The sequence below is a fragment of the Dermacentor albipictus genome, chromosome 9, assembly GCF_038994185.2.
Source record: "Dermacentor albipictus isolate Rhodes 1998 colony chromosome 9, USDA_Dalb.pri_finalv2, whole genome shotgun sequence".
In the NCBI taxonomy this organism is placed as follows: domain Eukaryota; kingdom Metazoa; phylum Arthropoda; class Arachnida; order Ixodida; family Ixodidae; genus Dermacentor; species Dermacentor albipictus.
Window position 1 is genome coordinate 65,470,151 of NC_091829.1, and position 576,716 is coordinate 66,046,866.

At 44.9% G+C, this 576,716-nt stretch overlaps 9 protein-coding genes, 1 long non-coding RNA gene and 1 pseudogene across 23 annotated transcripts in view; 5 read left to right on the plus strand and 6 right to left on the minus strand.

Annotated features, from left to right (window-relative positions):
- LOC135921832 (phospholipid-transporting ATPase ABCA3-like) overlaps window positions 1-29,580 on the minus strand; it is a 94,835-nt gene extending 65,255 nt beyond the window's left edge. For 4 of the 6 annotated variants that reach the window (XR_010570641.1, XM_065456182.1, XM_065456180.1 and 1 more), the window contains exons 1-7: window positions 29,443-29,579; window positions 28,776-28,839; window positions 11,629-12,036; window positions 8,354-8,590; window positions 7,432-7,517; window positions 6,343-6,495; window positions 1,460-1,700 (exon numbers count right to left, since the gene is read on the minus strand). Coding sequence is in view for 5 of the 6 variants with exons in the window: in XM_065456182.1 (XP_065312254.1) it covers window positions 1,460-1,700; window positions 6,343-6,495; window positions 7,432-7,517; window positions 8,354-8,590; window positions 11,629-11,980 (1,069 nt within the window). In the remaining variant the exon portion in view is untranslated. Of the gene's footprint in view, window positions 1-1,459; window positions 1,701-6,342; window positions 6,496-7,431; window positions 7,518-8,353; window positions 8,591-11,628; window positions 12,037-28,775; window positions 28,840-29,442 lie in introns of all 6 variants that reach the window. The other 2 variants (XM_070526268.1, XM_065456183.1) reach the window with 2 other exon arrangements.
- LOC135921833 (uncharacterized) lies at window positions 20,175-25,441 on the plus strand. Its single transcript, XR_010570642.2, has 3 exons — window positions 20,175-20,550; window positions 21,312-21,425; window positions 23,763-25,441. It is a non-coding gene; the product is annotated as an uncharacterized lncRNA (long non-coding RNA).
- Window positions 29,581-33,328: 3,748 nt separating the features above from the next.
- LOC135921846 (putative deoxyribonuclease TATDN2 pseudogene) lies at window positions 33,329-34,944 on the minus strand (annotated as a pseudogene).
- A 10,833-nt stretch (window positions 34,945-45,777) lies between these two features.
- On the minus strand, window positions 45,778-68,330 carry LOC135921865 (transmembrane protein 59-like). Of its 2 annotated transcripts, none has more exons than XM_065456261.1 (6): window positions 67,920-68,330; window positions 67,117-67,222; window positions 59,131-59,216; window positions 56,872-57,070; window positions 53,870-54,147; window positions 45,778-49,243 (listed from the first exon to the last, which is right to left on the minus strand). In XM_065456261.1, exons 1-6 carry the CDS (start codon window positions 68,064-68,066, stop codon window positions 49,115-49,117), a joined length of 945 nt encoding a protein of 314 aa, XP_065312333.1. In that variant the 5' UTR covers window positions 68,067-68,330; the 3' UTR covers window positions 45,778-49,114. The 2 variants fall into 2 exon arrangements, with proteins under 2 accessions (XP_065312333.1, XP_065312332.1); XM_065456260.1 differs by having other exon boundaries at window positions 56,872-57,073.
- Window positions 68,331-71,438: 3,108 nt separating this feature from the next.
- LOC135921842 (KICSTOR complex protein SZT2-like) lies at window positions 71,439-331,104 on the minus strand. 3 transcript variants are annotated; one of them, XM_065456218.1, is made up of 69 exons: window positions 330,947-331,104; window positions 330,319-330,453; window positions 326,618-326,800; window positions 325,341-325,418; window positions 322,669-322,761; window positions 318,721-318,858; window positions 316,202-316,361; window positions 313,832-314,058; window positions 313,403-313,542; window positions 310,863-311,011; window positions 308,485-308,572; window positions 305,764-305,943; window positions 302,392-302,538; window positions 300,112-300,186; window positions 299,199-299,399; window positions 297,550-297,664; window positions 296,247-296,416; window positions 290,656-290,940; window positions 289,733-289,811; window positions 282,503-282,600; window positions 281,737-281,899; window positions 229,473-229,676; window positions 227,514-227,640; window positions 223,536-223,785; window positions 219,480-220,237; window positions 216,648-216,783; window positions 213,404-213,703; window positions 211,507-211,684; window positions 209,271-209,409; window positions 203,994-204,296; window positions 202,491-202,695; window positions 198,220-198,301; window positions 196,812-197,033; window positions 193,075-193,206; window positions 189,891-190,001; window positions 186,888-187,220; window positions 181,391-181,598; window positions 177,002-177,140; window positions 171,038-171,134; window positions 165,129-165,255; window positions 161,895-162,053; window positions 157,114-157,213; window positions 156,628-156,689; window positions 150,773-150,840; window positions 147,675-147,816; window positions 146,196-146,320; window positions 142,801-142,965; window positions 137,734-137,827; window positions 135,796-135,972; window positions 132,819-133,022; window positions 131,897-132,048; window positions 128,560-128,743; window positions 126,533-126,729; window positions 124,733-124,874; window positions 115,076-115,305; window positions 112,156-112,380; window positions 110,750-111,053; window positions 108,964-109,025; window positions 107,153-107,341; window positions 104,007-104,299; window positions 99,600-99,822; window positions 95,057-95,270; window positions 92,341-92,471; window positions 86,655-87,184; window positions 84,456-84,543; window positions 83,528-83,680; window positions 82,804-83,007; window positions 76,098-76,166; window positions 71,439-75,332 (listed from the first exon to the last, which is right to left on the minus strand). In XM_065456218.1, exons 1-69 carry the CDS (start codon window positions 330,968-330,970, stop codon window positions 75,186-75,188), a joined length of 12,012 nt encoding a protein of 4,003 aa, XP_065312290.1. In that variant the 5' UTR covers window positions 330,971-331,104; the 3' UTR covers window positions 71,439-75,185. The 3 variants fall into 3 exon arrangements, with proteins under 3 accessions (XP_065312290.1, XP_065312288.1, XP_065312291.1); XM_065456216.1 differs by having other exon boundaries at window positions 308,485-308,575; XM_065456219.1 differs by lacking the exon at window positions 189,891-190,001 and having other exon boundaries at window positions 308,485-308,575.
- Window positions 117,755-119,905, minus strand: LOC135921844 (piggyBac transposable element-derived protein 4-like). The gene has a single exon (XM_065456221.2). The coding sequence runs from the start codon at window positions 119,668-119,670 to the stop codon at window positions 117,901-117,903; it is 1,770 nt and encodes a 589-aa protein (XP_065312293.1). The 5' UTR covers window positions 119,671-119,905; the 3' UTR covers window positions 117,755-117,900.
- A 140-nt stretch (window positions 331,105-331,244) lies between the features above and the next one.
- Atac2 (Ada2a-containing complex component 2) lies at window positions 331,245-371,276 on the plus strand. Its single transcript, XM_065456220.1, has 18 exons — window positions 331,245-331,569; window positions 331,661-331,775; window positions 336,371-336,505; window positions 337,477-337,622; window positions 342,508-342,671; window positions 344,069-344,202; window positions 345,983-346,089; window positions 346,976-347,128; window positions 348,333-348,546; window positions 349,437-349,557; window positions 350,581-350,667; window positions 357,324-357,374; window positions 358,806-358,921; window positions 362,051-362,143; window positions 362,934-363,058; window positions 364,846-364,894; window positions 368,155-368,287; window positions 371,030-371,276. The coding sequence occupies exons 1-18, from the start codon at window positions 331,479-331,481 to the stop codon at window positions 371,201-371,203; spliced, it is 2,208 nt and encodes a 735-aa protein (XP_065312292.1). The 5' UTR covers window positions 331,245-331,478; the 3' UTR covers window positions 371,204-371,276.
- Window positions 371,277-377,755: 6,479 nt separating this feature from the next.
- Window positions 377,756-388,187, plus strand: LOC135921841 (uncharacterized). 4 transcript variants are annotated; one of them, XR_010570647.2, is made up of 10 exons: window positions 377,756-377,886; window positions 380,130-380,318; window positions 380,678-380,845; window positions 381,185-381,268; window positions 382,058-382,204; window positions 382,388-382,468; window positions 384,269-384,474; window positions 385,695-385,854; window positions 386,601-386,723; window positions 387,884-388,187. XR_010570647.2 is itself a non-coding variant. In XM_065456214.2 (9 exons), exons 1-9 carry the CDS (start codon window positions 377,862-377,864, stop codon window positions 387,895-387,897), a joined length of 1,074 nt encoding a protein of 357 aa, XP_065312286.2. In that variant the 5' UTR covers window positions 377,756-377,861; the 3' UTR covers window positions 387,898-388,187. The 4 variants fall into 4 exon arrangements, 2 of the variants coding, with proteins under 2 accessions (XP_065312286.2, XP_065312287.2); XR_011508779.1 differs by lacking the exon at window positions 381,185-381,268; XM_065456214.2 differs by lacking the exon at window positions 386,601-386,723.
- Window positions 388,188-392,288: 4,101 nt separating this feature from the next.
- LOC135921827 (zinc finger protein 850-like) lies at window positions 392,289-418,235 on the plus strand. The gene is made up of 2 exons (XM_065456171.1): window positions 392,289-392,398; window positions 414,652-418,235. The coding sequence occupies exon 2, from the start codon at window positions 414,949-414,951 to the stop codon at window positions 416,974-416,976; it is 2,028 nt and encodes a 675-aa protein (XP_065312243.1). The 5' UTR covers window positions 392,289-392,398; window positions 414,652-414,948; the 3' UTR covers window positions 416,977-418,235.
- Window positions 418,236-473,758: 55,523 nt separating this feature from the next.
- Window positions 473,759-477,265, plus strand: LOC139050079 (zinc finger protein 850-like). The gene has a single exon (XM_070526273.1). It carries the CDS (start codon window positions 474,063-474,065, stop codon window positions 476,004-476,006), a length of 1,944 nt encoding a protein of 647 aa, XP_070382374.1. The 5' UTR covers window positions 473,759-474,062; the 3' UTR covers window positions 476,007-477,265.
- Window positions 477,266-528,036: 50,771 nt separating this feature from the next.
- Window positions 528,037-576,716, minus strand: part of gpp (DOT1 like histone lysine methyltransferase grappa) — a 65,837-nt gene continuing 17,157 nt past the window's right edge. The window contains exons 3-19 of one of the 3 annotated variants that reach the window (XM_070526275.1): window positions 570,885-570,959; window positions 570,195-570,258; window positions 563,806-563,937; window positions 562,468-562,569; window positions 560,118-560,320; window positions 559,375-559,423; window positions 559,174-559,273; window positions 558,933-559,039; window positions 555,020-555,061; window positions 552,608-552,878; window positions 551,942-552,169; window positions 551,497-551,840; window positions 548,350-548,493; window positions 543,955-544,227; window positions 541,681-543,070; window positions 536,721-538,274; window positions 528,037-535,799 (exon numbers count right to left, since the gene is read on the minus strand). In XM_070526275.1, the coding sequence (XP_070382376.1) occupies window positions 535,774-535,799; window positions 536,721-538,274; window positions 541,681-543,070; window positions 543,955-544,227; window positions 548,350-548,493; window positions 551,497-551,840; window positions 551,942-552,169; window positions 552,608-552,878; window positions 555,020-555,061; window positions 558,933-559,039; window positions 559,174-559,273; window positions 559,375-559,423; window positions 560,118-560,320; window positions 562,468-562,569; window positions 563,806-563,937; window positions 570,195-570,258; window positions 570,885-570,959 (5,104 nt within the window). In that variant the 3' untranslated portion in view covers window positions 528,037-535,773. Of the gene's footprint in view, window positions 535,800-536,720; window positions 538,275-541,680; window positions 543,071-543,954; window positions 544,228-548,349; window positions 548,494-551,496; window positions 551,841-551,941; window positions 552,170-552,607; window positions 552,879-555,019; window positions 555,062-558,932; window positions 559,040-559,173; window positions 559,274-559,374; window positions 559,424-560,117; window positions 560,321-562,467; window positions 562,570-563,805; window positions 563,944-570,194; window positions 570,259-570,884; window positions 570,960-576,716 lie in introns of all 3 variants that reach the window. The other 2 variants (XM_070526274.1, XM_070526276.1) reach the window with 2 other exon arrangements.

The following is a 576,716-nucleotide window of genomic DNA, read 5'->3' on the forward strand; positions in this document are numbered from 1 at the left end:
ACATGAACGTCTGTCATCATTGTCACAAGGAACGAGCGTCGGCCGAAAAGTATTACCTGTATGTTGAGTGTCTGCAGTACATTCCGTGGCTATTCTCATGTAAGCACACTCGGCTACAAAAGTTTACGGTACACAGGTTAAGGCATGACGCTTCAAATTCAACTGACTGCTGCATAGGTGTCGAAGCGTACTACAAGTTGAATCTTGGATTTCGAGGAGACGCGCTGACTAGCAAATGAAATACTTGTTGAGGCGAACAAGGAATACACATCATATTCGGCTAGCTGGTAGGACAAGCAAACACAGCGCTGACATACACAGACCGTCTCGTTGTCACCTCTGCCTTCATTCGCTTGCACTGCATATACTAACAAATTAAATGCAAAAAAAAAGCCGGCCTACGCTCGTCTGCACGAAAACAAAAGCAATTGCAAGCAAGTCTATCTCACTTTAAAAAAACATAGGAGAAACTGTCTGTCACGCAACCATTAAAAGTTACATGTGTTTGTGCGTGTGTATGTGCGTGTGTGTTGCAAACGAAATGAGTACTTAACGATTCAATGTAGGTGGCCAGCTCTACTTGAGTACCACAATGTCGCATATTGTTAGAACTCTTACAATGGAGACATTGTAAGGAATCACCGCCAGTTTGTTTTTTTGTTCTACGCGAATGAATACTTTTCTTCTGGAACAAAATTAAACTATCACCCTGATACATATGCCTGGGCGAATATTCTTTATAAAGCGTTCCAAGACAGCTAATTTTCCGCATTAAAGTTTACATTCTGTGAACTTCTCCATTGTGCGAGGACCGTAAAAAAAATATTCGGGATTATATTTCACGAGTTTATAAAGTAAGACAACGATGCCAAATTTTTGCTTATCAATTTTAGGGCTACAATAATAATGGCTGCGAATACAACCTCTTTCGCAGAAGCATCTGTTGTATTTACAATATACATATTGCTTCTCCTTAAGTTATTTGCATTTATTTGGGCAACGAAACGAAACAGTCAACCTTGTTTTTTCACCTTTGCAACAGACAGTCGGTTGCCCATGCAGCTTGCTATGTTGCCGTTAAGCGAATACGTCTCGAAAGTGTATCTTGTGGTGACCCGTTTGCCACCGAATCGAAGCAAGCAAGCAATCAGGCAGGGCATGGCATGGTATGGAAGAGCAGGCCATGGAAGTGCAGGGCACGGAATGGCAGGGCATGGAATGGTAGGGCATGGAATGGCAGGGCATGTAATGGCAGGGCATGGAATGGCAGACGTGCCTTGGTCACGCACTGCCTATATGCCACGTCCTGCACAAGTCTCTGCCTAATAAACACCTAGTTTGCCTATACAGTGGGATTTTTCGCGCCGGTCTCTGCGCCGCCATCACAGTGCCTGCCTGCCTGCCTGCCCGCGTGGAACCATACCGAGCAGCCAATTAAAGAAATGCCGCGCACACTTACGCTCCCAGATAAACTGGGCGAGCACCATGGCGTGCAGTATAGTCTGCGCTCCGCACGTGCATAGTACGTGCATGAAGAGCAACGGGTCGACGTGCTCGAGGAAGGCCGTGCCGCTGGCGTTGCGGTACACGAACAGCGGCACGTACATCAGCAGGATGGCGCCGAAAATGATGAAGCCAGAGTCGAACATATGACCCATATAGTAGGCCAGGTCACCCAGCCCCGCGCGGCGTACCATCTCCTATACAGAGGCAAGCACGCGTCGAAGCAAGATCTCGCTTGAAAAAGGGTGTAAAAATGTGTTTATAATAGTTCAAATTACTCCAGGTTGTTCGGGTGTAAAAAGGGTGTTTAGGATAACTTAAACAAGTACACTCTGAAACAAAATTACACCATTTGGGTTGTTTGAAGTAGGTAAAGGCAAAGCGCAGAAGACCAGGACTTAGGAAGAAGAACACAAACGACAAGACGGGCGTTTGTGTTCTTCTTCCTAAGTCCTGGTCTTCTGCGCCTTGCCTTTACCTACTTCAAGCATGAACCAACTAGCCCAATCAAGAGTTTTACTTGGGTTGTTTCTTTGCCACACAACAATAAACGTCATCTGTCTTGTACGCGTTTCCTTTCTTTAACGCTGCGAGCCCGGTACTTCCCAGTAACGAACGGCATACGCGTTATCAGCATGACATAGCATTTCCGACAGGAAAGTAGCGCGCGCGGCGTTTTCAAGAAAGGAAACGCAACCAATGGAGATGACGATTATTGTTGCGTGGCGATATACACCCCAAAGGGTGTACCTTTTGGCTAAGGGTGTACCTGATTCGTGGGTGTAAAAAGGTGTTTTGACGGGAAAGGGTGTAAAAAGAGCTGATTAAAGTTTTAAGAAGGGCGCATTCACGAGTTTTGCCTTATCGTCAGCAGCAAATTTGTGTTCATATCAGCACAAAGTTTCATGCAAATTTGCTGGAAAGAAGAAAGCTGGTGTTAGTTCCTACGGAAGCTCGAATTATGGAGGTTTAGCCAGCAGGTAATAATTAGCTGTACATGGATTTGCCTTGATGTCACACTCCTGCGACTTCGAACGGATTGACGACTTTGCCAATTCATCGCATTCGAGAGAATTGTGCGTTATAAATGCAACAGTTAGCAATTATTTAGTATCTATAGTAGTGCACCGTTCATCTGGTGTACACATTACGACCTCGCTTACTCTAGCACCTTCAATTATTCTGAACTGAAAAATCGACTATTCGTCACTGCTATCTTATTTATAGCGTTATGTTCCGGTTTCCTAAAGTTAATTACACTTGCCAATTCCTATTTCATTACTTCCTAAACGATCTTTAGGTCAATTGCGAATTTCTTCGTGAGCTTCGGCCCCTACGGTGACAGAACGCTTTAATAGCGATCTTTTTTGTGTGTGTGAGCTGATACAGATTCTTCACAAACGAGAAGGCGTAACCCCTTTATATACAATTTTATTTTTGATGTAAGAAATGTATATTATGTGCAACTGAACAGGTAAAGACAGAATAATAAATATAAAATACGAAGTTTCTTTTCACAATAAGCGATCACCATCCGTCACAAATTTCATATGCCCCTGGGAACTTATGAAGCCTCATATCACGAGAAGTGTTTTGAGAACAGGAAGCAATTGCTCCAACTTGCTTAATGCCGTACCTGACAAATTTCGCACGCCTCACGTGGATATCTCCGACGTTGTCGATAAGATGTCTAATCTCAAATGCTTTCACTGAACGTGTGGACTTATTTTGGAGGGAACCAATAATCTCTGCGCACTAGGTGAACAAAAATTCGGCGATGTACATCTAATTGCATAACTTGAGCTGCTGGCAATTTGATTTCTAAAGTTGGTTACGACTTTTATTTTCCGTGTTGGGTAATTGCAAGACCATTATAGGATTCCTACAGAAATATTTAGACATGAAAGCGTCAAGCGCTACTGCGATTATGGCTTCATGACTCATGCATTCAGTTCAGTGAACAATAAGTTAGCGAGTAGCCGACGCAGCCTGTTCAATAACTGAATTTGGTTATGTACCTATTTATTTACTGGTTTTATTGCCCAAGTTGCAAGGACAGTACTATATTCGCAACGCAACAACGCAATGCAACGTGGCACAACGCAAAAACGAAACTATTTGCGCGATATTAATATCACCGTCATTTGTTGAGCTATTCGTAGGCGAAACTTCCCCAAATTCCGCTTCGATTGTGAGATATGGCAAACGAAGAGAGGTCAAGCGCTGCCTACGTGGGCCGTGAAATGCATTGTTGTTCCAGTCAACGGTTTCTTCTATTGAATTGTCCACGGTCCGAAACTATACTAAATAGCACAGCAATGCATATCGCTGCAAATTTTGAGTTGGTATTGTTCGAAAATGGATCAAAAAAGATTGTGCCTATAGGAGAAGAATGGCTTTGAATACTGGATTCCATAAAGAAAACTGCAATTGCAAAGTTTTGTTAATAAACAAACGTAGTGGCGATTATTGCGCAAGTTTAGATGTCCGACACTGCTTTAGAGATTCGCCAGTAATATCATCGTTTTGTTTCGAACAACATATGGTTATCATTAGATAAGCATCGCAGCAAGGCGCTCTAAAGTACCAAAGTCTACAAGAAAGTAATGTGGCCTACAATAAATCCAGGAATAATTTGTAGGGTTTGCTAAGGAGATACTGGTGAGTTATACTTCGCTAACCATTTCTAATAAACGTAGTTCACAACTTATGGAAAAGCCAATTGCCGTTTGTTTCTGTGCTAGCTTTATTCGTGCATATTAGCGCTGCTTTAAAGCAACAAGATGTCTAGATTTGTCTTGTTTTGTTTTTTTTAATGAGGGCATGTGTGCCTCCTATTCTTAACAGGAAGCTTTAGCTTGGGCCCAAATCCGATACGGCCTATTTAAATACAAGTAAAACGCAGAAACGCTTTTCTTAGAGTACCCCTGGACCGATTTCAATGAAATTTGTTGCATTTGAGAGAGAAAGTTAAATTCTAGTGACTGTGTGAAGCGGTATTTCGATTTAGGGCGTGAATTTTCTTTAAAAATTTTCAAAATTGGACGTTCGAAAAATATAGAAGTACGAAGTTTGCAACTTAATAGCTCTGCATCAAGTGCACATATTACCGTTTTGTAAACGGAATCTATAAGAACATTCAAAGAGGACAAATTCGATATGTCAATTTATATCTTATGTACATTCGTTACGTTTTGTGCTGGGGTTCTGCAAAAGCTGTATTTCCATATTACTAAATCTTTCGAAATTCACGTCTAACATATTAATTTTGTCCGCTTTAGATGTACTATTAGATGCAATTCACAGAATTCTGTTATCATTTTGCATTGCTGAATTACAGAGTTGTAAACTTGATAGTCTCGCTTTCTGAAAATGTGCGATTGTTGCCAATTTTTTTATGAAACGTTGACGATCTAAATGAAAAATTCAAAACCAACAGTCACTAGAATTTTCTGTTTTTCTTTTAAATGCAACAAACCTCGTCATATTTGGTTCAGTGGTTGCCGAGAAAAACTAATTCTCCTTTTACGTGTACTTAGATGGGAGCACCCGAGCTAAAGCTTCCTCTTAAGCAGGGAAGAAGTTTGGGCGTGTTGGTGGGATACATTCAGACTGGGATACATAGCGCAAAAATTATGACACAGGGACAAGCAGAACACAGGACGAGCGCTAACCTTCAACAATTGATTTATTGCAGCTGGTGAGTATATATACTCACTGGGCCGCCACTGCAATAGAACACACTGAAGGGAAGGAGGAAAAAACAGTCAAGTGACTATTATGCCCAAAAATTCAAGCTCGAATGAAGCGAATGAAGCTTGAATTTTTGGGCATAATAGTCACGTTACTGTCTTTTCCTCCTTCCCTTCAGTGTGTTCTATTGCAGTGGCGGCCCAGTGAGTATATATACTCACCAGCTGCAATAAATCAATTGTTGAAAGTTAGCGCTCGTCCTGTGTTCTGCTTGTCCCTGTGTCATAATTTTTGCGCTATGTATCCCAGTCTGAATGCTTCCTCTTAAGAGGAAGCTTTAGCTCGGGCCCAACTCTGACGCGGCCTATTCAAATACATGTAAAAACGCAAAAACGTTTTTCTGAGATAACCCCTGGACCGATTTTGATGAAATTAGTTGCACTTGAGAGATAAAGTTAAATTCTAGTGACTGTTGGAAGCAGAATTTTGATTTAGAGCTTGAACTTTGTTAAAAAGATTTTCAAGAATTCAGAAGTTTGAAAAAAATAGAAGCACGAAGTTTACAAACTAATAGCTCTGCATCAAGAACAGATAACGCGATTCTGTAAACGGCATCCATTAGATCATTCAAAGCGGACAAACTTGATATGTCATTTTACATCTTACATGAATTTGTTACGTTGTTTACCAGGGTTCTGCAAAAGTTGTAAATACATATTAATACATATTTTTAGGTTCATGCGTAACATATCAATTTTGTCCGCTTTAGATGTGCTATGAGATACAATTCACAGAAATGCGATATCATTTTTTCTTGTTGAGTTACAGAGTTGTAAACTTGATAGTTTCGTTTTCTGAAAATTTTCAATTTTTTGCAATTTTTTATAAAATATTGACGACCTAACCAGAAAATTCGAAACCAACAGTCACTAGATTCTAAGTTTTTCTTTTAAATGCAGCAAACAAAGTCAAATTTGGTGCAGTGGTTGCCGAGAAAAACGAATTCTCCTTTTACATGTATTTAGATAGGAGCACCCGAGCTAAAGCTTCCTCTTAAGCCCCGTAATGTCACGGTACCACGTCGCCTAAACACGTTCGCCAAAACTGACGTCACGCGTACGGCGTGGAACGCCGCGGCGCGCGCACCCTGGTGCCGGCTCGCTTCTCCCGGACCAGCTTCATGACGAGCACGCTGAAGGGCACGAAGAAGGCGATGCCGAAGCGCAGCACCACGCGGCTCAGGGTGTGGTCCTCGGAGCCGTAGAAGAGCCGCGGGTACGGGAAGCGCATCAGTTCCAACTGCGCAGTTCGTTGACGCCGTCATCGCCATCAACAACAGCGGCAGCCTAACTTACTTCCGCTGCAGGACGAAGGCGGCCTCACCCCCGGATCACCCCCGGATCACCCACGTCTCGCGTCTCCCGACTCCATACTACTATATGCATCTGCGTATTTTCTGGCGTCATTTAAATACAGTCTGCCATCCTCGACTGCGTTTCCCGCGTATGGTACAAGACCTGCCCAACTAGGCCTCTTACCGTTAACCTTCATCTGTAATATCGGATAACCCCGGTTCGCTTCCTAATCCTCCCTCCTTGGTCCCCGCCTCTCAAAGTTAGGCCTAGAATGCTTTTTTTCCCCTTCCGTAGCTCAATCAGCGGTCTCTAGCTTCTAGCCATAACCATCACTAGACGTTTGCAACGTTTGCGAGCCCAGCGACAGAGCATTCACAAGCAACGTCTGCCGTACGTCTGCTTCGTGTTTTCCTTCGCCAATGCGTTCTCTCGCATCGTCAGTCACATACAAATACGGATCGCTAGCTAACTGCGAAGAATTAGGCTGTTTACAAAACCTCCTGAAGCAGTGAAGCGAAACAGTTCTTTCCGTAAGGGCGAGGTTTGGTTAGGTTTTACTAACGTGGTATTTTTTTTTACGTCGTTTGCTTCCCACTAAGTCCGCATTTACTCTGGCGCGATCGAAGGCCTATACCACGAGGCAGAAATACAATTCACTGCACGCAGCGCCTGAACACTTCTGTGCGTATTTTGAAAACATCTTCAGGATCGATTTCCCCTTCGGCAACTTGAGGAGCCGAAACAACAGTCGCTAATAACAAAAGTCAGGCTCCCGCAATAAACGTGATCAGCAAAAAAACCCACGCAGTATCGTAGCAAAATAAGAGAAGCACTTTGAAAATCTTTTAGGCTTAGGTTCACTTAAGTAAAGCATGCTCACCGTTATGTTCATCTGTTTCTTCAGCAATTCGGCTGTCATATTTATATAAGTCGATTCGATCAGATACTGCAGTGGAAGCAGAAGCCCTGAAAAAAAAAGCAATGTGCGAAAACGACGAATTTTGTTTAGCTAGACATAGAAATTATTTTAAGCATTGATGCTTGGTATGACGCAGAAGCGACAGCTCATAACCCGACATGCCACAGACTGACTGCCACTCTTCAATTACTGCGAACAGCAGCCATTTAAAAACCCACCAGGTTATCTTGAAACAACCCGAAACCGGCGAAAAACTGTGATGGTACTCCAGTGTCCCCAGGAGAACTTCTGCAAACGCCTAGAAATCTCAAACGTGTGCCCAGGATTCTCAAGAAAGATCTTTATACACGATTTGTTTTTCATTTATGCCGAGCAGCCTTTCAAACCTATATTTTACCCGTTGTAATCCACAACTGTTCAGTCAGAAATCTGACTTTTTCAATGTAATGTCAACGTACGTTTGCTGGATGCCTTATATGAACTTTATTAGTCGTTAAGGGAGCGAATTTAAACGTACTGATTAGCAAACGATGCTCCCAACTTGAAGAAACCGATAACCTATACGGAGTCCATTAAAATGTGCTATCCTGAACAACCCATAGCCAGCCTGTCAGCCAATCAAAGCAGGAAGATGGCAAATTTCGCAATTTGGCGTAATTCTGACAGTTGCCGGAGCTCATGTTGCAGCTCACATTGAACGTGACTGCACATTCCGCGCGCCGGTTTTATGAAGCACTTTCGGCTTTCGAGAGTTTTAGCAACTGCCAGAATCAAAACCAGGATTGCACATCCCTATCGCGAGCGAGCCGATCACGTGACGAGTCCTTTCAGGTTCAGCCAAGAGATCCAGCTCTGCATCGTGCGGATCGAGAGCGTTCTCAACTGATCTCGTCGAAGTCGTCCACGTCGGCGGGTCCCGGCACCAGCAGGCTGAGCCGGTGCTCCTGGCGCATGTTGAAGTCGGCGTCCGGGAAGCGCACGTGGTAGGTGAGCCGGTGGGGCGCCGGCTGCTCGAACCACACGGCCACGCGTCGTTGCGCGTCGTCCGCCGGCCAAGCCTCGGCCCTGCCTTCGTCGGCGAACTGGGCTGCATCGGCCGCCTCCTGGAAAGGCATCGGACCTACGCCGCGCGCATTGCATCGCTCGGCGACGGAGCACGGCACTTCAGGGGCGCTCGCGTAATCAGCTAAGTAATCTTTTAGCAAAGCAATGAAGGGGGCTAGTTGGTGAACGTTCATGGTTATATTGCGCTCAGTTTTACAAACACGATATTAAGGAAGGACAGGACGTGGACGGACGTAGCGCAAACTACCAATATAACCATGAGCTAAGTAATCGTACTTCGAAAAATCATCATAATCATCATCGGCAGCCTATTTTATGTCCACTGCAGGACGAAGGCCTCTACCTGCGATCTCTTACTACCCCTGTCCTGCGCCTAGCCGATTCCAATTAGCACCCGCAAATTTCCTCATTTCGTCGCACCACCTAGTCTTCTGCCGTCCTCTACTGCGCTTCCCTTCTCCTGGGTACCCATTCTGTAACCCTAATGGTCCAACGGTTATATAATCCGCACATTACACGACCTGCCCAGCGCCATTTTTTTCTCCTAATGTCTCTTAGAATATCGTCTGCTTTCTGATCCAAACCGTTCTCTTTCTGTCTCTTAAAGTTATGCCTAGCATTTCTTCGTTCCATCGCTCTTTGCGCGGTGCTTAACTTGTGCTGAAGCTTCTTTGTCAGTCTCCAAGTCTCTGCCCCATATGTCAGCACCGGTAAAATGCACTGACAATATACTTTCCTTTTGAATGATAACTTCGAAAAACTGCAATAGGTAACTTCTTCAGACAACCACGAACAATATAACGCTGGTCGTATTCACGGAAGGCGTACCGCGCTATAGTTGGTGTCTCTTTCGAAGTTTCGGGAAACACCCCGTATAATGCATGCTAACTCTGACGCAGCGTGACAAGCAAATGAGAAGTCACAGATCCTGTCACACCCGAATGGACTGCCGAGCTATAGCATTATCTGAATAGGTTCACCAGCACCTTTAATTGCACTGCTTCCGGGATCGGCCCGCTTCATTTTGCCCCGAAATAAACGACAAAAGCCTGTGAGCGCTCTCTATGCTATCGCTAGGAGTGTGTGAACAGCAGTTTTTTTGAGACTGAGACCAACACGAATGGAATAGTGCCGAAAACGAATTGACTAGAGTATCGAATTCGTTTCGAAGACTTACAGAATGATGAACTGTTGTTCTTGCAATTAATGCGGAACTATTTTCACATGGTAGTATTCATAACGTTAGAAATCTTTTTTGTCTTAACGCTGCACATAATGAAGCGCTGTTTACGAAAAGCCCAAACGGAGCACGAATAAATAGGCAGTCCGTTCGCCCACACAGGATTCTTCTAAGTGTGCGAATGATCGCTGAATACCCGGTAATGTATCGCTTCTTTAAGGACGTAGCATGCCCCTCTACGTAAGTTCTCTTGGTTTACGCCTACACTATGTCTGCGGTTATAAGATTTGTTGCGCCAATGCTCCAATTTTACGTTTGATTGTACACAGTTGACATTTAGAAATATTCGAAAAAATATTCGTATTTGCGGATGCTTACTACCTGCTTCAAAGACTGAATCGAGTAGGACACCATCCAATTCGTTATTTGGAAGTTTCACATATTCGCACAACCCTAGCTATCGCGTTCGACACGGTCGCCTGAGAGAGTGATTGTCCCACGTAGATGCTAAAATGTTGTACGTGTTGTTACTTCGAGTTCTAATTGCGAAGCAGTGACCAGTATTTCAGGCATGCAAGCTTTCCATTATCTTGCTACGTAACCTCCTCGTTATAACAAATTCATCGGGAAAACGACTTGGTTGTAAGCGGTATTTCGTTGCAAGTGGAGGAGCCTTGAAAGTCATAGTAATGCGGGATGCGCACTACACAACAACGCGGGACCTCGTAGTACGCACGCCGAGACAGAGCCGAACTCGATATAGCGGTGACAAGACAGTTGAGAAACTCTACTGACAGCTGTGGGCAAGTGCCTCGTGTGTCGGTTGCGATCCCGAGTCAACCGCAAGTCTCAAGGAGTTGCCGCCAAGTGGTGGAGTGACGTTCGCAGCATCAGTTGTCTGCTCAGAACGAAGGATTAAAACGAAGGAATCCAACAATCACACCGCGGACTCTGCAGCGAGTGCTGCCATGTGTACCTCACGCTTCGTGCCTTGTACTAATCGAAGTCTGGTGCCACTGCATTTCGAATACTTCGATGTCAAATGCATGCATTTCGGCCGGGACTACAAAAAAATTGTATAATGCGATATATCGGATAAAACGATTTCGTTATACTAAAGAGTCAGTGTATGTATGTATGTATGTATGTATGTATGTATGTATGTATGTATGTATGTATGTATGTATGTATGTATAATCAAATTCGCTTCTGCTTTGCACTTGTGCGTGCTCGACTATTAGCGCCATTAGTCAAGGTTTCCAACGAAGACGATACGTTAGCAGCCTTGTCTCTTGCGCATGGTTTCATCACGAGAGCCACGTCTACATTTTCTGCAAACTGCGCTCGTACGCGGTGTTCGCGAGAACGACTACGCCTCCACTCCTTTGCCAAACTGCATCGCGGAAAAGCTATAGCTTCAAAGTTATAAAAAAAACGGCCGTGGCTTAGCTTGGTTAAGCCTGGTGATTGCGAAGCAATAGCGTGTTATTCTCGGATCAGCTGGTCCGACTCTCTGACAGCTCTGACCATAGCGTCCCTGGTGAGAGGAGCGGGAGTTAGGCCGCCGTTGGTGGCTACCGCCTCGCCTAGCGACGGCGTGAGATGGGGCCCCGTTTTTACACAGCTGGTGTGACGTCACTAGGTCACGTGGTGTGACGTCACGCAGCGAGGTCACGCTAAAGGTCAATGGTGCCTACCACCGCCTCGCCACGGAACGGGCTGAAGTGCGACCTAAAGTAGCATTGCTTCGCAATAAAAGTTATTTTTTATTCATGAAGGGCCTGCTGGGATTTATCGCTCACGGCCAACGCCGCCGACACCGACGCCGACGCCGACGACAACGGCTTTTCTGCGACACGAGCTCCTTAACGCTATCGCGTTAAAAATGGCGTTGGTTCCGACCGCGCACTCACTCCAGTCCGGTCCCAACGCCTTGCAGACCCTGACGACCAGGTCGGCGAAGAACGGCTGGTCCGGCGCGAAGGCGAGCGAGCCGCGGGTCCAGGACTCGTTGCGGCGGCCCCAGAAGTCGGTCGGCTTGGCGGTGTCGAAGAACCGGTCCCTGTGGGGCCTCGCCCGGTACGGCGCCACGGAGTCGTCCCACACCGAGCTCATCAGCAGCAGCATGCCGGCCAGCTCCAGCAGGGTGACCACGTAGTGGCGGCGGACGCGCGACAGCCACACGTGGCGCCACAGCACCAGCCACACCTGGCTGCAGCAACTCGCCCAGCCGCACCCGCAGTCCAGGAACGACAGGTAGCCCATCGCCTCTTTCTCGCAAGTTCAGCCGCTGGAGGTCTGGAGTACGCCGACGAGTCTTCCTGGACGCGCGCGGTGGCAGGTGGACTTCTTTAAACGTCCGCTTCGAACTAAACGATGACGAACACAAACTTCGATCTGAGAACAGAGAGAAACGCTCGCCACTCTTTTTTTTTTTGCGGGAGCCTAAACTGTTCGTCCCAGGTCCGATTCCATTTTCGCGAAAGCTGGTACTTCCGCGATGGAGGTTGCATTTGAGCAGCTCGGGCACAAGCAGGGTAGTCACGCTAAGCACCGTGGGAAGGCATTCGTGTGACTGATCATCGCTGTCGGCCGCCCTGGGCCACGTAGTTTCATTTAAGTTTTTGGTCACCCCATCCATGAGGTAATGGCGGCGCGGCGGTGTCCGAGGCGACAAGTGGCAAGAAGAATCGAAAACGGAATGCATAGTTACAAAATACGACGCTGCGTTGGCTCTCTCTCATATAAAAGCGCGACACCGAGCCCACACTCGTCGCAGTGGTGAACGCTCGCGAAGTACCACCTGGACACGAGCTGAAGTCGTTTAGCATTTATTCTAATTAGGGAAGAGGTCAACGCTTAGCGCGATCTTTTTTTTTTTGAGGCACGGATTATAGCACGAATGCCGATCTTACCAGATGACGTCGTCGGAGTGAAGGCACGCGAGGCTTCCATGACAGTTTTCGCGTGACGTCATGGATGCAGCTCCTCAAAGAGCTAGCACCTGAACATGGCGGCTAAGATTACTGTGGTATCCGTAACTTCTGGTTTCGGTTTTGGGTTTTTTACATCAGGGCGCCACTCAGCGCCAAACGCTACCGAGGGCTGACGAACTGTTGCATCGACTCGCTGGTGCTACTGTCTTAAGTAAGTTGGACTTGCAGTCCGCGTATCACCAGGTTTTATTATCCGAGAAAAGCCGTGAGCTTACTACTTTTATAACTCATGATGGTCTTTTCCGCTTCAAGCGTGTGTGTTTCGGTTTGGCATCTGCGCCATCCGCTTTCCAACAGATCATGTCATCTGTTTTGAAAGACTGCCCAGGCACCTTGTGCTACCTTGACGATGTGCTTGTATGGGGTCACACTCAGCGTGACCACGACAGAAATTTGCGAACAGTCCTGTCTAGGATAAGTAATGCAGGCATGCAGCTTAACCACAAGTGCGTATTCAGTGTCCCAGAATTAACTTTCCTAGGACATAAAATTTCTGCAAACGGCATTTCGCCGATGGATAGTAAAATTCAGGCAATCGTGGAGGCACCACAGCCTAAGGACAAAAAGGCTCTACATTCATTTCCGGGCCTCACGGGATATTATGCTAAATTTATCCCGCAGTATGCCGACGTAGTGGAACCGCTAAGGAAACTCCTAAGGCAAGGACAAGCCTTTGTCTGGGATCGGGATACTGAATGCAGCTTTCAGGCTATTAAAGACGTACTTGCATCACGCCCGGTGGTACGCATGTTCCAACCGCATCTGCCTATTGTTGTGACGGTTGATGCTTCTGACGTTGGCATAGGAGCTGTCCTACAGCAAAAATGTGGAAATGAGCTCTTTACAGTAGCTTTTGCTTCTCGTACGTTATCTTCCGCAGAGCGACGGTACTCTGTAGGCGAACGGGAAGCATTGGCATGTCTGTTTGCGTGTGAACATTGGCATGTTTACTTGTGGGGTCGACAGTTCACTCTACGAACTGATCACCAAGCTCTAGTCGCATTGCTATCTTCCAAGGGTCCTGGACAGCAACCGTTAAGAATTTCAAGGTGGAATGCAAGATTGCTGTATTACAATTTCACCATTCAGTACTGTAAAGGTGACCAAAATGTCATTGCGGACGCATTGTCACGCTTACCTGTCCCTCCCGAATGTGAACCAGCACTAGATGAGGAAATAGTGTCTTTAGTTTCATCTTGTATTACAAAGGAGGAATTCCAAGCAGCCACACAGGCAGATCCAGTGTGCCAAGCATTAAATGACAAAATAGTAAAAGGATGGAGATATGCGACGGACCTTCCGCAAGAGTTACAGGCGTATGCTGCTGTACAGTCCGAATTGTCCTACATGGATAATCTGCTTCTCCGAAGTGAACGTATCGTTCCTCCTGCTTCCTTGCGTCAGACACTCCTGTCTATTGCTCATGAAGGTCACTTGGGCATTACTAAAACCAAGCTCAGATTGAGAGGCATCTACTGGTGGCCTCACATGGATAGGCAAGTTGAGGAACTTGTGGGAAACTGCTTTGTGTGCCAACAAGCAGATAAATCTGCCAAACCATCTTTTGCGCCATTACAACCTGTCGAATGGCCATTAAGACCAAGGGAAAAGTTAGCCATAGATATAATAGGCCCTCTTGATCGTGCTCCACAGTATGCTCGTTTTGCTTTGGTCATGGTTGACTATCATTCCAAATGCCCGAAGTTGCTTTTATGCCTTCCGTCACATAGAAAGCCATCATGCACAGTCTCATGTCCATCTTCAGCAGGGAAGGATTTCCTGATGCTATAGTGTCCGATAATGGGCCACAGTTTGTTTCTGCACAGTTCGAAAACTTCCTGAAGGAAAGAGGCATTAAGCATTTCTTGTCCTCTCTTTACTACCCACAGGCCAATGGCCAGGTAGAAAGACTTAACCGTGTCCTTAAAGAATTCATACATATTGCTATGTTGGAACAGCGAGACCTCAGACTTGCGGTCTTAGAATACTTGGCAATTTACAGGTTTACTCCACATATGACTACCGGTGTGTCTCCAGCTATGCTGCTCCATAGTCGACAACCGCGAACTCGTCTGGACGTCGCAAACATGCCTACAATTCATCCTGAATTTGCTTCTCCAAAGTTGCGCCAGGAAGTGCTGAGTAGAGTACGTCAAAAACAGGAAAATACTAAAAAGGATGTGGATCGTCGTCGCGCAACTAAATGTCCTCAGTTTCAGCCAGGCGATCTGGTTAAGGTACGTACTTCACGGAAATCTGGTCCTAAATACTCCGGCCCGTTCAAGAATTACCGCCAAGTAGGCCGAAGTACTTTCCAGCTCGAAAATGGCAAGCGTTGGAACGCGTCTAAACTGGTGAAGTACTCGGTACGTCAGGGGGAAACAAATGAAAGGAGTCATTTCAATGATGGAACATCCTTTGACGATGGTTTTCCACCTTTTCTTCCAGTTCCTACTGGTACCCATCTTCCTGCTGCAACCCCTTCTTTGCAACCACCTGTCTCACCACCACCACCTCCGGGTTCACCCCGTGCAGAACAGTCTCCTGAACGTCCATGCGACACTCCTTCCCAAGACACTGCCCCTGAAGGCACTCGGGTCTCTGACACACCTTCTAGCCACAGTACGAGTAACACTTCTGCTGTTCCTCCTCTACAACTTGAACCAGTCCTCCGTAGGTCTACACGCCAAAGACAACCTCCGGAACGATTTAAGGATTATGTTTCCAAGTAGCTTGTTGCCTTAGGTTACTGTGTACAGAGGTTTCAACCCTCCCATGCGAATTCGGCTCTTAATGTCAAAAGTATTTCCTTTCTTGTTTGATAGCTGAATAAGACATAAGCAGTATCCTTCAAATGGGGGGGGATTTCTGGCAGCATAAACGGTGCTATACGCACGCTGTACTTACTGCTATACTGCAGATTTATCAGTGGATCCTAGTTGTAGGAACACTCTTCTTCATTTCTTAGCACACATCCTCTGGGGCTGCCCGGAAGATCCCCCGCCCGCCGACCTCGTCTCGCCACCCCCCACCGACGAACAATGGGAGGCTCTTCTCTCCAGCACCGACCGAGACATCCAAACACGGGTCCTGGCACGAGCTGAAGACTCCATCGTGAAGCACAACCTGGAAGCCTACGTAGCTTAGCCTCCCTTATCCCTTACCCCTTCTAATAATAAAGTTGACACTCACTCACTCCCCACAGAAGGGATACCATACATTTCTTGTATGTTACGTTTCTTGCAGCATACATGTATGCATTTTCACTACGGTAGTAGCCGCCATACTAATTTGTCCTTTATGCCAAAAAGAAAAAAAAAACGTTTTTCGTTAGCATTCTTAAGGGGGGGGGGGGGGGACTATGGAGTGTTAAGTGCTTTTGCGCACAATGCCAATCCACGACAGCCAAAACGACTGTCTCGACTCGGGCTCAGGGCGAATGAGCCACCCATCAGTGCTGTCCCAGGGGGCACACAGATGGTTGTTAATGTACACTTATGTACTTTGTGAATTTTCTGTGTTATCTGTGTGTGCAAGTATTCATGTACGTTTTTTTTTTTAATGGGGAAGCCAGAGATCATTTTCTATTGTGTAAAGATGTATCACTAATCATGTGTGTACTTATTTTTGCTGCGAGGAGAGCGAGTGGATCAGTCAGTCAGTCAAGAACTTTATTGAAGTCCTGAGGAGTTTCAATTCGTTGGAGATCCCACGCGGGGAACTCCTCCGGCAGAAACCGTAGGCGACACCCAAGTCGGGACGGGAACGTGGTGACGCTCCGCCAGTTCTTGCCCTTATGAAAATGGATTTAGAGTTCCTTTAGAACTCCTAATGAGTTCCTATGGAGTCAAAAGGGACTCTATAGGAACTCGCGATCTATAGAGTCGTCTGCATAGAATCTCTATAAGAAGTCTATAGAAACCTTTCTATAGAAACAACTCATTTCACACACAATAGATGTTCTATAGAGGGTGTATTGACGTCCTATGTACTGAATTCTATAAAGTAATTTTTATAGAATGTCTTTAAAACTTCTAACGCGACCTGTCTATAGAACGGCTCTCCATTCGTTCTCTATAAATGTTCTATAGAGATTGTATTGATATCATATGTACTAAATTCTATAAAATAATGTCTATAGAAAGTTTTTAACACTTCTAATGCGGCTTGTCTATAGACTGACTCTCCATTCACGCTCTATAAGCAGTCTATAGAGGGTTTATTGTCATCATATGTACAATATTCTATAAAATAATGTCTATAGAAAGTTTTTAACACTTCTAATGCGACTTGTCTATAGACTGACTCTCCATTCACCCTCCATAAATGTTCTATAGAGGTCGTATTGACATTTTATGTACCAAATTCTATAGAAAAAAATTTATAGAACGTTTTCGGAAACGTTCTATAGAGGTCGTATTAACATCTTATGTGCCAAATCCTACAGAAAAATGTTAATAGAACCTTTTCAGAACTTCTAATGCGGCCTGTCTATAGAATGGCTCTACATCCTCCATAAAAGTTCTATAGAGGTCGTGTTGACATCTTATGTACCAAATTCTATAGAAAAATTTATAGAACGTTTTCAGAACTTCTAATGCGGCCTGTCTCTAGACTGGCTCTCCATTCCCGTTCTAAAAGTGTGCCATCATATGGCATACGTACTGAGTTCTGTAAAGGAACGTTTATAGGAAATTAAACAAGCTAAAGTGCGTCCTGTCTAAGAACGGCTCTATATTTTCACTCTATAAACAGTACCCAGTATCCAGTGCATCGCCGGATTATGGGTCCAGTGCCGCGCGCTGGATGCATGGGGCGCTGGGCAAGCGCGGCGTACTGGGAGGCGCTGGTTACTGGTGCGAAAAACAGCTCTAGCGCGTTAAATACGTGGTGCCTGGACACCGTATGTATTTTTTTTTAATACAGAAAGCAACAGATAGCGTTTTAGTACAATATAAATCGAAAAAATGAACATGTAAAAACAGAAGTGCTCTGACCAGGATTCGATCGTCGTACCTGCAGGTCCCCAGCCCGGCTCATTACCGCTACGCCGCGTCAGCATAGGGACATGGGCGGATAATTTAGCTTATCAAAATCGAGAAGCAGTTTTAGTTTCACAGAGAGAAGTCTTGCACAGACGTGGTAGATGCGCTATCGGCCAGCAACTAAAACTCACGCCTGTACCTCAAAGAAAAATTTGCTCTCCATATTCAATAGTGTGCTCGGAAGTGCCATAACATCGACTGCGATTGGTATTTTAGCTTCGAAAAAAAGTCCTAAATGAACCACCGACCCGGGACGCTGCATGAATGGGCTGTTACTGCCGATTTCGATAGCCGTTTATTGTTCTTCACGCGAGGGGTATGCAATGTTTTCTTAGTTCAGTGATGCCTTTCAGTCTACACGTCTGTCTAGCCATATATATTCGTCAGAGAAACGCAGGCTAGTGCTGGGAGCCTTCGGCGACAGCACATATACCTGCGTTTATGATGCGTCACATCGGCGCTCCTCACTTCTTGTGCTGGCACTGTAGACATGAAAAAATTGTTTATTTAAAAGCACCGATGCGAAATCTGAAATATAAAGTAATTTACCCTTTTTAGACTTCTTGATTCTTGAGGTTAGACGCGCCGATAGCGTGCAGACGGACTCGGCGGATACGCTATGCCTAAGCTTCGATGGGGACTGATCTCGGCGCGGGTAGCTGGCGAAAGCTAAAATGTGTGTATTTGAGCCTCAGAACTCTTTTTAGTACAATAGGGAAAGTGGAAGCGCACGAATCGCCTCAGCCTTGTTATCGGTGCGATAATATCAAGCAGCGGTAGGCATGGAACTCGGGGTCCGTTCGAGCGCGTCTGAACGACTTCTGGATTTCATGTCCACTCCACAACACTGCGACAATGGCGATAACTCCCAGTCATACGTTACGTGCGAACTACTAAAAAAGCGGCGTCCTCCGTCTATGCGTGGTTTCGTTAAAGAATTTAGCTGTCCGCCCTGTCACAAGGCAAAATGCAAAAAACGAAAGTGATTTTCAGTGTCACATGTGCAGGAATAAACAAGGCAGCTCACGCACCTTTATTCCATGCTGCGACACGAAATAGTTCTATGACCCTAAGATATAGCGTAATTTAGGACAAGAGACTAGTATCAAGCCATGAAATTGTATAAAGCATTTAATATTCAGCAGCGCTCGTCCTTGCGTGCTGGAGCCTCGCGGCACAAACACAACCAGCGCCGTTTCCAATGCGAGCGTCTCTTCCAGTGTGACCCAGCTCTTATCCAGCGTTCTCACTGGTCTCGAGTGAGTCCCAGCGAGCGCCAGCGTACCCAGTGCGATCCAGTGCTTTAAAAAAAGAAAGAAAAAGAAAAAAGAAAAACGCGCTGCTGGTTTCACACTGGAAGGCACTGGAAGACGCTGGTTCTTGCAATCGGCATTTCAGAGGTTTTTTACTATCAAGTAAGAGCATCGTTAAAAAGACACTCATTGACCAAGGCAAACATCACACTAATCGAAATTAGGAAAACCAAAGAAATATAACGGTAGCGCGCATTGTGGTTTATATCGCATATGCAGGTAAATCACAAAGATGTATACCAAGAAACACTAAGCAAAACTGCGCCTTAGCAATCGCGTCATATCTATTTGCTGGCATGCAGTGACTGCAGCACTTGGGGCGGAAACAGATCGAACGCCGCCGCAAATTTCTGGCACATACCACTCAAATGCACGCTGCAGAAACGATTTTTTTTTTTCAAGGAATCTTGAACAGTCACAGACCACATGAGCGCGATCCGCGCATGATAAGCGTATCGCCACGAAAGCAAGATAGGGAACACATAAGCGTAACCTGTACCTCACGGGTAAAATTAAACATCATCGTATATACGTTGCTGTGCGACAGACACAAGCGCACGGAAACATCACACACTGCACACGTGTACCTCCGAGGTTGTGTCGACAATTTCTGGGCTACATTTAAACGACAGCAGGAAGCTACTTCAATGAGAAACGAAGTGAGGGCACAGACACTGCAGGTAACGGCTGCGCATAAAGTCAGTTAGGGTTTTAAGGCCAGTGACCGAGGTTGAAATCGTTAAAATCACACCGCAGCGATAGCTTACACAGGGTAAATTGTCGAGATCTTGAAGGCCATGCTTTTTGCTGACTACATGTGGCATAAGCGATTCAAAAGCAAGAATACTGCATGTAATTTATTTCTGCCCTAAACTATAGCACACAATATGAGCATGTCAATGTTTCTTCTTGTCTAGCAACATATGTATGTAGTTCGGCTCAAAGGCCGGCTCAAAACGGCACAAAACCTGCTGTAGTGGGTATTATTGTAGGAATCACGGAGGCCACAGCAGCCGCACTATTATACAGACGGCGCTGGCGGCGCCGGTATTTTCGTATTCAACGCGACAGGTAGAATACGAAGCTACGGCGTGTTGTCATTGCTCCGTCTTCAACGGTTGTCGTGCGAGCTGCGTCGATGTGTTTGTTTGACCGTGTGTTATTAGGTTTGCTGTAATGAAATGAGACGTAGTTCGCGAGCACGAAAGTGCCAGAAGATGGCTTGAGTCTTGCTGTAAGCACGCCGTATGCGTGGCGCGCCAGCTAAATGTGGACCAACGATTTTCATGCCATGGAGTGCGTCCCCTTTGTCTCCGCTTGTGTTCGTGGAAAGTTCGGTGGACGGCGCAGAGAAGTAACGCGTATTATTAGCGCGCCTCAGCTCGTCCACTACCCAGTGGCTTGTTTGCTGCAAGTAACATCGCAGACGCATCACTGGAAACTTGGAGAGTGCCTTTCGACCTCGTCGTACTGTTGAAACGGTAAGCAATCGTGCTCGCCAACTACACGTGCGTTCATCCGTGTTGTGTGTGCTTCCCGTGTGTGTATAGAGTGCCTTGCGAACGTAGTAAGTGGAACACCCACGACAACAGTGAACCCTGTGCTGATACTTGCTACGCGCTGGTTGGAAGAATTGTGTACGCAACTCTATTGCCACAGTGCGGAATTGATAATCCTGATAAGCGTTTGCTTCCCCTGAGAAAAGTTTCGGAAATCGTGTTCACCTTGTGCAGTTGTGCGTGAGCTCCCGCCCGTCTGCTAAAGTTGCATAGTAACGACCCGTCTACCTCTTCATCGATTCATTCTTCAATGACGTTTCCTCACTTATAAATGCTTCGACGTTGTGCACAATCTCTGCTTACGAGGTTTTTGGCTAACGAACAGTTCTAAGAAAAAAATGTAAGCCAATCACAGCTTGCTACTAGTACAGCTTTATTTCCAAGGCAAGATGTGTTGACATAACTGACTTAACTAAGCATGACAGGGGAACGTTGCCTATACTAAGTAATGGAAAAAAAAACATTAAGTTTAGATTGTAATCTGCTGCTGCGGTGCGTCCAAAACTTTATTTGATGTAGAGGTCCGCATTGTCATGACATTCGATGATTTCGAGCATTTGCTCTCTTTCCACATTAGTGCAGACATTGTTTTCGTGACTCTTTTAGGTGCTGATTGCATGTTTTCACGATATCACAGCTTTATTGTGCCACTGTTTTAAGCTAACATAGAATTGATTTTGTAGTGGCGAGGCCGTGACCCACAACATTAACTACAAGATCGAGGAGCCCCAAGAAATGCCGACCCTGTGGATATATGGCTGCAGCAGCATGGCGTGTGATCTGGATCGTCATGACAGGTGTGTATGAAATGTACGTGTTCCAAAAAGGGGGCTTGGTGTCATTCATGGTGAAGTTTGTCGACACATTACTTAATGCAGCATACTAAAGAGACTAAATATTTATGCAACCTTATTGAACTTGCTACCTATTAGTGTGCATAGCCATTATGCCCACATGATTGTGTTCTGTATAAAACTATACCCAACCATTCCTGATGTTTAGTATTTCTTTTGCGTAAGTTGCTTACCTGCAAGTTACATATATTTTTTTCTTTGTACATAGTGTATTTATGACTTTTTATTGGGGTTTTATTCTTTGAAAACTATTTCCTATGCTGTACCCCTATTTGCATATTTTTTTTCTGTTTGTGCTAGAATCTCGTGCAGTTTTCTGTGCATGTAGGAATTCGAAGGGTAGTGGACTAAATATGTCACAGGTCTAAGCACGTAGTGTGCACATCTTTGTTTATCATTGATATCTTTACAGTTACTTCTCTGTTCCCATAGTAACAGCCACTGCAAAATACACATTTGGTGAGCTTTAATTTCTTGAAAATTAATATGAAGGTCAGTATTTACTAAGCTGCATTTACTTCTGTAGTACATAGGCACAGACTGATATGGATACCTTGTTGACCTACACAGGATGCCTTTTTTGTTTGTTGCATTAAATATGGGGGCTCACCCACATCTCTTACTATATATGTGGTATGCCTCATCGATTTCACTTGTCAGTTTTTACGGTGGATGAAAACAGATGAACGATTGTAATCCAACATGAAGCCCCGTTGTGGAAATGTACGGCCAAGTTGGATGACCATACTGGATCTCTTATACACATGAGAAGATACCGGCCAGTTTGCCGTATGTACGCTTGACCACATGTGAAAGGGATACAGTGCACTCACTGCCTGTGACACACGACAAATTTGGTGGTATCGTTCACCGAGCAAGCCTCCCTTGCCTGCTTGCCTTTCTCAATTCTCTTGCACACTGCTGTGCATATGGCACCCTGACAAGAAAGGCTTGCTTAGATACCACTAAATTTGTCTTGTCTGTCAGGGGTAGTGTAGTCTATTCTTGTGATCATGTGTATATTTGGTCAAATGTACATGCAACAGATTGGCCGGTGCCTCAACACGTACCTAAGACGGCACCATAATTCACTCCCCGGATCAGTATGTTCGTCCCACTTGACCATGCACCGATGGGACTGGGGCTGCGCACCTGATTTAGACTGTTCATCTGTTTTGTTCAGCTGCGGCAACCAATTGGCCAACAACATCGCTGAGGAATGCCACATAAAAAGACTGGGTCACAATCTGTTTACTGAATTGTCCGCAACCTTCGTAGTAACAAATTTGTTTGTTGCAACTAGTTTTAGGCACGTTATTTCTTGTTAAATTTTCTGCTTGACCTATAGAGCAGTTATGCAATCAGTTTTCAAAGTTACTTGATTAGTATAATTTTTGTTTTCTGTTTTTCACATGCCAGTTGCAAGAAGGACCCTTTTTAATTAAAACTGAATTAACATTTCAATTGCAATTGGGCAGTCTTATCATTGCATTTAGGATACATATCAGTGTACATACCCGTACTAGATTAGAAACTAATTGTTTGAATAACTCAAAAAGCACGAATATACTGTGTCCATTGTATCTGACAGTGACACCGCGACTGTGTTCCAAATACCACAAATTGGCAGTTATCCATCATAGTTTGCGAAAACAACTTAAAACATTATTGTTCCCCATACAATGCATACTTAGATGCCCAAGCTCCATGTGAGAAATTTATTATTCGCATATTAAGCATAGTACATACCAACTATGGCTAATAGCGGATGGAATATTAATTTTGTCTACCGCTCAGCAATAGAAGCCAGTAGGTCATTCCCTTTTCAAAAAAAAATTTTTCTATGCATAGTGTGACATCTGTATAGGACTCTTAGCTCATGGGTGTTCCTGCTTGCTTATGTTATAAATGGGAATGCGTTGTCATTGCAAGATGAGATTAATGTGTGACTAGGCTGTTGTCGTTCGGAGATGCTTTTTGTCATCAGCAATGATATTCTACTGCCAGGCACATTGGCCCAGTGCTGATGTCACCGAATCTTGGGAAAGTAAAAATATTCTCAAAAGTGATTCTCAAAAGAACTGCCACTGTTTGGCAGAGTGGTGGGGAGGTGGGGCGTTCTGCCACCTTTCTGTTATAATTTTTTTCTGAAATACTGAAATGAAACTTAGCATAGTGCTACAACTATATAGATATTTGTGGCATGTTTGTGCCTGCTAATACATTATGACTGAATGTTCATTACACCTTTTGAAAATTAATTTCAATTTTATTTTCCAGGCTCCACCGTCGCCGTTACTAGACGGACCAAATGAGGCCAAAAACTAGCCTTTCCTCGCTCCATTCCTGGGAAGTGAAATAGCAGGTGGTCATGTAAGAATGAACTTGCAACCATGTGGGCAGTAGCCAAAGCTCCCTACAGTTCATGCTGGTGGTGGAATGCTAAGACAAACCGCAATATTTGTTTGTTTACTTATTCACTTAATATTTATTTATTCATATCTCATGAATACTGTGCAGTTTTTTTAGCAAGGAGTCGGGTAAAATAAAGAAATATTGTTGCATCAAAGTAAACGTTATTTGAAAAAGCATAATTCACGTAGCACGAATTCATGGAAACTGTAAATTTTGAAGAAACAGAGCAGTAAGGTTAACAAATCTTATATAACAAAAAATGAGATCACATTTCTGTTGGACCTAATACCATAATTTAATCTGTCAAATTAGAGATACCATATGCTGCTCTAATATACAATCACTAATTTATGAGTAGATGCGCGAAACTCTCAAACGTTGCAACAATTTCATGCTAGCTGTAAATTCATATATACAGTTTGTTGACTTTAGACATAGCAGATGGAGTCTGCAGAACTATGATATCTCTTTCTGGCACAGAGACGGGCATTAGTAAGCTTTGTGGTGTTATTTTTCTTAAACCTGCCAAATAGTCCTTCCTGCAACAGGTAGAATTCTCAAATGCCACAAACTTAATTCAAATTAGTGCTGTGGTTGTCCCAAAAGTATTTCTGTATTTTGGATGTATTTGAGTAGGAAAATTTACAGAATTAACGAACTTGTGCTAGCTCTTTTTTTTATTTACAGTTGCAAACTTAAGTCCTTTTCCTTCAAGTTTTGCTATTTTCAGCAAATTTTAATAAAAATTGATGGTGTTAATGTAGAAACTATAATTTAAACATTTTTAAATGTATCAAACCTCATCAAATTTGGTTGCATAGTTGCCGAGAAAAACGATTTTACTGTTCATGTGCATTACATAGGAGCTCCTGAGCTAGATCTCTTTTTTAGTCATTGCGTGTGTCGGTCTGGTTTGTATTTCTCACCCTAATTAGAATATTGGCTCTGATCTCAAAATTGTTTCCCTTACAACGAAATACAAGCTTTTAAACTTTTTACGATATATGCTGTACTGCTCTATGATAACCCCTGTTTGCCACATTTTTGCAGGGCCTACCAGTGCTAATTTTACACATAAACATAGACTAAAATGCTGTGTGGTTTCGGTATATGGTGTACTTATCTGTGAAAGCCATTATTTGCCACATTTTTGCAGCGACTGCCAGTGTTATTTTTGCTCAGACTAAAATGCTGTGTCGTTTCGTCAGGCTGACACAACATTGCAGTGCACATTCATATCAGTCTATTTTCAGGCTTTAGTATCCAAACATTTAATGTGCACTGCTGGAACAGGCACTCCTTTTGCAGTTTTAATGGTATGGTTTCTTGTCCTAGTCATGCCTGTTATTGCGAGGTGTCAACTGTAATCAAGTCTGCCACTGATTCTTTTACCTCATGTTTCGTGTGTTTGCACCACCAGCTTGACCTGAGAAGCATGTTGGCAGCTACAGTTTGTGTGTTGCAAGTTCTAGTCTGAAGTGTGTATGTCACATATATGAAGCATGTATCTAGTCTGAAGTGCAATAAACATTTCAAACTGAATACTTTGTGGTTGTAGCACCAATTATTTTGCCACTGCATTTACTGTAGTCCTTATTGCCTACAGTAGAACTTTGGTAAATTGCAAGTACTTTACACACATCGGCCTAGCTTTTATAGGCATTTGCTTGTAGGGACTCGAAAGCAACTCGATAGAAATATTCTATAGGAATTTGCCTTTAGCATCTCTAAAGAAACTCGATAGAAATATTCTATAGAAATTTGTCTTTAGCACATCTAAAGGAACTCGATAGAAATATTCTATAGAAATTTGCCTTTAGCATCTCTAAAGAAACTCGATAGAAATATTCTATAGAAATTTGTCTTTAGCACATCTAAAGGAACTCGATAGAAATATTCTATAGAAATTTGTCTTTAGCATCTCTAAAGCAACTCGATAGAAATATTCTATAGAAATTTGTCTTTAGCATCTCTAAAGCAACTCGATAGAAATGTTCTATAGAAATTTGTCTTTAGCATCTCTAAAGGAACTCGATAGAAATATTCTATAGAAATTTGTCTTTAGCATCTCTAAAGCAACTCGATAGAAATGTTCTATAGAAATGTGTCTTTAGAGTTCCTATAAGAATGCGGTGGCCAAATAACTTTTGAAACTCTATAGGAAAATTCTATAGGCAATCAAAATAAACACAATAAAGTTCTATAGAGAAAGTTCAAAAGACTTTCTAAAAAAACACATTAAAAATTTTTGTAAGGGTGGGCCCTCTGGACGGCCTTGAGTTGGAGTTTGAGGTCCGGGCTTTTGAGGGCTTGTTCCCGTTCGGGCTCACTTGAGAGAGGGCCCTTTGGTAACGCGGTACATTGCCATAGCATGTGCGAGAGTGAGCAATAAAGTTCTGGGCAGTCTGGGCAATTTGCCGGGATTTCTGAGTTATAGTGACTTAGTAGGCCTCGTGACGGATACGAGTCCGTTTGTAGCATTCGAAACGCGGCCGCCTGCGCGCGTTCGAGTTTGGCGTGTGGGAGCGGGAATTTGGTTCTGCCTTTCCGATAGTGGGAGGTGATCTCTTGGTAAGTGAGCAGCGGGTCATTAAACTGAATGTCCAGCCCCTCGTAGGCCGTGGCACCGTCGCGGCGGGCAAGTTCTCGCGCACGGTCGTGGGCCGTTTCATTGAGGTTAGCTTTTCGCGGGTGAATGTCTTTCCCCATGTGAGCGGGGAACCAGGAGAGGCACCGTTTGCTCTCTTTTGAGCTCGCTAGTAGTATACGCGCTGCTTCTTTAGATACGTTGCCGCATTCGTAGGCCCGAATTGCGGCACGCGAGTCCGTGAAGACATAAGTAAATGTGGGGTCTGCCATGGCGATGGCTACGGCTATTTGTTCCGCTTTAGCGCTGGTGCTCGTTTTAACCGATGCGGATGATCGTAGCGTTCCGTTGCCGTCCACGACCGCTATTGCGAAAGTGGATGTGCTGCCGTACTGGGCCGCGTCCACAAATGCGGTGGCTTCACGATACTCGTCGATGCGGTCGAGCATCGCGCGGGCGCGGGCCCGGCGCCTACCCACGTTGTGTTGTGGGTGGACGTTTCTGGGAAACGGTGAGACTTTGTATTTGTCTCTAATTTCGCTCGGTAGGGTAACCGCGTGCTCGAGATAGGGAGACGGGGAGACATTGGCGTCATTTAAGATTAGCCTACCGGCTTTGGACGAGGATAGGCGGAGTATTTGCGCCATAGTCTGAGCCTCGATCACTTCGTCGATGTTGTTGTGCATACCTAGCTGGTCAACCTTTGCTGTACTTGCTCTTTGTGGAATTCCCAAGACCTGTTTGATGCTCTTGCGCATGAGTGTGTTTAGCTTCGTCTTTTCTAGTTTCGTCCAGTTGTGGGCAGAGGCGACGTAATTAATGTGACTCATAAGGAACGCGTGGTATACGCGCAGAAGGTTATCTTTGCGGAGACCCTTCCTGCGCCCCGAGACTCTGTGGATGAGTCTGATCATGTTTTCGGTTTTGGCGGTTAAGTGCTTGATCGTGTGTCCGTGGCATCCGGTGGATTCGATTAGGAGCCCAAGAATGCGTATATGGTTGACTCGCGGAATCTGTTGTCCGTCTTTTGTGTGTAGTGCGAGCGGAAGTTCATCTAGAGGTGTTAGGTGGCGGACTCCTTGGCAAGACTTGCGATATAGTAATAGTTCCGATTTCTTTGAGGATAGTTTCATGCCTGTGTTTAGAAGGTACTCTTCCGTGGCATCAAGGGCAGACTGTAATGCCTGCTCCATGTCTTCCAGGGAGCCTCCCGGGCTCCAGATGGTAATGTCATCTGCGTATAGTACGCAGTTTACGTTTGGGATGTGTCGTAGTTTGTCTGCAAGTCCCTTCATCACTATATTAAATAGTAATGGAGAGATGACTGAGCCTTGTGGTGTTCCGACGGAGCCCAGCGTGTAGGGGTCCGACTTAAGGTGCGAGACTCGCAGTCGGGCTTCTCTGTCTTTTAGGAAGGAGCGTACGTACTCCTGAAATCTCTGGCCGAGGCCGAGGCCTGCCACAGACTCCAGTACGAAGCGGTGCGAGACGGTATCGAATGCTTTCGTGAGATCGAGGGCGAGGATGCCTCGAACGTCTCTTGTTTTAACGTCGAAGATTTGTCTCTTTAGGAGTAACATCACGTCTTGGGTGGATAGGTCATTTTTTTTTCTTTCAAGGGAGAGGTGATGTGGTAATCGTAACTTCTGATTTCGGTTTTGGGTTTTTTACATCAGGGCGCCACTCTGCGCCAAACGCTGTAAGTGCTTCCTGTAAGTTGCCTCCTCAGAAATAAAGATTCCATTCTTTGTCTGGTCCCCAACTGGAGCAGTCCGGCTCTTTTCTTGCGGCGCTGCGCGCCCCGGCCGTTTAGGCCTCATGCCGTAACCCTTCCGTCCGGCCGCCCCGCCGAAGCATACAATTACGTCACTACACCACGCTGTCACGCGTGCAACGTTGTTTCGCTTTTGGACGCAGTGACCGTTTTTTTTTTCACCGCGCCATAAATGTTATCGATTTGTCACTGGCCAAAACACACGCGTCTGTCGTGTTGCTCTTGCGTTTCTGTTTCGCGCTTCTCGTCCTGCCAGTACCTAAAGATGGCGGCCATGATGACGTCGACGCATGAAAGCCATCCATGAAAGAGGCGCCGTAGATTCTGCCAACAATACTCACAAGCTGGGCTGCGCGTTTTCCTCGCTGCATTCAAGAATTTACTCTGCAAGACGATGGATCTATAGTAACTGATATTTTTGGTCGTATCGACGTACCTCATACATAAAAAACAGAAATTGTCTTACGTCGCTATGGCCCACTCTATAGGACAACGCAAGAGAAAAACACCCACTCACCACTTCGCAGATCGGTCAACCCCGCTGCCAGCGCTGGTCAACTTGGCGGGCAGGACAGTTAGGGCTAGAAGAGACAAGACAAGGTACTCGTCGAAGACGGGGCGAAAGCAAATCGTATAAACGTTACACGTTCGATAGCTTTACAAACGCGATCTAGATCGTCGCATCGGAGCGCTACGGAATAATTTTGACCACGTGAAACCTTACGTAGCACACGCTCAAATTTCAATACACACACACACCTTATATCGTTACCTGCCTCCTCCTCTCTGCCGATTGGTCAAATAACAAAACACACCACTTGCGTGGCAGTGCGCCACATCGGCTGGGCGCGAAAACACGGAACGTAAATGAGAAAACAAACACAGCACGATGCACGGCTTTCCCGACTCGATATCCCAGCGGCTACGTCGCTGTGCGGCTGAGCTCGAGGTCGCGGTTTGGATCCCCGCCGCTGCAGCCTCATTTCGAATAGGGGGGGGGGGGGTATGCTCGGCAGCGTAACGCTACGGCCACCGACCCACCACAGGGGCGGGGGGGTCGTACGGCGAGACTGAATACCTTCCCAAATACTGCACGTAAGACGCATTCGCTGATGTCGCTACTGTAGGGTGCTGACAGGTGTCGACTAGATTAGCGATGCATCGGAAAGATGGCTCCCACTGACCTGCAAGGAGTCTCAGAGCGGTAGGAAGCCAAAAGGTGCAGAGAGACGGGTACGCCCCGTGATCTCAAACCCGTGCCTTCCAGGAAAGTGTCACGCGCCGCCGCATGATGATGATCCTCAAACACTGCACGTACACACTTGGGTAGGCAGGCCAGGAGTACGATTCGTTTTTGGTAATGACGGCATTTTGAGCCTGTCAGAGAGGCCCCCGACAGCCTCTGATTGGGGCAATTTTTAATCAAAATGCCGCCAATGCCAAATTCGATAAAGTGGCGTTATTTGACGATGTTCCGTTTAGACAACACCCCGGATTTGGTTTGGTGCCTATTGCAATGGTATGGCTCAGCCCACTACGGCGAATCGGCCATGATATAAGCCAGGAATCGGGTGGTAGCAGGGGACAATAGTGAAAAAAGAGAGAAAGACGTTTACTAATCGAATAAATTATATATGTACATATATTAAAAGGCAATTAACCTCAGTGGTTTATCAGGTGAGGTGCCTAGATTAGGTTCATTGTTGTTTTCGCCTTTCGTCCTCATCGAAATGTGGCCCCCGTGGCCGGGATTCGATCCCGCGACTCCGTGCCCGACAACATAGCCACTAAGCAACTACGGCAGGTCACAGCCACACAGTCACTGCTCGTGCTCCGCCATTTTAGTACGATTTCAAAAATTTCGTGCCACTCCTGTCAAACTCTAAAGAACGATTAACCGAACATGTCTAATCGATCAAGTCGATTAAATGAATGATCGACATCGATGAAGAATAATCGTTTTGCGAGATACTTTTAATGAACTAATCGTTCATCTATATTACTAACCTTAGTATGGCGAAAGCGTGGGAACAAAAGCGTCCGGGCACTGAAACATCCGGGCACTCAACCAAGAACATCCCGGCAAGTTGCGAGAACAAAACGAGATCATCCGGGCAACCAGTAAAGAGCGCATTACATACGCTAGCTACTTCCCGAAGAAGGGACTCTCCGAACTGGACCTCGGAAGCCAACTGGCGACCCTCGACCAGGCCCGGCGAGCCGCGATCGCCAGTGGAGCCCTGTCAGAGGGAACCACCCGGGAATAAACCGCGCAACGTTTTCTGCAATAATAAAGTTCCATCCTCCTCCTCCTCCCAAACAATTTACAAGAATATTGCTTCCGAGCTCTTCCAAATGTTGGTTCCCAATATCACTCAAGCTGTAACTTCTAGTAAGCTGAAGTTATATTTGTCATTTTCAACAGCGACGGTGAAAAGGCAGACACAGGGCACTATACACTTTATTGTCAGCTTTTGGCGCTGAGACAGAGTTGTCCGTACTCTTTTCAACGCCAGCAGTCCGTGAGTTCCGCGGCGCGACCGGCGCGTCCAAGCCGGTGGCGTCCGGCGCACCACGGACGGCTCTTTCACCGAGACGCGACTCGCAATGAGGTTCTGTATGCGACAGGAAACTATTGCGTCCACATGGACCAGTGCATAGTATGGCGTGGTACGGTGTGGTAGGGTGTGCCATTGCGAACACGCGCTGGATCCTTTTTAAGACTGCGACTAATGTCAACTCCAACCAATCTGCTTTGCCGCTAGCCATTTTATGCTTACATCTGCTCTCGATTACGGCAGAGCCAGCATTTCTTAAGCGACCCTCCTCCGCTTTTCTTGACCGTGGGTGCTGCGTGACTGTTCTCTAGCCGAATAGACCAACCAATCACAGCGGAGAACGCGCGCCGCGGAGTTCCTAGCACCACCACAACATGGCGCACGAGTGTTTATATATATATATATATATATATATATATATATATATATATATATATATATATATGTGTGTATAGTATATATATAAGCACTCGTGCGTTCGAAACTCGAGTACGCTTCATCGATATGGGACCCGTACACTAGCTCGTTAACATAGTCCTTAGAATCGGTTCAGAACCGCTCAGTTAGGTTTATCCTCTCTAACTACTATAGCTTAGCCAGCGTTTCTCGCATGAAGCAAAAGCTTGACCTACCTCTCCTTTCTACCGCGCCATTTGTCATTCCGCATTGATCATCGAATGAAGGTTGGGGTGCCTCAGTGTAAAAGCAATGCATACTTTGAAGCCTTCATCCCGAAAACAAGCCAAGACTGGAATCGCCTTCCCGCATCCATCGTCACTATCACAGATCATGATGTTTTCAAGTTGGCTATCTGTGACCATGTGCTGTCTCATTAGCCATTTTTCCTTCTTTTTCTATTTCCACTACTCTCTGCAATGGCTGTACGGCCTTGAGAGTAAATAAATGAAATGAAATGGCTCTCGCCTCCGCAGCACCAGCCGTGCGGGGGAAAGAAAAAAAAGAACCAGAAAGCTCGCCTTCGCGCACCCGCGGTGGCATCGCATTAGCATCTATAATGCCTGAATAAGGCCTTTCATATCACTTTGTGCGGACATTCAATAAACACAAACACGTGTTCCGACCCTTTATGCACTCGCGCAAAGCTTCGTTAAATATAGGTTTCAACTCGTTGGATCTGCTGCAATTATTCTATGCGGTTCTCGTGTCTGATACGTTCGATGGAACCCTTTAACGCGACAGCGTTAAGCACCCCGCGTCGCAGAAAATCCTGTGTCGGCGTCCGACGTTGACCGCCGTTTCGGCAAAAATCATTTCGTACCACGCATACCCAAGCACTCTTCTATCACCAAAGTTGCTCATACCTTGCCTTTCATTCTTTACAAAGTTATTCCTCCTAATTTTGAGAATTACAACCCACAAATTAATGTCACGCAAGAAAAATACTGAGAGCACATACCCTTTATGTTACACCTTTTCAGACTGAAATATTAAAAGTGCAAAACAGTAACAGGAGATCGGCCCACGCAAGAGGCCGCGTTTCTACCAGAAAGCTCGGCTTCGTGCTTAGCGTTCGTTGGCAAGAATTACGGTTACATAAGCTGCAGCTGCCGGGAAGCGTGAAAAGCAGTCAGGGATCTCTTAATGCTATCGCGTTCCACACTTGAAGGCGCAGCTTAACGGTCCTCCAAGTGCGTTCTTATTTCAGTGCAAAGACAGCAACAACAACAACAAAAAAGCACCGGCTTCAATGCAAACCTAATGTGACCTTTCATACCGCGCCGTGCACGATGCGGGGCTATAGTTCACGCATGCAAGCCTCCTCCTCAATCGCGCTACTGTTGGGCGGTATGAGAAACGCGCTTTAACAATGCACAACTTCGCGCATTCAGCTATCGCAGTGAAAATAAAGAGCGAGTGTTCTTTTTGTGATAGCACAATACGGCATTGGCCCTTCCTGGTCTTCCATCAGGAACGTGCCACCAAACGGCAACGGGTACGTCATCAAACGTCATCAACGGGTAGCTTGTCATCATAGACGCACAGCTCATGGAGCACTTTCGGCGCACATGTGCAAACTGTCTCGCATAGACCGATTAGCTGCGTCGCAGGCGGTGTATTCCTGACGAGCGCAGCCGTTGGCACTCTGGCGATTGCCGAGTGGGGAAAATAAAGCATTGTGGCCAAGGACGAAGATTATACGTGCAACCGTGACTTAATGGCATCGCTCTTAAAATTAAGACACTTAGGAGTCACGAAATCATCCAATGAAGGAGAGCCCTATACCTACGAAAAAGTGATAGCGGTAACGACGATTCTGAACTATCAATGAATAAATCAAGGTAGAAAGGTGCCGTTCATGCAACAACGGTGTCACAGGTTACTAGGTTATAGCCAGTGCACAAGTCGAACATGTTTACACCGAACGCACATGTCAGCTACATGGTTCCCAGCAACTTGTGATTGCTGACAGCCATGTCATCTGCCAAACGGCCGACACGGTTTCGACCGTTTCGACCTAGTGCGGTCAACTGACTTGACAACAAAGCACCACTAAAACAGAACTCGTTTCGGTTTAATGACCACGTCCTGAGAATAAACTCTTGTCAAGTGTGATAGAAACTGTGTTACATAATCCGGTCGAGACCGCGAGTGTCTTTTCGGACAACGACCGGAGTAAACAGTGGTCAACGCTGCTGAGCACTTAAAAGAACCACACGCCGTGTTTTTTGATTAATTACTTGAATTCTTGACGCCACTCGGTCACCGTCCCTAAGCTATGCAGCACCTTCCCCACTGCACGTCTGCTGCCGTCTCGGCTCTACCAGGCGCCAAACGCGTCACGGAACTGCCACAACACACACAGACACAGAACAACACCTGGTAAGGTCTGTAGCGGTGGTCTTGTACTACGTCAGATGCGGTAAATGCTTCGCGTGTTCTCCCGTACGGCGGTGATCACTTCGTCGACAGAGATGTCGCGGATGGCCGACAGCTTAGTCGCGACGTGAATAACCATTCCCGGATGCGAGCAGGTGAGCCTCTGCGATTCCCGCTTGGGCAGGAAGAACGGCGCGTCCGTCTCGAGTAGCAGACGGTCCAGCGGGATTCGCTGCGCGGCCTCGACCAGCGGCTCGACTCCCGAGAAACCGAGCAGTGGCGTGATGCCCAGGCACAGCCGCGGAAAGGTGTCCAGCCAGCACTTTGCCTCCTCCCAGTCGCGCGTAAAGCAGTGCCGGTGCATCGGGTAGTCGGCTGGGACCATCTCCTTGAGAATACGGATCGTGTCCGCGGTCGCATCCCGGGAGTGAATCACCAGGGGAAGGCGTCGACGCCTGGCCACCGCGAGCTGCCTGCGAAACACCGTCTGCTGCGTCTTCTTCAGGTTGTCCCGGTCGTCTCCGGACAAGATGGAGTAGTCGAGCCCAATCTCGCCAAGGGCTACCACGCTGCTGTGGTCGAGGGCGCGTACAAGGTGCGTCTCCACCTCGTCGGTGTAATCGCGCGCCCTGCGAGGATGGCACCCGAAGGCGCCCCACACACTTTCGTCCGAGAGCACACGCTTCCAGTTGTCGCGCTGCTCGAACGTTTCTGGCTCGCTAAAGTTTGCCACGCACCCTTCGTAACAATAGGGGAACGTGTCGCGGCGAGCGAGACGGAAGTGTGTGAACGACTTCGTGTGGCCCGTTTTGGTAAAGACGAAGTCCAGGTGGCAATGCGTATCGATCAGACCAGCTTCCGAAGCCGTCGTGTACGGCCATTCCCTCATGCCTAAGGGTCGGACCGTGCGCTGCGAATCTCACCGAGCCACCCCAGACCTGGGACAAGAGAGAACGCGTCGGGTTTTAGCGAGCAAGCAGGCAACTTGTTTGTAGGGAACGCAGACAAGATGGCGAGAAGCGAAGGCGTCGTCGAATCGCTTACCTCACCAGTCGTCTTCGCCGCTAATAAGCACGTGAACGTCTGCTCGACAGCAAGAAAAATAAATGCAACTGCACTCGATACATCAGAAAGTAAAGGAAGTATACGAAAACGCGATAACAAGCGAAATCAGCGACCGCTTGTTCCGCGTTCGGTTCGAGCTGCCTTGGCCATTAAAACCAAGTACGGCAGCTAAAGCGTTTTTCGCTCCAGGCATACTCGGGCAGGTGCAGGACCATAGGAAACTCTATGTGCATGACATCTGAGTTTTCTACAATAATTACTAGACGTAACTCTGGCGCTGCAATCGTTCAACCCCAGACCAGCCTAGAGTGCACTAGACAATTGTCAAGTAGTTCTATCGGCACTTGCCCGCTGAGGCGCCGAGTGTGGAAAAATTGTGCGAGGGCGCTGCGAGCGAACTGAAGCGGGGTGGAGACGCGCTTTGCTGCGGGCACCATTAGATTAACTTATAATAACTCTATTTTATATTAGGCTATAGTAACTCTATGGCGGGCACTGAGACCGACTTTTTCTCGCAGAAGGTCTGTGCAGTAATTTTTTTTTCATGGTTTTATTGCCTTGGTGCGCCCACAACTCCAATTGTACCAATTGTAGTTCTAGCCAGGTGAACTGCTATTTTTAACATTGTTTTCTAAATGTAACACGTAATTTTTGCCACAGAAGCCCCCTATCTGCAACATGAAGCTCCGTAATTATTGATATCATGTCATTTTACGCGCGCTTCTTGTTGGTGGTACATTGCTCAGTGACAATGATCAAATAAGACAATATTACAGTGAAATAAACATGGTTTATTAACTGCTTGGCGCGAAGAGATGCACTTCTAGGTAAATATGAGGGTGCACAGACACATATCTCCACGACATATATGTAAGGTAAATTGTGTGTAAGAGAATTAATATATTATCAAATATTCTAAATGCACTGATTGAAAAAGTGAAAGCTCCCGACTAGAATAAGCATGTTTCTTTCAAAAGCTGCGCCGGCCCCAGGTGAACCAATCAACTTTACGAGAGAAGGAATCAAGACAATTATTGGGCGTTAATATGAACAGCAGTGTTAGGGAAAAGGCATTGCACTCAGACTGAATCGGGGTGATCGGGAAGTCTTTACCAACGTAATCTCCGTGGCCTGTCTGGCGATCTCCTTCAACGTGCCAGCAGGTGAAATGAAGTAGAAACATATAGTTTAATATTTGCTACTCAGATCGTATTCGGCTTCAGAATTAACTATTAAAAAGTATCGAATAGCCGTTTCCATTCGAACGTAACGCATAACAGCACTTCTGAAGTCTCGAAGGTGAGGGGCCAATGCAAGCGAAGACTCTTATTCCAAATGATTGCGCTGCTGGAAAGTCGTGGCTGCTAACTAGAGGCGCACCATTTCCTGAGAGAATTAACGCACGGGAACTAATCGGTTCTGCTGATGAAGTTCCTAGCTGTCATTCAATATGAACACCGTCCTGGGCAGCCTGTAAATCTGCTAACTTGATTCAGACAACGAAAACATTTTACAGCGAAAGCTGTATATTCCATAGCTTTTTCGGCGTCCGTCAACAGAAAAAAATCAACATGTGGGCCGATCCTGGTGATAGTGCAGAACGGGCCCAAGCTCAATGGCACATGCCCTTGTGGACTCGGGAACCTGTAAAGCGCCCTTCAACTATTCTTGCAACACATGGGACCCTAAGAGGACCCAGACACAAGGGTAACAACAGACGTTTTTGACAAAATGTTTCGTACAAATTTTTCAAAAAGGACTTAACAATTATCAGGCTCCGACTACGCAAACGCGCTAGTGCCACTGCTCGCGCGTTCGTCGTCGTCGTCTTCTTTCACAGCTGGCTCCATCGTGCAAAAAAAATTTCATCGTCAGCAATGGCGCGAGCGTCCTCGTCTTCCACACCCGACTCCGTTGCCGCTCATCATTCCAGCGTAGAATTCTCTTCTGTCATCGTAATTGGGAGGCCGCGTCTACGGGGGTATGAGCCATTGATTAAGGGGTGTGAGTCATTCAACAGCTGCGTTATCAATGGGGCGGATACGTATAGTTCGTACACCCGAAGAACAACATGCGTACGAGGAGCGCCAAACCGAAACGACCACCGACGAAGAACGTTCCCGCGATGCTGAACGAAAACGACAATCGCGAGCCCGGGCACCTCCGAATGAGCAATGACGCCAGACACACAAATCAATACGGCGGCAGAAGTATATCACAGCTGTGATCATAAAGCAATCACGGCTACCCTGACAAAGTAAACGGTCTCAATCGAACATCAACCACTGCCTTTACTATATCATCCATTCAGACACACCAACTCCCATCATCAAACACTTCAAACAAATGACAACCATTCCACTCTGTGAAGATGGAATGGCAGCGAAAGCTGACGACATTCAAAACACTCAAACGAAAAGCCAAGTGCTGTCGCTGCCATTCCATCTTCACAGAGTGGAATGGTTGTCATTTTTTTCAGTCTCATCATGTCTGCAACCCAATGAAACTGGATGCCCCATGTGGTACCACCATAAATAAAGAACCAACTTACCACACTTACCTTCTTCAAATCACAAAGTAACGAATAAAGTTCGAGGCAAAGTAATAGAACGCGTTTCGAACCGTCTGGAAGACGCTTCTGCAACTTGATGCCACCTCGCGGAGACAAAAAAAAAGTTGAGAAAAGCAGACATGATTTCTGTATTTTAAGTATGTGAGCCTGCAAACCTATGACAAACACGATATAGCTTGCATTAAGGGCGTATGACAGCGCGTCTACTCTTCTTGTGCGCAGACAACCTTCCTGTCCGATTTCCAAGCATGGAGGAAGGAAAACGATAGGAGAGAGCATACCGCAACGCGGTTGAAGCCAATCTGGTGGCCCAACACGTGATCGCCCGTCAAAGTTCGTAGTTGGTTTTAGTGTTCCCGCTCTGCAGGCAGAGCCACGGCAGGGCATCCGAACAAGCGCGCACCGAATAAAAACCACTGGCATAGTTTAAGTGAATCAAACGTCTCCGCAAATTTCGATTCTTCCTCCGTGATCTCGACGCAAGAGGTTACGTGTAAGGCACTGTGTCTTCACGGAGCGTTCGCTTGCCAAGGCTGGCTGCGTGACGCAATGCTCGCTCCTGTATTTTTCCTTCCTCCGTGTTTCCAAGCGTCCTGCTCAGCCGCCATCTTGTTTGGACAGGAAAGTAGCCTGCATCGCTTTTGACTTCGATGTTATCTTCGCGAAGTTGTCCACTTTGACACCTTGGCGACTATTGGAAGATGGCCGATGCAAACGGCTATTATCACGGAGGAAGGAAACTCGGGAGAGGCCCTGACGTCACTCTTTGGGAAGATAAAGTGAAGCCGGAAGTTGACTTCGTTCATAGCGTTGCTCCGCCTATCGGGCCAGCTCTCCCCTCTTGTTTACATTTCTCGCGAAACCACGCCGCGCAGCGCGCAACCGTGCTGCTCGGACCCGCGCGCTCCGCAGCAATACTAAACAATCGTTAGCACGTAAGCATGATTCCGCCAAAGAAGGCAAAATTTCCCTTGGATATTCCTTCGTCCGTTGCCATTGCCATGGCGCGGTACATTGCGTACAGCGTTGCATGCGCGTTCATTTCACGAACTTTCGTTCCTCCTGTCCCACCTGGCCGCAGCAACGTCCGGGAGAGCACGGTCCAGATAACGCAGCGCAACAAAACACGGAGACCAACGCAAACCTGCCCGCAAGGCGCCTTTGCCACGGTACGAAACCTACGGAGCAACACGTGCGAGCACACAGAACCAAAACAGAGCCGCCATTGTGGCCCGAAAGGCGTGGTCCCTGCGACAAAGAAATAAAAAATCTGCAAAAAACAGGGGAACCTACTACGTCACTTCCTTCACACTTTTTCTCCTAGCGCGCGGAGGGGGTAGGGCCTCTCCTCAGTTTCCTTCCCACATGGCTATTATTGACGTACTATAGACGGATACAACCCCACCGACACTCTCATAACCGCCAGCTACTGTTCCTCCGCGAGACTGCAAATAGTTCGTACTTCAAGCTTTCCCTGTTACCTAAATAAGGCGGTAACCACAAAAATTAAATTATTAGCGCGTAATTTATGCGTTTTCACTCGGATATTATAATGGAACTGCGAAAGCTTAATTCATTACTGAAATGAAATAAAACGCGTGCTTTGCTGCAACTATTGTCAAGTTTCAGTTCGGTTGGCCGTGAAGTTTCATGAGTAAAACGGGGTCAGCAGTGAAATGAACTGCACCGCGAACTTTTGAAGAGTGAAATGCTCAGACTCCACACAGTTTATCCATGTCTGTTGCATACCTTATCGCTTCTACCGATGAAAAAAAAATGGCTGCGGCTTAGCTTAGGCAACCCATATGCAAAGCGAAAGCATGGTTTAGCCTGGTTAAGCCTTGATTTCACTTGGTTAACCTTTGATGTACGTAGTTGTAATTATTATACTTATGCATATAATCATCGTTAAGCCAGGGATGAAGGCTGTGCCTAGGCCGGCGGCTAGACATGACTGTGATTAGGCTTGGGTAGACACGCATCGTTCGACAGTGCGACGCCTGTTGTGCCACAGGGAAAGCGCAAGTGCTAGACATGCAAAGAGACTGCGTTAACAAGATTTTTGATGGTCATATTATTGTTGATACACTGATTTACTTCCAGAGCCCTTCAGCCAGTTGTGTGTAAAGTGACGTTAGAGAGAACGGAAGAGATAAGTGCAGTGCCGTAACTGTCTCACAGGAGGGCACCTCAACAGCACTGCACGTGGAAAGGGGTGTGGGGAGAAAAAGATGAGAGAGGAAAGGAGGAGGCGGCAAAAAAATAAAATTAAAACATAAGCGAATGTGGGGGTCAGAGCCGCGCTCTTAGTTGCGTCGCACTGCAAAAGTCAAGTAGTGCCGCAAGCGCACTCTCGACGATAGACGAGGGGGCTACAGGAAAAAGCAGCGAGTTGGTCGTGTCGCAAGGCAGACCCAAACGCCGATACGATGAACACAAGTCCGTGCGCTCCACACTGAAAGCAGGACAGTGAAGTAGGAGGTGCCCGAGCGTATCCACATCGGCACAGCTGCTGCACACGGGGCTGCCTTTTCCCTGCAGCCTGTGTAGTCTGGCGGCCGTCATGTACAGCCGACACGCAGGCGAAGGAGAGAAGGAGATTCTTGAAGATGGGAAGGAAAGGTTGGGGTAAAGTGCAGCGCAGTAACTGTCTCTCAGCAGAGGACACCTCAACCGCGCTGCACAGGGGGTAGGGAATGAAAGTAGGGGGAGAAGGAACGATAGTGATAGTGATCTAAGGAAAGGAAGGACGCTTGAGAACGAGCGGCCCTCGCGGGAGAGTCCGGCGCGGGGGAGGAGGCGAAGGGGCGTACCTGCCGCAACGCGTGGGTCCGGATGCTGCGCGCGGAGGTTGCGCAGGATCGCCGTCTTGGCCACGTCGAAAGGGATGACCGAAGTGGCGATGGGGAGGCGATCGGAGTGAGCGTCCTTAGGTAGGGCGTCGGCCGCCTCGTTGCCCGGTAAGCCGATGTGCGCCGTTTATGCCTTTTTAAACTGCCTCAATTTTTTTTTACCGTTTACAGTAGAACTTTGGAATATCTTATATGGCTTATTGCAGCAATTGTCTTATGTAGAATTTGTTGTCGAAGTTTCTAACCACTTTCATTGTTAACTTTATTCTTGTGAATTTTCTGACTCTGTAATGAAGTCATCGCGTTGAGCGCGAAGGAAATGCCTGACGATGTTGATTATTATTATGTTGTTCTATGTCCCAGTCATTGGGATAGCAGGACATTAAAGAAAAATGAATGCGCGGCTTCTTTGTGAGCGCCCGTTGTGTTTGGGTTCAAAAGCACTTTACACAGACGGGAAGGCCGAGGGCAATGTCATTCTGAATTTTTTGCAGCAAAAATTAGTGAAAAGTTCACAGGCACGCGTCTTGTCAACCATACTCTTACTCTCGATTTTTTTTTCTCACTTCCCTGCCTTAATTATCTTCAGCGGCAAGCAGTTGCGTCATGGTTCAAACACAATGCACTTCCTAGCATGATTTACCAGTGCGCTAAGAGCTATTACTACCGGGGCCCGTTTTGCGGCAATGGGAAACGTGTGGGGATGCTCGACTCTCACGCAGCCCCCGAAGTTGTTTTCCTCGCACGGCTCTCGCGTCTCCTGTAATCCGGCTTCTCCGCGTAGCTAAGCGCCGGCTGCAGTCGGTGTGGTTGCAGCATATTACGATATTGCGCGAGTGTTGCGCTGATAACGCCACTCAATGGAGGGTTTACAGAGGCGCGAAATAGATTAGGCTCTTCCTTTTAGGCTTAGGGTCGGCGATGAGCTTATAAGCAGGACACCGGAATGAACGAACACTATCGTTCGAACGCGCCACCGTTCGCGTGACCGTACACGAGAACGATTAGGCGTTGGTGTCCAACATGGGAGCGAACATATTCGCTCGCTATCCGGTCGCGGCGAGTTGGAGTTCCTCGATTTGTTGCGCACCCATCAGCATGTTCTATGGGTAGTAATTCGTCTAGCAGGCATTCGTGTATGAAAGGTGCAATAAATGCGCCTTTGATTCTTTGGACTGTGTTGCCGCTCCTGTGCCCCGTGAGCACGTTTGAAGCCCCACAAACGCAAGGGTGCTCACTCTCCCCTTTTGTCCGATTGCGGGCAGAGTCCTAGATATTTTGCTGCGTATGTTCGAAAAAAGGTTTTGCGCTCACCGCTGCACTGGTCTAGTTCAAATTTTGCAGCAAGGTCGCATTTTGAAGTCTACGACGTTTAGTATAACACTTGGCACTGCTAATTTCCTGTATTTTTTAAACGTGGAAATTTCCCTGCATTTATGAGGATGTGAACTGCTGCCGCGACGGCGCAAGCATAAACTTGTGTCGCCGCCTGTCGGCAGCTGCAGAAAGCAGCGTTTCAGGGAGGGCAGTCACGTGTTCCAAGAGCGGGCAACAATTTTCGACGATGTTGGAGGTACTTAAGGACGTGCAATTAGCTTTACCTACTTAGCGACTAATTCTCGCTTCTTTTGGGCATCAGCAAAGCCGCCTTCCAGACAACATTGCCTCGCACGCGCCATGCTTATTCCAAGCAAACTCATTCCATTATCCAAAAGTCCGCCGTATGATGGCTTTGCCTTAACACGTCTGTATTTACGGCGGTGCACCCTTTACAGGAGCATAGCGCAGGTTAATTTCCTACTATATGGACGCTAATTAGGCCAATACCGTTACTTTATTATTTATCTGATAACTGCCAGAAAAATACATTACTGCCAGAAAAAGGGAAAATACATAACAGAAAAAAGAACTAGCCAAGCAAGGAAATCAGACACGATCAGCTCGCTTGAGGAGTTGGCCTGTGGCCAACAGAGTGGGTCGAATGACCTGCACATCGGCACGCTGTTAGCACAGTGAATGTGACGAAGTGGGAAGAAAGGAGAATAAGAGCAAATATATATGTAACCAAAAGCGCGAAAATACTGAGCACCAAACGTTAACAGGTTAAAAACGGCGGTTCAATTTGATACAAACACTAGAAAGTCGGCCATACCACGTATATTTAAAAACAAAAACAAAACGAAGAATAAAAGCAGACATTCTTGCCTGCTCTGCGACGAATTCTCGCTTCTTGCCTCGTCGAGACCTACATTTTGATACCTCGTGCAACTCACTACGACCCTATGGAGGCTTAAATGGGCATCTTTTTTTAAGTGGTTACAAGATATCCAGATACGCCGAATCCGGATTAAGCCAGTTAAGATATTGTTTTCAAAACGCTTTTCTAGGACGTTGCGGTTTGACAAAGCATCCCAAGAAGTCACTGCCAGCATTATTACTGTCATCCATTTGGCATTTCGTAAAGGGTTAATATGTACATAGACAAGCTAAAACTAATTAGTATCTTAGCAAGCAGGGCGGCACTGTCAGTGAATAGGTGTAAAAGCTATAAAAGAGCACGCCTCAAAGTGAGACGGACTCTCTTTGCGAGCCGGTTGTCTTAGGTCACCAGGGTTTACCTGCCCTGCAAACAAGCTCATTGCTAAACTACATGCAAAAAAAGGCGAGTGGGTCCTTCTACTTGCCACTTATGGAGTGGAGGACCCTCCGTCTAGTGCTTAGTTCATACTGGTCATAGAAATAAATATACCCCTACATTTCACCTTATTCGCCCGATCCCAGCATAATTACGATTTGCTTGCGCTGTGGGTTGGGGACACGTTAGTGTGGCTGAGCATGGCTAGAACCGCAACTTGCCTTCAGCAATGAGCAAAACGAGAACAAGATGAAAGCAGGAGCCAACGTTTCGACAAGTGGACTTGTCTTCAAGACGACATGTGCTTTCCTCGCCACAGTATATATAGGTGGCGTTCTTCTAAAGGCGAAAGGAGTGTGGGTGCGGCAACGAACAAAGGTATGTTAGCAGCGAGGTTGTCGAATCGAGAATGAAGGAGCGCTGTGCACAAGGCCAAGGACACGGCCGTCTGTCAATCACGTGTCAACGCCGTGTGTCAGCCCTCGTGTCAATGACGTGCACAGCAGTCCTCTATTACCTGTTTCACTGGTGGTTGTGGGCTATCCTGTCTCTGACAGAGATAATAGAAGGAGCAGTAGAAACAGGTGCTCGTGAAAAAAAAAGAAAAAAGGGAAAGAAAATACTGAAATGGAATAAATAAATAAACGGGGAGAAAACATAAACAAGGAGAGGAAAAAAAAAAGAACGGTAAGAAACCACACAAGGTGTTGTTGCTTATACCTTGCCATTTAGCATAGCAAATAGATTCTAAAGCTCCCTTCGAAACATTTAAGCCTATTGGTTGCAATGCCTTGAACTTACGGATAAGGTATGATTCTCTGCATTTTCTTTCTCGCTCAGAACGGAAATTCGACGTTTAAGATGTAGAGTTTAAGTTCATTAAAGTTATGACCTGGTTGGTTGAAATGCTCGGCGACGACTTTGGGAAGCTTTTTAGCTTCCCAAAGCCGTTTAATCTGACGATCATTGATTGTCCTGTTTCACTGATATATTGTTTCTTACAGAAGGAACATTCAATGATAATCACATCCGAACTTGTACATGTGAAGCTTGATTTGACTTCGTGTGCATAACTATTTGCGGTGCTTTTAATTTTAATGTCATTTTGAATGTGCTTGCAGGTTTTCCACCTAAGGCGACATGTTCTTGTTACAGGTGAATGATGTTGGCTGACTTTTGCGTGCACTAACATGTATTTAGTTCCTGTTGCGGCGATAGGTAACCCTTGGTACATTCGGGAACGCTTTTCCCAGACACTCATTACTTGATAATATTGGGTAGTATTTTTGTAGGATGTTGTTTGTTTGGGAGTGCATTAGAACATTTTGTTATAAAGGCTGGCGGTCTGTCAGATTCCAGTGTAAGCTGTTTCTTCACCAGTTCCGGCTCTCTCTCCAATCTTGACGCAACATCGTAAGCTCTATCGAGAGCAACTTGTGGATAGTTTCTTTCTGCTAGCGTTGTTTTAAAGTCATTTAGGTGGTGGATATAATCATGATCTTCGCTGCAGATTCTTGTTCGTTTTGCTTGTTCGACAAAAATTCCTTGCTTGCAGTGTTGCGGGTGAGGACTGTTGTAGTCTAAATATCGCTGGCTATCCGTAGGCTACCGGTAAAGTGTCGTCAGTTTTCCGTTTTCTATGTAGACCGCCGTGTCGAGGAAGTTGATCTGACTAGGAGTGGTGAGCAGTAAATTTAATACTCGGGTGAAAGCTATTGAAATGGCCAATTAAGTCGCTTAACACGCTTGTACTGTGTTACCATGTTATAAATAAGTCGTCAATGTAACGAAGAAAGGTGTGGCGTTTTAGTGGGTGGGATTTCAACAGGTCTGCTTCAAGTTGTCCCATGAAAATGTTTGCATACGTAGGAGTGAATGGTATTCTCATGCTGGTGCCAAGAGTTTGCAGGTAGTGAATAGAATCGAATTCGAAATAGTTGAGCGCGAGAACTAACCTAAGGAGCGACAGGTAATTTCAGGAGTGCACTTGGGGATTCACTGCAAGGGATCTAGAAACGGCTTCAATTCTTTCACTCATGGGTATGTCATTGTAAAGGGCAGAAACATCCAAAGTGACTAGAATAGAGCAGTTGGAAAGGATTTGGTTGGCGATATGCCGTCGATAATTCGAAGGAAGTGCGGCAAGTCTTGAACAAATGATGGGAGCGTGGTGGGGATGTTTGACAGGTGGCGATTTAAGAATTTAGGTAGGCTCAGTAGGTGTGTTATTAGAAACAATAGGCCAACCTGGGATTTCTGCTGAATATACTTCTTCGACCTGAACTTCATGAATTTTTGGAAGATAAAAGCAGCCCGTTTTTTCGTTCTTGGGCAACATGAAGCGATATTCAGATTGCGTGAAAAGTTCCCTGGACAGGAGCTCTGCTATTGTGTTTTTGACAGTATTGCTGCAGTCTGAAGTTGGGCTAGAGTCGAGTTTTCTGTAATGGGTGTGGTTGCTCAGTTGTTTGGAGGCCTCATTCTTGTACTTTTCAATAGGCCAGATTACAATACGGCCGCCTTTGTTGTGTGGGCTATCGTGTCTCTGTCGGAGACACGATAGCCCACAACCAGCAGCGAAACAGATAAAAGGGCTGCTGTGCACGTCGTTGTCACGCTGGCTGACACACGGCATTGACGTGATTGACAGACGGCTGTGTCCCTGGCCTTGTGCACAGTGCTCCTTTATTCTCAATCCAGCACCCTCGCCGCTAACATACCTTTGTCCATTGCCGCACCCACCCTCCTTACGCCCTCTCCCCTTTAGAAGAACCTCACCTGTATGTACTCAGGCGAGGAAAGCATATGTCGCCTTGAAGAAGACAAGTCCACTTGTCGAAACGTTGGCTGCTGCTTTCATCTTGTTCTCGTTTTTACTCTCATCGTCTTGAATTGCCATCTTCCACCTTCCCCTTGTTTTCCCTTGCCTTCAGCAAGTGGCATCTAAAGGCAAGTGTAATAACACATCAGAAAATATTTGTCACTTCATAAACAGCACATCAATACCCAAATCCAATTTTATTTACCAATCGATAAGCTTACATGTACTGCTCACAAAAGCAGCAGCAAAACAAGTACTCCCTTTCAGGATTGCAAGTGAACAAGAAAACACTCGACTATACAGAATCAATGGCTAAATGTTCATTTGACGCATGTGAGCTCTTGCGCGGAAAGACAACTGGTTTTAAAGCAAAAGGACTGGGCGGCCACTACTGACGTAACACAGCAAGTTCTAGAAAATTGTGAGCCAATTGAAAGCAACACAAAGACGGCAGTTGCAACGGCCAGCAACGTGACAGTAGAAGAGTGACACAGCAAACGAGACTGCACACAACTGCAGTGTTCTGCTTTTAAAATTGGTGTTCATGCCAACACTGCTGTGCAACCATCACTAAAGAAACAGCATGAGTGCTTGTGTGTGCTCGTGGTGCTCCAGCATCCTAAGGTGGATTCACATTATGGAAAAAGTCATGTCAAGACCATGTATCATGTGACGGTGCATCAGATCGGGGCTTCAACATCTTGCACACAGCCACCATGGCTCACAGTGCTTGGAAGCCTCGACAGATTTTGACAGTAAGCTATGGAAATTTTGGCATAGAAAAGGCTAGTCAATCTAGCAGCTAGGCTTTCTTCATTTTGCTTTCCAAAGAGACACTTATTTTCGTAATCCCTTTTTGATGTGGAGCAAAGCACAGCCATCAGCCATAGGGCAGCATAGTTATCTTGCAGCTTTGCTACACAATTATACTAATTTAGATGTGCCATCCAGCATAGAATAGACACATTTTGTATACTCCATGTGTACTCTCAAGCCAAGGCATTGTTAGGCTTTGATTGGGTGCAAAGCAGAAGCTAACACTGTGCATTTGAGGCTGTCTGGCATTTTTCTTCTGTGATTGACAGTAGACTTGTCATGATGGCATCACAGATATTTTCACAGATTTATCCATCCTGTGAATCTATCTTAGAGAGAACGCTTTCCCCACAGTACGCTGGATGGACTAGGTGAAAAATCCTGGAAATCAATAGTGGTCTCATTTCGGGTGCAGACAACTTCAAACACACTTCACTTCCTGTGATGTGCACTAAAACCTTTCCCATTCATTTTAGGTGTACCCAGGTCCCACAAATGTGCAGTAAAAAAAAAAAAAAGCTAAACAATAACATGAACACAAGAGAAGCAGCAGCAGCATCAAACTTCTCCGAAAACGTGAGCAGAACAACACACAGTATGTGTAACCTGGCATGGACACTACTATCTGTATGTATGTATATATATATATCACAACATGGTAACCTACAATTGCTCAAAATATTCCAGTGGGGAAACGCCTTCTGAAGGGAACAGAACGCTGAAACACATGCACATTGTATCACGAGGCCACCGCTTTCCTTTTGTTTTGCTTCCCGAACCAAGAAAAATTTCAAACGACTAGATGACTGAAGTCAGCACGCATACGGGAAAGAGAGCTCAGACAAGTGCAACAGCTCTAACGGGGCAAAGGGAGTTCCTTAGGTTGACTAATGCGTTGCAGAAAAAAACTAATTCTGTCAATGGGGCAAATGGTGAAGGCAATGTTTGAACACAGATCAGACTGTCCATACATTTCAACAAAGCTACTTATTGCAGACATCCTGTTCTATGTATCAAAGCAAGCAATTGATTCTTTTGCCTCAGATGGGTTGTGCCATCACAGTCCTTGAGACCATTCATCACTTGACAACCCTGAACTTCGGTCAAGCCGTTCTCACAGCGCATACATTCAGCACACAAAACAGATCACTCGTGAAATCACAACTGCAGTATGCGTCGGTGTGCTGAGTCAGCCCTTTGTGGACACTACCCACGCACCTGACAATTCAGAGATGGTGTTTTGCAGAAAGTGCAAACCGCTTCAAGAGAGAAACTGTCATGCACTCAAAGAGTTCTGTCCCATGACAAAGCACCATCTTAAACAGTTTATGAAAGCAGCACTACATGTTCTGATTAGAGTGTACGGCTGCTAGCTCACGGCTAACTGCAGGGTCTTGGCCAAAACGCCAAGAAGCAACAGACTAAGCCAAAGTTTGTAAGCTTTCTCAATGTTAGCGACTATAGATCCTGCCTTGAACGTGCTGCCTCTCTTTTTTTCTCTCCTGTGCTTTCCAATAAAGCTATCCCTTTTGTACGTTCAAAAGTGTAAAGCAGCAACAGCATGCATTTTGGGAGGCAGGGGAGGGGGTTAAAATAAAAACAAGCTGCTAAATCTGATATGGCAGCTTCGGCTAGTGTGTGGGGAGAGCGAAGGTGAACCTATGGGTCACACCCAATCTCATCAGTAAACAAAACCCTTACAAACTTTAGTTAAAAGTTCTAACAAATGTAAAATGCTACAAGGTTCTAACCAGAGCAAATAAAACACAACCAAAATAACAAGTTTCCCCCTTTTGTTTTACATAAGAGGCCACTACTGGCTGAAGAAAACATTTATGGCAGCCCAGAAAATTTGATAAAATCTGAATTGCGGCAACATTTGAAAAGCAATTGAGCAGCAATTGGCGATGAAGGATGTAATAAAGCGAGTGCCAAGCTTTAGAAAGTTTGGAACTGTGTAAAGTAAGCTGATGCTGCAAACATGCACTTCAGCTACCTTTCAAACCAAGTTAACGCAAGTTTCGGTTCTATTTCCATTTTGTGATCTCGGAGGGAAACAATGTTTTAGCAGACAGTGAAAAGGATCTTGGATTTACTGTAACATGGAAGAGTGAATTCTATATATGCCTGTGAAAAACTAACAATGCTGAAAAACTAGAGCAGAACTATGATAAATGGCTAGAGAAAGTCCCTAAGGAGAAAATCCCTAACACAGATGACAGCAAAATTTTAAGAACTGTTTCTGTTGCACTATGGGATTTCACTTACAAGTCTAAAGTTATCAAACGTAGCATTTGAAGTTAAAGAAAATAAAGGACTGATGTGTATATGCATGTTCTGTTATATATAGAGAAAAAACAAAGAAGGCATTGCCTCTGTGCTAACAATCTCACTTATCAGTAGAAAAGCACGGTGACAAATGCCATTGCACTTTCCTACAACGGTGACATACTTGTCTCCCATCTCACATGTGGCTATCAAAAGCCCAACAAGCCGTACAACAATCAAAACTTGACAATCTGCAAAACTGTCCACAAACGACAGAGACAAAGTCAATAAACTAATGCGGCCGGTGATAACACAGCAGAGATAAAGAATTTAAAAAAGAAGAAAGTGTGTAGTGAGGAAGGAAAGAAGAGTGAGGTGTGTGAGGCTGCAACTGCAATGGTGGTGCTTGCTTGGCCTCGCCTCGGCTCGGCTTAGATCTGGCTCAGAGGGACCTTGACTGGCAGCGGTGGTGCCTCCTGGTCAACAGGCGGCTGGATCTTGACCTGTTCGGACGGGTCGTAGATGAGCAGGTAGTCGAGGTCTCCGCTGACACCCATTTTCTGTTGGGAGAAGAAGCATGGACATTTATCCACTCACTATTAAGAAGACTGCTGAACAGTGCATTTCAGAAAAAGCAGTGGAGCGACAATGTAGCTGCCAAGGTACCGTATTTATCTGATTATAAGGTGAGGGTGCCCCAGTCAGGAGACCAGAGAAGAAAGAAAAAGAAGGTATGCGTGTCAATATAAGACCGTATAGAATGGCCGATGGATTATTAAGACCCACCGGGGATTGCCAGAAAGAATAAATTACCAAGACAGTCAAACGCAAAATGACGACTATGAAATAGAGTGGAGAAGAGTTTCAACATATGCAAACTTTACTTTTAGCTGCGGCAGCGCCAATTTCACCTTATAGCATGGTTTCATGGCATCGTGACCCGTGCTGCCACAAAGCAACACTATAAGGTGGAATGTGTGCTGCCTTGAAGACACATCTAAAGGCAAAATACGCACATAAGGCAGGGGACGACTTGAAGGCTGTGAGATTCTGGGGTGGCAAAAAAAGATCCCCTTTTATTCGAACCAATACGTTATTTTCCATGACCACACACCAACTATCACAGAATTGACTGGGCATGACTGAAAGAATAGTTTCTGTGATGGTATGTTCTAGCCTACATGACATGTGTGTGCCCAGGTGGCAATCGCCAGTGCAGATCACTTGTATGCAGTGTGCTAAAGCACTGCACAGCCTACAGCCTACCTCATTATAATGCTGTCCTATCCTACACAAAGGTACCTTCTTTATCACAAATACCTGAATACAAAGGGAAGTTTCAGAACAGCAATAAACTTTTTATCCACATACAGAGGAATCTCGAGAAGCAGAAATCAAATGGAATTGCCACTTAAACAGCACGCCATCCTTATGGTTGGTTGTGTGCTCATGCCATGCTCTCTCCAATGTCTCCGAGAAAATGGAACACCTAATAAACAGAACCAATTTTCCTGGTACCTTGAAGTTCCGTTTAAAGAGAGTCTACTGTATAATATGCACGTATCCTGAACATTTATCACACTTTGGCAATATTGCTTAATAAAGCCGTGCTTCCTTGGAAAATGAACTTGGAAAATGAAAGTCAGCCCAAATGTACTCATCTGTGCTATCCAGAGCATTCGATATTCCGCACATTTTAAGAGGTGCGCATCACAAGTGCACCACTGTAATGAGAAGCCAGCACAGCTCCAGTGATGCTACTGGCCCAACCCATTTCGGACCAGCTTCTGGAGCAGCCAAAAATGCATTTTGGAGCAGTAAAATGGACTTTTGGAGCAGGTTTGTGAAACAGACTGCAAACTATATTCGGGGTGTCTACAAGCTGACATTTCCAAATCCCCCAAGTTTTCAGGGTTTTCCCTGAGCACCTTTGCAAAATTCCCTGAATGAGCCAGAACTTTGCTTTAAGTCAAGACAAGCTGACACTATGTTGCCCGATGCTGTCACTCTCTAGTAAGCATGTTGAAAAAAAAAATGACTTAATCCAGCTTGAATAGTAAAGAGTAATATCTATTTTATTTAAAACAAAACAGAAGGAAGGTGTTAGTAAAATGCACAGCAAAAAAAAATGATGAAACACATTTCAAATTGAGTAACATTTTCAAATACGAATAAAAAGGAGATGCACACATAAGTAAATATTTTTGAATATGAGCTATTTCTATCAACTGATAGCAAGCTCATCAGTATGAGAGCTGAACTTTGTCACAACCAAGATTCTCTCAGCAGCTGGGAAGTCAACCTCAACTGTCCTGACATACTCTCAGCCCGTACACAACATCTCAGTGTTGGGTTTCACTGCTTTAAAGAGTTTATTTTGGTTTGGATGATGGACACCTGCATCTCAGTGTCAGCCAACACCTTGTTTTTCGAGCTCAAGCTCCTTCAAAGAGGTGACGGCATGCTTCCTTTCCCGTTAATTCCTCAGTGCGTCAGTCCTTACTGTTCTCATCCTCCTACTGCCATGTGTTCACCTCATGGATCATTTGAAGCATCCTCTTGATCAGTTGTACAGTCAACGTCCGATTTTTCGGACTCCCTAGGGGCCACAAAAAATCCAGAAAATAGGGCAGCCCCCCAAAAATTAATGCATGTCTTTAATTGCCCTTAAGGGCTAAAATTGCCACAGGGACGTCCGAAAAAGCTCTTAAGGCCTGCCAGTACACTTATTAGGCATATCAGTGCTCGCACTGTGACAGGAGATGGGGGTGCATGCGTGTATAATTAAGGAATACATACTGTGTCCCGTAACAATTGCTCCTTCCCACATTTGTTTCACCGCGTAACGCTGCTGTACTGAGGCGAAGTTAACTTTCAGAGACTGGCATTACACAACACGCCGTGCTCTGCAAGCTTCAAAGCCAATTGCGAGGATTACAAAGATGGAGTCAGTGTCATTGCTGACAGTGGCAAACTCCTTTCAATGAAAAACACGGCACCACACGGTAAAAAGCTTAATAGTGAATGTAGAAGCAGCTAGGCCTAACGTTGCCGGGCTGGTGGCTATGGCTGCCAGCACATTTGCATGCAAGAGCGCCGTTTTGAGGTGGCGAGGTAATCAAAACGGCGGTGGTGGTTGCGGCTTTGCCTAATGCCGTTTCAAACCTGCGGTCACGGCAAAAAGTACGGCAAATTGGACGGCGAAGGGTTCTTGCCTATGAAATTTCATACATTCTTATACACCGACTCTATAGGGTACGTGGTGGTGCCGCGAAACCGTGCGAATGATCGGGCATCCGGAAAGTCGGTCGTTGACCGTATGTACACTGACAACTCCTCCATCAGACGACACGCTGTCAAAGACGGTGTGTTACGATCCCTCTCTGTTACTCGAGCAAGCATTACCGCAACTTTAGTTGCCTTTAATAAAATTACAGCAAATATTCCCTCACAGAAGCATAAATTCCCCGAGTTTACCACAAGTATTTCCAAACTATTCAAAATCCCTGAGAATTCCCGGTTTGTAGACACCCTGAGTTCACCACCACTTCTAATTCTAAATTTTTTATATTTCTCGGCTCTTAAGTTTTCTGTTTTTTATGGTCCCGTGAAAAACATATCAGTGGGGCTTTACTGTATAACAAAATTATCGAAATAACGAAGAACTGAACTTCTTGTACAAAGAACACCATGTATTTTGAGCCTGAATGTGATGAAGTATGTCTATACACTGCTGCCGCAAAGAGATACCAAGACAATAAATGTAAACTTGCCCGGTTGCAGAGGGTCAAATGGTTGAATTACGTGTGGCTGCTGCCTGTGAATGCACCTCTCAAATCGCGCGGCATGCCATCTAAGGCGACCGCTGAAGCAGAGCAGCGTTGTCTTCTCCAAGTGCAATAAGATCCTCTCACGCTCTGTGTGCTGTATGCCTTAGGTGCAAGTGAAAGCTTGCAAGGGTGAACCAAGAAGGATGGTGGCTTGATGAGCACCATCTTCCCGCATGAGCAAAGGTAAAGCAAAAGGGGCGCGAGGGGGGGCAGGTTGGCATGTTTCTTCTTTCCCAGTGCGACTATGAATGCTCATTGCTATCGGGCTGGCTGAGTGCATCCACAGCTCATGCACCACGTCTTTAGAAGTAATCTGCCGCAAGCGCCGTCTTCTCGCACACGAAGTGCTGGACGTTGCGTAATCTTGAGTTTCGGAAACGCGTTAATGAGAGGCAGATGAAGTGTTCACTCCCTGCTGCCGACACTTTTCCTGACAGCGTCAACCCACCACAGGCAGAGGCAGACGAGGAGGCAGAGTGGATGCAAGCGCGCAGCTGGCTTCGCACCAACGACGTGCAGATATCGTCGACATGGCATGAAACTGCCTCTTTCATCACCGACTCTCAAGTTCAACAAAATGATTTTTCTTTTTCACATTCAAATTTGCTTTTTACGATTGTCCTATGGTTCAGAAAATCGTGCCGCCTGTTCCGTGCAACACAAATTCATTAGCGGCTGTACTTATTTATTGGCACAAAAAATTGAATTTCGATATAACAAAGCAAATTGACAATTTTACCCTCTTCGTTATACCGAGGTTTAACTAATTCTGCACTTCAATGCGTAAAACGGCAGTTTGTTAAAAAGGGAAGTGGATAATAGTGCACTTTTATGACAGGTTTCACGGCACATATCTCTAAAGTCATGTGACCCTTAGAATTTGTTCAAAGGGGATATTCCTTGCAAACTCATTGACTACAATTTATGAATTGCAATATGTGCTGTGAAATTTTTTGTAGGTTAATTAATTATTTTTTCTTAGTTCATCAATTATGCATTTTCATTTCTCTTGAAAGTATTGCCCACTGCTTCACCACCTTAACTTCTGCCATGAAGAGGACATTCGTACAAACGAAAAATAAGTAACGAAATGTTTTTAAGTAAAATTTTGATTACACATAAACTATTTAATAACTGGCTTGGTGAACTATTCAATACTGAAATCCCAATGCAGGGTACCAAAGATGCTATAGATGTCACATTAAGTTTACACTGCTGAACAAAGTCAGTGAATCAAAAACAATACCTTGGGCTGCATGGGCATTAAGGTGCCTTTGAATTCACTGCAGAAGGCAGGAGAGACTCGCTAAAGGGGCAAAGAAAACGGGCCAGAAGGGTTGGCGCAGAAGCACTCACATGGTGCGAGTAGGCGGGCGGTGGCGAGGTGGACGATGTCACACTGCTACTGGATGAGGTCACCATGGTGGCGCAGCACAACCACACCATGGTCACCACGACGAGGAACAGGACCATCATGAGCAGCCACTCGGGGATGCCTGACTGGCGAGAGATGCAGTCCAGCCAGCTAGAAGAGGCCGCTGCAGACACCGTCGACGACGTCTCGGCAGCAGCCGCCTCCTGCTCACTCTTGGTAGACGACAGTGGCTTGGCCGACTTGTCTTCTGCCGGGTCCCCTGTGGCGGGGGAGGACGGAAAACAAAGATCTGCAGCCTGCCTCAAAGCCAAGGTTTAAAAGGTAAGGTTAGTAGTTTGCAGGATGCAGGTACCCCGACAAATGCAAATTCCTGCCTTGTTAAAGGCTTACTGACACAGCAACTGTGTGTCCCGCTTTTATTACCTTTGTGGGTAGCTGTCAACCTTATTATGCTAAAAAGCCTCTATTCCTTGAGGGCACACCAAATCATTGATTACCCTTTTACACGACCCACTCAAAACACGCATCAAGCACAGCGCGGCTTCGGACATGAAAAAGGAGACTTATTGTGCCACCAGAAGCCCCGAAAGTCACTGAAGTAATAGTTTTCTGAAAATATTAAGGCCCAAATTTAGGTGTGCAGCCCCCTTGCACAACAATACATGTTAAATACGCACTTAATTAAACAGTTTTCACACAGAGGTGATGGAATGTGCTCACGCCCTCACCATCCTACAATGTTATGCCCCAGAACACCAGAGTGTTTCTCAGAAAGCCACAATGACAAAGTAATCTTGTGGCACAGTAGACAATTTCCAAATCAAGGACTTGCGCCAGGATTTAAAGGCCAAGTGCAACGAAACCTTACTTTGGCTAAATTCAAAATAAATCAGTATTGCATACTACTAGAGGAATCTTGGAAAAGTTGCAGGGCTGGCAATTATTTTTTTCTCGTTAGCAGCCTTTAAATAGCACCTAAGCAGATGACGCTTACGTGACTCATTTCTTTATTCCAAGTTTCACTGCATTGTTTTCTGCAGGTTTCAACACTCCTTTTGCCAGTTTGCTTAAACTGATTCACTTCACAACCTAGATGAATTGCACGTGCACACACAAAAAAAGGAGACCCATTTTCAAGCAGTGCACTCAAGATTATGCTCCTGAAGCTTTTCCTTCAACTTGTCATCCATTTCTGCAAGCTCCAGTCTTCTCTATTGCCATTTGCTGGACTTCACAATGCAGGTCATGTCGCTTGTGGCTTCTGCCCACTCAGAGCAGTTGCCGGCACAAGCTGTTAAATCGGGAACTGGTGCTTCCAGCCCCCTCTTCTTCGTCTTGATACCGTGTATCCCTTCTTCAATGTGGCTTCTCCTTGAAGCCTTTAACTACTCGATCACTTGTTTTCTTTTTTGTTGTTTTTTTTTCCAAGTAGGCTCGATAGCAGTTGTGTGCAGCTGAGACAGATCTATACAACTCGTTCGTTATTTCGATGTTCAAGATGCCATCAGCCTTGCTTACTGCATCACAAATGATTCACTGAGACACATACAAGATCTCCTTCAGGTTTTCGACAGAGACTCGGCGGCTGACGTTGAAGCTTCTTTCAACAGTTGCCTGCTCGTGGCTCAAGATGAGAAGAAGTCTGACAAATTTTCACGAGTGCACGTAGGATGCACCTTCAACAGCTCAAGATAGAACTTGCCTAGGCTAAAAGTGTTTATCAGACTGCCGCAGGTTATGTTTCTTCTATTTGCAGAAGTTATGTGCATTCACCAAGGACAGAATCGTGCTCATGCTCACTCAATCATTTAACTGCAATGAGCACGTCTAAGACTTTCCTGGAGCCTGTAAGGCACTCGCCTGGCTCTGAGGCCATTCGACAGGAGGGGGAGTCGAGCAAAGACAGGCTCTTATTAGATGGTATGTCAGCGGGCTCTTTTCCAGAATTTTCTTCGCTGTACTTAGAAGAAACCATTTGCATCCCATCCTGAAGACAAATATACCCTTGGCACTTGCTTTTGCTGCTTTGACTGCTTGTTCAGCAGCATGCCCAATGTAAACTTTCTCTCATGCATTTACAGATTTGCAGATGCATTGCACATATGCAGATTTCTTTTCACTGCACGAAAATGCCTTAGCGTTTCGCTATCCGGGAATATTTTCTTCAGCAATTCCCCTGTGTGTGATGACGAGTTGTAGGAATAGTGTGATGACACCATTTTCAGAGCCCACGGGATCTCCACATCAGTCACACACACGTGTGCTTTGCACAGGCTGCTCACATCCAATGACGTTGATGGAGTTTGCTTGATGCGTTGCTCATGAACAGTTGTCTTCAAGTAGCTCTGCATGATACTATGCACTGCAGTCACTTACGTGTTCTCAATGTGTTTTGCGCTCTTCATGTGACTTTTGATGACCGACTCGTTCATTGACGATACATTGAAAGTTTTCCCACATGTTTCACACTTCGCCTGATGCGAGTTAGATGTGTCTGGAGAATTCTATTCCTTAGAAGCAGCACTGCTTTACCACGACTGCTGGAAATTGCACTTTCCCAGCACACTGCAGCTGTGAAAGACGCGAGTGCGATTACATGCCACCATGTTTCTCACTACAAAGGTAGGCTTAGCTCTGGTCACTGCTGCTGCTGTAACCCTTCTACCACATGCTACTGCGTTGTAGCTACAGAAGCGGATTGTATTGGATGCCTTTGTTGATTTGAGTACACAGTTGCTAGACGTTCAAGAGGCATCCGCTAAAAACTGGCTGAACGAAAGCTTATTGGCGAAATTCAAGGACATTTAAGTACTTTAAAAAATTCACGGGTTTTCAAGGCAATGAAAATGCTATCTTAGAATTCCAGGTTTTTCTAGTGTCTCAAGGACCACTACGAACCCTGTTGCCTACTTGTAGCCAATATGCAGGCACAGATGGTCTATGCAGAAAACTGCAGCTCGCACGTCTGCAATGTGCAACTCACCGGCATGAGGATCGAGGATACGGATTGGCGTGAGCTCTCCACGCACTACAATCAGGTGGCCGGTGTCCTTCTGCACGTAAACGGCATAGAATGTGCGTCGGATAATGCGGCACACATGGTCCACCACCGTCTCGTACATCTTCTGCACCAGCATGAGGAGCTTGAGCGGGTGAAGATGTGACGTCTTCTTGTGCTCTGACTGCTGGTGTGCCAGGGGATCCAGAAAAAAAAAAAGAACAACGATGAGACAAGCTTGACATTGCCAGCAATTAAACATGTAATTTCGGTAATGTTAATGATCTTGAGAAATAAGAATTATTCAAATATGAAGCACATTTTAGAATATGTGAAGCGAAGGTTCCATGAAGCGGTAAATGAAATGCCATAATTTTGCCGATTTCATTCCTGCGTCTCTGGCATGAAGGAAACGGGTACACATGCATGCGCTCTCGCACACCCATGCCATACAATGCGACAGATCTTATACAGTCAAACCCAGATACACCAAACTTGAAGGGCGTTGCGAAATAGTTCGATATATAAAATAAAAATTTTACACTAAAGTTTCCAAGGGGATTTAACAGCGGATCGTTATACATAATAATTTGTTATATCTGGGTTCAACTGTACTGCCTTGTATTTTTTTATTTGTTTTTACTTATTTTAAATGCACTGCATGCTTCATTGCAAATCTCCTGTTGCACATATGTCGGCACGATAGAAGAACACATGCAACTGAGGTCTAATGGTTAGGAAAGTAGGCTAGAAAGGTTTAATTTTTAAAGGAGTTGTCCTCTTGATGAATAATACTTGCTGCAATTAGGATATTTAGGTCTCATTTATTTAATCACCGATTAAATCCACAGGAAACAATGCCAGAAGCCTGGACACCTATAAGGGTAGTAAAGATGGTACTGATGTTGTACATGCAAGCTATACAGTAAGGAGCAGAAGCACCAACACCCACCCAGCAGCCATGGTCAGAAAAGCCTCAAGGGGGGGCACAAAGAAAGCTCCACCAGCTCATCATGAAGCATGATGCAACACTTCTGGTAATGCACGAAAATTTGTTTAAAAGCGGGCATTCCAAAATTAACTATAGGACACTCGTACCTAAAGAATACTATATTTGCATGTAAATAACGCAACCACAAATATATTGCAAGTGGGGACTTTCAGTCTCTCAGTTACATCCATTGTTACATCCCCGGAATTCTTAGAGAGCAACAGTGTTGCCGCCGCCGCACTTCGCCCATCTTCAAGTGAAAGCGATGGTAACAATGACATTCTGGAAGTGGACGTCATCCCTTCATTACCTGACGCGGCGCGTGGTTTCAGTGTCATGCGAGCTTTCGCAGAAGAGCAGGGCCTTATGGACAAACTTGCTTGGGGCCTGGCCGAGTTCGAAGGAGTCGCGGCAAGGCCACCATGGCACCAAATGAAGATCGCCGATTTTTTTATGCTACTCACAAATAAAGCCTGTCCGAGTGTGTGTGCTTGAGAGCATCATGACGTAGTTCTCCAGCCCGTAAGTAGCTTTAAAACTGGCATTGGCGGTCAATGCGTACATTGTTTAATGAGTACCTAAACGTTGTTCCCGGCTGACTAAATATTAACGAGGTTTGGCTGTACTAGACACTGCAATGCCTACATTTATTGCTGTGTAATAACTCATGTACTTTGGCCACTTCAACGATCAAATGAGAATACTACTTGTTAAAGAGTCATTGCCTTTATCTGTTCATATTTTGTGTGCCCTATCTGGAAAGCAGATTTATGGTGATGGCACTTTCATTGTGTTTACAAACGGTCGAAAGTTTCGGTACTCCTGTTCTCATGAATGGCCATCACTTTCGAAAACCACATACCAAGCACACATTCAAATGTATCACAAGTGGTTCGTTGAATACATCCAAAGGCAGTGGCCATTAACGACATTAATTACGTGTTTTTCAAATTCGACACCTTAGTGCCCCATGCCCTTTCCTTCTGTATAACCCTAATACATGTCGCAGCTATGTCTTGCATGCATGACTACATTTATCCTGCCATGTGTGGTACAGAGCTGTTATTTAGTGGCCAGGACAGTTATCTACTGGACAGTTTCAGCAGTCACATCAGAAGTAGTTGATTTCAAGTGCCTCAAAAACACATAATTCACAACAGCTCACTTAAGATAACTAAACAGTGGTCGATTGTACTTTGCAATTGCAGTCAAGGCAAAGCATTGGGCCTTCTGTTGTTGGTTGCAGAACTCACCATTTTGCTCACATGCCTGAATTGCTCATCGCATCCTTCGGTACATGCGTAGTAGCTAGGCTGGCTTGGATAGGCCTCTGTGCAGGCTGTAGAAAAAAAAAAGGAAAGAAAAGCAGTGTTGCAATTAACCTATAAATGGTTTACCACAGATTAGTTTGGGCCCAATACTGTTCATTTCGGGAAGTTAACACAGGTTAACTCTGCCAAAATGATAATGATATGGACAGCTTAACGAGAACAAATAAGCAAACAAAGCTCTGAACAAACAAGGAGGTCAAGAGAAGGGTCATAAAGAAGTGCTTTTCGTGCCCCATCTGCTCCTTTTCCTTCTCAGCTTTGGCAATTTAGTTGCCTGTTTAGTCATGTGCCACTTATTTACAACAAGCAATTTGACAAGAAGATGCTTGAAAAGAAGAACACAAAGGAAACAAGATAACTTGAAGTCGGGAAACCTTGTACAGAACCACCCGAAGGAAGGACTACAGCGCAAACTAAAATGGCAGTGGCTGGCACGATGGTGAACATAATCACAGTACCATGAATATGACTGTATGAAAACTGAAATGCTGCAAATTCTGCATGGAATCCTGAGCAGAGATGATAAGAGATTTAATTTCTGGAAACTTCTAGCAAGTAACCGGAATGCGATACATAAGACACATACCCTTTAGGCTTCACAGCTATCACAGTGAAGCAGAATACCTGCACTTCAGCCCTTCGAAAAACAGTTGAAGTTAAATGCCCAACACTTGCAGCAAGTGCTTAAGCACATCCCCATACAGAATGCAGGCCTCGATGCCACTGTTCCATCTATGACCTCACACTCGGAAGCAGAACAACATACACACATCACAAAGGTTTGCTTCACAATAAAAGATGTTACTTCTGAAGCCTTTTTACGTCGTTAAAGTGAACTCCTTTTCAAAATCGCACTGTCACAGGCTAAAACATGTGTGTCCAATTTAGAAAACTGTAAAGAAGAAGGGAATTGGATGGTCATGAAGGAAATTGAAGCAATCAAGTAAAGGTTGTACGAGAAGTACTAGCTACTAAGAGTGCTGGCAAAACCAGGAGCTCTGAGGTTTATGGACTTTCCAAGTACAATTCTGCTTGATGCTACCACAAGATTATTACGTTAGCCCTTTGCCTTCAAAAACGTGTATTTTATCCAAACAGACACAGTGGAAAATTCCCATGTCAACTTGACCAGGTTGGTTAATGCTGAAGTGGCCAAGACCAATTCATCATCGTCTGTCCAATTTATGTACACTGCAGAAAGAAGACCTCGCCCAGAGATCTATCACCCCTGTCTTGCTTCAGCTAACAGTCCGTGCCTGCAAATTTTGTAATGTCATCACTCCATGTAATCTTGCGCTAGCCTTGATTGCATTCATTCTGTTGCTCCAGTACTCCAATAGACAAGCAGTTATTTGAGGCAGTGTCCTTGAGCGATCACTTTCAGTGATACCAACACTTTCGTGAGATTTTGTGCGGCTTAGCACCAAAGCCCGCAGGGGTGAGCACCACAGCGTGGAGAAAGAGCCGGTCACGTCCACCACTGAAATTATGCTCTCCAGGTGATTGGCATGGTCAGAGCAAAACCTGCCAGCGGGAACAAATCTCTGAGGCCATGATCTGTGTTAAAGCCAACAGCGTTCCCACCACTATGCCAAGATCACTTTCTTGGCCTCCCAAACTCCATTTTCCCCGGTTAATCTCAACTGGAATATCAGCTATGCCCATTTACTCTATAATCCATAAATCTGTCCTCCTGTTTCTTAATGTTGTGTTAATGCTAAGCTTATCGTTTTTTATTTCATCCCTTGTTGCATGGTTCCGAGTTTCTTTTCAAATTCTGTCATTTGTTTATTTCCTATGTTCTTCTTTTCATTCCCTCCTGCAGAAAGAGTAGGCAGGCGCTGTGCCCCTCTCAGTAGTAGTTGTCAGCTTGCTCCCTCCCTGTTTCCTTTGTGTGCTTGCATGTTTCCGTATATAATAATAATAATAATAATAATAATAATAATAATAATAATAATAATAATAATAATAATAATAATAATAATAATAATTTAAAAATTCAAATTTGTTATTTTCCAAGTTTCAGACCCATAGCTTAGTACCAGCAGAATGCACTGATAATACATTTTTTTTTTCAGAAATATTGCTAAGCTGCATCACAATTTGAAAATGTCTACCAAGTGCACTTCAAGACACCGTTCTGCAGACGTTCTTCTCAAACAAATTTATTTTCCCACCCAGACGAGAAAGCTTTGCCCAAGTGGCGCACATTGTTGGATACCACCCTTATTCACTTTGTAGTTTAAAAGGCAATCAACATGCCACAATTTATTTTCATTCTCAGATGCAGAGGCAGTACGACTTTAGCGTTCTCGGCGCAGCTACACTCCTGTGGCGTATGCAAAGTGGAAGAGAAGACTCCAAGGAATCCACCACAACATCTTGGCGAGAGCTAGCTTCAATGCAATCAGAAAGAACTAGCTTCAATGCAATCAGAAAGAGCTAGCTTCAATGCAATCTGAAACAGCCCAAGGCAAACTATACTAGGGTTTGTAGCAGCTTCTGCAGAAACAATTCAAGAGTTTTCAAGGTCTTTCCTGGCCCCGAAAGAGCACTTCTAAGGATTCAATGATATAGTGCCTGACAGCTTGAAAACAAAACACTGCATAGAACAACGAGCAAACTTTTTTTTTTTTTGCACTCAGAATGAATAAGTGGTCACATAAACCACCCCCAGCCACCACAAACAAAATGCCTCCCTACCAGAAAGTGGCGAAACAAATCAGATTGGCTTGACACTTGGCTTGCAGATGCCCCTTGAATAAATACACAAATAAAATCTACAAGGATTAGCCAAATCAAAATTAAATAATTTTTAAGCACTCCATGATACTTAAGGGCCTCTCCAGGCTTTGAAAATTACATTCTGTGGCTTTTTAAGTGTTTCAAGAACCCCTACAAACCCTGTGCTTCCAAACTATGTTCAAAACAGTTGAAGCAATAGCCCTGCTACCAATCTCTGCGTAGGCTCCTTAGTGGCAAGAAGCAATGATGGCCGACGCCTGTTGACAGGAGAAATTGAAACTAGGCATCAAGGAAACGTGGAGCAAAATCACGAGTGACCGATCAGTGACCCCACATAAAAATGGGATGTAGCTGATAGGAGATGCAGGCTTGGTGCTGTAGATGACTGTAGATGACTTTAATGAACACAACATGGTCTCTGTCGGTCAGTGGCCATGGAAGATAACGGTGTTCACAGTGATAAGTGTGTGCAGTGATAAGCCGGTGTGCACACGTGTGCGCGCACAGCCCTTGCTACATAGGCTACTCCTGTTCAGCTGTTTGTATCCTTGTTTTACGAATCAGCTGCAATTTCCTACTCCGGATAACAACAGACGTCTATCTTATCGAGTAATCAAACAGTAATGTAAACTGTCCTGGCATGAGTATTCCAGGAGACCCCAACTCCTTGAATAGCCTGGGGAGGTAAATGTACAGAACATGAAAAATATCTATAAAGCCTGTGTAGCCTTTGAAAGGGCGCCCATGCTAAGCTTCTTTATAGGGACACTGAAGACACAACAATAAACTTATAATGGTTCATCGTTATTTCAATATAATATTTTCATTCATTTGGCAAGAGATGACTGATTATTGATGAAAAGAAAAAAAAACTGAAGCCAAAACTTTGCTTTTCTGGAATTTTGAGCTAAAACCTCAGCACCTAAATGTCAACAGATTTCGATGTACATACCATATTTACTTGATTCTAACATGCACCTTTTCCCATAAAAGTTCACCGAAACTAAGTACACATTAATATTGAGTGTAAAATCAACAGCATTAGATAGTGTCCAAATCCCACCCTAAATCTCGAAACCCACCTTCCAATATCGAAAGCTGTGCTTTGCCACACTGAGGGTACTGGAAGCTCCCACAATCATGAGATAGTTATCATTAGGTCACGCCTCCAGTAACCTCCAAACTTTTAATTTTTTTTCTTTTCAAGTAAGAGCAAATCACTATTTCTCTCTCTTACCATGAAAATCTGGTGAGGAAACAATCAAGGGTATTGCATTTCACATCTTTTCTAAGGTATACAAATCGCCATGTGCATTGCGATCATGGGTACTGCACTTTTTGACCCTAAAAAAGTTGGTGAGAGTTACAATTGAAGGTGCATTAGAACCAAGTAAGTACGATATTTTCTGGCATTCAGACAAGGAATACTTCAGAACTTGCCTGGTTGTGCATTTGGGTTCTTTAGAATGAAATGAAGTTTTTATTTGCTGACAAAGAATAAAGTACACCCAAGTAGGTAGGCGCTTTACAAATCTGAAGTCACAGCAACCTGGTGCAGGAACCTCAGCATATCAGGACCACCCATTTCCCACTTTTTCCTTTTTCACCTTTTCTGGCAAATCAAAGCTGCAATCATGGTGACAGTGGCCATTTCGACATTCATTAATTAAGAGGCGTCATTCATTAACACAACTCAACTCAATATTCCTCTTTTGTGTCCCTTCAAAGCACCGTTTTCTTCTCCCGTGAAATCATACATGAAGCCTGCCAGTCACTAAAAACATTTCAGCACTCCACTCATGAGGCTGCTTTACAGACGAATATTTTTGCACTCGTAGAACAAATTACCTTGTAAGACTTGTTTCACACAGTGTGAACAGATCGGATGAAAAACAGCTGCTAGGTTTATGCGCCACAGATCAGGAGAAGCTATGAGGCCCCAAAACAACATATATATATGTTGAACAAAGTTGAACTATGCTAGGATATTTCCCCCTGCAACACAGTATAGCGGCCTTCGCAAAATAAAATGAACAAAGAAGAACAAAAAATCCTGCTCGGCGCCCTGTGATAAAGGTGAGTAATGCATTTTTGCTCCAGCAACCTTGCCATTTCCTGTCAGTGCTTTGAAACTGACACGCTGCTGCTCTTTACATGGCCAGCCAGAGAAAAACATGGTCGCTCTCAACAAAGGTCTAGTGTTATGCAGCACTCCCATGCATGTGCAGTTGTTGCTCTTGCCGTGAAAAGTTGCATAAAATAATTTAACCAGCAACATGTTTTGGTCTGAAATGGCACTAAGGCAAGATGCATGCAATAAAGGGACATCCTAAAACGAGGTTTGCTTTCTTCCTCTTAATCCCAAAACTAACTTGTTTCGTTTATGTTCTTCAATTAGTCAGGTAATTAGTTCACAAAAATTATCCTGGTTATGGAACACGGCTGATGGCTGAACAGCTTAGGTTTCATCAACCACATATTGTATCGCCGCCCCCCTCCCCCTTTTTTACCAGATAGGCTAACGTTAGCCAGGACACCCTCCATGTGGCCTGTTGGCCATTACTGTTTTAAAGCAGCAATAAGAAAAGGCATATAGCAAAACGTGTGCCAGAGAAAAGATGATGAACTGTAATAATCAGTCGTTGCACAGGCACACTCTCCCAACCTCACCAATCACTCAAGTGGATTATATGTATCGATGCAGTGGCCACACGTTTATGCTATATAGATCTCTGTGTTACAGGTGCAGCAATACTATTGTTACACATTTCTGTTCCAATTAATTAGAGAGTTTTAGAATAGGGGCCCCAACAGTTTGGGGCCCAAAGAGCTTTGCGGGTGTTAGTGTTGGGGCACGCAGGAGTGAAGAGTTTTATAACAGGGTTTTACGTATGCGGATAGCGTCTTGCGCTGACAGCGCCACTACAGCGTCAAAGAAAAGCTATTAGAAATAATGAAATAAAATATACCATTTTATGATAGGAATAGTAATTTTGACTTGACTGTATTCGCGTTTAATCACAATTTAGAGGTTATTCTGTAAGCAGCAAACAATTAGTTCAGCTTAGTTTTGAGCAAACCATCATTACGTGCCTTCACCAGCCAAGCTTAGCCGTGTTAGGCCTACGAGCCATAATATCCACAATCGAATTCGGAATGAGCGGCGTCTAAGGAATCAATCTTCATAACACACATTAGTTGAGAGAAAGCGATAACCGCAGTCACTTCTCCTAGCTTGCGAACTTCATGCGTTACCACGAATCGAACCCAGTTTAGTGCTAGGTTAGAGCCGTCGCTTCAATGGGTGCTGCCATGTTTGCTGACACAAAGCTTTTCGGGACGCTATTTGGGCTCCCGATAAATCGGTGAAATAGCGTTCCCAACGCAAAACCCAAACGCAGTTTGCGTTTCGCGCATGCGCAGTGGCTTCGACGCTATTTCTTTGGGGCCCCTATTCTAAAACTCTCTATAATCCTAAAAAAAAAAGGAATCTAGAACACCTTGCCTCATACTGCCTGAAGAGTTTATCCAAAAATCAAAATCTGGATAGTGTTTGCCATACAAAGTTGTACGATCTTGCAGTTCATCAACGCAAATGCCATCTCAGCAAGGCTGCAAGTTTGCCAGACAAAAAAGACCAGTCTATCTTGAAAGGGAATCCTAGACATCAAGCTTCCTAGTTGAGCTGTACGTTATGCAATATTTGCTTGTACACCTGCACCCAGCAAGGCTTACACCGTTTTTTTTTTAGTTATGGGGTTTTACGTGCCAAAACCACTTTCCGATTATGAGGCACACCGTAGTGGAGGACTCCGGAAACTTTGACCACCTGGGGTTCTTTAACGTGCACCTAAATCTAAGTACGCGGGTGTTTTCGCATTTCACCCCCATCGAAATGCGGCCGCCGTGGCCGGGATTCAATCCCGCGACCTCGTGCTCAGCAGCCTAACACCATAGAGCAAGGCTTACACCTAAATACTGACAATCGCTCATCGCAGGCTTGCTAACCTGGCTGGTAATTCCACTGTTACAAATGTGCTGAGGCAAATATCTAACTCTGAATGTGTTGCACACAGTGTAACTTCCATGTTTCTCGGCCATTTTTTATGTTCCCAGAGCTTACAGCTAAGCACCATGAATGCTTTCGTTAAGTACTCTAGGAAACCTTAAATGACAGCTGCTAGTACTAGACATCGGTTTTCCAGCTCCAACATTTTAACCATTACCTTTGTGTTCAAAAAGAAAAAAATGTCGGGAAAGCAAAGTGATGATGTAGGATGCCGGTTTAACAGACCATGTGACAGGAGTGCAACTGTCAGCCTTGTCAAAAAAAAAACTTGCCTGCTCTGTTCGTGCATCACTCACTGTAACGACGTGGGCACAGTTTCCGGTTGACAATGGATTTCCTGGGTCCCTTTACAATGGCAAGATTCTTTCAGTTCTTTTAATATTGATATTTTCTGACAGGGGTAAGTGTTGCCCTCTGCAATAGTAATTAAAAAAAGAACAGAAGAAGAAAAAAAAGCAGAAACTATGCATACAAAGAATCCAACCTTTATCTTAAAAAGGAGCACCTGCTTTTGTTCCACACAAGTGTCAGGACATGCTATGACGCAGTTTATAAGAGCTCTAGTGGCCACGGTCAAAGCCGCAACAATGCATAGAGACTTGCACCCTGCTACGCATGAGCGCAGCTGTGTAATGCAGTAACAAAATAAAGCAATAATAATAAGTAGAAGAAAGAAAAACCCTTGCATGCCGGCCCCATCTTTCTCGCCAACCTTCAGCAATCAACTTGTATCACTCTGCCCTTTCTTATCAAGCAGGCACCATTGAGGTGCGCTCGGTATGCCCAAGATTAGCGTCTACATGTACCCCATCCGCCGCAATACCGCCGTCCTATGGGGTCTCCGTTTTCGTGTCGGGACACCAGCGACGGTTCGGCGGCGGGTGACAGACATGAAACAAGATAGACGGGAAAGGAGGAAAGGCTCGGAAGACGCGCAGCGCCTGAGAAAGAGAGAGTGCGTACAGTACGCCTGTGCTGAACGAAGCAGACGGGCAACACGATGATCGCATCGCGAAAACAACTCGATGCGCGTCTGAATCACAGGCGCCAAAGGCGTCTGCCGCGCAGTACCGCGCACTGCAATGCCACCGTACCGTTGAAGCAGGCAGCGTGCGTAGCGTTCATGTCGTGGGTCACCGCGTGGAAGCCGGCCTCGACGAAGTTGCGACATCCTTTCTTGCATGCGTCGAGGTGCTCGGGCTGCGAAGGAGAAAGAGTGAAACGCAATATAAATACACACACACACAGACGACAGCACAACTGGCGCTCTCGTTCAACCGGGCGAACAGATGTTTCGCCCTGCGACAGCAAAATGCTGCGTCCCCGGGCGCGCGATGCGTGTGACAGGCTTCGCCAGCTAGTGAGCGCGCGGCATCTGTTTCGATCGTTCACTTATTTTCTCTCCCTCATTTCGTTTCACTGCATTCTCTCGAAATTGCGTTTTCTTTACACCAAGCCGCACTTCCCTTTGCGTGCGTGGCAGACGGTAGAAACGCCGCGCGTTTTAGACGCCGATCGCGACAGGAAAAGGCGCGAGGCAATGATTCCGGTCGTTCTCGAAACTGACACGGCCCCACGCCAAACGAGCAGATACAACAGGAAAAAAAAAACGGCAGCTCCAGACGCCATATATTTTAAAACACATCTCACAACTCCTTGACGCATTTCAGCAAATGCACGACCGCGCAACAACTGCGGCTTCAATCGCCAAGCTGCCTCGACAGACCCCACCTACTAAGGTTCCTCGCAGCCGCGCTTCCGAGACCAGCTGACAGCGAACGGCTGGTGCTCCAACGACCATTGTAAACACGACCCTCGGGCCCGACAGAGATACAGCGCGATAACGTGCGCGTTGCAAACGGAAAGCAGCCATCGTTGCTGCAAAACAACCACTCACCTTCGGATACGTGTGCGCCGGGTAGGTCAGCTCGCAGTGCGACTCGCAGCTTTCGCATTCTTCCGAGCTGCCTCCTTTGCGGAGCGGTTCACAGCTGCACGTCGCTATGGCCAGGGCCAGAAACGCAACTAAGCCTCCTGCCTGCATTGTCGCGTACTCGTAGCTGCGTTCACCGCAGTGCTGTGCAGTCTCTCGTGATCGACGGCGACACGGCGCACTACACGTCGTCCGTTCCGCACCGAACGCTCAGGGGCCCGCAAGAACAAAAGAAGCGTGCGGTTCCGCTCGCTTCCGATTACCAGGTGCAAGGCAGCTACTAGCACCGAGCTTGCTCGTCTCTGCGCTGCTGTAGTCGCTGTAGTTTGGTTTGTGGCTGCGTGCGAAAGCGGCGGGGCCGCCACCTGTGTACAAGATCGGCGTTCGTTCATTGGTTGTGCCGCCGAAGGCGCTGCAGGCGAGGTTTTATTTTTACAACGAATCGATGAAGAAAACAGGCTGGAAAGCGCGCGGAAATTTCGAATCCTAAAGTTCGCAGCTACGTTGAACAGCGGCTGACGCACGCGACCTGCGGCTAGAACCGGTTGTATTGCTTAATAAAACTTTGAAGTAAAGCTTTATCTACATACTGTCTACAGCTGGCGAGTAGCTGTAAGCCGATTTTTAGCAACCTGCGAAAATGCGACAATCCGTCTCTTTCACGGCGCGACGGCGCATGCGCCCTGCCCTAGCGGATTAGTTGCGAAACGCTTTGGAAGGGTCGCGCGCGTGGCCGCGCGCCGAAAAGTCCCCTCCCCCCCCCCCCTAAATAAAAAAGAAATGCACTCGGACGCGCGTTGCTGCAAACACTCGTGCCGCGTACCGCGTTGAATCTCCGCTGGTAGCTCGACGTCGGTGCGGTGCCGAAAACGTGCGTAGCGTAAGACCGCAACTCAACTTTTAAAAGGGAAAGCGGCCAGGGCCTTGTCCTTGTCCAGACTGCACCATGGGCCAGGTAGTTGCTGCCTTTCATGAATGGCTCGCTAATTTAAAGAAAAACTCGTGCGTTACACTTGGGCGACATTTAAGTACATCACGTTGCTGACGAAGTCTTTTTGCAGCATTGGTCCTCACCTGCTGGTGGTGGCAGCGCATTCCTGACTGCACGTACTCGTAAGGCGCGGCAACACTAGGTCGATACGAGACCGACAAGACGCTCACTCCAGTGATTGAGTGACTATTGTGCGTCACTGAAACCTTTTTATCATACCAGGTCGACAATGACGCAACCGATGAGCGCGAGTTGTACTGCATGCGACAGGCTTTCTTGTTGAAGGCACCGGCAAAATCAGCGTGTTGACCATCTTTCGACCGAACCCCGTGCGATCAGCCATCGAACAGACAACACAATAGAGACAGCGTCTTCGCTTGTATATATAGCTAATGGCGCTCAAAATGGGTCAAGCACGCCTACCAAGTTTAAATGCACAAGCTTTAACCCTCTCAAGCCGTGTCCGTGAAGTTTGAGCCGATGTCGATCCTGTTCAGCGAAGGTTAACCTAGCGCCGTCGCGTTTGTGCACTCGCTACCGGTGGACCTGAACTGAAATCTAAGCAGTTAGGCCGAACGAAACTGCTCTTATAGTTCAATTTTAGCCTTAGCGATTTGAAATCAGCTACACTTCACTTCGCATGGCGTGTACACAATAAGCGGTAAGCGGCGACACAGCGCTGTGCCAAAATCTGTACGTCACCGTACCTGTACACTCTTAGACAAAGGTACACCCTTTGGGGTGTATCTGCCACACAACGAAAATCGTCATCTGCCTTGCTTGCGTTTCCTTTCTTGAAAACGCTGTGCCCGCTACTTTCCTGTCGGGAATGCTATGTCATGCTGATAATGTGCATGCCGTTCGTTACTGGGAAGTACCGGGCTCGTAGCGTTCAAGAAAAGAAATGCGGACAAGACATATGACGTTTATTGTTGTGTGGCAAGATACGACTCGAAGGGTGTAATTTTGTTTTAGAGTGTAGGCTGGGGGACCATGCATATAACGATGGGTGTATATATATCTGCATATGTTGCCTGTTTGCTAAATTTTCTGTGGTAGAGTGTTCAACCACGCAAACTGTCGCACAAAATTTTTCTTCGTGTTCGGCGAAGCGGTCTGAACAAGCCTACGTCAAGCTCGAAAATGCGAAAATTGCAGCCGCCGCGATCGATGCCCGTGGATGGCGATGCCACAACACCAACACCATCACAGAACACAAAAAGAGATATATATATATATATATATACACACATATACATACATATAGTCGGTTGTTTCAAGGGCGCCCGCACCCCCATATCCAGATAAACTCCTTAGCCCGTATTTTGCAACAATTATTTTTTCTAATCTTTTAGCATTCATTGCACCCATGGAGTAGACTAATCTGGAGATAACAGCAGCACAGTGGCATCCCAACTGAAATGCTGGAAGAATGAAAATGAACTGTTACAAAAAATGGCCTCTGGCTATGCAGCCAATTTCAGTAAACCGAAATTGTTAATTCAATATCAATGTCCCGACTTTTAATGACCCAAGATTACGCAAACACTTTAGTAAATCCAATGCAATTCCTTCACTACACCCGAGCCTTACCAAAGGCTCCACTGTGTCCAAGCTAAGTACAGCTATGTTCTGCACTGTATCCAACACATGTTCCTGTAATCTGTGCCATCTCTACCAAAGCCAGTGTCTAGTGGTGCATTCAGACAGCCTGGTTATGCAGCTGCTTACTGGCTGCAGTGCAGTGCTGGGTGTTCTTAGTGATAGGCAGACCTGCCATCCTTAAAATGCAAAAAATACCACCATCAATGTTAAAAAAAGAAAAAATTTCGTAAGAAATACAAAAAACTGTTTCCTATGCAAGACATGCACTATTTATTATAAAAAAATTGCTAGACTGTTGTGTAGAGACACCGTGTAAAGGCAAGCTGCTCTATAGCAAAAAATGATCTGTGTCCCCCGTTACTACCATCACAGGAAAATAGAACTGCTCATAATATTTATTCGTTAAATATTCATGAAACAGTGCCCAAGTTAGGCCGAATTTTCACCTGTCAGTGGTGCTGCTACCAGCAAGTCTGAAAAGTCAGCCTCTGAAAAATTATTCGACTACATTTGCACGCTTGTTGAGATCAGTTTTGCCCTAAAGAGGACGTGAATTAAAAAAACTGCAAAATTATTGGTGTCAGTATGACAATCGTAAGCAAACTCTAGAAATAGGGCATTTTAGGACAAAGTCTTAAATGTTGACGGGTATGGGCAGGTTATCACGAATGGCCAGTGTCTGGCTCCATGTTTTCACCGACACCTAGTCATACAGCCGCTTCTGGGTCCTGATGCAGGGGGTGTAGGTGGCCATTCTCTGGCTGACAAATGATACCAACCGTGCTGCCGCATATTGTCGCTGCTGTACAAGATGTCACGATGAAGCCGCCGATTATGACTGCCATACTGCTGCGTTCATGATCGTTAATTGGCACCAGGAAGGCAGGTCCAGGCAGTAAAGAGGCCTTTATTCAAGCCAAAATACCAAAATGCAAGCAGTAAAAGAATGAAGCCAGTATGAATGGGGACGTGCTACTCCAGCAAAATGATGACTTTATTGAATCTTGACTGTTCATGTACACAATCTGCAAAACACTTTTTAACAGACAAGTCGCACACTCCATGATAGAAAAGTGTTTTCATACGAAACACTGCACCTCACAGGCACATTAACAATGTTTTTTTTTATTTCTTAATTTCTACTTATTCATTGCACCAACCAAAATTTATGCTGTCGAAAGTGTCACAGCACTTTGCAGGCCGATATAAGTTGTGAAATACAAACATGAAAAAAATTCAAGAAAGAAAAGAACTTGCGCTTGGCCTTTAGTTAAGAAAGCTCATCAATAAAAGAAATTAAATACTAAAACTAGAGAACTTGAAGTTAAACCAATATTACCACAGCTGTGTTGCAAACTTAAATACAGATAAATGGGCAATGCAAGTTCTTAATCACCCTTAGTCACCTTTCTTCAAAGGCTATTCGAGAGCACGGAGCTTCACGTTTATATAAAAAAACTCTCTAAAGGGCTATTATTTACATCAGACCTTCATATGGCAAGTATCACTAACTACATGTCATATTTACACCCAAATGTATTGTATAGACAAGCTACAGGTAATCTCAAGCACGAGTCATGCCAGTATAGTTTGTCATGATAGCACTAACTTGATTACGTCAACAAACTCAATCGCTCACACCACTCAATGGAGACGGCCAAAACGTCTGTTACACCGAAACTTACCGTTCCACACTAATGCATTATAATGATGTCAGGTTTTGCAGCTCGTCTATGTTGTCTTCCCAAATATCACAGTAGACAATCTTGCCTATGGGAGTACAAAATACACTTGAAAAAGTACCACACTCCCATACTTACACAATTTAAGCGTCCGCCTCAGTTTACCTTGTAGTGGTAGTATGTACAAGCTGCAAAAGCCCCAGATATACCTCAAAGACGGCAAAGGGCAATAGCTCTAAGCAAGTGGAATTCGTATTACACCTTCACTAACCAAAGCAGTGAGTCAGAAAAAGGTATGAGTGAACGGAGAATGAAGCCACAGAACTGTAAAATTTGTACAAAACTGCATGTCAAAAGCCAAAGTAACTGGGAAAGATGAAGCGTGCTGTGCAAAGCTAGAGTATGAGACGGGAATGTCACTGTTGCAGTTATCTCAGTTTCCCAAACACTGCAGACATGCAAAAAAGGAATAGGTACATTTACGTGACATAAGAATTGTCCCGTGTCACCAAGCTTGAGCATGGAAGAATACATAGCAGTTCAGATACATTAGCGATAAGTACGGAGGTTTGTTTTAAAATGTGAAGGGGTCCTTCTGCGGCCAGCTCTCTACTCTCAAACCCTAGCAGTGCTGCTGCAGACCTCAGGCTCGTACTGATTGAAGTTTCTTTCTTATAAATTTATTTATTTATATTGGAAAAGTACATCATTTTCTTGCAGTCAACTGTAAAGGTCTACACCAGAAGGTGAGGCTGAACACTCTCAATTTCAAAATATTCTCAATTAGGCAAACATACTTTTAATTACCTATTCCATTTGACGCTTTTGAAATTTCTTTGCACAGGGGACTCGCACATAACAAGGACAGACGCAGGTGCCGCTTATGCTACGGTGCTAGCCTTGAAAGTGCAATTATAAAAGCAACTTCTCAATTGCTAAAAAAACAGCACCTCTTTGAGCATAGTAAAAGATATTACCTCCTGTGGCAAGCAATCTTGGCAACATTATTTATGTAAGGTCTAAACATGAGGTGAAATAATTTCATCAGCAAGGCTTACTAAGCAGTGAACTTATAGCAGAACGTCATGACACTTATTCCCATCAATGACATGCGCTCATGCAGCTACAGATATACAGAAATTTTAATTTCAAGCGTTAGTTGAAAAGAAAGCAAGGCATTATGGCAAGTTAAAGAAACGAAGATGCGGTACTGACCATTTCTTGAGTGAGTGTGGTACAGCAGTCTGACTGTCTCCACGAATACAAAACCATCTATGTTGCACTCAAAAGCTGCAAGATTCTACAAAACTTGCTAGAAAACAATCCATGCAACACAACCTCCTTTTTCTCTACCCATCTCTCCAAACATGGCACTTCGTATCACATTAAAAATTCCTAGAAAAAAAGCTTTGGTAAGTGGACTGAGTAGAAAAGAAATACTGAGCTTCCAACAGCTGATGGCCTGTTTCATCGAAATTTAAAAGATGAATCTGCTATTACGGATGCACAAAAGATGCAACATGATTGACAAGATCAAAACTGCTCAATCACACACGAAAAAATAAAATAAACTGCATCAATTTTTTCATAGCAGTACCTCAGAAAATATGACAAGAAAGCTGCTGTCACGAAGTTATGGCACTAAAGCGGCACTGGACAGATCGCAGGGAGACAAGAAACTGGCTTTCGACGTATTTTAACGCACTGCTCAGCATCACAGCATCCATATTGTACTGATTAATGAATGCACTGTAAGGTGTTCCATGCATTCGCCAACCGACACGCAAATATTGTGGCACACCCACCAGCAAAAGTACATGGATGAAGGCTTGCAGGAGAAAAAAAAAAAAAAGAGGCCCAATTTTTTTGCAGCCTGGAATTGATCACTGCAGTACAAACTTAACAGCTCAAACATCATGCAAGGTAAGATTCAGCTTGCTAGCAGTACACATTCTTGGTAACAAGCACACTCATCCCAGAGCGCAAAATAAATGCACCGTTGCTCAGGTGATTTCACGTCAAAAATGTGCTGGAAGTGCATTCCTTGTGGTTGCTATTTAAAAGCAACGACTGTCATCTCGCCATCGCAGGTGGTTGCTCCAATTAAACTTACACAACCTACCACACTTCAACTAGAGAGCACCATAAGAAGTGAGCTCTTATGAATGTTCCACTGGCTGGAACAATACGTACAAATCGTTCTCATGGAAAACACTCAGATTCACAATGTGACCACATTGAAACAGCGACGTTACAAGTACTGACACCACATCACTGAAGTTTCTTGTTGCTAATACCCAGTGCTCAAATGATCGTTCGGCATACAGTTCCAGCTGCTGTATGTCCAGTTATAAATCACCATGCAGGTAACAGCACATGAGCTATTAACTGCTGGAATTGCACAGCATTTAACATGGCGGTGGCAAGATGAGGCAGACCACTTCTTGCATGTCAAATATGATGCACAAAGGGGCTAGCTTCATTGTTTGGTTTGAGCTCCATGATTTGTTCAGTTACAAATTAAAAAAAAAAAACATGTTTCCTTGCTGCGAAAAAAATGTTTAAAAATCGACTCGTTGCATCTGACAGCTACTCAGTCAGTTAATGCAAACCAAAGCACTTGAAGATAAGTTGAGCTTGAAGATGCCGCTTGGCACAACATTATTTTGCCTGACTGACTGACAAGGGTGTCGTGCCTGGCAATATCCATGGCAACACTTTCTGGCATCGTAATGCCTGCCTGTCATCATCATGGAGCTATCTGTTGATGTTATCGCAGAACAAGTGTGCAACCCACAACCTGAAGAAAGGTCAATTCGCACCCGGATGTCAAGGTGCACGGCACTGTTGGGACGCACACACGTGCCGAATCATCGCTCACGGAATATATCACATAAGATGGGTCGGAAGAGACAAAGCGTTCTGGAGGACCGACTCCTCCATGGCGTCCTGTCAAGTGAGCAAGCCTGCCCATTCGTGGAAGCAGCACGTGGTGACAAGTTCCTCGACCAGGACATGCAGAGTGGCCAGGCCAGAGGAGGATTTGTCGACAGATGACTTCTCTTGCTGGGCGTTCTCCCGGTGCACGAGCCGCAGATCCTAGAAGGGGGCCATGCGAAGTTAATCAAGATGTAATCAGCATCCTCCTAGTCCATATCCACTGGTGGATAAAAGTCCTTTCCATCGATGTTAAATTACACCTGTCTTGCGTCTCCTCACTTTCACCTTATGCCTGCAAAATTTCCTAATATTATCGCACGACTTAGTTCTCTGTTGTCCTTGACTGTGTTTCCCTTCCTTTGGCACCAATCCTGTAGCTCTAACATACCACCTGTTATCTGCCCTTCGGGCACCATAACCTACCCAATTCCGTTTTGTCCTCTTAATCTCAACTAGAATATTGGCTAACCCTGCTTGCTCTCTAACCAACACATTGTCTTTCTTTCTATTGATGTTACGCGTATAAGTTTTTTGTTCCATCAGTCATTGCGCGACGCTTGGCTTCTTCTCAACCTTCTTTGCTAACCTCCAAGTTTCTGCCCCACATGTCAGCACCAGCAGAAGGCAATCTGTGGTGCAGGGAGGAATTCCTTTCTTTATGAGGGGGGGGGGGGGGGGCGAAGGCAGCTGTTGTCACATGCAGTTTTATGCCAGGTATCCCTGGTAATACATAGAAATTTATTGGGGCAGCAAGTACTTTACACAACATTTGCAAAATCATAGAATGAACCCAAAATTCATAAACTTTACGAAAAATTCTGGAGAGTTGGCAGGTATGTTTTAAACTATATGCGCCACATGGCCACAAGTGGCCACATCATCTGTAAGGCACAGTCCATGACAAAGTGTAGCAATTGTACTCACAGCACGGCTTAGCTGGGTGTTGATCGTCAGCAGAATAAACGAGTCTGCACAGCTTGGGGACATGACCACCTGCATAAAAAGAAGAATTGATTGGCCGATTGATTCGTGGGGTTTATTGTCCCAAAGCTGCCAAGTGGGAGGGCTTTAAAGTAATTCTGACTACTAGAAGCTCTGTATTGTGAACCTATATCTAAGTACAAGAGTGTTCTGTGTTTTCGCACTTTGCCCCCATTGAGACACAGTCACCAATGCCTGAAACTGAACCTGCAACCTCATACTCTGCGACAGAGCGTCATAGCCTCTTTCTTTCCTTCAGGTACCAATTAATTATGTCCACTGAATATTTAGTTTCAACTTTTTTGGCATCTTCATAATCATCAAAAGCATATAACTGCACAATGGAACAATATCTTTTAATTCCCCAATGAGTTTTGTCAAGCTTATAGAATGTGAACTCCTTGCAAGAACTCTCAACAAGTATGTAAGACGTGACATCAAGTATTTCACATCTAGCACACTTAGAAAGCACCCACGCAGTTACCGCATTTACCCAAATACAACGCACACCTTTTTCCTGAGAGATTGAGTTCAAAAACTGCCTGCATATTGCATTTGGGTACAAAACCGAAAGTTCATGGAATCGGCAAGAGCCTACCGTCAAGCACTCAGACGATGTGCCATCGTCATCAAAAAATGGCGACAGAGCATGTTTTTGTGAAGATCGTTGCTGGTTTATACTGTGCTCAACTGCGATCTAGAGCAGTTTTCTCGGCCAATAACTTTCGGAGATACCATGACTTTCGAGAAATCTTGCGCAACTCGGCACAAAATGCATCAGTGTAAATGGCTGCCAGCGCTTCTGGCACTGTGCACATATTTCAACAAGTCTGATGCAGAGTCTTGCGAAAGTGACCGCAGTATCTGAAGTGACTGCTCGACAACACGCCCCTGTGTGCTTGATATGTGTGGCCAATGATTCACAAATGGCAACGACTATGCGCTGTTTCATTATGAAAGCTCATCAAAAAAAATTTCCATCTGTGAAGGAAAATTCTCCACAACTCATTTTTTTTAATCGCAAACGTAGGGGGTGTGCCACACTTTTATTTTAACCTCTTCTTTAACCTTTATTTTAACCTTTTCTTTACCCCTGATGAGTATTGTTGTTACAAACAAAAATGTCCCACACAGTGAACCAATGGCGATTATGGTAATCAAACTGTGCACAGTTCCAATTTTTCACACTACATGTTCACACTTGTCCATGTTGCGCCATTGTGTCGTGCTCTCTATTGCCGCCTCTTCCGACACCTTGTGTGACAGATGCCTTCCTGCCACATGGGAATAATAATGCATGCAAAGGAAAGTATTTTGACTACTCCTTGTCAGAAGACTGCTCTGTAGAGCTTTGCTCAGAAAGAGAATGTAAAGTGTTCCCCTCCCAGTACTATGATGACGAGGATTCTGTGGATGGACTAGAGGATCTCGCTGCTGCCTGGGAGTGGTTCTCCATCGATGTGTCAAATCTGCCTGCACCACCACCGCATTTCCCTTCTCTGTGTACCCGTTCTTTGCAGCGTTTAGATCATTTTCTTTTTGTACGTTTTTTTTTTTCACAGTGTATAGAGCCTTTTGGGACGCTGTGCCGCAAGACTGCAGCGATTTGCAAGGAAGCTTCCTTCAATCCTCTATTTCACGGAATTTGGGAAATAAACTTTACTGAAGTGAAACAAAATGGTACACCTTTGTTAAGAAAAACAATGCTCTACAAACTTAGCAACAAAATAATTCTGGTAAATTTCATACAATATTCCCGATTTTTCACGGTACGGAAAGGGTTAAGAATTGGCAGCCTGTTATATGGTTGTCAAACGCCACAGCAAATCACCATGGCCACTTATCAACAACAGCAGGTATAAAAGAATGACAGAGCATTCATGATAACATGTAACAATTAATGGAAGCAATAACACTGGTTGCACATGTGATGATTCAGCAAAAATTATTTAGTACATGCTTATAGTGAGACTGTCACTTGAAAGTGGGACACGGGGCACCCAGTTCCACTTATAAACACATTTGAGCTGGTCGTTTGCATTCCATTGCTTGGAGAATTTTTGGGCTGCTCATCAAAAATCTCCAGTCGCGTTCCTAATAAGAACTTCATAACTTTTGTTGGTGAGACATAATTGCCGCTGAAGGGAGGCAGCCTTAATGAATGATGATGTACGGGGTTTTATGGCGCAAGGGCCAAGTATGGCCAAAGAGCGCCATGTCTGTGGTAATGAGTTTGCAGTGTAATTATGATTACTATGAAGTTGGTGTGACGTGGCTGTAAAGGGGAATTAAAAATTTACGCTCTAAAATGCGTAAAGTCTGTAGAATAAAATTATGACGATGACGTATGACTTTGTGATGTGTGGTGCGCGACATGGTGCGGTGATCGGCACGGTCGGGAGCAGACGACAAGGACTGTGCGCGCCGAGGCGGATTCCGTGCTGGAAGAAGGAAAACAACGACGCCGAAGAGCGACCGGCACGAGAACGCGCGGTGCATGAAAAACAACAAAAAGAAAAGCAAACCAATCAGAAAAGACCACGGGGCGTCAGGCAGCCAATCCGGGAATGCCTAATCGGCCAGAACACAAGAAAAAGTGTGGTGCGCTGGCAGAAGGAGGAGACGCAGAGGAGACGCCGGGGAGACGCCAGCAGAGTTCCAGGAAGCGACGGCAGCAGGAGGTCAACCCCCGGAGCGGGTGTTGAAGACAGGCCGTCGGGTTCCGGACCCGAGCCACTAGGACTTCACCCGACCAGGGCCTCCTGCCAACCCGTTCCTGTGCGTCGCCCGTCTACCTGAGCGTGCCGCCAGCTCCTCAAGGCCGGTAAGCTTCTGCGCCCGTGGGCAGCACGAGAACAGTCGGGCAACGGGCCCGAGTTCTACGCCAGCTGCCCGGCCAGAACGCTGCCCCGCCTGTCGTGCCACCTGCTGCCCGAGGCCGGCGTTCGAGCTTCTGTGCCCGTGGGCAGGACAAGAACAGTCGGGCTACGGGCCCGAGCTCTACTCCCAGCTGCCCGGCCAGAACGCCGCTGCCGTCTGCTCGTGCCACCAAGCCGCCTGGTTTACTTCTCCGAGACAGAGCTGGCCAGCTCCGGTCGCCCGGTCAACGAACTTAGACCATGACTTTTGGTGAGACCTGCGCCACTTCTTTCACCAGCTTGTCGCAGCATCGCAGCTTCGAGACTGTTATGTATCCCTGCCGTCGTGGCAAGCAGGGGGTGCAATTGACGTAGCAGGGTGCAATTGGGGGTGCAACAGCAGGGGGTGCAATTGACGTAGCCATCTGGTCTGCCAGAACGTTACCTTCGATTCCCCTGTGGCCAGGTACCCAGCATATGATGATATGCTGGTTAGATATACAAGTTTTGCACAGGTCGGAATAGACCTCAGTAAGTACAGGATTTTTATGTTTGTAGGGTGACATTAAGGCCTTCACCACACTTAGGGAGTCTGTATATATTACGGCTTTTTGGAGTTTTGATTTCCGTATATACTTTACAGCCGACCATATAGCATAGGCCTCTGCCGTAAAGATACTTGTCTCTGGATGTAGTGCATCGGATCTCGAAAAAGATGGACCGACGGCAGCCTTAATGAATGAGCCACAGAATGTGGCCTTAATTTAAAGAAAAATGAACTGGCACAACACCTGCCTGCGCACTTCAATGATTGCAAGTGTGAAGGGCAGTTTCATGATGCTATAAAGATTCTTAGCAAGAATCAGAAAGCATGAGAATTGATGGAGCCCTACTACATAAAAAAGGTTGTTCATACATAAGTGATATGCCAATACAGCTGTATAACTCTGAGATTAGATTGTTAGAACTCCAGTTGTCCAGTCAGGTGCCATTGATGCCTTCTGCACATGCAATCATGTGTGTACTTATTAGGGCTGCGCAAATACTCAAATACCACAGAATCGAATCGTATAGTGAACATTTGAATAATCCAATTTGTGATTTTAGTATGTACTATTCGATTTTTTCAAACGTTCGGTATATTCGGTGTAGAGACCCACACAGTGTTGCGTGCGCAGCAGAGCCTCTAGTGCTCAATGCTGCGCAAGCTATTGCCTCGTTTTGCTGTTACAAAAGGAGTACTTAGCATGCTATGAATGTGGCAGTGAATTTTGTTTTTGTGAGTGCTGCTGCTCTGCTGCATACGCTTCCTGACATTGGCCCAATGCGAGGATCGCACATACGGTATCCGAACGCTGCACTTTGGAGAATGGCGTCGTGTTGGCCGGGGCTGCCCTTGTCAGTACAAGCTTTGTTCAGGTCAACAAGGCTGATCAAAATAATAATGCAATGCAAAACAGCAACAAAAGCAGCGCAAATTTCAGAAAGTGCAAAAGCATATGCGAAGATTGGGCTGATTAGCCGCCGCGACGAAATTAAAGCCGCTTCAACAGCCATCAATCTACTCCACACGTGTGATCTCGGGACCGATCACTGATAAGCCACCCATGCGAGCCTATTAGCAGAGAGCATTCTGCAATGGCTTATGGCCCGTTACCACATAGGCAGCAGCGAATTGTCATCAGCAGCGAATTGGCATCAACGTTGCCTTAGGCCACATTAGGCCTAATCAGTGCAGATTCGTCGGGCATCGACGAGTAAAGTTACGATTTGGTGCATAATCAATGCAGTTTTATTTGCAGCAGCGAGCTTTCATCATAGCCGCACTGCCTAGAACATTAAGCCTAATCGATGCCGATTCGGCAGGACTCGACAATAAAGTTATGATATGGTGCAGAATTGATGCACTTCTATTCATAGCTTCGAATTTTCGTCATGGTCACACTGCCCAGGCCATTAGGCCTAATCGGTGCTGATTCATCGGGCATCAATGACTAATTTACGATCTGGTGCAGAATCAAGGTACTTCTATTCGTAGCAGCGAATTATTAACATGGCCACAAAGCCTTGGCCATCTAATTGGAGCCAATTCGTTTGGCGTTGACAACTAAAGTCAAGATTTGGTGCAGGATCAATGCGCTTCTATTTGCAGCAGCAAATTTTTGTCATGGCCACGCTGTCTAGGCCATTAAGCCTAAGCTGTTTCATTAGGCGTCGATGACTAAAGTCAAGATCTGGTGCACAATCAAGGTACTTCTATTCCCAGTAGCAAATTATCATTATGGCCACACGGCCTAAGCTATGAGGCCTAATTGGTGCCGATTCGTCAAGCCTTGACGACTAATTTTATGATTTGGTGCAGAATCAAGGTGCTTCTATTCAGAGCAGCGAATTATCATCATGGCCACACAGCCTAGGCCATTAGGCATAATTGGTGCTGATTCATCGGGTGTCGCCGACTAAAGTCATGATCTGGTGCAGAATCAATGTATTTCTATTCGCAGTAGTGAATTTTTATCATGGCCACACTGCCTAGGCCATCAGGCCTAGTTGGTGCCGATTCATCAAGCATCAACAACTAAAGTTATGATTTGGTACAGAATCAATGCACTTCTATTTGCAGCAGCGAATTTTTGTCATGGCCACACTGTCTAGGCAATTAGGCCTAATCAATGCTTATTCGTCGGGCATTGACGTCTAAAGTCACAATTTAGTGCCGAATCGATGCAGTTCTATTCGCAGCTGTCGCACGACACTCAGAAAGCTGACAAGCTACCTTGCAAAAGAAAGCAAGTGTACGGAATGAAGTTGCTCACAGCCGGCATCTTGGCAACTAATCATACGACGGCCTCTCGTTCCTGATGCTGCTTGTAGATGCACATTGGTCTTCTTTAGTGGCTTCGAGCAAGCCGCCACAAGACAAGAAGATTAACCTAACGATAATCCACCTGCTATAAAGATGGAAAAGCCCATGTGTACTTTGGAAGAAAACTGTGAAGGAAAACATTCTATGCAACGAAAGATTGCGAAAAGATTGCTATAAAACACAGGTTCACTACCAAAATGAGTACCTGATTGGTATTCAGTAGAACATAATGTCACTAATTATTTAGCTTCACAGGAAAAAAGCAATTTATTACATTTAATCGACATTCTATTTATAAAAAAATATATTCCGGACCTTCACACACTAGAACTGATCTAAAATCAGTGCTGGCATACCAATTTGCAGTTTATTTTTTTAGTAAGAGTTGACCGTACTGTATATCTTGAATTCTGTGTGCCCAAGTTACTGACAGCTTGTTACATTTTTATATGTAACAAGCTAGTCATGCCAAGCACTGACTTGCCCCAAGATTTGTAAGCGTTAAATTTTGTGATGAATATTTTAATATTCGATTTATTATTTGTCTTTTTCTTTAATTCAATTTTATATTCAGTTTTATATTCAATTTGAAATCAACCATTCAGTATTCACACACTCCTAATATTTATTCTTGGGTCTGCATTCGAAATAAATCAGTTGGAAGTGCTGCCCGTGTCGGCACGATATTTTTCCTTTGCGTCTATGGTTTGTGTGCATCCTTTTAGCGGCAATTACGTCTCATGGCCTCGTTTTAGTGCGCACCCGAGTGTTGAGGCCTGATGAATGTACAGTGTTCCTTAATAATAATAAAGATCACTATTATTATTATTACTACTACTACTACTACTACTACTACTACTACTACTACTACTACTACTACTACTACTGAACAACTCGATCAAAAAAAAAAAAAAAGCACACCCACCAGGTGCTGCACGGTGTTGTCGGGGCTGACAAAGAGGCAGTGGCAGTCTATGTATCGCTGCATCAGCACACGCAGCAGGCCCCGGTACCAGCCAAAATGAGAAGACAGCAGAGGCCCCAGCTGCGGGTCCAACTGGTCTAGCGGCACTGTCTTCACATAGCCCAGCAGTTCAGTCAGCTCAGTAAAGCTGATGGATGGTCGTGCCTGTGAGTGAGAGACCACCCTCTACACTCAACAACGGCATCAGTGAAATTCATGAAAGTGATACAGACGCAATTGATTGACTTTCAGGGACACTACTGTTAGTGTGCTGTCATGGGCTAAGCATGCACAGAGTGTATGTGCCAAAAAGGAATCACCATTGGCCTAATTTGTGTTGATTGCAGGATGAAGGCCTTCTTCATCAACCTCCATCAACCCCGTTTTGCATCAGCTGGCTCTATCCTATGCCTGCAAATTCCTCGTCTCATCACACCACCCTGCTGTCCTCGGCTGCACTTCTTTTCCCTTGGCACCCATTTTGAATTATTGATAGATAACCAGCTATCTACACGACTCATTACATGGCTTGATCAAGGACCAGGAAATGACAGGGAAAGAAGGTAACAAGCATCAAGCTTTTCACATCACATTCGTGCATGCCCCTGCCATGTTAATGGATAAGTTACCAACTCGCCAATATATTTCGCACTCAGCAGACCTCCACATTGATTAGTACACTTACACTGTTCTCTCGAACTGTGCTACTAGCATCATCAGAGTTCTTGTGACGCCACATAAGGCACTTCCAGAGGTAGTCACGTCGGCAGTGAAGCGAAGCCTGCGCAACCACTTCACGCAGGTGGTCAGCCACAGCCGTTGCCTGCTCAGACATTACCTACAAGCCAACAAAATAATTTCTAATTACCACAGTCCAACTAGCACAGCAGCAAACCATTACAGTTACTTTGCATGCAGCACAACCCTGGTCACTACAAATGTATCAGTCCCTGTTGTGTTCCAAAGCTTTCCTATGGCAAGTTCCAAAGCTTTCCTATGCATACTATCACATGAAATGCAAAAAGAGAGATAAATAAGGGGAATCAGGGAGCTCGTCTTTTTTTATTAGTAACCGCCATACAAAGAAATTGACAATGGAGGCCAGACAAAGTATAGGAGAACTAATCATTATTTTTAATTGAAATGTGGAAATAATAAGGAAAAGGGAAACTGAAGTGGATGAAAAGACGACCTGCCGTAGGGGGGAGCCAAACTAGTGTCTTTCTCATTACACATGTAGTAATTTATCAACTAAAGCCTAGTGCAGCGACCATTTTCTCGTAGACTTCCTAGGGTACGTCTTCGTGTGTGTATGCTAGATTGGTCCTGGGAAAGTTAGCCAGCCTCTCACAGCCATGGCGGTTGATGTGGAACGTCTCTTTAACTGCTGGCAGCACACGCAACTGGCCAAAGCAAAACTGTGCCTAAATTTTATTGTGGTATTATACTAACTAAAGCGCAAGACTGAGCAAAAGCAAATTGAGGTTTCCAGTTGCTAGTAAATTTTTTTTTTCCTCCACCAGATGCTTTTTCAAACTGCAAATTTCTAATACATTTCCAATACTCTTGTGACTGAAAACTAGTTTGAAGATTGTTTTATATAAATATCTCACCTTCTGCATGAGCGTCTCGTGGGAGCTGTAGTAGCCAAGGTAGGCCACTTCCTCCTCACAAATTCCTCGGAAGGATGTCTTTCTTGACCTGGAATTGGCGGCAGTTTGTGAAAACAGCAGCTCGAATTGATTTTCTCAACCTATAGCAATACATGTGCTATGAAAGAGCAGGTAAATTCATAGGCCACCAGTCACACCGTATCAGGCAGCATTTCAGTCCATTTAACAACAATGGAAGATATATCTGTAGCAGCTCCCAAGATCTCTCTCTCTCTCTATCTCTCTCTCTCGCACATACACACACGCACACACACATGCACGCACGCGCGCACACACACACGCACAGACACACACACACACACACACACACACACACACACACACACACACACACACTGGATCCTCATATATCGTTATCTATAATCTAATTTGCAGTAAATGTGATGACTTTGCGATGACTACCTGATAACTTAGTACCAAATCTGATGAGCCTTACAGTGCTGCTGCACCTGCACCCCTGCTTGAATGCCTGGTTTCGGCTATGTTGAATGCATACTGCACCATTTCGATCTAGTGTGCAACCAAAGTGTGGCAGATTTCATTTATGAATGTTGCTCTACGTCACTCTGACTAACAATAGACAAAAATTTTTCTGCAAGGACACTCCAAAACAATAAATAAAGGACGCATGCAGCAACATGACTGGAGATTTTTTTAAATGCACAGCACTATTGTATTTTTTAACGGTCGATTAACCCCTTAATTGCCATGACAAATTTTGCATTTTTTTTTGTAAGTGTGGAATTTTTTCAGACCTGCATATTTTGCACCAATTTTTTCTAAAAATACTGATGCCAGGAATCTCTATTGCACTATTACTAGCCTTGTTGAAAAAAACTGCAAAAGTCATTGTGCATTATTTATTTATCAAAATGAAATAAAACTGCACATATATGCATGTGTGCAAAAATTGTAGAATGTTCATGACCACCAAAGACACTCATTGTGACAACAAATTATCTTGTCATCAGCAGTTAAGGGGTTAAAAGTACTGTATTTACTCAACTGCAGTGCAAGTTTTTTTCCCGTGATTTTCATAGCTCAAAGTAAACCCTTGTGTTACATTCGAATAATGGCAAAATTGACCAATTAAAAAAATATATTTTAAATCCCACGCTATTTAGTGTTACATTGGCAACCTGTACTTTCTTTTCTCGATGCGCTCTATAGGCAAGTCTTTCAAAGTCAAAAGCTTGCTCTTTGTTTAAATCAATGGTGTTTTTGCTGTGCTGGTGACTGGTGTTACGGTTACGGCGTGGCAGTTCCCTGCCGCCTTTCACATTTCAACTCCGTTGATACGCAATGTTGTGATGACGCAGTGCATTTGTTAGATGCCCACTTTCAGGGACGAGCAATTTGGACGAAAGTTAGTAGTTGTGGCTTCAGAAGGTGCAAAAAGCTTCATTTACTCATAATTTGCTGCTGGTTTGTTTTGATGCGAATATATGCCACGGCACTGAAGGTAGCACGAAGGTAGGTAGCGTGAAGCATGGTAGCATTAAGGCAGCATGAAAGTGGACACGGTACATTTACCAGGGAGGCTATGTGCCACTTGGCACACTGGGCAGTATCACAAAGAGGGATGAAAACTTTTTAAATAATAACTTTTCTTGCTTTCTAAGCCATAGAAAGGCATCCCAGCTGTATTGCAGCTGCTGCAGCAATAGGAATGTTTATATTTATTTTTTCTTTGTTGCACTTGTTGGGCAGAAGTATACCTTGCCCCAAATTTCATTTAATTCTGGGGTTTTACGTGCCAAAACCACGGTACGATTATGAGGCACACCGTTGAGGGATTCAGATGGGTCCTGACGAGCCGGGGTTTATTAGCTAGCACCCAATGCATGATACACAGGCTCTTTTTGCGTTTGGTTTCCATTGAAATGTGGCCGCCATGGCCAGGATTTCATGCTGCACTCTTGGGCTTAGCAATGTACTGCCAAAGTTGTAGTTACTACACCACCACGGTGGGTTACTTCGCACTAGAGTACTCCCAGGTATCTTACTTTAAAAAGTCTAAAATATTTATAGGGAACGCTCCTGACCAGGTCTCGTGGAAAAATCACTGTGCCGTGTGCGAAACATTTACATGAGAAAGGAATAAGACATTTCATGCTGAATGAGGCAAAGGTCACTCACCTCGATCCACCAGCATTGCTGCTTCCCAGAGAACTTGATGACGCCACGGAAGGGATGCCAGCGGGCACCGCTGCTCCGTTACCGCTACCACCTGCCATGTCTTCCGGCGAAAGGACCAACTGCGAAGGCAGCGTGGTCAACGTGCGCGGGCGCTCTACTGGGGCGGAGGCAACCACAACCGAGCTCCGCCTTGACGGCACGGTGCTGGCGGGCTGCGACACGCCAGGCGTGCCTCCTAATGTCCGGACGGGCCGGAAGCAGCCCTCGGAACCGTTGCCGGTGCCGTCAGCATTTCCAGAGGCACTGCTGCCGGGAGGTCCCGTGGTTGAGGAAAACTTGGGGAAGAGCTCCCGCTGGCTGGTCAGCAGGATGTAGAAGCCAAGGGCGAGCAGGTTGTGTTCGATGAATGCCGGCGCCGTGTCGTGGATGGTGAGGATGCCGACGAAGAAGCTGTCCGTCTGCTGCACATCGTTAGCATCACGGTAGCTCACCTTCTTGTTGGAGATCTCGACCAAGGCGTACTCGGTGTCCTGCGAGCAGCGGTACATTTGCATGATATGAGAAAAGGTGCTTGGGTCAGGGAACTTGGCGATAAAGGATGATGAAGGATGGACAAGGGCCCAACACAACAGAATGTGCGCTTTCTTCTGGTTATGGGGTTTAATGCCCTAAAACTGCACAGTTGGGTATGAGGGCTTAAAGGAGAGCTTCGGATAAATTTTGACCACCTGGGGTTCTCTTGATGTGCAGCAACCCACTCTCATATCCCTCTCCCTCTATTTCACCTTTCTTTCTCTCATATAATACATGCTCACACACCTGTCTCACCACACCGCCCACTCTCTCACTGCTCTCCTACATTTTGAGGAGACGCTGCTTTATTTTATTTTTTGTTTGTTGCTTGGTCGATGGAGGTCGCAAACTGAAAATGCAAGAGCAAATGAAACTTCACCGCAGGTCGCAGTGCAGATAATCACTTGAAGAATTAACATGGGGCAAGCATGGCCCAATGAATTAAACACAATTTCTTCTTATCGACATAATAAAGGGAAACTGGACAAGTACGCGCAATTTCAACAACAACAAAAAAAAAACGGCAACCAAACAAACAAAATGTTTGCAACAGCTATTCGGCATGTCCGCATAACTTCCCATTTTTCGTCATGCCGTCAAAGTCTGTGGTCAACCGGTCAACCATAACTCATCAGTTGCCATTTGGCCATCACACATAACTTTCCCACAATGTAGGACTGCTCACTGATGCACTCTGACTTCACAAAGCTGCAGTGGAATGTAGCAGGTATGCGAAATTCATTAGCAGGGTGTCACACCCCTCTGCCCAAGCGTAACAGCCAGCACGACCTTTCGGCATAAAATCTTTTGTTTACGCTTTTTGCTTTGCCAATGTACATTGCCTGACAGTCTGAACAGTTCATATTGTAGACAACCCTTTGAGCTCTCAGTGCCCATTCCTTGGGTTTCACAGGTTGCCTACAATATCAACTATTTAACCTGTCAGCAGCTTGCACTGGCAAAGCAAAAAACCTAAACAAAAGAATCGGACAACACAAATACGATGTCAGAACCTTCTCTCGACTGCGCAACTAGGCCCCTTGCCTAACAATCAGAAGACGCAGATCACAAAATTGCGTTCCAAGAAACTGAAATTCTAACGACAGGGACCAACCAACAAAAACTACTGTTATTGGGGTCATGGTACAATAAAAACATCAAGAATTACTTCAATAATTCTAAAGGAAACCTCCACTCGGTGCACGTTCATGGTTTATGCACAGCGAGACAAAAAAAACAAAAAAAAAACAAACGAGGAAAAGCTGGTCAGGAACGTACTGTCGACCATCTCTGACCCTTCTCCAAGCCTACCATTTTCGCTTCCCTTCATTAGCCACGGATGCAAGGAAAATCAAGCCTCTCCAATGAAGCTCAATACCCCCATCACTATCACTCAGCCTCGTCTCGTTGTCGTCTCATGCTTCACGTTTTGCCACTGGATTTCCAACCGGTAACATCTAACATGTGCCAATCGGTACTCTGCCAACATGAAACAACATGCTGCTTGCTCCCCCCGGGGAACGTTGAGGGTGGAGGGCTCGGGCCCTCAAGTCACCTTGTGGTCTCCGCCTCTGAGTATTGAGATATGTTTGCTGATAACAACATTCTGCAGCAGGTGCAATGAATGTCAGTAGAACCGCTGGAATAGTAACTCTGGATTTGCACACCATATCAGCACATCACTACTAATTTGTTAGTGGCTCTTGCAGCATGCTAAGCTTTATAAATCATGACCATTAAATGAGAGACCAGGAAAAAAAAAACAGACAGTGAAGATGCAAGCGAAAATTCTGTGAAAGAAACAACCAATGCAAATACGCATTTCTTTAAATTTAATCAACGCAGTTGGGACAAAAAATGATTACATATTTGAGTTATGCAACATTCAAATTAAAATAAATAGCTAAGAAGCATTAGCCCTATTTGAGATATTTAGTTTGTCATACTAAAAGTAAAAGGAAGGTGGAATAAAGTGCTGTTAAATTAATAGAAAGCAGAAGGTAATATATGTATATAGTACATAAAAAAGTTATCCCAAGTGCAGTTACCAGCTGAAAACTCGGACTCAAAGGGGACCCTGGCATGAAGTTCCATTATTCGGGAGTCAGAAATATCTGATTCATCAGAAAATAAGTGACCTCATTTCACAAGTGGCAAAAAAAAAGGAAAATGTGTGTTGCATTCCCTGATTGTCACTTCCGGAAACACATACAATTTTGCATGACAAGCACGAGCGACGCATTCTTGGGACAGTGCTAAGTGCACTGTCTTATTACAGTGCCAGAAATGCAGTCACCCATCGGCGCATGCAGTGAAAGCCACATAGAGTATTGAGAAAGTGGTCATTTGAGAATACGTCCCAAGTTTGTCAACACATTACTGCGTGCACATATGCTTGACTTTGGCCAAGACAGTCCTTGGCCACGATTGTGTAGCTGCTATTCCTCTGTCTGCTTTTTGTGCTTTGTCAGTTGTCGCTCCACTAACTTTATTGATGGGATTAGCAAGCTGTGAACAGCAGATGTTAGGTGTGGCATAGAATCGCGTTGAAGGCGCGGCTACAACATCACGGTTCGTATCTTGACCATTGTCATGTCGCAATGGATTGACAAAAGTTCAGTCAATGCTTGCACGAAAGCTTGAATTCTTGGCAACATAACAAAAGTGGCAAGGGTGTAAGAAATGTTTCATAATGACCGATTATCTATGATCAGCTTCGCTGCAATACAGTTGTGTTGTGTGGTGAAGCATAACAAAAGTAGAAGGAAGCCACTGTCATGAGGCGTACGTGTTCCTTAATTACGCACGCATGCACCTGCCATATCCTGTCACAATACAAGCACCGAGACATCTAATAAGTGTACTGGAAGGCCTCCACAACTATTTTTCGGACATGGCTGTGGTGATTTGAGCCCTTGTTTCACCCACTTTAAGCACCCATACATGAAACCATAACGGGACGCACAAGGCCGACAATCATACTGGCAACACATGGAAACCAAAATATCACTATTTCTTCTCCATTCAGTGGCCAAATTAGCTTGCAGTTACACAGTAAAGGTTTGAATTACCACACGGTGCACAGTAAGGTGTCCAAAATTTCAGTCGTCATTCATTAAGTCAATGAGGCTAGTGGTGGTGCCGTTTAGCTTTCCAAATAATAAAGTATGTCCGAATTATCGACGTTCGTATAATAAGTCAGTGACTGTATTGACCAGTGTACACACCCAGTGGTACTAGCGGCAACTATTTCAGTATTGCATGCACTGCAGTACTCACAATGCCTCATGCAGTACATCAAAGAGAGCAATGACAACTCAGCAAGCTGTATCCTTCGACTTTTACTTTGGAATTGTTTGGGTCACTTTTACACTGATGTATCACCAAAAACTGCCACAGGCTCCTGCCTACAGCAAGTCGCCTTTTTGTCTACTATCATTTCCCTTTTTCCTATTATATTAGTTTTATTGAAACAATAATTATAATTTCCTCTATGCTTTCTCTGGCTTCGTTGCCTGTTTACTTCAGGTGAATGGAATGAACAAAAACTAAGCCCCTTGGATGCCCTTATTTTTCTCGATCATTAAAACACTGTAGTGTTTGCAGAAATGAAATTGTGTTCCAGTAAAAATAGGAGAGAAATGCCTGTCACACAGTACTGTGGTATGAATTGTGGGGATGCACGACTCTCACGTGTCCCCTGATATGTTGTTTTCCCGCACAGCTCCCGTGTCCTGCAATCCGGCTTCGCCGCGTGACCTGCGTGATTCCCACGGCAGTCGGTTTGGTTGAAGCGCAGTACGAGAGATGGCGCGAGTGTTGCGCTGCTAACGCCACCTCACGGTGGGGTTACTTGGGCGCGTAAAGGAGAAAGCTCCTCTTCTTTGGATGTGGATCGGTAAGTGGCGTGGACGTCCCACGCGTGCGCCAATCCATGCTTCTGCGAGACCGTCTCGCGTTGCCTCCTTCAAACACGTCACTGTTCACGTGACCGTACGTGCGAACGACCGTACAGCGAACATATTCACTCGCTATCCGGTCGCGGTGAGTCGGACTTCCTAGATTTGTCGCACACCCATCGGCATGTTTTGGGGATAGCAAGTCAGCCAGCAGGCATTGATCTATAAAAGGTGCAATAAATGCCGTTGTGGTTGTTTGCACTACTGTGTTATCGTTCCTTTGTCCCAAGAGCATAAGTGAGAACCCCACAGAATACAAGTCAATAACTACATGCTTTTCTCATGCTTAGGATAAGCCCCCAAAGCCTCAATAGGGAGTGACGCTATAGAGTGTGCTAAAGAACGCTTCTTCATAAGCAATAAAGCATTGGTCAGGTTTGACAACCCTCTTCGCAATGCTCTTTAGACTACATCAGGCTTCATAACTTTTGCAGCACAGCACTTTTCATAAAGATATCTTCAAATGTGAGTGCCCATGCTCCTTTATAAAGTTGAGTGTAGTCACACTTTCAAGCATGGCTGTTGGAAGAGACACACAGTTATGTTAGCCATCAACTAGAAATTTATCAGTATTTATCAGTAATTAGTTTAGCCCTCTGAGTGATGCAACTCTTTGTCCTTAAATAAATAAAAACAATAACTGAACTTTATTCAACGCCATACTGACCTTTGGGGCACCAACAAAATGCCTGTATGAGGCTTCTCCATGTCCCAAAAGCGTGGCAACAGTAGTAGCAAGCTTACGGAGTGCAAAAGAAAAGCAAATTAACAAAAACAACGGTTATGATAAACAATTATAGCCTCATATATTCAAGTCTTACTAAAGCTTTATTCAACGTAAATATGACTACCCGTAACTTTGCAAAAACATCAAAGTTAACATGACTATGCTTGCTACATATCTATGCAATTATCAAAGTTACACTTCAAAATAAACCAATAAAAATAAAGAAAGGAACATTATTTGTAAAAATACTGTAATGTCACGACAACCCTCTACAGTTCCCATGAGCACTAAAAACTTTGACTGCTTTTTCTTATTGCAATTCATGCTCATGCCCTTAAATTGCAGTTAATATAAAACAAAAATGAAATAAAGCATCAGTGCACACAGAAGCAACAGGTTCAGTAAGAAAGCAAACAAAACTACTCACCAGATCACTGCTGCTGTCACAAACCACAGGAACCATGCGTATGACCTTCATGCCATACAGCTTGTTGTGGCCAATGATGTAGTTGTACAGTTGGTTGGGTGCTACATTCACGCTTGGAATCACCACCGAGCCTGCACAGAAGAGAACAGAGCTGTAGGCATCACAACAGCTCATTGCCCATTCCACAGTTTCACATTTTAGCAGCTAGTCACCCTGATCTATGGCTGGGTGGAGAGTTCTCAAAATGGTGGATGATCGCAAAAGTTGGCATGTATCCCTAGTTAAGGGTAAGTGCAAAATGTGCAAGACAAAAGTGCAACAGCAAGAGGGCGCAAGCCAAATTCACACATCACAAAACAAAACACATGGGAAGGTAAAGTGAACCACCATAGCATGGTACTTTGTGCCATAGCACTTTTCCTTTTTTTTTTTCCTTCGCATTTCAAACTGCAGAGAGCTCAGCCACTAGGCCCCACTGCAACTGCTACAATGTAGGAGGACACCTAACGTGTGCCGTTGACACCTGTGCACATGGCAATCAACACATACGTTCGCTACTGATGTTACATTGCTCCCCTGCAGCAATACAAAACTGCCCAGAAAGGATTCACTCTTCTTTGAGCTTTCATCAGTTAATTTTGTGTCTACCTTGCTTATATCTATTGCACAAAGACAGTGCAATACACAGGAGAAATCAGCACACTGCCTTATTTAAGAAATAGGCAATCCTGCTATCCAGAGAGAGAGGAAATTCAATTATGACGTGGTGTCCTGGACTGAGTGAATGTACGATTTGTGGCATCATGATCGCATCTTTCAAACAGCACCTACACGGAAAGTATTCTGTGGGCCCAAAAAAGGCTGTTACCCAGCAACCAAGAAGCACTTGGTAGACGTAATCTGGGGCCACTGCTGGCAGTCGTTGCCTGTGTATGCGAATTTGTCCAGCTTTTACAACAAGAGAGCTTGTGCATGAGCCCGGCATGCTTTGGGACTCATTTAAGGCCAGTCGGACATGAGTGTAGGAAGTCGATGTGCCGCACCGGATTCTCGATTCACCAGAACACGTCAATCAAAAGTTCCCGGCTGAGTACGAGCACTAACTAGTGGAGTTTCAATGCCAAGTTATCAAGATGCATAGGGTTCGTAGTTATCCAATAGGCCCGATCATAAATGCTGCCAAGACTCCAATCTTGTTGTATACTCTGTCCGGTTATGTTGTGGATGATCGTGCTACCAAAAAGGTAGGTAGGCACAATGGTCAACAAAAAGAGATGGGTAAGAGCAATTTTCACATACACTGCTGACAGACGTAAGCTGCCGCCTTTCCTATTCAAAAGAAAGATATGCTGCGCCCAAGAAAACAAAACTTTTCCACTCTGGATGCACATGAGGTGCAATGACAAAGGCTGGATAGAAAGTGCCATAATGACTGAGTGGCTCTGTGTTGTGTGGAGCAATCACCTAGGTGTAATACTGAAGATTCTCCCAATACGGTGTTGGAAGTAGTTAAAGGACACTTTACCGATGAGGTCAAGGCCGTGCTCCACAGGATCAACAACAACCTTTTTGCCATATCTGGTCACACCTGGGTCACGTCATCGCATGTCTTTCAAGGACCTTGCCCAATGGGAGTATGATCAGTGGCTGGAAGCCAGCAATCAACAGCTGATGCCAAAAGACTGTGTCAAGTGAGTATCAGTCTTTGAAGTCATGCTATGGATCTCCAATGCATAGAAGGCGTTGCCGTGTTTCATAGTGATGCGGCCATTTCTGAAGCATTGCCTGTCCAATAACCTTCAAGGCATGGACGCTACTGCCGTTCTTTCTGACATTGAGAAAGAAGTCCAAAGTGACAAGTAAATTATACATGCCCTAATTATTTCACATTTTACTTAGTGACAACAGCTTATGGTAGCAACGAATAAAGCTCAGTGGGTATCTGCCTTTTATGTGCCGTTTCCAGATGCATCTCTGCGTTATAATTGCAATAACATTTATTTATATTTTTGTGAGATACTGAAAGTCGCCTCTTGTTACATTTGTGGTCGCATTATTCATGTGCCAATATGGTAGTTTTCTTTGTATGGTATGTGAAATATCATTTTAAACACAACAACTAGATCTCTGCTAGTGTTAATGCTTACAGAATCATACACAGCAACCATCTGTTTTAGTAGACACCCAAACCTATGCAATCCTGTGCAATTACATACTGCCTTAAGCAGAACATCACTGATCCTCTGCAATCAAGTGGGCAGTAAAAGGTGCAGTGATATATGGTACTGTTGATATAAAACTGCCACTGCTGCTCTGGTTTCATGAGTGGTGTTGCCAAATTATTCTTCCAATACTTATAAACAACTCAAATCACAAAACATCCAACAAAAGACTTCACTGTTGGTACGCAAGTGCAATCTAACATCTTTCCATACTGTTACACTGGGCATATCCTGAGGGTGGTGCACTCAGCAATATAATTTAGCTCACACACACATGCATGGAGAGCCCAAAAATTGTGCAGAAACTGCCAACGATGATTGTCAATGTTAGCGAATAGCCTGAACGAACACCCATCCTACATTCTACTTGCCAACCAACCATGAAAACGGCTGAAGAGCCAAAGAAAGTTACCCTCTATAAAACTGCGTAATGAATTCGCGTAACCACGTAACGAAATTGTGAAAGGAACTGACCACCCTAAGCAGATCCTCACCTGCATAGATGAGGTTGCGGGCGTAGTTAGGAGACTTTTGGTAGTACTTGACAAAGTCATCCAAGAAGCTGGTCAGGTGGTATCCGTGCTTGAAGAGCAGCTGCTGGCCCGAAATGTATGAGTGGATTGTGCGCAGGTGGTAGTCATAGGTGAACGAGTGCATATGCATGTTCACTCTGATCTTGTCCAGGTCCTCAGTGAACTCGGATGTCACCTGGAGCCATGCACACACAAAAGTTGGTAAAAACAGCCCAAGAGAATAATTATTAAAGATGTGCGTGAAGCAGGACTACTATAATTACCTTGTTGTTATGGTAGCTTTACATGCAACTGGGTGCCAGATAAAGAAACAGCTTCTGCTATAACTGTGGCCCCAAGGTAGTCTTGGTGGCTCTTTATGATTTTTTTTTCCCAATCGAAACAATGTACACATGTGATATATAGTTAGTGTGTTCTAGTTATCTGCAGCATAGTTGCGTTGCTCTGTTGTATGCGCTTCTATCAATAAAGTACTTGATGAACTTGCAATAGTTTTTGCTATTGATTTAGCAACCACTGTGCAAAGAATTTATACATAAATGTATACAAAAATTAAGGCATCACAGTGAGATCACCTCAACTGTGATGACAATGCTAACAATGTTAAATACAGAAATATGCTTGCACAAAATTATTTATTGTTCCTGTTAGGGCTTTACAACTGTTTGTGTTCAACAGTCATAACAGTTGTAAACCATCAACAATAGTGATAATTCTTGTGCAACCAAATTTCTAGGTTTAACATAGCAGTATCATCGCAGTAGAGTTGATCTCAAAGGGTCACCAGTGGGCATACGGTAAACGTCTGATTTTTCTGACCTCCTAGGAGCTGCGAAAACGTCAGAGAAACCGGCCAGCCTGAAAAAAATGAACGCATGCCTTTTACTGCCCCCAAGGGCTCAAATCACCACAGACACATCCGAAACAGCTCTGAAGGCCTGCCAGTACATTTATCAGGTGTATTGGTGCTCGTACTGTTACGGGAGATGGCGGATGCACGCATGTATAATTAAGGAATACATACTGTGTTCTGTGACAGTGGCCCCTTTCTGCTTATGGTATGCTTCAGTGCAATACATTGCCTTTACTTGACCGCTTAACCACTGCACCATGGCTAAGGTGACTTTTGGAAACCAGCATTATCCAATGCTTGACCTGTGCTGTGCTTTTCCCGTTTCATAGCCAGTGGCAGAGGTTACAAAGGTTACGTTTGAGTGAGTGCCTAGATAACGATTCTGGCTTTTGGCTCAAGGTCACTTGAAGGTTGCTGACAACGGGAGCTAAAAGAATTTCATGCTTAAAATCACCGATGATTACGATACTCTCTAATGCGAAATTTGAGCACAGCTCTAAACGTTTTCATTTTGCTATATATTGACTGGCACGGACAACCTGTCTTGTGTGACACTTGCCAACAGAGCGAAGTGTGGTGCCACTGCCTTGCTAATCTAGAGATTGCAAGAGCCAGTGCATGGGTGACGTGTGGGCACGATTCTCAGTAGCCACGATTCACAGTGGACGCCGCTGACAGACCTCCCAGACTATGCGCACTACTCTGGCGCCCTCTCATAGCCACCGTCGCAGCACTACACATTTCCTCTCACCCTTTCATCACCCTCCTTCTCCACATTCCTCCTCACCTCTTTCATCCCCCACTGCACTCTTGTGTTCACTTTCATCTTTTGCTGTGCTCGTTTCCTTTGTTACGAGAGACAATGCCGACGCTCGCTGCAGGAACGGCCACCTAAGAGCTGCACTCTAAGACATCATCATCATCATCAGCCTGGTTATGCCCACTGCAGGGCAAAGGCCTCTCTCATATTTCTCCAGCAAACCCGGTCATGTACTAATTGTGGCCATGCCGTCCCTGCAAACTTCTTAATCTCATCCGCCCACCTAACTTTCTGCCGCCCCCTGCTACGCTTCCCTTCCCTTGGAATCCAGTCCGTAACCCTTAATGACCATCGGTTATCTTCCCTCCTCATTACATGTCCTGCCCATGCCCATTTCTTTTTCTTGATTTCAACTAAGATGTCATTAACTCGCATTTGTTCCCTCACCCAATCTGCTCTTTTCTTATCCCTTAACGTTACACCTATCGTTCTTCTTTCCATAGCTCGTTGCGTCGTCCTCAATTTGAGTAGAACCCTTTTCGTAAGCCTCCAGGTTTCTGCCCCATAGGTGAGTACTGGTAAGACACAGCTATTATACACTTTTCTCTTGAGGGATAATGGCAACCTGCTGTTCATGATCTGAGAATGCCTGCCAAACGCACCCCAGCCCGTTCTTATTCTTCTGATTATTTCCGTCTCATGATCCGGATCCGCAGTCACTACCTGCCCTAAGTAGATGTATTCCCTTACGACTTCCAGTGCCTCGCTGCCTATTGCAAATTGCTGTTCTCTTCCAAGACTGTTAAACATTACTTTAGTTTAGTTTTCTGCAGATTAATTTTTAGACGCTCTAAGACACTGCGTCGAAGATCAGGAAAGTAGTCGGTAAACATTTTTCTTGTCTGTCCAGAACTGTGGGACTAAATACCTTTGTGTTTGGTTTTGTACATTTATAAACCTATTTTCTGTTGTTTTTCATATGTATGCGCTTTACATATTTGCAATACCGTTATTGAAGTATCTCACGTCTTTTTGTACATGTAGTTTGAATGTCTGCCATTTCTTTAGTGAATACCTTGTATTTGGACCTTTCACTAGCCTAGCTGGCTATGGCTCCAATCATGTTTTGTTGTATTGGTTTCATAATAAAATGGTGGTGATGATGATTATTATGATGATGAAGCTTGGTACGGAATGTCAAAGTAATTAGGCCTAGCATTAACATGGCAGCTACACCAGCCAGCTGTGGCTATGGCTGGATATGGTGGCTACTGCTGTGAGCGGCCTAGAACTGGCGCTCTTGGTGCGAGAGGACCGGTTTGAGGCTACGAGATCATCGAAATGGCGGGGGCGGGTAGCGTTGATTATTGTCGTTTCAGACCTACGATCATGACAAAAAGTTCAGAAAAACGGTTATCGAAGTGTTTCCACGTCTGAAATTTCAGACGTGCTTTTTATACATTTATACATTTGAGCCTTTGAGATACGTGGCAGTGCCACGAAGGCATCCGCATTAGTGAGCATGTCCAAAAAATAGGTTTTTGACAAATTTATCTTTCATGCACATTTATGACAATCTATCTTTCACGCTCAGTTGCCTCTTTCCTGATGCAAAGAGTGCATAGGATTTTCTCCAGCGAAGATGACCATGCCTCTGACTTGTTCAAAGTGTGCCGCAAACTTTCCGGTTATGGGTATCCTGTCAGTTTTGTTCATTCCGTAGGATGGCACACACATAATGGCACCTCATCGGCCACGGGCCCATGCAGATGTCCCTTATGTGCCAGGGGTCAGCGAGGCGCTGGCACGAGTTCTGCGGACATTTGACGTACATGTGGCGCATGTTTCTGCTTGTAAGCTGAAGCCGTCTGGTGCACATGACAAGCCAACTCAAGAAAGAAAAGTTTCCAGGCATTGTTTACAGGATTCCGTGCGCATACTGTGACTATGTTGATATTGGCAGGAGCAGAAATTTTGAAAGACGGCTGAAAGACCATATGAATTATGTCAGAAAGAAGAACGTTGTCTCTAATGCGCTTGCGGAACACGTGGCAACTTCTAATCATGAGGTTGACTGGGGCAAGGCAAGCATAATAGTGAAAGAAAGAAATTGGTGTTCCCGTCAGTATCTGGAATCACTTGTTATCCAGACTACAAAGAAAATGCTAAATAGGAATGATGGCAACCTTTCTCCTGCATATGCTAGGTGCCTTGGTCAGATACTAAAAAGGACATAAGCTTGCCTCGTAGAACCCCCTTTTTTGTGAACAAGTCTTCTGTCTGGAAGCCAAAATGTCTCAAAATTTTTTAAACGTTTTATTTTTGGTCGGCCTTTCTCTGTCTTACCTGTCATTATGCCTCCTCCCCACCAAGCGATTTGTCGTTGAACCACTGAGTTCCTCAATAGGAGTGAAGGGTTAAGTGGAGCAAAGGGGAAGCCCACCTTGGGGGAACCTGGTTCAGATTTATACTATAAACATTCTTTGCACAGTGGTTGTTGGACCAGTAGCAAAAACTAGCATAGGTGCTTTAACCCTTTTGCAGCTGGGTTTCTTTAGAGGTGACAAACCACCAGCATTGTCTTTTTTTTCTTCTTAGATATTATAAAACGAGCACAACAGTTTAATTTTGGTTATGCAGAAACAACAAAAAACGACACAGATAATGACAAATGCTCTCTTGCTGCGGTCCTCACATTCCTATTTGACAAAAAGAATAAAACGCGCAACAAACTAATAAAATGCAGAAACATACTGGTAAGTCAGTGACGCTGAAAGGGTTAATTAAGTACCCTTATTGGTAGCAGTGTACGCAACAGAGCAGTGCAAATGTAAAGCATTCACCTGGGCTCAGACCTCAAATGTTGGCACAAAGATCTCAGGTGCACATACCTGTGACATGTAAAGCTGCGTGCCAGACGGCAGGAGGCGTTGCCGCTCAACGAGGAAGAGGTTGCAGGCGACGTAGGGGTCGCAGAAGCCGACCTCAAAGAAGTACAGGCCGCCCAGGTGCCACTGGAAGAGGCAGTGGCGTGGCAACTCTCCGAGAGACAGGGCCCCCACGCTCTGGCGCTTGCTGCTGGCGTCCGACTCGCGCCTCCTCACCGACATTGTGCTGCAGCCAGGAGAAACTAGTTACTGCATATCCTACCAAAGGGAGCAGAGCTGTGCATTTGTTTTCCACACAATGCTTGTGCTTCCATTCGTCAAACGCAGCCAAGTAGTGGAAAAAGCAACTATGCAATGAAAAGAAGGCAACTCTAAAGGGAAAACAAGATTGGCAAAGACAGCGTCGCTTCCTCGAGACACTGCAGCTTCTTGCACTACCGCTCCGCATGCCACCAAGCATTGAACATCACTAAGAAGCGAAGCAAAGCTGGACTGAGAATATTCATAATGGTGCGCACGCCAACAAAAGGGTTCAGCTGTTCATTGGTCTGCATAGTTGTTAAAAGCAGCAATGCTGTTGCTGCCTGCCTTCTTGGTTCTTCAATGCCTGTATTGGTCGGCGATTGCATCGCATTGAAGGCTTTTCCTTTTTCCCAGAGTTCTCTTATGACCCGGCAGGCCTTGCTCAACCAAACATAACAAGCCCTTGTCTTGAGATTAATGCTCAGACAATCGCTTCCAAAATCTGTCTCTCTCTCTTTCTTTTTTTCTTTTGCTAGTTCAAGGTAAGTTTATCATGATAAGTGCCTCTTATGTAGTGTTTATTTCATTTGCAGTTTTGTTGATTGGCATGTGTTTCTACAGGCAGCACCATCACACCTGAGTCAGGAAGAATCCTGCACTAGGCTATGCATCAGCGCATGTGAAATCGGATAATTTATTTGTAGTAGAGAAATCATGCAACTGCTATCCCTCAAATGTGTTTATTTGCAATAGGCATGCTTAAGAGACAAAGATATAGTAGTTTAAATGTGAACTTGCAATTCACATGGTGCCTAGCACGACCTCCTGCAAACACTTATGTGTAGGTTTCCCTCACAAGATATCGCTGTTCATTTGGTGCGCAAGATGGAAGACAGCTCTGCAACATTGCTCCCTTTGAGATATATACAGTAACTCTAAGTAGTAGTGTTTTACAACAACAACAACAACAAAACAACAACAACGATAATAATATTAATATGCCTATTTTTATGCCCACTGCAGGACAAAGCCTCTCTCCCTGCGATCTCCAATTACCCCTGTCCTGCGCAAACTGATTCAAACTTGTACCTGCAAATTTCCTAATTTTGTCACCCCACCTTGTTTTTTGCCATTCTCGACTGTGCTTCCATTCCCTTGGCACCCATTCTGTAACTCGAATGGTCCACCGGTTATCCATTCTACCTTCTTTTCTACATTGTCTTTTATACACATTTGCATTGTAAGGTAGTATACAGAAAGAGGTCCCAGAGTATAATACTGAAATGGGACCTCTTTTTCATTAAAATCATGAAACATGAATATCGACAGCTCACAAGCAGCTACAGTAACAATATCATTACAGCGAAATAAGTAAAATAGTAAGTGGAGCTCGAAAACAAATACAAAGAAGTGATGCACGAGAATGTATTACCATCTAGAGGCCATTCTCTACATATCTATCTACAGACTGAAGAGGACCTTTAAAGCACTGCTGCACCAATGTAGACTGTGTTCACATCACTAAGGCAGAGGGGAGCTAGTCCGCAAGTGCTAATCGAAGTAAAACCCTTATTCCAGTTGCGGTGCCAGCTTAAAAGGCCCAACAACTCTTTTTGGATTTGGTAATTAGGCCCATCTGTTTGCAAAAAAAATTGCCTTGCCAACATCCGATTCAAAATGTCACAGTGGCACAGTACACCATGTGTGTGTTCTTTTTTTTACTTTTTAGCTGCATCAAATTTTAAAAAAGAAATGCCCGTGGCAGGTAGCACCATTCTAACTTTTGAGTTATGTTACTCGATGAGGCGGCCACTACTTTTACGAGAAATCAAAATGCCTAATTGAATACTTAACAATTACACTAATTACTTTTAAATTAATTACTTTAGCACACACATTTCAATTTACGAGTTGCAGCCTCAGAACTATGCCAGTTGTGTGTTTCAATGCATAAAGCAACATTTTCCTAAAAATGTGAGCGACACAATAGTGAATTTTCACCACAAGTTTTACGGTGCATACTGAAACCAGTGCCATCCTCAGAATTTGTTCTAAGTCGATATGCCTTGCAAGCTTACTAGCTACAATTAGCAAATTGAAATATATGCTACAAAGTAATTAATTAAAACGTTTATAAGTGTAATTATGTTAATTATTCAATGAAACATTTTGATTTCTCATAGAAGCGATCACTACCTGATTGAGTAATTTAGCTGAAGGGTCAGAATTGTGCTATACCTGTTACAGGCAATATTTAAAATTTGCTACAGCTAAAAAAGCAAGCAAACAAACAAACAAACAAACAAATAAATAAATAAAGAAAGAAAGAAAGAAAGAAAGAAAGAAAGAAAGAAAGAAAGAAAGAAAGAAAGAAAGAAAAAGAAAAACATCTTACAGAGCCCAAGGTTGCAGATTTGACTCCCTCCTTTCTTGAGGCAAGGCAACAAACATTTAAGTCACCTAGACATTTTGCTTGAAGAAATGATAATGGCTGTTCCTATCACCGAACAAACAGCTTGTCATTGTCACCCTTTTTTTTATGTCTACTGCAGGACGAAGGCGCCACCCAGTGATCTACAATTACCCTTGTCTACCAATAGCTGATTGCAAGTTGTGCCTGCAAATTTCTTAATTTCATCACCCCACCTAATTTTCTGCCATCCTCGACTGCTTCCCTTCCCTTGGTACTCATTCTATAATTCTCATGAACTGTCATTTACCGCATTTACAAGAATCTAACACACAGCCAATTTTTGTAGGTTCAACGTAAGAAAATAAAACTTGAGTTCTCCTGTAAATTTCCTTCTGGTGATCAGGATCTCCTATAACTTAGATAAACATATTTCCTATCACAACCACAGGTTGTAAATGCACTTAAAAATATCCAAATTTTGTAACTGACATCTCTTCTGAAACTGAGGGCCTAAATAAATGTGTTACTTTTCGAAGTGACAAAATTAACATTCTTCAGACAGGAAACATAATTAAGCCTGATTTAAGTTGGTCCAGAAATTGTTTGAACAGGGGTTATTAAAGAGGCCATGAAAAGCTTTTTGAACATAGTAAGAAAATGTTGCCGATCGGTTAACAAGGCTCTTGTGATCATGGGAATCAATTATTGGACTGCACGCAGCAAGGAATTTGCAGCCTCGTGTCAGAAGCAGTGAACAGACGGTTGCTCTCGCATCTGCAATGGTGCCGTCAAAAGCTGATCGAAAGCAGTTGGCCGACCAATGATATTGGCTGATTTTATGATCGCAAGAACATTCTCAGTAATACATGATTACTGATATTGAGTTAAATAAATGAAAACTATATACACTCTTAGAAAAGTGTGCACCCCTTTGGACTTCTCCCACAATTTTCATCTACTTTGCCCGGATTCAACACTGTGTACCTGGTACACCCAGTTCACGAACAGCACACGTGTTATCAGCGTGACATAGCATTCTCAATAAAAAAGTAGCAAAGTGCAGAGCTTTCAAGAAAGGAAACGCAAGCAAAGCAGATGACAACTATTGTTGTGGGAAAAGATAAGCCCCAAAGGGGACAAACTTTTTCAAGAGTCTATGGGTGATCGCTAAAAGACCGAAAAATCATTTCATCCTTGCAATGTGCGTAGCTGCGTTTGCTGCACTTTGCCTCCCAGATGGCAGCAGCGTGTTGTATAGTGTAATCTGCCGTGACCGCCACAGGTTGCCGCAATGAGCCCTTTCAATACTGCAACACTAAACTTTTGGCCGGGCTTTGCACTCTTAGCTTCTCCATAATATGTAGCTTCCAGTGTGCTAGCGGAGACAAGAAGATAGAGGAAGCTGGGTATTGGTGTGATAGCTCCACTTTTAGTTGAAAGATTTGAAAAATTTTTGTGGCATGAGATTCATGGGACGAAGTATTTTGATAGTGAGGCCATTCTATGATTAGTAACAAAAGTTCTTCAGGGCCCCTTTAAGTTCTCCTACCTTTTGCATGGGAAAAACCGAGGTCGGGTGTGAGGTGAAGCTTCATGTTAACCACACTAAGAAGAGCACCCGTGACAGGCGGATCTGAACATAGCATTTTGGGCCAAAATTGACCAAAGGTGATTACAGAGACCGACTGAAGAAAGTTACAAGCGGCCGAATTTGGGAAAGACACTCAAACCAGAGGTTGCCTGCTGTAGTGCACCTGGATTTGCGTGACGCGGTGTGCTTGGTCTGGATGGCCATGAATCCCAGGTTCTGCAGGTACTGGATGTACTCCTGGATGTAGTGGCTGCACACCGTCATGTGCCACGTCTCCTCATTGGTGGACCGCCGGTGCTGTTTAGGTGATGACTGCTGCCCACCGCCACCTCCTCCACTTCCGCCCGAGGTGACAGAGGGCACCCCACTCGAGCGGCGCATCCGTCGCGAGGCTGCGGCATTGGATGCATCTCCACCAATGCTCTTCTGGCTCCCGCCGGAGCTGTGTCGTGTGCGCTGCATTTAGTATAGTACAAATTACTTGAGTGTAAGCTGTCCCGTTAAAAAAATAAGGCAGCAGGAGCTACAACAAAATGACGATATCTCGTGGTTAATTTAGGTTGAATGGCAAAGTATCAAGGTGTCCTTTACGTGATTATTTCTTGCTTCAACTGATGTACGCACAGTCGAACTTCGTTATAATGAAAATACTTTTATCATATCCGAAATTTCCTTTAAGCATACTCACAGATACTAGCAAAAAAAAAAAAAACATGCAATCAAGTTTATGCAAAAGAAACGCAAGTGGGGTGCCTCCAAAGAGGCTGGCAAAGGGTCTCCTGTGGATTTTGATGGCCTGTCCACATTTTTGCAATGCTGATATGAGGCACGCAAACAACGATAAATTATGTACACGAACTCTGCATTGCTGCAAGTGCACAACGATGTGAGTGGTGTTATCACGCGGGATCGGCACATTGGTTTGCTATTTGCAGTCCAACTAACCCAAGCCAGTGGGCAAACATGCATGTTGCTAACAGACTTTTGGGACACAGAGGGAACTCCACCACTGCGATTGTCAGTCTAGCTAGTGCATCGGATCTCACGCTCATTCACTGATAAGGTCTACGAGTGCTAATGTATTGACAATGAGCGTCCCAAAACGACTTGTCACCATCCACTTTGCTGGCCACACTGCTTACGCCACTAGGCCGAACCAGCACCACTTCATCGGGAGTTGACAACCAAATTAGTGGTTTCGTGCCTAGTCAACAGGTTGCCAATTTAGTCCATGGCTGCCATATTTGTGGCGTCACACATAAGGTTCATGCCTAAAACACTTATGGCACCCACGCACAAGTTTCAATTTTCGTCCGTCTCCGCGCACGTTATCACTTTCTGTTTAATTGTGGCATCACGTGTTTTTAGCCGGCACTTCCATGCTGATAAAGCAAACACAGAAAACGGGAAGACGGATGGTGTACTAACCTAAGCATACATACACGTATCAGAAATTTACAGGATATTTTTCGTCATTGGAGAGCGGCACATTCCAAGTGGCACATACATACTTACTCAAGTTGGTGTCAAAGATGTTCACTGAAGAGTAGCACCCACCTACTGGCACACAACCAGCAACCCAAGTTGGCATTAACCCTTTTGCTGTCGGACCTTTCTGGCCGTGACGCACCCCCAGTGTCAGATTGGTTTCAGGGAACGAGCATAACAGGGAATGAACATAGCAATATATTTTTTATTATAATTGGTATACAAATAACATAGTCAATGCAATATGCCCATTTCAGTGTTCTGCAGGTGTTGTTAGTAAACATCATCATCATCATCAGCCTGACTATAAAATCCGTTCAACATCCGAATCTGACGATGCGGAACCCTCTTCCTCGCATGCGACTCCGTCCGAGTCCGAATCCGAGCTCGGCTCGTATTCTGAATCGGAATTGAGCCACCGCTCCTATGAGCAGACGAAGGTCCCGCGCGCTCAGCCATCCGAAAGTAACCACGCGCAGGGAGGAGGAGGCGCTTTCAGTCGCCCGCACAAGAGAAATGGGACGTTGCGTGAACAAGAAGACAGAGGGAGATGGAAAAAGGCTAAACAAAGTTCGAAGGGCTTTACGTTTACTGCTGCAAGTCGGAAGCGAGGGTGCGGCGAGAGAGCGAAAGTAGCAATCGAGTCACTCTTTTGGGAGAGGCAACGGCACCTGCGCCTGAACTTGACGCGCCGTAGCAGACACACGAACAGAAGAAAAATAAAAACCTTCAAACCAGCGGAGAAGGCAGAACAACCCTTGAACCCATAACCACATGCGCGCGACGCATGATCCAGTGAACGCGGAGCCATCGCGCCGCTCACCAAAGAGAAAGTGGGGAGTGGCAGTCGCACTGTACTCTTCAATACATGGACTTAGACAGGTCGGGGCGAATATACGATCTTGTAGAAAGAGTCAACAGATAGCGTGGCCAATCCAGGAGCGCCAGCTTTGCGCTCAGGCGCGAAATTTTGAACGCACGATAGAGAACGTACCGATACGTCAGTGACACTGTGGGGGGGAAGCGCGATGACGTACCCGTACGTCCGTGACAGCGAAAGGGTTAAAGAGGTTCATTTATGACCAGCACAGACTGAGTGGCCAATACCCAGTCCTCCAAATCGGCATCAAAGAGTTTCACTGAACAGTGGTACCTACCCAGCCCCGTACCTACAGTGACCTATGTCAGCGTGAAAGAGGTTCGTTGATGAACGACATGCATGTACATGGTGCCACACACTCAGCAACCTAAGTAGGTCAGATGGTTAGTTTTGGTACCTTGTTCCCTCAGCACGGCAACCCGATGCACCACCCATTAGGCCATAGACTACCCAATGAGCCAGGTAGGCGGGTAAATTGTTAGATAGAAACACAGATATGAAATGTAAACTCTCTCAACAATGAGAGAGGAGTGTCATTTGTCTTGGTAAGAGCTTAAGAGCACAAGGAACCACACTAACACACATGCACCTGCCCACAAAAACACCCAAGAAGGGAACTCCCATTTAAAACAATTGCCAACTGTCTCATTGCAGTAAAAATGGCTTGAGACTTTCTCGGCAGTGATGTGGTGGTGCCATCTGTTGCTGTTATAGCAAAATATGGAGCACCATGTTTTGCCCCAGCAAGCACAAATGGCACTGCCATCACTGAATCCCTCGGGGCAATTCAAATGTTTTATAGACTAAGCAGGCAATTACATCATCCAAACATAGTATTAAACAAAATGCCCTAAACAGCTAGCACTTCAGCCAGCCAAGTCCTTTTTACCCGACTCCCTCCCTAATGCAACATTTCGTACGACATTATCCACCGGCCTCACCTGGCCTGCAGGTGGTTGGTCATGTGCAGCAGCGGGGCAGTCAGATGGCAGGCCGGATGTGATGGCAGCCTCGAGGGTGTGGTCGCGCACCTGGGCCACTTTAAGCCGCCACGTTGGGCTGAACAGCAGCGGCGTCAGGCAGTAGTGCACCAGGCGAGCTTCCTTCTTCACCTGGGTCAGCATCTTCTCCTGCAAGGGCACAAGACACGGGGACACCAGCTGTGAAGACAGCACTACCGCGCCCAAAATATACAACCAGATGATGGCGCGCAACATAACACTACTATCCCATGGATAGCAGCCATATCCAACTTGCACATCTTGAAGCGCTATCACACTCAATACAAAGCAAAGTCTGCAAAGGCATCTAACTAGGAGTGAGCAGGAGTGAGCAGGCGAATGAAAGCATGAGTGTTGTCTGACCTTAAGTTTCGCATGGTTCGAGCTATAGCCCACCTAAAATCGGGAGAAAACCGAGTGAAAATATGAGGTGGGATAACTTTCAGTGTGCAGTAAGCAAAAGTCGAAAAATGTTTAGCAGCCAAAGACTCAACACGCATTTATTAGCGCTGAATTTATTCGTTGTCAAAAGCATAGAACGAACAGTCATTGTTGCTTTCAAACAAAAGGTTGACAACCTTCTCATGGACGATGTTCGACGTGGTTGGCAGGGCAGCGGAAGGGGGGATCGCCAGAGCAAGCCACTCATGAAGCTCTCCGTATTCTTATTCTGATGCATAGTATAAGAAATCTTTGAGCCGATAAGATAAAAACGCAAGGGCTCGAGCGCTGGAGTGACACTATCAAGCCAAGTATGCTGCTAGGCCTAACTTGTACACCGCAAGCGCAGTACCCGCAAAACACAGAACAGAAACAAGAAAAAGAAAAAGCAAAGATACCGCAGGGAAACAAGAATCGTAATAGTGAGCGAGCAAACTAATTATTTTCTCAGTTTGTAAATTACAAAAATAACAAAGTGTTTGAATGAATGCTATTGCAACATAAAAAAATCACACCTGGACCAACGCTGAGGGCAAAAAACACCTTCGAAGGCTATCGGCCGGTTGGCTCCTAGAGGATTATGAATGCTGGGAATGGTAGTCAGGGGTGGGCTATCTATCGGTGTTATTGAAGAAGTGGAAAATCATGACAAAAACACAGGTGGACTATTCTTCAGGGGTGGGGCATCCCTTAGGATTTTAGGGTAGTTGAGTGTTCAAAACTAGTAGACATTAGCGAGATCCAACGGCTACGACAGCGGTAAGCAGGGTGGCCCTACACAGGCGGCCATGGCCGAGCGTCAGCAAACGATGGTCGGCTTCTTTCGAAAGTACGTAATTCTTATTGAAATTTGGAAGCAGATTTTGGCTTACTTCAGCCTGTTTATCAAACTGCATCAATAAATATACGTACACAGTAACAGTAGGAAGAAGCACACTGATCCAAATACCATTCTTAATTAATGTAAGCTACTGGCCAATAGCAGTCGCATATGAAAATCTGCTATATTACGAAATAAAACGTCCAGAAAAGAGTGAGGAGCAGGCTTCTGTTGAAAAGAGAGCATTTGAGAGAAGGGTGACTTCGCACTCCGCTTGCGAGCTCCCTGCACCGCATACTACTGCAAAATTTAGCTGAGATGTTCACAGCAGCGTGTGCTATCCACAAACTGTTTTTTCACCAAGCCCGAAGGTGATTCAGGATCCCTTTAAGCTCTTGCTTTGTCCAACATTGCTCAAGTGAGCAGAGAGAATATTCGTGCTCTATGCTTTCCATTGACTTGATATTTGATGCTCTTTGAAATTGCTTACCATGACGAGAAGATTGGCGCTGGTGCCTTTGTCGTCATAGATGCGGTGGAATTCCACAAGTTCTGAAACAGAACATAGGCGGGGCTTTTACTAGCAGTGTACTTCACATCTGTAATGGTGAAGGGAGAAGCAACATGACACAAGAATCCCCACAACCGGAACTTATGCCTGGGCAGCAAGGGCTTTGTTTAATATGGTCCTTAATGGCTAATTACAGAAGAGTAGACTTTCATTAATTTGACTCCAGTTGACAAAATTTTTGTTTAATTCAATGCTGACCGATGGTCCCAGCCAGAACCCCTACATTATTGTGGGCAAAGACTTTCGTTATTTCGATTACGAAATTAATTCAAACTTGGCTGGTCAGCACACATATCACATGCCTGACTCCAATAGTGATTCCAGCGGTGATTCTAACAGCGACAGCATCTGTCTTGGCAGCACTTAGGGTACAGTTAATGCGTCGAACCAATGTCATTTCCCGTCAAAGACACCCACCTTTGGACTGCCACGGGGAGATTTCAAAAGTGAAAATGGTAGCTCACAATAAGTTATTACAGTATTTACGAAATCCCAATGTGCGCCTTCTTCCCCAAGGAATGTAGTCAGAAAATTGTACGCTCTGTGCAATACAATACGAAACGGAAACCAAAACCATGTTTCCAAGAACCTATCATCTGAGCCAGCCCAGCAAGCATCACTGCTACTAGCATCACAACATGGTGATTATGGATGGCAACAGAAAAGCTCGCATAGCATGATGATGCGCTGCTTTCAGTCTGTTTACGAAATCACATACAAACAACAAATTATTTTACGTAGTAATAAGCTGGTTGGAACAGGTCACGTCACATGTTCTTGAGGTTCCGGAGGATTGCATGCAATGCAGGGCGAACTAGCAAAATTGTTAGTTTAGGCACTGTCCTGTTTGTGGTTTTTACAAAGTCATTTGATAAGTGCAGAATATCAAACGTGCTATGGACTGTATGGAGGATGACATGCTGCGCTTTTACATGGACAGCTATGAAGTGCTGTATGAGTGTGATGACCATGGACATTAGGTGAGCAAATTTCTATCCTGTGCAGGTAAAGTTGGTTCGTTTCATCATTTTCTTGTTACCAGATTCAGAAGACACTGCTGACCCAGGCCAAATTTGAGAAACGCAAGCGTAAGCTTGTGGAAGCTGCAATAACAATGGGCATCTTGGGTCGCCTGGGCCCAACCAGCTTGGTGCATGCGTGTTTCGTGCTGCAATTATTTGTGCAACGCTTCATATATATCAGCTCTAGTTGAGTCTGCCAAATTTTTTGGGGACTTCAGATCATATGTTTTCCTGGTTTGCATGTTTTTTTTTTCCTTGCGTTTCATTTTCCAAGACATAAATGAAGCTCTACAGTAAGCAAGGTCATTACAAAACGTGTGCAAAAACGTTTAGCAGCTTCCATGCACAGTGTGAAACAATGTTAAGCTAGATATTTTGCGGGTAGCTGGGGTTCCATAGTGTGTTACCAGGTGGCACAGTGTGTTCGTGTAAAGCGAGCAACGTTGTGTATGGTGACGACAGCAAAATGATGGCGTAATGAATGTGTAACATGTGTTGTGCTGTTCTCCAGTTCCCACTGCCCCCATCTACATGGCGTGACAGACAAATAACACGAGGTGCAGAAACATAGATGAGGTGGGCACTGAAGACCTCTCCCTGCATACTTTGTTATGTGCGTCTTTTCTTCAACTGTATCTGTACCAACTATCCCGCTTCACCGATGTTGTGGAGTCACTGCTCACCCCTTCTCCGCATTCCTCGCATCTCCTGCACCTGGCGCCCATGGCGGGTCACGGGGTCATCGCAGCTCGCATACGAGGCTGCCTGCATGGGCGTCCTCGGCTTCACACCCCGCAGAACCTGCCCAACGAGATTGTGCACTGCGAGCTTTGTAGCCGCAGCCGTGGTATCCTGGTGCCGACTCGTAGGGTTGTGGCGTAAGACCATGTGGTCCACGAAAGCCCACAGGTGGCTCGGTATGCCGGATGTCGATGCTGATGTCTGTGTTGCCACGGCCATGCTGTGCAGCTGATGACCAGTCACTGCCTGCAAAGTTGAAAGGAAGCTTTCTTTGTAGAGCAAGATGGGTTTTGATGCTGTGATGGTCAGACTACCAAGAGGAAAGGTAAATGTGGAGAGGTAAAGTGTGTATGGCACGGTACACTAACTGAGTGGTTGCATCAGTGATGACGTCATGCCCACCGTGGCAGATGTGCTTGGTTATGACAGAGATGTGCCTCAGTGGCGCATCACATCTGTTTTTGGGCTAGCACATTTTCTAATGCTACAGAGACAGCTCCAAATGAAATGGCCCATCGATCAGTGAAGAATGACTCAGCATGTGAAGCGGCTTTAGCCAAAGACTAAAAGCTCGACAACGGTGAGAGGAAGCCAAGACCGTAGACTTTCACTTAGCAGCTTTGCTTACTTTAGCAATGACAATTTTTTTAATGTCTCTACAAAGAATTTGCGAAACACAATGCCATGAAAGCAAGGCAAAGTTTAATGCCTTGGACAATGTCTGTTTTACCTGCAGAACGTGCAGGTGCTCTAATGAAACCTGACAATTCACCAGGACGTATCATCCTGATACTCGGCAATCCCCTTTCATGCTCTACTGTACGGCCAACCCTATCTACGAAGACAAAGATGACTGTCGAGAAGTGGGATGTGATAGTCCTGGCGAGTTGTCAGATTCCATAAGAGCACTAGGTGTTCTGCGAATGGGTCCCAAGCACTGCATGGCACCTATGACTATGACCTATGACTGCATGATCAGTTGCACATAGGGTTCCAGAAGAGGGCAGTTTACATAGTGTCAAAGATTGTGCTGCTGCTTTGTCTAAAGAAAACGAGAGAGTTCAGTAAGCGACTCTTGTATCTCAGTGTGAGCATGTGTCTTTGTTTGCGCCTCAATACCATGAATATACGTATGTCAACTAGCCCAGCTGCCCACCCTTCTGAAGTCCTGACAAAAAGAGTTGTCTTTACTGCAATGAAGACAGGTCCCCTTGTCGAAATTCTGGATGCAGACTTGGTGCTTTGCTTCTTCAACCACTGACAGAACAGAAGGTGATTCAACTGCTATGCCTACCTCGCACTGTTCTCATGAATTACAACCGACTGGCCCGGCAACGGTTTAGCTGACCTGCTGCTGCTGCTGTTGCTGCTGCTGTTGCTGCTGCTGTTGCTGCTGTCGGAGGCAGGGAGAAGGGGCGCTTGTCACAGGTTGGTGGAAGAACAGCCCCATTTTCTGGACAACGATACTCCGCAAGAAGTAGTTGCGCAGGTCTTGCCACTCGACGAGGTGGCCCAGCAGTTTGAAGAGCTCCTGGCCCTGATCGGACGTCCAGTTGTACAGGTAAAGGGTCAACTGCAGCAAACATAGTGAGATGGGAAGATTTTACTTACTTCAGGGTCAGAGCAGTGCAAAGAGCACCAAAAGTTAGGTGGTCAACATAGGTCGACATGCTCTCTATTGACATGTGACACACTTATAAGAAAAGTAAAAACCATCAGAGGACTGTGCTAAACATCATAAGAAAAGAAGCCTCCGTGTAAGACCATATTAAAGTCATGGTGGTGAGGGATGCTCTAAGGTTAAATTATAATAATAAAATTGAAGAAATGTGAAACAAATGAGTGATAAATTAATGTTATAATTAAGATGCTTATACAAGATAATAAACTTAACAGAGTGAAAGAAAAGAGCATTATTATCTCAAAAGCATTGTTTTAATAGAATAAAGCTTTTTACAAATTTTCAGACCAAAAAGCCAGCATATGCCTTCAACAAACATCCACTGTTAACAAGCAACACTGTTACTCTCAGCAGAGCCTTTCTTGCAATTCTTTTTCAGGCAAGCGTTTCCAAAGCCCAGTGTATAAATTACATTTCGAACATGCTGTAAGCTTGAAGCATGCTTGCTATGTGGTCTGCAAAGTTGTAACATTAAAGTAAGTGAGCGTCAAGCTGTTCACCAGCTACATTGTTGCTCTCTCATTGTGTCAGACAGACAATGAAATTGTTTGTTGAAAGAAGTAGAGGTTTGGCAAACTAGAAAGGATACTGAAACGAAAGTGACAGGGCATGGATTCCTGTACCAGGGTCACATAATACGAACTTTGACTGAATCTAATGGGTCTAGTGAATTGTTCATAAATACAAAATGAGTACAATACACATAAATCACTCACAGAAGCATGCAAAGACTCAAGGTGGTAACTTTTACAAGCTTTTGCTGCATGAAAAAAAAAATGATTGGCCATAAAGGTGAAAATACAACAAAAATACCCTGAAATACACAATGCCCATACTAAGTTTATCGGCAGCATGGCTTGGATGAGAAATTTGAATGCACCAAGACTGTCCTTCAGTTTCCCTTACAGCGTTTCACCAAAACATTAACGTTCCTCCCTGCTGTCATGGTGCCTTTGATAATCACTTGTCTGTACAACAACCTGGCTTCATCATTTTATCACAGTCGTTGCAGTTACCTTAAAATTTTTCTAACTTTTTGCATGCTACAGATGACGCTCATTATGACGAACTGTAATAATTCAGCAAGATAGGTCTGTTATATCCGACTATCTATTAGGTCCGTGGTATGTTGTGAAATGGCGGAACTTCACATATACCGCTGTCTAAACCAAAGGTGATTGCAAAAATTATCAAAACATCGAAATTCAACAAACAGATAAATGGGTTTACGTGGTGATTGCACTACATCGCGGCACGGTGTCCTGCTGTTCACTGTTTCTGGACGCTGGTAGCCGAAAAATGGCAGTTTCCTTCAACAGTAAGATTAACGGCTGGCCGGCTTTCCCACCATGCCGAGCACGTCGCCGCTGACGGTGACACAGACATTGGCTACGGTATTTCACACAATACAGTCGTCGATAGAATAAACTGATGTCTTAATACAATCTTTCGCGTCAAGTGATGACTACTGTCGAGCCACACCTGTAGCACAAGCGAGAGCCGTGGTACGAGGCAAGTTCAACTCTGAGCCCGCATCTGGCCACGGCTGTGCTGTATGCGAGACTGCTCCACTGCATCATGCGCTTTGCAGTTTGGACGCTGCACCTACCTTCTTTTCTTGCATGAATCAATGCGATCAATGCAAGTTTGCCATTGTTAGCAGTTGTTATTGAAGTACCGTATGCTACGGCTTCGAAATTAGGCTGTTTAGGCCTAGTAACAACCTCGGCACATGGAGGCAACTGTGGGCGGCAGTGAACCGCGTGTGTTGTCGACCCGAACACTCTCTTTCGGACGTTGCGAAGCGTGCCATTGCGAGAAGCTTGCTGCTAGTGTGTTCTTTAAGAAAAATTGCATTTTCACACATGAAAAAGTGCTTTTCCACACAAGTAGTTGCGTGCAGTGCGCTGCCATATGCACGCATCGCTGCAGTAAAGTACATTGTTTTCACGCCACCTGTTATAGTCGACAATTCATTATACCCGTACCCATTGAAAGCAGAATTGGTTGCATTGATAACATAGGCTGACCAAACTAATTGATAAGAATAGTCTGCTATATCTGAAAGTACATTATATATTCAGGTCCAGTGTAATGGGGTGGACTGTATTAGATATTTCTTTTGTTTGGTACATTCACTTATGAGTCTAGCAGCTCTTTTAAATGTCACTTTAATGCTGGGCGCCATGCTGATGGTGCTAAAGCTGGTAATGGTTCCTGGTACTGATAAAGAATAATAAATTCATTTGCCTATTAACGGTCACTGATTAACGGTGCCGATTCATAGCCAAGCACCATTCATGATTAAGATGATGATTAATGATGCCAGGCTGTGAACTGTCACTGAAACTAATAAAGAATAATGCATTTTTTAGCTGTTAACGGCCACTGCCAATGATAAAGAATAATGACTTTATTTAGCTGTTAATGGTTACTGACAATCATAACCGTTGAAGAATAATGATTAAAGCTATTAAGGATCACCGATAATGATGCTAAGCTGTTAATGGCCTCTGGGCACTGACGAAGAATAATGAATTGATTAAGCGTTTCCCCCTCTTTACAGTGCACGTATAAACAAACTCACAGACTTGTCCTCCACTCGCAAGAAGAGCAGTCGCTGCCTGGGTATCAAGGCTGGCTGCCGAGCTTCCCCGGCATCGGCCCCAGCAGTGGCGCTTTTGGCCTTCTCTGGCGGCGCGACGATGGTCGGTGGCACCGATGATGGCGTGCTTGGTGTTCGGCAGAGGGCGGGTGCGTCCAGAGAAGCTGTCACTGGCAGCATAAGCGGCTCGAAAAGCTGAGTGGACTTGTGGCCTGTATTAAGAAAGGTTTTAAATCACGGGATTTTTAACGTTCCAAAGCTTCACAGTTGGGCGTGAAGAATGTCACAACAGAAGGCTCCGGATTAATTTTGACTACCCCTGTGAGGGGCCAGGGCCTGTAAAAAAAATTTGGTTATGCAGTAAAACTTTGACATAACTAACACCGATCTAATGAAGCGAATTTCAAATGCTTTCTGCCAATATCATCATGCCTAGATCACTGCCTACCTGTCGAATCGTACACAATATGTGACCATAAATAATAGTAAGTCTGATTTACTTGAGCTTGTTAGATACGGGACCGTTTCCTGAGCCTACTTCGAGTTCACCAAACCACATCGAATCGCGCCACAGCTAATTAAAGGGAAGCTGAAGCGGTTTTCAATTTTCATGAATTGCTGGGATTGGGAAGAACAGACCTAATAATTTACGGTTCCGAAATTTTTTTCTTCTTTTTATTAATATAAGGGGCGGAAATCGCTTTCTAAATCACCCCCGCGGACACGCCCCCATCGCTTCCCGGAGCGCCGGGTGAGGAGGTTACCAGAGGAGAGAACCGGCGAGACTGACGTCACTGGCGGAGACCGAGCTGCCGGACCGGCGTGCTGGCATGCGCTGGCATGCCTCTTTCCGTCCTGCGCTCTACTGAACGACGCTACGAGAGATTTGCCGCCGCCGCCGCTCACGTTTGTTTTGCGATTTTCGTAAACTGTTCTTTCCTTCTGTGCTGCGTGAGTGCCTACAGCCAAGGGCGCCCAACATGCCCTCGTTCTGTGCAGCAATCGGCTGCGCGAACACACGCGGGCGAGACGATGTGGTGTTTCACAGGTTCCCGAAGCACAAGAAGCTTGCAGCGCAGTGTGGTGAGGAAAGATAAGTTCGTGCCGACGAAATCAACTGTGCTGTGCTCGGACCATTTCCGCGATAGCCGGATAGCCTTACAACAAATGCGGAAACGCGTTGTTGCTAGCGTTGCTATACTCCGTTTCATACATCAGGTGCAACGCTGTGGAGGCTTGAGATACTTCTTGCAGTGGCTGCGTTCGCACTTAGAAAAAGTTCGGTGTTTCTTGACCCGATTTTTGAGAAAACTTTTCATATATAAGCTCAGCTCTGAATGAAAAAAAAAGAATTTACCCATAGAAACAATCCGTGTACTTATACGGCTGCTAACACGTTCTTTTAAATCAATTTTCTTTTCGGCATTCTTTAATTGCAGCCCGTCGCGGCAGCTTCACGTGCATGCTCGCGCGAGCAAATGCCGCTGGCACGCTGCGAACCATAGACGGAAACGCGCGCAGTAATAAATTTTGGTAACTGGACTTCGTGCGTAGCTTCCACAGCGTTGCACCTGAGGTATAAATTGGAGTATAGACTTGCCTAGTGACATTCGATGTACGGTTGCAGTTATCATGTTTACCACACGGCGGTGCTAAAACTGCCTAATATCTTTATGTCAACACTAGCATGGAGCGCGCATACCGATTCTTGATCGAGCCACAATCGCAAAGTCGTCGAACCATATTCTGAATATTGCACATATAATCCCCCTGACCATCTCGATCTGGATGTGTATGATAAGCAACTTCCATGACTGTACCTCGCAGCACTGCATGTGCGCGCTTTGAAACGCGGCACTTATGTTCGCGATCGTGCATCAACGCTCAGAAAACCACGGGACTTCAGACAAGCAGCGGCAAGGTGCTTGACATCGCGGAATTGTACCCGTGTTTACAATCTAATGAGAAGTTAGTGCTTCGGCATTCTTCCAGCAGCAAGTGCCCAGTGACACTTTAGCGCATTTTTTCTCCCGTCATTGGAACGTGCAGCTACATGAAAAAAAAAGCATACGTAACAGCTAAGATTTCCAGCACGCGAGAAGGTGTACACATCGCTCTCGCTTTTGGCACACTCAACATCGTCGTTGCCGCCGTTGCCGCCATCGTTTTCCGTATCGGCTGTCGGTTCGAACATGTACGGCGAATATACAAGCTGTCCGAGACAGCGAGAACGTTCCATAATGCTTACAACTCAGCTATGCAGCCAGAACAGAACAGCGTGCTACGCTCTCAAACGGCGGCGCCGACCGGCGACTGCCGCCACTGACGTCACAGCGGCTCCGACCAATCACGGGCAAGAGCGGCGTTCGCGCGATACCCTGAGGCGCTGGGGCGCGTTTTCATGAAAAAACAGCCGCTTGCGCTTGTTTCCGCCCTTTTTGAACGAGATATCCGTGTTCAGGGGACCCAAAACTGTAGAATGCCGCAGAGAACTCATTTTTTTCGAAAAGTGTTTCAGCTTCCCTTTAACCCCTTCACCGTTTTTTTATATCAACGAATTTCTCCACAAAACTGCTTATTTTTTTTATTCCTGATTTCGATTATTATTGCAATAAAAAGCATGTATTCGATCTTAAAAAAATATTTAAAGCAAACACGAAGTCAAAGTAGCATATTCAAGTTTATTGTTTCTCAGAAAAAAGAAAAGGAACTTTCTGCTGGTAATGAACAATAAAAATTAAAGAATGACCACAGCCACCGATTTCTTAACTCTTTCACTGAGTTGTGGTGACAAAAAGTTGATTGCTTCACCGAGGAAGCATTGGGACGGTGTGGTAAATCTCAAAACAAGGGATCACGCATAGCGGTTTGTTGCAGCTCTTGCACCAAAATCGTGTTTCCTTCCTAATTTTCCGGCCTTTGTCTCCTTGCTTTTTGCAGCAAATGAAGCATTTCCTGGTTGGAGTTGCCTTGTTTTCGGTTGGAGGGATGTAAGCTGGAAAGTGCCTCTCTTGAAGTCGTATGGGATCAAGTACGCCAGAAGGCCGGCCACGCTTTATCTTTCGCGCGGGGTCGAGGTACCTATTGAAGATTGCTTCAATAAGGGCGAGGCGGAAGTCGAGGTGGTTCATCTTCCCTCCTTCCTTTTGATACAAAACAAAGGAGTTAAATGTCAACTCATCAAGCAAGTGGCGAAAAATCTTCTTGTAATATATTTTCTGCCGTTTTCTGGGGACAGGGTAGTTCGCCAGCATCTGGTCTGACTTGTCGACACCGCCCATTGTGTGGTTGTAGTCCCGCACGATGCTTGGCTTTGTCACGTCCCTCCCTTTCGAGTCTTTGAACGTCTCCATGTTTGCGCTGTGCACAGTGCTCAGGACAGTCACTACTTTTTTGTCGCGCCATTGGAGGGCGACACACTTACCGCGCTGGTAAGCTTGGATCTCTCCCTTTTTCAGCTTCTGTGTGCGGAATTCGGGAGGCATGTCTTTTCTATTTGCTCTGACTGTGCCATAGACATCTGTGCGGTTCAGGAGGAGGAGGTCGACGAGCTCTGGTGACGTATAAAAATTATCTACGGTCAGGCAGTAGCCTTTGCCTAGCAAGGGCTCCAGAAGCTTCATCACCACTTTCGTTCCCATTGGAGACGTAGGGTCGACATTTGCTGGTGTGCCGAGGTTGGTGCCTTTTCCTGTGTAGATGATAACATCCCACACGTACCCCGATGACGCCTCACAAAGCATGAAAAATTTCAGGCCAAATCTGGCTCTCTTGAGGGGAATGTACTGTACCCAGCCAAGCCTTCCTTTGTAGAGCATAAGGCTTTCATCAATGGATATGTCTCGCTCCGGTACGTAGGCTGAGCGATAGTTCTTCAACAACCGAACCAGAAACGGCCATATCTTGTGCAGCTTCGGCTGCGGGTGACTGCTAAGGTCGCTGATACTGGAATTATCAGCAAAGTGCAGCATCCGCATCAGGAGCTGAAACCGGTTGCCACTCATCACCTCTCCGAAAATAGGTGTGAATAAGAGCTTGTTCCTGGACCAATACCAATCCTGTCGTGGCTTCTGCACAATTCCTTGCAACAGCAAGAGACCAAGAAACACCCACATCTCCTCCTCAGTCACCGGCACCCATTTTTTGACGCGGCTATGCTCACACGGACCGCAGCCCTTCACCTTCTCAGCAGCATTGCGGTTAGTTTCTTCGACCACCATTGAAATGAGTTCATCATCGAGGAAACGCTGAATATATTCAAGCAAGTCACCAGGCGAGCTTATAGTGAACGTCTTACCGGGAACTGCCAGAAAAGGAAACCGAGGAGGTCGTGTAGGAATGTTCGTGACGTCGATCTTCATCCACTGACGCGCGCTCGCAAAGTTCGCTTCCGAGCAATCATCTTCTTCATCAGAAGAGCTGCTGAGTACAACATCATCACTGTCATCCTCGCTCCCTGAAACAATGTACACATCAGTGTCTGAATCACCATCGTCTGACGAAGATGACGACGAAGAAAAGCGCCGTTTCCGAGAAGACGGGCCAGCAATACACGTGTCGCCTCCACTGGATGCCATTTTAAAACCAAGGTTGCCCTACGAAAAAAAAAGTTTACGCGGTTGAAGAAAAAGAAATTAAGCGGTCAGTGCTGCCATCTGTCGAGTAAAAATGCAAGCTACGCCACAAACGTGCGCCGCTCGTCCGAAACGCTGGAGGGAAGAACGTATTCAGCGCGGACGAGCTACACTCGTCCAAAACGGTTTGGGGACGGCCTGGCAAGGACGAGCACAGCTCGTCCAAAACGGTTAAGGGGTTAAGAAGCGCAGAAGCACAGATACCACATTCCAGAGGCGCGGCACGTGCAAACAAGTTGGCGGCCCCCACCTTGTGTGCCGCAGGTGGAGCTATTCACTTCTTGACTCTTTCCGAAAGTGAAGCGAGAGCCTGGCACTGTTCCAGGTAACTTGGGTCCAAGAGGTAAGACGGGTGTAATGCACCGTGAAACCCTGGCAGCGTCGCCCCCATCCGCCTACTGTGACGGCGCATTGCAAGTCAGCAAGACCGCAGGGAGAAGTAAGCCCTCGGACAATTGGGGACCAAGCAGCGACCCTCTCTGCCGGGTGTGATACCATCGCACGGGCGCCTACCATTGGCCGAAAATGACGACAACTGAGCGGGCTCACCGATTGGCCGAACGTGACGTGTCTTCGAGACACCGAAGGGCTTAAAAAGACACAGACCGGGAGCAGCGAGAGAGCATTCCTGGAGGATTCCTTGATTATTCACTTTCGAGCTTCTTGCCGCGGGCCGCAGTGTCCGAATTGCTGCCGGCCCGTACTGACTTTAAGACTGTTAATTGACTCTCACTGTAAATAATGTAAATAAACCTCCCAAGTTTTTCATCCCAACGTCCTCCTCAACTCTTACAAGGTATACTCCGGAGTACCACAGGGATCAGTGTTAGGGCCACTATTATTTCTTATTTATATCAACGAAATTGCTAATTATGTTGAAGCAGGCGTGAAAGTTCAGTTATTTGCTGATGACCTGGTTGTGTATACCTGTGTGCGTGATGCTGAGGATCAGAAGCTCCTAAATGCCTCGTTTGATAAAAATGCTCAATGGTGTGTAACCTGGGGCATGGAAATTAACGTCAGTAAAACAAAGTGCATAACTATTAGCCATAGGAAGTCGTTTATTACATTCAATTATAGATTAGCGGGCTCCGACATTACACGAACAGGCACTGTAAAATATTTGGGCTTAACAATTACAACTAACTTAAAGTGGAACGTTCACATGCAGAATACATGCGCAAAAGCTTTTAAAACACTCTAATTTCTACGAAGAAAGTTGGCTGCGGCTCCTCCTTCCGTTAAGTTATTAGCCTATAAAACCTTAGTGCGGCCCATTCTCGAAGATGGCAGTATAGTTTGGAACCCTCATCAGGTATACCTTATAGAGAGATTGGAAAGAATCCAAAATAAGGCATTACGTTTCGTCTATTCGTAATATTCCCGCCAGGACAGCGTCACTGCTCTTCGAAATGCTGCAGGCATTTCTACACTTGCTTGTCGGCGGCGTGTGGCAGCAATGAAGTTCCTTTTTTTTTTTGCTTTATCATGATCGTATAAAAATAGACAAACACGTCCACTTGAAACCACCACATCGTCATTCCCATAGAAAGTGTCATGATAAACATATCAGGCAATACGTCACACGCTGCAACACATTCAAATTTTCATTTCTTCCTTCTGCCATTGAAATGTGGAACGCTTTGCCCTGGGAAATTATTAGCATGGATAGCGTAGAGAAATCTGTGGAAAGGGTAGAAGAATACCTTCTTATGCTACAACATTGATGTGCTATACTTGGTTATATTATGTCTACTTATGTTTTATGCTTACTTATGAGGCTTACGATTTGTTTGTTATCGGTTGTATAGGGTTTTGTATCGATTGCTGTTGTATTGGTTATGATTACTGATGTATAGTTGATAAATTGTACGTGTACCGACCCGTCCACTCCCTGTAATGGCCTCTATAAGGCTGACAGCATTTTTCAAATAAAAAAAATAAAAAGTAACAGGGTTCTTAACTAAAAAAGAAAAAAAAAACGGCCCTGTGAAAGACTGGAGGGGGGTTGTGTTTGTTTCTGTTATCTTTTTTCATTTTTTATAAAACGTACTGCATGAGAAAACACAAAACAAAAAGAAAAGTTGCAACTGTGCCCAAAAGGCAAAGAATTGATAGGGATAGCAAAGTAAGGGCTGTAGTTTTATCGGCTGTATAAGCTACAGTAAATATTTGTTTATTAAACTGCATATTGCAGGGGGAACAAACAAGAAGCAGCCTGACAATTGTAATGATATACCCTCTACTTTTTGCACATTGTTCACAACATTGTGGCCTCGTAAGATTGAATTTGCCTCAGGAGCAAAAGTACTGTGCTCCTGCATTCAAATGAAGGAGTAAACCCTTTGTAGATATTACGTTATGGCACTTTATATCCTAAAACTGCACATTGCGTTATCAGAGACGCCACCGTAGTGGATGGCTCTGGATCAATTTCGACCCCTTGGGGTGCGTTCCAACCCTGGCCAGCATCGTAAGACAGCCTAAGTGAGTGGTAAAATGATCAAGCATGCCCTGGGGCTCCTTCCTGCTCTTTTTAAGCCGGATGGGAAAGGAGGGTGCACGCCATTCTGCTTGCTCCGGTTCAGTCTCAGCTTCAACGTGGTGCGTCTTTCCTCATGCGACATTACGGTAACTAGTGACACACGGAACCTTCGTCCACGGCTCGAGTTTGTCTGAAAAGGTCCACGGGAGTGAGGAATTTTGTTTGAAATTACCGTTGTGCAGTTTTTAGAGTTCAAATTGATGGGATTTTTCACTGCTGAAGTACACAGGACTTTGCTTGGACCAACAGTGCGGCTCAAATTATCCATCAATTTCAAATTATCAAGATTTCACTGCACTATCTCCGAGTTTAGCTCTTGGCGTGCGCAGACCTATGAAAAACACATCCCTTGCGTTAGGCACGTAAGAAGACGTGACTAGGTTTTCCTGCGAGCAGGCAACCTTCCCATAGAGTTTACAAGCTTCCAGCTCAGCCACCATCTTGTTTAGATAGCACAGCAGCCTGCGTCATTTTCCCCCCATTCCTTATTCAGAAATCATCCTGCATTGCCAGAAGGCATTATAGCGTGGGAGGGTTATAACATTTCAAAAAAACACGTCTTCATTTTTACAGCACACTTGCTCTTCAGACAAACCGTTCCACTCTGTAATGTCAGTGAGCACTTGTTTATTGCACACAATTTGTTGTATGCCCAAGGAGTCAGAGCTGCATTCCTTTGTATTTCCACAAGTGTTTTGAATTAGTTCTTAGTTCGTCATTCAGTTCCTGGAAGTATTTGTCCCTTGCAATCTTCATCTTTGCTTTGTGTTCTTGTGTAATTCAGTGCAGTTTTCCTAGGTGAAACATACCTTTAGTTCTCTTGAACTTTGCAAATACACATTCTGTTTTTGTTATTAACCTAAAACAGAAGCTTTACCCATTTTACCCATGGTTTGCGATGCATCTTCAGTTTGAATGAATGTATATGGTAAGTACCACTTTGTTATTTCAGTCAGCATCAGTTTAAATGCAGACAATAATGCATGCACATTGATCTCCTCTGCCAGCTACTTCAGAAATGGCAAGTAATCGAGTGGTTTGCTGCCTATGCTGCAAAAGTTGCTTCTATCAAAAAAGAGTATGCTTCTATTCTCACAGGACACCAGTCGATGAAATTTACATTTGGCAGTTGCTATATTAGCAGAATGATCTCTAATACTTGGTATGATTGTGGAATTGATAATGTTTAGTGCGTTACAAAATAACAAGCCTAATATGTTCTTCCCATGGGTTTGCTCTCTAACATACTGACATAGGCCACACATATCAACAATATTTTTTATTGCGATGTTCACTGCAACATTAAAAATATTCAATTTTTGTCGTGCCAACATAAATCAGGCAGGTTGAAACCGCCACCCAACAACATATCTTCACCAGAAACTTCTGGAACAACATGATACAGAACACTGAGCATTCTCGTATCTGAGCTTGGTGGTCGATAAGCTGCTCCAACAACAAACGAAAAGCAAGCAGACAAGTAATTTTCACCCACACAGTTTCAATATTATCACAGTTTGTATCTAAGGCACAAGAATAATTCAGAGTAGAATGAATCAGTAAGAACATGCCCCTGCCAAGGTGAGGTATATAGTATCTACGATAGGTGATGCAATTGCCTGAACACTTCCACATCTGCAATTGTTAGGTTACGCATAAATTCTGTTCCAGCTACTATATCTGCTCTCACAGATTCGATAACACCAACAAGCTCACCAGTTTTGTTAACTTCGATCCTGTCTGTTTTCTCGGCTTCTCTAGAATGTCTGCTTAGCCAAGGCCACCTAATTTGTAGTCTAGGCAAGTACGCATTTGAACACAGCCTTGGAGTTGTTTAATGTGGACCTAAAGCATGGTGCATGAGCGTTTATGCATTCTGCCCCCATTGGAATGTGGCGCTGGTGGCCTGGAATCGATCCTCTGACTTTGCACACAACCCCATAACCACCAAGTCACTGCGACGACACGAATCCTAGCTATTCATACATCAAAAACAACGAAGCTCCATAAGTTCTCAAACCCTTTGCAAGTCCTACGGGCCTGGTATGCCAGTGCCCTAAATCTATCTGAGACTTTGCAACACTACACTACCTTACTATTGAAAGAGGGGTGCAAATTGGCGGACACTGACCTCCTTTGTTCTCGACCTCTACTAATAGCTACCTTCTACCAACTAGCCCAACAAAAGTACTCCTGCTTCACCATATCTGACGAAATTTTTTCACTATACCCAATCCTTTTCAAATGCTTTACTTAGTACTTCCGTACTCTCCGTTATTTCCAATGCATGTTCGTGTAAACTGTGCCAGCTCTACTGTGCCAACTTCACTCTGAACTATGCACCTGTATTCCTTTGATACAGTGCTGCAAAAGAAGCTGTTGTGGAACTTTTCTACACAGCCTTAATGTAAATGAAACATCTGGCAGACAAAATCGCAAATTGGCAGCCCGATCACTCACCTTTGGTTGTGCGGCTGCTCTCAAGGTAGGTGGACAAGCTCGAGATCCCCATGAAAGCCTTCCACTGGGCCATGTCTCGACCAACAACAATGAAACATCGCTGGCTGCCAGGAACAGCTGTTTCAGCGTACTTCTCGGGAAACTGGGAATGCGGCCACAATTACACCAATGTTACTGTAAAGCTACAGTTACAAATGCACATTTACACAATGAGAGTAATTATATATCATCCCCAGATATGTTGCGTTGCTGTGCCTATTCAACAACGACAGATGCCCTATACATTCCTATATAATGTAGCTCTCCAACAATGCTGTTAGCCTTTTCCTGTGTTTCACTCCTCTGTAACCTTCCATAATCTCTGTGACACTGAGGAGTGCAACAGTGTATTACTTTGTATCACTACGAGAAAGAAGTGAACATACAGCTGGAAGCAGGGGTGTATTTACAGTACCACTTGTGACATTAGACAGCAAAGGAAATCTAGCCAGCAATAATCGTTTTGTTGTGTGCCCATATCATTGTCTACACTCCTTTTGCAACAATATGTACACCGGCATTGGTATTTATTTGAATGGCTGAATATAATCACAATCACAGATCAGCTAGTAAAGAAGAGACAGTAAAATCTTTTTTATTCTACCTTTATTAGTTGGGCAAATTGGATAATTTAAACTCATCCTCTGGCCCCAACAGGCATATGCATTATTTACAGGAATCAAACTCTCACCAATTCAGAATATTTAGTCACACACCGGTTAATCTGGACAACTCTCGGAGCATGGCAAGAGCCACAAATGTGCCATGCAAAAGAGTAAAAGTGGCACTATTGTCCAACAGAAATGAAGCGGCGGAGTGTGCTCTGCTATAGTCAGCAGCGAAAATCATATGCGAATGACAAAATGCCAGAACGTTTATTTGCACCTTCATGGCCTTTATTCTTGCATTTACTGCCATGCAGGACAGCACACTGGCTGCGTGCCTTCATAACTGTGTATTCACCATCCATGATTACACCAATGGCGACAGCGGTTTCGTCCACAGCAGTTGCGTCAAACAGTAGTTTTCTTTTGACTCAGTGCAATCAAGTGCTGCATGCGCAATGTCCCAAACACGGCGGGAGCTGTCGAAGTTGAAGATCACCAGGACAATCTGCTGGCAACCAGCTCACTGGCAAAAGGATAATCAAAATGTTCCCGTGGCAGTAAAAAAGCATGTCTTGGATGAAGATGCACGCCACAGCCGTGCTGCAAAGAAAGCCGCGAGGCCTTGGCCATTGCGAGTGCTTATCAGTCATGAAAAGATGAGAAGTGTAGCTTTCTCATGGCTTTTGTGCGAAATAAAGACAGGATTTCCGATTAATTTAGTAAATAAAAGCTAGTTGATGTAGTAAGCATTTGCTTATTGCTTTCTCGATAGCCTCGATAATTTTACTTTTGGTTACTTCGGACATATTTTTCAGTGTTGTGAAATCCTAATTAAAGAGGTTCTACATTAGAAAGCTAAGGGAACACTTACCAAGAGAAAGCAAGTGACCTATCATGCAAAATTCGCAGGTACCATGCTGCATGCAGTGAAATAATATCTGGCTCACATGCTCACAGCAGCATTGTGTACAGGTACAGAACTTTTTCTCACCACATACATAAAGTGTTTCAGTGCCCCTTAAGATACACTAATGGCGTCGATTATTGAAGCCATGCCAACCTGCCAGAACTAAAGTTACCTTTAAAAAAATAAGTTTGCGTAACTTGCATTACCCGGCACCACGCAGCCACAGTGAAAGCTCACTAAGCTCACCATAGCATGCTTAACGAGCGGGTTGAAGTGGATGAATTCTGTGGGCCGACTTGGGCGCCTCGTGCCTTCTTCGGTGAACATGGTGAGTGATATTTCAGGTGCCAGGTTCTTGAGGCCATTCTGGAATTCCTTCAGGATCAGCGGGACAGCCCGTCGAGCCTTGACGGTGCAGCGGTGCACAGCCAAGCTGGGAACACCTGACCAAATAAATAAATCAAGCGTGACTAAAAAGTGCGTGAGAAAAAAGAAGAAGTGGACAGATCCAATGCACATTTTGGAATCTGTAAAGTGAAACCTTTGTGAAGCAGTTAAGTAAATGTTACAAAACTGTTTACCTTCTGCACAGCACTTTGCAGCACAGCGATTACGTGTCTGCCTGGCGGCAAAGCGCCAAGACCCCCACCATGGGACCCACGTGACTGCCCATTACAATGGAGAGTTTTAAAATTTGGGCTCCGAGCGCCTAGGGGCCCCAAGAAGATAGTGGGTCACCACTGAGAATGCACAAAATACAAAGCAGCCTTGGGTCTTTGCGTTAGGGCAACACAAAGACCCTAAACTCGAAAAATAGCGTGGGTTCCCAAGCTGCCTTGGGTGGCTTGAGCGGGCGACAATCAGTTGCGTGATAGCCAAAAGAAACATACAAGCCGCAGCCATCCAGAGCTCACATCGCTCAGTCAAGTTATGACGGCAAGCATGACTGGACACAAAGCTTCGTACGCGCAGTCACGTTTCACTCCAACTTAAATCGGCATACAACAGTTAGTTGCAGAGCAAACTCAGCATGTTCCAGGTGATTTTTGGCATATTTAGAGGCAAGAGATGCAGCACAACGCAAGAAGACGCTAGCAGAGGTCAGGTCGGCATCCTTCGACTCCCCCCAGCCTCCCCCTCGCTCTCGTGGTGGCTTAAAAAGGGCATAAACAAGTCGCACAAATAATAACATAGTCATTATTTTTATTACATATTTGATTCCAAGCAGTCTTGTTTGTTAAAAAAATGAATTATTTTAGGTTTCGCTTATAAAAAGACTCCTCTTCTTGCTGGTTTTTTGCTTTCAAGCATCTTCTATATTCCCCACTACCCCGTCTCAAGGCCCCAAAGCTTTGAGGCCTCAATTCGAAAACTCTCTAATGTCTCTGAGATTGGCCCACTTTGTCATGAAACTGCCTCTCTGAAACTGCCTTTACTCTGTAAAAAACTGACCTCAGGAAAACCTGGGAAAGAAAGGCATAGAAAGCTATGCTCTAATAAAGGAATTATGCACTTAAGGTCTACGTTTGTTGCAGTGAGGATATTTAGGGCAACATGTGTTGTTTTGCAGCATAATTGGTCATGAAACAAGCCAGGATCTTCGCCTTTGAAGGACTGGCTCCGCCATGAGTACGAGTGGCTGGCGGCAGAAGACCGCAAACTTACACCAACCGGACCTGTCAAAAGAGTCTCTCTGAAGCCTGTATGTGGTTGGGTGCATTCGGCGTGGGCTGTTGTTCCACAAGATGTCGTAGTGCGGTCGTTTGCCAAACGTGGAATTTCGCTGGCCGACGACGCACTTCCCTGACGGCTGCATGTGGTTGGGTGCATTCAGCGTGGGCTGCTGTTCCACAAGATGTCATAGTGTGGTCGTCTGCCAAACGTGGAATTTCACTGGCCAATGACGTGCTGTGAGACCGTAGCAGCGATGACGATGGCAGCACTAGTGAGGACGATGGCACAATTGAAGACGAGTAGTCCAGTGATCATGCCAGCTACTAACAAATTTTCGTTATGGAATGCGTCCTCGGGTATGCTCTTTTTTTTTTTTTTCCTGTCACGCGATATGGAGGGGGGAGGGGGGTTGACTTACATTCAAGTCGACTTACAATCGTGTAAATACGGTAAAAGGTTTGGAAGCTTTTGGGAGGCTGGCGGCGCTTCATGTAGGGGTAGGATTAGAGGAGCAGGACAACAGGAAAGGGAGAATGGCGTTACCTTAAAACTTATTCCGGACCTTAATTACATCTTCACTCAATAATGTTGTCACTTACGGATTTGAACCCCGCCTTCAAGAAACCCATGGACACCATGTTGAAACATGGCGTTGAGCTTCTTGCTGCTGCTCGAGGCCCAGTTGTCGGATGTAAGAAACTCTGCCTCCATGGAACGCACGGGGCCCTTGGTGCCACCAGAAGTCAAAGATGGTGCAACATCCGCAAACAGTGAATCGGAGAACTGGAAGGAAAACAAATTGCAGTCATCATGTGTCAGTAAAGTTGAAACTCAACATAACGAACACTAAATAACAAATGATCCAATATAACGATGTAAATCTAGCAACGTTGTTGATAGTAACGTGTAACGAATATCGGATGCCCCCGACTATATTTTGACCCGACTATATCTAACCTGTTTGCATCAAATGATCGTTTGCATCGAACAATTTCTTACCGTAAAGTTGCAATGAGAATATATAACAAAAAGTATGCTTACATCGAACAAATACAGCTGCCACTGCCGATGTATCGAACTTCAAATAGCAAGAAACTGCCCAGCAGTTATCTTTTCCACACGGCACCCAGGCGAGCTGCCACATCCCTTCGGAAGAAGGCCGGGCCCCCCTCTATAATAGATTATCCTGATCTACCTTGCAGTGCTTGCTCACACAGCGAATCAGTTGTCATCATGGCTTCCTTTCCTGCAAGATTGTGGCTTGTGGAGCTTCACGCCACCGTTTCATTGTTTGTTTTTCTGTGTTGCCTTTGTTTGTTGCTTTAATTTAACCTGAATTACTCTATTGATTAAGCCAATTATATTTAACAAAAATTAATTGTAATGAACCTCACTATTCTTAATTATCCTCAATTACTTGTCATGCTTATGTAATTTTGTCATAGTTAATCTCCACTAGGCTTCCTTACCCTTCATTAGTCTTAAAGGGACACTAAAGGTTACTATTAAGTCAACGTGGACTGTTGAAATACCCTCACAGAAACCTCGAAGCGCTTGTTTCGTGGCAAGGAGAGGCTTATTTTAAGGGAAAATGCGTTCTGAAGCGTCCGCGTACCTCTAGCGCAGTTCAAATCGCCCGCCCTCCGATCGAGGAGAACTGACATCATGGTCTCATAGTGACGTTGCGCCATCGGTGAGTAGAACGGCGTCCGCAGACGGCGCTACGGCTTTTCTGCGCAAAACGCAAACGCGCGGCCAGAAACAGAGCCAAGACAGAGCCGACAGCAGAGCGAAAGCGGGAGTATGGTGGCTAGCGGAAGGAGAAACTAATTACGTCCCACATTACGTCCCACGGCACACGGAAAGTCCGTTTTCGTTAAACTATAGGCTGCGGCGAGCTCGCAGCGTGGTCGGCATGGTCTGTGAGAAGTGACGAGCCTTTCCGCACTCGCAACAGGGCATAAAAAAGTGCGAATCGACGCAAAACTCGGCCTAGAAACGTGCTTCGCCACAGCCGACCCAGATGTCGTTTCCCGCACCGCCACCAGGCGCCGCTACTATACCTCAAGCTCCAGCGCAAGACGCCCATAAGCTGGTACTTCATTCTATGACGCAAACTTCGACGCTCGTCGCAATGGACCCTGACACCGACAGATTGGCTCGCGATGGTGGGCTCAACTTCAGCGATTTGAGCACCGACGAGCGCGACCTGCTGCTGAGGGCTCGCACTGCCGGGGTCGTTGCGTACTACGACGGCGGCCTCGACACCGGCTCTCCGGAGCGGGAAAGCAACGAGGGCTTCCCACGACATCACATGGACGTGGCATTCTCGCTGCTTGTTCCAAATGAAAGTTTCGCGAGCCAGCAGAACCCTCACAGCACGACGCGATAACGAAAGTACTGAAACTCCAAAGCGTGCGCGGCGCAGAGTCGTGCGCGCAGAGTCGAGCGAAAACGAAACCTTTCGACTACCCATACTACTGAAGGGTAACGTCAAAATCTTAGTTTTTGTTAGAATCGAGTAGACGTAGACAAGTAGCATTTTCTTCCGTCTTATAATCGAATGAAATGATATTTTTAATACGAGTAGTTGAGTATTAGTAACATAAATTACGGGGAGACCTTTCGTCATCGGTTTAGTACGGGAATGTCGCTGGGGGGTCTCAAATCGTGTCATGCATTTACCTCAATTTCTCGGTTACTAAAGCTCTGTTCGCGATTATATTGACGCCTTAGACGTTCTAGAACATTGCTCTACCACTTTAACTTGACTTTCTGGTAACCTTTAGTGTCCCTTTAAGGAGTCTTATTTAAGCTTAATTTTAGTGTAATCAATCTTATGTCTTTTATTAACCTTAATTACTCTTAACACTTCTTCAGCACTCACTACATATATTCATAATTGTGAACCTCAGTAGTCATACATAGCCATAAGCCATTCTCATTTATACCCCCATGGGACCCCATATATAGCTATGGAGCACATCATGTCACACGCTACAAACAGATGGACAGATTTCCTAGGCAAGTAGACCCTGTAGGAGTTGAGGAGGACGTCGAAATGAAAAAACTTGGGAGGTTTATTTTACATTATGTACAGTGAGAGTCAATTAATAGTCGTAGAGTCATTACGGGCCGGCAGCAACTCGGACGCTGCGGCCTGTCACAAGAAGTTCGAGAGAGATGAATCAAGGGATGCTTTAGGAATCCTCTGGAATGCTCTGCTGCTCCCGGTCTGCGTCTTTTAAGCCCTTTGGTGTCTCGGCTCAAAACGACGCTCAGCCAATGGGCGAGCCCGCTCAGATGACGCCATTTTCGGCCAATGGTAGGCGCCCATGCGATGGTGTCATACCCAGCAAAGAGAGTCGCCGCTTGGTCCCCCTGCGGTCTTGCCTTGCTGACTTACAACTCGCCGTCACAATAGCCAGGTGGGGGTGACGGCGGACCAAGGCGGGCAGAATTTCACGGTGCCTTACTTCTCCCTGCGGTCTTGCCTCGCTGGCTTGCAAAGCATTGTCACAATGGGCGGATGGGGGCTATGCTGCCAGGCCTTCCCGGTACATCACAGCCGTCTTAATTCGGGACCCACTTTACTTGCAACAGTGCCAGGCTATCCCTTCGCTTTCTGGAAGAGTCAAGCAGTGAATAGCTCCACTGGCTGCCCACGAAGTGGGGGCCTTCAACTTGTTTGCACGTGCCATGCCTCAGGAATGTGGCATCCGTGTTTCTGCGCTCCTTAATTAGCTGTGGTGCGATTCGATGTGGTCTGGGGAACTCTAAGTAGGCTTAGGAAACGGCCCTGTATCTAACAACCCAGAATGACTATGCACCAAAATCGAACGAAAGAAATCTTTCTGTTATATTGGCCCAAAAGTGACTGCCGTTGGTATGTCTGGGAAGTGCAACCTGCTTCAAGTCATACAAACACGTACTCACATTGAACTCAGTAGGGTTTTCCTTGGGCGATTTGACTTTTTCAGAGACGTCAGGCACGGAAGAAGACAACTCCTTGCCCCGGGATGTGAACATGCCAAACAGGAAAGGCTTGTCGCGTGCTTGTTCAGCAAGGACCCGACCCGTTCTGCGCACTGCAATTCGGAGAACGATTATACTCGCAGAAAACCTTTCTGCTCCAAGGTGACACACCACAGGCTGCCAGATCTCGCATTCAGCAGGATGCATCAGATTGGGAAATAAGTTTTTCGGAACTTAGAAGTCACAAAAAGAAAAAAAAATTTCCTTGCAGCTTTGCCACTCAGCCTAAAATTAAGGGGGGGGGTTGTCGCAGTTGCACAATGACGTCGCAGAATGGAGCAGCATATAGTACACTGAACCGTTCACGACAGTTTAGATGTATCTGCAGTGAAAAAAAGCTTGACTCATATGTAGGGCACATCTTCTGAGAGATACATACAGACCTTATTAACAAAGAACTTATTTTTAGGCAAAGCAAGCAAGCAGCAGCAAACTTCAAATAGTGACAAGCAACGTATTGTTTTTAGATCGCAGTGACCTTGCGGCTACCAATTCTGTCCACCTCAGGAGCTTGTTTCTATAAACTTGCTGAATGCAGGTATCCTTTCTTGTGTCCTTTCACCATCAGATTTCCAACTAAAGGTTCGGGGACCAATGAGCGAAACTTTTCATGAATACAGTTTATTGCTCATAAAACTTGATGCAACATTTCTAAACTCATAAAATGATCCCAAATTTGTAAACTTCACAAAAAATTCGGGAGAGTTTGGCAGGTAGGACATCGTCCATGGGATCAGCCTACTTTACTCAGAGAGGGAGTTGCCCATGCAAAATGGAGTGAAGTGGCAAGAAAAGCTTTGCTTAAAATGAAAAACCCATTCACCTTTCACAGGCGTCGGAGGCTCGCTGAAGCAGGCGGGCTCCCCCTCCTCGTAGGCCTCATGGAAGACGGGACAGGTGAGGAGCCGGTACTCCATCAGGACATCCCAGTAGGCATGCTGCACCGTGCTCTGCAGGCGCTGCACCAGGTGCTCCTGGTAGTCCTTGCCCACACACCACACTTGGAAGCGGATCATCGCCATGGGTCCTGCACAAGGACAGGCCAGTCTTGTGTGTAAGAGGTGTGAAGGAACACCAAAGAGAAAAATTATTTTATTGCTAAACTGCCCTTCTACAAAACGAAATCCCACATTTACCAAGAGAAAAAGCTTGGTAAGACAGAAAAGCCACCAGAACAAAAGACTGGTGACAGTGTAAGTTCCCGAACCTGCTCACCATGATGTCATGGATATGGACAGTGTCTGCTCAAGCCTAGTTCATTAAATTTTTTTAATCACCAATGATCGACTGTCATTGTATTCTAAATGACTGCACTTAGTAAACAAAAAAAAAGTCTTGAAATATGTGGCGTTACACTATCGTACTGGCGTGGGGGCCGTTGACGTGAAATTAAATAGATGAAACTTTGAACTTCATTTTTTCTTCTACTTGTCCACTTAGTACCTTGAAAGTGACAAAATAAAAAACTTTATAATACTAAACTGACTTCTTTGGTGTCCCTATAGCTACAGGGTCACCCATCCTAGGGAAAACAGCTCATTAGTACTGAAGCTAGTGTAATTTCAGCACTTCTTCCACACCATGCTGTATATGTGCCCTATAGTACAATGCCATATGTAGATATATATTACCAAAAGATTTATTTAAATGTTTCATGGCAAATCGAAGCTACTATGAGCATTTGAATGGAAATGAGGTGTCTCCCGAACAGTGGATGACCCTGTACATCACAACTCATCAGTGGGTCACACATCACATGCCACACTGTATTTACTCGTGTAAGGCCTGCCCTCATGTAAGGGCTGCATCCTCATTTTGAAGTGATGAAGTGTAAAAATCAAACTTGGGAAAAGAAAGTTTCATGAGGCACCGTGTACATATTCATATGCTACCAAATTTTGACAAGCCACTACTAGAAGGTACTAATTACTGTTCTGCAGATAACGATGCTACCATCATTGCCAGCTCGTATCTTGCCGAATATCATAGCAAAATCTAGCACACCTCAGCAATATCAGCTGTGATGCGAGGAATCGTTAGCTGCATCGTGGTTTACGGTGCGTTCCGCTCATGTAACGATGGGGAAGTACCTGCTCCGGCCTTCAAGCTGGAGAGGTTTGCATATGTATGAGGTTCTGTTGGAAAATGTCGTGAATAGCTATAAAGTGAACGGAATCTCAAACAACTCAAATGGCATGGACGACGACCAGAGTTGGGAGGGCACCGACGAGGACAATAAAAGCATTCACAGCTGACCCTAATTGGTTGCATTATTCTGCATAGCAGTAAGAAAGTAGTCCGAGGCTTCAGTGTGTAGCCATAAGCCTTCCTTGTGCAAGGCCTGCACCTTGTAAAAGATCTTACAGAAAGAGAAAAGAAAAAGAAAGAAAAAGAAAAGTGCGGTCATTACACATGTGAATATAGTGTCATATATACTAAACCAAGACCACTCCTGTACCCGTGGGTCACATGGTATACGATGTGACCTACCAGTTTCCAGTCAGATGCATATACCTTACATGTGCCATAACACACTGGATGGTCACTGGTAGGACATGGCATTTCTGCACAATCGGAAGCAGCCATGATTTAGCGAAATTTCTACATTTGCATTAAATATTCGTAAACATATACTGCATTTGCATGGTTCTAACACGCCCCTGAATCTAACGTGTACCCAATTTTTGCAGGCTCAACCATTTGCAGATTCTTGCTGCACACTTACAGCGCTGCTGATCCATCCTGCATGGTTTTTAACGCACATTCGGCACTGATCTTATGTTTGATTTTTTTTCGTATTCGACAAGGTGCTGCCATCTCTATGGAGTCACCCAAAGTAATCTGAGATTGCATTTCCACTCCCCGGGGTGCCCAATTCGACTTTTGTTTACCATGATTACAAAAACGGCGCCGAATAAAACAAACACACAAAGAAGGGAAACACGAGACAGCACGTAGGCGCACTAACAACTGAGTGTTTTATTTCCCGACATAGCAATATATAGCTGCTGTCAAAAAACACGTTCACATATGTTCACGGCATTTCGCACAATCTCAAAAAAGTAGGTACACGATCTGGTGTTCGTGTTATATGTTCCGCTCCGAAACGTCTTGGGTTGATGTGTGCCAAAGTGAACGCAGGAAATCGGGAAAACAAACAGGTTTGCGCAAAAAAACATGGGCAGAAACATGTCAGATGTGTACAGAAAGTCGTTTATTCGGTCCCCTTGTCGTGCGGTTCAACATATGTAGGCCAAACGGGCAGATGTCTGAATGACAGATTACATGAGCATAGATATAAGGTGGAAAACGAGCTCTCCGGTCATATAAGTGCGCATTGTAAGGCGCACAAGTGCATCCCTGATTTCGATAGAACCAGTGTTCTGTACAGATCTGACCATCAACTCACTAGGGAGATATTGGAAGCGCTTGAGATTAAAAAGCGCGGTCTAGAATGTATCAGTGAAGCCTCAGTTTCGCTTTCGACAAAGGAACTGGCATATCTTGAGAGTGACTCTTGAAATGTTATTCTGTATCTTCGCTTCCTTGTGCGATGCAGATGACTGCCCTGTTTAGTTCTTGTTGTTTTTTGACAGCAGCTATATATTGCTATGTCGGGAAATAAAACACTCAGTTGTTAGTGCGCCTACGTGCTGTCTCGTGTTTCCCTTCTTTGTGTGTTTGTTTTATTCGGCGCCGTTTTTGTAATCATGCTTAACCAACTAGCCCACCAACACATGCTCAGTTTTTGTTTACCCTCAAGCGCTTGCTCACGCATTAATAAACTCGGAGTCTCTTACCAGGTGTTCCATCGGCACCGACATCACTGACTTCCTCATGAGAGAGAAACGAGACCTCCTGGTATTCAGTGGGCGGTTCGGTGCCACTGAAGGCACCCGCGTTGAGCAGTGGGCTGTTCAGGAATTGCACTGGCCGTCCCTGTGCGTCCACCACAGACAGTATGATGCAGGCAATTCCTGTACAGTGGAAGAAACCAAATACAAAAATGAAAATAGAAAATGGTGCAAGGTGACGAGCATGGAAAACACAAATGTTTGTACAACAGAAATGCAAGTGCCAGCAACAGACGTTACAAGTACGACTATACTATCTTTTTTTTTTTTTTTGATTGACAACTGGCCAGGGTGTGTTGCGAGACGTTGATGGAAATGAAATGACCATCATTTATAGTGATAGAATCCAGCATGCTGTTTGTTCAAAACCTTAAAATCCAGTAAGTGGCACGGTCTGGCAGTGAAGTATTAGTACTTCGGATGAAGTATATGAGATTACTGTATGTAAGCCGGCTGTTAGTAACTTATTGCTTAAAATTGCAGTTCGTATATTATTAGGCCTTTACACTTTATTCTATGTGTATTACGAAGTAAATGAAGTGCATGCTAATGAGCAACGCTGCCTTTGTGGTAACGAATGGAGTGGTAGAGCAGGTTGAGCTGTTCAGTGCATTGCAGTGCGCATCAGGGCTGCTGCACACACACGCGTTTTCAAGTTAGTGGACCGAGTTATGTGGTCTCTGTGAGATACAAAATGCCATCAACGAATTTCACCGTGAAGAGGTCCAGCACTGCAATAATACCACTGGCATATCCTACCACTTAGCTTGGCTTGGCCAAAATACAGCCTGGCACAGGCAGCCAGCAAAAGCATGGCCTACGAGATTAGTGTGTGTTACGTGGAGGGAGGTGTCGCTGTGGTGTAGATTCGAACCCCACCTATTATTGTAAAAATAATTAAAAGCTTCATAAAACATGAACTGCAGGAACATTGACTTGATAAACAAAAAATATTATTTTCTTACAGCTAGAGCTGCACTCGTCACCTGCTTCCCACCAATGCTGGCATACAATCGCTATTGCGCTCATCTATCACTCTTTCCAGCGTGTTTCATGAGCACGACTACGTCCTCAATCCAGATAAAAAAATTTTGATAAAAATATTCTATTTTACAGAACAGCGCAATGATACTGACACAATAACGACATGTCGAAAAGTGCGCTGATGATGGCATGGCAATGAATCGTGTGTATGAGGCCCATTGTTGAACCATGAAAGGGGGAAAAAAACTGGGTGCCCTTTGTAGCTATTTCTTTATCTACTGTGATAAGACTAAATATTGTTCCTCTTAGGTCATATTTAGATTCTTTTAAATTTTCTTTTTTTCCCTAACACTACTGAGCAGTGGAATCATCTGGAAGGTTATGTGCATACCACTGGATAAGTTTTACACAATTTTGAAAGTGTGTGATTTTTCATTACTTTTTTTTTTGTTCCTGTTACGTACACTGTGGAACACACTGTATTCTCTGCTTTTATGTTTGCGTGTAATCTTTGCTCAATGCTGCTATGCAATATGGCAGTACTTGTAAATAAATAAATGAATAAATAAATGAATAAATAAATGAATAAATAAATAAATGAATAAATAAATAAATAAATAATAGTCTTCTGGCCCGTATAGAACGGGCGCGCTAGCAGCCAGAAGAGTCAGCAATGGCTGTCCCACTAAAACAGAGAGTAAACCTGCTTTAGTGATGCCTTACATGATTAGCCGATGGCATCCTTGTTTTTGTTTGTTTTTCTGGTGCAGTCAGGTGAGATGTGGACAAGATCAGCCAATTCTCAGCGCTTAACGAGTTGAGCTATCCATCCAAACAGTGCTAGAGCTGGCATTCCACAAAAAAGCATAAAGAGGTCCTGAAAGTACACAGGCACCGTACCGTTGCTGGGAGTGCCCCTGGCCATGAATCGGTTGAAGAGGAAGACATCTTCGTCCTTGTGGAACAAGGCATGTGCAGGGTGCTCCACGTATGGCTGTAAACATGCACACATTATTAAAGTTGGCACTACACAAGCACATTCAGAAATGTGTTCTATGGCAACATGAACGGTGCTAATCACAGTGGTACCATTAAGAAAAACTCTATGCCAAGCAGCACTGCACGGTCAGCTAGGAGCTGCATAATAACTGTACCCTCTCAGCTCAGCACACGTGCACCATTAGCCACAAAACTAGGCATGTGCAAATATTCTATATTTTGGAATATTCTTTAGAATATCATGCTATTTGATATTTGCTTAGGCTTGGATTTCAGTAATCGAAGTTTTCAAAGCATTCAAATGGACGAATATATTATTTTTCCACTAATAATCCACACCCCCTATGACAAAACTTCGAAAAAAGAAAACCTGCATGTATAAACCATGAAGATAACTATACAATGCCAAAATCTTTGTAAAAACAATCTCCATTCAGGCATGCACACATAGTCCATGCTGTGTCTTCAACCAGCAGCTCCGGTCCTCACCTTTTCAGCGACGCTGGTGGCAGAGAACTTTGCCCTAAAGACAAATTCACGGCAGCGCGGACCATGTTGCTGTGAAACCACACTTCAAGGGGCAATTCACACTTCAGTGAAGCCACACCTAAGGTCACAATTTGCCTTTAGCCCACACCTCGATTTTACTGTTAAATAAAAAAAAATATAATGTGGTAAATTTTAGAACAGGTATAATCAGCAGTTTCGGTTCTGGTAAGTCACGTCACATAGGTCATAGCAAAAACAAGGCAAAGACGAATTTGTTTGCAGTTGCCCACGAATCGCTGCACATGCTCGATTATTCAGAATGCAATGTTGGGCTAGTTGGGTTATGCTCAAAATGTGGTTCTGGCACAACGAAAACTAAGTTGCAAAAAGAAGAGACAGAAAGAGAGCCAAATGTTATTCAAAAATTATCTGCAGCAGCCACACAGCTTCCCGAGAGCGTAAGGATGCTCTGAATAGATTTGCGTCGATGCAGCATTAAAATGTGACTTGGGTGGCTGATGCTTTGCAAAACAGCGGTGGAAAGCAAACCGTTGCAGGAATTTTGTTGCAGATGATGCTTCAGATCAAGCACGTGGGCTAGACTGTAGTGCTCAAGAGCAGCAAACATGCCTACCTCGTTTGTCTGTCCACTTACACAACAAGACGGGTTAAGCTAAAAATAACGTACAGGGCGGAGGACAAGGACTCCGATAGACGACATACACAGCACCATTACCAAAACGCTAGGACTTGCTGAGGAACAGGAAAAACACGAAGAGAAAGGGCCCATTGTACTAGAACTAGTACTAGAACAATGCTGTGTATGTCGTCTATCGCAGTCCTTGTCCTTCGCGCTGTACGTTATTTTTGATCATGAATTACCAACTAGCTCAAGCAACCACCCTAGGGTTAAGCTAGTGTGTGGTCGAAAACATCAAGGTGAGTTTGTGCAATACAACATGAACTGCCAGCGCCATGCAGTCAAGCCCACACTTCGCAGCATCATGATGACGCACGACAGGTAAACGTGAAACACTCCCATGGCCTCAACCACCACAACCACCACAACACTTTAATACACTGAAGTACAACAGTGAGCAAGAGCTTGTAAACAAATTTTCTGTGTTGCTGGAGTTGGAAGAAATGCCGAGCTTGCAATTTTACAAGAATATATATATATATATATATATATATATATATATATATATATATATATATATATATATATATATATATCTGAATAACAGCACTTTGAAAATAAGCTGATTTTAAAGTATTGTTTTTTTCCTATACTTTTTGGCAAGAGTAAAATTTTAGGTTTTTCAACATCTGGCATTTCCATCAAGGATTTATGTAAATCCCACAACTGCCATATTATTAAGCGCACAAACCGCACCAAAATTTCAAAAAATTTAACAGCATAGTGGGGGTGTGAGTTATATGCAAATTTTGACATAAAGTGTGACTTCACGGCAGCACATGCTACACTGCCGCAAAGCCACACCTCAAAGAAAGGTGCTTCACCCTTCAAAGTTTCGTTATCTCCTAGGGAACCCGAACTCCTCAGCCCAGCATGTTGAAACTCCCTTCTAATCTCCTTCACGGTCGCTCATTCTCCTCCACTTTACAGGTCACATTTTGCGTTTAGTAGTTAGCGAATAGCGCACGCAGCGCCGGCAAACTCCCACGTCCCCAACTCCCACGGTGTTCCCTTCGTCCGCCCGAAGCACTTTGCAATAAGGCGGTAAGCCAAATCACCGTTGTGATCTTCAGCTCGGTCACAATATTAGTCACGTATCATGTGACTGATTCGTCCGTGATAATGTCTGCTGTGTGAATCGAGCTTTGTCAGCGTGGCAGAAAAATGGGGGGACAGAGCCGCTGGCCGAAGATATGACGTAGCAAGTTGTGCATCAGTCAATGGAGACTGCTTTTGCAAAGATCTGAGCAGTGTTGTATGCAGTTAGTTTTGCGGATTATACGTGGGGGAATATTTTTTCTTTCCAGGCTGTTGAAATTGGGGTGCGGATTATACGCGGTGGCGGGTTATACGTGGAAGAATACAGTGCCTGAACTATCCACTGTTAAACTCTTTGACACTAATTACAATTCATTTCGACTTCACTTTGAACTAAAAAGTTTATATTTGCACAAGCCTAAATGAAACAGTTTTGCAAATCCCGATATGGCCAAAACAGGTCACATTACACAGTGTCTCAACAGTGGAAATTCCAGCATTTTGCAGACAGCTCTAACCCTGGTTCTTTGTAACAAAGGCATTGGGGATTCCTCTGCAGCACCGAAAAGCAACAGGGGAGAGGGGCACACATGACACATTTAAGAGATCAATGGGTGACAGAGGAAACCCTGCCCCATTATTAATAGTGGCGATGAAACAAAGGGACCGACAATCATAATGACCATATGTTCTGGGGCACAATATGAAGCATGCCATCAAAAGTACTTGCAACACTTACTTCAGAACACATGTGAAACAAAATCTTTTACAGGGTTTTTCAATCTCTGATCTCTTCTCAATTTTGCTGTGTACAGATGCAGGCAATGCTGAATGATAATAGTAATGGTGATAACGCATCAAAAATGGTTGTCAATTTAGGTTGAATGACACAACGCTTTTTCAGACGACTTTCCAAGACAGAGAACTAGACCAAAAATGAGAGGGAAAAAAAAATAAAGCAACACATTTTAACTCAATATATTAAAAGCAAGACTATTTTAGGGACCGATCTACACAGTTAGGTTTTGTAAGGTTTAAGCCTTTATTGACAAGTACTAGAGGCAACATAAGAAAAATAGTTTTGTTCTTGCAACGCCTCCTTTAAAAAGATGCCTGCCGCGTGCGCCGAAAACCTGCTGCCCTTCCCCTTTTCCTCCTTTTTACTCGAGGCGGTAGCTAGCGATCGTTGCGGTGGTCGCCTGCAACACATGCGCACATCACTGCATGGCAGGGCGGCCGGCGCGGCCACCGCTACCGCCGCGACACCACACCGCCCCAGTCCCCTTGACGAGATAGGGACGTAAGTGGCGCCATCTCTTGACAACTGACCGCAACTCAAGGCGTGACGGCTACAATGGGTAAGCGAGCGACGCCGCAGGCATCTTTCTAGAGGAGGCGTTGGTTCTTGGTGAATTGGGGTAGTGAGTACGGAGTTTCTGGCTAAATGTCTTCGGTCAACCCTGAATGACAGGCAGCAAGCAGCATTCTTTATTGGTTTACAGTTGAAACACAGGACGAGGTAGAAGTTCAATGTGCAACTCGTTTTCTTTTGAAATCAAGATCACCAGCTGCAGTGCTGCCATATATGTGATGCACAGCATATAAAATGTACCCCTATGGTTCACATATGACGAGAGCTGCCTGTACAAATTCCAAACGAAGCCACAGGTGACTTGAGGTGAAGCACAATTCTAGTGTTCTGCCTGGGGTTTCCCACTGAAATAAGTTTCCAGAAAAAAATATTTTTTTGTTTATCACATTTATTCCCAGTGTGTTTAGCACATTTAGATAGAAAATGAACTTGGGTATCTATATGTGCCATCATTAAAGAGTTAAAAGGACACTAGAGGCAAATGTTAAGCTAAAGTGATAGATTAATACTCAAAAATGTCTAAGGCGTCATTATTATAGGGAACAGAGCTTTAATAAGCAAGTAATTAAAGTGTAAATATAAAACATGGTTTGACATTCTACCGAGAAATGCCAGTGCTAGCCTGATTATGTCGTAACACCCGATTATAACTGTGTCACTAGTACTCAACCACTGATAATAAAAAGATAATTGCATTGATTTATAAGACAGAATAAAATGCTACTTGTCCACTTCTATTTCATTCTTAGAAAAAAAAAACAAGTCATTGACATTACCCTTCGCACACGACAGTGGTGCTCAAATGGTCTAGTTTCTGCTCAATCCCATGCTGCCTGCAGTCTCAAATTTTGGTAGTTTCAGTATCGCGCAGTGCAGCACTGGTTTTGCTGGCTTTCGAAGTTCATACTAACTGCAAGCAGCAGAAAAAGATACTTCTATGTGATGTCTTGGCTCAGTGTTTAGCCATGCTTTTGCGGTTCATGCAAAAACCATAGCACCTAGTATCGATGACTCTTGGAGCACCGTTTCAATTATTGCTTACTTATAGTTTCCTAGAAATGATAGGCTATTCGCTCACATTGACAATCATCCTTGATGGTTTCTGCACAATATTTTCTCCACCCTGTGTCATTGATAAAGCTGAGGAAGAGGTGGCCTGAGTCAGTAATTACACAATAATGATGTCTTGACAATTACAAGGCCAGTAGCACAATGAAAAAAAAATGGATTGACCCACCAAACCCAGTTCGAAGCTTTCAACTGCAGGCACAGTAAAAGGGGACAGGAAATGCTTTCCTCATAAACAAGCACTGTCCTTTGCAAAAAAATTTTTAAAAAGATGTCGAAGAATGTGTCTCTAAGCCCTCACCTTGAAATGGTTCTCTGGCTTTGGGTCAGTGTATTTGGGTGTTGGCAAGAAAGTGTGCAGGTCCTGGCGCAAGTATTCCATCAGTGCCTGTAGGTAGGGCAGCAGCTGGGCCTGGACTGTGCAGTACAGCTGTGTCGTCGGCTCCTTCTGGGGCTTCTGGATGAACTGCATCGCATGGCAGGGAATACAATAGAATGCTCGACCGACTGCTCCTTGCTGTTGTGAAGAATTTGGCAAACTGCACTTGAAAGAACTCGTAACTCATCCAACCCAAGGATTGAGAGACATCTGTAGTACTGAGCGCCATAATTGATGTGCCTTGTGACTTCACTTATATATAGAACATCAGTTCTATAAGAACACATCCACCGCTGCATTACTATCTTTTCTTGGGGACATTTGAATAACCTACTTACCACCTTCTTACTACCAGTGCAGTGGAGATCACAATGTCTTTCTTTGGCAGCAAAACAGTGGCAGCAGCACAAATCAGTGAATGTGACAGTCACTAATTAACTACAAATTGGCTAATTGAGTTTGAATTACTTTAGCATATGCCCTGTAAGAGCAGAATTTAAACAGGGACAGTGTTCTCAAGGCGTCTTTGATTGCTGGGATAACAGCAATTTCGAGATACAGTAGAACTTCATTGGCCGTTGGGACCAGAAAAAAGATTCGCTTTAGTATCAGTACTTTCGCTGTAGCTGTAGTTCACTGTTTTTCCCTTTCTGTAACTCCGATAAAAAATTTTCTAAGCATGGTTGGTTGATTCTCAATAAAGAGAGTGCAAACTTGCTCTTTATTGAAACACAGATTACACATCTTTGGCTATGACTCTGTATTTCATTGTCTCAGCATCGACATTCTAAAGAAGCTTCTGCTTGTCAAGTAGACACAGAACATTTCGTTTTGACATGAGGGCTACCGTATTTATTCAAATCTAGGCCAACAGATTTTTTTTTCAAATAATTACATATCAAACTCTAGTGTCAGCTTAGATTGGAGGATTATAAAAAGACGTGCAAGTTTTTAATTGAAATTGATAAATATGGTGCATAGCAAGCGTCTTCTAGAAAAGTCAGTAATGCAGCTGCTACTAGCCGTGCCAGTAGCCAACTGAAACCCACGAGTGATGTTGCCATTGACCTGTGTCGTATCGGCGTGTGGCATGGTGTTGCCCTAAAAGCACCAAACAGGCGATGCCACCATAGTGCCGCTTTGAAACGAAAAGTTGTGCTAGCCACAGAGTCATCTTCAAATGTTCAAGCAGGGCGGGACTTCGGCATCAAAGAGAAAAATTGACGCAGAAACTCCTCTGGCAGTTGTCTAAGTATGCATAAGCATTTTGCAACTTGTTCGTCTCCACGCAGCCTGGTGTCATTATCAATGTTATGGAACTTTACCTGACCAATATAAACCCTTAAAAACCCTAATTGGTCGTTCGCTCATCATTTTCGCTATAGAACATGATAAGGCAGGTTTAATTAAGATAGAGTTCCTTACAGCACTCGAACTTATCGCCATTGGTGTTAATCAGGATAAATTTAATTAGCCACATCTAATTAATCTATCGTTAATTAAAGGCACTTGAACCCACTGCTTTTGGTGGGAGTCTAACGCATGACCTTTGATGTTAATTAAGGTAAATTAAGGTTACTTAAGTGAAGCCATTGCAAAGCTACTGCTACATTTGTTGACAGGGGTATGCAATGCTTTATTGTTGGTTAGGATGCTTGTTTTCAGCTTGTTCTTTATTATAACCTATGCCATTCTATGTGTTGTATGGGTGATTTCAATGAATGTATGCATTGTTCACTTCACTTTGCCAGGCGTTTATTGCCTTTGCTTTACGTGGGTATGAGCCATTCATTGTCTTACGTGATGGACAAATTTCTCATTGGGTAGGCATAGCAATGCTTATGCACCCATTGTTGGAGAGGCAATGGGAGATGCTCTTTGCTTGTGCCGCAACGAGGATGGAATTTACCGGACCACGGCAACAATGACGACGTTAGAATTTGCTTGGCATGTTCACATTCAATAAATGCCGTTTTCATATTTTGAGTGCCGTCCTCGCTTTTTTGTTCAGTCTACAATCAAAGCGAGCGTTTTTTTTTTTTGTGGCTTCGAACTTTAGAGGGTCGGCTTAGAATCGGGGCCGCCCTAGATTCGAGTAAATACGGTATTTTCTCTTTACCTATACTGGCAACAGAAGTCTAGCTAGTATAGGAAATCGCCATTTTTTTTTATTCGTGTTAGAAAGGTGTGGCTCCACCCACCTACATGAAGCCATTTTTTACAGCAAGAGTTTAGCATGAAAACTACACTTCCTTAACTGCAGTTTCGATTATTATAGGTAGCAGACGACAGACACGCAATTGTCACAAACGTGTGCTGCGATTTTTCCTGTGATTGTCAGTGCAGTTGGCATACATATATGGCGAAGACAGTGAAGGGGTTCACTGCGCGGATGGCAGTAAAGTACTGAAGTGACCATGTGTCACAGAAGAAGGTGAGCTTAGTTTCAAATATGATAGAATTATGTTACTCACGAATGATGTGTATATGAAAAGGCTATTTCAGACTACATGCTGTGTTACATGCATAATAAAGTTGTTTTTTTGTGCTGTGCATTCGCGATGCGTTTAGGTGCAGTTTGTCTAAATTCGTTGATGAAAGGAAACTAGTACATCAACTTTTAGTGCTCAGGCACAAGCACAAATGTAGCCAGTGGCTGCTAAGCCAGGCAATGTGCAAAGTCAGGTGCTTTTCATCTGCTAATGCAGAAGATGATGCACAGTCTGCTCTGATTCGCTACAGTCCAGTCAGCCAAGTGCAGCACAAAATATCATAGCCTCTGCCCTGCGTTACATTTCTCAGATAGCCTTATGATAGATTCTGTTAACACAATCCAGCATTGACACTTGTATCCAAGCACTGGATAGCCTCGCAGAGATGGTTTGCATTGACTGAGGCTACACGACACTGTTAGTGCGCAAGATGCAGACCAAAGGAATGGAGGGACTGCTACCTTTACATCTGTAGATGCTGCCGTTTGACAAGTGCACCTTGATAGGAAAGCATGGTGACCACCACGATAAGAATTCAAGGTAGTCAGTAATTGCACAGATTGTCACAATTACTGAAACTGTGAGTTGACACCTTGGCAAGTACAATCGTCTACTTTATCATTGTCAGGAAGTCATAATTTTTCGTGTATTCCTCTTTGTATTTGTTACTTTTGTTTTGTTCAATGGCACGGCTATTCCTATTGCTCTGAATATATTAAGGAAGCATATATTCTTTTTTCTTTTATATATCCATTTTTTTTGCTATACCCACTTCATATTCAAATTTTTACTAGAGTTACAATCACTCTTGTAACCCTCGCATACCTGGACATCGTCAATGGTGAGATTGCACGCAGGGTTTCGTGCCAAGGTGGTTGTGAGAACTTCCAAGACTGCATCATCCAGACGATTCTGCATGACTGAAACTAGGTCCTCTTTGATGGCAAAACCTGCACAGAAAATAAACTTGGGTAAGTCATTGCTCCCCACTGGCAGCTAAAACTTGTAAGAGCACTTGCTTATCTTGCGTCCCCTGACATTCACTTTCCTCACATAACATAAATCTTGAGTCTCCCAACATTTGGCTTCCCCACAACACAGATTTAGAGAGAGAGTTGGTGCTGTAGCTGCGGGTACACGGTGAGATGGCGCAAGTGTTTCGATGCTACTGGCACCTTTTGGTGTGGATAACTCATCAGTGTGAGGAATTTCGTTCCCACTCTTTCGATGCAAGATATTCGCATGCGTGGACCAACTGTGCCCTTACCGGTGCCCTTTGTGGAACTGTCTCGTGAAAGGCTTTCTGTACAGATTTGGAGCACAGTGCAGGCCTGGGAACGCCGAACTCAGTGTCGACTTAGATTGGAGGACTTTTAAAAAACGTGGCAGTTTTTAATTGCAATTTATAAATATGGTGCATAGCTAGCGCCATTTAGAAAAGTCAGTAACACGTTGGTGCTCACTCCAACGCCTTTCCATCCTCAAGACTGCACCAACGAATGACTTGGGCATCAATCGATGTCTGGCATAGACCAACATTCACTTTATATCCTTGCGCAGTGGGTCCAACTTTTTCAATTTGTCAGCATATTTATAGAGAAGCTATCTCTTGTATGTACATTCACTAGCTGGCATTGTATAAAAGAAGTGGTAAATGCCCTTTTTTGGTGTTTTCACTACTGTGTTTTATAGGTCCTTTGTTGCAAAGAACACTTGAGGGCCCACAAATTTGAACTAATAATGAGAAACACAATGAGGCCAGCTGAAAGACATTTCTCAATAACACTTCTGCCTTTTCAATAAAGCCCAGTGCTTGTAGTCTGCACCACTCTGGCCTTCAATGCAAAACACAAGAATACCTGAAAACTTCTTCAACTAGACCTGCCCTCAACTGACCCTTCCCTACCATGTGCAGGCTTAAATACCTTGAAAAGCTGGTTACCGATGCAGGCAATGTGTGAAGAGAAGAGTACTACTTGTGTGCCCACAAAGCACAAGTTGCCACAACTGTGCAAATAACTTTCTCTGTGGCTTTTGTTTCCCTGGAAAATGAAACATTCAAGGACGGATACAGGTGGCATTAGTCTAAGCAATGCCCTGCAGAAGAAGCTGAAAAAATGTGCTAACAATCTCTTCACTTTCTTGGTTTATATGCTTTGAATTCAGCACACCAGGGTGCATGTACTTTATCTGAAATATAGAGTAAAACCCACTTATAACGATTGAATATATAATAATAACAATAGCTGTAAAAAGTTCTTCAAAATGGTCACAGTGAAAATGAACCAACCCTCGCTCTCTCACCTGGTTGGACAATTCCGTGCACATTCATGACGACACACTGCTGTGGTTTGCTGCGGCTGCCCGAGGCATGCGACGTCACACTGACTGTATCGTGAGACTGGTCCCGGTCAGAGTGACCAGAACTCAGCCGGGGTCGGAAGTCCTGTCGTCAGTAACAAAGTAAAAGGCCATGCAAACAATGCTCAGAAGGTAACTGAAAGATGTATCAAATCTGTTCCATCATTAGTTTACAAGTGCAGACCCATTAACTTTTTTCTGTCTAGGTAATTTCATACGGAGTCACACAACTTAACCAGCTACAAAAGCTGCACCAATGAAAATTTCTGAGACAAGACTGCTATAATTAGAAAAATAAGGCTCTAATTTGCAAATGCTGACAAAGATGTGCGCACCCCTTAATTGCGTCAATTCCTGTAATGCCGCAGGAACATCACTTTGAGGGGCTTACACATGTGTGTGCACCACCTTCAGCTCTTCATAAATTCAAGCTACTTTTTGGATTGTTTCTTTCTGTACATATTTATTTCTATTAAGCCTGGAAAACCTGCCCTATGTGCAATGCGATAGAAACAAACGTTGGTCTCATGAAAATGTCTGAAAATAACATGACCCTAATAAGAAATAGGCAATAAATATTTGCTGACTGACTTGTGCAGCGTCTCTGTCATTTTTTCATACATTTTACCAAGGTTAACTTCACACTGAAATGATTCAACTTTTTTTCAGCCCTGCAATGATAATCTATGTCTGAATGGGTTTAACTACAGCTTCACAGCCTGCCCAAAATGCACAGGTTCACTAAGCAGTGCAGTGACGCGTGGACTCGAGATGTCATCACAAGGACAGTCTTATTATATGATCTCAGTCACACTCCACTATACCACAGTACATGCACTCATATCAGGGGTGTGTGAATATCAAATTTTCAATTTCGAAGCTAATTCCAATAATTAAAAACCAAGTGCGAAAGAATAGAATTATTTTCAAATATTTTTCGAATATGAATACAGCGAACACTCGAGGATTTGAAACCTCTTAATTCGTAATTGATGGATAATTCAAACTGCTCCATTTGCCAGGGCAGAGACCTATGTATTTGAATTCAGAAAAACTCCAGCGAATTCGGAATGCGTCACTCTTTCTTCCTGCCCATCTTTCCATGCCATTTTTATGGCACATGAGCATAATGTGACATGCCGTAAAAATGACGAGGACAGATGCACAGAAAGCCAAGAACGAACCAGAGCAAGTATAGCAGCGTGTGCCCTCCTCTCCCATCTGGCTTAAAAGGAGCAGGAAGGAGCCCCAAGAGCCCAGTTGACCACATCACTACACAGTCACCTACACCCCCTTCCTAGTGAGCACTTGATCACATCATATCCAAGATTGGGCAAGCGAGAGTACATGCCTCATGTTGCCATCCTTCTTGGCTTTCCCTCGCACCCACAACAAACAAACAAACAGTGTGCGAGGTGCAACCTTATCGTATTTGGACTTTAAACGGAACGTAGGGTTCTTCTGATACATGTCGCACACTGATGGAGGACAGATAACACTTTTTAAATGCGAGCCCAGTGATGATTTTGGTTTTGTGCGCTGTACCAGACTATTGATCGGGTGCTATATTTAAAGGGGCTCTCCTCAGTTCACAGTCCATTTTATTCTAATAAATTTCCAGTGCCCTCGGAGTCCAAATTAACGAGATTCTACTGTACTGTTGATTTTCAAAAAATGTAACAGTTTTCACCAACCTAACATAAGAAAAAGATAAGCATGTTAATTGCGCAGCAAATAATGTAGAGGAAAATTATGCTTTGTGGTCAATGAAATTCTCAACTACAAGTACAACAAACACTTTTGCTTGTCAGTATCACAATTGCAGTTATTTATTGTTGTCATGAAAGAAGGATAGCTGCTTGACATGTTCAAGAGTCAGCTACTGACCCTCCTGCACGTCACAATTCCTTCAGACACCGAAAAGAGGCGCTCAATGGACACACTAGTGTCTGGTATCAGCAGGTATTGCTTCGCAAGTCACGTCAACAGTGGGCACCACATTTGCACCACAACTCCCAGGGATCTTCTTTTTGACCCAAAATTTATTTGTGCAGGTATCTTTCAACCTGTCCTTATGACAGTAAGAGCTGCTGCAACAAGCAAGAGAAAATTTGGAGGATGCTTAAGCTTCGTCTTTAAGAGTGGAATGCGACAGCATTCAAAGATCCCTGACTGCTTCTCATGCTTCCCGGCAACTGCAGCGTATGTAACCATAATGTTCACCAGGAATCATTTGCGGTGAATGCTATGCACGAAGGCAGGCTTTCTGGTTGAAATGAGGCCTTTTGGGTGGGCCATGATGCGGTGGAGGCGAGCGCCATCTGGAAGTGTTTCAAGGAAGCAGGTGCGCCGCTCCGTAGACTCTGAGATATTTACATGCCGGCGTGAGCAAATGGCGGACGCCGTCTCCAGTCTGTGCATTGTAGAAACGCTAGAAAAGGGGTTTGTTTGAGTTTTCGCGTAACAGAATTACGTTTTCTCGTATATTCAAATTACAGTCCGAAAGCTATCATGCCTGTAGGTTGTGTGTAAGTTGTAGTTTACAATTTTTCCACATATTTTAGCTTGAGAAATTCAATTAGTTCAGTGAAGTCATTGCGTCACATGAACAGCCTGGGTATGTGTGGTTCGAAAATCATTTTGTCGTAACGATGTCCAACGCCAGATGCAGATGCGGGACGCCGTTGCCGATGCCGGATTTTCTGTGACATGGGCTCTTCAACGCTATTCCATTAAGATTGCTGCGGGTTAATGAGCTTATCAAAGTATTTACACAGTGCTGATGTGGAAGGAGCCCCATCAGGAGTTTTCGTTGTTGAGGATATACCTGGGTTCCTTGGTGTTGAAATTTTCCTTGATTCTTCTAAAGCTAAAAATTAAATTAAATTCTGGGGAAATTTGTTTCTTTTTATAGATTACTAGTAACATAAAGAATTCTTCATTGTCTTTCAATCTATGAAAGTGTCACTAGAAAAAGCAGTGAAAGTGAATCAGCATTTAAGGCAAATTGTAGCTAAAATAAATCCACAACTGAGACTTACAAATTCCTCGTCCTGGTCGCAGGCTGCTTTCTTCTGTACCAAGCTGACCAGTGAGGAGCTCCTTGAACCTGTGAGATTGGGAACACAATGATGATAATTTAAAAAAAAATTGTGAACAGGGTGAATTCCGAAGACAACTGTTAAGACAGAATGACATGCTGGATACCACAGAATTTCCGCTTTCAAGGATGTGCTGTGCAAGCTCGTAACATATTGAGAAATGATGGCAAATGTTTAACCCTTTGAGGGTCAAATTTATTCACCAAATGCAACCCCTCAGGTCAAATTTTTTTGTTGCAAATTTAAAATCTTCAGACTGACCTATTTCAAGATACATTTACTGCAATTTTTTTAGAGTGACCATAAAGTGACAAAAATTTATTTTCCGTAGGTAAACATTCATTGTTTATTCACGAATTCAGATGGGCTTCCACAAATACTTATAATATGAATAAAGATGTAGCTACACTGAAACAGATATATTGCGATTCAGCACATGGGACGTAGTCTGCATTGGAGCAATCGCCGCTTGGCCCTCTTGCAGCAGAGCAACCAATGCGCACGGCCATAGCGTAATCGACCAACGTATGTGAGCACACGCAAGCAAACTCGATGGTTGTGCACCCGTCAGAAAACCCAAACGAGTCATAAACTTGCAGTTATCCTTCATTTCGTCGCCAACGAGGGGCAATCAGTTTTTGTGAGCCATGTCTTGAGAAAAAAAAACGCAGGCATGGCAGCATTGTTTGTGTGGCAGCATTGCTTGTAATATACAAGCGCCGGCTTGTGAAAAAATGTAATCACATCCCTGTGAGCAACAGACGAGCAAGCACCCAGCGACTAACCTTTGAGAGAGAAACCAGACAGACATCAGGTTTACGACCACAACCAACAGAAACAGCCCTGGAAGACAAAACTGAAACTAACAGCTGCGTGCCATTACATGCGGGGATGAACAAGTGGTCACTGAAATGCCAGCATAAATAAGGTGTGGAATGAAAACCAAGAGACTTCAAAGAAAAAAAACAAGAACAAATTCCTTGTATCCACACAGGGTACAGCACTTGCTGGGCAAAAAAGAGTTGAAAAATTGGTGCATTTTTCAAACATATAGATGACGCTGTAAATATATGGCATCGACTATTTAGGACTTGTTAACAGCACGTATATTTATGGCATTGACTTTCAAACCGTTAAAAGGCACGAGTCCTGAACAGGCTGAATATCTGTGCAGTTTACATGTGCAGCCAGGAAGTGAGTGGAGCACTCGTGTTGGTCATGCACATAGGTCCCAGACCTTTTAGGAAAGTGCCAAGCTGGCTTTCATTACAATGCAGCAATGCCCAATGTATGGCTGCCAGCACCCTCTTAAAATGTTGATTACTCTGCAGTTGGTGCACTGTTAATGCTTTCATGAGTTAAATATGATGTGTCATCATCATCATCATCAGCCTGGTTACGCCCACTGCAGGGCAAAGGCCTCTCCCATATTTCTCCAACAACCCCGGTCATGTACTAATTGTGGCCATGCCGTCCCTGCAAACTTCTTAATCTCATCCGCCCACCTAACTTTCTGCCGCCCCCTGCTACGCTTCCCTTCCCTTGGAATCCAGTCCGTAACCCTTAATGACCATCGGTTATCTTCCCTCCTCATTACATGTCCTGCCCATGCCCATTTCTTTTTCTTGATTTCAACTAAGATGTCATTAACTCGCGTTTGTTCCCTCACCCAATCTGCTCTTTTCTTATCCCTTAACGTTACACCTATCATTCTTCTTTCCATAGCTCGTTGCGTCGTCCTCAATGATGTGTAAGAATGTACAAAAGCAAAAAAAACACACTAGCCTCAGATTAATCAGCACTTATGCTGTCTGTGAGTAACCATATGTTGAACAATGTGTGGTACAGGAAAGCCAGTTTGGCCCTTTTTCAAAAGTTCCAGTATGGGCTGTACGCCCATACTTTGCACAAATTCAGCTTTCTCCTAAATTTAGTGCTCCGAAGCTCTTGGCACCAATACCACAGTAGTACTGCAGTGAAAGATCCCCAGTACACTGAATTAGGCATTCAGTGTACTGATTCAGATTGCGCGAATAGGACACCATATTCACTTGACTGTAACAGACCCTCTTGTGAAAAATGTATCCGATTTTCACGGTCACAGGAAATGAGGTCTTTATTGTAACATGCAACTTGCGATGGGAATGTGAAAATTCATTTTTTATACTTGCACGAATCATGCACAAGCATGGTGCATCTCTGTATGGTGCATCTGGGCGAAGTGTTTTATGACACCAAGAGGTCCTGGTCAAGCAAAAAAAGAAATAAAGAAACTATGGTGCACATGTGTCTGAACTTGCCTACAAGTAAAAAAACTCTTGTACAGTCAACAACCAATTTTCTGGACGGCCAATTTTCCAGACATGCCCGATAATTCGGACGCCTTCGCGGCACTGCTACGTATCCCATGGAGTCAATGTATAAGAACGGCTGAAATTTCGAATGCAAACAATCCTTCCCTGTCCGATTTTCCGGACTTTTTGCTATGACCACAGGTTTGAGACTGCACTAATCATATCCATCACTATCGCCATTTTGATTATCTTGCCTCCCCTAACCAGTGCTCTCGCACGCAGATCCGCTGGCAGCCGTGGCCACCACCCCGGCAACACTAAGCCTAGCTACTTTGATGCTGGCCATCAAGCTTCTTTCTGCTAGGTGCTGTGTTTTCCGTTGTACCAAATCACCGCTATTAGCAATGGCACCGACTCCACCTTTGCAATTCTCGTCGATGTCTTGGAAGCTCGAGAAGCACGACGCAATGCATGATGCCAGTTCCCGAAATTCAGCTTCGCCTCAATACAGGATTGTTACGCGGTGAATCATACACAAATTATTGCGGCAAAGCATACCAAAAGTGGGAAGGGGCAATTGTCACAGAACACAATATATGTTCCCTAATTATATATGTGTGCACCCGCTGTCTCCTATTACAGGACAAGCACAGATATGCCTAATAAGTGTATTGGCATATCTCAGAGCGTATCTCAGATCTGCAGAGCTATTTCGGACATCCCTGTGGCGATTTTAGCCCTTGGGGGCAGTGAAAGGCATGCATTCGTTTCTTTGGACTGCCAGACTTTTCAGACATTTTTGTTCGAAAAAAAAACAAATGTCAGAAAAAAAAATTTTCGGACATTTTCACGGCCCTTAGGCAGCCTGAAAAATCGGACATTGGCTGTATTCACAAATGCTTCCTTACGAAAGTGGCATTCATAACTGACTGCTGTTGCAGCACTCTTGTCCTGCTTTCATTATTGGTATGTGCCTGAAAGCAGGCTAGAAGAAACGCATTCGTACCAGATAAATTTTTTACGAATGGTGAGCCAATTTCTAAGCTGCACATTGGGCCTTTGAATCCACATATCTGCTGCAGGACCTACCATGAGTGGGTTGCCCTAACAGCCATACTGCACCAGAGGGTGATTAATGACTTATTTACCACATGAATAACAGCCAGTCATGGTGCATTTGCACAGAAAATCATACAGTCATATCAGCAAGGCACATTGTTTCCTTTAGCGTGCTGTCTGTGGTGAGCAGTAACAGCTGCAGAAGTAGTCACAGCAGTAGGTAGGCACAGCAGTGACATATGTCAGAGCTTTCTTTGCCTGATCATGCTGCACCTATGCTCGGTGAACATGAAGATTGCACATGGCAAAGGCGCAGCGGGAAAAGTGTGTGAAGTGTCATTCCATATATAGAAATGCTCCCAGAAAACAGTTTCTGTGGGGCAGGCTTGATGGCCTGGCTATCACAGGGTGTGCCTACTAGAGCGTTGTAAAAGAAAATAACCGTGCAACGAGTAATGTAGGCCTGCTAGGCATAATAATAAAAGAGAATGGGCAGCCATATGAATTGGGAAGAACAGAATTGTTACCTTACAAATCACAAAGCTGTTACAGTGTACATGTTGAAAGCACTTGATTCAGTATATTTGGCTGTTATCTGCTGAGCCCCTGCAAGATCTGAAATTCGCTGACACTATAGCTTGTTGCACCAGACCACTTCCAAGGTGTCATTGCTGCGATGAGTGCTTCCTTGCATTACTCAGGGTGGCTGATTGGCGCCTGCAGAAATGCCTTGCACCCACACAAAATATCATGAGACAGCCCAGCCAGAACCCAATGACAATGACTTCTTCAAGCGACTCCCTTCTGATAAAAAGGAATGCAACATTGGGCGAGTCACCACCCACTCTGCCTTGTTATTCACAATGTTGGAGTAGCCAGCCTGTGTTGCCAACGCTTTCAAGGCCAAACCTGCCCGCTGTTAGCAAGAGATGCCACCAGTCGACCCAGTCAATCTGGTGGTCTCTGACAGCTATTTGCCAGCTACAGCTGGTGTTTCCTTTTTGCTGACCAAATTTGTAATAATTTCATGTGGGAGATAGCACAATTCCGAGCTTTGAGCTAAATTACTTGACGAGGCGGCCATTACTTCCATGATAAATCGAAATTCACAATCAGATAATTAACAAAAATTCAATAATTAAGTTTCAAACTAATTATCTTATGGCACATACTGCAAATTCATAAATTGTAGCCGGGGAGCTCGCAAGGCGTCTCTACTTGAATGAATTATCAGAACCAAACCAGATCTCCTTGGCCCCTGTCATGTGAAAATGCTGCCAGCCTTTCAGTTTCTTATTCTGGCATCAGCAAATCTTCTTGCAGGCTGTCGCACATTGCCATTCACAGCGATCACCGTCAACCCACTGCAATAATTCTCTTCACCTATCTGTTTCACAATGCATGCAGTGTAGTACCGTTGGAAGCGTACCACACCCTTTTAAAAGACAATAACCCTGCCGCCATTCACTGCTGCAGGTGGTGTAAACTGAGTGCCATCTTTCACTCTGGTGAAAGCATCATATTCTGGCATTGCCCACTAGCTATATATTGGTTTGGTTTCTCATTGCTGTGTTAAAACAATGAGGCATGTCTCGGATTGTTCCAGCCTCACGAGCTCAACACACCTCGGCGTCGCATGCAACAGCAATTCTTGTCTAGTGGGCCAGTCAGAACTTCCAGCCACAATCCTCTGAACGAAAATGCTGCTCAACGAGGCCAAATTTGACGAGCGCAAACGTGAGTTCGCCAAAACTGCAAAAACAACAACATGCGTCTCAAGCCGCTTAGGACCCACCAGATCGGCACATGCCGACATCTTGTGCTGCAACGATTCATGCAATGCTTTGCATTACGTAGACGTCAACTACAGTTGAGTCTGCTGAATACTTTAGGGCCTTCAGATCATAAGTTTTTCTCGTTAGTACATTTTCCCCCCGTTTTTACCAAAGTGTATGAACAAGGTTCTGCTGTATCAAAGACCATTCCACAGCACAACCGACTTGTAATGTTTAGGAACAAAAAATAGCTCAACTTTTGTGCATTCGACACGGCCTTTCAAAAGCACATCGGTAAGTTACTACTTTCCAGAATCTCTGGAAACTGTCCAAGACATGCAGAGATCTCGGCTATAAAGCTTTAAATAGGCATATTTCATATTTCGAATTATCAATACATCAAACTAGTTTGCAGTTCCCCTCGAGTTCTATATATCTGGGATTGACTGTAATTGTCCGATTTTCTTATTCACAGCCTGCAGCTCCTAAGCAGACGATATGCGCACCTGGCGGCTGGCGGAAACTACTGTTGTAATGGTGAACATATTTTAGCTGGCAAGGCTAAACTCCTACACCATAGAGTTTAGTAGTCACTCCATCTCGGCTTTGCATTTCACCAGGTCATTCCCACAAGTTGAGTGCGCTAAAGAAGTGCATGTCGGCGTACCTGAAAATGACACATCATCTTCAGCACGGCCATGCCGTCCATGACAGGGCATTTCGTGAAGCCTGTAAAAAGGCAAAAACAAATAGAAAATAAAATTCCCAGCCTGCGCTTGCACAAATAAAGATAGATGATAAACATGACAAAAATGAAAATCCATAATAAGCCTGTGGTTTGCAAGTACTCATGTGAGCAGGTAAGACTGTTAAATGACAAATGCAAATGGAAACTGCTTACACAGTGTAGAAAAACCAACATCAACAATTTCAACACAAAATTTGATTGGTGAAGAGCAATTCACTTGTTCCTCATACCGACTACATCTTGTATTACTTGTGTAATGCCCGCCCTCATGTAAGGCCCAAAAACCTACTTTGGAGCACGAAAATTTGGGGGGATAAGCTTCACTATGCATCACATGCACACATGCATGCTGGTTAATTTCCACAAGCCACTACTAGATGGCACTAGTTACCATCCGTTTCTTACCGCAGGTAGAAGACGGAGCCAGAGTTCTCCTGATAGACAAACATGTTCTTGCGGTTGTTCACCGCAAAGCTAGTCAGCACAGCTCTCAGGGATTGCAAACCTGGCAGAAGCAGAGAGCAAATTCATGGAATACAATGTTCACAGTAAAAAAACACACAATTACATGAATAATTTTTTTCTTTCACCAATTGATTGCAATGCATGATTGTGGCATAAGAAGCACGCTGGATGCAGCGGTGGCGTAGAGGTAGAACACCCGCCTCGCGTGCGAGAGGTCCGTGGTTCGAATCCCGGTGCCGGCAATTTTCCACCGGATTAAAAAAAAAAAATCCGCGTGTTGATAAAATTGCACAAACAGGCCTGGAGGTCTGATGTGGCCTGATCCCGGTGACCAGAACCGGTAACGCACTCCCTCACCAGAGCAGGATTGGCCACCCTGGTGCAGTACTTGGCCACAACCTCCTATATGAACACAACAATCAAACCCCGGCTCTCAGTCCACAGCAGCTGCGCAGCAACTGACCACGGCGGTGGTAAGACCTGTGACGCAGAGAGGGTGCTAAGAATCACTGGCTCCGGACAGGCCGCCATTGGAATATGAACCTGGCAACGTTTAACGCTAGAACGTTATCTAGTGAAGCGAGTCTAGCAGTGCTATTGGAGGAATTAGAGGGCAGCAAATGGGATATAATAGGGCTCAGTGAAGTTAGGAGGCCAAAAGAAGCATATACAGTGCTAAAAAGCGGGCACGTCCTGTGCTACCGGGGCTTAGCGCAGAGAAGAGAACTAGGAGTCGGATTCCTGATTAATAAGAGTATAGCTGGTAACATACAGGAATTCTATAGCATTAACGAGAGGGTGGCAGGTCTTGTTGTGAAACTTAATAAGAGGTACAAAATGAAGATTGTACAGGTCTACGCCCCTACATCCAGTCACGATGACCAGGAAGTCGAAAGCTTCTATGAAGACGTGGAATCGGCGATGGGTAGAGTGAAAACCAAATACACTATACTAATGGGCGACTTTAATGCCAAGGTAGGCAAGAAGCAGGCTGGAGACAAGGCAGTGGGGGAATATGGCATAGGCACTAGGAATAGCAGGGGAGAGTTATTAGTAGAGTTTGCGGAACAGAATAATATGAGGATAATGAATACCTTCTTCCGCAAGCGCGATAGCCGAAAGTGGACGTGGAGGAGCCCGAACGGCGAGACTAGAAATGAAATAGACCTCATACTCTGCGCTAACCCTGGCATCATACAAGATGTGGACGTGCTCGGCAAGGTGCGCTGCAGTGACCACAGGATGGTAAGAATTCGAATTAGCCTAGACCTGAGAAGGGAACGGAAGAAACTGGTACATAAGAAGCCGATCAATGAGTTAGCGGTAAGAGGGAAAATAGAGGAATTCCAAATCAAGCTACAGAACAGGTACTCGGCTTTAACTCAGGAAGAGGACCTTAGTGTTGAAGCAATGAACGACACTCTTGTGGGCATCATTAAGGAGTGTGCAATGGAAGTCGGTGGCAACCCCGTTAGGCAGGATACCAGCAAACTATCACAGGAGACGAAAGATCTGATCAAGAAACGCCAATGTATGAAAGCCTCTAACCCTACAGCTACAATAGAACTGGCATAACTTTCGAAGTTAATCAACAAGCGTAAGACAGCTGACATCAGGAAGTATAATATGGATAGAATTGAACATGCTCTCAGGAACAGAGGAAGCCTAAAAACAGTGAAGAAGAAACTAGTAATTGGCAAGAATCAGATGTATGCGTTAAGAGACAAAGCCGGCAATATCATAACTGATATGGATGAGATAGTTCAAGTGGCTGAGGAGTTCTATAGAGATTTATACAGTACCAGTGGCACCCACGACGATAATGCAAGAGAAAATAGTCTAGAGGAATTCGAAATTCCAAAGGTAACACCGGAAGAAGTAAAGAAAGCCTTAGGAGATATGCAAAGGGGGAAGGCAGCTGGGGAGGATCAGGTAACAGCAGATTTGTTGAAGGATGGTGGGCAGATTGTTCTAGAGAAACTGGCCACCCTGTATACGCAATGCCTCATGACCTCAAGCGTACCGGAATCTTGGAAGAACGCTAACATAATCCTAATCCATAAGAAAGGGGACGCCAAAGACTTGAAAAATCACAGACCAATCAGCTTACTGTCCGTTGCCTACAAACTATTCACTAAGGTAATCGCAAATAGAATCAGGAACACCTTAGACTTCTGTCAAGCAAAGGACCAGGCAGGATTCCGTAAAGGCTACTCAACAATAGATCATATTCACACTATCAATCAGGTGATAGAGAAATGTGCGGAATATAACCAACCCTTATATATAGCTTTCATTGATTACAAGAAAGCGTTTGATTCTGTCGAAACCTCAGCAGTCATGGAGGCATTACGGAATCAGGGTGTAGACGAGCTGTATGTAAAAATACTGAAAGATATCTATAGCGGCTCCACAGCCACCGTAGTCCTCCATAAAGAAAGCAACAAAATCCCAATAAAGAAAGGCGTCAGACAGGGAGATACGATCTCTCCAATGCTATTCACAGCGTGTTTACAGGAGGTATTCAGAGACCTGGATTGGGAAGAATTGGGGATAAAAGTTAATGGAGATTACCTTAGTAACTTGCGATTCGCTGATGATATTGCCTTGCTTAGTAACTCAGGGGACCAATTGCAATGCATGCTCACTGACCTGGAGAGGCAAAGCAGAAGAGTGGGTTTAAAAATTAATCTGCAGAAAACTAAAGTAATGTTTAACAGTCTCGGAAGAGAACAGCAATTTACAATAGGCAGCGAGGCACTGTAAGTGGTAAGGGAATACATCTACTTAGGGCAGGTAGTGACGGCAGATCCGGATCATGAGACAGAAATAATCAGAAGAATAAGAATGGGCTGGGGTGCATTTGGCAGGCATTCTCAGATCATGAACAGCAGGTTGCCATTATTCCTCAAGAGGAAAGTGTATAATAGCTGCGTCTTACCAGTACTCACCTACGGGGCAGAAACCTGGAGGCTTACGAAAAGGGTTCTACTCAAATTGAGGACGACGCAACGAGCTATGGAAAGAAGAATGATAGGTGTAAAGTTAAGGGGTAAGAAAAGAGCAGATTGGGTGAGGGAACAAACGCGAGTTAATGACATGTTAGTTGAAATCAAGAAAAAGAAATGGGCATGGGCAGGACATGTAATGAGGAGGGAGGATAACCGATGGTCATTAAGGGTTACGGACTGGATCCCAAGGGAAGGAAAGCGTAGCAGGGGGCGGCAGAAAGTTAGGTGGGCGGATGAGATTATGAAGTTTGCAGGGACGGCATGGCCACAATTAGTACATGACTGGGGTTGTTGGAGAAGTATGGGAGAGGCCTTTGCCCTGCAGTGGGCGTAACCAGGCTGATGATGATGATGATGATGAAGCACGCAAAAATTTCCTACAGTTTGTTTGCATTGGAAGCCTGTATTTAATCAAAAAGACTTGTTTTTGTAGAAACTGCTTTTAATTCAAAAGCATTCTATGCCTCATTACGTGAAAATCTAGTGGTGGCGGTGGCACCACTCAGTGATGGTACCAAGAATGGCCAAAGGCGCAAAGAGTAAAAACACGTCAAAAATGCTCAGAATGGCGTCAAATTTCTCAGGCAGGTCCTGTAAGCAAAGTAAATCAATAGCATTGAAAAGAAAATTTGGAAAATTTCGTTCTGCTAGGGAATCGAACCCGGGCTTCCACAGTGCGAGACGAGCATGCTTCCTCAACGCCATGGCGACTCTATGATTCTGGTTGACTAAAGGTGTGCCTAGTGCGTATATCCTTCGAGCTATGAACTTCAGGTGTTGCACTGTGATCAGTTGGCCTATTCGCCAAGGGAACAAGGGAACAGCCAGGCCGCAGCTCCCACGGTCACGAAACACAGCACGGTTCCCAAAGAAAAGCTTCGCTTTTAAAACAGACGGTTACTGTTCCAATTTTGAATTTCGTGCCGAAACCCCAGGGTTGGTACATCAGCGTGACGTCACAGATTGTAAAGTATGTCTTCACATTTTGCCTGCTTTAATTAGTAGGTAAAAGTTTTTGAAACTTCTCATGTTCAGTCTTTGGCTATCTTAGAATGCAATTTAGTTTATTTTTACAGATAAAAATTTAACTAGGCTTAAATAGGTGCCGTCAGAGTTCATGACCACACGGAACGCTGGTGCGGGGATTTCAAGAGGATGTTGCCACCTGTCTTGTTCTTGCATCTCTTTTAGCTTACCAAGCTTCCTCACACGGTAAGAGTACCTTTTTTTATATTGTGGAAAGAGTAACTGACCAACACACCTCAAATAATTTTTCACTTTAGTGTCCGTTTAACGAAAACTGCATGCATGCATCTGCTACTCAATGTGACATACATGCCAATTATCTCAGAGAATTACTTGGCGTTGCCTTGAGAGAGGTACAGATGTGGTTGTAGCCTAATGGTTAGAGCACCGGGCTGTTGCATTGGGAGACCGAGGCTTGATCAAACCATCAGACACTTAACACGTTTATTTTATTGCCCAAGCTTCACCTTTTTAAAGATGTCACACCAGTGCATGTCCCGTGAGACTTGCTGTACCCTTGAACATGCTTTCATCACAGACTAAAGCTGCAACTGAATGGAAGCAAGTGGCTTCCTGAATAGTAATGGAGCGAGAGAGAAAAAAATTAAAGAACAGATGCAATGAACCGGGCCTCATGGCATGTTTCAACTATTAGCAACACACGTGTGACAAAATGTGACACACCTCGAGAAATGCCACTGCGTCCGCCCCCAGCTCCCGTGTTGAGCCGGGGGTGGAGACTGAAGTGGGTGGACCACACTATACTGCAGTCAAAGGCCCCTGGCTTGAACTTCAGCGTTGCCTCCAGGTAATCGCCGTGGCCCTCTCCAGAACCGTCATTGTCTTTAGGAGAAAAGAACAAGCAAGATCCTTGTTGATGGATCAATTATTTCACAAGTTATGAAGACGTAAAAGCCCAAATTTAAACACACTAGAGAGATTAAAGAAACACTACATGCAAACATCAAGTCAAGTTAAAGTGACAGATCAGAGCTCGACAATCTATAAGGCATAAATATTACCACATACAGAGCCTTAGTGATCGAGAAATTCAGATAAATGCAGGACACGATTAGAGACTCCTCTGGGACATTCAAGTACTTGCCCTATGACGAAAGCACTCCTCATTCGAATTCTTTCACAGTACCCAGCCACCCCTTATAAAACCATCGTTGTATTGCATTATAGCACAAAAGAAAATGCTACCTGACCACTTCTATTTCATTTCAAGAAAAAAGAACTCATTGACATTACATTTCACAATGACGCACGCGGTCAAAACATTTAGTTTTTGCCTGACTCTACGACACTCACGCTTTTGCGTTTCAGTAGTTTCGTTATCACCTAGTGTTGCACTGGTTTTGCTGGCTCATGAAACTCGCACAAACTGCAAGCAGTAGAGAATTCCACGATCATGTGATGTCGCGGGATGCCCAAATGGTTTGCGCCACTTGACAAAAAGCAGCTGCAGTGGCGAATTCACCGCTTTGTCTTGGCTTGGTTTGTCCATGGCCGCACATTTGGGTTTTGTGCCAAAGACTGCACCGCCGTCTGTTTGGTGCTGTTTCACCCACCGATGACTGCAAAGGGTGGTGATGGCACATGCAACGTCGCCACTCCCCGGTTGGGTGTGGGAGATTTGGATTGCAATAAAGGTATTTGGACCCTTCAGATGTAATTTTCTTGTAAACTAAGTCTTTCCTTGGCAGGAAACAAGCGATGTGAAGTTCTGCAATGATACCTTAACAGTCCACATTGACTATTTCCATTTAGTGTCCCTTTAAGAAAGGGAAGTGAGAGCACGAGTAGATGCCCAAACCCCCATGGTGTATGTTTTAAAAATTCTCCTCAGATTTTCACCTTAAAAGACTAGAGGAAAATCAAAAGTTGCTGGTGAGATGTTTCTCAATCTGAAGTATAGAGAGAAACAAATGTCGCACACCCAAGCTTACTGCACCCTATGTTATTGTCAAAAAATAAATTACATTAACAAAATGATTGTTCTCGTGAGGCCACTCATTATTTTTCTTTCGACTAAAATTAAAAACGAGTACTGTACCTTTCACCTTGCATTCATGGTACAGACACTCCAAGTTAGGTACTATATTACTGACAACCATTTAATTAAGCAGGTGCAAGATTCCTACTTAATACTATCAACTTGCACATCCTTGCATCAACTTGCATGTTGTTAGAAGTACTTGTTTCACTTACTCCAATCTCTCCGCGAATGTAAAATATGGTAGACTTTAGTTAATTAAACTCCATTTAATTCTACATTTCTGTTAATTTGACCCTGGCTGAATGTTCCGGCTGGCACCCATGCATTTCTGTGGGTCAAACGTCCAGTTATTTGAATTCTGAAATTGTCCCTCGCCAAATAATTCGAACTTGACTGGTCAGCGTGAGTGTGCCTTATCTCAATGGAGACGCCAATGGCCATAGTGGTGCTGTCTTGGTGGTGCTAAAGAAAAGTGAATGCATCGAGTACACATAACCTCCCCCTGAAGATGACTATTTTTGGCCTGTACTATGAGGATTTTCTAGTGACAACAACAGCTTACAATAAATAATTACCATATTTTCGCGATTCTGTGTGTCTTCTTTTCCCTAGAAAATTGGTCAAAAAATTACCTGCATGGTGCAATCGAATACCAAACTAAAAAACCGCGTTCACATCAGCTTACTCTCAGAGCAAGCGGCATCATTACCGTCACCTTAAAATGGCAACAGAATAAGTTTTCGCATGGGATGACAAAGGCTATGCACTGTTTTCAGTCTTTTATTACAAAAACTAATTGCTAAGCCTTTGTTAAGCTAATTGCTAAGCCTGCTTTTGTAATTACAAAAGCAAATGCTAAGCCAGCGACCACAAAGTTGCATCACATTGTTTCAGTGTTGCTGAGAAGTGCATAGCTCACAAGTTGAACTAGTGAAGTGCTTCGTCTAGGCGTGTAAAAACCATCCCATTTGCAATTGTGGCAGAGGCATTCAATAAATGCAGAACATAAAACATGCAGCGGCCCGTAAGAAAGGCATGTGACATGTTGAGGTCCATAGACAGCAACAGGGTGTTGTCTAAGAGTGACGACGATGGACATTAAGTGTAAATAAATTTTTATCCTGTAAAGGTAAGTATTGCTCGTTTCATCTTTTTCTGACTGCCAGATTTGGAGGCATGCCAAAAATATGATGTGCATTAAATACCTAATTTGTTGAGAAGCTGTACTATCATGTTGACATCAGTTTTATACTTTGAACCCACAGAAAGTGAATGTGTGTCAGATTTGGGAGCATTTTAGAATCAGATCTAAACTGGCAAATTAAGCAGCAGTTTAGTATTTTTTTTTTCGCTTTTTTTTTAATTGAACACAACAGACAACTAAATTTAGTTTGTCCTGTGAAGTTCGATTAGCGGTGGTCTACTGTATGCTGTTGCAGGACTTCTAGCAGTCTTTGCCTTCCCTGCCTTTCTCCCTTGTTACGAAGACACACCAAAATCCTACATTTGTCATGCAGTCTTGATTCCAGCAATAACATTTCAGACTGAAGCAGTATCCTTTTGTTTTCGTAATCGTGGTCACAAGTATCTTGTTTGTACTTCTATAATACAATATCAATCTTAAAGTAATGATCTTATTATTCTTAAAAATTTATTGCACTGCATGCATGTGAGTACGCACAGTAAGCATAACTCTTTCATGCAATCAGCTTCATAACACTGTTAAACTCGATAATTTATGAGGTGTAGTTGCAGTCACTAAGTTTAAGAGTGCTACCCGAGGCTTGCCAAGCCCACCTGCAACTACTTGCTCTTAATACATATGTCTGTTACACTCAGCTTCCAGCACTCGTGCCACACATATATGACAGAACAACTCGCACCAGTTTGTCTAAGAGGTGATAATGGGTACATACCGTACACTGATGCCGTGCTATTGTTGGGCTCAATCTCAGACTCTCGGTTCCAGATATCCTCAGATGCTTCCGGCACAAGCAGCCGATTGCACATGTGTGTGTTGTTGAGATGTTGAAGCAGCAGGATCTGTTGCAAACAAACAAGTGGCCACACGTCATAGGCGCCGACTAAGGGGAGGCCACCCCCCCCCCCCCAAGAACGATGCTAAGGCCCCCGCCCACACACCTAAAGTGCCATTAGCAGAGCTTTGTCACCCACATAATTTGATATATGTTTTTTACTTTCCTCGACCTCTTCACTTAAAATTTTATTGTGACTGATAGCCTACTGCATCATTGTTGACAGGGAAGCGCATGGCCTTTAATTCATACTTTCGCTTTATTTCTGCAAATTCTGACAATAGGAGGACATGCGCATTTAAAGCACTAGCGGCGGTTGCCTCATCCGTATTTTCTCACTTCATCTTTGTTTTAAATTTCCACTGTAAACACCGTAGACATATACAGTATATCTAAATATACACACAGGACAAAGTTTATTATATTTTCGAAAGAGATGGAGGTAGTCAATTAAGAATTATTCCTAAAGGTATAGATAGCCTATGCCTAGAGAATGAATATGTTGCTGCATTCCAGCAGAACTTTCTGTTGGGCTAGTTGGTGCATGTTACTGAAGTACTAAAGCGCCAAACAGACGACACAAGAAGAGACACGGACGAGCGCTTACTAACAACTGATGCTTTATTGACGGAAACACACACTACGTATACGCAAATCTGGCGGCGCAACTCACACATTGTTAAAATGTTGCTGTATGTTCACCACGCTTCAAATTGCTTTGCATGGTTTTTGGACCATGAAAATAATCTATAGGCTTCAGTGACCCCTTCGGCAGTCTTTTATCAATGGCGTGTGAAATGCACGTGAATGTTGTGTGCCTCAGTATTGCTTCTCTTTCCAGTAAGCAGTGCTAGTGACTCAGGAAAAAACATTTCCAATAATTTACACCATTTATTAGGAATGGAAACATCTTAAGTTTCCCCATTACCTATCATGCTCCAAGATTTTAAAAATGAGCAATGCGTTACTCGAAAAAAACTTAATGCATATTGTTTACAGTACAGTGGAGTAGCTGCCAGTAATTTTTGGTTACTGAGATTTAATTTGGTAAATGTAATTAATTATCTAGGTTGGGACATACTATCCTAATTATCAAAGTGTCAATGAGGCATTTGAAGGCACAGCCAAGGGACATCTAACGGGTATTTTCAGCAACGTACTAATCGAGTACCAATTCTTTTTCGGACTGATAAATAAACTCTGCGAAATATGGAGAATACCATGTGACTGCGCTCCTGCCCAAATCATAAAGCAGAGCTTTTGAACAGGCTCCCTCTGTGTTATACTGAATGAAATAAAAGAAAATAAAGAAAAACATCGTGATCGAGCTAGTGCCTTATCTGCCACGCCCCGGTTGAAGCAACACATCGCGTTTGGTGTTAGTTGGAAACAAGCTGTAATAGCTGTAGTCTTAATGTAGATAAAGTGCACAGACGTCTTTTTTTATTTTTTTTTTGCCACAAAACCTACCTCCACAGAAGTGGATTGACAATGTCAGTGCAAAGGTTTAAATGCGCGTTTTGTTTCGTCCGAGTCGCCATGTCTTTCTCTAATGAGCAGAAGGTAAACATGGTTTTTGCATTGGGATTCGCAAATGGCAACAAGGGCCGGGCCGCAAATATATATATCAGTCATGGAAGTGTGGTGGTAGACCAACCGCATCGACTATCATCAGAAATTATGATAACCTGAGACAAACCGGAAGCTTAAAGAAACAGCGGCAGAGGACTCCATTCTAACCTAGGCACGAATGTTCTAGCATTTATGGCCTCAAACCCTCATGCTAGTGTGTGAGACGTGGCCGCCCAGGTACCAAATTCCAAGTCATCAGTTTGGAGGATTCTAAATGATGGCCTTTCACCCGTACCACGTTAACCAGCACCAATTATTGGAAGGTAGGGACCTGTAGAATCGTTTAGGTTTCGCTAATTTGGTCCTCACAAAAGCCGATGAGTCACCGGACCTTTTTGAGCAACATCATGTGCACAGATGAAGCCAATTTTCGAAGAAACGCCTTGGTAAATTTGCATAATACACAGTATTGGAAGGACTCCAATCTACACTGGACAAAGCACAATCGGCAACAGTACGAGTGGTCACTGAATGTGCTGTTTGGAATTTACGCCGGTGCTATAATCGGTTCCATCTTCTTCGATCACACACTGACTGCATAGACAGTGTTACGTGAACAAATCCTTGAAGGACTGGTGGATGGGTTTCTTAGCAAAGTCCCACGGTCACGTCTTCCACTTCTGTGGTATCAGCAAAATGGGGCCCCCGCACACAGCAGCAGCCGAGCACGAAATCGGCTGTATGCAACTTTTTATGTGCAATAGATTGGAAGGCACAGGCCTTTAAATTGGCCGGCTAGGTCACCTGACCTCTCTCATTCGATTTCTTTCTTTGGGGTTATGTGAAAGATAGTGCTTACATGATCGAGACGGACGTCATATTAGTTCAAGGCAAGAATAATGGATGTCTGCCGTAGTATTCCAGCGTCGGTCATCAAGAAAGCCACTGAAGATGTGATAAAATGGACACAGTATTGCATAGCTGCAATAGGAGACCAATTTAAACACGTCCTGTAGGCTGGTGAGTCAGGAGAGGTCCCAAACCTAGAGGATGGAAACCGTTGTCTGAAATAAACATCAATATCCACACTAAAAGCGGCTGTACCATCCCCAGAGTGGACACCATTCGGGTCCTTGGCATGTTCATCGAATCCAATGGCAGTAATAATACTACGATCAACAAGCTCACAGCCAAGGCGTGGAGGCTTAAAGGAAGACAACCTCCTCCGGTTGTTCCACGCCTTCCTCATGAGTCATATAGTTTATGTGGCAGCCATGCACAACTGGTATAACTCCGAGAAGAAACGATTAAACACTCTCATCAGAAAAAGTATAAAAAAAGTACTAGGCATTCCGTTACGGGCGAGCACGGACCTCCTTATGCAACTAGGAGTGCACAACACATTGGACGAGATAATCGAGGCCCAGGAGTCAGCCCAACTGGCCCGTCTATCCTGTACCCCACCTGGAAAGAAGATCCTGGCAGTTCTTGGGATCAACCCTATCCTCATGGAAGAGCGGAAATATGAAATATCAGAAAATCAAAGGAACAACATACGAGTTGCACCGTTTCCTCGTAACGTTCATCCTCGACACAACGTAGGCAGACGCAGGGCAAGAGCCCTCGCCCTCCTCAAGCGTGCCAAGGACGATCCCTACTCGGCATGTTTTGTCGACGCCGCCCAATATGGACAGTCGTCTAACTTCGCTATTGCCCTCGTTGATCACAACGGACAGATAGTGAATGCGGCTTCCCCGAAGTGCTCAACACCAACCAGAGCGGAGCAGGTTGCAGTTGCTATAGCACTCCTAGACAACAGCAGATCACAAATCTTCACTGATTCAAGATCGGCGGTCAGGGCTTTCGCTTCAGGATCCATCGCTGAGGAGGCTCACAAGATTCTCAAGAACAAGATAATCTCTCCGCACACCATCACGTGGTTTCCGGCTCACCTCGACCCCCAGCTTGACTCGTTTCCCAATCTTAATGACATTGCCCACTCCCAAGCGCGCGCACTAACCCACCGCGCGGGAGCAAGATTGAGCTCAGACTCTGGGGTTCTCGAGTTTCGGGACACTCTCACTACTTTCAGCGAAATTACTATGCACTATCACCTGGGTAGGAGGACTTATCCTCCCCCTCACTGCAAACTGGCTAGACCTCTGGCGTCCACTTTACGCATGCTTCAGACGCAGTGCTATCCGAACCTGGCCCTTTTCCACACGATAACTCCAGAGGCTTTCAGCTCTACTTGCCCCGACTGTGGGGCTGTTAGCAATCTCACACACGTGCTCTGGCGATGCCCCTCGTTACAGGGACCCAATCGCATCACAGAACAAGAATGGAGCTCTGCCATCCGGAGCTCAGAATATTCACGTCAAACTTGGGCTGTCTAGAGAGCCCACGATGCGGCGGTTAGGCTTGGCCTACCAGTCCCCACGTGGGAGTGGCCCGCAGCTCTGCCCTAGGGCAAAGCGTCTCAGGACCTTGCTACTAAAGTTCTTTGTCTGTCTGTCTGTCTGTAGGCTGGCGTTTAACGGAGCAACGAATTCATAGATAATAAAGGCACACTGAAATGTGATGCTTTCTTTTATTTCTATTTATTTCTTTTATTTCTTTTGGTGCATACATCCTGATTGTGACCCGCCACGGTTGCTCAGTGGCTATGGTGTTAGGCTGCTGAGCACGAGGTCGCGTGATCGAATCCCGGCCACGGCGGCCGCATTTCGATGGGGGCGAAATGCAAAAACACCCGTGTACTTAGATTTAGGTGCACGTTAAAGAACCCCAGGTGGTCGAAATTTCCGGAGTCCTCCACTACGGCGTGCCTCATAATCAGAAAGTGGTTTTGGCACGTAAAACCCTATAATCTAATCTAATCCTGATTGTCAATTGGGCTTATTTAAAAGTGGTATATTTACTTTCTTGAACGCATCGGTTTTGCCTTTCCTCTACATGTTGGTCGCTTCCCTGTCTGTTTATTTCACTTTTAATTTTTGACACGAACCTGTTTTTGCAGCAAGCATACACTTTCATGAAAAATAATATGCTCAACTTAATGTGGCTTTCATCCGAGGCAAGTTTCTGGCGTGAAATATAGCTTCGTGCGCACTCTTTCGATGCGGTACGAGCAATGCTGGGGTTTTGAAACATTCTATGCCTATTACATTGCTTTTCACATTGCATGCTTAGTCAGAGCGGCACTTTGGCCACATTATTAAGGGGCTTTTGTTATCAATGTGATCAGTCGGCCTTGAGACGGATAATATGGGTGACATAGAAATGAGAGGAAGGAATAGCTGCAGAGCTGCGAAACCTGCTGTTGGCACTCCTTCCATAGCATTACCAAGGCGATGCGCTGTCTCTTCAGGTTTGCGACAGGCAATGCAGTTGCTTTCAGTCTGCTTATTTGAGGGTGCTGCTTCATGATACGGGTGGGACCGCACTCACGTGGTATTTTTATATTTCGCAAGTTTTTTTGCCAGTCGGAAAAATATTGTACGCAATTAGTACATCACTGGAAACATTGCACTTAGATGCAATTTTTGGGTTCCTACAAATGCCTCGTTGACACTTTGAAAATTAGGACAGTACTTCTGGAGTTAGATAATTAATTGAAATTACCAAGTTAAATCTTAGTAACGAAAGAATTACTGGCACCTACTCCACTGTACTGGAAACAATATGCACTGGTTTTCTTCGAGTAACGCAACTGCTCTTTTTTAATGTCTTGGTGCATGATAGTTGGGAAACACAGCATAATTCACTCAGTAACCGAAATGAGGCCAAGCCGGATTCACTCGAAATCAGAATCAACAGCAGTCATGCGCAGGAGCGCCTACACTTGGACTCAAAGAAAAAGAAAAAAGAAGACAGAGAGGCTGCAGTTTTGTAGGAAAGGCGAAGCAGTATTAGTGATAGCCAAGTATGCAACAATTACACGAAGGAAGATTATACCACCGAGAGGACTCAGGCTGCGAAATTGAACTGTCTCCTATTATAAGGCCTTGTACATACTCATATAGCACTATCAGTTCAGCACTCAATGCTTTGAGGTCACACAAAGTTTTTCCAAGTGCAAGGAATTATACATATATATAGATGGGATTCAGAAAAGGCTGGTTTGACGAAGTTTGATTGAAGTGTTCATGACAGCACTGTTCAGCTTCAAGGCAGGTCTATTTTCCATGTTCAAATGGAAATCTGTGTTCTCTTACCTGATTAACAATCTTGCAGGTGTCCTGGATCAGTCCCACAATGCTTTCAAAAACAACTAAGCCCTGCCTGAGTTCTGTACTCTCACCTGGCTGCTCTCTGTAAAAGAAGGCAAATAAAATCATATGATCACTGTAATTATTACTTTGATTAGTTTACACATTTGAAACTCCATCCCCTTCCCCTGAATTTTTTCAGCGCCAGTTGTGGGTGTGGGTATGCTCAAATCTTGACTGTCTTCCTTGCAAGCCTTGCATATGATGTTCAGCTTCCCTGCATGACGACATGCGACGGCATGAGTTCGTGACATCATTATGCAGATACAAGTGACAACGCTAGTTTTCCGGTAGATATTCGAGTGTGAGAACTTTCTTCCTCCTCTTTGGCTGGATGACAGCAATGTGCACAAATTCACCATGCCCTTGACAGTGTGCTTTGCAAGCCTACAGCAAAAAACTTCCTGTTCAGGTTAAAAGTGTGGCACTGGAATGGGCAAACAGAATCGCTGAAACGCACTTCTGTTTACAGGACCGTGGCTTCAAATAAGTTGGGCCTCAATTGATGACTAACGTGAACTAACATTCACTTTGTATCCTTGTGTGGAGAGTTGTATTTCTCTCAGCGTGATTACTAATATTTTGGCTAGCTGGCACTGTTCAATAAAAGAATTTTTAAAAATTCCTTTCTTGTATGTTTGCTAGTGTTATGCAAATATTCGTATTTTCGAATACTAGTTTCAAATAGTACACTATTCGATATTCGCTTCGAGAGTAGCTATAATATTCGTGCTTTTTGAAGTGCTGGCAAACTCACGATCATGAGTTTGTTTATTGTCTAGTACAGTCAACGACCCAATTTCCGGCTGCCAAATAATTCGGACACCTTTGTGCCGCCGCCATGGTACCTCATAGAGTCAATGTATAAGAACGTATGAAATTTTGAACGCAAAAACCCATCAACGTCCGATTTTCCAGTCTTTCTGCCATGACCGCATGTCCGAAACGGCATTGATCGAAACCACCAATGTCGCCATTTTTATTATCTTGTCGCCTTGAACAGGTGTTCTCGCATGCAAATCCACTGGCAGGCGCAGCCACCACCGCGGCAATGCTAAGCCTAGCTACCTTGACGTTCGTTACCAAGATTCTTGCAGTTCGGTGTCGTGTTTTTCAATAAAACAATTCGCCGCTGTTCGCAATGGCGCCGATTCCGCCATTATAATCCGCGCCAATAGCTTAGAAGCTCGGAAAGCACGACGCATTGCATAATGTCAGTTATTGAAAGTCAGCTTCACCTCAATTCAGAAATGTTACGCGGTGAAGCATGCGGGCAGTATTGCGGTGAAGCGTACCCAAAGTGGGCAGAGGACACAGTATGCATTCCTTAATTATACATGCGTGCATCTGCCGTCTGCTGTCACAGCAAGTACACCGATATGCCTAATAAGCTTAATGGCATATCTCGGAGCGTATCTCATATTTTCAGATGTATTTCGGACATCCCTGTGGCGATTTGAGCAATAGGGGGCAGTAAAAGGCATGCATTCGGTTTTTCAAACTGCCCGATTTTTCTGATGTTTTCGCAGCCCCTAGGGAGCCCACAAAATCAGACCTTGACTGTAACCAGTACGACATGATTGTTAAAATAAGAATAGAGTGGCACGTTTAGCAAAACTGTATAAATATCATAGTGGGATCATGCAAATATATTAATTGCAGTTAATTCATCAACTTTGTTAAACAATGGGCAAAAGAAACCAAGCAACACGCTCCAGATATGCCGGTATATGCTGGTGCCATCAATGCAAATCTTGCGGCTTTGGTTGCTCGCACTCTTTTCTCACCACCACTGCGTCCATACACTAACCCCTGTATTCAGAAATGCACCTTAATTTGAAGCCTTTGCTTGACTTGATATAAACGACGCCTGGTGCGAACGTGTTCAAGACACTTATTGCGTTTCCTTTGGTGCATTCAGGACAGGGGTCATTTAAATCAAGTCAAGCGTGGGCTTCAAGTTAAGATGCATTTCTGAATATGGGGGTAAGCTCGCAAAACAAGTTTCGGATAAAAATAAATACCTTTTAAAATTTCTCCATAACCTTCCTTTCTTATAAGATTTTATTTGTGAGAAAACTCATAAACATTGTTTCAAGACATTTAAACAATAACATACAGAAAGAAAGCAATGAGTGAATGACGTCTACATTGTCAAAATAGCAGAAGCTCGGTTGGTCGTTGTGGGGTTCTCAACCATGCTCTTGAGACAAAGGAACGACAACACAGTATAGCAAACAATATCAAGGGCATTTATTGCACCTTTCATAGACCAACGACTGCTAGCCGAGTTGCTATCCACAAAACATGCCGATGGGCGCATGACAAATCGCGGAAATCCGAGTCACCGCGATCGCATAGCAAGCAAATATGTTCGCCCTATGCTGGACACCAATGCCTGGTCATTTGAGCATGCGAACGGTGGCACGTTCGAATGATCGTGTTCGCCCATTCCGGGGTAGGCCTCGCAAGATGGTCTCACAGAAGTATGGATCAGCACACATGCAGAACGTCCGTGCTGCTTGCCAATCCCTAGCCAAAGAACCAAGAGCCTTCTCCTTTTTTTGCACCCAAGTAACCCCGCTGTTAGGTGACGTTAACAGAGCAACACTCACACCATTTCTCGTACTAACCTGCAAGCATATCGACAGCTGCCATAAAGGCACGCGGCGAAGCCGGATTACAAGAGATGGGCGCTATGCGGGAAAACAACACATCAGGGGATGCGTGAGAGTCGCGCATCCCCCCCATCGTCAAGATGGACTCGAACGATAGCATGAAAAATCCAATTTGGAAGTATTTCTCGAACTTCCCAATAAAAACGAAGCCCGGAGTTTCAATAAATAAGTCATACTTCAGTTAATTGTGGTATCATTCTCATAAATTAGCCCACTTAAAGAGAAGCTGAAAGGTTTTCCAGAAAAAAATGAGTGAACATCTGTACATAATGGTTTTCAACCCACCGAATTCGTATATCGTATCGAAATTGAGCGAAAGAAAGTGCAAATATATTTTATTTCGATGAAAAGTGCAGCAGCAGACACGCCCAGCTCGCGCATCTCGTTTCCGCCTGTGATTGGTCGGGCGCCTCGTGACGTCAACACTAGTAACCGACCGCTGCCGCTACACATGAAGCGCGGTGCCAGGTAGTTTGGTGCTGTTTTTCTGAGACGGTAATGGAAAATTTAGAGAGACTGCATTTTTCTGAGGAGTTCGGCATTACTCCCTACATGTACGAGCCGATTGCGAAGAGCCGGCCTCTCGAAGAAGCAAACGATGCTGGTGCGAGCAGTGCTTCCGACGCGAACGAAAGCTAAGTCTTGGGATCTCCTCGTGTTGGAAATGCTCTTTGGTATGTTTTTTGCAAAGTGATCTAGTGATCTCGCCGGTCATTCGCCGATCTAGTGAGCTCGTTTCTGGTCAAACAACTGTAGTGTTGTGTTCCTGCATGCCTCCTCGTGGAACGTAAGCGGGGATGCGATCATCGGCATTTGTGCGCTGTCCAAAGCTGTCGGCAATCTACAAAAATGGTTTAAACGTGTGAAAAGCTTCCCGGTTCATGCAGTACATGTAGTGACCTTCATCGGTGCGCCATCCGCACACTACTCGTAACCGAAGTCGTAAAGGCAGTGAATTCCGTCGGCTACGTGAGACGGTCGGTTTCTCGCTGTGCGCGAGAGAAGGGGGGAGCGTAGCGTCCTGGCGTGCGCCGGCTTTCCAGCACATGCAAACTGTACATTTGCACTGCGTTATGGTAGCTGCATGCAGGCTGGTTTACAACACAAGTGCAAATAGAAAATTCGCGGCGCTTTGCGACGAAACCTGCGTCAAGGGCGGGAGATAAACATGCACTTTCCGTTCAGCGTGCTAACACGAAGGAGCTTGCAGTAGATCAAAATCCAGGTTTGGGCAAGTTCGTGTATTCATAAGGCCCTTCCAACACCAGTTATCATCAGTCAGTCCGCACTCGTGCCGTCTTTGTTTCCGTTGCCCCGGGCTTAGACGAGCCAAATTGACTGGCAAACCCAACGCACATTTTAATGATAAATTCTGGTGATAATCGTCGTCACAGAAGTGGTTGGAGCACAGCACTGTTGTTCTTGAGGGCTTGAAATTCTTTCGCTTCACAGCAGCCTGCCACTTCGTTAAAAGCTTCTTGTCTTGTGGGAAGTAATGGAAGACAACATCGTCGCGGCCGCTGGTGTTCGTGCAACCGCAGGCTGCACAGAAAGCCGGCATGATCGGCCCACCACTTATGTTGATGCTGCGCACGTTGACTACCACTCTACATACACACAGACGTACCAACAAAGGAATGCAGGGTCGATCGAAGCAGATTACGATGGCACGCACGCAGAAACAAGCATGGTCAGGCACGGTCGCGGAGGCTGCGAAGGAACAAAACACTAGTGTTGACGTCACAACACCGCGGTTTCCGGTCTCCGCTCGCATCGTCAGCGCCAGCGCACGACATTCGACGGGGGGCGGAGCTACAGCGCAATTTTAACCGATGATTACGTCGCTCCTCATTGAAAAAAAACAAAACAAATTTTATGTACATGGTTTATAAGGTTCCCGCATCCGTATATGAGCGTCTTATGGAATTCGACAGACTCTTCAGCTTCCCTTTAATCCCACGAAAGTTGAACACCATTTCACATCAAAGAAAATTGAAAGTACTTGCTCACGGAGAGTATGTTGGTATGAAGGAAACAGCGAAATTATAATTGAGTACAACTTGATTAGTGGGTAATTACTTAATTAGTAATTTGTTCGCTGAACTATTCACAACTGAACACTTCTTCCATATGGGCTGTACGTTGGTTGGATTTACAGCACTAAACCAGATTTCAGGCACCAAATTCAATATATCAAAAAGGATATGTTGGGCTTTATGGGGTTAATAATTGCTTGTATCCAATAATTATCTTGCATGCCACTTGGCAGCCAATGTTTTTGAAAGGCAACTATTCGATATTCGATTCAAAAATATTCAGCCAAAGTTACTACTATTCGCTTCGAACTCGAAAACTACTATTCATACAACCCGAATGTTTGCACTACTGTGTGTTGTGTTCTTTGTTATTATGAGCATTTAAACGCCACATTTCCATTATGTTCAGAGGTGATTTGATTACTTATATTTATGCATAAATAAAGCATCATTCATTCACTACACAAAGCAACTCAGTAGAAGGATGAAAAGGATGTATGACAGAGCGATAAAGATGATTTTAGTGAAATGCTTGCTCAGCCATCCCTTTAGCCACCTTGCCTAATGGTCAGGTCTCGCCTTGGCTCTGCATGTCTCCAGACTGTCAATATCACCACACTAGGTATTGTTATTGCGCGTTCTAGTATATTCAATTCTTTTCATCAAGCAGCATGTTTCACTTCCTCTCACAACAACACTATCCGTTGAGCCATTGCAGAGTGCAATTTACTAATACACTCAAACCATGACATAATGTAAACAGATATAATGAATAATCAGACAGAATCAAGTAAATATAAACAATTTTGCTGCAATATTAATGAATAATGAATATATGCTTATAACAACTATTGGATATATTGAAGTTATCTTTGTGCTGGATGCAACTTCATTAAATTGAGAGCAGCTACACAGCTAAACTTTATTTTACAGCAGTCATTGCTTGTCACAAACAGTAAATTTTTCTTTTATTTATTTTAATTTGAACGTTTCCATAGATTTTGGAATTCCTTTCAGGTTATAGGCAAAGTTCTGCCATTTCTTAACATACTGTGGCCCTCATTTTTAGATAATATGAACTTCAGATTCAACGAATCTTTTCTGCTGGACCATTATGGTCCAGCAGAAAAGAAGTATGTATGTACATACACACGAATTTCTGATAGCAAGCTAATACACAATGCACATGGTCTCACCGAACATGGAAAAAGATGTCCACGTGGTCGAGAAATGGGCAGAGGATCAGCCAGAAGGGAGGCAAGTGGGAACGTTGGGTCTCCAGTGCGTTCATCCAGTCACGGTCACTGTCCGATTCACTGCTGTCACCATCATAGCCTGCAGATATTACCCAATAAAGTTAATGCCCGAATGGTAAGACACATGTGTTATCAGCTTAAATTCAAATACAAATAAGGTGAGAACAACTGCAATGTTCTGCAGTGCTTACAGCTTCACCTACAGAGTGTTTTTATGGAAGTCTTATTCGAAGTCTTGCAACCCTTGGTCTAGATAAAAGAAAACAGTAAGGTTGGTCTTATATCATTTTTTAAATCATTCAGAAGCCATTGATATTATGTTCAGTGAGATAAGAGTAACAAATTCTTTGCTACATTTTCTAGAAAATTACGTAAAGAAATATTGAATAAAATTAGAAGAAAAATGAGATAAGTAAGAGTGGACTACATAGTGAAAATATGCACATAAAAGTTCCATTATTGCTCGAAAGGCAAAGCATTGATAGCGATAGCAAAATACAGTAGACTTCCGTTGATTTAACTCCAGTTAATTCAATTTTGCAGTTAATTCGATCCGGTCAGGTTCTGGTCAGCGCCTATGCATTCCTATGGGCCAGAACCTTCGTTATTTTGGTCCTCAAGTTGGCCTTTGTCGGTTAATCCAAAATTGACAAGTCGGTATGCACGTGTATGAGCCATATGGTGACTCCAATAGCATCCCCTTTAGTAGATCTGTCTCGGCAGAGCTTAGGGGACAGTCAATGTGTTTAACATGTCATCTCCCGTCAAAATTGCCTATCTGAGCAGGACATGTTTCGCAAAGTATTATAATCAAATGTTATATGTTCATTTGCTGTTTGTGATTACACATATGTAGCACTGCCATAGAAAAATTTTCAAGCAATAGCCATAGCTCACAATGTTTGATTATGGTATTTAACCAATTATAATGCAGGACTTTCAAGAAAAATGGGCCGAAAATTCTCTAAATCAGATACAAAACCAAAACTGCCTTTGCGGCATTTGTATGCTCTACCACGTACCATAAATGTATAGTGGCGAAGCTGACTTTAGAAAACTGGCCTTGCTTGTGCAATTTTATTAGATCCTTGCCCATTCTTCTTGCTAAAGAATCGGGTGTGTGTAAGTTTTCTACTTTGTTTAGGAGCTTTATTGTCATTTACTCGTTAGTTTCCTACTTCAAACGCATAAAAAGTGGGTGCACGTTTGATTCAGGGGTGTGTTAGAATCGGGCAAAGACTGCCGAGTGAATCAGTGGTGTGTTCTGGAGTTTCTTTCTATGTATCTTGTTTAATTAGAACCACCAGATAATTCGATAAATTTCGATTATTCCGTCAGGGTCAAGATATCCAAAGTCAAATGTATTAGGCAATTACAGGATGTAAGGTTCATAGTTTTATCGGGCGTATAAATTGCAGTAAACATTCACTTACTAACTAAGCAAGCACGGTGTCACATGTGCACCGGCGAACATAAATAGATCTCACTCGATGACCGTGAGCACTCGCCGTCCCAACATAGACAAGATGAGGAGCACTGGCAGCGAGAATGCTTCATGCTGTTACTCACTTCACTACATCTCCCTAAACAGATTACATGACCATTAGGTGATTAAACAGACTACGACAACATTAGGTGCATGTATGAAGCCACCAGCCTTTTTGGCTCAGGTCGATGGGTAACATCCTAATGCAGTACCCATGTACTGGGAATGTCCATGTGCTCTCTCTTCACCTCACATTATCACACGTGCCAACACCCCCCCCCCCCCCCCCTGTCCATGCCATACACCAGGGTGATCTGGGCCACAGATCCAAAGACCTGCGTCATATTCTGTGGCTCCTTCTGGTGGGCCATGTTCACAACATCCAGGGGGATGATGGCACCTGTCGCCAATAGACCTATTTGTGGCACACGAGTGCCACCAATGGTTGTTCAAGTGCTTATGAGAAATGTGTGTACGCCGCAGAGACAGGCATCACACTTTTGCTTTCCTCCTGCACCATGCAAGCACCTGTCAGCTGCAATAACTGAAGCAAATTTGGCAACATGGCACATGTTACTGCCTAATACAAACAAGAACATCTTGTTTATTGTTTGGTTGCAAACTACCTCTCACCTCCTTGTGATATTAACCATCTAGTGTTCCCACACACCACTGACTTCATTTTTTTACAGCCGAGCTGGGAACCCTCTTTGCCTACTTAGTGTACAAACCCTTCCGACTGGCTTGGCCGACAGGTTATGAATGTGTAGTGTTTTGTTTGTTTTCTTGTTCTTGATTTTTTTTCTTTGTTTGATGATCTCCATCATTTAAACCCACACCCTTGCTTAAGCCACTGAGTCATCCTTTTTATTAAAGTTCATTGTCTCCCTCTCTTCAACTGAATAGTCCTGGGTGATGGCCAAAATTTAAAATTTAGCATAGCAAACAATGTCCAGATTGAATACTAAATCCAGCAGCATCTTCCATTGTTGCAGAGGCAACTGTCATAGACTTGGTTAATGGTCCACCTTGTTTAATGTTCTGTTTTTTACAAGTGAACATTATTTGACTTTTCAATGCAAAGTCAAGGGACAGGAGATTGCTTTACAGTGTCGCGCACAGTTCTTTAAAGCTTAAAAAAAATTAATTCATTTTGTTCCCTGTTTGTTGGGTGGTAATGGTAAGCACACCATGCATAATAGTCTAGCGCCACATCTGAGAGTTAAGATGTAAAATTTTTTATGTGCTCTGCGATGTTGTGCTAGTGCTCTGAGGAAGCGTATTGCTTAACTGCAACTGGTAGTTTAATGTCTGAGTCGTGCTGCATATAGCATGTGCCCAAAGATGCAAGGAAAACGCCCTACTAACTTTTGTTATGTATACCAGCTGAACAGTTTGACTTTCACAGAGATTGTCACCGCGAAGCAGCAACCTACATCCCTTGTGACCAATATGAAAATGAAAACGGTACTGTGAACTAGTACCTAATTTTGGAAGATCGCGGCACATTAATGCAATACTGGGTGTAGCCAGGCCATAAATTCGATCCTTGCACAACATTTTCTCATGAATGAGATGGGGAGCATAGGCGACATTTCTTATTTTTTCTTCTTTCATTTAAAGAAGCTTTTTTAGAAATAAGAATACATGAGTGCCCAACTTACAAGCAACCAACTGGCGAGCATACTGGCCATTTCTAAAACTTCACAATGTATATACGTTTATTTTATCAAACCACTATGGCAGCAGAAGAGGTACATCCACCTTTTTGTTTAGGAAGCCACAGTCTCTTTGATTATGCGCTGCCCGGCAACGCGCAATTCTGTAAATGAAGTTTCAAATGATGGAGGCAATATGATTATGGTGGAGCTTAGCTCTAAAAATAAAATGACAAAATAAAATGCAATAAAATGACTCATGTACAAGTTTTCAGCTCCATAATTTAAGAGATAAAGATTTGAAAAAGAAAAAAGAGCACTAGTGCTTTTTGAATGAGGTAAGGAAAGACTGATAAGTTGATCACATTGTGAAACCCCACACCATATGACGTACAGCATTTCCGTTAACCACTACCAGAAAGATGAGCGCCTTCATGAAGAGAGACGTAATTTTGATCTTAATTAATTACATGAGCTGCACAGACAAAAGTCTAACTTAATAATCCACGATGTGCTCAGCGTTTTGCTTTTGTCTGCCCCATCATATATCTTGCAGATAACTGTGCATAGACGATCATCTTAAAATTAGACAGACTGATTTTATGCAACACAAATGCTGTCTATTATTTTTTTTCACTACAAATAATCAACTAGTGGAACTGCACTTCTCAGATGCTATTTTTTTATTCTCAATAGGTTCTTTAAATCAGGTTTAAATGATCACCTTAGCAGTCAAACACAACCGTGCTTTATGACCTGTGATCTTGTGCCATGAATGTTGTTTTGTCTCTGTTTCTCTCACTTTCTATACTTGCAAAAATTCTGAAATGCTTCTGGAAGCGTTATAATCAAATGTTCTTATGTTCATTTGATGTTTGCAATTACCCGTACGTAGCACTCCCATCTGTAATGTTTGGTTGTGCCTTGAGGCTTGCAAAAACAAACAAACAGGTTAATGAAAACCCACAAAGGCAGATCGCAAAGGATATGCAGTTATGAACGCGTTCACAGGTTTCAATTCCAAAGGTTCTGTGTTTGGTTCCAAGAGCAAACTACAAAAACCTAAGTGCACTTGAATCCAACAGTCTGTCATGCGGCATCTAAACTTGCTAATTAGCTCTTTTCTTCCTCCTCCTGGGGCCAATAAAAAGCTGAATAAATACAGCTATCAACCACAAGGCATACCATCCTCGGTGTTGCTGATCTGCCCGCCAACCTCGCTAAATGCATTGGGCGTGGAGCGCGTTGACTCCAGCAGATGTTGTGGTGGTCGGAATGCCATGCCGTGGCCCAGGGACGAGGCCAGGCTGTCAGTGCGATCCCGGAACCCTCCGTCTTGCTGTTCCGAGGAGCCACTCTCCTCCACGAGCTCTGCAGAAGCTTCAGCTGCTGCCTGTTAAGATGCCAGTAATAAAGATCAACACGCCTCAGCTTCTTAACTCGAGGAAACGAACAGCGGAGAGATTTAGCATAGCGTTAGCGCCTTACTACCACAGCGCTTAGCATTTATAAACCCTGTGTAGTGCTGTTGTGCCAACGGTTGGGTGAAAATTGACTTTTCCCACCTTGGTGCCGTTCCTCTAGGACTAGCAGTGTCAAACCGAGCAACTAATCTCAATATTAACAACAAAACAGCCCTATTACTTTGTCCTCTGCGATAAGACGAGACTAAGTGATGGCTGATTTCGCCATTTATTTTTTGCTGTTGCTGCTGGGAGCAAGTAACACAGGCGAGTTAGGATTGAAGTGGACAATCTGGGTACTGCCACGTTGCTATGCAGTCGCAGTAACCAGTGGAAGCCATTTTGGTAAAGTTACCGGATCCTGGTAAACTGCATGCATGCAAATTTGTGGTGGATGGTAATGGTAACAGTAAGACAGTAAATGCTATGTGGAGGATATGGGAGAAGCAATGTGACATCCTTCGCCACAGAGAATTCCCTGTAGAGCTACCCTGCTCACATAGGTGAGGTGATTGCGGTGGGAAATCACTGTTGTCAGACTACTTTGGTGGCTTCTACTTTCAACACCACTTTTGATCACTTGCTGATGATGACAGCACCAGCACATTTCGTTAAGAGTGCAGTTGACTTCTGTTAATTCAACCCTAATGGGACTGACAAGATTGATTTAATTATACAGCGCGTTGAACTAAATAAGATGTAGAAAAGATGCCAGAACACACCACTCATTAATTTCGCAGTTGTTGCACGATTCTAACATGCCCCCAAACCAAATGTGGGCCCACTTTCTATTTTTCCAAAGCAGAAAACTAATTTAGATATGACATTAAAGCACCAAATATAGTAGAACTCTAACGTGCACCTAATATTTTAGCATTGAAAATGGGCAAGGGTCTAATAAGTGTGGCACAATGGTAATCTGTTTCCTTAAGTCAGCTTCGGCGTGATACTGTCTTATGCAGATACGCCTACGAAAGACGTGAAGGCAGTTTTGGTTTCGTATTTGCACCGCGCAGGCAATTTTCGACCCAATACTCTTAAAAATTTTTAGAAACCAGCGCACGTCAGAACTTGACCGGTCGAAAATCAATGTTTTTGATGGGAGATGACACGTGTTCCAGGCAATCACTGTCCCCTAAGCTTTGCCGAGACAGGCATTGCCACTAAAGGGGCCGCTATTGGAGTCCCCAGAGGGCTCAGGCACGTGTGTGCTTACTGGTCAATATCCAATTATCCGGCAAAGGCCAACATTAGGATAAAAAAAAAGAAAGCTTGGGCCAATAGGAATGCAAGGGTGCCAGCTGGGACCTTCAGTTGGGATCAAATTAACTGAAAAATTTAATTAGCCAGAGTCTAATTAATGGTAGCTGACTGTAGTACCCTTGACTCATCTTGCCGTCACGGTGCCCGCACATGGAACACGCCTTCCAAAATGTGACCGGGTCACTGTAACTTCAGTAACCATAACAACAAAGCAATTGCGATATGGTTGCCACCCACTTGAGCAGCAATTTGGTACTAGCTACCAGCACAGAGTACTGTTGCATGCCCTTTCAAGCAGTGATTGTTCACTCCACACAGTAGGAAGCTCCTTTCTCTGCTGGGGACATCAGCCGGCATCATGTCATTTCGCAAAACTGTCGCATTGTCACATGATGTGTACCCCTCACATTGATGGGCAAGACTTTTCTCCAGTGTGAATCTCTCTTTTAGGCTAGAGATCAAATTAAAATACAGTGAAACCTCATTAAACCATAGTCGGACGGAGCTGGGAAAAAGTATGTACTAAACGGTAGTACTGTTTAAGCGAAATAGCATGAGATCGCCCACTTACCTGTCGAAAACGGAACTGAGAGAGTGCGATGAAAGGGGAAAAAACGTGCAGTATTTATTCACTTCGCGGGACGTAAGTGTTATTTTCGTTTGATGTCGCGGTGGCCTAGCACGACGACAGCAGCCTCAAACTTACTGAAGCTGCGTGCCAGCTTCTCAGCCAGCCCCCCTCCTCTCGGCAAACACTCGCACGGCAGATTCCTCGTTGGCGTTACGTCCGTGCACGCGCGCAGTAGTGCTGCATAAGTCCCGGGGCGCCTTTTTCATTGCCGGGTGCCGGAGTTCGGAAAACTTTTCATTTGGAATAGTTACGTTATCGGGCCCCTGTTCTCCTTGCGACGATCGCATTCATGAGGCTGACGTAACACGCAGCTTCTGCCACTGTTGGGCCTGAATAGCCCGTGCTGTCGCTTTCCGTGTCCTCCTCATCACTGTCGCTAGTTGACGCTTCGGCAACAACAGCGGCAACGATGGTGAAAAGTCGAACCTCGCAGCCGACATCTCTTCGCGGTCGCAGCAGCGCTGCCGAGCAACTTCGCATTCCAAATGCCACACACTGTAGTCAACAGCAGATCCATGTCGCGGGCCAGCGCCAACTTCTTCGTGTCACGTTCGGTAGCACGGACGATGTCTAATTTTTCTTCTATGCTGAGCACCCGGCGTCTTTTTTTATCTTAGCTTCAGCATGACGTGAGTCCTCGCTTGCACGACGCCGCAACGCTCTCTGGCACGGCGTCCATGCGGCGTCGAAATGATGTTGATGCGGCTTCACGTGCAAACGCACAGGGCGCTTGGAGGCCGTTGTACCGATCTCTGAGGCTTGTTGTTCTGTCGGGCCGCCCGATGGAGACGACGCACCGCCGCGTTCGCGCGACGAAAAGTGGAAACGCTACGTTTTAACCGATGCGTACGCAATAAGCTGGTGCGGTTTATGCGGATACAAAATACATTATGTTCAATGGCCGCGAGAACACCTCAAAGAGGTGTTCTCACGGTTGAGGGAAGCCGGCTTAACGATGAAAGCGGAAAAGTGTGGGTTTGGTTGTTCGCAGGTTACTTATCTGGGCCATGTTGTCGGTCAGGGCATGAGACGGCCGGCTGAGCTGAAAATAGCGACGATTGGAGATTTTTCTCAGCCGCGCACGAAAACGGACCTTCGTTCATTTTTGGGACTTGTGGGGTACTATCAACGGTACATTCCGAATTACTCGCAATTGGCAAGTCCATTAACAGACGCCCTCCAAATGGGAGCACCGAGTAACGTACACTGGGATAAGGACAAAGAGAACGCTTTCCAAAGTTTGAAAACGCTATTGGTTTCTCGCCCTGTGCTTCGCGCGCCAGACTACACAAAAGAATTCATAGTTCAATGCGACGCAAGCGACAGAGGTATGGGCGTGGTACTTAGTCAGGTCGGCGACGATAACGAGGAGCATCCTATCCTCTATGCCAGCCGTAAACTAAATGTAAGGGAGGAAGCCTACAGCACTTCAGAGAAGGAATGCGCTTGTTTGGTTTGGGTCGCCCAGAAGTTGTCGTGTTACTTGTACGGAGCGAAGTTCATCTTCGAGACCGACCACTGTCCTCTGACGTGGCTCAATCAAATGTCACACAAAAACGGCCGCTTGCTCCGATGGAGCCTCACTCTCCAAGAGTACAACTTCTCCGTTAGATATAAGAAGGGAAAGTTGCATAGCAATGCAGATGGTTTGAGCAGGCTAATTTGAATTCTGCGTTTGAGGGTCCCGCCTAAATTTTAAGGTTACTAGTGTTAGCTTTTCTTTAGGTGAAGAAAATCCCCTCTCATTTGGCAGAATTCCCTCCAATAATTGCTGAATTTGTCAGCAGGAATTTGCTTCAGAAATTGGCATAGTGAAATGTAGCATTTTTTTTGTTTCTGCACTTATGTTGTTGTTTTTTTTTTAAGCCTAGCGAGTCTAAAGTGAGAGCCAATGCACGTCATCTCGGCGCAGAGCCGTGTTGTGGGGTTCATTTTGCAGTTGCCTGTCCTTGTTGGATGTTTTGGGGCGGTGACATCAATGCACAAGTGGTCACTGCGAGCCAAGACATCAATCCCGGGGTTCATTTTGCAGTTGCCTGTCCTTGTTGGATGTTTTGGGGCGGTGACATCAATGCACAAGTGGTCACTGCGAGCCAAGACATCAATCCCCCCCTGACCAGCAGCCGTTCTCTTCCTGCCTAGTGGTTGTCAGCGCTAGACAGTCGAGACTTTCCGGGCCATGGAGGCGCTGTTAAGAATGGCGAGCTGCGAAACAAGATTGCCACACAGTTACGACAGGGCGACACGACGTGCACCTCCCCCTCTCCGTCGCTGCAGCTGGGAGGCGTTCGAAGAAGCGGCCTTTGCGCTGGAATCCGCCGCCTTCCTCCAGCCCCTTCGACATTGTGACGGAACTAGTTCGGTGCGTGAACAATGATTCCGGAGTTCCCCAACGCGGAGCTGATTTGACACGCATGGACAAGCTGCCGCGGGAACGACGTATTTTTGTGCTTCTCACGCTTCGGCGTGGCACGGAACAACGAGCGACCCGGAACGGCACCCCTCCAACACGTCGTTTGGGCATCGGAATGTGTGTGCCTTTGTGTCTGTAAACTGATCTGCAGAGCAGCGGCGAGTTGGTGATGAGTAAACGAACAGTCGCCGCGTCGTATGACCGGCGGATCGAGTGTATAAAAACTGTGGTTGTGCGAATGCTGAGGACACTTCTCTTGAGCAGTCATGTTAGACTGATTCACTTCTCTCATGCAGTCATGTTGGACTGATACTCTTTTTCTCAAGCAGTCATGTTAGACTGATTTAATTTCTGTAAATAAACCCTTTTCCTCGTTCTCGATGAGAAACAGTTCTTCACTTCATCAACGATCTCAGCGTAAATAAGTTGGACGACGGCATGGGCCAGCTACCTTCGAATTCATGCCGTACTCCAATCTTGGCAAAGGACCACGGACGATGGGATTGAGCCCCCAATCCTGACACCGCTGAGTCGGGGAATTGACTTTCCTACTTTTAAACCGAAACTACTGTTTAAGCGGGTACGGTTTAACGAGGTTTTACTGTAAACTGTATGTATTAAGTGAGATTAAGAAAAAGATGTGGAGTGGCTTAATTTATCCAACGTGTTGAATAGATAACAGATGATGTGCTAGAGTAATGGAGTAGATGGCACGAGTAGGAAGATGCTATTCAAGGCAGCAGAAGATCAGGTGGAATGATAAGTTCAGGAAATTCACAGGCATAGAATGACATTGCTTGATACACAACATGGATAATCAGCGATTTATCAGAGCAGCTATTATCCTGCAGTGAGCTTAGAACAAACTGGCAATGACACTGAAAGAATAGTTAAGTTGAAATAAGCAAGTACCTGGCTGTCTGCCGCCTTTTGCTCCTGGACAATGGTCTCCGATGACAAATTGGCAGCGTGATCGGCCGTGCCGCTGTCTGCTTCAAGAGTCTCAGCTTCCTCTTGAAGCTTCCGTCGCAGGTCGAGTAACTCCAGCGGACACGACGCCCCTGGAATCCGAACTTCTGGCTTTGGCTCCTCCTGTGTCACTAAGGAGTCCAGCGGTAATGATGACGCTCGTTCCAGGCGACGCTCGGTGCTCTTCGTCCGCGCACTCTTTCCAGTTTGCCGCCGCCAGGCTCGGAACGATGTATGCGGTGCTCCTCCGTCACCGGACTCGTCTTCATCTGATAACTGCATTAGTTTTTTTGTTTAGTTTTTTTTTAATGCCACACTTTACACTTCTGCCCCATGGACAACTATGGAGGTAGTCTAGAGCACTAAATTACATTTTCAAAACTTTTGAAGTGTCGTGGAAAAGGATAATGGCGTCAGCAATAAATAAAAATATTAATGAAGTTAAAGGTTAATTGCAATAACTTAATGCACTTAACCATGCCTGTATGGCACATCTGAACCATACAGGCAATGTTAACGACAGTAATGAATAATTTGCGTGCAGTGTTGATTAGCCATGCCATGAACAAAACTGTTAATGAACAATTACAGGGCGACCCTATGTTACGAACATTGTGCCATTTATCAGCATGCCGTGAACAATTCTAAGTGTTCACAGATAATGTGAGTGGCTGATTGACACCTTCGGACAACAGTGCACTAAATCACAACTTAATTGTAAGCTTCCCACAAAAAACAAACTAGGAACATAGTTGGAAGAATTTAAAGGCGAATGAATAAACATAAGGCAAGCATTAAGAGCTTTGGTAATATTGAATCTCTGCAAGTCATAAGTGAAAAGAAGGGGAACAGAGAGGGGCCCAATTTGTGTTGGTCACAACTATGTGAAGCAAACAATTAATGAAGACAAAGAAAGCACCGAGGAAATTATTTGCCATTTTTGATTGAAATGTAGAAATGATAAGGTAATGGGAAAATCAAAGCGGAATTAAAAGCAATTTGATAATCCCAAACGTCCTGTACCAAAAGAAAAGAAATGGTAATCGCTCATGTACATTGCAGTTCGACATACACTTACATAAAACCAGCTAACATGGCTCAACTGAGATGTGATTTTTAATTTCTATGGCAACTAATGACATCCATCACGCCAAACATGCAACAACATATGATCTGCATCACAAAGACACCAAAGCAGGCAATCACAATGCACACAGGAGAGGATTGTCAACCAAGTAGCTTGCAAGGTGTTTCAGGATAGTACAATATGAATGGCTAGCATTTCAGTGCAAGGAAAATGTTCCTCAAATTAAGCATTAGCATATGTTCATTAATGTATGTTAGTGTACATTAATTCATCAATGAAGCATCAAACTAAGCATTAGTGTACACATAGTTGTGAGGTTCATAGGTCACTGAGTAATAGTGGCCTTCAGATACGACAGGAACGAAGCACTATAGTTAGCCCCCAAACACCTGTTGGATTTTGCCGTTCTGGTCAGCCATTTCTGACTCCTACCTACATTACTTCACAACAAGTTAAAGCACACACACAGAATAACAAACAAGCAAATTCACATTGAAGACATCCTTTGGTGTTGCTATAGAAGAAAGTGAAGAACCGGAGGGTCAGCATCACTAAATGATACTTTTTCAGCAGTCTCAAAGAATGCTCTCCCACACCACTGGGAACAAATGCTCGCAGTTCCACATCTAGACACATCCACATGTTACACCAGCCATGTGCATGCATCATGACAAATACTGGCAGAATTTCCACGAACAACAAACAACAAGCAAATCATTACCAACACATCAGCATATTTTTGTCGTCCCCTCCAAGTCAAGGAATGTGTATGCCAGACAAGCAGACCACAGACTGCAGCAACCACTCTTTCGTCAGCATCTTGCACGGAAAGCCCCACGACTTGCCCTCCTGACAGAGTGACCAGTTCCACTTATTACAAGAAATCAATTTTGCTAATTTACTTGTAAAATTCTCCTGTCACCTACTGCAGCTATTCAGGCTTTGCTGCTCATAAGGTATTGTTACACAAATCGCGTTTGTGAGTCTTCTCTACATGGCCGAATTTCTAAGCATCTTAGGTTAATGTGTTCAGTTAGGCATGCAATTGTCAGAAACTAGAAAAACAGCCCAAACGTTACCAGCATAGTTGCTTAACTCAAGTTAGCAATTTAAATGACAACTACATTTTTGGTGGTTTTTAATCAATGCTTAAAACTAATTCAGCCACCTCCTAAAATGTGGATGGGAAAAGTAGTGTAGAGGTACATTACCAACTCACTCAATTAAGGCCACGTTTTCAGCCAGTTCTTTGAATGAAATATTCCACTCATACTGAAACATCGTAATTTCAAAAGAATATGTTGCCAAGCAAGTTGATGTGGTTTGCCGAGCCTTCCTTTCAACTGTGTGAAGCAGACGACACACAAAATATGGGAAAACACACACGCAGGTGCTACTACCACAAGTTTCATAAAAGGCATCGAAACAGTGCATATTGTACGAGCACGTGCAGTACACAGATGCTGACAAAATAGAGGCTGAATTATGCCCTGCAGGCACAGACACGTGCTGGCTAAACTGTCTGCAAATGCAGACGACGCACAATATGCACATAACGCTCACAAAAGCATACAATACCACTAATGAAGTGCACATGCACGGAAAAATATGCACTGTCTCGATGCCTTCTTTTCATTAAGCAGTTGGGGGTAGCGGCCCTTGCTCGCGTGTCCCACAATTTTTGCGTGTCGTTTGTTTCGGGTCACAGGAAAGAACCGTTCGGGCCCGTTTGGGGAGGGACGTCTGCTTCTTGGTTCAGATTCATCTGGCCACTCTGCCACTTGAGCTCCACATGCCACGATGCCTAATGCTACTGACACGGCATGCGAGACGGAGATCCTCTCAAGCTCGCCACTCACTTTGGCGTCGGGGCCGACAGCCTTCTGGCGCGAGACTCTCAATTCGGTGACGTCAGTGCCTGCTTTTTCGTGAGGCAGTGCCGCTGTCATTTCCAATGCCTTGCTTCTCAGCTGCATGACACCGTTGCACCAATCTTTGAAGCTTAAGCTCTAGTAGTTCACCTGTGTCATGCGCGTCATGACCCCTTTCACACTCTTCGATACTTACCACCTTTTGAAAATGGTACAACAAAGAAATTCAGGCCCTGCAACGGACTTTATTCTGCGAACCAGGATTGCAATCAAGTGCAGTCGAACCAAGTTACAATGCGGTCGCATCCTGGTCCAACATAAAAACACCTTTGTAACATCCAACTTTCATTATAAGCAAATATTTGTTACACACCAATATTGGCAATAAACAATTTAGGTTTACTTTCTTGTATCTGATAACTCCTTATATGTACCTTAATATTCAGAATATACGTTGGCCTCTAGTATTGAATAAAATTGAAAAAAAAAAAATCTTCAATGCAGTTAACTACAGAACACACCTTATTCAATCAATAAGCTCATTCATTGTCAACGATGAAAACTGCCCTACAAGTGTTTATATTCCCATCTGGCGATGGTTGTTAGACATGTATGACACTCCACACCACACCACATCATTGGTGATGTTCAAAGCATTTTTTATGCAGAACTAGGCCATTGGGCAATGAGTGGCATAAGCACTATGCACCCAAGGTGCATGCTGGAGATCATTGCAGCTAACTGTAGGCATCCTCGTTTGACTATGGGACATTCACTCGTTTTGATGGTCTAGATCCCGCTGACAGCCGCTTCAGGTTTTTCACACCATCTTTGCAGACTGCGGTGGCTGACGAGACCTCTCTTCCATACCACTAATTTGTTTCGGTGGGTAGTTGAATAAATTCCACCACAATGTCTTCAGTTCAGCATGAAACACGCAGCAGTCGGGCAATTAAGTTTTCAGTGAAAATCAAAAGTTGCACCCACCGTGGTTGCACAGTTTCACTTTCAATTCACGGAAATCAAACAGTGCAATGCCACCGCCGTGCTCCTATTTGATTGCACATATATTTTTTTCCATCATTTTTTAATGCAGCACTAAAATCAAGCCGAAACCTGCTAATTTTGCACCCCGAGACAGCAGTAACACGTTTGCATTTCGTTTGTAAAGTTCGCAAGTGTGCAATGGCAACAAAATGGTGACACTGTCTCTGTTCTCCTTTCTTTGTCCTGTAGTGGCCAGATGACAGGTGACATTGTGCCAAAGACCCCAATATAATACGAATAGGCATTTGTCCACTTTTTTTTTTTAAATATAATAACTCGAACTATATTCCCGTTTTTACAGTGTGTTCATTATGTCGACGTTTGACTGAATCATAGTTGGATGACTATAACGCAACCTTGAATATGATGCGAGAAGGACCCTTTGACCAATAATAAAAAAAAATTAATTGTGTTAAGCTTCTAATGCCAACTGAGCCAACAATGCCAATTTATAATTCGCAAAATAAGTACATGTGTGGGCTTGCATGACATACTATCCTTCCTCTTTGCTGCACTTTTGTTTCTTCGCAGACCCCCCTTTGCACGCATTCATCCAGATTGTCTCAAAGACAAGCTGGTCTTTATGCTAAAATCCGTGCCCTCGCAGGAGCGCTTGGGGCAGAACATCAGGTAAACATATCCCCCATTTTTCATTGTTACTTAGCTTTACACATGGCTTCAACAAGGCTGGACGCTCGACAAAGCTGCGTGGTAGCATCCCTTCAGGTGCACTACATTACAATAAGAATGCAAGTGGCACAAGGACAGAAGGAGTATAACTTGAAGCAACGCGACGAGATGAGGATGTGAACAAGAAAACAACCACAACAGGACGACTGCTAACTGCCAACTGAAGTTTTAGTCGAGAAGCACCAGCCATTTATAAACTGTCAAGAGCACAACAAGAACCATCAGGACTGACAAGCATCCACACAGGGGCACTACCAAGTGCCCAGGTGTTTAGCCAGAAAAGTCATCTCTAGCTTTGATAGGCTAAGAGGTGCCACGCTAACGCACTTATCTTCTGCTTGACCTGTCAAGCCTGATGGTTCTTGTTATTAACAGTTTATAAATGGCTGGTGCTTCTCGAATAAAACTTTAGTTGGCAGCCAGCGCTCGTCCTGTCATGGTTGTTTTTCTCGTTCATGTCCTCATCCCTTCGTGCTGGTTCAACTTAACGAACCAATTCACCCAAATCTAGTTGTTGCTATGACAGAAGGAAAGGATGCTGACACATGACCGGGTGTTATCATGTGTCGCCTTCCGTCCTTATACCACTCATGCTCTTATATCTATGACACGTTATCAGCTTGCCCAACAACTCTTCTACATGACATTGACCACCAACGCTCACTTGAACACTATAATTGCTCTGTAAATTATTTTGTATGCTTTACACTGTGCTAACATGAGTGCCACAATGTTTGATAACAGGGTGACACTTCCACTGCTTGCCTCGTCTGCCTCCACAGCCTCCACTGCGCCTGTCCACGAGGGCAGTAGTGATACCAGTATGAACAGCATAAAGCCGCTGTTTCGACAGCTGTCATCAACAATGACTGGGTGAACTACACAATGCTTTGGCCAAAAGCTTCAGAAGCACTTCTCAATGGGATGCGCCAGATAGCATACTGTTGGGCGTGCGTGACTGCTTGGTCTACGTCTTTGCACTGGAGCACGTTTCTGAAAATTTTTTTTTTTAGTTGAAGTGCAATGCCGCTTATAGAGCAGATATTAGTTAGCTGCAGCGACTTACATAACAAGCGGTCTAATTCAGCTATCTCCTAAAAGGCACATGAGAAGAATAATTGAAAGCTTTCCCTGGTAGCACTGGAACTGAGATTTCGAAACATTCAGTGCAAGAACTTTTCGAGATAAGGGGTGAAGAATAAATGGTGTTAGCATTGCGGAGGAAGAATTTTTTAGATTATTTTGAAACATCAGAGTTTGATAACAAGGGGTTACTGTCGCTTTATCATGAGACAGCAAATGGTCCAAAGTTATACAGACAATCTTTCCGCACCGACACCATCAAATGCAACTATAAAACATGTCTCTGTGGGTCAAAGTATTCAATCCTTAACATGGCAGCAAGGTTCTTAATCTTTAAGGGCACATGACTCACCCCAAGGGGAGGCACGAGCGACCCAAAGGGCCTCCGCACCACCTTGGAATCCTTGTCATCCAGGACAACACAGTAGTGGTCCTTGTCTACCTGCTCCAGCTGGTAGCCGGGTAGTGTGAGGTGCTTGAACTCCTGCACAAGAAGCACAGCGAAGAGACAATTGGCATGGCCGCGGTTTGACAGGGCAGGACAGCCAATCCATCTTGTCTCGGAGGGGAAAAATTCCTCAAGCAAGTTAACGACTACGTGAGTCCTTCTTTTAGAGTTCCCCTCTTAGGCGCCCGTTCCTGCGGCAAGAGTCGGCGTTGTCCCTCGTAACTGAGCAAATGAACACGGCAAAGGATGAAAGCGAACACTGAGCACAGCAGATGATGAAAGACAGCGATGGCGAAGAGAGTGTGAGGAGGAAAGCAGAGGAGGAGGGTATGGCGAAAGAGTGAGAAGAAAAGCGTAGTGCAGTGCAAGACATGTTTTGCGGTAACAAGGGCTACGAGATGGCACCTGAGTAGTGCACATTGTCCGTATAGAAACAAAGCGTTGCATGAGTGGAGGTCTGTGAGCAGTGGCTGCTGTGAATCGTGCCCATGCGCTGCCTCTCCCGATTTCCCTATTAGCGAGGCAGTTGCGCCACATTTAACTCCGTTTCCAACATGCCACAAGAAACAGATTGTCTATGCCAGCCAATATACTGCGAAATGAAAGCCCATATACAGCTGCGCTCAAATTCCACATTAGGGAGTATCATAATCATTGAACTTTTTATCCTTAAGTACAAGTCATAGACATCAGCACAGCAGAGCGGTACGTAAACTATAGCTCAATGAACTAGAACAAATTATCCCTTTAACTAACAATCCCAAGCTTTACTTGTCCAAGCTGTTTGTACCAGAATCGCCAAAGGCGAGCCACACTTGTGAATTCAATTGTCACCATGCCTTTGAGTATCAGAACTTGAACATATCGTTCAATGCTTTCAATTCCCTTCGTTATTACCCGTGTAGACAACAACGTTTGAAGTTTACATGTGTGATGAGGGAAAGGGCCTTTTAATGCAACTAGCAATTTTTGGGAACTTTCCTCACTTTGTAGTATGTTTGTATGTAACCTCTTTCATGGCACAACTTGGGCCACTATGCCACTAGGTATATACGCATTCTTGTAAATCCCCCTGAATGGGTATATGCCACATTCCTAAAAAAAAAAAATAATTTAAAATTACTCTCGTGGTCAGTGGAATTGAATCTACATCACATGGGTTCCTCAAGCACAGTTGCCCGACACTTCAGCGCACTACATGCCAATGCACATGGGCAGCGAGGGAGGAATTCTCAGAGTTTGCATGCACTGCTACGCCAAGCATCTCGGAGGCAATGCATGGTCTTCACAGTGGCACCACTAGATGATGGCACAGCAAAGGGAAGGGCGAGAGAGGAACCCGGCTGCTGTACACACCACGTGCATGAAGTGTTTCGGTGGTGGCAGTACGGTGCTGCTACACTGCTTCAATGCCAATCGCATTAACGTCAACATTCATCACGAGATGGGTTCTGCCAGAATTTTTTTAGGATAGATGTCTCATTAATAATTTGAGTCACCATAAGTGATAAAGTGCACATATAGTAGGTCTTCGGTGATACGATCCTGTTTCGTGCCATTTTCCGGTGCCAACGTTTGTGACTGAGAATACAAAGAATGACCAAATACAGTTATTCCTTTCTTGCCAGCTAATATTTTCCAGAAAACACAATCCTTTGGCACCAAGGTTCAGTACATCGCCAAGCTCTGATCATATGATAAGTTTTTCGGTTGCAAGAGCTTATGTGGACAAGAGGTGCATGCAATCAAGAATAACCACTCGCCGTAACAGCTTCCCCACATTACAGTAGAACCTTGTTGATGCGTTACCGTTACATACATTTTCCCAGCAACAACGTTCGTTATCGAGAACAAAATGACTGAATAGAGTTACGCTCATATTTTACTGGTTTCCATGTTCCAGGAAAACACGATTTTCGGCACCAACATTCAGTGAGTCGCCAAACTGCAATCATATGATGCGTTTTCCAGCCGCTAGGTCCCATGTAAACAAGCAAATGCGCGAGGCGCGCGCGATCGAGAACAGTATATAACTGCCTGCCATGCCAGCTTCACCACAATACTCACCCGCCCGTCTCACGTGAAAACGCCAGAGTGCACTCACTTCCTGATTTCGGTACCAGCAAATCTTTTCTGGGGTCGTTGCATGCAGCATTCACAGTTTTCACCACCAATCCTATTTCGATAAGCATCTTCGCCTATCTGTTTCACAATGCACGGTGCCGTTGTAAGCGTAGTGCACGATTTTAATAGGTGATAACCGAAATACACCGCCATTCCCTGCTGCAGACTGCCATTGTATTCGTTTTCCGGCCGCTAGATCCCGTGTGAACAAGAAAAGGCGCAAGGCGCGCGCAATCGAGAACAGTATATAGCCGCACATCTCACGTGAACACGACGGCATGCACAAAATGACGGCGCACTCAGTTTCTTATTCTGGTACCAGCAAATGTCCGCCCGGGTCGTCGCATGCCGTATTCACGGCTATCGCCGCCAAACCTATTGCGAGAAGCATCTTCGCCTATCTGTTCTCAAAGCGCGTGACACATAGTGCCATTTCTAGTGTACTGCACGCTTTTAGTTGGCGAAAATCCCCAGATGCAGGTGGCGCAATGTGAGCATCATGTTTCACTATGATAGTATCACCTTCTGCCATTGCGCACCAGCTTGATTTTGTTTTACCTTCCCTTTGCCATCTTACAACCCTGCCTGAAGATGCTGCCCTGCCTGAAGAAGATGCTGGCCAGACCTAATTTAACGAACGCAAACAAAAGCTTGCCGAAGCCGCAAAAACAACTCGAGTCTTGAGCTTCTCGGGCCACACTGGCTTGACACGCATCGACGTCTCGTGCTGCAACGATTTGCGCAACGCTTCGCTTTACGTAGAGGTCAACTACATTTGAGGCTGCCAAATCTTTTTATTGACTTCAAATTGTACGTTTTCCCGATTAGTATGTCTTTTCTGGTGTATTTTCCAAAACGTTCGAACAACGTTCTACTGCATAATATATTTTTAAAATCTGGGTGCATTGCAGTATAATTTGCAGGAATAAAAAATAGTGAGAAATATTGTACACTTTTTTACAAAAGAATTTGAGCTTTAAAGAGTTAAGATCCTATCCAAAGTCTTATTTGTACATGTAAAGTGGAAACTGCAAATTCGAAAAAAAAAAGTGTAGTTTTGGAACGCAGTACCACCAAGCATCATCACTCCAGAGGTGTTTGTAACTACTTGTGGGTTCTAACAACAACAACAAAATACCTTTCTGTACTGCTACCTCCTAGCTTCCATCAGAACTGATTTCTCCTCGCTTTGTCCCGCAATGTCTACCAACACGGTGGCCTAGGTACTATTCACACTTGATCTTGTTTACTGCTGTGTGCTCATGCCCACACTTGTGCGGTTCAGATTTGGTATTGCCATGAGCTGCTTCAGGTTATGGGCATCCAGATAACCGACTTCCATCTCGTTCCTAACCTTTCAGTGTTACCCCAAGATGCTTGCTCGCATGATTCTAGGGCATGCATACGACATGCTGTTTAAGCTGGAGATAAAAAAAGTAATAATAAAGAAAAAAAAGGAGGTCAATGCACATTTATCTTCCACAAGCAAAATGCGACAACGCTGTAGCACCACTGACCTGCAGAAACTTGCCAAAACTCTGCTCAGGCCCAAAGACGAATTGCAGTGGCACCTTTTGCACTTGGCACCCGGGGGCGCCAGTAGTTGCGTGCAAACGTGTGGTGGTGCGTGCCTCTGCAGTGCTGCGAACGTGATCTGCAACCATGCGCAACGCCTCCGCTGTCAGCGGGAAGCTATTGAGGGCAGCCGAGGCCATCTCGTCCTTCAACATCCACTTCAGCTGCACAATGAAGTGGCGGCGATGGAAAGTGTAAGCAACAGCCAGTACAACCTCCTGAGACCTTAATTTCTTGCTTAAATGCCTACTGTTAGGTGCCAGAAGCAGCACCTCCATGTATGTCAACAAAGTAGGCACTTCCCCATGTTTGACATTAAATACCACCTTTTTGTTGGTATAAAAATGGAGATGAAGACGCTACATGGTGTGCCGAGTTGCTATGTTGACTCTGCATCCTGGTTTTCTTGCTATTTCATTGTACTTTAAAGGGACACTAAAGCGAAACAATAAATCAGTTTAGACTAATGAAGCACTGTTTGAGAATCCTTCAGGCAGTCATATAAAAAAAATAGTTTGATTATTAGATGAGAAAATGAAGGTCCAAGTATCAGTAATTGAATTTCGCGCCGAAACCCTAGCGCCGGTACGTCAGCGTGACGTCAGCGATTCCAAAGTATGTTTTTGCATTTGGGCCACGTTTGCTCAATAAAGGTTCCTGAAACTTGCCATGTTTAATATTTGGTTCCTTTAGAGCACAATGTAGTTCATCTGTACCGCTATATATAATTAGTAGGCCCCGGAAGATGCCATCAAAATCCAAGACGTCACAGCCCCCAGGTGCGGAAACTTAAGTAGGCGTCGCCACCCGTATTTCGTCTTTGCGCTTTTTCTGGCTTACCAAACATTTTATCGTTGTAAGAGTGGTGTTTTTGGTGTTGTAGAATGGTAATTTACTGATGCAGAAGAAATAATTTTTCACTTTAGTGTCCCTTTAAACACACGTCATGCTTAGTTTTTGTTGTCTGTGACGACACAGCGATCTGTGCTGTCAAATTGGTGTCAATTTTCTTTAAAGGTGGTGGCTAGAATTTGACTAAACCCCTTTCATACAGTTCCGCATGCATTTAGCATCATATGTGGGTAGGATATGCTACGTAATCTCTGCCTTGTAAATTTTGAGAAAGACTGAATGAATATGCAACCTAATGTACAAGCGGTCCAACAAGACGTTTCTAGGAGAGGAATCTTCACATCTGAGCCAGTGTGGGTAATAGATGATATAAAGTCAAGCATGATGAGAAGAAGAGGTGTGTGGTTTCTTGCACGCGGCACAGCATAATCGGCATTTTGCCCAACCATCAGTTTTGTCAAAATGACACCTTAAAGCTCAGTGCCACCGGTGGCTCACCTTTTCAATGCACCTGCTGATGACTTCGTTTTGGAATTCAGGCAAGTGGTGAAGTGGGTCCCTCGGAAGCTCCAGCTGATAGCTGAAGAACAATAGCAGTGTGTATTCTGTAGTCAATGTTTGCCAACTTTTGTCTCACCATGAAAGTGCATTTGACTGCATACTTTAATGGTTTTATCAGATAGCAAAGGTAAGATAGCAGGGGTATGGCCTTTTTTGGTTCAAGTACAGAAGTAAGTTTGACATTTTTTATGGCAACCCTATCACAAAAAGTTCACTGACGATTACAATACTCTCTAATGTGAAATTTGAGCGCAGGTCTATACGTGCTCTCATTTCACGATATATTGGCTGGCGCAGCCAATCTGTCATGTGCAGTACGTTGCAAATTGAGTGAAGTGTGGCGTGATTGCCTCGCTAATCGGGAGATCACAAGAGGCAGCACATCATCGCAGATAGACCTTCCAGGTGACATGTGCTACTCTGGCACCATCTAGTAGCTATCGTCGCTATAGAGCCTGCGTCTTGCATGGCACTACACTTTTCTTCTCGTGCCTTCACCATATCCTCCTTTCCCGCTTTCCTTCTCACACTATTTTCGCTATCGCCATCTTTCATCTGCCACTGCACTCCGCGTTCGCACTTTCATTCGTCGCTGTGCTCATTTGCTCGGTTACACCAATGCCGATGCTCGCCGCAGGAATGCCCAAGTAAGAGTTGCGTTCTAAAAATTTTAACTTGTTTTTGAGTCGGTCTATTGAAACCTTATGCAGATCGCTCAATTTAGGACAAACACAAAGGGAATCTGAAATTATTGAAGCTAAGGTTAAAAGAAGCACAACAAATCTAGAATAAATTCATCTACCAAGACTGCTCAGTTGATCAGACAGTTCAGCCTAGCAGAACTTGCCTAAAGGGGGGGGGGGGGGGGCATCGGCCGTGGAAACAAAAAGATTATAAAAAAGACCCATTTTTCACTTCTGTTATTTCTTTATCTGCATATCATGGCCCAGCCCTGCTGGTGAAAAACTAGCTCGAAACGACACGTCGTTGAGGAAAGAAACACTGTACTTATACTTCAAGATAATCAGTTTTGTCCTTGAAACTTCCAAAAATGACCGATTTTGTGCTACTTACCAGTCCAAAACCCCTTATCATAGCAAGGTCGTCTTGGTGTCATTTAAAGGAGCATAAAGCTTGCTTTCCTGTCAAAAAACGATCCTTCAATGCTGCTTCAAAAGAAAGCTACCTGGTTTTGTAGCTTCAAATGTATATTGCGTTCATTAATGCTGTTGTTTCTTTGGCATCTTTCTTTTAAAAATTTTTTTGTAAGTCACAAATTTTGGGAGCGGCACTATCTCTCTGCTGCACATTCAATTCTCCCGACTTTTTCTTTATTTTTATTTTCTAAATGCTAGAGAGTCTTGGAGTGCAGAGCCACTGCAGTATAGCCTTTCAGAAAATGCCAACATTTTGAAATCTTGTAGAAATCACCAACAAAAATCCACATCTGTGATGTTGCAACTAGAATTTCATAACTTCATCTAAACTATAGATATAAACATTAAAATTTATGTTTTCATTAAAAAACGTTAAAGACGAAGACAAAGAGACACACATACGACAGGATGGGTGCTGAATTTCAAACTGGGGTTTATTTCAAACAATGATCTAGCCAGCTGGAAGTTCAGTGCCTGTCCTGTTGTATCTGTACTTTTTTGTCTTCGTCTAGTGCTTTTTTATGAAAAACGTCAAGATTAATAAACTCGCCCAAAGCAAGGTATTGCTAAAAATTTTAAATACCAACTTGTATTCTTTGAACATTCAGAAACATACCTGCTTTATTTGAACTCTCTTGCTGCAGTACATATATTGCAACTCCCCTCCCAAATATATAATTCAATTTTTTTTCTTTAACTTTTTGTAGGCTTGGCTTAAAAAATAGCTAACTGCATGTATCGAACTCGAAGGGGACCGCAAAATAATTCGATATATTGATAATTTAAATATATAATATGCCTATCCAGTGGCATAGCTAGGTCACGTGGCACCCGGGGCCCTTAGGTCTTCTGTCACCCCCCCCCTCCCCCCCCCCTCCCGCTGGGTGTAGCCGGCGGAAAGAGGGGGTGGCTTCAGACGTATACGACACCCCCCCCCCTCCCTCACTGGCCCCTTGCACCCAGGGCCCACGGCCCCCCGGCCCCCCCTGTTGCTACGCCACTGTGCCTATCTGAAGCTTATCCGAGATCTCTGCACATCTCGTACAGTTTCCCAAGACCATGAAAAGCAGCAACTTACCATTGAAAGGTATCTGTATAGCACAACAAAACAAAGACACAAGAAGAAATCAAGATGAAGACAAGCGCTATCAACAACGAAAACCAATCTCCTCCTCCAAGGCCATGTTGAATGCTAATCCTAAAAGCCTGCAATGCCCGGACACGAGATTGTGGTGCACTTCACACGTGTCGGAGTGATTTTGCGTGCTTTAATTCAAGATAACACAGAAATGGACACACCACAGAAGCAAACTAGCCTGTATGAATATGTGCTGTGTCGCCATCAGTGCACCAGTATTGCGTATTGCATGCGAACGTGCCCAGTCGCGTGTCCATTACAATATGCCACTTAAATGGCCAATTGTCATACATGGGCAACGAGCATGGCGGATGTCAGGTTTTGGAACCAACTTCCTGTGGGAACCAGTAATCCTCGCTTGTTGAGCCCCTGAAAAAAGTCCACACGTGTCTTCTTGAGAGCCACTTAGCACTGCAATGCATCACGGCTGTTACGCCCCTTCATTATCGGCCCTTCCCCTTCAGCCCCTATGTTGGTGACTGCCAACACTACACACACACTGTTAGTTTCGAAAGTATGGCTTTCAGCTTGCAGAACATTCCATTCCTATCCCACTCACATGTAAAGATGCTAGCATGAATGAAGCAAGTTTAATGCGGACCCACAAATGATACAACAATGAGTCTTGCGTGCCATTGCCGCATTAGATGGGGGGGGGGGGGGCTTTCGCAAAGTCTGGATGTGAGAGTTTTGTTAAATTCAAACTGCAATTTAAAGATTCGTCCAAGTGGAGGTTAGGGTTGCATTCATTTTGGCAGCTCACGGAATCGTAACGCCATTTGTGGAAAGCTTTCATCTACGAGAAGACAAATCTGGAGGCGCAGCATCTCTAGTTCGGCCTACACGATGCCCAGAGCCATTAAAAACTAAAGACTGGATGTCATCCACGCTTTCCTGTGGCATATATATCGGACCAGGTGGCATCTTGCGTTCTTGAAGCAGAGTGGCGATCTGATCTTGCCAATAACGAACAACCGTAGTTTGCACAAGCCATCAATATGCACAGCGAGCAAAACTGAGAGCACCCTGCTCATTTTTCCTCAAAGGCACGTACTGCCCACCGGATTCAATATCTTGTTTAACAGCATCTGCCAAAACAGTGCCATTTAACATTTGTCGGCATAAAATATTTTTGACGATGCGAGAAGCCATCGTGCCTCCGTCAGGAGCAGCGCGCTTGCAGGGACGTGGCACAGCTCAGCATTCAATGTATCAAATGTGGCAGTGAACGGGAGTTCGATGTATGCATTGTGCATTGCCATAATTTTGCATGGGAATTTCAAGGGGATTTCACACCTGATTCACACAGACAATGATTCAATATATCCGAGTTCGATATATCCAGGATCGACTGTATACCATCCATGAATTCATACGACACGTGTTGCATTTGCACACAGATATGCATGCATGCAAGCATAAATGCCTGTGAGAATGTGCAGTGCATGCCATTCTTCGCATTAAAAGTGAGGAAGATGCTATGCATTACATTTACACAAGTTATTCACACAAGTTTAAAGCACACAGTCAGAAAGCACGGCCGTACATAGATTCTGCCTAGTAATGCAGCTTCATGTGAAAAGCACCTTAGATTGATGTGCCCAGAGCAGTGCAAAGAACAATCACATTTCTTTTATGTAACTAACATTGCCCCACATGGCACATAACACAAGAAGCTGCCAGAAGTAGATAGCTGCCCCACAGCTTCCAGTGTACATTACATGCACCATCTGCCAAGTATTATTGCTTAACAACCCTCTTATGTTATCAAATTTTTATAAGAGCCATGGCTTGTCAAACTGCAAAAGTAACAAGACGCACTCGCACGACTGTGCATGTTATCTGGCAAAACGGGCATACATGAAAAACCGAACACAAGTCACACCACCAACAGCCTGGATTCTGAAGCTTACCCAATGGAGGCGACGCTCTCAGCATCCTCATCTTGGCGCTGTCGTTCTGAATCAAACATGATGGACGATGATGAGAGGCGTGCATCACCAGGTGACAGCTTCTCAACGTCCAGGGGCAATGTCAGGCAGAGAAAATCCAGTCGGATTTTGATGCTTTCGAGGTCCACCTCGGGCTGGGACTCGTCAAGACAGCTGATGACCTCCCCTGGACATAGAAGAGTGAATAGTTCCAGTCCCAAATCATGGCCCATTAGGCGGCATTCACACCGGCAACTGCCAGAGGTCACACGTCCGACTGCGACTGGCAACCAAAGAGTTACTCACAGCCACTGATGTTCATACCAGCGAGCACAATCTACTTGTCACCAAACTGAAATTTCTCACGATTTGTACTGTTCCCGTCTACTTGCACTGCCGTTGCTACACTCCTATCACTATATTTTGCCAAAGCAATCACTTGCGATTGTCATTTTGTAACCAACTTGGTCAGGAACTTAGAACGACAGAAAGCTGAGCTAGTCAGTTGGGCGTTCGTGTTGCCCACTTCTCTCCTCTTGTGTCCGCGTCTGCACGCCTTACCCCTTCTTTGCATTGGTCAGGAACCTCTCAGTCACCGGTGTGAATACTGCCTTAGAGACGATAATTCATATCCAATAAGAAAAAGAAAGCACTATTTTTATATGAATACTGAATAAATGAAACCTTCATTTGAAGAATGGATGCTATTGTGGCTTAAGGGTAAGGGCATTAGGCTATCACACTGGGAGCCGGCTTTGAAGGCTGGTACATTGAAATACCTGAACAGGCTGCGATTTACACCACGAAACTCATATACATAAACATCAGCACTTAACCATTGACTTTCATGTTAAATTACAGTTGAAAATATGTGGTACCAAGGTGTATATGAATTTCCATAAAGCGATGCTTCATTTCACACAGGAATGATGTGAAATACAGGCACTGGCAGCCTAGAGCACAATGTGATTACAGCCGTGTAAATTTCCTCTTCTGTGACAAAATCGTCAGTTGCCAAACATTGTAGACCTACCGCTAAAACATTTTATTATACTTCCTGAAATAAATTTATGACTACACATCTCCTACAGTGTAAGGCATTGCATAGTCGCAGGGATGCAAAATGCTCGGCCATGAATGCCGTTAGTCTGCTTGTACAATAAACGGTTGCTTCTGACAGCAGCTTCTTCACACCATTATGAGATCACTATGAGGCAACGCTAGTCCTTGTCTAAAGATGTCGCTGTATTTTAATAAGTCTCTTCAGCGATTCCTCTGATGCATTCCTTGAGGACACCCTTTCATTTTAAGCACTCCGGAAGCTGAAAATACTCTATCACGAAACTACCGCTCAGCAATCACTGGAAATTGAAATCAAAACCAAAACTACAGCAGTGTAAGGGAGGTGCTTCCCTCTGCTCAACAGAGTCAAGGAACAGCTTGAAGACTCTCTTGTGAACTGAGGGAGCAACACTTGGCACTCACCAAGGCAGGTCGGCAGTGAGGTCAGCGAACACGACCCACAGCCTGATTTGGTTGTCACCAAGCATGTCAGGTGGGCGAACAGGGGTGGAACTATGGGCTCGGCCTCTCGAATGGTTTCCATCACTTCCTCCTCATCTTCTTCATCCTCATCACAAGAGTCATTCTCGCCCGGCGAAGGGGGTGATCGTGCCGACCCGGCGCAGGACTCGATGCTCGTGACCTCAGTTGCAGCAGCGTTCCCCATCTTGGAATGTGCTGCAGCTGCTCCCTTCTCATCGCATGATTGGCCAGTGTCGGGGGCAGCTGCAGTAATAAGCCACCACCACAGGTTATGTTCTGCTCAGAAGGAAGATGGCCCACTGTCATCACCCTCATCAACAGTTGTCTTATGACACTCAGTGGCAACTGGAGACACTACTAGCGAGGCACACAATGTATGGTCAGTACCAAGAAGCACGCACCCTGATGTGCTCAGCGGGCATAGCTAGGCCAGTTTCACTGTACTGGTTCCGGGACCTCTGTGTGGTGCTTGCCCATTGTGAGTATGCATGCTCCAATGCTTCATGCACAAGAAGTGATCGGTGTGTGTGCGATCCCTTCTTCGGGAGTACAGCTGCACCTGAAAGCTGGACTGTGCATGTCCTAGGTGCTTGCTGCACTAAACGCTCAGGGGCAGTATTCTCACTAAATCACTTTCATAAGATTTCACATGTGTAGCACTGGATGCTGTCAACAGCATTCCTGATAGCACTAAGCTTGCTGTCTTAGCACAGTTCCAGGAAAGCTGTCACCCGTAAACATCAATGCATCCACTTGTAAGTCCCATAAAATATCATGAAAGTGATTATATGCTCAAGAAAATGCAGCAGCAATTTTAGTAAATGTAAGAGAAATGCATTAGCATTACAACGTCCCTCTTTGAGGTTCTGCATCCACGATTTAAGCTGTGTTCACCGCATCGTAAAGTGTTGTTCAGGAGCTCACTTGATACATTGGGCTCACTTAACAGTGGCTCGGGCGCTTCTCAAGTGAATTGATTTTCACTTTTTGCTCAAGCATTCCCGCATTGTGATGATGCAAACAAATTTCAACTTCAACTCCAACATTCCCTGCCTCTTCGAGGAGCGAAGTGCAACTGGTGGTGGTACAGACCAGACCACTGTCAGTTACCTTACATAAATATACATTAAATCACTTTCACTTTAGTAAACGCCATTCCTCAAAAGGCTCCTATTCATAAAACATGACCAAATCTTTTGAAACTCCACTCATTCTAAATTGTAAGCCCTTGGGACACTAATATGGCATCCGGCAGGATATATATATACATACACACACACACCTACATGCTCTTCTAAGATCTCCCATCATCTTTCTACCTCTACAATGTGACCAACTTCCCATACTTCTCGCACACATACTTTTTTCCACTGACACTCCTAATGCTAACGCATTAAAAGTGGACAACTGAAACTACAGCCCTAGGTCACGCAAAAGAGCACGACACTAGGATTGATAAGCAGCGAACAAGCAGCGCTCAGTGGGCTTCTTGTCGAGCCGTTCCAGGCTCGCAGACTCTTCTGAAGTGAAGGCTCGATCCCTTTGACAGGAGCAGCTGACATCAAAGTTTGGTTGTTCTGTACGGTCTCAGTGTCTTTAACGGCCATGGCTGAATCAAGGAGCACATGCCCCTGTTTCCACAAGCTGCATGTGATATTTTACAGCCAAAGATCTCATGTATGTCATAAGAAGCACACTTTGAAAGCAAGGCACAAATTCACAAAGCAATGCCAGCCTCAACAGGGAGAGAGAGCTTGCCAAGATGATAGCAGATGACAATTCAGCACTTGCGCTACTTCGCATGGCTTCTTTCCCCTTGTATTTGCCGTGCTGCTAGTGCTACCAAGAATGCTATCCACCCTTGTTCAATTGTTTCTTTCTAACCTCAGCATTCGTGGTAGTCCTTGCATGAGCAGCCATCATAGTTGTGTCACATTGATGAACTAAAAAAAACCTGCCTAAGATATTCCTGTGAAATGTCAGCTCCAAGCAAAACATCCTTAATTTCTGCTCTCTAAGCTGTTCTCGCCAGCCTGGCTACCCCTAAATGGCTGCTCCGACGCTTCGGTCATCGCAGTAATAGAGCATATATAAGAAATCTGTGGGTAATCACCTGATTGCATCATGCAGAAATGTTGCACACTGACAAGATAACATTCACAACATATCTGCACGAAGGTATGAAATACAATCAACAGTAGCAATAAAGTTGAGGGACAATTGCCTCTGTGTTTTTAGAGTTTTCTAGATGAATGCCCATTTTTCTCTCTTGCACTGTGGTGACTTCAGCAGTATATGATGTCTACACATCCCTAGACCCTTTTGCACTGCCTTTTGTCTTGATAAGATGCCTTCTACTAGCAACTGTGCATTACTTCTGCCATGGTGTAAATAAAGTTTCTGCTTTTAATTTTTATTAATTTTTTAGTGCCAGAAAAGGTGCCCACAACAATGCCACTGCCTTTTGCTTGTGTTGTTTGTCTGTGTTTATATTCTGCATAACATACTATGCAGGTGTCTGGAAAGGTGACTGAAGGTGTAGATGATTTGGTCAGCATAGCTGGCTTAAAGCAACAGAATAAACAAGCAATAAGTCCTGTTTTATGCGAATGTGCACAATACTTGATGAAATTTGGTTTATTGAGTTGAAATTCCTTTTTTCCACGAACTACTAACAACTGGAACTCGATGCAGTCCCCAATTTCACCTACTACTGATTGACATATGTTACTTTTTTTTATTGTGTCTATTCAAATGCTTTTGTACAAACCCCGCTTGGACCCGTGCAAGGTCCGCAATATTGTATAAATAAAAATCAACATTGGGTTTATGGCTGTTGTAGAGAGCTGTGGTTTAATTTTGACTACTTGTTTTTTTTTTATAAGCTCCTAAATCTAAGTAGATACAAGTGTTCTTACATTCCGCCACAGCTGGAAAGCAGAGGCAGCGGCTGAGAATCGAACCCACGACCTTGTACTCAGAGGCAGAATGCCACAGCCTTCAAACTACCACCACGGATCACGCAAAACAGGCAGTGGCAGCAGTGCATAAGTCACTGTAGGGCCACAATGCTGACCTGTGCAGCCTCACACAGAGCTAAATGCCCATCATGCTATCTGCTCGCCCTTGTGCTTCGGTGCAGCCTGCCACTACGTGTGCATTTCAATCTCTTCCATAGACAAAAATTTGGAGGATGCTTAAGCTTCGCCTTTAAGAGCGGAACGCGATAGCATTCAAAGATCCCCGACTGCTTCTCACGCTTCCCGGCAACTGCAGCATGTGTAACCGTAATGTTTACCAGGAAACGCTTGCGGCGAACTCTATGCATGAAAGCGGGCTTTCTGGCAGAAACGCAGCCTCTTGCACAGGCCACTATGCGGCAGAAGCGAGCGCCATCTGGAAGTGTTTCAAGAAAATGGGCGCGCCACTCTGTGGACTCTGAGATATTTATGCGCCGGCGTGCCCAAATGACGCATGCCGTCTCCGGTCCATGCATTGTAGAAATGCTGGAAAAGGGATTTCTTTGCGTTTTCGCGTCACAGAATGATGTTTTCTCGTATATACAAATCACAATCCGAGAGCTATCACGTCCGTAAGTTGTGTGTAAGTCGTAGTTTATGATTTTTCCACTTGAGAAATTCAATTAGTTCAGTCAATTCCTTGCATCACATGGAAAGCCTGGGTAAGCATGGTTCGAACATCTTTTTGCCGAAACGATGTCCACCGCCAGACACCGGCGCCGACACTGCATTTTCTGCAACACGGGCTCCTTAACGCTGTCGCGTTAGAACCTTGATATGGGGGTGTCATGTTACTATGAATGAAGCACAGATAGCAAATGAGTTGCACATGATGTGACCGCCTCCAGCCGGGACAAGCAGAAGAGTACGGAGACCCCTATCCCTCCCTTTGTTATGTGTGTGCATCAGAAAAGAGCTGGGGGAAGGTAGCTCAGCGCTTAAAGAGAGAGGGTTATGCACTAGAGAAAAGGGACGACGCATTACCTGCTAAACCAAAAGACACGTTTTTAGTGTAAAGGTGTCGCCACACTAGCAGCAAAAGCGCACATTTAACGCAGCAGTCTGAATGCTACGCATGGCAGAAACACGCTTCTGGTGCAAAGATAGGTTCAAGACCCCCCTTTTTTTTTTCAGCAGCTGAAAGACGAAAAACAAATCGGAAGTGAAGAAAGTGATACTGTAGTATGGCAATGGTTTTGCACAAAACATTGGGGCAAAAGAAGGCCCGCAGTGTCGGCAATGCCCACACGGGACAAGAGGACGCAACAATGAGCTGCTGCCACGACTACCCTGCTGAGAAAAGGCTCACCAGTGTAGCCTCCGCAGCATGGCTCTGACACGCTTCAGGCCAAGCACATTTTTTTCATACAATTGCCGTCACAGTAAAGCAGCGAGTAAAACAAAGAAGCAGCAGGCAACAAAATATAAACAGCATAAATTACTTGTTAATGAACAATTGAGTCATGAGCACTACAGCGGGATACTGCTGCCCACCAGCAAGACTGTGTCCACTGCAACAACGATGCACTGTTGTAATAAAAGTCCCAGACACCATACATACTAAATGACATAGAAATTTCTAGTAGAAAGCAGTCAACAATTGTTTTTAGAAACAGCACAGCATGAGTCGGAGAGTAAAACATTGTAAACAAGAAGGCATATATGTGGCCAGGAAGGGCTATGACTCAATTCTTTCATGTGGAAAACCTTGGGCTTGCATGTAGATGACACTGCGTTACACAACAACACCTCATATGAGGCACTGTCTCCTGCATGTGATAACCAGGGAATGCAGATAAAAATATGCCCAAGGATACTTATTTTTATGTGCTGGTTGAAAATGAGACTGAAGAGGACAACAGTGAAAGAGGAGGGAGAATGTGTTGCCTTCTGTTCTTCAGTACATCAGCTCTAATTATGCTGTTCTTGCTAGTTAATCGCAACAAAAGAAAGGGAGGTATGGCTACCAAGGGGCCTGCTATCTCAATGACATTGTGTTTCTGCTGCTTATTCCTATGCTGTTTATTTTTTCTAGAAAGAGAGAGTAATTGCTTCACGTCAGTTTAGCAAACTACCAGCAACACACCTTCAGAAAACTCTTCCTTCCTTGTGCGCCCCAAGTACACTTCTGCGTCAGTTCAAATCGGCATTCATTTCAAAGACACAGCATACATGCTTGTAGACATGCAGCACTTACGCTCAGCGTCCATGGAGAACTCGACGTTGTGAGACCGGTCCGTGTCAGTGTCATCCCAGTCACACAGCGCACCCTCTTCCTCAGCGTTCACGTCGGCATTGTGGGAAACACCACCGCCAGCCCCTTCGGACAGTCCCCACTAGGTGGCAGGTAAGATGGTGGGAAAATGCTGCAATTACTTGCAAGACCGGCACCTAAGCACTAGACACATATGCAAGCACACAAAAAAGGACACAGGGTAACATGAATGTAAACACAGCTTGGCAAATCAGTTCTGCAGAAGCTTGCAAGGTGGAGGAAGTTTCATGAAAGGGAAAGTTGCTGTCCACCTGAGACTATGATAAATCTACAAAGGTACATCTATAGAGTTTCTATGACAGCTCCGCAATTAAATTTTTTTTTTTTGATGACAATGTCTTCTTTAACAAGTTACCACCACTTTTCCATTTCAGGTATGTCTGTTTCTAGCCTGTTTTGTGGGCCAATCCTGGAGATAGTGCAGCATAAAAATGTGGGCCGATCCAGAAGATGGTGCATCAAAAAATTTTGAACAGTCCAACGCTCCTGCTATTCTCCTCAAGTGGGGGGTGACATGATAGAGTGCCTTGTGCAGTGACTTTGCCCCATTCTCACCCCCCAAATTGCTCGGGACACATGTAACAAGTGCACATCAACACAACACAAAGAAAAACAAATTGTATTTCTTTTCATCTGCATCTTTACATTCACTGCTAAACGTGTCGGCGGCCCGCAGTGCCATAAGCAGCATGCTTTGCCATAGAGTACAGTCAAACCTTGCAATAACGAAAGGCCTAGACAATAAAATGCTCGCCACAAGAAATATTTTCAGATCTCTGGTAAATGCCCATAGGACTCAATGCATTTCATATCTCTTGACAGCAAAATGACACTAAACTGGAATACCGTGTTACAGAAATTTGCTGACATGTTAGCTCCTTTTTTATCTATCCATGTAACGCTAACAGAGTTCAAAAAGTGCTCAAATGTATTTTCTGCTTACTTGAATTGCGTAAAATACTGCCACAGCATGCTTACGTGGCCACCGCCTTTTTTTTATTTTATTTTTACTGAAATGGCAAGGCAAAGGAAATGACTGGAGTGACGAAAACATGTCGTGGCCCCCATCTTGTTTGTTAATTGCCCGTTTCAAATGGTACAGCCGCATGACCAACGAGTGGTACTGACATGCGACAAAAATTTGCATACCATGCATAGTGCATGCACACACTCCACCTCTCAGTGTGCGTTGTTTACCTCTAGTGTGCAGAAAAAAGAAAGCGCTGCGAAGACAAAGAAGTTGACAAGGGCACACCCGTGGACTTTTTTACTGCACTTGAGATGGTGGCCACTGCATGAGTCGCCACGTCTCTCGTCGTGATTGAGTACTGGGGCTGTGTTGAGTCAACGAAAGTTATTGTTCGAGGATACGGCCCCTGATTCAATCCTGCTGGCTTCGGTGACACACAGCAGGCATTGCTTGGGGGTTTGGTCTCACCAGGCTCAGGTTTGCCGCAAGGAGCCTGTATTCTTGGTGCATCACTTTCGTGAAATTGTGTGTGACTTGACGCCGGATGCTGCAGCATCTACAAGCAACAGCGTTCTGAGCTCACGGGCAACAGTGTTTCTGTTGCCATAACGACTTCCTTATCACTGCAGGAATGCTGCTGCTAGTAGATCTGTTTGGCGCCAAGTCAAGTGAAATCTCACTAAGTGATTGTACCCCGCAAAACGATCAAGAACACCCCTCCGTGCCAGTGTCGCCATCACTGACTGACTGGTGCATGGGGAGCCCTTAGCGTTGTCGGCGATGCAATTCTGAATAGTCTCAAGCAAGGCTCACCAAGGTAGGCTAATGGAACTTTGACAGTGAACTCATTTTTCAGTGCATTCTCTGTCTGTCCTGTCTCATTCCATGACGACATTTTCATGAAAGCAATTTTTTTTTCTTTACTTTCCCATTTTGTTATTGTGGGGTTCAACTGTATTACTAACTAGCCCCATTTATAGCCTTGTTAGTAGGACTTTTTTTGTTTAACCTAACTTGTTAACATGTTTAACCTACATGTGCTTTCATGTAATGACTGCAAATGTCCTTGCACAATAGCAAACAAGTGACGTTGAATGTCAACGCCATTCGATGCAAATACCAACAGATCTTCCAGTGTGACTATAAATTCCTTCTATTCACCAACATACCCTTCCAGGAAAAACTCACCATGGTTCGTGCATGGCATGGCGGGCAGAAGTAGTAGTAGTCTGGGTGCGAAGGAATGCGCTGGAACACCTCCTCAAGCAGCTCATGGAAGCGCTGCTTAATGCTCAGGTGGAGCTGCTGCACTACATCGCACGGGTGGTGGCGTTTGAGCAGGTTCACTGGGAAGAGGCTGCTCACTCTGCCATTGGCAAAGAAGCAAAAAAAAAAAAAATTGAAACGTCTTCAAGTCATCTACTTATGTGTAAGTCTGGGAAACATTCGAAAAAGTTGGACATTAATATATTCCCGGTGCTGAAGATCACTGGAAGGGCAATGGCATTAACAACTCCAGGCTTGGAGCTCAAAAGCACACCAGTTCTGGTGATGGCATTGTGTCAGTAGATCTCGTGGGTTTTTCGCTGTACTCAAGCTAAAGTTAACTTTGAGTTGAACAATCAGGCCAGCTGCATTGTTGTTCTTACAGCAGATTAGTACTTTCTTTTCTCAATACTGTGCCCTTTCAGGAGGGGCGAGGTGAAGTTGTACATAGTATACTGGTGCAGGCAAATTTTTTCAATTCCATCCAAACAGTACCTCTCCTAATTTCCTCATCTTCACCTCTGTGCCCCTTCATCATAAAGGTTATTCCATGTTATCATGATGAGGAAAAATTAAGTAAATAACAAATATGAAAGTATGTGTTTCCCATGATAGATGTCATTTAGTCTGCTAAGCACAGTCCCTGGCATACCATGATGTGGAAGCAGTGTAATGAAGGTCATATGAAATCGATCTATTGGCAGTAATCGTAGCCTTCACATATTAAAAAAACTCAACAGCACCACATTTCATTAATGAAATCTCACCACCATTAATGAACCAGCCACGGCAAACTCAGCAGAAACTGCCTTTTGCCAGCCCAACATTAAACAAGGACAACAGATGAGAAGGAACATGAACACACTTTTCTATTACATCCGTCCAAAATTATGCCAGTCAGAGTAACCAATATGCACAGACTCTGAGTCCAGACATGCAAAAGGGTGGTGTTGCCAAGCAGGACACGACACCGGAGAAGCAACATGCTTGGCCTAGTTGAGTATGCAGGGGCTCATGAGGCAACAAAGAGTAAAAAAAGGACGAAGTGCAGAGCAAAACTCACTGAACTTTACTTTTAGCTTTGCTTTATGAAAAGAAGCTTAACTCTCTCACATCCCATGACACTTGTCTTTCGTGCATGACTCTTGCATGTCCTGACATTCGGCTTCCCCGCAAAACACAAACACGATGGGGAGAGTCGATGCATAGTTATGCAGCTATGACAAGTGTTCAGATAGTGGCTCCATTTGAGGGCGTGAATAACTTGGGTCGTGAAAGGTGCTTGCTTCTGGTTCTTCAGTTGTGGATGGCAATGCACCGACTGCACACTGCTGGTGCGCTTTGCAGAACTACCTCGTAAAAGGTTACAATTCAGCTGTAGTGTGATGCTGTCTTGGGAAAACACAATCACTCAGAAGCAATTTAATTCACAGAACAGCAGCACCCATGAATGAAATCAAGCATTGGCAAACACTCACTCAATAACCTTGCGTGGTGAATTTAACGTCCTTGATTCCTCAGCATGTCTCCATTGAGGAACTATTCCTTGTATGCATTTCAGCCTGCTGTCATTCTTGCATAGGCAGTAGAAGAAGCAATAAATGACCTTTTTGTATGTTCACACTATTGTGTGCATTGTCTCTTGCAACCAAGAACATCTGAAACCACACAGCTTAAGCATCACGCCGAGGTGCATATAGTATACACGACACAGACACAAGATGCGATGAAGCAGGTGTAAGCAGTCTGCTTAGTGTCGCTCACCCAAGGAGGCATGCACATTACCACACAACGACCAATGAAGCAGTGCAACACTTACGCATCACTCGAAGGGTGACAACTTTCATCTGCACTGGCGGTGGCATCTGCTTCTTCAACGGGCGGACCCAAAGCACCTTCACAGCTGGCCTCATTGCTGCTAGTGCCATCCTGCCGAAGAGCTCCAGTGCTCGTGCGGTGGGAGTGCTCCACAGTGGACTTGATGCGGAAGTCGCGAGTGTGGCCACAGATTGCTTGGATGAATTCCGTGATGTCGAGGGTGAGCGCGGTTTCCTCGCAGGCATCCTCCACGACGGTCGAGACATCTTGCATGTCCACGGGGAGTCCCTCACAAAGGGCTCTGAGAAGTGAGAACAGTTAAGAGCTGAAAGAGAAATGCTGCGTATACAAGGCACTCCAGCAAAGACTTACAGACTAACGTTGCTTAAAGGCCAACTGCAACAAAATTTCTATTTGGCTAAATTTGTTACGAATTTGTTATGAATGAGTAGTATATACCACTTAACCAGTCTCGGTAATATTAGTTTTTTTCTGTTAGCAGCCTTTAAACAGCACCAAAGCAGACGATGTGTGCACCTGCTGGTGTCGCTATGATGTACCGTATTTATTCACATAATGAATGCACTCGCTAATGAACACAGACTCCATATTTCCAATCAAGAAGTGAGTCTTTTTTTCTTTTTCTCACATAACGATTGCACCCTGAACTTGCAGCCATGAAGTAGGAGAAACGGCACGATTCGGAGTCTGATATGGCGCTTGGTGGGTGCGATTGTGTCTGATGCTGTGTCGCATGCCAAATCGCAGTGTTTCTCCTACTTTTATTGTGATAGCAATTATATGGACACTCCAGGCGCAGTTTTGCCGCCATCGTTGTCGGCATGCAATGCATGATGTAAGTGTAAGTGAAAGCACGCAAGGCAAGCCAACGATCGCGGCTCAATCTCGCGCGTTGTCTTTCATCATGCAAAAGGCCCTGGGGGGGGGGGGGGGGAGGAGGGGGGACGGCAGCATTGTACTCTGGCAGCAACTGCCTATTGAACAACTGCACCCAAGGGTTGCCAACAATCACAGCTCAATCTCCCGCATACAAGGGAGGAAGCCGGAAAGAAACATGCCGGGCAGCAACTAAATATTGCGCAGCTGTGGCACACCCTATTTTTAAATTTTATTTTGATTTTGGCATCATTCATCATTAGTACAGGAGGAGGCCCCGGGTTACAAAAAAAATGGGATCCGGGTAGAGGGCCGAGTCGATGGCAGCTCATACCTTCGTGCATGCTGCGTTCTCGCCACTCAGTTTGCATTGAAGTGAATGTTTGCAAACCTTATACTGTCGCTAAAACTACTATTCTTACTTCGTGTAGCTGTCTACACATTTGCTATCCCAAGCAATGGTTCGCATTTCGGGCGAAACCGACTGTTTTAGAGGTGGCCATCGAAAAAAGAAATCGCTAAAAATTTTACTGAGCATAACGAACTTTCTGCATATTTTATGGGAAAAAGAAGTCTGTTCATCATGCGAGTAAATACGGTTAATCCCAGCAAGTGTGCTATGGGTATCAGGTGCTCAGGCTGCTTTGCGTCAGCACACCTAGAGAACCACAGAAACCAATCAGAGCATGCGTTTCTCCCAGTGTCTAGATGGTGAGAAGGCTTGTAGCGGCACCCTGTGGCAGCCATAGTATCTATGCTGTGCTGCAGTATGGCCTCAGAGATTGCATGGGTGCGCAGTTGCAACCTGCTAAGCCCTGCCAAGGAGTTGTAATGCATGACCTCTGACGAGCAGTGATGGCGATATTTTTTTCAGTTTCACTATCAAAAAGAGCTATTTTTGCTAGATTTTTGTGACATTTTCACTCATATTTCAAACGTTAAGGTTTGTTCGGCCACTCCTCTATATCTACATTATCTTAAACTATGCTTATTGGGCGGTTCAAAATTGTATTGGCAGATTGAGAGCTCTTTCTTGATTCAGTGGATGGTGGTGCATGGCCGTTCTTAGTTGGTGGAGCAGTTTGTCTGGTTAATTCCGATAACAAAAAAGACTAGCCTATTAAATAGGTGCAGGTTTGTCAGCACCTTACAACCTTCTTAAAGGGACAAACGGCTTGCCTTCAGATGTCCGGCTTGCCTTAGAGGGACATGCCTTCAGATGTCCGGGGCCACAAGCGCCCTACACCTAAGGAAGCAGCACGTCTTTATCCCTGTCTGAAAAGACTGAGTAACCAGTGGAACTTCTTTCGTGATTGGGTTAGGGGCTTGCAATTGTTACCCTTGAACAAGGACTCATACTTCAGTGTAGCACGTGCGACCCTGGAGATCTAAGGGCGTCATAGACCTGTTATTGCTGTGTTTCGTGCGGCTAGGAGCAGCTTGTCCTTTTAAGAAGGTTTTAAGGTGGTGGGAATCTCGCACCTACTTAATAAACCAGAGTCCTGTTCCTTATTGGAATTAACAAGACAAATCACTCCACCAGCTAAGAATGGCCATGCACCACCATCCACCAAATCAAGAAACAGCTCTCAACCTGTGAATCCTCCCAGTGTCCAGGAAGGGTAAGTTTTCCCGTGTTACCTACCAAGTGGATGTACCTCGAGCATTGACTGGCTTCGTATCTATAATTCCAGCCATAAAGAAGTTCATTAGAGAATAGTATTGATGGTTCATATTGAGTACATAGCTTGTGTTAAAATGCTGATATGTTGTGATGACTGCTCCTCTTCTCAAACCTCTCCTCACAGAGGAGTACAGCTGCGGCGTACAGTCGCAAAGTCAACACATGAAATCTTGGTTTTCCACTACCCTGGCAGACATTGCCCATTTGGAGACTGCTTAGTGCTGAGTGAATTGAGTGCTGGCATTGTAGATGATGGAACGAGCGCTAAGCTTACAGCATCCAGGAAGTGTCCACGCAACAACATTTAAGAAATATCCAGAAAGCCACAAAGGACTTTTCCAACCCGAAGTAATCGCCATAAATAAACAAGAGTGTCTTGCTTTCACTTAGGTGTTGCATTGTGGTTTGTCAGGGATCATAGTAATTTCAGGTGATATTAACATTTTTCAAGGTCTCGAGAAATTCATATCACCGAGATGTTGTACTGCATTGTCTTCAAGAAAGTTGGCATTTCTTCCTGAAGCAGGTGCTATGTGGCTCTTAAATGTACTAGACAGTTTTGAAGTGGATGACTAAATGACTCGGAATCAAGCAAGCCAACAAACAGGCAAGTCTGTTAGCAGCAATTCCTTTGTCACCCATCTGGCATTCATGACAAACTTACCTAAACACACCATACACAAAGCTTTTGGAGAAAGCCTTGCGCAGGCGCGAACAGTGCTTTCTTGCTGGAAAGCGGTCACTGCCAAGCTCAGAGTCATCCGACTTGGGCTCCGGTGAAATGGTTTTGTAAGGTGAGCCTGAAATAGATTCGAAAACATGCAACACAGAAAAGTACATATTAACCCTTTAACTACCCATCTTGAGCTGTAATCATCCTAACTGATTATACCAATGTCGCCAAAAGGTGAACTTGTCCAGGGTGCAGGCTCTTCTGCTTTGCTTGCCAGAAACAAGCCAGGTCAACTAACTCAGTTCGAGTCGCGCGTTTAATCTATTCATCTAGCTATTATCTGTTTGAACAATCACAGTCGAGCCCTACACGTGTGCTGAGGGCAAGCCTCTTGTTTAGAGCAGGTGTATTTCATTCGGGTAAATATAACAGGTAAACCATACACGTAACAAAATTTTTGAATCCGAATATAATGTACAATAACTTTTTGTTCCCTTTTTACGAGAGAACTTGGGAGGGTTAAGGGAGTACTGATCCATATTTTTGAAATTGTAGAACTTCTACCACACAATTCTCATACGTAAAAAGATGACACTTAGGAAGTGCAAAAGTTGGGAAACACTCATGAGGTTTCTTATATTATACAAAAGATGTCTCGAAATACTGGACCTGGGGTCACTAACATCGTGACGTCTTGACATGGAGTAAAATTTGCTGACGTCATATAATGGTAAGGCTAGCTACGCTAATGTTTCTTTCGTAAACATGTAACAGGAGTGCTGCATGCATGCAAACATTGGCAAGAGGTGTCTGTTAAAATGCATGCAGCCCTGTTTGATGCACGCACTGCAGCAATGAATTCAGGCACTTGCTGTCCGTTATCCAACCAGTGAAGTCGTCAGGGGCATTTGGCTTTAGTTTGGTTTAGTTTAGTCTGGCTCCACTGACATGTGGTAGCCATAGTGATTACAGGAATGAAATGATCCTGTGTATTGTCACTTCACGATGTACCCACATCTTGAGTGTACTGAAACTGAAGCTGGTTAGTGGAAACGAGTATCATGGTAAACTATTATAGGGGTCCTGAACCACCATTCAGGCTTGGTGCAAAAACTTAGTCTGTGAATAGCATATGCTGCTGTGAACATCAAGTTTTGCGGTTGTGCACAGGGCGTGGAGCTTGCAAGCGGAGCGTGAAGTCACCTCTCTCTCAAACATTCTCTTTTCAACAGATGCCTGCTCCTCGCTCTTTTCTGGATGCTTTATTTCGTAATATAGCAGATTCCCACACACAGTGTTGTTGGCAAATACCTGACATAAATAAAGAAGGGTGTCTGAATCAGTATGCTTATTCCTACTGTCACTGTGTATATTTATTCATGAAGTTTGATAAACAGGCTGGAGTAAGCGAAAATCTGCTTTCAAATTTCAATAATAATTACATACTTCCGGAAGAAGCTGACTATCATCTGCTCATGCTCAGCCGCAGCCACCCAGATGATAGTCGGCTTCAGCCGACTAGCCGCAGCCGCAGATGATAGTCAGCTTCCGGAAGAAGCTGACTATCATCTGCTCATGCTCAGCCGCAGCCACCCCCGTAGGAATTAAAACTTTGGCCACCCTACTTATTGGTTGGTGTTGTAGTCAATGGATCCCGCCAATTTCAACTAGCCTCATGCGATGCAAAACTTAAGGTCAGACCAAATGCATGCTTGCCAGTGGCTCTCCTGGCTTCCTGCTCCTGGTTAGACGTCTTGGCAGACTAATTGATAGCGCTTCAAGATGTGCAATGCGGCTGCTATCCATCGGCAAAGCTGGTGAAGGACAAAGCTGGTCCGCACTGCGCAGCACAGTCAAACTACAGCATACGAGCATGAGCATGCACTCAAGCCCTGTGGTGCACAAAGCAATCACTGCGCATATGCACTCCAGTTGCATGTAGCTGTGGTCTGTTATGTAGCATAGATGCCGCAGCCTTTGCGGTATATCGTGATGAGTCCAGTGGCTAAGCACACTTTGGCTCTCTGAGAACAACTGCATTTGTCTTACGTTTAGCATTGCAGGGACCAAAATCAGAAGTAGTGGCATCTACATTAACATCCAAAATCGAACTTGAACTGCACACCACGGTGATGTTCAGTAGGTGGGGTGTTGTGGGTACGCCCTTTTCCTTCATAGCCTTCACAGTGCAAGGCATTGAGGAAGGAGCAGAAGCACCACGAAGGGCGTGTTTGATTGCCAATAACTCTGCTTCCGCTGAATGCATTGAAGCCCCTTTTGGGGCAAAGTATTTCTGAAATAGCCTATTTTAACTTCAAATGCATTTCTTCACTTTGATAAAAGTGGTTCAGACCCCCTTAAGAAGCTCTGGCACTTGCCAGTATTTCCCTTTTTAGGTTTGGAGGGTATGGACCCTCATTTAACTTAAAAAAGAAATTACAAGAGAGAAAGTGTCAGTACGCCTTTATTTGAAACACGCACTTGCTAAATTTCAACATGTGCATGCATGTATGCACACCCGCTTGCCTGTCACTTCTTTTCCCTTATGCTGTTCTTACGCTCTCATAACCTACTTTGATGGTGGGATTGTACAAGTGCCTTGAAATTTGTGAAGGTATTGTCAGTCATGGCTTTGCAGTCCCTATTGCAAAAAAAAAAGGAGCAGAAAGCTCACATCATCTGCTCACATCAGTTAGCCTGACTATGCCTGCAGTCTATGTGACTAAAGTTTCTTTTTAAGAAAGCATCGAATCTCTCAATGCTTGAGACTGATAAGAATGATAGCCCATAACACAGGCTGAGTGATGATACCAAGAGACTCACCTTCTGAGCCATCTGCCTTGTATTCCACCCAACCAGGTTCTGATCCAGCCCGCATATTCTCTTCTGACCGGGTTGTCAGGTCAAGGTACGTGTCCTTCCACTGTCTCACACCGCCTTGGTAAACCAGTCGGCCAATCACAGCAGATACTGGCGCATCGTAGACATACACTGGAAGACTCACAGACACCAGGCGCCGAGCGGCCCCTTTGGCTTCCTGCGATTTGGGAGATGTGCTGCCATCGTCGTCCCTCGCAACAGGCGGGCACGGTGTCGAAGTCCTGCACTGACTTTGGCTGCCAAAGTCTGGCAAGTCAGCCGATCGTTGCCGTGGCAGCAACTCATGCTTCTCGGCTCCGTGCGAAGACAGTGCTGGGTCAGAGTGCGAAGTCGCCAGCTGCCGAAAAGTCTGAGATTCTGCTGCATTGTACAAATCGCACACTTCGCCAGCAGCAGGATCCTCTGCGGCAGACGATGTGAGAGCCTCACGGTCACTACAGCTGATAGCGACTGGCTCGGACGATGACTCAGTCTTCAACACAGCATAGTCCTTAGGTACACCACTGGTACCGTGACTGCCATGACTGTGATGAACCTCTGCCTCCAGTGAAGCGATTTCATCGTCTGGGCACATCATAAGGCGCTGGAGGTTTTCAAACGTCGCAGGAATAAAGGTGAGGACCACATGCGAAATGGGAGTGGTAGGGCTGCTTCCAGAAGTGCTGTTGGCACTCGAAAAGCTGGCCACGAAGCAGCGCCAGCTGCAAAGGTAGAGACTGTGTAGGCACCCATCGCTCACAAGCAAAGCATTCTACGAACATGAAACAATGCACTCTAGTCATCGTTTTCCTTTTGAGCTCAGTCTCTTAGCTAGGAAATAATGATGGCACCACTCCCTGTCTTAGGCAACATTAATGATATTCGGCTTGGGAAGTGCTAGGCTGGGATAACGTAAAACTATACCACTCTGTTTTTATTCCAAATCCACCCTTAGCCCTTTGTAGTTGGTGAAAATTGCCTATGTCCCACCCACGCGAGCGAAGAATAGTTTTATTTTATAGTGGGCGGGGCCTCAGCCATTTTGACTAATCACAGAGGGCTAATGGTGGATTTTTAATAAAAAGAGTGAAGTAGTTTTACTTTATCCTGGCCCTGTTCAGAGCAACAGACTGGAACCTGAGGTAAGATAAACACAGTTGAGGGCAACAAAGGATTAGATGGTGCAATGGCACTAAGAAATGGGCGAGCACAGGTTAGGTTCAATTCATCATCATCACATCATCATCATCATCACCCTGGTTACGCCCACGGCGGGGCAAAGGCCTCTCCCATATTTCTCCAACTACCCCGGTCATGTACTAATTGTGGCCATGTCGTCCCTGCAAACTTCTTAATCTCATCCGCCCACCTAACTTCCGCCCACCTAGGTTAAATTGGCTGCAGGTAAATAGCAAGTGAAGATCTCTTGGAGAAGCCTTTATCCTGCAGTGGACTTAGAGCAGACTGATGATGATGATGAATTGTGATGAACTGAGTCATCAGTACAGTGACATGTAGTTGCAAAGGCTGTCATTAATGGCTATCAATCTGTTTTGTCATTGTTTATTGGTGCATCAATGAGACACAAAATATGTTGTAAAACCATTTATTTTCACCTATCCTTAATTTACATGAATTTCGCTATAGAAAAATGTCGCAAGATTTAAGGAAACACAAAATTTTCAGGGACGGCATAATGCCACCATGTGTAGTGAAAGCTATGTTCAAAACTATGAATTTGTTTTGCCAGCTAGTTTTGCTGGCTGTACCCTCTAGAACGTGGTGCATTCGATTTAGGTGACTATGCAAGCTTTCATTATGACAGTCTTTTCGAGTGCTGTATGGGGAATGTCTTGCCTCGCAGAGGAGAGCCAAACTTTGATGAGCCTAGAGGCTTGCAGCGGCTTCATCAGTGAGGCAGTTAGAGGTATTTTCAAAGCGAATAGCTCTCTTCGGCTCTTTTGGACAATTTTGTGGTAGATCAGCCGTACAAAGGTGGTCGGATTTGGGTGAGGGAAGGCGAGGAAATTACTGAAAGGAAGGGTGCATGCTCTCGAGCAATTGAGTTGTGAAGAGGGGCGAGAGGAAAGGTGGAGGAGAGGGGGATTGTTGCCAAGTGGTTGGAAGTGGCTGGAAGGAGTGGGGGTTCACACTGCTGCTCATTAGCTAGCTCACTCATTCATCCCGGGAAGGCAAGGGAAAGGGCACATGTTCTCAGGCAAGTGGGTGGCAGCAGGGAAACTGGTGGGAGGAGGAGAGGAGGGTGTCGCTTGCTCTTTTGCTCATATTGCTGGCTGCCCAACAGTGACTAGCCCATCGTGGATGATGCGGCGGACAAGAATCCATAGCGGATTCTTGCCTAGAAAAAATACATCGCAGAAGCAGGCGAGCATTTCATTGAACATTGACGGCACTGACACCCATCAAGGAGAGCTAATGGCCACATTCTCTCTCCATGGTTGCCATAAAGAAACTCCAGCAATGCAAGGGAAGGTGCTGAAGGAAATGGTGCATGGCTTTCGGGCAACCTAGTTGCAGGGATGGGTGGCAAGGAGGGGAGGGACTGTAGCTCGCTCACTTGTTCATTCGTTCTGGCTATTTGCTTACATGGACAATCACTGTTGATGGTTTCTGCACAATTTTTTCATCTTTACCATGCTTGAGCTGTGCCACAATTGTCTCAGCATAAAATAATATGTTAAAGGGCCTCTCACCAGGCCCCATAGCAAATTTTGGTTACACATTGGAAATTGTTACGTGTCCTCTTGGAGCATTCTGCCACAAAAATGTTTCGACTCGATTCATTAACAGCCGAGGTAGAAATATTTCAGTGCCACAAACCTATGATTTCAGGAGGCAAGCTTTACTGCCAAGAGGGACACTCTCTCAGCTTGCCCCGTCTAGCCTCCTCAAGCGAAATTCCTTCCCTGTGTTCTTTCATACCGAACCTCGAGGATTGCGTGACGCAAACATCACGGGCCTCGCCTTCATTTTTTTTCTCCGCGCTTTCTTGCGGCGTGGTGCGTTTCCGGTGACGACGTCGTGCGAGCTGTTGCAACCGTCTAGTTTCACGCAGTGCCCCATTTTGTGCACTGTGCACGAGGACCCCTGACTAGCGGTATAAGTCTGTGCTACACGAATACTGAGGCAGAGACAAGTGGATCACAGAGCATGGTCCCATGCTGGAACACGGTAGAAAATTACATATTTTCGGTGCATAGCGATGCAATACTCTGCAGACGCAATCATTACCACGCAATGTATGCTCTGCGCTTGTCAGCTCAAAATGGCCAGACCTGGTGAGGGGCCCTTTAAAAGTATGCAAAGGAGCCTCTGCGGCCAAACTGATCTGTACAGAACATGCCTGAAATCGCACACAAGAGGGAGAGGGAGATAAAGGCAAAGGAAAGAGAAGCAGGTTAACCAGATGATATCTCTGGCTGGCTACCCTGTACTAGAAAAGGGGGAAAGGAATGCAAAATCGCGAGGTTTAGTAGCCATGAATATGCATAAAGTACCTGATTCAGTGACCAATTAGTGCCATGGCATTTTAGTGATTTACACTGTGTGGATTCTTCTGCCCACATGGAGCCTGTTATTGTAGCTTTCTCAAGCTCACCAGTGTATGTACAGAGAAAAATTAAAGAAGCTTTTATTTGATAAAATAAGGTACTACTACTACTACTACTACTACTGTGACTACAATTACATCTTCTTTCTCTGATACTACTGCTAATACTGTTGCTACTACCACCATTGGCTTTTACTCCTACTGCTTGTAGTACTACTGCTACAAATACTACTAATACTGCCGCTACTATTATTCCTGATCCTACGCTACTGCTAATACCTCTTCCTCCTCCCACTGCTAGTACTACTTGCACTTATCTCAAGCCAGAAAGCCCACAACAAGGCAGAGCAATAAGGGAGAGATGAGAGGATAACATAAAAAAGAAATGCAAACAAGGAACAAATTCACAAAAACAAAAGGGAAAAAGAAAAAGAAAGAAGGCTACTCACGAGACAGGAGTTCCCTGCACAGGAGGCACAGCAAATGGCACGGGGTAGGCATGCTGGTCGCGTGGACGGTTGTGAATCTCATTGGGCAGCAGCGCCTGTTCCTCAAGCCCAAGTGGCACTTCGCGGTCATGTATTGCATGCAGGTTCTCCAGCAGCTGCTCGTAGAGAAGGTCATTGGGCTGAGGACGTGGACGGCCCTCACAGTCCACAGGGTGGTTGTTCACACCGTCCCCGCCAACTGGCCTCAGCTCTGCAAGCACAACCCACGTCAAATAAGACCAGCTTTTGTGAAAACCTGTGGTGTGTGACCGTGTTAGTAACACATGCATACAAAAAGGAAATGAAATGACAGCAAGCAACTGAAGCAGAACCCTTCTAGCGCCAGTGACCTTTCAACAACAGTGGTCAATGACCTTTTGACAATGACAATGGTCAATGGCAGTGACCTTTTGAAGGTCACTGCTGTACGTGTACCGCCAGCATAAATTGAAGCAGAAACAGGGAATAGCTGATCAGAATGACTATTTGGAATAATAACATGAAAATATGACATGTAATTTCCCTGCAGCTGGTTTCTAAGCATGGAGTGGTCCCAAGTGAATGTTTAGGAGTGTTGGAACCTCAGTGCTGACACCCGTTATTGCAGTCGCGCCGCTGGCACGAGTTGTTGCAAATGGGTCGCAAGCCCCAAGGGTAGCGTTGGCCTGGCGGCCTGGGGCACCACTGGAAGCATCCGAAGGTCCTGGCAAAGCATGAGTCGACTGCTAACAGAACAACTTGTTTATTCTAGCATCGCAAAAGAGCGGCCGGTCAGGTCGACCGAAGTGGAGAGACGGGAGAGCACGCTTCTCGACGGAAGAATTCGGAGCCTCTCTCTTGGCGTCCGGGAGCAGCTGCTTTTATACTCTTGGCGTCGCGGGCAAGAAGGAAGGTCACGGGATGACACCACGTGACAGCGAGGCACGGACGAGCTGAGAGACATGTAGAGACGAGTGTAGTGACGCATCAGCTGGGCCGGCGCCGGTCACACCTCCTCGCTTCACACTTGGGGAGCTCCTCTTCCCGGCTGCCGCGCTTTGACAAGCGTGGGCACACACACACACACGCACACACAAAGACACGTGGCACTGAACATGCCGGGACGCGCTCGGCGGGGATGCGTCGCGGCCGCTCCGAATGGGCCAAAATGTCCGCCGCTTTGAACGAAGCCCCGGCGTCCGTTGCATCCGCGCCGGCTACACCGCGCGTCGTAGGCGAAACGTAACAGGAGCCTAAAAAGTAAGCCACTATTACAAGTGAAGGTGAACCTGAAAATAAAACAATGCACTGGAGCAGTTTCAGAATTGTTTGCATCTGAATTGGTATCGGTGGTACAGTACAGTCTGCTTCTAAAGGAGACACCTAAATGGCATTCAAACGAACATGACTTTAACATGTCCACTACAAAAGAAAAAAAAAATTCCGGCAGAACCCATCTCATGATGAATGCCAGCATTAGTGCAATTAGCATTAATGCAATGTAGCAACACACTGTATTGCCACCACAGATGCACGAAGTGCCAATCTCGCTGCCAACCACAATGCCAAATGGTATGGATGATATCACGACTCCAGCTGAAACCCCACAGTATCTTTATTATTTTAGCTGAAACTCGGCTGCAATGCCGATCAAGCATTCGATGCGGAGGTCTCTGTTGTGGATGGGGCACTGTGCTGTGTAAGAATACATACTAGGCACTTGTCCTGTGTCATTCTCCTTCTCGTGATTGTCTTAGTTGGCGCTGTTCCTTCCTAATTCAAATACTAGGCTTGTTGGAATATTTGAAATCTTTTATTATTCGATAGAATTTTAGCATTTGAAGTATTCAAAATGAATGAGTATATGAATATGCATATTTCTCTGTGTATAAGTTGCACCCCCTAATTACAACACCCCAGAAAGAAAAAAAAATTAACATATATAACTCCAGGAAAATAATTGCTTACAACACTCGATTTCTTTAAAAAAAGACAGTCTTTATTCATCGTTGCACAAATCGTCCACGTCATATCTTCGGCTAGCTGCTCCACTCCCCATGTCTTCGGCGCCGCTGATGGCGCAGAACTTTGCCCTAAAGGTGGTTTTACGGCAGCGCAAGACACACTGCTGTGAAATCACATCTCGAGGCAAAACATGCACTGCTATGAAGCCACACCTGAAATTGAATCTCGCATGTAACTCGCAACCTGATTTTACTGTCAATTACAAAAAAATTTTGTTTGCAGCCTTCTTGCAAAACAGAACGTTTAAGCTCGCATGTAGACAGAAAGTATCAAGCTGAATTTTCGCAACACAGCATAAACTGCAGGCATCATGCAGTCAAGGTCTCACTTTGCAGCATCACAACAATGCAGAACAGGCGAACACAATATGCTTCTGCAGCCTCAACCACCATGTAGACTGAAGCAATACGGTGATGAAGAGCCTGTTAACAAACTTTCCATGGAGCTGGAGTTTTCTTGCATTTTTGCATGAAAATATCTCAATAACGGCACTTTGAAAATAAAGTGGCTAGATGAACTTGTTCTTTTTTTTTAAATGAGTAACAAACCAGCTTTCTTAGATCTGTCAACACATGGTACTTATGTGAAGGTTTCATGCAAATCCCACAACTATTCGAACTATTCTCTACAAAATTATTCAACGCTAATTACTATTTGCTTCGACTTCACCTCACAAAAAATGTTTATTTGCACTAGCCTTTGTAGGGTATTTGCACACCCCTATTTGCACAAAGGGTATGCAAATACCCTCCACATGGTGTTTGCATACCACTTGTGGCACCTTACAACACCCATTCTGGGGAATTGGCCAAAGGCGGGAACATACCAATATAACATACATTTTAAATCACATACCAAATAAAATTGGTTTTAAACTATGTATTTAAAGCAGTATAGTTGGTGGTTTGCTTTTGAACAGATGTGGAGTTGACAATTACAAACTTGTCACCTTGCTTCCACTAAAGGTCATTTTGTGTCTCTTGGTATTCCTTCCAGTCAGTCATTACTGCCCTGCTCAAGATCACTTTTAATCCCCTGATACTGTTTATAATATTGAACAAAGGAGCCAGCTTTGTGGTAACAGTGGTAGTACGTTAAAAGAAATATGCTTGCATTAGCATTCTTTATTAATGATATTAGAGGACCAAGACTACTTTAAGGGTTGAATAAACCCCCATACAGGTAACCAAAGCAACTATGGAGGCTTTGTGGTATAGCTAGTCTTGAGACACTGCTGATAGATGGCTTAGAGACATTTTGAAGGCAGGAACAATCAAAACAGCTGTTACCATAAATTAGCATTTAGCATAGCATGAAGTGGCAGCATGCAACATGCAAAGAAAACAATGCAACAGGATCACGTTCATGCCCATTCCAGATCAAGCACGATCAAGATTTGTAGCAGCTTGTGCAGAAATAATTAAAGGTTTTTGAGGACTTTCGAAGCCCAGACAAAAGTGCCGTGATGCTCGACAGCTTGAAAAAAGCACTGTCGAGCTTGAAAAAAGCACTGCATTACAACCAACAAACATTTGTTTACTTGGGTATGGAACAAAAAATTAAAAAAATAAAAATGTATTCACTAAGCCTTTTTGACATACACAATCACCAGCTCACTCAAACAAGATGGCTCCTTACCAAAAAGATGCTAAATGGGTTGGGTCAGATTGGCCCTTGGCTTGCATAAGCGCCTTGGTCAAATATGCAAATAAAGTCCACTAAGCTTAGCCAAAAGCAAAATTCCAGAGTTTCAAATCGTTCTGTGAAACATAAGGCCTTTTAAAGGCATTGAAAATGGCAGTTTCATATCTAAGAATTTTAAAGGCTTTTGAGGACTACTACGAACCCTGCTTGATGATGCTGTTTTGGCACTGGGCAAGGATAATTCAGAGCTCAAGTTGTGCCCACAAAGTTAGGGATAAAGCGAACTCTGACCTTGGATGAAGGTGGAGAAGAGGATCTCAGTCTGCTGGCATTTGGACAGCAACTTCATGATGCTAAATGGAAATGGCACGACACTCACTGCTGGCTCTGGTGCCACCGATTGGAGCAGGGGCATGTTCTGCAAGATTAACAGAAAGGCATAAAGGCAAGGTGCTCAGCTGGTCAGGTGTAAGCAAGGCAAGAGGTAAAAGCGTCATCATCATAATCCTCCTATTTTAGTGCACAACAGGGAACTAGGGGGTGTGCGAATATTCAAAACCTTTGAATAACAAATTGAATAGTGTCCTAACCAATTCGGTCTTTGAATCAAAACAGCCACCATTCTTAATGGACGCAAATAGCGCAGCGCATCAGAAACACGACAAAAGAAGAACACAGACGACACACGTTTGAATGCCGTGTTTGTTTTTTGTCCCGTTTTTGATATGCTACGCCTTTTGCATCCATCATGATATACCAACAAGCCCAATGTGCATCTTTAGACAATTCGTAAACACAAACCTTTTTCTAATATTTTGGTATGCCAAATGCATGCAATCAAACATAAAATCGGAGCAAATGTCTAATAAATTTCATCCTTGCAGACATAGTACAGCAAAACATAAGAACTCGCGTAGTACTGGAACAAGCTACGTCCCTCAGGGGGCCAGACTTATCAGCAATCATTTGCACTCTCCAATGAGTCCTGGGTACGCGAACCAACTGCTTATTTGTTTACAATGATCCATTTGTGCTTTTAATAAACAGTGCTTCATAATGTGCAATGTAATGACAGGACATTGATAATGCTGCGAATACTACAAGCGAACATCACTTTATATTAATTGTGAAAATGGCTGTTCATTACTCAAAAACTATTTGAAAAGTATTCAATATTCGATTACATATGATTTACTTCTAGCACTATTCAATTCAACCAAAAACATTACTATTTGCGCACTACGAAACAGAATAAATTCAAAAGGTAAATTAGAAGTAGCATAGGACCACTAAAGAGAACATCCAGCTTTTACAATTCGAACTTTTTTAAAATTTTGTCAGAAGAAAGATATTTGATTTGCACTTAAAAAGCATTTCTTGATGTTTTGAGACAATGGCAAGACACTTTCATGCCACATACCGCTGCAGCATGGAAGTTACAGACGTGTTACAAAACCCTAACACTCTGCATGAGGTAAATAAGCAGGTCTTTCTATCTCATTTACTATCATTGTATCTATTTTGGCTTGGAATGAACACCATCTGTCGGCTTGGGCAAATGTCGGTATTACGGATGTGACACTTACAATTTTAGCACACAAACGAATGCAGGCAAGCTGGTGTCTAGAAACATTCATTCTCATTGTCTAATTGGAAAAAATTCACCGACAATTACAATGCTCTCTAATGCGAAATTTGAACACAGCTCTACACGTGTTTTCATTTCACAATATATTGGTAGACAATCGGTCTCATGTGGCACATTGCAAACATAGCCAAATGTGGCGTCACTGCCCTCCTAATCTGGAAATTGCGAGAGCCAGCGTGTGGGGCCAGCGCGTGGGTGACACAGGGGCGCGATTCACAAATGCCACTGCCACCAAACCTTCCAGACAATGCATGCTACTCTGGTGCCATCTTGTAGCCCCAATCGGCGCACTACGCTTTTCTTTTCACGCTTTCGCCCTACCCTCCTCCACTCTCTGCCTCGTAGTTCCGTTACACACTCCTCTCCACTTTCCTGCTCATGCCTCTTCGTTCGTCATTTTTTTCATTCCCCAATGTGCGCCACATTCATTCTCATCTTTCGCTGTGCTCGTTCGCTCGGTTATGCCGGGAATGTTGACGCTCGCCGCAGGAATGGGTGTCTAAGAGCAGCGCTCTAATATGCGTGCGGAGCTCAACTTTATGAGCAATATTTGGCCATGCACAAACTCGTTTTCAGGTTTCTTCCCACATCCTTACACGCACCTGCGCCAGTGTGGTGTCAGGTGTGGACCGGGACACAAATGACGGCTGGACTCCGGCAAGGGCAGGCGTGACCGGTGGTGTCGGTGGCGGTGGGCATTGTGAGTGTGCGCTCACCAAGCATGCCATCTCTGGCTTGAGGCAGCTCAGGCTCAGGTGCTCTAATGTGATGAGCGATGAGAGGCACTCGAAGTCCATTTCAAAGAGCTGGGCCACAAGAAAAAAAGAAAAAAAGGCGACACTGAGATAGATTTTTGATTGACAGATTAGTTGACTGATTGATTCGTTCGTTCGTTCGTTCATTCATTCATTTTAACTTCAAAAAGCAATACTGTGGCTCTGAGGAAGAGGAAAAGTTCTTTACAGTACATTCCAGAAGGGTGCCTTCCGCGTACGCTGCGCCCAGACACATGTCGTCTAGGAATGGAGACGCGCCTCTTCTGTATATCTGTATATTTTTTTTCCCTGTCTGCAGTACATTTTCTTTAGTACTATGCTTGGCCACAAGGCCTGGCACGAAGAATTCTTGGCAAGAGAAGCAGAGCGACTCAGTAGGCAGTGCTGAGGGGAGAAAAGATAGGTAGATAGTGCTTTCACGGCCGCAGACCAATGCAAACTGGCACTTTGTTACTGCAAAGTTTTTTGCTGTTGTAACATATCCACTTGGAAGCTAGAAGGAAGTTCGTGTCCATGGCTGGGTGGAGCATATGCAGAGTGGGCCCTTCTGGAACGTATTGTAAAGAACCTCTCCTGCGAGGGACGCAATACTGAGGTGCCTCGAATCAATTTTGACCAGCTGCAGTTGTTCACAACATAATCTTAATCTAAAAACACAAGCATTTTTTTTTTCCCATTCCATCGCCTTCCCTTGGAATGTGCCGCCACAGTGAGATATCTAGCCCGTGACGTCACACTCAGTAGCAGAATGCCACAGTCACCGAGATACTGCGGCAGGTAGAAATTGAGAAAAATTAAAAAAAAAAAACGCTCAACCCTCGCACATAGGGGTAAGCGACCCTCACCTTGAATTCCGAGCTTCTTTCTTGCCTAGACCAGCTAAAAAATTTCTCTTACGTTTTATTGGTCCCTACTGATGTAGATTCTACAGTTATAGAACAAACCTTTACCTCCCTACCTTTCCTGTCTTCTATTTCTCTCTCTCTCTTTCCTGTGAACAGCCATGCCATTCCTATCGAAGTTTCTACTAATCGCTGTTGCTGTGGTTTCAAATAAGTGGCTTGAGATGAAATACATGTACAATCTCAAAACCACCCTCACACGGCAAAGCAGCTTTTGTGGTTCCTTGGGGTATTATGCTAGCAAGATTACAACATTGCAAGCAACATCAGAAGTTCCACAAGATATTACTTCCAGAATAATCATATAAGGAAGGGAGGAGGAAGCCCTTGAATATGGACCCTTTAATGCACAGGAAAACACTTAAGTTCAAGAATGAATGTTCTCATTTGTTCATTTATTTGTGTCGCTACACTCGCTCGGATAGCATTATGCTATAAAGAGAAATACAATGCTTTTAGAGACTTTTAGCAACAGGGCAAAGCTACATACATCAGCATATAAAGGCTATTAAGGTGACTGAAAACTACTTTTGAAGAGCCCCCTTTTCTATGTCACAGCAGAAAATGTATTGTCAAATGAACTCAGATCCACAGATCTCACAATGCATGTGACAAAAGAAAAGTGATGGAACGTAATTTTTAGATCAGCAAACTCAGTTTTTACTGAGCACGAGTTCTGGCAACAAGGATAACAGAGAGCAATGATGACAGTATGTAGTAAAATCTGACGAATGCCAAATGACAGGTTTTAGCAAAAGGAAATTGCTTTTTGTTTTAGCTATGCAGGCATGAACACAGAAAATGCTTGCATGTAACATGTCAGAATGGGCTTCAAAAATGTTAGTACGAGCGTCCACGAGATCAACTAAAGACAGAAGAACAAAGTTTGGCGAATTCATAAACATTCCACTATTCCCTTGCAACCCGCCATGGTTGCTCAGTGGTTATTGTGTTAGGCTGCTAAGCACAAAGTCACGGGATCGAATTCCGGCCACGGCGGCTGCATTTCGATGGAGGCGAAATGCGAAAACAACCATGTACTTAGGTTTGGGTGCACGTTAAAGTACCCCAGGTGGTCTAAATATTCAGAGTCCACCACTACGGTGTGCCTCATAATCACAAAGTGGTTTTGGCACGTAAAACCCCATAATTTAATTTTATTCCCTTGCAGGTTTCCGCAGAACTATTATGTTAAACTCTTGCCCTTGCTTCGAGTTGTTCACAAATTCAACTTCGCCCTGCCATCTGTTAGCCGCCTGGTTAGCTCAGATGGTAAAGCGGCTGCCCCAGAGAGACGGTGGTCTCGGGTTTGAGTTCCGGACCAGGATGAATATTCCTTCAACTGCGAGGCTTTCCTTTCGAGGAACCCGTATGGGCTTCCTTTGTAGCAAATGCTATGATTGGGTGGATGTCTCATTTTCCCTTAATTAATTCCCACTATTCCCAAGTTGGTTGAATAATCATATTGGCATTGCATGAGGACATAGGCATCACAATCCCCTCTAGCATTTTAAGTAAAAAAAGAGTTGATGGTTGGCAAAGCGAACCATGACAGCAACACCAAGTCATAGCCATTGCAATTTTTTGTTAATGCAGCTTTACCTGTGCACCTGGTGCCATCATGATGAGTGTTCAATTAGACTAAGCCAAAGCTAAACTTGACTAAATAAACTAATGGCTGCCAAACATACCTACCTACTGTTCGTCACTACATCAAGCTGGCAGACAGTGAAGCCAAGGAAAGCATATGAGAAATCGGAAATGTTACATTGTGAGTGAGGGTTAATACTGCTATAAGCTAGTTATTCCTAATAAAGAAAAAAAAAGAAACCAAAGAGAAAGAAAAGATGAGTTGCCATCCATGGAAACTGAACCCACAACCTCTGCATAATGCGTGTAGTGCTCCACCTACTGAGCTATGGCACGCACTGTCATCCCATCTACTTTCTTGGGCATCTATGCCAAGGTATTAAATGTTCCTGTCTAATCCAGACAGGAAGACAGCTGTGTGGATTAGAGAGGAAACATGAGTAGCCAATATTCTAGTTGACAAGAGAAGGATGAAATCGAGTGGGGCAGGACATGTAATGCATAAGGCAGATAACCGGGAATCTATTAAAGTTACAGAATCGGTGCCAAGAGAAGGGAAGTGCGGTAGAGGATAGCCAAGAACTAGGTGGTGTGATTAAATTAGAAAAATTTGCGGGCATAAAATGGAGATAATTGGCAGATTGCTGAAAGAGGGCTTTGTCCTGCAGAGCACATAAAATAAAATGACGATGGTGATGACAATGACGACTAAAGTTAGACCTGCCCGTTGGCTTAGTATGTGCTTGCCGTTAAAGATTGAGACCCTCAGTCCCCGATTCTTGTCACTGAATAACTAGGAATCATGTTTCTTCAAAATGGCAATACTATGCAAGAATGACTGCTGTGACTGGTCAATGTCTACCATGCATTCTCACGAATGTCAAAACCTGTTGTGCATTTTTTAAAATTTCAATAATGAAGATCATAAAATTTGCACAGCAACAATAGAACAAAACAGAAAGAATGCCAGGCATATTGCCACATGTTGTTGTTTTACTTCTTGACAGTGTTTGTTTTCACTGGATTAGCATCCTTATCAAGTTGTTGGTCAGTGCAAGGCATACCTACAGTACTTGCAATTTCTTGATCGTTGCCACCAATTTTATGATGAAGGACGTATGTCTGATCAGACTTTGTGTGCATTGCAAACAATATTGTACATTCATGAATGTACATGAGCACCAGTGATCTATCTGGAATGTACGGCAAGACATGTATAAATATCGAACGAACACAACCTGTGATAAGAGACTACATTTTGACAACCGACAACGTAACTCGCCTCTATCAATGTGATTAGGGTGGTGCTTGCCTTTCTGGGCACAAGTGTAGCCAAAAAAGAGCATATTCTTAAACTGCAATTTGGTCACATGTGTCTGGTTTTTCATCATCACTAGAACATGACACTATGGCTAATGTGCTGCAAATGTGCTGCTCCAAATGGTCAAATAATGAGTGCATCAATGATCCAATATTTAAGCAAAGCACAGCTTAAGACTATGGCTACAACATAATTAAAGGAGCACTAAACACCAAATCAGTCTAGACTGGTAGATAACTCTTTAAAAATTATGAATTTCTTTGGCAAAAAGAAAGCGCCAACTATTAGCAGACATGGTGAAGAAAGAATACTTAGTGCAAAAAAAAGGGAAAGAAGGGGGGGGGGGGGCAATGACAAGATTATACACAACCAGTGTCGTTGCTCCTATCTTACCTCTGGGCTAAAAATTTTTGCTATCATGAATTACCGACTTGCCCATAGGTAGAGCCTGTTAAAATGATGGTGGACAAAGTTTTCCATTTCGAATTTCGCTCCTTAATCATGGCACCAATGATATCAGTTCAAGAATGCATATTTTTATTATTCATATATGAATCATTCATGTATTCATCATAATTCATTCGTATCAGTGCATTCACCCAGACAGCATTATTTTAGGGAAGGCACATTGCAAAAGATACAAAAAAAATTCATCAGCCCTTCCACTCTGTGAAGGATGAGTAGCGAAGCTGTGGTGTGTTTTACCTCAATCAATGCATCTATGTATATAGAGGTGTTGTTATTATTATTATTATCATTATTATTATTGCTGATAGACCCAGACAACGAATACATTTTTTGACTCTGGAGTGATTTATTCTTATTTTTTTATGAAGTAGTGATGTGTGCAAGTACCGCCGCAAGGCAGAGGAGAATTCCAGAATATTTACACCTTCACTGTGAACTACAAAATTATGAAAAGTACATGAAACTCAGCGTGATGTTTGAGTCATCTTAGGGGCTAATTGTCATATAATGTTTTAGGATAGCCTCGATAAAACAAGAGTTAAAGCTGTTTGCAACCACACTCCCCCTGTAGATGGCCGTGTATTAACAGCAGATGGGAATTTTGTAACGTTTACAACTTCACTGTGAACTAACTAATTATGACAAGTAAATGAAACTCGGCGTAATGACAGAGTCGTCTTAGCGGCCAACTTCAGCATATATTTTTCCAAGATACCTATGTTAGAAGTTACAGAGCATTCGCAAGAAATTGGAGACAAAAATTTTTTCGTGTCGATGCGACACGTAAACGAACAGACATCGACCACCGCAAGAGGGTAGCTATATACAGTTTCGCTGTAAAAAGATGAGGACAAATATACACTATGAAGCAAAAGAGGCTCACGACTCTAAATGGCATTAGGAAAAATAACCATGGCAGAAGTATATCATATAACAACACAATGGTGCCAAGAGTTTGTGAAAGCTAAGACAGTATGGCAGTAGTAGTATGAAAGATTAAAAAAAAAAGAAATCGAGTCAAAAACAGTAAATGATGCACGAGACTGCAGTTAACAAAAGCAGCAAGTATGAATACAAGCACTGCAACTATCTGAATGTAGGGACAAGAACTAATTGCATTTAGGGAATCAAACTCAACAACAGTGATTGTAGGGATGAATGAGCATCTGCAGTAGCAATTGTATTGGGAAACAAATTTCATGCATAAATACTGAAAGAAAAGGAAAAAATGAGAAGTTTTCATGTATTTTGGCTGTTTTTGTGCACAAAACATTGCAGGTTTAAGTCCTTATTTAGTTTCAAGTACAATGTGACTGAAAAAAAAATCTAGACAGGCACCAACCAAAACAGAGAAATTACAGGAGCCTTGCTCACAAACAAGACTCCCATGTGGGAGCCGAAGCGTCAAGTTTTCATTAATCTCTTTCTCTTAACCGACATCTCCCCTCTCTTTATTTTTTGTGTGTGTGTGTGTCATTCTTCCAAACCAGATGAAATTTCATCAGATTATCAACAACAATGTGGCCCTATCCTATTTATACATAACTATAACTAGCCCCTGACAGACGCCACCGAAATTGACTAGTGGAATACAAAGTCAGGAAGCAGCACAAGTACTTATGTAGGACACTGCAGTGAAGGGATTGGGATCAATTTCAACCACCTATGATACTTCATATGCACCCAGCATGGTACGTAGGCACAATTTGCATTCAGCCCCCATAGAAACACCGCTTCGACAGCCTTTTTTCCACAGCATTGTGACCTTTTCCTCACACTGCCAAAATATGCAATGCCACAAAAAGGTGATGCGGAAATCTCCATGACAACCTTGAAATTCAGAGTTTACAAGGTAAACAACACAAAGAACAGGACCAAGAAAGGAGAAATGGACAAACGAAAAAGTTTGTTCACTGCAGGATGAAAAAAATGTGCAGTGCGCCAATGCACATTTTGTGGCTTGTTTTTTTAGGACAGACATCTCTCAATTGGTGCTTGTCTCAGAATTTCTGCTACTGGGATGTGACTTCACTGCAGCTTGGCTTCAATTTAGAAGGTGTAACACATGCCTTAAACAGTTAAAAAGTTAATAAGAAGAATGTTAAGTGCCTAATTGTAATTTCTATCTCTAATAAAAGTCCGTCTCTTTATTAGGCGGTTTAGGTGAAGAGAAAACTGCCCCCACTGGTACCCACAATTTTTTAATATAAATCTTATAGCAAAAAAAAAAGTGGGGGGGGGGGACGGTAGTGTTGAGAGTGGTTGGAGCATTTCAGCCTCCTAAAAAAGTCCAGCTGAAGTGTCGGCATAACGCCCACAACTTCTACAGATGCTCTGCATTTATAGCTCCTAACTTGTAACTATTATAGAATTTTAAAAAAAAAGATGATATGGTAGCGTAGATGTATGCAGTATAGATGGTAGCGTAGATAGATAGATGTACCAGCCTTTAACATAGTGAAAGACACCCAAGAAAGCAGCAGCGCTCATCGATGCAGTGTAACATTATTTTATAATGCATTAGAAAGATTCCTGTGGTGCGTAACCCATCTCATTAAAGAAAAACATGCATACAAAACCTCAAAAAGTACCTTCATGGTAATTGTTTTACTACCAACATGTTTATAAAAGCTTTAGTAAGTGGAACATAGTTGCTCACTGCAATTGCGGTTCTGCCTACTTTAGTCACAGACATCCATGATCAAATGTTGCCACCAATACTATTGTTATCATCCATATTATGCCAGCACAAGCCCAAGTCAGTACTCCTGTGCTTTAGCATTCCTCCTTAGCCTACTTCTTTAGTTCTGTGCAGCTGACATTCATTAATTTCACATGAGTGTTAATGTGAATCATTAAAAGTCTCAAAATGTTCCTACGATTAACCGCTTCTTTCACTCTGAAGTGGTTTTTCAAGTCATGTTGGGTCTGAAGCAATGAAAATTTACTGCACTGCTGCTCAACTTAGTAGGTGTTAACACAGCCCATTGCTTAAAGTATCAGTTTATAAATGAGGAGGCCAGCAGAAGTCATGTAACTAGCAAAAAGCCTCAGATATATTTGCAGCATGAGGACTGTTCCTGCCCCAGACATCCATGAATACTGTTAAACAGCGCACAACAGTGTGTGCATGTGACAAATGCATTAAATACATGGTTAAACTAATGTGCGAGCACACAATGACAAAGTCACATAACGGGACACCATCAGCATGTTTGACGGTGTAGATGGAAGACAAGCAGATGACAGTGAGCACTACATAGTAGACAGAAACACCTAACTACTATCAGCAATTGCTATCTGCTTCACTTCGCATTCCTGATTCTCAGCTCTCTCTCTGCCCCATAGATACCTGGAAAGCATAGGGATTGGGCGAGTGATCTTGCAACAGGGGCATGGGACAGCAACTTGAGGTGCCGTGCCTTTCGAGACGATAAGACACCCGCCCACCTGCTTCCTTCTCTTTTTGGTGTGAAGCAGTCTGCACACTGTCATCCTCACTTTTGCCTAAGTTATTCTTGGTGGCAATGGATATAACAAAGGAACATGACAATTGCAGCAGACAATCAGCAACCATGGGAGGCCTTTCCCCTGCCCTGCAATCTGCAGCTTCTTGTATAATATCAAAGGGTACATTGTGCACTTGTCAAGATTACACTTACTCAAACGAAAAGCTGATCAATGTGTAAAAGTAACAAGTGGTGGCCTACCTACAGTAAATTAAAACAGAGTTCATCTTACGCAAGACTGGCTGACTCAATGAAGGGGCCTAATATTCTAAAGCAACACTCGAAATACTTGAGATGCTGTAGTGAGAGGTTTCACATTAATTTCTATCACCTCACGTTACCTACAGCACGTATCTAAACCAAGGTATGTTCAAATGTGGCTACCATGACCGGAAATTAAACCTATGACTGCACTAAGCAGCAGGTTGCTGCAAGTACTGAGCAAGCATGACAGGTTCTAATGGAAAAAAAAATGCCTTTACAATGTTCCTAAGAACATTCTCCATATGGCAAATCAGTTCTGAGAAAGTCCATAGAAACACAACATAGCTTCGTCTTACACTGGAGTGTACAACAACTTTTCCCTTTGATTTGCAAAACATTTTCCAATGTAAAGTTGGCTCCCCACTGCTTACCAACCCACTCAGCCACATAATCACAGTCACTAATCACAAGAATGTGATTCAAAGCTGCAGATGAGATATATGTGTGGCACCATAGAAAACATTCCAGGAGGCGTTACAATGAATGGTATTGGTTTAATCCCATCACTTATGATTCCCGATGCACACAATGACTTTAGCACACTGGTGGTTGCACAACTGCTCTCTATTAAAATTCAGCTGCTGCAACTGGAAAGCTAGTGAGCAGCCCATGTCTCAAGAGCAAACACTCATCCTCAAATTCTGCACTACCACATCGGCAATGTGGGCAAGCTAGAGAAAGTGAGGCCAACATGCCAGGTGCACCACGGAAGTGCATGCAAATTTGGACAAACACTTCAATCAAGTGTCATACAAAAGGTGTCTTTCTCGATTGTGCAATCTGGTCATGGGATTTGTTGCACTTGCCCGTGCACATGTGAGGATGCCATTCTGCTGATTTCATGTGGGACCAACACCCTTTTCATTTCAAGAAAGCTGCAGTGGCAAAACAATACTTGTCCTGTCCTTTCTTTCCCTTGTCTTGCTTTGGGTGCCTGCTTACAACGAATTTTGCATTCATTTACTTATCTTTTGTTTCATGCAACACTTATTCACTTTACACACAATGAATAAATTTGTAGCTACAATAAGTACTTTGTTAAAAAATGAAACCAAAGGTCAAAGAAATCCATGATGTAATTGGCTCCTTTGTGCAAGCTCATGGGATGGAGCCAAAAGAGATCACGGATTTCAATGATTTTTGATTTCACTGGTCCTTGAAGGTGCCCCGGTGTCTTGTCTTTACAAGGGAGCCAACAACTCCAACAGCTGTCTTGCAAGACAATATAAGCAAACTAAATACATTTATTCTGTAGTTGGTACAGATTCATCATGGGTCTTAAGCACCAGGCACAACACAATAGGAAGAGGATGCCGTTGCCCGCTGTCCTTGAGTGCTGCCATCTGTCCTATTCCTATTATGTTCTGCTCGCCATGCAAGATATGGTGAAGAACAGTGGCAGACATGCAGAGCATTTTGTGTTGTCACATGTGCAGCCACCAAAGCTGCTGAGAGGAGTAAGGAAATATCAACCATAGCAGACGACATGCGGCAGTGGTGCACGTCTATGAAGCTTCAGTGAGATGATCACACTTCTCAAAGACCGCGAGTAAGACAAGAAATTACTTTTCCCCCGGCACGTTTAAGCCAACACCTTTCTCATCAATGGTGAGATCTTCTTCGTTAGCCTGCTGGTTTAAGACTCTTCTCTGCCCTCTTGTGACCCTGTGAGCAATTAATGCCTTAAACACTGATGTCTTGTCAATGCTGTCATGGCACTGTTTGAAGCACTAATTTTAAGAGTTAGATGCCCCAGCTTCAATACGTGTTATAGTGCCTTATTTCTTTTTGACATTTGCATCCAACACACAAAAATAACTTTGCTGTATACAATATTCATTATAAGCATACATGCCAATATCAGCAAGAAAGTCATGAAATTTATATTTACTTAGTTATATCTGATAATTTGTAACATTGAGGTTCAACTGTAATATGATCATTCCCGCAGCAGAAAATGAGCATCAAGAAATTCCCATTGTTACTTGACAATAAGAGCCTATTGCTGTAGAAAGAAAATGCAGTAGAATTTTAGTAAATGGAAATTACTTTAACCGAATTGCCACTTAAAGGGACACTAAAGGTTACCAGAAAGTCAAGTTAAAGTGATAAAGCAATGCTCTAAAACGTCTAAGGCGTCAATATAATCGTGAACAGAGCTTTAGTAACCGAGAAATTGAGGTAAATGCATGACACGATTTGAGACCCCCCAGCGACATTCCGGTACTAGCCCGATGACGAAAGCACTCCTCATCATAATTTATGTCACTATACTCAACTACTCATATTAAAAAGAAAATTTCATAAGATTATAAGACAGAAGAAAATGCTACTTGTCTACTTCTATTCGATTCTAAGAAAAAATAACATTTTGACGTTACTCTTGAGTAGTATGGGAGATCGAAAGGTTTCGTTTTCGCTCGACTCTGCGCGCGTTTCGAGTTTCAGTTGTTTCTTTATCGCGTCGTGCTGCGGTTGTCCTGCTGGCTCACGAAACTTGCATTTGGAACAAGCAGCGAGAATGCCACGTCCATGTGATGTCATGGGAAGCGCGAACGGTCCGCGGAACTTGGCCAAGGACAGTTGCAGTGGCGAATCCAACGTTACGTATCACTGTGTGCCAACGAGTGAACCTCTCCGTTCGAAGTGGTTAACTGTCGTACCTCTGCCACAGCGCGCTGGCAAAGAGCCGAAAAATCACCTAGTGTGCTCGCTGCACTTTCGTCCAGAGGATTACGAGTTCAATGCCGACTTACTGAAGTCGCGTGAAGTGCTTTTCAAAGCAGGCCGTCGTAGTAGTAGTACGCAACGACGCCAGCAGTGCTAGCCCTTAACAGCAGGTCACATTCATCAGTGCTTAAATCGCTGAACTCGAACCCAGCATCGCGAGCTAATGTGTCGTTGCCAGGGTCATCCATTGCAACGAGTGTTGAAGTTGGCATCATAAAATAAAGAACCAGCTTATCGTCGTGCACTTTCCCTTCCGCTAGCCACCATAGTTCCATTTTCATGCTGCTGTCGGCTCTGTCTTGGCTCTTTCTGGCCGCGCATTTGCGTTTTGTGCAGAAAAGCTGTAGCACCGTCTGCGGGAGCCATTTTACTCACCGACGGCGCAACGTCGCTATGAGACCATGACGTTAATACTCCTCGATCGGAGGGCGGGTGATTTGAACTGCGCTAGGAGTACGTGGACGCTTCAGAACGCATTTTCTCTTAAAATAAGTCTCTTCTTCGCACGAAACAAGAGTTTCGAGGTGTCTGGGATGGTATTTCAACAGCCCACGTTGACTTACTATTAACCTTTAGTGTCCCTTTAAAGAGACCAACAACCTTCTGTGTGGTTAGTTCTGCATTAAGGCAATGCAAAGAGAAGTTCAACAAACAGAACCACATTCTTTTCTGACTCTGGGTAAACGGAACTAAAAATATTACCAAAAAGGAAACTCAACAGCCAATTTCAGCATCATCACGAGAAGCATCACTGTTTGCACTTTTCCTTTTCAGGTTTTCTCACCAGTTAGCTGCTTTGCATTGCTGCACTGAGCCCTGAAGGACCGATCTCCATAGACGGGTTCTGGACTGTTAATCCAATTCCCTTTTGGTTGCAACGGAGCGTCTCCGATTCACAGTTCTCCATGTTTTTGCCAAGGTGGTCTTTGCTAGATTTTGTTGGTGCCATGGTATGTCTGGCTCTGCCATGGTCACAGCTTTCTGTGGCTTGCTTTTGTGTTGGCAATGTCAGTGAGCTGTCAGTTTGCTTGGTGTTTCCAATGGCGACACAGAAATGCGCACACAATGCACTCAAACTCTAGATGAAGGGCAAAGCTATCAATGACTTCAAGACTGGTTGCTTCACTAAAACAGTGATTTTTTTTTTTTACAGTCTCTCTCTCTCTCTCTATTGTGGGGGGAGGGCGAGGGGTGGGGGAAAGAATGATGTTATTTTGCTGCTAGCTCTAGTCAAACGGCTGCATACAAGTAGAAAATTTATAAGAAGCTTTGTAATAAGATCTGCTACACCTATTACCTGCTGTTGACAATAAAATTTCGACTCCTTTCAAAAGAGCATCGTGTGTACCCTTGAGCTCACTCCCTCAGTAAATGGAACTCCTGGTAAACAGAACTTATTTCTCCGATTCATTTATGTCCCATTTCATGAGAGCCCACTGCATTAAAAAAAGGAGAGCAACAAACAATGCAAAGGAGATGTTAAAAAGATGAGGATCAAGAGGATTTGGGCAGGACACAGAATTTACAGAACAGATGAATAGTATATTATCAATGCAAAAAAGAAAAGAAATAGTAGCAGTCACTAAGGGAAGGGAAATGTAGGCATCAGGAAAGACAACATGCTGAAATGATGACTTTCATAAATTTCTAGACTATGTTGAACATGTTAGACATAATGGCAAATGGGAGAAGCAGCAACCATGTTCAGCTAAAAAAACAATAAGATATCGTGCTGCATGGTGTTGAACCTTCAAATACATAGCAAATTTGTGACTTAACAAAGCCCAAATATCTTTTTTCATATGCTAAGTTTGATACCTCATAATTCTGATTTAAACGCGAAAAAATTCACACGCAGCCTATCCTAGCATTTTTTTATATGCTGGTGCGAAATTTCTGTAACAGTTATTTCAGAAACCAATTTAAAATTATTTAATTACTACACAAAATAAGTTTAACTCAAGTACCATTTCATTCTTGCTTTTTTTTTCTTTTTTTTTGTACAAGTACACAAAGGCACTTGACCAGAAGTAAAAGGAACAGTGTTTTGAGCATTTAAATGACAGCAGGCAAGGCTTTCACTGCCAGAAGCAACCTGGAAGCATTAGAGTTGTTTTGGAGTACTGCTGAAAAGTAAAAACCTTACATTAATGGAATTCTCAACCTAGCGAAGCTTTCTGAAAATACAGCTTCGTTACATCAAGGTTTCATTGTATGTTATTAGTGCGGCCACTTACTACAAGCCACACTGCAGTGATGACCTGGATGTCCCCTGTAAGTGCGAGATGCACTGCAGGGAACACAAGTACATGTGGAGAGAGAGAGAGAGAGGGAGGGGAAGGGGAGGGAGGGTGGTAAAGGGGAAAGGCAGGTAGGTTAACCAGAGGGTAAGATCCGGTTTGCTACCCTACGCTGGGGAAAGAGGGGAGGGGGAGGTAAAGTGATACAAGTACATGTGGACGATGTGCTCCTTGACCTTGGGCAGTGTGCATAAGCTGACTAAAAATGCAGCTGTACAGAGCTGCATTTCATCAAAGGTAGGTTTTTATCCTTTCATCCTACTAAAGGCTTTCATCCCATAGTAGATTTAATTGGCCCAATTATGATGATGATGTTATGTGCCGCAGCTAAGCTGCAAAACAGCAGTACGTTGGGCACGTTGTATTCCATAGTGAAACTATTGACAGTGCGAGATGGCACTAACAAGTTTCCTTAGGGATTTACTGATATTTCCATTTCATGCCATGTGAGCCTTTACTGTGCCATTTTTGGTTGTTGTCATGTGCATCGTCGTTTATTTATATGTGTGCTTTTAAAAAAGTTGTCCGTTGACAGTCAGCGCTTGTTCGTGTATCTTTACTGTGTAGTTCGTGCCATTTCATGCTGTCAATAGTTACAGCTAAGCTGGTTCAGGTAAAAAAGAAGCTATTGCTGCATAGTGCTATGCAGAACTGAATGTGATAGCCAAGGGCTGTTTACAGATTGGGCGTTTCAGGATAACATCAAGTGTCACATTTACCCGATTCTTATGCAAACTTTCTTTCTGAAGTAAACTGCTAAAAAACGACATGTGAATTAGGATTGAGTGCATAACTAAAACTGCAATAGCGACAAGCTTTCTTCGTTAGCATCTAAGATTGCTGTTATCCAAACAAAACCACATGCTTGCTGCATCGTTAGACGCTGCGGCATTGTTTCTGCTCGCTTTGCAAGTTCATCAGAGTGCCATATTCTGCAAAGCACTTAAGAAATTTGCTATCTCAGAAGCTATGGATGGCACCAAAGATGCTATAGGCTGTTGACATAGTAACGAGGAGGCCTGCGATGGCTACAATAAACAAAGCCTGGCCTAGTACAACGTAAAACTATTCCAATCTGTTTTTATTCCAAATTGGCCATTAGCCCTTCATAATAGGTCAGAATGGCTCGGGTCAAGCCCATCTGGGCGGGCGCCATGCCCATGGGCGCGGAGGGTTAATGACCTATCACGTAATGCTAATGACCAATTTGGAATAAAAACAGATTGGAATAGTTTTATGTTACACTGGATCTCGTCCACTGTTGCTTGAATGCAGTGTTCTTATTTTCCCCTAAGTGCAAACAAATAGTCATTACTTTCTCTCTTACAATAAAATCTGGTAACCCAAGCTATTGCAGAAGAATCTTAGAGTAGCCTAGTTGGTTCATAATGAACAAAGGTTTGCAGTGGAAAAAAAGAAGGACTGAAGTAACACACATCAAAACAGAACCGTCACTGGCCCTGTTTTCATGCGTCTTCCTTCAGTCGTCCGTTTTATTTTTTATGCTGCAAACCTTGGTTCATAAGGCCATTGCTTTTTCATTTCTGGCCATGAAAATCAGGTGAATGTTACGACCGAGTAAGCATGGTAATTATTCAAAGCAGAAGTAATCTATAGAGGCACAGAGAATATCTTTTTGGTGACACATTGGTAGTGCTTGCTGACATCACAATTTGTGCAGTAATAAATTTACCTAAAACCAAAATTACCTTTCCATTAGGAAATCAAGAAGATATGCTGTATTCTAGTTATTCATAGCCACAATATGTAACAGAATACATAAGTATTACACATAGTACTGTGCCTGAATGAAAAGCCAACACACTTTGCCAAGTCTACAGATGTATGTCTAGAAGCTGAAGCTAACATCCAGCTAACTTCTTTCTTAGCGGACATGCTTTGAAGGAACACTCAAAGGGAAAACAAGTTGAGCTACTTTAGTAAATAACCCTTATCCAATATCAAAAATATCCCTCTTACAGTGAGTGGGCGCTTGATAAACCAGAAAAGACACAAAAACGAAAGAAGCATTGCCATACTGTCTTGCAGTTCTTGCATTAGCTTGACATGATGTCATCGATCTTGACTGCCTCTGCTAGGGCCTAGTTAACTATGAAACAGTAAAGGTGGGGCAAAAGGTTGAATTCGGCAAGTTCCAAGAACGCGAAGTGCACCACAATGGCCCAAGTACAAGAAAATACATTGAAATCCGTGGCATCACGCTGATGTACTGGCACTGAGATTTCGATGCACAATTCAACAAATGCATGTCTCGCCTTCATTTTTATTTTAGTAGTCAACATCTTACAGCAGAATTAACAAAAGCGACGTTATGAATGAATGCTTCATCAGTCTAAACTACTTTAGCATTTCTCTCTAGTTTCCTTGTAAAAGCTGTCTACCCTACCAAACTGCAACTGCAATATGCTTCCTAAAGTAATTGATTCAAGAGGTAATCACTAGATCTGTGTATATGAAAAGTTGAGTGATTATGGCCCAATTTCTAATGCAGCTGTAATATCATATTAAGCTACAAGCATTGCCTTAACGTTCATTTGAGGCCGTGGGGACAGATCAAGCTATCACCTGCCAACAAATGAAGCTAGGCAATGCGCCAGACAGTGCCAGTGCAACACAATCTACAGCAATCCTTCACACCCCGAATATCATTGCACTTTTCGCAAGCTCTCTGTTTGCACAATCTGAACGATGACAGGAAGACTGGCTAGGCTCAGAAACAAGTGATGTAACAATCCACTGTCTCCTTAGTGTTAACAAAAGTGCGATAACATGCTGTACATCACAGCACACAGCACTATCGTTGCCTTCTGATTACTGAGCTTACTCACTGAGTGTTTACTTAGTGAGTGCTTCTTATCATGGCATGCGAGATATTGCGAGGACAGTGCTTACGAATTTGAGAGCTGTGGAGAGAAAATGTGGAGAATGTGGAGAATGTGGAGAAAAAAAAAGAAAGAAAGAAAGCTTGTCAAAGGGGCACTAAACAGAAAATAAATTGAACTGTATAGGTAAATTAATAACCTACAATACCAAAAAAACCTTGTCTCACCGAGACAAGAGATGTTGAAAGTCAGGAAAGACACAAATATGAAAGAACTGTGGTTACAGTGCCTTAAGTTCCCACACTATGTAGCAATAATGTCATGTATTTGGCAGGCTCCCACTTTTTTTAATGCTAAAAATCAACTAATGCTGTAAGGCTGAAGTAAGTAAGCTTAGATAACATTTAATGTGCCACAATGACCTAAATACAATTTTTTTTAAACACTTAAATACTTAAAAATTCATGACTGCACACTGACGTACCGATGCTGGGGTATCAGCAGAAAATTTTTAAAATCAAAGTTGGCCCTTCATTTTCTCTTTTAGTGATCAATGTCCTGCCCTGAAATTAATAAGGATAATGTTTTCAGACAATACTTTAAACTGATTCATTTTTACTGAACTGATTCAGATTCACTGAACAGCAATGCCTGGACATATGTTGCCTCTGAACTGCTTTCATTCACTTGTTCAGCTATGAGTGCCTTGCAATTGGCATTTTAGGCTGGCATGAGCACAAAGGGCTGAAATCTGGGTCAGTTGATACATAGTTGAAGGAAAAAACCAGTCACAAGAACAAAGGACAAGAAGAGAGGTTCACACCACAACTACCACCAGTCGTTGTGGTGTGAACTTCTCTTCTTGTCCTTTGTCTTTTGTGACTGTTTTTTTCCTTTAACTATGAGCACAAAGCCATAACAAAGTTCACAGTTTCCTCGATCATCTCAATCATCAAAGAGCCTGGCATCAAAAAGTATGCAGAACCACTCGCCAGGAAGCCAGGCTAATCCAGATACTTCAACATGGCAGAGGCGGAAAAACTTCGTTTTGGCAGAACAGCCACTAAAGAGGGAGAGTTCTGTAAGTCATACATTCCAACACAAAAGGCCTGTTTTTTCAATTATGTAAATCTAGACATGCTAAAATAAAATCGAAAATAAGAAGAAAGCAGAGATTTGCCAAATTGTAAAAATAAAAAGACTAAAACTTGACATTTTAGGGCCTCTGCGGCTCCCCTGTTTGCAAAGCACAACAAAAGATCAAGGGACCCTTACAGACCTTGAAACGTCAAGCTTTAGTTGTTTTATTTTTGCACTATGGCAAGTGCTTGCTTTATTTTTATTCGCCATGCTTCTTCCTTAACAAGCAGGCTTCCTTCAAATTCTTGATTAAATAAACCTAGGCAGCAGTATAGTCAGCTTGTAAAGACTACCATAAAATCCCAAGCAACCACCTCTGCCTGTGCAAGCAACCCCTTGTCCACTTTCCCAGCGATTTGAAATTGGCTCCAACCAACAAATGAGCAAGAGAGCAATGACCCAGAACAAAAACAATAAATGGATGCTTTTTAGTCAAATGAAGGCTGTGGTGTTTTTCCCATTTCCTTTTCTTTTTTTTCTTTTTTTTGTCCTGACTATTTTAACACCATGTTGAATTTTGGTCCACGACTGAACTATGAAAAAAGCACATGTGCTTTTTATGTGTCATTTAAATTTATGTGTTACATATACTACATATACATTATATATATAAATTATGGATAAAGAACTGCTTTTTATGTGCCATTTATCTTTAATAGCTTACCTGTGTATTCAACACTAACCACCATAAAATAAATTAAGAAATACATAAGGTCATGAATTATAGAAACCATCTAGCACATGTTTGTACCTTGTCTTCAATGCAATATCATTCTCCATTTGAGCATTTCTTCTTTATGTTGATTCTTGCCCTGTTATATCTGTTGGTTTTCTTGTTGTGCTTTTCTTAGTTTAGAACCTGTGAAGATTTAATGTTTTCTTTGGATGTATAGTGCCTATATGACAATTTGAACTGACCCGCCACGCATACAAGACCTTAAGCATTGGCAGGCTTTTGACTCTATAAATACGAAAAATAAGAATTTTTCAATTTCAAATATAGCCCTGTGAACTGATCAGTAGACACGAGAAACCAGCTTTTGATGGTATGCATTCTGCAAATAAATACCAGGAAAGAGAACTTAAAAACTTATAAAACTGCTGCTCAAGCTCGGTCAGAACCTGTAATGTATTGATTAAAATTTTTCCACATTTTCTTATTTGTACATAACATAACATAGCCTTGCAGCAAAAATAATGAGCGTTATAGACAGAATGTTATGTGCTTTTCAATTCATTCCTATATGCAAATGTTGTACTAAAACATTGGTTTTGTGCAGAAACAGGAGTCTTCAGTAGAACATGACATGCTCTTCGTTGCATGGCTCGTTCACGTGCATGTGTGCCCATCCTGAAACCTTTTTACACATGCTGCTGTGCAACCTTTACAATTCCTGCCCAGTTGTGATAAGACTAGAGGGCCACTAGAGACTTGCCACTTTCCCAGATGGTCACCGCTCATGGGTCATGGTTAGGGAGGCGACAACTGCCCATGCTCTTTAGTGGAACTTGCAGTGTTGCACATGGAATACAGGAAGCAGAAGCAACACAAAGCGAAAGCTGTTCATGTTCAAGAAACAACAAGCAAAACCATCTGGGAAGGTTGCACCACCTCCCATGCATTTCAGCATGGCCGGGCTTTTGGTCAGTTGCGCACTCCTCAGTTCACGCAACATGTGACGTAACATGGGTGTGAGTGGTGCTAGCTAACATTCCCAGCGATAGATCTAGCACTGAAGGGGAGGCTCGACTCTTGCATCCCCTGATGTTGCTTTCCCCGCATGGCTCTCGCGTCTCCCGAAATCAGTCTTCCTCGCGTTGCGCGTGCGCCACCAGTAGTTGGTAGCTGCGCAGCTGTAAGAGAGATGGTGCTGATGTTCCGATGCTAGCGTTACCTCCCACTGTGGATAGTCGGGCACAAAGCAAGCGGGCTTCCTTCTTTTTGGCTCGGGGTTGGCGGAGCAAGCAGATGCGTTGTGCGCCCGTCGGCGCGCTTGGCGGAACTGTCCCATGAAAGGGTTCACGCAATCATTTGCATTTGCAGACATTTGCATGACAGTAAAAGTGAACAGTTAGGAATTGGCTTTCAGCGTGGGACGAACGTATTCGCTCGACATACTGTTGCGCTGAGTTGGACTTCCTCTACTTGTCAGCTCCCATCGGCATGTTCTATTTGCAGTAATTCGGCTGGCTAGAATGCTGTACAGAAGGCACAACGCCCTTTTGATTGTTTGCACTACCGTGCTGTCTTTCTTTTGTCACAAGAGCAGGTTTGAGACCCCAGAGCACACATACACAAATGCCCCAAGAAAGTGCATAGGCGGAAGGCCAACACAGTAGCTCAATGATAGACCATCACATACATAATGTCGAAAATGTGGATTAAGCTGTCTTTTGCAGTTTTTGTCCACTTTCCTTTTCTGTTTACTTATTATGTCTACATTACAAACAAACAAAAAAACGTTAATTTTCCCTATACTTTCCCTGGCTTTATTGTCCATTGACTTAATGTGACTGTACCATCATTTGGACATAAAAAAAAGAACGGTTGCGATATTTATGCCTTACATTATCTCAAGAGGCCCCAAGAGCCCGCAGTATGTAACTGTTGACTTGAGATGGTCTTCCTAATATAAACTTTAAAGAAAATCCCAAAATTAATTTGTTTTTATTTTAAAGCTCTATTGCATCGCAATAACTTCTGATGAGTATGTCTTTTAAAATGAACCATTAGCATACTCACTTTACATATTCATTTATTTATTTAAACATACTGCTCTAGCCTTTATACAGGCTGTGGCAGTAATTAGGATATTGTACAAGATCTCATACATAATTTGTGTTCACAGATTCAACAAAACTCAAAATTAAGGTGAAATTTTTCTTTTAATTTTAAGGCTCCAATAGCATCGCAATAACTGCTGATGAGTATGTCTTTTGAAATGCCCGACTTGCATAAATACTTTGTTCATTTATCAATTTATTTAAACATACTACTCTAGCCTTTATGTAGGCTGCGGCCGGAATTAGGACATTGTAGGAAGTAACATACATAAACTGTATTCACAAGGTACAACAAAACTCAAAATTCAGGTTACTATAACACTAATAATAACTAATATTGATTAGGCTAACTAGTTTGACCTAAATAATTTTAATAGGCCTCACTATTCTTAATCATCCTCAATTAATCACCATGGCACTTAAGTAATTTCATTGTATTTATCTCCATCGGGCTTCCTTAGCCTTACTTATTTCAAAATAATTAATATTACTATATTTTATTAACCTTACTTACTTTTCACACCTCTTCCGTACTCATTATATATTGACACATACTTACTTATCCTTGTTTGGGGGACTGCATTTCCCCCAGTAACTCAAAGTTATCACTCAGACCAAGACGTGCACGCATGATTGGTACTTACTGGAATGTTATGAATAGTTCTATGCATTGTCTATTGTCACCGAGGCTTGTGTAATCTGATTGTATGCATGATGTGAATTTGTAGCACTTTTTGGAAGACATATGGGCACCAGCGATTACTCTGGAAATTTCAATGACTCATGCATAAAAGCCGACATGCTTAACCGCCAAGTCACATTTCACTGATTCCCGACTGTATTCGCGCTATCGTTGTGCTTTGAGTGTAAATTGCTTTTGTGGGCATAGGTTCACCGAATAAAAAGTTAAGTTATTCACACCTTCGCTACTGTGTTTTCACCATCACTACTATGTGACAATATAGTCATAATCATAAATCTCAGCAGTAATACACAGTCATAAGCATTTCATATATACCCCCATAGGACCTCGTGTAAACCTATAGAGTGCATCATGTCCCTCATAACAGACAGATGGAGTTTCTGAAGGAAGTAGCCCTAGAATGCTTAGTCATTATAAATTTAACAAGCAACATGGCCACGCAATATCACGATTAGTAGAATACTAAATCGAATTCACAAGACCCGAAATAAAACAATTTAAAGAGGCATTAACAAGAACATCTGGGAGTAAGTTCCACTAGCTTACATACCTAGGAAAAAATGAAAATCTGAAAGGATCACTATAATATCTATATTCTGTAACATGCTTGCTGTGCTTGGTTCTTGTGTTTCCAGAGCTCGAAGATATGAGATACTTTAGTGAGTTAACACAAAAGTCCTTATTTTATAGAACAATAGACCTCAGATGTAGGAACTTTGCTCTAGTGCAAATTGTTGATATACTGGTTCTGTTCATAAGTTCTGAGCGTGAACTGTGACCACTATACTGTTGTGTGTGAAAGAACCAGCAAATAATAGCATATTCCAAGACAGAATGTACCAGTGTTGTGCATGCCAGCAGTTTGGTATCAGAAGAGGCAGAGCTCAGAGAACGTTTTAGTGGATAGAGGACAAGGCTTTATTTTGTTGTGAATTACATGCTTATCCCATCAAAAGTCAGCTGAAATAATAACACCAAGGTACTTGTAGTCCTCAACCCTGCATATTTTTCTGAGCCAAATTTTATAGGGGAAGATGAGTTGCTCTCTTTCTTGTTTTTGTTTTTAGTAATGGTCATGCAAAAAGTCTTCTCGAGGTTGAGTTTCATCTGCCATTTACAGCACCACTCTGCAACCTTCTCAATAGCATAAGTGAAACATGGTCGTTATAGTTATTCATTTCCTTATAAATGATGCTGTCACCTGCAAACATGTGAACTGTAGCATTAATGTCATTAGCTAAATCATTAATATAAAGAAGAAAAAGGACTGGTGCCAGGACTGTGCCCTGAGGCACTCCCAAGAACACGTCAACGAGAGCGGATGACTCACCCTCTAACTGGACAAACTGCTAGCACTCAGCAAGCTAATCTTATAATGTATCAATTATCTCACCGGATCCAAAAAAATTACGGATCTTGTAGTGGAGTTTATGGTGTGACACAGAATCAAAAGCCTTTGATAGACAAAAAAGATTATATTGATCCGTTGGCATTTGTCCATTGCAAATGAAAGATCACGTATTGTTAATAGTGGCTGATTTATTGTAAATAGGCGCTTCCTGAACCCATGCTGGTTCTGGTTTAGTAAGTTATTACCTTCAACAAATGTTATAATGTGTTTTAATATTCTATGTACCAGTACTTTCAAGGGAGTACAAGTAAGCAATATTGGTCGGTAATTACGCCCCCCAGTTGTGTAATATCTCCGAATTTAAGAACAGGTACGACCTTTGCAACTTTCCACTGTCTAGACACTGTACCGGTGCCCATTATTAGACATTACCGGTGCCATTTGTAAAATGTATTGGGAATTCTATAAGGCCCGGTAAACATTTTATATCAAGGTTAAGCAGGATAAGCAAAAGAGATAGAATGCCGGCCTCTTATTAAAAGATGATGTCACCTGACCGAGGAGTGCTGTGCAAGTTCTGGCAAGCAGTAGCAGGCAAAACTTGATAGCCTACAGCAAAAACTGATTTAAACTATTCATTAAAGTTGTTTGCTTCTTTTCTGACTTCGTAATCAGCAAAATCTGATTTAAACTATTCATTAGGCTTGTTTGCTTCTTTTCTGACTTCGTCAGGGGGAAAAGTTTGTGCTCCTTAAAATTTATATATCACCAGAATTTGTGAGGTGCGGTCTCTATCAAACTTCTTAATTTTATATTTAGGTAGTTATGTTTGGCTTTCTGAAGTGTCGATTTCAGAGTACATGATTGCTCCCAAATCCTACGAGAGTAGAGGGCCAATGGATAGTTCATATTAAGTTTTCTGAACCTAGAAATTTTCCATTTTAAGAGTATGATCTTCTGCAAGCCCGTAAATCATATTTGTTGTTTCAGTTTCGGCAGGCATATAAGCCAATATGCGGCATTCAACAACTGTCATTTACTGCAACCAAATCTTGTCTACGGAGACTACACAGTTGGCAGAGGCTAAAGAAAAAGCTGAAAACGACTGATCTAGCTAATCAGGTTATCCAGCTGATATCTGACAAATGATCTAGCTGATAGGTTATTGCCTCTAGCTAGGCAGTACTTTCGGTCTGTGAAATCCGTGGTATATTTTTGCCTTTGCTAATAAGGGCATGGCAGATGAGCAGATATGTGAACTTGACTTGGCGCATTTTCATGTTGACAGGTTTGACTCTCATGCTTGCCCTTTCACTGCTTTCATGTTTTACACTTGATTGAAGGATATGTTACACTTTCTTGTACTCATTTCTGCAGTATCCCTACTTTAGGTTTGTTTCATTTTTATTTTTCAAACTATTCGTATTACATAAGTGGATCATCCCCATGGCCTTCAGCTGTTCATGAATGAATGAATGAATGAATGAATGAATGAATCAACTAATGATGCACAAGGAAGCATTGCAGTTGCAAATACCGCCATGAATTGAGTGCTAACGACTGACAAATGGCTATCCACTCCACCAACAATTTCTGGCCACCAAGGACATGATTTGATCATGATTGCTTTTATGAGTGTTAGATAAATGAAACGGCAACCACACACGAAGTTGTAGCTGTTCTCTGTGGCTGTCCAGTGTTGCTGTTTCGGACACAGTTACTCAACCAGCCCAGCCTTCCTACAAAGCACTTGTCAGCGTTGTCTTACTGTTGCTGCTGCGGGACTCGGTGCTTGGAAATCATACACGGGCAGTATTGAAGGAGCGGATATGGTGCTCCCTGATGACAGTCTTGTACGAGGGGTGCACAACAGCACCCGGTAAGTACCTGACCAATTCTACGCACCTCTACCTCACTTGTTAATGTGAACAAACATCACCTCCGATCATTCATATTTAAAACAGCGCCAAAAAACACGGACAAGGGAGGACACAGGACGAGCGCTGTGTCCTCCCTTGTCCGTGTGTCCTCCCTTGTCCTCCCTTGTCTGTGTTTCTTGGCGCTGTTTTAAATATGAATGATCTGTACCAACTAGCTCGCACCCAAACCCTTCTGAGTCATGACCTCCGAGTCCAATGCTTACGGTGACTTCTTACAGCATCAAAAGCAGGCTTTTTCAACCAATTGCAATTGGCAAATCAGAGGCGGTCAATGCTCAAGGCGTGTTCGGTTAGTACACTAGGAATACTGCAACTAGTGTGAGTTTCACAATGTTCATGCCTGAAATATGCCACAGAATATGCTGGTGCTCCACAGTTTTGTCTCTCAGTGTGCAAGGAAAGCTTTCTAAAAAATAGGTCGAACGTCAATGCATTTTTTTCACCGCAGATTTATGAACGTAGATCCCAAAGGTGTTGCTTATCTTGGATACGAGATTTGTTACTGTACAAAGTTTCCTTTAGACATTATTTAGTACGTTTGGTAGTTCATAATTGGCTATCACAATTTACAATGCCTGCCGGCATAAAAAGTGTGCCACAAGAAAGCTCACTTTCTATTTTCTACAGACTCGGGAGAAACCTATGGATGCAATAGCTTTTATAGTCGGCTCTTGTTAACAACATACAAACATGAAAAACCCATCGTTTGATCAGATGGCATGGGTACACATGCACGGAAGTATCCCCATTTACGTGGGCAAATTAATTCATTCCCAAGATGGTTCATGCAAAAAGCTATTTTGTTTATCTAAACTCATGGATAGACCTGCCAATCACTACAGTCGAAGCCAAGAATCACTAAACGTATGATGTAAGCTACTGAAAACTGATTGGTTACAGAAGATGCTGGCTGTTTATTAATAAAGATTTTCATAAGACTTTGTTCTGTATGGACACTATAAACAGGTGTGTACAAAGTTTATTCATAAAGTATTCATGTAAGGGGCAACCAAAATTTCAATTGTCTTTGCAAAGTGGCTCTTTAAATTGGTGTTGTTGCTGCGCGGGTAAGTCCGTATACATGACGAGTCAGAAAAAGCAAGCTATGCTAAATCTGTCAGCAACTGTACTTGTGTTCTTTCAGAATAAGGTTTGCCCTTACACAGACACAAAATTAAACATTGTAAAATAACTGCTGTCAATATGACAATAGTAAACAAGCTCTAAAAAAAAAAAACAGGCATTTTACAAAAAAATTTGAATAACTGACAGGCATTCATTGGTAAAGCCAACCAACATAGTGGTTCATTGTGCTGATCTTTCACCCTGGATAGTAGTGCAACTCATAGCACTGAAAATGCACTTTGCAGGCATTTTTATTCATTGGTGGTGCCACAATGCTGTCGCACAATGTAATACTATTTTTCTTAAACACCGATGGCTAGAAGAACATCATCATATCATGTAGGTGCTCCATGGATCTAACTTCAAGTTAGATCTTCCTTTCTTTTCTTTTTTTGATTATCTGTTCTGGTTCGATTCGGAAAAGAATAAAGGCTGATGAGAATGGACATAAGGTCCCAGGAGACTATTGCTGCTGCACCAATTTCAATAATTACTTAGCCATCCCTGAAACATTGCGTACATTAGTGTTTCTTTGCACTGGTTTTTCGTCGAGCCAAATTCAACATTTTGTTGCAACCTTGAGTGGCTTGCATGAAGGTGGGGGAAGAGAACAAGTGGGCAAAGAAATAGAGAGATGTTGATGGCTTTGCCTCGAACATATGCCGGTCTAAAAGCTCTCCGTCACATGCCTTCCTTTAAGTAGCTATGCCAACTGTAGTTATCAGAAAGCAAACATCACTGAGCGACGGAAACAACAACGCACGCTCCGCCAGGAAGGGGGCGGGAGGGGGTAGCGGGGGGCAGATTAGGGCTGACCTTAGTGGTGAAGTGCCCCTCTGGGGCAAAGTGTAGGGGAAGGAAATGGCGAGGAAAAAAAAAGAGAGAGGAACATGCTAAGAGTTCTCAGCTACAATTTCTTTGGCATTTCCACAGCAATAGCAAGGCCCGAGATTCTGGCTGCTTGTGACAATTAGTTCCGGTTATCTCTAAGTATCTTTTTACTGTTTGCCCTTGGTGCTTGATAAGAATAATTAGCACAGCACCTGTTTCTGGCTCTTCCTTCTCATTTCGTTCTTTGCTACGTTTGAGATGCAAGGCCCAAGAGAAGAAACTGGAAGAACGTGCCATCAGATACTGCCTTTCTTTTTGTGAAGCAAGACACGTGGGAAAAATATCTAAGGTTTTACTTGACCATGTGAAGAGATCCGAAAGAAAGAAAAGAAATCCAAGCTCTTTCTGTAATTTCAAATTCAGCATATTTATTGACATAATAGCACAAAGCTGTCTGGGCAACAAAAAGTTAGTCTGCAAGAAGGAGGGTAGTGAAGGGGGTGCATTAAACACTTTCCAACACAGTTATACCTCCTGTTCTTGTCAATGTTGGGCAACAAATGTAACATTAACTAGCTAACATTAAAATTTACCCCTATATCTGTTCTGCTTCCTTATAAATGTTCAAGTAATGCTCATACTCAGCCCACATGACCTAGTGGCTGACCACAGGCCTTCAACACTAACTCCCAGTGTTGCCATGCCGCAACTTCTTTTATACAGAAAATTCAAACCATGCCATTCAATCTGACTCTTCCCTGTTTTCTCCGGGAAACACATACATGATCAAAGTACTTAAAGAGGCAAGCAAACAGAGGCAGAATAGGATAGGTTCAACGCAAGTTTATTGAAAAAAAAAAAGGTACGGAAGAACTTTTCTCGAGCTGTTATTTCAACTTTTCAGTGCCGCATATGCTGAAAGGCTGTTTTACATAAGCATGGTTATGCAGTTGATTCGAGTCCAGGTTCAGTGAGTGAATAGCTGCTGGAGAGGAATGCTTTTGCTGATGCACTGAAATACACAAGTGAATGATTTATGGAATACAACCTGCAAAACCGAAGCTGGAGCTATGAAACAATGTACTAGTGGTGAGCTCTGCATCAATTTTGATCATTAGGATGCTTTGACAAGATACTAAAGAGCAACACTAGTTTGGTAATGTGAAGTATCTTCAAAGATTGGTTTTCATTTATTCAGTGCAGAAAGGTGATCACCGGTGGATAAACCGAAGAAAGCAGTTTCCTTTTTTTTATGTTTGACTGGTGCATTAGTGTGTCACTAATTTCAACATATTTTTTTCATGTTTGGGCAGGTTTTGCTCTGGGAAAGTTTTTGACGTTCACTATGTTGACAATTTGGTCCCTTTGGTATGGAATGTAATCACTACTTATTGAAATACGAATAATTAAACCTGTTTCTCGAACTCCGAAAGTGAAATTTACAAATTCCTCTTAATTAACACTGTCATTTAGCGTCCTGTTTAGAAGAACAGGTGATGAATCACATAATTTTCAGCATTGCTGCATTGGCTTGTTTATCGAAAATCTGCCTTCTGCAAGATGTCCCTGTAACTCCACTGCCGTGCTGTGTTGAAAGGTTTAGCTGAGTGCTCAAAGTCTCCATTTTGTTACTGCACTAAAATGCACAAGGATATAATTATCATGATCAGTATCTGCTGATGTCAGGGACAGTGTTGCAATGCAAAAGAAAACTCACCAGTGTGCTTCTGGAGGTGAACCGTAACTTGCAAGTGACAAAGCAAGGAACCAATAAAAAAACTGTTAGGTAGAGAGCCCGTCTGGACAGCCCCAACTTTCGACTATCAGACTAGTAGCATGCAGGAATTTCAAGCTATTCCACAATATTAAGAGGTATTGAATAGCCTCGCTATGTACACAGAGGCAGCATTCACCAATGTTGCAGACTGCCTAGTTGATGTCGTCTGGTTATCTCCTCAGAATTGCTCCAACTTTCTGCAGAGTAGCCACTTGAAAGAGTTTGCCAAAGTTTTATGACACAAGCTAACCATAAAAACATGCAAGTTCATGGATAAACTTGTGGGAATAGAAATTAGCTAAAAGAAACTTTACTAGGGCGATGTTCATTTAAAATATTTATGCTCAGAAGTTTAAAAAAATTAAATTATGAGGTTTTACGTGCCAAAACCACTTTCTGATTATGAGGCACGCCGTAGTGGAGGACTGCGGAAATTTCGACCACCAGGGGTTCTTTAACGTGCACTTAAATCTAAGTACACAGGTGTTCTTGCATTTCACCCTCATCGAAATGCGGCCGCCATGGCCGGGATTCGATCCCGCGACCTCGTGCTCAGCAGCCCAACGCCATAGCCACTAAGCAACCACGGCGGGTTCAAAAGTTCAAAGAAGACAAGGACAGTAATGACCAACACTACACAAGTACTACCTTGCACCATGTCAACTAGGCAAAAAATAAAATGCAACTTCTTATTAAAGCACAGCTGCTTGTCGGCATCAGTCCCATTGTTCCCATCGCTGTCAACATACTTGAATCTGCCTGCTTACATCTTGGTAAAACCATAACTTCCCATTAAATACAGGACATTCACAGACGTACGCTCATCCCGAACAAAAACATAAACGGAACACAAGACAGTAAGCAAGCACAAAAACCCACACATCGTCGTCCCAGTGACTGGATCAATCGGTGAGAGTCGGTGAGCGGAGAGAAGTTGGAGGAGTTGAATCTCACTTTAGTGATTCAAAGAGAGGAGACCCCTCCTCCACTTACCCCCGAAATCACCCCCGGCTGGAATGTTGAGGGGTCACCATGGCACACTTTGCACAATGTGCACAGAGACGAGAAACAAGTACACACCTACATCACAACAGACAAGAGACGATGCCCTACAGACGCAGGGCAGTTCGCGCCCGCCACCACCACCACTGCACAAGACCAACAGAACCGTGACAATGATTCCCACAGACGGCAACAAACAAGGAGCAGTACATTGCCAAGCAACAATTGCCACCTTTTCCAAACTGGGTGCAACACATATTACGAAAGACGATGTCCTGGACTAGTGAGAGTTCACAAACAATGGAGGCTCCACCGAGTGCACACAGATACCCACACGTTCCACTTGCGACTAAAAACATAAGTAGACAGTTTCGTGGCTTGGACTGCAGCACTAGGATGCTCAATGAATCAAGGAAGAACAGTATTTCTCTTCCTATTGCCCCATGCTGAAGAATAAGCTAACTTCTTACTAAGAAAGTTGCAACTCAATGTGGAGCGATATCAGCAGATGGAAACACCCTACAAGCGAAACACAGCTGTGAAAGTTAGATATTATACCACCAGACTTGCTTCTTTTTGAATGCTACCTCAACCCAGCCTCTAGTAAGTTTTTTCTGGTACATGCTATATTCCGAATGAGAACCAATTACACCTGTGTCATACAATGAGGCCAGCATTATTATTTGACCTGCTGAAATGCTTTCTAACTAGCTCTTACTTGTGCACAGTGGTTACACCCAAGCCTCAATATCTTGAATCTGTATGGTCAAAAGCACCACATGACTTTTCAACTTAGTCTTAATGCACAGATTTTGGGAATGAATACAACTTGCTGGAGTTTTTAGTGCAATGTTCAACATTAAACCTACTGAAATGTGTTCACTGGAAGAATATCAGCAAGCAAATGAACTGCGCTGGTGCACAAGATAGTTTAACTAGAACATATACTGCTTCGCATTGATCAACAAAAAAGAAATTTTCTCCCAACTGTTAAGGTTTCTCACAGCAAAGCCTCTGAAATCACTTAATAGCAACCCACACCGACTGCCCTTTGAAGTGAATGCTGAACTGGAATCGAGTGTTATGGATGTCTTTCTCCTTTCATGGCACTGGTAGTATATATAAAGCCAGGAAAAGTGATTCACTACGAGGTATCAATACAACAGATTGGATTCATAAGCTTCATTACACTATGAATGGCTTGGTGCAAAAAGCTACGAGCTTCACATTAGCTGGCCATGATGAAGCTTTTAAAGTTGATTTCAGATACAAAATGGGGAAGCATTCAACTATCAACTGCATACTAACTGCCAAGAGATGACATCTGAAACAAGACAGGAAAGCGACAGGAATAACAGAGAATGCATACAAGCACAGCAAGCAGTGAAAGCAACACGTATGACGGCGTGTTGCTCGAACCTCACGTGAGCTGGAAGAGTTAGATCTGGCACCAGCGAAAGTCCTCACGTGTCAGGATCCCACTTCCAACTCAGGTGGGACAGCAGAAGGAGGGAAGGCTGCAGCACGCTGGCCAGCACAGCGAACGGGAACACAAGAAGCGAGTCTCAAGCAGAGCATCAGACAAACGAGCAGACAACCTCCTGCGATCGTGTACAATGAGGCAGTGTCTGCTGCGGACGAGGCGAAAGGCGTGGCAGGGACGCAACCTGGGGCGCCGACGGCGATGGCTCAAGTGATCCGACGACATAGCGACAAGGGTCCGGAACGACATTCTAGAGCACACCGAGAAAGAGGCTGAACGTTCCAGATGTCCTCCCATTTATGTAATCAGCACTGTCGCCAACTGGAGGGAATGCACAATGGCGACCACTTCACGAGAGAGGGGTGGAGAGAAGGTCGAGACGAAGCAAGCGAAGAGGGTGAGCCACAGAAGACGGGTACAGGAGGGCGTCAAGCGAAAGAGTCGCCAGAGCACTAGAGCACCTAAGATAATGTGGCCAGCGCCTTGCCGCCTCTTCAAAGGGACTTGTCGGCACGGCACGACAAAGGTATGCCTAACGGATGGTCATTGAGAAGGGAAGCGCTCGTGCAACACGCATTGCTCACAGCTTTTCAAGAAGTAAGAAAAGAAGAAAACTCCAGGGACTCACCACTATGCAAGGCCAAATGCCTTTGAGAAATGCAGGAATTGAAACACCTATAAAATCCCCAGATTGTAAGGAATTCAAGAGAAAGAGATTAAATAGTAGCCACTATAGCTAGCAATTCTTGATCGCAAGTAACTGACAAGAAAACCCACAGTGCTTCGGGCAAAAAAGCTTCCATTAATGTAGAAATGCTTGGAATAGACCAAACTCAGTTCAACAGTTTTTTTGTTTGTTTTTTTTACTTTCCTACCATGAGATGCTAAGTGCCTGCTCTGATTAAAGCATAGTCAGACAAGGTGCACTAAGCACACAATTACAGTGCAGGGAACAATACAGACAACCGCAGACACAACAGCAAAGCATATGTTCAGTGCACAAAGACATCTGACATGTCTCCCAGGCAATGCAAAAAAAAAAAAAAATCTACCGTTGCAAGCCATCAAGGCCTTGGCAATGAGGCAAGAGGATAGGGAACTTCAATGAGGTTACCTTGAAGATGTACCGCTGGGCAGATTAGAAAGAAACAAGATAACTACAAGAATACCAGAGACAGCAAAGTGGTTGCTTCCTCAAGAACAGGTCGAGAGGTTGCTGCTCCGATTCCTTGATCCTTATTTCTTTTTGCACACCAAGTAGTAGCAAAAAATAGAAAATGAAAGAGAATCAGCGCTCTCATGAAGCGGATAGCATCCACTCGACACAAACATCACTGCAGTCCTTCTTGAATGGCCACGACAGAAGCGGCACCGGAGCACCAACGCTGAGCACAGGCAGAGGACAAGAAGACAATGAAAGAGGAGTGGAAAGGCAAGCGAGATACTGCCAGCTTGCTTGAGACGACGAGGGTGACCGACACCACTCTTTTCCCTCCTCCTAATCTCGTCTACTCCGATTCGAAGCCACCCACGACGTAGAGAGAAAGAGAACGGGAGAGGGGCAATGACCGCCACTTGCAGGAGCTGCTGTCATCTCGAGTGCCTCCTCCGAGAAGGAAGCAACGCCAAAGGAGCAGAGGTCACTTCAAGAGACCGCCAGCGCACATTCTTTCGAGAGACAGCGGGAAGGCGCCGCCACCGCCAATGCCGCCAGCAGACCCAAGAAGAAGCAAGGTACAGGTGACTGCAAACAGCCCACGAGGCAGGCAGCTGATAACACAATTTGTTCAGCTTCGGGCCCCTCTTGAGAAGCACTGATAAGATAAGGCAAAGAGGGCTCCTGCCCTCACTCCCCGCCCTGCACAAGCCACCATGTGGCGAAGAACGATCCATCTCGGAGCGGAAATGATTGCTCAGAGCAGATGCAAGAGTTTTGCAGGATTAATGTGTAAAGAAACCAGGACGTTGTGGGGCATATGATTCTTTTCTGGAAAGAAAAAAAAGCTATGGCTATTGCTTTCCATAATGAGTATTCGTACAGCAATAAAACGAGGACCTTTTCCTTTTTTGGCTGCAAGAATGCCAAACCAGATGATGGGGTGTAAATCACAGAGTGGTCAGGATAAGGGAACTGGCCAGAACTGAGGGAGTTGAGCAGTTGCAACATGATGTGTTGCAAAGTTCACAGTTAAAAGAGATGTAATGAAGACAGCTTACGCACCTGTAGGGCTTTTCACCCTTGGCAACCAAAGGAATAAGTGAATAAAAAGCATAATACTTTTTGTAAGCAAGCTACTGCTGGGTCTGGCAGGTCCATATGATAGCAAGACTTAACTTACATGCTGTTTTATGTATAAAAACATCACAATTCTAGAAGCTTTACAAATAAAAAATAATAAACGAAAGGAACCTTCAGTTGGCATTACAGTGACAATTATTTTTGCCTAAGAGGCTGTCTTCATGACATTGTCATGCTGTCAGGCATGCTTCTGCTTCCTTATCTGAACACTGCAAAAATAAACTATGAGATTTCATTTAAGATATTGTAATACTTCCCTTCTTTTTTAGAATATTTTTTATGCCAGCATTCCTCCTTCTCTCTCTAAAAAAATAATATTAACAACAGTGCTTATACATTTATCGCTATTTGTTTCTTCTACTTCATACTTGTAACTTCTGTGTAGGAATAGAATGAAGTGGTTTCACTTAATATGTTCTTTGGCTTAACCAAGATTATACTTAGATCAGACGTGAAGTAGCTACTATATAAGCAAAGAATATATCCATGAAGCTTTTGAAAGAAGGTAATTCGGAGGGAGATACATCAAACCTGTATTGGTACAAAGCAGAACAATATTAGATGTTAAGCAAACAGAAAGACTGTATTAACCTAATACAACAGTAAATCTACAATGTACAGGCCCAAGCAAATGTGCTGATGATGAAGTGAAGGACTAGGCAGACTAGGTAGAGGAAATGCCATAAGCAAACTTAATAAACAAGAATGAGCTGAAACAACACCTATCAGCAGGGATTTCTTATGGAACTTTTTATCATACAATAAGACTGAAATGCAGCTGTTAGCAATTGTGTGGCAAATCCTCATTGTACAATAATGATCATATGTTGTAGAGCGAACTTATTCAATTTGTCATATTTCATTTTCTTTAAACAAGTACTGACACTTATTTTCAAAGTTGCAGAAACCATATAGATGCTTCTTGGACGTAAACGAACCACATTAGGAGTGTGTGAAGGTTGGGAAACACTTATAATTTAATTTCATCATCAACATTATTTTGGCATCATTACATAAAGTAAAATTTGCTGACATCATGTGTAAGATGGCACTGTTCATAAAAAATAGTCAAAAGTGCTATGCATATGGAGCTTTCCAGTAAGTTTTCTAATGTTTATGAGGGTTTCGACTTTCATTTACCAAAAAAAGTTGAGTCAGATGTGTCATGTGATGATTTTTATTTGCGCTGCACGTGTTGTCATGGATGCTTCTGTGTTAAGGTGTTATCTGTGCACAAGAAGATTTGTGCCAGTCAACTAAACCTACAGTTGGTAATCAGCCCTCACATGTGTTTCCTTTCTCAATTAGTTGTTCTTATGCTGCTTCAAGAGTAAACATCAACCAACATGTCCAAACTGCCACCTTAGCGCTATGCCGTAAAAATATGCTGCCGACATCTGCACCATGGTAATCGTCTCAGCTAAAAAGTATGTGTAATGCTCCAAAGGTAGGAGAAAAGTGCTGTGCAACTAGGAGACAAACGCTGCTCCACGTCAGCGATGAGCAAGATCCTGCCACGCAACAATCACTGCTGACATCACTTATTTCACTGTTGAACGAGAACAGGCAAACAAACAGCCCCTCAAGTGGATGGACAAAACCGCAGCCCTTGATCTCTATCGGGTACACACGTCCCAGCTGTTTGCTCAATGAGACTTTGTTCTGTGGCAAGTGCATGAAACAATACAACATGGCAACTGATATGCTGATCACGAGGATGCAATGCAATATAGTCCTGCTACTACCTGATAGACTAGATTTTGCGCAATATTAATTCAGCAAAAACCCAAGAGAAGACAATTGATGGAAGACCACCAGCAGCAGAACGCTTAGATAAGCCAAGCGTAGTGCAATAATTAGATGGAAGCACGTGATTCCTGTTCAGCTATCAGTATCAGTGAATCACGAACGAGGAGAATGACAACGTGTTGCAAGAAACATCGACTAAAACTGAGTCAATGAAACATCATCAGTGAATGCAAATTCTGATACAGCAGCCCGTGTCAATGAACTGTGGGCTCACAAGCTGGCGAACACTTTGACAGGTTCCTTAACTACAGATACTGATGACCGCTGCTACACGACTTAGTTTTAATGTCCCGCCGTGGTTGCTCAGTGGCTATGGCGTTGGGCTGCTGAGCACGAGGTCGCGGGATCGAATCCCGGCCACAGTGGCCGCATTTCGATGGGGGCGAAATGCAAAAGCACCCGTGTACTTAGATTTAGGTGCACGTTAAAGAACCCCAGGTGGTCGAAATTTCCGGAGTCCTCCACTACGGCATGCCTCATAATCGGAAAGTGGTTTTGGCACGTAAAAACCCCATAATTTAATTTAGCTTTAATGTCCTGACAGTGGGCTCGGTTTTACTACCTTACCTGCATGAAATTGTAAAGGCAATTTTTTTTAAATCTGGGATTTTATGTGCTAAAACCAAATCTGATTATGAGGCACGCCATAGTGGTGGAGTGCGGAGTAATTTTGACCCCCTGGGGTTTAACGTGCACTCAAAACACGGTACACGGATGTTTTAGCATTTCACCCTCATCAAAATGCGGTCATCTAGGCCAGGATTTGATCCCATGACTTCATTGCGAAAGCAAGTCTAGGGTTTCTTGAGGCTATCATAATACCATCATAAGGTATGGACGATTTCATGTAACAAGAACGTTCATTTCATGTCTTTTCTTCCTTGCGCATCCCAAGAATAGAACTACCTCCCTGCTGATATTATTGCAATAAACGATAGCCAAGCCTTTAACCAAGCATTAGCTAAGATTGCCTAAATTGCTCTTATTTATACTATCCATTGCTTACTACTTTGTCATTGTTTGCATTTGCTTTAAGTTTACATCCTCCGTTACCAGTAATACTAACGTTGTGTTCGCAGCTAGGTTCTTTGTAACCAACCTGAATGTTTCATTGTTTCTTGTTCATTGTTCATAACCATGTTCCTCTGTAATGATTCTGGCCCTGAGGCTGTAACAAATAAAGAATTAATTAATGCCATCAAGATTACACTCTTAATGCTTGTCCAAACTATGAAACAGTCACTGTACTCAGCTCTGTCGCCTGAAGTAGAATCTCGTAATGCTTACTGGCACGCAAACACAGTGGCACCAAACGAGCCTTGTGCCTGTGCATGATGCAGCATATCTGCCACTCCCTCGGAACTGTCGCTGATGCAAAAGTTGGCCTTTCTCTGCATGACCACACGTTCAGCACACTGAGTGCACTGACTAGATGGAGTGGTGAAGACAACATCCCAAAGCAACGCACCAGCTTTGAAAGGTGCTGTTTATGAAGCGTGGTACGCGATCATTACTGACTACAATGAAGCACTAAGTTCTGGCTCTTTGCTCAATCTGAATTAAAATTAAACTAAATTGGGGAACATTGCGAAACTGCAAAGTGGGTTATGAGCCATAGTGGAAGGCTCCAGATTAATTTCTTTCAAATTGATTTCTTCTGTTGTTTAACATGCACCTAAATCTAAGTACATTAGCTTTTTTTGCATTTTAACGCCATTAAATTCCAACTCCCATGGTAGGGAATCGAACCCGGGAACCTCGTTCTCAGCAAGAAGAGGCCATAAGGTAACTGAACCACTGCAGCAGGTCATTGCCCAATTTGACAAATTTAAATTTCAGTCAAAGGGGCAGAACTTGTCAAAGATGTGGAACTCAGACACGCAAATGTTAGTTAACAAATATAAAGTTTGCAGACCGTTGGCGCAAGATTATATTTTCCCAATCAGTTAAGTCAGTTTGGCACATCACTGAATCAACAGAACTCAACAGAAACTCCACCGTGAAAACCACGAGAACAGATGAAACAGTAGTGCTAGCGACGATTTAACACGAGATGATGTGAAGCCTCAGTTTGTTCCATCTCATCAAACGGAAGCTCCTTGCTAAAATACCCAATAAAAATGGCAGCTATCATTTCTAGAATCTACAGGCCACCAAGAGAAAAAAAAAGGATTTCAGCAATGGGAACCAATTGTTGCATACACCATTCTACACATACAGCCTCCATAATAATTTGAACAAGACTCAAGTGCCTTTTTGCTTCTCCTGCAAAGGGTGCTGGAGATTTCTGGTTTGGCCAACTTGAATGAGCAGTTTGGATCAGAGAGCAAACGGGCATAGACGATATTCTAATAGACATAAAGATAAAAAATGGTGCTGGGCAGGTCATGTCATGTGCACACTAGATAACTGTTTGACCATTAGGGTAACAGAATGGGTACCAAGAGAAGGGAAGCACAGTAGAGGACGGCAGAAGACTAGATGGAGTGACAAAATTAGGAAATTTGCGGGTGCTATTTGGAATCGGTTGGCGCCGGACAGGGGTAATTGGAGATTGCAGGGAGAGACCTTCATCCTGCAGTGGACATGAGTAGGCTGCTGCTGCTGCTGCTGCTGCTGCTGCTGATGATGATGAATGTTGTGTTCCTCCAAAGATTTCGATGTACCCTGCTTACAACACTAGTTTTATGAAATTTAAACCACTAGATATGCATCTTCGGTGTTTAAGTTACGTTAGGAGGAAACTGTACAACACAGTACAGTACAGTAGGCATAACATGAGGTAATGCTATCAGTGCTCACCTCTACCCCCTCCCCCTTCCCTAACATTTTCCTGACCAAACGCCAGAATAGATTAAAAGAAAAAAATAAGATACTAAAATATACAGGCAGCTGAGTCATGCCAACAGATATTGCCCCTTGATGCCAGACCGTCAATTCTTCCCCTATATTTCACAGTGACCTGCTATCATTGCCTTGCTAGGTGCTCATTCTGCCTGCGCCCTCTCCATGCATTGGGGGCCCTTTCAGCCCGCCTTGCCTCATGACTTTTGGGAGCCTCACTGTCGAGAGTCAAGTTAAACAAAGAAACGCAGTACAGTGCTTCTCTCTCAATGCACAACAGTTCAAGTGGGCAGTTCAAGTTCACCAACGAGGTGAAAGAAGTAAACCCCTTAAATGAGTACTGGCACATATTTTCAAAGTTGAAATGCTACTGCACACTTCTAGCACATAAAAGGATTACACGTAGCAAGAAAGAAGGTTGGGAAACGCGAGGTATTTTAATTTGGTCTCGAAGTGGCAGACCTAGCATCATCAACATTATCGTGACACCATTACACAGTAAAATTTGCTGACACGTAGCAATAAGGATAGGCATAATGAGAATATAAAAAAGAAGACTGTGCACATTTCTCCTAGCAGCATTCATGGGTGGCAGCTATCCCGATCACAGGAACAAAGCAAGCTAACGCTATCATAACGTCATGACGCATCCACCCCCTAGGTACCTAAACTAGTTCGTAGAAACAAGCGTTATAGTAAATTATTTAGGGCATTCGGGCGCCTCTTTTCCCACACCTGTCTGTATGTGCTGGGTTTTCAAGAAGGGTGCCCTGAAACTGCATTAGGGCCAACTGATATGCAAATGCATGACAATAGCCTCTTGGCTACAAGGTGAATGTCAGTGCAAAAGTTGCTGCTCCCGTGGTATCTCGTTCTTTCTTTTTCCTCCCAGCTCACGCGTTACAAAGTCACGAGGGGAGAACAATAAGTCTGCATCCTATCTCCGAACTTTCACCTTGAGCTGGCGATCTCTTATGCTTGCCCTCCTGTCCGCTTACTCAGAGGTCTCCATAGCTCCTCTACACGCTGATAGCCAGGTATGATTCTCAATAGTGACTGTAGTACCCCAGTCCAGGCACAGTTCTTGGTGCTGACATGGGTTCCAACTACAGTTTGATATTGTAGTCTCCCCACGTGAGACAAAAGCAGCCCGCTTTCTGTTTAAAAAGGTGTTCATTACATTTTGTAAGCATCTGCACTCTTTTCAATGCATGTTAGGTTGCAAGTTCAAATTGAAACAGCCAGTGAAATTTTTATCTCTCTGCTATTAATGGGTCTAATTTACTGCAATTGCAGGGAGATATGTGTCTTTCACTTTCTAAAGCAAGTGATGCCTGAAACGGTTAAGTATTATTGGCAGTCTGAAAAAAACAGCTCCTAAGAGCCAATGGCAAAACGAGCAAAGCGTAGAAGACAGGCGCACAGAATGAAAGACATCAAAGTAAACATTCAGCAGATATCTGCGTGGTTGGGGACAATTGAATTAAAGAAAAGGGAAACTCCAACCCCCGGGTAACACCAATTGTTCATCAAGAGCAGATCCCGCTGTTTATTCTCGAGGTCGACAAAAAGTGTCTGTGCGCCAGTCAAAGCGCCAGAAACACATATAAGCACTGCTATGCCTCATGCCATCTCACCCCTGAAAAAGGAGCCGGTCAGGCTCAGAAACATGGGGTTTCTAAAGAAAAACAAATACATGCATGGTGCCATTCCCCGTGTCCCCGTCTTCCATAATGTGCTCATTTAGTCATGAATTACCACCTTGCCCAAGCCTCTATCCAAAGAGCCATTACAATTTCACTTCTTTTCACCAATCCAACAAAATTCACTCAAATCAAATGAGTGGTTGCCTATCGAGAGCATTTCTACATGGTGATGCCTTCACGTCAAGAAACAGCAGGAAAGGACATTGGTGATTTTTGATGCTTGGCGAAATGCATTGGCGCTCTTCTGAGCGTGCGAGTTACTGCCTCTCCCAGTATTCTGTTGTCTGCCATTAGCCACACAATGCTGTCAACTAGCTGTGTCATGAAAGAGTGCCGGCACTGTTAAATGAGGAACTGTGCAGTCAGGTGTAAAAAGCGTTGTCCTGTTTTCAAAGACTTGGCTAGCATAGTAAAATGTATCGAAGACAGCTTGACAGGACATAACAAAAGTGCACTTTTTTTTAAAGCTTACCCCGAACACACCCCTTTTATGAGATGCATGCGCACTTCATTAATGATGGTGTACCTTTAGACTCGGCACACGAGCAGCAGCAGTAAATTAAGAACAGGAGAGACTGACAAGCAACACGTTGTTCTTAAATCCCAGTGACATTTTCAGCAACTCTGCTGCTGCCAATTTCGCCTGTTTCTGAAACTTGTCTGTTTAAACTGGCTCAAAGCAAGCACTCCTCTTGCATCTTAGAATCTGAAGACTTCAAAGCCTGACGGCGAGTGAAACTTTTTCGTGTACCGAATTTATTTTTCGTAAATACTGACAGAACATTAGGAAAATCATAAACATTACAAAAAATTCAGAAGAGTTGGCAGATATGCAATGTTTTCAAAATTATTATTCAAGGAATTTGAGGTACGTAGGTGTGCACGTGTCCTATCTGCTTCTCGTCCCATTGTCAGCACTGTCTGAGTACGTACGCCTCAGGTGTTAGCAAGAAATCTGTCTTGCATCACCAAATAAAGAAGCAGTTCATGAGTACTATGCAACTCAATTGTGTCACTGCTTGTCATTCGGTCCCTTAATGCTGTATGCCGTGATGCATGCCTGAATTGAGAATGCAGCACCCATATATGACTTCATCTGTGTTGCCTTTTGCAATGGTAAGTTTTAATTATGACCACCTATAAGCTCGCCCAACTTGCTGTTTGGTGCTGCCAGTGTTCTCCCAAGTACTGGAGACTGAAAAGAGCTCCCATGCTCCTCCTCAAGCACTTTGGAGCAGCAGGACCATGGCAACACTACGCCACAGTGTAGTACACAGCGATTTAAAAACTTCTGGCTAGAACTGTATAGCCACCCCCCCACACACCAAAGTAGCGCAAGGAAGTGTCGACATGATGCACAAATTTGCCGTTTCTACACGTTGCTTGGATCTGTTTACTGAGTGTGTTTTGCATGTCTGCACACATGTACATGCATGTGTGTGCACACAGGTGTTCCTCAGTCACCTGCTATGGCGGCTCGGTAGCTATAATGTCTTGCTGCTAAGCACAACGTCACGCGCTCAGTTCTTAACTGCGGTGCTTGCATTCATACGGGAGCCAAATGCTAAAGCATTCATGTACCACACTGAGTGCAGATTGAAGAAACCCAGTTGATCAGAATTAACCTAGTGCCCTCCATTATGGCTTTTTTCATAGACTCTGTGTGTTGTTGAGACATTAAATACAAGTCAAGTCAGGTCAGGTCAGGTCGGGTCAGGTCAGGTCAGGTCAGGTCAGGTCAGTCAAATATTCAATAAATCAAATCAGCTTCTTGGGTTCTACCTGCTACAGTGGCTCAGTGGCCACATTGTTCTGCTGCTAAACACAAGGTCGTAGGTTCGACTCCAACAGCAATGAATTGCAATAGCCCTTGTGCACTCTCAACAGCACAATGCAGAATCCCAGTTTATCCAGACTAACCTGAAGCCATCCCCAGTGGAATTTAAGGGCCACAGGTAGCTTTGGCATGCAAAATACTATCAATCATTATCAGCACATTGTTTTTAACAAGTGGAACAATCTAACCAATGATCAAATTCTTCAGCCAAGTGTTGACTTGTTTTGAAACTAATGTCATGAAATTGTGTTTCTTTTTATTATTTTCATTTTTCTTGCTTTTCGTTCTTTCTTTTTTTTCGTTTTACTTGTTAGAACAGTGTTCTGCTGCTTTGTATTCCGCAATTTCCATATGTATTTGTACACTATTGAAAATTTAGTAATCGGTTTTGTTTTGTAACCCACCTTGCCAAAATCCCCTGTGGGGATTGCTGAATCAATAAATATAAGCTTACTACGAGCAGGCCTGCAGCCCAAGACACCGCATCTCATATCAGCAGCACACCGTGACACTGTGCAGATAAACTAATGCTGAAGTGGCAGCATTTTTAAGTCTTTCTGCGGTGTTGAAGTTTTTTCAATGCTTGTGCACCTGTCACCAAAACATTTATTCCATACGCTGCATGACAAAACTGTGTTTCTCATATGTATGGCATTTCTATTTGTCAATAATATTTGTATGTTAAATTGCAAGGCATAATTGATGATCCTGCACAATAAAACAACTACTAAACTGCTCTATTCTATTAGAGAACCTCTGAAGTTACTGTGCCTGATATCATTATTGTTTGTATTGCATCAGCAACCACAAGGCATTGGTACATTCATGCAGATTCAGTAGTTAACAAGAAGTTAACAAATTCAAAATGACCCATGTTTCAGCTTTTATTTTTTTAATCCTCGCTAAATTTTCAATGCACGACCGATGCATCACACCAACGCCCGCCGCACCTTGAGGACCACTTCAACCCTCCCACGAGACAGCTCTGGGTGCAAAGGTACCGGAATCTCAAAAGGATCTCTGCTGAAAAGCGTGTGACGTCCGAGCGATCAGACTTGCAAGCACGCCATTTCCTTGGCGGGGGCCAGCCGGAGCCGCATCGTGAGAGAACAATTCCAAGATAAGGCGCTGCTCCCAAGTGCACAATCTATCGGCAAACGCGGCATAAGTGTTTTCCCAGAACAACTTGAGTGATGTTGCGCACGAAGCAGGGGTCTCGATAAACGGGGCATGCTGCGGCTATCAGCTCGGCCAAGCGGCCCCGAGCACGTGGTCAAGAAACGCAAATGAGGCAATATCCAAGTGGAGCACGAGGAAAAAGAAACACCACTAATGCTGTTCGACATTTTGAATGTCGAAGGTGTACTTTATACAAGCGCGTAGCTTGAGTCTTTCGACACTGTTATTGCGATGGTTTAACACACAGTCTAAAACACCGTTAAAAAAAAAAACCTCAAATTAAGCGGCTTAACGTCCCGAACTTAAAACTGAGAGATAAGAAAAGCCAAATACGTGCAGTAGCGAACTCTTGGAGATACCAAGGGCAAGGACTGATTATACTTACCAAATTTTGCGGTTTGAATTACAGTCTTGCCAAAGAAAAATGTACATTGTCTACTATTTGCCATTGTTTCTTTCTTTTGTTTCCACACACACAAAAAATTAATAAATGTGTATTTTGTAGCCATGTAGTTGCTGTATTGCACAGTGCAGAATTTACTAGTTGACACATTTGTTGACTTCTGCAGTGTTGAGTGTATAATGTGCAATTAGAATTAGACCGAGCTATATCTTTTTTCTCTCTCTTTCATTTGTAATGTTCTATATGGGCTTCTAATTAATGTCCATTTTGGGAGGTTGTCCTTGACTCTAACTTAAAGTACATTACCCATATCTCACATCTAAAGCAAAAGATTGGACACGGCATCCGGATTCTTATAAAAGTATGTCCAAACTTTAGTCTACTAACCTTGCTTTCTCTTTATCACGTGTTCAATCACAGTCACTTCACAAACTGCATTGCATCTTGGGGCAACACATATAGCTGTCATCTTGTACCTTACAATCAGCACCAGGCCATTGATATCATCACTTTCAAGTCACCCCGATGGAGCGCATCTGCTCTTTTGCCAGAGCATTGCATTCTCACAATTCATAAGCTATGTAAACTAAACATGGCAATCACAATGAAACTCGATTTGCAACAGCTGACAACTTCTTATGCATAAAGTTAGAACTAACTATGGTAAATTCACTTCTGTGCGCACAGCAATATCCTCCTGGAACTGTATTTCAACTGGCATAAAGCTGTCTCCTAATATTTATTTATTTATTTATTTGTGATATACTCACGGTACATAATTGTACATTGCAGAGGGGAGGGGAGAGAATACATTCCAAGAGTAAAAAATGCAGGATTAGTTGAAGGAATGCACAGTGCAAGAAAAAAAAGCGATATGAAAAAACTAGTTATGCATTCATCACAACCAAAACAGAGACTTACATAATATGAAAATACAGAAAGAGTACACTTTAGCAAGCAGACAATGTTCACAAATAAGTACGTGATTATGCCATTTGCCACCATACATTATTTTATGTTGATTGGTGCATTCTTAAAAAGAGTGGGGTCACTGATGCTTACTAAGTATGTAGGTAGATTATTCCAGTTGACTGAAATCATAGGAAGGAATGATTGTGAACATGCGACGGTGTTATGACGGGGGACGTTAACTTTATGTACGCGATCACGATGAGCCGAATAATAAGGCGCAGGGTGGATCCAAAGAGGGCGAAGAGATGCATTGTGGTAGTAGATTTTATGAAAAAGGGAAATGCATGATTCCTTTCTGAGAAGAGGTAATAATGGGATATGAAGGGTACTCTTCATTAATTTAACACTAGCAGTGCGATGGTAGATAGGCAGTTTTAAAAAGCATTCATTCTCATATGTACTCAACTTGTGGCTGTGGTGATGCAATCTAGAATGCTCTGCTTGCTTTGCTTAGGTGTCAAACATTATATCTGTATAATGCTTCACCATATCTCAGCTCACTTGTTTTCTTGTATTAGTACTTGTTACAACTCTGCCTCTTTGCTACATTTCATTTAACCTGATTTGTTTCATTTTTAATTAGTACATGTTGATACTTATCTAGTATCTAGTGTTTAAGTCAAAAGGAACAATAATCCACCCTCAGATAACACTCCAGTTTCAGAAGGTCAACCTGGAACAGGCAACAACAGCCAGATTTTTAGGAGTAATATTCCATGAAAATATGTCCTGGTCACCGCACGTAGACGTTCTTAGAAAAAATATCGCTCGTGCTGTCGGTGTGCTAAATAGGTTGCGATATTTGCTACCGATAAATGTGAAGCGCAATATTTACAACGCGCTTATACATTCTCGATTAACGTATTGTTTGCTAGTTTGGTCAACCACTACACAAACTAACTTAAAATCAATTCAAACACTCCAAAACCGCACACTGCGCGCGATAGGTAACTTAGAACGTACTGATACCACTAAACTATACTATAACAAATACAAAATATTAACAGCATCAAAACTTCACACTTACAAATTATTCCTCGAAATTTCACGGCAATTCTGGGAAGACAAATGTTCCTTCCAAAGTAAATACCATGGCAGAACGACAAACTATAACCTCAGAAAAACTCTGATAGGAAAACCACGTTGCAGAACGAAATACGGAGATCAAAAACTAGCAGTTCAACTTCCTAACCTTCTAAACGACTACCCCTTGGTATTGGACCTGCTAAATTCTGGAATTTCAAAGCAAAGCTTTAAGAAGACGGTAAAAGAATTGTTAATATCCGAAGACTAATAGAAATGTTGAACTACAGGTATAGAAAATTTTGTTCATGTTTCTTGTTGTTGTTTTTAGAAAACTGTGTAAACTTTAACCTTTCAGCTACCGGTATGGAAAATTTCGTACATACTTTTTTTTTTTCTGTCGTTGTCGTGCTTCAATTGATTAGAAAACTGTATAAACTTTAACCTTTTTTTTTTCCTTTCTTCTTATGCGAATTGTGTACTCAAGTGTTGAAAATGTGTACTACTTTAATTTCATGTGTGACCTCCTGAAAGCCTGCCACTGCCATGTTGCTGCCAATGTACGGGTGGCACTGCCTAGTCAGGCAAATGTATTGCCTTTAGCCGTGTCCCCTAAGACAATCTGTTCATTGTCTTGAATAAATCAATAAAGAAAGAAAGAAAGAACTTCTACCTCGTTGCTGCATTTGAATGAACCTGATTTGTTCTTTTTAACTTGTATAAGAGGTAATTCTGTATCCTATTATATCATGCTTTAGTTCTGCTGTCTTGTGTAATTACTTGTTGACATATTTTTGCTGAATTTGCTTTAATCTAATTTTTTTCTTTTTATTTAGAACAGGAGGTCCCATTACAGCTTTGCTTCCTTAAGTGAATGAATAAAATTCTTCTTCTACGTATGTTACTTGTCTTTTTATTTGTACTGTGCTTCATTCCTTGAGTATGTAACACTTCACCTTCTGCTCCGCTACTGCCTGTTATTCACCTTCTGCTCCGCTATTGCCCGTTATGAAGAGCTGCAGGCCACATCAAGCCAAGCAAAGGCTTTTTGTCCGCAGTTCTCAACATTATGGTGTCGAAATAAAATGAACTGAATTAACCCTTTGAGGATCGATTTTTTTTGCCATATGTGACCGCCCAGGGTTAATTTTTAATTTTTCTTTTTTTGCAGATTCCGATTCTTCTTAGGGACTTATTTTTTTTAAAATTTACCGTAACTTTTTTAGGGTGACCGTAAAGTGAGAAAAAAATATTTTGCATTGGTATATATGTACTCTTCATTCATAAATAACAACAATAAAAAAGGAAATAGACTTATAAGAATTAAAAATTTGATGCATTGTTATACACATAGTTCGAGGCTTTGAAAATGCACACACGAGACTATTTCGCAAGACTCAAATGTTCCTGCTTTTACACTAATATGTGTATCCATAGCGTAATCGAACTGCGTAGGTGCACTCACTCAAGAAAACTGTTTGGTTGTGTGCCCATCAATAAAGCAAAACATGTGACAAACTTCTGCTAATCTTCAGCTTATCGCCAACCAGAAGCCAATAGTTTTCGCGAGTCTCAATAAAAAAAAGCAACGGAAACCACGCACGGCGGCATCCTTCCTAAGTGCACCCCTGTGAGCACTAAACGAGCGAGAAACAAGATTAGTAATGAGATAGCCATCAGTTTTGCAAGCGCAAGAAGCCAAAACCACTCACGGAACAAGACCCAAACCGCCACCTGCCCGCAAGCGCCAATGCGCGAGCAGTAGAATATAGATGCGCAGGAGCAAACTACCTCTAAAACAAACCATGCAATGAAAACCGAGAGAGAGAGGCATGCGAAAAAAAAAAATCCCTTTATTCCCACATAGTGGCAGCACATGAGAGAAAAGAGAAAGTTAGCAAATTGGTGTGCTTTGTAAACATACAGACAGCACCGCAAATATATGGCATCGACCATTTTGAACTTGTTCGCGGCACCGTATACTTATGTCATTATTTTGAAAAAATTGGCAGTATCAACCGAAATATGAAATTGTGACACTAATAAATAGGCTTCTATGTGTCTTTGTATACTGCCTCAATTTGAATCAATCCCATCAAACAATCAAGGCTGCATAAAATCAATCATATTGAATTCACTTTTCACAAACAAAACTGGCAGGTCACTGATACACTTGTCGCAATTATGACGTCTCAATTTCAGTGACTGTTGCAGACCCGCTGCTCAAAAAAAAAACAACCAAAGGCCGAAATAGAAAAAGTTGCCAGAGCACATGCTCTACCAGGGGTCTCAAACTGGGTTCCGCAGTACGCAGGGATTCTGCTAATGGCAAGTTAGGGTTTCACGAGCGGTCAGAACGAATCCAACCCCATCTCCACGTTTCACATTGACTTACACAATTTATCAATTTAGAAAAGAAATTTCGCATTGCAATTTAGTAAAGCCATCGCATGCCACTGCCACACATCGGTACAGTGAAACCTCGCTAAACCGTAGTTGGCCAGAGCTCGGAAAAAGTATGTACTAAACGGTTGTACTGCTTAACCGAAATAGCATGAGATCGCGCACTTACCTGTCAAAAAGGGAACTCAGAGTGCGATAAAAGGGGAAAAAGACATGCAGCATTTATTCACTTCGCGCGACAAAAGTGTTATTTTCATTTGATGCCACGGCAGCCTAACAGCGACTACCGCGGCCTCAAACTTACTGAAGCTGCGAGCCAGCTTTGTGGCCAGCCCCCTCTTCTCGGCAAACACTCGCATGGCAGATTCCTCATTGGCATTGCATATTCTCCGTGCACAAGGGCGGTAGTGTTGCACAAGTCGCAGGTGCCTTTTTCATTGCAGGGTGCTGTTCTCGTTGCGACAATTGCATTCATGAGGCTGATGTGACGCGCAGGTTCTGCCTCTGTCGGGCCTGAATCGCCTGTGCTGTCGCTTCCCGTGTTGTCCTCATCACTGTCGCTAGGCGACAGTTCGGCAACAACAGAGGCAACAATGGCGAAAAGTCGAACCTCGTAGCCGACATCTCTTCGCAGTTGCAGCAGCTCTGCCAAGCAACTTCTTCGCATTCCAAATGCCACACACTGTAGTCAACAGTAGACCCATGTCGCGTGCCAGCGCCGACTTCTTCGTGTCACGTTCGATAGCACGAATGATGTCTAATTTTTCTTCTATGCTGAGCATACGGCGTCTTTTTTTTTATCCGAGATTCGGCAATAACACGAGTCCCTGCTTGCACTACTTGCACGACACCACAACACACTCTTGCACAGTGCCGAAATGATGTTGACGTTGGTGCGACTTCACGCACAAACACACAAGGCGCTTGGAGGCCATTGTAATCTCCGAGGCTTGTTGTTCTGCGGGGCCGTACAATGAAGACGATGCACAGCCGTGTTTGCGCGATGAAAAGTGGAAACACTACGTATTAACAGATACGTACGCAGTAAGCTGGTACGGTTTATGCAGACACAAAACACACTATGTTCAATGGCTGCGGAGTCGGGAATTTGACTTTACTACTTTTTAAATGGAACTACTGTTTAAGTGGGTACGGTTTAATGAGGTTTCATTATAGTCTGCGAGAAGTGGGAGACCCATCCAGCATCGACGCACAAGACTCATCATTGCACGATTTGCAGGCCACGATGGCCAGGCCAAGCACCTTTTAATTCATGCGCGCCGACACAGTTTGTAACGCGTGAACGGGAACCAGCTCAGAAGTTCTGCAAGCTGAGAGCCGCTTGTCTGCGTGGCCGACTCTTGTTGCTGAGGGACGACGATACTGGCCGCATTTATACAATACACTGTAACTGACACGGGAGGGCATGTTTACCTGTTATTTGTGGCTCAGGTACAGCGCAGTTTCAACAGGCTGACTTACTACTGCACTGCGCTTGTTTCAAAACAAAAACGCACAACAAGCATTTTGATCCGCTCCAGGGGCACTGCAGCTTGCCGGGCGACGCGGGCATTTATGCTTAAGAGTTTTGATCAGTGTATACAGTGTCTGTTGATGTTTCTTTGCAAAAAATAAAATAACATTTTGTGCATTCGACTGTTTGCTTGTGTGAAGACTTATTTTATGGCACCCAGGGCCTAGAACAGAAGCCATATAATCCGGCATGCACTGCATAATGATGCACAAAGCTGCACGGTATAAATAAAAGGCTGCTTGTCTATGCGTTATCGTGAGTTCCTCATCAAGAGTGATGGCCTTCGAGATTACAAATAACATCATCATCATTTATTTTCCCTTAAAGACCCCGATGGGGCATTACATAAGGGGGAGGGGGAGGCAGCCCGAAACATTACAGGGCATGATATGACATAAACGATAACAGTGAACAAGAAATAAAGACCGAATTAAAGACCAGCTATATATACCAAGAACCACATACAGAAAAGATATTGTTAAGGGGCAACGGGGGAGAGATTTCTCTCCTGGCATTCATTGACTAGTGATTCAATAAAGTTGTCTCTTCCTTCCTGAGGGAAAGACAAAAAGCGCAAGAAAACATTTAGGTAATAAAAAGGATTGTAAGACTATCTTTGAAATTTTGAGGGATGTCTCTCATTGACAATAGACTTGGGAAGTTTGTTTCAGTCTTCGATAGCCCATGGTAGAAAAGATTGATTAAAGGATTTGGTAGATCCGTGGCATCGTTGTAAACTACAAGAATTGAAAATATGGCGGGAAGTACGATTAGGAGGCAGAAGGAGAACACCATGAATATCCGGAAAATTATAGTATATTTTGTGGAAAAGAGAAAGACGAATGATCCTGTGGCGCACTACTAAAGATGAAAGACCTAGGGATGATTTGATACTGGTAATGCTAATATTCCTGTCATATTTAGAAGTGATCAACCGTGAGGCTCGGCTCTGAATTACTTTTAACGAGTCGATTAAATAAGCTTGATGGGGACTCCAGGTGGAGGATGCATACTCAAGGCTGATGTGGATAAATGTTTCATAGTCCAGCCAACAGATGAAAGGGGGAGAAGGAGTGAGGGATCGCTTGATGAAGCCGAGAGTCTTGGAGGTATCAGCAGCAAGCTCAAGTATGTGTTCTGACCAGGATAAGTTGTTAGTGATTGTTACTCCAAGATAGCGATAAGAATCAACTTGCTCAATAGTAACTGGATTGAGGTAATAAGGATAGATATAGTTAACCCTTTTCCAAGAAATCTGCATGAATTTATGTTTAGAAACGTTTAAAGACATTTGCCATAAAGTGCACCAATTCTCAATTTTATGCAAGTCATCCTGAAGTTTAGACTGATCACTGCTGAAAACAATTCTTAGCTAAACGACACAGACACACTCATCTGCAAAAAGTCGTGTAGTAGAGGAGAGATTATTTGGAAGATCATTTATAAATATCAAAAACAAGAGAGGACCTAGAACCAACCCTTGGGGAACGCCTGATATTACGTCGGAAGTTTTAGACTCCCGATTTTCAATAACAGTGAACTGTGAAAGATTAGCCAGGAAGCACGCAATCCATGATAATATTAGAGGGTCAAGGTGAAGTCAAGAAAGTTTCGTCAATAAATGAATATGGGCTATGAGGTTGAAGGCTTTAGCGAAATCGAGATAGATCACGTCTGTCTGAAAAGAAGAATCCATGTTGAGGTGAAGATCAGTAATGCAGTTGTGTGTCACAAGACAGGCCTTTTCGGAAACCACACTGTTTGGAAAAGGAAAAATAGCTTTTATTAAGGTTCGAAGCGACATTTGAATATATAATGTGCTCTAGGAGTTTGCAAGCGATGCAGGTGAGTGATATTGTACAATAATTTGACGGGTCAGAACGATTACCAGATTTGAAAACAGGAACAACTTTACTGGTTTTTCAGTCCTTAGGAACAGACCTGTTGCGGGGAATGGAGGCTACACGCAGACATTGGTTAGGTGGCTCCAGAGGAGATGGAAGCTCCTGCTTCCCCCCTCTTTCCCCCATGAGATGTGCTGGCACTTCAGCGCTCATAGTAATGAGTGTGCAGAAAGATTCCCCCTTTCCATTCTCTGTATGCTTTAATGACCCCTCATATTAGGTCTTTGTATAAGCACATCGGTCAAAAAAAGATGGGAGGGGTTCTTCAGCACTCTGGGAAAGCTAGTGGGTTTCCCCCAAGGCCGGCAACTTTGAAAACCCTTGGTTTAAATGGATGCCAGAAAACTGCACTGAAAGTAGCGAAATGGGTACTTCCTCACAATTAACTGTCCACCAGCACAACCCGAACTCACGCCCCTGCGAAATCTGCACATGGGAGCAGGACATGGTTATCAATGGGCTGCTATGTAACGTTCGCACTTGGTAATACAATTAATAAATGGAAAATGAGACGTCCACCTGTTCGTAGCAATCGCAACAAAGGGAACCCATACGAGTTTCTTGAAAGAAAAGCCTCCCAGTTGAAGAAAAATTCGTGCTGGTCCGGGACTCGAACCCGGGACCACCGCCTTTCCGGGGGCAGCTACTCTACCATCTGAGCTAACCAGGTGGCTAGCAGGTGGCAGGGCAAAGTTGAATCTGTCAACAACTCGAAGCAACGGCAAGAGTTTGACGTAATTGTTCTGCGGAAACCCAGAAGGTGGAGAGAAGTGATTAATAAATGGAAAAGCAGACATCCACCCGTTCGTAGCAATTGCAATAAAGCAAACCCATACGGGTTCCTCAAAAGAAAAGCCTCACAGTTGAAGGAAAATCTTTCCTGGTCCGGGACCAAAACCTGGGACCACAGCCTTTCCGGGGCAGCCCTGCCACTTGGTAACGCAGTTGAATCCACGTCTGACGATCCCAGATAGAAGGACCTATCGCTTCTAATGACCCCATTTCACGACATTTAAGATTTTCCAATTTGGCCTACTGAAACTGCATCCAGATATAAAGAGCATTTTCAAACGCACCGTGCTGTTACAACGAACAGTTAAAACCCAGTCGCTGTAAAAGGAGGGTGCATGCGAAGTTTAGAAGCATGGAAGCATGACCAAACTGGACGCACAATGTGCCGCTGCCACGCAAAGTTGCAAAGAGTCGGTGGGTACAGTTTGTCAGCGCTTTGTTTGTGCTGTTGCTGATAACAGTTCCCAATGGCGGTTACAAAAAAATGTCACTTCACGGCTCTCAGCATGCGTGGTCGATGCTGCAGCCGTAGCGGCAAGATCTTGGCGAAATGTCGGCATACCACAGTAGTTTCCGCTTCCAGTTAACTAGAATGCTTTGCTATAGTATGCAGAATCTAATGATGTCCTGCTGCAAGTATAATATATCGCAAGCTCTGGAGGGAAAAATGCTGGCGGTTGTAGTTGTAGTTTTGAAATGGAAGGTGATCGGAACCAACCAGGCACCGTGTTGAAGAGGCTACAACACTGCATTTTGCCCTTTAGATGACGTTTTTTAAGTAAACTTGCAGTTAGATATGGAAAAATGCCAGGAACAAAAAAAAAGAATGAAGGCACTAAAAATCCTGTTTTTGGACCAAAGTAGTGTCGAATCGTCAAGTGCTGACTCCAGCTACAGTGTCGTTAATTTTTTGGTGATTTGAAGGGCAAGTCCACATATAACCAACTACTGATACAAAGACCACTTTTCTCGGAAATATTGAGTTAGTTATGAATGAGTTTGGCCGTATGTGCAAGTTTCTAGGCACCACATAGACCACGAGGGTGGTAGTGTCCTTGCATGTATTTCGGAGACCACAACAGCCAATAATGTAGCAGGCGAAAGCGATGGTGTATGCATTGCAAAGATCTTGAGAGAAGTGCCTACTGCAAGAGCCTACCGCTGTCATGGCCAATTGTTTACCCAGAGAAACTGCAGCCTGCCAAATTTGTTGTACCAGCTCACCCAAACACACACTTTGCCAAGTCAAGAAAGGACACGCATGACTTTCATGCACCACTGCCCATGAGAATGCCAGGAACAAAAGCCCAAGGGTCACTCACAGCTTTCGGGATCTCGGTGTACTGCTTGCCGTCCAGGTAGGAGCTGGAGAAAGGGCAGTTCACCACGACTCCACACTGTGGTTCCACCCAGCACTCGCTGACCAGCTGCAGCTCACCATCTGCCTCGGCTGTCTCCATCTCATTGTCCTCGTCATCCGAGAGGCTGCGCGCAGTGGGGAGAATCCACTTCAGAAGCAAGCCTCACCATCATGATGGCATGACACCAGCAATATGGCAGAGGCACAATGACAGCTAGGTGACAGTGAAAATTAGGGTGGCACAATAATGGTGAAAGCACAACGACAATGGCAGTATGGCAGTACAACGACCATCATGATGGCACGATAATGATGAAGGCACGAGGAAAACAGCAGCGTGTATGGCGACGTAATGAGAATGGCATGATTATGATGAAGGCACAATGACAATGGCACTATGGTAACACAATGACAGCGACGATAGTGGCAGAATAACAGTGGTGATGGCATTGTACGGCAATGACACAGCATAGTAACAGCGACGACAATGATGTCTTGACAATGATCATGGAGTGACGAAATCGAGGCCCAACCATGACACGCCAACAGCAGCACTAAAGCTGGGTCACCTAATGCTCGTTCAAATACAGTATGAACTCAGATAACAACGAAGCCATTAACTGGCACCACGAGACAAGTGATGTTTTATTACTGCACACAGTACTTCTTGCCCTTCTTTTCAGCTTTACATGAAGGGTATATGCAAAGTTGACAGTAAGTGCACTCACCTCTCCCGGATAGTAGTGTTCGAGTGAGGAGGAAACAGCATGTACTGCACCACGCATGGAAGCAAAGAGGCTTCTGAGGAGTCGGTTGTCACTGTATTCTGAGATAGAAGAAAATATATGTCGCAATAAAAATGCAGCTCCCCTTCTTGTCCTTCATTGTATATTAATTGAAAATGAGAAGTACCATGAATCATTAGCAATGGACATTATGGTTGGTAAGCCATATGGCTGGTGAGCCATAAAGGTGTCAGGACCAATGAAAAGTAAATAACAGAATAAGACACACAAGCAGATGAACCATAACACCTACTTGCCAACTTGTGAATAAGTGCTTATGTCTATTTTGTTATTGGACCCCAAACTAGCCATTAAGGCTATGGGTCCAAACAGGATTGTGTATTGCATCTATTCAATTAATCAAATAAAGAAAAAAAATATTACTAAAATCGCAAAACAAGCCAAAATTTGCAACCACACAGTGTAAAGACTACCCAAAACTTTGCACAGTGCTTAAAAAAAACTTCTTTCATGAATGCTGACAGGGTCTTCAGGGTGTCTACCAAGTTGACATTTCCAAATTCCCTGAGTTTTCCAGGTTTTCCCTGAGTGCCTTTGCCCATTTCCCTGAGTGATGCAAAACTATGTTTCATGTCAAGACAGGCTGGAACCATATCGCCTGATGCTGTCACTCTCGAGTAAGCACATGAAAAAAATTAAAAAGCGACTTAATCCAATTTGAATACTAAGGAGTAGTGTTTATGTTATTCAAAAAGAGAATAGAAGGCAGGGGTTAGTAAAATGCACAGCAAATAAAGTGTCCTCGAAAAAAAATTGCAAATAAGTCGGACATTCACAAATACGAATAAAAAGGAGATGCACATAGAAGCGAATATATTTGAATATATGAGCGATCTCTATCAACTGATAGCAAGCTCAGTGGTATGAGGTCCGAACTCTGTCACAATTGAGATTCTCTCTTAACTGCTCGCAAGTCAACCTCAACTGTCTTGATATACTCTCAGCCCGTGCACGACGCCTGAGTGTTGTGTTTCACTGCTTTAAAGAGTTTATTTTGGTTTGGATGCGGGACACCTGCATCTCGGCATCAGCCAAAACTTTGTTTTTTGAGCTCAAGCTCCTTCAAAACGGCGGCAGCAAGCTTCCTTTCCCATTTATTCCTCAATGCGTACATCATTTCTGTTCTTGTCCTCCTTCTGCCACTCGTTTGCCCCAAGGACCATTTGAAGCATCTTGGTCAGTTGCAAAGTCCACCGCCGATTTTCAGAACTCCCTAGGGGTCGCGAAAACGTTCGAAAAATCGGCCAGTTGGAAAAAAATAAATGCGTGTCATTTACTGCCCTTAGGGGCTCAAACCTCCACAGGCACGTTCGAAAACGCTCCGAAGGCCTGTCGGCACACATATTAGGCATATCAGCGCTCGTACTGTGACAGGAAATACCGGGTGCACGTGTGTATAATTAAGGAATACATACTGTTTTCCGTGGCAATAGCCCCTTCCCACGCTTGTTATGCTTCACTGCAATACTTTTGCGTATGCTTCACCATTTAACATTTCTACCCGCCGTGGTTGCTCAGTGGCTATGGTGTTAGGCTGCTGAGCACGAGGTCGCGGGATCGAATCCCGGCCACGGCGGCCGCATTTCGGTGGGGGTGAAATGCGAAAACACCCGTGTACTTATATATAGATTTAGGTGCACGTTAAAGAACCCCCAGGTGGTCGAAATTTCCGAAGTTCCCCACTACGGTGTGCCTCATAATCAGAAAGTGGTTTTGGCACGTAAAACCCCATAATTTAATTTTTTTAACCATTTAACATTTCTGTACAAAGGCGAAGCTGACTTTCGGGAACTGGCATTATGCAACACACCGTGTTTTCTAAGTTTCTAAGCCAATCGCGAGGACCACAAAAGTGGAGTCTGTGCCATTGCTGACAGCAGCTAATTCTTTCAATAAAAAACTCGGCACCAAACGGCAAGAAGCTTCATAGCGAACGTCGAAGCAGCTAGGCCTAGCGTTGCCGCAGTGGTGGCAACGGCTGCCAGCGGATCTGCGCGCGAGAGTGCCGGTTCGAGGTGGCGAAGTAATCGAAACGGCAGCGGTGGTGCCTTTGATTATTGCCGTTTCGGACCTGCAGTCACGACAAAACGTCCGGGAATTCGGAACGGCGAAGGGTTCTTCCGTCCGAAATTTCACACATTCTGATGCGTTGACTCTATGGGGTACGTGGCGGTGCCACGAAGCCGTCCAAATTATCGGGAATCCGGAAAGTCGGTCGTTGACTGCACACTGGCAACTCATCCAGCCGACGACAGGGCGTCAAAGACGATTCACTACGATTCCTGTCTGCTGCTCGAGCCAGCATTACGACTTTCGACCCTTCCAATAAAGTTGCCGCTAATTTTCCCTGATAGAGGCCCAAATTCCCTGAGTTTTCCCTGACTTTTTCCAGACTACTCAAAATCCCTGAGAATTCCCGGTTTTCCCGGTTTTCCCGGTTGGTAGACACCCTGGTCTTTCTATTTTTATCCCCTGTTGTCAAAACATAGTCTTTTGTTTAGCCTACACTTTCTCTGTAAAAATGCTTTAGTAACGTGTGCTTAAGTTGTCCCGTACAATAAGTACGCTGTTTTTTTTGGTACCGACACGTTTGAGAAAAACAAATTACTGATTACAATTACAGTGATTTCTTTCAAAAATGTAACTGATTACAGTGAACAATTCTTGACCCGCAAAAGTAATTCAGCAATTACTAAAATGCAATCAATTCCTTTTGCATTACTCTCCTCCAAAGTTTTATCACAAGCACAGCAAATAGAATAATCTGGCCTAGCTCTTTCAGTGCATCGTCTACAGCTCTTCTAATGTTACTTTCAGTTACAATTGCTTTGCATAATTTTCATAGTTCTTCTTTCCTCGTTTTCTTCTAACACCATCTGCAGCAACATTGAACACTCTCTCAATATGTGTGCTGGAGAGAAGGCTGGTGTTGTAAAATGCAAACACCTTGTGCACAAGATTGTGCTCACTGAATAGCTCAATGCTCGTGTCTGGGCCCTCTAAGAAGCACAGTGCTTCCTGGTTTCCAAGATTCAGAGAAGGCGCACTTGGTAGGACCAATGAAAAGCTGAAAAAATTGTCCGCGGGCAATTTCCTGCCATCATTGTTCGATGTGGCCCTGGCTATCAAGACATAGAAGCGCCGGTTCAGTTTGTCTGCAATGGTCCGGTGTGGCCTTAAGATGAGTAAACAAATACTGAGCACAGGGGTTTACCTGTCTGAACATGTGCATTTGAGAGGCTGCTGCGAGGCATGCAGGTGAACATTCTACTACATTTCCCACTAAATTCAAGAGCTCAAAGCTGCATCGCCAGTTACAGTTTGTCTTGTTAATGAATTAATCTATATCGTGCAAGTGGTTACAAGAAAGAGTAATTGAGTTACAGTGAGCATTACCGGGTTAGGAAATGAATTTATCAATTACAAAGACTACCAGAACATTTAATTCATAAAAATCAATTGACTACTTGTAATTTGTTACCTACACGATTGCTTTTTATACATTTAGAGCACACCTTTTAATGTGTGCTCTAAGTAAGCCTAACTAGTAATCAGACAAATCTGCATTAAAGTAGCATCAGTAACATCTTGGGTAAAGGGAAAAGAAAAACAAGGTCGAGGGATGAAGACTCAGTGTGCGGATGAATGTTTACTCTGTATACACCGTATTCTTGAACAAATGGCCTTCCCCAAAAGTGCAAAAACTAAAGCGGTAAAGTGGTGGTGGGGATAATGCACAAAACTTTTCCTCAGGTGTAACTTCGCGGCAATACACACAGTGCTCTACCATGGTAATGGTGACTACCCCTCTCGCATTTCCCCACTGCTGCCCATTTTGACGCACAGGCCAATAAAATTACGCCCCGACAAAAAACTTAGGGCAAGTGAGCCACAGATTTTCACCAGAAAAAGCGTCATTAAAGAGCGAAAAGTGCAAATGGCTGCATTTTTAACCTGCCATTCCAGACAAGCATGGTAGGTAGCACCGACACGCGGGTGGCTGGAGAAACACTTGGCCATAGTTTGCGCTTGTCCTGTCACCATTTTTGTTTGAGCAGTCACAGGCAGATGTGACCAACTGGTTTCTCAGTCGTCATGAGCTGTGTTTAATGGCAGTCTATTACTGCACAAAAAAAGCTGGAAATTGTCAGCGTTGCAGAATAAGTTGGAAATCGAGAAGCGGGCAGGAGATAGGCTTCAAGTTGTGCACTGCAACTGTACATCATTTTGTGGCCCCAATACTGGCACCTACCGTGAACTGGAAACAAAGCTCACAAAGTCTGAAGAAAGAAGTCGGGGCCATTGGGTATCGACTGCGACAAACCAAGTTGAAGCCTGGCAGCTGGCTTGAGAGTAAGGCCTACCATATGAGTTCTGTGAGAGCTGCGGATGGGTTCAGCGTTTTGTGAAGTGGTATGGGCTTTCTATCAGGCTTTCTTGTGCCAGCACTGCAAGCTGCTTACGAGGAGAAGCTTCTGAGTTTTCAGCACTATGTAATTGCTTCGTGAAAGCAACATGATTACCTGTTTCCACCAAATAGGCAATGCTGATCAACCACCTGCATGTTTTGAGATGCTGTCGGACACGACAATGAAGATGAGCTGCTGCAAGCATGCTGACTGGTGGATACACAAAGTTGCACTGCGCCGTGATGTTGTGTGCCCTCACCAATGGCACGAAATTGTGGCTTTACGTGATCCTCAAGCACAAAACTCTCCCAAACATTTCGTTAGTCGTCAGTGCAGCAGTGCATGTGGAGGACAACTGGATGGACAGTAAGTTGGTTGATGATTGGATCAAAACAGTCTGGGAGAAGGCCGGTGTGATGCTTGCATGCAGGCCCATGCTCGTCGTGGACTGCTTTCAGGGCCACACCACTGAGGGCGTGAAAACTAATCTTTCAGACAACAGCACAGACCTTGTGGTCATAGTAGGTGGAATTACTTCATTGCTGCAGCTGCTTGACATTTGTTTAAGCAAACCTTTTAAGGTACAGTCGCCGACCGTTTATTCGGACCTCACGGGGACTGCGAAAATGTCCGAATAAACAGGTGTCCGAAAAAGCAGATTAAGAAAAAAAATTAAATCTTTTATTTCCACGCACTTATTAGGGCTCGGCAGTAGGCTTGGAAGAAATCGTGAATGCGCCGTTGCACGCTGTTCCGTTCACGCACAATCAGATAAGCCTGAATCTCGGAGAGGGTCGTACGGTCACTATTAGCAGCTGAAAGCACAGTCACTGCTTGTACACGCTCCGCATGCCACGGCAGCGCAGCACATGGTGCGTCATCTTCCAACTCAGAGTCATCGTCCGGCGGTGCAGCAGAAACCTGACAAATGATCTTGCCGTCGTCAAGTTCTGCGCATGTCAATACAGCAGTGTCAGCACCTATGAAACTGTCAAATGAGACGGTGTCCGGAATCGCAATGCAACCACTGCGCAGGTGCCGGCAGAACATTTTCCGCGTCAGTAGGGAGCACATCGGAAGGGGACAAGTCTTAGGCCTCCCGGCACCCGCTTGTCGGCATTCCCCAGCGCAGTTTGCGCGGGCACTGTCGGCGCCATTAGACCCTTGACGCGATGTTTACGTATGCCGCGTTGGATCACCGAAACCTTGACACAGCACACAAAGCAAACACCACCGTGCCGACACCAGTCACACAAACGAACAACGCGGCCTGCTCGCAACGTCTTGCGCGAAGAAACAAATAAGCTGCTGGATTGTCTTGACATGGCTTACTAAGCTGAAACCGGAACTGCTGCAGAGCCACTCTATCTAACCAGGCAGAAACGAGGATGATGAGCGGGGATTTCCAGTAGCACCACTTCGTGGGGCAGCAAGGAAGCTCCATTCAAAACAAAAATGGCGTTCAGCAAGTCGAACCATGCACCAGTCAGAGTCGGTGCATGGTGCTCTCAACCGAGTTGGCTCAAGGAGTGTCCGAAAAATCCGACGAGAGGTTGCAAGGTGTCCGAACTTTCGGCAGTTGTTATACATTATGGTCTATAAGGAGAATGGCGGTGCTGCGAAGCTGACCGAATAATCGGGCATGTCCGAATTTTTGGAGTCTGGTAAATCGGTCGGCGACTGTAAATGTAAAGTCATTTCACTGGGGGTGTGTAAACACCTCCCTCTCCATGTCCATTTGCCATCTGCGCTGATGTCTGCAGCCGGGTGGTCAGCGTATTAGTCACACAACACCTTTGCACACGCCGTAAAGGTAAAGCTAGTTTTGTGAGGGATTGCCTGAAGGTTAAAAAAAAAGAGGCTGACGAGTGCCTACAGACGGCATGGAAACGAGAAGCTGTCATACGGTGTGTCACAAATACGGTGGCCGTGAACAACGTTGGTGCCGTGTTGTACACTCGCTTTCATTGGCGAGGAAGTCAGCTTTCGAAGTATCATGCGGCTGCTGCAAATAGATCCGAGTTGATTCGGCACCAAACTGTAACTTTAGCCACCGACGCCCAACAAAGCAGTGCCGGTTAGGCCTATGATGGCCTGATTGATGGCTGTTGAAGTGACGTTTGGGTCTGCATGCCTGTGTACTAAGGTGGTCTGTGTACTAAGTTGGTCTGTCTTTTGGAATTCGCGTGTGGACAGAAAGCACCAAACAAGTGACTATGTGTGAATATGAATATAATTTTGTGTGTGCGTATGTGCTTGCAAACGCGTCATGTCGCTTTTGTGTAGTAGCTTGGCTGCAGCTTTACACAGTTATATGTGCAGGCAATAGATGAGGATACATTTTTCTTTTTATGCCGTGCTGAAGTGGGGGTGTGGTTTATGTGCAGAGGGCAAGTTGTACACATGAAAATAGATTGTCACAAGTGCTCATCTAGCCCAGGTGTCTTCAAGAAGCACATGAGCCCTTTGGTGGGTGCACATTAAAAGTCTACAGCAAAGGTCCCAGATTCCGTACTTCCGAGAATGGATGCAAAGTAGATATTTTAGTGTTTTCTCAAAAGCTTTGCAAAGAAGCTTGGACTTGGAGGTAAAATTACTTAACCAGGTTTTCAGTACAGTTCTAGAACTATTGTTTAAATCCATCTCTATCACACTAGCTTCACACAAGGCAGCAAGTCACATTACCATGCAAGTCGCAAAAAGCAGCAAAGCATGAAAAATACGAATTATGGTGACGGCTCACCTTCATTTCAATCTCTAGGGCCATGTTCAAAATGCCTGAGCTTGAGTGGGCAAAATGAAAACCTTCTTCAAGGCGCATCCTGCACAGAGAACGCAAAGCAAGAAAAATATACTTATCAGCTGCAAACATTGAAATGAGGCAGTAGTTTGTTTTTCGAGACAGCACAATGCGAAGCACATTTTCTCTAGACCGCCTGCAAATAAACAAAGATTTGCATTACAGAACCACTGGACTATTGTTTCAGTTTTCAGTTTCAGTTTATAGATGCGATTGAAATTTTGTACAGAAAAATTAAATCTAGGAGATCCCATAGTCAAAGACTGGGGAGGGATCTCCAACTCATGGCCTTTAGATTGCCAGTTCTTTCGCAAAGAAAGAACATATTTCAAATGATTTAGGCAATCTATCTTCATAGTTTGCTTAAATGCATAGTTTGTTTGTTATCTTCATACTTCTTTTATGCCAGTGCTAAGTCTCAACATACCTATTTGAAACTGGCATCCTAAAGCAGGAAACCTTCACTGTACATTCGTGTAGGGAAACAGTTATATGCAGGTACACATTTTACGTGAACAAAGTGCCACCTATTGTATTACCCTTTGGTTCCAAAGCCAATTTCTAATGTCATCCCTTGAAATTTTATCTGCGTGGTGAATTACTTCAACTAACTTTCTGTACCATTCAACTGAATGATTTCAACTGAGTTGGCACATTTTGGTATTTTCTTAGAAGCCTTGCAGAGAAGTTTGCGTTTGCAGGTAAAACATTAGAACACGTTCTTGGTATAGAGCACGAGTTAGGGTCAGTGCTTGTAAAGTGCTTTTTGTTCTCATACTTGTCTTTACCACTCTGTTGATTACATCGCGCGGTTGTACCCAAATGGCTCAGTTTCTTTTATCAATTGCCCCTGCCCCCTCACTCACTTGGCCAGCGTTTTGAGGATACGGGTGATGGCGTGCAGGGGAAGGGGCACACTGGGGAGCCGCTGCACAGTCCAGATCCACCGCCGGTGGTGAAGATACCGGCTCAGCTGGCCCGTCGGGTCCACCACAGTGGTGATGCCGTTTCCCTTGCGTGCCGCTGAGCCGCTGCCCCCGCTGCTAGAATGCCGGTGCAGATGCGGAGTGGTGTGCAGAAGCGGGTGCGCCAGTGTCACGTCCATAAGCGCCACAACGGGGCTAAGAATGTCCTTCGGAATCTTCTCGTGCCTTTGTAGAAATCAGAGAAAGGGCGAAGGCCATTTCAGCAAATTGTGTAGCTCGGAGAAGTCCTCTGTAACAGGTGTGCTTGACTTTCACACATCAGCGACGCTAGAACCTTAATAATGCTACCTATGTTTCATTCGTCTTGAAGCGAGAGATGCACAAATATCGATTTGCTCGCTGCTGCTGCTGCGATTCCTCCCTCTAGCATTTTTCAGAGAGTTTCCACAGCCATCGAGCGAGATGTGTTCATGTTTACCTGCGCGCGTGACACTGCGCTTGTTAATTTAGTTAATAAGCGAATGTTTACAAGTTTATACGGCCAATAAAACTACTATCCTTACTTCATATAGCTATCTACTAATTTACTATCGAAATCGATGCTTCACCTTTCGGATGAAACTGCAAAATTTTTTTTCTGTGCTCCATGCATTGTGGGTTAGCGCAGTCGGCACGACGAATTTGCAAATGGAGCAGGAGCCATCTCAACGTAGGGCACATCGGACTGCGTTGGCCATGTCCGGCTACGTTGGCTACGCCAGTGCTTCGAACTATAGAGGGTGTTGTTCATGTCAATGTGACATAGTATATGGGCGCACGTGCTCCCGCTATGTCAAACTATATACACGCCTTAACCGAGCAATTATTCTTCTCCCACTTTCATTAGTTTGAATTTTGTATAATTCAAATTTTCATAGCATCCCCATGAAATTCGCATTAACGAGCGTTTACTGTATACTTTGAGCCTTTAGGCAGTCCCCATTGAGTCCACATTAACAGTTGGCGACTGTAAATCCATTGGAGGCTGAGCCGCGCATAGTGCATTTAGCAGTACATTTGCATGATTTTAATAACATGGGGCAGTATTCTGTAGCGGTTTGTTTTGGAACCGGTTCGGTATGGCTCAGGCACGTACCCAGGATTTTTTTTCGGGGGGGGCCCACTACCTCCACCATCATCATCATCATCATCATCACCACCATCATATCATCATCATCATCATCAGCCTGTTTTATGTCCACTGCAGGACGAAGGCCTCTCCCTGCAATGCGATCTCCAATTACCCTTGTCCTGCACCAACCGATTCCAACTAGCGCCCGCGAATTTCCTAATTTCATCGCTCCGTCTAGCCTTTTGTCGTTTTCGATTGCCTTTTCCTTCTCTTGGTAACCATTCTGTAACCCTAATGGTCCAACGGTTATCTAACCGGCGCATTACATGACCTGCCCAGCTACATTTTTTCCTCTTGATGTCAATTAGAATATCGTCTATACCCGTACGCTCTCTGATCCAATCCGCTCTTTCTCTCTCTTAACGTTATGCCTAGCAATCTCCGTTCGATCGCTCTTTGCGCGGTCCTTAACTTGCTCTCAAGTCTCTCCCCATATGTCAGCACTGGCAAAATACACTGATTGCACACCTTACTTTTCAATAATAATGGTAAGCTTCCAGTCAGGAGCTGGCAATATCTGCCGTATGCGATCCAATCTATTTTTATTCTTCTGTGAATTTCCTTCTCATGATCAGGGTTGCCTGTGAATAATTGGCCTAGGTAAACGTACTCCTTCACAGTCTCTAGTGGCCGACTGGCGATCCTGATCTCTTGTTCCTTTGTTGTCGTTGTTGTTGTAGCCTGTGGCACGTGTGCCACCTATCCACGATGGGGGATTGGGCAAGAAATGGGTGGATTATTCCAAAATAATATAGAGCATAAGTTTCCTAATATCTATGCGAATAGCATTAAATAGGGTTGAATTACCGGCTAAAATAAAATCAGGAAGGTGCTGTTGAATGAGGAATAATTATTTTAAAAGTAATAAAAAAATAGAATTTAGCAGGGCACTCGTTTAGATTCTGTAAGGAATGTTTGGACAGCGAAGCATGCATCCCTGTGGCTGAATCCCAAAGTGGACGCCCCGAACAAAAGAATTGCAGGTTCTGTCAAGTCCAGGCCAATTCGTCGAAAAGGTATCTCCAACAATCTTTTTCTTAACGCAGCAAAGTGGCGGCAAGATAGAAGAAAGTGCTGTATCGTCTCCTCCTCCTCACAAAAAGAACAAAGGGGAGAGGGAACCAAACCCGACCTGTATAAATTGAAATTTAGGGAGGGAATGCGGCAGCGTAATTTGGTGAGGCAGACCTCAAGCATCTTTGTGTAACAAGATTCGCTATGCCAGGGAAATCAGGTGTTTATACTCTGGAGAAGCTGTCAAATGGGGGTTTCTGGTTTCTGGTTTAAATGTGGGTTTCAAATGTGGTTTCTGTCAAATAGGAGTTTCTGTATCCTGTTCATTACTGTTTCTAAGTGAGGTATCGTGACTCCTTTTGATACTGTATACAGATCAGCTTAGAATTTTCCCGCTGCCTTTACTATATCTTCGAGATTGCTGATGATGTTCCCCTTTTTATCTTTTAGTGCATACATCATGGTTTGTCCTATGCCAGGTTTCTTTTTTACTGATTTCAGGCTGCGTTCATTTTTTTACGGCTTCTTCAGTGTTTCTCATGTTATGGTTTCGAATATCAGTTATTTTCGCCTTGTTGATCAGTTTCGACAGTTCCGCGAATTGCGTAACGCTGTGCGGCCGCCAGTCCCATGCAACCGCGTAGAGCGCAGGACTCTGCGATTCTAGACGCACTGCGCTCACCGCGAAAGGTTAGAAAAACACCCACATAAGCACAGCAGAGAAGTGGCTACGTGAGGCGGTTCGACCGATAACTGTAGAAGCGTCATTCAAAACAAGTAATTGTTGTCCACTTCCGGCGGTGTTTTCTCTACTTCATTTTTCAATAAAAAGATTTTCATCCATAAATAGTCTTATAAACAACGCTTAACTTTTTTATTATTCGCTTTTGCTAGCAGTTTGGTTGTTGCCTTGGCTCTCTCCTTTAGTATATCGCTTAATTTCTCAACTCCTTGCGATTTTTGTTTCCAGTTGCCAATTTTGCACGAAAAGTGCTATACAGCTAGGGAAAAACAGACGAGGTAACGGGCGACAGTCATCTTGCTTATGGGTTTAAGGGTTATTGCAGGGTTTCATGATGGACGCTCTTTCACATTATTTTATTTCCCACCTTATCTAACCCATATCACGTGTATATGGTTCCGGGCATCTGCCAGCGTCGCGGCGAGCCGTAACTCAAGAAAATAATGAAGCAAAGGGAAAATTTAAACGCAATTGGCGTTTTCTCCGGCCGCAACTCGTTCCATGAGACTACAGACCAGCTGAGTAACAGCCGCATCCCTCTCCTGGTCCCAGGATCAGCCTAAACAAAGAAGGTTGAACTAACAAAAGCAACAGCTATGCGCGTGACGGTTGAACAGATGGTGACAACTGAACGCATCGCGAGTTAATCGCGCGGGTGCGGAATCTATGAGAAACCTGTCCTTCACATTACAAGAGGTGCCGATAACTACCGCCGTCTAAAAGGAGTGAAAAAGGCAGCATAATGCTGACCGATGAACAGCTGTCACGTCTCAATATTGATCTTGTGGCGCTTTAGGAATGTGTGGGGAGTGGTGGCGTGGGTGGGGAGGGGAGGGGGGGGGGTATGCCACTTGATTTCGGAGGGGGCCCGGGCCCCCCCGGGCCCCCCCCTGGGTACGTGCCTGGTATGGCTGCTACGTCAAGGTGACGTCACTCGGAGAAAGAGTGGAATGTCGTGGCGCGAGGGAGACCAATGAACGAGTGGTGTTCTGTCACAAAGTCACGTCGTCATTTTCTTTTTCTTTTTTTGTACTCTAGGGACGATATAGTAATTGAAGGATGTTGCTAGTTCAGTAAAAAAATATTGGTTTGCATACAACACATGCACATTTAATTTCCAGTAATGACTGAGCTTCTGGCGCAGACAGCTAGTGGTTTAATTTTATGTGCGTTGCTTTATTTATTTTTTTTGTTGCTAGGTGGTGTGCCATACTTTAAGCAATCAAAGCGGTTCTCTGTGTGTAGGCTGCGGCTCTAAAAGGATTTCATTTAGCCGCGGCTGAGCTTCTTAGGGCGTAACGATTGCAATGAGAGTTCCGTTTACACATCCCACAACTTCGAGAATCTTGCCGCGGTCAAGGAAACGTTCCTGACTGTGGCTTTCTCCTGCAGTGTGGAGAGAAATTTCACACCCCTCTTTCTTTTCCCTCCACTGCAATAACCCTAGCGATGGCGGTAATGATGCGACTGACTGACAGTCGAAACTGTCAGCCAGTCGCGACAACCCAATAGCTTCTACATTCCAGATGCACTGCTGAAAACAACCCGTAGCAAAAAAAAAAAGGAAAAAAAGTAAGCTGCAAAGCACTTACGTCGCAGTGTCGATGATACTAAATCTTGTGGTCCGCAATATTCCAGCTCGTCGCAAATCCATCACATTTTGTTTTTGGGGCACCTAAAATGCCTTCGGAACTCGCCTTCACTCATGTCGTACGCGTCGCACCGTTGCCACCCGTCACGTCGTTGTCTTTGGCCAACGCTCGCCAGCAACACAACCAAAGAAGCCACTACCGGGATCCTTCTCGTCACGCACACCAAGACGAGACTAGCAGACGGCCACGGTTGCCCTAGCAACCCTCAAGATCATGCTCGCCACCACGCGCAACACTCGAGCGGACCACTTCTCCGCGGTTTCTCTCGTAGCACACGACGGGTTCCTTTTCAGATGACTGACAACCTGTGTGACAACAACGAAATTTGTTGTCACACCAGGGATGACGGCAACAAAGCGCCGACCAATGGCGTTTGTGAGAGCGAACCAGTTCCAAAGTGAACCATTACAGAATATGGCCCCTGTTCACACAATACGCTTCCCAGGCGTTACATTTTTTTCTCGCAGTCCCGTGGAAAATGTGTTAGAGGTGTTCTACTGTACATTAGATTCTGTAGAAACTGGGTCGAGGATTCACTGCAATTGCATTTAAACGTTGGTATGTTTTCGGCGTATACATACAAACAAGGGTTTATGTACAGCGCTGCTAATCGTATCGAGACATTAAGGTGGTGAATAGCATTAGTGTGGTTAGCTCATAGCAGCTAGTTAGTATTACATGCTCGTGTATGGCCTACAACTATGGGTGATTTCACCTGTGTGCCCAGAAAGCACAACGGAAAGATCTTTTCATCCCCTATAATGTCTGACACTTGGCTTGTTTGTAGCGTTCTGTAATAAGTGACCGGCAATTTTTCTTCACATCAAAGTTCCTCCACAAGCCTAGGGGAGCTTCATCAATGTTGTCTGCCTCTTCCCTAAACAATGCTAACTACACAAGGAATGGCAATTTCCCTGAACTCGAGTCCACTGGGAGGGAGCGCACAATCTACCTGATTAGGATCCTTTCAAGGGGCTTGCGGAAGAGGATGCAGCAGCTGGCCTTTCGGTAGGTTCGTGGCACAGGAGGCCGGATGCAGAGGCCGCCATCCGAGTGTGCATCCTTGGCAACACGCTTGCTCAACTCCAGGCTCAGGATCTGCTGAGTCAGGTCCTTCACAATCTGCAAAGGCAACCAGAACAGACATGAAATATCAAAGGCAGTCTTGAGAGCCTGCTCTTGCTCATCCTGATGACCTTTCGCTTTAATATGCGAGCGAGAACCAAGCAGTAACTTTTCAAACAGTCCAATGCACAAATTGAATTATCTACTGTTTGGTTTGTCGAAAGCGCACGGTCAGCTTTGGCCTGCACACAGCCTTTCCAGGACACATGGTGATTGCCAGCTCAAGATGCAGCGAGCATGAAAAGCAAGCAAAATAAATAAAAGTGACAAGCAGGACATAACATTCTTCATTTAAACCTACTCACTTTTTTTCATTTTTACTGAACACTTACCCCAAGTGAACATTTACCAAGTGAAATGTTCCCAAATAATGACAAATAGTTGTTGTTGTCGTAAGAAGCAGGTAACAAAAAATATTGTCATCACAATGGCCATCACAATTGATCAAGAATGCCTTCGTTTTTTTTTTTTTTTTCAACTTTTCCGCGCACCATGCTGCGAGTCAATTTATATCGAACTGGACTGTTCTGGCTACACACGGACTGCCAGAAACAACCAGTACGATTTTGATCTGGCGGAGTCTGGCATCTGGTCGAGTCTGGCATCTGGTGGAGTCTGGCAAATCTCTGGCTAGCAGATGACAAAAAGGAGTTAATGGGTGCTCACCACCACCTCTGTGGGGACCTGACACATTGCAACAGAGGCACTTGAGGACTTTTATCTTGCTCAGCCAATTGGCTACAGCAACCTTAGGTCTTCATAATTTCTAGCATTATCTTCTAATGTTTTTATGCATTTTTTCACCTTAAGAGGTGTTGTGACACGAGAGGTGATGACAGCTTGCTACGCTGTCATACATGCATGCTATCTGCATTGTGTTTCGCACAGGTTGTAGACACTCATTCCCGCACATTGTGGTGCCTTCTAGCTCCATTTTTCTCTGGTGGTATCCATTTTCAAATCTCTCACGTATATGCGGTGATTATATATGATTTCCGGGAGACCCTTTACTTGACACCACACATTACACAGCTACTTCGAGAAGCTTGCCAGGTATGATATTACTGCAGCCCCACCACCTGCAGCCATCACGACAACACAGACCTCATCTGACGGAATCATGAACTCACAACATTGCGCTGCTCTCCAGGTGTGCCACCCAGGAAGGCAAATCGGATCACCACACAGGGCGCCTTGTAGGTCACCCGAGTCACATAGAACGACACTGGCGGCTTTTCACCTTCCCTGCAAATGACACGACATTCAGCACTTCAATAAACTCGACATCTTTTACTGCATGGATGCGAAGTATTACATAAATGAAGAGATACAAAGTTCTGAAGTCTTAACAAATCACAAGGCTTTCAGTGTCTGCTGGCAAATAAAAAATTTAAGAAAGAGATTTAGTGAAGTCATACAAATACAGTCATACTTTGGCATAATAAACATGGATATAATGAATTACAGGATGTAAAAAAGTAAATAAAAAATTATGTTGGTTATGCTCCAATTCACTGGTATTCTCCTGCTACAAGGTAACCAAAAATTTAGTATTCGACATGGTGTTGGTTATAGCAAAGCAAATTTTTGTTTGTATCTGCCTCAAAATATGTATTCTAGAATATATAGATATTTCACTTTATTTTTCGGACCTTCACAATTCCTGCAGCCCTGCCACCTACCCCTAGCACCGATGCATAACAACAAAAACTGAAATTTCGGACGCCACATGGGGTGTAGAGCTTGAACTGCGCGTGCAGTGCCGCAAACAGGTCAGCTGTGAACAAAGTTGCTGCCATGTCGACTGACACGGAACTGCAACTTCATTTGCAGACTCACTGCGAAGCAGCACTGGTTAGGCGTAGTAGCCTAAGCCGTGCAGCTAGAAGAGTAGCTGGTGACATATGTATGTTCATATGTCACCAGCAACCGAACATATGTATGTTCGCATTTATGGGTCTCATCGGCAATCAAGCATGAGATCAGATGCATGGGCTAGACTGACGGCCATAGTAGAGGGATACAAATCGCCGTGCGGTCTCCTCTGTGCCTGATACGTCTGTCTGTGGCGTGCACACTTTGGCCAGGGGCTAGGCTTCATTGGACCGCAGGTGGCAAACCAACATGCCAATACCACGCGATAATACCGATCGCATAGCTGAGTGCTTGCAGAGCACATGTATGTACTAATTTATTGTTGTTCCTGCGCCTCATATCGGCACTGCAAGTTGTTGACAGGTCATCAAAATCTGCAGGAGACCCTTCGATGGCCCATCAGAGGCACCCTCTGTATGCGTTTCTTTCGCATACACCTCATATTTTTTTTTAACCAATATTTGCACCTAAGCTTATAACGAATATAGGATATTATGAAGGTATATTTGTGTTCGATGCAACTTCATTACAATGTTCTTCGAGTATATTACATTTGTCTGCTTGAGATGCTCTAACAGATGCAGCTTACAGAACTGCAATATCCGTTTTTTATGCATAATTGGATTTGTAAACTTCAGGCCATCTTTTCCTTTTTCAGCTTACTGATTTTCGGCAATATTTGTGAAAAGTATGAGGTCCTAAATCAAAATTCTGCTTCCTAGCATCCCCAGAATTCCACTTGTTCTCACAAATGCAGCAAAACTTCACTGAAAAAGGTCAGGCGGTTGTCTCATAAAAGCATTTCTGTGTTTTACGTGTGGTATATCCATGGGGAAACTGAAAATGGAATTGGCCTCGAGCAAAAGCTTCCTCTCGAGTGGCATTTGAGGGAGACCACCCTCACCCGAGGAAGGTGACATAAGAATGGCCGTCGGCCAGCACGAAGCTGGAACGGTCTCGGAGCAGGGCCAACAGGCGGTGCAGGGCCTGGCGGCACTGGACAGAGTCGTAGCGGCCACTGCTGTTTGGCTGCTGCAGGTGCTTGGGCAGCGGCAGGTCGTGCTCCAGGAGCATGCCCACCCGGTGCATATGCATCCAGCGCTGCCTGCACAGAAGCAACCATCGAAATTTTCGAACAGGCAGCACCAATCAGTGATGGGTGCTGCTGTGAACAGATCACAGGCACTGTTCGTCGTTAAAGATAACTTACTGCGATTTGACAGACACGGCGTCAAGTGTTTTCAGAAGCTAAAAGAAGGAACAAGAACCAAAGAGTGGCATGTTTTTTGCATTTGCACATAACGACAGAAATCGAGGGGGTTGATTTCTTGTTCAGTAATGACCGCATGAAGCAGACAGACAATGAAGGTAACAAAGGCATAGGGGAACTTTTTTTTATATATACTGAAATGTATATTTACAAGAAAAAAAATTAACTGAAGGTGGCAGAAAAAACAACCTGCTACCAGTGGAAGCCAAACCCTAAAACTCTGCATGACGCATGCAATGCTCCATAATTTGAGCTGGGGCCAACATCTTTTACCCCAACCAACTTTCTTCATCACCATATGAGAGTCTAGTTTGGTATTGTAGAAGGTTAACTTAATTTAATTGACTAATGCAGCTCAGACTATTTTTCTCTTTAGCGTCCCATTAAATTCAAGGCTTTAGTAGTGACATAACACTAACACTGATCTAACTACATAGTCACAAAGAAAAGAAAGAAAGCTCCCGAATTAACACTCAAAACAACAGTCGTCATAGCTGGTTTCAAATAAACTGCTAGGAGGTGAACAGATGCCAGTCCAGGAACCCACCAGATGCTGATGTCCAACATGCACACTGGCTTCCAGAAGGCCACAAAAGGTGCGTACGCGCTGTTGTTCTTCACACTGCAAACCAAAAAAAAAAAAACCAGTCCCATCACTTCTTTGCAGCCACCGTAGAAATGCGAAAGGTAAGACGGCCAGTTTGCAACTATTTCTGTAGGACCTGTTGCAACTAAATTGACATAAATTAATTAATTCACTCCAAAACAACCAATAAGTCAGGCAGCCTATCCAAATGCTTCCCTGAAAAACATTCAAATGCGACAGCAGGGTGGTGCTGTATCGTTACTATGACAACTGTGATAGTAGCTGTATAGAATGTCTACACTACACCTCGTGCACAGGCCGAGTTGACCCGCAGTACTTGAAATAAACAAACACATACAAAGCAAAATGCTATCACGAGGGCACACCCTAAGAAGTGTGAGAGCAGTGCAGGACATTAGTAAAGTGTCCAGAATTAATGAGATTATCTAACTCTCCTTAAAGGGCTCCACAGGCATCCTTTTAGAAACCATGTAAGCATTTCCAGTGAATTTCACGCTATACAGCCATGCATGTTGGCCACAAGAAATTGTACTGCGCCAAATGAAGGGCTGGCATATTGGCAAAAAAGTTAATGTGCCCATTTTATCTCCAAAAAGGATAATCACCACTATTGTCCAGACTTGCATACAATGAATTACATGTGATTAATTACTTGCAATCAATTTCATGTAGTCTTGTAATCAATGTTTCAAGTTCTGTAATTGATATATTACATTTTTACTCGGTAACACTCATTGTCATTCTATTACTTTTTTTTTCAGCAATTAATTGCACGTAACCAGTCACTTTATTTATGAGACAAGCTGTAACGCGTGACGCAGCTTTGAGCACTTGAATTTGGTGGGAACTACTACAGAACACCCACAACTGTAAGATGCAGCAGCCTCACAGATACGCATGTTGAGACAGGCAAACCCTACGCTCAGTACTTGTTTTCTTATCGTAAAGACAGGCCACATGGCCTGTATGGTCGACGCTGCATTCACGACATGCGGAATGTCAGAACAATCGTGTTCAGTGAGCTCAGACTTCCCTTTTTCCTTCCCTCTTCCCTTCGTCATCTTTTAGTTTCCGAACTGTTAATTTCCCTGTTCGGTGTTAGTACGCTGCAATACTGCTCATCTTTCCAAGCACACACATTGAGCGAGCTTTCAATGTTGCTGCTAATGCCCTCACAATGGAACATGAAAAGATGACAAAAAAATTTTCAAACATCACTGTTATTGAAGATGAACAACACGCAAAGGGCTGCAGAGGGGGCACTGAAAAAGCCAGGCCAGTTTGTTCTGTTTGCTGTACTTGTGCCGGGTTAATAAATTTGGGAGCAAAGTAATGTAAAAGTAACAATTTCCTCTTATCAATTGCTGAATTGCTTTTGCGAGGCAGTAATTGTCGTGGGGCAGTAATTGGTCACTGTAATGAATTGTATTTTGAATTGTATGAAGTAATTGTAATCAGTTAGTTTTTGTGACATGTACAAGCCTGCTACTGTCTGTATTAATGTGAAAGAATTCCACTTTTCTGCCAGATACACTAGGTATTAAACAGCATTCATGTGCAGTAGAACCTTGTCACATTTCTGGCCATTACGAAGGGAAGTGGAGCAAGCACTTCAACGTTTATGGTGCTGCCCGACCACATAGGTAACACCGATGTGCAAATAATTTGATGCATATGGTTCGTTCTATTTGGCTTCCTAAGACCTCAGCGCATACCAATGGACTAACTGTACAATCGTTGGCCAGCATCACAGAACAATCTTAGGGTAAATTTTAATTTGGCCACAGAGGTGTAGACATGATCACTTGGACACACTTCAGCTTGTGGGATGGCACCAGCAAATGATGCCCCTTCAATCATGCTTTGGAAACTTCTCTGCATGCTCGGTTGAACATGTTCCATTTTTCAGCACAGTATCTCTGAGGCACTTTTTACATTTAGGCGAGCTAGCATTTTGCACACAAGAGCTATAAATGCCTTTTGTTTGAAGAGTTGCATCATCTCTTCCTTTGCTGCCAAGAATGTGGCCCACAGTAACCGGCACGCATCTCACGTACACTTGCGAGAATGGGGCGAAGGTCGCAGCTGGCAAGGCAGAGTTTGGACACAGCACAAGAATTCAAACTACACTATGCGTACCAAAACTTTTACGAAATGCCTTGAACCTTACATGGGGGACAGAGAATACCAGGTGAACAGGTAAGATGACTCGTCACTCACTTGGAGGAGAGGACCGGATGGCCTGAAGAGTTAGGAGGCATCACAAACACAGGGACACCATTGCGGAAACTTTCAGGCACCGAGTAGTACACGGGGTTCTGGTTGAAAGAGTGCAGGTGTACCAGGAGCTGGTCTGTACTCGAGATGCTGCAGGAACACAAAAGCTATATAGTGTGTTTGTCACTTGATACTTTTTTTTTCTCAGCGACTTTTTTTTATTATTTTTTCCCCCCCAAACAAACCACAAGAAGCAGCTCTTATGGCCACTGGACACTTTGCATATGACTATGGGTGTCACTGGACCCTATAGTGAGGCTTCTGTACGTTTGTTTAAAGAGCCTCAGCCAATCAAAAATTTTTTAACATCTTATGAACTGAATAATTTTTTATACAAGAAAAACATTTCAACTGCATTTCATATTGACACTTAATGATACTTCATATGGATGAGAAACATAACCTGCCACCATAAATGAAAAATTATTACTTTGGGCAAGGAATGGAATCAAAGAGGTGACATTTAATGGGCAAGTGACTTGTGTAAAGCACATCAAATAGAGACTGGAACTATGGCTAATGTTGTTCAGTTTGCCCAAAATGGCACCAAATGAGTGACATAACTTTAAGGCTTAAAACACTTATAGTCATTTTTTGCGCCCCACATCAAAATCAAATCAAGTTAAATTTGGGGCTTTGACATCCTAAAACAACATACAGGCTATGTATGAGAGATGCCTGTGGTGATGAGTGCCAGATTATTTTCAGCCGTAGGTATGCATGGTCACTCACGAGTACACTTTCACTTCCCACTCGTATCACAGGCATGACATGGACTACCTAAGTGAGTGACAAAGGACGATTGAATGCATGAGTGAATGCAAGTATAAAGGGAAATGAGTGCCGATTAACGTGAATTCGAATGAAAGTCAGTGACGGTGATCTTCAGTGGACGTGAGAGTGAGCGTGAGTGACTGTTGGCCAGTGTGAGTAGACACGAGTATGTATGTGGGTGAGTGTCGGTGAGTGAATACAAGTACAAATATGTGTGGGTGCCTGTAAGTGTGAATGGTAGTGACAATGAATGCGAGTCAGTGCAGCAGACTTCCATTAATTTGACTCTGGATAATTCCAATTGTTCAGTTAATTCATTCCCGACTGAAGGTGCCAGCCAGTGCCCATGCATTTCTATGGGCCCAAACTTTCGTTATTATGATCCTAAAATTGGCCTTCAACAGATAATTCGAACTTGGCCATCCCTTTACTGGCGGCATCTGTCTCAGAAGAGCTTGAGGGACAGTGAATGCGTTGAAAGCAATGTCATCACCCATTGAAATCACCTATTTTCGACCTGTCCCAGCAAGATTTCCAGGCAATAGTAGTAGTTCGCAATGCATGATATAGGTATTTACTCGATTATAGTGTGCTGTTTTTTTTCTATTTCTTTAAGAAAATTGAGCCGCAAACCGCATTCGCGACGCTTGCATGTTTTGCCGCATAACATGGCTGCATTACGGCGAAGCTGACTTTAGGGAACCGGCTACCACTGTGCTACACATACTAGACCCTTGGCCATTTTTCTTGCTAAAAAATCGGGTTCATGTTAAATTTCTCCTTTCTTAAGGAACTTCAATGCTATCTCTATGTTAAAAATTAAATTATGGGGTTTTACATGCCAAAACCACTTTCTGATTATGAGGCACACCGTAGTGGAGGACTCCAGAAATTTCGACCGCCTGGGTCGACCAACGTGCACCTAAACCTAAGTACACGGGTGTTTTCGCATTTCGCCCCCATCGAAATGCGGCAGCCGTGGCCGGGATACGATCCCGCGACTTCGTGCTCAGCAGCCTAACATCATAGCCTCTGAGCAACCATGGCGGGTGCTATCTCTACATTATTTTTCTGCTTTGGACACATAGAGGGTGTGCATTTGATTCAGGGACATGCTAGTATCAGGTAAATACTGCCAAACGAATCAGCAGTGTGTTTTGCCATTTTTCCCATATCTTGTTTAATTCGACGTGCCGGATAACGCAATCAATTTCGCCAGTCCCGACAGGTTCGAATTAATGAAATTAGACTGTATTGGTGGAGTATGATTGGGCGCAAGTTTGTATGTGAGTATTTGACGAGAGTGAGGGCACATGAGTGCAAGCAAGTGCATAGCTTGTGAATATATTGGTGAGTATTTCCTTATTCTGTCAATCTGTAATTTCAACCAGCTGGAGTTGTTTAACATATGTCTAAATAGAAGCGCACAAGTATTTTTTTCATTCCATCCCTATCAGAATGTGGCTATTGCATATAAGAATCACACCCACAACCTTGTGTGGGGCAGAACACCATAGGACCATTCTTTACCAAGTGAAAAAGATTTTTTTCAACTGTCATAGATTCAACTGAGAAATCTGAATGCGTTGGTGGATGCGCAAAGTTGTGTTTCTCATTTTATTTCATCCATAAAAACAATTTTCTGATCAAATGGCTGGGCTTGCACTTTCAGTGAAAACCAGCTCACACACAATGTTGGACATTTGTAGGTTCAAATAATTCTAACATATACTTTAGTTAGGCATTTAACAGCTCATTTAAATTTTGTTTCATAGCCTTAACAATAGGTCAGTAAAAAAAGAAAACTGAACCCTCTGATTTCGGCTCCACCTTCCTGTGCCAAAATTGCATCTTATTTAAAGTGTGAAATAAAATTTCTTTCAGAGATAAGGTCAACTCATTTACTTCCCAAAACAAGCACTACAAAAATCAGACGTGTGCCACTGTCTCAAGGCACACTTTGGAACTGGCTTTTACCAAAAATGTGAGCCTTACCATTTGATCGAAAATTTTTTTATGGATAAAATAAAGCGGGAAATGCAATTTGGCGTGGCCACCAACACATTCAAACTTCTTTCAGTCAAATCTGTGACGGTCAAAGGAACAATGGTTCGTCTACTGAGCCCACACAGTGGTTTTGCGCCCATGTGGGCACAGGTATAAGCCCTTTCACTGCGTACAACACAGGGACCTGCACGAATTCTGGTTTTGTCCACTGACACATAGCCAGTCAAATTTGGTGGACAAGAAAGATAAGCCAAGCACCACAAGTGTTCTAGAACAGAAGCCAGCAGATTTTTAACACTATTCTCATGCACGTAATCACAATTTTACCAGTTTGCCATACATACATATATGACTGTCAGTCTTGAAGCACTATGCAATTTTTTTTTAAATCTCAAAATGTAAAGAAATTTCCATACAGTACATGAAACCAACTCGAAAACACGCTTTTTTACGGCTTAGTAGACTGCATGCTTGCTGCTGCTATGGTGCGTGCAAAACCATCTATAAGAAAAGGCTGCAAAAGGCAGTGCTCACTTTTTAAGCGCGTTCCAGTACTGCTGGGCCACCATGAGGCGGAAGGGGCTGCGGGTCTTGTTGGGCTTGAAGTATTCGCATGTGACGTCGTGCAGGAAGTCATAGCTGGCCTCCACGCACACCTCGAACTTGCAGCCCGCCCGCTGCTTAGGCTGTGAGCCACTCCCCGACGAATCTCGACTGCAGACGTTGACACCAGCCACTCTCAACTCTCACTAACTATTTTTACCGACACATTGCATGCACGAACGTGTTCTCAATATACTTGCAATGTAAAGTGTTATTGGAGATTGGTCACTTGTAATAAGTTACATGTTTTTCACTATCTTATAAATATTTGCTCCCTTCTTTCACACACAGTGAAAATAGTAACTGACTACCCTATCGAGTATTTAATAAGCAGTCACCTTATCTGGCAAACTGACTGACTGGTTGATTGATTCATTAATTGACTGATATGCTTGAACATCCAAACAACACACAGGCTACGAGACACAGCACAGTTAGGGGCCACAAGCTCATTCTATCCAGTAGTGCTATCTTTTCCCAATTATAAGCCGCACCTTTGTATGAGCCACAGCCCCACACTTTCTGTGAGTCTCTAAGAAAAACATTGGTATATAAGTTGCACCAGTATATAGGATGCACCTATTTTAATTCGGTCTGCATAATAATATGAAGCACACAAGTTCAGTCATCATGAAATGCCGTACTTACCCATTGCGGGGCACTAAATTTCCAAACACGAAATTTTTACGAGCTGCCTATTCTAGCTTAAAAAAGAAAACCTAGACCCACACTCCTTTTAGGCACAGAAAACACACATTTATTGCACTTCACTCAAATGAATCAAAGGTCTTAACCTCCGATGCGCTATCAAGAACTTCAGCCGCTTCAGCCAGCCAGGTAACCATCGTCTGCCCCTGAATAACTTTTACACAATGTTGTAAGCACCACGCTGGCATTGCCTCTGCGGCGTCACGTGCTCTGGACGAACACGAGAAGGATCACAACGCACCTGAAGCAGCCCGAACATGTGCATATAAAAGTGAAACAGCAACTGGAAGCTGGAAGCGCAGCTACTTCTCGTACGGGCAACTGATGATGATGTGGTGGGACTAAGTGGCGATTTTTGTAACAGGTGCATTTCGGGTGCCACAACGTATGAGTAATAATCTGTGGCACTCTTTACTTGTTTATTGCTGCAGTTCGATGGGTTTAACCTTTTCATTAGGAAAAATTAAACTAACAGTAAATTAGTACGCATGATCTTTTGTCGCGGAGGCACCTATATTAACCGAGGCCACACTGGCGGCCTTCACTGCCGCTGCCGCGCTACCTACACAGCGAGACCCAGGAGCTAACATCTGCAGCAACGTTTCGCTGCACTTTTAGTACAAGATTTGATCTTTTCACAATGCTGCCATGCACATTTTTTTGGACACATAAAAACAAACGCATGTAGGCCTACTAGTCGCACCAGCACACATGGCTTTACACATGTACAAGTCGCACAGTTGTACAAAACGCACTGGCAAAAATTTAAGACAAAATTGAGGAATATATAATTCTTTAATTTATAACCAAAACATGGTACAAGAGCATTCTCGCACTCAGCCTCCATCGATATGTGGCCGTCATGGCTGGGATTCAAACTTAGGACTTTGTGCTCGGCATTGGAACATTATGGACACTAAGTCACTATGGCAAATAAGCAGGCAAATTATGAAACACACATGATAACTTTGAGCAGATTAATTTGATATCAACCATTGCTGCCAGGGAGGTATCTTCTTTGCGTCTCTGCAAGAAGGGTCCAGCTAGGAAGATCTGTGCATGAGGACGTCTAGACGCAGGCTCAACCAGCTTTTGAGCTTTTTTTGTGGCACTGGCCTTAAGGAAAAACCAACCAATAATAATGCAGTTGTCCATATAAGTGACCATTCCATTTTAATAATTTTCATTTACTGAGATTCTACCGTGTATGTTAAGTGTGCTTCATGCTTAAAAAGTGGCTACAGAGCAATTGCACATCCCAATTCCATGTAATTATGCATAACAGTTACTGTGATCAGTTATTTCCTGTTCAGATGTCAATGTAGACTGATGGTACATTTACTTTGAGACCTGCACCATCTTTGACAACGAGACAATAGCCACAAGAAATCACACTCTTGAATTATTACTTGTAAGAGGTGTAATAACGTCTAGCTTGCATTTCTTTGTCCACAACAAAACATTGAGAGCACCTTCAGTAGTTTGTCTGATGTCTTTGCAAGGAAATATCTGAGCAACATTTCAACAACAACGGAACACTTCAAGGACTCTGAAGGGATCTCGCAAATAGCAGGCAGCATCTTCAATTCTGTTCATGTATGGAATGACATATTTCAGACAGACAGGAAGCTGCACCCATAACAGTATAGCAAGCACACCAATAGTAACTATGCCAATGGGTTTAACACACGAATAACTAGGTACTTAGACTCCCACTGTGCAAAATACAAATGTAAAGCAAGATGCAAAAAAATAAAAGGTTGTTACTTGTAACAATAAAAACCAACATGGAATCATGGCAGCATTTAAAATGGCATTATCATTGCCAACAAATTCTCAATTGTATTATCGAAGAGAGCACTCAAATGTTACTGGATTAAAGATAATTGTAAATGATCTTCAACAGAAAATGCTTAAAGAAAATTCACAAATTTCACAACTTACTTCTTGCTTGAGGACTGCCATGGTACCATGACAACATACTCGATGTTCACATCGAACTTCCACGGAAGCACCAGCTTGATTTCCAGTTCTCCTAAACAAAAGTTACAGAAAAAGAAAAAGGTTCCTGCAAACTGCTGTTGATTTATGCCCTGCAATGCAATTTACCACAAAAAGGCAATCGGAATAAAACAAAATGTCATCAGGTACTGTTATGGCTCTTCATTTGACATACTGTTATCGCTATTCATTTGACTGCACTTGCTGGACCAGTTCTTGGCCTATCAGCAATAGCTTGCTAATTTAGTACTACTACTACTACTACTATTACTGCTACTGTCATTGTTGTTGAAAAACCAAGGAATTGGAGCCATCAGTTTGAAAGAAGTCACACAGATACCATCTGAGCTTTATGAGCCAGGTGAAATGATGGCACAGTGCTTTTTGATCTGTGATGTGACGACAAAAGCATTTCACATATACAATCGACTTCCATTAATTCAACCCTAAAGGGACTGACGAAATTGACTTAATTATCTGGCAGGCAAAATTAGGCAAGATGCAGAAAAAACAACAATGCACACTACCAATTCATTTCACAGTATTTCCCTATTACAACACACCACCAAATCAAGTGCACACCCACTTTTTTTGTGTTCATAGTAGAAAACTAATGTAGAAATGACACATAACTCCTAAACAAAAGCATAACTCTAACGCGCACCCGATTTTCTGGCAAGGAAAACGGACAAGGGGTGAACATATGCTGCGCAACAGTGGCCGGTTTTTTAAAGTCAGCTTCGCTGCAATGTGCTGGTGTTATGCGGTAAAGTACACAAACGCCGTGAAGGCTGTTTTGGCATCGTGTCCGATTACACCGTACAAGCAATTTTCGCCCCAATTGTCTAAAAAAAAGCACGTGTTAGAAACAGAAAAATATCGTTATCAGACATTGTAAGCGAGGGTTATTCTTTGAAAATCTTCCTAGAGACAGCCAAAGAAAGGCATTTTCAACGAGAGACGACGTGTGTTTAATGCATTCGCTATCCCATAATCTCTTCCAAGGCAGATGCTGCCCCTAAAGGGGGTCGCTATCGGGGTCACCACAGAGGTCATGCATGTGTGTGCCGACTGGTCAAGTTCAGATTATCTGGTGGAGGCCAATTTTAGGATCGAAATAACGACACTTTGGGCCCATAGAAATGCATGGGCACCAGCCAGGACTTTCGGCCAGAATCAAGTTAACCGAAAAGTGAAACATACCCTATTTGAATTACCAGATGTTTACTGCACATAGTTTTTGGAATCACCAACATAGGCAGTGCATCTGCATATGCTACAAGCACATTAGCTCCCCACCACACTTACACAACACAAGTTCGCATGTTATCATGCAACATGTATGCTATCATATGTTGCACTAAAAACACTCGTGCGTGTGAAATTGCAGTGAAATTGAGGAGACCTGCCATTTGTTTGCTGAAGTTCTGCAGTTAGGAAAGTCATGTCTAATACAATCAAACCTTGTTTTAACAAAGTCACATCTATATAAAATATATCATATAAAAGTTTGCAATATGGTATATATGAAATAGACGCAAGCATGATGCCCCTGGCGAGTCAGCAAAGATTGGCGGTCCATCAGGTAGCTTTCTGCACCAATACAGAGCACGTAAACAATGCTACATTACAAACATACACTTTGCGCTGACGTTAATATGCAGCTGTGCAATTGGCATGATTACACAAGATCAGTACACTGGCTCCTTGGCTGTGGGCAAGCCAAGCTAAGCCATTCACCAGAACTCACAAATGTGTCTAGAATAAGTCCAGAAGGATAGACATTTAGGCCAGTCAGCATTTCAATAAAAAAGAAGGTTAAACTAGCGTGTAACACGTGGAACAGAATGAAAGACATGAAGAACACAAGCACTTTTCTTTTTTAGAGAATAAATCTATCAAGTTACTCTTGATACGCATTTGTCTACCTGGCGTTTTTGCTGCCAAGATACATATTGTAGTTATTTTTGCTAGCAAACAAATGTTTGCTTTGCTGTAACCGACATTTCCTCGGATTTTGCATTTCTAGTTTCATTATAAGCAGCAGAATCGGCTTTGAAATAAAGCATCAGTAAACGATTTATATTTACTTCATTATATCCAAAAATTTGTTACATCAAGGCTCTTTATACCAAGGTTCAACTGCACACACACTCCAACTGCCCGCTGATTTTCGGAAAGGCCACCATTCCCTTTTACTCAGAATTTCTACTTTCTACCAGCACAGGAAAACAGCTGGAAAATGCCTCCACATGTGACTGCATGGTAGTGTGGTCATTCTCAGGTATAGATCACATGTGGATGCTGTAACGTCAACTGACCTTTGGCCGTAGAAATGCTCCGCAGGGCGTAGCCTTCACGAAGCTTGCAGGAGAGGACACTTGACAACGACGTGTTGAGGCTGCCATCTGAGTTCTTCTTGCGCAGCTGCGGCATACAACCTTGGTTCGGCTCAAATGCCGTGTTGCCCCTGCAAGGAACCATGGCAAATCGAGACAACGGCACTCAATCAAGGCAGAAGCAAGCAAGCAAGCCAGCGAGTGAGCGGGCAAGTGAGTGAGTGAGTGAGTGAGCTGGCAGGCAGGCGGGCGGGCGAACGAGTGAGTGAGTGAGCTTGAGTGAGCTCGAAAGCTCGCAAGAGATTGAGCGAGCAAGTGCGAAAGCGAGTGAGCAGCCAAGTACACGAGTTTGCATGAAAGCGTTTTGTTAATGCAATGGTTCATTCATTTCACAGATTCACAAGTGTGAGCAAATTACAGCGAGAATGAGTGAGTCACTGAGTCGACCAGCAGGTGAGTGTTTTGTTACACTTTACAGATAGGCCCCACAGAACAAACTTGTTCAGCCACATGTCAACACAAGTGTTCAAAGCACAAATAAGAGGCTGTAGACTGCATCAGATGGCCAAATGAGTTGTCGAAGTTTAGTGGAGTGCTGATGACTGAGTTTTAATCCTCTTACATCCCTTCGTGCAACAGCACATAAGTGTTGTTCACAGAACATTAAGCATTGAATTTCTAAAGTCAATGCCTTGGATATAAAAAAAACTAACAGCTAATGCCATGTTTCACACCACATAAGAGCAGCTGTGCTGAGGCTATAAAACAACAATAAGCACAACAATATTGAACATTTGTCAACAGCAGGCAATGCGCAGAAAACTACCTCGTGGGCACGGGACTCGCCTGCTCGGCCGAAAAATTCGAACTGCTGCTATATAGACCAGTCAGAAAGGGGCGCCTACCTAAATGCTACACACCCCTGGAAAAGCAAAAGATCCAATTAACGGCATCAAATGGCCTACCCATCCCGATAGTAGAGAAAATCCGGGTACTAGAAATGATGATAGAGCATAAGGGTGGCAATGGCGAAGCACTTCGCAAGATAACGACAAATACCACCAGCACGATGCAGCTCATTCGACGCATCACCAACAAACACGTGGGCATGCACGAAGGAAGCGTCATCCGACTCATACAAGCCTTCGTCATTTCTCAGATAAGGTACACAGCAGCGTTTCACAACTGGACGGTTGCGGAAAAAAACAAGCTCAACGCGCTCATACGCAAGGCATACAAATGTGCGTTGGGACTTGCGCCTGGAGTTAGCACCACCAAGCTCTTAGAACTAGGCCTACACAATACGCTCGAAGAACTCGTGGAGGCGCAACAAGTGTCCCAACTTCAACGCCTATCCAAGACCCGCCCGGGCAGACACGTACTTGAAAATCTCGGTATCACATACCACTCGCAACACGGCGTCAAAGTAGACATTCCAAGACCCATACGCGAGCAACTATACGTACCCCCATTGCCTCGCAACATGCACCCCCAACACCACACGGGGAAGCGTAAAGCCAGGACACAACAAATGAACAAAAGTTACTCTAACGACAAGGAGGCGGTCTTCACCGACGCAGCCCGCTATCGAGACAGGAAGAGTTTCGTGGCGGCAGTTACTAGCCACCGAGGCAACCACCTCACGAGTGTCACCGTGAACACGGCACATGCCGAAGCGGCAGAGGAAGCGGCCATAGCACTGGCCCTCACACAAACCAAAGCTACATACGTGATCTGTGACTCGCAAATGGCAATTCGCAATTTTGCAAATGGGCACATCTCGCAAGAGGCGTATCAGATACTCCAGCGACATCCCATACACCAGGGAGAGGCCGACGTTGATAACCGAAGGCATTTGCTATGGATCCCGGCACACACTGGAATGAGCACCCCCAACGAAGCGGCTCACGGCGTTGCTCGAGGCCTGACTCACCGAGCAGCATCGGAGGAAGAGCCCCTGCGGGGTACTGCAAACGTCTGGGCATGGGAGGATCGTATGACCAGTTTTCACGAAATCACAGCACACTGCCAATTACAAAGACGCATATACCCATTCCCTCATGCTAGGTTAGACAGGACGCAAGCAGTACATTTCAGACAATTACAAGCAGACTCTTACGGAAACCCCAGACTCATGCACGCCATGTATCCAGACATGTACACTACAAACAGATGCACATCGTGTGGCGAGGTCGCCACACTAAATCACATGTTATGGGAGTGTCGGGACCTAAAAAACAAGTCGGGCAGTGCCGACCCCTCCGTCTCTTCCACCGCCAGCCTCCAGTCACGCTGGATGACCGCACTGCTCAGCTCTGACCTGACAGCACAACTCTGGGCCGCCCAGCGAGCCAAGGAAGCCGCTTCGCAGAGTCCGCGGCGGGTGCCCAGACCCACTAAAAGGACGCCGGACTCAAATCTTGTTGATTTGAAATAAAAGTTTACGCTCAACAGCAGCTTTGTAAGTCACCTCCTGACCCAACAACCAATGTCTATTCTTACTAGCCATTGAGCTCACTCACTTGCAAGCCAGCAGCTTGTACTGCATTCCGGCGTCTTTGGCAAGCTCTAGTCGCTGATTGATGAATTCCTCCTGAAAACTCCAGAAGAGCAGTGCCCTGTGGAATATGTTCTCTGTGCCTGTTGACCCTTCGATTTCGTCCTGGAAAATAAAAACTCATCAAGCATGTCTGCAGCCTGACCTAAACACAAAGTTTCACTAATTTGAGTTAGATAATAACAACACCAAAGCACAGTTGTAGAGCGTGCTCAGAAACACCTAATGAAGTTCTTTACACACTGTTATCTTTTATGTGACTGACCCACGAACATAACCCATGACCCCATTCCCAACAGAACACCAAAGAATCCAAGCCACCACAGCGTATTCAAAAGGTGAATGTTAACTGATCTAATTAGCACCAGCGATACAAGAGCAGGACACAACTGACCGGTCCAACCAGGCAACCACTGTTGAGGTAGGCACCGAAAGTCGCGCGTGCAATGAAGCGCATCAGATCGTCGTATGGTACATATCCGAGACTGCTCTGGGCGTGGTAGCCACCGCCGAGATGCAAGAAGGAGCAGGCCACCGTGCCGCCCCGCAGGCTGCCGAGGAGGAGCTCCAGCTGCTGGCTGTTGGGCACGCTGATCACACCATCTGTGATCACCACAATGCCTGCAAAAACAGTCCAATTTTCCATGGGAGCGTTGTGGAAATCCGGATGGTGGAGCCAAATTCAGGTAAGTGAAACGGCATCCACCAGAATGTGGTACAATCAGCTACAATTTTTCGTAGCTTTGTGCTACGTTCTGTGCTCCACCCAAGAGACTCGATGCAGTGCTGTAAAATTATGGGTTGCATCGACCAATCGGAGAAGAGAACCAGAAGAACGGCTCCTCCAGTGTCCACCTCTGATCCCCGTCCGTGTAAAGCCAACTGAACGAAAGCATCATTGAAGGAATAGTAGCGCACAATGAGTGAGCCCTCCTCCCATTTTTTGGAACACGCAGCCGGCACACGTTAATGGAGGGCTGACACAAGCCGCAGCACTCAGTGCATTGCACAAAGTTAGTGAGATGGAGTGCTGTGCATGCCAGGCCCCTTTTTAGCAGTCCAGTTCTGTATTCTCAGTCGACCACTTCAGGTTTCACTGCCTAGTCTGCCATGAGTAAAGATTCACTCGTAAACCATGGCTGAAGGGTCAAAAGTAATAGATAACTTATTTAGCATGGCCCCTGCAATGAAATTTTGTCCTGTGCTAGCTAGCACTTCACACTATTTATTTCACTTGAAGCCCTTTCATTAGGAGCACGCAATTACCAAATAGTAGATTTCAATTTGAGTATTGATTGACTAAGAAAGTAAAAGCTGAATATCGAATAGAAAACGGTTCAATTCCATTAGTTCAACTCCAGCTAATTTGACTTTTTGGTTAATTCGATCCCGGCTGACACTTATGCATATCTGTTGGCCCAAACTTCCATTATTTCAATCCTACAATGGGCCTTTGCCGGATAATTCGAACTTTACCAGTCACCACACATGTACCTCACCCCTATAGGGACCCCAATAGCAGCCCGTTTATGCTTCTGTCTCAGCGGGGCTTAGTGGACAGTGAACACGTTGAACAGACGTCATTTCAGGTTGAAAATGCCTATTTTCAGCTCACCCTAGAAAGACTTTCAAGCAATAGCCATAAATCACAATGTTTGATTATGGTATTTACCTAATTCCAATGTGCACAATTTTTTTTTTTTTTAACTGGGCTGGAAATTGCCTGCGTGGTGCAATCGGACACAAACATTATTATTACAGCGCACAATAAAAACATGTACACAGAAGAGACAAAACACGAGCGCTTCTGTGTCCGTGTTTTTAGTGCACACTGTAAGTAATAATAATTCAGATGCACAGAATCGCCCAGCTAGCTCCCATACTACAGTTTATCCGACACAAAACCAAAACTATCATAGCTATGTTCGCAAGCTTCGACGCATAACACACATTCATCGCGGTGAAGCTGACTTTAAGAAACCAACCTTTATTGTGCGACAATTTTTCTTGCTAAAAATTGGGCGCGCTTTCAATTCTGCTTTGTTTAGGGGGTTTAATGTCATTTCTACATTAGTTTGCTACTTTGAACACACAGAAAGTGGGCACGCGTTTTTTCGGGGACGTGTTACTATCAAGCAAATGCTGCCAAGTGAATCAGCAGTGTGTTTTAGAATTTTTTTCTGCATCTTGTTTAATTCGCCCTGCCAGGTAATTTGATAAAATGTCGTCAGTCTCATCAGGGTCTAATTAACAGAAGTTTACAGCATCAAAAAATATATGAATATTAGAAAGTGGGCGGAAGCTGCAAACCAAGTACAACTGTGATGCTTTCTTTCAGAGAAACCCATATGAGCTTCCTTATAGCTTTGTGCTAATGTCGGGTGGATGGCAATTTTTTTTTTTATTTCATGAAACTGCCTTCATCTAGCAGACTTCTGCAAAACTGATTTGCCATAATAATGTTGATGAAGCCAGGTTCGATTTCAATATAAAGTTAAAATCTTAAAAGTGTTTCCGGATCTTCACACTTGTTAAGTGTCACATTTTCACATGGAAAAAGAAAATTATGGGGTTTTACGTGCCAAAACCACTTTCTGATTGTGAGGCACGCCGTAGTGGAGGACTCCGGAAATTTTGACCACCTGGGGTTCTTTAACGTGCACCCACATGGAAAAAGCACATGGTAGCTTTTCTATATTGAAATGGCAAATGAACTTCAAAGGAAGCTGGCGTTCACCTTCCCGAGAAACAACAATACACTCACCTGCACTGCTGTTTTCAGGCAGCAGCTGCAGAGCCAGCATGCCGTACCGGAGCATGCTCAGCGTGCTCATGTCCGAGGACACCATGTTGACGAGGGGTGTCGTGCACGCCTGCTCATCACTTTCCTCGAACAGGCCTCCTGTCAACTTCTCAGACTGGAGCTGTTTCATCAACGAGAAGGTGCAAACAGCAAGACTGATACCACCTTTGCATTCAAGCAGCAGATGGAATGTACACTACGGTCCACTTTCAACACTTTTTGGTCCAAATTTTTTCAATGAAGTGACGGTTTTATATTATATGCATCTGGACAGACAAAAGACTGGGAAAGTAAAGAAGAGATTCCCACTGGCATTCATGGCAATGTATTAAAGGTCTTTCTCGTGAACTGCCAACAACTCAAGGTGGTGTAAGCAGCTTGCGGCTTTTCTGATTTCTCAATTTACCGTTACAATGGTGTGTAATATGGCCACAGATTATTTATTTGAAGACCATTCTTGTGCCACCCAAAGCAGATGATATGCATTAGGCAAGAGACTCCGAAGATATATCACAGAGGCTGAACCTCAGTGTGATGCAACGCATCAATCTTTGTGAAATATCAGAGAGGCATATTTATCTGCAGCAAAAAGTAAGCAAATTATGTAGTTAGCATTGCTGACACATTTTCTTAAAATAGAATGTTAGCGTTTATGATAAGCTGGAGGGGGTCACAGTTGTGGATAGTTCAGCAAATTATTTACTAATTAAGTAATTTGGGCTGACCAACCTGATCTTGGGGATGTAAAAGGAATGCGCATGGGCGTACTTGTATCTTTGTCTGTCTTTGCACAATCATTTTGTAAACGTGTGGGTATAAATATGTTGAATCAAGACTGCTAATTGGACTAGTTGAAATGTCAGATTCATAATTACAAAAATTCAGCACAGACACAAGGAACAAAGAAGGAAATGCATGACACAAGCGCTCATGTCATGCATTTCCTTCTTTGTCCCCTGTGTCAGTTCTGAATTTTCGTAACTATAAATATGTTTCAACAAATTATCTAAATCTAAAATAAACAGTTGCTAGTTCATGCTCTATGTGATGTGTGCTCTGTCCAGTTCTGTCCCTGTACATAACAGCGCAATTTAAAAAAAAAAATCATGTGACTACTGTACAAATTATTTTTACTTGGTTATCGTTTTACTGTTTTTTTTATACAAATATACTTTTCATGGTAAGATACAAGTTGCTTTAATTTTCTCTGGTGTGGAATGGTGTTTCGGCTCTATGAGGTGAATGCAAAGGCCTCCAATGGTGCCCATTAAGAAAAAAAAAAGGCATACAACAGCACACTTTGCACATGGAGGGGAGAGACTCTTGAGCAAGTTGCGGAAAGAAGAGATGGTCAACTGGAAGGTTAAAGAATGATACGACGCAAGTGCATTTACAAGATTATTCTAGGTTGTCATATTCACAAGATTGATACCGACAGCTGAGTTCAGATGTCCATCTGTGTAACCATGCCATACAAATGAAGCCCATTCTCGTTGAGTTTTTTTTTTTTAGCCGTCGTTGCTGAGCCCGATGACCTGACAGCCAAAAAGGCTGCAATGAATGCCTGCCATTAGTACTTGATTACAGCTAACAGCTAAACTAGGGCATGAAGGCATGCTGACTATATTTAAAGTGACGCTTTCTTTGCTTCTTGACCCTCTTTTTTGAGTGCTGCTGCTACTGCTGCCTTGCAGAGTAGACACAGCAGCGGGGATCGCACAAGCCCTCTCACACTGATAAGCCGCAACCCTCTAATAACGGTTTGCATATCCTTTCCCTATGCAACACTAGAGCCCTGCAGACGATGCCAGAATGCTGTCATGGCTTTTGTCTTTTTTAGTGTGGTTGGTGCACCGTACACTCGCATCAGGGGAGCGGTGGCAAAAGCAACTAAGGTAATGTGCTAAAATCAAGCAATGCAGCGAACATTCAGTTCACAACGACAAAACAGAGCAGCGTCGATACACAGCAATTAATGGCTTGAAACAAAAGTGCACCCTTCGTCGTAAATGCAAAGTGAAGCAGCATCAATAAGCAGTGATGAGACAGCAGCGAAACTGGACCGTGTATTTAACGTGGCAAATTACACCTGCCAGCAAGTACTTTCAAGGATGTTTCTTGTGCTATGAGTTCAGCTCAAAGCGTAGTGTGTGCAATAAGACTCTGGTTTCAGTCAGCTGCTCCACAGACAACAAAAAGTGATGTTTTCAAATGTGCTCACCAAACCTTGTATTGACAATGTGGTCATAAAAATGTGTGTCAATAACACGCAACTAATTAACAGAATGAAAAATCCTCGAGGCTTCTTTAGGACTTTGCTAACAATACACAGCTGCTATGACCTGCCCAGCCTCCCCCTTCCTCTTTTTCTTTACTTGCTCCTTGTTAGCTGGAACACCCGGTAAAACTACATACTGTTCCAGAAAAAGTTTGTCTTCCCAAAGGTCGGTGCCACCATCCTCACAAGAGACAGTACACACCCGGAGTTGATCATGGAGTTCAGCAACACCCGCTGTTGCTTCAGCCAGGACAATGCAGATCTCGCTCAGTCCTGTCGACACCTTGCTCAGGAACAAGGCACAGTTGTCTGGCGTCAATGGCCATCCTTGAATCAGGACCTAGACGACAAGGATTCAAGTACATCTCCAAACTGTCACACTTTTCTTTATGAGGCAATAAAGAAAGAAAAAGAAATGTCCCTTATGGACTCCATGGTGCAAGAATGCAGCAAACAACAAAACAGTGCAACAACAATTGATAATAAAGAAAAAAAACACGTCACCAAGAAACAAAATTATGCAGATCCCACACACTGTGGGAATAAATGCCATGGATGACATTTCTGCAATGCCATGGACGTCTCCTGCAATGCAGCTTCGCCACGTGGCCTGGTTGAAGCGCAGTGCGAAAGATAGCGCGAGTGTTGTGCTGCTAACACCGCCTACCGGCGGGGTTACTTGGCCGCAAAAAGGAGAAAGCTCTTCCTCTTGGGTTGCGGGTCGGCAAGCGCCGTGGACGCCTCGCGCGTGCGCCGATCCATGCTTCTGCGAGACCGTCTCGCGTGGCCTCCTTGGAACGCGCCACCGTTCGCATGATGGTACTTGCAAACGACCAGGCGTTGAGATTCAGCATGGGGCGAACATATTTGCTCGTTATCCGGTCGCGGTGGGTCGGACTTACAAGAGTTGTCGCACGCCCATTGGCATGTTTTGTGGATAGCAACTCGGCTAGCAGGCATTGATCTATGAAAGGTGCAATAAATGCCCTTGTGATTGTTTGCACTACTGTGTTGTCGTTCCTTTGTCCCAAGAGCACGGGTGAGAACCCCACACTGGATATCATTTGGGGTCCTGCAAAGCATTACCAGATGGACCAACATGTATGTGACAACAGCAGCAAGATGGTGGTGGCGGTGACGGCGTGAGGACTGACGTTCATTGCACTCCAGCGAAGAAACATTACCATCTGCTCCATGACCTGAACATACACTGAAGGCAGTACAATGTCACACGTATATGTAGACCCACCTGCTATGAGGTGAGGACTGGGGAATGCGGGCCGATTCCGATGGCGGGTGCAGTCTGTCACACCGTCTCAAACTGCCACGAGAGACGAGTGGAACAAACTGGCACTCTCTCCCTTTTATAAGCAACTTGTTGCTATGCAACATAATGCCCGCAGGAGACCGTGTTATGTGGCTGCATGGAAACTGGCTTGTGAATACCCACCTTCAATTTCCTCCATCGCTTCCTTGCCACCAAATTCCTTGCCCTGCTGAGGGAGCTTTTTTGCTTGATACAGTTGAAACTCGGTTTAACGAAGTGATGACCACGCTCAAATTATTGACACGTGTACTTATCTTTATCGGGCGACCACGTTTCGCCGCCTAACAAATGTTATCGCACAGCGCGGGACGCCCCTGCATCTATCCGAAGTTTCTGGAAAGTTATCGATGCTTCTATACGCTGTCTGTTGTCGCCTAACCTTACGTTATCTGATTTCATCGCCTGACGCGAATGGTGTAGAACATTGTGTAAGGCACGCGGGTCCCAACGATTAGTCTGGAACATTCGATGATTGATGTATAAAAGCCGACGCGCTTGACCCGTTGGTCATATTTTCGACGATCGCCGACCGTGTTCGCCGCTATCGTTGTGCTACAAGTGTAGCCTGTTTTTGTTGGCACAGGTTCGCCCAATAAAAGTTAGTTTTGTCTTTCACAGTATTGCTACTGTGTTCTTCAACGTCACCACCACATGACATTATTTCGTTAAATCGGGAAGTTTGGAATATTGAGTAAGAGATTTTTCAGTCCTTCGAAATCTAAAATTGTAAAGTAGCGACACCCAAAAGTAGCGTGGCAGTATATTTGCCACTAACCCATGCCTGCGCGTGTAAAAAGGCAGCGAGGGCAGCCCAACTGCTGCCAACCCTAGCGTCATCTGGTATGTAAGAGCGCTAGCGACAGCAGAGTCCATTGTTCCGTGCATGGGTGCAGCATGCAGCCTTGTCAAAGTAAAGCTCACGCCGTGACTAGGGTGCCCAGATGTCTAATCATGATAGCGTTCGAGTGCACATTTGAAGAAAAACCCATTTGCGTCCAAACTAGAAAAATCACAGCTTTTTTTTTTACTCATTTGTTTCTGAAAAAGCTTCATTAAATCGGGTTCAATGCGAGCTAGTTTCGTTAATTCGGGTTGATAACAACATTGAACCTTATGGGTACTTGCCAAGGGATGGAAATTTCTTCGTTAGATTGAGAACTTCGTAAAATCGGGTTTTGTTAGACTGAGTTTTACCTGTACATCTGTGAAGGGATCAACAGGTCCGTCAACATTTGCTGGTACAACTCAACAGTGACACGTACCCACACATGAAAGGAGAAGGAGCAGTTGTTAGCAGGGACGTACCTTGTGCAAGCGGTCAGCGAATCCTTCTACATATCTTCTTTACAGGGCCCCTCACCAGGCCCCATTCGGAAATGTTAGTTACACAATTGAATTTCTAAAACGCCATCTCAGAATCATGTTGCAGTTGCATACATAATGGGAGATGGCACAAGACTTATGCAGCCGACACTACCAGAGGGCAGAGGTAGCACAAGGACACACAAGAAACTTCTTAGGGAGATGGTAGCATGGAGTTCCCATACCTTGCAAGCATTTGCAACCACAAGAGCTCTCCACAAAGAATTAACAACCCAAAGGTATGACTGTCATTCCTCAGCAAAAGGAAGCAGAGGAATTAATGATCACAAGTTTTTCAGTTTGTCCTCTGGACTGCTCACAAGTTCAGCCGTATGTAAAAGCATGTGTAACAGTATACAGTAAAACCTTGTTAATTCGGATTTCATGAGACTGAAAAATGTCCGAATTAACCAAATATTGAATTATCGAGGGTATCAAGAAAACAATAAACAAATGCTTACTACATCAACACGCTTTTATTTACTGAACGAATAAGCAACTCCTGTTTCTATTTTGGGCAAAACCAGTGCAATCCTCATCACCTCATGCCTGATTGGCTCTTGCAGTGGCGAAGGCCTCGCGACTTTCTTCGCAGTGCATCCGCAGCACGTGCCTTCATCAGAGACACGCTTTTCACTATCATGCACACACCCCGGTTATTTTTTCACAAGTGAGCTGGTCACCAACAGATCGTCCGTCCATCACGATATATCTGGTGCTCTTGATCCGCAACAGCTTTGCGCCAAGTCAAAACAAAAGCACTGTTGGCCAACACCTCTGTGGACAAAACCACAGTCGCTATTGACGCAATCATGGATGGCGACTACACAGCTGTGAAGGCACACAGCCGACATGGTGTTATGCGAGGCAGTAAACACAAGAATAAAGGCTTCAAAGGCACAGATAGACATGAAGTGTTCCGGTAGTGCTGTCGTTCATGTATGATTTCTGCTGATGACTATGGAAATGTGGACTCCACCGCTTTGTTTCAATTGATCACTAGCGAAGTTTTTGTTCTGTTCCGTCACACATTTGCAGCACTCTGCGCTCGCCGAGCTCCAAGAGCTGTCTGAATTAAGCAAGGTGCAGCCAAATACCTCTGAATTAATGAGAGTATGATTGCACTAAATAATGCAAACACCTGCTGGGACCAGAGGACTAGTACAAATGATCCGATTTTTCTAATGAACGAGAGTCGAATTGCTGAGGTTTTACTGTAATGCACAATGTGCATTGTTAAGTCAAACAAGGCAAGTGTTAAGCAGCTCCTTTGCATCTAACACTCCATCTAATTTGGGCTATTCCTAAGCATGAGAAACAGCACACATGACAAAGCACGAAAGAGATGAGGCAAATTCATTGTCTTTCTTGTTCAGGCACGTGTAGTTTTCGCAAGGTTGAAAGCACATCAACCACCCCAACTTCAGACTTTTGTACCGTCATCAAATGTGTACGGCTCACCTGCTGCACCGATGGGGTATAGTGAGGGATGTACGCAATGACAGTGACGTAGATCTCGGGCTGGAACACCACACAGCTCCCTGGAACATTGAACTGCACACAGGAAGCCGTAATAAGTTGTAAGAACATCCATCGCAGACGTACGCCAATCTGAGCAACTGACACATCAAGGACAGTGAAGCAGTATAAGCAAGTTCTCACACCCTTCAGACAGGAGTACGTTTTCTGGCTCTTCTTACTGATGATTCATCAATGCTGCTGCCTACACATTCTCACTCATGTCCTGGTGATACAGTTGCTTAAGGGCTCCCACGAAGGCTGCACTGCTGGCGGCCCTTTACCACTGCAGCCGTACAAACTCTTAGCTGATCTCCAACATGAAGCCAGTAAAACACGACACGACAACAAAAACTATGGATTACTGGCTAAAAAAGCAGCGCAAGAGAGGTGTTATCTATTTGTGTAAGGTGTATGCAAAGTAACTTTTACTTCACTATGATTATTGATAACTAATGTCTTTTATGCAGGTTGCGTTACAGATTGGGGCCGAGCAAACCCCCGCACGTCAGCCTTCACCGCACGAAAATGGCTGCGAAACTCCCCTTAACAACTCTGCTGTGGGAAAAAAAAGCCTAGTGCATTGATTCACAGCACAATTAAAGCATGCTTGAATAAATTGGCTATGCGCATTTAGAAAAATTGTGACTGTGCAATGTGGCGTGCTGCATTGTGCAAACAACACATTTAGGCACAGGAACAAAATGTCACCTGTTTATTATCTTTCTTATCGGTTCCAGGAACCAATAATGACGCAAGTGATCTATGCTACACCAGCAGTGTCAAAGCACCGTGCCTGTCCATAAACTAAAACGAATAAACACATCCACATTATAATTTAGCGAGAAATTTGTGAATATACTTAGAAGAAAAATGAGATAAAAAATTTACACAGATCCCATGCACCACGGGAATCGGTGTACGCGAAGCTTACATGAGCCAGCGCGTCAAAAATGGCACATTACATCAAGAGGCAAACTGCATATCTCAGTTCCGCAGCCACCATGGCAGACCTTGCAGAGCAATGGGAAGGTTTATTCACCATTCAAATGCATTGAATCACAGGGCATGACGTGTTCGGCTTTGTGGAAATGCGCCACGGTATGATGCGATACGTGCAGCAAATTCTGGCAACAAATACATCCCGTGACTTCTCTTTTTATCGTCAGCTAGAAAGTGCGCGCACTCACTTTTTACAAGTAAATTGCCACTATGCAACGCGGCTAATGTGCCAAGCATCTCAAAGCACTGGCTTGCACGAAATCATAAGGGTGTTGTTTTATTGCACCTTTTAGGCATGCATTCGAGGACTAACAGTTAGAGCATCGGGCATCTGTGCTGGGAAAAACCAGGTCCAATACCCTGAACATCACACAAGTTTTTTTTTTTTTTTTTTTTTACTGAGCGACAGCTTTCACTCGACGTAAATGTTCACATGGGCAGCGCACTCGGAGCAAGTTGATAGTGGTTAGAAATGGACACCAAAGACGGGGGAAGGAGGCTACAAAAGCTTCGCCTTAAAAGGTAACCCATTATCAGGTAAAATTCATGATCTGATTTGTACGAGCCAGGTGAGGCACTTCCAATGTTCTCTATTGCAAGCATATAAATTGTGAACACATCAGCAAGGTTCTACTGTACTTGAAATGCTTCAGTTTTGTCACACCTTCGGTACAGCAGTCATGTGAAAGTAAGATTCCCGCTCAACAAAGCTTTCCAATGAGTCTTGACGGAAACAATGCAAATTTCACACAGGGCAAAGAAAAAAAGAACATTTGTTTTAAGAGCATTCCACAATTTTTTTTTTTTTTTAGAACCAAAGCATCCTGCGCATAGCTTAATTGAAAATGCACATCCCAAAGCTTATATTTATGCTTCAGAAATATGTTTTTTTATTTATCCACTGCCCTGATGCTACAGTAGTATAGATAGACTGATACATCAGTTGCAAGACAAAAAAACATTTGCATACACAATACAAGAATTTACATACCATATAGAGGGCACATATGATAGGCAAGGGCATGAATATGATCAGCATTGTCACTAATGTGCAAGCACAATTGCACATAATTTGGCCCCTCGTTCCGCATTAAGCAATTTTTAATCTTTAAAAGATTATGTGCTTGGGAAAGTAGTATGCAAGAGTATGACAACAGTAATCTCAGAAACTGAATCAAATAAGAACTGGATGACTGAACAGAATACGAATCAAATTTTGATGGTGCCAAGCAAAATATGAATAAAAAAAATGCGCTAATGAGCCAAATATATAAATGTTACTGCAACAGCACCAAATCAAGTACTTTTTGAATAGTTCTCCAATACGATGCAGACCTACTTGACAGTTTCATAATTAAGCCAGCTGACACCATATTTCTTGTCCACGAATTCATAATTCAGAAAAGGAAATAACATCGACCTTGTTTTAAATTGACTTGGCAATCATCCCTGTATTAGTGTAAGCTCATTCAAAAACTAATATTTTAAGAAATACTTAAATTCAAACTGCAGCCATTCGATTGAAGGATCAAATACCAAGCCAAATGAAATGTACAAATAATCACACGGCTCTATTTATTTGTGTTACCTATACAGAACCAAGGGGTACTCACAGGCTTTACAAGTTTCTCGACACATTTCGAAAGCGTTGCAAACACCTCGTCAAACAGGAATGTTTCACTCCGAATGTCCTGCAAAGATTAAAACCCACAAGACATCCTACAAGCCGCACAGTGTGATGCAAAGGTAACACACAAAGTGCACAGTCCATGTCGGTCGCCTACCCTAATGAATGAGTGGGCAGCAGGAATGCCAAAACAAGCAACCTCCACAAGCACAAGGGTCAATGTGTAGCAACGAACCTTAACTGTGGAAAACAATGGAAATTCCCCCAAAATGATATTGGCTGAGATAAGCGCAACACACGGAACAACGATGAATAAAGAAAAAAGAAAAACTTGGGGATATAGACAAACAGCTTACACTGCTATCTTGAAGTTATGGTGCAGGCTGCAACAATCCAAGCGTACTCAGGTTCCATTAACTAAATGTTGGCACAATCCGAATAGATCACCAAGCTGTGTGCAACTCCTATTATAATAATACCAGAGAGTTTTAGCGAGCCCTCAAACTTTTTAACACTTGCAGTTAGCCGGATTACCAGAGAAGTATACAGAAGCAACACTCCCGCACATGGTTCCAATAACCTGCTAACCCCTAGATGGTAAAAAGTTCACGGACAAGCTGGAACCCTCTAATGTCTCTGAAACACCAGACCAAGTGTTAGGGTATAACCTCCTAAATAAAATTGAGCAGTGGGTTAGGAGGGGTGCCATAGCAGAGGGCTCCGGAATAATTTCAAACAGCCTAGGTTCTTTCGACGTGCACCCAAAGCACAGTAAATGAGAGTCATCGTATACTGCCAGCATCGTAATGCAGCCACCACATCTGGGAATCAAGCCCATGACCTCGCTGCCCTGCAGCAGAATGCCATAGACTGCGAGCTGCCGCAGCAGGTCCAGACCTCATTTGAATAATACGAAGTGCAAGTTATTGGAGTTTTTTGGTACAATTCTTCCCATATTATTTGTAACCGCATCCATCCTTCAAACCATTCACCCATGATTCATATAGGAAATTTTTATTCTATCAATACAGGTAGGTCCTTTTACGTCACTGACAAGACACCGTTGCTCAGCTGATCTGCTCTCGGTCTCCCCATGCGTGGTACTGTTTAAACCTTTCGATTATTTCTATCCTCATGTCGTATTTTTCTGTACTTTTCTTATCAAAGACACTCGTAACCATTTTATGACGCCCCCCCCCTACCACCACTGCTTGGACTACAATGAAACACATTCCCCACAGTTTGTAAATCAACCATACTCACCACATTTGCGATGGAGACACTGAGGTCAAGGCAAAAGACGAAGCGGTACTTTTTGGCAAGGAAAGTGACCTTTGTTGCCGGCGTCACCAAATAGGCAAACTCATGTGCCCTGTTCGGTCGCCATCCAGTTGGCTTGTCCCTCGGAAGAGCTGAGAGAACCTCGACCTCCTCTGCGATGTCACTCTGTAAAGAATGCATTACAGCAGTTTGACAAACATATTAGAGCACATTCACACCAGCTACCGAAAGAGACTATGCGACCGACCACGACTGGTGACCAAGGAGCAACTCACGGTCACCGAGGTCACACCAGCAAGCACGACCTGCCCATAGCGACACCCAAATCTCTCGCAATACGTGCCGCTCACCCTGCTTGCACCGTCATCGCAACGTAAAATAAGTGTCAGCGTGTACCGACATCCTGCTCCTGAACCGAAACAGTCGTTTTTAGACTGTTGTGACCATTAACGACAAATGGTCTCGTGACCTCTGCGAGTCATCAGTGTGGATAAGCCCTTGCACATTTGCATCATAGTTGCTCTGTTCGCCGTCTGAACTGCTGCATCAAACAACAGGATAAATTGTAAGGTTGGGAGCTACATTGCTCAGTGTTGCATCAAAGAACTTGAGGAAGTGTGTCACAGACAGGAGATTGATACCATGTTGCATGGACATGTTCAAGCAATCTTAAGCCAATACAGATAAAATGCTGCTGCATATAATTTTCAAACACATCTATCCGACTGAAACTTGCAGAATAAACGAATAACAAAAGACTCAAAAGGATTAAGCAAAACACAATGAGTGGTGGAACATAATACCCGCCGGCTCCTGTCTACCTTTAGGAACTTGGTGCTCACAACAGACTCCAAGACTGCAGTGCCATTTTCCGAGAGCACCTCAAGGTCTCGTGAAAAGGCCCATGCCAGCCTGGCAACATTCCTAGAGGAGAATAGGACTGACACCCTGGCAAACTTCGCCTGAACTAGCTGATATGAGCACCTAGTAGGTGTTGGAGGGGGAGGGGGGGGGGGGGTAAATGTCAAATCCAATAAGAGCCTTGGCAACATGAAGTTTCGTGGGCTCTATACAGCGTGGCATAAATTGTGGAAGATATCTGCGTTCTTCTAGATGCATGCGGCATCACCAGGGTGAAAGTAATAGGACATTCGACTGGTTCCTACCGCACTCTGAATTGCTCCGCAGCGATGCGGAGCCTTATGGATATTAAAGCCAGCAAAAGCCTGCCCAGCCAACCATTCAGCTGCTTCCAGAGAATCAGAGTAACCACATGACCAAGATTCTGTTGGATCTCCGTCATGCTCCCAGCTTGAAGGTGAGCCCCTCCGAGCTCTCCAAGCTGGAGGAAGGCACTCGGAATGAACCAAGTGAACATGTTCAGAGCACTCGAATTCGACCAGCTGAATATATATCGCATCATGAGACCACTTGAACGTGACTAGTTGAATGCACCATAAGCAACTAAGTGCCATAAGCGATTACATCCATGAAAACAAAGTCATTTCATTCTCATTCCATCCTCACCAAAATGAGCTCAATGCCATTCTTATTCCATTCCTGCACAATCGGCTATTACATACATATAATCTCTTCCGGGCTTTTACAGAAAGAAAGAAACTAAATGTGTCCAAAATAGCTCCAATTCTCAGATGACATCTCTGCAACCATGGTCCTGATCATAATTCACTATAACTACACTGTGCTTTAACATATCAGAAGATGCTGTTGACTGAATTTTCTTCTAGAATAATGCTACCACTTTGCACCGCTCGTTGTGGAAGTGCAGTGCAAACTCTATGCAGGCCTCTGATATGCAGTGGCCAGTAGCATTTAGTGGGGCATGGCCTCCAGGACCACGAGCACAGCACATGAGAGTGAATGACACGTATTTTACTGTTTCCTCAGAAGATCTACTGCTTTCAATCAAAATTTCCTTAGTGAATTAGTGATTTCGAGGTGCAGAGCAAGTGCCAGAATTTTTTTTTTTTATCATTACGATTTACCACCTTTAGTGCCTACTTGATAAACTGCAGTCAACCTCCACCCCGAAAATCGCACAAGTCCTGACGCACACTTCATGTCTTTTTACTTGTGTGCATTACGATAAGAGTACTTTCCATTATGGGTTCCTTATAGCACAGATTCGAAAGTTGTAATTAGGGGAACACACTGTTGTCCCAAGTACTGCAAGCAGGAGGCTTTTGCTCTACAAGCATACATCCTGATGCATGCACCCGAATGTAGCCTGCTTATGTGGTTTGTAAGTTTCGACACTAGTGGATATGCCTCCTTTTTATCACCACTACACATATGTCCGTGAGTAACAATTGTTGGCACAAGCCGATAAAAAAGGTGAGCATCAGAGGTGGTCGGAAATGGCAGCAGATGTCATACCTGACCCGTGCGTAACTGAATACCACAGAGACTTGATGCTTTCATTTTTTACAGCAATAAATTAGTTCAGCCATATGATTGACTGAATGAGAAAGTTAAACACAAAGGCCATGCATCTAGCCATCAATGCATGCAAAGGCAATCTAGGGAAAGTAAGGCCACTGGACTTTCTCAGTGTGTCTCAAAAAGTGGTGGCATTCCATAAGACGAAGAAATTGTACACGCACTTGTAAGAAGTTGCACAAACCGTCAACTACCTTTCCCACAAGTGCAGGGAATGCTATGAACTCACTTTGCACGAAGCCTTCACTGGATGAAATGAGTGGCGACATACACACGATGTCATGTTGCAGTGGTGAAGCAAATTGCAAAGTGTCCCATCTCGCAAGCTAGTTGAGGAGTTGCAACAAAGCAAGTTGGCCTATATTTAGGTCAAGGTCTTAAATGCCATGTACACAAGCTGCACTGCATTTGACATAAAGCCAAAAAACTTGACCCATAGCCTCTTTGCAAGTAGCTGGACCTTTGAGTGAGAACAGACTTCCAATGGTTTATGTTTCTACCAGCAACAACTCAAAATACTGACATGTGTGCTTATTTATTCTTTTCTCGGGGAATACATTTCACCCGCCAACAACTTAAAGTTATCGCTCAGCACAAGATGCGCCTGCATGGTTGGAACTAACTCGAATGTTATTGTTGATTCCATCTGTTCTGTACGTTCTCGCCAAACCTTGTGTAATCAAACTGTATGCACTATGCAAACTGTGTAGTACTTCCTGTAAGGCACGCGAGCACCAGCGATTACGCTGGAACCTTCGACGAGTCATGTATAAAGGCCAATGCGCTTGACTCACAGATCAGATTTTCAACGATCGCCGACTGTGTTCGCTGCTATTGTTGTGCTTTGAGTGTCACTTGCTTTTAGGGGCACAAGTTTGCCCTACAAAGAGTTCATGTCATCATTCACAGTTTTGCTACTGCGCTCTTGTCTGTCACTACAATGTGACAATATTGTGGCACACCTGCAAACGCTGGTGCAAGCGTAATGAGCATGATACCTCTGGACAAGTGCATTTGATTACCATCAAACAAAACATTGTAAAATAACCGCAGCAAACAGTCTACACAAGCTGTTGTCCCGAAAAGCTCACAATGCATGTTTTGACCAACTGAACAGTACATTCTTAGCATGAAAAAAATCTGCACACACCCAAGAAGTCACGCGCTGCTACGAACCACAGTGAACGAACACAGAATCCAGACGACAAAAGACACGCATATACCTCGCAGGGATGCTTCAGTTGGATGACTTTGCCGATCTGGTTGACAAACCACTGCGCCCTGATGTACCTCGACACCCGGTACTGTTTCTTCATCTGCACATAAACGCAGTCCGCCTCCAGCGTCGGTGGAGATCCCTGCGTTTTGGACACGGCAAACATCGCGGGCGCCGGTCAGGAACCGATCAACGTGCAACTTAAGGGTCACATCATCGCAGCCGCGAGCTCCGGAAACAACAACGTGAGGCGCGAGCACAGAAAACAGCTTTCAAAAGGGCATTGTTGTAGCGTGTCTTTCGGACATCCAGGCGCCGAACTACCGGCGACAGAGCGAGAAACAATCGCGCAGCTTGCGGGTGCGCTTTGCGAGAACGGAGCCCGGGAGAAAGTTGATAAGCGCCGCCCGAGACAAACACGGCTGGCAGCAAAAAGAACGGGGAGAGGGCGAGGGAAAGATTAGAGCGCGATTACTCTCGGATATCTCGCCGAAGGAGTTCAGTCGATAGCCTCTGCCCGCACATTTGGAAACCAGACGCGCCGAGCTCGGTGCGACAGAGAGAAGAAACAAAAACAAAATTGGGCTCAGTTTTCGCAAGCATATAGTCGGGAAAGATGCAAAAAAAGCACTGACTTCTTCCACGTCCTCCGCTGCCATGGTCTTTCATTTGACGCCCGACGCGGCGGGGTAACAGCGTATTACGCGTTCACATTAAGAGAATTGTGAGAAAATTGATGCACGAAAACAAGCCGAAACACGAGCAGCCGCCGCGTTATGTTGCTCGCAGGAGGTCCCATGTGATAGAGAACATTTTGCAACTGGAGTAACGCTGCACTGTTTTGCTCGAAGCAAATAGTACGCCAACGCCCTCTTCCGTTGGTTTCTGTTTATCCACGAGGTGAGCATATCAAAGATGGCAGCCTACATGAGCGCGTCGTCGTGTGGAGTTCCGTACGTCGTGGTTCCGTAAGAGTCGTCCGGTCGTTTGAATGGGTTCGCCTTGTTAAATCGCGTTTTTCTTTTTTGCCTTGACATCGCTTCCGAGACAGACTATCTAGATTTCAGTTTTGATCCAGGAGTATCCATGCCCGCTTCGGCGGCAACCGAGCCGGACGGATAGTTTCGGCAGATTCCCTCAAGCAGATCGGCGCTGAAATCTTGCGCCATGGACTCTCTGCACTGTTACTGCAACACAGCGGACGTTGACCGTACGATGATGCTGCAGTGTACTGGGTGCAAGCTTTATTTCCACTCAGGCAAGTTCGGAACGAAACTTTTCTTTTTTTCGGCGAAGCGGTGGATCATGTGTGACCGCGCAAAGCAACTGACAGCTACCGACTCTTCCAGGGTGTCTGAAAAGCAGCCATCGTAGCACACTTGTCGGCGACCTATTCTTCAAGCTAACCTGCGACCGATGCACCCCTGATAACGTAGAAGTCCTGGAGCGCCTGAAGATGCAATGGTAACTAATGTTGGAAGCTGTTGCTCACCCAAGTCCTGCTGGTTGATTCGAGGTATTGTCGATTACGGAGCCGCCTGAGAATCCTGAAGGACTGTTTTGGTGATCCAGAGCAGTCCTCGGAGCTAAATGAATTCTCTACATCTTAATGAATTGTGTGTTTCTGACCACTGTTACTTGACCCGCCGTGGTTGCTTAGTGGCTATGGTGTTGGGCTGCTGAGCACGAGGTGGCGGGTTCGAATCCCGGCCACGAGGGAAGCGATGGAGCATGTTTTGTTAGAATGTGAAGACCAGGCAGGATTCCGTAAAGGCTACTCAACAATAGATCATATTCACACTATCAATCAGGTGATAGAGAAATGTGCGGAATTCAACCAACCCTTATATATAGCCTTCATTGATTACGAGAAAGCATTTGATTCTGTCGAAACCTCAGCAGTCATGGAGGCATTACGGAATCAGGGTGTAGACGAGCCATATGTAAAAATACTGAAAAATATCTATAGCGGCTCCACAGCCACCGTAGTCCTCCATAAAGAAAGCAACAAAAACCCAATAAAGAAAGGCGTCAGGCAGGGAGATACGATCTCTCCAATGCTATTCACAGCGTGTTTACAGGAGGTATTCAGATACCTGGATTGGGAAGAAATGGGGATAAAAGTTAATGGAGAATACCTTAGTAACTTGCGATTCGCTGATGATATTGCCTTGCTTAGTAACTCAGGGGACCAACTGCAATGCATGCTCACTGACCTGGTGAGGCAAAGCAGAAGAGTGGGTCTAAAAATTAATCTGCAGAAAACTAAAGTAATGTTTAACAGTCTCGGAAGAGAACAGTAGTTTACAATAGGCAGCGAGGCACTGGAAGTCGTAAAGGAATACATCTACTTAGGGCAGGTAGTGACTGCGGATCCGGATCATGAGACAGAAATAATCAGAAGAATAAGAATGGGCTGGGGTGCGTTTGGCAGGCATTCTCAGATCATGAACAGCAGGTTGCCATTATCCCTCAAAAGAAAAGTGTATAATAGCTGTGTCTTACCAGTACTCACCTACGGGGCAGAAACCTGGAGGCTTACGAAAAGGGTTCTACTCAAATTGAGGACGACGCAACGAGCTATGGAAAGAAGAATGATAGGTGTAACGTTAAGGGATAAGAAAAGAGCAGATTGGGTGAGGGAACAAACGCGAGTTAATGACATCTTAGTTGAAATCAAGAAAAAGAAATGGGCATGGGCAGGACATGTAATGAGGAGGGAAGATAACCGATGGTCATTAAGGGTTACGGACTGGATTCCAAGGGAAGGGAAGCGTAGCAGGGGACGGCAGAAAGTTAGGTGGGCGGATGAGATTAAGAAATTTGCAGGGACGGCATGGCCACAATTAGTACATGACCGGGGTTGTTGGAGAAATATGGGAGAGGCCTTTGCCCTGCAGTGGGCGTAACCAGGCTGCTGCTGATGATGATGATGATGAAGACATCTGCCCAGTGGTCGATTTAGGCACCACTGGCCTCCTTGAAGCCCTTGGGTTCAGGGAGAGCAGTGGAAAAGTAAACATGTCCACAATAGGGATTAGTAAGAGGCAATTGGTAGAAGAAAAATAGGGAAACAACGAAAAACGGAGACGTACAAAAGCACAGTTCGCAATAGGGGATCAGAAAATTTGGTTGTGGGAGTTCATAGTTTTTTTTATTATTATTGTTTAATCTAGGTAGCACATTAGGCAGTATAACAGCAATAGGGGACGCTCATAACATCCATCCATGACGGCCGCATTTCGATGGGGGCGAAATACGAAAACACCCGTGTACTTAAGGGTGCACGTTAAAGAACCACAGGTGGTCAAAATTTCCGGAGTCCTCCACTGCGGCGTGCCTCATAACCAGAAAGTGGTTTTGGCATGTACAACCCCATAATTTAATAAATAATAAACCACTGTTTCTTGTAGTAATATGCTGCGATCAGGGTAAAAAAATTCACAACAGACGTAATGAAGCGACTGGTGCGATTTTGATATAATCGTTAAAGCTACTTTGTAAACTATGTAGATCAACCAATGGATCGGTCAGGAGGATTGTGACTGCAGCAGGAAGGATAAGGGCTTGAAAAGAAGTACACTGCTGACTGATGAGTGGCGTTTATACTGAAAAGTAGTGCCAACTTAATGTCCATATGATGGAAAGTGCCCAGTCATCTGCCATAGCACCTCTTGTATTCTGCAGGCACGGTTTCCGTGCAGCAGGGCAGCTTAGCAGGGCGAGAGGGTTGCAGCTAGCAGGTCACATCTTGCCCTGCCATAGTGGTACTCTGGAGCGCATGAAGAATGTAGGAGTGCGTGGCACCTTTGCTCCGTCCCTATATTGCTTGCAATAATTCGTGGGAAGTTACGAAGGCACATACAGAATGCCCCAGTGGCAACAAACATATTCCACAGTCACACACCATTTGCACGAGCAGTAGCCATGTCCACAAGAAAGACAGCTAGCTCACAGTGTGTGCATACAGTAGTATAGAGAACTTTGACCCTCACCTAAAGAGCCCTCTCACCGTCAGTCCTCCCCGCGAAGCGTGAACTGCACAGTGTCCATTGCCACAAAGAAACGTCACTAAAGGCCAAGGGTAAACCCTCCACAGGCATAGATATAGCTTTTATCTTTTGAACAGAGACCAATGAAGGCACACATTTGGATCCTAAAAAGTACAGAGAAAGAGAATCTGCAAGTATAACTGGCTGGTGCATGTGCCATAAACCCGCATACAGTGAAATCTCACTCGAGTGAACTTCGAGGGACCCAAGAAAATAGCTCACTAAACTGAATATTCACTAGAATATCAAAAGCATGGGGCACAGCAGACATCGAGTCAAAAGTGTGAAATGCAATTTATGGAGTTATGTACACCCATGAGCAAAACTATACGGACCGGGGATTGTGTGATAAAACTGATTTTCGCCTCTGCCCGTGAGTGCAACTTGAAACTAAAGACTGCAGTCCAAACTAGACGTGGTGAATTTTCCAGTGCACTCGTCTTTTTTCATTTATGCCTGTTAATTACGAAGAAATTCTGTTTTTTCAGCGACCCTATGGTCTGTATACCTTTGTTCACGGGTGTACATCAGTACATACGAAATGTGTAAAAGTTACTTTGCTGCCTATCTCATCTTGAAAAAAAAAAATCTAATTTTCATTTGCACTGGTGCTCTTAAAGCACAAGAAGTAACAAAGCTGTCCAGAGAGTCTATGTTCTTGTGCAATTCCTCTGGCACAGCTTGTTGCTGAGACACGAAGTCTCGCAACATTCCACAGCATCCTACAGCCTCAGCTAGAATTACAGGATTTGAAGCTGCCTCGGCCATTGCGTTTTCCTCGTCGCGCTCTCCTTCTTCGGGACGAGAACTGGAGACAATTTCCAGACCTAATAGTTCAGCACAGGTAACCAGCTCAGTGCACATAGCCGCCGCTGGAGGGGCAATATGGGAGTGGCCGGTATCGGCTACGCCAGCGCTGCAGAGCACAAAGCTTCATTGAACTGATCTTAAAAAATGAGCCCGGGTCCACTGATCAAGTTCGCTCAAGGAAAATTCAGAAATTAGTTTAACTGAAAGATTTTTGCATTAAATGCGTAAAAAAACTGCCAGGGATGTTCTAAAAGCTTGTTATTCTGAAATATTCGTTAAATCGACGTTCGTACAATTGAGAGTTTACTGTATAACACAAGGTTTTGCTCCAGGTTCAAAGTTGTTAAGGGTCAAATTTTGTTTTATGTGTGTGCTCACATTGTATGACCAAATACCAGTGGCAAGTACAGATTCCCCTCGTGTTGTTTCATGATCCCAACATACAACACTGGTGTCCTCACATGGTACTGACTTGCACACAACAGAAAACATTTCTTAAACAATTCTCAACGCAACCCGCAGCAGTGGCTGACTAGTTATGGCATTTTCCACTGCGCTGCATGCCTGCTTAGCTTTATCTGTACAAACCTGCCCCTTTCATAGCCCACTGCTGTGTCTCGAGGGCTGCAGGTGATTGAAGCTCAGGAATGAAGCCACGGGTTCATTTCCCGGCTGTTGCAACTGCGTTCTAATGAGGGCAGAATTGTGAGAACGCTCATACACTTGGTTAAGAGTGCGTGTTCACGAACACCGGGTGGTGAAGATTCATCTGGAATCCTGCAATACATTGTCCACTGCATTGTACCTGTAGCAATGGCTGTGCTAGCACAGCCAGTGCTGCGTACGCAATGTATGTGTGATTGAGAACGCATGGACACAAGCCATCAAATCTGATGAAAGAGTTCTGTGCTATCACCCTGGAATAAAATGTTAATAGGAAGAAATAAAGTAATACCTAGAAGTTGCTAGGGGCGTTATCACGCTGCCAACAGGCTCTAAGCATGCTCTAGACCTGAAACTAACAAAGTGAAGACTAATGGCACAAGTGTCGCTTGCAGATGCAGAGGGGGAAAAAGAACCTTCTAGTTTGCTTTCTTGAGTTTACGTTTCATTCCGTTCTGGCAGAACTTGCTCAGGCGGTAACATGACGATTGCTTTTGGTTAGAGTGACCTCTCACCACTGACATGTGACTGCAGGATCCAGGTCATCATGCTCACCCTCTACAACCTCCACGTCACTGGCGCCAGCGGAAAGCTTGGCTACTTCCGCTGGCGGGAGCACATTTGCAACTTCATTGACCGGCACTGGACGATATTCTTTGGAGAATCAAGGTACGCAGAAGACTTAGGTGATAAAAAAAGTTAGGCTTTCTTCCTTTTTCCTGTCCCATTTAAAGGTTACTGTACTGAATGCGCTTTGTGTGATATGTGCTACAGCCCTCTTTCTTGTACTTTAGTTATTTGTGGTGTCATTCTGTCAGACATAATGATACTTAGTGGCACAGTTGTGCAAACATACGAGCGCTTACTACATAAGAAGACCTGAAGGTTCAAAGCGAGCACAACTGACATTTTGGCTCCTGCACAGCAGCCTTTTTCACAAAATCTTTGTGGAGGAGTTAATCTTTTAAGTAGCATTCCACCTGTAATGTTCTAAAGCCAGCTAGTCTGACAAATTGGTGTAAACTTGTGCAAGTAGCTTTGAAAAGGCAAATAAAGATAACTTCACCAGCTCCTGTCTTGTGCATCCGGGTGCTTGACACAATATATCAGGGCCCATATTTCCGGTTGACCACTGCTGAGAATATCACTTTCAGTCCAGGTTAACTGGCTATGCCAGGGAAAGTGCTTATAACTAAAGGAATGGCACACATGCCATCAGCCTTGCTTTCACACCACATAGTTCTCACATGACATTGACATGACATGACATTGACAGAATGCTTCTTGTCCATGTGAGACATTACATTGGACATTTGTGCAAATGTAGAAGTGCAAATGTAGAAGTGATCAGTCAAGCATATGGCTTCGGCTTGCATGTGACAAGCACTTGTTTCTCGGTATGTTAGCGCTGAGACATTTTAGACAGTGCTGAATAACGACCACAACCACGTGCAAACTTGTGAAGGGGGCAGGGGTCATCATTCTGTCTAAAAAGTTATTAAGGTAGCATGCCAGTGCAAAATTAGAAACTAACACAAATACACATAGCATGTTATTTTCTGTCTGGCACACTCAGGTAGCTTTTCATTTAATGTTTTACAATGTTCACTAACTCTTGGGCAACATAAATGGCCCCACAGGAAGCGGACAGCTACATTTCGCGGCACAGTCGCTGGAGTGCTGTCATCTGGTTGTCCACTCCTGTTTCGTTCCGGATCAGCCGAACTTGGAGAAAGTGGATGGTGGACACTGACCTCAATGAAGCCCCCATCGCCTGCTGATTTTGGTAACACATCAGTTTTCCAGGGGACAGTATTTCCTTGGTGGCAATAGCATGCACTGCAAGGTTCTTCACACATGCACACTTGTGGCTCAAATTTTAGGGTCGATTGTAGAGGGCTTTTTGAGATGCCCTGATAACTTAAGGTATTCATGTGTGCAAGGTAAAGAGCTTTTCTGCCGTTTATCGTACACTTCCCCTGCCTAACAAGAAGTAAAAGAAAGAACGCTCTTCAGAACTGCATATTCCATACTGCTGTCGACAAATGAAACCTGAGAAAGAAAATTCAAACTACAACAGTGGAATCAAACAATGGTGCTTGATGTAGACTCATTAGAGTGTTCATTCAATCAGAACATCAGCTTGCAACACACTGTTCTTTGTCGGAAAAAAGTTGCACCTCCGTGCAAAATTCATCAACACATACCCTCTTTTGTTACATTTGCATTTGAATGATCTTTCTCACATGTCATTCGTAACTCACTGCAGTGGCTAGGGCATTCTATTGCTCAGCACGAGAACAATGCTAATTCGATTCCCAGCCACATTCCAATGGGGGCTGAATGCAAGAACACTTGGGAGGAGGAGGAAAAACATTTATTGAAAAAAAAAGCAGGTGTCCTTCTGCTTGTGTGGGGAGGCGCCCTCAGTCCAGGGCTCCTGCTGCTCTTGCTCTCCCGGGAACGCCGCACCAGTTGCTGCTGGTCACGAGGCTCCGAGCTAGTCAGCACAGCTTCTCACTACTTGGGCATCAGGTTGGGTGCTTGTGGGGCTGCCTTTACGTTGGGGCACCCCCATGTGGTGTGGTTTAGGGAGGCGTAGTCGTTACAAAGGGGACATTTGTACCAGTATAGTGTAGGATGTATTTCGTGTAGTCTGCTTAAATGGGGGTATGTGTTAGTTTGTAATTGTTGTCATGCTACAGCATCTGCGCACGAGAGGATCTTGTGTGGAGGTGGATATTGTCGTCTCTCCAATCTGTGGTGTTGTAATGTGGCATTGTATTGGGTGCCAAGCTTTGGGTGCGCATCCAAACAGCCGCGGCAGCTGACATTGTCACCCGAAAGTTGGGCGCAGTCACGAATCAGTTGAGCGTCTGCTCTTCGCTGCTTTTGTTTGCCCCGCTGGTGTGCCTCTCGTGACGTCACATGAAGAGACTCGCTCAGCTGCTCAACCAGGTCCCAGTTTCATTTTTGCATTTTCTTGCTTATTTAAAATTAATGTCAGACTTGCAAAACAATTCTACTATCAGGCGCATTTCAGGGGGGTCTTGGGAACCTAAATATTTCATTACCTTGACATGGTAAAAAAAATCATCGGAGTTGCCCTTTAAATGGGCCCTGAACCGCCTTTTATCGAAGTCTAGAAATGCTCTTGACGTTAAATTAGACTATTTCAGAAATACTATGCCGCAAAAGGTACAGTAGACTTCCTTTAAGACAAACTGAACCATGAAAATTTTTTCGTCTTATCAGAAGAATTGGCAACATTACCAGGTGCATCCAAACATCTTACTTCAATACGATAAATGCAAAAGACTTAGAACGGGGGAAAAATGAGGAAAGGGTTTAATTTTGCTGAACTTCATAGAAACCTGTTTTCAAGTGGTACTCTTGCTTAATTTCATCCAGTCCATGATGGATGTTTGGCACTTCTGTGCTGATTGGCAAGCAGCCACAAACGATGTCATCTCACCTAATGACATTTAAAGTCCTTCCATGACTTCATGCTGCTGAAAAAAGTTCACTAGGGAGTTAAAGCAGGCATCTGCCATCTCACAGGTTATCGGTACAGGCTCCGAGCACACGGCAAAGCAATGCAACCCAGAGGAAAGTCTCGGTGACGTCAAGCGAATTGGACAAGAAGAAAAGAGGTGAAGCGTCGTGGAGCAGGAAGGTAGGAGGAAGTGCGTTGGGTTGACCTACTTTGGCAGTTGCTACAGGTTTCGTTTGCGATACGGGCGTATCGGGTTCGTATTGGGATAACATCATCCTCGCGCGCCATGCGCTGTGTGTGCGCATGAAAGCTAGTGACGGTGAGCGCTGACGATGGCGGCTCTATCTCGCCTACGCTAAGGAGGAAAGAGGGAAGGGGGAGCACGCCATCTTCCTTCATGCGCATGACACCGGGAATGAAGGAGGGTGTTGTACTTCGGTCGCGTGGGCTTTATCTTGAACGCGATCTGCTTTGGAAGCACAGTCTAGGTGGGCTGATGGCTCATAGCTTTGCATGCGCTGTGTTTTCGCTGCTCAGCTTGTGTTGAAGCAATATAGAGCGCGAGATTCACTTTGCTCTCTGCTGCTGCAAAACGCCAGCATTTTGAAAGCGAGCGTCTGCGGTCAGAGTGTGATGTGTTAGTTTAGTGAGTAGGAAAATGTTTGTGCAAGGGGCGTTTTACTCCGCCAGCAGCTGCATATGGCATGGCCGCGTGAGCCCCATCTTGAATACGATCTGCGATGCGGACAGTCTAGGCGCACCGAGCACTGATAGCTTTGTATCGCGTGCGTGTCATCCGCCTTCATGAAGTGAAACGTCACTGTCTCTCAACGCGATAGCATTAAGGAGCCCGCGTTGCAGAAAATCCTACGTCGGCCTCCCACGTTGGACGTCGGTCCTGCAAAAAGATTTTCTAACCATCCATACCCAGGCCCTCCGTGTGACGCAAGGAATTTACTGAACTAATTGAATTTCTCAAGATAAAATACGTGGAAAAATCGTAAACTATGACTTACACACAACCTACATACATGATAGCTGTCAGATTGTAATTTGACTATACGAGAAAACGATTTTGTTACATAAAAACTCAAGGAAACCCCTTCATACACATAAACTGGCCGCGGCGTCCTCCATTTTATGCATGCCGGTGCGATGGGTGTCTTGGGGGCCCGGAGTGGTGTGCCCGGTTCCTTGCAATACCTCCAGCTGGCGCTTGCCTCCACCGCATCGCGGCCTACGCAAGAGGCTGTGTTTCTACCACAAAGCTCACCTTCGTGCATAGCATTTGCGGCCAGCGTTTCCCGATAAACTCTGTGGTTTCATAAGCTCCAGTTGCCAGGAAGCGTGAAAAGCAGTCAGGGATCTTTGAATGCTATTGGATTCCACTCTTAAAGACGAAGCTTAAGCGTCCTCCAAATTTTTTGTTTCCTCCTCTGTCCATGGGCGCTGTGCGCCGCAAGCCTCTAGTAGGGTGCCTTGATGCGCGCGCCCCTGGGCATGGCGCATCGAGGCACCCTAGCCTCAGGGATCGGAAGCGGTGGTAGTCACTCCGAATGTTCGTCCTAACCGAAGAGCACATCTGAGTCAGTTCGTCTTGAGCATTCTTATTTTTCTTGCATTGAATCTATGGAAAACAAAGTGAACATTCCCATGTTGTTCGTTATATGTGAGAATTCGTCTTAAACGAGTCCGTCTTAACAAGTGTTCACTGTACTTCAATGTAAATATTCAGCAGAAGCAGAGTTATTGGCAATCAAACATCACGTTAGCGGTGCTTCCGTTCCTTCTTCAATTACTTGCACTGCAAAGGCTATGGCAGAGCAGGACGTGCCCACAATGCTCCGCCTACTGAGCATCACCGTGGCACACAGTTCAAATTTGGTTTTAATGTTCACATAGATGCCACTATTTCTCATTTTTGCACTTACGACACACCAAACGCCTCTCAGTGAGCTGCAGTGCACTCGGCCAGTGGACTCATTGCCAGTGCATATGCAACTGCAGTGCGTATGCAACTGCAGTGCATATGCAACTGCAGCGCGTATGCAACTGCAGTGCATATGCAACTGCAGTGCGTATGCAACTGCAGCGCGTAAGCACAGCATTTGCTTTGTGCACGACAGGGCTTGAGTGCCCACTCGCCCTCGTATGCTCCAGCCTGGCTGTGCTAGGTGGTGCAGACTGGCTTTGTCCTGCGCCAGCTTGACCGAAGGATGGTAGCCACATAATACTTGCACCTTTTGAAGTACTGTCAATAGCTCAATACGAAGCAAATTCTGCCAAGGCGTCTAACCAGGAGGGGCCAGGAGTGAGCATGCACTGGCAAGAGTGCGTGTAGTCTGACAAGTTTCGCGTGGTTATAGGCTAGTTGAGTGTTCAAAACTAGTCGCAATTAAGCAGACCCGACAGCTACGGCACTAATAGCAGGGTCGCCGAAGTTTAGTTCCTTCACAGGGGGCCGCGGCCGAGCATTAGCAGACCATAGTCGGCTTGTTCCGGAATGTGTAATTATTATCGAAATTCGAAAGAAAGGTTTTGCTTGCAGCCTGTTTATTAAACTGCATCAATAAATATACACAGTAACAGTAGGCATAAGCAAACTGGCGCACTGATCCAAACACCCTTCTTTATTGATGTTAGCTATTGGCCGATAGCAGCTGCATCTTGGCTGAGATGTTCACAGCAGCGTATACTATCTGTGGACTGTTTTTTCACCAAGCCCAAGGGGTGGTTCAGGACCCCTTTAAGGCCATCCAACAAAATTTCATTAGTTCACAATAGTACAACGATTAGAATTATCGCCAGAACTTCATCCAGCAGTGGGCATAAAACAGGATGACGATGAAGAGGAGCAGGAGGACATAAACGAGTACCATACCCCATAGATGTCATTGTCGTTACTCTAGAATTGTGTTCTGTCAACGTGCTGTTTAGGTGAAGTCAACTGTGTGTCACTAAAAATTTGAAGTACCTAGCTCCTATATATTTTTTTGTTTTTTCTCAATTCCCCGAGAAAAAATCCTCTGTGTTGAAAATGAGCTCGGGCCTACGGCCTTACGAACTTATGAACTCGGAACTTATGAACTCGGCCTTACGGTGTTCCTTTCAGCCCATGATGCCGCATTCAGACATGAATCAATTTATCATACTAATTCAATTTGCTTCATTTCAGAGGGCCCTAACACATTGCTGGCAAAGTGCCGAAAGGCAAAGATGAATCCTGCAGCAGCGGTAGATGAGAATCCACCAGTTTTGGATGGCCCTCGCCGCCGTACTGTTGCAAACTCCCTGCAGGCAGCCATAAACCTCAAGGAGAAGCGGTCCCTACTCACCAAGGTTAGAAAAGAAAAATGACTGGGAGAGCGAGGCGCACTAATTCATTGGTGAGGGATTGCTCAGAACTGTTCATAGCAATATGCACACGTGTTATTGTTGGCCAATTGGAAGTTGCCTGCAGTTCTTTCTGAAGGTATTGCTCCCTCCATAGTATGACTAAACTGAAATGAATGGAACAAACCTGGGCTAGAGGCCCAAACCACTAACAAAAATGCAGGAATGTGTTTGCACACTTTCGAGGTCTGTACATTTTCACTTTTTCAGATAGCCACATCTAGTGCAGTTGAGTGCGAGGTATAAAAACATTCAAAGGCAACCTCGTCACGTAATGACATTTGCAATGCATCCAGCACCTCTACCTCTTTGAAATCCTACTGCTTAGATCACGTGCGGCTATTATTAGTCATTGAGAAGAAGGGAAACAGAGGGGCTCAATTTTTTGTTAATCACGACCAGATAAAGCCGAGGAAAGCATAGAGGTAAGTAGCTGTCATTGATGTTGAAATGTAGATTATAATGAAAAATAAATAGAAATTAAAGTGGAGGGAAAGATAACTTGTTGCCGGTGGGGACAGTACGCACAACCTTCACATGGCACGTGCAATGCATTACCAATTGTGCTACAGCGACGGCCATCAATACGTCCACCAACTTGGGTATTTATGTGTGCTAGATCTAGCCCTGGGAGTGTTAGCTAGTGCCACTGAGAGCCATGGCAGGTGGATGTGGAACATACTAACTTTAGTAATCATAATAGTATGTCTTATAAACACTTACAAACATTCGTATTTGCTAAGTGTGATCCTTTTGCATGTGAGATGCATGTGGTAGAGTTTCTACAAATTTGAAAATGTATGTGCCGGTACTCCTGCGATCTTGTGTATCTCAGAGGAATTGGATACTTTAGCCATTCAACAGCTTTCCAAAAGCATAGTCATACACAGCTTATACAGGTGAAGTGCTACTAAGAGAATCTGTGTTCTCTTGTAACAAATTCATGATGCACAACCAGGCAACTGGCATCATGAACTCAACATTTAATACTGCAGTAATATTTTTAATGTTCTATTCAAGCACGGTTCAAACATATCCGACATTTTTATGTACTATCCTGTAAAAGTGGTGACTAACTGGGTGCATGCTTCTCAAAATTTCGCTTTTCATCTGAACCTAGATACACAACTTATGCGGTTGGCATTGAGTCACAGTACTATTAATTTATTGATGACTCACTTAAATGCTGTAAAATAATGGTTTAGGTGAACTCTAAAGTGCAAGCATTTAGGTTCAGCATTGTGGCATTTTCGTTTGAGTTGAGAAATATTTTTGGGAGAAAAAGCCTCCAGGCAGAAAAATGTGATGCATATTTTATCTTCATTGAGTCTTTTCTCACACAGCCTGCAGCAGACTCATCAAACTCAAGCACTCCCGAGAAGGTTTGCATCAAGACGGAGCCTGTAGACTCGTACGATGACACAACAGGTTCATCGTTCGACATGCACGACAGCCTGATGACACCCGAGGACTTCCAGTAATATTTTTTAGACTTTCATATGTCATGCATTTTCTTTGCAAGCTCGTTTGTGGCAGCTTGTAGTTGGGTTTTTTTGTTGTTGTCGTTTTCCACTTTTCTAAAACTATGTATGATAACCTTTATATGCAAATTTTAATATGGTTTTGAAAGTGACTGCATGTGGGTAACTCCTTGAAAAGCATTCATGTGAGATGGCTCCTCCACAGTGGAATGTTTTGTTGAGACAAGCCTACTTCAGTGATTGTTTTTTTCTTTCACAGCCAATTTGTACAAAGAATGTTACCATGACTACAGTAAGCATCATTAATATTAAATACTGTATATCATTGTGCCATGACCACACTTCAAAATGCAGGTGTAATTATTTTTAAGAAGTATTCCAGAAATTACTATTCGTGCATAGGCTACACATCCCTTCCTAGGCATCAGCCGCAGCCCTGCAACATGAACACGTGCAGTGCTATCGTCTCGCACTATCGACATTGTGAATAGAGGTTATCACGCTGTATATGGCGCTTGTCTTGTGTCTGTTCGTTGCTTTTACAGTTGATAATCATTGGGAAGCACATCATCTTGGAGCACTGATGTCCTCCCAAAAGTCGTGTAATACCCCTGACACACGGGCACTCTAAAGTCCTTTAGGTAAGGGGACATCTACCGGAAAGGCGTTCAAGTGCAGTGACACACGACAAAGGAGTATCTTCTTTACCACAAAGTTCCTTTTCGGGAAAAAAGATCATGCAACTACTTTTCGAGTGGAAAAGGAGTTACTCTCGCACACAGCGTGCACAACTCGTCAATAGAAGGAAACCTGCCACACAACTACGGTGCCCATAGGTATTTCTTTTACCTTGCGAAAATGTTTTAATTGTTAGCGGTAATACAATTTGTCAAATAGTGAAGATTTCCTCTAGCTATACTCTCATACGCTCGCATAACGTCGCTAGTGCCGCCCTGTTGAATTCCGGCAGTGTCGTCGTCATTTGCTGCGCGCATGTGATGTGTTCACGTCGCGAGATGGAGACTGCACAATCAGCGCCCGCAGGAAATACCAAGAAAAAACCACAGTTGTTGGAATAACATATTGAATAAAACGCGTTACGCCTGCGCGCAGAATGTAAGGGACGACATAGACATGAAAAAGGACGACAGAAACGTGGGCATCACCAGAATAAACAGCACGCACAGCAAAACACCGGCTGCACATAGTTGCTAGACCAAGTTAAATGGCTGCTAACAACGCAAAAAGTCGAATAAAATAAACGACTATAAGTATTATTAGCCATCAACAATGAAAAAAATATATTTTTAGGTTCTACAGTAGCTAAGTGTAATTAAATACGCAGCTTTTTAAGAATGTTTTCTCTCTTGTGGCTTTAACAGCCAGCGCTATTTTTCTTGCGGCGTTCATCTGAAGAACCACCTAAAGAAGTTCAGTGCGGTGCCGTGTGTCATCGGCGCAACTCCTTTCTGCTAAGGGTCCTTCAGAGTAGCAAAAGGGGTTTACTGGAAAGGACTTTAGTTTTGCCCGTGTGTCAGGGGTATAATACCAATTGAGTAAAACCAATTTTAACGCCCTTACTTGTGCAGTGAGCATGTCACGTCTGTGTTATCGGAGCGTTACACGGCGCATTAGTAGTTCCCATGTGCTGCATGCCCACACGTTGTCCTGAGGGTTTACATTTCAAAGCTGTCTGGTTTGATGACACTTGTGCCAAACTGTAGGTGGCCCTATTTAAGATGCTTGCCACCGTTTTTTCCATTTTTCTTTGTGCAGTTGGAGTTCTGACCACGATCTCTTCGGGAGCGACCTATTCCGGCAAGATTTCCTTCATGTACCTGAACCTGCAAGTGATCCTGTGGACATTGTTTCTACGCCTTCTGGTGAGCTTGAAGACAAAAATGCTATTTTCTTGTATTAACTGCAAAAGTAGACAGTTGCATTTTGCTGTATTTTGCTGTTGTGCAAAGTTCTTTAGCTGCAGTTAATTTGCTGGTGGTAAATTATTGTAGCACAACTGTCAGCTGTGTTTGTGTCCGCTCAAACCTAGCCAGATAAATGTTGGTTTACTCAAAATCCTGAATGCTAATTCGTAAATTTTCTGAGGTCACGCGAATTCTTATTCAAATATTTGCTGGATAATTTGAACAGTCGCATTCATCATCTTGGGTTGAACAAGGTTAAGCCTCAGCCTCTAGCCAACATTTCAGCAGGGAAACCTGTCGTCATTACAGCAAGAACAAGTCCCACTCCTGATGAAAATAACTCCCCTTATTAAAATGTTGGCCTCAGTCTAAGTGTGCATTCATACCAGTGATTGACAGGGGTTGCACGACTGACCACAATTGGTGACCGAGGAGTTACTCGTGATGACCAGTGTTCACACCAGCAAGTGCAACCTGCCCGTAACCACGCCGAAATGTGTCGCGATTGATGCTGCTCACGTCAGCTTGCACCACCATCACTACGTAAAATAAGTGTCAACGGATACAGACATCCTTCTCCTTTGTCGTGGGTTAGTTGAGTCATCTTACAGCTGCAGTCGTGCAATTGAAAAATCAAGCAATGAATAACTGACCCTTGACGATTCCTTTTCAATCAAACCAACCATTTGCGACCAACTTGGTTGCCCAGTCTTTGCGAGTTGATAGTGTGAATGAACCCTGAGGTTTCCCTTGGTTTGACTGCTGTTGGCCACTGCCAAGTCTCCACATTCCTACGAACCCCCTGTCTCAGTAGTGTGCATATCATGCACCCATGCTTTCACAGATGGCCTCTTGCCAGTGAAAGTGGAGGTTGAAGATGACGAGATGCTGGACCTGGAAGATTTCAACGTCCAAGAAGCCGCTACCATGGATGCCAGCTACTTTGGCGTGAGGTCTCCCAAGGTTGAAGAGATTGTTGGCATCTTGCAGACCGATGGTGAGTACTAATTTTGGCTCTGGCAGCTCTTGGCGTGTATGACTACATTGCACAACCTGCGTAGTTGCTTCAGATATCTGCTTGGAGTAGTAGTACCGAAAATCTGGCAAGTTGGCATTGCTTTATTCTCGAAACAGCGCGAGAAAATGGAACACGGAGACAAGGCGTCCGCAATACCAGGCAATGTGTGGGTGTGCACCTTAATGAACACAAGGATGCAGTAAAAAAAAAGAAAAGGTAATGTTGCACTTAGGTGCGCATAGCCAAGAATGTGGCTATGTTGCTTTCTTTAACAACAATGTAATATTGTGCAGGCATCACGGTCAAAACATGACGAAATAATTGAGGCTTAACATATAGGCAAAGAAGCTGAGTTATGTGTGGCCGTGGCGGCCACATTTCGAGGGGGGGCAAAATGCGAAAACACCCGTATACTTAGATTCAGGTACACGTTAAAGAACCCCAGGGGTTCGAAATTTCCGGAGTCCTCCACTACGGCGTGCCTCATGATCAGAAAGTGGTTTTGGCACGTTAAACTCCATATTCTTTTTTTTTTTTTTAGTTATGGGTAAGCAAGCCAACTATCACCCTCTGAAAGAAAGAAATGGCTCTAGAAGTATTTTAGCCTTGAAGACACAGTGTTGTGTCTGTTTCTGTTGATGCTTTGTGCATTTGTTTTATTGTCACCAACATTGTGTACCGCCCCATATTATAGGTTACTCTCATCAATAAAAATTCAATTGATAGCCAGTGCCGCCTTGTCTTTTCCGTCTCGACGTGCAGTCTTTTCACACTGTCCCGAGATAAATCTGCGTGGAAGTTGCCTAAATATTTCTTCGGTACTCATGATAGTAAAAAAGCACTGATAGTAGCGAAAAATAATTATTGTACAAGGATATTTCTTTTAACCTAAAGATCGCATTTCAACCTTATGCGTCACAGTTACAGCCAAGCTGAGCTGTACATGTTTGACGAAGGTCTTCCTCGCCTGCTTGCCTGCCTGCACTAGTCCCTTCCATGTGAAAATATTATCATCCCCCCCCCCATTTTTTAGTTTTATGTTTTATAAGCTTTAGGCAACTCTTCTTCTCCTTATACTAAATGAAATGCTACAGTGTAACACAATTCCCAATGCAAGTTTGAAACCTTGTCTTAAAGAAAAGGCTCAGAAACATCCACCGAGACAGCTTCCACACTTTTGCAGGTGAAGTGGCTGCAACTGAAGAGGTTGTGGCAGGCAACATTGATGACGACGACGGATCCGTGGCAAGCATCAAGGAGGAACCAGTGAGCGACTCGGAGAGCTGCTCAACAGAGACATCTCACTCACGTGCATCGGGGACTGCGAGAAAGCACAGGATGGACGAAAGAGGGCGGCAGGCCACCATCAAAGAAGAAGCCTCACCCAAGAAGCCAAAGTAAGTCGGACAGCGCAAGAATAGTACAGTATTAAAATGATGGCTCGAGGCTTATTTGAGGTAATGGTAAATGTGAGGCAGACCAGGCTAAGTGTGGCTCGCAATGGAGGCTCTTCATGCAAAGCTCCATAAGTAAAGTTTCTCTTTGACAGCATGTGGCCGGACCCAGTCCTCAAATTACGTTACCTCCTAAGGTCAGCACTTTTCCCAAAATGTCTCTATTTCTTTACACGACCACACCATGTGATGAACACTTGGAGTTAAAAGTTAACTCATTTGTGCATGCATAGCATTTCCCTTGCAGAAGTGATTACGGTTGGTGGTGGATCATAGCATTGCCACTGCCAAAAGGTGACGACATTATTTCTCATGGAGCATCCTGCTCGGCCTGCATTTAAAAGGATGCGTGCACCTCGGGATAGCTCTTCAGCAAGGAGATCCAGGGAGATGTCAGTGGACTTTTGGTATCAGTTTATTTTCAGGGGTGACTAAAAGGCAAACATTAAAGGGAACTGAAACACTGGTTGAGCACGGTAACAAAACATTTCCGATCTTCAGATGATGCTGTTGTGAATATGCAAATCACAGATTTCAAATCATCAAATCATCAAATGTTGTGAATAGCAAATCACAGTACACTACGTTTCTGGGAATGCCTCTGCAAATTTTCTGTGCCGAGTGGCTACTCGGTCATCGCGGAGATCACAATCAAGAAAGACAATTTTCTTTCTAAACTTAAAATTACCTGCATAGATATGCAAATCATGCATAGATATGCTCACAAAATGGCCAATAGGCAGCAGCCTACAAAGTTCGCCACCAAGTTGAAAGCAAAAGCTAACACAAGCCCAGCAAGTGAGTCGCTGCTGTTTCTGTTATCTGTCGTGCAGGTGTGTCCCCATGAGCATCTATGAGGAGCACCAACTGCTGAGCCAGATAGAGAAGTACGCCCTGAAAGTTCCTCTTCCCCCCGAAGCACAGAGGCTTAGAAGGAAGCTCCTTGTCAGGCAGGTAAGTGTGCAAGAAAACTCCAATTAATTTACTAATACTGCCGGTCCCATCAAGGCTCATAACAGGAAGGACATGTACATGGGTAATGTTAAAACACAAATTATGGGGTTTTACTTGCCAAAACCACAATCCGATTATGAAGCACACCGTAGTGGCGGACACCGGATTAATTTTGACCATCTGTGGTTCTTTAAATTAAAACACGTAACATGTAACATGTCAGTGTGTGCGAATGTAATTACACAAAATAGACAAGCTACTTTCTTCCTATGGAGTGTTTCCTCTGAGGGTTGCCAGCTGATTAAATGCACTATAAACACAAATCCAATGGCCTTTAGTAAGTATATCGATAAATTATAAAACACATGCCACTTTTACTGTCAACAGTGCTCTATTAACCCCACAAAACCCGACAGAAATCCACACTAGGACAGGTTGATTGATCGATTAATCAATTAAAGCTTTAATTAGAACAATTTCTGGCGCCGGCATTGAGCCCCCTCTTGCTAACAGTAAGGAAGGGAAAGAGTACTGACAGCCACCATACATATGCACTGTGCAATTGAAGCAAAATCTATTAACTATTTAGTTTTATTGTTCCTCGTTGTGTGCTCTAGCCAAAAATTAAAGGAGAAATAGCCAAAGGCATCTTACTTTCCTTTGGTGCCTAAACAAAATAGGAGGTGTGGTGCAGAACGAAAACAGGCATCGCCCCCTTCGACTTTTTGACCAAGAGAGCTGACGACTTGATAAATTAAAGCGAGCCTGAACTCATCAAGACACTTGTAAATTTTCTGTGTTGCTGTGTTGTAAATTTCCAGCAAGGCGCGAGCATGGATGATTATGGCAGTATGAAGGGAAAGCTCGCAGGAAAGTTTGAATTCAGAGTAAATGTGAGGGGCGGGGGTGGGGGGGAGTGGCAGCTGGCATTTCTGGTACTCCAGGCAAACAAACAGCCACTAGAATTCTGATATCTCCACTTGTTTTAGTACTTAGTCTTTTTCTTTCTGTATCATTTTTAAGATCAAGCGAGCACGGAATCTTCCAGTTTTTGACCTTGACGCCCTAGTGGGGCAGCTTTCACGTCGGCCAGACAAAGATTTGCAGCAGGTAAGATGTCAAGTAGAGGTGTTATTGCTTCCATGTACCTTTGTACTATGTAAGCCATTTGGAATGGAAACAGTGCAAACAGTGGGACAACGAAGAGACACGGCGCTGTGTCTGTGCCTCTTTCTTGTCCAGTTCTTTGCACTGTCTTCATTTCAAATATACCATGAACCAACTAGCACAACAGCAAACTCTCCTGTATAAGCCTTGTTGACAACATGAGGCATATGCAAAAGGAAGTATTTCATAATTCACTAGATTAAAAAAAAAAAGCTCCAGTTGTCTTTTACCACTTTGCAGGTTTCCGCGGAATTCATTTCGGTAGAGGGCATGTTTTTGTACAGAAACATTCCTTTATTGTGCAACAAACAATGCAGACGGTGAACAGAGTAAAAAGAAACTCGTAGTATGGTTACGACTTTATAACACGAATGTTTAAGTGTTACCTGTGGTGTGGACCAGGCATTTTCGCTCCTGATCTCGAGCTCACTGAATCGCTTGGGGTCTGTATGTCCTGCTTCTTCCTTGACAGTTGAGTGCAAAAGATGGTTTACAACATTCTCGTTTAAACTTCTATGCCCCTCTCTGATGCTCAGCGCTTCCAACCTTCAAAGCATACACTGGCACAGCCAAAGGCGTTATGACAACGACAGCATGAGGACAATGGGATGATGATGATGGAACGACCACTATGGCGTATGACACAAGCGTATTACGACAATGGCTTAAAATCGGCATAATAATTACGACTGAATGATGACAGCATGATTGCGATAAAGTGATGTCGATGGAACGACAAAGGTGGTATGATGAAGACATCGTGACAACATTGAGATGATGATGACTGTATGACAACAATAGTATTGTCATAATATATGGTACGCGGGAGTGCGAAGCCTAAACATATGAATACAGTGCGCCGTGCGGTGGCGAAGAGGACCATCATCATCATCGACACCAATTTGGGAGCGCCGGCAGTGGCGCCTCAAAAAGCATGGCGCGAGAGTGTGGCCCGTGGCTCGTGGCGTGAGCAGTGCGCGAGGTTCGGCGGTCGACGAAAAGCAGCTTCCTCGCTGGGCGTCTGGCCCATAGGAGCTATCGCCGACCGCGCCAATACGCCACACCTGAAACAACACTGTCGCCCGCTGGGAGGTTACCTCGCCCCGCTCTTCCGCTGGGCACTGGTCCAGGAGGGCTGGCGGTCCGGAACCAGGGCACTCGAGCGTTCGGGTGAGCGGCCACAGGGCTACCCCGCCAGCTGTGGACGCGACCCGGTGACTGCGGCCGGCTACCTGAGCGCCGCGAGGCGGTCCGACCCGGCCGTCCAAACCCGGCCGTCCGACCCAGCTGTCCGACCCGGCCGTCCAACCCGGCTGTCCGACCCAGCCGACCGTCCCGGCCGTCCGACCCAGCTGTCCGACCCGGCCGTCCTACACGGCTGTCCGACCCGCCGGCCGACACTGTTGTCCGTCCCCGCTGGCCGGCATCGGTTCAACGAGGTCTAAGACACGGCGACACAAGCTGCCGTCGGAACTGTAGGCCGATCGTAATCCACCGATACATATAGTGCATGTCGCCTATGAGGCATTTTGGGACATTATGACGCGTGTGTGCCGTTATCCGTACTGTGTACGTCAATACATGTCTGATGTGTGTTTTTGCTTTGGCGTGCTGCTTCTCCCTTTGTCTGGAGTGATCCGGCCCCAATAACATCACAAACTGGCGAGCCTGCCAGGATTCACTCGTAAATACAGTGAAAGGGAGCAGTTTCGCTTGAGCGCAGACACACATTAGTAGACGGCACCATGGATTTAGAGAAAATCACGGCTATAGGTCTCCAAATAGGATTGTCAGGCGCAGAACTTCGCAGATGGATTGAGGCCGAACAGGCAAAACAAAGGGACGAGAGAGCTGCGGAGCGAGAGGCAATCAAGGAAGCTGACGAGAGGCAGCGCGAGATCCTCCAGCTAAAGCTGCAGCTTCAGGAAGGAGCTCGTAATATGCCGGCAGCGGCTTCTGAAATTTTGACTGCACCCAGCACCTCCTCGTCATCCCTCAACCCACAGAAGTTACTTCCTTTGTTCGACGAGAAACGCGATGACTTACACGCGTATATACAGCGATTTGAGCGCGTAGCAACAGGACAGGACTGGCCACAAGAAAAATGGGCTCTTGCTTTGAGCATGTGTCTGACTGGGGAAGCGTTAACTGTGATCGGTCGGATGACTGCCACCGATTCATTAGATTACTCGAAGGTAAAGAAAGCTTTGCTACAAAGGTTTCAATTCACGGCTCAAGGCTACCAAGAAAAGTTTCGTAAAGCACAAGCAGTAGAGGGCGAAACTGGAAGACAGTTAGCAGCAAGAATTTCAGCCTATTTTGACCACTGGATTGAGATGGCTAATGTGCCTAAAACATATGAAGGTCTACGAGATCACATGATCTCTGAACAGTTTCTGCGTTGTTGTGAGCCAAAGCTAGTAATTTTCTTGAAGGAGCGAGAGTGCAAATCCCTTGACGAACTTGCTAGCTTGACGGATCGCTTTCTTGAAGCGCAGAACTGGACAAACCTAGGAAAGGGTCCCGATAACACAAAGGATTCTGGTGGAAAAAACATTGAAGCTCCCAGGAAACCGCAACTTATGTGCACCCTTTGTCATCGGTTTGGACATTTGGCTCCTGACTGCCGTGCCCCACCTAAGCGTATGCTGAAGTGTGAGTTGTGCGACAGAACGGGACATACAGCTGGAAATTGCCGAACTCGGTACGGGGACAACAAACCAAGTTCTGCGTGTGCATTCACCGAATCTCGACCAGTCCGGACTCGTCCAGTGAAAGAATCAAAGCATCCAGGAAAGAAGATTCGCCAATCAAGTGACAGCGAGGACAAGAACCCTGGGACTGCTGTAACTTTCCCCATCGACGGGATGCCAATGGTTGAAGGCCGGCTGCTAGGAAGAAGTGTTCGTGTATTACGAGACACCGGTTGTAATACCGCAATTGTAAGACGAGAACTCGTTCCAGAGGGGTATATGACGGCAAGAACGAGCAAAGTTGTTCTTCTGGACGGCTCAACAAGCCACCTACCTGAAGCTGTCGTACAAATGAACACGCCGTACTTTACAGGAGAATTAACCGTGGCATGTATGGACGAGCCCCTCTACGACGTAATTCTGGGAAATCTTCCAGGCGTCAGAGGACCATACGATCCAGACTCTGACTGGAAGCACCCCGCTGCTCCCAACGCTGAGTCGTCGTCGATAGGGATGAAGCGTAATAAGGCGCCTAGGAAGCCTCACCATGTATCGAGCGTGGCTGAAGCAAATATTGAAGAACAAGAACAAGGCAAGATTCGTCCCTTGTGCGTTCCAACGATTGTCTTACGTGATGTAACAAAAGACCAACTCATTGAAGAACAGCGGAAAGACCCGACGCTGAAACATATTTTTGCGAAAGTAAGCAAGTCGTTTAACTCGGGAAAGGGCCACAGCTACAAATTCGTGGAAGAAAAAGGACTGTTGTGTCGCCTTTACCACCGGGCCACTGGCAGAACCTTTAAGCAGGTGGTCATACCAAAAGCATTTAGACATGGCGTATTAGAAGTGGCTCATGAAAACATCATGGCAGGACATAAAGGTATCAGGAGAACAACCGATCGTGTCCTACAGGAATTTTATTGGCCAGATGTGCACAGAGACGTAAAACGCTTCGTGAAGTCGTGCGACAAGTGCCAAAAGACAACCGCTAAAGGGAAAGTACAGGCCGCTCCACTTCCTCGTCAGTGTGTGCTTGTGTGTGCATGCAAGAATACAAGTTCGTTCGGTCCTGAAGTCTTAGAAGCGCCGACACAAGACCCTCCGAAGTCGAGAAAGCGCCGGGGACCAGGCCAGCGGAAACAAGCCCACAGAGGAGAGCGCCAGGCACGTCAACAGAGTGTTGCGTTGGAGTCTCCTTTTGCAGGAGTATTATTTTACTGTTACCCACATAAAAGATTGTGACAATGTCAGAGCAGACTACTTGAGTCGAGTCGCGCGTAATCGCCTGTTTATATATCAAAATGTGATTAGACATTGCGACATCTCAAGTGTTTAGTATTTAGTTGAAAGCGAACAGACTTGTGCGTTCGTTCTTTGACTGGGTACAATGCCCTGTGAACAGTGTGTTGTGTGCTAATATGAACAATCGGACAAACGTGCATGATCATTTTCCTTTTTCTTTTTTTTCATCCCGCGTCCATGTGTTAGAATAGTTGTAAACAACTTTCTCGAAAAGGGGGGTATTGTCATAATATATGGTACGCGGGAGTGCGAAGCCTAAACATATGAATACAGTGCGCCGTGCGGTGGCGAAGAGGACCATCATCATCATCGACACCAATTTGGGAGCGCCGGCAGTGGCGCCTCAAAAAGCATGGCGCGAGAGTGTGGCCCGTGGCTCGTGGCGTGAGCAGTGCGCGAGGTTCGGCGGTCGACGAAAAGCAGCTTCCTCGCTGGGCGTCTGGCCCATAGGAGCTATCGCCGACCGCGCCAATACGCCACACCTGAAACAACACTGTCGCCCGCTGGGAGGTTACCTCGCCCCGCTCTTCCGCTGGGCACTGGTCCAGGAGGGCTGGCGGTCCGGAACCAGGGCACTCGAGCGTTCGGGTGAGCGGCCACAGGGCTACCCCGCCAGCTGTGGACGCGACCCGGTGACTGCGGCCGGCTACCTGAGCGCCGCGAGGCGGTCCGACCCGGCCGTCCAAACCCGGCCGTCCGACCCAGCTGTCCGACCCGGCCGTCCAACCCGGCTGTCCGACCCAGCCGACCGTCCCGGCCGTCCGACCCAGCTGTCCGACCCGGCCGTCCTACACGGCTGTCCGACCCGCCGGCCGACACTGTTGTCCGTCCCCGCTGGCCGGCATCGGTTCAACGAGGTCTAAGACACGGCGACACAAGCTGCCGTCGGAACTGTAGGCCGATCGTAATCCACCGATACATATAGTGCATGTCGCCTATGAGGCATTTTGGGACATTATGACGCGTGTGTGCCGTTATCCGTACTGTGTACGTCAATACATGTCTGATGTGTGTTTTTGCTTTGGCGTGCTGCTTCTCCCTTTGTCTGGAGTGATCCGGCCCCAATAACATCACAAGTATGACAAAGACACACAACGACAACTCTGTGGTGAGAATTGGGAGATGCCGCGGTGATGATGGTGACAGCAAGACGACGATGACACACGCCCATTGGAAAAACTACATACCCAGCAGCACATACCTATGGAAAACGTAGACTGTATTATCTCCTGGATCGGCCCCCACTGCAGACAGCGTGGACGGCACCAACAGCGCAAGACTGAGCAACCAGCTAAGAAAAGCTAAGGCTTTAATGAACGGTGAATGCAGCTACGATAGTACAGAACAAACGAGTACAAAGAACAAAGTAGTAGTGTACATGTACAAGTCACCTGCAGCCACAGTACAGTGGACAAGTCCAAAAAGATACTTAAGTGAACCTGGACTACAGTCGGGGAAAGTAAGAGTTTGCTCACCGTAGCATAACCAAAATGTCTAGTCTGTGTAGAATACGGGAGCTGTACGAGTTTTACCAATGGCGTAGACACTCATGGGGAGATTTTAGCCAGTAAAACAGACTTTCAACCAGTTAGCAACACGCTAGTTGATAGTTTCTGGTGTTAAGAAAAGGTTAATGACAATAAGACAAGTAATTATCTCACAAATTAAGTAAACTTGTTCATGTAGGTAATTCATTTAGGATAAGCATTGAACAACCTTCGTATACCTGTAGCGGCTATAGAAGTTGAGTCAGGTAGTATATACACAGTTTAGTTTCTTGGACTATGGACGCATTGTGAGCTGAAAGAAACCATGACAGGTCTGCCATGAAAGATCACCTGATATCCAGAGAGGTTACACATTTTTTTTTGGCATTGTACATTACAAGGCAATGCAGCTTCAAGACATCACTTGAAAGTGTCTTTGGACAGCGCTTGCTTAAACATGACACGGTAGTGGATGGCTCTGCATTTATTTTTAACCACCTGGTGTTTTACACATGCGACAATCTCCATATGACTCATGACTGACTCACTGACTTATATACTCGTGCTGTGTGCCAGAATGACGTAGCAGTCACTGAGCAACTGTGGTAGGTGGAGCTACTGACGGCATGCAATAGAGCACATAACCATGAACAAAAAGGATGGGGAAAGTGTGGGTGTGCTGGTACTTGAGTTTCGATGTTAGTACAATAGAAGGAGGCTAAGATGACAAAAGACAAACACGTTGCATTCTGTGTTGTGTTTTGTCCTTTTGTCATTGTGTCACTATGAAAATTGTGGAAAAGTCACTTTTGTTACCGCATGCCTGGCAAAGTGAGCTATAACACTCTCTTTTTGCAGCTAAGGTAGGTGCTTAGGGCCGGTGTGACTGCCTGATATAGAGATATGTACAAAAAGAAAAAGACAGCAGAAGTGATTTTTGTCTACTGTGGGCAAGCTTCTTATCCACGGCTTATTTCATCCACAGAATGGTCCCCACTCTTAAACCATGCTGTTTTTAATGAGCCTGGTGCACCGAATTTAGCAAGTCAGGCAGCAGATCATCTGCTGTGTGTGGTGGCAAGATCATTAAATCAGTGTTCTCTCATTGGTACAGGAAGTTCACCAGCCCAGGCGGAACACAAAGGACGTGTTGGACAGATTTCAGGTGAGTGCCGTAATTCACATAACACTCACACTCTTCATCTTCACTTGATATGAGAACAAGAAAACAGTAATGCACTGCAGTAATGCACAGCACTGCACTTACATTGAGGGTGCATGCCGCAAGCTGTTTGATAAATTGTAAAGCTGTACTTGCTTTTCTTTGCATTTGCCTTGCGAGCACTGTGCAACCATGCAGTGTGTCTAATGTTTTGCCAGCTGCTAAAGAATGCAAAGCTAACTGCATTCGGCAACTTTTGTGATCATCGTTAGTGTTTCAAAATTAAGAACTGCAAGCTGGCACAGTGTGCTTAGTGTGTTGTAAAGTTTTGAGACACCAAGTCGGCCCGGTCAGTCTACTACATTCTTGCATGCAAAACAGTGCTAAGACGAGACAACACAGAATGAAGATGCCTAGCCTCATCTTTGCACTCTCGTTGCATTTTCAGGGTTGGGTGGTCTGCTTCCTAAGCATGCACATGCACCTGTCTCTGTGCTGTGCGATTCTTTCCGTGCATTCTGCTTGCTACTGAAGTTGCTCAGTTGATGTTCAGGCCTCTTTATATTGGTTGTGTGCCACAATACAGTGTCTGAGCACTTGTGAGAAAAACGGCAAGCTATGCTAGCTGGGATGGGTTCGCATAAATACAATAGTCCAGAATACGTCATCGAAGTTTGAAAATGTGCAACAGCACTAAAAAAAATGCACACACTGAATAAAGGAGCACAGACACATATTTTTGAAGTTGTAGAAACCCTATATCGCATACTTTTTTTTGCATGTAAAAGGATGCAGTAAACGAGTACGAAGAACGGAAAACGTAAATGCATACTGTTTGAATTTAGTACTAAGTTTTGTTTCGGAATGCTGTGCTTGTGTCACCAAAATTGTCATGACATCATGTAGCGTAAGGCTAGGTATGATACTGCTAACAAATAAGGGAAGAAAAAGTATGGTGCGGGTTTCTTCTCTCTGTGCTCACATTTTGCAGATACAGTGATTACAGAAATGAGATGAGCTCTTGGATTATGACGCATTAACTTCCTATGTACCAAAACTGGTTGATAGAAACAATTATATTAGTAAATTATTTAGAGCACACTGATGCTCGCAGTATTCTTGCTTAGGCTTAGAGAGCTTAGACTTTCACTTTAACACAAAAGCAATTGCAAGTAAAGAGAATTTTGTGCCAGTACTTCTTCAACCTGCAGCTCTGCTTACATGCAGAAAACAAGAAAACTGGGATAAGTTGGTTGTGCTTGCTACATGTGTGCAGGTACACACACTTGCTGCCAGGTAAAGCATTCGAAGGATGGCTGCCACGTGCATTATCTAATGTTCTTATCTCGAACGCCTCGGTTGTTTCTTTGGGTAGCCGCTCTCTATGCTGAAAGGGATCGAGGTGTTGTTTAACCGGCATCTTTCATTGTCTAGGTGACTATAGGAACAGCTCGCATGGCGGGAGTTCCAAATCATGTGTCGTTTGTGACGCGCATACTTGGTCTTGAAGAGGAACAGTTGGAGTGCATAGCCAGCCCGTACACCCAGAGGTAAGCAGTGTAAGATGCAAAAATCGGCACTTGTAACAACCACTCTCTTGATAGCACTTTCCCGTAAGCAAACGAGGCCACTTGTGTAACTTCTCAAAAAGTTCCATCGCCGTGGCTCGCGCTTGTCTCGGCAATACCGCTTGCACAAGTGCAAGCCCTCGTGAGAGCATGTTCGCAGTGTGCTCCCATTTGCCTGCTCAGAAGTGACATTACGCAGTGGCGTTTTGAACACTGCAGGACTACGAAGCTTTTCCGCTCGACTCTCAAGCAGAATTCAAGTACTAGTTGTGTGCGTACACCTTTGAGAGGGCTTTTTCTTAAAAAGATTCTAAAAAGTAGAATAAGTTTTACTTTTCTTAGTACATTACACCCTTCTAAATTACCAAGAAAAGCCACTCTTACCCTGAGATAGGGCTTGGTAAGGCAAAAAAAAAGACGCAGAAACAAAAGATGGTTGGGGATGCCACGAAGTGCACACACCAGCTCTCTACGACGACATGGATTTTGATGGCACCTGCTTGGTCCTAGTTAATTTTTATAGGTAAAGATGGGATTACATTGTATTTTAAGAGAACCAAAGACTGAACTTGGCAAGTATCAAGAATGTTTACTGAGCCACAATGGGCAAAATATAAAAAATTATGCTGAAATATCTGACATTGCACTGGCATACTGGAGCTGGGGTTTCAACGTGAAATTACCGTGAAATTAACAAAAAGAGTACTTTATGAGTACAATCTTTTTTGCCCCTAAGTAGGTTCCATAGCACGAGTCAAGTTATCTGCTTTCATGGTATCACTTTAATGCTTAAGTACAGCAGAATCTCGTTCATAAGTTTTGAGAAATGAATGTACTAACCGCACTAACGTACCAACATATAATGAGATTCTGACATGCATCGAACTGGCAGGGCTTGAGCAACCCATGACATACATCATTTTCCTATTGCATAGTGTTTTTAAGATAACAACGTGAAACTGAAGCGGAATCAAGCTAGCACTCAGTGCCGGAATACCATGCCACCAGATGCTCACTTCATGTAACCTGTAGCAGGGAATGGTGACATGTTTGGGTTACCACCTATTAGAACCGTGCAGTATGCTTCCAATGGCGCTAGGCTACATGTGCTGTGAAACAGATGGGCGAAGATGCTTATCACAATATGATCGGTGGCCATAGCTGTGAATGCAACCTCCTACAATCCAAGAGGAGATTTGCTAGTACTACCAAAAAAGGAAACTGAGTGTGTGCCGGATTTTTTCACGTGACATGGGTGGGTGAGTACTGTGGAGAAGTTGCCATGGTAGGTACCTACTGCTCTCAATCGCACATGCCTCACTTCTTTTCTTGCCTGCATGGCATCTAGCGGCTGGAAAACGTATCATGCGATCTCAGTTTGGCACTGTGCCGATGATTGGTGCCGAAAGGTCATGTTTTCCAGGAATGTATGAACTAATAAAAAGGAAGTGTAACTGTATTGCGTAATTTTTTGTGTTCTTGATTGTTAACATTGGTGCCGGGAAATCGTATGTAACAGAATCATATCAACAACGTTTCACTGTATACTGCTCTCGGGGTGCCTGTGATATTTCACTGTATTTATATTGTGGGGCTTTGCTGGTTATTACATCACATATGGACACCAAAAATGAATATAGAACACCACTTTCCCAGAACAGTAACAATGAAGAAAAAATAATAGGTAATGTATAAATATATTACAATCAGCACTGTATTTTCATCCAGATGTGCCATTTTCGAGCAATTTTTAGCAAGTAATAGGCAATGTCATCAGTCAATGACACATCCAAGTGATGTTTTAGTTGGTCACAGCACTCGGTCTGCATCAGTCAATTAATTTCTGCAGGTTCGCACTTGAAGCATGATCAGAGTTCCAGGTGTAAGTTTGGAATAGGTATGAATAGGTATGATTTAGGTTTGCCCAATAACATCTCTTCTTGCACATGAATTTTTGCCGGTGATTGTATAATATACCGACTGATTACCAGCTTTGAAAACCACCTTATTCTTCAAGGTGGCCTTCAGTGCATTAGCGACTGGTGCAATGCCTGGCAAGTGATACTTAATTCATATAAATGCAACGTAATGACTCGCACACAAATGCTTTAACTCAAGTTTTTCTTATTATATGAATGGGGATCTAGTGTATGACTCTTGAATGTACAAATATCTAGGCATTAATCTCGCAACAAATCTTTCCTGGGCCTCTCATATAACAACCATATGTGCTAATGCTTTAAAAGCGCTAGGGTACATTCGTCGCAACCTACATAAATCCCCATGTAACATCCGAAAATGAGCCTTCCTGACTTTCGTATATGCGCAGCTCGAGTTAGCATAACCGATATGGTTTCCTCATCATGAGTACTTATTCTGCATATTAGAAGCCATCCAAAACTGAGCTAGTTGATTAATTTCCCGCAATTACAATAGGCAGTTAAGCATAACTCTTATGAAACTTGACCTTTCACTTTATGCATTAAGCAGTCGTCGTGACGTGGCATTGCTGTCCTTGCTCCATAAATGTGTTCGTCAAATGAAGTCATCGTCTTTGCTGCTGGAGCGTGCAAGTTGCACATCATGACGAATGAATAATGATTTAAGCTTCACACGCATCTACGGAAACTTCTCATTTAATTAATATGTCAGCTTTGCCACAAGCCTTCCGCTTGTGTAATTCCCTTCCTGACAGCACTGTCATGCAAATGGACAGAGATAAATTTAGGCAACTCCTGACCATGCAGCTTCTGGCCTAAAAAATTGTCATTCTGTATGCCATGTTCTGTATATCTATATAATGTCAGGCTGACACTTTTTTCTCTCTCTCTCTTTCATGCTTTAAACTACACTTTTTCTTACACAATGTTTGATTACGTCTGCAAGCAGTGTGGATGCTAAATTTATCCAATGTTTTGTTCGCTACTGCATCTTCTTCATCTGTAATCCTGTTTTGTGATGATGATTTTTACTCATCTTTGCTGTATTCACACATACAACTGTATTGCAATGACGCCCCCCTCCCCCCCTTACTCAATGCTCCTCATGGGACCTGTGAGGTATCTTGAAATAAATAAATAACTTTAGCTTACATGGTGTATTTGCTTCCAGGACACTGAAGCCATTCATCTTCAGGGACTTTGAAGCGAGGCCACTGAGACTGAAACTTTTGGAAGAAATACTTTCCCACAAGCTGAATGCAAGGCAAGTCATAAACAAAGAGAAGAAATCCCATTGAAGTTATAGCCATGCATGTGCGCTAGCCATTTCATTTTGGAATTACCTTGACGGGCTGGTTTACTGAAAGAAAGCATGCAGTGGTTCTTCAACTGTGAGTCGTGAAAATAATCCCACAATTTGTTTTGTTTTTTTGTGGGAAAGAAATGCAACCATGATGATTCCAACAGGTCAGCAAAGTGTCTTCTGTAGCTATCTTTGTTTTTTTTTAGCAGCGGCTTACTGGTGCCATGTGAGCAGTGCCAAATTAAAAACGTCTTTGAGAGTGTTGTTAGTGCACTTTCATGTAATTGGTGTGATCGTACAGAAGTGGCACAGTGACTTGCTGGCTATGGGCCATCCAAGCCAAGCCATTTGCTGAAACATGTACGTGCGCCTGGAATGTGCTGTTTCAAGTTGATATGGCTTCCCATTTGACATTTTTGCTACCAGAATATACATGCTTTTAGCAGCGAGTCAACAAATGCTTGCCTTGCTGCAAATTATTTTGTAGATCTTACAGTTTTCGTTTTGTTATGGAAGTAAATGCTCATTAAAATAAAATAAAGCTAGCCAGATTTTATATTTACTTCATGATATGCAATAATTTGTTTTGTCCGGAGGTCATTATATCGAGACGCAGCTGTAATAGGCAAGAATGTTCAACTTCGTCTCCAAAGCACAAAAAAGAAGTGCTGCATTCACACGATCTGCGGTCATGTGATGTCTCACCCAATAGTATCTTACTTTCTTTTTTTATTTTTCATTTGTGCAACAGGTTCAAGGAGGAATCTGTGACACAATCTGCAGAACGCCACCCTATCGACTTCTGCTACGTACGGCCACAGCACATACCTGTTGTCAACGCCATGTGCCGAACCTTTTTTTGGCCCGGAATTGACTGTAAGATTTCCACTGTATCTGTGAGAAAAGTTATTGCCGTAATGCATGCAGAAAGCTGTCTCTTTTGATGTCAACGTACACAATTTTCCTTATTGGAGGGAATTGGAACATGCCTTTACTTGGCACAGCACTAATATAGAAGAGTGCGAATAGTAAATTTTGGGATCAAATGCAACACAAAACCAACAATGAGCAAAGCAAATCTAACTGAGTAATGAACAGCCTTTTTCACTATACAAAACAATATTCACATTCTGTATATTCACTACATTAGCAAATACTGTCAGTCACTTTATCACACATAATGAAGCATGGTTTATTAAATATGTATGGAGCTCTGAGATTAAATAAGCAGTTTGTTCATATAGTCGGAACTCTTCAGAGTAAACTACAGTCAAACCTCGATATAAGGAAATTGTACTTTCAGCAAAAAAACTTCTTTAAATCGTGAATTTCGTTCATTCGAAGTTTTAAAGTTTCAGTAGCGAAAACAACTTCACAAATGCCCAGAGCATTCCTGGTGGATAGTATGTTGTTAGTAGGCACTTATGAACAAATTGCATGAAGGTCGGGCCATAATAGTGCAGTTACGAGCGCATGCAGTGCAGAAAGATTACCTCCAAGATACGGCACGTGGCCCGTGTATGCACAGGCACAAAGAGGAGACGTGCATTCCACAAACAGAGGGCAAATATGCCCACATGCCTGCTCCTCCCCCTCCCTTCCCCTAATGCATTCTTGATCACGTTACCGCATGTTCACTTCTTCCCCATCCCTTTAGCACAAAAGGAATCATCAGCTCTCGTGTTTCTCCGAGCCCCGCAAGTTTTTCAAATTGTTAATCAACGCGACGAATGGCACAGCGGTGTCTTGCCCACGGTGTCCCAATGCGTGCACTTTGACGGCGTTTTTGCTGCTCAAAATTTTTTTTCCGGTAGGACGCTTGAAATAATTTACCTCAGCCAACATTTTTATACATTTTTGCTAGATATACTGGCTATACAGGCTCCAAGTACATGCTTGAAATGGCTGAAAACTTCATTAAATGAAAACTGTCACGAAATTACTTCGTTAAATTGCAAAAAAAAATAATGCATGATTTCCAATGGAACCAAGATCAGGGAATTAAAATAATTCATTACATAACAAATTTTATTAAATCGAGGCTGGACTGCACATGGTCAAGCATTATCAGAATGTTGTTTTAAAAGGCAGTCTTGTGGGCCAGTTAAGCACTTGTACATTATGCAAACTAGAAGTGAGGCGTGCAGACAGGACAAGAGAAGAGAAGTGGACAACACTTCTCTTCTCTTGTGTCCTGTCTGCACGCCTCACTTCTAGTTTGCATAATGAATCCTTACCAACTAGCTCAGCTTTCTGTCGTTCTAAGCTTCACTTGTACATACTATCCAGACTAAATTAGGAATGCACGTTGTCTGTGGCCACGGCAGAGTGCACTCTAGTGCATACGGCCTAAGTTATCTTTGTCCGAATCTTCTTCCTCCCTTCACATTTTTGCTGTGTCAGAAAGCCTATCAGTGTCAGAAATAATATGTGGTTTCCAATGGAACCAATATCAGGAAGTTAAAATAGTTCATTACATCACAAATTTCATTAAATCGAGGTTTGACTGCACATGGTCAAGCATTATCAGAATGATGATGCTACATACTATCCAGACTAAATTAGGAATGCGTGTTGTATGTGGCTACGGCAGAGTGCACTCTAGTGCATACGGCCTAAGTTATCTTTGTCCGAATCCTCTTCCTCTCTTCACATTTTTGCAGTGTCAGAAAGCCTCCAGTACCCAGATTTCAGCTGTGTCGCCATGTACAGGTAAGCATTAATATAGGTGCTGCCCTGATAGGCACCTCTACCACAGCAACTTTAAATCAATTGCCATATTTAATTATTTACCTCAACATAACACAAGGGCTCTACGTTTTTGAGGTCTCAAATATGTATGTATGCAGTAGAACCACATTGTGTTCCCCAGTTTGTACAACTGGTCTAAGGACACTCAAGATACCCCGTTCAGATCATGCGCTTCAGCTTTTCTTTGCTTTTTAACCAAAATGTACTTTCTTACCTCCACTCTTTTTGTAGATGCATCAACAATGACATTCTATAGCTAGCTTTTACCAGACGTCAGGGACACGACTTTTCTCCATCCTGGTTTACCGTCATGGCGGCTGCGATGATGTCAGTGCAGAATATCCACTGCCACCTCATTGCAATAGAGACCCGACCAGAATGCTGCTGGCACCTGTGCCAGAGCCATTAGAGAACACCCGTATGATGTGCTTGCACCACAAAAAACGCAACCTGTCATGTTCCCATGTTTGTTGTTTATGCAGCCTCTCGTGGCTATGATGACATCAATGCAAACTGTCTATAGTGCCCCAGTGATTTTAAAATCGCCCTGCTCTTTGACCAGCATTCAATGCTAACAGCTTTAAAAAAAAAAAAACATTACAGGTGCGAGTATGCACACAACATGTGCCTCTTGGCTGTTCATCCGTCCAGTCCCCTGTCATTACTGTATTGTCACAGCATAAATCTTTTCACCATAGTAGGTTCTGGAACGTGGTCAATACATACTGATATAGAAAATAAGATAAGAAGTGTATACTCTCACTTACACACATGCAAACATATCTACATCAATTCAATGACATAAACCTTTGAATAAACATTACTATGGAACACTTCTAAGTATGCAGTCCCTAACTAGTCTGCACGCTACAGAATTAGTTCATTGGAAGTTCGCGCTTCGCCATACAATTCGGCGTTGGATGTCCGAGGAGGTCACGGCTGGAACGGTACAGGCGTCGAGAGGGCTGTTGCTGAGGTACCCAGCTGGAGCTGGGCGGCAAGATGACGTGTCACGACAGGACAGGAACGTAGGCCAGGATCATAGAGGCTGTGCTCTGCTGGATGCCCTGCAGACATACACCAGCTTCAGTGGTTGAACCGTAGGCTCAGGAGCACCAGGCATAGGCAGAAGCTCAGCCCCATCGTCCTACAGGCTGCTTCTTCCACCGCTGCTGCCTCCATCTCGGCTTCCTCCCTCACAATGGCACCGCTCCCACATCCCAAGCTCACGCCATGAGGCTCTTTGGAAATTCTTTTTCACCTTTTTCGGATGCCATTGCGCAATTATACTCATGCCTTCATCGTCGTCTTCTTCAGCTTTCTTCTGCAACACCACATGCATATCATGACATATATTAAACCTTGAGAAATGCAGTGTGTTAAACTAGAGGCCCCTTCCAAGATGTCACCGTGCTACAGAGCTCTTCAGCTGATAGTGCTGCACTATGTTACATGGCTTTACACCCTGCAATTTACAAATCAAGGTGTAAGACATAGGGTTGGCATTCCTCCATAGCATAACCCCTATAGCCTGAAATTGACCTCAACTTTGCAAAGCGCAGAGCATTGGTGCCCTTTGAACATAGGGGACCCTACAGATCAGTAAAGCTTCTCAGCAATCCATGCCATGATGAGTGCCTTGTTGTGAAATTTCGACTCAAGAAACAGAATTACGTAGCACGGTGACCATCTCACTTAAAAAGTAGGTCTTCCCTCCACTTTCTGCAATCAAGGTGGAGTGTTGAGTCATAGCCTCGATTCTGTATTTTTTCTATGCCTGCCCTGTGACACCACAATCTGGGCTGACATAGAGGGCACCACTTTTCCATTAGTTGGTCACAGTTTATCAGGCATGGTCAGAGTCACGTCAATCCTATTTTGTCGCATTTTATGTGGGAGCAGAACAGTGGCGCCAGTGCACAGCATAACTTGACCATACTATAACAAGTATGAAATGTCTCAAAATGTGGCACCAGTATAGGGAACCTCTAGCTCCCATGCATTGTGGTATGATTGGGCAGGCACTGTAAAAATAGAGGATGCTATGATGAGTGGAAAAAATTTTAAGGAAGGCTTGAGTGTTCAGGGTCCAGCACGTGCCGCTCCTGGTAGTATGTCGAGCCAGTTCAACGAGGCATACATCCCATTCATCTTCACACACCCCGAGTGGCGAAAATCAGGCATTGCCAAGTTCATGCTCTACCACCTCATTCAGGTACTCTGGCGTGAGCCAGTTGTGAATGCTAAAAAATAGCTTATTGTGGCACTTCCGAGGGAATCCTTGTTGGAAAAGGATTGAAGTGCCTAGCAAATCCTGTTGTTATAACCGACAATTGTAATAACCGGGCTGCACGAAAAAAGCAAAGGGGACAAGCATCCAAAGGTTTTATTAGATAGAAAGAAATAAAGTCGAACCCACTTGTAGTTATAGCTATGTATTATAGTTGTTAAACCCACAAGGTTTAACAAAACTACTTAGATGTAACAATGAGAAGCTGCCACACTGAACTTTTATGTGTAAAAAACTGTTTACTGCAATGTTCCCATGCCACACTATTGGAATCTGGCTACTATGTGTCTGCACCGAAACAAAAAGCCATGCGAAATCCGGGAAACGAAGAGGACGGGTGCGTGAAAAAATAATTCGAGCCACTGCATTCGCCGGCATGCCCCACACCTTCACCACACCCGCCTTTGTGCCGTGCACCTTGCATGGCATGCTTTCATCACATTGCTGGCTTTGCGCGCCCCTCTTCTGCCTCCTTTCCACCCCTCCGATGCGCGAATTGACTACGCTGACCTTGGAGGAGTTGAAGGGAAACGGGAGAGGAGTGTGCGAGGCCAGTGGAGTGATAAATGCATGCTGCACAGGGTGTATAGTAACAAAGGCAGGTGCGGCGAAAGTGTGGGGCATGCAGGCGAATGCGGTGGCTTGCATTTTCTTTTTCTTTTTTCCAAGGATTTGCGTTTTTTTGCCCTTTCAACACACACACACCCATTAAGCGGATTTAATTGTTATAACCGATAATGCAACATAAGAGCGCTGTAGCAAGCAGTTTATTTCTCCATAGAAAACATGCACGAAAGATGACGATGCATTTGCTGCTCATTGTTATGTATTGATATATTGTTAAGACCGGTATCATTATAAGTGGGTTCATCCGCACCTGCATACGCAGGCTGTTTGCATCACTTAGTCTAAACTTTCTAATTCCTTGCAGGAAACTGGTAGTGGGCTTTGCCTTCATGGTGCCTGATGTCAAGTTCAACGAGGCATACATCCCATTCATCTTCACACACCCCGAGTGGCGAAAATCAGGCATTGCCAAGTTCATGCTCTACCACCTCATTCAGGTACTCTGGCGTGAGCCAGTTGTGAATGCTAAAAGATAGTTTATTGTGGCACCTCCAAGGGAATCCTTGTTGGAAAAGGTGTTCATGGGTTTGAGGCTCATCATTGCAGTGCTGGGTCAGCGGAATGGCATGCCACTTAAGATCACTAATTATTAATCAGTTTGTCAGATGCAAATATGAACTAATAAGTTTTTGCTTTATTAAATTAGCTGACACAGCAAGGTTGATTTATTGCTCTGTATCTACAACATGTCACTTTGAATTTTATCTACATGGTAAATTTGGGAATAACATCTATAACGCATACTATGAATGGAACCTAAATCAGCGCCTTTCGCATCTTACATTACTGCTGGCAGTAATATCTTATTGGTTAACAGCCACTCTTGATGGTAGTAGTGTCCTTGAGTATTGGAAGCTCATGATGAACATGTATCAGAAAATATGGACCTAGGGGAGTGGCCAGAAAGTGCTGCATTGTAAGTTGCAGGTGTATCTGCCTCATCACCACTATATGTTCAATTCTCAAATTAATAATATTTGGGGTTTTACGTGCCAAAACCACTTTCTGATTATGAGGCACGCCGTAGTGGAGGACTCCGGAAATTTTGACCACCTGGGGTTCTTTAACGTGCACCTAAATCTAAGCACACGGGTGTTTTCGCATTTCGCCCCCATCGAAATGCGGCCGCCGTGGCCGGGATTCGATCCCGCGACCTCGTGCTCAGCAGCCCAACACCATAGCCACTGAGCAACTACGGCGGGTAACTGGGTAACTGCACAACTTTGTGTTTATGCTTTTGTCAGATGCATGAAGTCATGTATGCATGCATGGCTGTATCCGCTGTACCTCAAAATATGAAAGAGTTGCTGAATTGTTTAATTTCTTGAGAAGATTTCTCTGCGGTCATAATTTCTCTGTCCTACAGTTAGTGGCTAGCCCTCTTGACTCTACTATAATAAGCTGCAAATATACCTGGAGAGGCCTCTTGTCAGGCTATATGTCTTGGAGTCAGTACAGTACTCATCGAATGAAACACGTCATTTTACGGCTAACTAATGTGCATACTTTCATTTCCACCATCTGCATTCTTGTGATGTCAACCTAATTTTGACTTGTACACCTAGATCAGTTTTCACATCACCTTTGGTGACCAGATTCATAGCGTGACGACATGGTACTTTTGAGTACTAATTGCATGTATGGAGAGTTCTATTGACAGTTTCTCTGTCGCATTTTATTTCTCGAGCACTGTATGCATGCTGTAACTGTGGAAAGAGCAATTACCTTCACGATACACAATTAGTTGTGTGCTCCTTGAAGCCAGCAGTGCATAGAATGGCCAAACTAGAATACAGTGCATGGCTGCTGCTGCCTGCCTCATCTCACGTCTTTTGATGACCCAAGCAGAATGGCCTGCTTCTTACTGTGGCGTCATGTTATCGGAAGCGCACATGCAAGAGCAGCAAACTGGAAGTTGCTACTGTGCATTTTGCGCATTCTTTCTCCTGCTAATTTAGAAATCCGTTAGTGCTGAATCAATGTGGGGATGGCGTATTCATTGCAACCTTGAACAAGACGATCAGCACTATTGAGCAGATGTGTCGGCGAGCAGTCTTTGATGTCAGGCGTTGCATCATCGCACAATCTATGAACAGTTTTGCCATTAGATTGTGTTGCAAACATTTCTGGAGTGCTTAGTCCAATAACATTGGTGGGTGTTGCAAAGCACAACACCATTCTTACCGATAGCGACAAAGGCGTCAGCATTCATCCTTTCACTTTATTTTGCAATGGCGGTTCACAATAATGATGAATAAAGCCCTGCAGGCATCCGCTTTTATGCGTAGCTTTCTGTTTATTTGTGGCACAACCTCACACAGAGAGAGACCTAAATGTCCCCCCTCGCATTATATTTGCGGTCACGTTATTTATGTGCAAATACAGTGACTGCTTCCTTCAGGTATTTTTATATCTTGTCTTTAAAGGGTTAAAGGGCCCCTAAAGATAAATATAAGTCAGTATACAGTGATAAGGTATTCTTTGAAACCATATTGTCATTATTTTTCCAGCAAGAGGTTGATTACTAAAAGAGGAAACGAAGACCAAACTTTCATTTATCAAATTTCGTGCCAATACATCAGTGTGACATCACTGATTTCAAGGTATCTTCCCGTAACTGGGCCATTGCGGCTCAGTAAATGTTTTTTATACTTTCTAGGTTTTCTTTGACTCTTTTAGAATACAGTGTAGACCGTCTTCATTGACACAAAATGAACTACGTTTGAACAAACACCATCGAAATCCATGACATCACAGTAAGGTGGTGCAGTAACTTAAATACAGCATCGCCAATCAGCTTTCATTTATGCGTCTTTTCCGGTTCATCGTGCGTCTTCTCAATGTAAGAGCGGCATTTTTGGAATTGTACAAGGGTAATCTACTAATATAGATGAAATTATTTTTCTCTTTAGTTTCCTTTAAAGGGAGCACCCATTTAGTATTTGGCTACCAGTTACAGTCGTGTTATGGCCAGTATCTGTGTACCAAAATCTGGCGTGTAGTATAGACCTATCTACCACCTATGCAAGACACGTGACAGGTGCAGACCAGTTCCAAGACACGTACGCTTACACAATGTAGCCAGATATGTACACAGTGCTCTATGAATGTTGGGCTTCGTGCCACGTCAAGGGCGAAGGGTTGGACAACAAATATAACCCATTTTCTTCTGTGTGCAGACGTGCATGGGAAAGGATGTCACACTGCATGTATCTGCAACCAATCCGGCAATACTTCTGTACCAGAAGTTTGGCTTCAAGGTGGAAGAACTCATCCTGGATTTCTACGACAAATACTTCCCAGCTGACTCCAAGGAGTGCAAGCACGCCATGTTCCTCCGGCTCAGCAGATAGCCCCTCCTCCCTTGCCCTCAATGGGCAGGCACATCATCATCATTCATGTGTAAATAAACACAATGCCAAAGAAGTTCACTTGACTACAGTGAAGTAGTCAGGTACAGTTGGGTTGACATCTACAGCTAACAGTAGTTGTGTAGCGCGAGTACCAGAGGAACACGAACCATCAGGACTAATGCCAAAACAAATGTGGTAGATATTTATTAATTCATCAGTTTAGAAATGTTAACTGCAAAAGGTGCAGGCAAAGGTGCACATTGCAGACAAAAAAACACCAACGAGGCTGGCAACTTATGGCTTTGCGCATGTGTTTTCCTGGGTATCGAGGCCTACTATATACATTGTGCCACGACGTGCGTAATGCGTGCCTTATATCTGGCATATAAGTGCAAGAGGCAATGCAATGTAGAATATGTGTTTCACCGATCCAGTGCATGTGAGTGCGTTCTTATAAGGATAGTGCAATGAAGCACAAGTAATGAACTCTGGTGTATTTGGGGAAGCCATATTTAGATAATCTCTATCACTCGGAATGAATCGAGCATTGAGAGTCTTGATTCGCGTGGTCTTGACGAGATTTAGTATGCTCGACAGCAGTCAGCAAGAAGTTCAGCTAGGCAGTGCCCCGTATAAATCGCCAACACTACAGCAAGTGTGCGTGGTGCGAGTTTCGTTGCATCTGTAAGCCTCGGCACATTATTCTTGGCAACCGATGTGCTAGCCAGTCGTAGCTCCGTTGCAGCGACGTAAAGTGTACTTAAGCAAAAACTGTATGAAATGTACCAGACCATCACTGTGGGGCATGTCTGCAGTGATTGCTTTGACTCGCATAACTTTAGAGGACCCCCAACAAATGCAGCAGTTACCGGTAACACGCATTATAACCCAATGCTTCCAGAGAAGGCCAGTTCTGAGACATGTGCAATAAGCGTGGTACGATTTGTAGTGATTTCACTGCGACTGATCATGTAAAAAATTCTGCAGTTAGCAAAGTACGAAACAATGAACGCAACGCAGATTTTGTTCCTGTTTGTAACGCATTTCACGTAATAAGCGAGAGCTTACTATTGTGCACGCACGACAAAGCAACAGCAAGAGCCTACTGTCACGCAGAAATTTGGTTTTGGGCCACCCGTTTGCACACAGAGACAAGCAGAAAGTAGAGAAAACTAATCGCACCTGGCAAGACGGAGTCGTGTCGATAAAAGTTTTGTGAAGCAGCTGGCGCCGCCATTCGTCGCGTATTTCACACTTCGAAGCTGCCTGCTCTTCGGCTCGCTGGCATTCACAATAGGATGGAATTACACCTTGCGCCATTGTAATCTGGTTGAGGCATTATGGGGAGCGCAACGCTGCTTTTGCGATTTGTTTTTTGCCGCGGCACTGCCGACTAAATGCGAAAGCACTTTAGTCGTCCACGCTAGAGCAGAAGACACTGTAGTCAGGGTTGCCAGATGGTTCCAACAAAAGATAGCCAAATGATCTCAAAATGTAACTCAAATATAGTCAAACCTTAATTTTTCATGAGCGAAAAATCGCCAAAACGTTTGATGTTGTTATGGTGTACTGGAATGGGATAGTGTGTCGTCCATACAGCAAAACAATGGCAGAATCGGGGACACTTCTGCCAGCGTTGGCTTCTGTGAGGACGCCATCAGTGGGGTGCTGCGATCGACTAGCGTGCCTAGCATGCAAAATTTAAACATTTTGTGCAAAACTTTCTGTATTTATGAACTAAAACCCTTTCAAAACAATTGAGATTAGTATAATTCACAAAAAAGAGACACTACAAACTGGTAGGATATATCGAAACGGCGTCTAAGCTTGCACGTTTCCAACCACAGATCATGCAGTGTTCCTGTTCGTATGCTCAGCGTTTTGGTTGCAGAAGATGAAACAAACACTCATCTACTCGTTCTGTTCGGTAAGCACGCAAGTGTTTTTAGTCATTCGAAACACACGACGATAAGAAGCCCGGAAGGAGTGCCTGCACTGTACCTGGTGGGTTGCAGGGGATTCCTTTCATGTTGCATGAGCCAGAAAGGCAGTTGCCAGGTTTCACTGAAGAAAACAAACAAATACGCACGCACAAGCACACAAATATTTAGAAATCCAGTGCTTCCCGTGCTCATAAATAATGTGCGAACGCGGCAGGAAAAACCACAACAAGCAATCAGCAAGCTCCATACATACATGCATGACCTCTGCGACAAACATAACTGTCAATATCGGAGGCCCTGTGTTGCACCATTATTTTCTCTCTCGTCAGCAATGACTCCAACCTGCAGCGACAGGTCACACTGCAGTAGACCGGTGTGCTTGGTGATGCAACCCACCGCCCCATTCCAATGGCGCCCGTCATAACATCCATTCATCCGTGCTCCAGCGCCCCCCAGCCATCATCGCAAAAAGAGGCATGTTTTCGCAGCTGGACGACACACTAGCTTATTCCAGTACACCATGATGTTGTTCTGCAGGTGTCTTTTAGATGGTGTCCAAATCTCTCCGCGTATTTTTCCGGCTCTAAAATTACTTCTGCCGTATGCACCTAACACAACATTGGCGTCAAGATCTGCATAAAGAATTCTAGTGAGAGCTGCCACTCAGACGTGGGTTTAGACGTCACTTAAGTGTTGCAAATGCAGGAGCCAACGTTTCGACGAGTGGACTTGTCTTATTCAAGGCTTGCCTTGCCATGAAGAAGACAAGCCCACTTGTCGAAACGTTGGCTCCTGCATTCACCTTGTTCACGTTTTGCTCATCGTCTTGAATTTCCATCTCCCGCATTCCCCGCAATGAACCAAAGAATTTCTTTTCTGATTTGCTCATGAAGTTTTTGGTATTTACTGAGCCATGTTCTCAGCTAACTTTAGTTCACGCCTTGCTTTACTCAAGGCATTTTTCTGCAAGAGTCAGGAAAAATATCGCCAATCTCAAGGGTCTGATTCAGCTGGTCACGATCGAGTGCTCAAGAGGTGGCCCGACCTCAAGGCATCGAAATAGGGATGCCTTTAATATAGAAAAATTAACATGTTATTTCCCTCCGCTCTCTTTCTTTCTCTCAATTTACTCAAAAGCAGCTTGACGAGCAAAGTCTGAGTTGGCAAACACTGCATGCTGCTTGGAGGCACACTGAACTCGGGAGAAAACTTGAAACCTTCTCGCATTTTCCTCGTGTGAAGAAGCGGCAATTGTGACTGCAATTCACCTTGGAGTGGGGAACAGAACCACCTGCTGGTCCATAACAGAAGAGGTGAATTAAAGCTTATAGTTTTAATTGCCACCTGGATTGCGGCACTGACAATAATTCAGGTGGTATTAGCATCGAAAAGAGTTGAAGTGCACAATATTTAAACAGGGATTCTCTGGCAAGATTTGTGCAGTATGAAAAACATGTACATACGCGAGTTTCCATCAATGCAGGCACGAATGCGTGCGTTGCCAAATTTCTGAGGGGGCGGTGTGCCGTACTTCGAGTGCGATGAAAAGAAATAATGAAGTAATTTGTGGATTTCTCACCCGTGCTCTTGCGACAAAGGAATGACAACACAGTAGTGCAAACAATCACAAGGGCATTTATTGCACCTTTCATAGACCAATGCCTGAGAGCCGAGTTGCTATCCACAAAACATGTCGATGGGCGCGCGACAAATCGCCGAAGTCTGACTCACCGCGACGGGATAACGAGCAAATATGTTCGCCCCATGCGGGACCGTACGCGCGAATGACCAACGCCTGGTCGTTAGCGCGTTCGAACGAGGCCTCGCGAGACGGTATCGCAGAAGCATGGATCGGCGCGCATCCCCACAAATTCCACTGGGGAGCACACAAAATCTATTTTATGGGTCACGCACGGCTGTCAATACCGCCTAAACCCTTTTGTCTAACAAATTCAAGCACTATACATCAGAAGAGGAAGTCAGTAGAACACTATATATATAGAATGTGAACCTTTGCAAACTGGCAAGAGCTGTTTGCCCAACCAACACTGCGATGTCGGCAAAACTAATAAAATGTGGATGTAACTGCAGTACCATAAACACCTATTATGTATATCGAACAGTTTTTTCTTTTCATCACAGCTCCATAATACGCTTGAGCAAAGTACGATGTGGTGAATAGTAAGACAAACAAAGAGGAATTACAGTGGTGATAAAGTATGTGCATATAAAAAGCAAGTCATAATCGCAATTACTCCTACACACATAGTTTAGAGGGTAAAAATTGCCGCAGGAGTACGGTATGAAAATCGACAGGTTCTCATCCTGACGTTGGGAAGGCAACCATTCACCAACCTTTGGTGAGTTTGCTTTGCCATATTCGCTGTGGAGGAACAACCGTTTCATATATTTACAGAGCTTATCATTGTAATGATATGCACTGTTCAAAAAGTATCATAAAGCAATCGCAACCTTCACGTTACAAAGCTGCTTGACTACACTCTTAGAAATATTTACACCCTTTGGGGCTTATCTTGTCCCACAACAATAATCGTCATCTGTCTTGCCCGAGTTTCTTGAAAGCTCGGCGCTCGCTACTTTCCTTTCGAGAAGCTGCGTCACACTGATAACGCGCATGCCGTTCATGACTGGGAAGTACCGGGCTCGCAGCGTTAAGGAAAGGAAACGCGGTCAAGACAGATGACGATTATTGTTGTGGGACAAGATACGCCCCAAAGGGTGTAAATATTTCTAAGAGTGTAAAACAAGGAAATAAAAAATACATTGTGTAGAGTCCGAGTTGATTCTCACAGTGGAGATTTACACAAATGGATTAACCCAGACAACACAAAACATCCTCAGGATGTCCTGAAATGGTCAAAATGTCCTCATCCCGTAGCGGACGAACTGAGGATATCCCTAGCACGACCTGGTATCTTGTTCCAGAAAATGTACCTTACAGAACATCCTCAGGAAGTCCCGAAAAGAGCCTACATTTTTATCCCGAAAATGTGCGTGATAGGACGTCCTCTGGAAGTCCTGAAAAGAGCCTACATTTTTATCCCGAAAATGTGCGTGATGGGACGTCCTCTGGAAGTCCTGAAAAGAGCCTACATTATTAACCAGAAAATTATAAATGAATTATATATATATAGCATATTCATTGTCAATTAGTGATAGTGACAGAAGTTCACGTGCCTGCGGCAACGAACGATATGTATGCTAACCATCGTATCTATGCCATGAAATGTGCATGCCGGCATAAATCTGTCTTGGAATTAAGAATAAGGCAATTGAATAAATCTTTAATTAATAATAATATATATATATATATATATATATATATATATATATATATATATATATATATATATAAGCGTATATCTGATATAGATGGTGTCTGTAGCCTCTAGACGTGCGCTAGGCAGGTGCAGGTGGAACATCGATCCGCCCTTGCTGCTTAGCCGCTGTGTGGAAAATGGCGAACTGCACCTCTCTTTTGATGCTGTAGGCATTCTTCGGCTAAGCTTCCCCCGAAATCTGCCTATCTGTTCGTCTTTAACACATATCTACGCGCTCCGTAGGAATACATGGGGTAACGTAACGCGCCATACGTGGGCTGAACCCGGTGTTAGCGCAATACCAGGCCGACCAAGGCAGCGGAGGTGAGTGGCCGATTTCGGTGGTAGTGCGCAATACCTCGAAAACCCACAGTTTAGCTGCAGCAGGCTTAAACCTATGCAAATTTCCAAGGCAAGAATGCTGAAACTTATACTAAAATGTAGGTAGCAATTAAGCTTGATTGGACGCCCCAGAAAAAGACTGATCCCACGCCCTCATAACCGCTAGCCACTGTTCCCCCACGAGGCTGCAAATAGTTCGTACTTCAAACTTTCCCTGTTACCTAAATGAGATGGTAATCAAAAAAACTAAATTATAAGCGCGTAATTTTGGACGTTTTCACTCGTATGCTATAGTGGAGTGGTGAAAACCAAATTTTTTATTGAGCTGAAATAAAACGCATGCTTCGCAGCAACTATTTATTGTCAAGTTTAAGTCGGCAGTGAAATCTCATGAGTAAAACGGGGTCAGCAGTAAAATGAACTGTACCGCAGACTTTTGAGGATTGAAATACTCAGACTTCATATACTTTGTTCATTTCTGTTGTACACCTTATCGCTTCCTCCGATGAAAAGCCTCTTCAAGAACAGCAGACGCTCTGGAGGTATTAAGCACGACGCCATTTTGAAAAGGTCACATTGGCAGGCGGAGTAACACAACCCCGCGCGAGCCGTACGTGTGTTAGTTGCCAACTGCTGTTTTTTTTTTAAAGTTTACCATACAATGATTACTTACTGTCCAATAATTTCTCAGGGGAGTTTCCGTTACGTTTTTTCGCTCCCAAACATCATTTTTCTCATATTTTTCTAGGCTGTGCTTCAGTGGCTTGCTTGCACGAAGAACCGGTACACATGGCGCAGACTAGTGCAGGCTCTCAACAAAAGGGAATCTCGGAGGGTTCCGGCACTTGTTGTGCATAAAAACAAGGCCTTTGAGATTGGCGAATGCTGGCAACGTTGTGCATGCAACAAAGTCAAGTCACGTCCAAGCGTCAAGCAGAAGGCCAGTCAGCCGTCAGCGTTTCGCGTGTTTTCTGTATTTGCCGCAGGAGAGTTTGCAGCGACCTCCCTTGCGGTATTTTGTTCCTCGGAGGCATGCCCTCGGAATCGGAAAAAGGAGGTGAGTGCATTTTATTTGTTAGTGAAATAAAAACCTTAAGTGGAGTAGTTTGTTGCGGTATTCTAGAGACGACTACTTGTTCACGCTTAGCGCCAAGTACTGTACCCTTGTGCACCATGTCGGCGAGTGACCGATGGTTTCGCCGCTTGAGGAACCGAAGAGTAGATGAATTCTTTATGATCCTAAATCCATCGCAAACTGGAACTAATAGCGAGCAGAATAATGTGCACCCATCTGGCTCTGGAGAGAGCACTTGGCGCAATCAACTTGACGCTGCTAGTGGGAGCTCATTGTTCAGCGATGTTGCATCGGAATCCGACCAACGTGAGCGGCCCAGCATCGAGCACGACGCCGTGTTCTGCAGCAGTAGTTCGGATTCTGAGTGCCTACAGGAGCAAATGAAGCAAACGAATGTGCATCAAGAAGAGCAACCTGAGGTAGACCATGTCGCGCCGTTAAGCGACCAATTACGAGCATGGGCCATTCAGTACGGCTGTTCCCACAGCTCAGTTACTGCCCTTTTGAGAATCTTGCGTGGTCATGAATGTTTTTCTTGCCTTCCACGATCAGCAAGAACGCTGCTAGAAACGCCCAGAAAGTCATTAAACATAGTCAACATAGCTGGAGGGCGGTACTGCCACTTTGGTATCGTGCAACCTCTTCGTGAACTGCTAGATATAGCAAAGGATGTACCATTGGAGCTTGCTCTCAATTTTCACGTTGATGGGCTCCCTCTGGCAAAGAGCTCTAGAAAACAATTTTGGACAATACTTTGTCATGTAAAGAAAATCGAATCTCATGACCCTTTTGTTGTGGGTGTCTTCTTTGGAGAAAAAAAACCAGATGATGCAAATGAGTTTCTCCGTCAGTTTGTTGATGAAGTTAAGGAAATCATTAGCTCTGGCATCTGTTTTGGTGCACAGGTTATACCTATCAGAATAAATGCCATCATCTGCGATGCACCTGCACGAGCATTTATCCTGAGTGTAAGAAACCACACTGGGTACTACAGCTGTACAAAATGCACTGTGAAAGGCCTCTACAGTGAAGGGAGAGTGTGCTTTCCGGCAAAAAGTGGGAATCTGCGCACTAACACCACATTTCGAGGCCAATTTCAAGAGCGACACCATGTTGGCAATACAGTTCTTGAGGAGTTGCCACTTGACTTGGTCAAAGACGTGCCACTGGATTATATGCATCTTGTGTGTCTAGGAGTCATGCGAAAACTGCTTCTGTTGTGGTTTCGAGGTCCCAAGCAGATTAGACAAGGGGCTTCTGCACAAAATCGCATTTCAGCCAAGCAAACAGAGCTTTCTCTTTTTGTACCATCTGACTTCAATCGACGTCCAAGAGGTCTACATGACATAGATCGCTGGAAAGCAACAGAATTCAGGTTTTTTTGTTCTATAGTGGGCCACTGGTGTTGTTTTCTGTAGTGCCACAAGGGATGTATGAAAACTTTCTGTGTCTTCATGTAGCAATAACCATACTTGCATCACAAAGCGCAGTAGCTGCCGAGCTTGACTATGCTGAGGAGCTTTTGAAGTTATTTGTGAGAGGCTTTGCAGAAATATATGGGCAGCACCGTGTATCCCATAATGTACATGGGCTATGCCACCTTGCAGATGATGTAAGACATTTGGGGCCACTGGACTCATGGAGTGCATTTCCATTTGAGAGCCACATGGGCACCATCAAGAAGCTTCTGAGAAAGCCGCAGCACCCACTGGAGCAACTGTCAAACAGAATTGCTGAAACAAAGAAGCTTCAGTGCAGAAAAAAAATGACCGTAAGCAGTTCCCCTCTGCTCACAGTACAACATCAAGATGGGCCTCTTGTGCCTCTTTGCCAAGGGCCACAGTTCAAAAAAGTGACGTTTCCGGAAGGAATTGTCTTAGACACTAGTAGGAGGAATAACTGCTGCAAGCTCCTTGATGGAAGTGTAGTTGTGGTGGAGAACTTTGCCCATAATGCGCGAGGTATACCATACATAATTGGAAGGAAGTTCCTGAAGAAAGATGACGTATATTTGACACCCTGTCCCTCATCAGCACTGGGAATATTGATTGTGTCCAAGCCTTCCTTGCTGCGGTGTTGGCCTCTGACATGGGTCTCGGAAAAATGCATGCGAGTTCCATTCAAAAAGAAGCTGGTTGTATTTCCTCTTGTGCATCTGAAGATGTAAATGATGAAGAAACTCCTGTATGTAGAATTGTACAATACATATGTTGTTTTTCTTTAAGGTGATCAATATGCAGGCGTCAAGTTTCCAGAGGAAGGCAACTCTGTGGCTCTTGTACATACCAAGTGGCTGCATGGCGATGTCTGCTTGTGGCCACAGGATTCCAAGAATGTTTCGTATTTAGCCAAATGTGGAGCCTCTCCATCCTCCAACTGGCAAGTCGTGCCATGTGTGCCCATAGACACATTCAGTAAGTTTTATATTTCTCTTCTAATTCTTTTGTAGCATGTCTCATAACATAATAATCATGTTCATTTTGGCAATGTACTTGAAATTGCAATGTGTGCACACATCTCTGAACTAAAAAGTAACTTTAGAAAGATCTTCTTTGGTGGCACAACTGTAGGTTTTACATGCTTACTAGGTGACAATCACTTTTTCATTCAGAAATGAAAGCTCATATACGCACTAGCGCAACAATTTGTTTAAGGTTGCATGGTAACTCTAGATCTCGTAACATTATTAGAAAACTTATCTAAAATTACATTCAGTTGAAGAATTGGGGCAATGCTTGAATTTATGCTCATTATTATTTTTCACTTTCCGTAGGAACATATGATGCAGCGCGACAAAAACTCAAGCAAGCTGAAGATGGGTCAGACTTGGGGAGCGAAGTGGACCTGGGACGGGGCAAAAGAAAAAAGCAACGAAGAGCCCTTAGCTCAAGTCCGGAAAGTGTGCAGCGACTACCACTTCCACCGCCATCTATGATGAAAAGTATGTTTACTATTTGTTTTTCACACTAGCAAGCTTTGTTCACCCTATTCCTCGTATTAATTTTTCTATGCCACATAATTTTTCCCACTAATATGCTAAGTAGGCCTGCACCTTCAAAGAAAACACATGTGGGTTTCTCTGGCAGGTGGGCAGTGACCTGCCATTTTGCAAATTCACCTCTACATTGTAAATTTTTATACAGCTATGTAAAATGAAGCTCTCTGCTTTCACTAGAAACTGGCGACATCTGAGCTTTGAAATCACATTGCATGTGGTTGGTACACTAAGGAATTGTAGCTTGTTTCTCGAATCCTTTCAATGTCGTTTTTTCAATTTTAGAAGCACAGAAGAGGGATGGGAGACGTATTCACAAGCAGTCATCACATGCATCAACATCTAGGGCTAATGATCCCAATGTTTGCAGTAAGTCTGTGCCTTTTGATAATATAAGGAATGCATGTTAAGAATGCTGTCATTGCAAAAAATTGAATATTGAGAAGGAACTGCTCCAAGATGATGTCTGGCAATGGCACAATAATCTTTACAAATCTACTGGTAGCATAGCATGTTATAGAAAAACAGTCAGCATAGGATGGAGCATATAAATAATTGACAGGGCATGTTTCCACTATGGCTTGTACCTGAAGCTGTTGTTGCAAAAGTGGAACATAAAGCAGTTTCTAATGGCATTTTAACGGCCGTGCATTTTGATCTACAAAGTAAAATTGAGACAAGATTGACTGAGGATTGTCAACCAGTGTCTTATTTCTGGACACTGGCTTTTTTTTGGTTTACAAGAGCCCTTTGCTTTGGCACTTCCAGTTTCTTTAGAACACTAAAACCTATCAGTCAGTGTTAGAGACAACCCGTCATGGTAGCTCAGTGGCTGTAGCATTGTGCTGCTCAGCACGAGGTCACAGGTTTCACCCTGGCTTCGGTGGCTTTCTGGTGCATCATAAGAGCACCATGTTGTCAACATTAACTTGGAATCCCTCGCTACGATGTGCTCCAAAACCACGTCACAGATGTGGCATGCAAAACCCCAGTTACATTTTTTTTAGTCTTAGACACAAGCTCTTGTACTTTGTGTACTTTCTTGATGATGGTCGAATGAGTTATCTTTACTGATTTTCCTTATGATTTGCTTGCTACATTATTTGACGCTTGTCAGTCATTCACATGAGTCGGTTTGTTTCCTCTCCTTTTTTTTAGGTGATCAAGGCGCAGTGCAATGTGCACAAATGTGTGCTAGCGAGACTTCAGAATCTGAGGGTGAGGCTGAGTCTGGAGGTGAACAAGATGCAATGCAAGAATCATCAGGCATTAAAAGATCGTTCACAGCTCACTCTTTGATGAAAAGTATGTAATCTAGCATTGTCTGTTTTCTTTCTTACAGAACCTCTTGAAGTTGTAGCCAAAATGTGTAAAGCATTGTCTTGTAACACAACTGACTTCCTTTCACAAGCACTACTCAGCAGTAACACACCTTAAAGGCCTGCTGGTGAACATGATTATGTATTTTTCTTTTTTTGTCGTTCGAAGGAGCAAGCCAAATGGGAAATACACAGTGGAACAATGAGAAGTGGCATTCAAGTCAGTCTGTTGCACCTATTTCAGATGATGGTAAGCATTTAAGAATTCATATTAAGCCAGAGGTTTCATGTGTTAGAGGATTGAGTAATCTTTCAAGTTGTCTAGAGTCATGCATTCAGAGTGAACGGAGCAAATTGTAAGCAAGACAGTGATGCACACCATGGTCTAGATGCTCTAGGAAGGCCCTGCACAACCTTTAAGGAAACTTGCGCTACATCAATAGATTATTTTTCTAGATGTTCATCATTGCTTTCCATGTGTAAATATATGAATTTGTTGCTTAGAAATTTTGTCCACTTTAGATGAACTATTAGGTTCAATAAACAGAACTGTGATATCATTTTTTATTTCTGAGTTACGAAAAACATCATAGTTTCATTTCTGAGAATTTGCGTTTTTTGCCAATTTTTATTTAACAAATTGACGACAAATAAAAATTCGCAACAGTCACTAGATCCTTTTTCTTTTCGATGTAACAAACCTCATCAAATTTGGTGCAGTGGTTTCCGAGAAAATCGATTTCTCCTTTCCCAGGTATTTAGATAGGAGCCTTCGAGCTAAGCTTCCTCTTAAGGGAGCCAGTTGCTCTTTGGGGCTCGAATTAAAGTTACTATGGCCTAGAGCACCATTTGTGTACTCCGTTAACTTGTTGACTGCTGCTTATTGACTAGTGTATGAACGTCAGCATATTTTGTTTGATGCGATAAAGTCGCAATGTAGACCTTTTGGTTTACATTGGGCAGAGGAGCTGTGCAATAACCAGAAATGTTTTGGACTGCATTGTGTGCAGTAATGGTAGTGTTGCACGGCACACTTTCCATCATTACCGAATTTCTGGGTTGTGATTGGCTCTTGTGATTGGCTCCTTCCTGCAATATTGCGGGAGGGAGTCAATTGTGGTTGAGAATTTCTATCAGGATCGGGCTCAAGTCATAATAAAAAGTGGCCGTGTGACACCGATGTAACATCAGAGCCTTTCCTCATTTTTCATGAAGTTAACACGAAACATGATTGGCACTGCCACTTTAACAATACAGTACCACCTCTTTTTACACATGCTGCCATTATAATTCCTGATTGAAATATTTGCTGCATTTCAGTAAGGAAAATGGTTTGGCAAATTTAATCGGATTTCCCTATGAAAAAAACTTGCCTGTGCTACCTTTTGACACTGTTTTTCGCATAGCTTATAGATGTAGTGCCACCACTGTGCGGGTTTTGACTAAAAGTGGACAGAATGCTTGGCAGAGCAATGTTTTTGGGTTCCCAGAGCCCAATTAATGAACTCAATATAGCAAAGGGGCACTAAGAAGCTTATTAAATTCTATTTCTTTATTGACGCTCTTTTAATAGCAAAACAATCATTCTTGTGGGCTTGGCAAGAATGAAGGATGGGTGACTACTGTGCTGAAGTTCCACACCAGTCAACTGATTTTGACAGTTGGCTACGAGCTAGTTATTTGTTTATCAATGAAGGACTGCATCACACTAAACAAACCAAACGAAACCTGACAACTGCATGAATATTAACTGATCAGCCAGAGTACCCGCCGTGGTTGCTCAGTGGCTATGGTGTTAGGCTGCTGAGCACGAGGTCGCGGGATCGAATCCCGGCCACGGCGGCCGCATTTCGATGGGGGCGAAATGCGAAAACACCCGTGTACTTAGATTTAGGTGCACGTTAAAGAACCCCAGGTGGTCGAAATTTCCGGAGTCCCCCACTACGGCGTGCCTCATAATCAGAAAGTGGTTTTGGCACGTAAAACCCCATATATTATTATTATTATTATCAGCCAGAGTGTCCTCACGCATTTTCTTCGTGAATTTCAGGCATTAAGCAGGTCATCAGGCTTCTACAAACGGTAATCTTGAGAGTCGAGCACCTGGGAAGCCAACTAGACGTAATAAAAGCAAAGCTTTGTGACCAACAACTGCAGCCTGAAGCAGATTTGTTAGAAAAACCATTTTGTGACATCACGGAGTTCGAACTGTTTGATCAAGGCCTCTCAGAAAGTGATGCAATGAAGTCAAAGTTGGTAAGTGTTTTTAGTGGAGTATTGTTATACACGAATTTGATAAGCGTGAGGTTGACTGACATATCTCACGGTAAACTTTTTCCAGGTTTCTATGTATGAAATAAGCAAGTATCCTTGCTTGTATATGTAGAAGGTTTTATGTGCGCTGCAGTTCTTAATTCCAGGTAGAAAAACTTTTTTTTTCTTCATGTACCTAAAGGTCCTTTTACAGGCATTACGTAGGGGGTTACATATTACATAACATCACGGGGAATAAATAATGAAAATATACAAGCGTGAAATGTACCTGGCTTTTTGCACTTAAAAAACGAAATGTAATGTATAATAGCCATATCTTAAGGGACTAATTTTGTGAACAGTGTACTTGTATATTCCTCAGATCCAACATAACACAGTACCTTTCGAAGTCAGTATTTATGTCAACTGGTCTTTTGCAAACCTGAAAATGGCTGTTTCCTTGAACAGATGGTGTGAGCAATTACTCATATCAGCAACTCGTGTGCGTGGACAATGAGCCCATTTCTACAGTTCTCTAGTGGCATTACCACTACAAAGCTTCTACATGCCACTGTGTATTTGCATGACTACATATCTAGTGGCATTTGAAATGTACTGCACATTCATAATTTTTGTCATTGATGGTACAGCAGTACATAATGTACAAAGTTTCAATCTTCTGAAAAGCAGGTTGCTACAAAAGGATTACACGCTTGACATATGCTGCCACCTGCACTCGGTTTTCCATTACACCAAATATATTAGCCTATTACTTCCGGTTTATTTACGAGAAGGATGAAAGTTGTCCATGGGTGTGGACAGTCAGACTGAAGAGGGTATAGCAGTGATGTTAAAGGTTTTTGCAGTGCCATTGTGCTTAAGTGCATAAATGAAATAAAACAAGACCACTACTTTGCCTGTCATTTGGAATTGCATTGAACTTTTTTGTGAGATACTAAGCGCTGACCTCTGAGGTATAAAACACCGATGAAAACAGTGCCATGCTAGAAACTTGTAGCATGTTTGGTATAAGATGTAAATCTTGTTTAGGATTCTTTATGCTTTAAAATCTGCAATCATGTTTTATTGAACCTTGCACTGCAGCCTGAAACTCGCTTTCACTCAGTGGGTGGCTTGAAAATTCACCTGCTATAAAAAATTGCTTAGTGTTCTTTGAAATGTTGGTATTCCTGTAATGGTATATAAAACCTTGTAAATTCCAGGTACGGGAACTCGCTGCCTTAGGAGGAAGAAATGTTAGTTTGTCTACACGTCGCATTCTTGAAGCCCTGATGACCCAGGAAGTGGCTGTTCAATATAGTTGGCTCGGACAAAAAGGAAAGAAGAAGTTCTTGTCGTTGACAACCTGCGACTTGATATATAGTAAGTACACTTCAGTATCCTGCTTCTGCTTTTGGCAAGTTTCTTCTCCTTCACCCTGCAGGGAAATGGACTTCTAGCGTTAAACTACACACATAATGTAGCTATCAGCAGGTTGCTGTGGTGCACCAGGATAGTTTTCTAAGGCCCTTCAACGCCTTACACCTTTAAGGAGTACTTCTGCTATTGACTTATAATCATTTTTTAATTTTGTCTCGACAAGAACTGCGTGTGCACATTGCCTGAATACCAAATAAGCTCACATGAAAGAGAGCATGTGTACGATTGAGCCACTTTCTGTGAAGAACCACATAGGTGCATTATGCGTAATATAAATTGAACAAGTGCTACCTGTTGGCTGATAATATAATCAGGAGGGCTACACTGGGTGCACACAACACCTTCAAAGGCCATGTGTGGTTTCTAGCCACATGTCTGAAACATGCAAGTTGTGAAGTTTGAATCTTTCTCCACTATTAAGCAGACACTATTTGCTCTTGCTATATAAAATATTTCATCACTGGCTTGCTCATAAACCTTTGCCTCCCATCATGGCCAGATAAGTAACATAACTGAATTAAATGTATATTCTGGAATATTTTTTATTGACAGCTAATATACAGCATTAAATTGTGTAAACTAAACTGCAAGCCACTCATCTTTTGTTACCCTTTCTGTTACGACCCTGCTCTCTTTTATGCCATGACTGACTGTCAAGATAACTACAGAGCATCTCCTTATTGTTGCAGAAAGTGTTAAGTGCACATTTTAAACTGTAAAAAGAAGTGAAGTTGAGGACGTTGTAAAAACGTGGCTCAGACACGCTGGGGAGAAGCTTAGAAAGAATAACAAACAGTCTGAAAAAGTCACAGGTGAGTATTTCTTCTGATAGGTTCTCGTAATTATTAAATTTAGGTCCTCATCTAATAACATTTAACTATTAAATATAATTCAAAGGTTTTCCTGCAGCTGATCTGATAAGTGCTTAAAAATACAATCTGAAACATGATTATGTTGGGCAGTTTAACATTATTTAGTGGGATAAGCGTCCAGGCTACAGGTTTTTTTATGCTGGTACTCTTCTGTTTGCATGAAGTGTCCACTTGCCGTATTTATTCGAGGAGAAGGCGGGGCATTTTTTCTGAAATCCTCAGTCTAGAAGTTACCCCTTACCTTATATGCGACGCTGATAGATTAAGTGACTTATTCAATATGGCTGTAGTGGTGCCAAATCTCTGGTGATCCTAATTTTAGACATCAGTGAGAGGTGTAGCAACTAATAAGCTTTGGCGGGTGAGCCAGTATGGTATTCTGTGCATACATTCCATACTTAGTATTTGAAAATAAAATTTAATAATGAAGATGAAGTGTGGGTTTACGTGAATTTCTCCTTCAAATGTGGCTTCTGTGGCAGCACGCACCACACTGCTAGGATACCACACCATAAGGCAACATCCGCATATAATCCCAACTGGTCATTCAGTTTATTCTGCTAACTTTCACCGCCGACACCTCAGGAGTAAGATGAGGCGCTGTGCTTTTTGGTATTTCTAGCGAATGCCGATGGGTCTCAATAATTCGTCGGCTACTGTATGTCACCTTATATTATTGTTCATACTAGTTTTTTTTTCTTGGGTGCCCCAACTGCACCCTCACCTTATAATCGAATAAGTATGGTAGATGCTTAGAACTACAGAAAGTTGAACTAGTTAGTTTGGTAGGGGTTCGTTGTGACAGAAGGTAAGGCATGGACATGAACACACAAGAAGAGAACCAGAAAACTCAAACGGCACTTGTGTTGTCTGGTTCTCTTGTGTTTTGTATCTCCACGCCTTACCTTCTCTCACGAAGGTATATGCCTTTACTTCCTCCTCATTGAGAGTTAATTTCTGAAATCTCCCTTTTAATTGAAGAGTACACCTTGAATTGCCAAGTTAAGTTACTGGCATGTCTTTTCACTTGCTTCCCTTGTTTCTCTTGTAAAAGTAAGTCAGAGACGCTGAATCTGTGATTCATTGTGTGTCTTTTCTAGAGCTGCTGGAGTGACAACGCAGGCCTCACTGAAGTGCAGCATGTTTCAACCACAGCATGGAGGACTTTTTTCCCACATTTTGCTGTTTTAACGATAATTTCGTCATTATAATACTCATTTTTACTTTTCCGTTCTTTAATATTTAAAGATTGTATTTTAATTCCTCATTTTCTAGTCATTTTTAGTCAGTTACAGTTTATTACTCATTTTTGCATTGCTGTAGCAGGAAGACAATTTTTTCGCGCATTAAGAGTGATGCCTTATGTATTCATGTTTTTTATAATAAATTTTATATTTAAGCTTTTGCGAGCCTTTCTTTTTGCAAAAAGAAGTATGTTACGCATTGCGTTGTGATGTGTACATGAGATATTTAAAGAGTAGGTCAGCAGTGATATTTACACGAATGATTCCATGGTAGAACACCACCATATAATCACATTCATGGATTCTTTAGAAGTGGACGTGAGCACGTCTTGGAAACATGCCTTAGTGGTCCGGAGATGGTCCTGGCAGAATGTCAAAAGAATGTTCACAGTATGCGATTTGGGGAAAGAAATGGATTTGGGTCGGCAGTGATATTTACACATGTAATTCCATTTTACAGCACCAGTGTGTAATCACATTCACGGCTTATTTAAATGTGCATAGGCACATCCTGGAAAGGTACTGGAATGGTCCAGAGATGATCCTGGCATTATGTCCAAAGAATGTTCACAGTATGTTCTTTGGACGGACAAATGGATCCAAGTAGGATCAGTTGAGGACATTTTAGGATGGCCTGAGGATGTTCAAATATCCGCGATTCCACATCCTGCGGACAACCTCAGGATGTCTTTGCGTTGTCTGGGAAATGTGCAATCTAGCCCCGTTTGAGTTAACTCCTTCTCTTACTTGGACCATATAGAACTGCACAGTTTAAACGCGACAGAAACTGTTCATCTGGCTGAAAATCTTTGCAGCAATCCCCACTCTCTGCCAGACCAAAGTTAATATTACAGTGTCTCATTCGACATGGTGTTTCCCGGATCACTCTTTATCAACGAAACCTAGCTCAACAACACGCTTTTGAAAGCTGCACGTTCAAAAGAGGCAGCGATATTAAGGACAAAGCAAGCTCCGACAGCAAGGGGAACATTGGATTTCCAGCACTGCTTTTCACACTCCTGCTGCTAGCCCACAACTCCGTGATACTACGTTATGTTGGAGCAGAATACTTCGTTTTGGTCTTGAAAGTCGAGACTACTGCGCTTCGCTGAGCATGTACTACAGTGCGCGTCACCATTGTGTGGAGCGCGCCAACGGCAGCCGTCGGGGCACTCCGCAGTCAGCCAGCGATGTCTAGCGGTAGTGGCTGGGCCTGAGATTAGATGCGTCGGCCGCTGCCTGCCCAGACATTTATTATCTCGAGCCCAACAGCTGCTTTATGCACACTGTACATAAATACTGGAACCGTCGCGTCTCTCGTTTAAAGCGACTTGCGGATTTTTTCCTAAAGTTACTGGGTAAATAAATAACGCGGTGATTTGCGGGAAAACCAAGCGATAGGCTTTGAGGAACCTTTGATAGACATTGAATGAACATGGGTGAAAATGACGTGCCACCACATGCGTATGTACACTTAAGCTGCTGTGTAAGTCCACATAATAAATAGTCTGCTGTATAGCAGCCAGCAAGGAACACGTACTCGACAGCTGTCGGCCCCACTGTTTGTCTTACTCAATCATGCGTGAACCGGCAGCAGATGGCACTGAACCCAAAACAAAAAGAAGAGAGCTTAGCGCTGGAATGACATATTAACATGGCCGTCATGACTTAACACCATATCCTCGCAGCGCCGACATTGCTTAAAGACACAGCCTTCCAAATCGTCTACTTATCTTTGTAGCAGCAAGGAGCTTTGGGCTTTCATAAACTGGCGTTTCCGAGTTTTGTCAGTGCTGACATGGTCCTCGGGACTCGGAAGTCCTCAAGCAAAAATAGCCCAAACACAGCCATGTAGTCAACTCGGAATTTTCGACGCCAGCCCGCATAAAGAGTAGCCTAATTTGGCTATTAATAGCCCAATCTGGCCACCCTGGCCATAGTTTCATATAGGAAACTGTGTAGTTTCGAAATGTATGGCAGTGTTCCCCTTGGAGTGTGAAACACTCCAAGGGGAATAGGCCGATGTTCGACAATTGACGAAACGTTGGGAAATTAAGAGTGCGATTTTCGTCGGCGGCGGTTTCATAGGCGGTTTATTCTGTTCGTTAAACCGAATATTGGCGGCGAGGAGTTACGGAGTCGCCCTCTATCGGAAGCGCCTCGCTGGCGTAGTATGAGGGATCACGTGGCGCGCTCCTCATAGGTTTTGCTGTCAGCGCTCACTGAAAACACCACGCGCGAGCTCTCCCGGACATTTCTGCAAGTACTTTCGAAACAAGAGAAGCTTCTTACTGTCTAAATAATAATCTTGGGCAAACTGAAAGCACACAATTGTTTACAGCCGCTATCTCTTTACCGAATACGTACAGTGAACGCCACTGCGCGCGGTCGCCGCGATGGAGTCTCCCGAACCGGCTTCTTGCGTGAAAGGTAGGTAAACGCTGAGAGCAAACCATGTGAAATATGTTCTTATAGTGTTTGTATAACTAAATGGAGCGTAACAGAACGAAGCCTCAATGCAGCGATCGCGCAGATTCGCAGCGACCGACTGCGCGTCTGCATGCTTGTCCGCGCACTGTTTCGCTTTCCCCGCGCGCGCGTTTTCGCACCGTGCAATGAGCTTTAGGCCGCAGAATATGAGCATTTGACAGTATACAAGCAACCATTGTTGCGTGGGCGCTATCAGAGCTGTTCAAAAATAATTTCATTGTAGAGACTTCGACGCCTACGGGGACTGTGATGTGCCGTCGCGACGATTCAATCTTTTTTTTTTTCTGAATTCTTTGACCTTTCGATACTATTTCTCGAGTTGCGTCGCACTGTATGTTTAACGGCGTTCTCAGCGTGCAATTTCCCGCTGCTCCTTTTTTGTAATCCAGTGCATTAATTCATAACATAAACATGACCATATGCCATGCTTTCTTTAAATGTGCTCCTTACCGCTGCCTTTCTACTCCACTGAACTTGCCAGTATCTATAGCATCGACAAGTTCATAGACCAAACCGTCATGACATTAGTCGGGCAGCGGACTCGGGCATGCGTCTCAGTGCGTGTTTTCAGAACATCGAAGACCGGGCGCCGTAGCAGAAATTTTCCTCGCGTCTGTGCTTGCTGCATACCCGAGTTGTAGCCGATGACTGTTTGCCGGTTTTATGTTTCGCAAGCCAAGCTTCACGCAGCTTCTTGTCCTGCGGCTACGTGTGAATAAGGCTGACACCGGCCTCCGTTACGTGCGTCCGGCCCTGTGGCACCGAGCAGTAGCCTACCATGTCGCGCGCCTTCAAAGGCAGCCACTACCTGTAGTAGTGCTTTCAAGCGTTGTAAAGGAGACACTCGAAGCGGGTAAATTTCGCCACTAAATGAAAACCGCAGCGTACGAGGGAATTTAAACTCGTTTTCAGCTCGCTTCGGCGCGCCCGAAGCAGCCGACGCGGCCGCTATGTCCACGTGATCCCTCCTAGCACGTCACGCCGACGGTGGCGCCAGCTTTTCCAGTGGTGGAGCTCGAGGCCAGGCGAGGTTGGTGGGATTCCTCTTGACTCGCTCGATCGGTGGCACACATGTAGAGAGAACAACATATATGTTTATCGAGACAGCACCGAGCGTGGTCATGACGCCGACTTCGTTTGCGCAGGCGCTGCTGCTATCGTCAATAGAGAATTTTAGTTTAGGGGACGCAAGCGGCTTGCGTGCGCAAGAACTAGTGGCGACGGTACTGCGCATGCTCAGGCCCCTACGTTTGGTTTGCGCATGCGCAGTACCGGCGCCCCTAGTTCTTGCGTGCGCAAGCGGCTTGCGTTCCCTAAACTAAAACTCTCTAATCACATCGGCTGCCTTTCTCGGTGGAACCTGCCCTTCCTAATATTTTGCTCGCAACTGGAATGACATTGCCTGCCAACTTCCCCTACCTTCAAACGAAGATACCATGGGTGGATGGATGGATATTATGAGCGTCCCCTTTGGAACGAGGTGGTGCGTTGCGCCACCAAGCTCTTGCTGTTATACTGTTTAATATTTTACCTAGGTTAAACAATAAAAAACAGAAGAAAAAAAGAAACACTATGAACTCCCACAACCAAATTTTCTAATCCCCTATTGCGAACTGTGCTTTTGTACGTCTCCGTTTTTTTTTTGTCGTTTCCCTAGTTTTATTCCACCAATCGCCTCTTACTTTTCCAAGTTCCAACCAATTCAGCCTCAAGCCCGCCACTTCTAGCCCTAAACGTGCTTTCCGCCTGGCCACAGCGAGCAACTGCCTGCGCGGGAGACTCGCTATTTCTACTTAAGCAGCCTCTGTGCCTCTGTCTTGGAACCACTTCAGGCACGCCACCGCACCGAGCCTGGTCTTGACACCGACTTTGTTTGCGCAGGTTAGTCACCTACCTTGTGCAAGATGTGACCGAACGTTTATTGCGGTGTCGTGCCCTTCTGACACATTTGATGCCACTCGGAAAATTTTGTGCCACTCGCTATGTTCATTATGTGTGAATGCTCACCTCACTTTTCTTTTACTAAGCCCTTTCTGGGGACATTGAACTTAACCCCGGTCACATTCCCACTCCGGTATCCCTTGAATCCATTGCTAGCGTCCTATCCCGTTTGGAAACCTCTCAGAACACCGTTCTGTCTGAGCTCGCTCTAATTCGTGCTACACAGGCTACCATTCAAAACCAGGTCGGTCGTCTATCCACCCGTGTCGACGCCCTTGAGAAAATTGTAGACGCTCTTAAATCAAGCCACTCGATACCTGTATCCAGTGAGAACCCTGAAATAATTAAACTCACTTCACGAACAACCTCGTACAGAAATGCGATGACTCGGAAAACCACCTTCGGCGGGACAACCTACTTTTTTTTCGGTGTTGAGGATGCGCGTGATAAAACTTGGGAGCAATCAGAGTCTCGTGTTATTTCACTGTGTGCAGATAAACTTCAAATTGCCATCACCAAAAATGACATAGAACGCGCACACAGGCTTGGCCGTTTCCAGGCCGGTAAACACCGACCAAGTATAGTGAAACTTCCGCGGCTCAAAGATAAGTAGCATTCTGTCTGCCGGGTGATGATTTGGGATTTGGGACTGCCGGGGCCAAAGCTTAAAGGTTCGCCAATTTCTATCCGGAAAGACTTTTCGTTGCGCGTCCAGCTTGCAAGGAAAAAGTTGTACGCCTATGCGAAACAAAACAACGCCTCCACTTTCAATATACGCTTCGATAAGCTTCATATGAATGAAAGGCAGTTTTTTTTTTTATGACGTGCAATCCGACTCAGTTTTAGAAGTTAAGACCTAGCCATCACTGCAGGCTTGCCCAGTACTCTCCTTTCCCTCCCAGCCGCTACTAAACCCTGTTGACGCATCACGCAATCACATACTATCTGTTATACTGGCTAATGTTTGCAGTTACATGTCAAAAAAAAAAAGATACCGTTGAAGCCCTTCTCGACGACAATAATACAGACATGGCCATTTTCACCGAGTCTTGGTTAACCCCTGACATAGATAGCACTGAGCTACAGCATGCAGATTCCTCTTACACTGTTTTCAGACGCGATAGGAAGGAACGAAGGGGTGGTGGCGTTCTTGTCTTCATGAAAAACAGCATTCCTAGTTGCCGGCTCCTGAACAATTGTACTCACGAAATTCTTTGTGTACAGATATCCATGCCTACATGCACATGCATACTCGTATCTTGTTATCGCCCACCCGATTATGACCGATCCTTTATCGACAAACTTAACACTCATTTTAGATGCAACCTCTCAATTCCCACTTGCTAACTATTTTATTTGTGGTGATTTTAACTTTCTTGATATAAACTGGGACGATCTAACAGTATCATCCCATTAGTCAAAAGATTTCCTTGATTTAGCCTTAAACTTCAACCTTACACAAACAGTAAACTTTCCTACACGTGGCCCAAACACCCTTGACCTGGTCCTCACTTCTCAACTTGAATACATTCAATCGTTAGCATGTGTCAGTGGGCTGAGCGATCACAGTATTGTCCTTTTCAATTTGAATATCCCTGTTTTAATCAAACAGTGTTCAATAAAATTAATACGGGACTACAATAAAGCTGACTGTTCCAAAATTAACAGTGAACTAAATATTTTTTTTAATACCTCAATGAAACTGCCTTCAGAAGGTATGTTGACGGAAACTGGCTGTTGTACAAGCAAAAGCTACTCAGCTTAATAATTACATACTCCTTGTTTGCATTCGTGGTGTCATGGGAAAGCGTTGGTACATAAACCAACTAAAAAAGCTAGCACAGAAGAAAAAGTGCCTTTTCAGAGTGGCAAAAAAAATGTTCTGCCCCGAAATGGAAGAAATATGTCACCTGCCTGTGCGAGTACAACCTTCTGAAGCTTTCTCACAAAAAATTTTATCGCCAGGATCTTTTCAATATCGTCCGTGTAAACCCGAAAAAATTTTGGAAAGTACTCGCACCAAGTAGAAATCAGTCGCATAACATTACCATAACTAATCTTGATGGGTCCCATGTTCCAGTTGAAAAGCGTTCTGATGTCTTAAATTCATACTTCCTTCTTCACTTGTGAATCTTCCACAAACATTCCTGTTTTACCAACATTTTGCAGCACTGAAATGCCTCCCGTTGATGTAATTGCTGAAGGTATCGCAAGCCTAATCAATAAACTTAAAATATCTAGCTCCCCCAGACCTGACAACATACCAGTGAAGATACTAAAAGCCACTAACGTCATTTCTAGCGAGGTATTACAAATCATTTTTACCCAGTCTATAAGCGAGGGTACTATGCCCAAAGACTGGCAAGTAAGCAAAGTAGCCCCCGTCTTTAAATCTGGTAAGCGTTCCAACCCATCCAATTATTGCCTGATCTCACATGTATTGTTTGTAAACTTTTCGAACATATCATATATTCCCATATAGTGTCCCAGCTCGACAGAAATTCTTTATTCTTTAGCAAACAACATGGATTTCGTCTGGGCTTATCATGCAAAACACAACTTTTTTAATTCACTACAGATCTCCACCTAAACTTATATTCTTCATTGCAGACTGATGTAATTTACTTAGATTTTTCAAAGGCTTTCGATTGCGTCCGTCATCATCAACTAGTGTCCAAACTTTCATGCCTTCACCTCGACCTGCTAATCGTATCATGGATCATTTGCTTCCTGACAGATCGCCTCCATTTCACCTGTGTTGGCAGTCGCTGTTCAGATACTACCAAAGTAATATCGGGTGTACCACAGGGATCCGTCCTCGGCCCACTCCTTTTTCTAATATACATTAACGACCTCCCAACAGACATATCATCTACAATACGTCTATTTGCTGATGACTGTTATTTACTATCGTGTCAGTACTAACACTGACCAGCCCATTCTGCAAAATGGCCTAAATTCTACTGACAAGTGGTGCTCATGCTGGATGATGGAACTAAATGTCTCCAAATTCAAGTTAATGCATGTGTCATGTAAACGCTTTATATCCGAATTTCCATACTCTTCAGGCTATGTGAATTTATCTGAGGTCGACAGTTACTGCTACCGTGGCGTCATCACTAACAAAATAAATTGGTGGAACCACGTTCTACAAATAGCAGCCGATGCCTGAAGATCCTTTAACTATATTAAAAGATCCCAATCCTTATCCCCTCCGTTGATTCGTAAACTAGCATGAAATTTTCATCCGTACCAAATTAGAATATGCGTCTACTACTTGGAATCCGCATCAGAAGTACTTGATTGACATTTTAGATGCTACTCAAAATCATGCCTCCCGTTTTATCTTATCATCAAATTATGACAACACTATCAGCGTTACTAACTTGAAGTTATCTATTGGTCTACCCCTTTGAGCATCAAGACGTATAATTTCGCAACTCTGCCTATTCCATAAATTGTACTATAACTTTCCTGACCTTCCTTCTTCACTTTTAGTTCCACCCGTGAGCTCATCAAATCGCCTATTCAATTCTTTAAGTATTCAACGCTTTCATGGTTCTACAAATGCTTTCAACAAATCCTTCCTTCCCGTTGCAATAGAACAATAGAACTTGCTCCCGGAATCCATTGTTGTAGAGCGAAACCCTTCGAAATTTCGAGTCACTACCCACCCTTATTTGCAACTAATTATGCAAAAACCTGTTTTTTCTTAGTGTCTTTTCAGTTGTTTTTTGGTGCTTTGTACATGACCATTCCTTCGATGATAGTATTGTTGTTTTGCCCCCCGCCCCTTATGTAATATCCCACATGGGGCCTTTAAGGGACTAATAAATGATGATGATGATGATTTCCAAATGCACAGAAATCGATGGAGCAAATTTTTGCAATAACGCAAAGAGCACCAATTAACTATTTGAGGCCCCAATCTGCCTGAGGATAAAGTCGCAGTTTCGCTCTAAGGCGAAACATCGATTGCGATATCAAATTAGTATACAGAGCTATACAAAGTGAGGATAGTAATTTTATCGGCTGTATAAACTCGTACACATTCGCTTACTAACTAAATTAACAAGCACATGGCGTCACGCACGCATAAGCAAACATGAACAGATCTCGTTCGATGACCACGGGAACTCGCTCTCAATACGCTGGAGTGAGGAAGCACCGCAGCAGCAGCGATCGAATTTACCTTCGTGCTGCCTATCGCTTCAACGCGAACTGAACGGCGAAAACAGCGCACACGAAGCTATCAGCACTCTGTGCACTCTGTCCCGATCGCAGAACGCTTTCAAGACAGGGCCCAAGCACGCGCCCGCGCCATACACAGCAGCTGCCACAGTATAACGCTCCCTCTCCTGCCCCATCTTCCGGTGCCTTGCGCGCGCAGGACTGAGCCGCCATCATCGCTCGCCCTCGCACGCTTTCACTGGCACATACGACGCGCGACGACGATGTTATCACTCGACCTTATACGGAACATCACGGCAACGTCATAAATACGAGAGCAACTATTCGCAACAGAATTAGGCATGTGCGCCTTCTGCAGAAAAAATTGGGAGGCAACTCGGCATGTAATGGAATACCAATATATTCACCCAGCAAGGTCGACAGCGAATGATTATATATATATATATATATATATATATATATATATATATATATATATGTAGTAGAACTTGATTATAGTTCAAGCAGCATAGCCTATGTGACTATTTGCCGCTGCCTTGTCTCAAATGGGATTTTAGAAGTGATCATCAAAATGTGGTGTTGGCAATAGGGATTTGTCGCTCTCTCAACCGCGCGGGTTAGGTATGGTTAGGTTAGGTTAGGTAGGACATGTGCGTGCTCGTCTGTCACGAGGCTTCACTGTGCTGGGAAAGGGCACCCTTTGGTAAGCTCCTAGTTCAGAGAGCCCCTATTTCATGCTTATAGCTCGATCGCCAAGATTAATTATAACTGGCAGCCAATTCTCTCCAAACATTTTGTCAATCGTTGGCCATTCGTGTATTCTGCTTCAGGCATGTAGAAGCATATCGTACAAGCATTTGTTGTGGCCTTTAGGGTAAATGAATGGTAACTACATGCAAAGGCTTTCTAAAAGTATGTACTCGTAGCATTTGCAGGTGTACTCAATGTTCTTATGGAACAGTTGGTTGGGTGGCTGTCTCAGGACGAAGAGGGCCCAGGTATCGTACTGGCACACAAGATACCTACCAAATTCTTGTTGCAGTCTTGCTGATGTCTTGGGCCACTTTCGCATTTCTCGTGAGCAAGTTTACCCACGGGTAAAATGCACTGAGCTGAGTGTTTTCTGTCCTTTGACAGAAAAGCGTACCTATACATATATATTACTGTGTTTCATCTCTCGTTTCGGGATCTAAATGTTTCACCGCCATCGGCATGGTACGCGCTGCGAAACGCGGCTGCTGAGATCCTACGAGTTCGGTGGGACATGGCTGGCACTTGATTGTTTAGCAAAGCAGTGGCCCATTAGGCGGCCTTTTGTTCGACCTACATTTATCAGCTGCGAAACGAATCAGTAAAGCGAGCTCCACCACACAAAGACACTCCCTGTGCAGAAGCAAGCTTTCAGAATCGCTGCTTGGAATGAGCATCGCAAGTGTAATACAATATCGCTCGACGAGGCATGTTGACTGCAAGTTCGACGATCGCGGCACATGATAAGCATTTCTATATATGAGGGCACAAAGAAAATACAATAAAATGCAGGATGGATGCGAAGAACGACGCACACCACTGGGGCTGACTCGCAACTTGCACACAAATTCACCCTTAAAATTGGGAGGCACGAGGATAGATGGATGGATGGATGGATGGATGCTATGAGCGTCCCCTTTGGAATGGGGTGGTGGATCGCGTCGCCAAGCTCCTATTAGTATATTGCCTAATGTCCTGCCTATGTTAAAAAAAAGGAAACGAAAAACTCACGATTTCCCACAACCAAACTTTCTGAACAGCCATTGTGAACTTTGTTGTTGCATGACTCTGTTGTTTGTAGTTCCCCTACTTTTCTTCCACCAACCTTCCAATTGCCGCTTACTAATCTCTACTGCAGACATGTTTACTTTTCCCCTGCTTTCGCTGAACCCAAGGGCTTTCAAGGAGGCCTGGATGCCTAAATCAACCGGTGGGAAGGTATCTTCACATTCTAATAATACATGCTCCATCGTTTCCCTAGCTTTGCCGCACCAAGCACATGCTTCTCCTTCCTTCTTATATCTCGCTTTATAAGTGCATGTTCTGATGCTTCTAGATCTTGCTTCGAAAAGTAATGAGCTTCCCTTTGAGTTATCATAAATGTTTTATTTCCTGGTTTCGTTTTTTCCTCTTAAGTAGTTACTCATGCAAGTTTCTTTTCCATTGCCGCCGCCCATGAGATTATTTCAGCATCTCTGACTTTCCGCTTGACGTTCTTTGTTGCTGTGTTGCTCACCCTACAGACTGCATACTTACTGGTAGGCTTCCTAGTTCTTTTCTTCCACTGTGAATCAATGTTTTTCCTGTACAGATACCTCAAGACTCTCCCAGCCCATTTACCTTCTTCCATCTTCCTCAGTCATTCTTCACAATCAATTTTACTTTGAGCTTCCCTCACTTCAAAATCTGTCCAGCCCATATCGCCATACACAGCCTCACTTGTAGTCTTTCTTTGAGCGACCAATGCAAGGCGTCCCACTGACCTTTGGTTCCCATCAAGTCCTGATTGTACCCCTGATTTCAGGCGAACAACCGCATTGCTAAATGTAAGTCCTGGAACTATTGCACCTTTCCATATACCCCGGAGCATCTCGTACCTATTGTATCGCCATATCGCTCTGTGTTTCATTATGGCAGCATTTCTCTCCCCTATACTGTTATTCTTTCCTGTTTTCATATGTCTATTGCCTCTGTTTATGCATATACCAAGATATTTATATTACGCTAGGTATTTCCTGGCCCTGTGTTGTCACTGCCTGTTTTCTGTTTTCATTGAGCACTATAACACCTGATTTCTAACGCTAAATTTCAGGCCTAACTTATCTAACTAGACTTATCAACCTAACTTAGACATTGCGTATCACTTTGCTTGTTAGCTAGCAACACAACGTCGTCCGCTTAAAATAAACCCGGAAGCTACTGCTCTACTACTGTACCCGCCTGTTTGTATGAGAGATTAAACCCGATATTACTTCCTTCTAGCGCCCTCTCCATCCTCGTCATAGACAGCAGTGGGGATAAAGGGCACCCCTGCCTCGGTCCCTTGTTGATGTCAACTTTCTCCTCGCTCTTCAGAACGCTCCTCAAATACCACAACGCCAGAGCGAACCCTGACGGAGGGCCCCTGCTGCAAGAGTGTGTCAGTGTTTGCATCCATCCTGGTGTTCATGCGCTGTAATATACCGAAATGATAAATTACCAACTCACTGAAATTGCTGTTTTATTACATGACAGGTGGCACAGGAGCTATTGGAGCTTATTCCACAGCCATCAGCAATTATGCATACACAAATTTGCACAGCTGTGCGTAAATAACGAGGAAAGAGAGAGCGAAAATTTTTCTGTTAAGGCTGCAATACTCTGTTGGCAGACGTTGTTTGATGGTGTGTCCAAAGCGAGGTAATAGCCGTTAGGAGGCGGATGCGTGTGTGTTGCCTTAATTATCCCTGCTGCGTGCTTGTCGGAGCCAGTGAACTTGCTTCCAACGTGGTCCTGTTGTTTCAAATAAACACCAACTATACCCCACTTTACATTGTCTTGTATATACAGCTCGAGAGGTGGGGGAGAAGATACAACATTGCGTTGTGCGAGTGTCGAGTCGATACCTCCCATTTATTCATTGGCATAGAAAATTCTCCGAACTCGAAGTTAGCTGCTTTGCTGGATTGTGAGTCTCGATTGACTGGTCTGGCTAATGACCGACGCTTCCTCTTCAGTCCATTTTATGGCGACGCTGAAACGATTGATTGATGATTTCTTACCGTATGTCGTCATTTCTCTGAAATACTTCAGCAGCGTCCTTTTTCCGACTTGGCCTTATTTATATTTTTATGTTTTTCATTTTGCTAATTGTCCTCTGGATGCTTCTACTCGGACAGTCATGCAGAACTGGGAGGTTGCTCTCCCGCTCAGTTTTAAAGTGAAGTTTATCTCTCTCTCTCTCTTTGCCTATTTAACCCGGTTTCGCATGTCCTGTGTGAAAGGGGGAGAGATTGAAAGGAGGGCTGACCGATGACTAAAATTGTGCAAGCTAATGAGCGGACATGTTTTGCCTGCACATATAATGTCACCTCATTGATATCTCTAAAGCACAGATACCACATTGTGGAATAGCGAACAATATCCAACGGCTTGACATTGAAAAAAAAATTATTCACCGACAATTACAAAAACCCCTAATGCGAAATTTTAGTGCAGCTCTTTAGGTGTTTTGAATGCCACCGGTTGCGTTGCTCGTTGTTCAGAAAGAAAGTGTGAACATGGAAACATGCGTGGCTCGTGCAAAGTGCAGTCTCTAGTGGTGGCGGCACAGGCAAAGCAGTGCAAGCGCAGTTGATTCGAAGCCCATGCAGTTTGATGGATGCGCTCGCCACATGCCTTATTAATGACGTCATCGGCAATCGGGTGACGGCACACTCGGCGCCCACAACTAGCCATCTCATAGCGGATCGCCGCCATGAAGCACGCCTCGTGGTGAGACCATAGACGAGGCATTCTTTTGAGGGATCGCCAGCCGTTTGTGTGCAGGCGTAAGTGTGGGCGCGAGGGAGAAACTGGGGGCTTTTGCACCTTGAATAATGGCTCTGCCTAGGCACTACGGAGAAGGTTTCTCCGCACGTGTCATAGACGTTTGTCCCTAGGCATGCCGACATTGCGGAATGGAGTTGAGTTTGTTTACGCTTGGACGCTGGCTGCTGGTGCGGTAAAATAGGTGAAGCAGCGGGCACTGACACCTGATTTGGCGACCGCTGTGTCGGAGAGACGGTCTCGCAGCTTCGGCGCTTGTGCTAAGCTTTCTCGTGCCTTACGGCAAAGTACCTTGTAGATAACATCACAGATGTTTGTGTGGAAGCAGTAGCGACCGTAGTGGAGCTCGGGCCACATGTATTGAAAATCTATAAGGCACAGCGCCTTAACAACCGCATTTGAACGCAAGTGGCTGAAAGGCCGCCGGTGACGATGACTCGGCGCGAGAAAGTCTGTCCGACGTACCTTCAGAGGCAAAGTTCTGACCTGTGTTGCAGAAGTCAGGGGGCACAGTACTGCTGAACTTATATATAGCGTCACAAGTTGGCGGCTGGACGTAATTATATTTATTCAGTCATGTTTTTTACTAATTGTAATGCGTCATTATTTCGCATTATTTGCGGTGCCTCCAGGACACCAAAGCGGCAACGGGGACACCAAAGCTAGAACCCGGGCTATTCTGTGGGTGTTGGCTCACCGAGGCCTGCGCGTGCCAGGGGTGTATAAGATGTCGCCGACAGCCAATTTTTTATGCAAACACACCCTGGCACGCTTCGGCCTCCGTGGCCTCAACGCACGGGCCGCCCTTCTTCCAGCTTTGACCCCCCCACTACCCCTTAGGTGCCCTGGAGATCCTGCGCCGCCTGCTTTATTTAACCTCAGGTACTCTCCTGAGGCCTCCGTTTGCTGCTTACATGTGCCCTCCTGGAGCAGTGCTTGTAAAGAATGCAATTTATCGTCACGACGAAAAAAGCGACCCACAACTTGTGCAACACCAGTCAGAACCTTGCCCCTTCACACACATCGATCACCAAATAGGGCGTCTGTCCGGGCCCACAGCCTCAACGCACGGGCAGACAGCGGCAGAGCGTAAACAAACTCGACCGCACTTCCTAATTTTGGCACGTTTAGGGGACAAATGCTACAACACGTGCCCAGAAACCTCCACTGTGGTGCCTAGGCCGAGATATATTCAAGGAGCAAAAGCCCGTAGATTTTCTCTCTCGCGCCAGCTCTCACTCGCGCCTAGGGTGGCTAGAATGCTCGCGCCTGCACACAAACTGCTGGCGATCCCTCAAATGAACATCTCGTTCGTGTGCACCTAGGATCAGGTCACGTGAGGGATTCTTGTGCGACCATTGTATGACATATAGGTGTTCATTGATTTAGACACGCGTGTTTTCGACGCTACCTATTATTCTACACCTTTCTACATGTTTGAGCCGAGGATTGTATGGAGTAAGAAAATGGGCCTCCCTTGCAAATGGAATTGTCTAACATTAGCACCAATCGCGCCGAATCCGCGCCTGTTTCAATACCGGATTTGGTGTGTGCTGCTGGTTGTTTCTGCAGTTTCAAAGACCAATGCTCCCTACCTCGTGTGCAAAATGACAAGCATTAGTACCGGTAGAGGCAGTGGTACTAAACGCCTTGACTAAATGCAACACCCTCTACCCTCTGTGGGCAAGGCCAGTTAGCATCGCGCAAGCAATCTTGATTGGCGCGACATAAAGGACTTCGCCGCTTGTTTCAGGATACCACACAGAGGTCACTCTCCATGATTGAAGTTCAGAGAAGCTGCCTTCGACATGCTGAAGAAAACAACAAATTCCTAGATAAATAATGTGAAACCTATCAGACGATTTTACTGCTAATATAATGTAACAGGGAAAAAGCTTTATTAGGCAAGTTGATGGCATGCTGGTGTGTTAGGAAAAGGGGGAATGGGGAAATGGAGTCAAGTTGAATCGTTATGCCCCTTCTGAGTAAAAAAGAATCAGTTGGCGACAGTACTTAGTGAAAAGGTTGAATTTCAATTTAGCTAAATTTTGATCTAACGAAGTGCAGATCTTACTGACCTCTCTTTATCGAGGTTTAACTGTATTGTCATCCAATGGCACCTGTTGCGACACTTATTCATCAGCTATTTAAGTTTTGAAGGAAGTGCTAAAAATTATTTTCTGATTTCTTGCCTACATTGCTGCAACTATGGTGCCAGCAGTTCTGCAGCTTGCAGTGGAGGTTATTTCTTTAGCGACGTGTGTGAAAATTCATCTTAAGTAGGCTGCCCTGTACAAAATGTTAACATGCAAGGAGATATAGAACTCCCCTGCTTGTTTTGATCTTTATTGGTGCCTCCGCCTGTCCCATCACTATTATCCCAAAATCCTTTACAAGGAAACTACGAAGAACGAAATGTTCTCATTCTGCTGGAAGGACATTAACTCGCAGTCAACAGATTGGCAGTCCAGGATTGTGCCTCTCAGCCACTCTGCTCATGCATCAGTGGAGAATACTTGGAGAGCAGGATGGTGCCAGCAGCTGCCTTGACTGTCCAATGCCCGCTAAACATCTGTGTATTGGATAGAGCTGGCATCTGTACCTTCATAGTCAAGCATGTAGCTTTCCCAGTTGTGGAAGTGGTCCTAAATTATTTTCATCGGCATGTAATGACAAGGATTGTAGAGCTCTGCTTGTCCTCATTTTGACTGTATGGTGCTGGTATCCTTCTGATTCAAAGTTAGCGTAAGGCCTGCAATGGGGCAGCCAAAATATAAGCTTTAGAAAAGCTGGACCAAAGAAGCTAAAGTCTTGTTTTAGTAAAAAGCAGTGGCTCATTCTGTCTGCATGTTCTCTACACTGATTTCAAGTACACTTTTAGGCAGGTCTTTTGTAGCTTGATTAGCATCCATGACACCTTTTGTGCAATTAGTTCTGCGGACTTGCTGTTCTTAAGTATGGTAATTCTTTTTAATTCAATCAGATATTCTGTCATTCTTGAAAGGGAGAGGGTACAAAATACCATGGCCGTTGCGAGAACAAATTTTCAAGCAAATCAACCATAGTACTGTGAGAGAGTTCATAGCGGACGCTGTCCCTCTTAGTTTTCTTAGAGCTGATGGTTATGCTTGCACAAGAAGCAGCAAAACTATTCGCTATCTTCTGCCCCTGAAATGCATGTAGATTGAGTCTGCCGAGTCGATAAAAGCTCAATTAAAGAAAATGCTGGACAGGTGTATGTGTTACTGAGTTTAAAAGCTTAATTCAACAGATTTTTATGTTCTGATAATGTCCTCAATGTACCTCTGCAATCTGCGCAGTCTTCAATAGCAGTCATGATGTTTAATCTTGATAAACAAGCACAAGCTCCATCATCTAGATTGTTCGAAGCTTGAGCTTGAACACTTGCATGGTGTGTAGAATGGTGGCTCAGTAGGTGCTCTCTCTGCCATGTTTTCCAATATTGCTCAATCAGGGTGTCTACCAATCTGGAAAACCGGGAATTCTCAGGGAATTTGAATAGTCTGGAAATACTCAGGGAATTTGTGCTTCTACCAGGGAAAATTAGCCGGAATATTATTGAAAGGGAACAAAAGTCGTGTTAATGCTGGCTCCGGTAAAAGAGGAATCTCAACGAATCGTCACTGACGCCGTGTCATCGGCACGTGGTATTGCCAGAGTAGTTAACGACCGATTTTCCAGATGCCCGATTTTTTGGACATGGCCAATAATTCGCATGGCTTCACAGCACCACCACGTACTCCATAGACTCAATGTATGTTGCCCTGGCTGCAGTTCTGAACTGGCATTAATAAGCCACCAACGCCGCCATTTTGATTATCTAGCCGCCTCGAACCGGTGCTGTCGCACACAGATCCGCTGGCAGCAGTAGCCACCACCGCGCAACGTTAATCATAGCTGCTTCTACGTTCGCTACCTTCTTGCCGTGCGGTGCCGTCTTTTTCATTGAAAGAATTCGCCGCTGTCAGCAATGGCACCGACTCCGCCTTTGTAGTCCTCGCGATTGGCTTCGAAGCTCGCAAAGCAAAGCGCATTGCGTAATGACAATCTCCGAAAGTTAGCTTCGCCTCAGTACAGAAATGTTACGCGGTGAAGCATAAAAAGTGCGGGAAGGGGAAATTGTCACGGAACGCAGTATGTATTCCTTAATTATACACGCGTGCACCCTCGTCTCCTGTCACATTACGAGCACCGATATGCCTAATAAGTGTACTGGCAGGCCTTAAAAGCTTTTTCGGACGTGCCTGTGGCAATTTGAGCCCTTAACTCCTTCTTTGCCACGAGAAAATGGTAGTTTTTTATAGGTCTCGGGAAAAAAATATTTACCACTACAAATAATATTCCAGTGCACATTGCAGCATAGCATGTTGCGCGTAATGAAATTCTCTTTCCAAAAACATACGTTTCCAACCAAAAAAAAATTTAGGTAAGACGAAAATTCTAGAAAGCGCCATTTTTCCTGCCAGTTGATAAAAACAATAAAAAACGATATTTGATATTAATATCGAAGGAAATTCTGAATATACATTTCAAAGATAAATAACCCAGGAATAGTGTCTGCTATTTTTTCATCTTTGCGGTCCTCGGAGCACATTTTGCAGTTTCGTCTTTTAGGCATCTTCTGAGGATGGTCCGATCAAAAGTCCAGGGAATGTACTTCACCAGTTTGTCTATAGTCATGCACCTCTTCCAGGACCTATTGCTCCCAGCGTAGCCAGGCAACTACAAAATTATGCATCCAAGCATATCTGCTTTAATTTTTGCTGATTGTCTTTATCACTTCTGCAGAGAAGAGTAGAAAAAATCCCACAGCTTTGCAAACTGTCTTGCACTTATCCGCAGTGCTGGGCCAAGATGTGCTATGGGTGGCCTTCTTGGCGTGAACAGAAGTTTCTTGGCTGCCGATGGCAGCACATCATAACCAAGCGAAGTATACACTCTGAAGATAATCAGGAGTTCTCAGGTTGTACAATAAGGTCGGCAGATTAGTACGCGCTAGGAAGGAGACCGCTCAAGGCCGTAACCTAAGCTTGCCAGTGAACAGTTGCGGATGTCCCATGCTGACTCAAAATATCGTAGCCATCTGAGCTTGAATCTGATTTGCTTTCATCTTTGGAATCATAGCTTGAGTCCTCATCACTAAATTCAAGTGCAGGTGCAGCATAGTTTCGAGCACGGCGCTTTTCTCGCGACGCAGCCGCGCAGGATGACGCGTTGGGAGCCACTTTCAATAACTACACAGTGACACCGGCGGCGCCCCTTGCCTGAATGTACAAGAGAAGCGAAACCGATGCTCTTGGAAACTGGTCGAAAGTGCCACGTCCACATGCTAGACATGCGGCGGACCTTCAGAAATACACTTTGGTGGAATAAAACGACTCGGACTCCAAACCGAAGCTCACTAGTAAACCGCTGGGGTCATTTTGGGTTAATTATCACCGCTCAGCATTGGTGGACGGCAAAGCCGGTGATATAATTTAATTCTTGACATACTGGGAGTCATTTTATTACAAAATTTTGATGCTAGTGCAGTGTAATCGTGAGCGACATGATTTTTTCTCAAATGCGACAGAAGGTGACGGCCACTCCTCTTTCCGCTACAACATACGTGCATTCGTTCACAAAAAGGTCCATAAAAAATCGCATCACCGGAGCGCGAAAATTTTAACTGGTTCGGAAAGCTCAGTGCCTGAATGGCATGAAGTGGATATGAAACAGCTCCGTGTCGAAATCTGCGATCTAAAGTATCAGTTCCCTGTGATCGATTTTAATATGCGTGGTAGCAAAAGAGTTAAGGGCAGGTAAAGACATGCATTCATTTTTTTTTGGAATGCCCGATTTTTCGGATGTTTTCGCAGCCCATAGGGAGTCCGAAAAATCGGACGTTGACTGTACAACTGACCAAGCAGATGCGTCAAATGATCCATGGAGTGCACGTGTAGTGCAAGGAAGATGAGAACAGAAAGGACCGACGCACTGAGGAATTAACGAGAAAGGAAGCTTGCCGCCGCCTCTGTGAAGGAGCTTGAGCTCAAAAAACAGTGTTGGCTGACGCCGAGATGCAGGTGTCCCTCATTCAAACCAAAATAAACTCTTTAAAGCAGTGAAACCCAACACTGAGATGTTGTGTACGGGCTGAGAGTGTCAGGACACGTGAGGTTGACTTCCCAGTTGCTGAATGAGAATCTTGTGACACAGTTCAGCCCTCATCTGATGAGCTCGCTATCAGTAGATAGAAATAGCTCATATTTGAAAACATTTACTTCTGTATGCATCTCCTTTCCATTCGTATTTGAAAATGTTCGACTCGATTCGGAATGGGTTTTACCATTTTTCCGCTGTGCATTTTACTGTCACCTTCTTTCTGTTTTCTTTTTGAATAAAATAGCTATTACTTCTTACTATTCAAACTGGATTAAATCATTTTTTGTTTCAACATGCTTACTTGAGAGTGACAGCATCGGGCAACATGGTGTCAGCCCGCCTTGATATAAAACAAAGTTCTGGCTCATTCAGGGAATTTTCCAAAGGGGCTCAGGGAAAACCTGGAACAATCGGGGAATTTGGAAATGTCAACTTGGTAGACACCCTATCACCGAACTGTGCCATAACAGTATCTTCTCGTCACTGGATTTTGGAATTGAAATGTCTCTCTTCTTTGTGATAGAGAAAGCCTTTTGAGTCGCTTACCATTAGAGAAATAGACTGGAATAACTACTTCCATTTTCTCTGGCGATGAGGACATTTAATTAGAGGCCTGCGTTTTATTACTGCCTTTACCTTATACAACACTCCCAAATTCTTGAGGCATCAGCTTCATCTCGCTGAGAACCTTTTGGAGGCTGGAACTGCAGTTCTTAACATCCTCTCCCAAAAGCCTCACTATCATGCTGCCTTTTCTGCAATAAGTTTCCACTCAAACCTCCTTTGAGAGCAGTACTGTTGAACAATGCAATTGTTTTGTGAGAGTTGCATTGAATTTCTGACACTCTGCTGGCCAACAAAATGCTGCCACTGGAATGGTGATCCTCTGATGCAATGCAGCGTGACTGTAGAATTGGTTCGAAAGGGTTAGACCTATTTTATTGGAATGCATCATGTAACCGCGCATACAACAAAGGACAAAGAAGGAAACACACAGTATAGGCGTGGACAGACTGCGGACAGGCTCCTGCAGTCTGACATTTAGACACTGTCCCGTCTGTCCTGCTGCAGGAGCACCGTGCAGGGGTAGAAGGATTGGCAGGGGGTGGCAAATTGGCTGACCATTGTCGCCACTGTCGTAATTGTACGCCTAGGTTCCGCGACACTAAAGTCTTGAAGATGTTTGCGTCACAACTGAGCCGAGAAATCTATGAAGCTTACTGTATAAAAATGCAATCTGGCAGCTGCGTAAGCAGCTCTTCAGTGTCACTGAGTGATAAAGAGTTCAAATATTTACATGCAAATTTATGCCACTCACGCCCGCATGCCAACGTCGAGTGATGGTTGTCTGATGATTAGCAAGTGTGATTATGATACATGTATAAATCTGGGATTTCCCGGAGTAAATCTCAGTTGAAGTTCCGCGCCTGTCCTGTGTGTTTCCTTCTTTGTCCTTTGTTGTTTGCGCGGTTACATGATGCATTCCAATTCGACCACCAACTAGCCCGCCTATCCCTGTTAAACTATTTTATGCCTTGAGGGAGCTAATCATGAACTTCACCAACCTGGTTCCTAGCAAGAAAGTTGCAGTCTCGGTGGCAAGATCTTCTTTATATTTGGTACTCTTGATTTGGTCATTACACAAGCCACGGACATGCGCTGACGTTAAAAATACCTGAAAAAATGTGCAGGCTCCATAAGCTTTCTACTTGGTATTACAAAACGTGCACTTGAATGGTCTGATTTCCTGGCTCAGCATTCACCCAACAATGGACAGCCTGGGCACGAATACGATGCAGCTCTGAGCACCAGTTTCCCCACTTTCTACAGTTCTCGCGGCTCGCTGTCTCAACCAATCTTTCATTGTCACAGCTCTTAAAACAGTAGCTTCCCTTAAATACTGAAATATGCAGTCATGCCAAGGGGGTCAAAAATTCATACCGTCTACAGAACAGACTTCTTGCATGGTTTGTGTTCTGTCTGGAGAAACATAAGTGCAAATATCTTGAGGAAACTGACAAAACTTGTGTCACAGGGTCCCACATTATTTCAAGCAGGAATGGCGGTTACATTGGCTGCAGCAATTAGCTCATGGTGAGACTGCGATGGCCATTTCCTCAGCCGCATACCCATCGACTCAATCGGGGCTTCTCTGCAGAGTTGTCATGCTTCTTCCTCTTTTGCAGGTGTAATGCGGAGGCCAAGTAAATGGAAAGATTGGGCTAATAGCCTGGTTGTCCCTTATAGCAGGCTTTACACCAATAAGTGTTGCCGCAGAATGACATTTAGCGTGAATAGGCTTTTTGCAGTCCCAAAGAGCTGTGATCATTCTCGACTCACTGCACAGTATCTTTCTTCTTTCTTGATATTCATCTGTAGCAAAGCTTTTAAAGTGATAGCTTTCTTTACCTCTTCCCCCACTTTGCAGTTTGTCAGTCTCTGGCCATTTTGGTCAGCATGGCTCACTGGAGTTCTCGTCACTAGAAATAAAATAAACAAAAATGTTCGTTGGTTAGACTAATGGCGTTTTTTACTGGTCGATTCGGAGCAAGATTTCTTGCTCCGCGGCAAAGAATCCGAATTTCACTGGTCGATCTGGATCGGGTTCGCGCATTCCACTGGTTGTTTCGGATCAACTCAGTTCGCGCCGGATCACTCTCACTTGCTCTGCCGCCGAGGCGCGGATTCGGGCGGAAATAGCTCGCGTCACTTCCGTCTTCAAGCGAAATTGTTACCCGGTTGGTACGCACAACATTGTGTGCTTCGCAAAATGGCTGCGTTCTGTGCTGCTGCAGAGCTCGTTTAACGTGAGAGCTCAGACGACAGCGATTACGAGGTGACGCAGGTGCGTGCGAAGCCTTCTATGCACGTTGTCCATGCGCAATCCTTGTGGGCGCGATATGGAAATGACGGACTCTGACTGCTGCGATCAAATTACACACGGGGGACAGCGAGTTTGGTTGCCATGGGAATGTACAGAGCAGAAGTTGGGCATGGTTTCCGGAACCAGTTTGTGTGAGGTGTACGCAGACTTCCTGTGTGATCCCCCGTGGAGCGTTCTTGCGCTCCGCTGGCCGATTCAGATTTGTGTAACCCGAGCGCTCGCTCGAGGATTTCAGCGGCCGCTCCAGATCGACCAGTGAAAATGCCATTAAACTGTGTGCCCAGCAACAGAAGCTCGATGCTCTACCCATTAAACCATGGATGCATGCTTGAAGAGGGGGAAATAAACTCATGCAAGTCAGCATTTGTATGTCGCATAGCAACACTATAAAACATTAGTGCACATATCTTCCTGATGGTGATGAAGGATGAATTTACGGGATGCAGTCGGGCCTGAAATTACACTCTAATGTAAGTTCTTTTTAAACATTCCTAATAACACTTGTAAAGCTGCATACTTCCGGGCCAATATCCCATAGTAGGTATAAGCTAATCTTGGGGCAACAAGAAATTGCTGCACGTCTCTCATTATACTGTTATGCTTTGGCACATTTCTGCAAAGTCAAGGTTAGCCACTTTGTGTCTTATGATTGAGGAAGTCTTCATGCTCTGTAAGTGTACCGCTTTCTGTGTAAGGTCTATTATGGTGGTTTAGGAGTACTTTCGTCACTGAAATTTGCAGTCTCTTGTAATGCACAAGCTATCACATTCAAAGATATCAAGCTACAGTTCGATCTGCCAAGATCTTTTTTAAATATCGGCAGTCAAAGCAGTTCAATTAATCCAAAAACGTATGGGAGGAGCAACAAAGTCAGTCAGAAGATTAGGTTCTTTTTCTAAGCATTTGTTCGGTGGCACAAGTGAGGTCTATATGCTGACTCTTCGAAGATCATCCATACTCTTGCAGTTGTTGACTCACTACGTATGATGTGATGTGGAATGTAATGAATACAAGACATGGTGCACCACTTCTTTCCGGTCTACATTCAGCAAGGCATGTCAATTTTAATGGTTGAGCCATATTCCGCAGCGAAATCCCTATTAAACTCGCTTTAAAGCTTCTCTTGCTGTCTAGCTACTCACAATCTTCTTTCCACGAGAAGGCTACCTCATAGCGACCACCATCAAATCCAACTTTGCTTTGAAGCAGTTCAAGGACTGATAAAAGTATTGAGTTTTTCTAAACTGTCCTCTTCTGTCAAAATTTCCATGCTCTCGTATTCCCACAACTTTTCCCGCGCTTCGCGTCAGCGCTTTGCACACCCATGCCGTCAGCATCCGCAGCACCGCAACCGTCAGTCATCTTGACCCATCCACGCAACCCCGGCACCTTCTCTAGTAACGGCACTGACAAAGTCAACATCGAAGAATGGCTTATCGTATACAAAAGTGTTGCCGCAAACAACCGATGGGACCCGACAGTGATGCTCGCAAGGCCTGGTCATCTGTCAGCATGGTAGGATGGCTGAGGACAAGCCCACTGCAGAGTTCTGTTTTTTGCAATACCCAGTACCTCCACCAAAAATGAAACGGGCAGAGATATAAGGTTAAATAGGACCATGATTACTCTGCAGAAGACACAGCCGATTAAAACCGGTATGGTCAAATTTTAGGTTAGCCCCACTACGTCGTCTCATGTCTTGTTGGTGATCGTAGTCTTTGTCCCTCCCGTGGCACCATGCCATGTTCCATCATTTTATAGCATATACACGTCAACAATATCTGTTAGTAGTTTTCAGCCATGTTTTTGTTGACGTCTTTGATGATTGGTATGACTGGCGGTTTCCAATCTTGTGGAATCTGACCAGTCATTAAAGATTGATGAAAAATATGGAATAAAAACCTGCTCAGAGACAGTATTCTTTAGTAATTTAGAGTTAATATTGTCAGTACCTGCTGACGATGAAACTTTCCAATTATTAATGAGTGCTGAGCAATACCATCAATAAACAGCCTTATACCGTGATGTATGCAAAGGGTTGACCATTACTTTAACAGTTGGGGTCTTTTTATCCCGAATGCCTTATTTATGCACATAAACAGGTGTCAGCTATATCAATTGCCCATTTCAGTTAAAACTACACTATGGTATTGTGCCAAATCTGGCTTGAATAATCTAAATGAAAGGAAGATTGACATAGGTTCGACACTGCCAGAAGGGCTAGTTGCTGTGCAAGATCAGCGCCAGAAGGTGAAATGGCCTTCTGGCGCAAACTGTGCCTTATGTTATGGAACTCCACTGCCTCAACTATACTCTAGCACTCCAACTGGTGCCCTAAAGGACTGCTTCATGGTTTCAATTCAAAGTTATAGTGAACGGATGGGTTTCGCAAGCAATAAGTGACTCATCGTAAGAACAGTCGGTGCCATTGGGAGAGATGTGTGCCGTATCATCAAATGAATGCTGCTGCAGGCCACTGTGGAACATTTATTGGCTTGGCTCTTGGTCTTGAACAAGAACATATCCTCTGTGAAACTGCCGGCCAAGTAGTATTCATAAAGTATATACTATTGTTGGCCATACAGCATATTGTGTGTCCATCCATTCATTACCAAATACACCTGCTTCCAACACTGCGGGTGCATCCCCTGAACGTGCAAAATCATCGTCCGGTCTCACTGACCCAAATTTGCTGCAATAGGCTAGAGCATGTGATCTGATGGCACCCTAAACAATACCTAGATGAAGACAACATGCTGTTTGGAGTCCAGCATGGTTTTATGGAAGGTTTTTACTGTCACTCAGCTTATTGCCTAATATAACGACTTAGCAGTTAATAACAGGGAACAAATACAGACAGTTTTTAGATTTTGCCAATGCCTTTGATGAAATGCCTGCACATAAAACTCCCTGTAAGCTTTACGCAGTCGAATAGACACCAAATCAGTGCATTTTATCAGAGCCTATATTGAAAACCGTGTTCAGTACGTCAAAGTCGGCAATTGTATTTGAGGCATTTCATGTCAGGTGTAGCATAGGATAGGGGTCATTCTTGGGACCTTTTCTGTTCCTAATAGTCAATGACAGCAAATATGATTGGATGCATTGTACACGGTAGTTAAATCACAAGCTGATAAAACTAAGCTCAGCAATAACCATAAGATTTGCCACTAGTGTGAAGGGTAGGAAATGAGCTTGAACATTGATTAGTACTGTTATAAAGATAAGCAATAAGGAGACACCTTTACACTTTCCCTATTTTATTGGCAACAACACCTAACATGTTTCTACCTATTAGTACCTCGAGGTAATTCTAACTGAACACATGAGGTGGGATGAGCATATTGAAAACATTTGCATGAGCGCTCTCAGAAATTCATGGACCTTTGTCGCAATTTCAAAGGAGCCCCTATACAGGTAAATGTATAGGGACATTTGCTATGCTGTCAGACCGAGCTATGAATATGCATAAGCTTTGCGGGATCCATATGCCAATAAAATATTGTTAAATTAGAGTTATTACAGCAAATAGAAGTTAGGTTCATCTGCAATTTCTGCAGAAAAACTGATAGTGTGTTGCAGATGCTGAGTACTCTCCATCTTGAATAGTTACAGGGAAGATGCACTAGACAGGCTACAACTTTTGCATTTAGTGTACAACAGAGTCCAGCATTATGAAATAATTTGACCTGTGTCCTGTTTCTTGTGCCAGCATTCGTCAGTACCACAGTAGAATGATACAGGACCTATGTGCTGTGAATAATGTTTATAGATAGTAATTTTTTCTAAGACAAAGAATGGAATGAATAGCCTAAGAGCTTGTTGAAAGTAGATATGTTGTCATATTTGTGATTTGTATTGTTTGGCTATAATATTGTTTTCAAATGTTTGTATTTTTTGTCCCTTGATTACATTTTCTGTATATTCATTCCTCCTTGGACTCAAGTGAGTCGGCAGCATTTATAAATTTCAGAAATGTAACTATCTACCACAACAGACAGTACCATGAAACCTAGTTCGAGATGAAGTGCTGCTGTTCGTAATTTGGTCATCAGGCCCATGATAGTATTACTGAATGCTTGGGCTGTTGCACTAATACCATGCTCCCAGTCTTACTATATCTTACAGTTAAACAATGTTTTAAGCAAAAACTTGCGCAAATTTCATAAATTTGGCCATGAGCAATCATAAAAATATATTTGTATTTTCCAAACCAAATGGTTGACCTGCTGTGCTCTGATTTGATCTGAAATCACTACCAAGACATTGAATAAAGAAAGGGCTGATCTTTACCACTATATCTATGTAATTTCATTTCTTTGGCATATCAAAATTCAATTTTTATTTTTAAGTGAAAAGCATTACTCAGGTAACCTGTCTTGTTTTCTTGGTGCAGCATTGAAGCATTCCAGCTGTCCAGCAAATGCAGATGGTGCAGTTTCATGAAGGATACCGCTACCGCTGTAACTCCTGTGTCTGGATGGATAAACTGTGATCTGAAGTGCTCACCAGGATCCATGCAAGCCAACGTGTGTTTGAATTCCATTTGTGCCCTTTGAGCTTCTCGCGAACGTTCAAGCTGAAGCAACACCTGCACACTCACACAGCCAAAAGGCTATTTCAATGCCCTTCGTGGTCTCAGAGCTTCTCACAAAAAGTTATTCTAAGCAACACCTGTACATCCAAAAGTGAGATGCCATTTCATTGCCATTTATGCGCTAGGAACTTCATGGTGAAGTCTACGTTGAAGGAACACCTGCGCATTCACACAGGAGAGAAGCCATTGCAGTGCCCTTCGTGTCCTCGAAGATTCCCACAAAAGAGTAGTCTTAATCGACACCTGTGCACCCACACAGGCGAGAAGCCATTTCAATGCCCTTCGTGCCCTCAGAGATTTTCACTAAAGGGTAATCTGAACCAGCATGTGCGCACCCACACAGGTGAGAGGCCATTTAAGTGTCCTGCGTGCCCTCAAAGCTTCTCACAAACGAGTACTCTGAACCGACACCTGCACACCCATACAGGCGAGAACCAATTCCATTGCCATTTGTGCCCTCAAAGCTTCTCACTGAAGAGTCATCTGAACCAACACCTGCACACCCATACTGGCGAGAAGCCATTTCATTGCCCTTCGTGCCCTCCAAGGTTCTCACTAAAGAGTCTTCTGAACCAGCACCTGTACACCCACACAGGCGAGAAGCCGTTTCAATGCCCTTCGTGCCCTCGGAGATTTTCACAAAAGGGTAATCTGAACCTACACCTGCGCACCCACACAGGTGAGAAGCCATTTCAATGCCCATCGTGCCCTCAGAGTTTTGCACAGAAAAATACTCTGAACCGACACCTGTGCACTCACACAGGAGAGAAGCCATTTCAGTGCCCTTTATGCCCTCGAAGCTTCTCGCAAAAGTATAACCTGAACCAACACCTGCACACCCACACAGGCGAGAAGCCATTTCAATGCCCTTCATGCCCTCAGAGCTTCTCACAAAAGACTACTCTGAACCAACACCTGCATACCCATAGAGGAGAGAAGCCATTTCATTGCCGTTCGTGCCCTGAGAGATTTTCGCGTAGGGGTAGTCTGAACCAGCACGTGCGCACCCACACAGGTGAGAGGCCATTTCAGTGCCCTGCGTGCCCTCAAAGCTTCTCAGTAAAGAGTCAGCTGAACCAGCACCTGTGCACCCACACAGGCGAGAAGCCATTTCAGTGCTCTTCGTGCCCTCGAAGCTTCTCACGAAAGAGTACTCTGAACCAGCACCTGTGCACCCACACAGGCGAGAGGCCATTTCAGTGCCCTTTGTGCCCTCAAAGCTTCTCACGAAAGAGTACTCTGAACCAGCACCTGTGCACACACACAGGTGAGAAGCCATTTCAATGCCCATCATGCCCTCAGAACTTCTCACGAAAGAGTACTCTGAACCAACACCTGCACACCCATACCGGCGAGAAGCCATTTCATTGCCCTTCGTGCCCTCAAAGGTTCTCACTAAAGAGTCTTCTGAACCAGCACCTGTACACCCACACAGGCGAGAAGCCATTTCAATGCCCTTCGTGCCCTCGGAGATTTTCACAAAGGGGTAATCTGTACCAACACCTGCGCACCCACACAGGTGAGAAGCCATTTCAATGCCCATCGTGCCCTCAGAGTTTTGCACAGAAAGATACTCTGAACCGACACCTGTGCACTCACACAGGAGAGAAGCCATTTCAGTGCCCTTTATGCCCTCAAAGCTTCTCACAAAAGAATACTCTGAACCGACACCTGCACACCCACACAGGCGAGAAGCCATTTCAATGCCCTTCGTGCCCTCAGAGATTTTCACTAAAGGGTAATCTGAACCAGCATGTGCGCACCCACACAGGTGAGAGGCCATTTAAGTGTCCTGCGTGCCCTCAAAGCTTCTCACAAACGAGTACTCTGAACCGACACCTGCATACCCATACAGGCGAGAAGCAATTCCATTGCCCTTCGTGCCCTCAAAGCTTCTCAGTAAAGAGTCAGCTGAACCAGCACCTGTGCACCCACACAGGCGAGAAGCCATTTCAGTGCTCTTTGTGCCCTCAAAGCTTCTCACGAAAGAGTACTCTGAACCAGCATGTGCGCACCCACACAGGTGAGAGGCCATTTAAGTGTCCTGCGTGCCCTCAAAGCTTCTCACAAACGAGTACTCTGAACCGACACCTGCACACCCACACAGGCGAGAAGCCATTTTAATGCCCTTTGTGCCCTCAGATTTTCACAAAAGGTTAATCTGAACCAGCATGTGCGCACCCACAGAGGTGAGAAGCCATTTCAATGCCCATCGTGCCCTCTGAGCTTCTCACAAAAGTTGACATGGAAGGTTCACCTGCACTTCCACTAAAGTGAGACTGTTTCAGAGCTGTTCATGTCCTGAGAAGTTCTTGTGGAAGTCTGCATTAAACCAACAGCTACTCAGGCGGGCGGCCATTTGAGTGCCCTGCATGCCCTCAGCAATTCTCAAAAGTCCTTACTGAAGGACCATGTGTGCATCTACTCAGTGAGAAGCCATGTCAATGCTCTTCATGTACTCGAATGTACTCATGGAAGTTTGCACTGAACTTCACTTCCACTAATGTGATAGGTTGTTTCAGGGTCCTTCATGTCCTGCGAACTTGTCGTGGAAGTATTCACTGTGCCGACACCTGCTTGTCCACACAAAGTCCGTAGTGAAGGATCACCTCTGTATCCACTCGGGGAGACGCCATGTCAGGGCTCTTCATGTCCTCAGAGCTACTTGCAGAAGTTCACACTGAACTGACACATGCACAACCCACATAAGCAAGAGGCTGTTTCAGTGCCATTTCTACCCTCAAACCTTCGGACTTAAAAGCCATCTCAATAGGCACCTTGTCACCACAAGTGCACCACATATGCAGTGCAGCAGCGCTGAGTTGTGTGCACTCCTCATTGTTCCTTCGTGCTTTTCATGTTTTCTTTAATTTTTTCATGGAAGCTCTGCATGTGTGTAGGCCTGTAGCTCTATACTAGGATGAAACATTGTAAGTTTTCACTTTTCGTTATTATGATGTTTAAGCTCTTTGTTGCAGACAAGCACTTTTTTCTGGATTGAAGCGTTTAACTGCTCTTTACTAAATCAGTTGTGCAAGTTCGTTTCAGCACACTAAATAAAATTTAGTATTGGGTTTTGTTAATTATTGATATTTCAATACTTCCACTAATAGCATGTAATGTTTCAATTCATTCGCATTTATTGTACTGAACACTTCAAGAGAATTTGAGTGGCTATTTACTATTGCTATGTAATGCAGCTAAAACAACCTTTTCTCAGGAATTAAAATTATGCAATTATGTGCTTTTTTGATTCCTACTATGATTCAACTGGTTTTAGTGATACTAAATGCACTGGTATGAAATTTTCTTGCTCATAAAGATCCTTGTAGACCTTTGAGAATCTTGAAAATTGCTTCATAATAAAACATTGTTCTCGTGGACTGAAGGCCCTTCAATTTTTATGCATCCTTAACCCTTTCAGTGTCGTTTCTTCCCCCCAGATAAGATAGAAGAAACAATGACTTATTTTCGATTATTTGGAAGGGAAGAAATGACATGCATAATGGCACATGCAACCTTAGTATGGTCCTCACACTCTTGTATCTTTATTTCTATAACCTACTTAAAAGAGATTTGTTAAATGAAAGACAGTCATTCTATATGCACTGCTTGACCAAGTGGTTACTGCAGTTGGGTGCATAACAATAAAAAGGCAAGCAGTAGAGATAAACACAACAATCTAGCCCTCACCTTAAACGAATGTGCTTGTATGAGAGAGTCAGCTTAGCTTTCCTCTGCTGTCCAGTCAGGCTATTCATCCTGAACTCAAATAGATGTTTCAAAAGCCAGCGATATGGGCATAGCTCACATTCCTGTCATGGGAAACAATGCAAAGTGCTTTGATAACATCAATATAAATGAGAAAACTGCAAATGCATTCACAAAGTGCCATGACTGCAGCAGTCCACATGCAATCTACTCTGAATCATGTGTAATATTGAAAAAAGGGACAAGGTAATCTAAGTAGAACCTAAAAAATTGTCTCGCAGTGCATAGATTTCATGTGTAAACTAGGGCGATGCAATTCACTGGTGCTGGTATGCGCTACCTCTGGTTGATGGGAGATGTTAGTATGGCTTTGCTGACCCGACCCTTTACTCGAACTCCTAGAGCCCTGCTGCAAATGTATGGCTTGGTACAGGGAATATTTCACAATAACTGTGCTGGAAAGACAGCCACCTTCTCCGGCTCCTGACTCTTCGAGTGCTCCACCTGAGCCCATGGAGGTAGGCTTTCTTGACACTGGGGAGCAGTGCCAAGTGAATCCCAAGGCCTTTCCGACCGGTGAGGTCAAGATCAGCTAGCAAAAGTTGAAAATTGTTGATGGAATCATCCTCTTCTGAACCAATCTGCCAACCCCTCCAGCCTGCTTGGCCTTATGGAGGTAGCAGCTAGCCTATCAGCCTTAGTGCCGAGACTGCAGCATGCCGCTGAGCATGCCAAAGAAGTCGGTTTGTGTGTAACTGCCCCACACAATCCTACAGCTTATTTTGAGTACCACCCAGATTTAGGGGGGCGGGGGGCTTTTTAAAACCGAAAAATCGCGAAAAAGTCGATTTTTGGAAAACCACATATTCGGGCAGTATGTCTTATAAGCTACCATTTCTGTAGATATCAACGTCTAACACATGGCGAAAATGTTTCAAATGAAGTTTCCAACGAGCCGCAGCAGCCCTTGAGCGGTGAACGAGTAATCAGAATACCCCCACTTGGCGCGAACGCCATTTCTCCACCGTTACCCCGAGCGCCGCCATTTTGGTGTTCGTGCACTCTTGTGCTTTTCTTTTCCCCGCCACCCGCGGCGGGAGCGCGGAAGTAAAATCCCTCAATAATTTTAAAGTACAGAAAGGCTTTGATCCTGCCGACGATGCCAGCGATAGGCTGATCGATGACATGTGACCTTGCTTCGCCCCTTTGCCGCCATGAAAGTTCCTGCGCGCCGGGCGAAGAGCGCGCGTTTCGCCTGTTGTGCTATGCACATTGCTGCGATAATTTCGTTTGGGGAGGGCCGAAATGTCTTGTTGCTGTGCGGTTGGGTGCGGAAATCGGGCGGAGGAGGGACGGGCGGAAAAAACTTTAATGGAAAAAGGACCTGCGAGGTTGCCAGCCCGGGCTCAGGCCACCCGGGCATTGTGTGCGGTGAGGCATAGCCTTGCCACCGCTGCCCGGGCCCGCTGGATAGCCCATAATTGGTCGTGTAGTTCTGAGCTAGTCAGAGCGCTTAGCCATCGCTCCTCGAGAAGGTCCGGTTCTATCTTGTCCTCTACGTATACTGAACCGATCTGTGTGCACTTCCACAAGATGTGTGCCATGTCTGCGTGTTCGTGTTTGCAGAGCTTGCAGCTTGCGTCTGGATATTGTGTTGAATTTATTCTGTTTAAGTGTACTGGGTTTCGGAACGTTCTGGTTTGCAATCTTCTCCAATCTGTTTCTTGAGACCTGTCGAGTTGTTTGTGGGGTTGTGGGTATGCTTCTCTTTGTTTCGTGTAGTGTGTCAGTATGTCGTGGTACGTGACCAGTCTGTCCCTGTCGTCTTTTATCGCTTCTTCGTCGTCCTCGCCTCCTCCGTCTTCTCCATCGCCTCCGCCGCAGTCCTTTCCTCTTCCACAAGGGTTGCGGGGTGTTGGGCCGTCACTGTCCGTGCCGCGGTGGGTTAGTGTTCGCGCGACTCGGTGGGCCTTCTCGTTGAGGTTGGGAGGGGCATTCATGGTAACTTCTCCCATATGTGCCGGGATCCATTTGAGGTATTTGGGTGTAATTGTGCCGTTCTTAAAGTCTTCTGCTCTGTGGTTCAGGATTTTGGCCGCCTCGGTGGAGACCCAGCCCTTTGTGAAATTCCTAATAGCCGTCTTCGAGTCGCTGATTATTGTTCTGTATTGTTGCCGACCGCTGATTATAGCCAATGCGATTGCCGTTTCTTCCGCTGCCTCCGACGATCTAATCCTTACGGAGCCCGCAGTCACGGTCTTTCCTTTCGTGCATACGACCGCCATTGCGAAGAGGGAGTTACCTTTGTCAGCGCCGACACCACCATTGTCGTCCCTGTTTCGGGGGTACCGCGCGGCGTCTACGAAGAGCACCCCCTCCCGCGCGCCGTGATTTTTGAGAATCGTTTTCGTGCGGCATTTTCTTCGCTCGACATTGTGCACGGGGTGCATGTTCTTCGGGATATTTTCCGTGTTAATTGCGGTTCGGACGTCTGGGTGAATCTGCATCTTGGGGCCGTTCATTCCGTGGTAGTTTATGCCGATCTTTTCCATGATTTCTCTGCCCGCCTTGGTTCCGGAGAGTCTTTCAAGTTGCGCTATTCTCTGTGCTTTTGCGATCTCCTCCAGCGTGTTATGCACCCCGAGTTGTAGTAACCTTTCGTTTCTTGTGTATTGGGGGAGACCCAGTGCTGTTCTGTACGCTTTTCTAATGAGCGCGTCGATCCTGTCTTTCTCGGCCTTGTTCCAGTGGACGAATGCCGCCACGTACGCGACGTGGCTGATCGCGAAGGCCTGAACGAGCCGTACGACGTTTCTTTCCTTAATGCCCCTCCTGTTGTTGGAGACTCTCTGTATTAGCCGAATGGCCGCCATGACTTTCTTTTCCAGGCGTGTTATAGTTTCCGTGTTTGTTCCCCTGGCTTCGATCCAGAGACCCAGGACTCTAATCTTTTGGACCATGGGTATCTCCGTGCCTTTCCTCGTGGTTAATCTGATTCCCCTTTTGTGTAGTTCCGCTACGTCTCTGGACGGTTTGCCGGACCTCCTGGGGCGGTAGAGCAGCAGTTCCGATTTTTCCGGTGAGCATTCAAGTCCGGTGCCCTCTAGATGATTTTCGATTGCCTCCACCGCCCCTTGAAGTCTGTTCTCCATATCACCCTCACTTGCGTCTTTCGTGGTCCAAATCGTAATGTCGTCTGCATAAACGGTGTGATTAATGCCTTCTATTCGGTCCAGTTTTTCCGATAGTCCGATCATGACGAGGTTGAAGAGCATCGGTGACACGACGGACCCTTGCGGCGTGCCAGCGCTGCCCATGTCCACCTGGATACTCTCCTCCTCGTCCAGTCTGATTCTGGCTGTTCTTTCCGTAAGGAAATTTCGGATAAAATTATATGTTCGTTCGCCCAGGCCGAGTTGCACGATTCTGTCGAGTATGGCCGTGTGCTTGACCCTGTCGAAGGCCTTCTTGAGATCAAGTCCAAGTATTGCTCTCAAGCCCCGCCCCGTGGTATCTATGACTTGCTCCTTTAGTTGTATCATTGCGTCTTGTGTAGAGAGCCCTCTTCTGAAGCCAATCGTGTTGCTGTGGTACAGGTCGTTTGACTCCAGGTAGCCATTAACTCTACTCAGGCAAGCGTGCTCCATCACTTTACCAACGCAGGAAGTGAGAGAGATCGCCCGCATGTTCTGTATTTCTAAGGGTTTACCCGGCTTCGGGATGAGGATCACGTCGGACCTCTTCCGTTCGTCGGGTATCCCGCCGTTCCGCCAGCACTCGTTGATGTAGTCTGTCAAGCGGCTCGTTGCCTGGTCGTCCAGGTTCCGGAGCATCTTGTTGGTCACTTTGTCGGGGCCCGGAGCCGACTTGGTCTTGATGGTCTGCAGGACCGCCTTGATTTCTTGCTGGGAGAAATCTCTGTCGAGGTCTTCGTTGGGAGAGCCCGAGTAGTTCCGGTGTTCAACGGCTGGAGGTCTCTCAAGGTAGAGCTTGACGATTTCATCACCCATTTCACGGATGTTTCTTTTGTACTTGTGTCTGAGCTTGGTCATTTCCGCTTTCGCCGCTGTCTTCGTTCCCGACGGGTCGAGCAGGTGCTTGAGGATCTTCCACGTCTTGCCCGTGTTGATGTTGCCGTCCATGGCGTCGCATACCTCGTCCCAATCCTGATTGCATAACTGGGCGCAGTGTGCTTCGATGGTCTTATTTATTTCCGCGATTTTGCGCCTTAGATTTCTATTGTGTTTTTGCCCTTGCAGCCGTTTCTGGATGGATTTTTTGGCTTGTACGAGGTGCGCGAGCCTGCTGTCCATCCGCGGAGAGTGACCACCACCGTTTATCGTCGTCTTCATGTTCGCGTTGAGCCTCCCAGTCGCCCCACTCCATCTCGGTCGTGGCCTTTTCTACGTCTCGTAGCAGCTCTCCGTTCCATTCCTCTATGTTTATTATGGGTCCCTGTTCTTTTTCGCCTCTGATTTTGCGGAATTTGTCCCAGTCTACTAGCCGGAACTTATGTTTTATTCCCTTCGTGACGCGGGGCTCTCCTAGGGCAATGCTGAGTATCCTGTGATCGCTCCCCAGGTCCTCGAAGGTGTTCTCCCAGGTGATTTTCCAGGCTCTCCTGCATAGCGTTAGGTCTGGTGTGGTGTCCCTATGGGGGCCCGCACCCACTCTGGTGTGTGAGGCCGGCTCGCTGAGAAGGGTTAGGCCGGCCTTTTCTATGAGGTCGGCCAGATTTTTTCCCTTCTTGGACGAGTGTCCATAGCCCCACTGCGTGTGTGGAGCGTTGAAGTCCCCTCCGATGATGAGCCTGTTGTCGCCGGCGATGGTCAACGTTTCGTTTATTAAATCTTCGAAGTTGTGTGTTAGGCCCTTTTTGGATGGGCTGCTGTAGACGTTCAGAACGAAAGTGCTGCTCTCCTTCTTGCTGCGGGGTACGACTTCTATGAGGATGTGGCTAATGTCCGTAATTTTTCTCATAATTCTCGGTATCGCGACCAGTCCTTTTTTGACTAATGTGGTCACGACTATGTCCCTTCCCGTCCCTTTTGTGCGTTGTTTGTGGGTGGCGTACCCGGCAATTTTGGCGTGGTCGAATGTTTCCTGGAGAATGATTACGTCGGGCTTTTGTCTTTTTGCGGTCAATTTAATGTGTTGTGTCATTGTTGCTTTTTTGTTCGAGAAGCTGCGGCAGTTCCACTGCCAGATGACGAGTCTTCCCTTTTTGGTGCCCGCCATCTTTACGAGAGCTTCTTCTCCAGCTCTGCGAGCCGCCTGTCGTACTTTAGGGCCTGCGCCTTCCTCTCTGCCTCGCTGTCACTAATGCGCGCCGCCAGCATCTCGAACATTTTATCCATTTTGTCAGAGAGTTTGTTTAGCATGTCCTCAAGGACGTCAGTTTTTTTTGTGCTAGGTCGGGGTCTCTTGACCTCCTGTACCGAAGCGACCTGTTCGTTGGTCTTGGTCTCCGGGATTTTTCGCTTGGCGCCCAGTGGGTGTGCTACATCTAACATATCCACTTCCTCCTCCCTGGCTTCGTTGGATGGGGTGGAGACGGAGGCGAAGGCGGCTGACGGGGGCGACGATTGTGCCTGCATTTTGGTAAGTATTTCATTAAGTGTTTTCTGTAGTTCGTCAATTTTTTTTGGCTGATTCGCTGTTTTGTTTTTTTGCCTTTTCTAGCTCCTGTCTGAGTAGCTGGTTTTCCGTTCGATATTCCTTCACGCCTTCCTCTATGTGATCATACCTGCCCCTATCGTTACTGGTATTGCCGGACCTTCCCGATTCACGATTGGCCACTACGTCTGACCAGCTCTCCTTTGCTAGTGTCGTCTGTTCTTGCTTCTTCCCCTTCGTTTCGGGCTTCGTCCCCCTTGAGGTGGATATGGACCCACTCCCGGTGCTGTCCCTGTTCCTAGACCTGGACCTCGAGGTCGGTCGTCCCCGCGCTCCCGGCCTAGATCTGGATCTGTCCCCGGACCTCGAGAACGGTCGTCCCTGCGCTCCCGGCCTGGACGTGGATCTGGATCTGGACCTAGAGCTGGACTTGGATCTGGGTGCGGGAGATGGTTGTGTGTGGTTGCTTTCCCCGCCATCAGGGTCTTGTGAGCCGGCTACTCGCAAGAGTTCCTCCTCGTTTCTTCTCGCTGTCCATCTTCTTAGTTTTACCATGTACGGCGTCTTGTATTTAGCCCTGCAAGTCCGGTCCGCCGTGGGGTGAGCATCTCCGCAGAGCTTGCATTTAGGTGTGCATTCGTGGTCTTTGGCCGGGTTTTTGCTACCGCACGCCGGGCACAGCTTGTCGTCCGGTCTGGGGCACACATCGGGTCTGTGCCCGAGCCTGCCGCACTCCTTGCAAAAGTCTATTTGTTTCCGATAGAGGGATACTCTCATCATGATGCTGTTGAAGTGCGCCCACGCGGGGACCCTGTTGCCCTCGTACAGTAGTATCACGGTGGTCGTGCTGCCCAGTCTCTTGGCGTACACCAGGGAAGGGTTCCTCACGTTCACCAGTGCGTGCACGAGCTGGTCTTGTGTGTAATTGAGGGGAATGTTGCGGATTATCCCCTTGGCCATCTCTTCTGGTGCCGAGACGTGCGCGTTGGTCGTGTGTTTCCTCCCGTTGATTGTTAATTCCTTGATTTTGGCGACCTTAGTCGCCGTCGTCTCGTCAGGTGTGCTTACCACCAAGATGTTTTGCGTGTGGCTGGGGCAGATCGTGATGATTTCGTCGCTGCTCACTCCTGCTTCATTGCGTATCGCCTCGTCTAGGCTGGCGCTGCACGTGTTTCTGATGTTCAGCCCGTCTCTCGGTCTTACGATTATCTTGATGTCGTCTCTAGGTAGCCTGGGCATCTTGCTTGCTCGTAGAATCTTGTTCACTATGCTCTTCCCGCCTTTGCGCGTCGGGCTTCTCCAGCGGGTGCCTTGCTTGTCCGCCTCTTGGGTAGCGTTCGCGCGGCCCTTTCTTTTGTGGGTAACTTCGATCCATCCATCCGCGTCGCCGTCCTCGGCTCGGGTCGCGGGATCATTTCTTTCTTCTCTCGGCTTGGTATTCAGGGTTTCCCCCACTTCTGCCTCGTCTACCTCCATTTCGGAAGCGCTTCCGAACCTCTGGCTTACACTGCGACACCGTTTTCCGCCCTACCGGGGGCCGGTAGGCTTCCGCTATAGGCCTAGTCGGCGTTAAGCTTAGCTGGGCTTCTCACTTCGAAAAATCTACAAAAATGGTCGCTCACCCCGGGTCTCGGTGTCCCTGGGTTCGGGCCGATTTGCTCTATCCGATAGTGGTCGGTTTTCAGGTATTTGACTCGATAATTCAGCGGAAAACATTAATTAAGGCAGAGCCGTCGCGAAGTGCGTCCGCTGCGCTAGCACTTCTTCTTCTTCCCGGAGGAGGGCAAAAAGTTATTTTGCACCCCGCGCGGCAACCAGAACCTAACCAGAACACAGAATTGGGACGGAAGGACTGAACCGTCGGTAACTGCACAACTATGCGAGGAAAGTAACGTAGAGCTATCTATAGTAGAGCGATAGACAAGAACGGCACCGCGAGCGGCGCTGCTGCGCCGGCGTTGATAGCGCCGCATGCGGGGCAAAATTGAACTAGCGGGTGATGCGCCTCTACCATCTCTCGTTCGCACCGCCTTGATTGCCTCTTGCATTGCGCGTGTTTGGCCACGTTTCGTACCGCGCGCGGTGTGTGCCTGGGTGTGTGTGTGAACGTTTTATTCGAAGGACGATGTACAGTCACAGAACACCTATACAAACTTAGAGAAGGGAAACTGTACCTTCCACAGTGCAACGGAAATAAGCGTGGCGGTGGCATCGTGAACTAAAGTATGCGACTACAGATGGCGCTGTACAACAGGAAACGGCTAACAAGCAAAGTGATTTGCAACGTCTGGCTAATATCTGTGGACAGGAAGGCAACGATTTAGGTTTGAAGTTTAGTGTTAGAAAATCAGGTGTTATGGTATTCAATGAAAACAGTGAACAGACAGCGGAGATACAGGGCCAAGAAATACCTCGGGTAACAGAATATAAATACCTTGGTATATGGATAAACGAAGGCAATGGATATATGGAAACACAGGAAAAAACCATAACAGTAAAGGGGAAGTGAAATGCAGCCATAATGAAGCACAGAGCGCTATGGGGATACAATAGGTACGAGGTCCTCCGAGGTATGTGGAAAGGTGTAATGGTTCCAGGACTTACTTTTGGAAATGCGGTTGTTTGCTATAAATCCGGGGTACAATCAGGACTCGACGGGAACCAAAGGTCAGTGGGTCACCTCGCATTGGGCGCTCACGGGAAGACTACAAATGAAGCTGTGCAGGGTGATATGGGCTGGACTAGTTTTGAAGTGAGGGAAGCTCGCAGTAAAATTGAGTATGAAGAACGGTTGAGGAATGTGGAAGAAAGCAAATGGGCTGGGAGAGTGTTGAGGTATCTGTACAGGAAAAACAATGATTCACAGTGGAGGAAAGGAACTAGGAAGCTTACCAGCAAGTATGCGGCCTGTAGGGTGGACAACACAACAACAAAGTTCAAGCGGAAAGTCAGAGAAGCTGAATTAATCTCATGGGTGGCGGCAATGGAAAAGAAACCTGCCATGAGTAACTACTTAAGAGGAAAAAACGAAATCAGGAAAGAAACCATTTATGATAACTCAAAGGGAAGCTCATTACTTTTCGAAGCGAGATCAGGATGTCTTAGAACACGCACCTATAAAGCGAGATATAAGAAGGAAGAAGAAGCATGTACTTGCTGTGGTAAAGCTAGGGAAACTACGGAGCATGTTTTATTAGAATGTGAAGACGTCTACCCAGCGGTCGATTTAGGCACCACTGGCCTCCTTGAAGCCCTTGGGTTCAGAGGGAGCAGTGGTAAAGCAAACATGTCCGCAATAGACATTAGTAAGAGGCGACTGAAGGTTTGGTGGAAGAAAAGTAGGGAAACGACAAAAGACGGAGACGTACAAAGGCACAGTTCGCAATAGGGGATCAGAAAATTTGGGCGTGGTAGTTCATAGTGTTTTTTTGTCTTTTTTCATTGTTTAACCTAGGTAGAATATTAGACAGTATAGTAGCAAGAGCTTGGTGGCGCAACCCACCGCCCCGTTCCAAAGGGGACGCTCATAACATCCATCCATCCATCTATCGGAAACGGGTTTTTGTAAGCTGCATGGCAGCCAACGAAAATTCGTGACATAGCCACATGACGTAGCGTTTTCTTGGTTATTTACGGATGGATGGATGGCGGCTACACCCTTTGTAACGGGCGGCGGCTGGCGCCACCTAGCCTTTTGCTTCCCCTCCTATTATTTTTTCCCTTTCTTTATATCCTCTTCTCCTTACACTAGTTTTCACTCGCCTCCTCCCCCCAAAAGAACTATCTAAAGATCATAGGAAACAATCTCCCCGTAAAACTGAGATGCTGCCAACCTCACCCAGTCATGGGGATACAGCAGGTATGTCTCTGCATAACCTGGACAATCACACAAGAGGTTTGACTCGTGGCATAACCATTGCATTTTTATAGCTTGTAACACTACACCAAACAATCAGAATGCATTATAAACAATCAAGCTCACTTTTACCGGGGAACAGTCTCACAAGGAGGGGCACAAAGATATGTTACACACTGCTGCATCTGACAAAAGACTGCGCAGATTTCAGTGCCATTCCCCTGTAACAGTGAACGACCAACAAATGCAATTGGAAACATCGCAAACTCACCACACAGCATCCCAAAGCTTTCCTGTGTGGCAGGAGACCGTGCCACGTTGCAGGCGTCCGGCGCTCTCGCATGCAGATCCGCTGGCAGCCGTAGCCACCATGTCGGCAACGCTAGGACTAGCTACACCCGGTATACTGTACGAGCTGAACTAAATTATAAAAAGAGGCTTTCCATGGTGCGACTAAGTTATTAATTTTAAATTCGAAGCATTTCTTGGAGAGCATTTCCTAGTTTGTCAGTATCTATCTATCTAGCCACTTAGGTTTTGGTGCTCTCATGTTCGTTTCTTTATCTTGGTGTTTACCGAAATTGGCATAGTTGGATACGAGTGTATGACGAACATAAATGATAGGTCGTGACATGAATGCGATTACGTGCATCTAATGTAGGTAATGAAAGAGCCGCCTACGTCTTGGTGCTGTCATGTTGGTTTCGTTAACATGGTGGGCTCTCCGCATACTGGTTTGCACAACATTGGTTTCCCAGGGCGTGCGATCTGCTGGCTTATCCACTTATTATTTTTAAAAATTTATTTAGTGCTTACTGCAAACCTTTCGGTCCAAGCAGAGGGGCAACAGAACGCATACAAACAAAACAGAACAAATTTGGAACAAGCAACTACAAATTTATTCAATTTTCAGTCACACTGTGTCTGTAAACTGTTGTTCCAGTCTGATAGTGTTCTGCGAAAAAAAAGAAAATTTAAACGTGTCAGTTAGAGCATAACAGGGTGTTTGTGAGTCCGGATGCTGCTGCCTCTTGTGCAGTGGTATTAAAGGCGTATGTAAGTCGATGATTTAATTTCTAGCCTCTTGTTGAGAAGAAGGGAAAGAAGTTCAAGCCGTAGCAGCTTTCGACGTGATTCAAGAGTGGGTATCGCCCACAATGTGTGGGGTCTGCTTCCTTTTAACGCGGTCGGTCGGAGTAGCATCTGACCTCCGTGGTGCAAACGAGTGGAGGCAACTAGGCACTTTATCAAAAAAAAAACATTAATTTTTTGCACAAGTCGTCCAGCCCTTTGCGTGATGTATATTTATTTTCCGGGCAAGCTTCACCTTCAAAGAGCACAGGTGAAACACTGGTGTCGACACTGAGTTCTCCCGTACGGCAGTCAACATTCGCACCACACAATTGCAGAAAGTCAATCCCCAGAATCACGTCATGCGAGGAGCGAGGAAGAACAGTAAATTCTGCATTAAAAACGCAGATAGAGAAAACTTATCCTGTGAGCCTTACTTCCGTCAGTCAGTCGGTTAGATGTTTCGCTCTTATCCAGTGTACATTTCTGGATATCCACTAACGATCTGCTTCAAATATCGATGAAGTGTCTATTGATCGTGCAGATGTTTTTTTTTTATTCACACAACTGACGATAGGCAGCAGCGTTACGGCCGTGAGTTTTCCTTTCGAGCAAACCTTTTAAAATTGAAGTTTTCGCTCATGTTCGCGAGATAGCAAATTTAAGTGCTACACCCACTGCTGTATTTTTCGATTCCATGTGACCTAGATTTAAGCTGCCTCAGGTTGTACTAACGCGCGCAGAAGCTTTTCGAAAAATAGTTGTCACCTGAGAAATCAATGCAGTGTGCCAGTTCTTTTGGAATGGTGCTATTTGTGAAATTGATCATATTTCCCCTAGTCATGCTCAACTACTTACTGGTAGATGCTTGAACTTCCGATGAAGTATTTGTAAAGCTTCCCTTCCAACTCAGCATTGTAACTGACGCTTCTCGGAAGTATGAGTGGTATTTGCCCCTGCAACACTGCCATGAGCTCAAGTTCAAATTGTGCCCACCGACTGTCTACCCCTGTGCCAACAGAAAGCAAAGAACTCATTTCTCAATTGTTGCAACATTTCTTTTTCATTCCATCTTCAAGAAATTTGTTTACTTCTTTTCCTGGTCATTGTGGACTTGCACACATTGAAGTTTTGGATAGTTTGGCAAAAGCATTGCATAGTGGGCCTGTAGGTTTTTTTTGTATTTAGCGCATTGCCCTTCTGACTGGACAAATTAAGTAACTGCATTACAAATATTTCACTTCCTTGGAATGTCTGTTCCATGTGCCTCATAACAGTACACGGTTGAATTTGGCACATGCACCTTCATATGACCAAGTGTAGGTTTGTATTGCAATGGAAGTAAGAACATGAGTGCTTCAATTGTGTTCATCACATTGCTGATGCCTTCAATGTGTGAAAATGGCTTGTAACAATATTACTGTGTTTCATGTGAGGATATGCAATAGAATAACTTTCTTCTTTTATGCTGAAGGTATTCACCCCTTTTGCCTGTTGGGCTTCAAATCTTATAGAAAATGGTGTGAGCAGCCTGGGGTGTGCCTGAAGAGCAATGCTAGTTTGTGCATGATCATATTGTTGCTGCTGGGAAGATGACATTTTAGCAAATTTTTTTCATACAATTAACACAAATGTTTCCATCTTTCCCCTTGTGGCTCAATCGTAGTAGACCGGTTCGTTCTTCAGTTACTTTGTTGTTTATTTTTGTTACATATCAGTGTTATGTACTATCAAGTTAGTGGGAATATAAAGCTATTTGATGTTGTATTCATGGGGAATCCTAGCCGATCCCTCGTCATGGGTATGTGCCATATGTCACAGGCAACAGTCATTCTATTCTCTCTTCTTGTGGCAAAAGTATCCCAAAGCCTATTTTGTATGCTTGCAGATGAGTTGAGGTTTACACATCAATGCCAGCTCACAAAGCATCTAATACGGCAATCAGCCAGCCACCTCCGCAGATGGAGAATTCTGCAGGCAATCATACTGTTTCTGTTGTCCTTGGCAGATGTTGATTGTGCACAGAGGGAATATATATTGTAGGACAATAAAAATAACTTGTCATGACAAGGGCAATATATGGTAGAAATTATAATAGGCTATGACCAGAATTAGCGCAAGCCCTGCGGTGTCTAAAAAATGAGTAAAGTGCTGGTTTTCATGTGCTATAGGTGCTGTGTGCATTAAGCTCAAAACTCCCTTCTTGGCAATATTACCCAGGAATGCCCTCTATATGTTATGCCGCTGAACAGTTAAGCTGGCATCCTTGGTCTGCAAAGAATTCAATTTTATTTTATTGAGTTGTGAGGATGCCTCAAAGGCCAGATTGCCACAGCTTAATTTACGTCTTTGAGTCCACACTCGCGTCCACCTCTTTGCTCAAGGAAAAGAATACCGGAAAGGCTTGATACCATTCCGTGGAGTTTTCCTGTCGCTGTTAAGCAGCACATGTAGCAATCGAAGAATTGTGAGGATGCCTCAAAGGCCAGATTGCCACAGCTTAATTTACGTCTTTGAGTCCACACTCGCGTCCACTTCTTTGCTCAAGGAAAAGCCTACCGGAAAGGCTTGATACCATTTCGTGGAGTTTTCCTGTCGCTGTTAAGCAGCACATGTAGCAATCGAAGAAATCGTTCGGTGCGCACGTAGACGTGCCAGCACTTTCTTTAAGTGCTCCATGTGATCGTTCCAGCTGTTAGAAAAGGTGGCCACATCATCTAAGTAGGGGATTGTGTAATCTTGTAGGTCTTTCAAAACAATATCCATTATAGCGAAATATTTAGAGCGCACAATCGACAAGGACACAGTGAAGTGGAAGAAAGTCGATAAGATTTCTATTTCTTTTTGTCTACTCGCAGTCTATAGACAATCTATAGAAAAAATTTGATAAGGTGTTTGTTTCTTCTTTGTCTACTTCCCCTCTATATGGACTACCTGCAGACGAAAGCCGACACAGTTTCTATTTATTTTTGTCCATACTTTGTCTATTGACTCTCTATATTATGGACAATAGTCGACAAGGTTTCTATTTTTTCTCTACTCCCGGTGTATTGAATGTCTATAGAAGAAAGTCGATAATATGCAATTCCGAGTTCCCATACCCCCCACTCTCTGTGAACGCGATGATATGGCACTGGTTCACGCACGACGGCACCGCAACCCCGGCGCTAGTCTGTTTCTGTTTATACTGACAACTCTTGTTGCACAAGCGCAGCGCTGATAGCTGCGGTAAGCAAGCACGGCATCCATCATCCGCTGAAAGGTGGCAGGTGCGGAACAGAGACCGAAGGGAAGAACTTTGAACTCATAAAGCCCGTCAGGTGTCACAAACGCTGTTTTTTCACGATTATATTCATCAACTTCGAGTTGCCATTACCCTGATTTACCAGATTGCCACAGCTTAATTTACGTCTTTGAGTCCACACTCGCGTCCACCTCTTTGCTCAAGGAAAAGCCTACCGGAAAGGCTTGATACCCTTTCGTGGAGTTTTCCTGTCGCTGTTAAGCAGCACATGTAGCAATCGAAGAAATCGTTCAGTGCGCTTCTTCGATTGCTACATGTGCTGCTTAACAGCGACAGGAATATAGAGAGTCAATAGACAAAGTATGGACAAAAATAAATAGAAACTGTATCAGCTTTCGTCTGCAGGTAGTCCATATAGAGGGGAAGTAGACAAAGAAGAAACAAACACCTTATCAAATTTTTTCTATAGACCGTCTATAGACTGCGAGTAGACAAAAAGAAATAGAAATCTTATCGACTTTCTTCCACTTCACTGTGTCCTTGTCGATTGTGCGCTCTAAATATTTCGCTATAATGGATATTGTTTTGAAAGACCTACAAGATTACACAATCCCCTACTTAGATGATGTGGCCACCTTTTCTAACAGCTGGAACGATCACATGGAGCACTTAAAGAAGGTGCTGGCACGTCTACGTGCGCACCGAACGATTTCTTCGATTGCTACATGTGCTGCTTAACAGCCACAGGAAAACTCCACGAAATGGTATCAAGCCTTTCCGGTAGGTTTTTCCTTGAGCAAAGAAGTGGACGCGAGTGTGGACACAAAGACGTAAATTAAGCTGTGGCAGTCTGGCCTTTGAGGCATCCTCACAACTCAATAAAATAAAATTGAATTCTTTGCAGACCAAGGATGCCAGCTTAACTGTTCAGCGGCATAACATATCCTCCGCGCCCCAAAATAACTATCTAAAAAATCATAGAAAACATTATCTCCCCGATTTATGGTATTATCTCTCCCTTGACTTCCTCCACCAATCCTCTAGCCTCCCCTTCGTTACTGCCACTATTTTCTCGTCTATTTGCCCTCGTTCCCCGTGAAAACCTAATGCCCCTTCCATATCTGCCACTGTTCCCTCTGCCAGAGTCGGGCGAAGGTCTGTGCATCTCAGCACTATATGCTCTGTGGTCTCCATTTCGGCTCCGCAAGCTGTGCACAAAAGGTCCACGTCTTCATATTTAGCCCTGTATGTTTTCGTTCTCAAAACCCCCGTCCTAGCTTCGAATAATAGTGAGCTGCCTCGCGAGTTATCAAATAAGAGCTCTCTCTTAATCTCCTGTTTTTGTGACCTATACATAGATAGCGCTGGCTTTCCGAGCACTCTTCCCACATTTTTCCTTCCATCTTCTTCACCTCCTTTCCCATACTAGAACGACGTTGGACCCCCTCCCTCGGCTGTAGGTATATAATATTCCTCAGCTTCCTCGTTCTGAGTGTCCACTTCGTGTTCAAACTTTTCATGTATAGATATTTGTACACTTTTCCTGCCCACCTTTTTTCCTCCAGTGCTGGGAGTCTCTGTTCATATTTTAGCTTGCTTATTGCCTCTCTACCTTCGAATGACGTCCATCCCATGTCCCCCTGCACTCCCTCATTAGGGGTGTTTCCGTGCGCTCCTAAGGCCAACCTGCCTACACTTCTCTGTCTCGTTTCCATGCATGCCTGAACTTCCGATTTCATGCACAGTACTGAATTTCCGAATGTGAGGCCAGGTACCATAACCCCTTTCCATACGCCGCTAACCACCTCGTACCTATTATAGTTCCACAGTGCCTTGTGTTTCATTACAGCCGAGTTCCTTTTCACTTTTTCAATCATAATTTTTTCCTGTTCTTCCAAGTACTTTTTGCCCTCGTTTAGCCATATTGTCACGTGGTAGTGCAGATGTCACGTGGTAGTGACGGTGAAGAAAGAAGCAGAACGGTGGAATACAAAACTAGCTTTTATTGGGCGAACCTGTGCCCACAAAACAGGCTACACTTATAGCACAACGAAAGCGGCGAACACAGTCGGCGATCGTCGAAAATCTGATCAACGGGTCAAGCGCGTTGGCTTTTATACAGCAGTCATCGAATGTTCCAGACTAATCGTTGGGACCCGCATGCCTTCTACAAAGTTCTACACCATTCGCGTCAAGCGATGAAATCAGATAACACAAGGTTCGGCGACAACAGACAGCGGATAGAAGCATCGATAACTTTCCAGAAAGTTCGGATACATGCAAGCGCGTCCCGCGCTGTGCGATAACATTTGTTAGGCGGCTAAACGTGGTCGCCCGATAAAGATAAGTACACGTGTCAATATGCCCAAATACTTATATTTTTCAACATGATCAATCTTAGTGCTTTGTATTTCCAATGGTTCCCCCCTTTCTTCATTGTATACTATTATCCCAGACTTCTCTCTACTGAATTGCAGTCCCAATTTTTCTCCCTCCTCTCCACATATGCTCATTAATTCCTGTTGCCCTACTCGGGTGTCAGCAAGCAGTACAATATCATCTGCATACATCAGTCCGGCTAGTACTTGAGCTACCTTCTGCCCTTCCAGCATATAGCTTATGTCGGTTCCTATTGTGCTCTGTTCTAGTCTCTTTTCCATTTGGCTCATGTAAATCATAAAAAGCAGGGGCGACAATGGAGAGCCCTGCCTGAGACCTCTTCTTATTTTAGCTGGCTTTGTAGTTTCCCCCACCCATGTTATCTCTACCTCATTATCCGTATAAACTTGCTGTAGGAACCCAATCATCTTTCTATCTAGACCATATTCCCTCAATCGGCTCTATAACTTTTCTCGGTTTACATTATCATAGGCTCCTCTAATGTCTAAAAAAGCTATCCGTAGCGGTTTCTGCCTGGCTGCCACTATCTCTATGCACTGTGTTATAACAAATAAATTATCATCTAGCCTTCTGTTCCTTCTAAATCCATTCTGCAGTCCTCCCAAGATCTCTTCACGTTCTGCCCATTCCTCCATTCTCTTTTTCACCTCTGCATTGCCACTCTGTATGTGACTGAAGTGAGTTATTGGCCTGTAGGATTTAATGTTGTCCTTGCTTCCCTTACCTTTGTAAACTAATATCATTCTGCTTGATTTCCAGTCCTGTGGAACATCTCCCCCTACTACTATTTGTTCAATAAGTTGTCGTAATTTTAATTTACTTTTCTGGCCTAATATGCTTATCAATTTCATAGGTATGCCATCAGGTCCTGTCGCTGTTCCCACGAGGACCTTGCGTTCAATTCTGTCCCATTCCTAACTTGTCATCCCTCTGTACTCCTCCTCTAATTCTGTCCTGCTGTTGTCATTGTTCTCCATTTCGCTACCCACTGGCTCTGCAAATGCTGCCTCTATTGTTAACCTAATATATTCCTGAGCTCCCTCTCCGTCTACCTTTGTTCCTTCTGGTGTGGTCAGCGAGTGCTGAACCACCTCTGTCTTCTTACTCTGTTGCCTTATGTGATTCCAAAATTTCTTAGAGGCATTTCTGTCTTTTTTTCGTATCTCTAACAACCACTGTACCCCAACTTTTGCTATCTTGGCTTGAATTAATGCCAATGCTTCTCTTTTCATTGCAAGGTAGTCCTCCCATTTTGTTTCCACCTCTTCTGGTGTGGCTCCCCTTTTCTTTGCTGCTCTGTGTTTTCTGCACGCATCTTTGCTTTGCTCTTGGCCTCCTTAACTTCTCGGTCCCACCAGCTTTTCGGTTTATGTTTTCCCTGCACACTTCCTAGTTTCCTAATCTATCCCTTCTCTAGCTCTCGTTTAAAAATACCTATTAACTCGTCGTATGTCCATGCCCTGTGCGGTTGCTTGGATACCATACTTTCAATGTTTTTCGCCACTTCTTGTAGCTGCCTGTCATTCAATTTGCTCATACCTTTCCTTTCTTTAGTTTCTACCAGTGGTACTGTCCTTCCAAAACTGATTTTGATTATTTTGTGATCACTCCCCAGGCTTTTTGTACCTTCCTCATCAATTTCCATACATCCCAATCGTTCATACAGCTTGTGGGACATTAGGCAGTAGTCGATTGTCGAGTGGGTGTTATTTCTTTCCCATGTTATCTTCCCGTCGCATTTAAATTCAGTATTAACTATCACAAGATCATGAGCCTCACACAAATCTACTAACAACTGCCCTGTTGCATCTGTCGCCCCGTCAAAGTATTCCAAATGTGTATTCATGTCCCCTAGGATGATTATCTCCCGTTTCATAGCTAACTCCCTGATGTCCTTGGCCATACATTTGAAATGTATTGCATTCTCCTCTTTCGACTCATTCCCCGTGTTCAGATACACAACTCCCAGGATTGTCTCAACATTCCCTACGGTGCCCTTGAGCCACATGTGCTCACTGCAGCTCTCCCTTACCCTTTCCCAGTCCTGTCCCTTCACCAGCGCCCCAAAGCCTCCTCCTCTGCGTTCTTTCCTTTTTATGTTGCACCCTACCCAGGTGTATCCTGCAATGAATGGTGGCTCTTCCTCATCTCTTAAATGGGTTTCGGCAACTCCATATACCTGAAAATTTTCCGTTTGTAATTGTTCTTCTATTTCGTCCCACTTAATTCGATTTCTTCCCCCCTGCATGTCGAAGAACCCCACATTTACTGCCTTCTTCTTCCTCTTTTTCCTCCGTGCTCCTGTCCTGCCCCCCTCCCCTGTCCTTTAGCTTTTATGTTTTGGCAAGCAGGGTTGCCCTGCGTGCCTGCAAAAAAAGCCTGAGCCCTACGACCCACCCTCGTTCCTACCTGCCATCCCGCTGGTGTAGTGTAGTGAATGCCATCCGGGCCGAAAGGGGGGAAGTTTTTCCGATCATTTTGTTCCCCTCCACCACATCGCACCTGAGGGCTCGCCCCAACTCCCTAATCCGCCGCTACCTGTTCTTCAATGAAAGGGCCCTGTCCCCTGACCTCTGGGACTGTACATAGGGCAATGTGCACCACCTCAGAGGTCGCCCTTAATTTCGCCACTCCCAGTGGCGTAGCCAGAAATTTTGTTCGGGGGGGGGCTACGCCACTGGCCCAATATTATATATATATATATATATATATATATATATATATATATATATATATATATATATATATATATATATATATATATATGTATATATATGTATAGCTGCACGTTGCGGCTCAGCCTCCTCCTTAAGTGGAAGCTTTAGCTCGAGTGCTCCTATTAAGTACATGTAGAAGGGGAATTGTATTCATATGGGAGGGGTAGTTGGAGAAGTATGGGAGAGGCCTTTGCCCTGCAGTGGGCGTAACTAGGCTGATCATGATGATGATGATGAGAAGGGGAATTCGTTTTTCCCTGCAACCACTTCACCAAATTTGAGGAGGTTTGTTACATTTAAAAGAAAAAGTTTAATTCTAGTGACTACTGGCTTCGAATTTTTCATCTAGGTGGTCAATTATTTATTAAAAATTGGCCAAAATTGAACATTTTCAGAAAACGAAACTATCAAGTTTATAACTCCGTGACTCAACAATGAAAAATGATATCACAATTCTGTGAATTGCATCTAATAGTACATCTACAGCGGACAAAATAGATATGTTACACATGAATCTCAAAAAAATTTAGTATTGTGGAAATACGGCTTTTGCAGAACACTTGTACACAACGTAACCAATTCACGTAAGATACAAATTGACACAGCAAACTTGTCCGCTTTGACTGTTATAATAAATGCCGTTTACAGAACCACAATATCTGTTCTTCATGCATATAGCTATTAGTTTGTAAACGTCGTGCTTCTATTTTTTCAAACTTTCGAATTTTCCTAAATATTTTAAACAAAATTCAGGCCCTAAATCGAAGTTCTGTTTCCAACAGACACTAGGATTTAACTTTCTCTCTCAAATGCAACCAATTTCAATAAAAGCGATTAGCAGGATTATCTCAGAAAAGCGTTTCTGCGTTTTACAAGTATTTGAATAGGCCGCGTCGGATTGGGCCCGAGCTAAAGCTTCCTCTTAAACAATTTATCGAAGGATCAAATACATGAATAATAACTGCATTGTCATTGCCAAAGATGCTGCAAACGAATTCTTGAAAGCTACACACTGTAAATACAAGTAAAATATGTATTTTCTCATAAAATATTGTACTCGTATGTGCCAAAAATTGTGCCCAACATAACTGACTTCAATGCTTCCATGTTTTTTGTCTATTTATTAAGTAAAGAAAATATCACATGAACTTTAGAACTATATCAGTTCGAAACCAGGAAAGCAGTGCATGCCGCTGATATGAAAAATTAAAAGGCAATGAACTGAACAAGTTGAGGACAAATATGTTAATGAAATTTTGTCATTCAAGAACCGTGCTTACGTTCTTGTATATATGCAATGGCCAGTGAAAAATCTCAATGACGCTGTCATTTGTTCCAATGTATTACGCAGGAGTAGCTGTCCGTTGTCGTGTATCGTAATTGCACCGAAGTTATAGTCGCGACAGAGAGCACGTATAAAAAGCAGGAGTTCTGCGAGATATATGAGGGCAAGTCAAATGAATGAGCCAACAACGGGGTGCTTTATTTAAAAGTAGTCTTCATGAGAATTTAGACATTTGTCCTATTGACTAACGAGTTGCGTGATTCCCGTCTTATAAAACTCCTTGGGTTGCTGCTTTTTCTGTTTTTTCGGTTGCCCCAAAATGTAGAAGTCGCAAGGTGACAGGTCTGAGCTGTGTGGCGGATGTTGCAGCGTTTCCCACTTGAACTTTGCAAGTTTTGTATTAACCACATAAGCGACGTGGGGACAGGCATTGTCGTGGAACAAGATGACCCCATTCGTCAATTTTCCACGTTGTTCGTTCTTGATTGCGACACGCTGCCGTTCTGGCGTTTCACAATATCGGAAACAATTGATAGCCTCTCAATATTTAGCAAATTCTATCAGTAATGGACCCTGTCGATCGAAAAAAAAAGTCAACAACACCTTTCCAGGGGAAATGATGGCCTTTACGTTCTTTGGGCGTGGTAAATTCGAATGTTTCCACTGTAAGCTTTGCGGTCGTGTTTCAGGCTCGTAGTAGTAGCACCAAGGTTCGTCCCCGATCACAGTTGCAAACAAGAAGTCGTCATGCTCATTGTGATACCCGATCAGATGAGTCAAGGCAGCGCGAAACTTCTCCGTCTTCTCGCGATGGATAAAAATCTTGGGGATCCATTGCGCACCAAAGAGCCGATAACCGAGAAGCTCATGAATTATGGCGTGAACCGAACCGTGACTGATGTTCAGACGGTCTGCCGGTTCATCGATGCTTATCCTCCGTTCTTGTTTCAGCAGCTCATGAACCTTTGAAATTGTGTGGGGGGTGATTGCACGATGGTTATGGCCCGGTCTTGCATTGTCTTTGCAACGTCCTTTGAACCGTTTGCTCCAACGCTTCACAGTGGTCAATGAAATGCAGTGTTTAACGTACACAGCAGTCATATGGTGATTAATTTCTGTTTTGGAAACACCTTCAGCTGTCAAAAAATTCGCGACACCGAGCTGTTCAACTTTTGAAGTGTCCATTATGTGACGCAACCATACTCAACCCAGTCTATGAGAGCATTAAAGAACATTTATCTTCACACCTGCGTGTCACTTTTGTAAATGAGACATGCCGTTCTCCTGCGCGCATGCCTCGCAGATAATGAACCGAACCATTATTGCGCGGTTAGGGTAGGTTCACTTTCATTTGACTCACCCTCGTACATTAGAAATGCAAAGATACAATGGGATATGCAAATGCGAAAATGCGGCTTGATAAAGGACAAAAAGTGTCACTGGAAACAATGTTCACTGCATGTATACACAAAACCTCGCAACAAGATATTTAAGTATACGTATAAGTCTCCAATGAGTCTATGTATGTAAGAAGAAGTAACTTTATATAATGCGTCAAACAATGCAAATAAACATATTGCACAATCATAGATTCACAGAATCCTAGATTCCGCCCCCATTCCATCCACTCCCCCCGATGTATTGCGCGCGACGGAAGGTGGCGCGCTTGCTCCCCGCTTTTCTCCTTTGCGCACACAAGACTGAGCCACCATCGTCAGCTCACCCATTCCAACTCCCCTCCTACGCTTTCACTCGCACATACAGCATGCAGCGCGTGGTCACGATGTTATCACCCTTGGACTTTATACGAAACATGAGGGCGATGGCAGGAATGCGCCTGGAGTGTCCATATAATTGCTTTCGCAATAATATAATAAACGTATCCGGCAACTGAAGCGTCCCGTCGCCCATTACTTTCCGCAAAAGAAGTATCAAAATCGAACTTTCACCATGCGACTATTCGCTGCGCCGCAACAATGTATTTTTTTTCTGTGAGGCAGAGGCACCAAAATGAATAAAAAAACGCATAGGAAAGTATGTTGGCCTGAATCTAATGCCTACTTCGGGCACCTAATGGGGCTACGGAAGGAATACCGAAGAAAACATGAGACGCTTGGTCCACTGAGAACCATACGCATACTGCTCAGTATCCTACAGCGGCGAAACAAGACTTTCCGGAAAGGTTCCGCTCAAGGAATGCGGTGCAATCCTTCGAGTCCCCACAGTGATGGCGGCGAGCGACCATTGTTTTTTTTTTCTCGTCTGCTAGCCAGAAAGCGTACAAAACTCTGTCTGGTGAAAATCCACTCGGCCAGAGCAAACCGAACGCGCACCGAAGTGCACCGCACGGTGGTCGGGGCCATACGAGAAAAACGTTTGCGCTCTGGCTGGCTCTGGCAGCCCGCGGGTAGGGTAGCGAGAACCAAAAAAAAAAAAAATTTGAAGAGGCTCAATGTGTCCTCGCGAATAGAAGTCATAGTAGAAAAAATAAATAAGAACGTAGTTACTTTGGCTGGCTTTAGTGTCTTGACATGGATGTTCTGGCGTAGGTTAAAAAAAATGTTGATATTTTTTTATGTGACATGATGGCACAAATGAACCACCCCAACGCTTCGTCTCATTGGACCTCGCTGCCTGCTTTGTCAACTCGTCTGCTAGTGTGTTGATTTGGCTTATCTCGTTGTATGTTCCGATGTAAGACTTTAGAAAAGTCAGTAGACCTTTGGCGCCAAATGTTTATGACAACATTAAACCCACAAAGTTCCGCAATTGAAAATCTAAAGCACAACTTTGGAAATGTCAATGCACCTTTCACATCAAGAGTTTATGAGATTTATACCCATAAAGTTTCGCAATTGATATCCATGCGCTCCATAGATTCCGTGGCCTCAGTGAGATGCCGCGGCGAGCCCGCTCACCATCAAAGCGCCCTTGAAACTTTGTGCTCGGATGGGACTGCTTGGCGTTATGTCACTCCCGGTGTATGGGCGTTGCCACGAAATCCAGCCCGAGTTCGCAATCTTCGCGGTTAAATGTCTTTTCGGGCGTCAAAAAGACATTCTAGACAAAATCCAGAGTGATTTCCGGCGCCGGGGGTCGCTTTGGTCGGCGGTTCATGGACAGCACGAAAAAATTTCGGGGGGGGGGGCTGAAGCCCCATAAGCCCCCCCCCCCCTGGCTACGCCCCTGGCCACTCCCTCTTGAATCTGTCTGCCCAGCATTCGCCCCCTATTCTGCAGGACGTCATTCACCCCAGCGTGCAAAATTACCAGGTTTCTTCCCTCTCTGTTTTCATTCAGTTTGTTTTTGGCCCTCTCCGCCACAGCTTCGAATCGAGCCCCCGGCATGCATTCGACCTTCACCCGTCTGTCATACTGCACTGTTCTGAGGAGTGCTGTTTGCATTCCCGATACGTTGGAGCTTCCAACGACCCAGACCTTTCTGTCTTCAAGCAAATCTTGCCTCCCTCCTGTCTCTGTCGGCTGAGTCTTCCCTGCCTCCTCGCCTTCTCTGCCTCCTGTCGTCTCATCCCTCTGTACCTGTGTCTCCCGCAGTCCCCACGTTAACGTGTCCTCCCCTCATTCTGCTCCACTGGGTGATCCTCCCGCTTCCTTTTCCTTTAATTCCTGCTGTGCCTCCCTCTCAGCTTCTCTCTCTCTCATCTCTTTCATTTGTTTTCCAATTGCTGCCCTTTCTCTCGCTCCTCACTCCATTTCCGTTCTACAGCCTCCATTCTTGGGGCCCACTCCCTCTCGACCCTTTCCTCAAACTTAGCGCGTTTCGTTTTTTTTCTCGAGTTCCTCCTTTGTCCACGCCATTTCACTCTTTAGCTGCTTCTCCAAATTCTCAATCACTTTACACAGCCTGCACACGAAGCCATTCCCTTCCGCCTCCGCTACGGTTTTGAATGTCGTTTCATCCAAGTAACACCATCGTTCACACCTCTCACACTGTACGAGGTCCCCGCCTTCCTCCTTGGCTTTTGTAGCCAGCCGTCCCATGAATTCTCTTATCCTGCTGTTATTTAACAGTGTAAAAGCGAGGGGAAAAATTAACTATAATAAAGACCACTGGCAATCTCTAGAAGAACAAAGGGAGCTAGTAAAATAACCAAACCAATAACCAGGGGAAAAAGGAAAAAAGAAAAAAAAGGACAAAGAAAAAAACACTTTTAGCCCTAACTGTTATGTGTTGGCCATGACATACTTTATCGCCCTACTTTGGCTAAGTGTTCGCCTGGCTTCGCAGTGCTCCAATTCTCTGCAACCTACGTTTCTATGCTGGCCCTATCTCCATTCAGATTTCCCGCCGCTGCAATTCGAAATAAAAATAGAAATAGAACTTAGCTGTCGGCATCCGTCCGTCCCGGCTCCGTCTTGTTTCCCCTCGGCGACCCCACCATGACAACCCACCATGATGTCAATGTCGCGAGGCAAAGAATTTCTCACTATAACACCTAGAGGGTAATCTGGCGCCACCGTCTATGGGAGGTTCTTAAGAGGGCACCGTGCCGTCATGGGAATGAAGGTATATGTGGCTGCAAGGCTCGTGTTGGCTGGTGTTGTAAGGGGCTTCGTCTAAAACGTGGATATGGCCACGCAAATAACGCGTTTTCAAAGTAAAATCTTCATAAAATGTTTCCATTCACGCATATTACATCTTTACTCACCCAAAACTATTGGAATCTCAGCGCTGACGCCCGTTGTTGCAATCGCACCGCTGGCACGAGTTGTTGCATCTGGGTCGCAAGCCCCAAGTGTAGCGTTGGCCTGGCGGCCTGGGGCACAACTGGAAGCATCCGAAGGTCCGAGCAAAGCATGAGTCGACTGCTAACAGAACAACTTGTTTATTCTAGCATTGCAAAAGAGCGGCCGGTCAGGTCGACCGAAGTAGAGAGACGGGAGAGCACGTAACTCAACGGAAAAAATCGGAGCCTCTCTCTTGGCGTCCGGGGGCAGCTGCTTTTATACTCTCGGAGTCGAGGGCAAGGAGGAAGGTCACGGGATGAGGCCACGTGACGGCGGGGCACGGACAAGCTGAGAGACATGTTGAGACGAGTGTAGTGATTCATCCGCCGGGCCGGCGCCGGTCAGACCTCCTCGCTTCACACTTGGAGAGCTCCTCTCCCCGGCTGCCGCACTTTGACAAGTGTGGGCACCAACATGCACACACACACACACGCACACGCGAATACACGTGGCATCGAAACATGCCTGGACGCGCTTGGCGGGGAGGCATCGCGGCAGCGCTGAACGGGCCAAAATGTCCGCCGCTTTGAATGAAGCCCCGGCGTCCGTTGCATCCGCGCCGGCTATACCGCGCGTCGTAGGCGAAACGTAACACAACGCATGACCAAGCGAAGAAAAGCAAGAACAGACGACCAACTGTTTCAAAGCGAGCGCGAACCTTGTCGTCTGTCCTCCAACTTTAACGGCCCGCTGATACTTTTTACGTAACATGTAGTCGTACACAGAATAACAAGTTCTCATAGTTAAACAAAACATGTTTTCGCGTAATAATAATGCTAAAACAGCTTTTTACGTGCTACTTTAGTAGAACATTAATCAGTGTGACAGACGGAACGGTACTTGCCAAGCGCGTCTTCAAGGTGTCCTGTCTCTACGAGAACGATGCCAATCCGAAGTCACAATATACCGGCATTCCCATGCATACCACAGCGCAGCAGCGCCAGATTTTCCTCTAGGTAATGTAGTGAGAAACTCTATGTCGCGAGGTGCTCCGTTTTGCGATTGGCTGCGCGCACGTACTTTAAAATTGATTTTAAATATGTTCTAAGCTATATTCGCCGCTGATATTCTGTAGACGATGTGTGTGTGTGACCACCTAAATCGATCTCGCAAGTTATCTCGATTTTGTGTCAGTACTCCTTTAAGCGCAAGCAATCACCAAGGTTCGCGCATGCCTCGCGCGGATGGACACGAAATACGTGTCGCGTTGTCTTCGGCTCCGACTCTGTGTTGTAAACATGCGAAATCGAGGCGATCAAGCACTCATTCAGCTCTCTTGAACGTTTTTTCTTTCAGCGCTCATTTGAAATTAAAGGACTAGTTTTAACAGTTCGGGCCCTTTCGTTTTCACCACAGTCAGGCACCAGTAGGTTTTATTTCCGCGCATGTGCAGATATTTTTTCACCTCATGAATGCCGCGGTTTAGCGGGGGCGCCGTCTGCTACAGGAGGAGGAGGAGGAAAAGTTTATTTGCTCTAATTGGTTAGAAATTAGCGGTGGCAGATGTGGTCGGCCATCTTCACGGTCTTATTCCCCATCTGCGCAGGGTCGACGCCCCTATTCCAGGGCACCACTGAGGGTGGCTACTCGGCGAGCGTGCCTTACTAGTCCATGCTGGACTTTCGGGTCGCTGCTGGAGAGCACCATCTCCCACTGCTCCGCACTCGGGTCTTTTATTTGAAGGAATTGTTGATTCTGAACGCATTCCCATGCAATGTGATATAAGATGGGCTTGGCCCCGCACCAGGGGCAAATGTCTCTATACTGGGTGGGGAACATCTTGCTTAGTGTGTTTAGGTTTCGATATGATCCTGTTTGCAGCCTCCTCCAAGAGGTTGCTTCATGCTGATTTAGGCTGTTGTGGGGTGGAGGGTATTTGATTCGAACCCCCTTATAGTAATTCAAAATGTCTGAGTAGCTTGGGTTGACTGGTATGGGTTCCTCAGAGTCGGTGCTTGTGGCCGCTCGGTTTGTGTGCTCTCGAGCTGCCTTGTCCGCCCTTAGGTTCCCTTCTATTCCAGCGTGTCCCGGTACCCAGAAAATTGTATGCCTGACTTTGTTGTTAGCCCTGCAGGAGCGGAGGATGTGAAGCGCTCTGCGTCCTATTCTGCCGTTCATGTAATTCCGACACGTAGTTTGCGAGTCGGTGAGTATTGTTAAAGACCTTTCGGATCGGTAGCCCTCCACTGCCGCTAGAGCTACGGCTATTTACTCAGCTTCCGTTACCGAGCAGTCCTTCATTGACGCACTGCTGATCTCTTTGTAGTCCTGGCTTATTACTATCGCAGCTGTCTTTACTATGTTTGTGCCTCTTTGCTTGGCGTATACTGCAGCATCTGTGTATACTGTTGTGTTTTTCGTGGCCAGGTACTTTTCGACGTATTTCGCCCTTGCGTCCCTTCGCGCCGTGTGAAGGTTTGGGTCCACGTTTTTGGGTAGGGGGCTAACAGTGTATGTTTTCCGATATTCATCAGGAATACCCTCCGTTCTTTGGGTTTCTTTGATTGATTCCGCGAAGCCTAGCCTTATTAGCAGTTCCCTTCCCGTTTTGGTCTGCTGGAGTCTCATGAGCTGTGCGATACTATGGGCTTCTTTTAGTTCTTCGAAGGTGTTGCTTAAACCAAGTGCCATTAGTTTCTCCGTCGATGTATTGTTCGACAGGTGAAGTGCTGTTTTGTACGCTTTGCGTAAAATTGTGTCCGCTTCTTGTATTTCCTGTTTGGTGCAGTTGAAGTACGGGAGTGAGTATGCGACCCTGCTAACCACCAGGTTGCCAACCAGCTTATGTGTGTCTCCTTTCATCCCATCTCTCTTTTGTGACACCCGCGTGATCATGCGCGCTATTTGGGTTGTTGACTGCTTGAGTGTTTTCAGCGTGTGGGTGCAGCGCTGGTTGGATTGCACCCACATTCCAAGGATCCTGATTTGTTGGCTTTCCAGTATCGGCTGCCCCTTTAGCCATATGTTAAGGCTTTCTTTGCTTTTCTTGCCCCGTGAAATTCTCAGAAGCTCGGATTTCTCCGTTGAGCACTCAAGGCCTCTTTCCCCGACATATTCTTCCACGCATGTGGCTACTTCCTAGGTGGCGCGCGCGGCAGATGTCGCTTTAAAGTCCCTCGATAATTTGAAAGTACCGCCACTCTTCGAACTTTGCCGTTGCCGCGCGGCCTCCTCACCCCTTGTGGGTCCAATCCCCCCCCCCCCTACGGCAACCAGTTTTGCCCACGTTTTTCTGCACGACGATTGGTCTCCCTGTAGTTGCCCTTGGGAACGCGCAGACCTTGCGTTTTGCTTGTTTTTCTTTTTCGTTCGCGCCATTTTTCTCAGCTCGGCTGGCTCGGCGCTTTTGGGGGCGAGTTCCACCACTGGAACAGCTGGCGCCACCGTCGGTGTGACGTGGCATGAGGGATCAAGTGGACACAGCGGCTACGTCGGCTGCTTCAGAAGCGCCGAAGCGATCTGAAAACGAAGGTTTAAGGTCCCAGCTGCGCTGTGGTTCTGATTAAGTGGCGAGCCTTTACCCCCTTGGGTGTCTGCTTGACAACATTTGAATGTACTATAATAGGTGGTGGCTGCCTTTGGAGGCGTGCAGCATGGTATGCTACTACTCGGTGCCGCAGTGCCGGACGCACGCAACGAAGCCTGGTGTCAGCCTTATTCACACGTAGCCGCAGGACAAGGAGCTGCGTGAAGCTTGGCTGGCGAAACTTAGAACAGGCAGACAGCCATCGGCTGCAACTCGGGTATGCAGTAAGCACAGACGCGAGGAAGATTTCTGCTACGGCGCCGGGACTGCGATGTTCGGTGTGTAGCAGAAAACGCGTACTGAGAAGCTTGCCCGCGCCGGCTGCCCGGATAATGTCATGACGGTTTGGTCTATGAATGGGTTGATGCTAGATACTGGCAAGTTCACTGGAACCAAAAAAGAGCGGTAAGACGCCCATTAAAAAGCATGACATGTTGTCATGTTTGTGTTATGAATTAATGCACTGGCTTACGAAAAAGAAGCAGAGGGAAATCGCCCGCCGAGAAGACCGATAAACATACAGTGCGACACAACTTGGGAAATAATATTGAAATATCAAAGAATTTAGAAGACAAAAAAACAAGATTGAATCGTCGCGACGGCACATCACAGTCGCCGTAGGCGTCGATGTCTCTACACCGAAATTATTTTTGAACAGTTCTGATAGCGTCCACGCAACAATGGTTGCTAGTGTACTGTCAAATGCTCATATGCTGCGGTCTAAAGCTCACAGCACGGTGCGAAAACGCGCTCTAGCGAAAGCAAAACATTGCCCGCGGGCATACATGCAGACGCGCAGTCGGTTGCTGCGAACCCGTGCGATCGGTGCATTGAGGCTTCATTCTACTATGCTCCATTCTGTTATACAAACAGCCCACTAGAAGAACATATTTCACAGTTTTCTCTCAGCGTTTGCCTACCTTTCACGCAAGAAGCCGGTTCGGGAGACTCCATCGCGGTGACCGCGCGCAGTGGCGTTCATTGTACGTATTCGGTAAAGAGAGCGTCTGTAAACGATTCTGTGCTTTCAGTTTGTCCAAGATTATTATATCGACAGTCAAAAACTTCCCTCGTTTTGAGAGTACTTACACAAATGTCTAGGAGGGCTGCCGCGTGGTGTTTTTATTGAGCGCCGTAAGCGAAACCTGTGAGAAGTGGGCCGCATGATCCCTCATATACTACGCAAGGGAGGCGCTTCCGACAGATGGCGACTCCGTAAGTCCTCACCCCCATTAGCTCGGCGCAGCGAACGTCTTAAGCTGTGTTTCCTGCTCTATGTGATTGCGCTATGCCTTGCTATTGCGCATGTAACTGCAGCAAGAAGCCTGAAGATGCTTATGCCCTTTTTTGATACCACATGGAAAGTGTGACGGCTTGCGCAGGAAGCAGTGGCTGCATAACATTGGTCGAAATAACTTTGTTGCGACACAGAACAGCGTTGTTTGCGAGCTGAGGCACCTTTCTTATTGCTCGTAGCAAAGCATCCGGTAATGCTGCATTTTTTTCTCATTCTTCCGGCCTGCTCACCAGCGTTTATTTTGCGGCAATTTGTACGTTGCATAAAAATGCGGTTGTCCTCAGTGTGCTTAAAATACACGTCGTCAGCTGTTGTTATTCTGTCGGAAACGCAGCACTTTCGATTCTGCTTTCAGCTGTGAACAATTATGTGCGAAGATACAGCCTCTCGATGGCACTTTTCATGATTGTTAGGATCTGCTGCCTGTTTTACTGGAAATTGAAATAGCGGCTTGTAGTGGAGCTATTATTTCTAGCTTACGTCGATCTGTGCGTCAGTCAGATACAATGAATGCAAGCCCTGAAAAAATTTGTGGCAAGTATACCCGTGGTATTGCAGGTGATGAGCGCTAGCTAGTCCACCTTGTGTTTTTTTTTTAGTTCTAAGGCGAAAGCCTTTAGATCTCTGTGCTTCAAGGGGGCGTTGTGAACAGAAAATATCACGTGACGTAAGGAAGGCCAGAGGCGACCCAAAGCATGTCCACTCCTGTATAAGAATTGAAGCGGTCTGCGCTGGACGCATGAAAGAAGACGAAGGAAGGTGCTAGGGGAGAAGTGAGAAGGAAGAAGTTGGAATAAAATGGCGGACGACACCCGTCTCACTTAGATGATGTCATTTCTGTTGCCGTTCTAGTTAGGAACGCTACATTTTGGCGCAGCCGACAGGATTCGAAGACCAGCGATGCGGGTGACGTTTTTCGTCGACCAGGCGTCATCAGAGTCTGTTGTGTTCACCCGATACCAAGTGCACGGTGAGCCAGCGACGGACCTTCCTCTTGAAGTTAGTTCTACCGCGCTGATCAACGTGGTACTGCAACAAGCTGCAATCAGCCGCCAAGCCCTCGTGCAAACAGGATCGGTGACAGTGAATCTACAACTGCAGACACTGAGCGAACTCGTTCTGGAACCCATACGACGTGGCACCCTCAAAGAGGAAACGCCTGCCGGGAAGGTGAGCCTAGACTTGAGTGTTATGGAACTGCAAAGGAACATTATGCAACAGATCGAAATAATGAGAACTTTCGTCCAAGCGCTTAGTCGAGAGCAGTCAGCACGAAGTATTGTTGAACCAGATGTTTTTGAAGGAAAATCGCAAAATGCACACTACTGGCTGTGTTTTTTCGAGTACGCCTGTGACAAGAATCTGTGGCACTCCGACGACACAAAGATTTTGCATATGCGCCGCTATTTGGGCGGTATAGCCAGAAAATGGTATGACGTGCAACTCATGGATTATGGAACAACATGTTGGGAACTGTGGAAAAGCAACTTTTTAGGGGCTTTCGAAGGCAACGCAGTAGAAAGATGGGATGCGGCACTGCGGTTCAGTTATACAGGTGGCTCTCTGCTTGAGTACTGTCTTGAGAAGCGTCGCCTGTTGTATTCTGCAGAACCGAAGCTGTCGTCTTCTGCTGTTGTAGCTTTGATAACGCAAGGGTTGTGTATCGAGATCCGTAGTCATGTCCAGCTCAAAGGTCCAAGAACGTTTGATGACCTTCTGAACTTTCTACAGACCTCAGTGCCAAGAATTACATCGAGAAGACAGCCAGATGGTAGAACAGAGCAACTTGATTCCAATCTAGAGTCGTTGCCGTCAACTGAATGTAAACACAGCTTCATAAACAAATCTCTGGGAAGCGTAAATCATGACTGTGAGGATGGTGAAGAACCAATTACCGCAGTTCACGGCAACCTACTTCCACATAATCTGTCTACCGTGCATCACAAGCCCCAGAAGAAGAGCTTCAGTGAGACAGTATATTTGGTGTCGTCAAGCTTATTGTACGCCCCCATTAAGGTAGATGGCATTGAAGTGAAGGCTCTCGTTGACAGTGGAGCTTCGGTATCTATTATCAACAAGACTCGAGTGGATGCCAGTCGTCTGCACGCTGGTAGAACATTGCGTGTCCAAGCCTACGATGGGTCAGTGACCATGCATAGCGAATGGGTAACCCTGGCTATTGAATTTCAAGGAAATGCTATTACCAGTGACGTATTGGACATTCCCAATGTCACCTACGATTTTCTTTTGTCCCGTCCAGACATGAAAAAACTTAAGATGAACCTCTATTGGGATGACAAGGTAATGGCCGAAGACACGATAAGAAAAGAAGACCCTGGTGAAGAACCTAGTGTATCAAGGCTAATTTTTCACCACGAAGACATCAAGACTAAGTACCCAGAGCTTATATGCATAGGAAGCTACCCTCCAGCAATGAAATCCCATGTCGTTCCTTTCGAGCTCGCAGATAAAACAGTGGTTCGTAGAACCCCTTATAATATGTCCAGAGATAAAAAGGTGTGGCTGAAAAAGGAGTTGCAAGAAATGTTAGACGCAGGTATCATCCGGCCTTCTGTATCCCCATTTGCTTCTCCTATCACTATTGCACCTAAAGAAGACGGGACATTCCGCCTCTGCACAGACTACCGGGCTCTCAATCGTCAAACTGAATTGATACCTTATCCAATGCCGAGAATCGACGACATCATTGACGAAACCGGTGGTTGCCATTGGTTTTCACGAATAGATCTCTGCAAGGGCTTTTGGCAGATTCCACTAAGTGAAGAAACGAAGAAGTACACCGCGTTCATAACCCCATTTGACTTGTTTGAGTACAACCGCCTACCATTTGGTTGGAAAAACTCCCCTGCGTGGTTTCAGAAGATTATGACGGACATTCTGAAACCTTACCTGGGCACATTTTGCAATGTGTACATCGACGACATCATCATCTACTCAAAGACAAAGGACGAACACCGTAGTCATCTTTCAAAAGTTCTTCATGCCCTCAGTCTTGCCCAACTCAAAGTCAACTTCAAGAAAAGTGCGTTCTTTCAAGATACCGTAGTATTTCTTGGCAGGGTGTTTGATGGACAGACTAAAAGCACCAAGCAAGAATCGGTAGAGAGAATCTCCAAGCTGGTAAAGCCTTATGATGTGCACTCCCTGCGCGTTTTTCTTGGCCTTGCAGGACACTTCCGGGCGTTTATCAAAGACTACGCACTGAGAACAAGGTGCCTCACACGTTTAACTCAGAAAGACGTGCCTTTTCATTGGGACGAGAAGTGCGAAGCTGTCTATCGTGAGCTTGTAAAACTAATATCGTCGGACCCCATCTTGCGAATACCGGATTTTTCCTTGCCTTTCGTGCTGAACACGGACGCATCACATTATGCTACCGGTGCAGTTCTATACCAGAAGCCATCCAAACAAGCTGATCAAACCAAACACTACGTCGTGGGGTACTACAGCTATACCCTGAAACCCGCCGAAATCAATTACTGTACCACAGAAAAGGAAGCTCTGGCCGTCTTAAAAGCTGTGCAGTACTTTCGTACTTACCTGGAAGGTGCCAAATTCATACTTTTCACGGACCATCAAGCATTGACTCAACTTCTGAGCATGGCCCAGCCAAGAGGCCGCATTGCTAGATGGGTGAACTATCTGCAACAATTTGATTTCGTAATTTCGCACCGTCCTGGCCCACTCCTCACTGACGCTGACGCACTATCAAGATTACTTGTACAGGAATCAAGCAATAATCCAGATACAATCAATCATATTAAGCTATGGGAAGGTACAGAAGAGCTCCAGTTTATCAATGGAAGGTATCACGTACCACCAACTATGATTCCAAGGATTCTTCATCTATACCACGACACCCCTGAATCGGGTGGACATGATGGCTTCTGGCGCACTTATAAGAAATTGCTCATGAGATTCACATGGCCGGGCATGAAAAACGACATCAGCCATTACATCCGCACATGCCACCTCTGCCAGGTGAACAAAGTTAAATTCAAGCAATCGACAGACGTTATGACAAACCCTGAATATTCAAGCATCCCGTTCGAAGTAATTCATTTGGACTTCGCGGAGCTCAAAAAGAAGGGGGAAGGAGTCAAGCGAACGCAAGCTTTCTTGCTCTCCATAGATGAGTGCACACGGACGATTGCGGCTAAAGCTGGCAAAGAAGACGCAAACAGCGTAATAGACCTCCTCAAAGCTGAGTGTTTTAAACACACAAAGACGCTCGTCTGCGACAACGGGCCGGCTTTTCGGAGTGCCAAATTATCAAAGTGGGCCCAGGAGCACGGCATCATGATAAAGTATTCTTCTCCATACCACCCGGCAGCAAACGGCCTAGCGGAACGTTCCATACGAGACATCAAACAGTATCTGAAGATGTATCCAGACTTTGCCGGTGGCTGGAAGTGCTGTCTCGAGGCCGCTGTGAAGCATCACAACAGATCATACACCACGAGTTTAGGCTGCAGCCCTCATTTTGTAACTTCAGGTACAGCGCCCATACTTCCTGCAGATCGTGAGCTAGGTCTCCTAGAGAACCTCGAACTTGCGGAAGTAAGGAAAACTGTCAAAGAACAGGAGATCTACAGGCGCCGCATGAAGCGAAACTTTGATAAAAGGCACAGTAGCGAGATACCGGACATACAGCCTGGAGACTATGTCCTTGTAAGGAAAGGAGCTGTGCCCTCAAATTCAAAATATTGCGGACCATTTCAAGTTATTAAGACTGCATGCCAGCATGGAATATTGAAGAATGTCTGGTACGCCGGAGCCTCGGGCCAAACGGAGTGCGCCGCTATTGGAAACGTATTCAAGTATTACCCCAGGAGGTGTAATTAAAAGAAATCCGGAAGAGTGAAGCGGTCTGCGCTGGACGCATGAAAGAAGACGAAGGAAGGTGCTAGGGGAGAAGTGAGAAGGAAGAAGTTGGAATAAAATGGCGGACGACACCCGTCTCACTTAGATGATGTCATTTCTGTTGCCGTTCTAGTTAGGAACGCTACAAGAATGATTAGCCAAATTAACTAATGATTCATTAGTGATTGAATTAAGGTGGATTAGACTGTATTAAGAAGGATTAAAGTGCACGAATAAGGATTAAGGTGTATGAACGAGGATTAAGGTGGGTGCAGGAGGATTACGGTCGATTAGGGTATATTAAGGTGGATTAAGCAGGTAATTAATGTGCATGAACAAGGATTAAGGTGGATGAAAGAGGATTAAGGTGGATTAAGGTAAGTTAGGCTGGATGAAGGAGTATTCAGACCGTTATGGTGCATTAAGGAGGATTAAGGTGCATGAACAAGGAATAAGGAGGATTAGGGTGGATTATTATTGATGAAGGAGGATTAAAGTTTGAAAGTCTACTGTAATAAACCCTAATCCAGCTAATCCTTCATCCACCTTAATCGGCATTAATTCTCCTTAATCCGTCTTAATTCACGATAATTCACCTTCCTCCTCTTTCATCGACCTTAATCCACGATAATTTTCCTTAATGTACCCTAATCTGCCTTCATCGACTTTAATCCACCCTGATCCTCCTTATTTCACTTTAACATGATAAGTGATAATCCAAAGAAATTTTGGCAAATCATTAACCCGCTGCCATCACGCATAATCTCCTTACCGAATGAGCAGGGTGAAATCTTATCAGACTCGGACATTGCTAACGCATTTAATACAACCTTTTCTTCTGTGTTCACTAAAGAACCAGACACTCCATTACCTACGTTTCTTGCGCCGTCTCTACCTACAATGCCGGCTATCACTTTCTTGATACATGGAATTTAAAATATAATATATAATATTAAACTTTCGTCATCTGTAGGTCTCGACGAAATCACATCCAAGTTTTTAAAAAGCACTAAGTTTATATGTGCGGCATGCCTACTATTGTTGTTTTCACAGTCATTGTCTTCTGGAAACCTCCCGAAAGAGTGGAACATGAGCAAGGTCGTTCCAGTCTGCAAATCGGGCAATGAAAGTTTGCCTTTGAACTATACCCGCTCCATTTCCATCACGTCGGTGCCCTGTAAGATCATGGAACATGTCATATACACCCATATAATTAACTTCCTCGAAACTAACAATTTCTTTGACCAATCACAGCACGGATTCCGCAAGGGACTAACTTGCGAAACACAATTGGCTATTTTTCTTCACGATCTACACTAAAATCTCGATATTAATATACAAACTCACGCAATTTTCCTTGATTTCTCGAAAGCATTCCACAAAGTAGCTCACCAACGACTGCTCCTAAAACTTTCACGGTTAAATCTACATCCTGCAGTTTTAACATGGATAGAACAATTCATCACTAATCGCATGCAGTCTGTGTACGTCAATAACAATACTTCTGACTGAGCCCCTACCCGTAACGTCAGGCGTCCCCCAGGGCTCTGTACTAGGCCCCCTCCTATTTTTAATATACATTAATGATCTACCATTACACGTGTCGTGCAAAATCTGCATGTACGCTGATGATTGTGTCATTTACTGCTCAATTACTAACGATAATGATGAAATTGCCCTTAACAAAGACTCTTAAACATTATTCAAAATTGGTGTCAACGTTAGTTAATGGTCCTAAACCCTACTAAATGTAAAGCAATGTCGTTCTCTCGCCGTTCTAACCCTTTGGCATTTCAATACGAAATCACTAATGAACAAGTTCAGTGTGTACACAATTATAAGTACCTGGGTGTTACCGTCTCAAATGATCTGGACTGGTGTGTGCACGTGACTAACGTTGTCTCTTCAGCTAACAAATCACTTGGTTTCCTATGACGTCACGCACCTCAGAAGAACGCACCTCAGCATGTGAAACTATTAGCTTATAAGACACTAATACGACCCAAACTAGAAGACGCATCAGTCATTTGGAGCCCTCGCCAGAGTTCCCTCATTACCTCCCTTGAGGCATTTCAGAATCGGGCCATCCGGTTCATTCACTCCGCTTTCTCATACGATGTCAGCGTAACTTCGCTGAAAGCGGAATCTGGCATACAAACCCTTTCCCACTGCCGTTTAATTGCCCAGTTTATCATTATTTCACATATTCTACCGCAGCATACTCAATCGTGCATCTACCTTGCCACCATCACACATATCCCATCATATAGGACATTCCTTAAACGTAGCTCGTCCACACGCGCGTGTGGACGATCTTCTTTTTTTCCCTAGAACAGCCAGACTGGAATGGCCTTGCGCACATCATCGTTTCTATACCCAGCTCATATCTGCCTTCATAGAAGGAATTGCCTCACATTATGCCATGTAACATTTCGATATTCTTTGTTTGTCATATTCTTTGTAACCCAACCCTTACGTAATACCCCGAAGAGGGGTCTTTAAGGAAATAAAGTGAAAGTGAGCCCTCCTTAATCCACACGAATCCTCCTTCATCCACCTTAATCGATGGTAATCCAACCTAATCCTCATTTATTCACCTTAATCCACGATAATTCTCCTTAATGCGCCCTAATCCACCTTCATCGACTTTATTCCACCATATTCGTCCTTAATGCACCTTAATGCTCTTTTATCCACCTTAGTCCTTCATTCACTGTAATCCCCCTAATCCACCATAATAATCTCTAATGCACCTTTATCTACCTTCAAGCCACCTTCAACGACTTTAATTCACCTTAATTATCATTAATACGCCTTATTCAACCGTAATAACCTTAATTTATCTTTATCCAATCACTAATCAATCATTACTTTGTTAATCAGTAATCATCTCTTATACACGGCTGCACATGCTCTGGTTCGCTACCAGTTTGCCTTTGGTTACGTGATATTTTCTGTAGCTCACAGCGCGAAAGGCTTTCGCTTAGTTAGCCACACACAAAGGGATGTGCCACAAGCAATACTAGATTATACGCACAAAGTAAAGCATCTCATCATGTGGCAGAAAAATTGGTGTATAGAACTCGCCTCAGAGGTCCTCTTACATCACAATGCGTTGGCGGGCTAGTTGGTGCGAATCCATGAATACTTTGTTTAGCGCAAAACGACAGACACAAGAAAGACGACAGGACAAGGCGCTACTCTAGGCGCTACTCTGTTGAGAGTAGCGCCTTGTCCTGTCGTCTTTCTTGTGTCTGTCGTTTTGCGCTAAACAAAGTATTCATGGGTCCTCTTACATCACTATTCCCCGTTCGTACGGCTTAGAAAAAACGAAAAAAAAACCAGCCTCCTCATAAATGTTGCCTTCAGCATTATCGATGCTGTTAATTATAAGCATTTCTCAAAATTTTCACCACTGGGGCGCGCAACTGGCCCAAAACGCTTCCATAGAATACTGCGGCCCGTCCGCGGGAGCCCAGGAGAAAAAGCGTGCCGTGCGCAGCCGGCGGGCGAGGAGAATCGAGGAGGAAAGCGGCGCGAGTAGGAGAGTGTCGCTACTCTAAAATTATCAAGGGGTTTTAATGTCGCTACTATGTCGCTACCTTAAAAATTATAGAGGGACCTTACGCGGGAGAGGCGTAAATCGCTCATGATTGGAGGGCTCGCGAGAGCTTTCAAACGCGAAGCTGATTGGGCGAAGAGCGGCGCTCCTCAAGGACGGCCGGGGGAGCCCGCGACTCCCATTAGTGGCTGCTGCGTGCGATTACTTAGTGGTCTCCCGGATAATACGTCCGACCGTCGTCTGCTTCGGCTCCTCCATCGCCGGCGCCCTTTGTGCGTTCCACTTACCATCGTCTATGTTTGCAGCCATTCGCATATTCTCCAAGTTTCTACCGTCTTTACGAAACCGTTGCCTTTAGCCTGCCGATTCTTGTGCGGTCGGCCACGATGCGCCCAAAGAAACTCAAGGCGCTACACGCGTTCGGTGCAAGGAAGCGTTCTATAAAGCTCGCCCGCGCGCCGACAATAATCGCACTGATGTGGGGCAGGTTCTGCTTCATCTACGCAAGAGCGTGGTTGCGTCGACGCTTCTAGCAACGTGACTCCTGCTCCACCTGCGCAAGAATCAGTCACGACAGGTGCGCCTGGTGTCTCGTGCTCATCGATAGCGGCTTCCACATCCTCTCTTTCATCTGCCTCGGACAGTGCGATCACGTTGTCCACTGTGCACTTGAAAACACGTTTCCTGGCGTGTGAGGAGAAAGAGGCGGCGGATAAAAAACGCGCTGCTGTGCAACGAGAACTTGGCGCTATGTCAGCGACGGAGCGAAAATTTCAAGCAATGGAGCGCGATCCTGAAGCTGCCACCGCTACAAGTGAAGGCGAAAAATTTCTCGTTGTGAAAGTGGACGCCTTAGGCGACCTGCTATCCGGGACCCCGTGCCAGCGGTGCTTCGCAACTGGGATGAAGGTTCAAGGAGGCACCCAACTTGGACTTGCAACAAAGCTTGAGCTGCTATGTGGAGTAGTTGCAAGCTCGTGGAGTTCTCGTCAGGATGACTCAATGGCCTTTGACGCGAATATAAGAGCCATTGTGGCAACAAAACAGATAGGGAAGGGACAAACAGCCCTCAATGACTTTTGGGCAGCGATGAACGTGTCCCATCGTGGCCTGCATCATAAGACTTTTCAGAATAAGCACTTGAAGAAATTCAGGGAACCACAGACGCAGTGCATAGACGAGGTATATGCAGAATCTGCTTCTGCTGTGAAAACCACCTACAAAGACTTCCCTCTCCCCCCGGCCACTGCCCTCTCTTAAAAGGCGAATGAAGTTCATTCATTCATACAAAGAAATGGATCCATATAGCAGAGATGTCACAGTAAACTTTGACGAAACATAACACAAGCGTGGCCACACGAATTGAATTGAATATCATACGGGCCTCACCTTGGACGCCATTGTTTTATCGAACCAGTGCATTGGTTGTCAAGTAGGACCAAAGCCTGGAGACCCAGGCTACGCAAGCTGGCAAGAGGATTACGTGTGCCAGAAAAACACTGACTCTAAAATCTGGGAGGATGGAGGCTGACGCAGCTGTCATCCTTTTTTCACGTTCGGTGCCAAAGCACAACCTCCGTTACACAACGCTCGTGTCTGAAGGAGATAGCGCCACCTTCTCTGCCCTTGCGCAAGAAAATGTTTGTGGACTGGTCCCCATTTCGAAAGAGGAATGCCTGAACCACGTCCAGAAGAGGATGTGGACAGCACTGCGCAACCTTGTGTAGAAAGGTGACAAAGGCTTTGGGAGGGAAGGGCAGCCTGACAAAGGCCCTCATCGACATGTTACGGAACAATTCCAACGATGTGGCTGCAATGCAGCGTGCAGTTATGGCATCGTACCAGGCCCCGCACACTCCCAAGTTCTATAGTGTCGCCATAGAGGGCGAAAAATCAACCGCGGCGCGTTCCAACATAAGCGCGCAAGGGGAGGGACTGTAATTTGGTCGCATAGTTTAATTTGTATTTTTTTTCTGCTAGGGGCGCTCAACGCGGCTACGCTCTTAAGCAAAATTACACCCTTTTGCCACACAACTATAATCGTCATCTGTCTTCTTCACATTTCCTTTCTTTAACATGACGAGCCCGGTACTTTTCAGTAATGAACGGCATGCGCGTTATCAGCATGACATAGCCATAGTGTCTCTCACTGTATAGTCAGAAACTCTATGGACATAGCATTCCCGACAGGAAAGTAGCGGGCGCGGCCTTTTCACGAAAGGAAACGCAAGCAAGGCAGATGATGATTATCGCTGTGTGGCAGAGATACACCCCAAAGAGAGAGAAGGGAAGAAGGAAAGGTAGGGAGGTTACCCAGACTGAGTCTAGTTTGCTACCCTACACGTGGGGAGGGGAATGGGGAGTGAAAGAGAGAGAGAAGAAAGTTAGGTGTAGGATGTCTATAGTCGGGCACTCAAGTATGTTGCCTTCAGGTAGTAAAAAAGCGTTCGAACTGCTTCCTGGGCTAATGAACTGTGAGGCCAGGCTCCCAAGATCTTCGCTTCCGTAAATGACCTGTAATCCAGTCTATTCAAGGCACACTGGAGAGTCTGACGTTGATTATCGAAGCGAGAACAGTGGCACAGAAGATGACTGACGGTCTCTTCACACTTGCCCTTGACGCACATTGGTGAGTCCGCCATACAGTAGCTGCAGGAGTTGGTGAATGCTACTCCTACCCACAGCCAACACAGCAGTGTTGCGTCACATCGTGAAAGGTTCGCTAGTAATTTAAGTTTCAGTGATGGGTCGAGGCTGTATAAACGACACTTAGATTTCTGTGGTGTATGCCAGTAACTTGACGTGATGGGACGAGCGAGACTGCGAAGCTCTCTTGCAGCGTCTACTCTCGATAAAGGTATAAGGAGTGTCGGTGCGCCAGCCTGGGCACGTCGGGCAGCGTCATCGGCGAGGTGATTACCAATGACGCCACAATGTACCAGCAGCCACTGAAAGATGATATCATGTCCTCGTTCAGAAGCGCAATGGCAATTTTCGTTGATTTGTGACACCAGCTGTTCATAATTGCCACGTCGTAAACTTCGCAAGCTCTGGAGGGCTGCTTTCGAATCACAAAACATTTCCCTTTTGTTGGGTGGTTCTTTTTCAATGTAATATTCGACAGCAGCGCGAAGAGCGGCCAGTTCGGAACCTCTAGATGTCGTTACGCGTGAAGTCGTAAACTTGATGACGACCGATTGAGATGGTACAAAAATGGCGCCCGTCAAATTTTCCGAGACGGAACCACCCGTGTAAGCATGGTTTCGATTAGCGTATGAACAATTAATGCAAAAGTTGCAATGTGATCTGCTTGAGAGCCGCGGTGGTCAGGCTAGCTTTCTTCACTATTCGTGGAACAGCAAGGTACACAGGATGCTTTTTCAAGCACCACAGAGGGATGACGTTCTTGCTGCGGGTGAGTGCCTCAAAGACAAAGTTATCCAAAAGAGTGTAACTTTGCCTAAGAGTGTAGATACTGGATCTATTAATGTACATATAGTAACCGTCAAACATAGTTAATGTGCAATTTCTTGCGAAAGAAGCAGACTATACTTTTTATTAAACCTACGTTACTAAAACCTGTGTTATTACTTGAATAAAGGTTTCGGACCTCATTGACGTGTCATAAGAAGCAGTGGGTGCAGTCAATGCCACGATGACGCCACCACACGAGACGTTCATTTGAGGGATCACCAGTCCTTATTGCGCAGGCGCGAGTAAGAGCGGGCGGGAGAGAGAAAATCTGGGTTAGCGCATGTTGTAGGCGTTTGTCCCTAGGCGTTCCGGCAATAGGTGAAGCAGCAGGCACTGACGCTAGATTTGGCGACCGCTGTGTCGGAAGCTGCAGCGCTCGTGCTAAGTCAGTCGTGGCGGATATAGCTTCCTCGCGCCTTACGGCAATGTACCTTGTAAATAACATCACATATGTTTGTGTGGGAGCAGTAGCGACCTTAGTAGAGCCCGGGCCACATAGATTGAAAATCTAGGAGGCACAACGCGCCTTAGCAATTGCGGTTGAGCGCAAGTGGCTGGAAGGCCGCCAGTGACGATGACTGCATGACTCAGCACCAGCGCAGCAGGCGCGAGAAAGTCTGTCCGACGTACCTTCAGAGGCAAAGTTCTGACTGGCGTTGCAGAAGTCGCGGGGCGCAGTACTGCTGACCTTATATATATAGCGTCACCAGTTGGCGGCTGGACGTAAACATATTTATTCAATCGTGTTTTTTTGCTAATCAACGCGTCATTATTTCGTATTATTGGCGGTGCCTCCATGACACCAAAGCGGCAACGGAGACACCAAAGTTAGAACCCGGACCGGACCATGGGCTCGCCGAAGCCTGCGCGTGCCAGTGGTGTATTAGATCGGCTGTCCGCTATCGCGGGCCCTTGGATGCCCTGGAGATTCTGCGCCACCTGCTTTATTATAACCTCAGGTGCTCTCCTGAGGCCTCCGTTTGCCGGTTACATGTGCTCTTCTGGAGCAGTGCTTGTAAAAATTACAATCTATCGTCGCGACGAAAAAAGCGACCCGCGACTTATACAACACCAGTCAGAACCTTGCCCCGTCAGACACAGCGATCACCAAATAGGGCGTCTGTCCGGGCCCACAGCCTCAACGCACGGGCAGACAGCGGCAGAGCGTAAACAAACTCGACCGCACTTCCTAATTTTGGCACGTTTAGGGGACAAATGCTACAACACGTGCCCAGAAACCTCCACTGTGGTGCCTAGGCCGAGATATATTCAAGGAGCAAAAGCCCGTAGATTTTCTCTCTCGCGCCAGCTCTCACTCGCGCCTAGGGTGGCTAGAATGCTCGCGCCTGCACACAAACTGCTGGCGATCCCTCAAATGAACATCTCGTTCGTGTGCACCTAGGATCAGGTCACGTGAGGGATTCTTGTGCGACCATTGTATGACATATAGGTGTTCATTGATTTAGACACGCGTGTTTTCGACGCTACCTATTATTCTACACCTTTCTACATGTTTGAGCCGAGGATTGTATGGAGTAAGAAAATGGGCCTCCCTTGCAAATGGAATTGTCTAACATTAGCACCAATCGCGCCGAATCCGCGCCTGTTTCAATACCGGATTTGGTGTGTGCTGCTGGTTGTTTCTGCAGTTTCAAAGACCAATGCTCCCTACCTCGTGTGCAAAATGACAAGCATTAGTACCGGTAGAGGCAGTGGTACTAAACGCCTTGACTAAATGCAACACCCTCTACCCTCTGTGGGCAAGGCCAGTTAGCATCGCGCAAGCAATCTTGATTGGCGCGACATAAAGGACTTCGCCGCTTGTTTCAGGATACCACACAGAGGTCACTCTCCATGATTGAAGTTCAGAGAAGCTGCCTTCGACATGCTGAAGAAAACAACAAATTCCTAGATAAATAATGTGAAACCTATCAGACGATTTTACTGCTAATATAATGTAACAGGGAAAAAGCTTTATTAGGCAAGTTGATGGCATGCTGGTGTGTTAGGAAAAGGGGGAATGGGGAAATGGAGTCAAGTTGAATCGTTATGCCCCTTCTGAGTAAAAAAGAATCAGTTGGCGACAGTACTTAGTGAAAAGGTTGAATTTCAATTTAGCTAAATTTTGATCTAACGAAGTGCAGATCTTACTGACCTCTCTTTATCGAGGTTTAACTGTATTGTCATCCAATGGCACCTGTTGCGACACTTATTCATCAGCTATTTAAGTTTTGAAGGAAGTGCTAAAAATTATTTTCTGATTTCTTGCCTACATTGCTGCAACTATGGTGCCAGCAGTTCTGCAGCTTGCAGTGGAGGTTATTTCTTTAGCGACGTGTGTGAAAATTCATCTTAAGTAGGCTGCCCTGTACAAAATGTTAACATGCAAGGAGATATAGAACTCCCCTGCTTGTTTTGATCTTTATTGGTGCCTCCGCCTGTCCCATCACTATTATCCCAAAATCCTTTACAAGGAAACTACGAAGAACGAAATGTTCTCATTCTGCTGGAAGGACATTAACTCGCAGTCAACAGATTGGCAGTCCAGGATTGTGCCTCTCAGCCACTCTGCTCATGCATCAGTGGAGAATACTTGGAGAGCAGGATGGTGCCAGCAGCTGCCTTGACTGTCCAATGCCCGCTAAACATCTGTGTATTGGATAGAGCTGGCATCTGTACCTTCATAGTCAAGCATGTAGCTTTCCCAGTTGTGGAAGTGGTCCTAAATTATTTTCATCGGCATGTAATGACAAGGATTGTAGAGCTCTGCTTGTCCTCATTTTGACTGTATGGTGCTGGTATCCTTCTGATTCAAAGTTAGCGTAAGGCCTGCAATGGGGCAGCCAAAATATAAGCTTTAGAAAAGCTGGACCAAAGAAGCTAAAGTCTTGTTTTAGTAAAAAGCAGTGGCTCATTCTGTCTGCATGTTCTCTACACTGATTTCAAGTACACTTTTAGGCAGGTCTTTTGTAGCTTGATTAGCATCCATGACACCTTTTGTGCAATTAGTTCTGCGGACTTGCTGTTCTTAAGTATGGTAATTCTTTTTAATTCAATCAGATATTCTGTCATTCTTGAAAGGGAGAGGGTACAAAATACCATGGCCGTTGCGAGAACAAATTTTCAAGCAAATCAACCATAGTACTGTGAGAGAGTTCATAGCGGACGCTGTCCCTCTTAGTTTTCTTAGAGCTGATGGTTATGCTTGCACAAGAAGCAGCAAAACTATTCGCTATCTTCTGCCCCTGAAATGCATGTAGATTGAGTCTGCCGAGTCGATAAAAGCTCAATTAAAGAAAATGCTGGACAGGTGTATGTGTTACTGAGTTTAAAAGCTTAATTCAACAGATTTTTATGTTCTGATAATGTCCTCAATGTACCTCTGCAATCTGCGCAGTCTTCAATAGCAGTCATGATGTTTAATCTTGATAAACAAGCACAAGCTCCATCATCTAGATTGTTCGAAGCTTGAGCTTGAACACTTGCATGGTGTGTAGAATGGTGGCTCAGTAGGTGCTCTCTCTGCCATGTTTTCCAATATTGCTCAATCAGGGTGTCTACCAATCTGGAAAACCGGGAATTCTCAGGGAATTTGAATAGTCTGGAAATACTCAGGGAATTTGTGCTTCTACCAGGGAAAATTAGCCGGAATATTATTGAAAGGGAACAAAAGTCGTGTTAATGCTGGCTCCGGTAAAAGAGGAATCTCAACGAATCGTCACTGACGCCGTGTCATCGGCACGTGGTATTGCCAGAGTAGTTAACGACCGATTTTCCAGATGCCCGATTTTTTGGACATGGCCAATAATTCGCATGGCTTCACAGCACCACCACGTACTCCATAGACTCAATGTATGTTGCCCTGGCTGCAGTTCTGAACTGGCATTAATAAGCCACCAACGCCGCCATTTTGATTATCTAGCCGCCTCGAACCGGTGCTGTCGCACACAGATCCGCTGGCAGCAGTAGCCACCACCGCGCAACGTTAATCATAGCTGCTTCTACGTTCGCTACCTTCTTGCCGTGCGGTGCCGTCTTTTTCATTGAAAGAATTCGCCGCTGTCAGCAATGGCACCGACTCCGCCTTTGTAGTCCTCGCGATTGGCTTCGAAGCTCGCAAAGCAAAGCGCATTGCGTAATGACAATCTCCGAAAGTTAGCTTCGCCTCAGTACAGAAATGTTACGCGGTGAAGCATAAAAAGTGCGGGAAGGGGAAATTGTCACGGAACGCAGTATGTATTCCTTAATTATACACGCGTGCACCCTCGTCTCCTGTCACATTACGAGCACCGATATGCCTAATAAGTGTACTGGCAGGCCTTAAAAGCTTTTTCGGACGTGCCTGTGGCAATTTGAGCCCTTAACTCCTTCTTTGCCACGAGAAAATGGTAGTTTTTTATAGGTCTCGGGAAAAAAATATTTACCACTACAAATAATATTCCAGTGCACATTGCAGCATAGCATGTTGCGCGTAATGAAATTCTCTTTCCAAAAACATACGTTTCCAACCAAAAAAAAATTTAGGTAAGACGAAAATTCTAGAAAGCGCCATTTTTCCTGCCAGTTGATAAAAACAATAAAAAACGATATTTGATATTAATATCGAAGGAAATTCTGAATATACATTTCAAAGATAAATAACCCAGGAATAGTGTCTGCTATTTTTTCATCTTTGCGGTCCTCGGAGCACATTTTGCAGTTTCGTCTTTTAGGCATCTTCTGAGGATGGTCCGATCAAAAGTCCAGGGAATGTACTTCACCAGTTTGTCTATAGTCATGCACCTCTTCCAGGACCTATTGCTCCCAGCGTAGCCAGGCAACTACAAAATTATGCATCCAAGCATATCTGCTTTAATTTTTGCTGATTGTCTTTATCACTTCTGCAGAGAAGAGTAGAAAAAATCCCACAGCTTTGCAAACTGTCTTGCACTTATCCGCAGTGCTGGGCCAAGATGTGCTATGGGTGGCCTTCTTGGCGTGAACAGAAGTTTCTTGGCTGCCGATGGCAGCACATCATAACCAAGCGAAGTATACACTCTGAAGATAATCAGGAGTTCTCAGGTTGTACAATAAGGTCGGCAGATTAGTACGCGCTAGGAAGGAGACCGCTCAAGGCCGTAACCTAAGCTTGCCAGTGAACAGTTGCGGATGTCCCATGCTGACTCAAAATATCGTAGCCATCTGAGCTTGAATCTGATTTGCTTTCATCTTTGGAATCATAGCTTGAGTCCTCATCACTAAATTCAAGTACAGGTGCAGCATAGTTTCGAGCACGGCGCTTTTCTCGCGACGCAGCCGCGCAGGATGACGCGTTGGGAGCCACTTTCAATAACTACACAGTGACACCGGCGGCGCCCCTTGCCTGAATGTACAAGAGAAGCGAAACCGATGCTCTTGGAAACTGGTCGAAAGTGCCACGTCCACATGCTAGACATGCGGCGGACCTTCAGAAATACACTTTGGTGGAATAAAACGACTCGGACTCCAAACCGAAGCTCACTAGTAAACCGCTGGGGTCATTTTGGGTTAATTATCACCGCTCAGCATTGGTGGACGGCAAAGCCGGTGATATAATTTAATTCTTGACATACTGGGAGTCATTTTATTACAAAATTTTGATGCTAGTGCAGTGTAATCGTGAGCGACATGATTTTTTCTCAAATGCGACAGAAGGTGACGGCCACTCCTCTTTCCGCTACAACATACGTGCATTCGTTCACAAAAAGGTCCATAAAAAATCGCATCACCGGAGCGCGAAAATTTTAACTGGTTCGGAAAGCTCAGTGCCTGAATGGCATGAAGTGGATATGAAACAGCTCCGTGTCGAAATCTGCGATCTAAAGTATCAGTTCCCTGTGATCGATTTTAATATGCGTGGTAGCAAAAGAGTTAAGGGCAGGTAAAGACATGCATTCATTTTTTTTTGGAATGCCCGATTTTTCGGATGTTTTCGCAGCCCATAGGGAGTCCGAAAAATCGGACGTTGACTGTACAACTGACCAAGCAGATGCGTCAAATGATCCATGGAGTGCACGTGTAGTGCAAGGAAGATGAGAACAGAAAGGACCGACGCACTGAGGAATTAACGAGAAAGGAAGCTTGCCGCCGCCTCTGTGAAGGAGCTTGAGCTCAAAAAACAGTGTTGGCTGACGCCGAGATGCAGGTGTCCCTCATTCAAACCAAAATAAACTCTTTAAAGCAGTGAAACCCAACACTGAGATGTTGTGTACGGGCTGAGAGTGTCAGGACACGTGAGGTTGACTTCCCAGTTGCTGAATGAGAATCTTGTGACACAGTTCAGCCCTCATCTGATGAGCTCGCTATCAGTAGATAGAAATAGCTCATATTTGAAAACATTTACTTCTGTATGCATCTCCTTTCCATTCGTATTTGAAAATGTTCGACTCGATTCGGAATGGGTTTTACCATTTTTCCGCTGTGCATTTTACTGTCACCTTCTTTCTGTTTTCTTTTTGAATAAAATAGCTATTACTTCTTACTATTCAAACTGGATTAAATCATTTTTTGTTTCAACATGCTTACTTGAGAGTGACAGCATCGGGCAACATGGTGTCAGCCCGCCTTGATATAAAACAAAGTTCTGGCTCATTCAGGGAATTTTCCAAAGGGGCTCAGGGAAAACCTGGAACAATCGGGGAATTTGGAAATGTCAACTTGGTAGACACCCTATCACCGAACTGTGCCATAACAGTATCTTCTCGTCACTGGATTTTGGAATTGAAATGTCTCTCTTCTTTGTGATAGAGAAAGCCTTTTGAGTCGCTTACCATTAGAGAAATAGACTGGAATAACTACTTCCATTTTCTCTGGCGATGAGGACATTTAATTAGAGGCCTGCGTTTTATTACTGCCTTTACCTTATACAACACTCCCAAATTCTTGAGGCATCAGCTTCATCTCGCTGAGAACCTTTTGGAGGCTGGAACTGCAGTTCTTAACATCCTCTCCCAAAAGCCTCACTATCATGCTGCCTTTTCTGCAATAAGTTTCCACTCAAACCTCCTTTGAGAGCAGTACTGTTGAACAATGCAATTGTTTTGTGAGAGTTGCATTGAATTTCTGACACTCTGCTGGCCAACAAAATGCTGCCACTGGAATGGTGATCCTCTGATGCAATGCAGCGTGACTGTAGAATTGGTTCGAAAGGGTTAGACCTATTTTATTGGAATGCATCATGTAACCGCGCATACAACAAAGGACAAAGAAGGAAACACACAGTATAGGCGTGGACAGACTGCGGACAGGCTCCTGCAGTCTGACATTTAGACACTGTCCCGTCTGTCCTGCTGCAGGAGCACCGTGCAGGGGTAGAAGGATTGGCAGGGGGTGGCAAATTGGCTGACCATTGTCGCCACTGTCGTAATTGTACGCCTAGGTTCCGCGACACTAAAGTCTTGAAGATGTTTGCGTCACAACTGAGCCGAGAAATCTATGAAGCTTACTGTATAAAAATGCAATCTGGCAGCTGCGTAAGCAGCTCTTCAGTGTCACTGAGTGATAAAGAGTTCAAATATTTACATGCAAATTTATGCCACTCACGCCCGCATGCCAACGTCGAGTGATGGTTGTCTGATGATTAGCAAGTGTGATTATGATACATGTATAAATCTGGGATTTCCCGGAGTAAATCTCAGTTGAAGTTCCGCGCCTGTCCTGTGTGTTTCCTTCTTTGTCCTTTGTTGTTTGCGCGGTTACATGATGCATTCCAATTCGACCACCAACTAGCCCGCCTATCCCTGTTAAACTATTTTATGCCTTGAGGGAGCTAATCATGAACTTCACCAACCTGGTTCCTAGCAAGAAAGTTGCAGTCTCGGTGGCAAGATCTTCTTTATATTTGGTACTCTTGATTTGGTCATTACACAAGCCACGGACATGCGCTGACGTTAAAAATACCTGAAAAAATGTGCAGGCTCCATAAGCTTTCTACTTGGTATTACAAAACGTGCACTTGAATGGTCTGATTTCCTGGCTCAGCATTCACCCAACAATGGACAGCCTGGGCACGAATACGATGCAGCTCTGAGCACCAGTTTCCCCACTTTCTACAGTTCTCGCGGCTCGCTGTCTCAACCAATCTTTCATTGTCACAGCTCTTAAAACAGTAGCTTCCCTTAAATACTGAAATATGCAGTCATGCCAAGGGGGTCAAAAATTCATACCGTCTACAGAACAGACTTCTTGCATGGTTTGTGTTCTGTCTGGAGAAACATAAGTGCAAATATCTTGAGGAAACTGACAAAACTTGTGTCACAGGGTCCCACATTATTTCAAGCAGGAATGGCGGTTACATTGGCTGCAGCAATTAGCTCATGGTGAGACTGCGATGGCCATTTCCTCAGCCGCATACCCATCGACTCAATCGGGGCTTCTCTGCAGAGTTGTCATGCTTCTTCCTCTTTTGCAGGTGTAATGCGGAGGCCAAGTAAATGGAAAGATTGGGCTAATAGCCTGGTTGTCCCTTATAGCAGGCTTTACACCAATAAGTGTTGCCGCAGAATGACATTTAGCGTGAATAGGCTTTTTGCAGTCCCAAAGAGCTGTGATCATTCTCGACTCACTGCACAGTATCTTTCTTCTTTCTTGATATTCATCTGTAGCAAAGCTTTTAAAGTGATAGCTTTCTTTACCTCTTCCCCCACTTTGCAGTTTGTCAGTCTCTGGCCATTTTGGTCAGCATGGCTCACTGGAGTTCTCGTCACTAGAAATAAAATAAACAAAAATGTTCGTTGGTTAGACTAATGGCGTTTTTTACTGGTCGATTCGGAGCAAGATTTCTTGCTCCGCGGCAAAGAATCCGAATTTCACTGGTCGATCTGGATCGGGTTCGCGCATTCCACTGGTTGTTTCGGATCAACTCAGTTCGCGCCGGATCACTCTCACTTGCTCTGCCGCCGAGGCGCGGATTCGGGCGGAAATAGCTCGCGTCACTTCCGTCTTCAAGCGAAATTGTTACCCGGTTGGTACGCACAACATTGTGTGCTTCGCAAAATGGCTGCGTTCTGTGCTGCTGCAGAGCTCGTTTAACGTGAGAGCTCAGACGACAGCGATTACGAGGTGACGCAGGTGCGTGCGAAGCCTTCTATGCACGTTGTCCATGCGCAATCCTTGTGGGCGCGATATGGAAATGACGGACTCTGACTGCTGCGATCAAATTACACACGGGGGACAGCGAGTTTGGTTGCCATGGGAATGTACAGAGCAGAAGTTGGGCATGGTTTCCGGAACCAGTTTGTGTGAGGTGTACGCAGACTTCCTGTGTGATCCCCCGTGGAGCGTTCTTGCGCTCCGCTGGCCGATTCAGATTTGTGTAACCCGAGCGCTCGCTCGAGGATTTCAGCGGCCGCTCCAGATCGACCAGTGAAAATGCCATTAAACTGTGTGCCCAGCAACAGAAGCTCGATGCTCTACCCATTAAACCATGGATGCATGCTTGAAGAGGGGGAAATAAACTCATGCAAGTCAGCATTTGTATGTCGCATAGCAACACTATAAAACATTAGTGCACATATCTTCCTGATGGTGATGAAGGATGAATTTACGGGATGCAGTCGGGCCTGAAATTACACTCTAATGTAAGTTCTTTTTAAACATTCCTAATAACACTTGTAAAGCTGCATACTTCCGGGCCAATATCCCATAGTAGGTATAAGCTAATCTTGGGGCAACAAGAAATTGCTGCACGTCTCTCATTATACTGTTATGCTTTGGCACATTTCTGCAAAGTCAAGGTTAGCCACTTTGTGTCTTATGATTGAGGAAGTCTTCATGCTCTGTAAGTGTACCGCTTTCTGTGTAAGGTCTATTATGGTGGTTTAGGAGTACTTTCGTCACTGAAATTTGCAGTCTCTTGTAATGCACAAGCTATCACATTCAAAGATATCAAGCTACAGTTCGATCTGCCAAGATCTTTTTTAAATATCGGCAGTCAAAGCAGTTCAATTAATCCAAAAACGTATGGGAGGAGCAACAAAGTCAGTCAGAAGATTAGGTTCTTTTTCTAAGCATTTGTTCGGTGGCACAAGTGAGGTCTATATGCTGACTCTTCGAAGATCATCCATACTCTTGCAGTTGTTGACTCACTACGTATGATGTGATGTGGAATGTAATGAATACAAGACATGGTGCACCACTTCTTTCCGGTCTACATTCAGCAAGGCATGTCAATTTTAATGGTTGAGCCATATTCCGCAGCGAAATCCCTATTAAACTCGCTTTAAAGCTTCTCTTGCTGTCTAGCTACTCACAATCTTCTTTCCACGAGAAGGCTACCTCATAGCGACCACCATCAAATCCAACTTTGCTTTGAAGCAGTTCAAGGACTGATAAAAGTATTGAGTTTTTCTAAACTGTCCTCTTCTGTCAAAATTTCCATGCTCTCGTATTCCCACAACTTTTCCCGCGCTTCGCGTCAGCGCTTTGCACACCCATGCCGTCAGCATCCGCAGCACCGCAACCGTCAGTCATCTTGACCCATCCACGCAACCCCGGCACCTTCTCTAGTAACGGCACTGACAAAGTCAACATCGAAGAATGGCTTATCGTATACAAAAGTGTTGCCGCAAACAACCGATGGGACCCGACAGTGATGCTCGCAAGGCCTGGTCATCTGTCAGCATGGTAGGATGGCTGAGGACAAGCCCACTGCAGAGTTCTGTTTTTTGCAATACCCAGTACCTCCACCAAAAATGAAACGGGCAGAGATATAAGGTTAAATAGGACCATGATTACTCTGCAGAAGACACAGCCGATTAAAACCGGTATGGTCAAATTTTAGGTTAGCCCCACTACGTCGTCTCATGTCTTGTTGGTGATCGTAGTCTTTGTCCCTCCCGTGGCACCATGCCATGTTCCATCATTTTATAGCATATACACGTCAACAATATCTGTTAGTAGTTTTCAGCCATGTTTTTGTTGACGTCTTTGATGATTGGTATGACTGGCGGTTTCCAATCTTGTGGAATCTGACCAGTCATTAAAGATTGATGAAAAATATGGAATAAAAACCTGCTAAGAGACAGTATTCTTTAGTAATTTAGAGTTAATATTGTCAGTACCTGCTGACGATGAAACTTTCCAATTATTAATGAGTGCTGAGCAATACCATCAATAAACAGCCTTATACCGTGATGTATGCAAAGGGTTGACCATTACTTTAACAGTTGGGGTCTTTTTATCCCGAATGCCTTATTTATGCACATAAACAGGTGTCAGCTATATCAATTGCCCATTTCAGTTAAAACTACACTATGGTATTGTGCCAAATCTGGCTTGAATAATCTAAATGAAAGGAAGATTGACATAGGTTCGACACTGCCAGAAGGGCTAGTTGCTGTGCAAGATCAGCGCCAGAAGGTGAAATGGCCTTCTGGCGCAAACTGTGCCTTATGTTATGGAACTCCACTGCCTCAACTATACTCTAGCACTCCAACTGGTGCCCTAAAGGACTGCTTCATGGTTTCAATTCAAAGTTATAGTGAACGGATGGGTTTCGCAAGCAATAAGTGACTCATCGTAAGAACAGTCGGTGCCATTGGGAGAGATGTGTGCCGTATCATCAAATGAATGCTGCTGCAGGCCACTGTGGAACATTTATTGGCTTGGCTCTTGGTCTTGAACAAGAACATATCCTCTGTGAAACTGCCGGCCAAGTAGTATTCATAAAGTATATACTATTGTTGGCCATACAGCATATTGTGTGTCCATCCATTCATTACCAAATACACCTGCTTCCAACACTGCGGGTGCATCCCCTGAACGTGCAAAATCATCGTCCGGTCTCACTGACCCAAATTTGCTGCAATAGGCTAGAGCATGTGATCTGATGGCACCCTAAACAATACCTAGATGAAGACAACATGCTGTTTGGAGTCCAGCATGGTTTTATGGAAGGTTTTTACTGTCACTCAGCTTATTGCCTAATATAACGACTTAGCAGTTAATAACAGGGAACAAATACAGACAGTTTTTAGATTTTGCCAATGCCTTTGATGAAATGCCTGCACATAAAACTCCCTGTAAGCTTTACGCAGTCGAATAGACACCAAATCAGTGCATTTTATCAGAGCCTATATTGAAAACCGTGTTCAGTACGTCAAAGTCGGCAATTGTATTTGAGGCATTTCATGTCAGGTGTAGCATAGGATAGGGGTCATTCTTGGGACCTTTTCTGTTCCTAATAGTCAATGACAGCAAATATGATTGGATGCATTGTACACGGTAGTTAAATCACAAGCTGATAAAACTAAGCTCAGCAATAACCATAAGATTTGCCACTAGTGTGAAGGGTAGGAAATGAGCTTGAACATTGATTAGTACTGTTATAAAGATAAGCAATAAGGAGACACCTTTACACTTTCCCTATTTTATTGGCAACAACACCTAACATGTTTCTACCTATTAGTACCTCGAGGTAATTCTAACTGAACACATGAGGTGGGATGAGCATATTGAAAACATTTGCATGAGCGCTCTCAGAAATTCATGGACCTTTGTCGCAATTTCAAAGGAGCCCCTATACAGGTAAATGTATAGGGACATTTGCTATGCTGTCAGACCGAGCTATGAATATGCATAAGCTTTGCGGGATCCATATGCCAATAAAATATTGTTAAATTAGAGTTATTACAGCAAATAGAAGTTAGGTTCATCTGCAATTTCTGCAGAAAAACTGATAGTGTGTTGCAGATGCTGAGTACTCTCCATCTTGAATAGTTACAGGGAAGATGCACTAGACAGGCTACAACTTTTGCATTTAGTGTACAACAGAGTCCAGCATTATGAAATAATTTGACCTGTGTCCTGTTTCTTGTGCCAGCATTCGTCAGTACCACAGTAGAATGATACAGGACCTATGTGCTGTGAATAATGTTTATAGATAGTAATTTTTTCTAAGACAAAGAATGGAATGAATAGCCTAAGAGCTTGTTGAAAGTAGATATGTTGTCATATTTGTGATTTGTATTGTTTGGCTATAATATTGTTTTCAAATGTTTGTATTTTTTGTCCCTTGATTACATTTTCTGTATATTCATTCCTCCTTGGACTCAAGTGAGTCGGCAGCATTTATAAATTTCAGAAATGTAACTATCTACCACAACAGACAGTACCATGAAACCTAGTTCGAGATGAAGTGCTGCTGTTCGTAATTTGGTCATCAGGCCCATGATAGTATTACTGAATGCTTGGGCTGTTGCACTAATACCATGCTCCCAGTCTTACTATATCTTACAGTTAAACAATGTTTTAAGCAAAAACTTGCGCAAATTTCATAAATTTGGCCATGAGCAATCATAAAAATATATTTGTATTTTCCAAACCAAATGGTTGACCTGCTGTGCTCTGATTTGATCTGAAATCACTACCAAGACATTGAATAAAGAAAGGGCTGATCTTTACCACTATATCTATGTAATTTCATTTCTTTGGCATATCAAAATTCAATTTTTATTTTTAAGTGAAAAGCATTACTCAGGTAACCTGTCTTGTTTTCTTGGTGCAGCATTGAAGCATTCCAGCTGTCCAGCAAATGCAGATGGTGCAGTTTCATGAAGGATACCGCTACCGCTGTAACTCCTGTGTCTGGATGGATAAACTGTGATCTGAAGTGCTCACCAGGATCCATGCAAGCCAACGTGTGTTTGAATTCCATTTGTGCCCTTTGAGCTTCTCGCGAACGTTCAAGCTGAAGCAACACCTGCACACTCACACAGCCAAAAGGCTATTTCAATGCCCTTCGTGGTCTCAGAGCTTCTCACAAAAAGTTATTCTAAGCAACACCTGTACATCCAAAAGTGAGATGCCATTTCATTGCCATTTATGCGCTAGGAACTTCATGGTGAAGTCTACGTTGAAGGAACACCTGCGCATTCACACAGGAGAGAAGCCATTGCAGTGCCCTTCGTGTCCTCGAAGATTCCCACAAAAGAGTAGTCTTAATCGACACCTGTGCACCCACACAGGCGAGAAGCCATTTCAATGCCCTTCGTGCCCTCAGAGATTTTCACTAAAGGGTAATCTGAACCAGCATGTGCGCACCCACACAGGTGAGAGGCCATTTAAGTGTCCTGCGTGCCCTCAAAGCTTCTCACAAACGAGTACTCTGAACCGACACCTGCACACCCATACTGGCGAGAAGCCATTTCATTGCCCTTCGTGCCCTCCAAGGTTCTCACTAAAGAGTCTTCTGAACCAGCACCTGTACACCCACACAGGCGAGAAGCCGTTTCAATGCCCTTCGTGCCCTCGGAGATTTTCACAAAAGGGTAATCTGAACCTACACCTGCGCACCCACACAGGTGAGAAGCCATTTCAATGCCCATCGTGCCCTCAGAGTTTTGCACAGAAAAATACTCTGAACCGACACCTGTGCACTCACACAGGAGAGAAGCCATTTCAGTGCCCTTTATGCCCTCGAAGCTTCTCGCAAAAGTATAACCTGAACCAACACCTGCACACCCACACAGGCGAGAAGCCATTTCAATGCCCTTCATGCCCTCAGAGCTTCTCACAAAAGACTACTCTGAACCAACACCTGCATACCCATAGAGGAGAGAAGCCATTTCATTGCCGTTCGTGCCCTGAGAGATTTTCGCGTAGGGGTAGTCTGAACCAGCACGTGCGCACCCACACAGGTGAGAGGCCATTTCAGTGCCCTGCGTGCCCTCAAAGCTTCTCAGTAAAGAGTCAGCTGAACCAGCACCTGTGCACCCACACAGGCGAGAAGCCATTTCAGTGCTCTTCGTGCCCTCGAAGCTTCTCACGAAAGAGTACTCTGAACCAGCACCTGTGCACCCACACAGGCGAGAGGCCATTTCAGTGCCCTTTGTGCCCTCAAAGCTTCTCACGAAAGAGTACTCTGAACCAGCACCTGTGCACACACACAGGTGAGAAGCCATTTCAATGCCCATCATGCCCTCAGAACTTCTCACGAAAGAGTACTCTGAACCAACACCTGCACACCCATACCGGCGAGAAGCCATTTCATTGCCCTTCGTGCCCTCAAAGGTTCTCACTAAAGAGTCTTCTGAACCAGCACCTGTACACCCACACAGGCGAGAAGCCATTTCAATGCCCTTCGTGCCCTCGGAGATTTTCACAAAGGGGTAATCTGTACCAACACCTGCGCACCCACACAGGTGAGAAGCCATTTCAATGCCCATCGTGCCCTCAGAGTTTTGCACAGAAAGATACTCTGAACCGACACCTGTGCACTCACACAGGAGAGAAGCCATTTCAGTGCCCTTTATGCCCTCAAAGCTTCTCACAAAAGAATACTCTGAACCGACACCTGCACACCCACACAGGCGAGAAGCCATTTCAATGCCCTTCGTGCCCTCAGAGATTTTCACTAAAGGGTAATCTGAACCAGCATGTGCGCACCCACACAGGTGAGAGGCCATTTAAGTGTCCTGCGTGCCCTCAAAGCTTCTCACAAACGAGTACTCTGAACCGACACCTGCATACCCATACAGGCGAGAAGCAATTCCATTGCCCTTCGTGCCCTCAAAGCTTCTCAGTAAAGAGTCAGCTGAACCAGCACCTGTGCACCCACACAGGCGAGAAGCCATTTCAGTGCTCTTTGTGCCCTCAAAGCTTCTCACGAAAGAGTACTCTGAACCAGCATGTGCGCACCCACACAGGTGAGAGGCCATTTAAGTGTCCTGCGTGCCCTCAAAGCTTCTCACAAACGAGTACTCTGAACCGACACCTGCACACCCACACAGGCGAGAAGCCATTTTAATGCCCTTTGTGCCCTCAGATTTTCACAAAAGGTTAATCTGAACCAGCATGTGCGCACCCACAGAGGTGAGAAGCCATTTCAATGCCCATCGTGCCCTCTGAGCTTCTCACAAAAGTTGACATGGAAGGTTCACCTGCACTTCCACTAAAGTGAGACTGTTTCAGAGCTGTTCATGTCCTGAGAAGTTCTTGTGGAAGTCTGCATTAAACCAACAGCTACTCAGGCGGGCGGCCATTTGAGTGCCCTGCATGCCCTCAGCAATTCTCAAAAGTCCTTACTGAAGGACCATGTGTGCATCTACTCAGTGAGAAGCCATGTCAATGCTCTTCATGTACTCGAATGTACTCATGGAAGTTTGCACTGAACTTCACTTCCACTAATGTGATAGGTTGTTTCAGGGTCCTTCATGTCCTGCGAACTTGTCGTGGAAGTATTCACTGTGCCGACACCTGCTTGTCCACACAAAGTCCGTAGTGAAGGATCACCTCTGTATCCACTCGGGGAGACGCCATGTCAGGGCTCTTCATGTCCTCAGAGCTACTTGCAGAAGTTCACACTGAACTGACACATGCACAACCCACATAAGCAAGAGGCTGTTTCAGTGCCATTTCTACCCTCAAACCTTCGGACTTAAAAGCCATCTCAATAGGCACCTTGTCACCACAAGTGCACCACATATGCAGTGCAGCAGCGCTGAGTTGTGTGCACTCCTCATTGTTCCTTCGTGCTTTTCATGTTTTCTTTAATTTTTTCATGGAAGCTCTGCATGTGTGTAGGCCTGTAGCTCTATACTAGGATGAAACATTGTAAGTTTTCACTTTTCGTTATTATGATGTTTAAGCTCTTTGTTGCAGACAAGCACTTTTTTCTGGATTGAAGCGTTTAACTGCTCTTTACTAAATCAGTTGTGCAAGTTCGTTTCAGCACACTAAATAAAATTTAGTATTGGGTTTTGTTAATTATTGATATTTCAATACTTCCACTAATAGCATGTAATGTTTCAATTCATTCGCATTTATTGTACTGAACACTTCAAGAGAATTTGAGTGGCTATTTACTATTGCTATGTAATGCAGCTAAAACAACCTTTTCTCAGGAATTAAAATTATGCAATTATGTGCTTTTTTGATTCCTACTATGATTCAACTGGTTTTAGTGATACTAAATGCACTGGTATGAAATTTTCTTGCTCATAAAGATCCTTGTAGACCTTTGAGAATCTTGAAAATTGCTTCATAATAAAACATTGTTCTCGTGGACTGAAGGCCCTTCAATTTTTATGCATCCTTAACCCTTTCAGTGTCGTTTCTTCCCCCCAGATAAGATAGAAGAAACAATGACTTATTTTCGATTATTTGGAAGGGAAGAAATGACATGCATAATGGCACATGCAACCTTAGTATGGTCCTCACACTCTTGTATCTTTATTTCTATAACCTACTTAAAAGAGATTTGTTAAATGAAAGACAGTCATTCTATATGCACTGCTTGACCAAGTGGTTACTGCAGTTGGGTGCATAACAATAAAAAGGCAAGCAGTAGAGATAAACACAACAATCTAGCCCTCACCTTAAACGAATGTGCTTGTATGAGAGAGTCAGCTTAGCTTTCCTCTGCTGTCCAGTCAGGCTATTCATCCTGAACTCAAATAGATGTTTCAAAAGCCAGCGATATGGGCATAGCTCACATTCCTGTCATGGGAAACAATGCAAAGTGCTTTGATAACATCAATATAAATGAGAAAACTGCAAATGCATTCACAAAGTGCCATGACTGCAGCAGTCCACATGCAATCTACTCTGAATCATGTGTAATATTGAAAAAAGGGACAAGGTAATCTAAGTAGAACCTAAAAAATTGTCTCGCAGTGCATAGATTTCATGTGTAAACTAGGGCGATGCAATTCACTGGTGCTGGTATGCGCTACCTCTGGTTGATGGGAGATGTTAGTATGGCTTTGCTGACCCGACCCTTTACTCGAACTCCTAGAGCCCTGCTGCAAATGTATGGCTTGGTACAGGGAATATTTCACAATAACTGTGCTGGAAAGACAGCCACCTTCTCCGGCTCCTGACTCTTCGAGTGCTCCACCTGAGCCCATGGAGGTAGGCTTTCTTGACACTGGGGAGCAGTGCCAAGTGAATCTCAAGGCCTTTCCGACCGGTGAGGTCAAGATCAGCTAGCAAAAGTTGAAAATTGTTGATGGAATCATCCTCTTCTGAACCAATCTGCCAACCCCTCCAGCCTGCTTGGCCTTATGGAGGTAGCAGCTAGCCTATCAGCCTTAGTGCCGAGACTGCAGCATGCCGCTGAGCATGCCAAAGAAGTCGGTTTGTGTGTAACTGCCCCACACAATCCTACAGCTTATTTTGAGTACCACCCAGATTTAGGGGGGCGGGGGGCTTTTTAAAACCGAAAAATCGCGAAAAAGTCGATTTTTGGAAAACCACATATTCGGGCAGTATGTCTTATAAGCTACCATTTCTGTAGATATCAACGTCTAACACATGGCGAAAATGTTTCAAATGAAGTTTCCAACGAGCCGCAGCAGCCCTTGAGCGGTGAACGAGTAATCAGAATACCCCCACTTGGCGCGAACGCCATTTCTCCACCGTTACCCCGAGCGCCGCCATTTTGGTGTTCGTGCACTCTTGTGCTTTTCTTTTCCCCGCCACCCGCGGCGGGAGCGCGGAAGTAAAATCCCTCAATAATTTTAAAGTACAGAAAGGCTTTGATCCTGCCGACGATGCCAGCGATAGGCTGATCGATGACATGTGACCTTGCTTCGCCCCTTTGCCGCCATGAAAGTTCCTGCGCGCCGGGCGAAGAGCGCGCGTTTCGCCTGTTGTGCTATGCACATTGCTGCGATAATTTCGTTTGGGGAGGGCCGAAATGTCTTGTTGCTGTGCGGTTGGGTGCGGAAATCGGGCGGAGGAGGGACGGACGGAAAAAACTTTAATGGAAAAAGGACCTGCGAGGTTGCCAGCCCGGGCTCAGGCCACCCGGGCATTGTGTGCGGTGAGGCATAGCCTTGCCACCGCTGCCCGGGCCCGCTGGATAGCCCATAATTGGTCGTGTAGTTCTGAGCTAGTCAGAGCGCTTAGCCATCGCTCCTCGAGAAGGTCCGGTTCTATCTTGTCCTCTACGTATACTGAACCGATCTGTGTGCACTTCCACAAGATGTGTGCCATGTCTGCGTGTTCGTGTTTGCAGAGCTTGCAGCTTGCGTCTGGATATTGTGTTGAATTTATTCTGTTTAAGTGTACTGGGTTTCGGAACGTTCTGGTTTGCAATCTTCTCCAATCTGTTTCTTGAGACCTGTCGAGTTGTTTGTGGGGTTGTGGGTATGCTTCTCTTTGTTTCGTGTAGTGTGTCAGTATGTCGTGGTACGTGACCAGTCTGTCCCTGTCGTCTTTTATCGCTTCTTCGTCGTCCTCGCCTCCTCCGTCTTCTCCATCGCCTCCGCCGCAGTCCTTTCCTCTTCCACAAGGGTTGCGGGGTGTTGGGCCGTCACTGTCCGTGCCGCGGTGGGTTAGTGTTCGCGCGACTCGGTGGGCCTTCTCGTTGAGGTTGGGAGGGGCATTCATGGTAACTTCTCCCATATGTGCCGGGATCCATTTGAGGTATTTGGGTGTAATTGTGCCGTTCTTAAAGTCTTCTGCTCTGTGGTTCAGGATTTTGGCCGCCTCGGTGGAGACCCAGCCCTTTGTGAAATTCCTAATAGCCGTCTTCGAGTCGCTGATTATTGTTCTGTATTGTTGCCGACCGCTGATTATAGCCAATGCGATTGCCGTTTCTTCCGCTGCCTCCGACGATCTAATCCTTACGGAGCCCGCAGTCACGGTCTTTCCTTTCGTGCATACGACCGCCATTGCGAAGAGGGAGTTACCTTTGTCAGCGCCGACACCACCATTGTCGTCCCTGTTTCGGGGGTACCGCGCGGCGTCTACGAAGAGCACCCCCTCCCGCGCGCCGTGATTTTTGAGAATCGTTTTCGTGCGGCATTTTCTTCGCTCGACATTGTGCACGGGGTGCATGTTCTTCGGGATATTTTCCGTGTTAATTGCGGTTCGGACGTCTGGGTGAATCTGCATCTTGGGGCCGTTCATTCCGTGGTAGTTTATGCCGATCTTTTCCATGATTTCTCTGCCCGCCTTGGTTCCGGAGAGTCTTTCAAGTTGCGCTATTCTCTGTGCTTTTGCGATCTCCTCCAGCGTGTTATGCACCCCGAGTTGTAGTAACCTTTCGTTTCTTGTGTATTGGGGGAGACCCAGTGCTGTTCTGTACGCTTTTCTAATGAGCGCGTCGATCCTGTCTTTCTCGGCCTTGTTCCAGTGGACGAATGCCGCCACGTACGCGACGTGGCTGATCGCGAAGGCCTGAACGAGCCGTACGACGTTTCTTTCCTTAATGCCCCTCCTGTTGTTGGAGACTCTCTGTATTAGCCGAATGGCCGCCATGACTTTCTTTTCCAGGCGTGTTATAGTTTCCGTGTTTGTTCCCCTGGCTTCGATCCAGAGACCCAGGACTCTAATCTTTTGGACCATGGGTATCTCCGTGCCTTTCCTCGTGGTTAATCTGATTCCCCTTTTGTGTAGTTCCGCTACGTCTCTGGACGGTTTGCCGGACCTCCTGGGGCGGTAGAGCAGCAGTTCCGATTTTTCCGGTGAGCATTCAAGTCCGGTGCCCTCTAGATGATTTTCGATTGCCTCCACCGCCCCTTGAAGTCTGTTCTCCATATCACCCTCACTTGCGTCTTTCGTGGTCCAAATCGTAATGTCGTCTGCATAAACGGTGTGATTAATGCCTTCTATTCGGTCCAGTTTTTCCGATAGTCCGATCATGACGAGGTTGAAGAGCATCGGTGACACGACGGACCCTTGCGGCGTGCCAGCGCTGCCCATGTCCACCTGGATACTCTCCTCCTCGTCCAGTCTGATTCTGGCTGTTCTTTCCGTAAGGAAATTTCGGATAAAATTATATGTTCGTTCGCCCAGGCCGAGTTGCACGATTCTGTCGAGTATGGCCGTGTGCTTGACCCTGTCGAAGGCCTTCTTGAGATCAAGTCCAAGTATTGCTCTCAAGCCCCGCCCCGTGGTATCTATGACTTGCTCCTTTAGTTGTATCATTGCGTCTTGTGTAGAGAGCCCTCTTCTGAAGCCAATCGTGTTGCTGTGGTACAGGTCGTTTGACTCCAGGTAGCCATTAACTCTACTCAGGCAAGCGTGCTCCATCACTTTACCAACGCAGGAAGTGAGAGAGATCGCCCGCATGTTCTGTATTTCTAAGGGTTTACCCGGCTTCGGGATGAGGATCACGTCGGACCTCTTCCGTTCGTCGGGTATCCCGCCGTTCCGCCAGCACTCGTTGATGTAGTCTGTCAAGCGGCTCGTTGCCTGGTCGTCCAGGTTCCGGAGCATCTTGTTGGTCACTTTGTCGGGGCCCGGAGCCGACTTGGTCTTGATGGTCTGCAGGACCGCCTTGATTTCTTGCTGGGAGAAATCTCTGTCGAGGTCTTCGTTGGGAGAGCCCGAGTAGTTCCGGTGTTCAACGGCTGGAGGTCTCTCAAGGTAGAGCTTGACGATTTCATCACCCATTTCACGGATGTTTCTTTTGTACTTGTGTCTGAGCTTGGTCATTTCCGCTTTCGCCGCTGTCTTCGTTCCCGACGGGTCGAGCAGGTGCTTGAGGATCTTCCACGTCTTGCCCGTGTTGATGTTGCCGTCCATGGCGTCGCATACCTCGTCCCAATCCTGATTGCATAACTGGGCGCAGTGTGCTTCGATGGTCTTATTTATTTCCGCGATTTTGCGCCTTAGATTTCTATTGTGTTTTTGCCCTTGCAGCCGTTTCTGGATGGATTTTTTGGCTTGTACGAGGTGCGCGAGCCTGCTGTCCATCCGCGGAGAGTGACCACCACCGTTTATCGTCGTCTTCATGTTCGCGTTGAGCCTCCCAGTCGCCCCACTCCATCTCGGTCGTGGCCTTTTCTACGTCTCGTAGCAGCTCTCCGTTCCATTCCTCTATGTTTATTATGGGTCCCTGTTCTTTTTCGCCTCTGATTTTGCGGAATTTGTCCCAGTCTACTAGCCGGAACTTATGTTTTATTCCCTTCGTGACGCGGGGCTCTCCTAGGGCAATGCTGAGTATCCTGTGATCGCTCCCCAGGTCCTCGAAGGTGTTCTCCCAGGTGATTTTCCAGGCTCTCCTGCATAGCGTTAGGTCTGGTGTGGTGTCCCTATGGGGGCCCGCACCCACTCTGGTGTGTGAGGCCGGCTCGCTGAGAAGGGTTAGGCCGGCCTTTTCTATGAGGTCGGCCAGATTTTTTCCCTTCTTGGACGAGTGTCCATAGCCCCACTGCGTGTGTGGAGCGTTGAAGTCCCCTCCGATGATGAGCCTGTTGTCGCCGGCGATGGTCAACGTTTCGTTTATTAAATCTTCGAAGTTGTGTGTTAGGCCCTTTTTGGATGGGCTGCTGTAGACGTTCAGAACGAAAGTGCTGCTCTCCTTCTTGCTGCGGGGTACGACTTCTATGAGGATGTGGCTAATGTCCGTAATTTTTCTCATAATTCTCGGTATCGCGACCAGTCCTTTTTTGACTAATGTGGTCACGACTATGTCCCTTCCCGTCCCTTTTGTGCGTTGTTTGTGGGTGGCGTACCCGGCAATTTTGGCGTGGTCGAATGTTTCCTGGAGAATGATTACGTCGGGCTTTTGTCTTTTTGCGGTCAATTTAATGTGTTGTGTCATTGTTGCTTTTTTGTTCGAGAAGCTGCGGCAGTTCCACTGCCAGATGACGAGTCTTCCCTTTTTGGTGCCCGCCATCTTTACGAGAGCTTCTTCTCCAGCTCTGCGAGCCGCCTGTCGTACTTTAGGGCCTGCGCCTTCCTCTCTGCCTCGCTGTCACTAATGCGCGCCGCCAGCATCTCGAACATTTTATCCATTTTGTCAGAGAGTTTGTTTAGCATGTCCTCAAGGACGTCAGTTTTTTTTGTGCTAGGTCGGGGTCTCTTGACCTCCTGTACCGAAGCGACCTGTTCGTTGGTCTTGGTCTCCGGGATTTTTCGCTTGGCGCCCAGTGGGTGTGCTACATCTAACATATCCACTTCCTCCTCCCTGGCTTCGTTGGATGGGGTGGAGACGGAGGCGAAGGCGGCTGACGGGGGCGACGATTGTGCCTGCATTTTGGTAAGTATTTCATTAAGTGTTTTCTGTAGTTCGTCAATTTTTTTTGGCTGATTCGCTGTTTTGTTTTTTTGCCTTTTCTAGCTCCTGTCTGAGTAGCTGGTTTTCCGTTCGATATTCCTTCACGCCTTCCTCTATGTGATCATACCTGCCCCTATCGTTACTGGTATTGCCGGACCTTCCCGATTCACGATTGGCCACTACGTCTGACCAGCTCTCCTTTGCTAGTGTCGTCTGTTCTTGCTTCTTCCCCTTCGTTTCGGGCTTCGTCCCCCTTGAGGTGGATATGGACCCACTCCCGGTGCTGTCCCTGTTCCTAGACCTGGACCTCGAGGTCGGTCGTCCCCGCGCTCCCGGCCTAGATCTGGATCTGTCCCCGGACCTCGAGAACGGTCGTCCCTGCGCTCCCGGCCTGGACGTGGATCTGGATCTGGACCTAGAGCTGGACTTGGATCTGGGTGCGGGAGATGGTTGTGTGTGGTTGCTTTCCCCGCCATCAGGGTCTTGTGAGCCGGCTACTCGCAAGAGTTCCTCCTCGTTTCTTCTCGCTGTCCATCTTCTTAGTTTTACCATGTACGGCGTCTTGTATTTAGCCCTGCAAGTCCGGTCCGCCGTGGGGTGAGCATCTCCGCAGAGCTTGCATTTAGGTGTGCATTCGTGGTCTTTGGCCGGGTTTTTGCTACCGCACGCCGGGCACAGCTTGTCGTCCGGTCTGGGGCACACATCGGGTCTGTGCCCGAGCCTGCCGCACTCCTTGCAAAAGTCTATTTGTTTCCGATAGAGGGATACTCTCATCATGATGCTGTTGAAGTGCGCCCACGCGGGGACCCTGTTGCCCTCGTACAGTAGTATCACGGTGGTCGTGCTGCCCAGTCTCTTGGCGTACACCAGGGAAGGGTTCCTCACGTTCACCAGTGCGTGCACGAGCTGGTCTTGTGTGTAATTGAGGGGAATGTTGCGGATTATCCCCTTGGCCATCTCTTCTGGTGCCGAGACGTGCGCGTTGGTCGTGTGTTTCCTCCCGTTGATTGTTAATTCCTTGATTTTGGCGACCTTAGTCGCCGTCGTCTCGTCAGGTGTGCTTACCACCAAGATGTTTTGCGTGTGGCTGGGGCAGATCGTGATGATTTCGTCGCTGCTCACTCCTGCTTCATTGCGTATCGCCTCGTCTAGGCTGGCGCTGCACGTGTTTCTGATGTTCAGCCCGTCTCTCGGTCTTACGATTATCTTGATGTCGTCTCTAGGTAGCCTGGGCATCTTGCTTGCTCGTAGAATCTTGTTCACTATGCTCTTCCCGCCTTTGCGCGTCGGGCTTCTCCAGCGGGTGCCTTGCTTGTCCGCCTCTTGGGTAGCGTTCGCGCGGCCCTTTCTTTTGTGGGTAACTTCGATCCATCCATCCGCGTCGCCGTCCTCGGCTCGGGTCGCGGGATCATTTCTTTCTTCTCTCGGCTTGGTATTCAGGGTTTCCCCCACTTCTGCCTCGTCTACCTCCATTTCGGAAGCGCTTCCGAACCTCTGGCTTACACTGCGACACCGTTTTCCGCCCTACCGGGGGCCGGTAGGCTTCCGCTATAGGCCTAGTCGGCGTTAAGCTTAGCTGGGCTTCTCACTTCGAAAAATCTACAAAAATGGTCGCTCACCCCGGGTCTCGGTGTCCCTGGGTTCGGGCCGATTTGCTCTATCCGATAGTGGTCGGTTTTCAGGTATTTGACTCGATAATTCAGCGGAAAACATTAATTAAGGCAGAGCCGTCGCGAAGTGCGTCCGCTGCGCTAGCACTTCTTCTTCTTCCCGGAGGAGGGCAAAAAGTTATTTTGCACCCCGCGCGGCAACCAGAACCTAACCAGAACACAGAATTGGGACGGAAGGACTGAACCGTCGGTAACTGCACAACTATGCGAGGAAAGTAACGTAGAGCTATCTATAGTAGAGCGATAGACAAGAACGGCACCGCGAGCGGCGCTGCTGCGCCGGCGTTGATAGCGCCGCATGCGGGGCAAAATTGAACTAGCGGGTGATGCGCCTCTACCATCTCTCGTTCGCACCGCCTTGATTGCCTCTTGCATTGCGCGTGTTTGGCCACGTTTCGTACCGCGCGCGGTGTGTGCCTGGGTGTGTGTGTGAACGTTTTATTCGAAGGACGATGTACAGTCACAGAACACCTATACAAACTTAGAGAAGGGAAACTGTACCTTCCACAGTGCAACGGAAATAAGCGTGGCGGTGGCATCGTGAACTAAAGTATGCGACTACAGATGGCGCTGTACAACAGGAAACGGCTAACAAGCAAAGTGATTTGCAACGTCTGGCTAATATCTGTGGACAGGAAGGCAACGATTTAGGTTTGAAGTTTAGTGTTAGAAAATCAGGTGTTATGGTATTCAATGAAAACAGTGAACAGACAGCGGAGATACAGGGCCAAGAAATACCTCGGGTAACAGAATATAAATACCTTGGTATATGGATAAACGAAGGCAATGGATATATGGAAACACAGGAAAAAACCATAACAGTAAAGGGGAAGTGAAATGCAGCCATAATGAAGCACAGAGCGCTATGGGGATACAATAGGTACGAGGTCCTCCGAGGTATGTGGAAAGGTGTAATGGTTCCAGGACTTACTTTTGGAAATGCGGTTGTTTGCTATAAATCCGGGGTACAATCAGGACTCGACGGGAACCAAAGGTCAGTGGGTCACCTCGCATTGGGCGCTCACGGGAAGACTACAAATGAAGCTGTGCAGGGTGATATGGGCTGGACTAGTTTTGAAGTGAGGGAAGCTCGCAGTAAAATTGAGTATGAAGAACGGTTGAGGAATGTGGAAGAAAGCAAATGGGCTGGGAGAGTGTTGAGGTATCTGTACAGGAAAAACAATGATTCACAGTGGAGGAAAGGAACTAGGAAGCTTACCAGCAAGTATGCGGCCTGTAGGGTGGACAACACAACAACAAAGTTCAAGCGGAAAGTCAGAGAAGCTGAATTAATCTCATGGGTGGCGGCAATGGAAAAGAAACCTGCCATGAGTAACTACTTAAGAGGAAAAAACGAAATCAGGAAAGAAACCATTTATGATAACTCAAAGGGAAGCTCATTACTTTTCGAAGCGAGATCAGGATGTCTTAGAACACGCACCTATAAAGCGAGATATAAGAAGGAAGAAGAAGCATGTACTTGCTGTGGTAAAGCTAGGGAAACTACGGAGCATGTTTTATTAGAATGTGAAGACGTCTACCCAGCGGTCGATTTAGGCACCACTGGCCTCCTTGAAGCCCTTGGGTTCAGAGGGAGCAGTGGTAAAGCAAACATGTCCGCAATAGACATTAGTAAGAGGCGACTGAAGGTTTGGTGGAAGAAAAGTAGGGAAACGACAAAAGACGGAGACGTACAAAGGCACAGTTCGCAATAGGGGATCAGAAAATTTGGGCGTGGTAGTTCATAGTGTTTTTTTGTCTTTTTTCATTGTTTAACCTAGGTAGAATATTAGACAGTATAGTAGCAAGAGCTTGGTGGCGCAACCCACCGCCCCGTTCCAAAGGGGACGCTCATAACATCCATCCATCCATCTATCGGAAACGGGTTTTTGTAAGCTGCATGGCAGCCAACGAAAATTCGTGACATAGCCACATGACGTAGCGTTTTCTTGGTTATTTACGGATGGATGGATGGCGGCTACACCCTTTGTAACGGGCGGCGGCTGGCGCCACCTAGCCTTTTGCTTCCCCTCCTATTATTTTTTCCCTTTCTTTATATCCTCTTCTCCTTACACTAGTTTTCACTCGCCTCCTCCCCCCAAAAGAACTATCTAAAGATCATAGGAAACAATCTCCCCGTAAAACTGAGATGCTGCCAACCTCACCCAGTCATGGGGATACAGCAGGTATGTCTCTGCATAACCTGGACAATCACACAAGAGGTTTGACTCGTGGCATAACCATTGCATTTTTATAGCTTGTAACACTACACCAAACAATCAGAATGCATTATAAACAATCAAGCTCACTTTTACCGGGGAACAGTCTCACAAGGAGGGGCACAAAGATATGTTACACACTGCTGCATCTGACAAAAGACTGCGCAGATTTCAGTGCCATTCCCCTGTAACAGTGAACGACCAACAAATGCAATTGGAAACATCGCAAACTCACCACACAGCATCCCAAAGCTTTCCTGTGTGGCAGGAGACCGTGCCACGTTGCAGGCGTCCGGCGCTCTCGCATGCAGATCCGCTGGCAGCCGTAGCCACCATGTCGGCAACGCTAGGACTAGCTACACCCGGTATACTGTACGAGCTGAACTAAATTATAAAAAGAGGCTTTCCATGGTGCGACTAAGTTATTAATTTTAAATTCGAAGCATTTCTTGGAGAGCATTTCCTAGTTTGTCAGTATCTATCTATCTAGCCACTTAGGTTTTGGTGCTCTCATGTTCGTTTCTTTATCTTGGTGTTTACCGAAATTGGCATAGTTGGATACGAGTGTATGACGAACATAAATGATAGGTCGTGACATGAATGCGATTACGTGCATCTAATGTAGGTAATGAAAGAGCCGCCTACGTCTTGGTGCTGTCATGTTGGTTTCGTTAACATGGTGGGCTCTCCGCATACTGGTTTGCACAACATTGGTTTCCCAGGGCGTGCGATCTGCTGGCTTATCCACTTATTATTTTTAAAAATTTATTTAGTGCTTACTGCAAACCTTTCGGTCCAAGCAGAGGGGCAACAGAACGCATACAAACAAAACAGAACAAATTTGGAACAAGCAACTACAAATTTATTCAATTTTCAGTCACACTGTGTCTGTAAACTGTTGTTCCAGTCTGATAGTGTTCTGCGAAAAAAAAGAAAATTTAAACGTGTCAGTTAGAGCATAACAGGGTGTTTGTGAGTCCGGATGCTGCTGCCTCTTGTGCAGTGGTATTAAAGGCGTATGTAAGTCGATGATTTAATTTCTAGCCTCTTGTTGAGAAGAAGGGAAAGAAGTTCAAGCCGTAGCAGCTTTCGACGTGATTCAAGAGTGGGTATCGCCCACAATGTGTGGGGTCTGCTTCCTTTTAACGCGGTCGGTCGGAGTAGCATCTGACCTCCGTGGTGCAAACGAGTGGAGGCAACTAGGCACTTTATCAAAAAAAAAACATTAATTTTTTGCACAAGTCGTCCAGCCCTTTGCGTGATGTATATTTATTTTCCGGGCAAGCTTCACCTTCAAAGAGCACAGGTGAAACACTGGTGTCGACACTGAGTTCTCCCGTACGGCAGTCAACATTCGCACCACACAATTGCAGAAAGTCAATCCCCAGAATCACGTCATGCGAGGAGCGAGGAAGAACAGTAAATTCTGCATTAAAAACGCAGATAGAGAAAACTTATCCTGTGAGCCTTACTTCCGTCAGTCAGTCGGTTAGATGTTTCGCTCTTATCCAGTGTACATTTCTGGATATCCACTAACGATCTGCTTCAAATATCGATGAAGTGTCTATTGATCGTGCAGATGTTTTTTTTTATTCACACAACTGACGATAGGCAGCAGCGTTACGGCCGTGAGTTTTCCTTTCGAGCAAACCTTTTAAAATTGAAGTTTTCGCTCATGTTCGCGAGATAGCAAATTTAAGTGCTACACCCGCTGCTGTATTTTTCGATTCCATGTGACCTAGATTTAAGCTGCCTCAGGTTGTACTAACGCGCGCAGAAGCTTTTCGAAAAATAGTTGTCACCTGAGAAATCAATGCAGTGTGCCAGTTCTTTTGGAATGGTGCTATTTGTGAAATTGATCATATTTCCCCTAGTCATGCTCAACTACTTACTGGTAGATGCTTGAACTTCCGATGAAGTATTTGTAAAGCTTCCCTTCCAACTCAGCATTGTAACTGACGCTTCTCGGAAGTATGAGTGGTATTTGCCCCTGCAACACTGCCATGAGCTCAAGTTCAAATTGTGCCCACCGACTGTCTACCCCTGTGCCAACAGAAAGCAAAGAACTCATTTCTCAATTGTTGCAACATTTCTTTTTCATTCCATCTTCAAGAAATTTGTTTACTTCTTTTCCTGGTCATTGTGGACTTGCACACATTGAAGTTTTGGATAGTTTGGCAAAAGCATTGCATAGTGGGCCTGTAGGTTTTTTTTGTATTTAGCGCATTGCCCTTCTGACTGGACAAATTAAGTAACTGCATTACAAATATTTCACTTCCTTGGAATGTCTGTTCCATGTGCCTCATAACAGTACACGGTTGAATTTGGCACATGCACCTTCATATGACCAAGTGTAGGTTTGTATTGCAATGGAAGTAAGAACATGAGTGCTTCAATTGTGTTCATCACATTGCTGATGCCTTCAATGTGTGAAAATGGCTTGTAACAATATTACTGTGTTTCATGTGAGGATATGCAATAGAATAACTTTCTTCTTTTATGCTGAAGGTATTCACCCCTTTTGCCTGTTGGGCTTCAAATCTTATAGAAAATGGTGTGAGCAGCCTGGGGTGTGCCTGAAGAGCAATGCTAGTTTGTGCATGATCATATTGTTGCTGCTGGGAAGATGACATTTTAGCAAATTTTTTTCATACAATTAACACAAATGTTTCCATCTTTCCCCTTGTGGCTCAATCGTAGTAGACCGGTTCGTTCTTCAGTTACTTTGTTGTTTATTTTTGTTACATATCAGTGTTATGTACTATCAAGTTAGTGGGAATATAAAGCTATTTGATGTTGTATTCATGGGGAATCCTAGCCGATCCCTCGTCATGGGTATGTGCCATATGTCACAGGCAACAGTCATTCTATTCTCTCTTCTTGTGGCAAAAGTATCCCAAAGCCTATTTTGTATGCTTGCAGATGAGTTGAGGTTTACACATCAATGCCAGCTCACAAAGCATCTAATACGGCAATCAGCCAGCCACCTCCGCAGATGGAGAATTCTGCAGGCAATCATACTGTTTCTGTTGTCCTTGGCAGATGTTGATTGTGCACAGAGGGAATATATATTGTAGGACAATAAAAATAACTTGTCATGACAAGGGCAATATATGGTAGAAATTATAATAGGCTATGACCAGAATTAGCGCAAGCCCTGCGGTGTCTAAAAAATGAGTAAAGTGCTGGTTTTCATGTGCTATAGGTGCTGTGTGCATTAAGCTCAAAACTCCCTTCTTGGCAATATTACCCAGGAATGCCCTCTATATGTTATGCCGCTGAACAGTTAAGCTGGCATCCTTGGTCTGCAAAGAATTCAATTTTATTTTATTGAGTTGTGAGGATGCCTCAAAGGCCAGATTGCCACAGCTTAATTTACGTCTTTGAGTCCACACTCGCGTCCACCTCTTTGCTCAAGGAAAAGAATACCGGAAAGGCTTGATACCATTCCGTGGAGTTTTCCTGTCGCTGTTAAGCAGCACATGTAGCAATCGAAGAATTGTGAGGATGCCTCAAAGGCCAGATTGCCACAGCTTAATTTACGTCTTTGAGTCCACACTCGCGTCCACTTCTTTGCTCAAGGAAAAGCCTACCGGAAAGGCTTGATACCATTTCGTGGAGTTTTCCTGTCGCTGTTAAGCAGCACATGTAGCAATCGAAGAAATCGTTCGGTGCGCACGTAGACGTGCCAGCACTTTCTTTAAGTGCTCCATGTGATCGTTCCAGCTGTTAGAAAAGGTGGCCACATCATCTAAGTAGGGGATTGTGTAATCTTGTAGGTCTTTCAAAACAATATCCATTATAGCGAAATATTTAGAGCGCACAATCGACAAGGACACAGTGAAGTGGAAGAAAGTCGATAAGATTTCTATTTCTTTTTGTCTACTCGCAGTCTATAGACAATCTATAGAAAAAATTTGATAAGGTGTTTGTTTCTTCTTTGTCTACTTCCCCTCTATATGGACTACCTGCAGACGAAAGCCGACACAGTTTCTATTTATTTTTGTCCATACTTTGTCTATTGACTCTCTATATTATGGACAATAGTCGACAAGGTTTCTATTTTTTCTCTACTCCCGGTGTATTGAATGTCTATAGAAGAAAGTCGATAATATGCAATTCCGAGTTCCCATACCCCCCACTCTCTGTGAACGCGATGATATGGCACTGGTTCACGCACGACGGCACCGCAACCCCGGCGCTAGTCTGTTTCTGTTTATACTGACAACTCTTGTTGCACAAGCGCAGCGCTGATAGCTGCGGTAAGCAAGCACGGCATCCATCATCCGCTGAAAGGTGGCAGGTGCGGAACAGAGACCGAAGGGAAGAACTTTGAACTCATAAAGCCCGTCAGGTGTCACAAACGCTGTTTTTTCACGATTATATTCATCAACTTCGAGTTGCCATTACCCTGATTTACCAGATTGCCACAGCTTAATTTACGTCTTTGAGTCCACACTCGCGTCCACCTCTTTGCTCAAGGAAAAGCCTACCGGAAAGGCTTGATACCCTTTCGTGGAGTTTTCCTGTCGCTGTTAAGCAGCACATGTAGCAATCGAAGAAATCGTTCAGTGCGCTTCTTCGATTGCTACATGTGCTGCTTAACAGCGACAGGAATATAGAGAGTCAATAGACAAAGTATGGACAAAAATAAATAGAAACTGTATCAGCTTTCGTCTGCAGGTAGTCCATATAGAGGGGAAGTAGACAAAGAAGAAACAAACACCTTATCAAATTTTTTCTATAGACCGTCTATAGACTGCGAGTAGACAAAAAGAAATAGAAATCTTATCGACTTTCTTCCACTTCACTGTGTCCTTGTCGATTGTGCGCTCTAAATATTTCGCTATAATGGATATTGTTTTGAAAGACCTACAAGATTACACAATCCCCTACTTAGATGATGTGGCCACCTTTTCTAACAGCTGGAACGATCACATGGAGCACTTAAAGAAGGTGCTGGCACGTCTACGTGCGCACCGAACGATTTCTTCGATTGCTACATGTGCTGCTTAACAGCCACAGGAAAACTCCACGAAATGGTATCAAGCCTTTCCGGTAGGTTTTTCCTTGAGCAAAGAAGTGGACGCGAGTGTGGACACAAAGACGTAAATTAAGCTGTGGCAGTCTGGCCTTTGAGGCATCCTCACAACTCAATAAAATAAAATTGAATTCTTTGCAGACCAAGGATGCCAGCTTAACTGTTCAGCGGCATAACATATCCTCCGCGCCCCAAAATAACTATCTAAAAAATCATAGAAAACATTATCTCCCCGATTTATGGTATTATCTCTCCCTTGACTTCCTCCACCAATCCTCTAGCCTCCCCTTCGTTACTGCCACTATTTTCTCGTCTATTTGCCCTCGTTCCCCGTGAAAACCTAATGCCCCTTCCATATCTGCCACTGTTCCCTCTGCCAGAGTCGGGCGAAGGTCTGTGCATCTCAGCACTATATGCTCTGTGGTCTCCATTTCGGCTCCGCAAGCTGTGCACAAAAGGTCCACGTCTTCATATTTAGCCCTGTATGTTTTCGTTCTCAAAACCCCCGTCCTAGCTTCGAATAATAGTGAGCTGCCTCGCGAGTTATCAAATAAGAGCTCTCTCTTAATCTCCTGTTTTTGTGACCTATACATAGATAGCGCTGGCTTTCCGAGCACTCTTCCCACATTTTTCCTTCCATCTTCTTCACCTCCTTTCCCATACTAGAACGACGTTGGACCCCCTCCCTCGGCTGTAGGTATATAATATTCCTCAGCTTCCTCGTTCTGAGTGTCCACTTCGTGTTCAAACTTTTCATGTATAGATATTTGTACACTTTTCCTGCCCACCTTTTTTCCTCCAGTGCTGGGAGTCTCTGTTCATATTTTAGCTTGCTTATTGCCTCTCTACCTTCGAATGACGTCCATCCCATGTCCCCCTGCACTCCCTCATTAGGGGTGTTTCCGTGCGCTCCTAAGGCCAACCTGCCTACACTTCTCTGTCTCGTTTCCATGCATGCCTGAACTTCCGATTTCATGCACAGTACTGAATTTCCGAATGTGAGGCCAGGTACCATAACCCCTTTCCATACGCCGCTAACCACCTCGTACCTATTATAGTTCCACAGTGCCTTGTGTTTCATTACAGCCGAGTTCCTTTTCACTTTTTCAATCATAATTTTTTCCTGTTCTTCCAAGTACTTTTTGCCCTCGTTTAGCCATATTGTCACGTGGTAGTGCAGATGTCACGTGGTAGTGACGGTGAAGAAAGAAGCAGAACGGTGGAATACAAAACTAGCTTTTATTGGGCGAACCTGTGCCCACAAAACAGGCTACACTTATAGCACAACGAAAGCGGCGAACACAGTCGGCGATCGTCGAAAATCTGATCAACGGGTCAAGCGCGTTGGCTTTTATACAGCAGTCATCGAATGTTCCAGACTAATCGTTGGGACCCGCATGCCTTCTACAAAGTTCTACACCATTCGCGTCAAGCGATGAAATCAGATAACACAAGGTTCGGCGACAACAGACAGCGGATAGAAGCATCGATAACTTTCCAGAAAGTTCGGATACATGCAAGCGCGTCCCGCGCTGTGCGATAACATTTGTTAGGCGGCTAAACGTGGTCGCCCGATAAAGATAAGTACACGTGTCAATATGCCCAAATACTTATATTTTTCAACATGATCAATCTTAGTGCTTTGTATTTCCAATGGTTCCCCCCTTTCTTCATTGTATACTATTATCCCAGACTTCTCTCTACTGAATTGCAGTCCCAATTTTTCTCCCTCCTCTCCACATATGCTCATTAATTCCTGTTGCCCTACTCGGGTGTCAGCAAGCAGTACAATATCATCTGCATACATCAGTCCGGCTAGTACTTGAGCTACCTTCTGCCCTTCCAGCATATAGCTTATGTCGGTTCCTATTGTGCTCTGTTCTAGTCTCTTTTCCATTTGGCTCATGTAAATCATAAAAAGCAGGGGCGACAATGGAGAGCCCTGCCTGAGACCTCTTCTTATTTTAGCTGGCTTTGTAGTTTCCCCCACCCATGTTATCTCTACCTCATTATCCGTATAAACTTGCTGTAGGAACCCAATCATCTTTCTATCTAGACCATATTCCCTCAATCGGCTCTATAACTTTTCTCGGTTTACATTATCATAGGCTCCTCTAATGTCTAAAAAAGCTATCCGTAGCGGTTTCTGCCTGGCTGCCACTATCTCTATGCACTGTGTTATAACAAATAAATTATCATCTAGCCTTCTGTTCCTTCTAAATCCATTCTGCAGTCCTCCCAAGATCTCTTCACGTTCTGCCCATTCCTCCATTCTCTTTTTCACCTCTGCATTGCCACTCTGTATGTGACTGAAGTGAGTTATTGGCCTGTAGGATTTAATGTTGTCCTTGCTTCCCTTACCTTTGTAAACTAATATCATTCTGCTTGATTTCCAGTCCTGTGGAACATCTCCCCCTACTACTATTTGTTCAATAAGTTGTCGTAATTTTAATTTACTTTTCTGGCCTAATATGCTTATCAATTTCATAGGTATGCCATCAGGTCCTGTCGCTGTTCCCACGAGGACCTTGCGTTCAATTCTGTCCCATTCCTAACTTGTCATCCCTCTGTACTCCTCCTCTAATTCTGTCCTGCTGTTGTCATTGTTCTCCATTTCGCTACCCACTGGCTCTGCAAATGCTGCCTCTATTGTTAACCTAATATATTCCTGAGCTCCCTCTCCGTCTACCTTTGTTCCTTCTGGTGTGGTCAGCGAGTGCTGAACCACCTCTGTCTTCTTACTCTGTTGCCTTATGTGATTCCAAAATTTCTTAGAGGCATTTCTGTCTTTTTTTCGTATCTCTAACAACCACTGTACCCCAACTTTTGCTATCTTGGCTTGAATTAATGCCAATGCTTCTCTTTTCATTGCAAGGTAGTCCTCCCATTTTGTTTCCACCTCTTCTGGTGTGGCTCCCCTTTTCTTTGCTGCTCTGTGTTTTCTGCACGCATCTTTGCTTTGCTCTTGGCCTCCTTAACTTCTCGGTCCCACCAGCTTTTCGGTTTATGTTTTCCCTGCACACTTCCTAGTTTCCTAATCTATCCCTTCTCTAGCTCTCGTTTAAAAATACCTATTAACTCGTCGTATGTCCATGCCCTGTGCGGTTGCTTGGATACCATACTTTCAATGTTTTTCGCCACTTCTTGTAGCTGCCTGTCATTCAATTTGCTCATACCTTTCCTTTCTTTAGTTTCTACCAGTGGTACTGTCCTTCCAAAACTGATTTTGATTATTTTGTGATCACTCCCCAGGCTTTTTGTACCTTCCTCATCAATTTCCATACATCCCAATCGTTCATACAGCTTGTGGGACATTAGGCAGTAGTCGATTGTCGAGTGGGTGTTATTTCTTTCCCATGTTATCTTCCCGTCGCATTTAAATTCAGTATTAACTATCACAAGATCATGAGCCTCACACAAATCTACTAACAACTGCCCTGTTGCATCTGTCGCCCCGTCAAAGTATTCCAAATGTGTATTCATGTCCCCTAGGATGATTATCTCCCGTTTCATAGCTAACTCCCTGATGTCCTTGGCCATACATTTGAAATGTATTGCATTCTCCTCTTTCGACTCATTCCCCGTGTTCAGATACACAACTCCCAGGATTGTCTCAACATTCCCTACGGTGCCCTTGAGCCACATGTGCTCACTGCAGCTCTCCCTTACCCTTTCCCAGTCCTGTCCCTTCACCAGCGCCCCAAAGCCTCCTCCTCTGCGTTCTTTCCTTTTTATGTTGCACCCTACCCAGGTGTATCCTGCAATGAATGGTGGCTCTTCCTCATCTCTTAAATGGGTTTCGGCAACTCCATATACCTGAAAATTTTCCGTTTGTAATTGTTCTTCTATTTCGTCCCACTTAATTCGATTTCTTCCCCCCTGCATGTCGAAGAACCCCACATTTACTGCCTTCTTCTTCCTCTTTTTCCTCCGTGCTCCTGTCCTGCCCCCCTCCCCTGTCCTTTAGCTTTTATGTTTTGGCAAGCAGGGTTGCCCTGCGTGCCTGCAAAAAAAGCCTGAGCCCTACGACCCACCCTCGTTCCTACCTGCCATCCCGCTGGTGTAGTGTAGTGAATGCCATCCGGGCCGAAAGGGGGGAAGTTTTTCCGATCATTTTGTTCCCCTCCACCACATCGCACCTGAGGGCTCGCCCCAACTCCCTAATCCGCCGCTACCTGTTCTTCAATGAAAGGGCCCTGTCCCCTGACCTCTGGGACTGTACATAGGGCAATGTGCACCACCTCAGAGGTCGCCCTTAATTTCGCCACTCCCAGTGGCGTAGCCAGAAATTTTGTTCGGGGGGGGGCTACGCCACTGGCCCAATATTATATATATATATATATATATATATATATATATATATATATATATATATATATATATATATATATATATATATATATGTATATATATGTATAGCTGCACGTTGCGGCTCAGCCTCCTCCTTAAGTGGAAGCTTTAGCTCGAGTGCTCCTATTAAGTACATGTAGAAGGGGAATTGTATTCATATGGGAGGGGTAGTTGGAGAAGTATGGGAGAGGCCTTTGCCCTGCAGTGGGCGTAACTAGGCTGATCATGATGATGATGATGAGAAGGGGAATTCGTTTTTCCCTGCAACCACTTCACCAAATTTGAGGAGGTTTGTTACATTTAAAAGAAAAAGTTTAATTCTAGTGACTACTGGCTTCGAATTTTTCATCTAGGTGGTCAATTATTTATTAAAAATTGGCCAAAATTGAACATTTTCAGAAAACGAAACTATCAAGTTTATAACTCCGTGACTCAACAATGAAAAATGATATCACAATTCTGTGAATTGCATCTAATAGTACATCTACAGCGGACAAAATAGATATGTTACACATGAATCTCAAAAAAATTTAGTATTGTGGAAATACGGCTTTTGCAGAACACTTGTACACAACGTAACCAATTCACGTAAGATACAAATTGACACAGCAAACTTGTCCGCTTTGACTGTTATAATAAATGCCGTTTACAGAACCACAATATCTGTTCTTCATGCATATAGCTATTAGTTTGTAAACGTCGTGCTTCTATTTTTTCAAACTTTCGAATTTTCCTAAATATTTTAAACAAAATTCAGGCCCTAAATCGAAGTTCTGTTTCCAACAGACACTAGGATTTAACTTTCTCTCTCAAATGCAACCAATTTCAATAAAAGCGATTAGCAGGATTATCTCAGAAAAGCGTTTCTGCGTTTTACAAGTATTTGAATAGGCCGCGTCGGATTGGGCCCGAGCTAAAGCTTCCTCTTAAACAATTTATCGAAGGATCAAATACATGAATAATAACTGCATTGTCATTGCCAAAGATGCTGCAAACGAATTCTTGAAAGCTACACACTGTAAATACAAGTAAAATATGTATTTTCTCATAAAATATTGTACTCGTATGTGCCAAAAATTGTGCCCAACATAACTGACTTCAATGCTTCCATGTTTTTTGTCTATTTATTAAGTAAAGAAAATATCACATGAACTTTAGAACTATATCAGTTCGAAACCAGGAAAGCAGTGCATGCCGCTGATATGAAAAATTAAAAGGCAATGAACTGAACAAGTTGAGGACAAATATGTTAATGAAATTTTGTCATTCAAGAACCGTGCTTACGTTCTTGTATATATGCAATGGCCAGTGAAAAATCTCAATGACGCTGTCATTTGTTCCAATGTATTACGCAGGAGTAGCTGTCCGTTGTCGTGTATCGTAATTGCACCGAAGTTATAGTCGCGACAGAGAGCACGTATAAAAAGCAGGAGTTCTGCGAGATATATGAGGGCAAGTCAAATGAATGAGCCAACAACGGGGTGCTTTATTTAAAAGTAGTCTTCATGAGAATTTAGACATTTGTCCTATTGACTAACGAGTTGCGTGATTCCCGTCTTATAAAACTCCTTGGGTTGCTGCTTTTTCTGTTTTTTCGGTTGCCCCAAAATGTAGAAGTCGCAAGGTGACAGGTCTGAGCTGTGTGGCGGATGTTGCAGCGTTTCCCACTTGAACTTTGCAAGTTTTGTATTAACCACATAAGCGACGTGGGGACAGGCATTGTCGTGGAACAAGATGACCCCATTCGTCAATTTTCCACGTTGTTCGTTCTTGATTGCGACACGCTGCCGTTCTGGCGTTTCACAATATCGGAAACAATTGATAGCCTCTCAATATTTAGCAAATTCTATCAGTAATGGACCCTGTCGATCGAAAAAAAAAGTCAACAACACCTTTCCAGGGGAAATGATGGCCTTTACGTTCTTTGGGCGTGGTAAATTCGAATGTTTCCACTGTAAGCTTTGCGGTCGTGTTTCAGGCTCGTAGTAGTAGCACCAAGGTTCGTCCCCGATCACAGTTGCAAACAAGAAGTCGTCATGCTCATTGTGATACCCGATCAGATGAGTCAAGGCAGCGCGAAACTTCTCCGTCTTCTCGCGATGGATAAAAATCTTGGGGATCCATTGCGCACCAAAGAGCCGATAACCGAGAAGCTCATGAATTATGGCGTGAACCGAACCGTGACTGATGTTCAGACGGTCTGCCGGTTCATCGATGCTTATCCTCCGTTCTTGTTTCAGCAGCTCATGAACCTTTGAAATTGTGTGGGGGGTGATTGCACGATGGTTATGGCCCGGTCTTGCATTGTCTTTGCAACGTCCTTTGAACCGTTTGCTCCAACGCTTCACAGTGGTCAATGAAATGCAGTGTTTAACGTACACAGCAGTCATATGGTGATTAATTTCTGTTTTGGAAACACCTTCAGCTGTCAAAAAATTCGCGACACCGAGCTGTTCAACTTTTGAAGTGTCCATTATGTGACGCAACCATACTCAACCCAGTCTATGAGAGCATTAAAGAACATTTATCTTCACACCTGCGTGTCACTTTTGTAAATGAGACATGCCGTTCTCCTGCGCGCATGCCTCGCAGATAATGAACCGAACCATTATTGCGCGGTTAGGGTAGGTTCACTTTCATTTGACTCACCCTCGTACATTAGAAATGCAAAGATACAATGGGATATGCAAATGCGAAAATGCGGCTTGATAAAGGACAAAAAGTGTCACTGGAAACAATGTTCACTGCATGTATACACAAAACCTCGCAACAAGATATTTAAGTATACGTATAAGTCTCCAATGAGTCTATGTATGTAAGAAGAAGTAACTTTATATAATGCGTCAAACAATGCAAATAAACATATTGCACAATCATAGATTCACAGAATCCTAGATTCCGCCCCCATTCCATCCACTCCCCCCGATGTATTGCGCGCGACGGAAGGTGGCGCGCTTGCTCCCCGCTTTTCTCCTTTGCGCACACAAGACTGAGCCACCATCGTCAGCTCACCCATTCCAACTCCCCTCCTACGCTTTCACTCGCACATACAGCATGCAGCGCGTGGTCACGATGTTATCACCCTTGGACTTTATACGAAACATGAGGGCGATGGCAGGAATGCGCCTGGAGTGTCCATATAATTGCTTTCGCAATAATATAATAAACGTATCCGGCAACTGAAGCGTCCCGTCGCCCATTACTTTCCGCAAAAGAAGTATCAAAATCGAACTTTCACCATGCGACTATTCGCTGCGCCGCAACAATGTATTTTTTTTCTGTGAGGCAGAGGCACCAAAATGAATAAAAAAACGCATAGGAAAGTATGTTGGCCTGAATCTAATGCCTACTTCGGGCACCTAATGGGGCTACGGAAGGAATACCGAAGAAAACATGAGACGCTTGGTCCACTGAGAACCATACGCATACTGCTCAGTATCCTACAGCGGCGAAACAAGACTTTCCGGAAAGGTTCCGCTCAAGGAATGCGGTGCAATCCTTCGAGTCCCCACAGTGATGGCGGCGAGCGACCATTGTTTTTTTTTTCTCGTCTGCTAGCCAGAAAGCGTACAAAACTCTGTCTGGTGAAAATCCACTCGGCCAGAGCAAACCGAACGCGCACCGAAGTGCACCGCACGGTGGTCGGGGCCATACGAGAAAAACGTTTGCGCTCTGGCTGGCTCTGGCAGCCCGCGGGTAGGGTAGCGAGAACCAAAAAAAAAAAAAAATTTGAAGAGGCTCAATGTGTCCTCGCGAATAGAAGTCATAGTAGAAAAAATAAATAAGAACGTAGTTACTTTGGCTGGCTTTAGTGTCTTGACATGGATGTTCTGGCGTAGGTTAAAAAAAATGTTGATATTTTTTTATGTGACATGATGGCACAAATGAACCACCCCAACGCTTCGTCTCATTGGACCTCGCTGCCTGCTTTGTCAACTCGTCTGCTAGTGTGTTGATTTGGCTTATCTCGTTGTATGTTCCGATGTAAGACTTTAGAAAAGTCAGTAGACCTTTGGCGCCAAATGTTTATGACAACATTAAACCCACAAAGTTCCGCAATTGAAAATCTAAAGCACAACTTTGGAAATGTCAATGCACCTTTCACATCAAGAGTTTATGAGATTTATACCCATAAAGTTTCGCAATTGATATCCATGCGCTCCATAGATTCCGTGGCCTCAGTGAGATGCCGCGGCGAGCCCGCTCACCATCAAAGCGCCCTTGAAACTTTGTGCTCGGATGGGACTGCTTGGCGTTATGTCACTCCCGGTGTATGGGCGTTGCCACGAAATCCAGCCCGAGTTCGCAATCTTCGCGGTTAAATGTCTTTTCGGGCGTCAAAAAGACATTCTAGACAAAATCCAGAGTGATTTCCGGCGCCGGGGGTCGCTTTGGTCGGCGGTTCATGGACAGCACGAAAAAATTTCGGGGGGGGGGCTGAAGCCCCATAAGCCCCCCCCCCTGGCTACGCCCCTGGCCACTCCCTCTTGAATCTGTCTGCCCAGCATTCGCCCCCTATTCTGCAGGACGTCATTCACCCCAGCGTGCAAAATTACCAGGTTTCTTCCCTCTCTGTTTTCATTCAGTTTGTTTTTGGCCCTCTCCGCCACAGCTTCGAATCGAGCCCCCGGCATGCATTCGACCTTCACCCGTCTGTCATACTGCACTGTTCTGAGGAGTGCTGTTTGCATTCCCGATACGTTGGAGCTTCCAACGACCCAGACCTTTCTGTCTTCAAGCAAATCTTGCCTCCCTCCTGTCTCTGTCGGCTGAGTCTTCCCTGCCTCCTCGCCTTCTCTGCCTCCTGTCGTCTCATCCCTCTGTACCTGTGTCTCCCGCAGTCCCCACGTTAACGTGTCCTCCCCTCATTCTGCTCCACTGGGTGATCCTCCCGCTTCCTTTTCCTTTAATTCCTGCTGTGCCTCCCTCTCAGCTTCTCTCTCTCTCATCTCTTTCATTTGTTTTCCAATTGCTGCCCTTTCTCTCGCTCCTCACTCCATTTCCGTTCTACAGCCTCCATTCTTGGGGCCCACTCCCTCTCGACCCTTTCCTCAAACTTAGCGCGTTTCGTTTTTTTTCTCGAGTTCCTCCTTTGTCCACGCCATTTCACTCTTTAGCTGCTTCTCCAAATTCTCAATCACTTTACACAGCCTGCACACGAAGCCATTCCCTTCCGCCTCCGCTACGGTTTTGAATGTCGTTTCATCCAAGTAACACCATCGTTCACACCTCTCACACTGTACGAGGTCCCCGCCTTCCTCCTTGGCTTTTGTAGCCAGCCGTCCCATGAATTCTCTTATCCTGCTGTTATTTAACAGTGTAAAAGCGAGGGGAAAAATTAACTATAATAAAGACCACTGGCAATCTCTAGAAGAACAAAGGGAGCTAGTAAAATAACCAAACCAATAACCAGGGGAAAAAGGAAAAAAGAAAAAAAAGGACAAAGAAAAAAACACTTTTAGCCCTAACTGTTATGTGTTGGCCATGACATACTTTATCGCCCTACTTTGGCTAAGTGTTCGCCTGGCTTCGCAGTGCTCCAATTCTCTGCAACCTACGTTTCTATGCTGGCCCTATCTCCATTCAGATTTCCCGCCGCTGCAATTCGAAATAAAAATAGAAATAGAACTTAGCTGTCGGCATCCGTCCGTCCCGGCTCCGTCTTGTTTCCCCTCGGCGACCCCACCATGACAACCCACCATGATGTCAATGTCGCGAGGCAAAGAATTTCTCACTATAACACCTAGAGGGTAATCTGGCGCCACCGTCTATGGGAGGTTCTTAAGAGGGCACCGTGCCGTCATGGGAATGAAGGTATATGTGGCTGCAAGGCTCGTGTTGGCTGGTGTTGTAAGGGGCTTCGTCTAAAACGTGGATATGGCCACGCAAATAACGCGTTTTCAAAGTAAAATCTTCATAAAATGTTTCCATTCACGCATATTACATCTTTACTCACCCAAAACTATTGGAATCTCAGCGCTGACGCCCGTTGTTGCAATCGCACCGCTGGCACGAGTTGTTGCATCTGGGTCGCAAGCCCCAAGTGTAGCGTTGGCCTGGCGGCCTGGGGCACAACTGGAAGCATCCGAAGGTCCGAGCAAAGCATGAGTCGACTGCTAACAGAACAACTTGTTTATTCTAGCATTGCAAAAGAGCGGCCGGTCAGGTCGACCGAAGTAGAGAGACGGGAGAGCACGTAACTCAACGGAAAAAATCGGAGCCTCTCTCTTGGCGTCCGGGGGCAGCTGCTTTTATACTCTCGGAGTCGAGGGCAAGGAGGAAGGTCACGGGATGAGGCCACGTGACGGCGGGGCACGGACAAGCTGAGAGACATGTTGAGACGAGTGTAGTGATTCATCCGCCGGGCCGGCGCCGGTCAGACCTCCTCGCTTCACACTTGGAGAGCTCCTCTCCCCGGCTGCCGCACTTTGACAAGTGTGGGCACCAACATGCACACACACACACACGCACACGCGAATACACGTGGCATCGAAACATGCCTGGACGCGCTTGGCGGGGAGGCATCGCGGCAGCGCTGAACGGGCCAAAATGTCCGCCGCTTTGAATGAAGCCCCGGCGTCCGTTGCATCCGCGCCGGCTATACCGCGCGTCGTAGGCGAAACGTAACACAACGCATGACCAAGCGAAGAAAAGCAAGAACAGACGACCAACTGTTTCAAAGCGAGCGCGAACCTTGTCGTCTGTCCTCCAACTTTAACGGCCCGCTGATACTTTTTACGTAACATGTAGTCGTACACAGAATAACAAGTTCTCATAGTTAAACAAAACATGTTTTCGCGTAATAATAATGCTAAAACAGCTTTTTACGTGCTACTTTAGTAGAACATTAATCAGTGTGACAGACGGAACGGTACTTGCCAAGCGCGTCTTCAAGGTGTCCTGTCTCTACGAGAACGATGCCAATCCGAAGTCACAATATACCGGCATTCCCATGCATACCACAGCGCAGCAGCGCCAGATTTTCCTCTAGGTAATGTAGTGAGAAACTCTATGTCGCGAGGTGCTCCGTTTTGCGATTGGCTGCGCGCACGTACTTTAAAATTGATTTTAAATATGTTCTAAGCTATATTCGCCGCTGATATTCTGTAGACGATGTGTGTGTGTGACCACCTAAATCGATCTCGCAAGTTATCTCGATTTTGTGTCAGTACTCCTTTAAGCGCAAGCAATCACCAAGGTTCGCGCATGCCTCGCGCGGATGGACACGAAATACGTGTCGCGTTGTCTTCGGCTCCGACTCTGTGTTGTAAACATGCGAAATCGAGGCGATCAAGCACTCATTCAGCTCTCTTGAACGTTTTTTCTTTCAGCGCTCATTTGAAATTAAAGGACTAGTTTTAACAGTTCGGGCCCTTTCGTTTTCACCACAGTCAGGCACCAGTAGGTTTTATTTCCGCGCATGTGCAGATATTTTTTCACCTCATGAATGCCGCGGTTTAGCGGGGGCGCCGTCTGCTACAGGAGGAGGAGGAGGAAAAGTTTATTTGCTCTAATTGGTTAGAAATTAGCGGTGGCAGATGTGGTCGGCCATCTTCACGGTCTTATTCCCCATCTGCGCAGGGTCGACGCCCCTATTCCAGGGCACCACTGAGGGTGGCTACTCGGCGAGCGTGCCTTACTAGTCCATGCTGGACTTTCGGGTCGCTGCTGGAGAGCACCATCTCCCACTGCTCCGCACTCGGGTCTTTTATTTGAAGGAATTGTTGATTCTGAACGCATTCCCATGCAATGTGATATAAGGTGGGCTTGGCCCCGCACCAGGGGCAAATGTCTCTATACTGGGTGGGGAACATCTTGCTTAGTGTGTTTAGGTTTCGATATGATCCTGTTTGCAGCCTCCTCCAAGAGGTTGCTTCATGCTGATTTAGGCTGTTGTGGGGTGGAGGGTATTTGATTCGAACCCCCTTATAGTAATTCAAAATGTCTGAGTAGCTTGGGTTGACTGGTATGGGTTCCTCAGAGTCGGTGCTTGTGGCCGCTCGGTTTGTGTGCTCTCGAGCTGCCTTGTCCGCCCTTAGGTTCCCTTCTATTCCAGCGTGTCCCGGTACCCAGAAAATTGTATGCCTGACTTTGTTGTTAGCCCTGCAGGAGCGGAGGATGTGAAGCGCTCTGCGTCCTATTCTGCCGTTCATGTAATTCCGACACGTAGTTTGCGAGTCGGTGAGTATTGTTAAAGACCTTTCGGATCGGTAGCCCTCCACTGCCGCTAGAGCTACGGCTATTTACTCAGCTTCCGTTACCGAGCAGTCCTTCATTGACGCACTGCTGATCTCTTTGTAGTCCTGGCTTATTACTATCGCAGCTGTCTTTACTATGTTTGTGCCTCTTTGCTTGGCGTATACTGCAGCATCTGTGTATACTGTTGTGTTTTTCGTGGCCAGGTACTTTTCGACGTATTTCGCCCTTGCGTCCCTTCGCGCCGTGTGAAGGTTTGGGTCCACGTTTTTGGGTAGGGGGCTAACAGTGTATGTTTTCCGATATTCATCAGGAATACCCTCCGTTCTTTGGGTTTCTTTGATTGATTCCGCGAAGCCTAGCCTTATTAGCAGTTCCCTTCCCGTTTTGGTCTGCTGGAGTCTCATGAGCTGTGCGATACTATGGGCTTCTTTTAGTTCTTCGAAGGTGTTGCTTAAACCAAGTGCCATTAGTTTCTCCGTCGATGTATTGTTCGACAGGTGAAGTGCTGTTTTGTACGCTTTGCGTAAAATTGTGTCCGCTTCTTGTATTTCCTGTTTGGTGCAGTTGAAGTACGGGAGTGAGTATGCGACCCTGCTAACCACCAGGTTGCCAACCAGCTTATGTGTGTCTCCTTTCATCCCATCTCTCTTTTGTGACACCCGCGTGATCATGCGCGCTATTTGGGTTGTTGACTGCTTGAGTGTTTTCAGCGTGTGGGTGCAGCGCTGGTTGGATTGCACCCACATTCCAAGGATCCTGATTTGTTGGCTTTCCAGTATCGGCTGCCCCTTTAGCCATATGTTAAGGCTTTCTTTGCTTTTCTTGCCCCGTGAAATTCTCAGAAGCTCGGATTTCTCCGTTGAGCACTCAAGGCCTCTTTCCCCGACATATTCTTCCACGCATGTGGCTACTTCCTAGGTGGCGCGCGCGGCAGATGTCGCTTTAAAGTCCCTCGATAATTTGAAAGTACCGCCACTCTTCGAACTTTGCCGTTGCCGCGCGGCCTCCTCACCCCTTGTGGGTCCAATCCCCCCCCCCCCTACGGCAACCAGTTTTGCCCACGTTTTTCTGCACGACGATTGGTCTCCCTGTAGTTGCCCTTGGGAACGCGCAGACCTTGCGTTTTGCTTGTTTTTCTTTTTCGTTCGCGCCATTTTTCTCAGCTCGGCTGGCTCGGCGCTTTTGGGGGCGAGTTCCACCACTGGAACAGCTGGCGCCACCGTCGGTGTGACGTGGCATGAGGGATCAAGTGGACACAGCGGCTACGTCGGCTGCTTCAGAAGCGCCGAAGCGATCTGAAAACGAAGGTTTAAGGTCCCAGCTGCGCTGTGGTTCTGATTAAGTGGCGAGCCTTTACCCCCTTGGGTGTCTGCTTGACAACATTTGAATGTACTATAATAGGTGGTGGCTGCCTTTGGAGGCGTGCAGCATGGTATGCTACTACTCGGTGCCGCAGTGCCGGACGCACGCAACGAAGCCTGGTGTCAGCCTTATTCACACGTAGCCGCAGGACAAGGAGCTGCGTGAAGCTTGGCTGGCGAAACTTAGAACAGGCAGACAGCCATCGGCTGCAACTCGGGTATGCAGTAAGCACAGACGCGAGGAAGATTTCTGCTACGGCGCCGGGACTGCGATGTTCGGTGTGTAGCAGAAAACGCGTACTGAGAAGCTTGCCCGCGCCGGCTGCCCGGATAATGTCATGACGGTTTGGTCTATGAATGGGTTGATGCTAGATACTGGCAAGTTCACTGGAACCAAAAAAGAGCGGTAAGACGCCCATTAAAAAGCATGACATGTTGTCATGTTTGTGTTATGAATTAATGCACTGGCTTACGAAAAAGAAGCAGAGGGAAATCGCCCGCCGAGAAGACCGATAAACATACAGTGCGACACAACTTGGGAAATAATATTGAAATATCAAAGAATTTAGAAGACAAAAAAACAAGATTGAATCGTCGCGACGGCACATCACAGTCGCCGTAGGCGTCGATGTCTCTACACCGAAATTATTTTTGAACAGTTCTGATAGCGTCCACGCAACAATGGTTGCTAGTGTACTGTCAAATGCTCATATGCTGCGGTCTAAAGCTCACAGCACGGTGCGAAAACGCGCTCTAGCGAAAGCAAAACATTGCCCGCGGGCATACATGCAGACGCGCAGTCGGTTGCTGCGAACCCGTGCGATCGCTGCATTGAGGCTTCATTCTACTATGCTCCATTCTGTTATACAAACAGCCCACTAGAAGAACATATTTCACAGTTTTCTCTCAGCGTTTGCCTACCTTTCACGCAAGAAGCCGGTTCGGGAGACTCCATCGCGGTGACCGCGCGCAGTGGCGTTCATTGTACGTATTCGGTAAAGAGAGCGTCTGTAAACGATTCTGTGCTTTCAGTTTGTCCAAGATTATTATATCGACAGTCAAAAACTTCCCTCGTTTTGAGAGTACTTACACAAATGTCTAGGAGGGCTGCCGCGTGGTGTTTTTATTGAGCGCCGTAAGCGAAACCTGTGAGAAGTGGGCCGCATGATCCCTCATATACTACGCAAGGGAGGCGCTTCCGACAGATGGCGACTCCGTAAGTCCTCACCCCCATTAGCTCGGCGCAGCGAACGTCTTAAGCTGTGTTTCCTGCTCTATGTGATTGCGCTATGCCTTGCTATTGCGCATGTAACTGCAGCAAGAAGCCTGAAGATGCTTATGCCCTTTTTTGATACCACATGGAAAGTGTGACGGCTTGCGCAGGAAGCAGTGGCTGCATAACATTGGTCGAAATAACTTTGTTGCGACACAGAACAGCGTTGTTTGCGAGCTGAGGCACCTTTCTTATTGCTCGTAGCAAAGCATCCGGTAATGCTGCATTTTTTTCTCATTCTTCCGGCCTGCTCACCAGCGTTTATTTTGCGGCAATTTGTACGTTGCATAAAAATGCGGTTGTCCTCAGTGTGCTTAAAATACACGTCGTCAGCTGTTGTTATTCTGTCGGAAACGCAGCACTTTCGATTCTGCTTTCAGCTGTGAACAATTATGTGCGAAGATACAGCCTCTCGATGGCACTTTTCATGATTGTTAGGATCTGCTGCCTGTTTTACTGGAAATTGAAATAGCGGCTTGTAGTGGAGCTATTATTTCTAGCTTACGTCGATCTGTGCGTCAGTCAGATACAATGAATGCAAGCCCTGAAAAAATTTGTGGCAAGTATACCCGTGGTATTGCAGGTGATGAGCGCTAGCTAGTCCACCTTGTGTTTTTTTTTTAGTTCTAAGGCGAAAGCCTTTAGATCTCTGTGCTTCAAGGGGGCGTTGTGAACAGAAAATATCACGTGACGTAAGGAAGGCCAGAGGCGACCCAAAGCATGTCCACTCCTGTATAAGAATTGAAGCGGTCTGCGCTGGACGCATGAAAGAAGACGAAGGAAGGTGCTAGGGGAGAAGTGAGAAGGAAGAAGTTGGAATAAAATGGCGGACGACACCCGTCTCACTTAGATGATGTCATTTCTGTTGCCGTTCTAGTTAGGAACGCTACATTTTGGCGCAGCCGACAGGATTCGAAGACCAGCGATGCGGGTGACGTTTTTCGTCGACCAGGCGTCATCAGAGTCTGTTGTGTTCACCCGATACCAAGTGCACGGTGAGCCAGCGACGGACCTTCCTCTTGAAGTTAGTTCTACCGCGCTGATCAACGTGGTACTGCAACAAGCTGCAATCAGCCGCCAAGCCCTCGTGCAAACAGGATCGGTGACAGTGAATCTACAACTGCAGACACTGAGCGAACTCGTTCTGGAACCCATACGACGTGGCACCCTCAAAGAGGAAACGCCTGCCGGGAAGGTGAGCCTAGACTTGAGTGTTATGGAACTGCAAAGGAACATTATGCAACAGATCGAAATAATGAGAACTTTCGTCCAAGCGCTTAGTCGAGAGCAGTCAGCACGAAGTATTGTTGAACCAGATGTTTTTGAAGGAAAATCGCAAAATGCACACTACTGGCTGTGTTTTTTCGAGTACGCCTGTGACAAGAATCTGTGGCACTCCGACGACACAAAGATTTTGCATATGCGCCGCTATTTGGGCGGTATAGCCAGAAAATGGTATGACGTGCAACTCATGGATTATGGAACAACATGTTGGGAACTGTGGAAAAGCAACTTTTTAGGGGCTTTCGAAGGCAACGCAGTAGAAAGATGGGATGCGGCACTGCGGTTCAGTTATACAGGTGGCTCTCTGCTTGAGTACTGTCTTGAGAAGCGTCGCCTGTTGTATTCTGCAGAACCGAAGCTGTCGTCTTCTGCTGTTGTAGCTTTGATAACGCAAGGGTTGTGTATCGAGATCCGTAGTCATGTCCAGCTCAAAGGTCCAAGAACGTTTGATGACCTTCTGAACTTTCTACAGACCTCAGTGCCAAGAATTACATCGAGAAGACAGCCAGATGGTAGAACAGAGCAACTTGATTCCAATCTAGAGTCGTTGCCGTCAACTGAATGTAAACACAGCTTCATAAACAAATCTCTGGGAAGCGTAAATCATGACTGTGAGGATGGTGAAGAACCAATTACCGCAGTTCACGGCAACCTACTTCCACATAATCTGTCTACCGTGCATCACAAGCCCCAGAAGAAGAGCTTCAGTGAGACAGTATATTTGGTGTCGTCAAGCTTATTGTACGCCCCCATTAAGGTAGATGGCATTGAAGTGAAGGCTCTCGTTGACAGTGGAGCTTCGGTATCTATTATCAACAAGACTCGAGTGGATGCCAGTCGTCTGCACGCTGGTAGAACATTGCGTGTCCAAGCCTACGATGGGTCAGTGACCATGCATAGCGAATGGGTAACCCTGGCTATTGAATTTCAAGGAAATGCTATTACCAGTGACGTATTGGACATTCCCAATGTCACCTACGATTTTCTTTTGTCCCGTCCAGACATGAAAAAACTTAAGATGAACCTCTATTGGGATGACAAGGTAATGGCCGAAGACACGATAAGAAAAGAAGACCCTGGTGAAGAACCTAGTGTATCAAGGCTAATTTTTCACCACGAAGACATCAAGACTAAGTACCCAGAGCTTATATGCATAGGAAGCTACCCTCCAGCAATGAAATCCCATGTCGTTCCTTTCGAGCTCGCAGATAAAACAGTGGTTCGTAGAACCCCTTATAATATGTCCAGAGATAAAAAGGTGTGGCTGAAAAAGGAGTTGCAAGAAATGTTAGACGCAGGTATCATCCGGCCTTCTGTATCCCCATTTGCTTCTCCTATCACTATTGCACCTAAAGAAGACGGGACATTCCGCCTCTGCACAGACTACCGGGCTCTCAATCGTCAAACTGAATTGATACCTTATCCAATGCCGAGAATCGACGACATCATTGACGAAACCGGTGGTTGCCATTGGTTTTCACGAATAGATCTCTGCAAGGGCTTTTGGCAGATTCCACTAAGTGAAGAAACGAAGAAGTACACCGCGTTCATAACCCCATTTGACTTGTTTGAGTACAACCGCCTACCATTTGGTTGGAAAAACTCCCCTGCGTGGTTTCAGAAGATTATGACGGACATTCTGAAACCTTACCTGGGCACATTTTGCAATGTGTACATCGACGACATCATCATCTACTCAAAGACAAAGGACGAACACCGTAGTCATCTTTCAAAAGTTCTTCATGCCCTCAGTCTTGCCCAACTCAAAGTCAACTTCAAGAAAAGTGCGTTCTTTCAAGATACCGTAGTATTTCTTGGCAGGGTGTTTGATGGACAGACTAAAAGCACCAAGCAAGAATCGGTAGAGAGAATCTCCAAGCTGGTAAAGCCTTATGATGTGCACTCCCTGCGCGTTTTTCTTGGCCTTGCAGGACACTTCCGGGCGTTTATCAAAGACTACGCACTGAGAACAAGGTGCCTCACACGTTTAACTCAGAAAGACGTGCCTTTTCATTGGGACGAGAAGTGCGAAGCTGTCTATCGTGAGCTTGTAAAACTAATATCGTCGGACCCCATCTTGCGAATACCGGATTTTTCCTTGCCTTTCGTGCTGAACACGGACGCATCACATTATGCTACCGGTGCAGTTCTATACCAGAAGCCATCCAAACAAGCTGATCAAACCAAACACTACGTCGTGGGGTACTACAGCTATACCCTGAAACCCGCCGAAATCAATTACTGTACCACAGAAAAGGAAGCTCTGGCCGTCTTAAAAGCTGTGCAGTACTTTCGTACTTACCTGGAAGGTGCCAAATTCATACTTTTCACGGACCATCAAGCATTGACTCAACTTCTGAGCATGGCCCAGCCAAGAGGCCGCATTGCTAGATGGGTGAACTATCTGCAACAATTTGATTTCGTAATTTCGCACCGTCCTGGCCCACTCCTCACTGACGCTGACGCACTATCAAGATTACTTGTACAGGAATCAAGCAATAATCCAGATACAATCAATCATATTAAGCTATGGGAAGGTACAGAAGAGCTCCAGTTTATCAATGGAAGGTATCACGTACCACCAACTATGATTCCAAGGATTCTTCATCTATACCACGACACCCCTGAATCGGGTGGACATGATGGCTTCTGGCGCACTTATAAGAAATTGCTCATGAGATTCACATGGCCGGGCATGAAAAACGACATCAGCCATTACATCCGCACATGCCACCTCTGCCAGGTGAACAAAGTTAAATTCAAGCAATCGACAGACGTTATGACAAACCCTGAATATTCAAGCATCCCGTTCGAAGTAATTCATTTGGACTTCGCGGAGCTCAAAAAGAAGGGGGAAGGAGTCAAGCGAACGCAAGCTTTCTTGCTCTCCATAGATGAGTGCACACGGACGATTGCGGCTAAAGCTGGCAAAGAAGACGCAAACAGCGTAATAGACCTCCTCAAAGCTGAGTGTTTTAAACACACAAAGACGCTCGTCTGCGACAACGGGCCGGCTTTTCGGAGTGCCAAATTATCAAAGTGGGCCCAGGAGCACGGCATCATGATAAAGTATTCTTCTCCATACCACCCGGCAGCAAACGGCCTAGCGGAACGTTCCATACGAGACATCAAACAGTATCTGAAGATGTATCCAGACTTTGCCGGTGGCTGGAAGTGCTGTCTCGAGGCCGCTGTGAAGCATCACAACAGATCATACACCACGAGTTTAGGCTGCAGCCCTCATTTTGTAACTTCAGGTACAGCGCCCATACTTCCTGCAGATCGTGAGCTAGGTCTCCTAGAGAACCTCGAACTTGCGGAAGTAAGGAAAACTGTCAAAGAACAGGAGATCTACAGGCGCCGCATGAAGCGAAACTTTGATAAAAGGCACAGTAGCGAGATACCGGACATACAGCCTGGAGACTATGTCCTTGTAAGGAAAGGAGCTGTGCCCTCAAATTCAAAATATTGCGGACCATTTCAAGTTATTAAGACTGCATGCCAGCATGGAATATTGAAGAATGTCTGGTACGCCGGAGCCTCGGGCCAAACGGAGTGCGCCGCTATTGGAAACGTATTCAAGTATTACCCCAGGAGGTGTAATTAAAAGAAATCCGGAAGAGTGAAGCGGTCTGCGCTGGACGCATGAAAGAAGACGAAGGAAGGTGCTAGGGGAGAAGTGAGAAGGAAGAAGTTGGAATAAAATGGCGGACGACACCCGTCTCACTTAGATGATGTCATTTCTGTTGCCGTTCTAGTTAGGAACGCTACAAGAATGATTAGCCAAATTAACTAATGATTCATTAGTGATTGAATTAAGGTGGATTAGACTGTATTAAGAAGGATTAAAGTGCACGAATAAGGATTAAGGTGTATGAACGAGGATTAAGGTGGGTGCAGGAGGATTACGGTCGATTAGGGTATATTAAGGTGGATTAAGCAGGTAATTAATGTGCATGAACAAGGATTAAGGTGGATGAAAGAGGATTAAGGTGGATTAAGGTAAGTTAGGCTGGATGAAGGAGTATTCAGACCGTTATGGTGCATTAAGGAGGATTAAGGTGCATGAACAAGGAATAAGGAGGATTAGGGTGGATTATTATTGATGAAGGAGGATTAAAGTTTGAAAGTCTACTGTAATAAACCCTAATCCAGCTAATCCTTCATCCACCTTAATCGGCATTAATTCTCCTTAATCCGTCTTAATTCACGATAATTCACCTTCCTCCTCTTTCATCGACCTTAATCCACGATAATTTTCCTTAATGTACCCTAATCTGCCTTCATCGACTTTAATCCACCCTGATCCTCCTTATTTCACTTTAACATGATAAGTGATAATCCAAAGAAATTTTGGCAAATCATTAACCCGCTGCCATCACGCATAATCTCCTTACCGAATGAGCAGGGTGAAATCTTATCAGACTCGGACATTGCTAACGCATTTAATACAACCTTTTCTTCTGTGTTCACTAAAGAACCAGACACTCCATTACCTACGTTTCTTGCGCCGTCTCTACCTACAATGCCGGCTATCACTTTCTTGATACATGGAATTTAAAATATAATATATAATATTAAACTTTCGTCATCTGTAGGTCTCGACGAAATCACATCCAAGTTTTTAAAAAGCACTAAGTTTATATGTGCGGCATGCCTACTATTGTTGTTTTCACAGTCATTGTCTTCTGGAAACCTCCCGAAAGAGTGGAACATGAGCAAGGTCGTTCCAGTCTGCAAATCGGGCAATGAAAGTTTGCCTTTGAACTATACCCGCTCCATTTCCATCACGTCGGTGCCCTGTAAGATCATGGAACATGTCATATACACCCATATAATTAACTTCCTCGAAACTAACAATTTCTTTGACCAATCACAGCACGGATTCCGCAAGGGACTAACTTGCGAAACACAATTGGCTATTTTTCTTCACGATCTACACTAAAATCTCGATATTAATATACAAACTCACGCAATTTTCCTTGATTTCTCGAAAGCATTCCACAAAGTAGCTCACCAACGACTGCTCCTAAAACTTTCACGGTTAAATCTACATCCTGCAGTTTTAACATGGATAGAACAATTCATCACTAATCGCATGCAGTCTGTGTACGTCAATAACAATACTTCTGACTGAGCCCCTACCCGTAACGTCAGGCGTCCCCCAGGGCTCTGTACTAGGCCCCCTCCTATTTTTAATATACATTAATGATCTACCATTACACGTGTCGTGCAAAATCTGCATGTACGCTGATGATTGTGTCATTTACTGCTCAATTACTAACGATAATGATGAAATTGCCCTTAACAAAGACTCTTAAACATTATTCAAAATTGGTGTCAACGTTAGTTAATGGTCCTAAACCCTACTAAATGTAAAGCAATGTCGTTCTCTCGCCGTTCTAACCCTTTGGCATTTCAATACGAAATCACTAATGAACAAGTTCAGTGTGTACACAATTATAAGTACCTGGGTGTTACCGTCTCAAATGATCTGGACTGGTGTGTGCACGTGACTAACGTTGTCTCTTCAGCTAACAAATCACTTGGTTTCCTATGACGTCACGCACCTCAGAAGAACGCACCTCAGCATGTGAAACTATTAGCTTATAAGACACTAATACGACCCAAACTAGAAGACGCATCAGTCATTTGGAGCCCTCGCCAGAGTTCCCTCATTACCTCCCTTGAGGCATTTCAGAATCGGGCCATCCGGTTCATTCACTCCGCTTTCTCATACGATGTCAGCGTAACTTCGCTGAAAGCGGAATCTGGCATACAAACCCTTTCCCACTGCCGTTTAATTGCCCAGTTTATCATTATTTCACATATTCTACCGCAGCATACTCAATCGTGCATCTACCTTGCCACCATCACACATATCCCATCATATAGGACATTCCTTAAACGTAGCTCGTCCACACGCGCGTGTGGACGATCTTCTTTTTTTCCCTAGAACAGCCAGACTGGAATGGCCTTGCGCACATCATCGTTTCTATACCCAGCTCATATCTGCCTTCATAGAAGGAATTGCCTCACATTATGCCATGTAACATTTCGATATTCTTTGTTTGTCATATTCTTTGTAACCCAACCCTTACGTAATACCCCGAAGAGGGGTCTTTAAGGAAATAAAGTGAAAGTGAGCCCTCCTTAATCCACACGAATCCTCCTTCATCCACCTTAATCGATGGTAATCCAACCTAATCCTCATTTATTCACCTTAATCCACGATAATTCTCCTTAATGCGCCCTAATCCACCTTCATCGACTTTATTCCACCATATTCGTCCTTAATGCACCTTAATGCTCTTTTATCCACCTTAGTCCTTCATTCACTGTAATCCCCCTAATCCACCATAATAATCTCTAATGCACCTTTATCTACCTTCAAGCCACCTTCAACGACTTTAATTCACCTTAATTATCATTAATACGCCTTATTCAACCGTAATAACCTTAATTTATCTTTATCCAATCACTAATCAATCATTACTTTGTTAATCAGTAATCATCTCTTATACACGGCTGCACATGCTCTGGTTCGCTACCAGTTTGCCTTTGGTTACGTGATATTTTCTGTAGCTCACAGCGCGAAAGGCTTTCGCTTAGTTAGCCACACACAAAGGGATGTGCCACAAGCAATACTAGATTATACGCACAAAGTAAAGCATCTCATCATGTGGCAGAAAAATTGGTGTATAGAACTCGCCTCAGAGGTCCTCTTACATCACAATGCGTTGGCGGGCTAGTTGGTGCGAATCCATGAATACTTTGTTTAGCGCAAAACGACAGACACAAGAAAGACGACAGGACAAGGCGCTACTCTAGGCGCTACTCTGTTGAGAGTAGCGCCTTGTCCTGTCGTCTTTCTTGTGTCTGTCGTTTTGCGCTAAACAAAGTATTCATGGGTCCTCTTACATCACTATTCCCCGTTCGTACGGCTTAGAAAAAACGAAAAAAAAACCAGCCTCCTCATAAATGTTGCCTTCAGCATTATCGATGCTGTTAATTATAAGCATTTCTCAAAATTTTCACCACTGGGGCGCGCAACTGGCCCAAAACGCTTCCATAGAATACTGCGGCCCGTCCGCGGGAGCCCAGGAGAAAAAGCGTGCCGTGCGCAGCCGGCGGGCGAGGAGAATCGAGGAGGAAAGCGGCGCGAGTAGGAGAGTGTCGCTACTCTAAAATTATCAAGGGGTTTTAATGTCGCTACTATGTCGCTACCTTAAAAATTATAGAGGGACCTTACGCGGGAGAGGCGTAAATCGCTCATGATTGGAGGGCTCGCGAGAGCTTTCAAACGCGAAGCTGATTGGGCGAAGAGCGGCGCTCCTCAAGGACGGCCGGGGGAGCCCGCGACTCCCATTAGCGGCTGCTGCGTGCGATTACTTAGTGGTCTCCCGGATAATACGTCCGACCGTCGTCTGCTTCGGCTCCTCCATCGCCGGCGCCCTTTGTGCGTTCCACTTACCATCGTCTATGTTTGCAGCCATTCGCATATTCTCCAAGTTTCTACCGTCTTTACGAAACCGTTGCCTTTAGCCTGCCGATTCTTGTGCGGTCGGCCACGATGCGCCCAAAGAAACTCAAGACGCTACACGCGTTCAGTGCAAGGAAGCGTTCTATAAAGCTCGCCCGCGCGCCGACAATAATCGCACTGATGTGGGGCAGGTTCTGCTTCATCTACGCAAGAGCGTGGTTGCGTCGACGCTTCTAGCAACGTGACTCCTGCTCCACCTGCGCAAGAATTAGTCGCGACAGGTGCGCCTGGTGTCTCGTGCTCATCGATAGCGGCTTCCACATCCTCTCTTTCATCTGCCTCGGACAGTGCGATCACGTTGTCCACTGTGCACTTGAAAACGCGTTTCCTGGCGTGTGAGGAGAAAGAGGCGGCGGACAAAAAACGCGCTGCTGTGCAACGAGAACTTGGCGCTATGTCAGCGACGGAGCGAAAATTTCAAGCAATGGAGCGCGATCCTGAAGCTGCCACCGCTACAAGTGAAGGCGAAAAATTTCTCGTTGTGAAAGTGGACGCCTTAGGCGACCTGCTATCCGGGACCCCGTGCCAGCGGTGCTTCGAAACTGGGATGAAGGTTCAAGGAGGCACCCAACTTGGACTTGCAACAAAGCTTGAGCTGCTATGTGGAGTAGTTGCAAGCTCGTGGAGTTCTCGTCAGGATGACTCAATGGCCTTTGACGCGAATATAAGAGCCATTGTGGCAACAAAACAGATAGGGAAGGGACAAACAGCCCTCAAAGACTTTTGGGCAGCGATGAACGTGTCCCATCGTGGCCTGCATCATAAGACTTTTCAGAATAAGCACTCGAAGAAATTCAGGGAACCACAGACGCAGTGCATAGACAAGTTATATGCAGACTGCTGTGAAAACCACCTACAAAGACTTCCCTCTACACCCCCCCGGCCACTGCCCTCTCCTAAAAGGCGAATAAAGTTCATTCATTCATACAAGGAAATGGATCCATATAGCAGGGATGTCACAGTAAACTTTGACGTGGCCACACGAATTGAATTGAATATCATACGGGCCTCACCTTGGACGCCATTGTTTTATCGAACCAGTGCATTAGTTGTCAAGTAGGACCAAAGCCCGGAGACCCAGGCTACGCAAGCTGGCAGGAGGATCACGTGTGCCAGAAAAACACTGACTCTAAAATCTGGGAGGATGGAGGCTGAGGCAGCTGTGGTCCTTTTTTCACGTTCGGTGCCAAAGCACAACCTCCGTTACACAACGCTCGTGTCTGACGGAGATAGCGCCACCTTCTCTGCCCTTGTGCAAGAAAATGTTTGTGGACTGGTCCCCATTTCGAAAGAGGAATGCCTGAACCACGTGCAGAAGAGGATGTGGACAGCACTGCGCAACCTTGTGCAGAAAGGTGACAAGGCTTTAGGAGGGAAGGGCAGCCTGACAAAGGCCCTCATCGACATGTTACGGAACAATTCCAACGATGTGGCTGCAATGCAGCGTGCAGTTATGGCATCGTACCAGGCCCCGCACACTCCCAAGTTCTATAGTGTCGCCATAGAGGGCGAAAAATCAACCGCGGCGCGTTCCAACATAAGCGCGCAAGGGGAGGGACTGTAATTTGGTCGCATAGTTTAATTTGTATTTTTTTTCTGCTAGGGGCGCTCAACGCGGCTACGCTCTTAAGCAAAATTACACCCTTTTGCCACACAACTATAATCGTCATCTGTCTTCTTCACATTTCCTTTCTTTAACATGACGAGCCCGGTACTTTTCAGTAATGAACGGCATGCGCGTTATCAGCATGACATAGCCATAGAGTCTCTCACTGTATAGTCAGAAACTCTATGGACATAGCATTCCCGACAGGAAAGTAGCGGGCGCGGCCTTTTCAAGAAAGGAAACGCAGCAAGGCAGATGACGATTATCGCTGTGTGGCAGAGATACACCCCAAAGAGAGAGAAGGGAAGAAGGAAAGGCAGGGAGGTTACCCAGACTGAGTCCAGTTTGCTACCCTACACGTGGGGAGGGGAATGGGGAGTGAAAGAGAGAGAGAGAGGAAAGTTAGGTGTAGGATGTATATAGTCGGGCACTCAAGTCTGTTGCCTTCAGGTAGTGAAAAAGCGTTCGAACTGCTTCCTGGGCTAATGAACTGTGAGGCCAGGCTCCCAAGATCTTCGCTTCCGTAAATGACCTGTCATCCAGTGTATTCAAGGCACACTGGAGAGTCTGACGTTGATTATCGAAGCGAGAACTGTGGCACAGAAGATGACTGATGGTCTCTTCACACTTGCCCTTGACGCACATTGGTGAGTCCGCCATACAATAGCTGTAGGAGTTGGTGAATGCTACTCCTACCCACAGCCAACACAGCAGTGTTGCGTCACATCGTGAAAGGTTCGCTAGTAATTTAAGTTTCAGTGATGGGTCGAGGCTGTATAAACGACACCTAGATTTCTGTGGTGTATGCCAGTAACTTGACGTGATGGGACGAGCGAGACTGCGAAGCTCTCTTGCAGCGTCTACTCTCGATAAAGGTATAAGGAGTGTCGGTGCGCCAGCCTGGGCACGTCGGGCAGCGTCATCGGCGAGGTGATTACCAACGACACCACAATGTCCCGGCAGCCACTGAAAGATGATATCATGTCCTCGTTCAGAAGCGCAATGGCAATTTTCGTTGATTTGTGACACCAGCTGTTCATAATTGCCACGTCGTAAACTTCGCAAGCTCTGGAGGGCTGCTTTCGAATCACAAAACATTGCCCATTTGTTGGGTGGTTCTTTTTCAATGTAATATTCGACAGCAGCGCGAAGAGCGGCCAGTTCGGAACCTCTAGATGTCGTTACGCGTGAAGTCTTAAACTTGATGACGACCGATTGAGATGGTATAAAAATGGCACGCGTCGAATTTTCCGAGACGGAACCATCCGTGTAAACATGGTTTCGGTTAGCGTATGAACAATTAATGCAAAAGTTGCAATGTGATCTGCTTGAGAGCCGCGGTGGTCAGGCTAGCTTTCTTCACTATTCGTGGAACAGCAAGGTACACAGGATGCTTTTTCAAGCACCACAGAGGGATGGCGTTCTTGCTGCGGGTGAGTGCCTCAAAGACAAAGTTATCCCAAAGAGTGTAACTTTGCCTAAGAGTGTAGATACTGGATCTATTAATGTACATATAGTAACCGTCAAACATAGTTAATGTGCAATTTCTTGCGAAAGAAGCAGACTATACTTTTTATTAAACCTACGTTACTAAAACTTGTGTTATTACTTGAATAAAGGTTTTGGGACCTCATTGACGTGTCATAAGAAGCAGTGGGTGCAGTCAATGCCACGATGACGCCACCACACGAGACGTTCATTTGAGGGATCACCAGTCCTTATTGCGCTGGCGCGAGTAAGAGCGGGCGGGAGAGAGAAAATCTGGGTTAGCGCGTGTTGTAGGCGTTTGTCCCTAGGCGTTCCGGCAATAGATGAAGCAGCAGGCACTGACGCTCGATTTGGCGACCGCTGTGTCGGAAGCTGCAGCGCTCGTGCTAAGTCAGTCGTGGCGGATATAGCTTTCTCGCGCCTTATGGCAATGTACCTTGTAAATAACATCACATATGTTTGTGTGGGAGCAGTAGCGACCTTAGTAGAGCCCGGGCCACATAGATTGAAAATCTAGGAGGCAGAACGCGCCTTAGCAATTGCGGTTGAGCGCAAGTGGCTGGAAGGCCGCCGGTGACGATGACTGCATGACTCAGCACCAGCGCAGCAGGCGCGAGAAAGTCTGTCCGACGTACCTTCAGAGGCAAAGTTCTGACTGGTGTTGCAGAAGTCGCGGGGCGCAGTACTGCTGACCTTATATATATAGCGTCACAAGTTGGCGGCTGGACGTAAATATATTTATTCAATCGTGTTTTTTTGCTAATCAACGCGTCATTATTTCGTATTATTGGCGGTGCCTCCATGACACCAAAGCGGCAACGGAGACACCAAAGTTAGAACCCGGGCCGGACCATGGGCTCGCTGAAGCCTGCGCGTGCCAGAGGTGTATTAGATCGGCTGTCCGCTATCGCGGGCACTCAATTTTTTATGCGAACACCCCCTGGAACACTTCGGCGTCCGCGGCCCCAACGAACGGGCCGCCCTGTTTCCAGCTTTGACCCCCCGCTACCCCTTGGATGCCCTGGAGATTCTGCGCCACCTGCTTTATTATAACCTCAGGTGCTCTCCTGAGGCCTCCGTTTGCCGGTTACATGTGCTCTTCTGGAGCAGTGCTTGTAAAAAGTACAATCTATCGTCGCGACGAAAAAAGCGACCCGCGACTTATACAACACCAGTCAGAACCTTGCCCCGTCAGACACAGCGATCACCGAATGGGGCGTCCGTGCCCACTGCCTCACCGCGCAGGCAGCCAGCGGCGGAGCGTAAACTCGACCTCACTCCACAACGCCGGCATGTCTAGGGGCCAAATGCTACACTACGTGCTCAGAAACCTCCTCCGTAGTGCCTAGGCAGAGTCGTACGTTCAAGGAGCAAAAGCCCCCAGTTTTTCTCTCTCGCGCCCGCGAACGTCTCGTCGCCTCGTGCAGCACTCCGCTTTCCTCCTCACCCTTTCCCCACACTCTCCTCCTCGCGCTCTATTTCTCGCCGTCTTTCAACCTCCAGTGCCCTCCGCTCGTTCGTTCTGCCGGTTACGCCGAAGCTGACGCGAGGGTGTCGTTATGAAAGGTTTTGCTTTCTGTTTAGTTTCGTTCCACTGAAAAAAGTCCCGTTCCGGTTCTGCTCCGGAACGAAAAAAAGAAATATGATCCATAACGTTTCGTAACGGTTTTCGTTCGCAGGCAAAAAATGTTTAAGCCATGTAACGATAAAAACATAGTATTTATTTTTATCAATAAGTGAATTATGAATTGCGAGATCATGCTCAATGCCTTGAACATGATGTCAGAAGCACCGCGTGATGGAGTGTATTCGCCGAAATGCGAGACCGATGTTCCGATAAAACGAACTTGAACGAACGGTAGAACTTCGGCAACAAGGCGTTGTATCCGTAGAAAACGAAACGATAAGCTCATGAGCGCGCTGGCCCTGGGTTTTGCTACGATGCCGATTTGCTAGCGCACCGAGCAGCAGGCTTAGGTTACAGTGGTGTACTCAACCAGCTATTGCTCGCACCATGGAGGAAGGATACTGAGGAGACAGAACACCTATGGCCCTACCCCCTCCGCGCGCTAGGAGAAAAGTGTGGGGGAAATGACGTAGTAGGTTCTCCTCTTTATTGCTGTTTTTTTTCCATTTCTTTGCTGTAGCGACCACGCCTTTCGGGCCACAACGGCGGCTTTGTTATGGTTCTGTGTGCTCACACGCGTTGCTCTGTAGGTTTCGTACCGTGGCAAAGGCGCCGCGCGGGCAGGTTTGCGTTGGTCTCCGTGTTTTGTTGCGCTGTGTTATCTGGACCGCGCTCTACCGGATGTTGCTGTGGCCAGGTGGGACAAGAGGAACTAAAGTTCGTGAAATGAACGCGCATGCAACGCTGTACGCAATGTACCGCGCCACGGCAATGGCTACGGACGAAGGAATATCCGCGGGAAGTGTTGCCCTCTTTCGCGGAATCATGCTAACGTGCTAACGATTGCTTAGTATTGCTGCGGAGCGCGCGGGTCCGAGCAGCACGGTTGCGCGCAGCGCGGCGTGGTTTCGCAAGAAATGTAAACAAGAGAGGAGAGCTGGCCCGATAGACGGAGCAACGCCATGAGCAAAGCCAACTTCCGGCTTCACTTTAGCTTCACAAAGAGTGACGTCAGAGTCTCTCCTTAGTTTCCTTCCTAGATACTTGTACTCGTATCCATCACGTCGATTGCGCTTTAAGAATTAAACTCGCCTGTCGGGCTAGGTTTTGCCCTTCGGGCCACAAAAGCGATGCTGCGTATTTCGAGGTGCAGCATAATCGTGACTATAACTGAATGAACTATATGAACACTCCAGCGTACGTGCTGGCAGCTTCTCTCCTCACGTTTCTTCCCCAGCACAAGAAAAAGCCAATCAGGCTCAGCCGGCCAGCTAGGTTAACCTCTCCCTTATCGGTTCTATCAGTCGGATAAATCTTTCTCCCCGCGTACGCGTGCATGTGAACATGCAGGAACGACTAGCTAAAACAAAATGTATGCGTACAACATAGCACATGTATAAACCGACGCAGCGTCGTCAACGTCAGAACAGCGTAGGCCAATCTCTGCCATTGTTCAGCACCTACTTGTGTCGCGTCACATCGGATTTCTTAAGTGCACATGCCTAAGCATATATGCGCAATGTGAAGTAAGAAACGCACGAAATTAAGTGACCATGCTTTCACGTAACTGTCGTAGAAATGCCACATCGGTCGATCTAAGTTTACAGCGTTGTCGAATAATTCAACCTTGCAATTTAGAGCCCCTGGCCAGGCTACGCCGGGAATGTTGGCTCTATACGCTAAAATTTGTAAAGCGCCAGCCAGAAAGCCTTCTAACGCATTGGATTGTTGAAAAGGACTTGGTATCAGCCGAGATCGAAGCAAATGGAATGTCTCAAAAGCAATGGTGCGAGGAGGTGGGCTATATCCTCTACCAACGCCAATCGACGCCAGGCACCGGGCGGCCGCCGTAAGGCGCCAGTGACGTGCTAGAGTTATAACTCGCCGCGAACGGCAGAAGTCAGAGCACTGCCATGTGAAGCAGACGACGGTACGAATGCGGTCGCGGTGCCACCAGTGATTTCCCACTGCGGGCCCCGCACCAGGTCTGGCCATTTCGAGCTGACAAGCGCTGTGCATACAATGCGCACTAACCATCGTGCCTGCTAAGTATTACATCTCTGCGCGCCGTGGAAAGAGCTTAAAAACCAGACGACGTTCGCTCTCCTTCTCGCGGGCACCGCGCTCCCAGCCGGAGAATCAGTGTAATGACCGTGGTAATGACCCTTTTTGAGGCGATCCCGTAGGCGCTGCCATGTTTGATCACGTGGTGACACGTCCATTGCTTGCTTGCCTCAACCAACGTTATCTAGTAGCGATGGCCTAAACTGCGTCCGTGTTTACAATGGGTGTGTATGCCGCCGGTGCGGCTTAGCAAACCTCTGTTACGGCAGATATCGTAGGCGGTGACTGGGTGGACGACAAGAAGCTTTGGACACAGCTTCAGAGAACATGCAAAAGCGCTTTGGAAACTGATTAAGCTATGTCCAAACGGAGCGAGTAGCGTATGTGGTGCTCGTTTAATTTAAAAGCGAGGCTAAATATGTATTTCAAGCTATCCAATACTTTCCGCTCATGAATTCAATAAGGATTAGCGTCTTTGGCTCTGCGTTCTTTATTTGGTAAATATTTTGAAGCAGCGGCTTGTAACATTTCTAACTCAGTAAATTTCCTTGGGGCGATCACTATCTGCTTATTTCTGCCTAATCGCTCGCGGGTGTGCTCAGTTCCGATAGATTTGTTCTTGCCGCGCGAAAGGCTTGAAACGTTGCCGTTTTGTACATTGTAATAATACCTTGTAGTAAAGATGTATAATCGCTAGTAACTCGCCTACTCTTGCGGACCGTCACAAAACACTCAGCTTCGACCATTCGTGCGCTATCGGTGCAGTCCGTCATTTATTGTGCGCATATATTCAAGTGTGCGCCCATTCACTTCTTGACACGTTGGCGATAGAGTTGGGGTAAGATTCCGTGCCAGTAGGCGTAGATGTATGTAGATACTGTGCGCGAAACGTACTATGACAGAAAGCGGTGCTATTCTCTGTGTCATTGTTTAACGAGCGGCACTCACCCTTGCCGACGTTCCGGCGCTGAAGCACTTTCTTTGAAGGTTAGCGATGCAACGCTGGGGGATGAGCAAATTTCTGTTTACCCTTGAAGAAAGCGGTACATCTGGAAGTGCCGGTAACACGTACGGACAGTTGCAGCAACGGTCCGCGAACTTCGCTACACAGGTTCATTCCATTCCTTAATACGCCAGTCACTATTTTTTCAGCCAACTACTGCACACGTCTTCAATCCACATGATTCAATCCGGCATGATTGGAGCACAGTGCGCTGGCGATAACTCAGTTGCATTTCTGACAGCTGACCGCACAGAAGCAACATCGAAGCGGTAATGGTTCGTATTCGTGCGGCGTGCCACCAAAAGCGCCATCTCGTTTCTCTAGAACGAACTGGTCCGCCAAAAAGGGTCAATATCGCACAAGTGCGCATACGTGCTACATGGCAGTGCTGTGACGTCGCTCATAGTGGCACGTGACTGAGAATTATTCAAGGCAACAGCAGCTATTTGTTTGATCTGTTGCTTCAATAGACTAATTCAAGTTTAAAGAGATAGTAAAATCTACAAACCGAATGAGAGATGTAGGTGCAGTTGCCCGGAAACGTGGGAAACAGTCAGGGGTGCGAAGCTTAAGCGTCCTTCAAATTCTTTTCTTGCAAATGAGGGTCGGCGTCGACGTTGTGGGGCTTTCGTTATTTTTTTTTCGGCTCTCAACAAGCGCGTTCATGCGAAATATGACCTTCAACATCGCGTTTGCTTTTCATGGGAGATATTGAGCTAAGAGAGTTGCACTGCTACCGAAGCGGTTCACAAAGACTGTTCCGATTTTCTCGTTGATCATACATTGACGAATTAGTTGTCAGAAGACTACAAAGATTACCAGAGTGACTACAGTGGTTATGAGCTATAACACGTATGCTTGTGCGTATTATTCGACTCCAATGGTAGGGAAGACGACCGTTTTAATGGAAACACTCAAACTGAGAACCATCACAATCTCTCCTTTATTTACTCCATTGACAAATGAGGTGACTGTGTCCTTGCTGGCAGTGCAGGTTCAACGCCAACGTTCATTATCTTATGGTCCGTAAAGTACGTAGATGCATACTTTAGAAACGTGATTGCGTTACAATTGCACTGCATGCCGAGCCGCGGTGCGCTGGGCCCGTGCTGCTTCTTCCGAGGCGTACTTTCGCGGTCGACCACGTGACTTTGTAGACGCCACCGAAGTAGACGTTCCTGGATCCATTTCGCAACACGCAATGGAGACAAGCCAACGCGCGCGTCGTTTTTATACAAGTGGCGAGCACTCTCCCGTGACGTCACGATCCGTAGGCGCGCCGCGCTACAGGTGCATCGTAAAACGACTTCGTAAAGCAGTGCCACACTTTGAAGAATGCCGCCTCCTCCTCGCGCGCTCTGGCCGAGGCTGACGCCGCGTCGCTATTGGCCTAATAGCATCACGTGGGCCATCGCGCCGCGCATCAGCTCCATTTTAGCTCGAGAAGCGCCTACGGTGTGGCGAGGGGAGGAGCGCATGTTGGCGCCGTTGCTACGCTCGAGCAGTGTAGGCGCCGCCACGGTCGAGGAGAGAGCGCGAAAGAGAGGAGAAACAAGGAGGAGTGCAGGCGGAGGAGGAGAGTGTCGCTACTTCACGAGGTTTAGCTAGGCACTCTTTCGTCTCGCCGATAACACCTGCTGGTGTGGAGTAGAGGTAGCGCCTATGAGTCTCACTGCAAAGCTTCCTCGGGGTGGCCTGGGCTCGAATCCGCCCACGGGAAAACGCATTCCGAATTTCTCTTCAAATCTCTTAGTTAGGTGACCTTGTTCTATACGCTACATCGATCTCACACATAGCATACGTACATTCATACAAAGTTCCTTACAAAGTTATATTCCTCCTCGGAATTTTGAGAATGGCAGCCCACAAACAAATGTCATGAAACAAAACACCCACAACGCATGCCTTTTATGTTAATTATTCACAAAACCTGAAATATCAAACGTTCGAAACACTAACAGAAGATCGGCCCCCGCGCTTCTACCAAAAAGCTCGCCTTCGTGCACAGATTTCGCTGCCAGCGTCTCTCGGTGTTGCTTCGTCGATCACACATGTCGGTAAGTATACCCGTTCTCTGTCCGTTGTAATCATGTTTATCTTTGCAATGCTTCGGCAATATTAATGTCTTAAAAACTAGCCCAATTTTCAGTCATGGTCCATTTCACACAGCTTAGCGCGACGAGAGCCGTCGGTGGCGGCAAGTGTGAACACGCTGGTGCGTTTTGCGTTCGCCGTCGATGCACAGCAAACAGTCATGTGCCGGACTCAAGTAGAGTTCGGAAGCGGAAGGAATGTATACCCTAAAAGGAAGATTTATGCACGGATATGACGCTAAAACGACGACAACAAATCTGAGTGTTCGCCTTGGTAGCCCAAGCTCCGGAGCCGTTACATCTGCGCAGTCGAAGACAGGCAATTCCCGTGGCCGGGACACGAAGCTCTTGCGCACATGAACGGCTCCTTTATTAATGCTATAACTACTAGACCATAACGAATCAGCGTCGGAAATGTACAGTACTCAGCAATTGAAACGCAATACAGATTTAGGTGCACGTTAAAGGACCCCAGCTGGTCCACATTTCCGGAGACCCCTACTGCGGCGTGCTTCATAATCAGATCGTGGTTTTGGCACGTAAAACCCCATAATTTAATTTTAATGAAAAGCAATACTCGAAGCGCGCGGCTGCCATTTTCTTTCTCCCCTTTCTTGCGTCACAGATGAGCTCTAGGCGATCGCCTTGGGACCAAACGCAGTCGCTGTGCGTCGCAGAGGTTCTCGCTTCACAGACGATGCGTCAGCTCGGTGTCCCCAGCGCTTACCGTTTGTGAAAAAAGCGCCGGCGACCACGCGCTTCAGCTATCACGCAGCTTGTATCACCTTTCAATTGCCGTGGCCCGGCAATTGCGTTGTTTCGCCTGCTACGCTCGAGCGGTGTAGGCGGCGCCACGGTCGAGGAGGGAGCGAAACAAGGACTGAAGGCGGAGGAGGAGAGTGCCGCTACTTTGCGACGTTTAAGTGGTTTTATGCAGTCCACCCATTCTATGGTCCACCTCCTTCTTTGGCAACGACCTTGCCCCATTTATTCCTTCTTGCTGTGCGGCGCATTTCACGAGGCAGAATTGGGTGCTGTACTTCACTGGAATCCCAAAGTTCGCGCTACGACCGTCTATTTATGCTTTGCAGTCGCCATGCGTGCGGTCATTTGGTTGGCGGGCAGAGTACCTCCACAAGCGCAGTCCTTTGCTTGAATCGTCAGCTGTCATGGCGCGCGTCTCTGTACATAAATTATGGTAACGATCGTCGCCGCGTTATCCACGCGGCATGTTTTGTTGGTTGAGAAATGCTCAAACTTCGATGGCTTGCACTGACGTCATCGTAGTCGCCATGCTTGTGCACTGGTATGGCGATAAGCTGAAAGCGATGAACACCACATTTCTGCAGAACTTTATTACAGTGCGTACTGGCACAACTAAATGTTGTAATCTCTGCAAGTGCACATAACTGAGCTTGATAAATGACAGCATCGTTTAGCTCATCATCTGCGCTTCTGCATTCGAAGTCCCCCTTGTGCCACACACAAGTACAAAAAGATTTAACTTGCTAATGCCCGAAATTTTAACGCCATACGCATGATGCCACACGGACAAACCCAATGTCATTCTCCTTACCAATAGTGTTGCGCGTTCGTCAGATTTCATTTAACTGAAAGATGTTTACTCTCGATGCCATAGCTTATGCAGAGCAGCACAATTAAAGTATGCAAAACAGCGTCTTATTCTATAAAAAATAATTTATACTTCACGTTCAGCTACAAAGCTTCTATCACAAGCTGCATGCAGCGAACTTTTTCAGGTGGGCAGTGCAGAGGCCTTGTCGCAGCAGGCGCCATTTTGCTTCTGGGCTTTGGATTTCCTGTCAAATGTCATTTAATCAGGATGTATGGCAGCTTCACTAGGCAAAAAAGAAGGTCATTAGGGAACTTATAAGATTAACGTCTGAATGTAACTTTTTGTGCCTGTGTGGCAGTAGAAGCTCAAATTAATTGGCCCACTGCTGTTTTCAGCCATTTGAAACAAAACACATAGGCGCTCAAAACACAGTTTTGCTAAAAAGAGGGTGTTTTTAATTCCAAATGCTACAGTTGGAAGTGTGGATTTCTCTTTTTCCCATTTGTTACAATAGACACTTTTGAGGTATGGTACAAATGATTTCTGTCGGCAGTAGTCGTAGAGTGTGTGCTTCCTGTACAGGCTTATAAATATCTCTAAAATGAAAAACACAGCATCAACAACAAACTGGTTAACATGCAACAGTTTCAGTGCTCTGTCTAAAAATACAATAGGAAAAAAAGGAAAAGAAAGGTAAACCCGTCACACTATTATCCTTGTATTAAATCTGTTCCACACTTGCAAGTCAATTATCGCCATTTTACAAATTCTGCACAATTGATCTGCGACAGCTTGATAGAATGCGTTGACAAAGCAGCGTCTTGTATGTGCACCAAAAAGAAGAAACTCGGACACAGTTGTTACACACGCTGTGGGAGCGATGGTGTACCTCAGCACCTCGGGCGGCACTATGTCCACTGCGGTATGGCATGATGAGACATTTGAACTAGCAGCTAAATAAATACAAAACAAATAGCACAAAAAGAGGCAGTGCGCTACAAATGTATTAGTTAACCTTACCTCACCTCGAATCTGAAATGATCTGGAGCAACATTCCTCTTTTGAACGGAGCAATTCTACAGCTATGTAGTTCTCTTTTTTTTTTTCGTGCTGGCACTGAAAAACTAGTTTAGCAAACTGGCTTCTCCGGTGCAAGAGTGCCCTAACCTAACTACCCAACTGAGCACACATTTATGCCTTAGATGCTATATAATGTAGAAACTGAACTCACACAAAGTCCTGAACAATTTATTGAGGCATGTACTAAACTCAACCTGCTGTAGGTGCACCACTCATTGTCTAATGGCAAAAACGTCATTAGAGCAATAGCAAATGAAAAAAAAAGTAAACCTACCACATACAAGCAGGCATGTACGTTGATGGATCACGCGCTTTGGCTGTCATACTGAACAGAATAAATTAAGATGGTTGATAAGCAAGCAGCATGAATATGAATTCATTCGCTGCACGTACTGAAATACTGATGCCTTGTGTCGAAAACAAACACATAGATGGTTAATGCTTATGCTTAAGAGGTGTAAGCAGGTAACAGTGCAGCGATGAGATGCTTGGCAGCTCTTTGAAAACTCAGGTACAGATCTGAATGAAGCATGACATTGACCAATGAACGCTATAGGTGAAAAGGCTGCAATTCAATACAAACTTTGGCTGTGCAAGTACCCTGCTCTCAAGCACAAGAGCTCCCTCCAGAGTCTCAGAGTTCAAGTCAAACAAACTCAATCCCAGATTCAAGGAGTTGCAGTTTTGGCAGTAAAGAATGGTACACCAACGCCACACCGCAGTGGACATCTTGGACACAGGTACACATCTTTTGCGCCCCGCGGGCTGCTGAAGGGTGATGGAAATAAAATTAAGTTGGCCTGGTATTGCAGGCACAAGAACTCTTGGGCAGTGGGGAAGAAACGTGTGATGCTTTCTTTTAAGCTTCCGTGGTTTTCACAAAGTTATAAACGGTTCTTGCCTAGGCTCATCCATGCGAAAAAAAAAAAAAATTGAGTCTTCACAAAATACATGCCGTGTACGGCACCATCATCACCTGTCTGGAACTAAGGCTACGATGAGACATAGTCACACTGATATATGTTTGGTTACGCAAGAAAGCCAATGAAACAGTCCCACCACAATGAGGCCAAGCTTTCTCATGCTAAGTAACACACACCACACAAGGAAAGAGAGGCCCCCTCCACAACCAACTCACTTTGCAATTGAGAATGTCGTGCATTTCCATACAGTACCAGCAACAGAATGTGATCCACTACACATACCGAGTAAACCACACTGTGAAGAGAGAAAAAGAAAGAAAAGGTTGTGCTTCAACTTCAAAAAATGCCCAACAAAAACAGTGTCTGTACACATGAAAAATAAGAGCGAAAGAGCAAGAATGGAAAGAAAACGGGTGTATTTAAATAAGCGACGCTCCTTGAGAATGCCCACAACGCGCAAAGTCCTTGCAGCCGCAGCTCAGAGGGGATGTGCTCACAACACCCATTTAAAACAACACTTCCGGCGATCACCTCCAACAAACGTTCCAACATCACCAGGCATAACACAGCACACTGTATGCACTTGCAATCTGGCAGGCTAGGATGATCTTAAGTCTGCCCTGTCAAGGGCCCGTCGGCAACAAAGCACACAGTGTTCTCACTCCTTGCAGCCATGAAATATCACTGCTCTAATACGCGTGCAGAACTCCAGGCACCTCGCGTCATTCCCACAGCCGATCTGAGTTTGGAAGAAGCCGCCTTCCTACTTGACTACGATTTTGTTAAGGAAAGACAGAGGACGTTTTTTACACATTTGCATCATTTTGCCTCAACACTGATATACTCCATCCAGTACAGTAAAGTGTATGGCTTGCATCAACCTACAGGACAGCAAGCTGCCATTAACGCTGATCCTTCCATGATCCTTCTGTTTAGTTAGCACTGCACAGAGGGCAATCATCAGCAGACAATCTCCTGGCTGGTTTACGCAACCCACAGCTTTTGCTGTACTGCATGGAGTTTGAAAAGTGGAGTAAGGTGTGCTGCAGTGGTTCAGAAACTACTGTGTACAGATGCTTTCAGCACTGGTTTCCTGTCAGTGTGTTGCAATAAGCAACAGAAAAAGAATGCAGTATGAAACAATGCATATGTTAAATTATTACTCACATATTCAGCACTCCAAAAGGAGCTACTTTCGTTAAACTTCCGTATCCTATCCCATGGGTGCCTTCACTCTTGCTTGAGTGCTTCATCAATCAGAATCAATACCTCTAGTGTTCTTGAAGGCTGCTGGTGACATGCTGCTCTGACTCAGTTGGCTACCAGACGCAAAACAGTAGAAACCTGGAATGAACTTGGAGATCAACATTCCGATGGGGATCAATTATGTTTCAGTGTGCTGAGTAATTTTGACAGAGCTTCACTCAAAAAGGATAGATGCAACCACTTGACAGGTTTATAACAGGTAAAAATTTCAACAGATGATCATGATTCCCTATTTTGGTAGCTGCCACTCCTGCTGTACAAAAGTAGCCTTAAGGATTCCAGATTAAAGCTTTCTTTTGCCAGGCTCCACCCTTCAACCCCCCCTTTTTTTCTACTTTCAGCCTGACTAGGCAAGAACTCAAGGCAGCACACCGCATGCCACAACTACGCAGTCCTCAAGAAACGCACATCAGCTATGGCTACATCAAGAGATTGTAGCCAATTATTCGAAGCCATTCAGACAATGCAAGCTTCGCAAAACTCTGAAGCAGTAGGGGGAATCCCGCAAGATGCCAGGTGTCACATATAAGGCGTAAACACGAACAGCGTGCATGCTATCAAGCTGAAACTTCCACCACCTTTTCTCGTACCGCAAACCATACATGACTCGACACGTTGCGTGATGGCCAAGCCTACTTGCTTCCTTATAAATAGGTTTCCTACATCATCCATGACCATATGCGCACTGTTCCTACATTGAGGCTACCGGAAACACGAGTCTAGCGAGCAAGCTTAATCACAACACCTAACTACTTGGCGGCCATACCAACGCACAACGTCCCCTCTTCAAACTACGGGCTTACCTCAAAGAGAAGAAAAAAACATGTGTACATATACAAGCTTCTTTCTCAACATATCATTTTCCTCTCACCAAAAGGAAAGTGGGACTTAATCCCTGCTTGATTCTCGCGCGCCAGCACTAGAAATGCTATTTACAATACTGTGCCATCTTCCATCACCAAAACTGCAACGAGAGCAAGGAAGTAAAAAAAAACTTGTAATGCTACAGCTATACACACTCGGAAAAGGGTAGCGTGTAGACACGGCCACAGGAAAATAGAGATTGCCAATGTAGCAGAGACTTGCACACGCATACACGGCGGCAAGCCCATGCCCGCTCACGCTCCTCTAAAGTTGACCCAGAGCAACAGAAGAGAAGCTTGCGAGCTCATCTTTTCTAGCAGCTGACAGTGCACGAGGATTAGCCCTCCACAACAAAGCACAGCACTTTCGCACAACTCCTTCACCTTAAAACAATGGATGCTAAAACGCACACGCACGGAAAAGAAATGTTTACAACATCGTGGCATGAATAGACAATGTACAAGCTATGCATCAAGTGGCAGTGTTCATTCTCAGGTGCGTGAGTTTGCGGGGTCCTCGACAAGACACTACTCGCGTCTCTGACAAAAATATGCACAGACCAGACAAAAGACAGGAAGGTGTCAACCCAACAGAATGTGGCTACGACAATAAACCTTGACCAGCGAAGGAAGCAATCTGCGCAACTGCAACGCCCGGAGAAGCATGCGAGTCCAACAAGAAGCAGTGTCTTCAAGCACGCCTCTAGCACTAGATTTCGAAAGAGCAAACACTAGCGTCAAACAAAACAAACCCTGCGCTACCTCTCCCATGTATAAAAGGCAGATGCCCTGAAAAAGTTGAAGCATCCTGGCACAGGTACACATAGTGGGGTTACATACAACAAATGCCGGCAGAGAGGATTTGAGGGGAAGTAAGCAAGGTGTTTTGCAGCACACGATGGTAAAAAATAGCAATCGGAACATGTAGCCACATCATAACCTGCCGCAGAGAAGGAAGTCTCTTGCTTTGCTTGGCAACACAAAGGAGAAAAACAACCGTAAGGGAAAGAAAGGGAGGGGATCTTCTTGAAGAGGGTCTTTCAGGTCACTCGTTCACAATTGGCATCTTGGAGTGCACAATCGAAGGGTGTCGGGAGAACCACAGTGCACAATGTTCTCAGATGCAAACACTGGCAGTGATTGCTTTTTGCTTCTAAAATTAACTGCTGGCCGGGCGACGCGGAATGATGCACGGAGGAAAAGCAGGTTGGAGAGAAAAAGGCAAATAAATACACGAGGAAGCAAGCTCGTCAATGTCAAAGAGGCCAATTGGCTGGAGGAGACCTTTACACACAACAAAACAAGAAAGACGTCAGCCAAGACACGTACGGCATCACAATGTACAAATTTGCAGCGTAGCATAGGAAACAGTTGGATACGCTGCCAAAGTAAACACGGCGAGTGTCTTGATTAACGTTTGAACGCACTGGCTGCCTAGATCTTAGCAGGTTTCTTTGAGCAGAGCCAAGGGTGCTGACATCGCGATTGCGCTTCATTGGTGCCTTCGCACACCATGAAAGAGGAAAAAAATGGCTCCTCTTTAATGAGCAGCTAAAAGCAGCTGAAGCTTTCCGAAACCTTAGCCATGTAACAATAGACAGGATTTCAAACCAAGAGATGTAATCTGCATTGCTTTTAGCTGTGCAACTTGTCGCTAGTAATTGCCACGACACTTCAATCCTGTAGGCAGTATTGGCCTCAAGATTCGGGAGACAGTTTACTCCCTCTTGCAAGCGTCATCAGCCGAAAGGTGCAGTTTCGAAGCATTGCTTGTGAATGGCAACTAGTAGGCAATTCAAAGCTGGCAAGCTCAGCACACTCTGCTTAAATGTTGCTTCAGCGAAAGCTCTAGCTGTACCCAAAAGCTCCTGAACCATAACCTGAGTGCTCTCAAAGCAATCTCATGCACCTCTATGCTACTTTCATCCAAATCTCAGCTGAAACGGAGTAATAAGTGTGAGACGTGACAGTCAAGTTATGTTAAGACCAAAAAGTAAAACTCCCAAGTTGCCTGGAAATTGTGAAAATTCAAAAGCATTTCTGCAACTTGCAACTTGGCCACTGTGCAGCAAAGAACAGGCAGTATGGTTTCCAAATACGTTCAGTACGAAAATGTGAAACGTGAAGCTGTAAAGTAAGAACTCCTCTGCCTCTATGAAAAGGCTGCCTGAAGGTGCCGTTCTTAGCATTAGAGCAGCTTCCAGTAATTTGGCCACCCCAACTTAAACAAAAAGGTCCGCTAGTCTGCCACTGAAGGAAGACCGGAAAAACAGAAAGCCAACAAACAGCTGACAGCAAAGTCCCGTGCGGACTAACCAGCAGTCATGCAAATGAACACATTTTGGTCTCACTGGCTCACTTTTTTTTGGTCTCTTGGTTTCGCAACATTGCAAGAAAGCATCTACAAAGATGCAATTCTTTTTTTGGCTTTCATAGCACCTGCACTAAGTCTGCTTGTCAATCTGAAACAAAAAGCAAAAAAACTAAGCATGGAAGCATGCACAGCCTGTTAGCCCTGCAAAAAAAAAAGGGACATTACGTTTTGCATGAAATTATCCAGCTTTTGCGAGCACTACTGTGCACAAACTGCTTCCTTAAAGAATGTGTACAAAACAGTTAAGAAAAAAAAAAAACGAAGACCTTTATTTCCCTGCTCCCATGTTATGTGGAAAACAAAGAAGTTAAAGCTGGGAAGGGGAAACAGAGAGCAAGGACATGAACCAACTAGAGGAAGAACACTACGATTCACTCTTCTGACTAGTTTTGCATCAAAAATGAAAAAAAAAAAGTTGGCAGTGCTCTGTCTTTAATGAGCTACAGTGCCTATCCATGGCACGCTTTGGTTAGGGGAGGGGAAATGTTCGAGGAAAACAATAATGCAATAAATACAACAAGCAAACGGCACAGAGGAGGGTTGTTTTCCGGCTGTTAACTGAGGGCCTTAACATTTTAGACAAGCTTTGCACACGATTAAAAAAGCAGGCCATCATGGAAACAGCATAAATACACTTGGTATAAGCATTCCAGTACCAGAGCTCAACAATTTCACAGCACACAAAAGCTTCAATGCGCTTGCTGCTCTGTAAAAAACATTGGAAACCAGTTTGCCACACAATTCAATCAGGTGCCACAAGTAACGGCGCATATATGCAGACTCCATAGCTTAGAGAGACTCCATAGGGTCTGCAAGAGCCCTAGCATGGTGGGCAGTCCACAAATTGGTGACCGATTTCACGGCCATGTTTAAAAAGTCTGTGTAAAACATGCTTTTGACCGTGCCGGGCAACCCTCCAATAAATTCTAACAGACACAAGAGGCACGAAAGACCAGGGAGCTGCACAATCAGGTAGACCCCTGAATGGTCACGGACAACAACAAAAAAAAAGCATTGCCTATTTCCAATTCATGCATATGACCATGTGTAGTTCAGAGGCCAATTACAAGCCATATTATGTAAGCCATCGGTCATGGCATTCTCCTTTCATTTGCTTACCACCAACTCACTCTGCATCAACAGCTCGTGCTAAATAAATAGCTAAAAAACAAAAAAGTTAATAGCATGCACCACAAAACATGGTTTCCTGAAAACAGTCTGTCATGAATGCGATGCACTAGTTTTAATGCGAGAGCTTTTCACTGGCCAGTGCCTAAATGTGCAACACCCTGTTCTAAACAGAACGGAAGTGCTCCTCCCCTCCCCATAAAAAAATAAACAACAAGAAAAACGACACGGCGCCTTTCTGAGGAGAAATCCGGAACTCGAGGAACCGAACGATGACGATGGCTCCCATCACCTCTTCACTTTCCAGCGTCAGTCGTTGGCCCGCAGAAATTTAAAATGGAACAAAACAAGATTGTTTCAAACACGTCTGCACACACTTCTGTCACGTAGGATCATCAGGCATCGACCGAACTGTGTCCCAGCGACTCTGCGCTTGTCGCTTCGCTGACGGGCGCTGTGGCAGTGTGGGGGTGGCGATGGTGAGAATCTCGTCGTTTCCGCTTGCGGGTCGAGCCCCGGTGACGCCGACGTCAAGTCAGGTAGTGCTGTGTGTGCACTGTGTGGAGAGCGAAAACAGGGTGCCACATCATCAGGCTGTCAGTTGCTACAAAGGCGCAAGCATTGCTCAAAGAGGCCACCGACGTCCTTGAAAATGTTCGGTGAAACTGATTCCTGAAGGCTGCGGCTTATCACACACTAGTGAGAAATGGAAATTAAGCCTTGCAAATGCAAACGGTCGCACGGTGCTGAAAACAAGTCAAAGGAGTTGCTTTGCTCACTCCTTGGTAGGAGCAGGAAAACTGCCACAAAAATTATGTCTCAATCTAGAGAGAATTCGTTGCGAGTATGCTACAATGAGCCAACTGCCTCTGCATAAAACCTCTTATGTACCAAGGGAAAAGCAACTAAACCTTCTTCTGGACGAAGCTACTTATCTGCAATACTTTGGCGTAGATGTAAAAGAAGCGCAAGGGTGCTGTCATGTAAAACTACTTCAACTGATTTACTTTTCTGTGAAACAACAGCAAGCTAGCGCTACGTTGTTCTTGCTAGTGCTGTTGACACTACTAAAAAGTTCACTCGCTTCTTTCAGTTTAATCAATGAAACAATTGTCCCTTACGCACCTTTCCCTTCAGTCAACTTCACTGGATACTTAAAAGCACTATTCCATAGCACATTGTCCACACACTATGATGGTGGACAGCTGCATGTTCAGATGATCACTGCATCCACACGAACAGCACCAGTCAAGTTTACACTTTCCATTTTGCACAACTGGAAGTCACACAAGCTGAACTGCAATGATCAGAGCAGAAGTTCAAACAGTTGGATAATGTGATATGGCCTAAGATTTGGCTCTCCGGATGTGAAAAGTACTTGAGATAAAAGCTCAGTGACGCAAGTAAGCTGCATTCATGGCACAAGCATCGCATAATAAAGAGGCCAAATCAACTCAGACTGCAGAGGCAGCCTCACCAGGATGGGGCATCTTGTGAGGCGTCAGTCCTGGCGGGTGCGCGGCGTAATGGGACACTCGCTGAGCCGACTCCAGGGGTAGCGTGTAAGGCCCTGCCGTGTATTGGGGTGGGGCCAAGTGGGGGCGGGGCCTGTGCTGAGGCGGCGGCTCAGTTCCCGCTGTATGCTGCGAAGCCGGATGGCCAGCTGCTGCAGCAGCCAGTATGTTGGGTGGGGGCACGGTGAAGTTGCACGGGGGAGGCGCCATGGAGGTGGGGCCAAGGAATGGGGGCGGAACCGATGTGTCCGGCAACACCAACTGCGACGGGTTGTACACGGGTGCTGTGCGTGGAGGGGGCGGGGGAGGAGGCATGTTGAAGGGTGGCGGCACTGACACGTTGGCCACCAACGGTGGCGGCAGCGAGCAGTGTGGTGGCGGAGGTGGTGGGGGAGGAGGGGCCGCTGCCATCTGCGGCGTTAGTGGGGGTGGCATCGGAGGTGGGGCCAAACTGGATGACGTGACCAGCATTAGGGGTGCCTGCGGTCGCAGTGACGACGAGTCGAGGCCGGCAGCTGCGTATGACACAGCGGCGGCATACGACGATGCAGGGTCTGAGCGAGATGGTGCCCCCGGAAGGGTTGTGGCCGCCGGCTTCTCCTTGGCCCAGTCCCAGAGACCGTCCTTGTCAGGAGCAACGCCCACCGAGGAAGCCTGCTGTTGCTCGGAGGTAACTGAAATGTCCCGGGTGCCGAGCCCTAGCTTGTTATACACGGTGTTATCAAGCGGCGGGTGCGGCGGGTCGTCGGTGCTGGAAGTGCCACTGCGTGGCGTGGCACGGTCAACATCGTCGCCGTCGTCCTCCTCAACAGGGCTGCCGGGTAGCGGGCTTGTGGACCGGCTGCGCCGGCTGAACGGGCTGTCCACGCTGCTGATGGGGCTGTGCGGGGGCTCATCGTCGCGGCGGACACGGTGCGAAGGCGGCGTAGGTGACAGCGGCGTGCGCGGCGTGACGGGCCGCTCGGGGGAGGCAGATGGAGTCCGAGGGGGCGTGTCTGGCGGGGTGCGCGGGCCCCGCCTCTTGGGCAGCGGAGAACGGCCGGCCGTCGTCGGCCCGCCCCCCTTCTTGGAGGAAGAGGAGCAGGGGGAAGGCGCTGGCGGACTCCGGTGCCTCTTGCGGGCCGTGGGCGAGGGCGGGCCCGCGTTCACGGCCTTGATCTTGATGGACAGGCTCTCGAGCTGCGTGCCGCTCTCCCCTCCGCGGTCCTTCCGGTGAACCCTATCGACCACCCACTTCTTGTGCGGCTGCTGCTGCAGAGCTGCCTGTCGGGGGGCCTCGCAGTGCTCCGACGAGGACGATGAGGACGAAGACGATGTGGAGGACGACGAGGCCCCACCAGTGGTGGCCGCTGGCTCCTTTCGTGATGTGGCCGGCACCGACTCAGGCTGCTGGTTGGAGGAGGCAAGTGCGACCAGTTTGTCGAAGCCGCTGCTCACGCGCGCCTGCCAATGGTGGCGGCCATGCGACGAGCCCTCGGGCCTCCGGGACAGTGCTTCGGCTTTGATGGTGAACTTCTCTATGAGGGGAAAGGGGGCAGCAGCAAGCCGAGGGGCCAAGCAGAATGCCATAGGGGGAAGGGAAAAGGGGTAGGTGCCAACAGGGAGATGGCCAGGGGTGCGTGAAGTCAAGGGGAAAATAATGGTGCAAGGAAAGGCAAAGTGATTTGAACAGTGTGAAGAGAGAAGACAAGACAAAACCAAAGGTGGAAAGGGAGATCAAGCAGAGGCCAGCAGGGAGGAGGTGGGGCAAAGAGAGAAACGAGCAAGGATACAGTCAGGGTGACATTCACAGGAGCAAAACATGGTCACCAGCTTCAGTCATGTGCCATAACATGAGAGGTGTACACTGAGGTCCTGTAGACACAAGCAAAACTGTCTTAATGCCTAAAAATGCATGAGAGAAACTAAAGTTGATAGGAAATCAAGGGACATGGAGTCCAAAGGCAAGCATCAAGGATTGTGATGTTTAAATGTTAGGAACTAACTATGCTTTACTAAAAATCTCAGCACCTAGACCTTGCAAAGGTCAGCATTCTTCATGTAGCTTTATTATGCATAAAGACTTACGATAAAGCCATGGTCTTGCATTATCAAGTTAGAACACTTTACACCAAATCGTCCACTCCTTATGTTTGTGTTAGCAGAAAAGCAAACATTGTCAGCTCTTTTCTAGATGGAAAATGTGCTTTATGCATATTGCAGACTGATGTGTTCTCTAACAAGCTGAAGAGTTTTGGGACATCGCTTCAGTTCCCTATATGTTTACTGCATCTAATAGTCTCGCAAAATGATCAGAATACAAAAGTACCATTATGTCTGCCTCACGACCGGCTTTATTACTTCGCGACCTGTTCACCGGCGCCGCCTTTGTAGCCGCCGATTTTTTACTGCTTGTTTAGTTCATTCTTAGTTCACCCGACCGCCGCTGCTCTCCGTGGCGCCAGAACTTACCCCCACGCCGAGTGCGGGCTGGTGTAGCGGTAGCAGTGGCGGCTTCTTCTTTGTGTTATTGTGCTTGTCTGAATACCGTGTTTCCGGCTGTTCTGATTGCTGTCCGCATACGTGCCAAGAACGCAATTACTGCTGAGAGCTTTTACATTTCGTAGGCCGTAAAAATCATCGCCCGCGATGGTGTATTGCTGCGTTCCGCTCTGCAAATCGAGCAGGCGCACAGCGAAGGGTATCACATGTGAGGGCTGTCTCATTAATTTGAGGGCACCAGCCTCAGTCTACTACTACTGCCATCATAGCAGGCATGGACCGGGGAGGGCTATCAGTACCCTACCTTGGCTTTCGTAGGGTTCGTCAGCCGCCTGGAAGGTGCTGCATCAAGTGTGGCTCCTGTGCTTGTTAGGGGGCCAACGCCGCTTAAGAAGTTTGCAGACCTAGTGCTTCCGTCACTTATCGTTGTTTGTGTGCTTGAAGGACACCACAGAGCTTCACAGAAGGGCCCAGCTGAAGCTGATTGTCCACAAGTTTATGAGGCCATTTTTGTCCAATTTTTCCTCTGATCTCACAGAAGAGCACGCCAAACGAAAATTAATTAATGCCAAACCGAAATCACGAACGGTCCTAAAAGTGTAAGAATCTGGCTGACCTGAAATAAAGTTCTGGCCACGACCGGCTATTGTGTCTGGCAAACAAGCTTTTCTAGTCTGGTTTTATTCATTTTTCATCTAGAGTGCGTCTTGAAATGATTAACAATCGGGCGAATGCTCCTGAAAACGAGTAAGTGTGCATAGCGCGCTTTTTGTCGTAAATTGGTGGAAAGTAGCACGGCTTCGCCCTGGGATGCTGCTAGCTACAGAGCAGAAGCAATCGTGTTCAGGTTGTGCAGCTGTGCGCGCAAATAAAAAAAAAGCGCCGCTTGAGTAGCACCAGAGCCGCGCCCACCACTACAACCGCTCTTTTAGCTTGTTTTAGCTGCAAAACTGCTGCGCTGAGAAAGAAAAATATTACCGCTATCAGCCTTTAGTCGGGTACAGCTTTTTGTGGCTATGCAGGGGAATTGCTACGAGCGCGATCGAAACGCTTGCTTCTGCGCTGTTCTTGCGCGCTCATGAGCCAGATTAGGCGCGTTAGCTGAGAGCTCGCGCTCTTAACTACCGCTGTATACAGAAAGCTGTCCGCGATTATTGCATCTGATGAATATTAACACGTCTTTGCGGTGCGTGCTTAAACGATGCGGTTTAACTCCGCCTACCGGCTACATGGTAACGCAAGCGTACTGAAGCTAACAGAAGCGTACGGCGGTCGCTGCCGAAATGAGGGTAGCTTGTGGCGCCACCTGTTGCGGCGCGCCGTCCCTCCTGAACAGTCACGTGATATTTACGCGGACACGCGCCGCCATAGGAGCCGGCGTAGTGAGCAGGTCGCGAGTAATAAAGCCGGTCGTGGTCTGCCTTAAAGGGAATCCGTCAGTGATCTGTTCCACGCACAACGGTTGTCAAATTTGGCCGATAATATGAAAAAAAAAAAACACTGGCTTATTAAGTTGTTCAGCATGTGCCATAGCAGTTCTAGAAAAAATTAATAGAAGGAACTGTGGTGCTTAATTGTTGTGTTACCACAGGAATAATGGTTAGTACTTGATTTGTCTAATCTTTACAATTGTGGCCTCAAACGTTCTTCTGACATAATTTGTCACACATTATCTTTCTAACAAGCACTCAGTGTTTTTTAAACACAGCAAGGCAAGTAGTGCTTGCTTACATACGTAATCATTATGAGCTGTGGCATTTGTAACGCAGTATGTTGAAAATCATCAGTTTGCAAAGCTACAAGGACGTTTGAAGCCAGAAGGACGAAGTTTAGGCAAATTCATGCGCTACTTCCAGTCATTTCCATGCTGGCTGAAGTGCCACAGTTGCAGCGCCCAAGTTCCCTCTAGTAATTTTTGTAGGAAACTATAGAGGGTACAACTGCCATCGTGGCTTGCGGATACAATCACAGGGTCATGTAAGAAGGAACAAGACGAAGAGCGCCAGTCCCTTTGAGCTGATCTCTACTTCTGCTTCCTCATATTCCCCTCCAGCACAGCTTGTGTGCCTTGTTAGTTATGTGATAACAATGAAAATTTCACATGACCCAAAAGTGAAAATACGATTAAGTTGGCCATCAAACAAAGCAAATGGCAGATTGTTTTGCATCCGGTCACTTAGGCCACTGCTTTTTCCAAGTCCTGTCAGATGCCCTGCCTTGTGGGGTTCCCTAAACTGATTTTGTGCCACAAAATGAGCATGCCTCTGCAATAATGGCACCCAAGGCGTCCCTAAATGTCACATTGCCATCGTGCACTGTACAAGAGAATACATAGCTTTTAGTTTTGTGATCACTTCAGATGAAAGAATTTCTGAGCTGTAGTCAAAAACAAGAGGCCCAAATTTGCACAGCAACAAATGCCACTAGTCTGGCCCCGCTTACCTTCGACATCCACTCCCGTTTCTGACTTCATCCGTATGCACACAGTCTTGTCGCCAAGCCCCAAGGGAGGCCTGATGCTCTCCGCCGTCGCCTCTGTACCACGCAGCTTGTGCGGCGAGTGCTTTCTCTTGAGCTTTCGCGATGCTCTGTCTTCCCGCTTTGGGCTGTAGCCGTTTCGTGAAGCCAGAAGGCTGCCCAGGTTTAAAATGAGCCCATTGGACGGTTTTGACAGCGGCACTGCCGCCGGTGAAGCTGCATCGTCAAGCTCCGCTTTCTTTTTGGGCTGCTGAGGTGGAGACGGTGACACAGACACCGGCAAAGGCGGTGGCGGTGGCGGCGGTGGTGGTGGAGGTGGCGGCGGAGGGCTGGGCTCCCGTTTCCGGGGCGACTTCCTGTGCTTGGACTTGGACGGCGAGCTGCTCTTGCGTGACGACTGGTGTGCGCCACCACTGCCACTGCTCATGGCAGACGAATCCTCAACAGGCATCTTTGGCGTTGGCGGCAATTCCTCTTGGGTGGCACAATGCACTGGTGACTCTGGCGGGGCGGTCGTCCGCTGTGGCACAGGCAATATTGTCTTGTGGTGGCTTGACTTTGTTGGAGACTTATCTCGGCTCGTGTGCAACACGTCCGCGGTCTTCGTTGCCACGGCTGACGGTGCAGCAGCTGGCACGGTTTCGGTATGAGTGCCTGGGACCCGCCCAGGTGTGACTGGCGAGTAGGTCATCGAGAAGCAGCTCGCATCAACAATGTCCTTGATACCACTTCGAATTACTGGGGGGCGTGGTCTCTCGAGTGGGGCCTCCTCAGCAGTTGATGTCAGTGGTGCTGCGATCTTTGGAACAGAAGCGGCAATATTTTTGTCTTTGGTGCCTTTCTCCTTTGGAGGGGCACTCTGTATGACACTAGGTGGCCCGCTGTCCGGAGGGCCACGGTCTGAAACAACACTGCTTAAATCTGTCGGTGCTGACGGCTCCTGAATGGGTGCCTTTGCTGAAACAGAAGAGGATGACCAAGCAGCGGCTGGCAAAGTGGCAGTGGCCTGTGGTCCCAGTTTTGGTGGTGGTGGTGTTGCTGTACGAACTGTTCGGTTTGACAAGTCATCTGGCTTGATGTCGGCCTGCTGCATCCCACCAGGCTCGGAGACAATGTCGGGGACTGGTCCCGCAAGAGAGAGTGGCACTGAAGGTTGTAGGTGCTGCTGCTGTTGCATTGTGGTGAAAGGAGAGGCAAGTGTGGGCGGCCTCCGCGGAGGTGGCGAGACAAGGGTGCGCTCCAGCTCCTGCACTTCACCTTCCAGCTTCTGGACTTTGTTGTGAAGCTTGCGGCGCTGCGACAAGGTGCTGCTGATCTCGCGCAGAATGTGCTCGTGCGACAGCTGGCTCAGCCCCTGCAAGAAATGTTTGTCACAGAGGTCGTGAATGACTGAATTAAATGGACACACAGGCAAGTTTCTTATATTAAATTAGTACAACATGGCTGCTTATAAGCCTACATTTTTTTTTCTTTCTTATAATGGGTGTGCTGAACAAGCGGGGCTGGCCTACATGCAGTCTGCGGCATCTTCTGCAGCATACATGCTGAACTTGTTTCCCATTCAACTGCAGATTACGCTTTGTTATCGTCTTCGGCTCAAAGTTTGTTCTGGGGTTGATTTCTAGTCAATCCTCCAGCGTCTAACGAATAATGGGGGAGTGCTTTAGACCTTTCTACCCAGTCACCTGCATTTTCTGCTCAGTTTATGCAATTTGTTGCGCAGCACTCAGCCATACTGGGAAGCACTGATCTTTCAAAATGAATCAACAGTCATGACACTGCGTGCTGGAACAAAAATCTTGCAAAACTGGACCAACTGGTGCTACACGCCATGCAACACACAAGAAACTGCAGTGCAGAGCGTGGCATTTCTTTCCTTCATTTTTTTGGGGGGGAGAGGGGGAGGTGGGGTGCAGCACAGCAATGAAGTTCACTTTTCTGCAAGGAAGGATACGGTCAACCAATGCACGTGACCACGTTTTGGCGAATAGGGGTTCGAGCGGCGCCACCCATGATGAGGCTATGCAACTATGACGAGAGAATTCCCATCATCCCACCATTGCTGTCAGCGGCTGTCACAGAGTCGGGCGTTCCCATACGAGGACTCTTACCCTTTTCATTCTCCTCCACTGTAGGTTAGCAAACCAAGGGAGCACCCTCGTTATAACCTTTCTGCCTTCCCTCCTCTCTTTGCTGAGGACTTCTATAGATCTCTCAACAATGCCAGCACGGCCTTACCTCTGGGTTGGGGGGCAGAAAAAAGCCATTGGTGGTTGCCGCAGTTGCCGCGGAGGTGGTGATGGTGGGGACAGCGGCAGTGGTGGTGCTGTCTCCTCCAATTGAAGCAGGAGGGTTGGCGACCCCTGGCGTGGAGGGTGGGGGTGGGACCCTGGCATTGGGAACCTGCCTTGCCAGCAGTTCCGCCTGCTGCTCCTCCAAGTGAATCACTTCTCGCTCCAGGGTTGCTGCCTTCGATTGCAACTCCTTGTGGCGCACCACAATTTCTTTTGCCTGCAGGGGTAAAACAAAAAAATAAAGGAGAGAGGAAAAAGAGACAATCAATGATGCATTCTGCAAATGACCCAATCAGTGCCAAGTGCTGTGTGGGTGCACTGTTTCCTGATTACGTGAAGCTCACAGGGACAGCCTTGCATGTTATACAACTGGGGAAACTCCAACTTGCAACATTTCTTTACAGTCCCGTCTGTGACATTATTAATGTCTTGCATGCCATGTTTTGAAACCCAACATCCACCACTCTGTCCCAATTGTGCACACTGAAAGATTGTTACAATGAACATGGATAATACATTACTGGTTATGTTACTGAACTCATTAAGTTTTGTTAATTACATGCATTTGAATTTATGTGTACTGAATCCCCTTGGCTACGCTATGGATACACTGAATTTCCAGCATGAGAAGAGCGCACCAGATGGAAGCAGCAGGCCTGCGTGTGAGCACAGTCGTGTAATGACGCAGGGCAAATGGCTTAAGCGGAAGCTTTAGCTCAGGCCCAGCTCCAATGTGACCTATTCAAATACACGTAACACACGAGAACGCTTTTCTGAGATAACCCCTGGACCGATTTTAATGAAATTTGTTGCATTAGAGAGAGAAAGTTTTATTCTAATGCCTATTGGAAATAGATCTTCAATTTAGGGCCCGAATTCTGTTGAAAGAATTTTCAGAAGTTCAGAAGTTCAAAAAAAAAAAAGTAGAAGCATGAAGTTTACAAATTAATAGCTCTTCATCAAGTACAGATATCACAATTCTGTAAACGCGGTCCATTAGCTAATTCAAAGTGGACAAATTCAGTATGTCAATTTATACATTATGTGAACTTTTTATGTTGTGTACAGGGGTTCTGCAAAAGCTGTATTTCCATATTACTAAATTTTTTGAGATTCAAGTGTAACATATCAATTTTGTCAGCTTTAGACGTACTATTGGATGCAATTACCAGAACTGTGATATCATATTTCATTGCAGCGTTACAGAGTTGTAAATTTGATAGTTTCGTTTTCTGAAAATTTATTATTTATGCCAATTTTTATAAAAAGAATTGATGACCTAAATAAAAAATTCGAAATGAACAGTCACTAGATTTTAAGTATTCTGTTTAAATGCAACAAACCTTGTCAAGTTTGGTGGAATGGTTGCCGAGAAAAGTGAATTCTCCTTTTACATGTATTTAGATAGGAGCACGCAAGCTAAAGCTTCCTCTTAACCATGGCCTCTCAAACAACACATGCAATGGTGCGCTGCCCGGTTTCAGAGGCCATTTCTCAACTGCAGAAGCAGGGCTGCCATGGCCATTTATTTGAGCCAGCAAGAGCATGGTCATGGTTCAACTCATCGCTTTTGTGTGGCAACAAGGTTGCCCGCGGAATCGCACACATGGGTGCACGGTCGTGCTTTTCTAGAAATCATTGATGGCAGCCCGGAAATTTCCCAAGTGAACAGCAGATGAAACACTACACAGCTGAGCGTGTGCTTGTGGCAAGGCTCCACAACTTAATGCACCGAGGTGGAGAACATCTTGGCAAACCCAACCCAGCATGCTAATCACTGCTGCGATTACTGCAGTAAGGATACTAAGAAGTTCTGCTCCCGTTTTCATGTGCAACAAAAAAGTCAAGAAAAATATATGACTGAGTGCCTCATAACACAGCCAGCATGGCAATGCTTAGCATGCATTACAGGAATGCGCTGTAAAAAGCGAAATTCGAAGTGTGTGGCTGCTTTATTTTTCAATGCCGACAAATCTACGCTGTGGGTGCTGAAGCGGTTGTGGAGCTTTCTCATTTGGTCAAATCATAGTGAAAATTGTGAGGTGTGTTTACTAACCAGAGGTGCCGAAGCCTAACGCTGCATTATCAAGATTAGTGCATTGAGCATGCATCGTGTTGTCTGCATGCAGCTGTCACTTGCGACAGCAATCTGCACCCCAGAGCCAACTTTTTTCCCCCTTACATAGGGTTTCCTGTTGAGTTATCGTCAGTTGAATTATGCTGACATGAAATTCTACACCAAATTTTGGTTACACACCACATTTCTAGTATTTACTGCTCATTATAACAAGATTCGACATTCCACCTCTCCAAGACATACTAAAGATCAGCCTGCATTATCAAATCAACCAACTGAACTGTCAATGTATTCTGCCACAAACTTTTATTTACCTGAAGTAGCCTGCGATGGCTGTCGCCACTTGCTCTCAGAAGATGACACTGTACAAACAATTTGACGTGGTGATATACACTGTGAAGTCCGCTCGGCACTGTTATTGTTCCCAGGGAACTGTTTCGCAAGTTGTAAGTACAGTCTCGACAGCGCTCCACCCAATTAAACCTGTCACAATTGCACAGGCGCAGTTGAGGGTCCAAAAGGCGTTAGGTAAGCGATACCACCTTGCAAAGTAGGCCCACCCACAAAGCTGCACGCTCTTTTTAGGCACACTACAGGTGGGCAATGTCCCGTCTCATGTTTCCATGCTGTATCTGCCAGCATACTGGCACCACCCGCAAGACACCCAGCACCAACACCCTTTTAGTACAGTCGGAAACTGCGATAACGAAATACCGCAACTACGAAATTCTCGCGACAACGAAGCATTTTCGTATCCCTGGCGAACGCCCATAGGATTCAATGGATTTCGTACCTCTCGGCAACGAAATGTCGCTGTACTGAAATCCCGCATCAACGAAACTTGCCGGAACATAACTCTGCACATTGCGTAAGGCTAGCGGGCTCCAAAATGTGCTCAAATGTGACTGTTTCGCACTAAATTGTATAAAGTACCACCACATTACAGTTGCGTGGGTGCCGGCATTTTTGTTCACAAGAATAACCAAGTGCCCGAAGCGATCAGTGCGCTGGAAATATGTCATGGCCGCCATCTTGTTTGTTGATCACCCGTTTGAAGCGGCACCATGAGCGGCACGCACGTTGCTACCGACATGTGACGACAGTGTTTGTACGCCTACTAGGCGAGATCGTTGTTCGAAACGCGCGTTCAGTTTGCATTCCCCGCGGCTGACGACTCGGCGAGCAAAATGCAGCAAAAACAAAGAAATCCACGTCCCACCTACATGGAATTGCTTATGGCACTTGAGATGGCAATCGCGGCGTATGGAGTGTCATGCATCGGGCCATGATTAAGCGATCATCCGAGAATACGCATCCCTTGCTCCAAGAACGCTGGTTTTGGTGCCAACCGACAGGCATCGTGTGCGGATTCGGTGCCAGACGTAGATTTGCGCGAAAAGGACGTCATCTCGATCGTTTGCCTTCGCGTACATGAGATACGATGGCTTTAGCGATCGGCACCAGACGAGTCGGCGCCTACGGCCAACAGCATGCGCTGTTGCTCTGCGTCCGGTGGCGAGTTACGCAAAATCTCGCAAAGTGATCGCATCTCTGAAAGCAATTGACCGAGAATACTGCGCTATGGCATAACTGCCAATGCTGGTCGATGCATGCGGCACACTTTGTACTGTCGGCAATTCGGTTCTATATTCTCGAGCAAAGCTTGCTAAGTAGGTAAACGGAATTTGGACAGTAAAGTTTTGTCCTGCAATGTATTACCTATCTATGCTGTCTCTTTGCAACAACGAAATTCTTGCGAAAGCGAATTTTTCCACATTCTCCGCCGATTTCGTTAGTGCGAGGTTCAACTGTATCCTCATAGTGAGGTTCAATTTCAGACGCTCTAATAATGTTACATCACACTGTCAATGGCAGATACAGAGCAGGCGACCAACTCTATAAGCAGGCACCATCTAACAGCACATTGCAACAACTGGAAACCAGCAACCAGAACACAATCACCGCCATCCAACCATAAAGGAGGCTAGAGAATGCACTTGCTAAAGCAGTTCTGGTGTTCCCCAAAATTCTGGAGCTTGAGCCCACATGCGATTTTAGCAGAGCAGTCTCCACTTCTCCATGGAGTGATCTCAACACAATCTGTCCATTAGTATGGCAAACTTTACTCCAGGACAGAGCAGATGACGTTGCACCCCGGAAGTGCTCTGAATCGGCCACCAGAATGTGGCATTACTGAGGTGGGGGAGCTCGACGGCTAGTACGCAAGAAACTACGCATTTCAAGTTGACGGCAGGTACTTACCATGTTGATAAGGTCAGCGGGTGTATGGCTTTGCACTCCCAGCTCGTTCATGCGCGCCTTCAACAGGACCACGCTGTCGTCAATGAGGTGCTTGATCTGCCGCTCCAAGTGTGCCGCTTTAGCCACTAGCCTCTCGTTGCGCTCCTGCCCGAGAAAAGAATGCGGGGCCGGCGTTAGGCATACCTTAAAGGGACACTAAAGTGAAAAATGATTTCTTCTGCATCAGTAAATTACCGTTCTTCAACACCAAAAAAACCACTCTTACAACGATAAGACGTTTGGTAAGCCAGAAAAAACGCAAGAACGAAATACGGGTGGCGACGCCTACTTAAAGGGACACTAAAGTAAAAAATGATTTCTTCTGCATCAGTAAATTACTGTTCTACAACAGCAAAAACACCACTCTTACAACAATAAGACGTTTGGTAAGCCAGAAAAAGCGCAAGAACGAAATACGGGTGGCGACGCCTACTTAAGTTACCGCACATGGGGGCTGTGACGTCTTGGATTTTAATGGCATGTTCTAGGGCCTACTAACTATATGTAGCGGTACAGATTGACTACATTGTGTTCTAAAGGAACCAAATAATAAACATGGCAAGTTTCGGGAATCTTTATTCAGCCAACGCGGCCCAAATGCGAAAACATACTATGGAATCCCTGACGTCACGCTGACGTACCGGCGCTGGAGTCTCGGTGCGAAATTCAAATACCGAAACTTGGACCTTCATTTTCTCATCTAATAATCAAACTATTTTTTTGAAATGACCGCCTGCATGGTTTTCAAACAATGCTTCATTAGTGTAAACTGATTTGTTGTTTTGCTTTAGTGTCCCTTTAAGTACCCGCACCTGGGGGCTGTGACGTCTTGGATTTTGATGGCATCTTCTAGGGCCTACTAAATATATATAGCGGTACAGATTGACTACATTGTCTTCTAAAGGAACCAAATATTAAACATGGCAAGTTTCGGGAACCTTTATTCAGCCAACGCGGCCCAAATGCGAAAACATACTTTGGAATCCCTGACGTCACGCTGACGTACCGGTGCTTGTGTTTCGGCGCGAAATTCAAATACTGATACTTCGACCTTCATTTTCTCATCTAATAATCAAACTATTGTTTTGAAATGACTGCCTGTAGTGTTCTCAAACAACGCTTTATTATTCTAAACTGATTTGTTGTTTCGCTTTAGTGTCCCTTTAATAACATGTGCATGTAAAGTTTAAGACAAGTCTACACTTTTCATTTCCTTAAAAGTGCGAGAGTTCAGATGTTGAAAATGATCGTGAAGTTCTGCATCATGACACTCATGAAGGCCCAGGCATTATTTCGATGGTGACAGCAAATCCCTAAATTCCGAACAGTTAAACATGATCAGCCTTTACCATCTCATGCAATTACAGCAAAACCTCGCTAAACATTACCCGCTGGAACAGTAGTTTCGCTTTCAAAGTAGTAAAGTCAAATCCTCGACTCAGCAGCCACTGAACATAATGCGTTTTGTATCTGCATAAACCGTACCAGTTATTGCGTACGTATCAGTTACACGTAGTGTTTCCACTTTTCTTCGCGCAATCATGGTGGTGCATTGTCCCCGTCGAGCAGCCCAGCAGAATAACAAGCCTCAGAGATCAGAACAATGGCCTCGAAACGCCCCGTGCGTTTGTGCATGAAGCCACATCAACGTCAACATCATTTCGGCGCCATGCCAGAGACCGTTGTGCCGTTGTGCAAGCTGGGACTCGCGTCATGCCGAAGCTCGTATAAAAAGCACCGGGTGCTCAGCATAGAAGAAAAATTGGACACTGTTCGTGCAATCCAATGTGGCACGAAGAAGTCGGCGCTGGCACGCGAAAGGGATCTACCGTTGACTATGGTGTGTGGCATTTGGAATAAAAAGAGGTTGCTTGGCAGCACTGCTGCAACCGCGAAAAGATGTCAGCTACGAGGTTCGACTTTTCGCCATCGTCGCCTCTGTTGTTGCCGAAGTGTCAGACAGCGACAGTGATGAGGACGACACAGAAGCTGCGTTAGTCAGCCTCATGAATGCAATTGTTGCGACAGGAACAGCACTCCGTGACTCCTGCAGCGTTACTGCACCTGTGCACGGAGAATAGGCAACGCCAACGAGGAACCTGCTGTTGCGAGTATTTGCCAAGAGGGGGCCGGCTGAAAAGCTGGCTTGCAGCTTCAGTAAGTTTGAGGCAGCTGTCATCGCTGCAAGGCCACCTCGGCAGCAAACAAAAATAACAGACAGTTATCGTGCGAAGTGAATAAATACTGCAAGTTTTTACCCTTTCATTGCATTCTCTCCGAGCTCAGTTTTTGACTGGCAAGTGGGCAAGCTCATGCTATTTCGGTTAAGCACTACCTACCGTTTAGTACGTACTTTTTCCAAGCTCTGCCAACTATGGTTTAACGAGGTTTCACTGTATCTGCTTCACTGAAATCACTGTTCACATTTAGCTTAAAGTCCAGGGAGAAGCCCACATACCATATTTACTAGAATCTAACGCACACTATTGAAAGCAATCTGCGATGAAGAGAGTCTACACATCTAGGTACACTGCGCTGTATTCTCGTCGCTTAGTTTGTGTTGAAGCGAAAGGCCACACAAAGGTCAATTCGCTCACTCCAGCTACTGCACTTCCTCACTCCAGTGTTTTGCTTAAGAGTTTTCTGTGGTCATTGAGTGACCTGTTCATGATTGTTTGTGCGCGTGACAGCACGTTTGTTCATTTAGTTAGTAAGCGAATGTTTAGAAGTTTATACGGTCAATAAAACTATCCTTACTTTTCGTATAGCTGTTGACTAATTTGCTATCGAAATCGATGCTTTGCCTTTCGGGCGAAACTGCAACTTTTTTATCACAACTTTAGTGCACTGCAGTAAATCTTTTGTTTTTGAAAGAAAGTTGCATTTCTACATGAAAGAATGAGGTGTGCGGTACTGTAAAGGTCTTTTCTTTTTTCAGGTGACGGCACACGGGTGCGCGTTACAAGTGAGGGAGATTTTTCCTCCCCTTTCTTTCGGTCATGGAAAATGGGCGCACGTTACAATTGAGGTCGCATTAGAATCGAGTAAATATGATAACAGCCATTACTGTAAATTTATGCGATACGTAAGCTTAGAAAGAACACTGACCCTCTCCCTGGCAATGTGCTCCTTGACCTGCTGCCGGTACTGCTCGGTCCGCATGTGGTTCAACATGGCCATGTACTGTGCCCGGAAGTCATTCAGCATGGCCTTCAGCTCAGGTGGCTCTGCCAATGGCGTCAGTGGACGTGGCGGTGGGCCGGACGCAGCCATGGAGTTGGTCATGGCAGCTGCTGCAATGCTGTCCATGGAGGTTTCCGTGGGTGGTTCGGTCTTTACAGTCACTTCGTGGAAGCCGGTCGGCAACTCGCTCGAGAGTGATCCTTCTTCCGGAGCCAAGCCCCCGAGCTTCTGGTCAACACAGCCAGGTGCAGGCTCTGTGTGCATGGCAGCTGCACAGACAGTGGCGATTAGAAGTCCCTCAACGGCAAACTTTCTTACAGCACATACATTTGCAACGCGAAACTGTGTGCACATCAAATTCGCCACTCACCTGCACTAGACGTGCTCAGCACCGTCTGGGCATGCAGGAGATCGAGGCCGCTGAATTTCATTGGCTTACGCCCTACGCGCCTGTTGTTACGCTGGGGCGATTTCTTCGGTCGGCCCGGTCCCTTGCGCACCTCAACCGATGCCACTGATGATGCCCCGGAGTCCACTCTGCTTGGTTTCTTTCGCCGTGGTGTTCGCCTAGGTGCCTTGGGTCGTCTCTTTACCGGCTCTGCACAAAAAAGACAGGAGTTGGGTCTGACATGTGCGTACGAAAATGGTATTTCCTCACTGCATGCACGTATCCCAAGATGAATGTCAGTGTCTGAATTCATGAAGAGAGTTTTAGCATAGAGGAGTTGTATTTGCACAAACGTAACTTGATCAGAAAACGGCAGCTCTGGTGGTGTTATCTCGTGCTGAAAAACATGCTTGTGTCGCAATAATTTCCTCTTTGATAGATATGGAAATACTTTGCGATGGCTATGTCAGTGCTGACATGTTTACGCTAACAGAAAAGCTGAATACAGTCGGCTGATGTTGTTCTCTGCTTTAACATAGCGTCACAATATGTTGCCAGAATAGCAGCTTCTTGTGTTCGTTTTAGTACACATCCCCACTAGTGGGTCTCCCGACGTGGTAGCCCAAATCAACAGAACACAAGACGAACCATTCTCATCGTTGCTCTCGTGCCCGCTGCTGAGGGCGGACACGCTGCTGCCTTGCTTCGCGCCCGGCATCGGCCCCTTGTTGCACCAGTCGGACCAGGCCCGGCGTGTGGTGGGTCCGAGCACGAGGCAGTCGTCAACCCTCGAGTCATTGGACGAAGAGTCGTGGCTCAGACTGCCGTTGCAGACACTGCCATTTGCCGAGCGCGTCCCGTGGCCACTGTGGCCATTGCTGCGGCGGCTTCGCGACGAGTTGCATGATGAATCGTCCTCCTGTGGCGGGTGGCGAGAGTCAGCGCACTCTCAGGCGTGCGCAAGACACAATCGCTTCCCCTGTAAAATGCTGCCCATATGTCTTACTAGGCTGAACAGGCGTCATCAGATAATGCCAGCTACAGCGTCCTTCAACGCAATCCCGTGAACAAATATATACTGGGTTACCCACTTTAATCGAAATAGACTTATAGGAGATATGTCGCAGATATAACAATTCTGCCACATCAACCGGATAACTTGAAATGCGGACACTACTTGCAAGGTAATTGCAAGCTAATTAGGAAAATTTAACAAATCAAGTTTGTAATGGAATACTTTAGAACACATATACCAATTGTGGAAATGACGCCGAGCAGTAATATATTTAGCCGAAATCCTGCACCTGGAACCAGTTTTAAAAAAATTGTCTGATATCTGAGGTGAAATGTTCCAGTTAACAATTATCAGCACTCCATTTTCCAGAGTGTTTACGTATCAACCAGAACATCAATGCATTTCGACATGTTTTGAAGACTCGTTTCCGAAAACTTGTGCTAAGCGCAGGGTTTTCAATAACTGGATACTAAATTAGTACCTCATTATTGCATGGATTCAATCCAATAAATGAAATATGTGCTCTACAGTGTTCAATGACATTATCAATTAGTAAATTTTGTTAATTAGCTGGCATCACTCTTCAATTTGCCTTGCAATTAGTGCCTGCCACTTTAAGTAATCCAGCTGATGTGACAGAACTGTGATACCTACCACAGGATATCTTTACTGCAATAATATAAACATGACCCAGTAGCATACACAAAAATGGAAAATGAGTGAAAAGCAAGTTGCAACCCTATTTGAATCAAGAGTAATACTGTGCACCTAACATTGACATGGTAAATCAAATTCATTCTGGGTAGTAAATATTGAACATGGCATAATGTAGTCTGCCAATGGCAGTTCCCGTTATAACAATGCTTAACATTAGCCTAAAACAAACTAGGTGTAAAATGGTAGCTCATCTCAGCACAGGTTGTATGTAACAAGCAGAGCCAAGAGCAATTGTTCGGCGGAGCACTTCCCAATCTATTTTCATTCCACACGTTGCATCTGCCGGTCAACACCATCCAACAAGTTCTGGCTGGAGTGGACAGCAGATGTCTTGCCACGAACAACCCACCACCACAAGCACAAGCTGCCGAGGCTTTCAGACTCTAGTGCATCTGCCCAAGACAGACAAGACACACCTTGCCCATGCCTAACTTTTTTGATAAGCCTAAGAATGTTGATTAATTAACCTGCCAATTGTCTTGCTTGCTTCGCGAGAAAGATAAAAAAATCATAAAAAAGGTCACTACGGCAATGCAAACCGACTACTCTTAACGTTTAAGATATTGCACATGGGATCCAATTTCAACGGCGTTCACGCGTGACCATATCTGCATCTGAACTTGGGCCTATGCATGCACGAACAGCAGTAGTAGAATATGCGTCACACCAAGGTCTAGCTAAATAAGGCAATTAATCGGGCTCGATACTTTGAACGATGCCTAGCCCTCATAAATGCACTTTAGCTTATTTTTTTAATGGCCTCTTTCTATCCTACCACCGCTTAACGAGCCACTAATTTGAACACTATGATACTAAACAATACTTTCTCTCCCATCTCCCTCTACTTTGTTTACATTAAATATAGCAAAGACGTCATATTCCTTTTTTTTAAATGCAGAGCACAATACGATGTTATAAAGCACATATTGATGGCAAAAATAAGCTGAACTGGGTACCTTAAGCTGCTATGAAAGTATGAGAGCTTTTTCTCTTTTTCAAACTGCACATTATAGTACTACTCAGGTGGCATAAGCTACTTTCAAAGTAATGAACTGAAAGAGACAGTAACACTGCAGAAACATTGTTTCTTTCAAAGAGCTGATCAATTAGCACTCTTAATAATTAATAGGTGCACTATTAATTGCAAAAGTTACCACTTCAAGCTAGGGCAAAAATTTAACAGGCCATCCTGAACATTTGACCACACAGACTTTTCTTTCTCAGTTTCAGACCCTTTGAGGCCTTGGTTTAGGAGAACAAAATACTATATGCAAACTGCTATGCACCAACTAGGCAAGGGACGTTCACAAAATGCAAAAGAGCCTCACCCTCAGCTTAGGATTCTTGAGGCGTTGAAAATACTGCTCAAGCTGAAAAGGTCGGCAGAAAGAAAAACAAAAAACGAATCCTCCATTAAGACACGCCGCTCACTTCACACCTCTCACCTTGCACGAGCGCAAGCGGCGACACGCCACCTTGCGCACTTCTCGAACATCGCCCCACACGCGCGCCACTCGCCAAACGTCACCACCTCCTTTTGCGTCCACCACACCGTCACCAGATCTCGTCACCACCTCCAAGTTTGGCGGTGAGTGGACGCCATCGCCACTCGTAGTCCACTCCTCCACCTCAAGCCACTGCCCCTCACAGCAAGGCAAGTGTTAGGCTCACCGATGCAAAAAGCATGTTATTCTGCGTTTTTGTTGTCACTTCTAAGTTAGCCTTTATTTATTTTGTTTTCCTTTAATTTTTGCCACCTGTGCTGTGATGAAAGGAACTGATACTTGTCAATGACAAAGCTGATCTTGAAGCATCACCTGAAGACAACATATTGAGCGTTGCTACACCTTGAAGAATCCTTTTATGAAGACAAGGAGGTACGCAGGCGGATGCAGTTTTCGAAATGATAAACAGAAGATAAACAAGGAAATACTTTGCCAGAAGTTAGCATTTCAACAAGGAGACAAGTGTTTTTTGTTGAAACGCTGGCTCCGGGCTGATGCCTTCCTTTGTTCAGCCACGGTTAACTTATATCTTGCACACAACTTTTGTTCAATAGTCGATAATGACACCACAAGTAAATGCTAGGAGAATGCCAGCAAACTTTAGAGCAGGAAAAAATCGAGAGGCAGACATAGACAAAGAGACAGGAAGGTGGCTATGTCTGCCTCTCGATTTTTTCCTGCTCTAAAGTTTGCTGGCATTCTCCTAGCATAACCATGTACCAACTAGCCCAACAAGCCACTCTCATGACCACAAGTAAACTAGCACAACTCTCCTAGGTGTAATTTAATGTGGGGCAACTGCTGCCCACAAACAAGCATGTGTCAAGGAACCACACCTAACTGATTTCACCATCTGTGGGAGTGTAAGAGCAGATAACAACACTGGTTCAGACAGTCAATGATACTTTGTTAACTTTTGTGTGAACTGACTACTAATGAAAATCAGACATAAAAGAAAAAAAAAAAGAATGGAGTCCTCCACTGAGTGCCCTAACATGCAACACAGGTGCCCCTATGAAGAAAAAGATGAAGAGAAAAGAAAAGAGAAAGAAATAAACTGCAACTTATACAAAATAGTTAGTTCTTTATGTTAAATAGCTTGATTTAAACTAGGCACCTTCTGCCGCTTATGCTGCTCCAGGACTAAGTGCAATTTTCATTTGTAATATGCTAGTAGTACATGTATAAGCTGCAAATCAAGCAACCATAATTCAGACACAGCAAGGCAAGCACGAAACGAGGCCAGCCTCCTTGCAGACTGAAAAAGCGCGAGCACACTGTGAAGAACATGCTAGCTGCAGGCCCTACAGGGTTATTTGGTGCGCAAGAGTAACTTTATCTGTGCTCAGGGCGTCCGACAGGAAGAAAAGCAAGAACAGAAAGACAAACAAAACACAGCCCAATCCTGCATCTTTAGAGTAGCTACAAAAGAAAGACTACACGTAACTTACTTTTAGATAAACACACAAGTTTCTCACAGTGAGACAGCTAGCAATCACCCGCATCAATAACTAACAATTACTAGCACTAATGGTCATCGTTTTCATGCTTAACCCTTTCGCTGTCACTGACGTACCGGTACGTTCTCTATCGTGCGTTCAAAATTTCGCGCCCCTGAGCGCAAAGCTGGCGCTCCTGGATTGGCCAGCCATCTGTTGACTCTTTCTACAAGATCGTATATTCGCCTCGACCTGTGTTAGTCCATGTATTGAGGATCATGTGTTGCGCACGTGTGGTTATGGGTTCAAGGGTTGTTCTGCGATCTCCGCTGGTTTGAAGGTTTTTATTTTTCTTCTGTTGGTGTGCCTGCTACGGCGCATCAAGTTCAGGCGCACGTGCCGTTGCCTCTCTGAAAAGGGTGACTCCATTGCTGCTTTCGCTCTCGCCGTACCCTCGCTTCCGGCTTGCAGCAGTAAACGTAAAGCCATTCGAACTTTGTTTATACCCCTGACACACGGGCAAAAGTAAAGTCCTTTCCAGTAAACCCCTTTTGCTACTCTGAAGGACCCTTTGCAGAAAGGAGTTGCGCCGATGACACACGGCACCACACTGAACTTCTTTAGGTAGTTCCTCAGATGAACGTCGCAAGAAAAATAGCGCTGGCTGTTAAAGCCACAAGAGAGAAAACATTCTTAAAAAGCTGCGTATTTAATTACACTTAGCTCCTGTAGAACCTAAAAATATATTTTTTTTCATTGTTGATGGCCAATAATGCTTATAGTCGTTTATTTTATTTGCGTTTTTGTGTTGTTAGCAGCCATTTAGGTTGGTCCAGCAACTAAGTGCAGCCGGTGTTTTGCTGTGCGTGCTGTTTATTCTGGTGATGCCCCCGTTTCCGTCGTCCTTTTTCATGTCTTTGTCGTCCCTCCCTTTGTGCGCGCAGGCGTAACGCGTTTTATTCAATATGTTATTCCAACAACTGTGGTTTCTTCTGGGTATTTCCTGCGGGCGCTGATTGTGCAGTCTCCATCTCGCGACGTGAACACACCACATGCACGCAGCAAACAACGATGACACTGCCGGAATTCAACATGGTGGCACTAGCGACGTTATGCGAGCGTTTGAGAGTATAGCTACAGGAAATCTTCACTATTCGACAAATTGTATTACCGCTAACAATCAAAACATTTTCGCAAGGTAAAAAAAATACCTATGGGCACCGTAGTTATGTGGCAGGTTTCCTTCTATTGACCAGTTGTGCACGCTGTGTGCGAGAGTAACTCCTTTTCCGCTCGAAAAGTAGTTGCGCGATCTCCTTTCCCGAAAAGGAACTTTGCCGTAAAGGAGATACTCCTTTGTCGTGTGTCACTGCACTTGAACGCCTTTCCGGTAGATGTCCCCTTACCTACAGGACTTTAAAGTGCCCGTGTGTCAGGGGTATTAGCCTCTTTCCATCTCCCTCTGTCTTCTTGATCACGCAACGTCCCATTTATCTCCGTTGTGCGGGCGACTGAAAGCGCATCCTCCCTGCGCGCGGTTACTTTCGGATGGCTGAGCGTGCGGGACCTTCGTCTGCTCATTGGAGCGGTGGCTCAATTCCGATTCAGAATACGAGCCGAGCTCGGATTCGGACTCGGACAGAGTCGCATGCGAGGAAGAGGGTTCCGCATCGTCAGATTCGGATGTTGAACGAATTTTATAGTCAGGCTGATGATGATGATGATGTTTACTAGCAACAGCTGCAGAACACCAAAATGTGCATATTGCATTGACTATGTTATTTGTATACCAATCATAATCAAAAATAAATTGCTATGATCATTCCCTGTTATGCTCGTTCCTTGAAACCAAGCCGACACTGGGGGTGCGTCACGGCCAGAAACGTCCGACAGCGAAAGGGTTAACATTATAAGTGCTTTCACCAGTGACTTGCTTTCTACATGAATTTTGATGTCGTTGAGACACAGTGAAACACTGCAAGGGACGAACACGTTTTGCAGCAAGAAGCATCAGCAGCTGGGGCCGTGTTCTTGAATAACTCTGCAATGTTTTCACTTTTGCATTACTGACACCTTGACGATGCTTTTCGCATAGAGGTGAGTATTTGTAGATGTAACATCACATTTAATGCCCATGCTGCCAATGCCCCTGCCCATTTTGTTCTGCGAAAATAAGATCTTGCACGAACTGATTCATTCAACTGATTCAGGCCAACAGTAATGATAGTGACCAATTAAGAATGCGGCCCACAGAGGCTCATCTCCAGCCTGAGCAACTGCAAAAGACGGCGACTGACCTTTGTCCGGTCTATGACATGGAGGTAGTAGGATACTGGCTTGCCCGTCCAAGAGACCGAGCCCTTCAGAGGCTGGATCTCCTTGACATGCATGATGGTTCCAATGTCTGGGCACAAGAGGGCGAGAAAGCAGAAAAAAGGGCGGGCACGGTGGTCAGCACTCGTAAAAGAAACCCTGCAGTGGCATTGTCTCGCGTCACTCACTCCTGTTGGAAACGAGAGGTGACGAAGCGTCACTCACCACTCAGGTTTCTGTCCGTGATCCGGAAGTTGAGAGGACAGAAGGCCTTAGAGGAGACAATCCGTGAGCCATCCTTCAAATCAGCAAACTTCTCCTTTAGCTGTGAAATGGAGACGTGGAGGGAGCAGGGGGTCATTGGGTGGATCGCATAGAATAGCAAACAGCATAGAATGAAAAAGGATGAAGGAGTGGCAGACTTACCATGTGGTCTACTGTTGGTCCAAATGCAAAGTTGTTGACAAAAACAATCCTGTTTTGAGTAAAAACGGAAAAAGGCATTGTGTACGCTTCCCCACAGTAGGATGTGAACAGTGAACAGAACTCTACACAGGAATGGCTGAAGTAGTACTGTAAAAAGGGCTGGTTCATGGCCAACGTTTGATGTGTTTAACTGCTGACACAGTGGACCTCTTCCATCATCCATCCCCGACAGTACCAGGCTGCCCGAGGCGGTGCTTTCAACCAATGAACACGGTGTGCGCAGCGTCTAAGGCAGTCCTGGACAGGCCAGGGTAACATAATGAAGAGGCCCAGTGTTGACGGCAACACTATCAGGTCACTGTTGATAGCTGCTGAACAACTGTTGACGTGATCCAGCTCTGTTATGCAAACTGAAGGCAGTAAAAGAGGACTAAACAGAAGTTATACATCCTTATATTGTTCCGTAGAAAACTTGTAACAACTAATTTTATCTGACTGAAACCTGCAACACCAGTGTGTGCCACCCAAACTGGCACATAGATGCAGTGGTGTCAGGTGCAAGGTTGCTGTTGCCACTGCCACATACAACCTCAGCAACCTGAATGCAGGTAGAGCTAGATAGATCAAGCTAATTTCAAGTGAGGGAAATGAGCCTGTAACAGTTATCGCAAAACAAAAGAATGCAGTAACTTGCAAATTTTTTTTTTTGCTTTTGAATAGAGTAGACATGCGCATTCACTCACGAGGCATTCATGACCATATCCCGGTGTGCTTCATGGAGGAAGTCGCCCTTGATGAGCCGGTAGTCCCCATGCGTCTTGCCGTACCAGCGCATCCAAAACTGGAAGTGCGCGTCCATCGACTGTGCATACCGCGACGGCACCTCGGCCTTCTCGATGCCGATGCACATCTTGCAAGGCGTAGAGGATGCCACTTGCAGAACCACCTGGACAGGAATACCATGGCAATCGGTCAGGCTAATTCACCATGTTGGTTCACCGACTGATTGATGCAGGTTCTAGTAGCACAACAGATGTTGCAGATCGGGATTGTAGACTAGTTTGAATGATACGGACTTCTCAAGAGGAATGGCAAAGCTCATTCGCTCGAAAATGCCGCTCACGACTGGAGAATATAAGGTACCGCTCAAACAATGATCGCCTAAAGGGTATGGTAAGTGCTAAGCCAGACACAAGTACAACTTCAAATTACACACCTACAGGCATCTGATAGACTTGCTTCTCGATTCCTTGAGCTTGTAAAAATTTGCATGCTTTGATTGCCCTTGGTTTAGTAGCACACATCTATATATTAAATATGATGATGCACTTTAGCCTTCAGCCTCTTTGATGCAGTTCTCTGTTGGCAATCATCATATATAAAGGCTGAATTTTCACACGTACACTGTACATTTGAGTCTTCAGACATGTTTGAAGACCTCATACCTTGGTAAGATATGATTTTTCTTGGCTGACAGCATGCTTTTTGCATAAAGCTGTTGCTAGTACATTCTGTACAAGATCTTGACATGCTTAACCATATCAGACTTTTCACTGGAACCGGTGATGCATGTGGGCCACATACTTGGTAAAATGTTCTTGTTGAATGAGTCCATTTGCATTTGCAGTGGAACGCTTGCCGTACTCATTCAAAAAATGGCAACTCTCCCTAAATCTTTCGATTCCAGCATTCCTATGAAACAGCCTAGCCAAAGCATACTCGATAACCTTCAATCCTTCAAGTTGAGGCTTATATGCATTTGCAGATATGACAAGAACATGCACATAATTTGCAGTGATATCCTTCATGAAAAATTACTTTTAAACCATGAGAGCTACTACTTGGCTTCTGTGTAGCAGGTCCACTTTGCTTACCAGTATTGTTGCATACAAAATTATGAAAGCAAAATAACCTGGTGATCTATTTCAGCCACAAAAATGATGCCTTATTGCTTTACCAACAGCACACATACGAAATGGCAGCTACGCATAACACATCACGGCTACAGTTTTGGCGTGAGTGCTGGAGATATATCCATGGCCTAGTCTGAACCAAGAGTTAAAAACTATAGGTGCAGTTGAGTGTCAATTGCTATAAGTGATCTACCAGTGCGGATGCCTAAGCAGCACAACGCAGGGAGCCAGACTCACAGTGGCCAGACCCGCTGGCTGGTCAAGGGGGGCATGAAATTTTGAGGCAATCCCTAAGCAAGTTAGCTCTGGTATCTAAGGGACCAAGGAACAACCGAGAAATTGAAAGGGTTGAAAATTGCTTAATGCCGGTGAGAGCCACTGCCAGAGTTGGAAACGTCACATGTATCGACATCGAGTGGATTGACATTGCTTCGAAGACTGTTATCTTTACTAGCTAGGAAAGCTATGCAACATGCTTGCTGCTGAAGAGAGCTGTGTGATGGCCATGCTGAAGGATCGGCTGGTGTGGTCAAAATGCACTTCACGTTGCTGTTGCTGTGTTGTATGAAGCTTGATGGGCTTGGCTAAATGGCACTGGTCCTGTTGGTCCCGGATCTTCCCATGCTAATATTAGGTGAATTCCACTGGTTGTCCTGTAGGTGCAACCCGAATTCTCGACTCAACGCTTTGTCTTTACAAATGCAGATTTGGCCTAGAGAGACAAGATGTGCCAAGCCAGATCACGAAAATGTTGCAACACACAGCCGATACGAGCTTATGTAGTACTGTCCACAATTGTCCGGGACTTCAGTTTACGCATCTTTAAAGCATTCCAGTTGAATCGGTGCCCCAGTAATGGAACAAGAAAAAGCAATTTGCCTTGGTGCGAGTTGACCAGTAACAGCCAACAAACTATGTGAATGCACTCAGAATCGACCAATGAAAAACTATTTCTCCACTGCAGAGCAAGAAAGGCCTGCTCCAGATCAACCAATGGAATTCACCTGAAATTTTTCAGGTGGACATAGTTGCTTAATTTCTCGCATATTTGTTGCTTAGGCGTGTCTTGAGTAAAGGTGTGCAGTAATCACGAGAAAGGGCAATTTCACTGAACATGCAGCAACACTGCGTTTGTGGTTAACTTTGGCGCAATTGCCAAAGCGCTTCCACCAGTGCTAACCTGGCCCACACCGCTGCCCAGGTCGATGAAGACATCGTCGGGTGTGAACGCCAGTTCGTTGATCATCTGTGCCACAAACTCAAAGGATGTCTCGCCGTACACCTGCAAGGCACAGAGCAGACAAGGTGTGTGAGACAACCAGCCATCTCTATTCGCAGCAACATTCAAAATAAAATGGGCTACTTAATTGGTTAATTGATTGGTTAATTGGTCCTGTTGACCCACACGCATTAATATTGAACAAATCACATTTTGCTTGAGGGTCAAGGGCTTGATTTTGTAGGAACGCCTTCTCCAATGCTATTACCTTTAGCACTTCATCAGTGACCACAGGGACCCACGTTATCAATGGGATCAGTCGGCCGTGGAAGGTGGATGATAAGAGTGGCATATAATCAAGCAGAAGGCATTGCTACGAAATCGCGGCCCAGGTCTCCAACAAAGGAGAAAGTAGAATTTGCAAAGAGCTACATTGTTGGTTTTATGTTTTGATCACATTCCAGGATTGTGGTTTCCATCACTATAATTTGGTTTGAGCATTTCTAGTGAACAGAAACAGCAGTAGTATGTATATACTGCTGCAACCAAAGCTGGGTAACTTGAACAGAGAAGCTGTCCCTAAAGTTTAAAGGGATACTAAAGAGAAAAATCATATGAGCCTTACTAATACGCTGACTTCCCATAATAACAAAAAAGCCACTCTTACCGTGAGAAGAGGCTTGGAAAAATTAGAAAAAAATGCAAAAATTAAAGACAGGTCGCAATGTTGCCCTGATGTTGCCGCACCTGCTTGCAGCGATGTCATGGATTTTTACAGCGTACAGTCAGGTCTAGTTAGCGTTTCAGTTACCGTAAGAGAGCGAAAGACTGAACTGAGCAAGTTTCGAAAACCTTTACTAAGGCACGATGGCTCAAATACGAAAAAAATGCTTCGTGATCCATGACATCATACTGACGTACAGGTATGGGGGTTTCGGCGCGAAATTCGAGAACACTGGAACTTAGACCTTTATTTTTTCTTCCCTAATAATCAACCAATCACCGCGAAATTAATTAAAATACAGTTTTTAAAAGAAACTTTTTAAACTGATGAAATGTTTCTCTTTAGTGTCTCTTTAAGAATGAGTTTTCCTAATTTCCCAATTTTACCTAATTAACTAATCGAAACATTGGGCCCAAAACAAAAGTACATGAATAGAGAGGAAGAAGAGGAGGAAGAGAATTCCGTGGTCTTGCAGCCCAAGCACAAGACCAGTAAGTCATAGACATATTTCTATTTGACAAAGAAAAATGACAAATTCCACTGGCTGCAATAAGACCATGTCCCGTTTCGCTCACCTCGGGGGAGAAGGGCTCGTAAGAGTTGAGCCGCTCAGGATCAACGATGGCCGTGTTGTAGACCTGCTGCAGGATGTGCCGCAGGAGTGCCGTCGATGGCCGCGTATGCAGGCGCTCAGGACGTGACGTGCCCTTCCACTGCAAAACAGGCAAGAGGCATCCTCGTTGAACAAACAGCCCTCCTACTGCCTGTCCAGCCAAGCAAGCGACACGTCACGCTTTGGGACTAAATGTGCTCACAAGAATCATGTAGCAGGTACAACCAGCCATAAATGTTTATAAAGCGCCGCACTCGCGCACAAGAAGAATAAATAATGTTGCGACATTGGCCCATAGCCTCGGCTTGAAAGGCGCATTCGAGTGACCAGAAAACCAGTGCACATGTTGCGAATTCAGCTTTCCTTCACAATGCCCATGTCCCATAATCTTCCGTCATCAAGTGTATGTTGGCATAATGGCCATTTGTTCAACCCTTCGAACCAAAGAAGAATAGTTCTATTAAACATTAAGGTTAACAGCTTGTGTGAGGGAAGGCATTCACCGAGCACATCACTGGCATTACAAGACCACATGCCCAACTCGTTAACATGAACGCATGCAGTCAAATGCCTTTATAACGAAGTGTTGAGGACCTCTGAATTTCTTTGCTATAAAAGTCACCTTGCTGTCGAGTTTGTTCACAATACCTCTCCCAGCAAAGGCGGCTCAGACCACTCGGCAAAAAATATTTTTTTCTGCACACTTCATTTAATGGAATGCGTCACTGCCATTTCTGTTATAGCATTGAGGTTCACAGCGTACCCTGCGATGAAACCCACGAGCAACGGAATGTAGAGCTGCCATGTTTGGAATGCCACTATTGGCTCCCTTTTCAATGTTGCTATAGAGAGCTAAGCACTGCCACTGATTAGTATTTGTTTAGTATTTAATTAGTATTTAATCAATGCCACTTTGCATTGGTGGTGGTAGGGGGCTTCTATAGCTACTGTGCTCTCCATACCCAGATCCTCCCGCATAAGACTTTGTTGCAATGCCATCTAGCGCTCCTCCCTATGGGCACAGCTGCACACAGTGGCAGGTGTGAAGGGTAGTGGTGGTGCCGCTATGTGAGTGTCATTGTAAAGCGAGAAATCGGATGGGATGGATGCCCAAACTTCATTGTACAAACAAAGCCGTCGTAGTTTTCTTTGCTGTGAAGCCATTCACAACATATACCGGGTGTTTCAGCGAACACTTTCGAAGTTTATTAAAGCTTGCCTGTGGCAGATTGCCCAATTCTGGTTCATGAGTTGGTCTACTTGCAGAGATGACATTACTTGCACAAAATATATGAATGCATAATCGACTAATTAAACAATATTACTAACAAAGTTTTAACTAATTAGCTTATGGCCCATATTGCCATTTACAAATTTTATCTGTGGAGTTTGCAAGGTGGATATACTTGGAATGAACTCTCGGGATGCCACCAGTATAGAGATTTAAATTTCCGAACGTTGCGAAGAAATGCAATGCCATTCCAGTTACTTTCTTAACAAAACATAATTTTATGCATTCAAGCACAAGAGTAACTGGAACGCTTTCATAGAATTTGTAAAGTGCAATATGGGCCATAAGGTAATTAGTTAAAAATTCATTATTATTTTTTGTTAATTAGTCGACTATGCATTTCAATTTTTTTTTCAAGCAGTGTCGTCCGCTGCATCGAGTAGACCACCTCATGAACTAGAGTTGTGCTATCGGTCACAGGCAACCTTTAAGAAGTTTGGAAAGTGTTCACTGAAACACCCTGTACATATATAGGATGTCTCAGCGAACGCTTTGAAAATTATTTAAAGTTTGCCTGCCTGTGGCAGACAGCTCAATTCTAGTTCATGAGGTGGTCTACTTGAAGCAACGGAGACTGCTTGAAAAAAAAAAAAAATTGAAATGCATAGTCGACTAATTAACAAAAATACTAATGATTTTAACTAATTACCTTATGACCCATACTGCAATTTACAAATTCTAGCAGTGGACTTCGTAAGGTGGATCCACTAGGAACGAATTCTCAGGACGACACTAGTTTCGAGATAAAAATTCCCAAACTTTGCTAAGAAATGCATTGGCGTTCCAGTTTGTTAACAAAATGTTGTTTCATGCACTGAAGCACACAAGTAACTTTAAAGCAAAGTTCGGGGAATTTATATCTCTAAACTGGTGTCATCATGAAAATTCGTTCCAAGTGGAACACCATGGGTAGAATTTGTAAATTGCAATATGGGCCATGATTTAATTAGTTGAGAACTTAATTAGTGAAATTTTATTAATTAGTATATTTTGCATCTCAATTTTTCGTGTAGATATGTCAGCTGCTTCGAGTAGACCAGTTCATGAAGATTTTTGAAAGTGTTTGCTGAAACACCCTATGTGTGTGTGTGTGTGTACACACACACACACACACACAATAGATAGGAATTCGACCGGAAGAAGCAGAATCCTTCACTACACACATTTCCCTGTAGAGGCGTTTCACTTATGTTCATGAATAACCACATATATTACAGCATGCAGAAGTGGACAGTCAGATTATGGCAAACAACAGAGGGGGCTTAGGACCAACTCGGAAGACAATCAGACAGTGAGAAGAGATCAAACAGACAAGATGTGACAAAAACAGAAACAGAATAAATAGGTGAACCCGCCCACAAATTAAGTTGGGTATAACAAAAGAGGTGCCAGTGTAAGGAAAGCAGTAACAACAGTAAAGCCAGTTTTTCTTTCCACATAGGTGTGCTCCCATGACAATAAATGGCGAGGCACAATGTGATCCCAAACGTGCACACAAGCAATTACAGTTGCATATTATTAAAAAAGAAGAAAAGGTCAACCAAGTGTCAACAATAAAGTATACAAGGTCGATGTACATGGTGTTTCAAATGATTCGATGATTAAGGTTGATTATATCTAGGCATTCTGTTTCTTTTTCATGTTCATTATTCACTCACTTTATATTTTATTCATATCAATTTCACAAGCAATTAAGCAGACCTTGCATTCTTGAGTGTCGAGAATTGAATGACCCCCATTTTTTCTGGAAGTGCTTACAAGATAGGCAGATCCCAGATATGCCGAACTCATGTGAAGTCGGCAAAGGAGACCTTGTCTTCAAAAGCGGGAATTGCCAGAAGACTAGGCATAGCGCAGTATCATGCACAAGCAGAAGAGAATGCAGCTGGGTGGGTCAGTGGCAAGGCAAGCCGGACAATGGTTCTGAAGGTGCAAGTCATCTAAGAAGCAGGCTGCATTTTCCCATGTGATGGGTGGAAAAAAAAAGAGCCAGGTGCTGCTCCCAAGAAGCAATCCAGTGTTGAAAAAAAAAAAACCTGGCGGCTGTTTACATGCCAAGATCATTAAGCAAGAAATGCTTATGTGTGCACATCATTAGCAATCCTGAGTAAGCTGATACAGCTTGGAATGATACAGTTTTGTTCACTAAAGTCGTTCATCTAGCACCTTGCACTATACACTTCAGTATTATCCACTCATGGCTGGCTTCAGTTATCTTGGACATTGTTCTCATTTCACTTCTTGGACAGCGAAAGGCAAGATGAATTTACTCTCCTCCTACTTCGTCGGCATCAATACTGCCTTAATGCGTCCCTGACCTATCTTGTCACATAATTTCAGCCCTCAACCCATCAGTTCTTTACACTGTCTTCGTCTTAGTTCTGTTTTGTGGTAAAAAAATTTCCTCTTGTATTATAATGTTGCTTGTAGTTTCATATGAGGAATGTTACGGTACACTGCACACAGACACACAAAGAAAATTCAGCGCAGCGAGATGTGTAGAATTTTTAAGCACAAAAGAAACCAAGGAATAACCAAATCCCTGAAAGCACATCAACACGTGAGACATGATGCAGTGACATTGTTGCTTCCACAGTTTGAGTACGAGAAGTTGGGGAACAAAACTTAGCTTAGGCTTAAGCTGAGATGCGTTTATTGAACAGGTATAGTGGTTCATAGTACATGACCGGGGTTGTTGGAGAAATATGGGAGAGGCCTTTGCCCTGCAGTGGGCGTAACCAGGCTGCTGCTGCTGATGATGATAGTGGTTCAAGTCCAAACTGATCACTACGAGGTTTCCAAAGGGTAGAATACCCATTTAGCCTAGGTTAGCATTGTGCTTTAGCTTATAAGCTTAGTGGCTAAGGCTAGTTAGTAATCCATTTGATTAACTCCTTAGTGCTGTGCGTTCTGCTGCGTTAAGAAGTTCATACCTCAGCTTATCACTGATATTAGAATCTTCCATGTGTGTTACCTGCTGTGCCTGCACAACTGCTTCTTCCACGTACTTGCAGGCGCTAATATAGGTAACAGCTCGGCCCACTGAGCCTTGGAAAAAAAAAAAAAGGCAACTGAGAAACTATACACATTCCCTCCACAACTGTGGCTGTATATATGTACATAAATTTTGCTCAATTTCTTCCACACAGCCATTGAGCAAAACACTAGCAAGGCTGTGCAAGAATATGGTTCAGGACCAAAGTAACATTGCATGTAACCACCTACATAAGCATTTTATGCTTAAATAATGGGGTTGACAGACTCCGTTCCCCTCCCCCATGCGTGACAAGGAAGTGACGTAACCGTTGTTCGGCGTGATGCAATCCCCAGAGCCAGCCAAGGAGAGACACAGGGGTTGGCGAAGTGGCAGCAGCAGTGATGGTGATGGTACGAATGTGACGCACACGGCAGGGGCAGGGCGGGTAGTCAGCACAGCAGGAGGCAGAAGAGGCCAAGCGGGATAAGGGGTTGGGGCGGCCAAACGACGCCAGCAGCGAGACAGCGTGTCAGCAACGAGGGTAAGGAATCGGGACGAGGGGAGAAGCGTTCGCACATTGTTCAAGGCCATGAGCATGACTTCACTGAGGCAATATCGGGAACAACTTCACTAAGAGGGCCCATACGAGAGCCCCGACAACTGAGAAGGCGCTGACAACCGAGACTTGTACGGGGGGGAGAAAAAGACATTACTTACGTTACGTCCCAAGTGCAAGGGAAATAAGCGGGGACAGCAAGGACCCGTGGCACTTGTTCGCTAGGGCTCACTATGTTTTAGAAACAATGCAGTTAATAGAATGCATTTGACCAGTGCAAAGTTGAACTAAGCTTGTATATCAGCAAAGTTTGACTATCACAGCACATACAATGAGCTGTCGTAACAGTCAATGCCCTCTACAAACAGCACCTCTGTTGGCAACCTTCCCAGTAAGTACCCGATAGTCCACACACTACAACTGTAAAGGGTAGTGTACATGCACTTTATAAAGGATATTGGGAGTAGGTTACAGACAGCTGGCCACAGTACTTTTTTTTGCATTCGTACTCTGTCCTGCTCACATATCGGCGTGGACAACTCAAGAGCTTACAACGAAAATAACTGTTGAAAGTGGTGTTTGAAAATGCTTCTGCCTGCATTTGATACCTAGAAACGCCCACTAGCAACAAAAGGATGCAGTTTAGAGACATGCCACTTCAGTTTTGAGTAGATTTTAGGTCTTTGTGTTGTGGAAATTCCCAAGTTCCACGACTGTCGCACACGTGGCGAACGTCACGTCGGGCGCACGCGTGCCAAGCGCACTGCAGGCAGGGGAACCATCCTTTTGCGGGTGGCACGAACGATTCGCAAACACTATCCGTGCTACCGGGCGTGTCACATGAGATCCCTCTGACATTGTCCTACTCTCTATGGTCACCAGCATGTGGCGGGTGTGGAAGTCTCTGCCGCTGCTCCCGTTTACCACACATTGTTAGGCAACTGCAGGCATTAACAGCAGTGCCAAAAAACACACAAAAAAGAGAGGAACACTGACAGACGTGGACAATCGCTGCTGGCGTTGGCGCTGCTGTTATGCCTGCCAATTCGCCCAAGAACTCGCTTTATTGAAGGTTAGTCAACTGCATTTATGTCGTGGCAATCGCCGTGGCCACCCATATTGCCAGCTGGTAAGTTGGAAGCCCTTCTTTACCTAGTGTATTATTCTCTTCGAGGGAACCCTCAGTGATATCAACTCTACCTAACTCGCCTGCTTGACGTGTTAGTCGCAATCTACGTTCCGAGTGTACACGTGGTTGCCTATTGTTTCCTCGAGCTTGTACCATATTGCGGTTCACGGGCAGGCATGTGCCAACTGCGGCAATCAGTGCGCCAAGGCATAGCGATATTGGCCCTTATCCCGACAAGGTTCTGAACAGGCATCTGACTCTGCCTTGGCAACATTGACTATTTTCAATGGCATGCTAGCGCAATCTGCACAGTTTTTGTTCCACGAGCAGATGACCAAGGCACAGCCAACAGCACTCTATCAACACAGCCGAGCTTGCAGCTTCGAAGGTCAACTCACGAGTTGCAAGAAGCTGTCGATTGCCCGGTTGTACTTGTCACACAGGGTCCGCATGCTCTCATAGCTGCAGTCAAGGAAAAAAAAAAGGAATGGGCAAATCAAACCTTCGTGCAAGAAGGCACAACAGCATGGGTCAGAGCAACTAATCCCAGTTATGGCATGTAGTTTAGAGCCTCACACAAATTTCACGATTTAGCTTTCACCAAGTCACCTGTGCAAGTCTTCCAGCTTTTCGGTATTTAGTATTCGAGCTTAGCAAATGGCAATCCAATGCTCTCCCATTGAGCCCGAACTGAAAGTCTAGATTTAATCTGGTTCCATGTCAATGTGATGATTAACCAAATAGCTCAGATTCAGACTTGAATGCAGTATGTTTCTACACCACTCACCATCCTTTTGTGTCAGCCTTGACCCTTCACATTTCTCTCTCTCTTATTTAAAGACATCTCCAGTGCCGGACTGATTACATCAGTGCTCAGTGTGTGTGCGCGTGTGTATGTTCCTCCCTTGTTCAATCCGTTATCACTGTTCCCTGTAAATATGATGCCACACCACAGTACTCCAAAAGCTGAACTTGTTATGACCTGAGTGCCAGGCCGCCTGTGCGATGCCACACCTAGTAAATCTTTCTGCATGTTGAAGCACTGTGGGCACAGAACTAAAAACCACGCTTCGGTCATCTGCACGCACCTTTTGGTATCATAGTCATTGAGGACGTGGTTTTCCATGGCCGCCTTGAGCTCTGGAAAGTCCTCACAGACCCAGCTATAAAAGAAAAAAAGAACAGAAAATGTAACACCCATGCTAAATATTAGTGCACAATGTCATGTTCACGACATTATGAGAATGAATGACAATGCAAGGACTGAAAGTGATGTCAGAGCTTTATACAACCAGGCCAGCCAGCCTTAGAACTAAGGAAACACGACACTTGAACAAACAAACAAAACAACAACACACACAAAAAAATTCTAAAGTTTGGTGAAAAATACTCAAAATTATTTGGTTATTTAGGATGTTGACTTTTATTAAAGATATGCACACTGTTCTGGAAGGATGCTGTGAATAGCCACTCTGGTCCATATAGTCGCAGCAACAATAACCTGCGCTGCAGACAACCAGAAATGCTTATGAAGTTTATGGATGAAATAGTCACCTAATGGCTTTTGAAGAATATGTTGCCGTTATAAATTGGTTTTACCAGTTGATGTCTTTGCCACATGGGTCAGTCCACATAATCAATGGGTCCAAAACATTGGGCCATCAAAAATCACTCAGCAACTGTATTTGGCTTTATTTTTTCAAAGTTAGTTACTCTTGCCCTCGACAATATGCAAATGAAAAATCGTAAAATATTTGTTCTATACAAAAACTGTAAATGAGCGCTAAAAATTGGGCATTTTATAATAGCATTGTAAAATATGTCTGGTATATGCCAGCGGTGAACATGAACAATGCAGGCAATCACAGTAGAACATTGGTAATGTCTATAGAGCTGATGCGTTCCTCAGTTTAACATCGCTGAAGCCTTGCTCCAGCTGCTAACAGCATGTTGATGATGTGATAGCTATGCCGACTACTGAATAAGGAAACAAAGCGAGTGGAAATCCACATGGTGAAGCAAGTTCCAAGAATGAAACTGTTGGCATCCTCCTGGAGGTAGCCACAAGGATACAAGAGAAACTTGTGTGGGTCTAAGGATCAAACCTGGCATTACTGCCTTTCCGAGGCAGTCATGCTACTGCTCGAGCTAACCAGATGGTAGACAAAGAGCAGATTAATGAAAAACTTAAAGCGCAAGCGTGCCTTGGCTTTCCAGTATTTTCAGGTGGATGGAAACAGTCCTGTTCCCTTCCTGGCTACCAGCTTCTATTGTAGCAGTCCCATATGAAACATACTAAAGGGGTTCTACTATATATACTGTTGAACTGGAACGCTCATTCTAAGCATCTCCAACACACACTCATTTTCAAACAGCCACACATGAAAAGCATTTTACAATGATTTCTTGCAAGGAGTGCCAGAGGTCCGCCCTAACTCACGTCCATTGTAAATTTGTATCATCTGGCTTCACCACACAGTGAAGTCCAGCTTGACTGCAAAGACTGCACCAGCATTGGAGGAATCTGTTGCACCTTATATGGACAGAATTGTGAAAACAGTACAAGTGCAGCTTCTACACAAAATTTTATTGTTGGTCAAAGCTTGCATCCATAAATCAGAAATAGCACAATGTGGTGCAGTGATATTCATTCATGGTATGGCATAGTGTCACAGAACAAAAACATGGCGACCGTACCAGGCAGAAAAAAGAAATGTATCGATGCTCTCATTCTGGGCCCAAAGACTAAAAGAAGGTGCCAACAATACTGTAACCAACTCTCACAACCTAGCTTTCTGATATGCATACCATATGTTTCAGCATGGGTTTCCTTGACCTTCAAATGAATGAAATATTCTCAGCCTTTGATACACTTTAGAAATGTCAATATCTGCCAAAAGGCTATCTTATTCAAGGCCTAACCAGAGCTAGCATTACGAGCTGTGTGTTCGAAGGTTTTCATGTTCGCACAGTCACATCAAGTGGTCAAAAGGCCGTGAAAGCACTTCAGTACCCTCTAGGCTTGTTGACATGAAGCTAGGTAAGAAAAGCGAGTTAAGTCCACCTCGCATTAAAGGAGTCCCTGCTTCACTATGCAAATACCTCAAGCACAATAAAAGAAAAAAAAAGAAGGCTCGCATGCAAACTGGCAGTGGCAACAGTAAAAGCTTCACACCGTTTTATGAGAGTGGCAAAGTAATTCATTTCTAGACCAGAGTTTGTCCTCTTTGTTCCTTCGTTACCTTTATTTATCACATTCTCTCATTATTGCTTGCTTTCTTTTCTCTCGTTTCCACTGGCATCAACAATCAAGCAGAAGATGAGAAGAGGCATAAACAACCATGAATGTTTCATTCTATTGCTTCCCAACGTTAACTTATCATGCAGAACTCATCTGAAACTGCAGGAAGCCCATCGAATACTGTCGTTCGATACTAGCACATTTTTTTGTCGACATGTGGCTTCGTGTGCATGAATCCAAACTCGAAATTGCAAGTGTCAAATCATAGTGCACAAGTGCTCGCTACCGACGAAAAAAGAAAAATAAAACACACGAGACTTCCCATTGCACCACCTTTGGATCCCACCCCCACCACTGGAAGGGGGGTGGGGGTAATAAAATGGATCTGCAGGTTCGGCTTCCAAAACAAAAGGAAAGTGCCAAGGCAGGTGGAGACAATGATAGAATACGGTGATATGACTATATATGGTGCTATGGCAATGGTGGCTCAGTGGAAATGGCGTTCTGGTGCTCGTCACGAGGTTCAGGGTTCGTTTCCCGGCCGCAATCGGACAAAGGCGACGCGCAAAAATAAGCAGGAGCACTACAACGGCTTCTTCATTATTTTTTTCCCCCTAGCCCCTGCGTTGCTTTAGGAAGTCGAATTTGCTCTTTCTATCGATCCATTCAATCCAATTCGTCCATCTATCGACACGAGATCGGTACAACCATCAGGAAGGTGCCAAGGCAGGTGGAGACAATGATGGAATACGGTGACATGACTATATATGGTGCTATGGCAATGGCGGCTCAGTGGAAATGGCGTTCTGGTGCTCGTCACGAGGTTCAGGGTTCGATTCCCAGCCGCAATCGGACAGGGGCGACGCGCAGAAATAAGCAGGAGCACTACAATGGCTTCTTTATTATTTTTTTTCCCCCTAGCCCCTGCGTTGCTTTAGGACGTTGAATTTGCTCAATCTATCGATCTATTCAATCCAATTCATCCATCTATCGACACGATATCGGTACAACCATCCAACCTACCCCTTCTATCGATACACCTGCTAGTAAATCCGCCCGTGAACGAATAATTCAAGGTCAGGCATAAATCACAGCAAAAAAACCCACATCCTTAACTCGCACAAAGCTCGCACGCACGCTCGCACGCACGCAGACACGGAAACGAGGACCGAAACAGCGCACTATGGCTGATCGCGAAGGATCGACGACGGAAAAAGGGTAGCGCTCGAAAATGACGCGGTGCCCGCGAAAGGCAGCAAAAAAAAAGGTACGGATGCGGAAAACAACAGAGAGAAAACAAACACGAACGACGTCAAAAGAAGGGGGGGAGGGGGGGGGGAGTGCCCAAGGTCGACGGAATGCCTGATTCCGACAGACGATCCCTTCCGCAGCCGCCCCCTCGTCCCGCGCGATCATCGGACCGACGGAGAAAGAAAAGCGGCGCTCGATTTGACGATCGTGCCTCACACGTACGCCGAGACAGGGTAGCTGGGCACGGTGGGACGTGCCTGCGGCAGTTTTGCTTCGACGGCCTGAAGACACGAAAAATGGCGAAAGCGAAAAAAAAAAATATCTCCTCGTGGCCGGTACGACGCGCACCGTGGAAATTATAGACATCATTACCCACCCCTCTCCTTCACATTTGAGCCATAGAGCCAGCCTTTATGATAGTAAAGGCTATACCCGTTCGTTCGTGTATTCGTTCTTGTAACGTGGGCGCCGCCATGTTGCAGTCAAGTTCGCGACATAGCATCGATTACTACTTGCGTCGGGGCTAGCTGGGAATTGTATTATTGGGATAGAAACAGTGACGTAACAAGGGGAGGGGGGTAGCACCCCGAGCAGAGCAGCAGTACGTCATAGCCACTGAGTTAGCGCGCCAGATAAAACGTACGAAATTAACTATTAGACGCGAGACTGCTAGCGTAAGGCTTAGAAAGCAGTACAAGAGCTATTGGACGCGAGACTGCGAGCGTAAGGCTTAGAAAGCAGTACAAGAGCTATTATAGACTCGAGACTGCGAGTTTAGAGCTTAGAAAACAGTACCAAACCTATTAGATGAGAGAATGCGAGCGTAAGGCTTAGAAAGCAGTACAAAATACATAACTACTAGATGCGAGCCTGCGAGTGTAGGGCTTAGATATCCGTACAAAATAACAACCATTACACACGAGACTGCGAGCGTAAGGCTTAGAAAGCAGTACAAGAACTATTAGACGCGATATTGCGAGTGTAGGGCTTGGAAAGCAGCGCAACATACATAACCATTAGACGCGAGACTGCGAGTGTATAAGGCTTCGAAAGCAGTACAAAATACATACAATCACGAACGCGCAGTTCACATGGGCACACCATCTAGCTTGCGGAAATTGAAGTCGGGACCGCCCATAAGAAAGAAACCAAGGGGTGTCTAAAGGGGTTTAAATCAGATTAGACTGATAAAGTATTCTCTATGTTCGTTAATATTGTGGTAATAGGTTGATTACTAGAAGAGCACATGAAGGTCAAAGTTCTTAATTAAAAGGTTCAGTAAAAGTACTTGAAACTAGTCAAGTTCGTTCCTTGGCTCCTTCTGAATACATTTCGAGGCGTCGTCGTCACTGGTCTCTTCTTTGAGTCTTCTCTGGTTTATCGAGCCTATCGATTTGGGCTAGTCGGAACCAATGTTAATAGATGTTGGTCGGAACAACATTTCAGTCGTGATGGCGGTCAGCGCACAACCCAAAAGAACTGCGACAAAAGACCAAGAATGCAAGCGCTGTGTCCTCGTAACACTTTTTTTTTCCTGTCCCATGTTTTAGTAGTGCGCTACCGCCATCATAACTTGTGAAGCCTCTTTCACAGTGTAAGAGAGTTTTTCGACAATGCAAAATGTGTTTTACTAATGCAGCTAAAAAAAAAACAGCCTTTTCCCCCTTCAGTGACCCTTTAAAACAGCGATACGCAATGAAGCCCGACTACAACGTGCGTGCCACTTGATCGCAGATTAGGCGCCAGACCAACGCGACGCGTGCAAATACACACGCGTTTCCGACCCCCGCGAGATAACGCGACCATCGAGCGGCGACAAGCGAAAGTGAAACTTTCTCTACGAGTGGGCGCTGCGCGTATCTAATCGCGTTGCGGCACGCCGATGGCAACCGTCAAATCTCGGGCCCGTTTTGTCGCGGGTCTTTCCCCCCGCTGGCAGCGTCCCGGGAAGGAGTCGTTGTCTTCCGCCCACCCGAGGGAAAAGAGTTCGCGAGGACGCCACTGCAAACACAACAGTGTCTCTGGGCATCCGCCCTGCCAAGACTGTACGCCCACCCATTATGTTAGACGCCCACCCATTTTCTTTTCTTTTACGAAAAGCTCACCAAGCACACCTGTTACGCAGCGCTATGACCGAGAAACCAGCAAATCACACAGGTTGTTCCAAAGGTTGAGCACACAACAGTGTCTCTGGGCATCCGCCCTGCCAAGACTATGCGCCCACCCATTTTCTTTTCTTTTACGAAAAGCTCGCTAAGCACGCCTGTTACGCAGCGCTTTGACCGAGAAACCGGCAAATCACACAGGTTGTTCCAAAGGTCGAGCACACACACAACGCAGTGCTTGATTACAAGAACTTGGTTACATCCGCCGGACTTTGTCTGCCTGCTCCGAGGGACATTAAATAGCGGCATACAAAACACTGATT

Bases quoted from the DNA above. Each gene is read 5' to 3' on its own strand.
- LOC135921842 (XM_065456216.1), bottom strand. From the start codon at position 330,970: ATGGCAGCGGAGGACGTGGAAGAA. The intron at 299,400-300,111 runs GTGGGTTCCTGG...GCTTCTGTGCAG, and splicing joins ATGTTGGACATCAGCATCTG to GCAGCGCTGGATGCATATGC. The intron at 297,665-299,198 runs GTGAGGGTGGTC...TGTCATTTGCAG, and splicing joins TCTTATGTCACCTTCCTCGG to GGAAGGTGAAAAGCCGCCAG.
- LOC139050079 (XM_070526273.1), top strand. From the start codon at position 474,063: ATGCCATTTCATTGCCATTTATGCGCTAGGAACTTCATGGTGAAGTCT.
- Atac2 (XM_065456220.1), top strand. From the start codon at position 331,479: ATGGACTCTCTGCACTGTTACTGCAACACAGCGGACGTTGACCGTACG. The intron at 331,776-336,370 runs GTAACTAATGTT...ATGTGACTGCAG, and splicing joins GAGCGCCTGAAGATGCAATG to GATCCAGGTCATCATGCTCA. The intron at 336,506-337,476 runs GTACGCAGAAGA...ATGGCCCCACAG, and splicing joins ATATTCTTTGGAGAATCAAG to GAAGCGGACAGCTACATTTC.
- LOC135921844 (XM_065456221.2), bottom strand. From the start codon at position 119,670: ATGGCATCCAGTGGAGGCGACACGTGTATTGCTGGCCCGTCTTCTCGG.
- LOC135921827 (XM_065456171.1), top strand. From the start codon at position 414,949: ATGCCATTTCATTGCCATTTATGCGCTAGGAACTTCATGGTGAAGTCT.
- LOC135921841 (XM_065456214.2), top strand. From the start codon at position 377,862: ATGCCCTCGGAATCGGAAAAAGGAG. The intron at 377,887-380,129 runs GTGAGTGCATTT...TTTTTCTTTAAG, and splicing joins CTCGGAATCGGAAAAAGGAG to GTGATCAATATGCAGGCGTC. The intron at 380,846-381,184 runs GTATGTTTACTA...TTTCAATTTTAG, and splicing joins ACCGCCATCTATGATGAAAA to AAGCACAGAAGAGGGATGGG.
- LOC135921865 (XM_065456260.1), bottom strand. From the start codon at position 68,066: ATGCAGGCAGGAGGCTTAGTTGCGTTTCTGGCCCTGGCCATAGCGACG. The intron at 67,223-67,919 runs GTGAGTGGTTGT...TCTCCTTCGCAG, and splicing joins CGGCGCACACGTATCCGAAG to CCCGAGCACCTCGACGCATG. The intron at 54,148-56,871 runs GTGAGTTGCACA...CCCCCGCCACAG, and splicing joins TATCCTCGATCCTCATGCCG to GGGACCCGGCAGAAGACAAG.